Source organism: Bubalus bubalis, chromosome 3 (genome assembly GCF_019923935.1).
Source record: "Bubalus bubalis isolate 160015118507 breed Murrah chromosome 3, NDDB_SH_1, whole genome shotgun sequence".
In the NCBI taxonomy this organism is placed as follows: Eukaryota; Metazoa; Chordata; class Mammalia; order Artiodactyla; family Bovidae; genus Bubalus; species Bubalus bubalis.
The window spans coordinates 97,394,943-97,971,658 of record NC_059159.1 but is presented as its reverse complement, the minus strand read 5'-3'; the positions used below and the strand labels follow the sequence as shown (position 1 = coordinate 97,971,658).

Genomic DNA, 576,716 nt, shown 5'->3' with positions numbered 1-576,716 from the left:
TGGAGTAGGTAGCCATTCCCTTCTCCATAAGATACATTCAACATAGGGATCAAACCCAGGTCACCGTCACTGCAGGTGGATTTTTTGCCAGCTGAGCCACCAGGGAAGCCCATTTCTCGGTAAAGTACTAGTCAAATGTCTAAAGTCATCACCACCACTTTGGGTTCTGATATACTCTTCCCTTTAACCATCAAGACAAGTGTTTGCCTATGTGGATATACCCGGGCTGAAATTAGTGGAAATTGTCTGGGGATGCTCATGACTCTCATTGGTAGGATCACTGTAGTATATATCTCACAAACTGGGATGGGTAATTATGTTGTGACAGTAAATTAAGAGTCGTGCAAAAGAGGAGGTATAGTCATGTCCTTCTGAGGAAAAGCAATAGAAGTTATGCCTTTTAAAAGTCCAAATATTCATTTTAACATACTTATTTTCTTTACTATTCATTTCAGTGATATGAGGCAGCTATTTTTAACCTTCATATTGAAGCTGAGGATAGTGAGGCCCAAAGCACTTAGGTAACAGTAAGTGAAAGAACCGACATTTTTGCAATAATCTATTGGACTCTGCACCACATATTCATCTCAATATCAAAAAAGTAATGATAAAATTAATTTGGTTACTTACTATATGACACAAAGAATATGAAAAGTTAATGAAGACTATGGAAAGAATATTACTTAAAGCACATATTTTCATTATTAATGTTTCAAAATACAACACAACAAATGTTAGAGGCAGTGGAATGACATTCCTCAATCTTTGGTCATTCCCAAGTTGGATTTTACAACCTCCTTTATAATAATAGTTTTCACACATTTAAGGTAGGATTGATCTGTGTCTCTTCTAAAAGATTCCCCAGAATTGATAACCATTGGCCTAAAAACATGTAGTAACACAGTCATAGAAATACAGCATTTACATTTATACCATGTATGTACCATCCTGAAAAATATACCATCCTAAAAAAAAAAATTAGGTTTGTGTTTGCTTCTTTCAATTGTCTCAAAGAATTTGGATTTCATTCTTCAATAAAAACATTCTCAACAAGTAAACGGTTTTGATAATCTGAATAGTCAAGACATTTGCATGAGGGCTGTCTATATGAATTTACTCTAGATTAACTGCATGGGTATCAAAGAAGGCTGTGATGATTAATCAAGGACTAAATGGCTTTAGACTATAAAAGAGGAAGTGAAAGGAAAGCATCTTCTTAGTTGTCAAAAAGTCTTTAAGGTCTTGGATTCTGATATTCTGAAAGGCTAATAGCTTGATAACAATAATCAGTTCAGTTCAGTTGCTCAGTCATGCCCAACTCTTTGCGACCCCATGGACTGCAGGACACCAGGCCTCCCTGTCCATCACAAACTCCTGGAGTTTACTCAAACTCATGTCCATTGAGTAGGTGATGCCATCCAACATAATAATAATAGTGAAAACTAAAACAATGTTATTCATCATTTATGGAGTTCATGCTGGAATAGCACTAAGTACTTTGCATATATTATCTCTCATTCTTACAAAAAACTTCCATTCTGCAAATGAGAAAAGTGAGACTGAGAGCAGTTACATAAATTGTTCAAGGTCACATACACAATAGATCTTGCCTTAAATTCAAGTCTGAGTTAATTCCTAACTCATCCCATTCTCCCCATCCCAGATAGTTCCCATTTCTTATGTGTTAAAGATGACACTTGACACTTGTTGTTTGTAGACACTGAATAGCACATTAAAAAAAATGCTATGCTCTGAAACATTGAAAGAAGATTAAAAAATCTCAGAATATTCACATCTCTCTTTTTTGTTGTTGTTAAATAAAGATGATGCTTGAGTGTAATCCTCAGTATGTTACCTATGCTGGAAATAAACCCAAAGTACAAGTATGTTTTCTCCAGCATTTGTTTCTGTAGTTCATTTTTGAGCCACGTTTACATACTGTGAGAATGATTACTTTCCAACTCCTTGTTTGTCATAGTGAATATGACCTAAAAATCTGAAGCATAATTACATCATAAATCATGAAGACACAGTCTAGTTGTGGATTTTTTTTTTAATTTACCTTTTAATTGAAGAAAAATTGCTTTACAATGCTGGTGTGGCTTTTTGGAGTATGGGAAAATACATAATAGTTTCAGAGGTCTGCCTTTTTCTCCATGTTTCTTTCTGCTGGGAAGTGTACTGTCCTCAATGCCTTTAGATCATCTTCCTCTAGGGAGTACTATTCATTTTCTATCATCTTAAAACAGTCCTTATGTAAGAGTGAAAACAAATAAGTTTGACATATACACATGTCCCTCTCCTATTTAGTAGCATGAAATATTTCTAGCATATTTCATCTCCATTTTAACGAAAGTAAATCAAAACTTTCTAATCCCTTGAGGAAATACAGTAAGTAATAAAAATACTAATTTTTAGTGGACTTTATTAAAACTAACTCAGAATTATTTCCAAATAATAATAGTTTCCAGTTATTGAGGACTTGACTCTCCACAAACACATTTTTTAATTATCTGACACTGTCAGGAAGTAGGTAACATTGTTCTGCCAATTTTATAAGCGGTAAAAATAAGCCAGTGAATTTAATTAACTTGCTGTGTCTATACAGAATTCAAATTTGAACCAACACTATTAAATACTTTTACATATAGGTCTTTCAAAGAACAGAAAGTATTTACCTGATGACAATCACTCTTGTTTCATAGATTGAAAGCCTTAAGTAATTAAGTCAGTGAAAATAAAATTCCTGAATTCCTCCATTGTCCTTTTCAGAAACGTTCAAATTATATGGAAAGGACTGAGTTTTAAACACCGAGTAAGTATAGTGCAAGTTTTCTTACAAAACTACTGCAGGATTAGACAAATTGAATATATATTATGTTTATAAATTATACGATGAAAGTAAAACTGAGAGGCTACTTAAAGATTGTCATATCACAGACAGATAAAGATATAGTTATTTTTCTTTTTATGAGCAAAGAAAAAAAATTGATAAAGTTTGATGGTAAGAGAATCTTGGATCAATTGTCCTGCCATACAATTTTACTATTAAAAGTACTATGAAGATATTGCCCACAAAATTTATTCCTGAGCACATTGAGAGAGTAAGGACATTCATATACTTCGGGGATTAAATGCATCAGTCCAAGGATGCATGAATAATATGTGAATAATTCTGTTGATGGTGAAGGAGATGGTAATTGGTGGTATTCACAACTTTCTTAAATCATGTGCTGACATTAAAAAAGTATATTTTCACTTTTAAGTTTTTCTGCTTGAGACATTGCTTATGAGGGGAAAAAGCTGGACTGATCTTAAAAGAAAACATACACTCAGTTAAAATTGAAAGTATATTCAAAATATAAGCTCCTTTTCAAATTTAAAATCATTTTCTTTCGGATCTCAGAACACAAGACAATGGATTCACTGCAGACTGAATATGCAAGGCCATGAAACTGGGCTGAAACTCCAATAAAATGGTCAAACATGTTAAAAGGTGAAAATAAAACATTATTATTCATTTTGTAGTACTTTCTTGCAATTTTCATAAATTTTTTCTATTGTTCCAGCTATAGTGACATATTTTCTTGAACAAAATTATTTTATATAATACATGGAGATACACACCATGTATTTTTTACTGGTACATAGTGCTTTGGCCATGGAAGATCAATCTGTCTTCAGGATGTTGATATTCTTATTGAGGAGACAAGAATAGCTTCCATCAATAGAGAAAAAAAAAAAGTATATGACAAAATGCTAAAACAAAGTGGTACACAGACTGTATTGAACCTAGTACTGAGACAGTCAATTCCCAGGCAGGGTGATAAGAAGTCTGGAGTCCCCAAGGAGGAGAAAGGGGTCTGGGCCTCTCAAAGTGGAGATAGGGGTCTGGGATTCTCAAGGAGGACGAAAGGACAAACTTTTTTTTTTTCCCCTCTACATTCCTTAGTCTTAGTCACATAAAGCGTTTTTTTCTTTAAGCCTGGAACTGATGATTACACAACAAACAACTCAGTTTAAACTCTGTACTAAGGATTATATAACAACAGTGTATCCTGCTTGAGGACAGTTTCTCCTTTCTGAAAACCTTTTGACTAATCCTGATATTTTAGAATGCATATTATGGGACTGGGTCTGGTAGGATCTTTCTATTGTTAAATTCTAATCCTGTTATCCTAAAATGTAAATTGTGGGAGTGGGTCTGATAAAATTTTCACAAACTTAAGACATTCCTTTGATTTATTGTAATAACTAATTAAAAAGTATATAACTCTCTTGCTAACACTAGCGAGGGGGGCATTCTCCATCCCCCTTCTGATGTCTATGTCAGAAGCTTTCTCTGTACCTTTTTATATTTTAATAAAACTTTGCTACACAAAAGCTCTTCAGTGATCAAGCCTGGCCCCTGGTCCCAAAGCTAAATCTTCTTCAGAGATCACAAATCTGACATCGTTCACTGTAAGTTATCAACACTTGAGAGAAGACTTGTTAAGACTAATCAGAGGGTTAGTCAAGCCTGGAGAGGCTTTCTTCATATATCACGAAGAGTCTACTGCTTGCTACCTTAGCCAAGTGGGCCAAGTTATTCTGCATCTCTGGGTGTTAGTTGCTTATTCTCTTGAAGATATAAAAATAATGCTGATACAATAGATTTTATTTTAAGGAGTAAATGAATTGGTATAAATTGAAGTGTGTATTTGCATGCCTTCATGATGAAGATGATGATAGCAGAGATGACTTAAGTAGTGTGTGATGGAGAGTAGAAAGAATAGGTGAAGAATGGGCAGGGGAGTGCTAAGATGATGAAGAAATATTTTAAATATTTATTACCAGGAAAGAGAACTGGACTTGGTAAAGTGGAAACCAGAGGGTAACAAAGTCCAACACAGGTGGGTTTAACTTGACTCTCACAATTAATAATCAGTGTGTTTTCAAGCCTAGATGATCCTCTATTTTTTAATCATGGAATTCAGGGATAGGAACACAAAAATATGAAAAGAAATATGTTGAAAATCATATGAAAAAACATCAAAAATATCTGTTGTGTTTAGCAAGGTTGATTTATATCCATTAGGCACAAGACCTACAAGTATTTAATGTCTCCAAAAATGTTTTAATTTTATTTCTTCTAAAATCAGCAGAAAAAATGAACATAATAAACATCACTATATGATAATAAACCAACCCTGATTATAATTTTTTAAATACCATTACAATCATAAATGTAACTTTCAGTATTTTTTAATGGAGAATGTGATCCATGAAGGCTAAATGCCTAGGGTCTGCAAAAGTCACAATGTGTTCTGTTGTTCAGTTCTGTTCATCACACATTATACCTTGTATAATACCTTGTAACCTCATGAGAGACATGGCTTAGTTAATATTTTCATGCAATTAAATATTTAAAGAATAAAAACCAGTAAACACAAATAACTGTATACAATCAATATAAAGCTTAGAAAACCATGATCCAAGGAGCCCAGGTTCAGAGAGGATCTGCATTAAAATTACTCAGCTTAAAGCTGTTTCAAACTTTACTCACTTTTCCCTCAAATATATGTGTGTCCACATATATAACAAACACAGAATCTTATGAAATTCTATATGCAGCATTATCTGGTAGCACCTCAAATCTCTCAAAAGGATTTCACTTTTGCTAACCTGTCTACACCATCTTGGTCTCCTCCTCACCTCTGTTCTCAGTCCCAGTCAGCATGCACATGTCACTCTAGCATCTCTCCACAGATAGTTCTCTGGAGAATTTGTAGCATTTTTCGCCTTCATTTTTCAAATGATTAAGTAAAGGGAAGGTTGCTATATGGAAGAAAAAAGCCTGAGAAGCACTGCAAATAAATGTACAGTAGCCAGTTAAAAGTACAGGATCAGAATTCAAGTATTTACTGCCCAATCTCTTCTTTTGAGGACATTGGCTACAATTATTATATGACAATAGTTGCAGTCAGGATTTAAATAGTTCTTCTATAATTCTTAACATATACTTCTTTCTAAATAGAAATTATAAATATTTATGTAAAATAATTAAGACTAAAAAGAAAGAAATAAGGGCTTTTTTTTTTAGGATAACATTTTGCTTTGTTATATGTTTTACTGGAATAATTTAACTACAATACTACAATTATGCATAAGAAATTGCTAAACTACTTTGCAAGGAAGTTTAACTGGCAAATGCCTCTGAAATTAGGATCCTACTTTATTAAATGGTTTCTTAAGTCAGTAAAATACTTGGCAAGTTGCATATTTACACGTTGATTTTTCTTCTTTATTTAAAAGATGGTTTTAAAGTCTGCAATTCTCTGATAAGGAAAGAAAAATCTGCATTCACTCAGTATAACTAAATGCTTTCTAATATATCGATATCTAAGACTAAGATCTGTCCTCTAAGAGCACTGTAGCATAATCAATGCCTCTTTGTCTTAGAATCCATGGATAGAATATGACAGCAGAGAGAGTCAGCCAAGACAGACCACTTTAATTTTTATTGATAATATGATCACAGGTGTGTTTTTAATTATCTTGCCACGTTGCTTTCCCCACCAACTGTCACTAATAATTTCATACAGCAAGCATGTTGCCCCTTTTGACCTTACAGAATACAATTTAGAGTCATTTAGGATGCTTGTAGATTGACAAGTGGCCTCACCTTTTGTGAGAATACAACTAAGACAGTCAATGGACTTAGAAAATTAGATGCCAATCATCTTTGTAACATAAACGTGAGGATAGCATGAGCAAGGTAATCAAGAACATGGAAATTTTTAGCATTAGTCTAATGGCTTTGGCTAAAATCGCTGTAACCTGAGACAATTTAGGCAAAGGAACTAACTTGTTGGTATCAAGTGGGAGATAGGGAGAAAAACATGACATTTTGGTCTTTTTCTGCTTTAGAGTACTTAGAGAATCCTCCTCAAAAACTGGTACTTTCAACAATAATACCCCAAAATAGAGAAGATCCTGGATACTTTTTACTCAAGAAATTAATTATTCATTACCCAAGTTTAAGGTTTTATGGCAAAAGAAGAGTGTATATTTTTTAATCAGGTTACAACCCTATCTATAAAGATTTGTTGTGTATAGAAACTACCCACTTTCTCTGAAGTTAAAAAAAAAAACAACAAAAATAAAACCCTGTTTCATTTTACTATATTTATATTGTATTATAAAAACAAAATATTTTAAAATGTTATATTTTGTAAAAGCCCTAGATCTAGGTCTTCTGTGTTAAACAAATAAATTATGGTCTATATCTTCTATGACTGACTAATATTTTTACTCTTTTTTAAAACTAATGAAAAGCTACACTTTTAGATTAGAATGAAGAAGAGTACATCATGTGGAATGCCAGGGTGGATGAAGCACAAGCTGGAATCAAGATTGACAGGAGAAACATCAATAACCTCAGATATGCAGATAACACCACTCTTATGGCAGAAAGCAAAGAGGAACTGAAGAGTCTCTTGATGGAAGTGAAAGAGGAAAATGAAAAACCTGGTTTAAAACTCACCATTCAAAAAACAAAGATAATGGCCTCTGGTCCCATCACTTTATGGCAAATAGATGGGGAAACAATGGAAACAGCGACAGACTTTATTTACTTGGGTTCCAAAATCACTGCAGATGATGATTGCAGCCACGAAATTAAAAGATGCATGCTCCTTGGAAGAAAAGTTATGACCAACCTAGACAGCATATTAAAAAGCAGAGACATTATTTTGCCAACAAAGGTCCATCTAGTCAAAGCTATGGTTTTTCCAGTATCACGTATGGATGTGCAAGTTAGACCATAAAGAAAGCTGAGTACCAAAGAATGATGCTTTTGAACTGCGGTGTTAGAGAAGACTCTTGAGAGTTCCTTGGACTGCAGGGAGATCCAACCAGTCCATCCTAAAGGAAATCAGTCCTGAATATTCATTGGAAATTGGATGCTGAAGCTGAAATTCCAATACTTTGGCCACTTGATGCAAAAAACTGACTCATTTGAAAAGACCCTGATACTGGGAAAGATTGAAGGCAGAAGGAGAAGGGGATGACAGAAGATGAGATGGCTGGATGGCATCACTGACTCGATGGACATGAGCTTGAGCAAGTTCTGGGAAGTGGTGATGGACACGGAGGCCTGGAGTGTGGCAGTCCATGGGGTCTCAAAGAGTCAGACCTGACTCAGTGGCTGAACTGAACTGAAGAAGAATATTTAATCATTAGAAATAATGGATTAAGAAAAGTCTAACTTAAACAGTCAGAACATCAATTACTAAGAAAACAAAAATTTCAGATGTGGCATACTCATAATAGAAGGGAAAACAGCCGACTTAGTAGTACATATATATTAACCTGATGAATCTCAAAAACTTCATGTTGAATGAAAGAAGCCAGTCACAAAAGTGTATACACTGTATGCACATCCTGTATGTATGTAAACACAATTATATGAAGTTTAAGAACAGATGAAATCAAATCATGGTGATATGATCAACATAGAAGATATCTCAGGAGAGGGGTGGGACATTTTAGGGAAGGAAAACTAAAGAACTCTCTTGACATATGGAATATATATTAATCTGGGTAGTAATTACATGGATGTATACATACGTAAAAACGTTTCAAGATGTACACTTTAGATTCATGCATTTTGCTGGATGTGGCTTATATTAATACTTCAATTACTAAAAAGCAGAATAATTAACTTTCTGCTGTGGTTAACATTGACTAACATTCATTCAGCACTTGTAGGCATTATTTTCTTTAATCCTCACAACCACCTTATGATAGAGACATGGTATTAGTCCCATTTTTTAAAACGTTTATTTGGGCTTTCTCAGTGGCTCAGTGGTAAAGAATTTGCCTGGCAATTCAGGAGATGTGGGTTCAACTTCTGCGTCAGGAAGACTGCCTAAGGAAGGAGATGGCAACACATTCAAGTACTCTTGCTTGGGACATCACATGGACACAGGAGTTTGGTGGACTACAGTCCACAGGGCTGCAAAAGAGTTGGATGTAACTTAGTGACTAAACAATATTTATTTATTTATTTTAGCTGCTTCAGGTCTTAGTTGTGGCACATGGGATCTTCCTTGAGTCTCAGGCTTAGCTGCCTCGTGGCATGTAGGATCTTAGTTCCCAGACCAGGGATCAAACCTGTGAACCCTGCATTGGGAGGCAGATTCTCAACAACTGGACCACCAGGAAGTCTCATTAGTTCCATTTTTAAGTACAAAAAGAGGCACAAGAAGATATGAAGTTTCTCAAGTTTACTTAGCTAGTACATCACAGAACTAAGATCAGAACTCACTCTAGTACCAGAGCCTACAGTCTCAAAGTACACAGTTTTCCCTATCAAAAAACCTGATTTTAATTTGCTAAGGAGTTCATGTAAGAAGACAACAGGGTTGTAAAAAGAAAGAAAGCCATTAGAAGCATCAAAGCAATGGAAATGGAAAGCAAAACCCATTAGTCAGTTTTGGGGCTTTAACTAATTTTCAGTTTATGAATTATACATATGGATGTATAATGCTTTTAACTGTAAATACCACATTGTTCCCCAAAGTGCATACAAGATAAGCTTGTTTGCCTACTACAGGTTTTCTAAGATCAATGGATGTTAAAATGTGTCAAACAGCTGTTGTTTCAGGACTCCTCTCTCCACATTAAAAATAATCTGCACTACATTATCAGAACACTTCTACATGCCCTAAAAACAAATATGATGGGTGTAAAAAATGAACTGCAATCCATTATCATAGACATTCTCTCAGCATGATTTACAAAGTAGTAGAATAAATGTTTGGAGAAGGAAACGGCAACCCACTCCAGTGTTCTTGCCTGGAGAATCCCATGGACGGAGAAGCCTGGTAGGCTGCAGTCCATGGGGTCGCACAGTCAGACACAACTGAAGCGACTTAGCAGCAGCAGCAGTATAAATGTTAGAGTCCTAAAAATAGATTTTATCTTTCAGGGTACAAAATTTAGTAAAATTCAAAGGAAATAATTTTTGAATAAAAAATAATATACACAAGTGCAATGAGTTAAATAATTATGAATAAATTACCACCAGATTTATTTTTACCATTCTTAAATGTTCGACCTTTAGGTTAAATTCATGACAAATCTTGCTTCAGTAAGCACTCCCTGGGATTCATGTACCCAAATTAGCTGAAACTGGCTCTTTCAGTTCATCTTCTTCCTAATTTTGAGCACATAGATTGGAGATGGCTTATTCTCTATCTCACTCTGAAGTCTCATTTTTTTTTTTTTTTTTAGTCTATACCCTGTTTATTTAACTTATATGCAGAGTACATCATGAGAAACGCTGGACTGGAAGAAACACAAGCTGGAATCAAGATTGCCGGGAGAAACATCAATAACCTCAGATATACAGATGACACCACCCTTATGGCAGAAAGTGAAGAGGAACTCAAAAGCCTCTTGATGAAAGTGAAAGTGGAGAGTGAAAAAGTTGGCTTAAAGCTCAACATTCAGAAAACGAAGATCATGGCATCCGGTCCCATCACTTAATGGGAAATAGATAGGGAAACAGTGGAAACAGTGTCAGACTTTATTTTTCAGGGCTCAAAAATCACGCAGATGGTGACTGCAGCCATGAAATTAAAAGATGCTTACTCCTTGGAAGGAAAGTTATGACCAACCTAGACAGCATATTCAAAAGCAAAGACATTACTTTGCCAACAAAGTTTCATCTAGTCAAGGCTATGGTTTTTCCTGTGGTCATGTATGGATGTGAAAGTTGGACTGTGAAGAAGGCTGAGTGCCGAAGAATTGATGCTTTTGGACTGTGGTGTTGGAGAAGACTCTTGAGAGTCCCTTGGACTGCAAGGAGATCCAACTAGGCCATTCTGAAGGAGATCAGCCCTGGGATTTCTTTGGAAGGAATGATGCTAAAGCTGAAACTCCAGTACTTTGGCCACCTCATGCGAAGAGTTGACTCATTGGAAAAGACTCTGATGCTGGGAGGGATTGGGGGCAGGAGGAGAAGGAGACGACAGAGGATGAGATGGCTGGATGGCATCACTGACTCGATGGACGTGAGTCTGGGTGAACTCTGGGAGTTGGTGATGGACAGGGAGGCCTGGCGTGCTGTGATTCATGGGGTCGCAAAGAGTTGGACATGACTGAGTGACTGATCTGATCTGATCTGATCTGATATAGGGTTCACTCCCATTTTTCTCCACCCTCCAACTGCTTTGGCCACTAGGCAGATTACCTAGTTTATTATTTATTATCAATAAAATTGATAAAGAATTTGCTCAATTTTATGCTATAACTCCACAAAATTCCATGACTTCTCTTCTATCATTTTCCTCTTTCTTCCTCTAAAGTGATGTCATCCTGGTACAAGATTTAGTCCCTCAAGTTTACTCTGGACCTATCTGATCTGTGCCCAACAGGTTCTTCTCCAGCAGCAACTAAACCTGTCCAAACCCCTCCTATGTCACACACCTTTCTTGTATTAAACTTGCTGTGTGACCTCTGCCCTGTCATTTTGCTTCCCTTTTACAGAAAATCTTGAATATGTTGTGAACATTTTCTATCTTCACAGCCTCAAATAAAAATCTATTCTGTCTCCTACAATCTCTTCTTCAACTCTATGATGTCACTGGAAATAGTATTCTCAGGCACTGGTGTTCTCCTTACTGCTCCTTATGGACATTTTTTATTTCTTGACTTTCTGATTTCCAGTGTAATTTGGTGCTTGTATACAACTTACACCTAGATAATTTCCCTCAGATTTTAGATATAATATACTTTCCTGGATTTTCTCCAGCATTTCCAGAGGGGTGACTTCTTAAATTGTTTTTTCTTTTTTCTCTGCCTTCTTCTCAAATATTCATTTTTAAATTACTTGCATCACTCTTGTAAGCTTCAGAATCATATACCCTTCTCCCAACAGGCTATTTCAGAATGGAATTCCAGCTTCATCTGGATAACTTCCACTTATCTTCAGACCTCAGATTAAATTTGACTTCTTCTAAAAGGCATATAAGCTCTCTTAAAATGTACTATTTTCCTTATTATAACTTTAATATATTGTATTGTAATTGTATGTTATTTTGTATTTGCATCTTACTCTCCAGCTCAAAAAAGGTATGAACAATGCCTACTTTTGTTTCCAGCTGTATCTCCCTTACTGACCACTGCTGCTGCTGCTAAGTTGCTTCAGTCGTGTCCGACTCTGTGCGACCCCATGGACTGCAGCCCACCAGGTTCCTCCATCCACACTGACCACAGTGCCTTGCAAATGGCAGGTACTCAAAATGCCAAAGGGAATTTGTCTTTTCTAGTACCAGTACAATATCATTTTCAGTGTTATAGTTGATAAATAAAATAGGAGGCTAAATAAGGGCTTAATTGCCCTAATCAAAATATATTTTTGTTTTTCATTAATGTTCCCAAATTTGCTTTCAGATAATCTATTGAGATTTTGACAGAAGTTCACTGTATTTATAATCCAACTTAGAGCAATTAAAATCTTCAAGATATAGTATCTAGCTTTCCATTTCAAGATTGTGTCTTTATATTAATCTATGACTTTTATGTCAGAGTAAGTATAATGTGATTTTCTTTAAATATGTCCCACTTGTTTCTTAATATTCTTAAGCATTTTATGGGCTTTTTCACTTATTATAAAAAGGGTTTTCATTACATTTACCAGTGAGACACTGATGGTATAGATGTGATATGGCTTAGTGTTTAAGAACACAGGCTTAGAGCTAAACTTCCTAGACTTAAACATAAGCTCCTCTACTTACAAACTTTAAGACTTTAAGCAAACTACTTGCCTTTTCTTTGTGTTAGGCTTTTTCTTTTTGCTCTGTTTATTCTGATTTGTTTGTTCTTTTTGAACTGTGGTATTGAAGAAGACTCTTGAGAATCCCTTGGACTGAAACGAGATCCAACCAGTCCATCCTAAAGGAAATCAGTCCTGGGTGTTCATTGGAAGGACTGATGCTGAAGCTGAAACTCCAATACTTTGGCCACCTGATGCAAAAAACTGACTCATTTGAAAAGACCCTGATACTGGGAAAGATTAAAGGCAGAAGGAGAAGGGGATGACAGAGGATGAGATGGTTGGATGGCATCACCGAGTTGATGGACATAAGTTTGAGTAAACTCCAGGAGTTGGTGATGGATAGGGAGGCCTGGCGTGCTGCAGTCCATGGGGTTACAAAGAGTCGGACATTACTGAGTGACTGAACTGAAAATAATATCTAATATAGAAATTCAGAAAACCTTCTTGAATAAAGAAGGTTCTTGAATAATTAATCAATGCATGGAAAGAGCTTAGAATACTGACAGATATAAAGAGAAGTGTTCAATAATGTTGAGGATTATGAGCCAGCAACTTTGCTCAATACTTACTGATATACATTCACCCAAACAACTGAATTGAATTCATAATCTTAATTATTTTATTATTAAAATAAGAGTACTCCCAAATAAATAATACTATTTTCACTGATAGGAGGGAACATTTTCCATGTGTCAACTCAACAGACAAATGATAGAAGACATCTTCAAAGAAAGGTAGAAATATTATCTAATTTATTAACATGTAATCACCATTTTATGCTTCATTACCCTGATCCTAAAACATGTACATGCACACACACATACTCTAATTTACTCATACTGCAATGATCATTATGTGGAATAATGGAAGCTTAAGGGGTCTGATTGCTTGAGTTTCATATCCTTTTCATTATGGCACAGAATTTGTCTGGGATCCAGTTTTATTATCTACCAACTGGATATAACAATCTCTCCTTGTTTTAGTGTGTTTAAAAAAAGACAAAGTATGAACAACTTAGCATAGGACAGAGTACACAGCCATCTCCCAATAAAAGTTGCTTTTATATTGTGGTAGCAATAAACTTCATTCAAAGAGTGGCAGCATGATGGAGTGAGAACAATTAAACAGGCACCACCTTGGCTCTGTCAGATATTAACCTGGTCTCTCATTCAGCACCTCCACATATCTGGGTCTCAGTTTTCTCATGTAAAAACTGAGCAGGTTAATTTAGATGATTTCACAAGTCTTTTCAGTACCATTTTGGATTTCCACAGAATAAAGAACATCTCCTATTAACCTGAGATAATAGTTTGCTTTGCACATTGGAAGGTATCCCTGTTTTTACTGGAGTCCATGAAAAAGCCAAGAAAAAGTTAAATTACTAATTAGTCTTCTAGCTCCTTCCTTAAAGCAGTGGTTACCTTTGTTCAGTTTTTGCAGTGGCACAGTTCTAGGATATCAAATTAAAAATAAAAGTAGGCTATTGCGGTAGTGTTCCACAGGAAGAGAAGTGATTTTATTGCTTAAGAGTCCTCCTATATTATGCAATCTTGTAAGTCAAGTATGAATTTTGGCAGAAATGATGTATTACACAAATACAAATTTCATGGATAGAGATGTGACTTCCAAAGATCCAGAAAGATAAAAAGTAAATCCGTGCTGTAATTTAAATCCAGGTTATAAACTTGGACTCCACCTGGGATTCTGTGTAGATTTGTTAAATTATCATATCTCAGCTCAGGGAACTTTTTCCAGAGCTTTTCATTCTCACTTTATTGACATTTCAGTAAACAATATTTAAGAAGTGGGTATGAAATTCTCCTCATTTGGCCTTTAGTGGCAGGCAGATTTACCAGGAGAAAAAAAGAATTTTAAATAACAAATACATTATAAGGGGAAATTATTTTGAGGTTGCAGAATTGCATATAAATATTTATTTGCACACATTTACCCTGTTAGAATTGCCATTCAGGAACATTATACCACTGATTCGAAAAATAAAATGCTACATAAATAGAATAATGAATATTGACACACTAAAATGTAGTGAGTAATTATAAGATAGGAAATTGCCTTTGTGGTAATTAGGGAATGATAAGACACTCACACATATCTGTTTCATTTCAAAGTGTCCTTTAAAAAATTAAAATAATACTTTCAGGTATTTCATAAATACCTTTTAAATAAAACAGCTTATGCTTATATTCTGTATGTCTCTTTCTCTATCAATTGTTTTCCTATGAGCTCAAAAGAGTAGGTATTTCAGTTATTATTTAAGATTTGAGAAACAGAGCTAAATTCTTTCTCAAGGCAACTTAGTAAATCAATAATAGGTACACACTAGAAGAAAAATCCTATTGTTTCTATTCTATGATAACCATGGCATTCAGCTATTACAGTACTTCACATATTTCTCATCATGCTGACAAAACCACTGCGATATAATCAAGACATATGATAGTATTCCCTTCTTAGTGGATGAAGAAACACTCCTAAGAATTGAAGAATCTGCTCAAAATTTGTGTACCTTGTAAGCAGCAATGGGAGAGCATGAATTCTGACTTCTGGTTCTATATACTTTTTATTACATCACTCTATATTTTCTGCTATTAGACAAAAACTTTAAAAATGCATCAGTTAAATCATATTTCATTTAATGGAAATCTATTGTTGTTACTCAAATTTTGACATAACAATATCACACAGTTTTGAGTTGTATTGGTATATATTTAAAAAGCCATTCATTGTCAAACATCTAAAATTAAGACATGATTTTTGGAGTGACATTGGCTTGTTTTAAATGCTACTCTTAAATATTGCTTTAAGTATCAATAAATCAGACTGGAGTGTGGGGAAACAATGCATATAGCAGGCACTCAGAAAAATAGCATTGTGTTTTTCAGAATATAGGACCTTCTTCTTTCTAAAGTCCTGAAAAAATACATTTAAACAAAAACAGTAACACTGACACTGTTAATACACTCTAGTGTACAGAACTCTCCAACCAAAAAAATACACAATTTACTTCCTTCATTTGACACTGTGTCATAAATAAAAAATAAGAGGGTAATGAATTATAGTTTGCAAACACTAGAGCCAAATAATAACTGCTGATTGCTAATAAACTGCAATGAAATGTGATCCATATCAAACAGAAGTGATACTGTAGCAATAAACATTTAGGAAAGAACTGTACATTAATAACAATTATTGTCCTGTCACTTGAATATTAATTCTTCTGTGTGCAGCTTTAAAAAAAAAAAAAAGTTTACAAAGTTATTCTTTGAGTTGGCCTTTAACAAATCAGTCAAAAACTCAGTTTTTCTCCTTTTTTCAATTGTTTCCTATTACCGATATTTTTCAAACAGCTACTAAAAGGAGCTATTTTATGAAAAGAAATAAAAGATTAAATACAACCATCTAAAATTAAAGTGTAACCTCCTCTTCCAGCCTTAATAGAGAAAGTGATACTAGGCTTGCCCTGCTGCTGTAAACAACAATAAAAGTGCTCAACTCATATGAAGGAAATATTTCAGGCACTGGATAATACACAGTTCAGGACCATGATTTTTGAGGAAGAACAAAAGAGGTATTTTACATGTCCTCAAATTTCTTCCAGGGAATGTTTTCCTGGCAGTGGTGGAGAGATGTAGAGCCCCAGAACACAGCAATGCCACCAAGTGGAGAAGACAGATACTGGAGTCTGTTGCTGCTAACATGACAGGCTTTGGTCAGCCAGGGTACTGAATCAGAGAGGGCACTGCAGATGGCCTCACTGGAGTTTGTGGAAGGGTTCATTATGGGTCCTTGGGCTGTAGGGAAATTAATAAACTTTTGCTACAGGATACACTAAAGGAAGTTCAGGCAATATTCCAGACAGAGGCAAGGGTCTCTAATATCTATATTTATGTGAGTATATAAAGATTATTTTTCCTCCTTAAATGACAAATGATTATTTGAGGTGAAAATAATGAAGTTACTTTTTTGAGGGTTATAATACTTGTAGAATTAAAACATTTGACCACAGAATAAGGGGTGATGGTAAATGGATTGTTCCTATTTCATAGTACTTATGTTTTATGTAAGGTTTCTCAGTATTAATTCCTATTATGCATTAATAAAATAGGATATATATCATATTCTCTAGAGCAGCCATTTGCAAAGAACTAAAAGACTGACTCAAAAACTAGTTTAAAAAATGCATTACTAAAAGATATTCAATTGATGCTTCTGAACTGTGGTGTTGGAGAAGACTCTTGAGAGTCGCTTGGACTGCAAGGAGATCCAACCAGTCCATCCTAAAGGAGACGAGTCCTGGGTGCTCATTGATAGGACTGATGTTGAAGCTGAAACTCCAATACTTTGGCCACCTGATGGGAAGAACTGACTCATTTGAAAAGACCCTGATGCTGGGAAAGATAGAAGGCTGGAGGAGAAGGGAACGACAGAGGATGAGATGGCTGGGTGGCATCACCGGACTCAATGGACTTGAGTTTGAGTAAACTGGGAGTTGGTGATGGACAAGGAGGCCTGGTATGCTGCAGTCCATGGGGTCACAAAGAGTTGGACATGACTGAGCAACTGAACTGAACTGAACCCAATATAGGAGAGGAAAAAAGGGTAACAAATAATTGAACAAATAGTAAGGTGAAAAGTTTCAGCTTAGTTCAGTCACCATCTGCAGCAATTTTGGAGCCCCAAAAGATAAAGTCTGTCATTGTTTCCCCATATATTTGGCATGAAGTGATGGGACCAGATGCCATGATCTTAGTTTTCTGAATGTTGAGTTTTAAGCCAACTTTTTCACTCTCCTCTTCACTTTCATCAAGAGGCTCTTTAGTTCTTCTTCACTTTCTGCCATAAGGGTGGTGTCATCTGCATATCTGAGGATATTGATATTTCTCCCAGCAATATTGATTCCAGCTTGTGCTTCATCCAGCCCAGCATTTTCTCATGATGTACTTGGCATATAAGTTAAATAAGCAGGGTGACAAAAAGTTTAAATCCAACCATATGAGTAATGACATAAATGTGAATGAATTAAGCATTTCCTATAAAAGTCAAAGATTGACAAAGTGGATAAACAAGTATTACTCAATTTTGTCTTAAGAGTAACATCTTAATTTTAAAAATCACAGATAGATTGAGAGTAAAAAAAAAAAAAACTGCACAAAGATATTCCCTGAAAACATTAAGGAGAATCAGAAAAAGTAGCCTTCAAAACAAAAATCATTACCAAAGACAAAAGGGAAAAATTTACTAATGATAAGCAGTCCAATTCATCAGGAAGATATAACCATCACAGATGTATATGCACCTAATAACTGAGTTTCAATATGTATAATAAGAAAAAAAATGGCCAGATTAAAATAAGAAATAGATAATATCTCATAGGAGATCACTTTTTCTAAGCATTTGTAAAACAACTAGCCCCTCAAAAATCAATAAGTATATAAATGATTTTAATAAAGAATATTATGCTCAATAGTTTAAGATGAAATATTCATAAAAATAGACTACACATCTTCAGTAATAAAGCAAAACTCAATACTTTACAAAAGATTAAATCTTACAGGGTATATTTTCTGACCACATAAATAAAAGGAAAAGAAGATATCAGACAAGACTCAAATGTTTGAAAAGAAACAACATAACTCTAAATAACCTCTGACTTAAAGAAGAATTCTCAAAGAAAATTAGAAATAATAAACAGTAGGGGAAAAACACATAAAAGTTGGTAGCATGCCTCTGAAGCAGTGAGCTAGAGGAAGCAACAGGAAATCTTATGTTACTGTTGTAAGTATGAAGTGATCCAACTCCTTTGAGTAATTATTTGGCACTTTCTTATGCAGCTAGACATTCACTGAGTATATGACTCAGTAATTCCACAAACAGATCTTTAACCATGAGAAATAAAAACATATGTTCACTGAAAGAATTACATAAGAATGTTTATAACAGCTTTATTCATATTAACCCAAACTGCAAACAACCCAAATGTCCATCTGCCAGGAGGATGGATAAACAACTTGTGGAATATTCATGTAATGTTTACTAAGAAAGCGGCCAGTTGATGATATAACAACATCCATGCATTGTCAAACCATGTTGAAGGAAAGACTCTACACAGAAAAGAATACACAATATATGATTCCATTTATTCAGTCCTCTGGAGACTAGAAGAGAGTTGCCTGTGAGGATGAGGGGCTGACTGGGAAGGGGCTCATGGGAACTTTCTGGATGGTGGAAATATCCTATGTATTGACTGGGGATTTGGGTATGCAGGTGTATGTATTTATTTCATTTAACTAAATTATGTCCTAAGACCTTCGTATTTTATTAACTATAACTTTTTGCCTTTAAATAAACAAATACACAAATGACTGAAGCCAAAGGAGGGACTTGGGTGGTATGTATTTTAAAAATATCTTGCCAAACTTATCATTATCCCAAAGTTCTTTTTCTTCTGACATTAAGTTATATCTCTCAGTATTCTTAGCCCTTGATTTTGTATAGACTGGTTTCACTTCCAGTACCTATAAAAAGATCCTTGGTCCTCTTTTCTTCTTATTATTAGAGATGTTAAGGCACACCATCCATTTTAGACAAGATGTGTAGGTTGTGTGTACTAAGTCATTTTGGTTGAGTCTAACACTTTGGGACCCCAACGACTGTAGCCCGCCAGTCTATAGGATTCTCCAGGCAAGAATACTAGACTGGGTTGCCATGCTCTCCTTCCAGATGTACAGATTACTCTAAAGTAAAAAGCTAACTCAAAATTTTCAGTGGTGTAAGGCAACAAAATTTGTTTTCTACATGACACATCCCATACATGTCAACTAGGAGAGTGAGTGGTAGACTGCGCTCACATAGACATTCAAGAGCCTTGGCTCTGAACAACTGCACCAGCTTGTGAGGCTGTCTTATCAGCTTCTAGCTTCCAGGGTCACAGGAGGGAAGAAGAGAGTGTGAAGAGCTCATAACTTGGTCTAGAAATAACATGTGCCATTTATACATACAGCTCATGCATTATAACTAGCTACATAATTGTAACATGACCACAAAGGAAACTGAAAAATGTAGAGGGGGAAGTGGACATTTTGAATGCTACCATCTTGCCACAACTTCCATGGCTAATTACACTTCTATGATAATTATCAGATGAGAAATCAATGAGACTATAATAGCATCAAACCCAGGAATCCTGTGCAGGACTGTGGTAGAGCTGCAATCCAAGGTAGACTATAGTCAAAAAGTTTTTCTAAAATCTGCTAAGACACTCCTAAACCAATGAGCTTTTACTGTTTTTCCAAGTTACTTTAAATTTTACGATCTATATTTATTTAATAAACTATGTGTTAAAACGGAGAAGGCAATGGCAAGCCACTCCAGTACTCTTGCCTAGAAAATTCAATGGATGGAGGAAACTGGTGGGCTGCAGTCCATGGGGTCATTACGAGTCAGACACAACTGATCGACTTCATTTTCACGTTTCACTTTCACGCATTGGAGAAGGAAATGGCAACCCACTCCAGTGTTCTTGCCTGGAGAATCCCAGGGATCCCAGGGATGGGTCACACAGAGTCGGACACAACTGAAGCGACTTAGCAGCAGCAGCAGCATGTGTTAAAATATCTTTACCTAAGATAATGTTCCTCAAATCTGAACATAAGAAATTAGGATGTAAAAATTTAGTAAGTCTTCTTCTTGCACTTCATAGATAATCTGTATACCTTATGATGGCCAACAAGGCCATAGTTTCCTCTATTCCAAATCTTCTGAAAGTCCTCTCCCAACACCCACTGATTGTGCTTCAGCAGTACTTTTTCATATAATGGAATATTCCTCTCAGGATCCAAAGTATCTTTCTCTCTCAGGCTGAAAGATTCTCCTCCAATGCCTAGTTTACATTTTCACACTTGTCTTCTCACCTTTCACCTGCTGATATAAAGAACAATATTGTTCCTCTATCCCTTGACTCACACGCTCCCTTAAAAGCACCACCCACGATCATGAGGACAGGAACCAGGTTGGATTTGCTCTTAAGCACTGGCACATAGAGGACATATGTAGGCTCTTGAATGAATAGATCTAGCACACAAAACACGTCTATGAAGTAATGAGGCACAATCAAATAGTCAACTTAATAATTTGTCTCAATAACAGTATCACTCTGCAATTGCATAAAATAATTTATAAAATTTAAATAATCTCACTGTATCCCTTATTACAACTGATTTTTTACACAGTATGTTTTTGAAGTAAGTAGATTGGTATAATTTTCTCCACTTTACAGGTCAATAAACTAAAGCCTTTGGAATGTCTGTGAGTTAACTGGAGCCTATTATACAGACAGAAGTAAGTCAGAAAGAAAAAGGCCAATACAGTATACTGCTGCGGCTGCTGTTATGTCGCTTCAGTCATGTCCGACTCTGTGCGACCCCATAGACGGCAGCCCACCAGGCCCCGCAGTCCCTGGGATTCTCTAGGCAAGAACACTGGAGTGGGTTGTGATTTCCTTCTCCAATGCATGAAAGTGAAAAGTGAAAGTGAAGTCGCTCAGTCGTGTCCGACTCTTAGCGACCCCATGGACTGCAGCCTACCAGGCTCCTCCGTCCATGGGATTTTCCAGGCAAGAGTACTGGAGTAGGGTGCTATTATTTAGAAAGATGGTAACGATGACCCTATATGTGAGACATCAAAAGAAACGTAGATGTAAAGAACAGTCTTTTGGACTCTGTGGGAAAAGGTGAGGGTGGGATGATTTGACATAACAGCATTGAAACATGTATATTATCATATGTGAAATAGATTGCAAGTCCAGGTTTGATGCATGAGACAGGGTGATCAGGGCTGGTGCACTGGAATGACCCTGAGGGATGGGATAGGGGGAGGAGGTGGAAGGGGGTTTCAGGATGGGGAACACATGTACACAAAAAATTAAAAAAAAAAAAGAAAAAGAAAGAATGTCTGTGAATCTAGATTACAAAACCAGACATTTATAAAGTGTGACAACGACTGTTAGCTGCAAACCAAATATGTTTCTCTTTTCTTCTGGGCCTGTACTTGACTTCATTCCCCAACTTATGCATTGAGTGCAGTTCTGTTTCAGATTTCTAGAAAATGGAACATGTGAGGAGGTACAGTGTTTCACTTTCAGGCATAGCCCACTATATTCTCTTATGTGCTATCTTCCGTATTTTTTTTTTTTTCTTCAGCAAACTTGGCACAGACAAGTGCAAAATCGTTGAAAAACAGGGGGTAAACTATAGAAGAAGGTTAAATCTCTATGAAGCCACTTGATGGACAGGTCTCCATTAATTAAGAGCATACATTTCATCCTTTATTGACAAAGAATACATTTATAATATGTTTCCTGTCCTGAAGTCGCTCAGTCATGTCTGACTCTTTGCGACCCCATGGATTGTAGCCTAACCAGGCTCCTCCCTCCATGGGATTCTCCAGGCAGGAGTACTGGAGTGGGTTGCCATTTCCTTCTCCAGGGGATCTTACCAACCCAGGGATCGAACCCGGGTCTCCTGCATTCCAGGCAGATGCTTTAACCTCTGAGCCACCAGGGAAGCCCATAATATTTTAGAGTTCAGAAGGAAATGGCACCCCACTCCAGTACTCTTGCCTGGAGAATCCCATGGACGGAGGAGCCTGGTGGGTTACAGTCCATGGGGTCGCAAAGAATCGGACATGACTGAGCGACTTCACTTTCACTGTTTAGAGTAGGTAGTCCCGCCTATTTTTTGAAGTTTCTTTTGATAGCTGTTGTTGTCTTACTCTGGTATTCTATTTTTTTTATTTTTTTATTTTATTTTATTTTTAAACTTTACATAATTGTATTAGTTTTGCCAGCTCTGGTATTCTAATACATACTCTCACAGGCAAAGGCACATACACCCTATACACGTACTACAACTATGGAAGACAAAGACTGTACCTTGCAGATTCCTAGTTCAGCCATCACACTTGACCAAGAGCACCAGCTTGCGCTGTGAACATTGTTCGATTTGCTATGAGAACAAACCACTCATAGGGTGCTCCTGGTCAATGACTGAGTGTAACAAAGACTCTAGAAATGAAACACTCCTAGAAGATTCAGGACTCCTTTATTGACAGACTGAAGTTCAATGACTACTTAGATTAGATGGCAGTCCAATATATTTCTAAAGCCCTTCTTCTTCACCAGAGGTCAGACTTGTGCCACAATCTGATAACTTTTCTTAGCTTTTCTGACTTCCTCCCTATTTTCTTTCACATAGGAAATTCCTCTAATTAAATCTTTGCATGTTTAATTCTGTCTTGGCTGCTTCTCAGAAGACCTGGACCAGGAAAGTGGCTTCATTCAAGGCTAGAAGTGCTGAGCCTCATAGATTATACAGTTGGTTTTTAGTAAATGTATTCCCTAGCCCCATTCTTTCTCAGCTCATTTTATATCATCACAGGATTTTTCAGTTGTCTTAGTGTACCTTGGCATCATAATACATTTTTTTCTCTTGCAAAAGTGACTATGATTTATTACTTAAGATATAGTCTGAGCAATTAGAATCCAGTGCTCAGAAGATACTCAGCCTCACTTCAAAATATCTGGAATTTCTGAAATTAATTTGATATCAGTCACAGTATCAAGAGAAATTTGTAGCTTTTCTTATTATTTGAAATGTCCAAATATTTCAAAATGTTTATAGATATGGTACAAGAAATAAGAGATATATCCCTTGTTAAGTCAAGGGTCACATTCTGAATTCTATGATGAGTGGCAAGGTTTTATTCAGACTTTCCCCCATAAGAAATCATAACAAAAATAGGAATATTATCCCAGAGGAATTTTTTTTTTCCTTTTGGTGCTCATCAAGTTAAAAATATTTCTGAAAATTTGGTTTTTAACTGTGATTGTCCTTCTAAACTTCCTTAAGTGAAGTCGCTCAGTTGTGTCTGACTCTTTGGGACCCCATGAACTGTAACCTATCAGGCTCTTCCGTCCATGGGATTTTTCAGGCAAGAGTGCTGGAGTGGATTGTCATTTCCTTCTCCAGGGGATCTTCCCAACTCAGGAATCGAACCCAGGTCTCCCGCATTGCAGGCAGACTCTTTACCATCTGAGCCACCAGGGTCCCCAAAAAAACTCAGTTTTAGAAGAGACCAAACTACTTTTTCTTTCTAATACAGAGTTGTAGAACACAATCGACAACACTAAAGAGATAGCTACTAACAAATATCATACTCTTAAATTTGCAATATTTTCCTCATTTCTAAGTAAGCAGGTAGGGAAAAAATGTGAGAAAGGATAATCTTATAATTTAGGTCCAAATTTCTAGATTTAAGACATAAGAACTTAAAAGGTAAAAAATTGAGAGCTTAAATTCATGTGGAAAAATATTTCCATATGTCTCTAAAAGCAAACTGGGCTAAAATTAACATAGTCTTGCTGCTGCTAAGTCATTTCAGTTGTGTCTGCCTCTGCGCGACCCCATAGATGGCAGCGCACCAGGCTCTTCTGTCCTTGGGATTCTCCAGGCAAGAATACTGGAATGGGTTGCCATTTCCTTCTTGAATAGTCTTGCTACACTTTTAAAATTAGCTTGAACAGATTTCAGATATTCTATAGTATTTAACCTACATAGATTTTTAAAAAATCACATAACAACCTACAAAAACAAAAAAAAAAAAATTTGTTTTTATGAAACATGTTCCTAAATTTTCTCATTAATACTGAAGGTGAAAAGAGAAGACTGTGCACTTAATTTGAAAAATATTCAAGCTCTTGTCTTAAAGGGCAAACTTCAGGGAAGAAGAGTTTGTTGTATAGTTAAAAGAGACTTTCTTAAGATCAGGATATCTTATTTCTTGGAGATTAGTTCCAGTAAGATGGGTCCCCTCAATCTTTAGAGTCCTACCTTTATGTGCTTCCAACTATATGTTTCTAAGATTATGCCTTTTATATGGTCTCTTGTTATGGAGGAAATGGGAAGTTGTTTTTTTTCCCCCCATTTGTATAATGTTTAGAAGATAATATAAATGACCTGAAGATGAATATATAAGATTGTCTTTAGACATCCTTTCTCATCATATTCTCTTTTTTATATTGCTCTTAGAAATGCACAATTAGAGATGGCTTAGACTAACTTGAAAAGAATTTGAGGAAATCCATATATATTGTAACAGAAAGATACATTAAGAAGTTATAGGGAACAATAAAAGTTACATGGCTCTGGCTGTGACCTGAACCAATTGTTTGGAAGTGTTTCTCAGTTATATCCTGAGAATCAATATGAAAAACCATAGGACCTAGGTGAGTTGAACCAAGAGTTATTATTAAGCATGACAGCTGGAAAATAATGATTGTGTCTTAACACAATGGTAAACTGAGTAACCCTGTAATTCTGCTTAAATGAGTTAAAATATGTACTCAAAAATTATGCTGAAATGTGTTGGTGCTATATATCATGGTCCTAGAATATTTAAATAATATGTGTGACCAATGACAGAGACATAGCTGAACAAGTTATCATCCATACAGATGATTGAATCCTTAGGAAACCATTAAGAATAAAATTTTTAAAGAATTAGAGTAACATTAAGGGAATTATTGTATATGTTGTGACAAAAAAAGTAGACTAATAGACATTATAACATAAATTTTATAAAAGAGAAAAGCAAGATGCACATGTTTATTCATCTTTTTCTATATATGCACACAACACACACTCATACAAATGAAAAAATCACCATTAAATTTGCTATGTATTTGACAGTGCTTCATAGATGATAGAGCTTCCCCTGTAGCTCAGTTGGTAAAGACTCTGCCTGCAATGCAGGAGACCCAGGTTCCAATTCCTGGGTTGGGAAGATCCCCTGGAGAAGGAAATGGCAACCCACTCCAGTATTCTTGTATGTAGAATCCCATGGACAAAGGAGCCTGGCAGGATACAGTCCATGGGGTTGCAAGAGTCGGACACAACTTAGTGACTAAACCATCACATGGATGATAAGATAAAAAGAATTTTATTACTTCCTTATCTATAATTTCTTGCATTTTATTTTTAGTGTATATTTAGTATAAAATAAAACTGTAAAGCTCTATAATAAGAACAAACATATTGGTGTTTTAAAAGAAAAAATACTCAGCTAAAAACGTTTGGGAAAAGAAATCAATACAAAACAAACTGTCAAAGTACTAGATTCCAGGCCATCCCCTGCCCCACATCTTATCCATAAAATGGCAGATAGAGAAAGTACTAAGATAATGATTAAGAAAGAAAAATAATGAATCCTTTATGTTTCACAGAAATGCATTACATCCAGTTTTGAAATTTACCGAGTTGTGAATTTAATTTAAAATAGTGTCTTTCCATCATTAGTAAAGACAATTGGGTCATTTCTCTTGTAATTGTGACTGATATAATTCTGCAAAGCAAATTTCTATAATCTTGGTGAATAGCCGTCCTGAATGATCTGTATATGGATCAAAAACTGTTTATAAAAATGTATTTTAGACATATACACATTGTTCAGGTTGCTATGGTAACTATAATCCCAATTGTGCCTCCCTAAACCAAAGTCTATTTGATTTTTGTCATTCTTGTCTAGGAGTGCTCCTACTCTGAGAAAATTTAAAACTTGTTTGGAGAAGGGGAAATAAGCTATTAAAATCTAGATCTTTTGTTATATCTATAGCCTAATATGCTACATTATTGCATATGAAAAGCATTTACTTGATTAAAGACTAATGCATTTTAATTTATGTGATGTTTTAATAATGCATAAGGATGCCCAGAAAGCTCACACTTCGGAATTTGTACTGGTACGTGTAAGTGGTCTCCAGCTCTTGTCTTCTCTCTCTCACACACACACATATACCATACATGCAAACATATTCTCAGACTTACAAACAGTTTTGTTTATGAAGACAATTTCTAAGTTTCTGGTTCGGAGCTCCATATATAAGCAGTTTGGAACTTTCTAAAATAAGCAGGGGCCCAGTGGCTTCTAGTATTTATGACCAATAGGTAGGCAAGGAAGAAAACTAGGCATTAACATGGTTCTTCCCCATGTATTGTTTCTTCTACTTTCCAGTCCCATCAAATAGTCTCTAATTAATAGAAATTATTTATTTTGCATAATAAAAATGAATGAAATATAATTCATGTATATTTCATAAAAAGCAATAAATCAGAATGAATTTTCCTCCATATCCATCCCTCACATTCTAATTGGCAAATGTGCCAATATTTAAATTTCATCACCTTATATAAACTCTCTCTTGATTCTTCTTCTCCCAACACATTTTAAATCTCTTCTGACCTCCAAAAATATTGTTACATATTTTTCCAAGTCATCTTACTTGTAAATCCTTCTATCTGGAAAAACTTGCATCCATCATTAGATTATCCTGCTCTTACCACTCTCCATTGGTCTTCTTTTGTCTCCTATTTTTCAGGACTCAACAAGTTGTATCCACTTCTGTGAAACCTACCATCATTGACAAAGCATCATTTGGTGGCCCCCTTATGTACTCTCAGAGTGTAAGCATCGTCCTCCTTTGCATTTACCAGTTTACTGAAATTGCCTCTTTTACATATTGTCTTGCTCTACTCAACTATTTCCCAGATTTTCCTGTTCAGTCTTAGATCTATTCTGTACTTACTCTCTCTGCTCTGTGTGGATATCCATTTCCTAGATTTCCTTACTAGCTGCCTTCCTCAGAGGCACTGATAAAAAATTAGAAAGAAGGAATAGACTGAACCCCCCAAATTTCTGTATTTCTGCAGTGACAGGTGTCTCTAGTAATTTCTGCATCTCCCCTGTAGACCATCCCTCATGAAATCACTGCTGCCTCCATGGTCCCACCTCTTGCTAGAAACATCTTCACCTTGGTCCCCTAGAGATAGAGTTTCCTGTTTTCACTAACCCAGGTTGCCTCATTAACCCCTGCTTGGCTTCTTCAGTTCTTTCATTTTATGCCACATTCTTATATTAAAAGTCTTTCTGTTGGTAATTCCTAGAATAATACCTCTTTTCCAGATTAGATCTTGAAAGACAAAACTATAAACTTTTTAAAAGCATAAGATGCCTTATTCTTTTAGTTCTCTCAGCAAGAAGCACAATTATTAGGTGCCACTAAATGTATTTTAAGTTAAACTGTGCTTAAATTCCTGTATAGGGATATAAGTATTTAAATTAAGAAGGTTGCTTTGGTTGCTTTGATATTTGAAATGATAATAGTATCTGTCAAAGTACTTCATTTCCATTTAAAAATATCCAGTCTCAAAAAAATGCCCTTCTTAAATAAGGAATTGTTTCTTTACTTTTTAATGTTTTACTACCATTAATTATGAAAATACAAAATTACTTCTTTTTTCTAGGGAAAATAAAAACAACTGCCATCCATTCTTCTCCATTGTCTTGCCCACATATTTGAGCTGCCTCATCTGTGGCACTGTCTCTTCAGACACAGCTAAGTATCCTTAAATGACCACTTCATTACGCAATAAAATTAAATAGTGGCAAACAAGTATTTTTTTCAATCTGAACAAATTAAATGTTCTATTTTTTTAACTTATTTTACTTAATTGGCAAAAATGCCCCAGAGCTAAAAAATAAAGTTTAATCACTGCTTGGTTTTAATTTTTTCCATTTTAATTTTCTAATGAAAGATGGAGGATGAAAGCAGCAGGACCTCTGGGAGACACTACAGATAGCAACATTTCTGCCAAAATTAATAAAGTGGAGCAAAATACCGAAACCAAACAAGGCTCTTGGATAATAAAATCTATGAACATAGGCGATGGCATATGCTGTTCAAAAGAAATGTGTGTGCTTTGGAGATAACTTTTTCCTTGGCTTTTTCTAAGGTTGGACTTGGCCTCATTTAGTTAATAAAAAATCACATTGTTCATCCTGAAAAATATTTATGACTGTGATAGATGTGGACATTTTCCAAATGCCCTCATCATAGAGTAGATATGATGGTCACTCCACAGGCCTTGACAAATTGGTAGCATGCATTGCAAAGCTTTTAGTATAGAAAAGAATCTGGTCAAAGAGCTCCAATACAGCTGTTGCCTGGAAGCACATAGCTGATGTACCTAGGCCAAATATCCAGCTGCCAAAAGGCAAGATCATTTGTTACTCATATAATGAATAATTAAGATGATGGAAATTTTTAATACATATTGTTTGCCTAACGAAAACAAAAGAAAAATTTGGTATAAAGCTTTGATATTTAAGTGAAAGGAAAGCTATTTCTGAAAATGTATGTGTCAAATTTAGAAAACTGTATAAAATACAGCAACAGTAACAAAAAATCTCTTGCTTTGCTTTTTTAAAAAAAATCCATGAGCTGAATTCTCATAAGAAAAAAAATAAGGAATTATATGTATTCTCATATATTAAAAATGTTCCTAAATATTTATCAACCCTTGAAGAATATATTAATACTTTTAAATTTGCTGTACTCTATAACTTAGGTAATTATATTCAACACAAGATCCATTTCATTATTTCAAATGTCCAAAGACATTTGACATAAAGCTAGAATTAGACCATTCTAAACAACTTAAAGAGTTTTCCTAATAGCAATCAAATTTGATTTGAAGGGCATACATGAAATTGCCACTCTGATTCTTCTCATTCCTCCTTCTCTACCAGACATATGGTATATAATCAAGAATGCAGATCATAAATGTGACCTCTTTGAAACTCCTGTCCAGGAGAACAGATAGTGATAAATTCTGGAAACTCTTAGTCTAGTTCTATAGTAATGTGTGTTTTCTCGCAGGCACCTCACTAGAACTTTAATAAGAAAAACTGATAAGGACTTATTGAACTCATGATCTCTTTTATTCAAATAGACCCAACAGTGTGTAGGAAAGGCATAATTACATGATTAGCTATTGAAAATACAAAACTCATCACTTCAATTAGTATGCAAGTTTCTTCCTGACAGAATAAATGTAGAAATTAAATATGATTGGGCAAGGTGATTATTGCTATTTTCCTGGGTATGTGGATGAAGGAGTAAAAGGTTATTTTTAAAAGACTTCTTAGCAAAAAAAAAAAAAAAAAATATATATATATATATATATATATATATATATTTTTTAAGAGATAAACTATTCCTCTGTAAAAATATAAGGGTCATCCTCTCATAAAATGACCAAGACAGTCACTTTTTAGTCAATGCCACTCTTTTAGCTTTTGGAGAGCACTTGAGGCTTTTCAGTGATAAACATGCGATTTAACTTTCTAATCGAAAACAGTTAATATTTATCATATCTAAATCTCTTTTTGGCAAATATTTACAATGACAGTAAAAATTGCTGTATCTTGTATTCATAAGGGATTCTTTCTTAAATTTTTAAGTATTAGGTGATGGGTTGGCTTCCATTGTTCTTCCACCCCTGGAGATTACACGGGACTGTATTTGAAGTCACAGAGACAATTTAATTGTATTGTTCAAGAGACCCTAAATGTCTATTTTAAGCCTAAAGCTTGGGTTTCTGTGCTGTTCTTTATATACTACAAGGCAGACTGCTTGCTTTCTATGTTGAAGAAGTAAAACTCAGTAATAATCACTAGTGATCATTATTTTAATGAGAAATATGAAAAATTTTTACACATTCCTTTAGTGATAATAATTCAGGAAATGATTTTTTTTTGTTTTGCAAATAAAATTTTCCTTTTGGAACATAAATGTGTTACTGGCCAAGACATCCACTGCTGTCCTTTAATTAGTGATCTCATAAATCCTAGCAGATAGACTGACCTTCTAACCCACTAAAATAACAAGATGGTATATGTCTGATTTATTTCCTATTAAACAGTATCAGTAAAGGGCCAAGATATACAACTCTACATAAAATCCAACCAGGATGTCAAACAACCATAAAACACAGTGACGACATTTACAGATAAAAATATGTAAGTGCTCAAGTATCTTACACAGTATGATAAATTAAATGTTCAGAGTTCATATTGTTATCTTAATCTTTCTTTTTCTTCCATTGATCACTCCTATATATATCATGATTTACCTGGCAATATTAAAACTAATTGAAAGGAAAAAAAGATATTATTAATCAAAGTGTTTATATGTACCACAGCTTTCTTATCCATTCAACTGCTGATGGACATCTAGGTTGCTTCCATGTCCTGGCTATTATAAACAGTGCTGCAATGAACATTGGGGTACACGTGTCTCTTTCCTTTCTGGTTTCCTCAGTGTGTATGCCCAGCAGTGGGATTGCTGGATCATAAGGCAGTTCTATTTCCAGTTTTTTAAGGAATCTCCACACTGTTCTCCATAGTGGCTGTACTAGTTTGCATTCCCACCAACAGTGTAAGAGGGTTCCTTTTTCTCCACACCCTCTCCAGCATTTATTGCTTGTAGACTTTTGGATCGCAGCCGTTCTGACTGGTGTGAAATGGTACCTCATAGTGGTTTTGATTTGCATTTCTCTGATAATGAGTGATGGTGAGCATCTTTTCATGTGTTTGTTAGCCATCTGTATGTCATATACACAATGGAGTACTACTCAGCCATTAAAAAGAACACATTTGAATCAGTTCTAATGAGGTGGATGAAACTGGAGCCTATTACACAGAGTGAAGTAAGCCAGAAAGAAAAACACCAATACAGTATACTAACGCATATATATGGAATTTAGAAAGATGGTAACAACAACCCTGTGTATGAGACAGCAAAAGAGACACTGATGTATAGAACAGTCTTATGGACTCTGTTGGAGAGGGAGAGGGTGGGAAGATTTGGGAGAATGGGATTGAAACATGTGTAATATCATGTATGAAACGAGTTGCCAGTCCAGGTTCGATGCACGATACTGGATGCTTGGGGCTGGTGCACTGGGACGACCCAGAGGGATGGTGTGGGGAGAGAGGAGGGAGGAGGGTTCAGGGTGGGGAGCACATGTATACCTGTGGCGGATTCGTTTTGATGTTTGGCAAAACTAATACAGTGTTTGAGGTTTAAAAATAAAATAAAATTAAAAAAAAATAAAAAGAGAAAGAAACTGGAAAAAAACAAAAACAAAAACAAAGTGTTTCTTGTGAAGCATAAAATTGTACCATAAAACATGTTTCTTATATGTAATCTAGTCTCATGTATTAACATCTTGCTTTTTCTTAAAAATATAAAAATTATTCACATATATTACATTTAATCTCTAAGCCTGTAGTAATAAACAGTTAAAAATATATACAAAAAGCAAACAAAATAAAACCAAAGATCTTGGCCTTATTTCTGGCAGATTAGGGTTTTTCCTGAAAAACGTTACTAGCGTTCATCCTCCAATCTTTCCTGAAACACACTGAGAGATGTGGGTCAGAATGGAAGTAAACAAACACGTTTATTGAAAAGATAATACTAAAAGTCCAAGAGAGAGTATTATCTATATGCGCATGTGTGTGTTAAGTTGCTTCAGTTGTGTCCGACTCTCTGCGACCCTATGGACTGTAGCCTGCCAAGCCACCTGTGTCCATGGGATTCTCCAGGCAAGAATACAGGAGTAGATTGCCATGCCCCACTCTTGGGGATCTTCCTGACCCAGGGATGGAACCCACATCTCTTACGTTTCCTGCATCAGCAGGCAGGTTCTCTACCACTAGCACCACCTGGGAAGCCAATACAAATAAGTTAAAGAATGTTGTTCAGTCACTCAGTCATGTCTGCTTCCTTTGTGACCCCCCATGAGCTGCAGCACACCACGCTTCCTTGTCCTTCACTATATCCCGGAGCTTGTTCAAACACATGTCCACTTAGTTGATGACGCCATCCAAACATATCATCCTGTTGTCACCTTCTCCTCCTGCCCTCAATCTTTCCAAGCATCAGGGGCTTTTCCAGTGAGCTTGCTCTTCGCATCAGGTGACCAAAGTATTGGAGCTTCAGCATCAGTCCTTCCAGTGAATATTCAGAAATGACTGATTTGATCTCCTTGCAGTCCAAGGGACTCTCAAGAGTCTTCTCCAGCACCACAGTTCAAAAGCATCGATTCTTCAGTGCTTATCCTTCTTTATGGTTCTACTCTCTCATCCGTTCATGACTACTGGAAAAACCAAAGTTTTGACTATACAGACCTTTGTCGGCAAAGTGATATCTCTGATTTTTAACTTTCTGTCCAGATTTATCATAGCTTTTCTTCCAAGGAGCAAGCGTCTTTCAATTTATGGCTGCAGTCACCATCTGCAGTGATTTTGGAGCCCAGGAAAATAAAATCTCTCACTGTTTCCATTTTTTTCCCCATCTATTTGCCATGAAGTGATGGGATTGGATACCATGATCTTAAATTTATGAATCTTGAGTTTTAAGCCAGTTTCTTCACTCCTCTCTTTCACCTCCATCAAAAGGTCCTTTAGTTCTTCTTCACTTTCTGCCATTAGGGTGGTGCCATCTGCATATAGGAGGTTATTGATATTTCCCCTGGCAATCGTATTCCTGCTTGTGCTTCATCCAGCCTGGCATTTCGCATTCTGCATAGCAGTTAAATAAGCCTGGTGACAATATACAGCCTTGACTTACTCCTTTCCTAATTTTGAACCAGTCTATGTTCCATGTCTGGTTCTAACTCTTGCTTCTTGACCGGCATACAGGTTTCTCAGGAAGCAGGAAAGGTGGTCTGGTATTCCCACATCCTTAAGAATTTTCCACAGTTTGATGTGATCCATACAGTCAAAGGCTTTAGCATAGTCAATAAAGCAGAAATAGATGCTTTTCTGGAATTCTCTTGTTTTTTCTATGATCCAAAAGATGTACTTACAGTCAAAGGGCAAAATATATTCACTCTTGCTCTTTTTAGGAGTTAATCTTCTCATGCTGCTGCTGCTAAGTCACTTCAGTCGTGTCCGACTCTGTGTGACCCCATAGACGGCAGCCCACCAGGCTCTCCTGCCCCTGGGATTCTCCAGGCAAGAACACTGGAGTGGGTTGCCATTTCCTTCTCCAATGCAGGAAAGTGAAAAAGTGAAAGTGAAGTCGCTCAGTCGTGTCCGACTCTTAGCGACCCCATGGACTGCAGCCCACCAGGCTCCTCCATCCATGGGATTTTCCAGGCAAGAGTACTGGAGTGGGGTGCCATTGCCTTCTCCGTCTTCTCATGCTAGTTTCCATTAAAAATGTAAATGAAAAGAGAGTGTAGATCCATATTGAAGGCAAAAGACAGCAGGAACAAAGCCTTGTAGATAAAGGCTCATGTGATAGGGGTCAGGCTTTTACCAATTTCAGGCCACAAAGGAAGCTATGGCCATCCACACTGCGTAAACCAACTTCCATAATTGAGAGCTCTGTTTCTCTCTGCCAAGTTCATGTCTGGAACAAGCAACCCAAAGCAAGAAGTTCCTTGTGTGTTGTGCTCTGAAAATAATGAAAAGGCTTCTCCCCTCCACATTCCTCTTGGCCTGCTTTGGTAGATAATAGAAATTAGGACTCCAGGTTTATATTAGGAAGGGACTGTTCTTTCTGGAATAAAATTTACCTCCAGGTAAGGGTGCTACACAATCCATATTAACACTTCAGTGTGACTGAATTTAACAGACTTGATTAGACTGAAGACTATTGAGACCCATAACTGAAAGCTTTTGATAGAATGCAAGGAATCTTAATGCACAGAACTCTGAATAGTTAGAATGACCTGGAAAGCTATCTGTTTGGAGCAAGTGTCTAAAACACTAAATAGCAAGATGGATGTAAAGAACAAAACACAAGTACTTGTAATCACATACACTGTGATTAAACTGTTCTTCAAGCTTACAAAGAGGATCAAAATTTAACACAGGGGAAACTTGATCTGCCATCTGAGGAGCTCTCAAGTGATAAATGTCCAGGTCAAAATTTCTAAGTCCCATTAACTTCTGTATGTTCTATTTTTAGAAGATACTGCTCCATTATATTCTTAAGGAGAAATGAGATATAATAAGCTACTTCAATTTTCATTTTTCAACTGACACACAAAGTTTAAAAATTAAGGCCCTTTTCAGTCCCTCACTGGTAAATTTCTCCCAGGACTAATCTGGTTCTGCTCTTCAGGATCCATGAAATTCCTACACTCTGAGGTTCTCGTGGCCTTTGTGTCATCATAAGAAATGGGCCCACCATGCCCAGTTCCCTCCCATTAGTGACATCCAGTGAATTGCTTTGTCTCATACCTAATCAAACACTTATTTATAAATTGTCTAATCAAGGTCTGGTTTGAGGACATCTTTATTCACCTAAATTTTAATCAGTAAAAGAGGTCAGAATTGTTTTATCATTGGTCCTGCTGCTTCAATACTGCACACATGAATTGGATGCATGTATGTGTGCATGCTCGGAGAAGGCAATGGCACCCCACTCCAGTACTCTTGCCTGGAAAATCCCATGGGTGGAGGAGCCTGGTAGACCGAAGTCCATGGGGTCGCTAAGAATCGGACATGACTGAGCGACTTCACTTTCACTTTTCACTTTCATGCATTGGAGAAGAAAATGGCAACCCACTCCAGTGTTCTTCCCTGGAGAATCCCAGGGACAGGGGAGCCTGGTGAGCTGCTGTCTACGGGGTCGCACAGAGTTGGACATGACTGAAGCGACTTAGCAGCAGCAGCAGCAGCAGCAGCACGTGTGCTTGCTAAGTCACTTTCAATTCAGTTCAGTTCAGTCACTCAGTCATGTCCGACTCTTTGAAACCCCATGAATCGCAGCACGCCAGGCCTCCCTGTCCATCACCAACTCCTGGAGTTCACTCAAACTCATGTCCATCGAGTCAGTGATGCCATTCAGCAATCTCATCCTATGTTGTCCCCTTCTCCTCCTGCCCCCAATCCCTCCCAGCATCAGGGTCTTTTCCAGCGAGTCAACTCTTCACGTGAGGTTGCCAAAGTATTGGAGTTTCAGCTTCAGCATCAGTCCTTCCAACGAACACCCAGGACTGATCTCCTTTAGGACGGACTGGTTGGATCTCCTAGCAGTCCAAGGGACTCTCAAGAGTCTTCTCCAAACCTACAGTTCAAAAGCATCAATTCTTCGGTGCTCAGCTTTCTTCACAGTCCAACTCTCACATCCATACATGACCACTGGAAAAACCATAGCGTTGACTAGACAGATCTTTGCTGGCAAAGTAATATCTCTGCTTTTGAATATGCTATCTAGGTTGGTCATAACTTCCCTTCCAAGGAGTAAGCGTCTTTTAATTTCATGGCTGCAGTCAACATCTGCAATGATTTTGGAGCCCCCAAAAAATAAAGTCTGACACTGTTTCCACTGTTTCCCCATCTATTTCCCGTGAAGTGATGGGACCAGATGCCATGATCTTAGTTTTCTGAATGTTGAGCTTTAGTCATGTTCAATTCTTTCCAACCCTGTGGACTGTAGCCCTCGAGGCTCCTCTGTCCATGAGATTCTCCAGGCAAGAATACTGGAGTGGGTTGCCATGCCCTTCTCCAGGTGATCTCCCCCACCCAGGAACTGAACCCGAATCTGCTGCATCTCCTGCACTGGCAGGTGAGCACTTTACCACTACCTGGAAAGCCCTTGAATAAGGTAATTCTTACCAAAGCCAGAGTCTAATCTGTTTTCTCTTTCTGTCATGCAGAAAGCTACTAAAATCCTCCTATTTCCACAATCTCATTTAACTAGCTTGGTGGATTGTTTATATTGCTTGTGGTGGGGCTGGTGTAAAGGCCTTTTCTAAACATTTCAATCTTAACTGTACCTGCAGCTCTTGTGAGTGGGTATGTCTTCACTTTGCACCATATTAACATTGGTTGCCTCCTCTGTTTATATAGAATATCATGTCTAACTTTCATTTGTTTAGAGTCTATACCCTTGAATGTGTATGGGATTTTAAAAATGTGTGGCTAATAAAACTGATAAAATCCTAAAATTTTGATCAAAGAAGAGAAAAAAAATCTATACATCAATTCAATTCAGTTTTAATCAGAAGAGTGTACAGTGCCCCAGGCAGAGAATGAGGATAACTAATTTCTAGTTTCCAGTCTGTCTTTTCTCACAGACAGGTCTTTAAAATGCATTATGAGGGTGAAAAAAAAAATCTATATGTATAAACTAGTTCTATGTACCACCATATATAAGAGAATGGTGGAGACAGAAAAGTGTCCTTCTCTTGGGAAGGCTGCCAAATGAATTAAATTTTATATAGTCTACAGTTATAATTAGAAAATAAAGAAAAACATGAAGAACTTCATGCTGCTGCTGCTAAGCGCTTCAGTCATGTCCGACTCTGTGCAACCCCATAGATGGAAATCATAAAAACCATAATGTAAAGTAAATTTATATATATACTGGGTAATAGTTATACATACAGTCATACATATTTATCAAGAACTGATAGAAAAAATGAAAAAGTCAGAAGTTCTAGAATAGCCTGGTGAGAATTATTTTGCTCCCTTTTGTAAGCCTATAGTTTAGCTATAATTTTATTTGTAAAGTAATCAAGAATTGAATAAAAATTAGTAAAAACAAAATTATATTATAAGGAAGTCAAATATTGCCCCCAGCTAATTGTCATAAGGATATTGACTATATTAGACTTTTGGAAAACCAAATTTCAAATAATTAGTTGAAAAATGAAAATGAGGAGTTAACTGATTTGTACCCAAATTCGAACACCAAGAGTCTCACAACATTTACGCTTTGTGCTTGGCCTTCAAGCTTCCTAGGATAATTTGATGATACTCCACCTTTCATCTTTTAAAATTAAAACTGATTTTTCCTCTCAGTCTCTGTTTCACTATATCTTACCATTTAGTTTATTCCCAAGGGAAAAAAAAAAAAAAAAACAGTACCCATACAAACAGAGGAAAGGTTAATTCTACAGTTCATCTAAGTATATTCATACTGCATCTATTTTAAGTTCTCACATAAATTTACTTTAGCAAAATAGCATATAGTGATTTGAACTGTAATACTGTACACCTTTCGTTCTCATGTGAAAAAATGATCCATAACTCAAGACAGATGGACTGACAGTTATGAAGGTCAGTCCCTTGTATAAACTTGATTAAGAAGAGATGGAGTAAAACAGTATATGAGAATGATAATATCTTACGTAAAAGATTTTAAAATTCTCTAGTGGAATTTGACCACGTTGGACAGGTCATTTTTAAGATTATAAACTTGATACAAGAAATATATTCTTTTAGCCCCTATAAATTAAATTACTTCAGTCCATTTAATCTTTACTAACAAATAAGAATAATTATGAAATCCAAAAAGTCAAAGAGCAATAAGCTATCCAACCACCCCGTCAAACATCAACAGAGACAATAAAATATGATTAGTACAAAATTCTGTTTGTATGGGGTAGGAAAGATCTCTAAAATGAGTGGTGACTTATTTTAAAATTTAGTAAAGGAGTAAACTTTATGTGCAGACAGGTGGGGAATTGTAAGACAGACATTTTAAGGGTGAGCAAACGGCCTATGAAAAACCACCTAGACAAGTAATGAACTTATTAAAATTTCTTCCTATACCCACAGTAACACTGAAAACACCTCGAGTAGTAGAAAGAGACTTGTGGCTTGAGATTTCCAATGAGATATTAGACTGCCACTTACAAAGCATAGCAAGATATCACTGAAATTAAGGAGAAAAGGAACACTTGCTAACATCATCACATAATTTTTTCCTTGGGATTTAGAATGCAAAGTTTTTCAAAAGTGTTGTGTGTGTACATGTGCTCAGTCATGTTCAACTCCCTGCGACCCCGTGGACTGTAGCCCACCAGGCTTCCTCTGTCCATGGGATTCTCCAGGCAAGAATACTAGAGTGGGTTGCCATTTCCTTCACTATTCAGAAGCATTGGTGCACATTAATTTATAATGACAAATATCAAGACCTGTGGTCCTATTTCTAAAAGAATTCAAAGTATCTGGGGTCAAAAGATAATGTTTATGCACATTATAGGAAGATTTACTGAGAAAAATGACTTCAATTCAAAATTAGGGTGAATAGTTGTTAAAGAATTTGATCTGGGTTGTGTTTGCAAAAAAAAAAAAATCTTTCATAAAATAATTGCATTGAATTTTAATATTCTATAAAGTATTCCTTTTATACTTAATATATTAATGATTATCTCTCTCTTTTATATATAATTATACATATTTCAATTTTTAGTAAAAGTTGATACTACTATGGTCATGCTAAGTTGTTTCAGTCTTGTCTGATTCTTTGTGACCCCATGGACTGTAGCCCTCCAGGCTCCTCTGCCATGGGATTCTCCAGGCAAGAATACTGTAGTGGGTTGCCATGCCCTCCCTCAGGGGACCTTCCCAACACAGGAATTTAACCCCTGTCTCTCACGTCTCCTGCATTGGCAGGTGGGTTTTTACCACTAGCGCCACCTGGGAAGCCCACCACTATCGTCATTAATAAGTTATTTTGGAATTAATGACTGTTCACAGAACATAAATTTTTCCCTGTAAGGATTTGACTTGAGATTTTTACCTTACTGCAACAAATTCAGTGGTAAGTTGGCACCGACTGTCTTTAATGCTAAATCATAAATATAATTTAGGAAAAAAGCAGAATATGAAAATCTTTTTATGTTCTGTTAAGAAGTTTAACTTTATCCTTAAAATTAGTAAGAAAGTTTTTCTTAATACTATTTCAGAATGAGGGAAGAATTTATTCATACCAATGAAATTATAGCAGCATTGTCAAAAATATTTAGGTGGATATCATTTATGGATTTACATGGATAAAGATAAATGCTTTGCTATTTTAGTTATATAATAAAATGTATACTACATTCAAAAAGCAACTTTATAACATGGCATCGTAGGATTGGTTAATTCAGAAATTTATATTCTGGAAATTTAATTAAGAATCAAAAATATTGTATCTTTGGTTTTTCTGACTCTAACATAGGGTAACAGTAAAATCTGGGGAACTCAAAAAAGGGCATAAAATATTTTCTTTGGGAAAGACGAAGCTTTATAACAGAAGATCATTAAATACAGTTGATTTGTATGAGAACACTTTACCATAATATGTGTCACTTTAATAGCATTTATACAACAAAGTAAGAGTTCTAAAAAAGAAGAAAAATGTAAGAAAACTACTAATCATTTGAGTATAGTCAGGAAAATGAGGCCTGTGAGAGTCAGGTAGCATCTCCCTGCTTAGTGTTATGTCTTTTCTCTATTTAAAATAAATATTTATTCTATCATGAATGGTGTACTACTCTTTCTATATGGACCATTAGCTATTTTTCAACAAATTTCAAAAATTGAAATCATATAAACTCTAATTATACTTCAGTTAATCTAGACAAAAGCAGCACAGAAAACAATTATTTTCCATGCAGGAAGATTAAAATATCTTTTAAACCCATAAATTTAAAAGGAACTAAAATGAAAATTTTAAAATATTTAAAGCTGAATAATAATGAAATATTGCCAATCTAAATATGTGAAATGTAATTAAATTATGCATACTGGGTATTTTTAACCTCAAGTACATAAGAAAATCTCAAAATAAATTGTCATATCATTCATTTCTAGAAAACAGGAAAAACCCACTCAAACAAAAAAAAAAAAAAGGAGAAAAAAATAAAGAGATAAATAAAATAGAAAACCAGTGATAGAAAGAACTGACAAAGCTACAGGCTGATTCATTTAAAAGAGTAACCAAATTGATAAAACCTTTAAAAGCTGATCTAAGAAATGGAAAAAAAGAAGGAAAAGAGACATGATATCCAGGATAAAAAGGAGACATAGCTATAGAGACTACAGACATTAAAAGCATGAACATACATAATAAACAAGACTATTCAAGGAAATTTGAAAACACTGGTGAAATAAATAAATTTTTAGAAAAATTACAACATGCTCAACTGAATGCAGAGATCCAGATAATAGCAAGGAGAGATAAGAAAGGCTTCTTAAGTGAACAATGCAAAGAAATAGAGGAAAACAAGAGAATGGGAAAGATTAGAAATCTCTTCAAGAAAATTGGAGATATCAAGGGAACATTTCATGCAAATATGGGCACAATAAATTAGGATAGAAACAGTAAGGACCTAACAGAAGCAGAAGAGACTTAGAAGAGGTGGCACAAATACACAGAAGAACTATACAAAAATATTCTTAATGACCTGGATAACTATGATGATACGATCACTCACCTAGAGCCAGACATCCTGGAGTGTGAAGTCAAGTGAGCCTTAGGAAGTATTACTACGAATAAAGTTAGAGGAGGTGATGGAATTCTAACTGAGCTATTTCAAACCCTAAAAGATGATGCTGTGAAAGTGCTGCACTCAATATGCCAGCAAATTTGGATAACTCAGCAGTGGCCACAGGACTAGAAAAGGTCAGTTTCCTTCCAGTCCCAGTGAAAGGCAATGCCAAAGAATGTTCACACTATTGTACAGTTGTGCTCATTTTACACACTAGTAAGGTTATGCTCAAAATCCTTCAAGCTAGGCTTCAGCAGTATGTGAACTGAGAACTTCCAGATGTACAAGCTGTGTTTAGAAAAGACAGAGAAACAAGTGATCAAATGCCAACATTCGTTGGACCTTAGAAAAAGCAAGGGAATTCCAGAAAAGCATCTACTTCTACTTCATTGACTACACTAAAGCCTTTGACTGTGTGGGTCACTACAAACTATGGAAAACTCCTAAAGCAATGGGCATACCAGACCACCCTACCTGCCTCCTGAGAAACCTGTATGCAGGTCAAGAAGCAACAGTTAGAACCAGACATGGAACAACGAACCGGTCAAAATTGGGAAAGGAGTATGTCAAGGCTGTATATTGTCAGCCTGTTGATTTAAATTCTATGCAGGGTGCATCATGTGAAATGCCAAGCTGGATGAAACACAAACTGGATCAAGACTGCTTAGAGAAATATCCAAAACCTCAAATATGCAGATGTTTCTACCCTTATGGCATAAGGCAAAGAGGAACTAAATAGCTTCTTGATGAAGGTGAAAGAGGAAAATGAAAAAGCTGGCTTAAAACTTAACATTCAAAAAGTTAAGACCATGTCATCTGGTCCCATCATTTTATGGCAAATAGATGGGAAAAAAAAATTAAAACAGTCACAGATTTTATTTTCCTGGGCTCCAAAATAATTGTGGATGGTGGCTGCAGCCATGAAATTAAAAGACACTTACTCCTAGAAAGAAAATCTTTGACAAACCTAGACAGCATATTAAAAAGCAGAGACATGAATTTGAGCAAACTCCAGGAGACGGTGAGGGACAGGGAAGCCTGGTGTGTTGCAGTCCACAGAGTCATAAAGAGCTAGGCATGATATCTAGGAATGCATATAATATGTGCTGATTCTAGTGCTCATTTGCTCAGGTATTTCCAACTCTTTGCAACCGCATGGACTGTAAAGCCTGCCAGGCTCCTCTGTCCATTGGATTTTCCAGGTAAGACTATTGAAGGAGGTTGCTATTTCCCTCTCAGGGAGTCTTCCCAACTCATTCATAGAACCCAGGTCTCTTGCAATGCTGGAAGATTCTTTACTACTGAGCCACCAGGGAAGCCCCATAAAGTATATAATATGTAAACAAGTTCTCAAATACATCAGGTACTTTTATTATCTGCAAAAGCTATGATTTTGCATTCTTTTACTTTCTTACATGCAATTAATTTCTCTTTATTTAATATATGAGTCATTTGAAAAATTTTTTTGAGTATGTATCTTTTGTACTTAGCCCTTCAAGAGGAAAAAAACTGAAGTAAAGTGTTTGTTTTTACCACAATATACTTTATGACACAGTTATAGTGTCTGCTGAAATTTGATGCTTTAAATTCATATTTAATATAATGTTCTCTGCTTCAGAGCACAGAACTTTCTTAAATGTAAAATAAATTGATAGGAGTGATACACATTATAACTAAATTTATCATAACCCGAGAATGAATTTTGGACATATACAAATACTACTACAGAATTCTATATACATTGAAATCTGTTGAGCACAGTACATGAACAGTTTGCATATGGAAAATACACTTCCATTAAGCTGAGGAAGATATATTTAAGGTTAATTTACATATTCCCATGCATCATACATCTTTTGTATTTTCCTGACTTGAAGAAATGGAGTTCTTTTTTCCACTTAGCTGTTGAACATTTCAGGCTTTTTTGCTTGCTCCACAATAACTTTCAAAGGCACAGACTAATTTTAAAGAAATCTGGTCAAGAAACAATTATCAAGATATAAATTATTTTCCACTTTTGGTATAGTCTACTATTCTGTGTAATTGGCAGGTGGAAAATCCTCTTAAAAGCAAACACTTTCCCTTATTTTAATTGAATATCAGTAAAATGTTCAATGTCAGCATGGATTATAGAAACATGGATTTTCATGAAAGTGGTTGACAAATCATGAAATCAGTGGTTTAGTGCTATTTAAACAAATAAATCTTAGCAGGCAGCAAGTAGTGTTTCTGACCTGAAGAAGGAATCTCTAAATCTTTCCAGCAATATTTTGCAAAATGTAGTCCAAAACCAACTGCATCAGATTCATCTAGGCAGCTTGTAAATTTGACAAATCCTAGCTCACATCTGAATTAGGTGGTGAACTAGAACCTACACTTAAACAAGCTTCCGGCTGATTTTTATGCACACTAAATTTCAATAATCCAATCCATAACCTTTATTTTTCAGACTATTAAACAAATTAATGGTAGGCCATTAAACTGAGGTGGTGCTAATGCCATGGTCTGAGTAAGCAAACTCAAATTTAAAAGTGTAAATGCCTCAAAGTTAGAAAATCAAATGCTAAGGACAACCAATCTCGGACATCCAACTAAGATTTACGATATAACCAATCAGTCATTTCCTTTCTTTACTTCTGCACTGTCTCTATGTCCTTCCCCCAGTTCCTATCTGTTGAAGCTGCTTAAGTCTTCTTGTTTAATGTTGTCTTCAATAGAATCAACTTTTAGTCAAATAAACTTAGACACTTTTAGTGACTCAGTTTATCTTTTAAGAGGAAATTTAAAACTTCTTCATAACTACTCAAGAATTCAGGACTCAAAATCTATAGTGTGGTTGCTGAGACAGATGTTCCTTATTAAGGTGGCTGCTGATCAAGGAAGCCTGTTACTGCGGGTCTGAATGGTATTTTCCTCTTAACATAAGATTCATAGTCTTCATCCCAGCACATTTCTGTCCCTTCTTCTTACCTAATATTCCAACTCTGCTTTTGAGTGTTACCTACTAAATGTTTATAGTATATTCATCATCCACTTAGCTACTTGCTTGTCAACCTGAATGATAAGAACTCTAAGAAGGCAAGGAAAACAGAATCTGTCACCTTGTTGCTTCAGATTTCCCAGTTATGCCATCTGTATGTTAAAACTGGGAGAAACCTTGCTGTTCTTCCCAAGAATGCATTTTTTTTCCCTGAAATCAAGGGATTGCACATGATATCACAGTTTACATGAAAAGGACAGGTACTGTAAGTGGCCAAGGAAAAGAATATTTTTTTAAAAAACATGAGGGAACTATTTCTGACAAATGACATAAAAGCTTATGGTCACAGCAATAAACAGTTCTACTCAAATAGGAAATTAAGCAAAGTTAATAGTATAATCATTTCTATGGGTACAGGGACATTGCTATTCTATGGTAGTAACTGCATTTCAACTATAACCAACTTGTTTCATGCTTTTTTCAGGTTTATAATCACTACAAGTAAGATTCCAAATAAAATTGCATACTAAGAAAAAAAAAATAAACCTCTGAGTTAGATTCTTGTTACATCATTTTAAATATCAGTTAGTTTGCTATTTAACTAGTCTACAAATTAGCTAAAAATAAAGCTCAATCTTCAGCCAAAACACATAAGTGGGAGAATGTGTGTCTTGGAGAGGAACTCTTCAGGAACATTTCTAATGGGAAGTATCTGGGCATGATAAAAACATAACCCATTTAACCAGATCGAAGGAAAGCAGGTAAATGGAACTACAGTAAGTGCTTGAGAGAATACTGTTGATTGTGTTGCCAGGCAACCCCAGAAAAGCTTCAAATTTCATTATTAAATAATAATAAAATCTTTAGTATAAGTACTTTAGATAACAAAAGAATTTGAATTCTGTATACTAGTGCCTGAGCAAGAATAAAGAAAAAGGCCAAGGGAAACCTATTTTGCCTGCTGGTGAAATTTCCTGTCCTTCTTTTTCTAAAAAAAAAAAAAAAAGAAGAAGAAAACAGGTTTTCACTGGATATTAAGTGCCTCAAAACAAAGAGAAAATCAGTTACGAGCTTTAAATTGTGAAACTTGAGCTTCTTCAAACTTTTGAAACAACTAGGGTGAGCAGCAGAAAAGATAGTTGTGAAACAGCAAATCCCACAAATGTAGCACCTACACTTGGCTTATAAGCAAGTTTCATGACACCTATAACCTGAATATTTACCAACCTCATGACAGAAGTTTAGACAGGAAAGAGGGAGGAACGTAAGCACACAATTTTATCTACAGAGGAATAGGTGTATGTGGCAAAGAGTGGCACTACTACTATTTTTAAAGTTACCTACAATAATAACAATTTCTTCATGTTGTTAAAAGCATGTCTCTCTTTCCACAAGGAAAAAATAGGCTAAAACTCCAAAAACCAATCAACTTTGGGGCTTAAGTTTAATATTTTAGAGAAACAGTTCCTTTTTTGAGATTACAATAAAATAACACAGATGTAGCTAATTACTACTTCAGGCAAGGATTATATTTAATTACTGACAACTTTTCTTTGAATATTCAGGGTTGATTTCCTTTAGAACTGACTGGTTGGATCTCCTTGCAGTTCAAGGGACTCTCAAGAGTCTTCTCAAACATCACAGTTCATAAGCATCAATTCTTCGTCACCCAGCCTTCTTTATGGTCCAATTCTCACATCCGTTCATGACCACTGAAAAGAGCCAGAGCTTTTACTAGACAGACCTTTGTCACTAAAGTATGTCTCTGCATTTTTAACTGTTTTTCTTCCAAGAAGCAAGTTATCTTTTAATTTCATGGCTGCAGTCACCATCTGCAGTGATTTTGGAGCCCAAGAAAATAATCTCTCTCACCGTTTCCATTGTTTCCCCATCTATTTGCCATGAAGTGATGAGATCGGATGCCATGATCTTAGTTTTCTGAATGTTGAGCATTAAGCCAACTTTTTCTCTCTCCTTTCTCACTTTCATCAACAGGCTCTTTAGTTCCTTATTGCTTTCTGTCATAAGGGTGGTGCCATCTCCATATTTGAGGTTATTGATATTTCTCCTGGCAATTCTGATTCCAGCTTTTGCTTAATGCAGCCTGGAATTTTGCATGATGTACTCTGCATATAAGTTGAATAAGCAGGGTGACAATATACAGCCTTGATTTACTCCTTTCCCAATTTTGAACCAGTCAATTGTTCAATGTCTGTTTCTAACTGTTGCTCCTACTGCATACAGGGTTCTCAGAAGGCAGGTAAGGTGGTCTGGTATTCCTATTGCGTTAACAATTTTCCACAGTCTGTTTTGATCCACACAACCAAAGGCTTTAGCATACTCAATGAAGCAGAAGTAGATGCTTTAATGGAATTCTCTTGCTTTTTCTCTGATCCAATGGATCCTGGCAATTTGATCACTGGTTCCTCCGCCTTTTCTAAATCCAGATTGAACATCTGGGAGTTCTAGGTTCATGTACTATTGAAGCCTAACTTGGAGAATTTTGAGCATTACTTTGCTAGCATGTGAGATGAGTGCAATTGTGTGGTAGTTTGAACATTCTTTGGTATTGCCCTTCTTTGGGATAGGAATGAAAACTGACCTTTTCCAGTCCTGTGGCCACTGCTGAGTTTTCCAAATTTGCTGGCATATTGAGTGCAGCACTTTCACAGCATCATCTTTCAGGATTTGAAATAGCTCAGCTACGATTCCATCATCTCCACTAGCTTGTTTGTAGCGATGCTTTCTAAGGTCCACTTGACTTTGCTTTCCAATATGTCTAACTCTAGGTGAGTAATCACACCATTGTGGTTATCTGGGTCATTAAGATCTTTTTCGTGTAGTTCTTCTGTGTATTCTTGCCACCTCTTTTTAATCTATCCTCTTCTGTTAGGTCCATACCATTTCTGTCCTCTATTGTGCCCATCTTTGCATGAAATGTTCCCTAGTATCTCTGATTTTCTTGAAGAGATCTCTAGTCTTTCTCATTCTATTGTTTTCTTCTATTTCTTTGTATGATTCACTTAGGACTGATGCTGAAGCTGAAGTTACAATACTTTGGCCACCTGACATGAAGAGTTGACTCAATAGAAAACACCCTGATGCCAGGAAAGATTGAAGTCAGAAGAAGAGAACAACAGAGGACAAGAGGTTGGATGGTGTCTCTGACTCAATGGACATGAGTTTCAGCAAGCTCCGGGAGATGGTGAAGGACAGGGAAGCCTGACATGCTGCAATCATGGAGTACAAAGAGTAGGACACGACCGAATGACTAAACAACAACAACTTTTCTTAACTATCTTCTAGCTGATATTCTTCTGTATATAATGGAACAAGCAGTTACCACATGCATTTGATGAATCACAATTGCTAAATATTTATGTCTCTTGTGAATTGGAGGGGACATATTTGATTTAACTCAGTAACAAACATTAGTTTCATGAAAGAAAGTGATGTCGCTCAGTCATGTCCAACTCTTTGAGACCCCATGGACTACAGTCTACCACACTCCTCCACCCATGAGATTTTCCAGGCAAGTGTACTGGAGTGGGGTGCCATTTCCTTCTCCAGAGGATCTTCCCAACCCAGGGATCGAACCCAGGTCTCCCGCATTGTAGGCAGACACTTTACCATCTGAGCCACCAGGGAAGTTCACAACTGAATACAATTCGCTAAGGGCATATTAGTAGCAAATAAATATATTACTATATTGTAATGTGTTTAATCTTTCTGTGACACAACATAATTATTTAACTAGTATTCTATCTATTTTGCATATCTACAATTCTGGAAATATTTTCCTGTCACAGCACTCTGACTTCTGTGTTCAGTGCAACTGCAATTGCTAAAGGATTTGAATTTCCAAAGCACATTCTGAAGGACTGTTTATAGTTAAACTCACTTACTTGAGGCACTTGATACTTAATGACTATCTCTTTAAATTTTACTTCTTCAACTTGTGAGATAATACTTCTCAGCTTTCCTCACATCCACTCTCTGGTCTCTGTATTTTCTCTACTCATCCCTGCAATCTTGTTATTTCTCACAAGGGATCAGCATTTGTCCCTTTCTTTTCCAACCACCTCATCTTTACTCTTCGGAGAAGGCAATGGCACCCCACTCCAGTACTCTTGCCTGGAAAATCCCATGGATGGAGGAGCCTGGTAGGTTGCAGTCCATAGGGTCATGAAGAGTCGGACACAACTGAGTGACTTCACTTTCACTTTTCACTTTCATGCATTGGAGAAGGAAATGGCAACCCACTCCAGTGTTCTTGCCTGGAGAATCCCAGGGATGGGGGAGGCTGGTGGCTGCCGTCTATGGGGTCACACAGAGTCGGACACGAATGAAGTGACTTAGCAGCAGCAGCAGCATCTTTACTCTCAGTCCATATGCCTTAAATGGGCTGACTTGAGAAGTAAGCAGGTAACCCAAGACTGGCCAGCAAGAACATTGAATCTCCTTAGCCATAGCTATCAGTCATTCATTGGTGGATAAATGACCCAGGGTACTTGATGTGAAACAGGAGCAGCATATTTGTCTGAACTGTGATAATTGGTGGATAGGAATTCTTACCAATACTAATTATCATGTATAGACTTTATATTATTCATAGTTCTTTGAAAGACCTGAGTTCCTGGTCTTCTTTCAGATATTTATGATCAATTTTCTTGTATACCTGGATTTTCTGTCATTTCCCTCTCTGCTGCCTATACTCCTGCCATTACCCACAAAGCACATAAGTATCTCATTTCTGATTCTTATATTTTAATCAAAGGATGATCAGAGATTCTAATACATAATCAGCAACAATATAATGTGGTCTCCTTGCTCTTTTCAAAGGTAAAGCTTAATAAATTGCAAATAAAATACCAAAAAAAAAAAAAAAAAAAAAACCACACTGCCATAAGTTAGAGTGATGTTCTACAAGTGAAACGGGAGGTATAGTAGTAATGAAATCTATGTTTTTTCCTATCAATTTGAAAGGAAAAAAATTACTCATGGTCGATTGAAAGCAACATATGGGGGAATTGACAGAGCTGCATTTGTTAAATTTTGTTCAAATGAATAAAATTAAATCATAGGTTAATCTGCTTAGAAATATAGACATGCTTAATATGAGCATAACAAACTATAAAAAATGAGGTGAAAAAATCAATAATATTGCAATTTAAAAAATATTTTAAAATACATACTATGGTTTCTCTGCATATATGTTTTATAAGTTAATATAACCTTGAGGAATAAGTTGATAGTTCTCAGGGAGGTATAATCAACATTGACCTACAATAGGGTGTGACTTTTTATGCCACAGTAAATTACTAAATATCTGACAGATCCCTTAGGAAGCATCACTACAAACAAAGCTAGTGGAGGTGATGGAAAGCAGTTGAACTATTTTAAATCCTAAAAGATGATGTTGTGAAAGTGCTGCACTCAATATGCTGGCAAATTCGGAAAACACATCAGTGGCCCCAGGACTGGAAAAGGTCAGTTTTCATTTCAATCCCAAAGAAGGGCAATGCCAAAGAATGTCAAACTGCCACACAATTGCACTCATCTCTCATGCTAGCAAAGTAGTGCTCAAAATTCTCCAGGCAAGGCTTCAACAGTACATGAACTGTGACTTCCAGATGTTCAAGCTGGATTTAGAAAAGGAAGAGGAATGAGAGATCAAAATGCCAACATCTGCTGGATCATAGAAAAAGCAAAAGGATTCCAGAAAATACATCTTATTCTGCTTCATTGATTACGCCAAAGCCTTTGATTGTGTAGATCACAAAAAACTATGGAAAATTCTTCAAGAGATGGGACTACCAGATAACCTTACCTGCCTCTTGAGAAATATGTATGCAGGTCAAGAAGCAACAGTTAGAACAGGACATAGAACAACGGTTTGGTTCAAAATTGGGAAAGGGGTATATCAAGGCTGTATATTGTCACCCTGCTTATTTAACTTATATGCAGAGTAAATCATGCAAAATGCTGGGCTGGATGAAGCACAAGTTGGAATCAAGATTGCCAGGATAAATATCAACAACCTCAGATACGCAGATGATACCACCCTTATGGAAGAAAATGATGAGGAACTAAAGAGCCTCTTGATCAAAGTGAAAGAGGAGAGTGAAAAAGCTGGCTTAAAACTCAACATTCAAAAAACAAAGATCATGGTATCCAGTCCCATCACTTCATGGCAAATAGATGGGGAAACAATGGAAACAGTGAGACATTATCTTCTTGGGCTCCAAAATCACTGCAAATGGTGACTGCAACCATGAAATTAAAAGATGCTTGCTCCCTGGAAGAAAAGCTATGACACACTTAGACAGCATATTAAAAAGCAGAGACATTACTTTGCTGACAAAGGTCCATCTAGTTAAAGCTATGGTTTTTCCAGTAGTCATGTATGGATGTGAGATTTGGACAATAAATAAAGCTGAGAGCTGAAGAACTGATGCTTTTGTACTGTGGTGTTGGAGAAGACTCTTGAGAGTCCCTTGGACTGCAAGGAGATCAAACCAGTCAATCCTAAAGGAAATCAGTCCTGATTCTTCATTGGAAGGACTGATGCTGAAGTTGAAACTCCAATATTTTGGCCACCTGATTTGAAGAACTGACTCACTGGAAAAGACCCTGATTTGGGGAAAGATTGAAGGCAGGAGGAGAAGGGGAAGACAGAGGATGAGATGGTTTGGTAGTGTCACTAACTCGATGGTCCTCACTTTGAGCAAGCTCTGGGAGTTGGTGATGATCAGGAAAGCCTGGTGTGCTGCAGTCCATGGGGTTGCAAAGAGTCGGACATGACTGAGCAACTGAACTGAACTGAAATGACAGTGTCATTCTTATATCTTTGAGACATACTATTTCCTGAAATATCCCTCTAAAAACAGTAATTAGTTTTTAACAGCATTATTTTTTTTTCTCTGTGGTATTTCCATACAGATCCAAATGGATAATTACTAAAATTTCTCAGGATAATTATTGTAATCATTCTATATATTTCCCAATTACCTGAAGTTTGGCAATTTAAGCATCATTTATAATGTTCCATGTATCTGTAGTTTTATTTTAATTCAGATATTCACCTATTGTTTTAATCATCAACTTCATCTTCCAGTGAATCATCAAAGTTGGAATCAAGGACATATTTTAAAATATATATATATATATATATATATATGAATAAGACTAAAGGTGCACAGTTTTACATGTGTTTAACAATATTTTTGTCTAGCCAAGTAAACAGAATATTCAATAATCTATATAAATTATTTTGAGTTTAACAGCTGATTTAATTTAGTATTATTTCAATAATACTATAAAAGTGTGTATATATTAATATTATTGTGTTGAGAACCCCATGAACAGTAAGAAAAGGCAAAAAGCTATGACACTGAAAGATGAACAGCCCAGGTTGGTAGGTGTCCAGTATGTTACTGGAGAAGAGTGGAGAAATAACTCCAGAAAGAATGAGAGTTGGAACTAAAGTGAAAACAATGCCCAGTTGTGGATGTGGCTTGTGATGGAAGTAAATCCAATACTGTAAAGAACATTATTGCATAAGAACCTGGAATGTTAGGTTCAAGAATCAAGATGAATTGGAAATGGTCAAACAAGAGATGGCAAGAGTGAACATTGACATTTTAGGAATCAGTCAATTAAAATAGACCCGAATGGGCAAATAATTTAGATAACCACTATATCTACTACTGTGGGCAAGAATCCCTTAGAAGAAATGGCATAACCTTCATAGTCAACAAAAGATTCTGAAATGCAGTACTTGGGTACAATCTCAAAAAAACAAAAACAAAAACAGAATGATCTTGGTTCATTTCCAAGGCAAACCATTCAACATCACAGTAATTCAAGTCTATGTCCTAACCACTAATGCTGAAGAAGCTGAGGTTGAATGGTTCTATAAAGACCTACAAGGCATTCTAGAGCTAACACCCAAAAAAGGATATCCTTTTCATCATAGGGGACTGGAAGGCAAAGGAAGGAAGTCAAGACATACATGGAATAACAGGCAAGTTTGGCTTTGGAGTACAAAATAACGCAGGGAAAATGCTAACAGATTTTTGCCAAGAAAACACACTGGTAATAGCAAACACCCTCTTCCAACAACACAACAGATGACTCTACCCAGTATTGAAATCAGACTGATTATATTCTTTGCAGCCGAAGATGGAGAGGCTCTATACTGTCAGCAAAAACAAGACCGGGAGCTGATTGTGGCTCAGATCACGAACTCCTTATTGCAAAATTCAGATTTAAATTGAAGAAATTAGGGAAAACCTCTAGACCATTCAGGTATGACCTAAATCAAATCCCATATGGTTATACAGTGGAAGTGACAAATAGATTCAAAGGGTTAGATCTGAGAGACAGAGTGCCTAAAGAACTATGGGCAGAGGTTCATGACATTGTACAGGTGGTGGTGACTAAAACCATCCCAAAAGAAGAAATGCAAAAAGGCAAAATGGTTGTCTGAGCAGGCTGAGGAAAGAAGAGGAGTTAAACGCAAAGGAGAAAAGGAAAGATATACTGATCTGAATGCAGAGTTTCAAAGAAAAGCAAGTTGAGATAAGAAAGCCTTCCTCAGTGATCAACACAAAGAAACAGAGGAAAACAATAGAATGGGAAAGACTAGAGATCTCGTCAGGAAAATTAGAGATACCGAGGGAACATTTCCTGCAAAGATGGGCACAATTAAGGACAGATACAGTATGGACTTAACAGAAGCAGAATATATAAAAAGAGGTGGCAAGAATATACAGAAATGTACAAAAAAGATCTTAATGACTCAGATAACCATGATGGTATGATCACTCACCTAGAGCCAGACATCCTGGAATGCAAAGTCATGGGCCTTAGGAACCATCAATATGAACAAAGCTAGTGGAGGTGATAGAATTGTAGCTGAGCTATTTCAAATACTAAAAGACAATACTGTTAAAGTGCTACACTCAATATGCCAAAAATTTGGAAATCTTAGCAGTGGGCACAGGACTGGCGAAGGTCAGTTTTCATTCCAATCCCAAAGAAAGGTAATGTCAAAGAATGTTCACACTACTGCACAGTTGCACTCATCTCATGCTAGCAAAGTAATGCTCAGATTCATTTTGACATTTGGCAAAACTAATACAATTATGTAAAGTTTAAAAATAAAATTAAATTAAAAAAAAATTCTCCAAGCTAGGCTTCAATAATATGTGAATGGAGAACTTCCAGACGTTCAATGGATTTAGAAAAGGAAGAGGAACCAGGGATCAAATTGCCAACATCCATTGGATCATAGAAAAAGAAAAAGAATTCCAGAAAAATATCTACCTCTGCTTTATTGACTATGCTAAAGCCTTTGACTGTGTGGATAAAAACAAAAACTGCAGAAAATTCCAAAAGAGATGGGAATACCAGACCACCTCACCTGCCTTCTGTGAAACCAATAGGCAAGTCAAGAAGCAACAGTAGAACCAGTTAGGACATAGAACAACAGACTGGTTCCAGATTGGGAAAGGAGTACATCAAGGCTGTATATTGTCACCCTGTTTATTTAACTTATATGCAGAGTACATCATGCAAACTGCCAGGCTGGATGAAGCACAAGCTGGAATCAAGATTGCCAGGGAAAAAAGTCAATAACCTCAGTTATGCAGATAACACCACCCTTATGACAGAGAGCAAAGAGGACCTAAAGAGCCTGTTGATGAAAGTGAAAGAGGAGCATGAAAAATCTGGCTTAAAACTCAATAAATAATAAACAAAGATCAAGGTATCCAGTCCCATCACTTCATTGCAAATATATAAGGAATCAATGGAAACAGTGACAGATTTTATTTTCCTGGGCTCCAAAATCACTTCAGATGGTGACTGAAGCCATGAAATTAAAAGACACCTGCTCCTTGGAAGAAAAGCTACAACACACCTAGACAGCATATTAAAAAGCAGATATGTTAGTTTGCTGACAAATGTCCATCTAGTCAAAGCTATGGTTTTCCAGTAATCATCTATGGATGTGAGATACCATAAAGAAAGTTGTGTGCCAAAGAATTGATGGTTTTGAACTATAGTGTTGGAGAAGACTCTTGAGAATCCTTTGGACTGCAAGGAGATCAAATAAATCAATCCTAAATGAAATCAGTCCTGAATAGTCATTGGAAGGACTGATGCTGTAGCTGTAATACTTTGGTCACCTGATGTGAAGACCTGACTCATTAGAAAAGACCCTGATGCGGGGAAAGTTGAAGGCAGGAATTGAAAGGGATGACAGAGATAAGATGGTTGGATGGCACCACCAACCCAATGGACATGAGTTTAATCAAGCTTCTGGTGTTGGTGATGGACAGGGGAGCCTGGTGTGCTGCAGTCCATGGGGTCAAAGAGACACAACTAAGTGACTGAAATGAACTAATACACACACACATACACACACACATATATATGTGTGTGTGTGTGTGTGTGTGTGTATGTGTGTATGTATGCATTGAATGAATTAAATTGCAGTTCAAAGTTTTGATATTACTTTTACAAAAGATCTGTGGATAATTCTCTTGAACAACATCTAATCCACTTAAATGAACTGATTCCTCTGTTTACAGTATGCTACATTATTATGCCCTATATATCCCTTTTGTGTGAAACCTATGTCTAATCAGTGTTCATATATCAAGGTGTCATTCCTGATACAAACTTAATGACAGTAAAAAAAAATAATAAGTTTAAGATGTTCCTTCCTGTCTAGACAGCATTTGCAATGTGGGGACTTTTTGTGGCACCATGTCACTGTCTTGTCAGCAGGCACAAATGTTTGGTACCAACTGTTTCTTCATTGGAAAAATAATATCCCTTTCAAAAATTTTAAATCAAGAACTGGTGGAATTTTTAGAAAAAAATGAGGACAAACTTCTTCCTTCACCCGCCAATTATTGGAATGACTTAAAAAATTCCATAAAGTTGTTTCTGCTTTTGTCTACATATGATACTCTGTCTTTTATAAATCTTTCTTCTCTTATGTATAACTCCCCCAAAACACATCTTTAGCCTTTTTCTTATTTATTTTCAATTATTTAATTTTATAAATATTTAGAAAATTTCGTATTAAAAATAAGCTCCTCTCCAAGCATGTTTGTCTTTGACTTCTTGCTATATGTTCCACCACTTTAAACTCAGTACATTACATTTGACTAAAGCTTCACCCTCTGATTAGGACAAAATATCAAAGAAGTTTCTGCCCTAAACAACTAGACATTAGATAAAACATATGCCATAGTATTTTCAAACACTGGACAATAGGCAGTATGGTACCAGGACTCCCAAAATAAGTGAAACAAAAATGATAAGCCCTTAAATTGTACCAACTAATTACCTAAAATCAGTTTCTAGGCCACTAAAGAGGGTCATCTACAACAAAATTTAGTTATCTTGTTTAGTTGCAGAGATAGGAATCAAATTTTGTTAAAGTCAAGGAAACTAGATTTTGAAGAAATCAATAAGGGAGAGGAGTAAACAATAGAGAAAGACAACTCTGTAGAACTTTAAGAGAACCCTCCAAGTCATTCACTGAGTATTGCTCTGGACATTCATGAGCAGAAACCACCAGAGCTATGAAAGAACCAAAAGAAGGGAGTGAATAGAAAAACTCCTGGAACACTCACAGGGCTAGGAGTAATTCATGTTTCTACACAACACAGTGGAAAGATCTCATAATACATAAGACATTGGGTAGATTCCTAAGAATATTGCCTTAGTTTTGAAGCTTTATTAGTCTTATTCTAGAGATTTCTCAGAACTTTCCTTACAAAAGCTTAAAAAGCAAGACTTAAAAATACAGAGCATAAATTTATATAATTTGATTCCCAGAAAAAGAGGACTCAGAGAACAATATATTTGAATAAACAATAACCACAAATTTTCTAAGTAGCTGAAATGTATAGACACATAGATTCAATAAAAGTGAAAGAACCCCAAACAGTATTAAAAACATTCCAAGAAATGTTATAATGATGCTACTGAAGTCAGTAATGAAGACAAAATATTAAAGTAGAATGAGAAAAAAGAAATATTGGATATAGGCAAAAAGAAAAAAAGAAAAAGACAGAAAGGAAGGGAAGGGAAGGAAGGAAGAAATCTCATCAGAAACCATTCAAACCAGAAGACAATGGAAAGGTATCTTTACATTTGTAGAAACTAAAAAAAAAAAAAAAAAAAAAAAACAAAAAACTGTCACCCTAGAAATTTTGACTATCTCTGTGACCTGACATTAGGAAACTTCTTAGATTGGACATAAAACGCTCAAAAAAAAAAAAAAAAAAAAGATAAATTGAACTCATCAAGATTGAAAATGTTTAATCTTCAAAAGACATTGATGACAAAAGTCAAGCCAAAGACTGAGTGAAAATACTGGTAATACATATATGGGATAAAAAACATGTAATTTGAATATCTAAAGTACTTTTACAGCTCAGTAAGGGCTTTCTCTATGGTTCAGTGGGTAAAAGGATCTGCCTGAAATGCAGGAGACATAGGAGATGCAGGTTTGATGCCTGGTTTGGGCAGATCCCCTGGAGGAAGCAATGGCAACCCACTCCAGCATTCTTGCCTGGAAATCCCATGGACAGAGGAGCTTGGCGGGCTACATACAGTCCATGCGGTCTCAAAGAGTTGACAGGACCGACAGACTAAGCATGCACAGCTCAGTAGTATGAAGCCAACTCAGTCAAATGGGGTTTTAATTTTATTAAAACCTCAAAGAAAATATGCAAATGAAGAATAAACATATTAAAAAGATGGTCAACATTACTCGGCATCAGAGAAATACAAAGTAAAAACACAATAAAATAGCACTACATATGCAGAATGGTTAAAATTAATTAAAATAATAATTTCAAGTTTGTTGAAGATGGGAAGCAACTGGAATTCAATGACAGTGAAAATTAAAAATGCCATTGTACTTCAGAAAATGGTTTGGTAATTTCTCATAAGGATAAACAGTGTCCTAATAAACCAGCAATTCCTCTCATAGGTGTTCACCCAACCAAAATGAAAACAAGTTGACCCACACAAAAAATTTAATCTGAATATTTAAAGCAGCTTTATAAACGATACCCAAAATCTAGACATAAAAGTAACATGTTAACTAAACAAGAAATTGTGTAATTTCCACACAATAGAACACTCAGTCAGTTCAGTCGCTCAGTCGTGTCCGACTCTTTGCGACCCCATGAATCGCAGCACGCCAGGCCTCCCTGTCCATCATCAACTCCCAGAGTTCACTCAGACTCACGTCCATCGAGTCAGTGATGCCATCCAGCCATCTCATCCTCTGTCGTCCCCTTCTCCTCCTGCCCCCAATCTCTTCCAGCATCAGAGTCTTTTCCAATGAGTCTTCGCATGAGGTGGCCAAAGTACTGGAGTTTCAGCTTCAGCATCATTCCTTCCAAAGAATACCCAGGGCTGATCTCCTTCAGAATGGACTGGTTGGATCTCTTTGCAGTCCAAGGGACTCTCAAGAGTCTTCTCCAACACCACAGTTCAAAAGCATCAATTCTTCGGCGCTCAGCTTTCTTCACAGTCCAACTCTCACATCCATATATGACCACTGGAAAAACCATAGGCTTGACTAGACGAACCTTTGTTGCCAAAGTAATGTCTCTGCTTTTGAATATGCTATCTAGGTTGGTCATAACTTTCCTTCCAAGGAGTAAGCGTCTTTTAATTTCATGGCTGCAGTCACCATCTGCAGTGATTTTGGAGCCCAAAAAAATAAAGTCTGACACTGTTTCCACTGTTTCCCCATCTATTTCCCATGAAGTGATGGGACCAGATGCCATGATCTTCGTTTTCTGAATGTTGAGCTTTAAGCCAACTTTTTCACTCTCTTCTTTCACTTTCATCAAGAGGCTTTTTAGTTCCTCTTCACTTTCTTCCATAAGGGTGGTGTCATCTGCATATCTGAGGTTATTGATATTTCTCCCGGCAATCTTGATTCCAGCTTGTGCTTCTTCCAGCCCAGCGTTTCTCATGATGTACTCTGCATATAAGTTAAATAAGCAGGGTGACAATATACAACCTTGACGTACTCCTTTTCCTATTTGGAACCAGTCTGTTGTTCCATGTCTAGTTCTAACTGTTGCTTCCTGACCTGCATATAGGTTTCTCAAGAGGCAGGTCAGGTGGTCTGGTATTCCCATCTCTTTCAGAATTGTCCACAGTTTATTGTGATCCACACAGTCAAAGGCTTTGGCATAGTCAATAAAGCAGAAATCAATGTTTTTCTGGAACTCTCTTGCTTTTTTGATGATCCAGCAATGTTGGTAGTTTGATTTCTGGTTCCTCTGCCTTTTCTAAAACCAGCTTGAACATCTGGAAGTTCATTGTTCACGTATTGCTGAAGCCTGGCTTGGAGAATTTTTAGCATTACTTTACTAGTGTGTGAGATGAGTGCAATTGTGCGGTAGTTTGAGCATTCTTTGTCATTGCCTTTCTTTGGGATTGGAATGAAAACTGACCTTTTCCAGTCCTGTGGCCACTGCTGAGCTACTCAGCAGTAAAAGAGAATGTACTGCTGACGTGCACAACAACACAGATGAGATATGGAGTTGACAGAAATGACAGTGATGAGGAAGTACAGGGGGGACAGAGTGTGTGGCATATAGTAAGGACCTGTAGATAACTGGATACATTGTTCTTCCTATATGTAAGTGATTTGGGTTGAATGTGAATCAAATGATATAGGCAGCTCATGATACAATTCAGAGTTTGATTTTCTAACGTTTGGAAGGATTTTACCAGGGAAGGCAAAAATCTTAGAGAATTATTGTGATGATTATGTGAGTCCTTAAATGCAAAGTTCTTAGAACACTGTCTGGAACAGAGTAACCACTATATAAATGTGTGTTAGCATCCTTATTGAAAGTGAAAGTGAAGTCGCTCAGTCTGCTCAGTCATGCCCGACTCTTTGCAACTCCATGGCCTGTAGCCTACCAGGCTCCTCTGTCCATGGGATTTTCCAGGCAATCGTACTTGAGTGGATTGCTATTTCCCTCTCCAGGGGATCTTCCCGACCCAGGGATCGAACCCAGGTCTCCTGCATTGTAGACAGACACTTTACCGTCTAAGGCACCAGGAAAGTCGTCATCCTTATTAGGACAAATTAAAAAACATGCACTTTAACATGCGTCTTGAATAATTGATAATATTCTGATAGTTTACTAAAGTGAGATGGGAGGGTGAGCATTCCAAGCACCTAAAAAGACAAATTTTTTTTTTTAATTTAAGACAAATTTTTTTTTAATTTGTCCATTGACAAATTTAAAAAATTTGTCTTTTTAAAAGATCTACCTTCTCAGAGTATCAGAGTGGGTGCAATTACACACTGAAAAACATTTAGCAAGATATTTTCAATCATCTGCAAAGGAAATATTGAAATCCTGAACTATTTTCTAGCTGTCTAGGTGCTTGGAATGCTCACCCTCCCATCTCACTTTAGTAAACTATCAGAATATTATCAATTCTTCTAGATGCATGTTAAAAATGCATGTTTCTCAACGAAGCTCATCTCGATTCATCATGATCTCAACATAGTGTCTCCTTTTATGATACTCACTCAATACCTTTCCTTTCATGTTTATGACTCCATTTTTGTAATATTAATTTACATATTGATTTTCTTTCTCTGGTTGCATGAGACTGTTAATGACAAAGAATGTTAATGATAAATAATATTTATGTTAATACATGAACTGTAATGCAAAGGTAAATATGTTTTAATTTTTTTGAAAAATTTTCAGAAAAAGTTTTAGATTTTCAAACAGGAAGCACCCATGAGATCAGATATTAGATTAAAAAAAGAAATAGATGAGCTATGAAAGATAATGAGTGATTTTTGACAAGCAGAATTAGTAATTGTTATATATATTTTCATACATACAGAACAGTGGTTTCAACAGGCCAAATTTTTATAAAGTTCATCTTAGTTAAGTAAGTCATCTAAGCCATAACTGGCAGGTTACACTAGAGAAAGTGACATGAGTTCAATACTGAGAGTATTTCAAAATCTATTTTTATTAAAAAGCAATTTGGGCAGAAATACTTTTATTGCAGTAAAAAAATAAACATAATATAAAATTTACTATTTTAACCATTTTAAAATATAAAATACAGTTGTATTTACATTTAGTATATGCACAGTGTTATAAAAGCATTACCTCTGCCTAACTCCAAACTATCTTCATCACCCCAAAAAGAAACCACCTATTAATTCTGCTTTCACTGCTCAGTGCAGTCTCCAGTAGCCACTCATCTACTTTCTGTCTTTATGTGTTGGGCTATGCTGGATATTTCATATAAATGGTATCATATAGAATGTAACTTCTATATCTTACTACTTTGACTTACTAAGAAGTTTTGAAGGTTCATCCATGTTGTATCATGTGTCAATACTTTATAGCTGAATAATATTACTTGTACAGGAATGTATGTGCGTTGCAGAGTGTTTATCTGTTCATTAGTTGGTAGATATTTAGATTGTTTCAACCCTCTGGCTATTGCAAATCTTGCTGCTATCAAGGTACAAGTTTTTGTTTGGATATTTGTTTTCAATTCTTTTGATTAGATATCTAGGGTGAATTGCTGGGTCACATGTTAATTCTATGTTTAATGTACTGAGCACAAATCTTTTTTTAAGGATGCATGCTTGTTGTGTAGATATGGTTAGTGAAGTTGAGAAAGAGTGTATGTATACATATATATATATATAGGTAATACTTCACGTACAAATATATATTGATATATATATATATAGACATACACATGTATGTATCTATACAAATTTATGTTGAATAGTATATACCCAGAAATATCTATGTTAATAATAAAACATTTTCCTAATAATATGTATTAACATTAGTATTAATGATCAATCACTAATTTTCCCATTCTATGCTAAGCAATTAGTATATCAATATAAATAAGGAAAATTCTTATATGGGATTCTTCCTTTAAATAATTTTAAATCTAAATAAATATAGAAAAAACCCACAGAAACACTAGGGAGAAACATAAGGTGATGGTGATTTATAATGGAAAGGGGTGAAGAATTCTTGTTTTTGGATTTAAAAGTCAAAGTCTGTGTGGCATATCAAGTCTGAAGAGACTTTTTTGAGGGGAGGATTTATATACTTCATTCATTCAATTTCCATGTTTCCAAAACATTCAAAACCTGGGGCAAGGGACAGGTGGAATGCTTCAGAGTCTAGAAGTAAACTATTGCAACTTGTCCTTACTGAGCCTGGATCCAAACAGGCTTCCTGCCCAATCCCCTCTGAAACTGGGAACTGGCCTTTCTACATGCTGGTTTTTAACACCCAGTCACACTTTGGGTAGGTCCCCACCCAGATGGAAGCACAGATGCAGCAGTAGCTGAAAGATTATTCTGAGACTGACAAGCCAGATTTCCTTGAGATTCAGGAAAGCTCATTGAATGCTTTTCCAACTCACTGCAACTTTGGGTCTGTACTGCTGTTCCCTATGAATTTGGGAGAGAATGTTAGAACAGATTATGTGGTTCAGATCATTTTACAGGCTGGTGGAGTTGAAACCCATAGCAGATGGATTTCAAATAAGCCTTCCATTTCAAACTTGTTTCCATGTCTTCCATCCAGAGAGTACATATTAGCGCTTTTGGTGCAATCACTGAAAAAGGTACTTACAAGGGTATAATCAGCTGCAAAATATCTTGGTAGAGTTTACATGACTGGATGCTTAGGAACTAGCAAAAATCTCTATTGAAAGAGCCATTGTGTGACTACTTAAACATTTTGGTTTTACTGTCTTCTTCCCTTCAGTTGTTTTATAACTATCCAGTAACAATGAAGAGCTAGGTAAAAGTGGTGGCAAAGAACTTTGAAGAGGTAGTCAGCATCCAAAGCTTGATTTAGGAGTACAACCTCTGACATGAGTATATAATAAATAGGCAGTATCTATAAGCATTTTATGTATAGATAATCATCATTGCTATTATTTATCCATATTTTTCTTTTGTTTGGTAGGATGAAGTCTCCTTAAGGAAGACCTGTGTTGTATTCACTTTTTTTAAATCCCAAGCACTAACAGAAGTCCAACCTACTAGTGACGGAAAAATGATTAATTGAAAATGAATAAATTATGATACAATTTCTAAGTTTCTTAATGGTTCCCAGTGATGACTTTCAGTCCATCTATCTAGATTCATCTTTTCATTTTCAGACAACACATTGTTTATAATGGGTTCATTCATACATCAAAGGAATGGTCTGATTACCTTTTATTGTATCATGGTTTTTCCTGTTTTGATTTTGAGGCTCTGGGTGTTGAGGAGTTTTTTGTCTGTTTTTTTTTCCTAATAAATGTTGCCTAATTTAAAAATGCATTATTCAGGGTTGCTTTTCCTTTGAACAAAATGAATAACACATGGAATGACCTTCAAATTTTACAAATAAGGCATGCTTCAAATGATACTTAATTCTTTACAATTTGCCATATCTAATTCAATGTTCTTTTTTCTTTGCCCTTATGAAACCACCTTAACATTAATGATGATGTTTTCTTTCAACCACTAACCATATAAATTCATAAATACCATACCTGAACTCTGAGCAAATATTTGTCTAAATAATTATGTACATGTGTACCATTTTTTGCAAGAGGATAAAATGGAAGAATAAAAGCAGATTCATAATTTTTCTTAATTAATATCTTGGAAAAATTAATGTGTACTTGTACACTCTTAGTTTTTTCTTTTGATATCTTTTAGATGAAGCTTGACTCAAAATAGCTAATTCTGCTATAAAATGTCTCAAACTCAAAAACTTTCATCAAAACAGTGATAAAATTGCTGAATAAACTCAGTGTAACCAGGAAGAAAACACAGACACATGAGCACAAACACAAATTAAATAGTTATATAAACCATAGTTTAAGCCAGCAGAGAATTTAAAAATAGAAGCAAAAAGCAGTTCTCTTTAAATTGCTGATCTCTTCATACGTCTAGTTGCTGTTTAGTTGTTTTGCTCAGTAAGGAGGATCATTCTGACAGCTACAACTTGTTAGTGTTTCTTTATAAGATATGAGTAGAAATATTATAAGACATTCTTAAGATCTGTTTGATGTTTTTAGGCTATTATTTATACAATACTGAAAGAATGGGGACACAGTAAAATAGTCACATGTTCTTTACCAAAATTGGGCATCCTCAATTACCTCCACAGTAGCATCAAAACTATTTCTTATTTGGCTTTGTTTAGACAGGCAAAATCAATTCATTCACTTCCCAAGAAGTACCTAAAAATAGGACTGGGAAATAGAGGGCAAGAGAGATCAAGTGGTAATATTTATTGAGCAAAGGGATTATAGTTTAATAAGATGGTTATGAATTACATAATAAATAAGTTGGTGCTATAGCTGTATTATATGATATGTAAATATTATAAACATGTATAACATTTGTGTTAGTTCCATAATATATAAATGTATCCTAACTGACATTGTGTGTGTACCTGTATGTATGGTTAGGAACAGGTGTTCTATTAAATGCAGGTCCTAAATAACATTCTGAGACAAACATTCTACTTACTATCTGAGTTTTGTCCTAGAGCTATAGTTTTCAAAGCTTTCTGCTTAAAGGAAAAACTGTGATATACATCTCCAACTAATGCCAGTTAATCAGTAAGGTAGAGGACAGGGTTTATAAAGCTCCCTGTTCTCATCTAGGACAATTTTCAATTATCTATGCCCTCTTTATCATTTTTAGTTTTGCCATTAGAGCTATGAATCAGTATAAACGAAGTTGTCTTTAAAATCTGGCTACAATTCTGATCCCCTTCTTTATTCACAGCCCCTAAAGATATTTATCCAGTCAATATTTGTTGAGTGCTTACTGTTTGGTCCAGGTACTGAGGTGTAACTGTAAATGTGACGAACACAGTCCTGCCCTCATGGACTTAATAAACTAAAGGCAGACTAGGAAATAGCTAAATAAAATGCAAAATATAAATGGCAGCATTTATAAATGTGGAAAAATAGGTATTTGTTTTACTTTGGCCGGTTTGCATACATGCAGCCTTCTGGATTGAAGATACGCAGTATGTGGTGGAATTCATACCAATCCAGGCACAATTTTTTCTGGGAATCTGCTCACAGATAGCAAATAAATATGTGGCTAAGATTTTCTAGTCTTATTTACTTTTCAGGTAGAGGCGAAATATTGCAAAAGCTGTGTATTATGGAAACCAAGTTTTAAACTATCCCAAAGTGTTAAACTTGATCAGATGCTCTGAAAACAAAGTATGACACTTGAAAGTCAATTGAAAAGCTGTGAACCTATTGCCATTTTCAATTTGAATGCTAGTTTGTGGATTGAAATTAGTGTGAAAAAAAAAAAATACCCAGTGATTAAAGCTCAGAGCAGTAATGCTGTTGCTAAAACACTACTCCAGAGGGGAGGGCTCTGAAAATCTTATACAAATGCATGCAAAAATAGATGTATTTTCGAAAAGCAGAAAATGTGGTGAAACATGTATTTTTCTTTTCACAATGTATGCTCTCTTAAACGCTCTTTAGCTGTATGATTATTGTATCAGAACTCAAAGTGGAAAAACACACTGAGTAGAAAAGGGAACCTGCATTAAAGAGCTTGAAAGGCTAGAGGATAGTAGTTTCCTTCCAGTGCAGTCAATCACAGAAAGACACGGGTTGTTTCAGTGTATAAAAAATTAAATTGTGTGTGTTTGGGGCTGGGGTCATAGAAGCGAGGAAGGATAGTGATTCTAAGCCCTTAAAAACTTTCCCCCTTTTCCTGTAAGATTCTCAATTTGAATGTGTCTGTTTAACTATTTCTAAAAGGGAAATTGTGTTGCTCCTAGTCAGGGAAGGTAATGTCAGGATTTGCTGATCTGGTAATAAGGAACAAGAATACTGGTTAGACATGCACTATTTCTGTTACTGGCTTCTAAGACATATCATGATAATTGCTTTTTGTGTTTCAGTAATAGTCTAAGTATACCATTTCACTTGCTGCATCATTTTATAATTACCTATTTCTGTCTCCCTGCTTGAGGACAGGGACTCCTATTTGTCTCCAAATTCCCAGCACCTTCTCAGTGCTGGGCAGAAGGCTGACAAAAAAAAACAGTGTTTAATTTAACAAATGACTATGCTAACTGGCAGTTCAGCTTCTCTAATAAGTCATCAGTTACAGCATTTTTTTCTCTAAACACATCCTAAAGTATTCTATACTAAATAGAATTTACAAGTTAAAGGACAAAAAATTAATCTTAATAATTTGCCTAACAAGTCTTTGGATGGTATGCACTTAGTGGAATCAGAAATCTTCATACTTCTTTTGCAAATCTATAAACACTTTAAAATTTTCAAATTATAATATAAAATATGAAAATGATCTGTTGGAGATTATCAAATCCACTGAGCTGGACAGAGTAATATGTCAGCACCTTTGCTCACATCTACAGCCTGGAGCTTTGTGAAGGTAAGCAGCACCTTCATCATTCTGGCATTCTATTTTAGTCTAAGTCTACATCAGAAGCCTGCCAGGGCTCAGTGCTGATAACAAAGCACTATCGCTTTTCAAAGTAACAGAGCACAGTGACATATCAACACTAGGACTTAAATGAAAAGCCCCTTCTAATTTAACTGGGGATCTGCTGAAGCTGTATTCAGCCCAGTACTCTTGTTTTCAATTAAAACTTTCTTGTAACAAGAGAAAAGTTTGGCGTTTCCTTTCCTTTTTTTGAAGCAGTTATGGAATTAAGTAGAAAGGACAGTATAGAACAGAGATGACCCAGTAACTGCTAAGTACCTATCAGCCTTTTTTTATCTACTAATTGCAGTTCCTATGGTTCAAGGAAAGTTTTGAACTTTCACACTGCTGAAAGGATCCTTTCTTTCAATATCCTGTTCTTCGAGGATTTTTTGTTGTTGTTGTTACAATGCATAAAGCAGAAAGGGTATACATACACACACACACACACACACACAGAAGTCGCTCAGTCGTGTCTGACTCTTTGTGACCCCATGGATTGCAGCCCACCAGGCTCCTCGGTCCATGGGATTTTCCAGGCATGAATACTGGAGTGGGTTGCCGTTTCCTTCTCCAAGAAAGGGTACATCAGGTATCAATTACTGAGCGCCTGCTGCATGCCAGGCAGTCTCATTATGGGGATGGGGGGCTCTTACCTGTGCTAGTTCATGAAATTTCTACTGAGGTATATGATGTTTCATTATTTGTTAATACCGAAAAAGGAACACATGAGTAAAGAAACTAACATCTCCGTGGTCACACGGTAGTAAACAGTAGAGGTGGAATTTGAGCATATATCCCTGTCCTGCAAGTCTTGCATATTAGTTACAACATTGCTAAGGTATAAAAGTGAAGAATTATGGGTAATATCAACACTGTCTTGATTAGTTTTTATTTAATATTACTTCCAGTTTGCACTTTTCTTAGATGAAGTTTCTTAGAACATATTTAGCCAATAGTTTTTTATCCTTAAACTGATTCAGAGTACCTCAACAAACTGTAAATTTCTAACATGAATTCATACCACATCTTAAAATCTGTTTCTGAAAACTGCATTGGTGTCTGTTCTTACTTTATTTATTTTTTTGAAATATAATGTGGAAATTTATTATAAAATGAACTAAAGTTATACAAGTTGTTTTAGAGGGATTTGTTCTTACTTTAAAGGCATAGTCTGACAGAATTGCCACTACTTACTGTAAAAATGTAGTTAAGGGTATGTGGTAAAGACACAGGTAAGACCTATATCCTCTTTATAAAGCCCTATAACATATCTCTCAAGCCTCGGTGCTAAAATAAATAAATAAATAAAAGCTTTGCTTTTCAAAAATAGCTGATATTTTAAAACTATATATCTCATGGACACTGTAAAACCTTTTTACTATTTCTGCTTCATCTAGTAATAATCCCAAGGCCAAGTTCATTAACCATGTTTACAATATTTTAGGTTAACATATACATTATATATGCACACATTATACATATATTACATGTGTGTGTATATATATATGTATGATTTTATTTCTCTATGCCTTCACATTTACTCTATGCTCTTATATATATCATGTATATTTTTATAATTGCCTCTACTACTTTTGAGAATGAGATGAGTTCGCAATAAATAACTAAACAGAAGTTGGACTAGAGTCAGAGGGAGGGTGTAGATCAGGCTTCTTGATGCATTTTTTAATACCATTAGATCATAACCAGAGCATCCTTCAGAGCATTTCCTCACATTTGTTTGTTGCGTTTCAAATCACTAAACCACAACACTGGGTTTTCAGAATGCTATCAGTGAAAGAATAGACTACCCTACTTCACAGTATAAAACCCCTTACTGCTGCTGATAAAGAATAATTTTAGTCACACACATGGGTACAGCACCAGTTAGGATTTTGGAAGGAACATTCCCCTTTAGGGATAAAACAAGTTTCTGGCAATTTGTCTCTGAGACAACCATTAGGTACAAAGTGTATTTTTGTATATATATTTATTTAGTATAGTTTATGCTCCCCTATTGATGCTTAGAACATTTTCCTGCAAAAAAATGTTCTAGTGAATTGGCTCCACATCAAATCTCTATCTTCTCTAAAATGGCATGAGTCAGTCTGCCATCACTTGATTGATCAAAGCTTGGACCAAAGGGCAGCCATATGGCATGAAACTCAATGATGCTATGCTGCAAACTAGAAAATCTGGAATCAGCAGATGCCAAGAAGTGGAATGCATAGTGATGTATGAATTAATGCAGGCAGACAGGAATAAAAATATTGATGCACTTCTAAATTGATATTGATTCATGTGTATCGATGAGTAGTTACAGAATCATTTTCATTTCCCAACCAATGCTCTAAAGAAAGATTTTAAAAGATTTTGTTTTTAAAAGTCAACTTCAATTGAATATATATGTAAATGCATAATCTTGAGGGTTTTTTTCCTCCTTAGAAACATTGTAACCAGACTGGCATCACAGATGCCATAAGAGTAAGTCATTCAATCACTCAGCAAATATTTACTGAGTGCTTTCTTGTGACAAGTGATGTTCTAGATTCAGATAATATTGAATCAAGGAAGACAATTACTTTCATGGAGGTTAGGTTCAAGAGTGAGGAGAAAGAATGCGAAACAAATTAATGTGCAAGATAATTTTAAGTACTCTCAATAAAAGAAAATAGGGTGATGTGATAAAATAATAGGGAGGAGAGACGATGAGTTTACTTGAGCCAGAGTGCTTACAGTTGAGACCTGAATGGAAAAGAGTCTGTTATGAAAAGATATGGGAATTAAATGCCCCCTGCATAATCAGGGGTTGCACTTGAAACCAGCTAGTGCAAAAAAGTTCTTACAGAAAAATAAGCTTAGACTATCTGAAGACAGAAATAAAGCTTCTGTGGCTTGAACAGAGTGAGTGCAAAGTGGGAGGTGGTAGCAGGAGAGAAGAAAGTCATCTTGACAAGATGGAAGGCTTCTGTTGCATATTACTTTTGTCTCTTTTACAGACAAAACTTATGAGGGCCATCTGTTTCTAATAAGTCATGAGCTGATCTTTGGAATCCCTCCAGATCTAAAATATTATGTTGAAGTATTTCTAGTTAGAGTTCTAGCTATTCTTTGGTAATTCATTCACATAACCATCTCTGGCATTTAGAAATGGTTAGAAACACATGGAAACACTGTTCATAACTAAAAGGGTTAAGCATCCATCTGTGTCAGTAATGCACTGAAATTTTAAAGCACTAGATAAAAATGTATTTGTAAAATCAGTTGTCCCAAAGTGCTCATTCCATTTACTGGGAGTGTTGTCCATTTTTGGAAACTGTATTAAACTATTTTAGGGTGTTAGGATGCTACTTAGTAAATTGCTGCTTTGCTTCAGTGAGCTAAACTTTAAGCATATATAGACTATATAAAACCAATCCACATTTAACAATTTACTTTTAAAAATCAATGATTTTCAGCCTTTTCCCAATGTCATGCCATTGTCATATACATCCCCTCTAGTAATATTCCTTAGGGTGGAATGGGAATTACTCCCATGATGACATTTGGGTAATTTTCTCTCCTTTTTTTGGGATGAGATTCCTCTCAAAGGAATGGGTTACCTTTCATTTACCTTCCCCAAGATCATGACTTTAAGCTATTAATTAAAATAAATAAAATTCGATCAGTTTAAAAAGCATCTTTTGTTTTTCTATCACTGAACATATAACTTTGTTTTTATACCATTTTCACTGAAAATTCTTGAAGAAAGGGGAATATCAGACCACCTTACCTGCCTCCTGAGAAATCTGTATGCAGGTCAAGAAGCAACAGTTAGAACTGGATATGGAACAACAGACTGGTTCCTAATTGGGAAAGGCTGTATATTGTCACCCTGTTTATTTAACTTATATGAAGAGTATATCATGCAAAATGCCAGGTTGGATGAAGCACAAGCTGGAATAAAGATTGCCAGGAGAAATATCAATAGCCTCAGATACTAGGACGACATCACCCTTATGGCAGAAACTGATGAGGAACTAAAGAGCCTCTTGATGAAAGTGAAAGAGGAGACTGAAAAATCTGACTTAAAACTCAACATTCAAAAACGAAGATCATGGCATCCAGTCCCATCACTTCATAGCAAATAGATGGGGAAACAATGGAAACAGTGAGAGACTTTATTTTCTTGGGCTCCAAAATCACTGCGGATGGTAACTGCAGCCATGGAATTAAAAGACGGTTACTCCTTGGAAGGAAAGTTATGACCAACTTAGATAGCATATTGAAAAGCAGAGACATTACTTTGCCAACAAAGGTCCATCTAGTCAAAGCTATGGTTTTTCCAGTAGTCATGTATGGATGTGAGAGTTGGACTATAAAGAAAGCTGACTGCCGAAGAATTGATGTTTTTGAAATGTGGTGCTGGAGAAGATTCTTGAGAGTCCCTTGGACTGCAAGGAGATCAAAGAGTCAATCCTAAAGGAAATTAGTCTTGAATATTCATTGGAAGGACTGATGCTGAAGCTGAAACTCCAAAACTTCAGCCACCTGATGTGAAGAACTGACTCATTGGAAAAGACCCTGATTCTGGGAAAGATGGAAGGCAGGAGGAGAAGGGGATGACAAAGGATAAGATGGTTGGATGGTATCACTGACTTGATGGATATGAGTTTGAGCAAGCTCCGGGAATTGGTGATAGACAGGGAAGTGTGCTGCAGTCCATGGGTTGCAAAGAGTCAGACATGACTGAGCAACTGAACTGAACTGGAGTGAGTATCTCCCAGGGTTTTGCAACATGCAGGTGTAACATGATCACATGAGAAATGTGTTATTTATACACACATTTATTGAATATATGTTTGACATGTACATGAGTGTCAGGCACATTCCTTAGTGCTGGGGATACAACTGCAAGGTAAAGATATATATAATTTCTACTTTGTGAAGCTCATGGCCTAGGATGTATATGTATGTGGAGCTATGGGGGATGGGTTACAGACAGGTTAATAGTCAAGTGCAATATGCAGTGATAATGTCTATGGTGGGAAAAGGACTAAGTAAAGTACAAGCACCAAGGAAGGGTACCTAAACACATGTTTAAACAACAAGAGGACATTTAGAACGAGGGACAGCCAGATAGATCTAAGGAAAAAGTAGCAATAAGGCAGACAAAGTGGTAATTGCAAGATTTCCAGGTAGAGTATTAAAAAAAAATAAAAATAAAAAGCTTGGTGGTAAGAAAATAAGTTCTATTAGCTTATTTATATATACTAGGTTATATTACCGGAGAAGGCAATGGCACCCCACTCCAGTACTCTTGCCTGGAAAATCCCATGGGCAGAGGAGCCTGGAAGGCTGCAGTCCATGGGGTCGCGAAGAGTCGGACACAACTGAGCGACTTCACTTTCACTTTTCACTTTCATGCATTGGAGAAGGAAATGGCAATCCACTCCAGTGTTCTTGCCTGGAGAATCCCAGGGACGGGGGAGCCTGGTGGGCTGCTGTCTATGGGGCCGCACAGAGTTGGACAAGACTGAAGCGACTTAGCAGCAGCAGCAGCAGGTTATATTACCTGAATTTACGCGTCTGGTGAAAGGAAGTTGAGATAAAACATCCTCTACTGACTTGTTTTTTCTGTGACATCAGAAGATAAGATTATTCACTTAGCTTAAGGGAGAAAGTTATGGGGTCCTAAAATATTGAAGATAGGGAGAAAGTGTGAAATGCAAGTAGTGGGCAATGGTTCCACTTAGAGTTTGGATGTAAAACATTGCAGAAAATTTCACTTCCATCTTAGTCACAAAAACAAACAGATAATCTACAAAATCATAACTAGCTTTCACTTTGTTTTCTAACTCCTCAGACAGTTGAGGTATGGGGAAAAAAAAACTAAATAGATTAAATAATAAAATAAACATATCTTTCTAGGAGAGAAAAAGTCTACAGTTCCTTTCATTTCTTGCTGAGTGGCAGGGGGATCTACTTGTCATAGATCTTCAGAAATAAAGTAAATATTGCTTTATAAATCCATGGGATGGGGGAGGTGGGAAGGAGGTTTAAGAGGGAGGGGATTTGTGTATACTTATAGGCTATTCACTCTCTTGTACAGCAGAAACTAAAACAACATTGTAAAGCACTTATATTCCAGTAATAAAAAAAAATAAACCCTGCTTGGCTATCCAATATGACTTGCTTTGGTCAAAGCAAAGTTGTAAGTGTTATCCATGCAGCCTTGAAAAGTGCCTGCATATCAGGGTTTATCCTTTTGGAACACTCCCTCTTGAAGCCTAGCTGCTGTGATATAAAAAAGTTCAGTTTTAATGCAAAAAAAGAGGTCACACAGAGCAGGCCAGTAAGATCTAACACCTTGTGAATAAGGAGGCTGTGTGGAAAAAAACTGAGGCACCATCTGATAGTTTGTATCAGGGTGCCAGAAATAAGAGAGAGATCATCTCAGAATTTTCATTCTGCCCAACTACCAGCTGAATTCAGTGACATAAACCATCATATGGAGGAAAACTGCCTCATCAACCGGAATCATAATGAATACTAATGTTGAAGCCATCATTTTGAGATTGTTACACAGCAATAGATAACTGGTAACACTTGTTACACTGTTAACAAACTTAATTCCCACATGTGGCAGGCATGATGAATGAGAATGACAGGGAGATGTTGTTACAGAACAAGTCTGAATCCAGCCAGTACTTTTCCCCAGTTGCAGAGAAGTGGGGGGCTGATTAGGATAGAAGAGAGGAGGGAGCTTCCTCTAGGCATGTGGCATATTTCCCAATGTCAGTGTCTGCTGAGGAATGACAGCAGGACAGGGATGCTGAAATAACAGCTATGATGTTTTTTTTTTTTTGTATTTTGAATTTGAACTGACTGGCTAGCTAAGGTTGGGTGAGGCAGAAAATGAACCCTTGAAAGAAGAAACATTTAAAATCAAGGCTTAAGTTTCTATTGAAAACAAAACAAAACAGAGTAATAGAGCAAAGTATGGCAAAAAAAGAGATGATAGCAGAGGTCAACAAAATTGAAAAAGAACAAAAGTAGATAAAATTGACAAATGCATAAGTTGTTTCTTTTAAAAGAGCAATAAATTTGACAAAGTCTGAGTTATTATAATCAAGAAAAAGCAGATATTGAAACAGCACAAATGAGAAAGAAACAAATACAATTTGATAGTATTGGAAATGAGAAAGCAGAGATCACAACAAATCTTTCAGTTCATTTCAGTCACTCAGTCATGTCCAACTCTTTGTGACCCCATGGACTGCAGCACAATAGGCTTCCCTGTCCATCACTAATGCCCAAAGTTTGCCCAAACTGATGTCCATTGAGTTAGTGATGCCAACCAACCATCTCATCCTCTGTCATCCCCTCTCTTCCTGCCTTCAATCTTTCCCAGCATCAGATCTTATCCAATGAGTCAGTTCTTCAGATCAGGTGGCCAAAGTATTGGAGTTTCAGCTTCAGCATCAGTCCTTCCAATGAAGAATCAGGACTGATTTCCTTTAGGACTGACTCTTTGATCTCCTTGCAGTCCAAGGGACTCTCAAGAGTCTTCTCCAATACCACATTTCAAAAGAATCAATTATTTGGCACTCAGCTTTCTTTATAGTCCCAACTCTCAAATCCATACATGACTACTGGAAAAACCAAGCTTTGACTAGATGGACCTTTGTCAGCAAAGTAATGTCTCTGCTTTTTAATATGCTGTCTTGGTTGGTCATACCCTTTCTTCCAAGGAGCAAGCATCTTTTAATTTCATGGTTGAAGTTACCATCTGCAGTGATTTTGGAGGCAGCAAAAATAGTCTCTCACTGTTTCCATTGTTTCCCCAGCTATTTGCCATGAAGTGATAGGACCAGATACCATGATCTGAGTTTTCTGAATGTTGAGTTTTAAGCCAACTTTTTCACTCTCCTCTTTCACTTTCATCAAGAGGCTCTTTAGTTCTTCCTCACTTTCTGCCATAACGGTGGTGTCATCTGCATATGTGAGGTTATTGATATTTCTTCCGGCAATCTTGATTTTAGCTTGTGCTTCGTCCAGCCCAGCATTTCACATGACATACACTGCATATAAGTTAAATAAGCAGGATGACAATATTCAACCTTGATGTACTAATTTCCCTATTTGGAACCAGTCTGTTCCATGTCCAGTTCTAACTTTGCTTCTTGACCTGCATACAGATTTCTCAGGAGACAGGTCAGGTAGTCTTGTATATCCATCTCTAGAAGAATTTTACAGTTTGTTGTGATCCACACAGTCAAAGGCTTTGGCATTGTCAATAAAGCAGAAGTAGATGTTTTTCTGGAACTCTCTTGCTTTTTCGATGATCCAATGGATGTTGGCAATTTGATCTCTGGTTCTTCTGCCTTTTCTAAATCCAGCTTGAACATATGGAAGTTCACGTACAGTTGAAGCCTGGCCTGGAGAATTTTGAGCATTGCTTTGCTACCATATGAAATGAATGCAATTGTGTGGTCGTTTGAACATTCTTTGGCATTGCCTTTCTTTGAGATTGGAATGAAAACTGACCTTTTCAAGTCCTGTGGCCCCTGCTGAGTTTTCCAAATTTGTTGACATATTCAGTGCAGCACTTTTACAACATCATCTTTTAGGATTTGAAATAGCTTAACAAATTTTACACACATTAAAAGAATGAGAGAATATCATGAACAACTTTATATCAAAATCCAGGATAACTCAGATAAAATGAATAGATTCATTTGAAAACATAATAGACTCCTATTCATTTCAAGTCAAAAATTAATTGAAGGTAGATCACAAACCTAAATATAATGTTAGAACTATGGGAGAATATCTTCAAAGCTTGGATTAGTCAAATATCTCTCATGAATGACAAAAATATTTTTACCATGAACATAAAAGCACTAACCATAAAAGAAACTATTATATGGAAATTAATAAACATTAAAAATGACTACTCATTGAAAATACCAAGAAAGTGAATAAACCAGTCAAGCTACAGAATAGGAAGAAATACTATCAGTACTTATATCTGAAAAAGAGCATATATACAGAACATATAAATATCAGATCAACAATACAAAAATAAATAAGCAATTAAATGTGGGCAAAAACTTGAATAGAAACTTCACAGAAGATACTTGAATGCTCATCAGTCATATAAGAAGGAAGTCAACATTATCAGACATTAGAAAGATAACAGTTAAGCCATAATAAGATATTTCAATTTATTAGAAAGCCCCAAATCAACAATGCCAACAATTCCAAATGTTAGCAAGAATGTAGAACAGCTGGAAAGTTTATAAAATGCTGAGAGTTACACTGCTGCTACTGCTAAGTCGCTTCAGTCATGTCCGACTCCATGTGACCCCATAGACAGCAGCCCACCAGGCTCCACCATCCCCGGGGTTCTCCAGGCAAGAACACTGGAGTGGGTTGCCATTTCCTTCTCCAAGAGTTACACTGGTAGACATATAAAATTATGCTATTTTGGAGAACTGCTAGGTACTTTGCTACAAAGAAATAGAAATTTACACTAAAATCCAACTACACTAATAGGTATTTATCCCAAATGTGTGAAAACGTACATCTGCAAGAAACTTCTATCAAAGTTCTCACAGCAACTGAAAACAATTCAATTATCTATCTACAGGAAAGTGAATACATAAATAGTGATGTATTCAAAGAGTGAATTACTACCCAGCAATTCAAACTCCAGTACTTTAGCCACCTCATGCAAAGAGTTAACTCATTGGAAAAGACCTTGATGCTGGGAGGGGTTGGGGGCAGGAGGAGAAGGGGACGACAGAGGATGAGATGGCTGGATGGCATCACTGACTCGATGGACGTGAGTCTGAGTGAACTCTGGGAGTTGATGATGGACAGGGAGGCCTGGCCTGCTGTGATTAATGGGGTCGCAAAGAGTCGGACACGACTGAGCAACTGAACTGAACTTAACTGAATTAAAAATATAGAACTACTGATAGAAAACAACAAAACAAAGAATTATCAAAAACATTCATTTGAGCAAAAGAGACCATATACAAAATAACGCACATTTTGAGATTCTATTTACAGAAATTTCTGGACTAGGCAAAAGTAATTATGGAAATAGAAATTAGAAAAATTGCCAATGGTAGATAACTGGAATTGTGCAGGCAGTTTTCTAGAGGGATGCAGATATTTAATATCTTGCCTCAGGTGGTAATACCAAGGTAGATATAATTATCAAATTCATTGGACTTCGTATCATAATGTCATGCCATAATGTCAAATCAATAAAATAACTCTATATATGACTTATTTTAATTAAGAAACAAACAAAAAAAGAATGAGCCAGAGAAGGAATTAAATTTGATTTTGGCTTTCTTTATAATCCAGTCCCTGCTCTAGTGTTGTATAGTTGTTTTTTCTAAAGGGTTTATTATGTTAAAACTTAAAACTAGTTGCTATAGTGGAATCAGAAGAATATATGCTTTTACTATTAAAAAATATGTGTTTCTTAAATGCATATTGTTAGAGGCAGCCATTTTTCAGAGCTCTTAACAAAATTTACTCTGAGTCCACATTTTATCAGGCAACTGTCAGATTAGAACTTCTACCTTCAATTTTGTAAGCTATTCCAAATTTCAAAAAACCCTGGATTTAATCTGTTCTCTTGTAGGAAATGCATCTAAGCTACTGCCCATATCTCTGTGATATACTTCAAAATAACCTTGGTTTGAATTAAGCTTCGGAAAAATGGTGAGCATTTAGAAAGCCTATTTAATACCAAAGTAACACAAAACTGTTTCTTTTAAGACATTACTTCATTTTATTCAGTTAAATCTTTAGCTTTTACCTTTAATATTTTTATCATAAGGATCAAATATAAAAGAAGCAAGTATTATTTACAATACTAATTTTAATTGATTATATTAAATTTTTATTTTTATGCTCTCTTCTCTGAAAATATTGTTAATAGATGTTGTCAAATGATTATACGGCTTAAATATTTTAAATTAGATCATTTCAATTGGCTACCTACATATGACACACATGCATTTTTAAATTTTATTTAGGCTTGCAAATTCAGTTAAGAACTAGCTCTTTCAAAATACTTTCTCATTATGGGCTATATACTTAATCCAATGATGCTTAAACTGTTTTGAACACTTACATTGAAATTGCCTTAAGACCAATTTTTAAGCAAAGATAACATCAGTCATCTAACTTTATAATAATTTAATTTAATCAAGACTATTATTTTAATATCTAAAGGCACTCTTTGCATTCACACAAATTAGATTCATATGGGTTTTTTCTTTGCATACAAATAAAATTTACCTTGGATTGTACACTTAAAAAAATTACTTTTTTAGAGGCAAGATGACTAGGACAAAATTTTATTAATAATTTTACTTCATATATTTTTATTTATCACTTGCCTTATAGTTTAATTACAATAGTAAGTTAGAAAGTAGGAATTCAGAAGTTACCTCACCATTCACATTTCTAGTTAGGGTAGGTTTTTTACTAACTCCAAATAAGTTTCAGCTAACCCAAATCCCATGTTATTTAAGTAAAAACTAAATCTCAGCTCTCTCATTTGTTGCAGATTCTCATGTATTTCTGTTTTAGTTTTCTATCTTCATTCAGGTTTTACATTTTTCTATTTAATGTCCTTTTATAATTTTTACCTTAGATGATTTTTTTCTTTTCTTCATTTAATTTCAATTTTGTTCCTCTTTTTTAATGTATCCAATATTAACTTTTAGTATTATCTATTTAGCACTTTGGTATTCCCCATTACTGATTATTTTATATACATAATTGCCTCCTTTATATGTAAAATGCTAGCAGGACCATCCTTATTTGAAAGTGCTCCTCTTTATCCTACTGTACCCTGCATTTACAACAATAATAATTGCTGCTACTTCTGCTTATTGACTACACTAAAGCCTTTTATTCTGTAGATCACAACAAACTGTGGAAAATTCTTAAAAGAGATGGGAGTACCAGACCACCTAAACTGTCTCTTGAGAAACTTGTATGCAGTCAATAATTAGACCCGGACATGGAACAATGGACTGGGTCAAAATTGAGGAAGGAGTACAAGGCTCTATATTGTTACCCTGCTTATTTAACTTATATGCAGAATACATCATGTGAAATGCCAGGCTAGATGAATCACAAGCTGGAATCAATGTTTCCTGGAATTGCCAGGACAAATATCAACAATCTCAGATATGTAGATGATGCCACTCTAATTGGGCAGAAAGTGAAGAGGAATGAAAGAGTCTCCTTATGAGGGTGACAAGGAGAATGAAAAAGCTGGCTTAAAACTCAACATTCAGAAAAAAAGAAAATCATGACAACTGGTACCATTACTTCATGGCAAACAGAAAGGGGAAAAGTGGAAGCAGTGATAGATTTTATTTTCTTGGGCTCCAAAATCACTGTGGATGGTGACTGCAGCCATGAAATTAAAGATGTTTGCTCCTTGGAAGGAAAGCTATGACCAACCTAGACAGCTTAAAAATCAGAGACATCACTTTGCTGAAAAAGGTCTGTATAGTCAAAGCTATGGTTTTTCCAGTAGTCATGCATGGATGTGAGAGTTGAACCATAAAGAAGGCTGAGAACTAAATAATTGATCCTTTTGAATTATGGTGCTGGAGAAGACTCCTGAGTGTCCCTTGGACTGCAAGGAGATCAAACCAGTTAGTACTAAAGAAGATCAGTCCTGAATATTCATTGGAAGGATTAGTGCTGAAGCCAAAGGTCCAAACTTTGGCAACCTGATGTGAAGAGTTGACTCATTGGAAAAGACCTTGAGGCTAGAAAAGATCAACAGCAAAAGGAGAAGAGGGCAACAGAGGATGGCATGATTAGATAGCATTACTGACTCAGTGGGAATGAATATGAGCAAACTCCAGAAAATACTGGAAGATAGAGAGCCTGGGAAACTGCAGTCCACAGGGCCGCAAAAAGTTGGGCATGATTTAGTGATTAAACAAAGACAACCAAGTTTTAATTGGCCTTGAGACTTAATGAACTTGAAATCTCAGAAAACTCATCTTTAAAATGTGAATATAATAGAGCCTACTTTAGACTGTTTTGATAATTAAATATGTAAAATGATTGGTTCAGTAACTGTCACTTACCTAGCAAGGGCTCCAAAATAATTGTCTTTACAACCTCAGAATGGCATGCCTTGGGGTGTTCAAGAGACAAAGATATTTATCTGTGTTTTAGTATATTTAATGTTAGTCCAAAAAACTCATACTGAGTTTTCTATTTTGTTTAATGAGTGGTATTAAATATCTACATTACTTTTCATTTCCAATGAGGATTCCCAGAACAATTCAAAGAAAACACCCACCTTTATTCTCCTAATCGTCTGCATTTTATCTTTGTGTGTGTGTGTTTCTGTGTGTTTGAACATTTCTTTAAACATGACATCAAGAGCTAAGCCTGGTAAAGCTATCTTCCAGCTCAGATAAAGTATTTAAACATTCATGGGCCAGTTAAAATTTCCAATTTGATGTTTTAAAAACACTACAGTTGATAAATATGTCTTATTTCCAGTAAACTCACAAAGAATTCCATTTATTTATCTTGCTTATTTGAAAAATGAGTAATCCTTGAAGTGAAAGAAAAATGGCTATGGAAATGAATTATGCACAGAGCTTGAGAACAGAAAGCAGAGAGTAATTATGAAGGAGTTATAAGCAGAATGGACATCTTTTTAGATCACACAATGCTGAGAAAGTGGAATTCTAATCATCCAGAATGCAGGCCCCTTTGTGAACATTATAGCATTTTCCAGAGATTTCACAAAGGGTAGAACCTCAATGCTCTAGAGTAAGGCTACTCTAAACACACTCTAATAAATTCTAAACTCCATGCTCACATAATCATGCTGAACAATCAAAAAATTAACTGACAGAATTAAAGTCTTTAAAAGAAGGTAACATAATCCATTTTCCTCTAAATTTTATCATTGTTCTGCAATAGCAAACACATAAGCAAAAACTGTTAGACATATGAAGAAACAGAAAAATACATCCTGTATCCAGAAGGAAAAACAAACAAAAAAACACAGTCAATAGAAATACACATGATGCTTTTATTTCCAATATTCTGGGAGGTGGGTCATAGAGGATCCTGCTGTGATGTATGTCAGAGAGTGTTTTGACTATGTTCTCCTCTAGGAGTTTTATAGTTTCTGGTCTTACATTTATATCTTTAATCCATTTTGAGTTTATTTTGATGTATGGTGTTAGAAAGAGTTCTAGTTTCATTCTTTTACAAGTGGTTGACCAGTTTTCCCAGCACCACTTGTTAAAGAGATTGTCTTTAATCCATTGTACATTCTTGCCTCCTTTGTCAAAGATAAGGTGTCCATATGTGCATGGATTTATCTCTGGGCTTTCTATTTTGTTCCATTGATCAATATTTCTGTCTTTGTGCCAGTACCATACTGTCTTGATAACTGTGGCTTTGTAATAGAGCCTGAAGTCAGGTAGGTTGGTTCCTTCAGTTCCATTCTTCTTTCTCAAGATAGCTTTGGCTATTCGAGGTTTTTTGTATTTCCATACAAATTGTGAAATTATTTGTTCTAGCTCTGTGAAGAATACCGTTGGTAGCTTGATAGGGATTGCATTGAATCTATAAATTGCTTTGGGTAGTATACTCATTTTCACTATATTGATTCTTCCAATCCATGAACATGGTATATTTCTCCATCTATTAGTGTCCTCTTTGATTTCTTTCACCAGTGTTTTATAGTTTCCTATATATAGGTCTTTAGTTTCTTTAGGTAGATATATTCCTAAGTATTTTATTCTTTCCGTTGCAATGGTGAATGGAATTGTTTCCTTAATTTCTCTTTCTGTTTTCTCATTATTAGTGTATAGGAATGCAAGGGATTTCTGTGTGTTGATTTTATATCCTGCAACTTTACTATAATCATTGATTAGTTCTAGTAATTTTCTGGTGGAGTTTTTAGGGTAAACAAATGGGACCTGATTAAACTTAAAAGCTTCTGCACAACAAAGGAAACTATTAGCAAGGTGAAAAGGCAGCCTTCAGAATGGGAGAAAATAATAGCAAATGAAGCAACTGACAAACAACTACTCTCAAAAATATACAAGCAACTCCTACAGCTCAAATCCAGAAAAATAAATGACCCAATCAAAAAATGGGCCAAAGAACTAAATAGACATTTCTCCAAAGAGGACATACAGATGGCTAACAAACACATGAAAAGATGCTCAACATCACTCATTATCAGAGAAATGCAAATCAAAACCACTGTGAGGTTCCAATTCACTACAGTCAGAATGGCTGCGATCCAAAAGTCTACAAGCAATAAATGCTGGAGAGGGTGTGGAGAAAAGGGAACCCTCTTACACTGTTGGTGGGAATGCAAACTAGTACAGCCACTATGGAGAACAGTGTGGAGATTCCTTAAAAAACTGGAAATAGAACTGCCTTATGACCCAGCAATCCCACTGCTGGGCATACACACTGAGGAAACCAGAAGGGAAAGAGACACGTGTACCCCAATGTTCATCACAGCATTGTTTATAATAGCCAGGACATGGAAGCAACCTAGATGTCCATCAGCAGATGAATGGATAAGAAAGCAGTGGTACATATACACAATGGAGTATTACTCAGCCATTAAAAAGAATACATTTGAATCAGTTCTAATGAGGTGGATGAAACTGGAGCCTATTATACAGAGTGAAGTAAGCCAGAAAGAAAAACACCAATACAGTATACGAACGCATATATATGGAATTTAGAAAGATGGTAACAATAACCCTGTGTACGAGACAGCAAAAGAGACATTGATATATAGATCAGTCTTATGGACTCTGTGGGAGAGGGAGAGGGTGGGGAGAATTGGGAGAATGGCATTGAAACATGTAGAATATCATGTATGAAACGAGTTGCCAGTCCAGGTTCGATGCATGATACTGGATGCTTGGGGCTGGTGCACTGGGACGACCCAGAGGGAGGGTATGGGGAGGGAGGAGGGAGGAGGGTTCAGGATGGGGAACAGATGTATACCTGTGGCGGATTCATTTCGATATTTGGCAAAACTAATACAATATTGTAAAGTTTAAAAATAAAATAAAATAAAAAAAAAAGAAATACACATGATGGAATTATCAGACAAGGACTTTAAAACAGACACTGTAAATGGGATGAATAGTTCAAAAGAAATATAAATTTAACAAATGAATAGATAGGAATTCCAAGCAAAGAAATAGCTGTATAAAAATGAACCAAATGAAAGTTGAGAATAATGACAAAAATAACCTAATATAAAAAGCTAACTGGATATGCTTAATATCAGACTATACAGTATAGAAAAAAACAATCAGTACTCATGTAAGCAAAATAGTAGAAAATGCCCAAACTAAAGGACACAGAGAAACAATGGTTGATATCTATCTCTGATAAATGTAGGAGAATATGTCAATAATATAGTTTAACATACATTTGGCTGAAGTGTGAGAAAAAAGGAATGAAAAAGTTTGGGGCAAAAAAAAAATTGAAGAATATTTTTCAAAATTTTCCATAAGTTCTCCCAATTTGATGAAAACTATAAAGCCACTAATCTAATAAAACTCAGTGAACCTGAAGCATGATGAGCATAAACACAATCACACACACACCCACACATACACAGACACAAACACATCTGGAAAATGCCTAAGACATATCAGGCAAATTGCTAAAAGTGAAAGAAAATGAGAAAAATTCCCAAGCCCTCCCAAGAAAAAGGATTATTACAGTTAAAAGAACAAAGATTATTTTTTCTGACTTTTTTCTTAAAAACAATGAAAGACAGAAGACTAAGATACAATATTTTTAAAATGCCAAAAGAGTAAGGAAAAACAGTCATCCAAGATTTCTTTAGCCAAAAATGAAGGTGAAATAAAGACATTTTCTGAGCAATATGACAAAATTGTCATCAGCAGATACATACTTCAAGAAATGATACAATTAGTTTTTCATACTAAATAGAACTGATAATAGATAGAAATTAGAATCAACTTGAAAGAAGATGAGGATTGCAAATAACATCTAGGACAAACAGAAAATAAAAGCTAGAACATAAGCATAAAGCCAGATTTGTCAATAATTATATTGAATGAAGATAGACTAATATTTAGGGTAAGTAATCAAAAGGCAAGGGTTTTCAAAGTGTGTCATAGAGCAAAATGGAACTATTTGTTGTTTATGTAAGTGCACTTTTATATGAAGGCTCAACTAGGTTAAAAGCAAAATGATGGCAAAATTATACCTTAAAAGCACTACTTATGAGAAATTTGGGGTGCTGTATAAGATGAAGTTGACTTCAATAAAAGGAACATAACCAAAGGTAAAGAAGACTATTTTATAATAATAAAATGGTCAATTCATCAAGTAGATATAAACAGTCCTAAATGTATCTGCACTTAACAGAAAGCTTCAAAATAAATGAAGTGAAAATTGTCAACAGTAAAGGGAAAAATTAAAAATTACAGAATTTTTTATGCTTATGCTCATTTCCAGCAACTAATAGAAAAAAATAGTATAATTAGCATATAGAGAATTTGCTTAACACTATCAAACAATTTGACATCATTGGTATTTTTAGAACATTATACCAACTTCAGAATATGTATGTATTTACTTGAAGAAAAGCTTAGGCAGGTATCTTTGCAATCTTACAGTTGGTAAAAATTCTTACCTGAGATACAGAAAGCTCAAACTTATAACTAAAAGAAAAATAACTGAAAAGTTGGATTTCATCAACTTTGTAAAATTCTGTTTACTAAGAAGACACTGATAAAACTGAGTAGAGAAATCACAAATTGAGAGAAAATTAGGTATAATTTTGTAAGAGCACACATGACAAAAGACTTAAATCAGAATGTATAAACAACTACAACCCAATCAAAAGACAAACAGAATAAATTTTTGAGTAAAAAAGGTCAATGCTACTGCTAAGTCACTTCAGTCGTGTCCAACTCTGTGCGACCCCATAGATGGCAGCCCACCAGGCTCCCCTGTCCCTGGGATTCTCCAGGCAAGAACACTGGAGTGGGTTGCCATTTCCTTCTCCAATGCATGAAAGTGAAAAGTGAAACTGAAGTCGCTCAGTCGTGTCCGACTCTTAGGGACTCCATGGACTGCAGCCCACCAGGCTTTTCTGCCCATGGGGTTTTCCAGGCAAGAGTACTGGAGTGGGGTGCCATTGTCTTCTCCAAAAAAGGTCAATAGATAGTTCTAAATGGAAACTATCAGAATAGCGAATTAACACATAAAAAAGTGTTTAACACTATTGGTCATCAGGAAAGTACAAATTGAAATCATGATCAGATGCTACTTAATATCCAATGTGAAAGAATAAAATCAACAAGACTTATCATCAACTGCTGGTAGGAGCGTATCAAACACCAATATGCTCTGCTGCTGCTGCTGCTGCTGCTGCTGCTAAGTCGCTTCAGTCGTGTCCGACTCTGTGCGACCCCATAGACGGCAGCCCATCAGGCTCCCCCGTCTCTGGGATTCTCCAGGCAAGAACACTGGAGTGGGTTGCCATTTCCTTCTCCAATGTGTGAAAGTGAAAAGCTCTATGATCCAGCAATTCCATGATGTGGTATTTATCTTGCCTAAATGAAAACATGTCACAAAAAATGGTTTTATAAATCATATTCAACCAAATGTACTCCACTGATTTTTGACAAAGGTACAAAACTAATTCAATGGAGGAATGATTCAATAAATATATTGAGGCAATTAGACATCTATATGCAAAAAAAAAAAAAAAAAAAAAACCCGAATCTTAAGCTTCACATGTTATACAAACAACAAACATTATCTCAAAGTTCAGCATAGACTTAACTATAAAATAATGATACTTTAAGGAAGAAAATCACAGAATGTCTTGGAGGAGAAGGGCTAGGCAAAATGTCTTTAGAAATGACACTAAAAACACGATTGATAAAATGAAAAACTGATAAATCGAACTTGTGATGGTTACCTTTTCGTGTCACCTTAGCTAGACTGTGGTGATCAATTGTTTGGTCAAATACCAATCTATAAGTGTTGTAAGGTATTTTTAAGGACATGATTAACATTTAAACTGGCAGACTTTAAATAAAGAAGATTATTCGACACAATCTCATCCATCAGTTAGTAACTTTGTAGAGAATTAAAAACAATAATAAATCAGACTAAATGTTGGTTTGCTTTTTATTAAATAAAAAAAAAAGATTTCAGTTTCCCAAAGGAGAAGGAATTCTGCCCCAGACTGCAACAGTAAAATTCTGCCTGCATTTCCAGTTTTCACAGCATTCAAGACTATAACATCAATACTTATATGAAACTTTACTATACTATCTTGCCCTGTGAATTTCAGTCTTGCCATCTCTTGAAACCATATAAACCAATTAAAAACAATCTTTCCCACTCCTGCTCTCCCTGTCATATATAGGTATATATATGATGGAATTATGAATTATATTTGTATATATTACAAATAACAATATATTATACAAAATATATGTCTCCTATTGGGTTTTATTTCTCTGCACAGTCTTGACTAACAGGGCACTATGAATATTAGAAGTGTTTGCTCTACAGATGCTCATGAAGAGAATGTAAAGGTAAGACATATCCTGGAAGAAACTCCTAATCACATATCAGGCAAACGGCTAATGTCTGGTATAAACAAAGAACTCTCAACACTCATCAGCTGAAAAAAAACTCAAATAGGAAACCGAGCAAAATACATGAGCAAATATTTCAACAAAGAGAATATAGAGATGATAAATAAATATACTGAAATATGTTCAAAAGCATTAGCTATCAGGGAAATGTAAACTATAATCACAATGAACTATCACTACACGCTGATCAAAATGGATAAGGAAAGAAAAAAAATAGTGACAACACCAAACACTGGCAAGAAAATAGAGAAATGAAACCACTCATATATTTGCAGGTATGTATGCAAAATGGTATAGTCATGTGGAAAATAGTTTGGTGGTTTCTTATAAAACTAATTGTGCAAATACCATATGACCCAGTAACTGTACTAAATATGCAAATTTTTGTATAATCCACATGAAAATGTATGTTCACACAAAAACCTATATACAAATTTTCATAGCAGCTTTATCAAGAATAGCTCCAAACTGGAATCTGCTTAAATATCCTTCAACAGGTTAAGAAAATTTGGGGATATCCATACCACTATTCAGCAATAAGAAGGAATGAATTCTTGATAGCACAACTACTTGGATGAATCCCTAGAGAATGAAGCTGAATAAAAAATCCAATTCTAAAATGTTATGTATTACTTGATTCAATTTATGTATCATTTGAAATGACAAAATTTTAGAAATGGAGGAGTGATTGGTGGTTGGCAGTAGTCCGTAATGAAGTGTGGATGAGAGAAATGATAGAGAATGGATTGAGGAAGGGAACATAGGTGTGCGTATATAAGAGCAACATGATGCTTACTTGTTGGAACTGTTGAGTCTCTTGATGATATTCAGTCCACTCAGTTAGTGTGGTGGATACTCTACATGTGATAAAATTGCATCTATATAAACACATAAGGGCTTCCCAATAGTGCTAGTGGTAAAGAACCCCCCTGCCAACGCAGAAGATATAAGAGACAAGGGGTCCATTCCTGGGTGAGGAAGATGCCCTGGAGGATATGGCAACACAGTCCAGTATCCTTGCATGGGAAATCCCATGAACAGAAGAGCCTGGCGGGATTTTGTCTATAGGGTCACAAAGAGTCAGACACGACTGAAGTGACTTAGCACAAATACATACCTGAATACCAGTAAAACTGCAGCAATTTGAATATGGTAGGAAGATTGTATCAATGTCAATATCCTGGTTGACATTATCATATAGTTTTGCAAAATGTTACATTGGGAGAAACTTGGCAAAATGTGTAAGAGATCTCTGTATTATTTCTTATACTGTATGTGAAATCTACAATTATCTCAAAAAAAGTTTCAATAAAAAAGAGATACAAGATTGATACATAGATTGTTAAATTTTCATATAAGAAATATTACTTAGAAATAAAAATAATAAGTAATATAAAATATGTTTAAATCACAAAACCATAGTATGATGAGCAACTAAACTCACAGGAGTACCTATTGCATGATTCCACTGATATGAAGTTCTTTCACAGTCAAAATTAACCTACAGTAACAGAAGCATAACTGGTTGCTTTTTAGTGGAAAAGAGACTGTATAGAAAGGTTGTTGGTAATAACCTACAATTTGATGGAAATGTGGAATATGCAGGTATACACACTTTACAAAACATCAAACTGTGTACTTAAGGTATGAAAATTTTATTCTATACTTCATTCCTAAATTTAAAAAATTTAATATTTATATAAAAGATATATAAAAATCAAAGATGTGTTCTGCAGGAAGATAATATCCTGAATCATAGATTTTTCCTTGCATCTTTAACTCTCATCTTTTCAGTTCACCTGCAATTTTTTTAAAGGTACCCTTGTCTTTCTCTTTAAAAGGTGGTACAGCTTTAGAAAAAAAAAATGATATGGGTTTTAATAGAATATCTACTTCCATTTTGTGATAGGTCAGGGATTCCAAATTTAGTGAACTTCTAGACTTCCTTTAAAATGGTTCATTTTAGGATTTCAAATAGCATAATGGACTTCATACTTTTGAGTGTAACTCCTTTTTATCTAGCCCACACTCGATAGCCCCATTTCCCTTCCCCAACCCAGAAAGTACTACAGAACAAAAATGGGCAATAGAAGGAGTAAATTTTAATGCCCCAGAGAGTATCTGTTTTGGTGAAATACATATAGTTTTTGCCCCTGAAAAGCTATAGTTCCATACTGAGACCTGTATCCTTTGTATATCTAATGTGATGGCATTTCAGGTAGCCTGGGCAAAGTGAATGGGATTATTTCTGATGATAAATAACCAGACTTTTAATAAACTTTATAAAAATTACAATGGTAGAAGCACTAAATCCTTAATTGCAAAATTTTGTAAAGCTGACAAAATGAGATCAAAATGCTACAACATTTAGAAATATAAATATTTAAAATAAAGGTCTCTAATTATTCAGGAAAGCTAGCATAGTTCCAGTTTCCCAATGATGGTATTAAAGACTTTGTTTATATTTAATCTTACATCAATACATGTACTTTGCTTTTTATGTGATAACAAAGAGCGCACTGGTACTGGAATAGATATAGTATTTATGTAGGATTTTAGAATAAATATATCTAAAATTTCTCTTGAATGTTGATGTATTCAGAATTTTTACAAATACATATAATGTCAGCCAATTCATTCTTTAACCACCAGTTAGAGTCCTGAGACAGGTTTCCGTGAAACTCAGTACAAATTCAGGAAACAGGCTGAAGATATTTATATTCATGCATTCATTCCTATGCAGTTCCAGCTACATCTTCTGTCCTCCTTTCATTAGCCCTCTTTACTTCAGTTGGAGAGCTCATTTCAGTGGTGAATGTGTAGTACCAATTAGTCTTACTGCATAAATCTGGTGATAAAAAGCTGATCATCTGAGTCCACCAATAAAGGCTCACCAGCCTTCACTGCCAGAGTTAGGCACAATGCTCCAAGTCAATGTACAGATCCCGCCAGTGGTCTATAAGTTGGAATGTTGCACCTGATGATCTAATGGGAAAGACTGACTCAGCAGAACAACAAGATCACCTCCTTGAAATGAGGCAGACAAAGAAGCAAATATCCAGAACACATAAAGATGCATAGAAGCCTGATTGCTCATCACCATCACTTTGAAGGCTTTCTAGTGTATGGATCTGTATGCCTGTTTCAGAATCTACTCTAAGTCTGAGAACCATCAATATTCAGAATATCATTTACTCCATGTAAAACAAGTATCTCACTTTTACAAATATAGAAACTGAGGCTAAGAGATTTAATTAATTTGCCCATTTTAACTCCAAAGCCCACGCCATTTTGTTGTCCCATGAAATCTCTAAAACAAAACAAAATTGAAGGGAAACAATAGGCAGAGGATATGGAAAAAGAGGGAAATTAGCTTGAGGTCATAAAGTCATGCTTTATGCATTGGTGAAATAATTTCACTGTCAGCTGCTATATTCCAAATTTAGTTTTATCTCAAAACATAAGTAAAACATCCAAGTCTCTAAAATTGTTGTACTCCAAACAATGTGTTTTTCAATCAAATTCTCAGAAATCAAGTAAGTTTACTTAGTTCTCCTTATAATTTAGTTCTACTTATGAAGAGAAATGTGCCAATTTGCAGTATAGCTCCCTCAGTTCATGTGCCAATATTGTATACTTCCTTCTCTGTAGTGAATATACCACAAGCCTGTTCTAACTAAAGACCTAAGCACAGTCTGAGATTTAGCTACTAATTTTCAGATGTTGCTCCCAGAGCTCAAGGTTAGTGCTTGAGAAGGCTCCCGAGATTCCTGCGTTTTAATGGAGCCACATGGAGGCATGGATTCCATTCAAAGGCAAATACTTGATGGCAGTTTGCTTCGCTTCCTAACACAGCTGAAGGCCTTTGCCGACCGTGAACCGGTGGCAGGTGCGCTTTCACGTTGACAGCCGCAGCGCTGACATGGATCACAGGCAGGCTCTGCGGGCAGCGCTGGAACATCTGGAACAGTTGGTCCAGTTTCAAAAGCCAATTTGAGGGAACTGTCTTCTTCCATTTCAGAACACAAAAGTTCTGAATGCTGGGGCCAAATTTGCACTGAGGTAGCACAACAACTCACTCTATTTCTTATTTATTAAATATGGAGGCAAAGGCCACAAAGCACGCCAACCCTTTTAAAGTCTGGGAAGAGGGTTTGTAACACAGATTATGGGGGCCCTGTCCTTAGGATTGCCGTTGATAATGTGAAAGCACTTGACACAAAGCAAAAAGAACTAACACTTATCCCCCAGAAATTAGTGAGAAGTTGTTACACTGATTTGTAATAGAAAATATTTCATACTTATTGAATGGTGAATGAAGTATTTTTCTAATCATTAAGAATACTATTCAATGCTAACACATTAAACACCATTCTGCTAAGATTACACAAAACAATCAATGTCACTTAATTTCTCAAACCTACTGCTGTGTAGTAGCAAATGACATCATTTCCATTTAACAGATGAGGTTACTCAGACTCAAAGAATTAGACAATTGCCCAAAACCTGTAAGTAGGAAGCAGGAAATTGAGATTCTTTCCCAGATTGGGATTGCAAATATCACACTTCTAATGTGTTTTAATCTTTTGAGTACAGTATGGATACTCTTAGCTTGCAGAGCTTATGAGGTTAGTGAGGAAAGCATATAATTTTTCTTGACTATCAAGTAATTGCAAATATGCCAGGCCATATTGTGGGCACTAAGGAAATCCCTATCAAAATATTCATTGTATGAGAACTTAGGACATAGAAAATTTTAGAAGAATCAGGCTAACAAAGTAGCTTCATTTGTTTCAAAATTCAATAATTACATCTAGACTAAACAAACATTGCCCACAATTTCTGAACTTAATTGATGATTATTGAGCCCTTGGGGAGTGAGGAAGAAAAGTTGACAGCTACAGACACACACCCTCCAACAAGAGAGTTCACATATGAGAACTTTGCCTGTTCCTGATTTGGTGGCTTTTTAAGTAAATGAAATAGACACTGATGGGAACATGGCATCTAAGGATATAATTTTTGAATATTTTATTATGGACTGGGTACAAAAGTTAAATTCAAACTTTACCTTCCCCTTTTTCATATGACAGTATTTCAAGGGACAAGTGGGAAAGGATCCAAAAATATTAATTGCAAACTCCATCACTGTGCTCATGTGGGTGTATGAAATACGGGAAATGCTACCAAGTAATTTATCTTCAATGTTGTGCCAAGAAGGACATGACTTCTTATAGTCCACATGCCAAAGAATGTCCTTTCAAATGATATTTGAGTATTTTATGGATGAGTGTGTGACTAATGGATAGAGACTGATACATTTTCCTGCCACAATATTATTGAGACCAGAGTAGTTACTTCTAGTACACACTGACAAATGTTTTTGTTTTAGGTTTGTTTGTTTGTTTTTTTCTTTGATTTGAATCATTCATTTCTTCCATTATATTGGTAGCTTTCAGGGAAAAAAAATCTTGATGTGATTTTTAAGGGGGAGGCATGTCAAGCAAAGAGTGTAGAGCTAAATATCTTTAAAGAAATGTGTTTTGGCACCAACCAAGAGAAAATGAACAATCATACCCTCTCTGGCACCTGAAAATGTTGGTCGATGTTTGGCACCTGAAGAAATTACCCATGAAATGAACACTTGGGGCTTGACTCATTAGAATTCAGTGCCTGTGTCTTCAAATGAATAAGAATCTCTCACAGATACTGAGAAATAGAGATAAAAAGGAATGCAGAGAAAATGACAACACTTCCTAACTATCCAGGAAACTTAGATTTAATGGAATTTGCTTCCTAACACACTGTATGAAGGCATGATTATAGGTTCACAAGGTCATAAATTTCAACCCAAAGAAAACTATGTATATTTAATTATTCAAAGAAACAGAGCCAGTCAGAAAAATATAAATTTTAACTGCCTTGCTTCTAGCTCTATATTTTATGTATTATACAAGTTTTATTTTATATCTATAACCTAGTCAAATGTAGGTTAGAATTTTTAGTATTTACATAAAGAGAAACATAACTTCATATATTCAAAATTCAGATGCAATTTTTAATTTTTTAATTAATTTATTTTTCCTGCTTCTGGCAGATTCAACTTTTAAATTAAAGATAAATGTGTCATAGTGACATATTTCACAGTTTCAAGTGTATTTTAGGAGAAGTATATGTTACACTACTACCAACATATGTTTCATAAATATGTGTTTTTTTCTGTAGATTATTTAATATGTGTCATTGATGCTCATATTCTCTGCATCATTTAATTATGTAAACCTGTATTTTCCCCATACTTATTGACCCTTTTCACCATCTGTAAAATGTCACATACTATCGATGCGATTCCCTAGAATGAGGGAGAAAATTGCTTATAAAGTTGGACAGAACTAAAATCCTCATATTTTTGAGTTTGACTTCACTGGAATATAGTCTTACCAACTCTTCTAATATACAAATAAATATACACAATTACATGATATCTCATATTTTATCTGCAACTATATATCAGCAACACTGCATAATGAAAAGCATCTTTTACCAAATGATTTCTTCCTGTTTGCTTTCTATTTTAAAAATAGGTTAAATTCAACATCTTGTGGACATAATATATATAACTTCAGAATTGTGTTTTGCATTCAAGTAGTTATAAAATACATTTCAAATTCATGTGTTCTCATGTATACAGATGAAAGTAGCTGAAATATAAGCTACTAACTGACATTTTTCATTACAATGCATACAAAGAGAATAAACCTGAATCTAATTTTCTTACAATATGTAACATAAATTTAATAAAAATTTTAACATTAAAAATAAATGCAAAAACTAACAAATGCCTACAAAAGTTTAAAAGATTGTCCTCCTCTGAAAGTTTACATATAGAATAACAAATGAATAGGAATTCTGCTATTACATTTATTCTTTTCATCTTAAATTATTCTTTATATAGCCTTCAGATCAGATCAGTCACTCAGTCGTGTCCGACTCTTTGCGACCCCATGAATTGCAGCACGCCAGGCCTCCCTGTCCATCACGAATTCCCGGAGTTCACTCAGACTCACGTCCATCGAGTCAGTGATGCCATTCCGCCACCTCATCCTCTGTCGTCCCCTTCTCCTCCTGCCCCCAATCCCTCCCAGCATCAGAGTCGTTTCCAATGAGTCAACTCTTCGCATGAGGTGGCCAAAGTACTGGAGTTTCAGCTTTAGCATCATTCCTTCCAAAGAAATCCCAGGGCTGATCTCCTTCAAAATGGCCTGGTTGGATCTCCTTGCAGTCCAAGGGACTCTCAAGAGTCTTCTCCAACACCACAGTTCAAAAGCATCAATTCTTCAGCGCTCAGCCTTCTTCATAGTCCAACTCTCACATCCATACATGACCACAGGAAAAACCATAGCCTTGACTAGATGGACCTTTGTTGGCAAAGTAATGTCTCTGCTTTTTAATATGCTGTCTAGGTTGGTCATAACTTTCCTTCCAAGGAGTAAGCGTCTTTTAATTTCATGGCTGCAGTCACCATCTGCAGTGATTTTGGAGCCCAGAAAAATAAAGTCTGATACTGTTTCCACTGTTTCCCATCTATTTCCCATGAAGTGATGGGACCAGATGCCATGATCTTCGTTTTCTGAATGTTGAGCTTTAAGCCAACTTTTTCACTCTCCACTTTCACTTTCATCAAGAGGCTTTTGAGTTCCTCTTCACTTTCTGCCATAAGGGTGGTGTCATCTGCATATCTGAGGTTATTGATATTTCTCCCGGCAATCTTGATTCCAGCTTGTGTTTCTTCCAGTCCAGCGTTTCTCATGATGTACTCTGCCTATAAGTTAAATAAACAGGGTGACAATATACAGCCTTGATGTACTCCTTTTCCTATTTGGAACCAGTTTGTTGTTTCATGTCCAGTTCTAACTGTTGCTTCCTGACCTGCATAACAAATTTCTCAAGAGGCAGATCAGGTTGTCTGGTATTCCCATCTCTTAAAGAATTTCCCACAGTTTATTGTGATCCACACAGTCAAAGGCTTTGGCATAGTCAATAAAGCAGAAATAGATTTTTTTTTCTGGAACTCTCCTGCTTTTTCCATGATCCAGCGGATGTTGGCAATTTGATCTCTGGTTCCTCTGCCTTTTCTAAAACCAGCTTGAACATCAGGAAGTTCACGGTTCACATATTGCTGAAGCCTGGCTTGGAGAATTTGGAGCATTACTTTACTAGCTGTGAGATGAGTGCAATTGTGCGGTAGTTTGAGCATTCTTTGGCATTGCCTTTCTTTGGGATTGGAATGAAAGCTGACCTTTTCCGGTCCTGTGGCCACTGCTGAGTTTTCCAAATTTGCTGGCATACTGAGTGCAGCACTTTCACAGCATCATCTTTCAGGATTTGGAATAGCTCAACTGGAATTTTATCACCTCCACTAGCTTTGTTCATAGTGATGCTTTCTAAGGCCCACTTGACTTCACATTCTGGGATGTCTGGCTCTAGGTCAGTGATCACACCATCGTGATTATCTGGGTCATTAAGATCTTTTTTGTACAGTTCTTCTGTGTATTCTTGCCATCTCTTCTTAATATCTTCTGCTTCTGTTAGGTCCATACCATTTCTGTCCTTTATCGAGCCCATCTTTGCATGAAATGTTCCTTTGTATCTCTGATTTTCTTGAAGAGATCCCTAGTCTTTCCCATTCTGTTGTTTTCCTCTATTTCTTTGCATTGATAGCTGAAGAAGGCTTTCTTATCTCTCCTTGCTATTCTTTGGAACTCTGCATTCAGATGTTTATATCTTTCCTTTTCTCCTTTGCTTTTCGCTTCTCTTCTTTTCACAGCTATTTGTAAGGCCTCCCCAGACAGCCATTTTGCTTTTTTGCATTTCTTTTCCATGGGGATGGTCTTGATCCCTGTCTCCTGTACAATGTCATGAACCTCATTCCATAGTTCATCAGGCACTCTATCTATCAGATCTAGGCCCTTAAAACTATTTCTAGCACATACTTATTACTGTTCATAATTATTGTGAATAGACTATAAGTTCCTGGAGGGCTGACAATTATGTTTAGCTCATTGACTCTAACTTGCCCCCAGTTTTTTTGCCCAGTGCCTTGTTGTTGTGCAGTTGCTCAGTCATGTCTGACTCTTTGTGACTCCCATGGTCTGCAGCATGCCAGGCTTCCCTATCCATCACCATCTCCCGGAACTTGTACAAATGCAAGTCCATTGAGTTGGTGATGCCATCCAACCATCTCAACCTCTGTCATATCCTTCTCCTCCTGCCTTCAATCTTTCCCAGCATCAGGATCTTTTCTAATGAGTTTACGCTTAGCATCAGGTTCCAAAGTATTGGAGCTTAAGCATCAGTCTTTCTAATGAATATTCAGGATTGATTTCCTTTGGGATTGACTGGTTTGATCTCCTGCTGTCAAAGGGATTCTAAAGAGTCTTCCCCAACAGCACATTTCAAAAATATCAGTTATTCGGTGCTCAGCCTTCCTTATGGTCTGACTCTGACATCCATACATGACTACTGGAAAAACCATAACTTTGACTATATGGATTTTTGTCAGGAAAGGCCCCATGCCTTGCCACAATGTAAATACTAAATATTTTGAAATTAGGTGTTGATGGTAGGGTCCTTAATCAGGTGAAAGAAATGTTTAAAGATTATAGCTCTCTTTTAATTTATCAGAACAGAATCTGAAACCCTTGTTTCTTACATGGTCAGGCTATCAGAATAGGTAATTTACCTAAATTCTTTGGGATTCAGCACCTCATTCACAAATTCTGATTGATTGGCTGAGATGAGCATAAGACATAATGTCCACAAATAAAAGAAAGAATATTCTTCCAGCACACTGGCCCTCAGTGCCATTCAATAAATAGTCACTAATTTTTCCATACTACTTGAAAGATAGTGACATTTTCACAAATAACAAGCATATGACATGATGTGTGTGAAATGCTACGTTGCTTCAATTATGTCCAATTCTGTGTGACCCTATGGACTGTAGCCCACCAGGCTCCTCTGTTCATGGGATTCTCCAGGAAAGAATACTGGAATGGGTCACCATGCCCTCCTCCAGGGGATCTTCCCTACTCAGGGATCGCACCCACATCTCTAATGTCTCCTGCATTGGCTGGCAGTTGAGTTATTTACCACTAGCACTACATGGGAAAGCTGTAGTAGGTACTACTCAAGTAGTAAAAGACATTCAGTTCAGTTCAGTTCAGTCGCTCAGTCGTGTCTGACTCTGCAACGCTATGAATCACAGCATGCCAGGCCTCCCTGTCCATCACCAACTCCCAGAGTATACTCAGACTCATGTCCATCAAGTCAGTAATGCCATCCCGCCATCTCATCCTCTGTCGTCCCCTTCTCCTCTTGCCCCCAATCCCTCCCAACATCAGAGTCTTTTCCAATGAGTCAACTCTTCGCATGAGGTGGCCAAAGTACTGGAGTTTCAGCTTTAGCATCATTCCTTCCAAAGAAATCCCAGGGCTGATCTCCTTCAGAATGGCCTGGTTGGATGTCCTTGCAGTCCAAGGGACTCTCAAGAGTCTTCTCCAACACCACAGTTCAAAAGCATCAATTCTTCAGCACTCAGCCTTCTTCACAGTCCAACTCTCACATCCATACATGACCACAGGAAAAACCATCGCCTTGACTAGACAAACCTTTGTTGCCAAAGTAATGTCTCTGTTTTTCAATATGCTTTCTAGGTTGGTCATAACTTTCCTTCCAAGGAGTAAGCGTCTTTTAATTTCATGGCTGCAGTCACCATCTGCAGTGATTTTGGAGCCCAGAAAAATAAAGTCTGACACTGTTTCCACTGTTTCCCCATCTATTTCTCACGAAGTGATGGGACCGGATGCCATGATCTTCGTTTTCTGAATGTTGAGCCTTAAGCCAACTTTTTCACTCTCCACTTTCACTTTCATCAAGAGGCTTTTGAGTTCCTCTTCACTTTCTGCCATCAGGGTGGTGTCATCTGCATATCTGAGGTTATTGATATTTCTCCCAGCAATCTTGATTCCAGCTTGTGTTTCTTCCAGTCCAGCGTTTCTCATGATGTACTCTGCCTATAATTTAAATAAGCAGGGTGACAATACACAGTCTTGATGTACTCCTTTTCCTATTTGGAACCAGTCTGTTGTTCCATGTCCAGTTCTTTTTTTTTTTAATTTTATTTTATTTTTAAACTTTACAAAATTGTATTAGTTTTGCCAAATATCAAAATGAATCCGCCACAGGTATACATGTGTTCCCAATGTCCAGTTCTAACTGTTGCTTTCTGACCTGCATATAGGTTTCTCAAGAGGCAGATCAGGTTGTCTGGTATTCCCATCTCTTGAAGAATTTTCCACAGTTTATTGTGATCCACACAGTCAAAGGCTTTGGCATAGTCAATAAAGCAGAAATAGATATTTTTCTGGAACTCTCTTGCTTTTTCCATGATCCAGCAGATGTTGGCAATTTGATCTCTGGTTCCTCTGACTTTTGTAAAACCAGCTTGAATATCTAGAAGTTCACGGTTCACGTATTGCTGAAGCCTGGCTTGGAGAATTTTGAGATTACCCTCCCTCTATTTTCAGAACAAAAATTAGACATGTGGATGAGAAAGTGTACTCAGTTTAAACCTTAGGTAAAATAGAGTCTTCTGTTACTTTTAAAAAAGCTGGTGTCTATTAATTTATACAATATACATGTTGATAAGAACTCTTTATCTTCAGAAACACTGGGATGTTCTCATTACTTCACACATATCACCCACTTTAGATTCTCTTCCTTGTCAGACTCATTTTGTTCCTGTTGTTGTTCCCTCTCTTCTCTGCAAACTTTTAATGTTAGAATGCTCCAAGGCTCAGTCTTAGATATGTTACTTTAGGCACACACAGTACAGATTTCATTTCATCTTATGGATTGAAATATCATCTTTATGCCAGCAACACCCATATTTTTTATCTTCTACACTGACATAACTTTCAAATCAGAACCTCATATACTCAAAGGCTTGATATTACAATTTAAACAAAGGCTGGAAGGGTTCATCACTACCAGACCTTTGTTGCAAGCTAAAATCAAAGGGTGACAATACACAGCCTTGATGTACTCCTTTTCCTATTTTAACATTATAAAATATATGAATCTGGAAAAGTCCCTGGTAAAGTCAAATACACAGTAAAATCAGATTGTCTATTACTGTATTGGTAGTACATAAGTCATTTGCAATTCTATTAAGACAGGTAGAAAAAACTGTATTAAAAACAACTATAACTATAATAATGTTATTTGATACACACTACAAAAGGATGTAAACAGTAACATTAAAAACCTAAAAGGTGAGAGAGTGAGAAGTAAATGAATAAATTATCTTTGTGCTTTCAAAGTTAAGTCTAATCAGCTTAAAATAGAATGTTATAATTATAAGATACCTTATGTAAGCCTCACATTAACTACAAAAGAGACAAACAAACAAAATAACTATGGTAGATACACAAAAGATTATGTGTAAAGGAGTCATAAAAACGATGATGAAGGAGTCAAAGCATACCACCACATGAAATATGCAAATCACAAAGGAAAATAGGAAGAGAAAAATTAAGGCACAAGGAAGGGATCTACAAAAAAATTCAGAAAACAATTGACTCAATGCCTATAGTATATCTTGTTTAATTGCTAAGTCATGGCCGACTCTTTTGTGACTCCATGGATTGTAGCCTGCCAGGCCCCTTTGACCATGGGATTTCCCAGACATGAATACTAGTGGGTTTCCATGTCCTTCTCCAGGAAATTTTCCCAACCCAGGGATTGAATCTGCATCTCTTGCACCAGCAGGAGGATTCTTTACCACTGAGCCACCTAGGAAGCCCATTGTAAATACTTACTGATCAATAATATTTTAAATAATAGATTAGATTCTATAATCAAAACATACAGAATGACCACAAGAATTAAAAAAAAAAATAGCAATTAAAAATATCCAATAAGATGCCGCATGTAAGAGACTCAAGTTAGCACTAAGGTTAAGAACACACATAGGGTGAGACGGAAAAGATTGCAAAATATATCTCAATGAAAAAAATTTTTTAAGCAGTTGTACCTATTTATATCAGGAAAAATAGACTTTAAGTGAAGAAATGTCACATGCCACACAAGATTGCTACTGTATAATGAAAAAAGGGTCAATTCATCAAGAAGAAATAACAAATATAAATGTTAGTGCACCCAACATAGAAACACCTAATTATTAATAGCAAATAACAATAGAACTAAAATGAGAAATACATAGCAATAGAAAAGTTGGGTACTTTAATACTTTACATTCAGTAATGGACAGACCATCCAGAGAATCAAAATTAAACAGCAAATTTGAACAACACTAGAATATAGAGACCTAATAGATAAATATACAATATTCCACCACCAGCACAAGAATACACTTTTCAAGCACACATGAAAAAGCATAGATCATATGTTAGGCTCATAAAACAAATCTAAGACACTTCAAAAAGACAAAAAATTATATCAAGTATCTTTTCTGACCACATAAAATGAAGTTGGAAATGAATAATAGGAGGAAAGCTGCAATATTCACAAACATGTGGAGATTAAACAACACATTTCTGAACAACCAACCAATGCACCAGAAAGAATTCCAAAGAGAAATTTTAAAATATCTTGAGACTAAAAAAAAAAAGAAGAAGAAAGGAAAACATAATACACTAACACTTATGGAATGCTGCAAAAGAATAAATATACACATCAAGGAAAATAAAAAAGATCTGAAATTTAAATCTAACTTTATGCCTCTAGGATTGAGGAGAAAACAATAAACTAATCCCTAAGTCAGTGGAAGGAAGGAAATAATAGAGATTAGAGAAGAAATGAATGAAATAGAAATAGGAAAACAATAGAAAAGATTAATAAAGTTAATACTCGGTTCCTTGAAAAGATAAAGAAAATGAACAAATCTTTAGCTAGACAAGAAAAAGGGAGAGATGATTCAAATAAATAAAATTGTAAATGAAAAGAAACAGTACAATTTATATCATGGAAACATAAAGAATCATAAGAGACAGTTATAAACAACACCAAGAAATAGAATCATCTAGAAATTAATAAATTCCTAGAAACATGCAACTACTAATACCAATACTGAATCATAAGTTTTTACAGTGGTCATGTATGGATGTGAGAGTTGGACTGTGAAGAAAGCTGAGCACCGAAGAATTGATGTTTTTGAACTGTGGTGTTGGAGAAGACTCTTGAGAGTCCCTTGGACTGCAAGGAGATCCAACCAGTCCATCCTAAAGGAGATCAGTTCTGGGTGTTCATTGGAGGGACTGATGTTGAAGCTGAAACTCCAAACTTTGGCCACCTGATGCGGAGAACTGACTCATGTGAAAAGACCCTGATGCTGGGAAAGATTGAGGGCAGGAAGAGAAGGGGATGACAGAGGATGAGATGGTTGGATGACATCACCGACTCAATGGACATGAGTTTGGGTGGACTCCGGGAGTTGGTGATGGACAGGGAGGTCTGGCGTGCTGCAGTTCATGGGGTCACAAAGAGTCGGACATGACTGAGTGACTGAACTGAACTGAATCAAAAATAAAACGTCTGAACAGATGAATAATGACTAAGGAGATAAAAGCAATAATTAAAACCTCCCCCAAATAATCATTTTTCAGTGTCATATCTTTTTGCCTGTTCATACTGGTCATGGGGTTCTCAAGGCAAGAATGCTGAAATAGTTTGCCAATCCCTTTTCCAGGGGACCAAATTGTCAGAAATCTCTACCATGGTCTGTCCATCTTGCATGGCCCTACATGGCATGGTTCATAGTTTCATTGAGTTACACAAGGCTGTAATCCATGTGATCATTTTGGCCAGTTTTCAATAATTCTGTCTGCCCTCTGATGTATGAGGATAAGAGGCATGGGCAAATTTCCTGATGGGAGGGACTGGCTGTGGGGAAAACTGGGTCTTGCTCTGATGGGCAGGGCCATGCTCAGTAAATCTTTAATCCAATTTTCTGCTAAGAGGTGGGGCTGTGCTCCCTCCCTATAGTTTGGCCTGAGACAGCCCAGTCCTGGAGTCTTGTTCTAAGATGGCAGTTAGAAGGATATGCACTCATCTTCTCCTGTGAGTGTTTGAGGCTGTCTTGCAGGGGCATGGGTCAGCAGTGAGCTGCTGCAGGAACAGGGGCACTGGCAGCAGCAGTCCTGGGAGGTGCAGCATGTGGCATAAATCCTCTTGGAGGAGGTCGCCAATAGTCAAAAAGATATGACACTGAAAGATGAACATCCCAGGTCTATAGGTGCCCAATATGCTACTGGAGAAGAGTGGAGAAACAGCTCAGAAACAAAGAAGAGGCTGAACCAAAAAGGAAACTATGCCCAACTGTGGATATGTTTGGTGGTGAAAGTAAATTGTGATGCTGTAAAGAACAATATTGCATAGGAATCTGGAATCTTAGGTCCATGAATCAAACATTAAACTATTAATTAAGGTAAATTGGAAGTCATCAAACAGGAGATGGCAAGAATGAACATTGACATTTTAGAAATCAGAAAACTAAATTGGACAGAAATGGGCAGATTTAATTCAGATGACCATTATATCTATGGTCAGGAATCCCTATAGTCATAGGCCTAGACTATGAGGCCTAGAAGTAGGCCTCATAGCCAACAAGTCCAAAATGCAGTACTTGGGTGCAGTCTCAAAAACAATGGAATGATCTCAGTTTGTTCCCAAGGCAAATGATTCAGCATCATAGTAATCCAAGTCTATGCCCCCAAGCACTAATGCTGGAGAAACTGAAGCTGACTGGTAGCATGAGGACCAAAAAGACCTTCTAGAGCTAACACCAAAAAAGATGTCCTTTTCATCATAGGGTGCTGGGAGCCACCACCGGAGATCCCACCCATGACAAGGTCTTGTGGAAGAGCCATGACAAGCAAGGCGGATCATGGCTCAAGAGATTCCCTCGATCTGCTCGAGCATCTACCCCAAAACCAGAATCTGTCTGTCTTACTATTTTGTGCCTTTCACCAACTCTTCTGACATTAACAGGGGGCTATCCCCGACCACCTTTCTCTGGAAAAAGTCAACTTAGGGCTTTAATTAATAAGTCTCCTGGGCATGAAAGGAATATTTCTATTTTAACCCCTCTGTTGGCATTCTAGCTTGCCTGACAGGTTTATCCATACTCTTGCAATTAACACACATGATTGTTCGCAACTCCCCAACCTTGAAAGGCACAGGAAGCCAAAACATTCTTAAAGTCCTAATGAGCATAGAGCCCTTTAAGAGATGAAAACTTATTAGAATAGATAGTACTGGTAAAGGGCTTCATTATTGGGCCAATGCTTGCTGTCAAGTTCCCATATCCCTTATCCATTGTGCACCTGGGAGTGCATTGGTTAACATAGTTGGAATGTAAGAAAAACAAGTAGTAGCCTTGGAATTAACCACATCAGACCTTTGAGCTAATTGGTTCGTTCTTTGTTGTGACCCACTGCACCTTTGCTTCCTGAGAATGTAACTTTATTTAGTACTTTCTGAGGCTGGGAGAAACAAAGAAGAAACACTTTAAGGGAAAATAAATTTTCTGGTTGAGCAGCCTTTATCAAAAAAGGGTCATAAAATGTCCTCAGGCCTCCAAGGCCAGAAGACAATGTACACAACATTGTTTATGGGAAAGGTATGCAGAAAAAATCATGGTCTTGATAAAGATAAAACAGATGTAATGTTTGGGCTGACTCTGTAGGACTTTGCATCTTTCATTTCCCTCTATGTACAAGTCAAGGTATAAAAGTTCCTTTTGAAAATAAAGTTATGGGCCTCGCTCACTGAAGCTTGGTCTCCCCGTGTTGTTCTTTTTTTCCTTTTCCCTTCTTTTCTCTCTCTGTTCTTCTTTCAGGATAACTCCTTGGAACACAGGAGTTTTATTGACTTTCTGTGTAAACCAAGGAAGATCAAGCCTCTTTCTCTTCCCTTTTTACTTTCCTTATTGCCTATGCCGTCATCCTGAGGGTACCCCTGGATCCTCTGGGGCTGGACCCCGGCAATAGGGGATGGGAATTCAAAAGTAGGAAGTCAAGAGAGACCTGGAGTAACAGGAAAATTTGGCCTTAGAGGACAAAATGAATCAGTGCAAAGGCTAACAGAGTTTTGCCAAGAGAACACACTGGTCATAGGAAACACCCTCCTCCAACAACACGAGGTGACTCTACACATGGACATCACCAGATGGTCAATACTGAAATCAAATTGATTATATTCTTTGCAGCCAAAGATGGAGAAGCTCATAGAGTCAGTGAAAACAAGACCTGGAGCTGACTGTGACTCTGGTCAAGAATTCCTTATACCAAAATTCAACCCTAAAAGAAGAAAGTACAGAAAATCACTGGTCTGCTCAGGTATAACCTAAATTAAGTTGCTTATACAGTGGAAGTGACAAATTGATTCAAGGGATTAGATCTGATAGAGTACCTGAAGAACAATGGATGGGATTTATAATATTGAACAGGAGGTGGTTACCAAAATAATCCCCAAGAAAAAGAAATGCAACAAGATAAAATGGTTGTCTGAGAAGGCCTTACAAATAACTGAGAAAAGAAGAGAAGAAAAGGCAAAGGACAAAAGGAAAGAAATACTCAGCTGAATGCAGAGTTCTAAAGAAGAGCAAGGAAAGATAAGAAAGTCTTCTTAAGTTAAACAATCCAAAGATATAGAGGAAAACAACAGAATGGGAAAGACTAGAGATCTCTTCAAGAAACCTAGAGATACCAAGGAAACATTTAATGCAAAAATGGGCACAATAAAGGACAGAAACAGTACAGACTTAACAGAAGCAGAAGATATTAAGAATATGGCAAGAATACACAGAACTATACAAAAAAGATCTAAATGACCTGGATAACCATGATGGTATGCTCACTAACCTAGAGCCAGACATCCTGGAGTGTGAAGTTAAGTGGACCTTAGGAAACATGACTATGAACAAAAGCTAGTGGCAGTGATGGGCTTCCAGCTGAGGTATTTTACATCCTAAAAGATGATGCTGTTAAAGTGCTGCACTCAATATGCCAGCAAATTTGGAAACTCAGCAGTGGCCACAGGACTGGAAAAGGTCAGTTTTCATTCTAATGTCAAAGAAGGGCAATGCCAAAGAATGTTCAAACCACTGCACAATTGTGCTCATTTCATATGCTAGCAAGGTAATGCTCAAAATCCCTCAAGCTAGGTTTCAACAATATGTGAATTGAGGATTTCTAGATGCAAGAGCTGGATTTAGAAAAGGCAGAGGAACTAGATGTCAAACTGCCAACATCCACTGGATCATTAAAAAGCAAGAGCATTCCAGAAAAAAAAAATCCATTTCATTGACCACACTAAAGCCTTTGACTATGTGGATCACAAAATACTATGGAAAATTCTTACAGAGATGGGAATATCAATGCAGCTTACCTGCCTCCTGAGAAACCTACTGTATACAGGACAAGAAGCAACAGTTAGAACCAGACATGAAACAACAGACTGGTTCAAAATTGGGAAAGAAGTATGTCAAGAAGGTGTACTGACACCTTGCTTATTTAATTTATAAGCAAAGTACATAGTGCAAAATGCAGGACTGGATGAAGCACAAGCTAGCTTCAAGATTGCCACGAAAAGCATCAATAACCTCAGATATGCAGATGATGTCATCTTAATGGCACAAAGCGAAGAGGAAGTAAAGATCCTCTTGATGAAGGTTAAAGAGGAGAGTGACAAAGCTGGCTCAAAACTCAGTATCCAAAAAATGAAGATCATGGCATCCATTCCCTTCACTTCCTGGCAAATAGACAAGGAAAAAATGGAAACAGTGGCAGATTTTATTTTCCTGGGTTCCAGAATCACTGTGGACGATGACTGTAGGTAGCCATAAAATTAAAAGATGCTTGCTCCTTGGAAAGAAAGCTATGACAAACCTAGACAGTGCATTAAAAGGCAGAGACATTACTTAAATGTCCATCTAGTCAAAGCTATGGTTTTTCCAGTAATTATACACAGATGTGAGAGTTGGATCATAAAGAAGGCTGAGCACTGAAAAATTGATCCTTTTGAACTGTGGTGTTGGAGAAGACTCTTGAGAATCCCTTGGACAGCAAGGCAATCAATCCTGTCAATCCTAAAGGAAATCAACCCAGAATATTCATTGGAAGGACTGATGCTGAAGCTGAAGCTCCAATACTTTGGCCACTGGATGCAAAAAGCCAGCTCACTGGAAAAGACCCTGATTCGGTGAAAGATTAAGAGGAGGAGGATAAACCAGCGACAGAGGATGAGACGGTTGAATGACATCACCGACTCAATGGACATGAGTTTATGCAAACTCCAGGAGAGAGTGAAGCACAGGGAAGCCTGGTGTGCTGCACTCCTTGTGTTTTCAAAGACTCCAACATGATTGAGTGACTGAACAGCAACAAATAATGAAGGCTCAGAATCAGATGTTTTGCTAGCAAATTCTACTAGATACTGGTTTGGCCAGAAAGTTCACCTGGTGGCTTTTTCTGTAAGATGGCACTAAGAAACGAACAAACTTTCTGGCCAACCTAATATATAAAGTAGAATTCACGCTAACGCTTTTCAATGTCTTTCAATAAATTTAAATGGTGGCAACACTCCCAGATTCATTTAAGAAGCCAATATTACCCTGACACCACAACCAGATAAGAACACTTTAAGAAAAGAAAACTACAGGCCAATATCCCTGATGAATTTAAATGCAAAAACTCTCAACAAAATTCTTGCAAATCAAATTCAACAGCACTAGTAGATTATACACCATGATCAAGTGGGATTCACCCCTATGTATCATGGATATTTTCACATATACAAATTAATGTAAGAAGACATACACACAGAATAGAAAGACATCCTATTTTTATGGATCATAAGTTGAATGGATTAGCCAAATCAATTACAAGAAAGAACAACAAAAGTAGAGGCATTGCATTGCCTGATTTTTATCTATAAATACAAAGCTTTAGTAATTAAAACATGGTACTGGCATAAAAACAGACACATATTTCAACGTAACAGAGGCAAGAGTCCAGAAATAAATCCATATACATATGGTCAACTAATATTTGACAAGGGAGCCGAGAATACTCAATGGAGAAAATAGTCTTTTAAATAAATGGTGTTTGAAAAATTGGATTTTCACACACAAAAGTCTGACAGTGATTGCCTATTTTTCAGCATTCACAAAATTAACTTGAAATGAATTAAAAACTTAAATGTAAATCCTAAAACCATAAAACCCTTAGAAGAAAACTGAGGGAAAGAAGATTCTTGATGCTGGTCTCGGTTATGCTGGACAACAAAAGCACATGCGAAAAAAAAGCAAAAATAATCAACTGGGATTACTTTTTTTTTTTTTTTTAATAAAAGCAAAGCGAAGTAAACCATTAACAAAAGAAAGTCAGTTTGCAGAATGGGAGAAAATACTTGTAAGCAACATATTTGTTAAAGTGTTAAAATCCAAACTATATAAGAAACTCTAAACTATATATTAAATAAAACAAATACTCTGATTTTAAATTGTATTAGTAATATTAGTAAATGAATTACTAAACTGGAAATATTTATCTAAATTGATCACTGTAAAATAAGGTATTTGGTTAATTTCCCTCATTCTTTGCTACTCGAAAGACTTTTTAAACCCAAATCAACTCTGAATATTCATTGGAAGGACTGATGCTGCAGGTGAAGCTCCAATAATTGGCTACCTGATGCGAACAGCCCACTCACTGGAAAAGACCTTGATGCTGGGAAAGATTGAGAGCAAGAGGAGAAGGGCAACAGAGGATGAGATGGTTGGATGGGATCACTGACTCAATGGACATGAGTCTGAGGAAACTCAGGGAGATAGTGAAGACAGGGAAGCCTTGTGTGCTGTAGTCTATGGGGTCGCAAAGAGTTGAACATGATTTGGTGACTGAACAACAAACTGCCTTGATCTGTTCTGATAGCAATCATGAACTGAAGTAATATGCAGTCTTTTAAGTTTACAATTTGAAGGATATATAGAAAATGGATAACATTTCTTAAGGGTAAAAGTATTTATTACATTTAAATTGGGAAAAAATGCATGTCTTAAATGATGGTTTCTACATATGAATCAGTACAAGGATGAGAAAGAAAAGCATGAAATCTATTTAAACCTTGATATTTCTGAATCTGTACCCTAGGATGACTAATGAGGATACTTTTCTTTCATAGTTTCCTTTTTTCTTGTATTTTTAAACCTAGTTCTTGATATTGCCAAACTGTCTTTTGAAGGATATGCAAATACTTTTGGATACAAGAAATAAAGTGAAAATGCTGCAAATGTCCACATATGTCAAGAGCAAACTGTAGGTCTCCTTATTTTTCAAAATTGCATTTTATACTTTCCCATAACATATTTCCAGAACTGTACACATTATTCATTTTTTGTGCAATTATGAAAACAATCAAATGTCCTTGCTGGAAACAAAACAAGAGATTAAACTTTGGCCCTGCTTCCTGGGATTTTGAAGACATGTGTGAGAAAAGTCCAGAACAGAATGAAGAGAAGTGAGATAAATGGATATGGCCAAATAGCACTCTCAAACCCTCTCTGTTGATGTTGTCATCTTTAGTAAGAAGTCTGTAACTTCATTTTTCAGTCTTCTCATAGGCCAGAGATGTCAGATGGATTTATAAGTACACTCTGATAGGCAGAGTGCCTTATTGGCTGTTTCCTCATTTGTGACAACTCAAACACTATACTACTAGGTTTTTTCCCTAAATATTTTTTTCTTCCCCAGCGCTTTCATTTTGAAATATTATTTTTCTTGTCTGATACTTATCTAAAACAATCATAATCTACTAATTGTTACAATTTATAAATGGATAACACAAACTATTCTTGTACTTAAAAATTGTTACATATCTATATGAATCTTTGAATTCAAAGTGGTGAAACTGATTTGTACATGTTACCTTTTCAAACACAGTGATACATATGAAGGTAAATTATAATAACACAACCATAGGATTTATTTGTTTTTTAATGTGCAGTGAGGTTAGTCACTCAAACAATACAGCAATTAACAGTGATGTCATTGATAAAATGTTTCATCTCATGATTTTTTCCCCATTTTATTAAATCTATGATTCTTCATTACAAAATTCAACACTTCATGGGTATATACTGGTTTTGGGTAGGAAATCAGAATAAACAGGGTGATTCTGGAAATTGATCTTACATAATGACACATAAACATTATTTTATTTGAAACAAAATCTGAGTATTTTATGGCAAAGAATACACATTTATCAGGAGTTTAACAACTGAACATGAGAGAATATAAAGTTAGCAAAATTTTAGAAGATTAAAAACCATATATAAAGAAAGTCTGCATGTGCATTAGGTCATTAATAGTGAGATTCTGTAGATTGTCTCTTGCAGGTTAAGTTTTTGGTTAGTACAATATTTTGCCATTTGAGGAAAATGTTGTGAACCACTTCTCTAGGGTATCTTATTTCCTTATCATGGGAAAAAAGAGATGTCCAACTACTTGTTTGGCTTATGTACACTGACTCCTACACCATCTGTTTCCCAGGCATACAGTCGAGTACACAGATAATAAACCTATGTTCATTATTTGAGAGTCAAATACAAGAACAGCGAGAACACCAGCCTCTCAGAAGGTAAAGTCCAGTAAAGAGACCACCAAGTAAATGTAAAACCATAAAATAATCAATCTAATAGAAATAGAGCCATAGTTCAATGGGAAAATGATGGAACAATGGGTTATCTGGGGACTCATAAACAACTTTACAAAGAAGGCTGTGAAACTTGAAAGAATGAAGCAAGAGTAGCTCCTTTAGATAAATATGCATAAGCTGGTCAGGTATAATGGAGGTTATAAGGAGGATAGATGGGGTGAGGGTTGCTTCTTGGCGTGTAATTGTCACGTTTTTGAGAGACTAGCATGGGCGAAGGCAAAAGCTTGAAAACAAAAGGCCTGTGTATGCATTGTGGATGGGAACAGGGCTGTGCGGTTTTGTAAGAGATCAAATTTTTATCCTGTATACTTTAAAATTATTCTATTGCAAATGAGGAGTTACTAAAGAATTTTGAGAAAGGATGTACACATAAATACTAAGAACTGCTTATTTACTAGGCAATTACCAACTTAATTTGATTTTTGCATCTCTGGAAACTTTTCACTCTGAAGTAGAACCATAGTTTATCTATTTTGTCCTCAGGGACAATAAAAATATGCATTCTGGAAGAATGTAGTATACCAACAAAGTATAATAAGTATAACAGTTCCCACTGGATACCTGAACAAGAACCATCTCTCCTTTCCATCTTCTTAAGGGAACTTGAATATTTTAAAGTTCTTTCTTTCTCTGCACAGACATGAGATTCTGGGGAAGCATGACACATTTTCAGATACATAGCATAAACATAATCTGTTTAAGCCAACAGGAATTGTTTCTTTTAGACTGGGGCATGTGACATGTCTGTTCAATGAAATGTGAAGGAATATTTGTGGGCAGTAGGCAGTCAGGTGGAACTTATTAAATAACCTCAAAAGACAAATAAAGTGAAGTCTCTTTTCTTCTATTGGGTATCTTGTATCTGGGTGGGAAACCTGAGATTATGGTAAGCATCTTTCAATACTGAGGGAAGCTTGGCAAGGACAAAGCTATGAAAAGGGACAGAGTACAAAGATGGAAAAAAAATAGGCCCTTGATGATGCCAGTGAGTCATTAAATTAATCATTCATGGAACTATACAACTGCTCAACTTCTTGTAAAGTGTAATGATAAAGCTTTTTTAGAGTTTAAGCAAGTTAGTTTCCTATTACTTGTGACCCAAAGTATACCAACTAATACAGAAAGAATAATAAAATGTAAAGGGATTCAAAATTCATAGTGTAATCTTCCTTGTTTTGTATTTGAACAAAAGGAAGATCTGAGAAAATAAATGACTTGGTAAGGTCACACATAATTATAGGTAAAGTCAGGATTCTTAAGTGTCACAAATACTTTGCTAACTCACCTTTGGCATATTTTAATTTTATCTTAAAAATAACTCTCTCATACTCTTGTATAAAGTCATCTAGCAGTGTATAGTGTATGATTAAGTGCTTAGGAAATGCTGATAAATACCTGACTGAGAGTATGGATTCTTGGTTTTAGTTTTGCCTGATAGTTTTTACATTAGTCATCCAATTATGACAATGAAAATAATATATGTTACTTACATACAACCAATTCAGTCATACCTCTATTGATCTATAGCTGTTTCTACTTGCTTTGGCCTCTCTATAACATTATATACACTTTCTTTACCATCATCAGATTCTGTGTTCCTTATGCACTAATTATAACTCACAGTGAAGCAGTTCTTAACTTTCCTCTGACAGTAGCTAAAGTTTTGATGGAGTAACAAGGAGATATACAGCATAGAGAACTTCATAGGTGATGACCCTTTATATCTGGAGGATAACCTTAGACCCTTCTATAAACTCTCAGGAACTGTACATTTCCTGCAGGCTCTGTTCATTGTCTATCAGTTTTCCTAGCACAATGCCTATTTCATAGAGATGCTCAATGTGTTTCCTTGGATTAATGAAGGTATGGGTAGTAGAAAATGGCTATCTACTACAGAGATAAGCAAATGAGAGAAAACCCATAAACACTGGGGAAAGCTACTTGAAGAAATGAATAAATCCTCTTTCTTAATTTTTCCTCTGCCTTGCCTTCATCAAAACAAACAAAACTTTATCTTATCTAAAGTCACATAATTCCCTAGTAATTTTTGTAAAATGCCAGTATAATGAAATTGAAACCATTTATGACACAATAATTGCTATAGAGAACAAAGAAAAAATGTATTTAAAGGAAGAAAATGGCTCACAAGGTATAGATTGCTTTTAAAATCACATTTGAGTTTCAAGTTCAAAAAAAGGCAGTCACCAAAGACTGGTATAAAGAGATAACAGTGGCAGTTTATTAATAATCTGTCATGTAAAGCTGACATATTAGAAGCTGAGTTCTGCTCAGCTTTACAATGAAATCCCATCTATTTTATTACTGCCAGAATTAAATATGTTCTGTTGAAAGTCTTATCTTTTAAAGTTCTTTTTCTCAATGCATTTAACTGCTTTTGCTACCACCTCCTTATCAACAAATCAACAAAAGTCTAATCTTGATTCCCATGATATATCACACAGGGTGCAAGATAGCATACACTTTCTTCATAGAGGTTGATAAACTTGCCTTTAGACAAATGAAAAAAATCTTAGCAACTAAATTACTTGTTCCTAACATGCTGGGAACATAAAGAAGGCTAGATGCAGTGTGGAAAATATACAGAGTAAGTATTAAAAAATAATACAGAGTAAGTAATCCCATTGGATTCAGGTATGGAAATTTATTTAATCAGAATTATGTGTGAGCTAGCCAGGTAGGAACAATCTACTCAAAGGTGTAAACAGCTGATAGTCCATACATATTCAAACCAAAATATTTCAGTTCAGTTCAGTTGCTCAGTTGTGTCCGACTCTTTGTGACCTCATAAATCGCAGCACGCCAGGCCTCCCTGTCCATCACCAACTCCTGGAGTTCACCCAAACTCATGTGTATCGAGTTGGTGATGCCATCCAGCCATCTCATCCTCTGTCGTCCCCCTTCTCCTGCCCCCAATCCCTCCCAGCATCCGGGTCTTTTCCAATGAGTCAATTCTTTGCATGAGGTGGCCAAAGTATTGAAGTTTCAGCCTCAGCATCAGTCCTTCCAATGAACACCCAGAACTGGCCTCCTTTAGGATGGACTGGTTGGATCTCCTTGCAGTCCAAGGGACTTTCAAGAGTCTTCTCCAATACCACAGTTCTAAAGCATCAATTGTTCAGCTCTCAACCTTCTTCACAGTCCAACTCTCACATCCATATATGACCACTGGAAAAACCATAGCCTTGACTAGATGGACCTTTGTTGGCAAAGTAATATCTCTGCTTTTTAATATGCTATCTAGGTTGGTCATAACTTTCCTTCCAAGAAGTAAAATATTTAGGTGAGGCATTTTATAAGTAAATGTCATTGAATGAGTTTTTCATAAATATTAATTGAAAATACCTATTGAAGTTGAACTCTATTTTCTCTATGTATTGTCCACCTTGGTAATGCAGGATTATGTCATCACCAGTTATTGAACATATTCTTACATGGCCTATGTTAGCCTTAGACTTCCAAAATGCTATGTTGACTAGCAGTATTTGGAGGAAAATGGGCTAAAAAAAATATGAGCTATTCAAACCATTTGGAAAAATATTAAGGTTGGGTATAGAATTAAATCGGAGAAGGCAATGGCACCCCACTCCAGTACTCTTGCTTGGAAAATCCAACGGACAGGGGAGCCTGGAAGGCTGCAGTCCATGGGGTCGCTAGGAGTCCGACACCACTGAGCGACTTCACTTTCACTTTTCACTGTCATGCATTGGAGAAGGAAATGGCAACCCACTCGAGTGTTCTTGCCTGGAGAATCCCAGGGACGGGGGAGCCTGGTGGGCTGCCGTCTATGGGGTCGCACAGAGTCGGACATGACTGAAGCGACTTAGCAGCAGTAGCAGCATAGAATTAAATAATAAGCAGAGTTCAGAGAGTTCCATTAAGGATTTGGCATGGCAATTGTATTTTGTGCTGAGTTAGACTGATAGTTTTCATCCATCAGATAGTTAAAAGTATGTACTGTTATTAATTAATCCTAGGGTCATAAATGGTTTCCCTGGTGGCTCAGCAGTAAAGAATCATATAATGCAGGAGACATGGGTTAGATCTGTCTACAAATTTGCACTTACCAATTGCATTGCCAATGACTGAACAACAAGGGAATTTGCCATCTGCCTCTATGGAGATCAACCCAGTGCTGCTACAGCTATTGACTTTCAACATCCCCTGAGGGAGTTCAGGGTGGAGTGAGACACTGTGCTCCAGGGAGTCTGGTAGAAGAGGTCTTTAGACAGTTGGATGCTTTTAGGAACTGATTTCATGATCCCAATCCTGGCATCTCCTCATATCTATAAAAGCACTACATCCCTTCAAGATGACATCAGATCCTCATAACTAGCAGAAACCTTTCAAAAATGAGTGCTTAATGGAATTGAACTCCACCTTCACCAAAACCTTATATATTGACCCCTCTCTTTGGAGCAGTTTCTCAGAGCTATATGCGGTGCTGCCTCCCAGGCTGCAGTCCTTATTTTGCCCCAAATAAAACTTAAACTCACAACTATCAAGTTGTACATCTTTCTTTTTTTTTTTCCCCCGTTAGCATTTTTATTTTATTTATTTTTTTAAATTTTATTTTATTTTTAAACTTTACAAAATTGTATTAGTTTTGCCAAATATCAAAATGAATCCGCCACAGGTATACATGTGTTCCCCATCCTGAACCCTCCTCCCTCCTCCCTCCCCATTCCATCCCTCTGGGTCGTCCCAGTGCACCAGCCCCAAGCATCCAGTATCGTGCATCGAACCTGGACTGGCAACTCATTTCATACATGATATTTTACATGTTTCAATGCCATTCTTCCAAATCTTCCCACCCGCTCCCTCTCCCACAGAGCCATAAGACTGTTCTATACATCAGTGTCTCTTTTGCTGTCTCGTACACAGGGTTATTGTTACCATCTTTCTAAATTCCATATATATGCGTTAGTATACTGTATTGGTGTTTTTCTTTCTGGCTTACTTCACTCTGTATAATAGGCTCCAGTTTCATCCACCTCATTAGAACTGATTCAAATGTATTCTTTTTAATGGCTGAGTAATACTCCATTGTGTATATGTACCACCGCTTTCTTATCCATTCATCTGCTGATGGACATTTAGGTTGCTTCCACATCCTGGCTATTATAAACAGTGCTGCGATGAACATTGAGGCACACGTGTCTCTTTCCCTTCTGGTTTCCTCAGTGTGTATGCCCAGCAGTGGGATTGCTGGATCATAAGGCAGGTCTATTTCCAGTTTTTTAAAGAATCTCCACACTGTTCTCCATAGTGGCTGTACTAGTTTGCATTCCCACCAACAGTGTAAGAGGGTTCCCTTTTCTCCACACCCTCTCCATCATTTATTGCTTGTAGACTTTTGGATCGCAGCCATTCTGACTGGTGTGAAATGGTACCTCATAGTGGTTTTGATTTGCATTTCTCTGATAATGAGTGATGGTGAGCATCTTTTCATGTGTTTGTTAGCCATCTGTATGTCTTCTTTGGAGAAATGTCTATTTAGTTCTTTTGCCCATTTTTTGATTGGGTCATTTATTTTTCTGGAGTTGAGCTGTAGGAGTTGCTTGTATAGTCTCGAGATTAGTTGTTTGTCAGTTGCTTCATTTGCTATTATCTTCTCCCATTCTGAAGGCTGTCTTTTCACCTTGCTAATAGTTTCCTTTGATGTGCAGAAGCTTTTAAGGTTAATTAGGTCCCATTTGTTTATTTTTGCTTTTATTTCCAATATTCTGGGAGGTGGGTCATAGAGGATCCTGCTGTGATGTATGTCAGAGAGTGTTTTGCCTATGTTCTCCTCTAGGAGTTTTATAGTTTCTGGTCTTACGTTTAGATCTTTAATCCATTTTGAGTTTATTTTTGTGTATGGTGTTAGAAAGTGTTCTAGTTGCATTCTTTTACAAGTGGTTGACCAGAGTTCCCAGCACCACTTGTTAAAGAGATAGTCTTTAATCCATTGTATATTCTTGCCTCCTTTGTCAAAGATAAGGTGTCCATATGTGCATGGATTTATCTCTGGGCTTTCTATTTTGTTCCATTGATCTATATTTCTGTCTTTGTGCCAGTACCATACTGTCTTGATAACTGTGGCTTTGTAGTAGAGCCTGAAGTCAGGTAGGTTGATTCCTCCAGTTCCATTCTTCTTTCTCAAGATCGCTTTGGCTATTTGAGGTTTTTTGTATTTCCATACAAATTGTGAAATTATTTGTTCGAGCTCTGTGAAGAATGCTGTTGGTAGCTTGATAGGGATTGCATTGAATCTATAGATTGCTTTGGGTAGTATACTCATTTTCACTATATTGATTCTTCCAATTCATGAACACGGTATATTTCTCCATCTGTTAGTTTCCTCTTTGATTTCTTTCACCAGTGTTTTATAGTTTTCTATATATAGGTCTTTAGTTTCTTTAGGTAGATATATTCCTAAGTATTTTATTCTTTCCGTTGCAATGGTGAATGGAATTGTTTCCTTAATTTCTCTTTCTGTTTTCTCATTATTAGTGTATAGGAATGCAAGTGATTTCTGTGTGTTGATTTTATATCCTGCAACTTTACTATAGTCATTGATTAGTTCTAGTAATTTTCTGGTGGAGTCTTTAGTGTTTTCTATGTAGAGGATCATGTCATCTGCAAACAGTGAGAGCTTTACTTCTTCTTTTCCAATTTGGATTCCTTTTATTTCTTTTTCTGCTCTGATTGCTGTGGCCAAAACTTCCAAAACTATGTTGAATAGTAATGGTGAAAGTGGGCACCCTTGTCTTGTTCCTGACTTTAGAGGAAATGCTTTCAATTTTTTACCATTGAGGATAATGTTTGCTGTGGGTTTGTCATATATAGCTTTTATTATGTTGAGGTATGTTCCTTCTATTCCTGCTTTCTGGAGAGTTTTGATCATAAATGGATGTTGAATTTTGTCAAAGGCTTTCTCTGCATCTATTGAGATGATCATATGGCTTTTATTTTTCAATTTGTTAATGTGGTGTATTACATTGATTGATTTGCGGATATTGAAGAATCCTTGCATCCCTGGGATAAAGCCCACTTGGTCATGGTGTATGATCTTTTTAATGTGTTGTTGGATTCTGATTGCTAGAATTTTGTTAAGGATTTTTGCATCTATGTTCATCAGTGATATTGGCCTGTAGTTTTCTTTTTTTGTGGCATCTTTGTCAGGTTTTGGTATTAGGGTGATGGTGGCCTCATAGAATGAGTTTGGACGTTTACCATCCTCTGCAAATTTCTGGAAGAGTTTGAGCAGGATAGGTGTTAGCTCTTCTCTAAATTTTTGGTAGAATTCAGCTGTGAAGCCGTCTGGACCTGGGCTTTTGTTTGCTGGAAGATTTTTGATTACAGTTTCAATTTCCGTGCTTGTGATGGGTCTGTTAAGATTTTCTATTTCTTCCTGATCGAGTTTTGGAAAGTTGTACTTTTCTAAGAATTTGTCCATTTCTTCCACGTTGTCCATTTTATTGGCATATAATTGTTGATAGTACTCTCTTATGATCCTTTGTATTTCTGTGTTGTCTGTTGTGATCTCTCCATTTTCTTTTCTAATTTTATTGATTTGATTTTTCTCCCTTTGTTTCTTGATGAGTCTGGCTAATGGTTTGTCAATTTTATTTATCCTTTCAAAAAACCAGCTTTTGGTTTTGTTGATTTTTGCTATGATCTCTTTTGTTTCTTTTGCATTTATTTCTGCTCTAATTTTTAAGATTTCTTTCCTTCTACTAACCCTGGGGTTCTTCATTTCTTCCTTTTCTAGTTGCTTTAGGTGTAGAGTTAGGTTATTTATTTGACTTTTTTCTTGTTTCTTGAGGTGTGCCTGTATTGCTATGAACTTTCCCCTTAGGACTGCTTTTACCGTGTCCCACAGGTTTTGGGTTGTTGTGTTTTCATTTTCATTCGTTTCTATGCAAATTTTGATTTCTTTTTTGATTTCTTCTGTGATTTGTTGGTTATTCAGCAGCGTGTTGTTCAGCCTCCATATGTTGGAATTTTTAATAGTTTTTCTCCTGTAATTGAGATCTAACCTTACTGCATTGTGGTCAGAAAAGATGCTTGGAATGATTTCTATTTTTTTGAATTTACCAAGGCTAGCTTTATGGCCCAGGATGTGATCTATCCTGGAGAAGGTTCCATGTGCGCTTGAGAAAAAGGTGAAATTCATTGTTTTGGGATGAAATGTCCTATAGATATCAATTAGGTCTAACTGGTCTATTGTATTGTTTAAAGTTTGTGTTTCCTTGTTAATTTTCTGTTTAGTTGATCTATCCATAGGTGTGAGTGGGGTATTAAAGTCTCCCACTATTATTGTGTTATTGTTAATTTCTCCTTTCATACTTGTTAGCGTTTGTCTTACGTACTGCGGTTCTCCCGTGTTAGGTGCATATATATTTATAATTGTTATATCTTCTTCTTGGATTGATCCTTTGATCATTATGTAGTGACCATCTTTGTCTCTTTTCACAGTCTTTGTTTTCAAGTCTATTTTATCTGATATGAGTATTGCTACTCCTGCTTTCTTTTGGTCCCTTTTTGCATGGAAAATCTTTTTCCAGCCCTTCACTTTCAGTCTGTATGTGTCCCCTATTTTGAGGTGGGTCTCTTGTAGACAACATATGTGGGGGTCTTGTTTTTGTATCCATACAGCCAGTCTTTGCCTTTTGGTTGGGGCATTCAACCCATTTACGTTTAAGGTAATTACTGATAAGTATGATCCCGTTGCCATTTACTTTATTGTTTTGGGTTCGAATGTATACACCATTTTTGTGTTACCTTTCTAGAGAATATCCTTTAGTATTTGTTGGAGAGCTGGTTTGGTGGTGCAGAATTCTCTCAGCTTTTGCTTGCCTGAAAAGCTTTTGATTTCTCCTTCATACTTGAATGAGATCCTTGCTGGGTACAACAATCTGGGCTGTAGGTTATTTTCTTTCATCATTTTAAGTATGTCTTGCCATTCCCTCCTGGATTGAAGAGTTTCTATTGAAAGATCAGCTGTTATCCTTATGGGTATTCCCTTGTGTGTTATTTGTTGTTTTTCCCTTGCTGCTTTTAATATTTGTTCTTTGTGTTTGATCTTTGTTAATTTGATTAATATGTGTCTTGGGGTGTTTCGCCTTGGGTTTATCCTGTTTGGGACTCTCTGGGTTTCTTGGACTTGGGTGATTATTTCCTTCCCCATTTTAGGGAAGTTTTCAACTATTATCTCCTCAAGTATTTTCTCATGGTCTTTCTTTTTTCTTCTTCTTCTGGGACCCCTATGATTCGAATGTTGTACTGTTTAATATTGTCCTGGAGGTCTCTGAGATTGTCCTCATTTCTTTTAATTCGTTTTTCTTTTGTCCTCTCTGATTCATTTATTTCTATCATTCTATCTTCTAATTCACTAATCCTATCTTCTGCCTCTGTTATTCTACTATTTGTTGCCTCCAGAGTGTTTTTAATTTCACTTATTGTATTATTCATTATATATTGACCCTTTTTTATTTCTTCTAGGTCCTTGTTAAACCTTTCTTGCATCTTCTCAATCCTTGCCTCCAGGCTATTTATCTGTGATTCCATTTTGATTTCAAGATTTTGGATCAATTTCACTATCATTATTCGGAATTCTTTATCAGGTAGATTCCCTATCTCTTCCTCTTTTGTTTGGTTTGGTGGGCATTTATTCTGTTTCTTTATCTGCTAGGTATTCCTCTGTCTCTTCATCTTGTTTAAATTGCTGAGTTTGGGGTGTCCTTTCTGTATTCTGGCAGTTTGTGGAGTTCTCTTTATTGTGGCGTTTCCTCACTGTGTGTGGGTTTGTACAGGTGGCTTGTCAAGGTTTCCTGGTTAGGGAAGCTTGGGTCGATGTTCTGGTGGATGGAGCTGTATTTCTTCTCTCTGGAGTGTAATGAAATGTCCAGTAATGAGTTATGAGATGTCTATGGTTTTGGGGTGACTTTGGGCAGCCTGTATCTTGAAGCTCAGGGCTGTGTTCCTTTGTTGCTGGAGAATTTGCTTGGTATGTCTTGCCCTGGAACTTGTTGGCCCTTGTGCGGTGCTTGGTTTCAGTGTCGGTATGGAGGCGTTTGATGAGCTCCTGTCAATTAATGTTCCTTGGAGTCAGGAGTTCCCTGGAGTCAGGGTTTGGACTTAAGCCTCCTACTTCCAGTTATCGGTCTTATTTTTACAGTAGTTTCAAAACTTCTCCTTCTATACAGCACCATTGATAAAACATCTACGTTAAAGATGAAAAGTTTCTCTACTGTGAGGGTCACTCAGAGAGGTTCACAGCGTTACATGGAGAAGAGAAGAGGGAGGAGGGAGTTAGAGGTGACCCAAATGAGATGAGGTGGAATCAATAGTGGAGAGAGTGGGCTAGCCAGTAGTCACTTCCTTATGTGCACTCCACAACTGGACCGCTCAGAGATGTTCACGGAGTTATACAGAGAAGAGAAGAAGGAGGAAGGAGACAGAGGTGGCCAGAAGGATAAAAGGGGGAAATGAAAAGGAGGGAGACAGATCCAGCCAGTAATCAGTTCCCTAAGTGTTCTCCACCGTCTGGAACACACAGAAATTCACAGAGTTGGGTAGAGTAGAGAGGGGTTAGGGAGGAGATACAGGCGACCTGGTGGAGAAAACGGAGAGTCCAAAGGGAGAGAGAGCAGTCAAGCCAGTAATCTTGTACCCTAGTGAAAAATGGGTCCTGAAGATTGGGTTCTTAAAGGTACAAAATTGGCAACAAATACATAAAAGCAAAAATTAAAAATCTAGAGTAGAGTTTGGAATTTCAAAAATGCGATGTTAATGAAAAGAAGAAGGAAAAGAAAGAGACAAAAAACGAACAAAGAAAAACAAACAAGGTCACGAAAATTATAAAGAAACTACAGGTACAAAATTGATAACTAATACCAAAAAGCAAAAATTAAAAATCTAGAGTAGAGTTTGGAATTTCAAAAATACAATGTTAAAAAAAAGAAGAAGAAGAACAATAAAGAGAGAAAACAAACAAACCAACAAAAACAATGTCGCAAAAATTATAAAGAAAATACAGGTACAAAATTGATATCAAATACCAAAAAGCATAAATTAAAAATCTTGAGTAGAGGTTGGAATTGCAGATATACGATGTTATATAAAAGAAGAAGAGAAAGAAACAGAGGAAAAAAAAAGGAAAAAAAAGTCACAGAAATTATAAAAAAAAAAAAACTATAGGTACAAAATTGATAACATATACCAAAAGGCTAAAATTAAAAATCTAGAGTAGAGTTTGGAATTTCAAAAATACGATGTTAAAGAAAAGAAGAAGGAAAAGAAAGAGACAAAAAATGAACAAAGAAAAACAAACAAGGTCGCAAAAATTATAAAGAAACTACAGGTACAAAATTGATAACTAATACCAAAAAGCAAAAATTAAAAATCTAGAGTAGAGTTTGGAATTTCAAAAATACAATGTTAAAAAAAGAAGAAGAAGAACAATAAAGAGAGAAAACAAACAAACCAACAAAAACAATGTCGCAAAAATTATAAAGAAAATACAGGTACAAAATTGATATCAAATACCAAAAAGCATAAATTAAAAATCTTGAGTAGAGTTTGGAATTGCAGATATATGATGTTATATAAAAGAAGAAGAGAAAGAAACAGAGGAAAAAAAAAGTCACAGAAATTATGAAAAAAACTATAGGTACAAAATTGATAACATATACCAAAAGGCTAAAATTAAAAATCTAGAGTAGAGTTTGGAATTTCAAAAATACAATGTTAAAGAAAAGAAGAAAAAGGAAAAAAAAAAAAAAACACGGTCAAAAAATTATAAAATATATATATGAAGTTTGCTGAAGAAGAAAAAAAAATAGGGTCTTTTTTTTTTTTTTGCAAAGTAATAGTTATAAAAGTGAAAATTAAAGGACAATAGAGGACTTAAAATTTTTTTAAAAAAAAATAAAGAAAGAAAAAAAAAGAAAGAAAGATGGATCATAAAAATAGTAAAAATATATCTAGGTCTTTCTCTGGTTTTGTTGTGAGTAATGTGGGTTTAGTTCATTTTTGGCTAGTTCCTTGGTCCGACTTATATTTCTCAAGATCTATAGGCCCCTTCCTATGTAGTCCGTAGTAACCACAGGGTTTTAATCTATGGCCTGTAGCTTCCAAGGCGTTTCCCTCTGTTATAGCTTCTTCTGTTTGCTGGTCTCTTCAGTGTCTGGTTTCTATCCTGACACAAAGGGGACGGTGGAGGACACTTTTTTTTTTTTTTTTTTTTTAGGCTCACTTGTTCAGTTGCACTGTGGGGAGGGAGGGAGGGATGCTGCAAACAAATAACAGTGGCGTGCGGTCACAGTGCCTCAGCCACACTGGGTCTGTCCCCGCTCACGGCGCGTGTAGCCTCCCTGCCCACACTGCTCTGGCTCTAGGTTGTTCCACCGGGAACAATCAGAGGCCGGCCCTGGGCTGAGCTCCCAGGTCCAAGCCGCTCAGGTTCAGGCACTCGGGTAGTCCTCAGAGGTGCAGACTCGGTTGGGCCTGCATTTTGTGTTCTTCCCAGGTCCGAGCAGCTCAGGTGATGAGGTGTTTGGCGAGCGTCAATGCTGCGACTTATTGCCTCCCCGCCACTCGGTTATCTGGGTGTAAAACCAGCGCACCTTCTCAGGCAGATGTTGACCGTCCAGACCCCCAAGAAGTTTTAGTTAGCAAAGAAGCCTGCTTACAGTTTTATAGATAGTGTCTCTCTGGGGCTGCGATTGCCCCCCTTCCGACTCTGGCTGCCTGTCACCGGAGGGGGAACGTCTGCAGCCAGCTATCTCTGTTCAGTCCTTTGTTCTGTGCGCGGGCCTGGTGGTGTCTTAGGTTAGGGCTGGCTTTTCGCGTGGTAGATATCCCACAGTCTGTTTTGCTAGCCCAAATTATTTTGCTCAGATAGCACTCAGGACATTCGGGCCCTATTCTTACTCTAAGGGACACAGCCTGTGCCGCGCTTCCCTGCCCAGCCCCCGCTTGCTAATGCCGTGTGCAGGTGTCTGCGCTGCTTCTCCGCTGGGGGAGTTACCGTAGGGCTCACAATCTGCGATTTTTAATTGTTTATTTATTTTTTTTCTCCCTTTATGTTGCCCTCTGTGCTTCCAAAGCTCGGCACAGATTCAGCAGTGAGAAGGTTTCCTGGTGTTTGGAAACTTCTCTCTTTTTAAGACTCCCTTCCCGGGACAGAACTCCATCCCTCCCTCTTTTGTCTCTTTTTTTGTCTTTTATATTTTTTCCTACCTCCTTTCGAAGACTTGGGTTGCTTTTCTGGGTGCCTGATGTCCTCTGCTGGCATTCAGAAGTTGTTTTGTGGAATGTACTCGACGTTTAAATGCTCTTTTGATGAATTTGTGGGGGAGAAAGTGTTCTCCCCGTCCTACTCCTCCGCCATCTTGGCTCCTCCCCCGAGTTGTACATCTTTCTTAGCCAAAAGATCCCTGGGTAGTAATATGCCAGCAAATTTGGAAAACTCAGCAGTAGCTACAGGACTGGAAAAGGTCATTTTTCATTCCAATCCCAAAGAAAGGCAATGCCAAAGAATGCTCAAACTACCACACAATTGCACTCATCTCATATGCTAGCAAAGTACTGCTAGCTTAAAATGCTAACTTAGGCTCAAAATTCTCCAAACCAGGCTTCAACAGTATATGAACCATGAACTTCCAGATGTTCAAGTTGGGTTTAGAAAAGACAGAGGAACTGGAGATCAAATTGCCAACATCTGTTGGATCATTGAAAAAATAAGAGAGTTCCAGAAAAACATCTACTTCTGCTTTATTGACTATGCCAAAGCCTTTGATTGTGTGGATCACAATAAACTGTGGAAAATTCTGAAAGAGATGGGAATACCAGACCACCTGACCTGCCTCTTGAGATATCTGTATGCAGGTCAGGAAGCAACAGTTAGAACTGGACATGGAACAACAGACGGGATCCAAATCAGGAAAGGAGTATGTCAAGGCTGTATATTGTCACCCTGCTCATTTAATTTATATGCAGAGTATATTATGAGGAATGCGGGGCTGGAAGAAGCACAAGCAGCAATCAAGATTGCCAGGAAAAATGTCAATAACCTCAGATATGCAGATGACACCACCCTTCTAGCAGAAAGTGAAGAAGTAAAGAGCCTCTTAATGAAAGTGAAAGAGGAGAGTGAAAAAGTCTGCTTAAAATTCAACATTTGTAAAACCAGGATCATGGCATCTGGTCCCATCACTTCATGGCAAATAGATGGGGAAACAGTGGAAACAGTGACAGACTTGTTTCTATTGGGCTCAAAAATCACTGCAGATGGTGACTGCAGCCATGGAATTAAAAGATGCTTACTCCTTGGAAGAAAAGTTATGACCAACCTAGACAGCATATTAAAAAGCAGAGACAGTTTGCCAACAATGTTCTGTCTAGTCAAAGCTATGGATTTCTAGTCATGTATGGATGTGAGAGTTGGATTATAAAGAAAGCTGAGCACCGAAGAATTGATGATTTTGAACTGTGGTGTTGGAGAAGACTCTTGAGAGCCCCTTGGACTGCAAGAAGTTCAAATCAATCCATCCTAAAGGAAATCAGTCCTGAATACTCATTGGAAGGACTGATATTGAAGCTGAAACTCCAATATTTTGGCCACCTGATATGAAGAACTGACTCATTGGAAAAGACCCTGATCCTGGGAAAGAGAATGAAATGGTTGGATGGCATCACTGACTCAATGGACTTGAGTCTGAGTGAACTCCGTGAGTTAGTGATGGACAGGAAGGCCTGGCATGCTGCAGTCCACAGGGTCGCAAAGAGTCTGCTGTCACAACTGAGTGACTGAACTGACTGACTCACCCTGGGTAGAGAGGATCCCCTGGAGAAGGAAATGGCAACCCACTCCAGTATTCTTGCCTGGGAAATCCTATGAGAATCAGACATGACTTAGTGACTAAACAACAACAAAAAGGGCCATGAATATCAATTCACTTTTCTTTGTTTTGTGATTAAAATTTGTTTTAAATAAGATCTGAAGGGTTTTTTCTTGTTTTGTTTTTAATTTCACAATTAAAACATAAATCCTCTTTAGAGAGCTCACACTTGAATTCCTCTCATCAAATGGCAACACTTAAGTACCTACTAGCATACCAGAGTCTAGGAGGAGAGGAAAGGAGAAAAGGGATTCCAGGATGTAAGTACACTACCCAAGACAAAATTTTACCACAGATACCAAAAATAAAAGCCTGTGTATGTGTGCATGTATTTTTCTCATTCCTTGGAGAAAGCATTATGTAATAGTGTTCATAAATGACTTTGTAAGGAGAAGAGTTTTAGAAGTTCAAAAAAGCAGAAATAGAAGTTAGTCCCTTTAAGCCTCAGTTCATCCACTTCCAAATTAAGGCAATGGGAAAAAATTTTTGAAGTTTAAGGACAGATGATTTTGAATTTCCATGAACCAAAATTAACTTACAATAGCAGCTAAGTGGTTTAATGTTTACTCTCAATGTAAATAAAAATTTCAGCCAAAAGAGAAGTGCATTTTCTATCAGATGTTCTGAAGATCAAGGTGAGCACAAATCTAAGAAGTTGGGTTTATTGGCATTATGTGTCCACAAAAGTGTTAAAGGGAAAGTATATAACATTAGATTAAGGAGAATGTGCGTGCATCAATAATATAATGATGATTGTAAATGACACAACATTATATGTGTTTGCATTCACACACTAGGTTACTAGGATAGTTGCTTGCATTCACGCTTAGTCCCTCAGGAGTGTCTGATTATTTGGGGACCCCATGAACTGTAGCCCTTGAGGCTCCACTGTCCATGGCATTTCCCAGGCAAGAATACTGGAGTGGGTTCCCATTTCCTTCTCCAGGGGATCTTCTTGACTTAGGTATCAAACATGTCTCCTGAATCTCCTACACTGGCAGACGGATTCTTTACTACTGTGCCACCTGGGAAGCCCAGGGTAGGTGGGTAGGCACTTTTTTTTCCCTTTCTTTCTTAGTCCTTAACAAATAACCATTACTTGGCTTTTATGGAAGTAATTAACACACACACACACAACCTATTTGCCTCTCATTGAATTGCTACTTAAATGATTTCTTTCTTCCCTGTGACTTATTCCCTCAACTTTTTTTAGCAAAGTGGAAACAGCATGAACTCTGGTAATATATCATGTTGGTAATATATGTAAAAAATCCTTACTATCTTGGAATTTCAGATTTTTATCCTATGATAATACCTCTCTCAGAGATTTTGTGAAGACTAAACAAAATAGCAAGAGATTTATTTTAACTAACTACTACCAGAGTCCAATTTTTCCTCTTAGTAATGCCCCTTCTCCAATTGTTTTTAATGTTCTGTGTTATCTACCTACTTTGCTTTTCATATAAAAACATATCATTCATTTCTCTCAAAAACAGCTTTCCCAAAAGTGATCTAAAAACAACCTGTTTAGAATCACCCTTGCAATGCTTGATTAAAACATCACTCCCAGATGTTACTCCAGATCTACTGAATCAAACACCCTGGATGGCAGGAATACCTGAAAATAAATGTGATGTTTTAACAAGCTTGCTCTGGGAAATGCTGTGCATGTTAAATTTGCATACAACTGATTCAAATCATTATGCTTACACAATGGGTTTAATAATCCTGTATTATGTTCTATCACTTCTTTTTAAAGAAAATTTTAGTCAAAGATGTCAGGTTACCTACTACATTTGCCATAAGAAAAGCTAAAGGTGGGAAATGGAATTAATTTCACTTAATAACCCAGCTTGAACAGAGCGAATGATGGGAGGAGTTATCCGCTAAAGCACTTATCAAAAACCTACGGCTGACTCTACTTTTGGTGACTTCTGCTCTCTTTTCTGAATTCTTTGTATTCTTTGTCACTAAATACTAATCAATGTATTGCTTTTTCATCTTTTTGTTTTCAATCTTAATTTTGAGAGAAAAAAGTATCTTACTATGGTACAGAAATAATAAAGGAAGGAATCAGTAGTTTAAAAGCCAATTTTGTTATTGTTTTCTGAAAATTTGAGCATATAAATGACAAAGCAATAATATGGTGAAATAAATATTTTTATATTTGCATTTATAAAAGGTCTTCCTGAATATTTCTCACTATTTATGTTTTTATAGATGAAAGGTAGAATTGCTTATTATAGTAAGATTAATATAACATATTTGATGCAAAAGAAATTCATTTCAAACCACAAGTTCAATCAAGTGGATGAAAATACATACAAACATTGATTTCAGGCCCATAAAGATGACTTTCAAAAATTACATGATAAGATTGCCTGAGTATTTAGTTATATACTTATTTTTTCCTAGGAAATTCACACAATTTTTAATGAATGAGCCAAAAGCATTTTGCTCATATATTATAGCAGTATATTAGACGATTTTTATTTCAGATTAAATTCAGTGAAGCTGGTTGGAAGAAAAATAATTAGCTTTAATTTTCCAGTTTCCCATTCTAAGTAAATATAAGTTAATCTTGACTTTCTTTTGATAAACAGAGAATAACACAGGATTTAGAATTATTTTATTTTATTTTATTTTTACATATAGGTCTTTTTCTGTTTCCTTTGCTATTTTCCCAACCTCATTGGCTTTTTCTGGGAGACTAGTGGTTATCTCTATCCAGCACGTGATACATCCCTCTGAGGGCTATAAATACCTTCACTTTTAAAACATGGCAATGGGAAATCTTTCAAGGTATAAAACATGAAATTTTCCCACAGCAACTAGAAAACATTTGGGGATAAAAAGCAAAGAGAATCCTAACTTGGATAGAATAGAATCCTGAGTTATCAACTACCATAGATTTGTCAGTCCCCTCATTTATGACTTTCAATCTCTTTAAAGGGGGAAAAAATCTACTCATAGCTGGTTATTGTTGGAGAAAACAGATAAGGTTTAATCCAGGCACAGGATAACAGAATCAGTGATATAGCCTCAAAAGTCTCAGATGTTTCAGCATTAACTCAGAAGCCATTTCTTTTATTTTTATGTAAATAGATATAGCGTCAGAAAATTCTAGAACTCAAAAAAATCTTATAAATCATGTTGCCCCACTATCACATATTATACATGATAAAATGAAGGCCAGAAAGCAATACTCCAAGAAAATCTTATTAAATGGAAATATTCCCAAGGGGGATCTGCCTTCACTTCCTTGCAAAGCTCATAATCTTTCTATAATTTTACAACCTGCTCAAATTTTACACCCATAAGAGAAAATGCCTTCATAGACTCCAGTAGGCATCTATTATTATATTATCCTCTTCTATAAAACTTTCTCTATGTTCTTTTAATAGGATGTATCATCTCTAGTCTACTTCTCTCTGGTTGTCCAGCCTTGAGCAAGCTTTATACTTTCTCTTAATCTCAATTTTACTGGAAGCAAAAGTCCTCTCTCACAGAGGTATTATGAGGATTAAAAGAGATAATCACTATAAGGAATTTAGCACATTGCCTGGCACATTTTGCATCCTCAATATATCTTACTATTGTTGTTGGACTGACTTATGATATACACACATATTTGTCCCTTTCACCCCTCAGGGTGTTGCAAAATGAGCTCTTATTCAGTTTGCAGGCTAGTGATCGGCACTGTGTTATGCATATATTTACTTTCAGTAAGTCTGTGTGGAACACATGAAGGAATGAACACTCTCACATGCTTGATCCCTGGTGAAATTCTTTTTCCATATGTCCTCTAGAATAGGTATGGTGTCTTTTAATCCTTTATATATATATATATATATATATATATATATATATATATATTCTTAACTGAAATCACTCCCAAAAGTTTAAAATGAAACACTGAACAAGCCAGTGCTTTTGTTATATGTGTCCTTAATAAGGTTAGGTTTTTTAAGTTTTACTTGAGAAATTTCATACCAAGTTTAATAAGTGTCCTTCTTTGATTTCTCAAGAAGAAAATGAAGCCCCTCCCAAATATATTGGATTCATGCTTAATTTATGTTCAACCTTTTCCTGATACTATGGTTTGACCTGAAAATTTTGTAGTTATGTTTCTATTTCACGCGTGGGCAAATGTTCTAGTAATAGTATTCAAAATAATTTTGCATGGTAAGCCTTTTATAGAACATTTTACCTGTCATGCTTGAAATTTACATTATAAGAACAATTGACTTACTAATGATACTTTTAGGAAACTGTGAAAGTTCATGAATAAAATTAAATTTTATGAGTAATTTGAAGTAAAATAGTTCTACTTTAAATAATTGGATTAATAGGTGAAAGATATTTAAATACAATAAATACATGTATCAATGTGTTATAATTATCTCCGATTTTTAAAAGCACATCTTTGCAGTGACAAAATAATCAATGATCATAGTGATAAGCATGTTTATTCTGCTATTATTAACAGACTCATTGTACAATAATGATGTCATGGCAATTCCATCTCTATAATAGATTTATATGCTAGTTGATGGACAGATACTATGAACATGGGAAACCAATTTTACTAAGAGATCTGTTAGAACCTCTTGAGGTTAGAGACAAACCTCACAAATTTTTTGTTTGAATTTAGATAGAGGGTTGATTATAAACATTATCACTTGTAAGAAAAAAGTACACTTTAATTTTTTAAATAGTGGTTTCAGAGATTTATTAAAACAACAAGATCCTCTTACCTAGTATTTTTCATACAATACTTTCCAGGAGTAAGTCTACCTTAAGTACGTTCACTTTATAGATTTTATAGCTGGGGGGAAAGCTTAATTTAAAAATCCATACTTGGAAAATAAACTTACCCTTGCTCCTAAATTGTAGATGTTCAGAGCTTATGATTTTTCCGTTGATTCACAGATATTAAATGGTGTTGTTTTTAAGATAGTGGGAAGGTGGATCCCAATTACGCTGCTTCAAAATACTGTATCTGTAATCTCTGTTTCCTCAGTCTATCTCTCTCTCTTCCCATTACCTCCTATAAATGTCCAATACAATGGAAGTATCATCAGAATAATAACTATTGAATCATTAAAAGTTGCTACGTAAGTATTTTGGAATAACAAAACTTCCTCAACTCCCTCAGCTTTTTCCATACTCCGCATTGTTTAATCTCCTTTTACAACAATATAGGTCATTGTCTATCCCAGAGCATGTGGCAAGAGTGCGAGGAATCAGCAGAATGTCTGTGCCAAGTTTTTAGTGATACAATTATAATTTTTGATGGTGATTTACTTATGTGCTAAAATAATAATGATTTAACTTAAGCATATAATAGAGACATCAAATTAGTCTAAAAAACATTCTACTTTTCAATTTATTTCAAAATAATAAGGTATTCATAATGACAGTATTATAACTCCTTGTCATCCACCAGATTGGAATGACATGCATCAGTTGAAATAAATTCATGTTCTGGTATGTTTATAGAAAATATATTTGCATTTTTGCAATAACTATATATCAAAATAAACTCATTGAATATGTAACTATCACAAATAACAATAGAAATCAAATAACCATACTTAGCCCATTTATTAGAATCTGAGATTGAAAATTCAATATATGTAACTGTTAGATTTAAATATTTGAGATCCTTAAAGTATTAATGTTCTTACTTTTACCATATCATAATTCTTCAGTTGCTGACATAAAGTATGGTTATCATGGGTAAAGAGAAACTCTTTGAGAAGCCAACTGATTAAATACCAAGATTTTCTGTATTTGTTAATCAAGGCTAAATATCATATGGTCATCTCAAGATTATAGGTAGGGATATGCTGGACTAAAATACAAAACTGCCAGAGGTGATAGTCCATGAGTGCTTCTTCCCTTAAATGGTAACATTCAGATCTCTCTATTGTATAATCAGATAATATCTATTTTCCTTAGCAGTGGAATGGTTTGAACTAAGTGCAAAAAATCCCCAAGGTCAAATTTTCAGGGAAAGTGGATCAGAATGCAGGTCAGACTGTGGTCTTGTGAATGGATATCCACTATGATACATTTAGCTAGTAAATATGTGAAATAAGGGATTTCATGATGCAAACAAAGCAAGGCAATCAGTTGTCCCACCTCCAGAGACAGAGAAAAAGAATGACAGGGAAGCTTCCTATGTTTTCACCCCTGTTAAAGAAGGCAGATATGGATGTATAGGAACTTCTTTGCAGGTTAACAAAATGAAAGAAAACACTATTTTCTTTTCCCTTGGATTCCTTCAAGTTGAGAGATACAGTTTTCTAGAGAAGATAATAGTAAAGATAGAAGTTTATAGAGATCTTTCACTTCTTTTTATTTTAGTAAATTTATCGTGTTTAATTTTAATGTTTGCTTATGTTTTCCTGTGAGAGTTCACATTAAAGTTAGAAATTCTTTGCTCCTTGGACTAAACTCTTCCTATTTTTTCCCAATAATTTCTTTAAAGAATAATCATGGAATTTAGAAAGATGGTAACAATAACCCTGTATATGAGACAGCAAAAGAGGCACTGATGTATAGAACAGTCTTTTGGACTCTGTGGGAGAGGGAGAGGGTGGGATGATTTGGGAGAATGGCATTGAAATATGTATAATATCATATATGAAACGAGTTGCCAGTCCAGGTTCAATGCATGATACTGGATGCTTGGGGCTGGTGCACTGGGACGACCCAGAGGGATGGTATGGGCAGGGAGGAGGAAGGAGGGTTCAGGATGGGGAACACATGTATACCTGTGGCAGATTCATTTTGATATATGGCAAAACCAATACAATATTGTAAAGTTAAATAAAATAAAATTAAAAAAAAATAAAGAATAATCAGCCATTGCTACTCTTTTCATTGCATATACTATCCAGATCTCACTATAAACTCACATTATAACCCCAGAGCTTATTGAAGTTTGTTGCACTACATGTACATTTAATGTCAGCCTCATTCCACAGAATGCCTGGGTCCCAACAGTTGCCATATGCCTTTTCAGCGTCAATTCATACATACTTCTATAACCATCAACCCAGGACAGTTAGCTATGAGAAGCTGGTTTGCCAAATCATTGCCTTTCATGAATACTTAGAATGCACAGCGTTGAATCCTCATTCCCTACTTGCCTTCAAATGGTTTTTGTTTGAAGTAACAAGTGCAAAAGAGAGGTAAGACAAGATATTCTTGATTCCAAATGGAGTTATTGGTTCTATTACTAGAACCTGCCTCCCAAATCCATCTTAACCAACTTAGTTGTGAATGGTTTTGCTACACAATCAATTGTTCAAATGTAGGATTCATGCTTGTCATTTTTTCTCTCACCATCTACTTCAAATCAAATAAGTCCTTTTGGTTCTGCATCCAAAATACATTGTAAATTCATTACAGAGATCCTGTCCTAGATCAAATTATCACATCTATCTCTGCTGCTGCTGCTGCTAAGTCGCTTCAGTCGTGTTCAACTCTGTGTGACCCCATAGACGGTAGCTCACCAGGCTCCCCCGTCCCTAGAACTCTGCAAATGTCTCCTCCTAAATGACCTTTCCACTTGTAGAAATATTTCCCACTAATTCATTCCCCACAAAGAACTTATCTTAAACACTTAGGAAAAATGATCAACAACTTCCAATGGCATTTACAACAAAATCCAGTACACTTATCATGACCTACAAGACCTAACCTTTGTCATGCCTCCTTCCTTTTTACTTACTGTGATCCGTGCACACTAACATTATTTACCCTCTTTGAACATTCCAAGCTGCCCTTTTCCTCCAAGGCTAGAAATCTCTTTATACTCCTTTCTCTCTTCATTCCCTCATATGGGGAACTCTATTTTTCCTTTGAAGCAGTAAATAGCAACTTCTGTACCAGTTATTTTATATTTGAGAATGTATTTCTTCATAATATTTATCAAAATTGAGACTTACTTTAACAATAATCTTTTTTTTCTTAGACTGTAAAATTAATAAATATGTATGTCTTGTCTGTTCTACCATTGTAACATTAGTTAGCCATCTTCATAGTGCATGGTAAATCCTTCACAAATGTTGGAATTTGCGGAATGAAGAAAGGAAAGGAGGGAAGGCGGAGGAAAGGAAAGTTTGGAAAGAGGATGTATTTCAGAAAAAAATGGTTTATTTAGCAAAAGAAACAAAAAACTTCTACTTAGTTTATATAAACTTGATATTCTAGATAGCAAAGGTTCAGAGACCATCTGCTGTTGCCAGATATTGGGCCAGGAACTAAAAATATGACTTTTCAGGGAGAGAAAACACAATATTGTACTTTAACAGTTAAATCAATATATCATTAAATATGAACTAAAAATATACAGATGATATTTTGTGTGTCCAATAATTTTACTCTAAGGTTAGTATATTTAATCTTATGTGCATTTTGCTACAATAAAATGTTAAAAATAAAAATTAAAATAGCATTTAACTACAAAAAAGAAAAAAACTCAGTCTTCATTTATAGTACCAAAACATCTTAGTTATTTGGAATTTTTTTTCTGAATATATTTCACCATTTATTTTTTTCTTTTTAAAGGGTGTTTGTACTCTCAGATTATAATTTTATTGCATATTTCATTTTAGTTTGGGGCTCAAATTATATATAATAAAATATTCTACATGTTGACATCTCTTCAGTTTCTACTGGTTTTCTTCCTCCAATAAGTCAGCTGTGTATCTTTGAACTTTATTTGCCCTTAAACTCTGTAATCTCTGTTTAAATAAAGTATATTTAACTGTTATCAGTTACTTCTATTCAGTGTCTATCTTCACTGGATTTTTTTTTTCCCTTTAACTATCATTTATCTTCAGGGACAGACACATTCATGAATTAAGGTTTGTGTAAGCTGTGCTGTATTTTACAGATAAACTCATTATTTAGCTATTTAAGAAGACTAGTACAGGATTAGACTTATTATTGCCATGTAAAGTCTTTGAACCAATCTTCAAGACACCTTTCAGTTTTTCATTCACCTTTGTCCTTCCTGCTTTAATTATCCCACAGTGGTTAGTAATGCTGTAACAGTGAAAATCAGCTAATTAGCTTATAATTAGCACACACTCCTTATTTTTTCATCTTTGGCTATCTAAAGCAGGCAAGAATATTCAAAAGAATAATAACTCTGGGGTACTAATCCTAGGCTCTATCCAAATATATGAAAATAAATCAATGTCATTTTTCTTTAATTTCAAGGATTAATCTATAAATCCTCAATTTTTCTCAGCAGACTTCTCACTATTATATAGATTTGAAAATTGGTAATTAATTGTTAAAACACAATTTTATATCATTTACTTTTGCATGTCTATTTTTTGAGTTATGAGTTACTCTGAAGTCAATAAAGTGGCCTGCAATAAAAACCCAGATATTAAAAAAGAAACAGTCTATTAGATATGTGTGTATTGAAACTATTGAAATTTCCATTTAAAAAAAATATTAAATTCCATTATGTTTCATTAAATCACAAATATTTTGACTACTATAGAGAAAATTGAATGCATTTAAATAAAAAACATTACTTGAAGAGGAAAAAACACATTCAATTCACAGAATTGCATAAAAAGACAATACAATCTGTGGCAAACATATAGACATTTATATAATTTACTCAGAGTTTTAAGAAAAAAATAATACTGTTTTTAATATTATAATTCCTGTTGGGCAAAAAACAGGTATGTGGTTCACTACTGTATTCCATCAAAAATTTAAGTCACATGTCTATATCGATATCTATCTATTTATGCATGTGTACTCAGTCATGTCCTATTCTTTGCAGCCTGTGGACTGTAGCTGGCCAGGCTCCTCTGTCCATGGGATTTTCCAGAAATGAATACTGGGTGGAATCTAATTTCCTCCTTCAGGGAATATTTCTGACCCAGGGATCGAACCTGCATCTCCTGTGCCTTGTGCACTGACAGGCAGATTCTCTACCACGGAGCCACCTGGGAAAACTTATCTATCTATACCATCTATATCTTTGACTATCTTAATGAGGTTCACACAGCCATACTCTGTAATTATTCCTTCACGATATATTTATCTTGATGGTTGCTGTTCAGTGTTCCTCAACTGCTGTCCGACTCTTTGCAACCCCATGGACTGCAGCAAGCTAGGCTTCTCTGTCCATCACCATCTCCTGGAGCTTGGTGATGCCATCCAACCATCTGATCCTCTGTCATCCCCTTCTCCTCCTGTCTTCAATCTTTACCAGCATCAGGGTCTTTTCCAGTGAGTTGGCACTTTGCATCAGGTGGCCAATGTACTGGAGCTTCAGCATCAGTCCTCCCAGTGAATATTCAGGATTGATGTCCTTTGGGATTGACTGGGTTGATCTCCAGCTGCCCAAGGGACTCTCAAGAGTCTTCTCCAACACCACAGTTCAAAAGCATCAATTCTCTGGCACTCAGCCTTCTTTATGGTCCAACTCTCACATCCATACATGATTACTGCAAAAACCATAGCTTTGACCTGAGGGACTTGTTGGCAAAATAATGCCTCTGCTTTTTAATATGCTATCTAGGTTGGTCATAACTTTTCTTCCAAGGAGTAAGCATCTTTTAATTTCATGGCTGCAGTTATCAACCGCAGTGATTTTGAAGCCCAGGAAAATAAAGTCTGTCACTGTTTCCATTGTTTCCCCATCTACTTACCATGAAAAGATGGGACCAGATGCCATGATCTTTGATTTTTGAATGTTGAGCTTTAAGTCAGCTTTTTTACTGTCCTCTTTCAATTTCCTCAAGAAGTTCTTTAGGTCATCTTCACTATCTGTCATAAGGGTGGTGTCATCTGCATATCTGAGGTTATTGATATTTCTCCTGGCAATCCTGATTTCAGCTTGTGCTTCATGCAGCCTGGCATTTGTATGATGTATGCTAAATGTAAGTTAAATAAGCTGGGTGACAATATACAGCTTTAATGTACTCCTTTCCCAGTTTGGAACCAGTATATTGTTCCATGTCTGGTTCTAACTTTTGCTTCTTGACCTGTATACAGGTTTCTCAGGAGGCAGGTAAGGTGGTCTGGTGTTGCCATCTCTTGAATAATTATCCACAATTTGTTGTGATCCACAAAGTCAAAGGCTTTGGAGTAGTCAATAAAGCAGATGTTTTTCTGGAATTCTCTTGCTGTTTCCATGATCCAGTGAATGGTGGCAATTTGACCTCTGGTTCCTCTGCCTTTTCTAAATCCAGCTTGTACATCTGAAAGTTCTCAGTTCATGTACTGTTGAAGCCTGGCTTGGAGAATTCTGAGCATTACTTTGCTAGCATGTGAGATGACTGCAATTATGTGGTAGTTTGAATATTCTTTGGCATTGCAATACTTTGGAATTGGAATATAAACTGACCTTTTCTAGTCCTTTGGCTACTGAAGTTTTCCAAATTTGCTGGCATACTGAGTGCAACACTTTAACAGCATCATATTTTAGGATTTGAAATAGCTTAGCCAGAATTCCATCACCTCCACTAGCTTTGTTTGTGTGATGGTTCCTAAGGCCCACTTGATTTCCCAGTCTAAGGTGTCTAGCTCTAGATGAGTGATCACACCATTGTGGTTATCTGGGTCATTAAGATATTTTTTTTTTATAGTTCTGTGTATTCTTGCCACCTCTTCTTCATATCTTATGCTTCTGTTAAGTCCATACCGTTTCTTTTCTTTACTCTGCATATATTTGCATGAAATGTTCCTTTGGAACATTTTTCTTGATTTTCTTGAAGAGCGTCTAGTCTTCCCCATTCTACTGTTTTCCTCTATTTCTTCACATTAGTTACTTAGGAAGGCTTTCTTATCTCTCCTTGTTATTCTTTGGAACTCTGCATTCAGATTGGGTATATCTTTCCTTTCCTACAGTTATATGTTTATTCAATTTATATAATATAATGTTTTAGATACAAGAAAATATATTTTGACAATAATTTTATTTGAATGCAAAAAGATTAGTCTAATATTCTGAGGGTTATTTTTTTTTTCATTGATTCTGTTTAATATTTTTCAGACTTGGTTCATTCAGTAATATATGATAGAAATAAATTGTCTACAGTTAAGGTTAAAGTTACATAATAAGTTTGCTATGCTGCTAGATACTTGGGGGCTTCCCAAGTGGTGTAGTGGTAAAGAATCTACCTGAAAATGCAGGAGATGCAAGAGAAGCACATTCCATACCTGGACTGGAAAGATTCTCTGGAGGAGGAAATGACAACCTACTCCAATATTCTTGTATGGAAAATTTCATAGGCAGAGGAGCCTGGCTGGCATACTACATGGGGCCACAGAGACTCAGATGTAACTGAGCACCAGATACTTACTTTCAAAATAATAGCCATCTGATTATGTTATTTGAAACTTATAGGGGACAATGCACAAATACATATACTAACTTTGTAAAATATGACAAATTACCTATAAATAGCTACATCAAATGATTAAACACAAATATCAGTGTTGTCATGTTTATATATGATTTTACATTAAAAAGGTAACCATATACACAGAGCATTTACTATCCTAAGGAAAAGCTATCCAGCTAACTATCTTAAGTATACAAATTAATACCACAGAAGAATTATCCTTAATATCTTGAGATCATTAAATGTGAAATTCAAATGGTAATTTTAAACTATAGAAAAATATCTTAATAATCACTGCTAAGGTAAATATTTCTTAAATAGCACATAAAAATCCTAATCACATAAGAAATAAACTTAATAAACTAGAATAAATTAAAATGAAGAATTCTATCCATCAAAAGATACTATCACGAGATAAGAAATTCCATCAAATGGTTTCATATACAGTGTACATATCCAGTGTCATGCTGGGTAAATGTTTAAAAACTAGCTTTCCAAGAAAAAAGTTAAAGTCCGGTTTTCAAATGTTTGCCAATATATGTGATGTAAATGTTTCTACCATGGCACATTTTCAAACTAATAAGCAGCCTTCAAAATTCTTCACACAACGGTTGGCTCTTATGAATCAAGTTGATCCACTCCAGTATATTAGTGAATGTATCCAGCTTAGGATTCAATTTTCATATGTATATAATAAAAAAGGATAGATACTATAATTATATAAGGATATATAATATGACAAATAATTATAAAGTTTTTAATACCTTTAAGATATTCAAATTAAAAAATTCCCTCTATACACATCAAATGAACTGAAATAGAAGAATGAAAAGTCTCAAATATTACTGAGATACTATATATTCAAATATACAGAGCAACTGAACTGATATCCTGCTGTTGAAACATGATATAACCAGTTTGATAAAATGTCAGTATCTACTAAAGCAGAACATATACATATCCTATATATCCAATAAAATATATACACAGATTCCCTAAAATACATGTTCCAAATGGCCATATAATCATTATTTATAAGAGCTGAAGTCTACTCAAATGCTTACAAATGGGGGAAGGACCATAATCTGGATACAGTTTAATATTACACAGCAATGAGAATGAGTGATTCACCAATGCATACAATCTTACAAATGTAATTTAGAGAATAAGAACCAAAGCAGTACATACCATATGTTTACATTTATAAAATGTGATTAAGTAAGCAAGGTAATCTATCCTTCTAGAATTCAAGATAGTGCATATGCTCTGTGGGTATAGTTACTAGAAAAGTAACTATATGAGGTGGGGTTTCATATACTCTTTTTATCCTTTTGTTTTTTAATTTCTATGAGTGCTTGTTAAATGGGTATGTTCATTTTATGGCAATTCACAGAGACTGTGCCCTGAGATGTGAGCAATTCTTTCTATGTATGATATGCTTATATAAGAATATTAAAGAGACTAGAGATTCAAATAGATCTTACAAATACTTTGTACCATTTTTAAGTTAAAATAATTTATCATTTCATTTAGTTATATTTGTAAACTACAAGCTACAAATTAAAGAACAAATTCTCAAGGATGAAATTATTGCTCTATTCATATCCAAATGAAATTTTATAAAAACTTCCATTATTAGCAGAGTCCTTGTGGTAGAGCAGACAATTCTAGGTGGTATTTTTTTTCTTTTTTAAAAATCATACCTGGAATATTTCTAAGTACCCTACCAAAGAGAATACCTTTGAATGCCCAGAGGTGGTCGTTGCCTATAGTCACTTAAAACAACTTCTTTAATATACATTTCAGTAATCCTGTTTTATCATATGAAACAATAATGCTGTTTTATCACATCAATAAGAGATTTAGTTCATTGTCTCTGCGTTTCCAAAGATGTCATTTTTGCCCAAATATGAAATGTATGATACAAATGCCCATGCTATCTGCAATTTATATCTCAATTACAAGCTAAATCTTTATCAAGTTTACTATTAAGGAACAGATAGGTCCTGAAAATTCTCTTACTAAAATAACCCAATTAGTTTTACAACATAAACATAGTTTAGTTATATTCTGTAGTAATCAATTATAAATGCAAGCCATCTTCACACTTTTAACACGTTATTGAATGTATCAACCACATAAGTTAACAAATAAATAACATCCCCCAAATCACCTTAGAAGTTACTGGTCATTTTTTATCATTTCTATTTCTATAGCTATATGGTTTGCTTTCAACTCTCTAAAGCTCCAACATCAAACTTTCATAGAAGAACCCAATTTTAATAAATCCTGACAGGTGTTATAGTTAACTTTCAATAACTCATTGCCCTAGTCATTGGCATCAAATAAACCTATATAAAAATTTTAATATATAATACTGTCATTTAGAGTCAAATAATTTTTCTCCATGGTATAAATCTTTACCTTTCTGAGCAAAGCTACAAATTCACTTAGGAATCTATCAAAGACTGCATCAAATGACTATCAGTTGACTATATTACCATAATCTACTCAAGAATATAAACATTTGATAGAAAATATTGCATAGCTTCTTCAACATTTATGTAAAACTAAGGTAAAGTATCAAATTACCTAAGCAAATTCCCTTTACTGTTATTAATCAAGCAGAGGTAACAGGTAAATAAATCATACAATTTAGTATATTAATCATAATCTTACCACAGGCTCACAGGTTAGGAATTCAAAGAAAAAGTTCACCACCCTGAGACCTAAATAAAGTACAAGCAGAAATATTTTGTATTAGTAAAGATATTGCATTTTAATTTAAGATCATAAAATGTTAAATAGTGATTCAATATCATGAAAAATTTATTTTATGTGTAATTAGTGCACATATTTTGACTACAATATTTGTCTAAAATAGCATTGCTATTACTCAATTCACATCAAATTATTGTGATTTGAAATTAATTACTCTAATTTCAGCTCTTTAATGAAGGGATGACAAACAAGCAGAGAATTTTTATTGTCTCTTGCTTCTTGTGGGACTATGGGTGAGGGATATATTTGCAAACAAAATATATTTGCATATATTATTTTAGAAAGTCTTCTCAGTTACACTCAGTTAACAGTGTCAAATACACACACACATATGCTATCATACACATGCATGCACACACATGTACAAATATGGTTATTACACCACTGTTCAGTTGATGTGTTTTAATCAGTGGGTAATATATAGTTATTCATGAATATAAATATTTTATGTTATCATTTTAAAGGTCATGTAGTATTCCATAGTTTGTTATACATCTTAAATTGTTTAAGATATTTAACAACAGCTCTTTATGAAACTGGTTATCGTTATTTTCACTGAATCAAGACATTTGATTACTATCACATGTGATCATATTTAGTAGTTAACATGCTTTGCAACAGTTTTATCATTTTGATGGAGTGGTAACTTACTAATCAACACACATTTACTAAGCCCTTAAATTTGCTTCCTGATAGGTAGATACTGTTTTCTATCAACAAAATAAGGAAACTGAAGATTTAATTTCTACCCTCAGTGAAGAAATTAGTAGCATTTATGAACCTTTTAGAAAACTCATGAATGACATATATAGGCAGGTACACTATTGTGTAATGTATTATCATGTTGGCTAAAAAGTTTGCTTGCATTTTTCTGTACTGTGTACTCTGGAAAAACCTAAATGAACTTTTTGGTCAACCCAATAAAAATTCATAAAACATACAAATTGTAATAGATTGAATCTCTATATTGTGCCAGTTCCTTATGAGTGGTGGTGGTTTGGAGGATATGTTTCTCTCAGGTTTCTAACCATTAAATCTTTTTTTATTGCTAATGAAGGAAACATTATGTAACATAGTTTATCTGATAAAAATATTATTTAATTCTTAGTAGAAATCATGTGTGGAAATGATCTTGACAGTACTATGAACCACTTGAAGAATGAAATAAAATATTTCTAACATTCTTTTTATCCAATATTAGTGGAAAATAAACTAGTACTATTAAGCGTAAATATTTACATTATTTTTTATGCAAATTGAAATGCACATGTGGAGCTAAATCTTCAATAATGCATGCTCAGAATTTCTTGGTCCAAGTCATTGAACCAACTGGTGGCAGAGACTTGACTGTACTCTGAGTCTCTGATTCTCTCAGTCCATTGTGTTTTCCTCCAGTTACTGGCCATGCCTTCAGGTCGTCTTGCTCCAAGTAATTATTCTGTTTAATAGCCCTCTATAGTTTCCTGTGGTCATGTATGGATGTGAGAGTTGGACTATGAAGAAGGCTGAGCGCCGAAGAATTGATGCTTTTGAACTGTGGTGTTGGAGAAGACTCTTGAGAGTCCCTTGGACTGCAAGGAGATCCAACCAGTCCATTCTGAAGGAGATCAGCCCTGGGATTTCTTTGGAAGGAATGATGCTAAAGCTGAAACTCCAGTACTTTGGCCACCTCATGCAAAGAGTTGACTCATTGGAAAAGACTCTGATGCTGCGAGGGATTGGGGGCAGGAGGAGAAGGGGATGACAGAGGATGAGATGGCTGGATGGCATCACTGACTCGATGGACGTGAGTCTGGGTGTGCGGGGAGCTGCCCGTGAGAACGGGGTCCTTTATCCGAAGGACACAGCTCTGGGAGCTGCCTCAGTCCTTGAGGGTTTGCTTGCAAACATAGTTCTCTGTCCCGCCACCCCAGAGATTAGGCGCTTATTTACTGCAAACACCTGGAGTTCTATGCAAACTTCTCATGCACAGAGAAATGTTATCTGGTGTAAGAAATAATAACAGGGTGCCATTCCCATGCTCTCAAGATTTCTTGTGACTGTTTGTAAGATGTGTAGGTCAAACAAAAAAAATGTTAACTGTCTTGTCTTCTCACGCTCTTCTGTATAAATATGAGATGCTGAATAAAGTTGGTGTCAGACTGCGTCCCTTCGTGGAGACGTGTCTGAATCTCTCGACCCCATCTTTGTTGTAGATTTCTCTTGCTTTAGTTTCTTTTCTCAGCCCCGCTGTGCACGTTCTCGGGACCTGATGGACTTGGCCGGCTGGCACCGGCATGGGTGAACTCCGGGAGTTGGTGATGGACAGGGAGGCCTGGCGTGCTGCGATTCATGGGGTCGCAGAGTCGGACACGACTGAGCGACTGAACTGAACTGATAGATGTCTCTGCTGCCTATCCTTTTTGCTAATTCCAGTGCACATGGACTAACTTTGCAGATGTCCTAAACTCACTATTCAACTACTTTCTGCTTGCATTTTCCCTATAGGAGCAAGGAAGGAGATGACGACTTGAAAAAGTCTACTTTCTGCTGATGTTGATTAAAAGGGAAACCTTTCCTAGTTGATCTGAATGCTATTTGATCTGAATGCTTATAACCTAGTTGATCTGAATGCTTATACATCTTAAAGTCATTCAAAGAATTATAGTGACTTTTCCCCATCCTTACCTCTTTAATCAAGAGGTGCATCCAGTTAAATTTGAGGCACATGTTAAAAAGTTAAGTATTAGAAACAATATTTGGTTGAAGCTAAGTATTGCCATTGGGGAATGAACTCCTTGGATACACCAATTGAAATTTTTAATTGTTATTATTATTTCATTATTAAAATTTAAATTCAAGCTTTAAGATTTGACATTATACTATAGAAACAATAATTTCTTTTAGCACTATCTGATCAGATGTGAACTCCGGGAGTTGGTGATGGACAGGGAGGCCTGGCGTGCTGCGATTCATGGGGTCGCAAAGAGTCGGACACGATCTGATCTGATCTGATCTGATCAGATGTGTTGGATACTCAGACTCAAAGTCACTGTTCATGCTTAAATTCAGGGATTCTAGAAATGACATTAAATATATTTGCTTTTTGTTTTTCAAAGACAAGGTCAAGCCAGGGAGGTGATTTTAGGCCTACAAGAAAGCCAAAGCAGAAATATAGCCTACCCCAACATTAATCTGGGGCTTCCCTGTTGGCTCAGAGGTTAAAGAGTCTGCCTGGAATGCCAGAGACTGGGGTTCGATCCCTAGGTTGGGAAGATCCCCTGGAGAAGGAAATGGCAACCCACTCCAGTACTCTTGTCTGAAGAATTCTATGGAGGGAGGAGCCTGGTAGGCTACAAACCATAGGGTCTCAAAGAGTTGGACATGACTGAGTGACCTCACTTCACTTCACTTAAAATTAATCTATCCTTTTCAGTTGATACTGAGTACTGAGTTACACTCAAAGAGGAGAGTCCATTTTAACAAGATGTGAGTGACATAAATATTTGGCAGGGGTGGGGGGCAATTTGTGGTGAAGAATGAGTTATTAAACTGTCAGTGACATTGGCACTAGGCTAGTGTTGTCCTTGATGCATTTCTAGAAATTTTATTTCATATAACAAGATTCAGCTAAATGAATTTGATAAGATAAACCTCTTCCATTTGAACTATTTGTATTTGGAGGAATAACAATTCAGAAAGAATGTATGCTGAAGCAAGTAAGCAAATTTCAGCAAAACAAAACAAAACATTATTGGTAATTCTGAAAGTCTAATATCCTAGACCTACAATAGTCAAGGAGGAATGTTTCATAGTAATCCCAATATAACTGTCAAATTACTGCAGAAATCCTGAAAAGTTGTACTTGAATTAGTATTTCTATAGATTATAGCTATTAACTAATGGATTTATTGGATATGTGCTTGAAAAATTCATGGAATTGGCATTTCAGAAGGTGATTTCTCTGATGTTAAGATGGTTTAAAGCACTTTATTTCTTCTTGGCTCAATTTTGCTGAAAGTTCAATTTTTAGAGAGAGTGACAGAAGGTTGAATTTTTAGATGATTTGGAAACCTAAACATTGGGGAGCTATTTTAAATAATTTAAAATATAATTACAAATTATTTTAAAGGCAGTCTGGCAGGTCTCATTAAAATGATATTTAGTTAGCAATGGATAAGTAACAATGCTAGGATCTCTACACTTTATTTCATATATCTTCAATTGACATTCACTAAAATTTCTTCTGAGTATTTCTATTAATACAAAAATGACACTATTTTCCACATTTTCAGATAAAAAATGGAAGCTAACAGTTGCCTGTATATACTCTAAAATATCTTATCACTAATACATTGTGAAGTCAAAATTCAACTCAAGCTTAATTAAGTTCAGAATCTCAATTAAGTCATATGCCATAAATAATATTTACTAAAAATAAGAGATATATGGATCACAGGTTTAAATATTTTGAATGGGTCAACTAATTTAATTCTCAGCTGTGAGGAAGTTATTATGTAAATATACTTATTACAGGAGTTGTTTTGTTGTTTTGGTTTTAATCCAGAGATGCTGGCATCAAATTCTGTGATATACAACACAGTTTCCACGTGATATTTTACTACTATGCATATATGTATGCATATATATATATATATATATATGCTATGCTAAATCACTTCAGTCATTTCCGACTCTGTGCGACCCCATAGACGGCAGCCCACCAGGCTCCCCCGTCCCTGGGATTCTCCAGGCAAGAACACTGGAGTGGGTTGCCATTTCCTTCTCCAATGCATGAAAGTGAAAAGTGAAAGTGAAGTCGCTCAGTCGTGTCCTACTCTTAGCGACCCCATGGACTGCAGCCTAACAGGCTCCTCCGTCCATGGGATTTTCCAGGCAAGAGTACTGGAGTGGGGTGCCATTGCCTTCTCTGATATATATAAACATATATATTAGATTCAGAGGTCAGGTAATTAACACATTTATTATATGTCTACAATCACCTTTGTGTGCTAAGTCGCTTTAGTCGTGTCCAACTCTCTGTGACCCTGACCCTACGGTCTGAGTCCGCCAGGTTCCTCTGTCGATGGGATTCTTCAGGCAAGAATACTGCCATTAGTTGCCATCCCCTCCTTCAGGGGACCTTCCCAACACAGGGATCAAACCCACATCTCTTATGTTTCCTGGATTGGCAAGCAGGTTCCTACCACTAACGCCAACCTGGGAAGCTCCTACTATCACCACTTGGGAAGCCCCTACTAACAGCTTAGTGGATCCTAATATTAATAGTAATATTAATAGTTGTTAACATTGGTTGAATATCTACTATATGACAGGAAGTAGGTTAAGTACTTTAGGTTCAACTCATTTAATCGCTAGAACAATCCTATCAAATATGACTACCATTATTGTATAGATAAGACAATAGAGGGCTTCCAATGTGGCTCAGATGGTAAAGAATCTGCCTGCAATTCAGGAGATACAGGTTTGATCCCTGGGTCAGGAAGATCCCCTGGAGAAGGGCATGACAACCCACTCCAGTATTCTTGCCTGGAGAACTGCATGGACCAACGAGTCTGGTGGGCTACAGCCCATGGAGTTGCAAAGAGTTGGACAGGACTGGTCAACTAACTTACACACACACACACACACACACACACACACAAGACAATAGAGAAATTTAAAAATGTACCCAAGAGCATAGAGGTAGAAATGGTACAGCTGAATTTCAAATACAAACTCTCTTACTCTATTAGTTACATGCAGCATAGAAATTCTGATTCTTTTAATGAGGAGGAAATGTGAAAGAAATTGAGTTTTCATTCTATTCTATTTAGAATGAAACTTAAAACTTCAACTCCATAAAGCAGAGATACAACTATACTCTCAAATTTTTAAAATAAATCTACCATAATAGTAAATAAATTCTTCCAGTCTTACAGCTCCAACGTATTATGATTAATTTTAGATAGATAGCTCCATAGTGCCTAGTTTATTAAATGATAAATTGAAACTATACATGAACAGATATGCCAATTTCTAAAATTTTCTGCCAATGAATTTTAAAATACATTAGATTTTATAAAATATGTACATTTTGTGCAATATATATGCAGTTTTTGTATAAGTTATGAGAAACGCTTTCCTGGGAAACCAGATAGCCGTCTATCTACTTAGAAAATTGCAAAGAATGTATTTTTTAAAAAAAACAAAACAAAGTTTGAACTCTTAATTCTTTGAAGAGTGTCAAGCTTATCTACTCAGAAATACAATTCCCATTATAATTGCAGATTACATAGATGAGAGAAAAAAAGTAGTTTCAATGAAGTTTGGCATATTGTAAAATCTCAGTAAATAACTAATAAACACCTACATAATTAATGCAATGTTTCAATAAAGAAATAATTGCTAGACAGTTCCCTAGGAAGAAAACAACCATTTAGGTGTTAGATTTTTACCTTAGCTCAGTAACACCCAAACTTTTTCAATGTCTTTTCAATGCCTAAATCATTTCTTTCAAAACAGATCTTAAATCCTGGGAAAGTTAGAGTGATAGCAATAAGTTTTGGAATTATCAACTCATCCCAAGATTAGATAATTTGTAAATATGTTACTTAACTCTAACTGTAAACAACAGATACAGCTACATGAAGTCAACTCAATAATCCACTTACCTATTCAATATTTACTGAGCAACTATGTGTCAGTCACTATTATTCCAGAATATGAGGTTAAGTGATGAACAAGACAAATATGGTCTTATCTCATATTTTTTATATCCTGGTTACAAATATGGCACTTAATGGTTTTATATTTTATTGCCACCATCAAAAGCCACTACATATGCTGCCCTAAGAGTCTAAAATCTTTCTTAAGGATTGTTCTTCAGGTATTCCAAATCTTAGCTTAATACATTTTAATAAGTTCAAGTGGGTTTAACATTATGACAGAGAGTTCCAGTTATCCTCCAATATTTATCTTTCTCTATTTTTTAGTAAAGGGCTGCTGACTTTTAAGTAGGTTCATGGCTACTTGGAAAAAGATTCTTAGTCTTGGTGTTATGAGACTAAACTCTGGAAAATGCATGTGTGTGGAAGTAGAGTGAGTGACTTCTAGGAAGTGGCCCTGAATATAGACAACAGACCCATCTTTTCCCCCTATTCTCATTAATTCTCTAGCTGCTGCTGCTGCTGCTAAGTCGCTTCAGTTGTGTCCGACTCTGTGCGACCCCATGGACTGCAGCCTACCAGGCTCCTCCATCCATGGGATTTTCCAGGCAAGAGTACTGGAGTGGGGTGCCATTGCCTTCTCCCAATTCTCTAGCTAGAATGCAGCATTAATGCCTGAAACTCTAGCTCCAGTGACCTTTTTTTTCTTTTTAAATCATGAGAGGCTACCTACGGCCCCCCACTCCTGCTCCCTTAAACTCTACTCTGTAACAGTACAGTAATAAGATATGGACTGAATCCTGGACAGGGTGTGTCATCTCAGCCTTGGATGGAAAACCATTTGAATATCTGAGAAATTCTATAGACACAGAAAGCAGATTAGTGGTTTTCAGGGACTGAAGGGTGAGCAGAAGGTGAATGACTGCCAATAGGTACAGGATTTCTTTTCAGATCATGAAAACATTATAAAATTAGATAGTGGTGCTGGCTGTGCAATGCTGTCTACCTGTACACTAAAGCCACTGGATCGCACACTTTAAAAAGTTCCATGAAAAAATAATCTTACGGTATGAGAATTATATCTTAATAAAGCTATTATAAAATTACTTGTATCTTGCATCACCTTATTAGTTTAATATGATCTCAAAGAATTTGGATACATTTTACTGTGACAGAAAACTAATTGTACAGCATATTCTTTGGGGACTCAAATTTGTCTGAACCTTTTAGTTTCCAACTATGCATTAACATGTTTGTATGCATTAGAGAAAATTAAAATGACAAAAGATGACAATATTTCTTCCATGGTTTAAACTCTACTGAGGAAAGATGTTATTTGTGAATTAACTCCACAAATCATAATATCCCAGGGCTTCTGCAAAGATTTCATTATATAATTGGAAGATATTTGAAAACTCAAATGCATGACTAGGAAAAAAAAAAAAAGTTGCCAAAAACATTATAGACTGGAATTTGTGTTTTAGGCTGTTGGTAGAGGAGCCTGGTAGGCTGCAGTCAATGGGGTCACTAAGAGTCAGACACGACTGAGCGACTTCACTTTCACTTTTCACTTTCATGCATTGGAGAAGGAAATGGCAACCCACTCCAGTGTTCTTGCCTGGAGAATCCCAGGGACCGGGGCGCCTGGTGGGCTGCCATCTATGGGGTCGCACAGAGTCGGACATGACTGAAGCAACTTAGCAGCAGCAGCAGCAGCAGCAGAGGTGCCTTTGATATTTTTGTAACTGAACAACTATCTGCTTTGAAACTGTGCTTACAAAAATACAAAATGTTAAAACCTCTAACTAAAGTTTTATCCTCATTAAAAAAAGTATCAAATTAAAGTAATTATTATAAATATTTCTGGTGTCAGGGAGATATAGAAATAACATCAAGCAATCCAAATTGAAAGTAGCTATTTACATGTTTTAAACTAAAATGTATAGATCCTCACATTAAGTATTTTGACTCTTAAATATCACTATCAACATGTCACTCCAAATTATTCAAAATATTAAAATTTTATAAAAATTTTGTTGTGTTCATATGATCGGCAACAATAACTTCCAACTACAAATGGGGGCATTATAAAGAGATTATCCAAATTCTTTTTCAAGAGTGACAATGTCACACCGTAATTTTCCTAAGTTGACATTCAGCTGTATTAATTAATAGAGTTTCAGAAATAATAATGTTCATCATAAAAGTCATTGTGTTATAGATATCTATACATTTGGAAGAAATTAAAATTGTAAACTGTAACTTCCAGCATAATATCACAATCTTTTCATTACTGGAGTTGGTTATATTGAGAAATCTGTAAGAACCTATGAAAGTTCATAGAACTGGTTTAACTTTATATAAATTATTTGGTAACTATAGAAACATTAATTTTCATCTCACATCAACTGTTGCCAAAGCTCTGATAAACTCTGGAGCTTCAGTTCTGCAGCTGCCATCATTACTCTTAGATCCTTCTCTCTCCCTGTTCTCAAAACAGAGCTGTATTGGGGCCTCACAGTCCCTTTCTAGCTATTTCTGCATAATTGGATACTTGAATCAGATCAGATCAGATCAGTCGCTCAGTCGTGTCTGACTCTTACCCCCTGGAAATACCCAGTATTCCTCCTGCTTTTCCTTTTACCATTTTCATGGCAATTACCAACACAGAAGTAGAAGTAAAGTGTATGTCAGTGCCTCTCAAACTTAAAAGTACATACTTCTGAAATATACATGAAAATCACTTGTGATTCTTAATAAACTGTAGATTCTCACGGAAGTTCTGGACTTGTTAGAACCAGACTCTCATGGCCTGTTCCAGAATTAAGGACCAGAACCTTCATTTTAACCATATGGGCAAGGTTTTTAAGCCACAGGTCCTTTATCTCTTAAAATGAGGTAGTTTTAGATCATGTACTTTGAAACCTCTCTGTCTCCATTTAATTTCCCTTTCACTCTAATCCTCCCCAGCTCAGTGAAATGATGTTCAATAAAATTGTCTTCTCTAATCCTTGGAAAAGAAAGTTGCTATACCAAAATGTTTGCTTCCTGCTTTGCTATTCTACCACACAACTAGCCATATGTGTTGCTCCTGTTTCATCATCATTATTATTTCCTAACAATTACCTACCCATTACATTCCTAATAGCCACTAAAGTGAACTATTTCCAATCTCTTCTCTTTTTCTGTCCTTTTTCTATATTTCATTCTCTCTCCTGCTATGACATAATTTGCTCATACATTTTAAGTGGATTAAAGTTATTCATGTTAACAACTTCAATTTTTCTATCTCCAATTGAATAATGCACCTATATATTCATCCGTTCCTCATGTATGACTTTATATTCAAGAAAACAAAGGTCCGTCTAGTCAAAGCAATGATTTTCCCAGTAGTCATGTATGGATATGAGAGTTGGACCATAAAGAAAGCTGAGTGCTGAAGAGTTGATACTTTTGAACTGTGGTGTTGGAGAAGACTCTTGAAAGTCCCTTGGACTTCAAGGAGATCCAACCAGTCCATCCTAAAGGAAATGAGTCCTGAATATTCATTGGAAGGACTGATGTTAAAACTGAAACTCCAATACTGTGGCCACCTGATGCAAAGAACTGACTCACTTGAAAAGACCCTGATGCTGGGAACGATTGAGGGTAAGAAGAGAAGAGGACAACAGAGGATGAGATGGTTAGATGGCGTCACCGACTCAATGGATTTGAGTTTGAGTAAGCTCCGGGAGTTGGTGTTGGACAGGGAGGCCTGGAGTGCTGCAGACCATGGGGTTGCAAAGAGTCAGACACGACTGAGGGACTGAAATGATTCAAGAAAAAAGACTTTCTCTCCTTGTATTTTTATTTTCATCTTCTTTTGCCTATCCTAACTTCACCTTTTATGCTTTTTCTAATGACAATTTCTCATTCTCCGTTTAATTGTTCCTTTCAACCTGTAATTTCAAGCCTTTCTTTTCCTGGAGAACTTTGCCTTTGACCCACTTACTTCTCCAAGCTTCCATCTTTTACTTTCCTTTTGGGTGGGCAGTCTATACTTACTTGCTATACATAACAATATGTTGTTTACCCTAATAATGATAATGACATTCTCCATCAATTATCTCCAATAGTGCCAAAACACCAGATCATGTTCTTTATTTTAAAGTCATCATCACCCTCAAATAACTAACAGCAGGTGTACTTGTCGACTATTCTTCCTTCCTTCAAGTCTCTTATTCCAGTGATTCCATCAGTGCCTTACTTTTTATTTTTAGGTTTTATTTTTGTATTTAATATTCTGATGAATACAACTTAAGAATTTTGCTGTGCTTTTTTTTCTCCTTCCTAAGGGTCTTTAAATGTAGGCAGTCTTGCAGCATGTTTATGTTCAGCACCAAGCACAAGGCCCAGGGATGTAGCTATGCTTGGGGATTTTCAAATGAATTATGTGAATCAGTGTACTGGTGTATTTTATGACTCTCGTGTTTCTATGTCTTCCATATCTGAAATTACCCTCATACTCATGACTTCAGGTACCAGCTCTAAGGGTAGTATTTCCAAACCAGTTTTTACAGATCTGCCTGTAGTCCCCAGTTCAAGTTCTATTTTCCAACTTTGTGGTAGACATTTCAACATACCTATGGCACAGTTAACTTGAAGTCAAAATGTCCAAAACAAAATCCATTCCTGTCTTGCCAAAACCCACTCAACTCTCTGGATTCTACTGATACATCTAATGTCATTTTTTCAACTTATTTGGCATATAACATTACAGAATATAACACTAAAATATATATAACATTTATTATATATGACATTATATAACACTTTAAGGTATACAATGTGTTGAATCAAAACATTTTTGTATCCTGGTAAGATTATAACTAAAACCTCAGCTAACATCTCCATCATACAAAAAGATTATTATTCTTTTTGTGGTGAGATCACTTAAAATCTACTCTCTTAGCAATTTTTTTATGTATAATATGGTATTGTTGACTATAATTACAATGCTGTGATTAGATTCCTGCAACTTATTCACTTACTAGGAAATCTGTATTATTTGACATGTCACTATTCTCCCTACCTCCTAAACCATGTATGCTCTGATTGGAGGTTGTGAGTAAGGGAAAGCTGGAGGTAGGTTAACTAGAGCAGGGCACTCAATGTGATTGACTGGGGAGCATTTTTGGCTTTCTCTAGTTGGTTTTGAGGAGAAGGCAATGGCACCCCACTCCAGTACTCTTGCCTGGAAAATCCCATGGATGGAGGAGCCTGGTAGGCTGCAGTCCATGGGGTCGCTAAGAGTCGGACACGACTGAACAACTTCACTTTCACTTTTCACTTTCATGCATTGGAAAAGGAAATGGCAACCCACTCCAGTGCTCTTGCCTGGAGAATCCCAGAGACAGGGGAGCCTGGTGGGCTGCCATCTATGGGGTTGCACAGAGTCGGACACGACTGAAGCGACTTAGCAGCAGCAGCAGCAGCAGCGGTTGGTTTTGAGTTGGAAGCAGGAGACAAACATTAACAAAGTTGGTAATCACTCACTTGAAAATATCCTGAAAGTACTGGACTTTCCTAACCACACTGAGCCAACTGATGCAAAAGTTGTGGCTTGGATTCCTCGGCTTATTGATCAGAGCTTTAGTGTCATATATGGTCTTATTGTTGTCCACTTATGACTCCACTTATGTCTCTCATGACTATTTTTCTCTTCCAATCATAGGAAAATTGTTCAACTTATTATTAAGTGAGCCATTTATAATACATTGATGAATATTTGTTAATACAACAAAAATCTAATACAATTGGCATCATGAGAATTATTATGTGGCTACAAATGCATAATAAAGTTGTAATTTCTGCAGCACGTGGGCTCAGTCATGGTTCATTGGCGCTACAGCATGGGCTCAGTAGTTGTGGCACATGGGCTTAGTTGCTCCATGGCATGTGGAATCTTCCAGGACCGGGAATCGAACTCATGTCCCTTGCATTGGCAGTGCTGAAGTTACTGAAGCCCACCTGCCTAGAGCCTGTGGTCCACAACAAGAGAAGCCAGCACAATGAGAAGCCCACATATCACAAGGAAGAGTAGCCTCCTCTAGCCACAACCAGAGAAAGACTGCACAAAGCAACAAAGACCTAATGTAGCCAAAAATAAAGTAAATAAATATTAAATAAAAAAGAAAACCAACAAGAACCTAGTGTATAGCAATGGAACTCTGCTTAATGTTATGTGGCATCCTGGATGGGAGGGGAGTTTGGGGGAGAATGGACACATGTATATGTAAGTCTGAATCCCTTGCTGTTCATATGATACTATCACAACATGGTTAATCAGCTATATCTCAATAAAAAGCTAAAAAAAATAAAGATGGGGTAATTTGAGTACCAACAAAATAATAAAGATGAAATTTTTATGAATTGAGTTGTATGTACCAAAGTATGTTTTTTATATCAAAAATGTTTTTATTGAACATTCTTATGTCTCCTAGTTATCAGCTATTCAATATGAAACATATTCAAACTGCATTAAAGATAATTTAATTTGTCTCAATACTTAAGATATTTTCCCTATGATTCTATGAGGGAAAATATCTTTCTTTCAACAACTTAAATACTAGGTTTCTTTATTTCTTAACTAGAAGAACCCATGAATATTTTCATACTTATCCACCTTTTCTATTACGTAGGCTAGATGTTGTTAAGTAAAAGAGATCTACCCAGATCTAATGCACTTAGATCTAATCTACTTAGCCCTGAATCCATTTGTAGGCTATCTTGACAACTATTAAAAATAGAGAAAGAAATTTTTTTTCTTTAATATGATTTCTATAATCTTTTATTCAATAGCATAGGAGATATACTTTACCAGTGTTTGAAGAAATTTTTAGCCATGCCCTTGTTCTCACATTAGCAAGTATTTATTGAACATCTATCATGTATCTAAATATAATACCAGATAATGGGAAACACAAAGCATTACCCCCTTTTTTATGATGTTTAGTTAGAGAAGACATTTAGTTTAGAGAAGCCAGTCTATCAGATCAATGTTAAACAATAAAGGAGGAGAAAATGTGTATAAAGAGACAAAATATATGATACAAATACAACTTTTGTACATAGAGAGACAGGGGAGGAAAAAGCAGAACTTTATTTAGAGGAAAACAAACTTGGGATCAAATCCTAGCTGTATCGTGTCTGGCAAGTCATTTAACTTACTGAGGCATCATTAATAATTATAATTGACAATAATAATGATGATAGCAAACACATGTGAGGATTACATGTGTTACAGGATTTTTCATACACTAGTCAATTTAATCAGTCTTCCAAACAACTCTAAGTGGCAGATACTTATATCTATTTTATAAGTAAGTTAACTGAGGAACACAGAAATAAGGATCTCAAGGACATAGATCTAGTCAGGAGAGGAGTCTGCTAATGATATAGTCTCATTGGTCACCATAATTTATTTGAAATAATTTAAAGGACCTCTATGGTAACTGACTCTTGGTACCTGTCCCCATAAATATCCATTTGTTTCCTTCCAACTGAGTACAAGTTACCATGCCTGCTTCTCAAACTTCAGAGTGTATCAGAATGGCTGAAGGGGTTGATTGTACCCAGATATTTGGGCCCTGCCCCCATAGTTTCTGATTCTGTAGTGGGGATTACAGTCCCAAATTTTGAATTTCTAACAAGATCCTAGGGCATGCTGCTGCTGCAGCACCCTACTTTGAGAACCCCTGAGTCAGTACTTACTAACAGAATCACACTTATCTGGTCTTGGCCTCTTACATTCTAAATCTAATAAAATTCTGTTTTGAGAACAAAATAAATACAACAGATTAGTTAGCAAATAGAAAAATGCCCATGTAAGTTATTTACATTTGTAATAATCAAATCTGGTTAAAACTTATAAAATAAAACCCAAATGGAAACAAAATCCAGTTGGCTAAATATACCATACCAATCACCTACTGTGGGATAATTTATAATGTTTCCACTTTTTGAAGTACATTTACAAATTAGAATCATGGAGCAAATATTGTTCTATAATCTTTTTTTTCCCATAGTGCAATCTATCAAAATCATTTTCTATTCTGCTACAATATGAGTTCCATAAGAGCAGAGGGTTTGTTTCCTTTGTGGATACATCCCAAGTATTTAGGACAGCATCTAACATGTGCCTGGAGAATCCCAGGGACGGGGGAGCCTGGTGGGCTGCTGTCTCTGGGGTCGCACAGAGTCGGACACAACTGAAGCAACTTAGCAGCAGCAGCAGCAGCAACATGTAGAAGTTGTTCCTAAATGTTTGCATGTCTCATTATTTCTTTTGGTTTACAGGAATTACTGAGTTTAAAAATATAAATGGTTTTACAACTTTGGATTGGTATTACCAAATGACCTCCAGGAAGACTAAACTAGTCTCCACTCTCACCAGCCTGGAGGACTTGTGCATATGTCCCTTCCTCCTAAATACTCCTGCATCAGCCAATAGTAACATTTATTGCTACGTGTTTACCATATGTTGTTTTTCAAATTTTAGCATCTCTAAAATCAGGATGTGTACAAGATGGCATATTTTAGTTTTGTTTTTTTTTTGTTTTTTTTCCTTTTGTACAACTCTATAAAATAATGATTTGTCTTTATAATTCTGTCACATTTTAGGAAAAACAAAATCCAGTGACACATAAATCTTAGTGCTGCATTTGTAAACACTAGTCATAATTACTTCAAAAGCTATCTAATACTGTTAAAATTTTGAAAGATCACTGGAACACTAGGTGATGAATGTTGTCATAGGCTGCTGATTAACTTCCTGAGAAGTATCTTACTTTCCGTGTGCTTACTGAGGAATCAGAAACAAGAGGACCTGTCTTAATGACTACAAATCAATATTATGTGTATTGTGCTTTAAAAAGATAGAAGATAAAGAGAACATGTCACAAGATTTAAATTAAAAAAAACAACTTAAACAAAAGAACATGTTAAGAAATAAATGAAAGTATGTTAATACAGATGCAATCAAATCCCTGTAATATTTCCATGGGAAAAAAATGTATAAAGTCTTTAAGAGTAGATAGCTCAGTTGGTAAAGAGCTCTCCTGAAATGCAGAAGACCCCAGTTTGATTCCTGGGTCAGGAAGATCCCCTGGAGAAGGGATAATTTACCCATTCCAGTATTCTTGGCTTCCCTTGTGGCTCAGCTGGTAAAGAATCTGCCTGCAATGAGGGAGACCTAGGTTCAGTCTCTGGGTTGGGAAGATCCCCTGGAGAAGGGAAAGGCTACCCACTCCAGTATTCTGGCCTGGACAATTCCATGGACTGTCTAGCCCATGGGGTCGCAAAGAGTTGGACATGACTGAGTGACTTTCACTGAGTGACTTTACTGAATTTATCTGACATATGCTATAATGGCAGTGTTGATTTTACTCTCAAATATTAAAATTAATAGCATACCTTGTGGGCTACAGTCCATCGGGTCACAAAGAGTCAGACACAACTGACCAACTAAGCACAGCACAATAACATACCAGATAAAACTACTGCATGTTTTTTCACCATTATATAATTTTCAATGTTTTAAATCTCTAAAAGTAAATATTTCTTTGGTCAGTTACTTAGAAATAAGAAAGATGAAATGGTGTGGATTGCTGCATAAAGAATAAGCATAAGAATGGTCAAGTTCATTAGTGATACATACAAAAATTTTTTAATCTGATATTTTTTGCCACAAAACTGAAAATATCTTATTGGAATGAAATATTAATTTTTTTCCTAAGACTCAGTTTCTCCAAATGGGGATACAAAGAGTTCATACCTCATTACTAGAACTAATGGATACAATGCATGTAAAGTGTGTAGAAAAGTTAGGGCGTATAACAAGTATTCAACAAATAGCAACTATCTCACAATGACATTGATGATTAAAATATTTAGAAAACCAATCTATGCACCTGCTCTAAGCTTTAATTTCTCTTTTCATGTTTACTTCTGTAATTAACAGAGGATTCATAGCAGTAGTGGTATAATTGCCCACCTTCATAAACATGGACATAGAAAAGAAAAAAAAATTATCTTCCTTTCCATTGCTGTGAAAGGGGGAAGGAATGCAAATATGTATAGGTATACCAAAGATTATATCTATATTCACCTCTGCAAAGGTTTACCTACTCAGCAATTTTTCTCACTGAGGAAAGGGAAATGTGTTTTGTTGTTTCTGTTGTTATTTTTCCTTGGATTTTGATAGTCAATTAAGGACTCCTTATAAGAGAATATGATGAGAATGGGGTTTGAAGCAAGATGGAATGCCTCCAAAGGAGATATTGAGAATATGGGAGGGAATTATTGCAGATTACAAGAAGGTTGGAAGACAAATGTCAAGTGATTGAGCATGAGGGCATTCCCAGGGAATGTTGTTCCCTCAAGAATTCTTGTTCCCTCAAGAACAAAGGGAGTTCTCCTAAGAAAGGAGAGAATTCTCTGTCCTAAAAGTCAGACCTAAGGGAGAACCAAAGTGAAGGTAGTGGAGGAAGGTCAGCCATTTTCCACCTGATCATCAGTCTTTGTTGGATTGAAATTCTCCAGTAATCTAGTTGCCACTTGGAGAAACTGTTCTTTAACACTGCATGCCACCAACTGACTGTGCAGGAAGAGTGACACCCTTTATGAATTAGTTCAGTATCCTTTTCATTACTTTCCAAAAGCATCTACTTCCCAAAAACCTGCAACCAGAGTAAAGGTGGTTGGAGTGCTGTCCATCTACTGAAGTAGTAGTAGAGGATAACATCTATACATGGACAATGGATGGCAGGAAATAACATAGTAATTACAATTCTATAGCATTTCTGTGCATTAAAGATGTCAGTTCAGTATGAACCAATTTAGAATCAAAGAAGGAACACTTGATAGTCGAGTCAAAAATAAAAATAAACATTCAAAGATAAATATATTAGAGATATTTCCTTAGACACAAATGTTAGTGTCTTGTCAATTCTCAAGATGAGCGATGTAATAGAAGTAATGAAAAACACCACTCCTATTAGCTCCATTGCCAAATATTTTGTCCTTTGGAGTTTGTGTGTAATCCCATGAACATACAGGAGTTCATATTTAACTAGGAAAAAAAATTGTATTTGTACTTTAGAACACATATATTTATGTATGTGCAAAGGAATACATGTGTACATTATCACTATGCTTAAGTTAAATAGGTATTAATTTATATAGATTGTATTTATTCTAAGCCTTGGTCAAATGCCAAACTTAAAATATACGTAATATTAAAAGTATCTTTAGTGAATACTTTCTGAGCAGAGAGGCCAGATAAAATAAACAGCATGATAACCGAATAATTCCTGAATAATTCTTATTTGAGTGTTCTACATGTTACACATGTATTATACATAAACACATTTATATAGTCAATAAAATATTCAGAGATGCACTTTCCATTTCCTTAATGTTTCTTGAAGAGATGATGTCACATTGTATCATCTCTATATTTTCCATTGTACACTTTATAGAAAACCATATTTTCTCTTCTATTTAGAGAGGTTGATGGTTACTGTTAATACACAAAAATATATTTTAAAATGCCACTAGACCTTCATATATAATTTGTAATGTTAGCATGACTAGCGTGACTTTCCTGAGACTAGCAAAATGTACAAAAAATGATTGATTGCTAATATTCTTTCATCATTCAGTGACAAATCAAAAGCTGAAATAATACAGTCTAGGATATGGTTAAATATTAAGACTTCATTGTGTGCACTAGTCCATATTCTTCAAACCAAGATCTAAATTGCCTAAGAGGACTATGTGTATGAACTGGACGGTGAATTGAACTATTATTAGCTTAAAATCATTTTAAATATTTGGAGATATATATATATATATATATATATATATATATATATATATATATATATAAAACACATTCTGCCCTCAATTTAAAAAAAAAGTCATTCAGATTATAAATTAGTATATATGATATTATTCACAATCACAGAAGTCAGTATACAAAATTAATCATGAAATTTGTATCCATTATTTTGGTAAGATTATTCTGCTCTGAAGGAACTGGATGGGTCAGAGAAAGAAAATACCTCAGACTGGGAAAGCAAGTATTTAGCTGGAATGGAGACGCAATGACTTCTGTCAAAGTAGCTGTAGGTGAGAAGCTCTCAGTGGTCTCTCAAAAACTAACAGAATTGAGAAGAGAGAAAACAGCCCTTAAACACATGCCCAGTCTCTAACATTGAAGTGAGGGCGAAGGCAAGGAGAAAGATCAAAATCATACTTAAGAGCAAAAAGTGGGAAAAGAGAAAACATATAACCACCTCCATTGCTGAGTATCAGCCCATCCAAGTGAGAAAGGAGAAAAGCCCTTAACTCTGAACAAAGTTAAAAATGTTTATTACTATAGTATAATAACAGCATGTTAATTATACTGAATGAAGAATATTTTCTATGTAAAAGTGACAGAAAATTTATGGGCCGTGGTTTAAATTTCATTTAGGAATAAAGAACTAGTCCCATACATTAACCATAAAAAAAAGGAAGCAAAAATACTAAAGTTGCTTCAGGATGACATTCTTTGAGTATGGACTATTTATGATGATTATAGAAATAATTCATACTTAGAGAACTACTTATGAGCAAACGTATCATACAATTGCAAAAACTAAAGTAGGGGAGAATTTTATAAAGCTAGGGAAAGTCAACAGAGTGAAGTATGGCAGAAAAGTCAAGACATAAAACAGTAAGAAAAACAAAAAACAAACAAACAAAAAAAAACAGTGGTTTGTGGGGGGAAAAATGTCATTGATAATGATGGAGAAAGCAATTTGGTCAAGAGTGCAAGTGGGGAAATAAAACAGGTGGACAAGAAAGAGAGGCAACAGAAATACACATATTTGTAAAGTTGGCGGTAAATAGAGAAGTAATAATATATATAATAGAATGGACAATGACAAATACTAAATCAGTAGTTTTGGTAAAAGAATGCACGCTGCTGCTAAGTCGCTTCAGTTGTGTCCGACTCTGTGCGACCCTAGAGACGGCAGTCCACCAGGCTTCCCTGTCCCTGGGATTCTCCAGGCAAGAACACTGGAGTGGGTTGCCATTTCCTTCTCCAATGCAGGAAAGTAAAAAGTGAAAGTGAAGTCGCTCAGCTGTGTCCAACTCTTAGCGACCCCATGGACTGCAGCCTACCAGACTCCTCCGTCCATGGGATTTTCCAGGCAAGAGTACTGTAGTGGGTTGCCATTGCTTTCTCTGAAAGAATGCACATCTTTCCCTAAATTTCCTTACTATTCAAACTAAATTTTTTTGTCGTGTCATAGTTTTCATTATTCCTGTTACTCATATAAAGGTTAAATGCCAAAAAACTTATGTGTCTAGATTAAAAACTTTTTTCCTACAAACTATTATATAGTCAGGATTTCAAGATTTCAGCAACTCTAAAGAAATTCCAAAAGGCTTTCTTAGAAATCAGATTTCATGGTAGCCTATTCTGTTCACCTATGATATAATTCATTTTTGCTGTCTTAAGTTATATTCACCAGAAAATGTGTGAGATGATAAAAGCCTACAGTTTTATGCCAATAAGTTTGGGTGATTTATTCCACAGAAACAAAAGAACTAATATAAAGCAAATAAAGGAATAAGCAGTCAAAAAATACAGCAGTGTAAAAAGTACCATAAAGGAACAATGGGGAAAAAGACATAGGAACTCAACTCTGTTAACAAGAATCTTGGATAGGGATTAAAAAAAAAAAAAAAATAGGAACTATTCCAAGTGTGGAAATTGGAAAAGGCTTTCTAGGTAGAAAAATCACATGAAAAAAGGTATGGAAATCTGAGGAAGTAGCATGATTCAAAAAGTGACAAGAAGTTTTGTGTACTGGTTGCTTAAATGCAGGTGGAGTCTATTAAGAAGGTTTGGAAAAGCATCCCACATTTCATGCATCTTTGTAAATGACTAACATGTGCAAGATGTGAAATTCTCAAATTGATTACTCGGTTATAGGAAGTATTATCTCTCAACCATATACACTTGACATATGGCTAAATTAATTTATTTTGCCAAGATTATCTAATTAATGAATACTGGAACTTAGATTCCTACCTAGGCACTGGTCACTGTATTATACTGCCTCTCCGTTACACTGAGATTTCAGTAGAGAACACCTGTTCTATGTCTCCATGAGAAATCAAATTTTCCATGTTGAAATAACACATTTTATACTATTTCCCAAATATGTTTTATGAAATACTAATCCTAGAGATATCTGGTTGTGAAATGGTCAAATAAGTCTAGAAACTCAGGTCACCAAAATATTTTCTTGGAGATGCACAATTGATGCTCATTTCTTTAAAGTTCTCAAAACTCCAATAAAAATGAAGCCTGTTTAATTATTTTAAAAGAGTATTATGACACATTTCATTCTCTTGAGTTATTTTCAACTGGTTTCAACTTTATTTGGGGTAATTATGTTTCTAATTGCTCTTAACATCTCACTGAATGACTCATTGAGAAGTGTTAATCAAGGATGAAATAACTGAATCTTTTTCTCATTAAAAATTGGCTTAACCATTACAGACATTATTCTACAAACAAAAGCATCCACACTAAGGATGCACTCTAGCTCTGAAAAAATCTCATATTTATCATGCAGGTGAATAGAAATGATAGAACTCTTTCACCAGCAGATAGAATTTTCTTATTCTTTTTGCTAATGGAGATTCTCTTTCTTTCTTCACTTTCTTCTTATTCCTAGGTCCTGTGACAAACCTTATCCTGTAATTATTCCTTAACCTCCTCTCTACTTTTGGCCCTTCCCAAATATTGTTCCTGACTTAATCACCACATCTCAATTTCCTGCTGATAGTCAGAGGATTGAACACGAAGGTAGAAAGTTCAATCCTTGAGATGAAATAAAAATCAAAATGAACCTAGGCATATTTTAGTTTGTTACTCAATTGGTCACTGTCAACTTCTGATGACCAGCCCCTGCATTCTTCATCTTCAAGACTCTTATCTCTTTTGCAAAACTTCTTAAACCATCACTGCACTGTAAGTTTGTCAGACTTCCTGGGCCAAATGGGTTTTTGATGTTGTGTGTTGTCTCTGCTACTTTATGACCAATTTTGAACTCAAATAAAAAAGCTGCTCGAGTTTGCTTTTAAGAAGTGTTGCTTTCAATATGCCAGCCAATTTGGAAAATTCAGCAGTGGCCACAGGACCGGAAAAGGTCAGTTTTCATTTCAATACAGAAGAAGGGCAATGCCAAAGAATGTTCAAACTACCAGACAATTATACTCATTTTGCATGCTAGTAAGGTTATGCTCAAAATCCTTCAAACTAGGTTCAGCAGTACATGAATCAAAAACTTCCATATGTACTAGCTGGGTTTAGAAAAGGCAGAGGAACCAGAGATTAAATTGCCAACATTTGTTGGATCATAGAAAAGGAAAGGGGATTCCATAAAGACATCTACTTCTGCTTTATTGATTATGCTAAAGCATTTTACTGTGTCAATTTCAAAAAACTGTGGAAAATTCTTAAAGATACGAAAATACCAGACCACCATACCTGTCTCCTGAGAAACATGTATGTGGGTCAAGAAGCAACAAAATAGAAACTTACATGGAACAATTGACTGGTCAAAATTGTGAAAGGAGTACAACAAGGCTCTATATTTTCACCTTGTTTATGGCAGAAAGTGAAGAGGAACTAAAAAGCCTCTTGATGAAAGTGAAAGTGGAGAGTGAAAAAGTTGGCTTAAAGCTCAACATTCAGAAAACGAAGATCATAGCATCCGGTCCCATCACTTCATGGGAAATAGATAGGGAAACAGTGGCTGACTTTATTTTTGGGGGCTCCAAAATCACTGCAGATGCTGACTGCAGCCATGAAATTAAAAGACGCTTACTTCTTGGAAGGAAAGTTATGACCAACCTAGATAGCATATTCAAAAGCAGAGACATTACTTTGCCAACAAAGGTCAGTCTAGTCAAGGCTATGGTTTTTCCAGTGGTCATGTATGGATGTGAGAATTGGACTGTGAAGAAGGCTGAGCACCGAAGAATTGATGCTTTTGAACTGTGGTGTTGGAGAAGACTCTTGAGAGTCCCTTGGACTGCAAGGAGATCTAACCAGTCCATTCTGAAGGAGATCAGCCCTGGGATTTCTTTGGAAGGAATGATGCTGAAGCTGAAACTCCAGTACTTTGGCCACCTCATGCAAAGAGTTGACTCATTGGAAAAGCCTCTGATGCTGGGAGGGATTGGAGGCAGGAGGAGAAGGGGACGACAGAGGATGAGATGGCTGGATGGCATCACTGACTCGATGGATGTGAGTCTGAGTGAACTCCGGGAGTTGGTGATGGACAGGGAGGCCTGGCGTGCTGCAATTCATGGGGTCACAAAGAGTCAGACATGACTGAGTGACTGAACTGAACTGAGCTGATTTAACTTATGTGCAGAGTACATCATGCAAAATGCTAGGCTGGATGAATCACAAGCCGGAATCAAAATTGCAGTGAAAATTATCAACAACCTCAGATACACAGATGATAGCACTCTAATGTCAGAAAGTGAAGAGGAACTAAAGAGTCCCTTGATGAGGGTGAAAGAGGAGCATGAAAAAGCTGGCTTAAAACACAACATTCATAAAACTAAGAATATGGCATCTGTTCCCATCACTTCATGACAAATAGAAAAAGCAGAAACACTGACAGATTTTATTTTATTGGTCTCCGAAATCACTGCAGACCGTGACTCGAGCCATTAAAAGATGCTTGCTCCTTGGAAGAAAAGCTATGACAAACCTAGACAGTGCATTAAAAAGCAGTAACATCATTTTACTGACAAAGGCCCATATAATCAAAAGTATGGTTTTTCCAGTAGTCATGCCACGAATGTGAGAACTGGATCATAATGAATGCTGAGCATTGAAGAACTGATGCTTTAAAATTGTGGTGCAGAAAAAAAAATAAAATAAAATTGTGGTGCTGGAGAAGACTCTTGAGAGTCTCTTGGACAGTGAGAAGATCAAACCAGTCGAACCTAAAGGAGACCAACCTGAATATTCATTGGAAGGACTGATGCTAAGCTGAATCTCCAATACTTTGGCCGCCTGATCGGAAGAGCCAGCTTATTTGAAAAGACCCTTATGCTGGGAAGATTGAGGGCAAGTGGAGAAGAGTGTGGCAGAGGATGAGATGTTTAAACAGCATCATCAACTCGATGGAGATGAGTCTGAGCAAACTCCAGGAAATAGTGAAGGACAGAGGAGCCTGGGATACTGCTGTCCAGGGGTTGCAAAGAGGTGGACACGACTTAGCAACTGAACAACAGCAAACCAACCTTCTCTGACTAAATGTCTCACAAACTGCATACCCTCCAAGCTTCACCTAGCTTCGACAAAATATCGCAAGACTCTTTTAGATCTCCTCTATAGATGACACTTTTGACAAATGGATCACTATAGTAATGGCTGCTTAAGATATTTTTTAGAAATAGAGAGCTAGAGTTGCATAGTTTAAACCAGTCAGTACCACGGACCACCCAACTAGGCCTGTGTGAATTTTTAATGGATGACATTTTGTCTTCAGAGGACCAAAAGCTCCACCCTCAGATCATGTCAATCATTTTCCAAACATGTCCCATGAATAAGCATATATCCAATAAGCCTAGACAGAATATAGATTACTCTACCATTTCCTTGTCTCCAATCATCTTTCCCCACACTTCAGACCATCCTGTTTCTTTACTCCACAGATGTCCCAAGTCCCTCACCTTTGGGGAGACAAATTTGAAACTTATTCCTCCATCTCCTCATTGGCTACCTAATGAATAAACCCTTTCTCTGCTGCACACCTTGACATCTCAACATTCGGCTTGCTGTGCATCAAACGAGCAGATACAGTTCAGTAACAACGTGCCTAGGGTCAAGCATATAATACAAATTTGAGCTTATTTTGAAATAGTCATTTTCTGACTCCTAATTCAGTACCCGAGTGGTCTATACTATGATAAGCAACAGAGACAAGGAAGGGGGATAAAATGGCATTTTGCCTCCTGAGCAGGACGGTGCAGTTCACCTAAGCCAATGGCAACTCCATTGTTAGGACTCGTACTGCCAACATTCTCACCATTCTCACAACATCAAGAGTCTCACAACTAAAGCCCCTGCTTCTACCATGACACAGGCATGCAAGAATAAGAGTGCAGGGTCATCGATTCATAAATGGCTTTCTTTACCCCACTGTGGAGCTAAATTAAAGCCCTTCTATATCCTCTTGGTTAAAATTCCTTGTATAGTTACATAACCTGCACTACTGTATATATTAGGAGGGAAAAATGGAAAATGAGAAAGAGGGGTATGAGAGCCGAATACAGAAAGGAGGGGAAAGCCTGGTCTTTTATATTTTCTCTAGCCTGAATTCATTATAATTAGCAATCACAAAATCTCTCTTAACGCCTCCATTTTTCTCTGAGCTTGGTGAGCATCTATATGAGTGTTACTTTGAGTTTTTGATCTGGTAAATTGCTTACCTCTGTTACATTTATTTATTTTTTATTTTTTTTAAATTTTATTTTATTTTTAAACTTTACAAAATTGTATTAGTTTTGCCAAATACCAAAATGAATCTGCCACAGGTATACATGTGTTCCCCATCCTGAACCCTCCCCCCTCCTCCCTCCCCATACCATCCTTCTGGGTCGTCCCAGTACACTAGCCCCAAGCATCCAGTATCGTGCATAGAACCTGGATAATATCATACATGATATTTTACATGCTTCAATGCCATTCTCCCAAATCTTCCCACCCTCTCCCTCTCCCACAGAGTCCATAAGACTGGTCTATACATCAGTGTCTCTTTTGCTGTCTCGTACACAGGGTTATTGTTACCATCTTTCTAAATTCCATATATATGCGTTAGTATACTGTATTGGTGTTTTTCTTTCTGGCTTACTTCACTCTGTATAATAGGCTCCAGTTTCATCCACCTCATTAGAACTGATTCAAATGTATTCTTTTTAATGGCTGAGTAATACTCCATTGTGTATATGTACCAAAGCTTTCTTTTCCATTCATCTGCTGATGGACATCTAGGTTGCTTCCATGTCCTGGCTATTATAAACAGTGCTGCGATGAACATTGGGGTACACGTGTCTCTTTCCCGTCTGGTTTCCTCAGTGTGTATGCCCAGCAGTGGGATTGCTGGATCATAAGGCAGTTCTATTTCCAGTTTTTTAAGGAATCTCCACACTGTTCTCCATAGTGGATGTACTAGTTTGCATTCCCACCAACAGTGTAAGAGGGTTCCTTTTTCTCCACACCCTCTCCATCATTTATTGCTTGTAGACTTTTGGATTGCAGCCATTCTGACTGGTGTGAAATGGTACCTCATAGTGGTTTTGATTTGCATTTCTCTGATAATGAGTAATGTTGAGCATCTTTTCATGTGTTTGTTAGCCATCTGTATGTCTTCTTTGGAGAAATGTCTATTTAGTTCTTTGGCCCATTTTTTGATTGGGTCATTTATTTTTCTGGAGTTGAGCTGTAGGAGTTGCTTGTATATTTTTGAGATTAGTTGTTCGTCAGTTATTTTTTAAAGGTTTTATCTTTTTTTTGTCTTTGTCTTTTTAATATTTTGTCATGATTGCTGCAGGTTCATTGAAAGACAAGGTTGGGCCCTCAGACTGCTGGCTCTGAGGTCCATCATGACCACTGTGGGCACACTGGTGTTCAGGGTTACCTCCTGGCCTTCCTATGGCTTGATCACAAATACTGCAGTGTGCTGGTAGACAGTCTGGCCCCCATCCTGCCTATCTGTAAGGCCTGGCAGCAGCTTTTGGGAGCACTCTAGTGGGTGGTTCTTTTCCCCAGAGACAGAGCTACTTTAGAGAGGCATCCACACAAGCTAGGGCTCCTGCTAGGTGGGCTCTGCAGGGGTCTGCTTTGGAGATTGCACAGTGCTAGCTAAGGTGAAGAGTGAAAGAAATGTCACCTGCCAGCACTCACCCAGGTAGGTTTAAAGAGAGTAAAAAAAGGGCTGGCCTCCAGTGCTTCTGCCCCCAGAGCAAGTTCTCCCAGATCACTGCCCCTCTGGCGTATACCCTGAAGTTAATGAATCTCCTTCTTGCATAACCCAGTGGCTTTCTAATCTGTAACCTTGCATTGAGACTTGGAGGGAGGGAGGGAGTTTGTGTGTGAGCCCTTCAAGAGCAGAGTCTTAAGATGGCATTGAAACATGTATAATATCATATATGAAATGAATCGCCAGTCCAGATTCGATGCATGATACAGGATGCTTGGGGCTGGGGCACTGGGATGACCCAGAGGGATGGTATGGGGAGGGAGGAGGGAGGGGGATTCGGGATGGGGAATGTGTGTATACCCGTGGCGGATTCATGTTGATGTATGGCAAAACCAATACAATATTGTAAAGTAATTAGCCTCCAATTAAAATAAATAAATTTATATTAAAAAAAAAGAAGCTTCCCCCAGTAGCCCTCCAGATTCCCCAAACATTAGTCTCACTGGTTTTCAAAGACAGGTGGTCTGGTTGCTTATTTTCCCAATGCATATACCCTGGGCTGGAGAGCCCAGTGTAGGGCTTGGCTGCCTTGCTTCTCAACAGGGCTTTTGTGATTTTAGAAGCCTCCCAGAAGATGATTTTGACATCTTCAACAATTCCGACTTTCCTGTGTCTCTGCCCTTTTTACCTGTCTGGACATGTGTTTTTCTTTATATTTGTAAAAGATCTGTTTCGTGAGTCTTCAGGTAATTCTTAGAGACAGTTGTTCTATATGGAGCTTCAATTTGGGTGTGTCTGTCGAGGCAAGGTCAGTATCTTCCTACTTTGCCATCTTAATACAAAACCTGAGTGTATTTTTTCTGATTCAAAGTGCCCCCTGACCTGAAATTTAGCTCCTCAAATTTCTTGGGCCTTAACACCACCCCTCAAACTGAATACTTCTGAATTGATAAATGAAAATAATACCGTTCTAGTATCAGGATTAGAGCAGTGTGGATATGCAGGATAAATGCCTACCCTGAGAGTACTGTTATCTGACAATGCTGTGGTCGGGTTTTAGAGTATTATTTAGTGCCTACATCTCTACATATTAAGTAATAGTATGATTATTACCACACTTCTAGAATCCTATAACAGGTGGCATTCCCTAAGTGCTCACATTCCAGGCACAAGGGTGAGCAGCACACTTATTATCTATGAGACCCCTGACAATGCCATACATTAGGGACCACCACATGAAGCCCTTTTAAAGCAAAGGGAGACTAAGCCCCCAAAAAGACACATACTGTATATAAGGCCACTCACCCCCCTTGAATAAATATCTACATTTGGACTTGGGCTGAAGTCCATGCACTCATGTCTTCTTGGACCTTCTCGAGAAGCATTAAGATAGTCCAAGCTTTCTTGAGCCAGATTTGGACCCTGATAATTCTTCAGTATCTATAGTGTCCCCTTTATGAGCTTTTGACCATAGGCTAATTCTCCCATTCTAACCTCCATGTCTCTCAGTTTCTTTTTCTCATATTCTTATCTTTAACCACATGTGTTTCATTCTGAGTAATTTTCTAAAATTTATCTTCTAATTTATTGATTTTATATTTAATTTTCTTCATCTATAATTTAACCCTCATTTCTAAAATTCAAACTGTTATGAATCAGCATTTTGACAATTTCTGTAAACTTAGAAACTCATTTCTCTATACTTCCATTAATATTGGAAAATACAAAATATGTGCTACCATTCATAATAGAAAAAATAGTTATAAAATATCAGGTCATTAATTGAATACAGAATGGTTACAGACTTTATGAAACAAATTATAAACTATTGAATGATATTAAAGAAAACCTGAATAGAGAAATATATGATATTAATTAACCAAATTAACATTGTTAATATCTCCTAAATTGCCCCTAAATTATTTATTTTAATCTTTCCACTTATTTCTTTGATAATATTTAAAACACACTCTGAGTTCAAGCACATGAGTTACAGATGAATTTTTAAAACCCTGAAACTTGTTAACTGAGGACTGCTTTTATTTTGTGTCATATGCATGTGGGATATACAAATTGATAACTGAAAGAAAACTCACAGAGGTACAAGAGAGCACAAGTACAAGGGGCCTTTCTAGCTAAGTCTTTGTAACACAGTAATTTGAGAAGGTAACAATGAACTTTTAAGTTGAGACTGAATAATGGCAGGGGAGAGTATAGTTGACACATTTAGTAAGTCATCAAGTTTTGGTGGAAAACTTACACTCCAGCATGTTACTTTCTTTACAATGAAAATATGCAAAACTAATAAACTCTTCCTCTGTAGATACTACTCACCAATCACCACTCATCCACTCACTCCTGTCTGCTGCTCAGGCCAGTTTTAATGATTAGGCACATCACGGAGAATAAATGTTCTAGCCAGGCACACTGACAGTGTGAAGGGAGTCATTTTGTGCTGTGTGAGAAATATCTAGCAGCGTCTGTGGTATTGTTGAGGAAAGAGTGATGAACAGAGGAGGAAGCAGGCAGATGTCAAAACAATCAAATAACCAAAAGGCTCTCGCCTACAGAGAACATCGACTGTTCCTTTTAAATGTTCTTTCTTCCCTTATCCTCAGGTTGAATCTCACCAGACATGCCTAGTATTCTATAACTACAGCAGAACTGTTCATCCTTCTGTTTTCATTTGCTGACTGATAAGTTAGCAATATACAAAAATTCCCTTTGTACTAAAATTTAATGAATAGTTCCCAAGTGGAAAAGTGTTTTTCCCTTCCTCACAAAATGTGAACTAGCTTGCCACATTTTATCAGCCTGTCTTCTAAATAGGTGCTGTGATAAAGATACATTTGCTAGTGAGGTTACAGATTTTGTGTGTGTGTGTTTCATAATATATTTGGTTGTTAGGGTCACTTTTTTTCTTAGTTCATGGTATAGCTAAAGCTATCTAACAATTAATTTTAAAAATCTAAATATTTTAATTGACTAATAGCCCAAAATTATGATAGAAAAAATACAATGCTGGAAAATAAAACAATGAAAACCAATCCAGAAAACAAGCAAAGAAAAATCAAGAGTCAACTGACCCAGGGTCAACACACTAAAGAATAAAAGATTCAATTTTGTATATATATATGATGCAGAATTTAATAATTTACAACCCACTCCAGTATTCTTGCCTGGAAAATCCCATGGACGGAGGAGCCTGGTGGGCTGCAGTCCATGGGGTCGCTAAGAGTAGGACACGACTGAGTGACTTCATTTTCACTTTTCACTTTCATGCATTGGAGAAGGAAATGGCAACCCACTCCAGTATTCTTGCCTGGAGAATCTCAGGGACAGGGGAGCCTGGTGGGCTGCCATCCATGGGGTCGCACAGAGTCAGACATGACTGAAGTGACTTAGCAGTAGCAGCAGCTATAATAATGTTTGACTTACAATTACTTATGTTAAACATTTTCTTTTCCTTATGAAGCTGTAAAAAATCAATTCACCCTTTAAAGAAAATTTCTGTCCAAATTAACACCTAACATTGTTGGTTGATAATCCTCTGGGGAATGGTGCCCTTGTTGAGGTTGAAATAACAGCGGTAGAGAAATTCAGATCAAAAATTCAATGCCAGGCTCTTAGCTCAAAATCCAGACCCTTATTCTAAATATAAGGTATCTAGTCATCATAAATCTATTCATTTGTTCTGGAAATAAGGAGGGACCACTTTGTGTCAGGAACAGTTCTAGATGCACTGTGAATTAAATAGACAAAGATCACTGTCCTGGTGGAAGATACAGGATAGCATGTAGAACAGACAGTAAACAATAATTGTAAGGCATGAGTAAAGTATACAGTATGGTGATAAGTGCTAAGAAAAACAAACAGTGGAGGGTATAAGAGATTAGGGATCTTTGGTTTGAGAATGAAGGTTGCAGGGAATAAATAATTAGAGGATCGCTAGTCATCATAAGTCTGTGTATTCTGTATTTCATACAATTATATACGTTAAAGTGGCCTTAACTGAATGAAGATTAGATGATTACCGTGCATGCACATGTGAATCTCCTCTGGGGAGATGATCTACTGTTTTCATCAGACTCTAGAAGGGATCATGTTCCAAAATCATGTTAACTACTATCCTTTCATGTAAATTACAACTGATACAAATCAGGAAATACAAGTGATTAGAAAGTTATTTGATTCTGGCTATATATTGTATTTTTAAACTGAAAATTGTATAGCTATTATTAGTTTGATTAACAGCATTTTGTTTTAATATCTAAAGGTTCATTTTTTTTACTCGGAGACATGTGTGTGCTTGGGTGCTAAGTCGATTCAGTCACGTCCGACTCCTCACAACCCTGTGGATTGCAGCCCGTTGGGGTCCTCTGTCCGTGGGATTCTTCAGGCAAGAATACTGGGGTGGCTTGCCATGCCCTTCTCCAGGGGCTCTTCCTGACCCAGGGATGGAACCCACGTCTCTTTATGTTTCCTGCATTGGCAGGTGGGTTCTTTACCACTAGTGCCAACTAGGAAGCCCATAAAAGTGTGTTATTTGAGAGTTGGTCCCCAGTTTTTCAGTCATTATCACTAACAGCAAAAACTATACTACTTAATGAATGCATTTATCAGCATCTCAATGAAAAATCCTCAATTATAGGTAGAAGGTATTGATCAAACAACAGAAATGCATCTAGTCAGTTCAATACTATTTCAGTGACAACACACAAAAATATAAAATCCATTTAACAAATTTAAATGCACTTCCTTTAGTTTACTATATATGATAGAAACAACTTTGAAAATCAAATTCCATTTGTCAATGTCAATTATGATATAGTTTAAGTAAAAGCATATATCAGATTTTATGAAAGGGATGCTGGTCCTTTGTAATCTAAATGATTTATGTATAAAAATAGATTAATAGAATTTTAGTATTCACTGTAATAATGTAATGTATTTCTTTTGGAATGAATGCTTTTGTTATAGAAAGATATTCTAAAAGTCAGTATAAAAATCATTTTAACTCTATAAAACTATGATGATTTATTATGTTCCATGAAGCGTTCTTTGAACTGGAAATTCTTCACTGATTCTGTCATAAGCACCAGTATTGTTACTCTTTACACCGTTATTGTTACTCTTTGATCGTTCATCAAAACATATCTTCTTTTAATAGTTTGTGTAGACATTTAAATCACATATGTATGACTGGCAAATTTTCAAGAGGATATATTAGACAAGATCAAAAAAGAGCCATTTCCATGGCAAATACATTTACATTTCTAGTCTTTAATCAGATGTTCTGTTCTTTAGCTTACTAAAATGAACATACCCCAAACATTTGATGGCCAGGAAATAGATATAATTCACAGAATAATATATATTACAAAAGAAACTAAAAGAACAAAAATAAACCTATGAGGTGAGGTATATTATAATTACTTTCCTATAAACTTAACTACCTTGCTTAAACAAGAAACTAACCATGCTATTATTTAGGTAAAATCTAATATGCCAGAGCCTTTTTTTCAACTGTGAAATATACACTCAAAAATTCAGATTTTTTTTTTCTTTTAAATCTGTTTGAATGGAACTTGCATAGCATTCTATTTTTATCTAGCAAAAACATTTCCTTCCCATTTGCCCATTATTTTCACATAATTTATACACTGGAACTATACCATAACATCATTCCAAGCCTTTATGGCAATTCCACATTAGACAATTTGTTACAATGCTTCTCACATTGAAATAAAGTAAAATTTAGAAAATGATTGTTAAGGGCCTATTATATCCAAAGCACTGTGCTACAAGTGAAAAAAAATTAAAACTTATGTGATTACATTTAAAACATTTTTTGTACATCTGTTCAATCCCTGACCTATATTTTCTATGCCATTGGCAGCTATGAACTCTCCATGTTACAAAACAACGAGCTAGGAAAAAAGCCTTGCAAAGATTTACAGCATCTCCTCCTCCTTATATTACCAATACATTTTTAATACATTCTTTTTTCATTTGTATGTGCGTGTGTGTGTGTGTGTGTGTGTGTGTATGTGAATGCATTATGAAAAACCTAATTCTCTATAACAAATATTCTCTATCCTATATAGTTTACTAATGATTTAGATTGTATCATATGCAGGCAATAAGGAACCACTGCAGATGTATAATCATGTACCTTATATGATTAAATTTGTATTTCTGACCATCAATATAGACAACAGAAAGTAAGGAGTTCAAACTAGAGTCAGGGAGAACAATTAGGAAGTTAGGGCAAAACTACAAGGGCAGGAATTATATGTAAAGATCATTTCTAAATTTCAAAAAGTCTTTACAAGTGTTAGTTATTATTGTTAGTTGGATTAATGCTTCTGGTAATTAAAGATCCTTGGATTAGGTACAAAGATGAGCTGCATTAGCCAGATTTCTCATCATAACAGGCTTGTCATAATGAGACTCCTTTATGTTATAAGTAAAGGCCAGAGTGCAAAACTAAGCTGCTGGCTGACTGTTTTGCACTACAATGGCTCAGCTGTCTATTTAAATAACTCTTACGATAAAATGAAATCTGTTATTATGTTAACGTCCCTTGGTGCTGCAGAAAACTATCTAAAACTGTTCCACAAGGAGTCACTTTTAAGAGCAGGCTTTCCAGGTCAACCAGAATGAATTTTTCTAGATGTAACATAATTTAAATGGCATATAAATCTCCAATTTACCATTTGCTACATAGATAATCATAAGCATTCTAATAAGAAAATGTAGGTGTCATTACACTCAGTCAAATTTACTATTAAGTGACTAGCTAATAGACTTGGAAAATTTTACATCCTTTATCAATGGAGATGTCATTAAAAACAGACCCTGGAGCTATTTTCTGATTTTCATTCTAAAATCAAAGTACATTATCAATTTCTGGTTCTGTCTTATTATAACTAGTTTGGTTTTCAGTATAAGAGTAATGTCTTTAAAGCTTATTGTATGTTAGAATTTAAATCTGATTTTTTAAACGACACACAGCTTTCAGGTATTTCCTCCCCCCATCTCTGCCCATCCATTACTGCATTGGCTATTATGGAAATCTCTCACCATTTTGGGAAGTTATGTCTGGGAAATCTTAGAAAAACAGCTATGAATCAAGATGTTAAGCAAAAAAGTTGCTGATCATAAAAGTTTCAGGAAAAAAGCCCTAATGCCCCTGAATTTTAGTGTGCAAAAAGTAGCCTCTATTACACACTTATAATATCTACCATCTGGGGATAACACAAGCCACAAAAAAGGTTGTCTGACATCAGAAATACAACTGAAGTTCCTACTAAAACACTAGAGTGATACAGACAAAGAAATTTCTTAAGGCCCAAAACAATAACTGATCATGAAGCACACATAGATTCTGTCTGAGTACACACCACACACAAGCCTGCCGGCTGTACTTTAGAAAAGAGTGTTCCTCGTCAATGATTAAGGTAGGCAGAGTTATGTGGAAAGATCATTTTGGTGGGAAAATCTGACTCCTCAGCACTGCTAAAAACGATGTGCTTCTGCCACACCAGAGAGCAGCATTGGATTCAGAGGAATTTATCCTCAGATGAAAACTTCCCAAAGCAGGGCACATGACTGATAACACCATACAGACTGCATGTAATGAGTTATTTAATTATGTACATTAAAGCCTTTTGAAGGTGAAGATTAAAAGGGCAACAATATACTTGTCATGATATAGAGCATAAGTTGAAAAAAAATCAAAAGTAATTCTATCACACTGAAATCTATGGGGAATGCTGGGCATTTCTGTTTTTACTGATAGGTCTTTAACCTGATAATAAGCTCTTTGTAGAGAAAATCCTACACATACACACACACACATATTTAAGCCACTTGATACACTAGACACCGTTGTTCCCATGCTCCGTTGCATTCGACTCTTTGTGGCCCTATGGACTGTAACATGCCAGGCTCCTATGTCCATGGATTTTCCCAGATAAGAATACTGGAGTAGGCTGCCATTTCCTTCTCCAAGAGATCTTCCTGACCCAGGGATTGAACCCAAGTTTCCTGAGCCTCCTGCATTGGCAAGCAGATTCTTTTATGACTGAGTCACCTAGGCACTATGCTACATGAATTTAGCTAAGTTTATCCTTAAAACAAGCTTAAGAAACAGAAATCATTAGTACCTTTATTATATAAATGAGAAAACTAGCTCAAGGTCACACAGCTCTGGTGAACGGAGATTTAATTGCCTAAAGTCTGATAACACTGTCAGGCTTCCTTAAGAAACCTGTTAAAGAGGAAAGTACAGTCTCAATATGGTGTTGAGCTAAAGCCCATGACATTAAACCTAGATTTCATACCTGACTTAACTGTAGTTTTGACCTTCCCTAGGAATGTAATCTCAATTGACCATTCTTAAATTTCTGGTCAGGAACAATGAAGTAATCTCCCTGTGGGTCCTCTCCAACCCTCAAAGGAAAAATAGACAAGCTTCATGATAGACCCTCATCCTTCCCCCAAAAGAACATGACCTGGTCTAAAACAAATTTTCTTTGTCTTTTCCTAATAACTTCTTTGCTCCACCCTCCTCCTATAAAAACTCTCCATTTTATACAATTCTTCTATTTATTAGATGTGATGTTCCCTATTCATGAACTGTTGAATAAAGCCTATTAGATTTTCAGATTTACTTGGATGAATTTTGTCTTTTAAACATAGGGCCATAAGTGGGTATGTCATTTTGTTGTTGTTAGTTTCAATCTGTTATGTAGTTAGAATAGGAAAAAGGAGTCCAAAATAGAGGTGGCTAAAAGACAAAGAAGGGAGAAGCCTGCAAAAATGGAACAAAGAAAGGTCTGAGGACTGGAGTGAGAACCTCAGGTGACACAAACACCCTTCTGGCTAGCCCAATTTACATAGGGCAGGCTCAGGGGAAAGAGAAAAATCATATAATAAAAGGGGCCAAGATTGAGCCCCTCTCTTCTTTTGGGTCAGCTCACCTTCATGTCTTGAGGATGTATTTTCTTTGCTTGCCAAATAAAACTGAGCTGTAACAATGCTATAACACTGGTTCTCCATTTCAAATTTTTGCTGTAGAGAGACAGAACCATAGAGATTACACACTCACTTGACCTATCAGGTGCTATTTCTCGGAGGCAGGAGGAGAAGGGGACAACAGAGGATGAGATGGCTGGATGGCATCACTGACTCAATGGACGTGAGTCTGACTGAACTCCAGGAGTTGGTGATGGACAGGGAGGCCTGGCGTGCTGCGATTCATGGGGTCGCGAAGAGTGGGACACGACTGAGCAACTGAATTGAACTGAACTGAACTGAAACAACCTTAGACCGGCCCCCGTGAGGCAGAGGCCAAGCACAGCAGAAGCCCAGCTCGGTGAAAGCTCACACCGTGGAAGCTGAACGAGAAGAAAACCCAGCACAAGGGATGTGACAAGAAGCCCAGTGTTCTGGAAACTGGGACAGCAAAAACAAATTTGGCAGAAAGTTCATGTGGCTCAGTCTCAGATTCCAGAAAACCTCCAGTTAAGGTAGGAGGTCCTCATCCCAGTGGCTGGAAGGACACATGCTAACAAAATCCTAACTCCTTTACAATCTCTCATTTCTTGTTTCCTGCAACCCTGTGCAAACAGGCAAGTGGCAGTAGGTGCAACTGAGGGACTCTGGCAGGGGCTACTCCCCAGTGTGTCTCGAAGGCTCTACTATCCGCTGTGCCTTAGTAGCTGTTGCCCAAGTGGGTGAGGGTTCTTCTGTCCTTAATCTTCTTTGTGCCAAGGATCAGGCCAATGAAAACTGTGAGCACAGGTCAGGTATTCAGCAGATTTTCTGCCAGGTTATAAAGGGGATTCCTTGGCACATTTTTCCCACTGCTTTCTCCTCCTGTCCTTCAGCTCCTCTCTCTATCTATGCCACTGCTTACAAAGTATTGGGCAGGGCATTATCTTTCCATTTCTGAAAGCTGTATTTGAAACTGTTTACCTAAGATTGGGACTCAAACCCATGTGGCAGGGACACTGTGCTTTGTTTAGTCACTCAGTTGTGTCTGATTGGGACTTGAGTCCAGCCAAAACCCATGGTGCCTGGTTTCAGGACCTAATGAAGCTCAGGTTCTTGATGTTTCATTGCAAAAAATTCAGTGAGAGACACAGTGAAAGGTAAGAGGTAGATCTGTTCAGATTCAGAGAGAAGCACACTCCAAGAGTGGGGGCCATCACAGAGAATGAGTGTGGTGACCATGGAATATGGTTGGTTAGTTTATGGACTGGGTGATTTCACATGCTATTGAGCAGGAGGATCATTCCAACAATTGGGGAACCACCCACTCCTTGGTCTTTTGATAGTGCCTTGGAACTGTCCTGGTGCCTCTGGGTGTATCATTTAGATTGCAGATTTAGAATCAAGATTTAGTTGAAATTGACTTGTCTCTCATCTTGGACCCATTTGATTTTAATTGGTTTATATTATGCCCTTGGGCTGTGTCATTTTTTCAAAAGTTGTGCCCTACCCCTTTTGCTTCTGTTTCATGTTCTTTTCCTGAGCCCTGTCCAGGACCACAATGTTGCCTCTACACTATTCTGGAGGGACAACCAGAAAATAGCTGGCCCTTGGGAGGGAAATACTGTATAATATTAGCCCTGCAGGCTGTTTGGGCCCAAACCCTTACCACCCTTCTCCTAAAGTTACAAGCATATTCCCAGATCAAATCTCCACTCCACTTTTTTGAGCATCTGGTCTGTTGCCTCTTACCAATTTGTTCTTAGGCCACTTACTACAACCAGGTCCTACAACCAAGACCCTGCCCCCTTATAGGCAACTGTTGTTCCACCCCATTTAAAATAAAATAATTAATGCCACTTACAGGACCAGATAACCCACTCCTTTGTCATTACTTCTGTTATTACCTAAAGTGGGTCTATGACAATGAAATGTTTCCCTTTGGAAACACCCTAAGCTGCTCTTATGGAAGACTAGGGGAGGAAATCAATGACTTACATTCCCTCAGAGCAATAAGAAGATAAGGCTTATGGTTGTTTCACGAGGTTCCCAGTCTCAGGGCACAGGATTGGATTTCTTTACATAATGCGATCTATTCCCATCTGAGGTGGACAAACCGGCAAGGAGGTAAGATTACAACCCCTTAATCCTACCCAGCAATAATCATGCTAGAGACCTTGAGGATGCCCACCTCCAGTCTGGGGGTCACAGGAGGTCGACCTGCCTTGATCTGCCTAAGGATCTGGTTCTCGGAGGTTGTCACGCCTCAATCTGCCCAGGGATCTTGCCAGTCCAGGGATCCCAGGAGGTCGACATGCTTCACCTGCCCAGGGACCCAATTCTTGCATACCTCGACCTGCCCAGGGATTCAATCTCCAGGAGGTTGTCATGCCTCAATCTTCCTGGGGATCTGCACCCTGACCCAGGGACACCTGGTTCTCAGGTTGCAACAGTACTGGGTAGGATAAGCTTCAGAAAGACACACCCCTAAGGAAGTCTACCCATGGAAATAATAGGAGGCCTATTAGTTGTGGGATTGTGCCTGGTCTCAGCAGTAACTCAGGAGACCAGTGAGAACCCCACTGCCTTTCTGGAAAGTCTAAAAGAGGCCCTCCAAAAGTTTACCAATCTGGACTTAGACTCTTACAAGGGACAGATGATTTTAAAGGAAAAATTCCTGTCCCAATGGGCATCAGACATCCGAATAAAGTTACAACAGCTAGAGCAGCAGGACCCTTCTGCCTCTTTAGATGAGATGGTCCCAAAAGCCACCAATGCCTTTTATAACAGAGAACAGGAGAGGAAGGCTAAGGCCCAGGAAAGGGAGAAAAGAAAAGAGACAAGGCATGCCCAGATGCTTCCCTCCAGGGAAGCCCTATGGCAAACCCTGAGTCCTTAAAAGACAAGGCACGAGGCAAATGCCTAATCTATAGACGGGCAGGACATTGGGCCAAAGAGTGTCCAAACCATGACAAATTTCCTAGAAACGGCTTGCTACAAATGCCATCAGTTGGGAAATTGAGTGGCACGCTGTCCCTGGCACCCAAGAGCCTCAAGGTCAAGCACCACGATGGTTCAACAGGACTGAAGCAGCCCGCTCCAGCCAGCCCGCCTGCCACAGCAGCCATCACGGGCTCGAGCCACAGGTGCAACGGGATGTGGCAGGTGGGTCCAAGAATTTCTTGGTTGACACAGGGGTTACCTACTCTATCCTGACCTCCTATTCCAGAGCCTTCTCCTCCCAAACCTGTACCATTTGGGGTGCTACAGGAAAAGCAATTATAAAAAGATTCACCCAAGCAATTCTTTGTTGCTGGAACAGACAAATATTTTCCCACCAGTTTCTGGTGGTCCCTGAGTGCCCTACTCCCTTATTGGGAAGAGATATACCCTCATAGTTCAGTTGATAAAGGATCTGCCTACAGTGCAGGAGACCTGGGCTCGATCCATGGGTCAGGAAGATCTCCTGGAGAAGGAAATGGCAACCCACTCCAGTATCCTTGCCTGGAAAATCCCATAGACAGAGGAGCCTGGTGGGCAGCAGTCCGTGTAGTTGCGAAGAGCTGGGCACAACTGAGCAACTAACACAATGCATTTTCACTAAACGAGACCACCTTTGTGATGGGAAGCTTTTCAGCCCCTAGAGCTCTACAGCTTCCGGTTACTACTGAGGAACCCATTACACTGTCTCCAATAGGGAGGGACCAAAAACTATAGGAGGAAAAAATTAACACCCAGGTACGGGACCAGGGAACTCCTGGTCGAGCCCACCAAGCTGAACCGGTCATCATTGTCCTCCGAGATCCCACTCAATTTCCAAACCAGAAACAATACCGCTTCAGAAGAGAAGCTCAGGAAGGACTACAGCCTCTAATGAATAAATTCCTTGCCTGTGGGCTATTGGACCCCACCAATTTGACCAATTCCACAGTGTAATACCCCGATCCTCCCTGTAAAGAAAAAGGATGGGACCTGGTGAATGGTTCAAGATATCTGGATCATAAATGAAGCTGTACTCCCCCTCCATCCCACAGTACCCAATCCCTATGTAATCTTGGGAGAAATCTGCCCAGTGCCAAGTGGTTTACAGTCCTGGATCTCAAGGATTCATTCTTTTGCATACGACTGGCTAAAGAATCCCAATAACTTTTTGCCTTCAAGTGGGAAACTCCAGAAGAAAAACACTAACAGATGACTTGGACAGTATTACTCAGGGGTTCAGAGATAGCCCCCACCTGTTTGGACAGGCTCTTAGCCAGGATCTCCTAGATCTGGACCTGGGACCTAATGGGAAAATATTACAATATGTAGATGACCTACTAATCTGCTCTCCAGATGAGAAAAATGCTCAACAATATGCAATTCAGGTTCTAAACTTTTTGGCAGAGAGAGAATATAAAGTCTCCCATGCTAAGGCACAGATGGTCGAGACAAAGGTCACTCACTGGGAGTTCAGATTACACATGGGTCCAGGAGGCTGTGCTCTGATGGAGTACAAGGAATCCCCCAGTTGCCCTCCCCCACGACTTGAAAACAATTGTGAGCTTTCCTGGGACTAACTGGGTATTTTAGAATCTGCATACCCAAATATGGTCTAATTGCCCAGCCCTTATATGAAAGCTTGAAGGGATGGGATGATTCAATCCCACAAATATGGGGAAATCCTCAAAAGAAGGCAGAGGCTACACTAAAAGAAGCCTTAACTCAAGCACCTAACTTGAGGTGGCCAGACCCATAAAAAGCACTCCAACTTTATGTCCATGAAAAAGAAGGAATAGCCTTGGGCGTATTAACTCAAAGGTTGGGACCTGAGCCCCAGTCTGTAGCTTACTTACCCAAGAGGATCGACCCAACTATCTGAGGCTGGCCTCCCTGCCTTCAAAATCTTGCAGCTATTTCAGTCCTCATACAAGATGCTTTAAATTCTCTTTTGTGGACGAACTATTTTTATCAGCAACCAAGTGAAACAACTCCCGAATGGGAGAGGCCATTTATGGATGTTTGATCAAAGGATCCTCAGATATCAAGTAGTGCTGATGGAAAATCCAGGCCTGACCATATCACATTTTGAGGTTCTTAACCCAGCTAACCACCTGCCTACCCCCAAGGGCTCTCCCCCCTTTCATTCTTGCCTAGAAACTTCGAACCATTGCACAGAATCCCAAGAGGGTTTGTCAGAAGATCCTCTGACCAATCCTGAGGAAAGCTAGTACACTGATGGGAGCAGCTGTGTCCTGGATGGAAAAAGTAGAGCTGGATATGCAGTAGTCTCCAATTTTGAGATCAATAGAAGCTAAACCTTTGCCACCAGGTACTCTAGCCCCATTAGCTGAACTCATAGCCCTATTCAAGCTTTAGAGCTGGGAAAAGGAAAAAGAGTAGCCATTTTCATTGACTCCAAGTATGCCTTTCTGGTGCTACATGTGCATGCTGCTATTTGGAAAGAAACAGGCCACTTGACCACCTGAGGGCCCCCAGTCAAATATGGTGACCAAATCCTTAGGCTCCTGGAGGCAGTCCATTAGCCCACTGAAGTTTCAGTCTTCCATTGTAAAGGATACCAAAAAGCGAGAACAGAAGGGGCATGAGGGAACCAAGCAGCTGAACAGGCAGCTAAGAGAGCAGCATTACAGAACAATGACCGAATAGGGGTTACCACCTTAGTTCCACAGACTAATTTGCTAGAAACTCCTTCATATACTGAAGGTGAGACTCTTAATTCTAAGAGTGAGGGCTTTCAAGAAGATCATATGGGATGGTTCCAAAATGAGGGACTCCTTTTCTTCCCAGGAACCTCCAATGGAAGTTGGTTAACTCCTTATATGCCACCACTCATTTAGGGGAGTAGGCCTTCCAAAGATTACTAGAAAGGTCCTTCAGAGGAACAGGCCTCCACATGACTATATGACAAGTGGTCTCCCTTGTCCCTCTTGCCAATTAAACAACCCCCAAGGAGCTCAAATACCCCAGCTGCCCCAGCCCATCCAATGGCATGGGATCTATCTAGGAGAGGACTGGCAGATGGACTTCACCCAGATGCCAGTTTCTCAAAAGTATAAATACCTACTAGTCATGATAGGTGCATTCACAGGATGGATTAAAGGTTTTCCCACCTGGACTGAGAAGGCTGAGGAGGTGGTAAAAAAAACTGCTTCATGAAATCATTCTGAGATTTGGCCTTTCCAGGTCACTACAAAGTGACAATGGGACATCATTTACTTCTGAGGTCACTCAAGGGCATTACTTGAGTATCACTAAAGCACTGGGCATTACTTATTATCTCCATAGTGCCTGGAGGCCTCGGTCTTCAGGAAAAGTAGAAAGAGCCAACCAATTCTTAAAATCAGCAATAAAACAGATAATCCAGGACACCTCCCTGGGATGGAAGGAGGCTTTACCAATAGCTCTCCTCCGCACCCGCATTGCCTCTAAGGAACAGGTTGGTCTCAGTCCTTATGAGATGCTATATGGAAGACCTTTTGTTTATGTCAATGACCTCTTCTTAGATGCAGAGGCTCAGACCCTCCACTCTTATACCATGGTCACTGGGCAATTCCAGCAAGATATACTCTTGTGGGGTGTCAACCAGGACACAAAAAATTCTAAAGAGCCACCACTATATGCTCCAGGGACACAAGTCCTAATTAAAGTCTGGGAAGATGGACCCCCAAAGGCTCAACTCCAGCCCACATGAAAGGGCCCCTAGCCTGTAGTACTTTCTATCCTCATAGCAGTCAAGATACCAGGACATGACTCCTGGATTCACTACTCATGAGTCAAGTCATGGAAGAAAAGAGAAGAGGACATTCAATATACCTGTGAGCCCCTAGGAGATCCAGATACCTATTTAGGACTAGAAATGAGTGCCATTCTAATGAATACCCCAAAAATTAAGTTTCTGGGGATAAGACTTCTGAGGGTAGCTCTAAAGAGCCAACAGAACACAGCTTGGCAGGGGTTGTATTCCAAAACAGACAGGAGATAGATCTCCTGATCTTTGAACAAGGAGGGACTTGAGCCATTTTGAACGAGTCATATTGTTTCTGGGAAAATGCCTCCAGCTAAGTTGAAAAAGTCTCACAGTCCTCAAGAAAAACATTTGGGTCCTATGGGCACTCAAAAAATCAGCTGGAGAGTCCTCAGGAGGGCTACAATCTCTCTTTAGGGGATCCTTCTCCTGGCAAGGGGAAATTTGGAGTTGGCTAATGCCCCTACTAACCCTGTTATCACCAAATTGATGCTGTTTATGATTGCTGTATGTAGTATCAATTGTCTAACCTGTTTTGTCTCTGCCCAGGTCAACAAGCTACAACATGCAGTGCCAGGTCAATAAGGATATATAAAACTACACCCAACCATGGAAAATATCACTCACCCTTAGATGCGCACTGATGCCTGAGACTAGCAAGAGCGGGAGGCCCAATGCCCCTTGCCATCCCAGCACAGCAGGAAGCAGTCAGAGAGACCTTGATGCCCCTACTCCCAAAGAACTGGGCCGTCCATCTCTTGAGGGGGGAATATTAGGTAGTTAGAATAGGAAAAAGGACTCCAAATTAGCTGTGGCTGAAAGAAAAAGAAGGGAGAAGCCCACAAAAATGGAACAAAGAAAGGTCTGAGGACCTGAGTGAGAACATCAGGTGAAACAAACAACCCTCCTGGCTAGCCCAATTTACATAGGGCAGGCACAGGGGGAGGAGAAAAACCATATAAAAAGAGGAGCCAAGATTGAGCCCCTCTCTTCTTTTGGGTCAGCCTGCCCTCATGTCTCCTTTCCTTGCCAAATAAAACTGAGCTGTAACCAAGTTGTAAAACTGATTTGCTGATTTAAATTTTTGCTGTAGTGAGACAGAACTGTGAAATTACACACTCTCCTGACAAATCTATCTAAGGAGACTGGAAAAGATATATACTTAAAACACTTGGGAAGAGAATGTATAATCCTGGAAGTTGTGTCAAACTCCTGTACCTAAATACATAGATTGCTAATTAGAGAAATTTCACTGGTGAGTGTTCTGAGGAATTTTTCCTGGTAGATTCCAAAGGTTTGCCTCATAAGTGATGCAAGGGTGACCAAGAAAAGTGGAACTGAATTTGCACCCCAGAATATACACCTTTGACTTAAGCATTATTTTAGGCTTATATTTTTAAGAACCAGTGTACGTAGGAGAAACTGATAACCAAGTAGAATTACCCTTTTGTAAGAGACATTTACGTTTATAAGGGAAATCTCCATCTTTAAGGGTATCTCCCTCTCTGTACCAGGGAGAGGAAGATAGCTCTTTATCTCCAGAAACTGTCATCAAAGGAGAAGGCAAAGACTTAAATCCGCATAACAAACATACCCTACTTTACTGTATCATGCCTGATAGCATCACATAAGATAACCCCATATGTTTTCTTTCGTCTTTAGCTGGAGATGGTTTTTAAGGTGGTGGCTTGGGCACTTATGGGGAGTTGTTCAGTTTTCATGGCTATTTCCCAAGAATACAGTATATTATTAAACTTGTTTTTCTTCTATTAATTATTATTATTTTTATTTATTACAGCAGTTTCTCAGTCAAGAACATGGAAAGGTAGAGGGAAAATTGTTTTCTCCCCAGACAGTGGCAGAGGAGCAGCCACTGACAAACAAAGATGACAAAAAACACCCAGTCAGTGTTGCTCCCTGAAATGTAAGTCAAAAACAGGGTCAAACACCCTTTGCTGCAGCGGAAATATTCCCTGCACTATGCTCTGTAGACTGTGATTGAAACAGGGTTAATGTATACTCTCAGCACACATATACACTCCCACTCTTGAAGACAGAGAGGGAGATTTCAGGGTTTTAAGTCACCAGTTACATCCTACAGATTCCTTATTTGTAGAGAAGGTAGTCTGGCAGAGTGGAAAGAGCTTGTATTTTGAAGAGCAATAGACTTAGATTAAATATGGGTTAAAATCAGAATCCATTGTCTACCAGGTAAAACATTCAACTATCAGATCAGATCAGATACTCAGTCATGTCTGACTCCTTGCGACCCCATGAATCGCAGCACGCCAGGCCTCCCTGTCCATCACCAACTCCTGGAGTTCACTCAGACTCACATCCATCGAGTCAGTGATGCCATCCAGCCATCTCATCCTCTGTCATCCCCTTCTCCTCCTGCCCCCAATCCCTCCCAGCATCAGAGGCTTTTCCAATGAATCAACTCTTCTCATGAGGTGGCCAAAGTATTGGAGTTTCAGCCTCAGCATCATTCCTTCCAAAGAACACCCAGGACTGATCTCCTTCAGAATGGACTGGTTGGATCTCCTTGCAGTCCAAGGGACTCTCAAGAGTCTTCTCCAACACCACAGTTCAAAAGCATCAATTCTTCGGTGCTCAGCCTTCTTCACAGTCCAACTATCACATCCATACATGACCACAGGAAAAACCATAGCCTTGACTAGACGGACCTTTGTTGGCAAAGTAATGTCTCTGCTTTTGAATATGCTATCTAGGTTAGTCATAACATTCCTTCCAAGGAGTAAGCGTCTTTTAATTTCATGGCTGCAGTCACCATCTGTAGTGATTTTGGAGCCCAGAAAAATAAAGTCTGACACTGTTTCCCCATCTATTTCCCATGAAGTGGTGGGACCAGATGCCATAATCTTCGTTTTCTGAATGTTGAGCTTTAAGCCAACTTTTTCACTCTCCACTTTCACTTTCATCAAGAGGCTTTTGAGTTCCCCTTCACTTTCTGCCATAAGGGTGGTGTCATCTGCATATCTGAGGTTATTGATATTTCTCCCAGCAATCTTGATTCCAGCTTGTGTTTCTTCTAGTCCAGCGTTTCTCATGATGTACTTTGCATATAAGTTAAATAAACAGGGTGACAATATACAGCCTTTGAACTCCTTTTCCTATTTGGAACCAGTCTGTTGTTCCATGCCCAGTTCTAACTGTTGCTTCCTGACCTGCATACAAATTTTCAAGAGGCAGATCAGGCAGTCTGGTATTCCCATCTCTTGAAGAATTTCCCACAGTTTATTGTGATCCACACAGTCAAAGGCTTTGGCATAGTCAATAAAGCAGAAATAGATGTTTTTCTGGAACTCTCTTGCTTTTTCTATGATCCAGCGGATGTTGGCAATTTGATCTCTGGTTCCTCTGCCTTTTCTAAAACCAGCTTGAACATCAGGAAGTTCACGGTTCACATATTCCTAAAGCCTGGCTTGGAGAATTTTGAGCATTACTTTACCAGTGTGTGAGATGAGTGCAATTGTGAGGTAGTTTGAGCATTCTTTGGCATTGCCTTTCTTTGGGATTGGAATGAAAACTGACCTTTTCCAGTCCTGTGGCCACTGCTGAGTTTTCCAAATTTGCTGGCATATTGAGTGCAGCACTTTCACAGCATCATCTTTCAGGATTTGGAATAGCTCAACTGGAATTCCATCACCTCCACTAGCTATATAGCTCCATCTAACTATAATGAGACTCAAAGAAGTTAAGATCACTGCCTTCAGGATCAGACTGATCAGGTTCATAATCCAGCTCTGTCCCTTACTTCTGTATTTTCATGTCTGAAAAAGAGATGCAGTGATCGTAGCTGCCCCATAGATTGCTATAAAGATTAGTCAAATTTTGAGATACAGAACATATTTCCCTACGTGACTTACCAAGCATTAGCTACTATTGTTGTCATTACTGGTATTATTACATAAAACCAAACAATTACTTTTAACATATTTTATTAAATAAATTAAGTCATGAAAGCAATTTTAAAGCACCTAGAGCATAGTATTTAATCTTTGCAACATGTCCTCTTCATTAAACAATCATCTAAAATATAGTACTAAGGTTTTTGAATCAAAGCTTTCCAGTTGGGAAAAGCCTTTCTTTTCTTAAAGAAAAGCCTTTTCCTTTCTTAAAGCAAGATGGATCCTCAAGTATAGCATTCTCCGTCTAAATACCTCCTTCCCGCATAATGTGATCAGTGGCCCTTTGCCAAGGGCATCCCTGCTTGATGGCTAATACTGATGCACGTTAACCTACAAGAGTGTTCCATGAATAGAATCTAGAGATGTAGAAAAACAAAACTTCATCTCCGAGACTTGAGAGTCTGAGATGAGCAAAAAATGCTTCAAACTGTTAATAACATGGAATTCTTCCAGCTTCTGTGTTACGCTTTGCATCTGCTCAGAATTTCACCCCTGTCCTCTGGTGGCAGTTGCGGCACTCAAGTTGACCCTACTTAACTTGCTGTGTGATTCCTTGTTCAGTGCTTTGTTAACAATTTTAAATTTATTCGAGTCAACAGTTTGCCTAGATATATGATTCTATACCTTATTTTCTACGAATTGTCCTCTTCTGTGGCTTGCCACCTTGCATTTACAGTCTCTAGGACTTGGTTTATTCTTGGTTTGGAATAAAATAGCTTCCCTTTGTTCTGGTTCTTTATTTCCCCTGTGCTATCAGAGATGCTATGACATTGTAATTACACCTAGCATTTCAAATTTAAAATAATGTCTTTAATTTTTGTGAAAGGTCAGAGCATAGACCCAAGAGTATATACTGTGTAAGAAGCAAGGAAAGTGGATGTGAGTTTTGTGCACATATACTCGATTTCCCGATATTCTCATAATGTTTATCCATGGCATTTATAAACTTACACTGATTTATTATCAAATGAAAGACTCAAACACCCAGTAATTTTAAAAGCATGTATACCTGTGGCAGATTCATTTTGATGTTTGGCAAAACTAATACAGTGTTTCAGGTTTAAAAATAAAATAAAATAAAATAAAGAAAACCATTAAGTGGATAGTTCACAATTTCTTTTCACATTAAAAAAATTATAATAAAAGCAAACATATATTAGAAATAATAAACTTAGAATTGCCTAATTGAACATCAATAAATCAGACAACAGTGTTTCTACACACATATGCATGGAAATTAAGAATCTTCCTTTAAAATTTTTGTCTGCATGACCTTAAAATACAAAAACAGATCAGAAGAAAATAGCTTGGTCAAGAACATCATAACAAGCAACAGCGTGTAAGTTCATAAGCTTGAATTCTTCCTACTGGAAACCAAATCTAGTTCACTGGCATGCTGTGTTAGGTCAACTCAGCAATTTTTTTTTATTGGAAATTTTACATTTAATAACTAGATTTTTAATTTATTAAAAGTCAGAAGATTTAGGCTACTATTCCTGATTGGCAAAGAAGGCTGAAGGTGAATACTGCTGTCCCTTTATGACATTTAATTTGCAAATGTCTCTTGGCCCCCTTCTTTCCCAGCTTTCTCTCATTTATGTCAGTCATCATTTAGTATCTGTCTGTATTTATGCTTGAGACCACAGACAGAGAGATGCCAAGAGAAGATGCCAAAACCTGACAATCCACAGTGTATAAACCTAGTAGACAGAGGTTAGGAATCCTTCAAGAGGTTTTATAATACAGGTTATTTCAATATAATAATAGCCACAATGCAAATGAGAATAATTACGCACTTAGCACTTGAACAACTATGACATTATGCAGCCATTAAACATGATGTTTTGAAAAAATGTCATATGCAAATATAAAAATGATTTGGTTAAGCGACAAAATTACAGATAGATCACACAGTTGCAGGCAAATGAGTACTAAGTTATATTACAGAGATCATTGAAACTAGATGTGCACTATCAAGGCACCACTCTCATCAGTGAATGGATAATCACTTGGAATTGTACTGCTAAACTGGGCCAGGGAAACCAAGTCTATGACCAAAACTTATATCTACATACTAATTTCAACTAATTATATTTTCATTGAGATTTTTAAGGAATAAATTAGTGAGACTACTATGCTCCTTTGAATAGAGAGAAGTAAAAAAAAAATTATTGTGTAAATATTAGCTGAAGTTTAAGGTCTAGAGGGACTAAAGATCATGCTTATCTTTGAGATTAATGAGTCTAGCACTAGTTGGAGATGGGAATGGCAACCTACTCCAGTACTCTTGCTTGGAAAATCCCATGGACGGAGGAGCCTGGTGGGCTGCAGTCCATGGGGTCACTAAGAGTCGGACACAACTGAGTGGCTTCACTTTCACTTTTTACTTTCATCCATTGGAGAAGTAAATGGCAACCCACTCCAGTGTTCTTGCCTGGAGAATCCCAGGGATGGGGGAGCCTGGTGGGCTGCCGTCTCTGGGAGCACACAGAGTCAGACACGACTGAAGCAACTTAGCAGCAGCAGCAGCAGCAGCACTAGTTAAGCAATGGTTTTACTAGCATGGTTATTTTTCTGATTTTTTTTTTTTGCATTTTTAAGTAATTGCATTTTTGTTACCATAAAAGTAATTCATTATTAATATAGATGACTAGAGGGCTTCCCAGGTGGCTCAGTGGGTAAAGAATCCACCTGCAATGCAGGAGATATAGCATATGAGGGTTTGATTCCTGGGTCAGGAAGATCCCCTGGAGGAGGGCATGGTAACCCACTCCAATATTTTTGCCTGGAGAATCCCATGAACAGAGGAGCCTTGGTGACTACAGATCACAGGGTTGCAAAGAGTTGGACACAACTGAAGTGACCGAGCACACACACAAAGATGATTAGAAGATAAAGGTACAAACAAGAAAATACAAATCATTTATAATGTTATTATGAAAATTTTGCTAGTAAAAGCTTTGAATCTTTAGTTTCTAGTCCTATTCCTGCTAAAACATATGCTATATGAGGATCAGGGGCCTATGTTTTACTCACTAATATTCAAATACCTAGACAGTACTTGCAAAAACAAGCAAAACGGAGGCATTCAATAGTTACTGAGTGAACATATGATTTCACAATTAAGTTTCACCGTACTTTAAATTTGGGGTCTGTTAATTCATTTAATATCATATTGGGATCAAGCTGGAATCAAGATTGCTGGGGAGAAATATCAATAATCTGCAAATATTTATCAGTATGTAGTAATTCAGATACCTATTTATTTAAGGTTCCTTTTTCCTTTTTTTCATTTGGAGAAAAATTTTAAATTATACCTAAATGCAGGTAGGAAAAATCAGTATTAAAGCTCCTGAAATGAAGTTGGAAAGGTGGCCTTGACTGAGTGCTCAGATGGAAATAGCATAGTCTGTAAGTACCCTCACTGTTCATAGAAGCCCTCTGCTCTTGCACCCCAGGACACAGATCTTGCTGCTGCTGGTCATCTTTGAAAATGAGACTCATGTAACCAGAGGCAGATGTGTCTGTTTGTGACTGCAGTAGGATCCATCTGCAGTTTGCACCTGTTGTTTTGCTGAAACCAGAATGAAGGTGTGAATATAAAAACTCAAAGAGCAATTCAACAGCAAAATTAACAAAGTGGTTTTTCTTCTCAGGATCTTTTTTTTCCCCTTTTTCTCCATCAGGTCAAGATGCTGACGGAATAATAACCCACAGTCAGCTTCAGCCAATTATTCTAAGTCAGTAATTATCATAATTTTCCACTACAATACAAAAATAAGTTGATAAGATAAAAACAAATCTGAAAGCCAAAAAACAAAAAACAAAAAAAAAAAACACCCACAGAGAGATAAATTATTATTTAAGGATAGACTCTGCTTGGAGTAGTTTGATTCTTGTTGAAATAAGAAATATTTTGCTCTTAACAGAAACACTGCTGTGTGATTACATATTTAGTGTTTCATTTTTTCACAAAACATATTTGGTTTAAATATACTTCTAAAAATAATATTGAGGTATTTTGGGGAGTCTTTCAATAGCTGATTATAACTTAAAAATCAAATCTGCAGAAGAGTAATTCTCAAACTTTTCTGTGTATATTAACAAGTGTTTGTATTGTGGACATGCACATTCAGATAAAATAGGTTTGGGCTAGGGATTGAGATCAGACTTTCTAACAGACTCTCAAATGGTACTGCTGTTGCTGGTTCAAGCAGTCTACTTTGACCAGCCAAACTGCAGATTATAGGTATGAGATTTCATAACATATGTGGAATAATTCTGAAAAATGTAAACAGGAACGATACAACAAATATAAACAATTTAAGTATTAAACTATTATAGGTTTCTTGTAGGCTATAGTTTTTTTGTAGTCTTTATCAATTTAAAAAACATTCCCCTCTACTCCTCCTTTATTGAGTTTTTATCACACAGGGGTATTAGATTTGTTAAGTTTTTGCTGCATCTCCTGGTATCATGTATTTTCCTTGTGGCTCAGCTGGTCAAGAATCTACCTGCAATGCGGGAGACCTGGGTTTGATCCCTGGGTTGGGAAGATCCCATGGAGAAGGGAAAGGCTACCCACTCCAGTATTCTGGCCTGGACAATTCCAGGGACTATGCAGTCCATGGGGTCTCAAAGAGTTGGACACGACTGAGCGACTTTCACTTTCACTTTCTCTTTTACTCCATTGATGTGTTGGATTATATTTATTGATTTTCAAATGTAGGACAAGACTTGAATACTTGGGATAAATCCCACTCGGCTGTAGTGGTTGTTGTTCAGTCACACAGTTGTATCCAGCTCTATGTGATCCAATGGACTGCAGCTTGCCAGTATTACTTGTCCTTCACCATCTCCTGGAGCTTGCTCAAACTCATGTCCATTGAATAGGTGATGCCATTCAACCATGTTGTCCTCTATCATCCCCTTCTCTTTCTGCTTTTAATCTTTCCAAGCATCAGGGTCTTTTCCAATGAGTTAGCTCTTTACATCAGTGGCCAAAGTATTGGAGCTTCAGCTTCAGCATCAGTTCCTCCAATGAATATTCAGGATTGATTTCCTTTAGGACTAACTGGTATGATCTCCTTGCTGTCCAAGGGACTCTAAGAGTCTTCTCCAACAACACAGGTTAAGCATCAATACTTTAGTGCTCAGCCTTCTTTATGGTCAAACTCTCACATCCATACATGACTGGAAAAATCATAGCTTTAACTATACAGACGTTTGTCAGCAAAATAATAGGAATGTCTCTGCTTTTTAATAATCTGTCTATGTTTGTCATAGCCTTTCTTCTAAGGAACAAGGGGCTTTTAATTTCATGGCTGCAGTCACCATCTGCAGTGATTTTGGAGCCTCCCCAAAATAAAATCTTACACTGTTTTCATTGTTTCCCCATCTATTTGCCATGAAGTGATGAGACTGGATTTCATGATCTTCAATTTTTGATTGTTGAGTTTTAAGCCAGATTTTTACTCTTCTCTTTCACCATCATCAAGAGGCTCTTTAGTTCCTCTTCACTTTCTGCCATAAGGATGGTGTCATCTGCATACCTGAGGTTATTGATGCCTCTCCTGGCAATCTTGATACCCACTGTGCTTCATCCAGCCCACCTGTTAGCATGATGTACTCTGCATAGAAGTTAAACAAGCAGGGTTACAATATACAGCCTTGACGTACTCCTTTCCCAATTTGGAACCACTACATTGTTCCATGTCTGGTTCTAACTGTTGCTTCTTGACCTGCATATAGTTTTCACAGGAGGCAGGCATTGTGGTCTGGTATTCCCATCTCTAAGAATTTTCCAGTTTGTTGTGATCAACACAGTCAAAGGCTTTAGCATAGTCAGTGAAGCAGTAGATTTTTGAGGTTGTGGTACATAATTCTTTTCATATCTTTTTTGGATTCAATATGCTAATATTTTGTTGAGAATATTTGCTTCTATGTTCATAGAGATACTATTCTGTGTGTGTTTTCTTGCATTTTATTTGTCTTGCTTTGGTGTTAGGTGTACTGTATTGATAGAAAAAATTAGGAATGCTATTTATTTCTGATGCATCCTTGCCCTTACTGTGAGGTACTTTATATTGATAGCAGGAACTTCCAAATTTTTCTCTCGCTTTTTTTAAGCTCAGGAACTACAAATCATCTCTTTCACCTATCTCTATTTTTTCCAATTAATTTAGCAACAATACTCAAATTTGGAAAACTCAGTATTGGCCAACAGGACTGGAAAAGATCAGTTTTCATTCCAATCCCAAAGAAAGGCAATGACAAAGAATGCTCAAACTACCGCACAACTGCACTCATCTCACATGCTAGTAAAGTAATGCTCAAAATTCTCCAAGCCAGGCTTCAGCAATATATGAACAGTGAACTTCCAGATGTTCAAGCTGCTTTTAGAAAAGGCAGAGGAACCAGAGATCAAATTGCCAAAATATGCTGGATCATCGAAAAAGCAAGAGAGTTCCAGAAAAACATCAATTTTTGACTGCTCAATTGACTATGCCAAAGCCTTTGACTGTGTGGATCACAATAAACTGTGGAAAATTCTTCAAGAGATGGGAATACCAGACCACCTGACCTGCCTCTTGAGAAACCTGTATGCAGGTCAGGAAGCAACAGTTAGAACTGGACATGGAACAACAGACTGATTCCAAATAGGAAAAGGAGTATGTCAAGGCTGTATATTGTCACCCTGCTTATTTAACTTATATGCAGAGTACATCATGAGAAATGCTGGGCTGGAGGAAGCACAAGCTGGAATCAAGACTACTGGGAAAAATATCAATAACCTCAGATACGCAGATGACACCACCCTTATGGCAGAAAGTGAAGAAGAACTAAAGAGCCTCTTGATGAAGGTGAAAGTGGAGAGTGAAAAAGTTGGCTTAAATCTCAACATTCAGAAAACTAAGATCATGGCATCCGGTCCCATCACTTCATGGGAAATAGATGGGGAAACAGTGGCTGACTTTATTTTTCTGGGCTCCAAAATCACTGCAGATGGTGGTTGCAGCCATGAAATTAAAAGACGCTTTCTCCTTGGAAGGAAAGTTATGACCAACCTAGACAGCATATTAAAAAGCAGAGACATTACTTTACCAACAAAGGTCCGTCTAATCAAGGCTATGGTTTTTCTTGTGGTCATGTATGGATGTGAGAGTTGGACTATAAAGAAAGCTGAACGCTGAAGAGTTGATGTTTTTGAATTGTGGTGTTGGAGAACACTCTTGAGAGTCCCTTGGTCTGCAAGGAGATCCAACCAGTCCATCCTAATGGAGAACACCTAATGGTGTTCATTGGAAGGACTGATGTTGAAGCTGAAACTCCAAAACTTTTGCCACCTGATTCAAAGAGCTGACTCATTTGAAAAGACTCTGATGCTGGGAAAGATTGAGGGCAGGAGGAGAAGGGGACAACAGAGGATGAGATGGTTTGGATGGCATCACTGACTTGATGGACATGAGTCTGGGTGGACTCCGGGTGTTGGTGATGGACAGGGAGGCCTGGCATGCTGCAATTCATGGGGTCGCAAAGAGTCGGACACGACTGAGCAACTGAACTGAACTGGACTGAACTGAACTGGACTGAACTCAAATCTTAAAACTATTAGAATCCCACTATTATCTTTTTCTGTCCAACCACTTTGTTCTTTTAAAATTTTCTATGCTAAGTGTCGTTCACTGACTGGTAAATAGGTACCAAATGAGAGCTTGTTAGAATCTCAAGTCTCACTCCAGACCAAGGAAACTACATCTTGTATTTTAGGAAAATCGTCAGGTGTTTATGAAAGTTGAGAAGCAGTGCTGTCAACTCCAACACTGATTATTATGAAATATACACCTCTGCTTGACCTAGAGTTAGAAATATGGCTATAACCAATAGGAGGTTTGGAGAAGGGTGACTATCCAAATCCTAGCCCTCTGTTTCTGAGATGGCTCTCTTGTATGGGTAACAACGATTCTCACTTTCCTCATCTGTGAAATTGCAATAATAATAATACCATGTTGTTGTAATAAAAAATTGTGATGAAAATATATAGTACTCAGCACAGTATGGCACGTTATAATCAGTTGTTGATAAAACATTGCTATTATTTTCAGAGAAAAAGAAATTAGAGGAATGATAGGTTGTATTGCCTGAGATTCAAAGTGGTTAGACATAGACCTTTGTGAATCAAAGCTGACCTGATAACCATTTTGATTTATTCTAATACCACATACCTGTGCCATGATATAGTAATTTTTAGCAGTTCAATTAATTTTATACTTTCAAGGATTCTTAGTTTTCCCCTGGCATCATGCTCAGCATAGTAATTTTTCTTTTATTATTTTCTCTGAGAAACATTTTTAGGTAATGGAGAAAGAAAAAATGAGCCTTCTTTTACAATATGTCAAAGCAATATAAAAGACTGTTTAAAATACATTTCTTTGCAAAACATATTAAATGGGTCAGTATTTACATAATATTTTAAAAAGTCATTACAGCCTATTGTGCAAATTTTAAACTGACATTGGATAGGTAAATTATGTTAGGGCAGTTTTCAAAAACTGGATTTTTTATTCAATAGACCATAGCATCTCTTTGATGTGCTATTCTGTAATTCATTAAATTATTTTCCAGCATATGCAGAGCTATCATGATGCTAATGGATATTCATATTTAAATTATGAACTAAAGCTCTCTTACACCTATAAAAGTCAATTTTTCATATAAAAACTTGGAACTGAAAGAGCTATAGAGCAGAACACAGTATTTGAACACATTTTTACAGTGTTGTGATTTCTAGATCATCTCTGTATTTGTTAAGCATATCTGCCATGCCAGTTATTAATTTATTGCCTCTCAGTTCTAAATGTACTCTTCAAAGTGATAAACAACAGAATTTGTTTAAGCATTTCTCCTTTAAAGTGAATACAATGTTAAACTTTCTCAGTAGAGGGCAATGAGGGGATATTGCAGGAGGTAGAGGCTTTCTGCGGTTTGCAGCACAAGCAAGGAGGGTCAGCAGTGTGGGAATGAGGACATCTGGTTAGGAACTACCCAGCAGCGATGAGCCCAGGATATGGTATTTTGACCTTGTAGCCTGGCCTATCAATTTCTGCAGACAGCTTGGACCCTTCTGACAAGCCCTGAGTAGCCTGCATGTTACCATCTGTGTCCCAAAGGGTCACACACCAAGTAGTCAATCCTTCAAAGAAGCTCTTAGAACCTTTTGTTCATATTGGCATCTGGGCTCCCACTGTATGCCTAACCATCAGCTACCAATCACCTGCTCCTTCCATGCATTGTGGAAGGTAGCCTGTAATTTTCACAGCAGCTCCAGACCAGTTTCAGAATGGCCAAACCAGCAATCATCTCTGTCATCCAGAGTCCAAACTACATCTTCTCCCAGAAGGACTTGGAAGTCTTATCCTTCCTGAGGTACTCTCTCTCCACCTTAGTGTACAATAGAAAATTTCTTTATATCTTATAGCTACTTTCATCAATAACTCTTTGTATTAAATTAGCCCTCTTTAACCTACTGTATGGTTGCTGTTTCTTGACTGGACCTAGACCACTACCATGGCTTTCTCTAATTAGAAGTAAAAATTGTTCTAGAGCTCATTTTGTTACAATAAGGGCTACCACTTAATGTGAACTATCTATGGGCCAGGCTTTTAACAACACTGTCTCAGTTAATCCTTCTCTCTCTCTCTCTCTCTCTCTCTCTCTCACACACACACACACACACACACACACACACACACACAAAACATACGGAGTGGGTACTTGTTGTATAAATGAAGGAACTAAGGTTTACACTTAAAGTAGCTTATTCAGGATCAAGACTGACTAGAACTTTAAAACCAGTCTTCTCTTAGTACTATGACTGTGTCTACAATACCAACACTATAACTAACAATCTTTCCTTATAAACATCCCAAATATAGCTTCAATGTCCAAGAGTACTTCACCTTTCTTTGGGAAATGGCCAATAAACATATTTTATATAGCTTTGTTACCCAGATAGAAATAATCAGAATGGATAAATTGCTCAGAATGGATAAATGGAAAAGAGAGACTTCTTATAACTTGTTTGTCTAAAAATTAATTCAGATCCCTTGCATTAATTACAAACATACTACTGGAGATATAGCTATGGGAAGACAGTGAACTTCCAGAAGAGGTTTAGTCAGAAAGGCATATTGGAATGTAGGTAATTAGAATAAAGTGAGTAAAAGTATCACAAGTAACATATACACAGGATGCTTTGAAAATAAATAGGAGAGTCTTGGGCATGGACTGAAAACACACGGGTAGGGAAAGGTCAGTAAAGGTCAAATCCTAAAGACTAAGTAGATACTTAGTTTAATGGAGGAATCTAAGAATCTAAGAGGCCTGTGAAAATGTAAATAGACACAAGAAAAACATGACATCTTGGAGACAAGATAAGTATTTCTGAAAAACCAGAACACAACTTGTGAGGGGCAGGGTAGGGTAGAACTAGTGGTAAGATATTTTCGTGTAGAGAGCACCTCCTAAGACTTGTTAGAATGCTTAGTTTTTGTTTTGTTTAACTTTGAAAGGAGTCTCACCACTTAGACTATCTTAGAAGTAAGATTCTCTCTTCAGGTTGGCGATTAGGTTGGAAAAAGGCAAGATTGGAAGCAGAACAAAAAATTCTTACTAAAAAAAAAAAAGCCATTATCCTTTCTCCTTTGTGAGGGGCACTGCCCTATGCCTTTAATATGTATCCTTTTATCATTACACCAAACTCGAGTTGAAATTTAGCAAAATTAGGGAATTACCAAAATAGAGATGTTTTGGACTCCATATCTATAGAGTCAGAAAACTCAAGCAATGTCAGTGTTTTATTATGAGCTGCATTAAAAATTAACTTTGCCAAGTAACTTAGATAAGAACATGAGTAAGGCAGTAGTAGCAACTTCAGAAGACGCAACAGATAGAAGATATATTAAGAAAGGGAAAACAACTAAACTTGATGTGCAGGGGGTAGGATAAAAAAGAAAAACATCTCAATATTTGGTAACTGCACTGCCAAAGAGGAAATAAATGGGAAGAAGAAGCAAAAGGAGGTGAGATCATTTCTCTTTTGAATATGTTTCATGTGGGATGAACACTGGATATTCAAATGTTAACATCAAGTAGGTATTGACTATATACTTCTGAAACTTGGGAGAGTAGTTTAGGTGGGAAATAGATTTTGTAGTCATAATTTCCTACATTGTACTAAAAGGCATAGCTATAAATGGAACCACTTAAGGATAACATAGAAAAAGATAAGTCAAGAAAGTTGGGAAAACCCTGGGAAACACTGCCTTTACAGGCACAAACAGAGGAAAGGAAATCTCTAAAAGGAACTGAGAATATAACTTTTTTCAAAGGATAGAAAAAAGTAAGAGAAATACTATCCTAAAGGAAATACTATCCTACAGGAAAAAAGAAAAGACTGTGAGAAGTGAAATCCTACTAGAAAGATGATGGAAAATGTGTGTTCAACTTCAGCAACACAAAGGTCACTGGGGAAAGATGGGAGTAAATTTCCCTTTATAGCAAGGTGAATGAACAAGTCATGAGAAGGTTTACACTTTAAGCAAAGCAACACTTGCAAAATTCTTGCCTATGAAAAGAAAGGTGACAGCTGTAAAGATATGTAGGACCAAGAAAGTAGTTTGGGTTGTTTGCTATAAGATGAAAAAGGCTTCAAAATGTTGAAATTGAGACATTTTGAGAACTGCATGTAAAGATATAGGAGTAAAGAAACATGATAAAGCAAAATCTTCAAGACAAAAGGTACAGGCAGGTTTAAATAGCACTGCTGCTGAGTCGCTTCAGTCGTGTCCGACTCTGTGCGACCCCATAGACGGCGGCCCACCAGACTCCCCGTCCCTGGGATTCTCCAGGCAAGAACACTGGAGTGGGTTGCCATTTCCTTCTCCAATGCATGAAAGTGAAAAGTGAAAGTGAAGTTGCTCAGTCGTGTCCGACCCTCAGCGATCCCATGGACTGCAGCCCTCCAGGCTCCTCCATCCATGGGATTTTCCAGGCAAGAGCACTGGAGTGGGGTGCCATTGCCTTCTCCGTCAAATAGCACTAGTTGAAGTCAAAGAATTCTTAGTCTTGAGGATTATTCATATCAACTTTGACATTTACTGATTTTGATACTGATCAAACTCAACATAGTTGAGTTTCATGCTTCAAGAATGATCAGTATACTGTCTACTGAGCATACTGTCTATGGAGGTAGACAATATTTGTTTTCAATATGTAGGGTTAGTTTCATTAACTATATATGGTTTTCCTTGGCTTTAAAGTCCTTCAAGTAGAATATTCCAGTTGTTTGTGAGCCATAAATAAACTCAACTTTTGAAATTTCTGATTTCCTACTCATTGTGGTGTTCTCTAGTTATTCTAGGTAGCAGAAGTGCTGAATATACAAAGTTTATACTATCACAGTAAAAATATCAAACTTGCAGAGAAAGGATATACATATTTCAGAACATAAATGATGTGGATAACTATGCTCAATTACACATTTGAAAGAAAGACCTATGTCAAATCACTATTAACGAACCTATTCTTTCACAATGGATGTATAGTTAATTAAGATAGTTTGATAACCAAATTCATCCTTAGCTAGTGTGTGGAGAGGTTTGGCTTCTATAACATCCTTTATGTAAGAGCTGTATCTATCATAACTAATTTCTTCCAATTTTAAACTAAACAAAATATAAAGCCCTCTCCCATGGCAGAGTGCTCCAACTATCACAATACTTCTCTATCTTTGTATAGTCCTTATTCTCATTCAGCCAATTCCTTCCCATTCCCAGTTTTCAAATTTGACCTTTCAACATAAATCTGCATGCTCTGACCTAACTTACACTGGGATAACTCTTTTTCACAATTTTGACAAAATTAAAGTGGGTTCCTGGCTTTAGGAAAAAAATATATATATTAGCTCTTCATTTTCTTGTAATTTTTGAGATCCAAGTGGTGACATAGTGCTTTATTGTTAGCTACATCAGCAGCTAGCTTTGCCAAGTAAGGTTGCTAGCTCTTCTAAATGCAAATTAAAATAGAAAAAAAAAAAGAGCAAAGCATTAGCAGGCAGCAAAAGGATATGGTACCCAGCCAACAAGGTAATAGCCTTTATTGCAATCCGGTGGCCCAGAGATGGAGACTTATCATGACAACATTGTTAAACTTAAGACCCAGTTCCCCTTGTGCTGGTGTCACTGGAGGGCAGGGGTTGAGATGGAGGGGGAGATAAAGAACCTCTCACTAAACTGGTTATCAACATCCGTCCTTCATTAACAATAACAGAGGGGCTCTTAAAACCCATGAGGGTAGTTGCTGCCCAGACTGTAAGAATAGGCAGGAGAAGGTATGTAATGCTCATTTCTTCTAACCATGAACACATTTGGCAACAGGAAGGAATCTGCAGTGCCCTTCTCATTCCCAAAGAACAATATGCCTATATATTATTGAACAGTGGAGATTAGCAGAACATCTCATCTATTTTTAGAGTTTTACTTCATGTTCATAAAAACATTCCCATTTTTCTCTCCCTGAAGAGTGCCTCTTGAACTGAAACTGCCAGTGACTTCCCACATCCCTCATCCTATTTCATTACAGAAACACTCATAAAGACACAATTTTCTCCTATTAATAAATATGTTTGATGTTACACAGAAGTTCTGTGTAATACAGGCAGAACAATGGAGTCAGACTCTGGGATAAATTATTATGAAAACTTGAAGCAGTGAGCCTGCCTCCGGATGCTTTCTTGTGGATGTAATGTGGACGCGCAGTGTGAAAGCAGGCTGAGCAATAAAGACTGTGAGTAATAATCATAAATCCCAAAGAGGCATCACCCTCTCTTAAGACATTTTTTAACTCCTTCACAAAGATGACTATAAGGTACAATCTGTTTTTAGAAGCATTAAATATGTTTAAAGTACATTTAAAGTTTGAAGTTGAGCATGACGGGACTGGAGTGACCCATTGATGCAGAAGACTCTGTTGGCGGTCCCATGGATTGTGATGGTGCTATGAAAACACTGCTCATGTTGCTGCTGGTGTTTCCGATGGGCCCTAATCATTTCCTTTATTTGTTTTTTTTTAAATTTTTATAATATATTCCTAGTAAAAGTTTCTAAAATCTTCTAGCCATAAAATGTCTCAAAACATGGAATCTGTATGGAAAGTATTCAAAGACAAAGAATGATTTAATGCAACTTATTTATAGGATAGGGAACAAACAAAAAGAACTACTTTTTTATTTTTTTTCTTTTTTCCAGAATAGATCCTTGGGTCTGCTCTATTCAACTCTTTTTATCTGCTTAGCACTCATTGAAAACAAAATTCAGAGTACTGACTGCCAAGATAAACAGCTTTATTGCATGTTTCATATTTTTTTTCACACAAAGATACATATAAATCAAGTAGAAATTTCAGAACTAGACACATTGTGTGGAAAATGTCAAGCTGGATATGTCTCCACTAGTACTGTCTACATGAGCTCTTAGGTTAACATACACAAGATTAACATTTCTTCCTTTTGCTTCTTATCAATCTGTGTCATTTACATACTGCACAAATAAAACACTAGTATATCTCAAAGGAAAAAAAGAAGTACTAACATATTTGTCAACAAAAACTCCTAGCAATTTATCACTGAAATTTCCAACAATGTTGTTCTTTCCATGAATCTTATGCAAGTTCAATGAGTATTTCCAAATCCACTGTCAGGTAAAGTTTGGATGTTACTGGGATCCCAGAAAATAAAAGTTCATGCTGCCCATTCTAAGTATTAGTAAAATATATTTATAGTGTTCAAATAACAAGGATAGAGTGAGGCAATTTTTAAGACTCGACAACAGTATACATTTGACAAGCTTGTTAAGGGATACATTCTCCCTAGGCATCTAAGAACACGGGTCTTTATTACTTCCAGCAGCTCCACCAATTATGGAATTGCTATGATACCCCAAAGGAAAAGATTCTAAAAGCCCAGGTAGAAAGTCACTGGCATATAGTCCCAAGTCTTGCAGATTTCATGCCACAGAGGTAAGTGACATATGCCTTCTTTTACAGAAAATCAGGCATAGAGATCCAGTCAATACAGTGAATAGGACTCGGAGACCTAAATATCTCTACAAAGGGGAAAAGACTTATAAATACTATCACTTGCATAAATGTTTCCTTTCGCAATTTACTAACTTACTTTCATATAACACATCTAATATAAAATTATGCAATGGGCAAAACATTATTTTTCTATTCTTTAATTGTTGTGACTTCTCTGTGCATTTACTGCTCTAACAAGACCTGAATATTATTATGAAAAAATTTTTTCCCAATGTACTGAGCAGATGTCATGCTCTTTGGAGGCACGGAGTATATACCAAGTTTCTTTTCATAACTGTAACACACACACACACACACACACACACACTGCTATAATACCTAGTACATGACAGCTACAAATTGAACACTGAAACAGTGAATCCCCGGGTGAATGAATAGGTACCTCATGTTGCCGTGTTTCTATTAGCACTCTTGGTGATCCATTCAATTCATTTCTTACTAAATACCTAATACTGTGCTACACTACAGGGTATAAATGATACAGCTATCTATTAAAGACTTACTCCAGTGTGGTCCAATGACCCACCTGCTGCCATCTGGATGCTTGTTAAAACTTCAAATTGCTGGGCCCCATCCCAGATTTCCCAAATTAGAATCTCATGCATACTGAAGTCTGAAAAGCACTGCATACTAAGTTAACAATCTTTTTGTGAAAATAAGTTAAAGGATTAAAAAAAAATAATATTCAAGGAGCAGTGTTTCTTACATGAGTATTTTCTCTGTGCAATTTCTCTTAGGTATAGATTGGGTAAGATTAAAATTGAGGGGAATAGGGGAAATAACAGACTAAGAACAATATTTAAGTGAAAGTTCAAAGTCAAGGTGAAGGGTGAACTAGTTTAGTTGGTATGGAACTTTTTAACAAACATCACCTCAAGGAAACTATCCTCATGAAAAACATTGATATTACAGCAAATCAGATGGGGATCAACCAAGGATACAGGGTAATAGGCCAAATGGCAATTTATGTCTTTAATCATGGCAATGTAGAAAATGAAAATATTCATCCCCAGTAGTGGGAAAAACAAGTCTTAGTTAATTAAATTATATTTTATCATTGGCTTACAAGATGTTTTATTTTTTTTAAGTTGTATTATCTACCAATCTCTTCCTTTCTGCCAATTGACCATTTATATTACTCTATGCACACATGCTAAGTCACTTCAGTCATGTCCAACTCTTTAAGACCCTATGGATTGTAGCCCTCCAGGCTCCTCTGCCCATGGATTCTCCAGGCAAGAATACTGGAGGGTCATTGCCATGCCCTCCTCCAGGGGATATTCCTGACCCAGGGATTGAACTGTGTTTCTTACATCTCCTGCACTAGCAAGCGGGTTCTTTTACCACTAGCACCACTGGGAAGCCTACAACTCCATATCCCTAAATAACCAACACGTGTCATTACTGTGATTGTTTTATAACTGTTAGAGTTCAGATTCCTGAGACCTAACACAGAGTTTAAAAGCCCAGTTTATTTACTATGTCCAACATGTTTCAGTAGGATTGAGTTAGTACTAGCGAATACAATCAGACATGGGATCTTCTAGCTGTTTCAGAACTCTGATGGTGCTGTTGAAGGACCAGTTGCTACATATAAACTGGATAAACTAGTGGGGAAAAAAGGGATTTTAGAGCTGGAATTTTTTATAGCTCTTTAGGTAACTAACAATTTAGCCTAAGGATACTTATGAAGTTTCCTCTCTTCTAAAATTTGGTATCAAAATGTAAAACGATTATTTCAAGGAGAAAAGATAGCTATTTGTCTATTGTCTACTGAACAGTAGGGTCAAAAATAATCACTACTGTTAAACAACTCTTAAATCCATAATAATGACTTGGAGGTCCAGAAAGGCAAATCAAATTTGTTTTAAGTCACATAACTGATAAAGTGAAGTGTGTTTGGACTTGTCTTTACTTAATCTCTGCTCAGTGTTCTTTCCACTCTAAAACCTCTCCACCTAAATTCACAGATGGGTTGCGGTGGGGTTACAGACAGGACAGACAGGCTGGAGGCCATGAAAGTGGACACGAAAGTTGCTTCACCTGTAGATTCTATTTGAAGAACAGTAGAATAAAAAGCGGAGAAGTACTGGAGAACCCACTCCAGTGTTCTTGCCTGGAGAATCCCAGGGATGGGGGAGCCTGGTGGGCTACCATCTATGGGGTCACACAGAGTCGGACACGACTGAAGCAACTTAGCAGCAGCAGCTGCAGCAAAATAAAAAGCAGTTAATCGTAGAGAGGACAGAACCAATTATAATGCTGCACTGCTGACTTGTTTGGAAAGACAGGAGTATGACGGGAATTGATGGAAAGAAGACCTTTTTTTTTTTTTTTTTTTTGCACTTCTGCAAATTACCCGATTTTGTCTTTGTAACTCAATAGCAGCTGTAGACGATAGGTAAATGAAGGCACATATCCATGTTCCAAAAGGACTATTTTCCAAACAAGCAGCAGCCCTGATAAGGCTGACCAGTTCATAACCCAACCATTTTTGCTTTACACTAGAAAATTCAAAATGAGAAAACATTCACGATGATTCTAGTGTCCCTCTCCCAAGTGTGTGAGACACCTGAATTTTTCATGAAGCAAAACCCCTTCCATGTAACTCAAAAACCTGCATGTGTTAGTGCAGTGCTTCAGTGTGGGTAGTGTGCTGACAGCGATGACTACTTTTATAATGAAGCTTGCAAAGCAGACTAAAAGGTAAAGCTCTGCCTGATTTTATATCCTGCTGTTTCTCAGCACCCAGCATAGTGCCTAACAAGTCATACGGTTTTACAAATTTCTAATAGAGGAAGCCATTCACATGCATGCAAATTCAGACTTGAGAATTATGAGGAAGAGCTCACTTCAAATGACTTCAAATATGAAGTCTGTATTTGCACTTTAAGCTGAACTATTTGATTAAAAGTTAAAAAACCAAAATGGAAAAAAAAAAGAGAAACAGAGAGGATGAAGAGAGAGAGAGGGAAAAGGAGCAGGGGGAGAAAGGAAGGAAAGAAGGGGGAAAAAGGTAAATTTTCTTTAAAAATTCATATGTGTGTTTGAGACTCACTGCTGAAAACCACATTTTTATGATTCTTAAGTATTTTGTATATGATATTTAATTGTACTAATTCAGCTCTGTAAGGTAGGGACCATAATTTCTATTGTAGAGAAAAGATTTTCAGAGGTAAAATAAAATGTCTTGATAAAGATTAATTATCTAGCAAGTGCACATAAAGATACAAGTTCAAACATTCTTACTACAAATCCATTTGACTGTCCATGAAATTGATGTTGTGGAAGAAGATAGAGGAATCAATGGGAGAAATGACTTGAAGGATATAAACTTGTCAACATTAAGTATTTATTAATTTAATATAAATTTTAGGATAATTTGGGAACACTGTTAGATAGACTTAGAGCTTTCCATGATTCAAGAAATATTAAATTCTCTTTTATAGAAGCCATGCCAAAGCTTGTTATACACTTTTAGTCAATTCCTCTGCCTGATTTGTTTGTATTCAATTTATTGGATATGTTACTAACATTATTGGTTGCTATGATGAGAGAGCTAGAGATAAATCAAATCAGTTTCAATCAGTTTGATAGGTCTTTTCTGCTAAAAACTAAGCACTGTTTTGCAATGGAAGAATTTCACAGCTTACAGAACTCTTCTCAGTAGGATGGGTTTGGAGGGCAAGGTCTCTGTTAATGAAGTGAGAAACAAAATCCATTTAACCAAATAACACATAAACTGCTCTGCATAGTTGTTAAATAACTGAACCTCTCCTATTTCTTTCAATTCAGACTATAGGGAACAGAGGGAGAGGGAGAGGTTTCTAAGAGAGATTACAAGGGAAAGGACATGTTGGAGAAGAGAGACACTGCAAAGTCTATTTTAAAACATGATAAAAAAGAGTTCATTAATTCATTCTAAAAAGTCAGAAAACAGACTTATTATGATATTATAAAGTAGGAATAGTAACAGAAGACTACATTACCCTAACAGATGACAGCACAGACTGCCACACAGCCTCTAACAGTGATTTCCCCAGCTAATTTCACCAGCTACCTTGTTTCTCAATAGTTTGCCTAGTACTTAATCGCTAGTAAGTCCCCATAACGTCATGTGAAAAAGGACATTCACCGACTTTATTTCTTTATTTTTCATCTTTATGGAGCTTCTCCTTGATTTCTTCAATAACCTCAAAGTCTTTACCTGGCATGTGTGATAACTTCTAAGTCTGTGGCCAAGCCTGACCAGTCACATCCTAGCTTTACTCTTGCAATATCTTACTTCATATTCAACAGGCAGCCCAAAGTCAGCATTCCCAATACTATCATCATCTCTCAGCTTTCACTTTTCAATTCCTCACTTCTGTTGACTATTCCTGATTTCTCCTCGCATATCCTCAGATGAATTCTGATCATCTATCTCTCAAGATCTACATGTCTTTGACTCTTCTGCATGCCATTCTCTGGTCTTCAGGGTCTGAACACAGCTACCACAGGAAGTTCCTAAAACATAGTCTGAATCTTACTTCCCTTGGCAAAAAATGTTATTACTTCAAAGATATTTTAGTTTAAAAGTTTTAAAAGCATAAAGTAAAAATTACTGTCTTCATTAAAAGATACTGAATGAAACAAAAGTCCCCAATTCTAACTACTTCTTTAGCAATCTTCACTAGAGGTAAGTTCTACTAATAATTTGGTTTCCAGATTTTCCTGGAATTATATAAGAGCTTTATGAGCTCTAAGAAATTTATATATACTTTAAATATTAAAACAGTTGCATATTTATAAAATATAATTGATTAAAATCATGTATACTTATATTTCTATGGATATATTTAGAGATATATTTTACTATTAACATATCTGTATGTGCACGTATATTTATTTAACTATATTTGTTTATTTAACTCTTTTCAATTATATATCAGTAATTATAAATCTAGATAGCATATTAAAAAGCAGAGACATTATTTTGCAAACAAAGGTCTATATAGTCAAAGCTATGGTTTTTCCATTAGTCATGTATGGATGTGAGAGTTTGACCACAAAGAAGGCTGTGAATGCAAAAGAATTGATGCTTTTGAACTGTGGTGTTGGAGAAGACTCTTGAGAGTCCTTTGGACTGCAAGGATATCAAACCAGTCAATCCTAAAGGAAGTCAGCCCTAAATATTCATTGGAAGGACTGATGCTGATACTGAAGCTCCAATGCTTTGGCCCCCTGATGCAAGGAGCTGACTCACTGGAAAAGACCATGATGCTGGGAAAGATTGAAGGCAGGAAGAGAAGGGGATGGCAGAGGATGAGATGGTTGGATGGCATCACCAACTCAATGGACATGAATTTGAGTAAACTCCGGGAGTTGGTGATAGACAGGGAGGCCTGTTGTGCTGCGGTCCATGGGGTCGCAGAGTCGGACATGACTGAGCGAATGAACTGAACTGAATGTCTATAGCTGGGTGATTAAAAGTACAAAATGCTTTACCTTTTTAAGTTTCAAGACCTACTAATCCTGAGGGATGGACAACTCCACTGATGTCTTGCATGAGGTGACAGATGGGAGAACTGACTCCAGTGAGGTACCACCACTCATGCCCTATGTCTGTCCCCTTCCCTATGTCAGCTGACAGTGCAAAGGAGAGAGGAAATGCTTTGAGGGGAAAGGAATGGGATGATTCTCATCCTAAATAGAAAGTGTTGGATGGATGATGCTTTGAGAGAATGATTCAAATCAATTTGGAGGGTACACAGGGAGAAGATAGCATTCCAGTTCTCAGTGGATGTCTTAGTAGGCAGTGTTCTTGCCTTGTCATGTAGTAAAAGAGCAGGGAATGTGAGAAAGAGTGAGACTTGACAAAGTGAGGGATACTCAAGAAGGTGGCAGTGAAGGCTGCTGCCTGATTTTGGTTTCTACTTTCTGGGGAGCAAGAAAGATTACTTTTATGTGTGCCCTGGAGCTGAGAGTTACTCCAAGAGGAGTCTGGGACTGGGATTGGAGACTGTGGTCCTTCTGGGAGACCCAAGCATCAGGAGTGATGCACCAGCAGGTCAGCCAGAAGCTGCACTTACTCTTGCAGACCTATTGTTACAGGTTACAAATTCTGAAGAGACTTGAATAGAGGTGAGCTCCTCTATATGGACTGGTTTGAGGTTTCCACTCATTGACATTTAGGTCATAGACAATTTGCTGGGCATTCATTTTGGATAGCAAAAGACAAGAATTCATCCTTAACACAGTCACCTAAAAAGATGTTTGCTCTTTTCCTGATTTTATTCGCTTAACAGAGGAGAAGGCAGGGAAAACATGATTTCTCAGATGAGCCTAAGTTCCACTTCTCCCAAACCTTCCACTTTAAATCACTGAAACTATAGTATTAGGCTGCAGAAAGGAAAGGAGAGGAGAACAAACAAGAAATAACCTGGAAATTTTAAAATGCACTGAGATTAGTCTCAAACACTCAAATAATAAACTTATATTAACCCAAAGCAGCTAGCAATGTATAAAATCAGAGCAAAATGCTTCCAAAAGCAAACAAGGAAATCAGTACAGAAAACCTGGGAGGAAGATAGTGACTGAAAAATCAAGCTACTTCCCTGTCATATTCCAAATAGTAGAGATTTTTCACTAAAGTGATTTCACAATATTCACAGGTTCATTTTATTATACTTATTTGCATATATGTCTACTGTTTCCAATCAGACTGTAGACATTTTAAAGTTAGGAATTAAACTTTATACAACTTTTTCTCCTTAGAAACTAAAATATATAAAAAGTGCTCAATATGTATTTGTTGATTTAAAATAAAGAACTAAATGTGAATAATTAGAAAATAAGTCATTAAAGAGAGTGAAATACAATAGTAGAAATAGATGTAATGTATATAGATTAATTTTGTTTTATATGTGTTGAGTGAAGGGGCAGCTGACTATAAAGAAGCATATTAGACTCTGTCATGATTTTGAAGCAACTAAAGATTAAGATTGTAATTACAGGAGCAGGAGGTTAATTCCTTGTCCTCTTACTGTGTGGTTTTTGAGAAGTTGCCTCATTCATTAAAAAAATAAAAAGAGTAAGGTCTAGGCTATAATCCTTTATTATCCTTCAAGTAATAAAATTCTACAAATCCATGAAAATTAAAGGAGTGACCACACTCATAAGCTGTAAAAACTATATCAAGGGTTCCATTTGGAATGCACTGACTGTATATTAACAAATGGCAAAATTTAATCTTTCAAATGTTATGTTTAACTCATATGGGATATTATAAGTAAGACGCAAATGTTTTTCTTGGCTCATTGGATTATTTGTGCAGTATTGCTTTTTTTCAAATAATTGTTTGTTTTCTAATTTTTAAAAAACATAGTCTGCATGATTCAGCAGGTTTCAGGCTTATGTTAGGGAATAACGTCCAAATCAAGGAGATAAGACTCATCCTGATCCCAGCACAGTTGTCAACAAGCCAGGTAACTTAAGCAAAGGAGTGAGTTTTCATCTGTGTGTTTGAAGTGCTTTTTTGTCTTTTGTTGATGACACTAGACACAGCAAAGCATAAAAACAATCATCCAAAATTAGCAGGGAGCATCATCTTACAATAGAAAAATAATCAGAGACTCATTTACACCACAAAAACAAACAGCCAGATTCAACCATCTGCTGGGGCAGATAAGCAAACTTTTAATTATTGGACGATGTAAATAATTGGGAAAGATAAATCATTACACCTCAATAACAGTACAATGATGACATATTAATCCTCTGCAAGAAGTTCATCAAAATGATATAACAACTAAAGTTTATAATGGAAATATAGTTTGTTTTAATAGTGAATTGAATTCCTTTCAACATGCCAAATCAATCATTTCAATACAAAAGATACTACTACTACTACTACTAAGTCACTTCAGTCGTGTCCGACTCAATGCAACCCCATAGACAGCAGCCCACCAGGCTCCCCCGTCCCTGGGATTCTCCAGGCAACAACACTGGAGTGGGTTGCCATTTCCTTCGCCAATGCATGAAAGTGAAAAGTGAAAGTGAAGTCGCTCAGTCATGTCCAACCCTCAGCGACCCCATGGACTGCAGCCTTCCAGGCTCCTCCGTCCATGGGATTTGCCAGGCAAGAGTACTGGAGTGGGGTGCCACTGCCTTCTCTGACAAAAGATACTAGGAAGAAAATAATGTTATGATACTGAGTTAATGCTTTCCTCATTTTTTGTTTCAACCTCTTATTATTAGAACTCTCCAATCATTATGTGGGTTGTAAACCCCCACCTCAGACATTTCACCAGGAGGCTATAAAGGATATCTAATAAACTACACCAACAATGAGACATTTATATGGATAGAGATATAGATAAAGACATACATGTGGCACTATGAGAGACTGGAAGGTTGTGAAAGAATTCCCAGGATATGTGATTTTGTGCAAGACATTGATGGATGAGAAGGAATTGTTAGGTTTAACGGAAAGAAAACATTCTGTAGAGGGAATGTCAGAGCCAAGGAACAGAAGGAGTCCTTGGGAAACATGGCCAGCTGGGAAGGCATGGGAGAAAAGATGAAATCAGAGGGAAAGGTTATCGTCAGTGGATGAGGAAATTCAATATAACATTTACTGAGGCATTTTAACTTTATTCTAAAGATAGCAGTTGTGTGTGTATGCTCAGTTATGTCTGACTATTTGAGACCCCCATGGACTGTTGCCAACCAGGCTCCCCTGTCCAAGGGATTTTCCAGGCAAGAAACTGGAGTGGGTTACCATTTCCTTCTCCAGGGGATCTTCCTGACCTGGGAATCAAAACCATGCTCCCTGTGTCTCCTACTAAGTGGATTCTTTAACACTGAGCCACCTGGGAAATCCCTAAAGATAGTAAGAAGTTACCAAAGATCACATGAAAATGTAGTTGTAAGGGAGAAAAATGTCTTTCTACCTTCTGAGGTGGTGTGGGTGAATCTAAGAGTTAAAATGACATAAAACATATTAACAGGGATAAAAATTGCCCAAATTTTATCTAATATTTGTGTGTCCATGTGGAGTCTTCAAAAGGAATGTGAAGACTCCAAAAAGTTGTTAGGCCCAAACAACTTTCTAAATATAGCAGGATAAATTATGGGACTGTGATAAGACAGAACAGCTTGGTTAGGGGGGCAGTAAATTATGGGATGGTGACTAGAAAATATATGGGGGAAATAATACAAATGAGGATTATTTTAAGGGGTTGTCTGTTCATGTTTTGACTCCTAGTCTTAGTGATAAGAATGCCCTTTTCTTCCTGGTAGAAGAAATGCAACTTTTCATGGAAAGTTTTATGACCAGCCTTTAATTAGAAAGGGAGAGGTCACAGAGCCCTTCCTGAGTCTGTAATTTCTTAGGTACCTTCAGCTCAAAATATTCAGTATGCCAAAACAGTGTATTTTGGTATAGCATGCTCTGAATTCCTTTAGAGTTCAAACTACTCCCAAGCATTATTTCAAAACAACACCTATATTAATTCTTTTCATTGCCTTTGCATATAGAATAAAGAAATAAGGTTCAAAGAGATTAAGTTCTTTATTACTTATTTACAGCTATTGAAAATGAGGAGTATCTGCCCCATTCCCTGAACCCAGTCAGTTCATATGATCTCATCATCCATATTCTTAGAAGAAAGCAAATAAATAAAAATGTTTCCTGAAGGTTGTAGGTAGTCTTATGATAGTTATAGGATAAGGCTCAATGAACTTAGAATAGGAAGAAATCTCTTACACCAATCACAGAGATATTTTTAGCTAAGACAATCTAAAATTGCAATTTAGAAAATTTATTTTATCTAAGAATATTCTCAGAATTTGTGTTGTTTTTCCAGGGCAAATCATTACCATAAATAGACTATATGTACACACAACACTCCACATCCAAACAACCATGTACAAACACATACTAAGCCAGAATTAGAAGTTTACAAGGTTAAGTTTTCCCCTTTATCTAACTATCACTGAGGAATAAAATATATTATCTGAATATGATACCTTATGAAATAGAGTATAATCAGATCTTAATATTTTTATGTAACTTTTAATTATTTAAAGAATGCTCAATATTAACAGTCAGCAATATGTTCATCTTAACAAAAGCATCTTAAATTATATAGGAAAAATGTAGATCACAAAAGATGATAGTCCCTATCAAATTTATATGTATCAAAACTCAGTTCACATACAGATGTATCAGAAACCCAGGCTGGTTCTACTGAAAATTTTGTGACTATTTAAAATACTTGAAAACACCTATTATGATATCTGATAAATAATAGCTAATCAATAAAAGTATCTTTCCTTCATTTGTTGATATAACCCATTATCAAATTAAAATGAATTTTCTCTACTTTTGCATAATGGTGGTCCATATGCTGGACATTGCCCCCATCTTTTCTTTCTTTTTTTTTTCTTTTGCTATAATATGAAACTAATTTCCTATAATCTCCACTAGTTCAAAGATTACCTTCATCTGTTCAATGTGGTATTATCAGAACCTAGACCCATGCTTGGTATGTAATTGCTCAATAAATAATTGTTGAGCAAGTGATTAAACAGCCCCAGATACGAAAGTTAAAATTGCTTCCAAATGGAATCTCCTAGAGACATAAATGTAAGAGTTTGAAGGATTTAAAAAAAGAAAGGGGGAAACAAATGACCAGAACGTAATATGGCTCTAGCATACAGGAAAGAGCGCTTCCCTGGTGGCTCAGACAGTGAAGGATCTGCCTACAATGCAGGAGACCTGGGTTCAACCCCTGGGTCAGGAAGATCCCCTGGAGAAGGGAATGGTTACAATCCATGGAGTCACAAAGAATCAGACATGACTGAGCAAGTAACACACACACAGAGAAGGCAAAACTACTTGATTTTTGAAATATTCCCAAATTATCGGGAATTATTAAGCTTGTTTTGATACCTTAATATACCTTTTGTCTTCTCATAAAAAATTAGCTAAGGAGGAGGGGGTTATAAATTTCATTTCTAGAAATATCTGAGCAACTCAGGGATTAAGCAATAGATAAGAACAACAGTAATAAAAAAAAAACCCACTAATTGTGATCATTTATTATAGATGAGTCTCTATGTATTTGTTATGACTATAAGAACAATCAACTTGAAAATTATTTAAATTCACACAATTACCTGTATCATAAAAGGAAGGAAATAAATGTTTGGTTATATCCTTTTCAGGTAAAATTTATGTTTTATAATGCAATCACCACAAATATAAACATAATAAACTGACATATTTCACAGCAGTAGTTTCTTTCCAGTCAAAAGATATAATCTAAAAAGCAGTCAATTCTAAAGGCTCAAAAATCATGGTATCTGATTTAAGAGTGGATTACTGGCATAGTGCATATATACCCTCATTTGAATGAATGTGGAGTTACATGTTAACTTCCAACTGTGTTAATGGGAAACTAAGTACCTGTTTCCACAGAGTGGGGATTACAGTTTACTTTCATGTTGAGTACTTGTGCTACTTTGAATGTTAGCTACATTGTGGGATAACCAGTAAGAGAGGTAAGATTGTGCAAAGCTGTAGGATGAAAGAGATTTAAAATATAATAAGGAAATACAACTCACAAATAAATAGATGGATTAAATAGCATTTGATGTTTAACAATATATTGAGCAAATGATATTTAATGTCTGAACAATAGAACACATTCTTACTAGATTTTTAAAGGATGGATTAAACAGACTTGTTTATCTCTCTTCAGCTAAGGATGATATCTATAGCATTCAAATTAGAATAAAGATGTATGTTTTTCCTTCAACACATGAGATTATCCATAGAAATGATAGTGAGGGTCTGCTGTATGTTAGTTATATTTTTTTTCAGCCATTTGCCAGTAAATTTTTGCCCAAATCTCAGCTTAGGGTGTCTCAGGATAGACCATTCTTCCTCCACTGAGTGCTCCCCAAATGTCCTATGCTTTGCATGGAAAGAGCTCCTGTTTGGGCACTTACATATTTCATTTGGGCCAAGACTGATTACTGACTCAAATTCTTTGGATGAGGAACTGATTGGTTATATTTTTATAGTGAACAGAAGACATTCTCATCTTTGGAGCCATTGTTAATTTTTTTACAGAGCACTAATGCAGGGTATCTCTAAGGTCTTAGCCTTGTTGCCACTCCTTCTTCTCGTCCTCTGTTATTTCCATCTGCACCCTAACATGGACCACTTCCTCTGGCCGTCAGTTACTTCAGCAATCATGAAACTCAGAAATCACTGTAAATAGCAAACATTTCCTTGTTCCTTGAAGTACTACTCCCAAGCCATATCAAATCTACCTCAAGTCTTATCAAGTTTTTCTTCTAAATATATACCAGGCACTTCTCTAAATCTGTATCACAATACTCAAGTCAAAGTATCATCATCTTTCACCATAAAAAATTCTCATTTTATCCCCTTATTCATTTTGGGTTCTCCACCTCATGTGAAGAGTTGACTCATTGGAAAAGACCCTGATGCTGGGAGGGGTTGGGGGCAGGAGGAGAAGGGGACGACAGAGGATGAGATGGCTGGATGGCATCACTGACTCGATGGACGTGAATCTGAGTGAACTCCGGGAGTTGGTGAGGGACAGGGAGGCCTGGCGTGCTGCGATTCATGGGGTCGCAAAGAGTCGGACACGACTGAGCGACTGATCTGATCTGATCTTACAGAAGGAGGAGTGATGTCTCTATGATTTCACTATTCCCTGATTCTTCACTGTCCAGCCACAGGGCATTTTTCAAATGTTCTTCCCAGCAGAAACTCTTCTGTCTGCTCCTTATTCATTCATATGCTATTCATTTTCTTATTCTCTGCTTCAGCCTCCCATGCAAAAATTTTTTATATATCATGTTTATTTAGCAGAAGCTTTCAAGCATATTATAGGATTCTTACATTTTGTAACCTTTAATTTATTGATTAAAGTTTGTAGGAGACATTCTGGTTCATTTTCACTATCTCTGTAATCTATGTATATAGTTTAGGTCAATCATCATAATTCCTTCCCTCTATCCCAATGACAGATATAAATATGAATGTATGAGCATGTGTTTGTGTGTATATGTGTGTGCGTGTGTATATATGTATACACATATACCTACACACACACACATATAAACCTGGTCTTCCCTGGTGGCTTCAGTGGTAAACAACCCACCTGCCAATGCAGGAATATAAGTTCAATTCCTGGGTTGAGCAGATCCCCTGCAGAAGGAAATGGCAACCCACTCCAGTATTCTTGCCTGGGAAATACCATGGACAGAGGAGACTGGGGGAGGCTGCAGTCCAGGGCATTTCAAGAGAGTTGCATATAACTTAGCAACTAAAGAACAACGACATCTGGTCCATGAAATGTAAGATAAAAACTAAACTGACAGGGGACTTCTGAGTCTTATCCTCACTGTCTGTAGACAAAATTAGAGACGGTCTTTTCCTCTAGACCCTTTGGGTTTATGTGTAGTCTCTGAAAGTGCATTAGCTTGTATCCAGTTTGAAGATGAAGCCAACACCAAAGGTGGCAGAGTAACATCACTGAGACATTTTATCATTTAACCTCAAACCCTTTCCTACATCTATATTAACAATTTTATGAGCTAATACTTTTCTAATTATTAAACCACTTTGGGATATACAGGTAAAAGCACCTAGCTAGTAATATCTGCCTCCGTCTTATACTGTAAGGTTCATAACAGCAGACCTCACAACTGCTTTTATTCACCACTTTAATACTAGTATCTAGCTTAGTGCCTGGAATATTTGCACTCATTGAATTTTAATGGGTAAATGAATACCAACATTTTTTTTTGGAAACAATTCACTGAAATACTGACTTTTTTCCTTCTAGCTGCCTATTTTTATTATTTATGTAGACAGTTCCTTCTGTTTCTCAAAAGGCATAGTTTTACCGTGGTCATTTCCCTATGAGTAGGCTATATTTATCTCTGCCCCTCTGAAGTATCATACTTTATATTAGGTAAAATTATTTTGCCATTATCTGGACAGACAGAGAAAATAGATATATCATGTCTCTCATTCAACAAAGATCAGTATTTTATAAATGAAATTATGGATGAGAATTACTGTGAAGCCTTTGAAAATATATATATACCTCTGCAGCATCCCTCTAAATTCTGGGTTGGGAGAGCTGTTGTGATTTATACACAGGCATGCTTACTTTTTCAGTGCTCTTCCAAGTAATTCTGATATGATGTTAGATCCATTGTTCTATATACTAAACTTTGGTAAACTGAACTTAAATTGCATTAAAACTTAAATGAAACTATTGCATTAACTACTCATTCTAAACATTACGGCTTGAAGAAAGGACACCATTGTTTCTTCAAGAATCAAAAGGTTGCAGAGAAAACATAAACAGGCTTTGTTCTGTAGAGTATGAGGAAGCAATTATGGATTAATGAGAGGAGTTTCCAATAAGTTAAATTTTGTTCCACTATACAGAAAAAAGACATTCCCCTCATTTTCTTCCTCTTTTCTTGATAACTCAACCTTGATATCTTCTTAGAGATCTGTCCCAGAACTCTCAGCCCATAAGGCATGAGGAGTGAAAATCAAACATGCACCAAAGGCAGATAGATGTGTGCTTGTTGAAATAAACCAGAGCAGTCCATTTCTTTCTCCAGAATGATGGGCTTAGTGACATTCATATGATCTGAATATAGTCAATGATGTTTGAGACAAATCTTGCTAGGAATGCTCAAACAGTGGTTGGCACTCTTTCCTGCAGTTTTTGAAGTGAAGAAAATGTGAGATCCTAAGGCAAGAGCAACTATTTTATGAATTTAAAGAAGAAAGCCTCTCTGTAAGCAATGAAGCAGAACTGGGAGACCATGAGAGAGGAACAAGGGCCCAATGACATTGTTTTTGGTCTCTATATTCTGCCATGCCTGAAGCCTTTGCACTTTTCATTTAGTTGGGGCAATAAATCACCATTTTATTTAAGACAGTTTAGATCAGATTTTCTGTTACTTGGAGCAGAGTTATAACTTTCCATAACTGTTACAATAAGGAAGAACATTTTAAATTATTAAGCATATTCATAAAGAAGGTGGATCCTTAGTAGGTATCAAGTTTCTAAACCATTAAAAAATTCATATTCTAACATTAGGTAATTACATTAAAGGGATGATTTTAAATGGACCATGCATCAGAATGGGGATTGGTCTTGATGACATTTATAATGCTCGGAAGCCAAGGGGTGATGCCAGGCAGCAGAAAGTCAAAAACAAGGAAGAAAAGAATCTTAAGGGGGTGTCCTTTGGCCCTGGGTCACTTGTCTGATTCTGCTGTTGCTAAGAGGCTGCTGTAAATAACAAATACTTAGGCAAGCACATTATATACCAGCCAATGCTGGCACTAAGTGATCTGAATTGACTGATCTGGTCTGAGTCAACTTTAGACCAAATCCAACTGGCTTACTATCAAGATTGTTCTACAGGCCTGCAGGGTGTGATGCTTCACACGGACAATGCTGGATCAGCAGAAATTACTAATGATTTTGGAAGCTAACAAGTTCTATGAGGTAATAATGAAAACTATAGCTTTAAATAGCCTGGTGGATAAATGCAACGGGGCAGAAGGGAATTGCAATGGGCTCCCTAAACTGTTCTGTTGATGTTACTGAGCAAATATAGCTCCTTGAGTTGTTCTTGTTTCATCAAAATCACGATACTCTTGAGTGTTGGCAAGGAAATATCAGGTAATGAGAATTCAGTGAACATGCCTTTCATCAGCTGAAAATCTTTAATTGTAATTGCAGCATGTAATGGTGTAATTAGTTGTCTACGTGACAGGATAGGCTCAAATCTTTCCTAGTGTTTTGCAAAAAAAGACCATTATGTTTCCATAAAACCTCTCTTCAAATGAAATGAAGGGCAGGTAAAAAAGGGAAGGCTTTGATTTTTAACCCCATGAACTGAGCAACCTCACAAATAGAAAAGGTAAGGGGTTATATGAAAGTAAACAAAATAGACTGCTACTAGATAAATGTGGGTTTTAAAGGAGCAGTGGCTGTGCAGCGCAGATGTGGCTGAGAGGAGATACCCCACGTCCAAGGTCAGGAGTGGTGGCTGAGAGGAGATACCTGACATTGAAGGTAAGAGAAACCCAAGTAAGACGGTAGGCACTAAGAGAAGGCATCAGAGGGCAGACAGACTGAAACCATGATCATAGAAAACTAGCCAATCTGATCACATGGACCACAGCTTGTCCAACTCAATGAAACTAAGCCATGCCATGTGGGGCCACCCAAGATGGACGGGTCAAGGTGGAGAGGTCTGACAGAATGTGGTCCACTGGAGAAGCGAATGGCAAAACACTTCAGTACTCTTGCCTTGAGAACCCCATGAACAGTATGAAAAGGCAAAAAGGACACTGAAAGAGGAACTCCCCAAGTCAGCAGGTGCCCAATATGCTACTGGAGATCAGTGGAGAAATAACTCCAGAAAGAATGAAGGGATGGAGCCAAAAGAAAAACAACACCCAGTTGTGGATGGGACTGGTGATAGAAGCAAGGTCTGATGCTGTAAAGAGCAATATTGCATAGGAACCTGGAATGTCAGGTCCATGAATCAAGGCAAATTGGAAGTAGTCAAACAGGAGATGCCAAGAGTGAATGTTGACATTCTAGGAATCAGTGAACTTAAATGGACTAGAATGAGTGAATTTAACTCAGATGACCATTATATATACTACTGTGGTCAGGAATCCCTTAGAAGAAATGGAGTAGCCATCATAGTCAACAAAGAGTCCAAAATGCAATACGTGGATGCAATCTCAGAATCGACAGAATGATCTTGTCCATTTCCAAGGCAAACCATTCAATATCACAGTAATCCAAATCTATGCCCCAACCAGTAACACTGAAGAAGCTGAAGTTTATTGGCTCTATGAAAACCTACAAGACCTTTTAGAACTAACACCCAAAAAAGATGTCCTTTTAGGGAATTGGAATGCAAAAGTAGAAAGTCAAGAAACACCTGGAGTAACAGGCAAATTTGGCTTTGTAGTACAGAATGAAGCAGGGCAAAGGCTAATAGAGATTTGCCAAGAGAATGCACTGGTCATAGGAAACACCCTCTTCCAACAACACAAGAGAAGACTCTACACATGGACATCACCAGATGGTCAACACCGAAATCAGATTGATTATATTCTTTGCAGCCAAAGATGGAGAAGCTCTATACAGTCAGCAAAAACAAGACCAGGAGCTGATTATGGCTCAGATCATAAACTCCTTATTGCCAAATACAGACTTAAATTGAAGAAAGTGGGGAAAACCACTAGACCATTCAGGTATGACATAAATCCAATCCCTTATGATTTTACAGTGGAAGTGAGAAATAGATTTAAGGGACCAGATCTGATAGATAGAGTGCCTGATGAACTATGGACAGAGGTTCGTGACGTACAGGAGACAGGGATCAAGACCATCCCCAAGAAAAAGAAATGCAAAAACCAAAACGGCTGTGTGAGGAGGCCTTACAAATAGTGTGAAAAGAAGAGAAGTGAAAAGCAAAGAAGTAAAGGAAAGATATAAGCATCTGAATGCAGAGTTCCAAAGAATAGCAAGGAGAGATAAGAAAGCCATCCTCAGTGATCAATGCAAAGAAATAGAGGAAAACAATAGAATGGGAAAGACTAGAGATCTCTTCAAGAAAATTAGAGATACCAAGGGAACATTTCATGCAAAGATTGGCTCAATAAAGGACAGAAATGGTATGGACCTAACAGAAGCAAAAGATACTAAGAAGAGGTGGCAAGAATACACAGAAGAACTGTACAAAAAAGATCTTCATGACCCAGATAATTATGATGGTGTGATCACTGACCTAGAGCCAGACATCCCAGAATGTGAAGTCAAGTTGGCCTTAGAATGCATTACTATGAACAAAGCTAGTGGGGGTGATGGAATTCCAGTTGAGCTATTTCAAATCTTGAAAGATGATGCTGTGAAAGTGTTGCAATCAATATGTCAGCAATTTGGAAAACTCAGCAGTGGCCACAGGACTGGAAAAGGTCAGTTTTCATTCCAATCCCAAAGAAAGGCAATGCCAAAGAATGCTCAAACTACTGCACAATTGCACTCATCTCACACGCTAGTAAAGTAATGCTCAAAATTCTCCAAGCCAGGCTTCAGCAATAAGTGAACTGCGAACTTTCAGATGTTCAAGCTGGATTTAGAAAAGGCAGAGGAACCCGAGATCAAATTGCCAACATTTGCTGGATCATCAAAAAAACAAGAGAGTTCCAGAAACACATCTGCTTTATTCACCATGCCAAAGGCTTTGACTGTGTGGATCACAATAAACTGTGGAAAATTCTGAAAGAGATGGGAATACCAGACCACCTGACCTGCCTCTTGAGAAACCTGTGTGCAGGTCAAGAAACAACAGTTAGAACTGGACATGGAACAACAGATTGGCTCCAAATAGGAAAAGGAGTATGTCAAGGCTGTATATTGTCACCCTGCTATTTAACTTATATGCAGAGTACATCATGAGAAACACTGGGCTGGATGATGCACATGCTGGAATCGAGATTGCCGGAAAAATATCAGTAACCTCAGATATGCAGATGACCACCCTTATGGCAGAAAAGAAGAACTAAAGAGCCTCTTGATGAAAGTGCAAGAGGAGATTGAAAAAGTTGGCTTAAAGCTCAACACTCAGAAAACTAAGATCATGGCATCTGGTCCCATCACTTCATGGCAAATAGATGGGGAAACAATGGAAACAGTGACAGACTTTATTTTGGGGGGCTCTAAAATCACTGCAAATGGTGATTGCAGCCATGAAATTAAAAGATGCTTGTTTCTTGGAAAGAAATTTATGACCAACCTAGACAGCATATTAAAAATCAGAGACATTACTTTATCAACAGAAGTCTGTCTAGTCAAGGCTATGGTTTTTCCAGTAGTCATTTATGGATATGAGAGTTGGGCTATAAAGAAAGCTGAGTGCCGAAGAATTGATGCTTTTGAACTGTGGTGTTGGAAAAGACTCTTGAGAGTCCCTTGGACTGCAAGGATATCCAACCAGTCCATCCTAAAGGAGATATATCAGTCTTGGGTATTCATTGGAAGGACTGATGTTGAAGCTGAAACTCCAATACTTCGGCCACCTGATGTGAAGTGCTGACTTATCTGAAAAGACCCTGATATTAAGAAAGATTGAGGGCAGGAAGAGAAGGGGATGACAGAGGATGAGATGGTTGGACGGCATCACCGAATCAATGGACATGAGTTAGAGTAAACTCCAGGAGTTGGTGATGGACAGGGAGGCCTGGCCTGCTATGGTTCATTGGGTCACAAAGAATCGGACAAGACAGAGCAACTGAACTGAACTGAGCAGTAAATAAAAGTGGCATGCTTTAGAGACACTGAAATATGTTTACATACATAAACACATATACATATACACATATATTATTTACTTTCTGTATCTTAGACACAACTTTGCAAGAAAGGTCTTACCCCCATTTTACATATGAGGTAAAGGGCTCACAGAGGTGGACCAATGTACTTAGGGTTACACAGCTAGTGTGCTGCACAAGCATGCTGTATTGCTATAGGACAAAATCTGGGTCTTTGAGACTTCAAAGTCCATTATCTTGTCCCTAGAATGAGCTACCTTTGACTCTTCAAACTCTTAGAATACAAGTTTTCATATTTCTGTATATATAAGAATTATAGTAAAGTTTATTAAAATGTGAGTTTCCATACAAGAGAGACTTGAGTTGGAAGGTTATGGAGGAAGCCGAGAAACTTGGATTTTTAAAATAATTCCTCAGGGAATTTTGAGGTAGGCATTCCTCAGAGCACATGGTCTGGAATGTCTTTTGCAGAATTCTGTGTGACAGAGGCCTGGAGACTCTTATACAGGGAAATCCTATTCTGAGGATTATAAGAGTATCTTGATGACAAAGAGCAACATGTAAAAATCACAGACTTATATTTAATCAGAACTAGCAACTTCAAAGTCTCTAGACTTTGCAGAGTAAAACTAAAAAAAAAAAAAAAAAAAAAAAAAAAGACATGGGGTCTCAGTCACTAAAATCAAATTGGACTTGTAACACCAGGACTGTTTGGAAAACAGCTTTTTCCTCTGTATCTATTACGGTGGAGATGATTCTTGAATGAGCAGGCTGAATACTAGAAAATGTTTTTCTTCATAAAGCAACCAGTGCTCTAGCAACTGTAATTGGTGGTTGGGATAGTGGATCTTCCCTTTGTGTTCTCTCCTTACAAAATTAATCCTATCCTCTCTTTTAGACATATGAGCAAAAATAGAAAGGAGAATAAAACTAACAAATTATATTTTTCTAAACTGAAAGACTTGAAAAGCTCTACTTGCTTTGTCTATCAAAATGGTATCATTGGAGCACAGCCAAATCCAAATCAGAAGCTATATGAATGATTGTTCTCAGATAATAGTTTCCTTTAGTAAAATATAAAGCTGCTTTTCCCAAAACTCTTATCATGAGTTTCCAAACACAATAAATCCTAGTTTTCTAAAATAGATGTTTCATTTTGGAATCAATTTTGCCTTAATTTTACCACTGTCTGCTCAAGAATTATATCAGAGAAACTTATATGCCTTTCAATAGGATTGTGTAAATTCTACTGTCTACTTAGTAATTCTGCCAAAGTCATTCATTTTAACAGGAGGATGTATATATCACAAAGGTTTGGTTTTCAAACTGCTTGTCCTTCAAAGTTTTTTTCTCTTTTTTTTCCTAAATACATGTAAGCATTCTGTTTTGTTCAAGAATAACAAATGAGTTATTGGAAATTTTACTCATAAAATATTTACATAGAACTATTTGGTATGGCAGAAAGTATGTATTGTTTTAGCCATACTTAACTCTCCTGACATTTTGGATTTACCTTGTGTAGGAAAGGGGAATGTTTGAAGCAGTGAAGAATGGATAAAACTGGGAAGGAAAAAGAAGGAGGTTAGGGAACAGCAAAGCTTTTTTTGCTTTGTCTGGGCTTTTCTGTTACTTGATTTAATACAGCAGAAATCAAATATCCAGGACGCTCATTCATGATACTAGTGCAATATCTGCTTCTATGCTTCAGTTGTTCTACTCAGAGAATTATAATTTCAAATTATTTGGTCTGAATAAAAACTTAAAAGCAAGTTAAAACAATTTCTCTATCTTGCATTTCAGCTGTGGCGTAATGAAAATAATAAATATAGCTTTCTGTAAAGTTTGCTTTGAATCTTGACTCTTTCACTGTGAAAGTTTGGGTGAGTTACTTAATGTCACTGAAATCTTAGCCTTTCTCTTCTCCAGGGGATCTTCCCAAACCAGGCATTGAACCCAGGCCTCCCACATTGCAGACAGATTCTTTACCAACTAAGTCACAAGGGAAGCCCAAGAATACTAGAGTGGGTAGCCTATCCCTTCTGCAGCAGATCTTCCTGACCCAGAAATCAAACTGGGGTCTCCTGCATTGCAGGTGGCTTCTTTACCAACTGAGCTATATGGGAAGCCCCAACCTAGAAGAAATAGACAAATTTTTAGAAAGGTGCAATCTCGCAAGACTGAACCAGGAAAAATAGAAAATATGAACAGATCAATTACCAGTAATGAAATGGAATCAGTAATTTAAAAACTTACAACAAACAAAAGTCTAGGACCAGATGGTTTCACAGATGAATTCTACCAAACATTTAGAGCACAGTTATTAATAACACCTATCCTTTTGAAACTGTTCCAAAAAGTTGCAGAGAAAACTACACTTCTAAACTCATTCTATGATACTAGCTTCACCCTGATACCAAAATCAGACAAAGATACCACAAAAAAGAAAACTACAGGCCAATATTACTGATTAGCAATCAATGAGGATGCAAAATCCTCAACAAAATACCAGCAAACTGAATCCAATGAAAGTTAAGAGAATAAAACACCATAAGCAAATGTAATTTATCCCAGGGGTGCAAGGATTTTTCAATATCCAAAAGCGAATTAATGTGATATACCACATGAACAAATTGAAATAGGAAAACCATATGATTATCTCAGTAGATGCCGACAAAGTTCTTTTAATAAAATTCAACACCCATTTATACAAATTTCTCCAGAAAGTTGTCCTAGATCTAACATATCTCAACATAATAAAGGTCATTTAAGACAAACTCGGGCTTCCCAGGTGGCACTAGTGGTAAAGAACCCATCTGCCAATGCAGGAGACATAAGAGACTCAGGTTAAATCCTTGAGTCAGGAAGATCCCTTGGAGGAGGACCTGGCAACCCACTCCAGGATTCTTGTCTGGAAAATCCTACAGAGGAGATTGGTGGCTATGGTTCGTAAAGTCACAAAGAGTCACACACAACTGAAGCAACTCAGCACAGCACAGTACAAGGCAAACTCACAGCTAACATCATACTTGAAGGTGAAAAGTTGAAAACATTTCCTCTAAGAGCAGGAATAAGACAAGGATACCCACACTTGCCTCTTCATTCAACATAGTTTTGAAAAACCTAGCCATAGCAATCAGAGAAAATAAGGAGTATAACGAAACTAAATTGGAAAGGAAAGAATAAAACTGTCATTGTTTACATATGACATGATACTAGACACAGAAAATTCTAAATGTGTCACCAGAAGACTATTGGAGCTCATCAATGAATTTGGTACAGTTCCAGGATACAAAGCTGATATACAGAGATCACTTACACTTCTATACACTAGCAAGAGAAATTAAGGAAATATTCCCATTTATTATCTAGTCATAAAATATAAAATATATAGAAGTAAACCAACCTAAGGAGGCAAAAAGATCTGTACTCCAAAAACTTTAAGACATCAATGAAAGAAATGGAAGGCAACACAAACAGATGGAAAGATATACAGTATTCTTGGATTGGAAGAATCAACATTATTAAAATGATCATACCACACAAGGTGATCTACAAATTAAATTCAGTCTCTATCAAAATACATTGTTCACAGAGATAGAAAAATAAATTTAAAATTTGCATTGAAACACACAATTTGCATTGAAACAATAGCCAAAACAATTTGCATTGAATGCAAAGCGAATTTGCATTGAAACAATAGCCAAAACAACTTGATCAAGAAGAATGGAGCTGAAGGCATCATTCACCTTGACTTCAGACTAAACTACCAAGCTATAGCGATCAAAACACTATGGTTCTGGCACAAAACCAAACACATAGATGAATGGAGTAAGATAGAAAACCCAGATGTAAACCTCTGCACTTACAGTTAACCTACAACACAGGAGACAAATATAGTTAGTGGAGAAAAGAAAGTCTTTTCAATCAGTGGTGCTAGGAAAACTGAACAGCTACATGTAAGAGAATGAAATTAGAACATTCCCTAATAACATATAAAAAAAAAATCTCAAAATGAATTAAAGACCTAAATGGAAAACCAGATACTGTAAAACTCCTAGACAATAAACATAGGCAGAATGCTCTTTGTCATAAATCACAGTAACATGTTTTTGGATGTTTCCTAATGCAAAATAAAAGCAAACATTTTAACAAATGAGACCTAATTAAACTTAAAAGCTTTTGGACAGCAAAGGAAAACATCAACAAAATGAAGCGACAATCTATTGAATGGGAGAAAATGTTTGCAAATGATATGACAGATAAAGGATTAATATTTAACATATATAAATAGCTTATACAAATCAATATTACATTTAAAATGGGCAGAAGAAATGAATAGACATTTTTCCAACGAGGATACACAAATAGCCAACAGGCACATGAAGAAAATGATCAACATTGCTAATCATTAGGTAAATGAAAATCCAAATCACCTCATACCCATCAGAATGGCTCTCTTTACAAAGAAAATGAATTAAAAATCTTGGGAAGGATGTGGAGAAAAAGAAAACAAATAGATTATTAGTGGGAATATAAACCGATGCAGTCATTGTGGAAGACAGTATGAAGGTTTCTCAAAGAAACTAAAAATGGAACTATCATATAACCCAGCAATGCCACTCCTGGGTATATATCTGAAAATAACTAATTTGAAAAGATGCTTCCACCTCAGTATTCATAGCAGAATTATTATAATTGTAAAGATATAGAGATATTATTTATTTGCTTGAAAAAAATCAAATAGTTAAAATGTTTCTTATTTAACTTTTCAGTACTTTATCTTTAGAATCTAAGCTATATTATATTCTAGGGTTTTGGGTGTCTTCAAAAGGTGCTACAATAAGGATAAATTCTAGAATCAGACTCAGCTGGATTTCCCCCATCTCTTGTTTTTTGTTTTTTGAATGATATGTTCCTTCCTTTTTATTATTTCATTTTCCCCTCTATTTTTTTGGAAGTTATAGCCTTATGTCTAATCTTTTAATGTTATTCCTTGCTATTTTATCATTGATGTTTACATTTCTCTTTAACAGTACAAATAAAATAAAGTATTTTAATGCCAACAAATTCCGTCAAATTTACATGCAAGTTTTGTGCAGCATTTTCATCAATACTGTTTCCCTCTCCATAGATGAGACGTTATTGCTGCTGGTAGAAGTAGTGTTTTGTGTTAGTTTAGAATACACTTCATGTTTATTTATACTTAGAGACATATTCACAATTATATTTATTTACCAACAGCTTTCCATTTTACATCTTCCATCTAGGATAACATTTATTCTGCCAAAATTACTTATTTAGAATTTCATTTACCAAGGGTCTATTGGTGGTAAGCTTAATATTTATCTTATTTTTTATCTTTTAATATCTTTATTGTGCCTCTGGCTAGTGGGTATAATTTTATTGATAATTATCATAATTTTACATAATTTTACTGGGTATTATTAGGGCCTAGAATTCTTAGATTTTGGTTCACGTACATGTGTGTGACTGTGTGTGTGTGTGTTTATGTTGCTCAGTAAATTTAAGACACAATTATACTGTCTTCCAATTTCCATTGTTGGAAAATTTTGAATAATCATTGAATAAAATAGCCATCAGTCATTTGAAGGAAATCTGCCTGTTTGTTCTGCCAATAATGAAGATCTCTTTTTATTTTTCTGCTGATTTACATGCATGTCTGGATGCAACTGCTATTTATATGATTCTGCTTTGTTATTTTTAAGCCTGGGTTAAATATGCAGATTTCCAAAGAATATTTATGCTTATTTGTCCCAGTTTCATATGTATATGCCCTATACAAGACCACTTTAAATTATTTTTCCATAGTGATGGCAGCCATGAAATTAAAAGACGCTTACTCTTTGGAAGGAAAGTTATGACCAACCTAGATAGCATATTAAAAAGCAGAGATATTACTTTGCCAGCAAAGGTCTGTCTAGTCAAGGCTATGGTTTTCCAGTGGTCATGTATGGATGTGAGAGCTGGACTGTGAAGAAAGCTGAGTGCCGAAGAATTGATGCTTTTGAACTGTGGTGTTGGAGAAGACTCTTGAGAGTCCCTTGGACTGCAAGGAGATCCAACCAGTGCATCCTAAAGGAGATCAGTCCTGGGTGTTCATTGGAAGGACTGATGCTAAAGCTGAAACTCCAGTACTTTGGCCACCTCATGCAAAGAGTTGACTCATTGGAAAAGACTCTGATGCTGGGAGGGATTGGGGGCAGGAGGAGAAGGGGACGATGGAGGATGAGATGGCTGGATGGCATCACTAACTCAATGGACGTGAGTCTGGGTGAACTCCGGGAGTTGGTGATGGATAGGGAGGCCTGGCGTGCTGCGATTCATGGGGTCGCAAAGAGTCAGACACATGACTGAGCGACTAAACTGAACTGAATATGAAAATGGGCCAAAAATCAAATTTAGCTTGTGATCATAAATTCTCATTGGAGACCTGTCTTTCCCTTTATCTGATGCCAAGATCAGGATATGTTAAGCTTTCTCCCTGGAACTCTGTGAGCAATAGGTTTACTTCTTATTCACAATCATTGTGCGAGAGTCTTGGCTGAGTTTACACGTTTCCTGTTAACCTCCATATCATGGGCATGCCCTAGACTTTAAATCTTTTCCACCATCCCCCAAGAAATCAAAACTGGAAGCTCAGAATATGGGATCCTGAAACTCTCTGACAACCACTTCAGTTCTCAAGGGCACTTACAGCCATGATGTGTCCTTGCATATTCCTTCATTTCAGAACAAAATTTACTTTGCAATGAAATTGTAATGTATATACTCAAGCAGTTATTTTCCCCTGACTCCCTCACCCTCTTGTGAGATTTGGATTTTTGTTTTTCTGACAGTTATTATGTTGATTCTGAAAGAATTGTTATATATATAGTTAATGAATGTATGTGTATATATATTTAATAATATAGTAGTTTGGGTAAGTCACTGAGGTGTAGATATTTAGAGGCAGAAAATATTTTAGTGATTACCCAGATCTAACAACATCTGGGCGATGCAGAGACTTGCCTAGTTATGCGTGGTGACAGTTGGGACTTGAATTCAATATCGCTTGAATTTATTAATGAGGTCAATTTTATGTTCTGTATAAAGCAAACCCAAAATATAAAGATATATCTGCTATATTTTCTTTTTCACATTTCTAAACCTTTTTGAAACAAAAATTCAAACTAAACAAATAGTCCAAACCCTCAAATGAGCTGTTGGTAGGAAATAGAAAAATGAAATCCATCAGAGAGGTGTTAGCTAAAATAGCTACCAAAGAAGCAAAGTTCAGGTAACAGTGAAGACTAGCAGCAGCAAGCAGGTTCACAAAGGAAGCAAACATCACAGGGAGTGTCTGCATTTCTGACCAGCCAAATGATGGGGCCGAGGTGATAAGGTCTGAATTTTCCAAGTCCAATGAATGAGCCAGGGGAATTGGGCAAGAGTTTAAAAGGCAGTAAACAAGCCAAGACTGAAATGTTATTCAGGGACTAAAAATAAGTAAATTGAAACTATATACCCTACAGTAATGTATCAAGAATTGTCAAGAAGACTCATTTCATATGTTTTGATCCATTTTATATATTAATAGAATACACCGGAATCCCAAATTTGCTTATTTCCATTATATAAGCAAAATTTCTTCTAGAGCACAGCAATTCATTCTCACACTACATATTCACTGTGAGGCAAACAAAAAAGAATATGCAATATATCTCAAAATTAGCAAAGTCTGGAGAAGAATGTTAATGGCAGCAATGATAATAAACTGCTTAAATTCAACAGCACTCATTTACCCATAAATATATGGAAAAGAAACTGAGTGAACTGATTGCATGATCTTAATGTGGGCAAGAGTTGTATAAGCAAAAATCATAAAAAAATTGATAGATCAGTGTACATTCAAAATAAGCAAAGGGAAAAATCAAGATGTATTAACATATTCATTCTAGTTTTAGTGAGACTAAATCATGTTACAACCATAGATAACTAAAATATTGCTCATATTAACTGTCATTGTATATGAAATTCTTAAAAGCAGAGGTACTATTATATATTACTTACATAAAATTGCAACATATTTACCTGATTTTTCTATCAGTATTATTGTCAAAGTATAACATTCCAGATTTAAGATTGGCTTGAAAACCTAATAAATGATTTTGCATTTTATTCTGTAACTTATGTGTCTTTATTTTTTTCTATCTTTTAAAGTAAAACTGATAAGTTTGGAGTATATGTATTAGAGTTTAAATATGTGGTAGCATATTGTGTTTCCTTTAGGAAAAGACAACATGAAATAGGGAGGATTGAAAAAGCATGCCTATTTTACATTTCTGATTAGCACTGTGAGATTTATTATATTCACAAAGTTCTAAAGAACAATCTCCTACACCTAGTAGTTGATTAGCTGAACCGTCCATATATCACCACATTGCTCTGAATAAGTTCTGGAAGTTAAGTGTTAAAATGCTTGTTAGTTTGACCCTACTCCATTCAGGATAACATAATATTATTTTTCTTTTTTAATCAAAAATATTAACTGTGCATGAGTGTTAGGTCGCTTCAGTCATGTCCGACTCTTTGCAGCACTATGGACTGAAGCCCACCAGGCTCCTCTGTCTATGGGATTCTCCAGAAAAGAATACTGGAGTGGGTTGCCATGCTTCTCTCCAGGGGATCTTCCTGACCCAGGGATTGAATCCACATCTCCTGTGGCTCCTGCATTGCAGGCAGATTCTTTACCACTGGCTGCGGAAGCCCAAATATTCACTACTTTCATCAAAACATTTTGTAGTTTTGATGTAACATTCAGTGAATGCAGTACATTCAACTAAGAAAATCAAAGAAATGCAAATCAAAATAAGATGCAACTTTTCAGCCATAATATTAGCAAAATAGCAGCAGAGTTGCTCATAAATAATCTTCTAAGTGTTAATCTTCCTGATGAGTATGTTCTGGGGTACCTCCTCTTCATAAACTTTCTATAGAAACCTGACCTCATACATGCATATGAAATTTATTTATCCGTTCTATATCTCTGAATGAGAATCTGCTTCTAAAATTTAAACTCACAGTCCCAGATGAAAGATAACTGGTAGGTCTCAGATATACCTCAACATTCAACTTGCTCCACAAGAAACTTCCTCTTTATTCACAAATTTTTGATTTCTCCCTTTCCATAAATATCCATAGAAAATTTAGTTCTATCATTTGTATTTTCTTTACCTACCATCTTTGTTGTTGCCAACAGTTTTTTTTTTTACTTTTTATTTTTATTTGTGCATAGCCAGTTCACAATGTTGTGGTAGTTTCTGGAGAACAGCAAGGGACTCAACCATACATATACATGTATCCATTCTCCCCCAAACTCCCCTCCCATCCAGGCTGCCATATAACATTGAAGTTTCCTGTGCTATACCGTGGCATCTTGTTGGTTATCCAGTTTAAATATACAGCAGTATGTATGTGTCCCAAGCTTTTCTGTCACTTCGCCCTTTTTCTCCCCGCTCCTTCTGCCAACCTGATTTGTTGCTCCAGTTCTTTCACTTCCTCATCTATTTTCACATAACAATAAGCATGAGATACCTAAAATATGGTATTTGTCATGCTGATTTTGATATTTAATCATCTTGTTTTTTTTCTTTTGGATGAAGAGAATTCTTTTTTTAATCTAACAAGCTGGGTCTTGAATGGTAAATACTAATTTTCCAAGCAGAGAATGAGGAACAACTTTTCCAAAATATAGTATTTTACCCTGGAGAAGCGCTTTATACTTAAATACTGAAGATACATTTCATGTATCATTAGAAGACACAAAACATGTTTGAATCAGTGATTTCTTAGTAAGCAGGTATTATGTACAGATTGTTGACTCTACCTGGAATTAGAATTAGAAGGACTAGCAGGAGTCCTTGTTGTGCTATATGTCAACTGAATGAGTATTTCAATGCTGTTTAACAACCCTAAAACATGTGCAGCCTCATTTGTAAATTGTAAATGATAATGCGTAATCTGTGAAATAAGAATCTAATATATAGTAATATAATAAAAAAACTGTCAAAATAAAGAGAATGTAAGAAAAAATATAATTTCATTTAAGACAGCATCAAAAATAATAAATTACCTAGGAAAAACAGTTAACCATGGAGGTGAAAGACTTGTATGTTGAAAACTATAAAAATAGTGATGTTGAAAACTATAAAAATAGTGATGAAGGAAACTGAAAATAATATTAAAAAAATGGAAAGCTATCCCAAGCTCTTGGACTGGAAGAATTAATTTTGTTAAAATTTCCATACTACTCAAAGCACCCTGCAGACTTGATATAATCCCTGTCAAAATACTCCTGACCTTTCTCATAGAACTAGAGCAAACAACCTTAAAATTTTGCTGGAATGACAGTGGCACTAGTGGTAAAGAAACCACCTGCCAATGCAGGAGACATGAGAACTGGGTTCGATCCCTGCATGGGGAAGATCCTTTGGAGACCGGTATGGCAACCCACTCCAATATTCTTGACTGGGGAATCCTTTGGCAGAGGAGCCTGATAGGCTACAGTACATAGGGTCACAAAGATTCAGACATGACTGAAGCAACTTAGCGTGCACAAAAGACCCAAATTTGTCAAAGTGATCTTGAGAAAAAAAGAACAAAGTAGAAGAATCACACCAGACTTCACACTATTCTACAAAGCTATAGCAATCAAAACTAGATGGTACTGGCTCAAAAACAGACACATAGATCAGGGAAACAGCACAAAGGTTCAGAAACAAATGTATGCTTATATGCTCAATTCATCTCAAAAAACAAAGGAAGGTAGGAGAAAAGATATAATTGGTACTGGGAAAACTTGGTGGTGACTACATGCAGAATAACGAAATCAGAACATTTCCTCATACCACATAAAAAAATAACATGGATTAAAAACCTAAATGTAAGTCCTGAAATTGTAAAACTCCTAGGAGAGAACATAGGAAGAACAAGAACAGTCTTTGACATAAATCATAGCAGTATGCTTTTGGATCTGTCTACTCTGTGGGAGAGGGAGAGGGTGGGATGATTTGGGAGAATGGCATTGAAACATGTATAATATCATATATGAAGCTAGTCGCCAGTCCAGGTTCGATGCACGATACTGGATGCTTGGGGCTGGTGCACTGGGACGACCCAGAGGGATGGTATGGGGAGGGAGGAGGGAGGAGGGTTCAGGATGGGGAACACGTGTATGCCTGTGGTGGATTCATGTTGATATATGGCAAAACCAATACAATATTTAAAGTTAAAAAATAAAATAAAATTTAAATAAATAAATAAAAGTTCTGTGAGAATCAAAAAAAATAAATAAAGGCAAAAATAAACAAGTAAGACATAATTAAATCCACAAGAAATGGAAACCAATAATGGAACAAAAATAAAACCTACTGAATGGAAGAAAATGCATGTATGATATGATCAAATAAGGGTTAATACTCAAAATATTAACCTGGCTTCCCTGGTGACTCAGTGGTAAAGAATCTGCCTGCCAATGCAGGAGAGGCAAGTTCAATCCCTGGGTCCAGAAGACTCACTGGAGAAGGAAATAGCAACCCACTCCAGTATTCTTGCCTGGGAAATTCCAAGGACAGAGGAATTGAAGGGCTACAGTCCATGGGGTCACAAAACAGTCAGACACAACTTTAATGACTAAACACAACAAACATCCAAAATGTATAAATAGTTCATACCACTCAATATTTTTTTTAAAGCCTGATTAAAATTGGGCAGAATGTCCCAATAGACACTTTTCTAAAGATGAAACAAAGATGACTGACACATGAAAAGATGTTCAACATCACTAATCATCAGGGAAATGCAAATCAAAACCACAGTGAGATATCACCTTATACATGTCAAATGGCTATCATCAAAAATAGCACAAATACGAAATGTTGGCAAGGATATGGAGAAAAGGGAATACTCATACACTGTTGGTTGGAATGTAAATTTGTGTACTTAGTATGGAAAACAGTATGGAGGTTCCCAAAATACAAAAAATAGAACTAGCATATGATCCAGCAGCTCCACTCTTAGGTATATATTTGGAAAAAGATGAACCTACTAATTTGAAAAGATACATGTACCACAATGTTCACAGCAGTATTATTTACAATAGCCAAGATACAGGAGGAAACCAAATACTCATTAACATATGAATGGATAGGATAGATATGGCTATTTATACAATGAAATATTATTTATCTACAAAAATGAATTTCTGCCATCTACAACAACATGGATGGACCTAGAGATCATTATGCTTAGTGAAAACAGTCAGACACAGAAAGATAAATGCAGTTATGTTATCACTAATGTAAGGAATCTAATAAGTAAAACAGATCAATATATTGATATATAACAAGACAGAACAGATTCACAGATAAAGAAAAGAAGAAACACGATATCAGTGGGGAGAAGAAAGGCAGAGGAACAATAAAGCAGGATGGGATAAACAGTTAAAACCCACTATGCACAAAATAGATAACCAACAGAAACCTTGTACAGCACAGGGAGATACAACCATTATTTTGTAATACATCTAAATGAAGTATACTCTTTAAATATATTGAATATTATGTTATACTGCTGAAACTAATTTTGTAAATCTACTGCAATACAAATTTTTTTAAAAAATCATACCTTTATTTATACATATACATAGACAAAACCAGCCTCAAGTTTCTACCGTAACTGGGCATTCCAGTAGGCTGCTTATCTGTTTTCATATTTAGAAACTATACCCAACATCATGAGAAAATTATTACTCAAATACCATGTTATAAATCCGTGGCAGGAAGAAGCAATCCAAATAAAAGCCTTGAAATGGTTTGCTTATAGACACCAAGACCAGCGCTGAAAATTAGTGTTTCAGACGTTGACAGTATTTTATTCTTTGATACACTGCAGGGTCTCCTTCCCCTAAAGGTATTCGGTTTTGATAGATGATTAACAAAGGACACATGGTATCTGAAGTAATAAAGCCAAATTAGACTCTTCTTGCTCCTTTATAAAAGTCTTGAAATCTCTTACTATATTCAATAGAAGACTTTATTAAATGGTGCTTTTGGCAATTTTCACCACATATGCACTTTTTTTCTTTTGCTTTGATGTAGTGAAGATATTACAGTCCTCACTTAGAACATGATGAAAGGAGGGTTAAGGTTACAAAATTGAAATCTTACAAGGCCACTTTCTTAGATCAAAGACTTCAGCTGAAAATAATGGACTGGGTTCTGATAATCCACTCTTACAAAGTATACTCTTTTTATTCAACCCTAGGCTACATTATAATGCTTCTTCAATATCATGTAATGGGCAGGTGATCATACTGAAAGATTTAAATAAACCTATTGTCTCTTAATATTTTTAGTAAGAATTTATAGAAATACTGAAGTATGGCATGCATAATTTCATGAGCAGTAATAAGTTTTATACTCTTGTGTAATCCTTGAATAAGTAATGACTTCAGTATGAGAAATATGTAAATTATATTTATACCCATGTCTAAGTATATACTTGCAAATATCAATAAATTATACACACATACATTAAGCATAAGCAGCTCATGACAACACTACATTTAACTGGTAATTACTTATCTATTATAAACACTTTTAAGAACACATAAAAATGGCACCTGAGCATTCCAAATAAATTGTGCAAAATCATTTCAATAAAGAAAATAAATATTATTCATAGAAAGTTCTTCATCTTCAAGTTTGGAGATCTACTTCTTGTCTTCTGCTACTGCTGCTGCTGCTGCTGCTAAGTCGCTTCAGTCATGTCCGATTCTGTGTGACCCCATAGACAGCAGCCCACCAGGATCCCCCATCCCTGGGATTCTCCAGGCAACAACACTGGAGTGGGTTGCCATTTCCTTCTCCAATGCATGAAAGTGAAAATTGAAAGTCTACAGTAGGTTAAAATACTATGATTATGAGATTGGTTAGAAGCAGCTACCAATTCAAAAGCAATACAATGTCAACTGAGATCTACACATGCATGTAGCATGCACATATACACCTCAGACTTGCTTGACAAGTTTATGTGCTATGCTGTGCTTAGGTGTTCATTCGTGTCTGACTCCTTGCAACCCTGTGTACTGTAGCCCCCCAGGCTACTCTGTCCATGGGATTCTCCAGGCAAGAATACTGGAGTGCGTTACTATGCCCTCCCCCAGGGGATCTTCCCAACCCAGGGATCGAACCCATGTATCCCGCATTGCAGGCAGATTCTTTACCATCTGAGCCACCAGGGAAGCCCTGACAAGTTATGAGTGACTTACCCTCTTTAAGAAATACTGAAAGCATCCCTATAATGGAGCCTAATATAAAAGTTGGTCGTAGCAATGACTTTAAGAAACTTTTAAATGATTTCATCCAGTTGGCATTACTACAAGGGTATGTGCAAGTTATATTTAAGAATAACACTTTTCCACAAAGTGAACTATTTTTTGAACTGAAGATTGCATGTAAATTATAGTTATCTGAAAAGGCTGTATAGGCCCCTTTGAGATAGGGATGATATTTATTCTAAACCTAATTGTCTTTAAGTGGGGATCATAAAAATCATTGTATAATATTAGCATAAAATTTTATGATCAAAAGAATCAGAAGACAAGTCATAGACTGGGAGAAATTATTTGCAAAAGACACATTTCATAAAAGATTGTTATCCAAAACATAAAAAAATACTCTTTAAAATCAATATAAAATACACAACCCAATTAAAAAATAACCAATACATCTGAATCAATGCCTCATGAAAACAGACATACAGATTGAAAACAGGCATGTGAAAAGATGTCCAACATATGTTGTTAGGAAATTCAAATTAAAACAATGAAATGCCACTACAAACACAGTAGAATGGTAAAAATGCAAAATGTTAAAAACACCAAATGTTGGCTAGAGTATAGAGCAACAGGAATTCTCATTCATTGTTGATGAAAATGCAAAATGGTATAGCCACTTTGGAAGACAATTTCTTACAGCTTCTCACAAAGCTAAATTCAGTCTTATTGTAAGATTCAACAACCAAACACCTTGATATTTACTTAGTTCAGTTCAGTTGCTTAGTAGTGTCCAACTCTTTGCAACCCCATGGACTGCAGCATGCCAGGCTTCCCTGTCCATCATCAACTCTCAGAGCTTGCTCAAACTCATGTCCATCGAGAAAGTGATGCCATCCAACCATCTCATCCTCTGTCATCCCCTTCTCCTTCTGCCATCAATCTTTCCCAGCAATTTTCCCCCCATATATTTACCTAAATTACATGAAAAACTATGTTCATATAAAAACCTGGGCACAGCAATTTAAAGCAACTTCACTTACAATTACCAAAACTAAGAAGCAACCAAGACCTTCTTCAGTAAGTGAATAGGTAAAATAACTGTGGTATATTCACAGAATAGAATATTTTTCAACACTAAAAATAAATAGCTATCAAGCCATGAAATGACTGGCAGGAATCTTAAAAACAAATCATTAAATGAAGGAAGACAAATTGACAAGGCTACCTAATATATTATTCCAACTACATAACACTCTGGAAAAGCCCGAACTTTAGAGATAGTTAAAATATCAGTAAGGAATAAGCAGGTAGAACACAGAAAAAAATTTACAGAAGTGAAACTATTCTTTATACATTAATGGTGGATATATGTCATTAGACATTTGTCAAATTGTACATGGAATGTACAATTCATTTGTACATGGAATGTACAATTCATTTGTACATGGAATGTACAATTCATTTGTACATGGAATGTACATTAATGTACATTAATGGTGGATATATGTCAATAGACATTTGTCAAATTGTACATGGAATGTACAATTCATTTGTACATTCATTTGTACATGGAATGTACATTAATGTACATTAATGGTGGATATATGTCATTAAACATTTGTCAAATTGTACATGGAATGTACAATTCATTTGTACATTCATTTTGTACATGGAATGTACAAAACATTTGTCAATTGTACATGGAATGTACAATTTATGGTAAACTATTGAGTTAGGATGGTAATGGTCTGTCAATGTAGGTTTATCACTTGTAACAAATGCAGCACTCTTGTGAAAGAGATGTACTACTTTGGCATTTAAGCTTTTCCATAACATCTTAGGGAAAAACCTGAATGACCTTTTTGGCCAATCCAATAGATAGTAGGAGACCTTGTAGGTTTAGAGAGGCAGAGCACATGCAGAAACCATCTGTACTGTCCTCTCATTTTGCAGTGAATTTAAATATTCTTTTAAAAAATACAATCTATCATATTAAAAAAACTTAAATGAGAAAATTATATCAAGAATTCAGCACCATGTCTGGTGCCTAGTGTTTACCCAATAGCAATTGCTTTGACTCATCAATAATGTTGAATCCCAAATACTTAGAAGAAAGTCTGACATATAATAAATAGGTGCTTGGAAAATAATTCGGCTAAATGAATGAATAAAACATCTGTTCTTCCACCTATGTAATGTAAAAAGAAAGAAAATGAAATAAAGTCTATTACCATTATAATCAGTTCAGTTCAGTTCAGTCACTCAGTCGTGTTCGACACTTTAAGACCCCATGAATCGCAGCATGCCAGGCCTCCCTGTACATCACCATCTCCTGGAGTTCACTCAAAATTCACATCCATCGACTCGGTGATGCCATCCAGCCATCTCATCCTCTGTTGTCCCCTTCTCCTCCTGCCCCCAATCCCCCCCAGCATCAGAGTCTTTTCCAATGAGTCAACTCTTCTCATGAGGTGGCCAAAGTACTGGAGTTTCAGCTTTAGCATCATTCCTTCCAAAGAAATCCCAGGGCTGACCTCTTTCAGAATGGACTGGTTGGATCTCCTTGCAGTTGAAGGGACTCTCAAGAGTCTTCTCCAACACCACAGCTCAAAAGCATCAATTCTTTGGTGCTCAGCTTTCTTCACAGTCCAACTCTCACACCAATACATGACCACTGGAAACACCATAGCCTTGACTAGACAGACCTTTGTTGGCAAAGTAATGTCTCTGCTTTCTAATATGCTATCTAGGTTGGTCATAACTTTTCTTTCAAGGAGTAAGCGTCTTTTAATTTCATGGCTGCAGTCACCATCTACAGTGATTTTGGAGCCCAGAAAAATAAAGTCTGACACCGTTTCCACTGTTTCCCCATCCATTTCCCATGAAGTGATGGGACCAGATGCCATGATCTTCATTTTCTGAATGTTGAGCTTTAAGCCAACATTTTCACTCTCCACTTTCACTTTCATCAAGAGGCTTTTTAATTCTTCTTCACTTTCTGCCATAAGGGTGGTGTCATCTGCATACCTGAGGTTACTGATATTTCTCCTGGCAATCTTGATTCCAGCTTGTGCTTCTTCTAGCCCAGCATTTCTCATGATGTACCCTGCATATAAGTTAGATAAGCAGGGTGACAATATACAGCCTTGACGTACTCCTTTTCCTGTTTGGAACCAGTCTGTTGTTCCATGTCCGGTTCTAACTGTTGCTTCCTGACCTGCATATAGGTTTCTCAAGAGGCAGGTCAGGTGGTCTGGTATTCCCATCTCTTGAAGAATTATCCACAGTTTATTGTGATCCACACAGTCAAAGGCTTTGGCATGGCCAATAAAGCAGAAATAGATGTTTTTCCGGGACTCTCTTGCTTTTTCTATGATCCAGCGGATGTTGGCAATTTGATCTCTGGTTCCTCTGCCTTTTCTAAAACCAGCTTGAGCATCTGGAATTTCATGGTTCACGTATTGCTGAAGCCTGGCTTGGAGAATTTTGAGCATTACTTTACTAGCGTGTGAGATGAGTGCAATTGTGCAGTAGTTTGAGCGTTCTTTGGCATTGCCTTTCTTTGGGATTAGAATGAAAACTGACCTTTTCCAGTCCTGTGGCCACTGCTGAGTTTTCCAAATTTGCTGGCATATTGAGTGCAGCACTTTCACAGCATCATCTTTCAGGATTTGAAGTAGCTCCACTGGAATTCCATCACCTCCACTAGCTTTGTTCGTAGTGACGCTTTCTAAGGCCCACTTGACTTCACATTCCAGGATGTCTGGCTCTAGGTGAGTGATCACACCATCGTGATTATAATACAAACTGGTATATTATCTATGATTTCAAATGTGTGCTGCCCAAAAATAATCAACCAAAGTTAGATGTTGCTGATAACTGCATTCTTTTCTTTTTCAGCAGATATTTTTTCCCCCTAACAATACAAGGTGAAAGAGATAGAAAGCATACATCACTTGTGACCACAGGCTTGCACCACTGCAACAAACCAATGAAAGGGAATCTTCCCTGTGGCAGTGGTTGCTGCAGTATGCTTTAAAGTAAAGCAAACTACAAACTGTCACAAAGCCCTTAATTAGGCAGTGCAGCATGATATGGTAGGACACTTATCCTTGACCTAAAGAGAAGATGGGACCCGAAAGCCCTACATATTTAATCCAGGCAAGAATTCATTTTTACTTTTATGCTTAATTACATTTGGAACCTTGCCAAATTATTTGCTTCCAGAATACTTCCAGCCAGCAATGTGGTGTGTGTGTGTGTGTGTGTGTGTGTGTGTGTGTGTGTGAGATCACATTAAATTCTCTACATGTTACAGGTGCTATGTTTTTATTGATATTTAATGACCATAATGGGCTTCCCTGGTGGTTCAGTAGTAAAGAACCCATCTGACAATGCTGGGTTTGATCCCTGGGTTAGAAAGAGTCACAGAGAAAGAAATGGCAACCCACTCCAGTGCTGTTGCCTGGGAAATCCCATGGACAGATGAGTCTGAAGAGCCACAGTCCGTGGGGTTGCAAAAGAGATATGACTTGGCAATTAAACAACAACGACTGTAATATCCACATTATTTAAAGGAAACATTTAATTATCAAATGAGAATATCCAAGGCAATGAATGAATCTGGTCCCAAGTGTTTTAAATAGTTCAATTAAATTAAAACTATGGATATTTGTCTTTCATTTGTTTAGCCTGTTAGGTGCTAACAATATATGCACACTTCAAAAAAATTCACCGAATTAATAACCAGTGAGAGGAGAATGATAACAGACAGTTTACAGAAGTACCTGGGTACAAGAACCTAAATATTTTGGAGTTTATCAAGTCAAACTGGAAGACACTGGAGGGTTTAGAGTGAAGGAGTGACATGGTTTGATTCATATATTAATAGCATCATTTTGTCTCTGAAGAGCAGTCAATAGGAGGCAAGGATAGAATCAAATTTTCTAGCAATGAGACAAGTTAAAATTTTCTTTCAGTACCCAACCATGAGGTTATGGTGTCCTGAATGGCTGGACAATTGAGATGGTGAGGATGGTGGAGCCTTAAATATAGTTTATTTTGCAGTGCCTTTCAAATTCTTGATTTGGGTTGTGCTTGGGATGTGGGATGTAGAAAAGAGAGGCCAACATGACTATGTAACTCTTGACATGTTCTGTGTTTTCTGAAACTGGTAGTTGTTCTAATATGATCATTTATGTGACCATTCTAAGAAGCTGAAATTTCTCATTTTACCTAAGAAATGAAAAAGAACATTTTATTGGGATCTTGAAAGTTTACAAGTTTTGGGCTTCTTCACACATTCAGGCATGTAATAAAGCAATTTCCACTGCCTTACCAACTTCTATTCCAACATATACATAGATTATGTGTAGAAAATTAAGTATTTTAGAAAAAAATCAAACAATGTCATAGACTTTACCATCTTTTCCATTATAATAAATTTGGAAACAGAATTGGAAAGTTCTATTTTTCCAATTCCGGGATTCAGTACCTTGTCATCATTATGTGTCATATTTAAATAGTGACTTTCTTTTTTTTTTAATTTTATTTTTAAACTTTACATAATTGTATTAGTTTTGCCAAATATCAAAATGCATCCGCCACAGGTATGCATGTGTTCTCCACCCTGAACCCTCCTCCCTCCTCCCTCCCCATACCATCCCTCTGGGTCGTCCCAGTGCACTAGCCCCAAGCATCCAGTATCGTGCATCGAACCTGGTCTGAATTTTAAAGACTTCATGGGCAGCTTCATAGGAACATGAATTTTATTCAGCTAATTATCTAGCAATCCTGTTGCTGAAGAATCACCACATAAATTTCCCCAAAGACATATAGCTCTCTACATTAAAAGGAAAAAGCAAACACTAACATATTAAAGGTTCCCTCTATGTGGGAGCCTTAAGCATAAAATGTATGCTATATACTTTCAAAGGGAGAATATTTAGATGATTAATAAATAATCCAGAGGGACCTGTGCCTTTCTCACTTCTACACACATCATTTTCTAATTAAGGCTATTTTCACATAAATAAATGAATCGCCAGTCTAGGTTCTAGAGGAGCCTGGTGGGCTACAGTCCATGGGGTCGCAAAGAGTCGGACATGACTGAGCGACTTCACTTTCACTTTTCACTTTCATGCATTAGAGAAAGAAATGGCAACCCACTCCAGTGTTCTTGCCTGAAGTATCCCAGAGATGGGGGAGCCTGGTGGCCTGCTGTCTATGGGGTCGCACAGAGTCGGACACGACTGAAGTGACTTAGCAGCAGTATTTTTAAAACTTTTACTTCAAATGAATTAAACTGTTTACTTTAAAAACTGATACACTGTATTGTCTCCTCTCATTCTTTTTCAAATGTTTTTCAAATAATTTTTTAATGCTTCAGTCTCAAAGCAATTTTATTTTCTATGGACAAATAATGGCTACCATTTAACAAATGATATTAAGCTTTGCTATCATTGGCAATACAGAATACTTATTCTACCTCTACAGAATACTTACATATGCTTTATTTGTTCACATTGTCTTTCCAGAACCTCAAATTCCATGAAAACATGGAAAATATAACTAAGTTTGTCACTATTCATCTAAGATATTGCACATAACACAAGGCACAAAACAGGATTTCAAGAGGAGGAGTGATATATGGTTACATTTTAATCATCTAAAGAAAAAAGCAGGGGGAGAAAGAAGGGAGGGAAAGAAAGAAAGAGAGAGGGAAGGAGGAAGTGAAGAAGACAAGAAGTTAAGGAGAAGCAGAAGATCCTGTGGGAATTGGGAGATTTGAAGGTTTTGGTTCAGCTTGGTTTTAGAAAAATATGTATGTGCATATGTGTGTGAATGTACATACTATACAATATTATTAAGCATTATATGTACACACACATGTAACACAACTATGAAATATAATACCTATGATTATTGATCTAATTTAAAGACTACCAATGTCTGATTTTACAAAAGTAGTCAAATGTTGCCATTCTACATAAGAAATTACATTAACAGCATTCTTCTATTTAATAATAAAGAAATGGAATATCCTGAATATTTCATATAGTTATAAAATTTCTTGAGAGTCTGGGAAGACAAGGTCTGTTTCAGTATTTACATATATCACTGAACTTCAGATGTAGAGGATCATAACAAACCTATTATCTAATTATTATGAAAACTCTATGTGTAGTAGAAAAAGAAAATTGTTCAAATATACACTTTAGGTAGTTAAATTGGAAACTGCAGTTGCATTTCTTAAAGGAATGCAATCATCATCATTTTATTGGTACCACATTACTGCTACAATAGCAATAGGCTTCTTTTTTAGAGAAAACATTCTGTGCTATAAACAAGCAATAAAGTATAAGAAAGCCATCAACAAATATATAAAAGCCAACTTTTGTTACGGTATTTCTTATTATTTTACACCACATGAAGTAATAATATTTCTACTTCTAATAAAATATCTGAGTAGTATCAGAATGAAAAGGCTAGGAAAACACTTTCAATCACCACTTCAAGAGATTCTATAGTCCATACAAAGTAAGATTCCTAATAAAAGAAAATAAAATTTCTAAAATGACTAGATATTTTCCTGTTTTAGAATTACATGAATTAATCCACAGATGGGATTGGATCAAGACATCAAAGCCACTTGGATCTTGGTGTCTTGCATATGATGCTTATCTAAGACTAACTTGGCTCATGATTTATTGTATACATGTTTTATCCCTCTCTAGACTTTAGAGTGTTAAGATCAGACTTTTAGTTGTGTTTCTTTTCTTTCTCAGGGATGTGGTTATTATAAGGATCAATAAATGTCATCACTTTAATTGAGGAAACAGCCAGATTTATTTTCCCTTTATTTATGAGCTTATTTAAACATATTTTGTATATATGCAATTCCTGTAATTCCCATCTAATTTGGCAATATAGAAATAGCAAAACTTGATTTGACATTAAACAGAAGCTAGCATATGTGTTTATATGCATGTGGATGTTATAACTAGCAATTTTATGATAATTAAAAGCTCAAAATTGAAATGAAATATTGGCATGGGTTGATATCATTAGACTACTTCACCCTTACCATCTCTTCAGTACTCAACAATGTCATGGAAAAGAAATATGATTTTTAAATAAGATTAACTAATTATGCTGAATAACATATAAAAATAAAATACAACAAATAAAGAAATATCTATATATGAAGTTGTTAGGTATATTAATAAACATAATTTACAATAATACTTAGTAAAGACATATATAATTCAATGTAAACCAAAAAAGTGACATCACTCCAATTACATAACTTTAAGATATAAAATCCACCCAGACTGATAGTGACAATTATCCACTTAACTTATTCAGTGGTCTTCTCAAAGGCAGTTCAAACATAAGCCAAACCTAATTATACTTCCAAACCTAAAAAATTTCTACTCCAGCCTCATCTATTAATAAGAAATATCATCCAATCAGTTTGCTTACATAAAAAAAAATTATGGGCATTATAAATGATCTCTCTCTTCTTCCTTTTTCATATTCAAATGATCACTAAGACAAAAAATTTATTTTTTGTATATCCATTGGTAAAAGTGACATAATAATGAGAGTTTCACAGCACTGTAAATATTAAGCAAGAATATTTGATACCTAGCATTGTTTTCTAATAGTTTTGATTAACAGTGTAACATCTGATTGAATTCATACTTTAAATGTCAAAAGCAAAGTTCAAAGTCATTTTTTTTTAAACTAGTGTGGTAACTGAATTTGGGTCATTTTAAAGGTAAAGCTTTAGAAATTCAGAAAATTCAGTTTTTTAAACAGATACTATGTCACACATTTCAGTTCAAAAGAGCTTTTATCTGCATGAGATTACATTAAGTACAATTATTTTTAGTAGAATCATTATATGGATACAAACATTTAGACATATGTAAGAAAAGGCACAATACGCATTTAAGAAGAAAATCTATAAATTATACAGTCTCCTAAGTTTTAAAGATGTAAGTCTTAACCATTAGTATATTTAGTAATTATTATTGATAGTAATAGCCATCAATGAGCTTAATAATTGCTACTGAGGTATAATTATTGATGCAAAAATACTAGAATCTTCTTCTAAATGATGCTGCTGCTGCTGCTGCTGCTAAGTCGCTGTAGTCGTGTCCGACTCTGTGCGACCCCATAGACGGCAGCCCACCAGGCTCCCCTGTCCCTGGGATTCTCCAGGCAAGAACACTGGAGTGGGTTGCCATTTCCTTCTCCAATGCATGAAAGTAAAAAGTGAAAGTGAAGTTGCTCAGTCGTGTCTGACTCCTAGTGACCCCATGGACTGCAGCCTACCAGGCCCCTCTGTCCATGGGATTTTCCAGGCAAGAGTACTGGAGTGGGGTGCCATTGCCTTCTCCATTCTAAATGATGAAGGATAATTTACTTCTAATATTTCTTCTGCCTTTAAGCATTGCCTCTCTTCTCATATATTAGCTATATTTATGAACTAAGCTAGAATTCAGTGCTCATAATAAACAAGATTTGACATATCTGCAATTGGATAAGCTCTTTTTTCCATTTTAATCTTAATACAAGGGTTTCTAATTTAAGCATTGGAAACTAAAGGTAACCCTATAAGGTCTGTCAATTTCATCCACAAAGCTCTTTTGTTAGATAGTTCTATCAAAAGTTAGACAATTCATTTAACTAGGAAAAGAACTGATCAGTAGAAAAATAAATTGTATCCTTAATGCATGGACAGATCATTGGATTACTGCTAATGTATTATTAGTCAAGCAGAATCTCCTTTTGAAGGAGCCTTGCAGTCCATGTCATAAACTGATTAAAAATCAGTGAACAAGTACCTTCTACCTTTGTTGTATATTAATGAGAAATATTTTATCCCAAAAAGCTTTCTGAACTAGTAATTTTTAGCTTCCTGAAACTAGAGCATATTGGAGCTGTGTAAGCACAAAATAAGTTTTCCCAGTAGTTAATATAAAAAAAAATACACTTTAAAATTGATTTAAATTAGAATTTTCTTTTTATGTTGTATTGTCAGACTTTCTACTCAAATTCTTAAACCTGAGCATGCAATGAAATAGTATCACTCATCTCTTCATGTGTGAATATTTGTTTGTACTAAGCCAAACTAGACAAAGAAAAGGGCATTGTCTATGTGTTTGTGGAGGGTGGGGGGTAGTGGGGCACAAAAGAAAATAATTATGCAAAAACTGACAACAATGGAGAATAGTGTTCTTACTCAAAAAGATGAATAGCCAACTTTCTGTTATGGATAAAAGCCTTAGGATGGGTTATTTAAAAACTGCAAATAATCGATAGCCTGAGAAGCAAGACAGATATATTTAGTACTACTGTTTCTACTCAATTTGCTTGAGCTATATACATTTACAAAACAGTTGCTAAATAAGATCATATTAGAGTAGAACATTTTTAGAGGCGATAAAAGATTATTTTCATTCAGTATTAAAAATATATAAAATGTTTATTGTGTTAGAACACAAAAGAAGTGAAACTAACATTGATTTCTTACTATGTCCGTATTTTCTGACATATATGAGATCCTAAATATTCAGCAGAAGACACTGAGATTACATGAAATAAAATATCTCACGCAGAATTTCCTCCGATACTGGATGGGCAAGAGTTCAAACCGGTTACTCAAGATCCATGAGTAAGCTCCGAGAGTTGGTGATGGACAGGGAAGCCTGGAGTGCTGCGGTCTATGGAGTCACAAAGAGTCAGACACGACTGAGCGACTGAACTAAACTGAACTGAAGACCCATTCTCTTTCAGCAACAAACCCATATCTCACATATGAAACACCCCACAATGTCTGATATTTTCCAGACATTAAAGATACTGGTACAAAAGTAAATTCTTCAAATGACTGATCTTTCAATGAAGTATTTCTTTCACAGTACTGAAGTAAATTAGGAACTTTGCCTGCCAAAATTCCAGGCAGCATACTCTGAACATTGGGTTAGTAATTTCATTGAAAGGATAAAGCATATTTCAATTGTTTATTTTTTAAATTGTTTTAATAACCAAAGAATGGATATAAACTCCAAGAAGAGGAAGAGGAAAAATGAGAAAGAACCCAGTCATTCAACTTCTCATCTTGTAAAGAGGCAGATGCTGTCATATACAAAAATAGATAAATAAATAAAATGTCAGTGAGTTTGTATAACTTGTTTGGAATTGACTTTTTCAACAGCTATTTACATGTCAAATATGTTTATTCCTTGACACAAAAATTCTTCATCTAGGCATTTATACCTATGAAATAAATATGTATGGGGCTGAAGTTCTATTCATAGCATCAAACAAAGAGAAGCAATCAAGTCTCGTTGGTAATGGATTAGCTAATTAAAATATTGATCCTTTATAAGATGGTATATTGGTCAGCCATTAAAAAGGATATTTATTGATATATGAACACATCTATGGCCCACTGTAAAATTATAAAAGCTGTTTCCAAAACAGTTCATAAATTATGGCCCCACTTGTATAATCTATCTTTCATTGAGAGAATGTTCACCTTCTAGAATATTTCTTCTCTCTGGTGGATGTTTGTGTGATTTCTACTTTCTTCTTTTAAAAGTTAAAATTTTAAAGTTGCACACAGTTCAATTTTATAAAAAAAAAATGACAGCAATTAAAAACAATAACCAAATGTTACTACTGTTTCTCCTTCTACTGATACTAGTAATAATGGAATGTGGATTTTAAATCATTGATCTTGTATTTAATCAGTTGGCAACTTTTGTTAATCATTCTTCTTAAATCTTATTTTTTGGCTTATCATATTCTAGCTAAGGTCTTTATTTTATTTCAGCTACACAGTAGCAGTAGTCCTTCAATTCCATATCTAGTTTCTTTCATCTTCAATGAATTCAACACATAGCCATTCTAAAAGCAAAAAATGGTTGAGAAAATACCATAAGAATTTCAGAATGATCTAACTAGAATGTTAAAACCAATATCAGATTCCTCTCTCATCTCCTTTTACCTTGTTTTTCTCCCTTTCCATGGATACACTGTTGGATATGAATCATAAGCAAAGGCCTGGTTATAGGTTGTTTGAACTACTGATAAACACTGTTATTAATATTCTTTAAAAATAAACAAAACCCATAATTTCTTTAAACACATTTCATATTTTACTCATAAAGTACAAACACACTGGAATACAAATACTGGAATAGCCTGGCCTCTAAGATTATGATCTGATTCATTATAACTTTATTTTCTCTTCACTCCCTTTTCTCCATGTGCTTCATTAGTAACTGATGAATCACAATGGCAAACGCCAACTCTACTTCTCTAACTTCTGAATTTTCTTCTTACGTTGATTCTTCGTGCAGCAGAATCTGCTTCAAAAATTTCCACCTCTGTCAAAGCTCCAAATATTTCTACCCTCTATCCAAATTCTATTATCTTCCTAAACCTTCTGAGAGTCTTATATACATAATTAGCATCTCTCAGCCTCACTTTCCAGTCAGATATTTTATTTTTCTTAAAGAACTTAACAGTCTTAATAAAGTATCAAATATGAATACTCCGACCAGAGCCAGAAATATCTGCTCTCCTTCACTCACTGGTTTTCATAAATGTCACAGGACAATGTATATTCACACATTTCATAGACTAGACACAGGTACTAAATGTAAGAGATTATTATTTTAATTATATGTATCAATATTACTTTCTACTTACAAAGTGGTTCTATCCTTAAATGTGAATTCATTAAATAGCCCAAGGATTTTAAGAAATGATCAACTGCTAACAGCGAAGGCCAAATGACCTAAGCAAAAGGTGGACAATGTTTGTTGCAGTTCAGTTTGTTGTATCTGGTAAATCCTGGCAATGCTTAGAGAGCTGGTTACCAAATATGAGCATGCTTCTGAACCCTTTGTGATGCTTACCAAAATGTGCATTTCCAGCATATCAGTCAGAATCATTTATTCAGATGTCTGTGGGGTGGGAAAGGGAAGTGATAATCTGCATTTGGTTAAGTATTCTCACCTGATTTTGCTTTGAGTAGTCTGGGGGTGGTCCCACTTTGTAAAGCATTCTCTGAGCAATGGAACACTCATAAGTATTTCTAAATAAAGATTTATAGCCTGCAGAGATTACTAGAATAACTTGCAGTTAAATAACATTCTTATGAAAATGGGACAACTATGTTCACTTTCCAGTTCAAAATCAGAGCTAGAATTTTAGGTTCTCAAACTCAAATAATCGTTTGCTTTGTCAAAGTTAAAACAAAATAACTTCCATATATCTTTTGAATAAGCCCTCAGGTCTCATGCATGGAAAGCAGAAGAAGCTCTTAAGAACTGTTTATAAGCACAACTGATAAAAGGAAATGAATTCTAGTGTCACTTTTTTTCTTATGCAACACTATTGAATAACCATCTGGACCCGACAATTTATTTCTTGAATGGTCTTCAGTAAGACTTCACATTTCCTCTCCAGAAATAAAAAAACAGTTTGAAAGGATTTTGCTTATTAGTGGAATTTTTTGCTAATTGCAGTCTTCAAAGTCTAAATTAAGTCTGATTTGGTTACCCTGGGACACACAATATCAGAGTATATTGTATTAATCCTTAAATGCCTTCTTAATTACTACTGCCTTTTTAGTACATAGTTTATCTCTTTTTTCCCCTAAATGGATCCAATTAAGTTTTGATTGGCCTTTATTTCCCCCATCCTCTGAAATTATAAACTAAATCTTATCTTCTTTTCACTTAATAGATTTGTTCATTCAGCATAAAGAGAAATTCAGTTGTACTAATCATTTAAACCATAAACTTGCCCCTGGAAATTGTTAACACTCTAAAGGTATTTGCACCTATTTGCTTTTACTATTATTATTTTTAAGTTATTAATCAGTTCATCTGATTCTTCTTCTGAGATCTCTATTGTTTTATAGATTCATGACACCAATGTCAATAATGGTTCTTTCAAATTGCCTTCACTTTCTCTTGCACTCCCAGCTCAATATGTTTTAACAAGAGCCTTCTTTGGGAGGTAGTATCTCTTTGGGGACTAACTCTAAGTATTAAATGACATTTTGATTCACATATTTCTTTTAAATTAACTCTTGATTAGCTGTTGTAATGAAAAATAATAGTGAAACAGCAAATTAATAGCCATTTTGTTTTCCCTGTTTGCTCCAATGACAACAAAGAATAATTCTAACTTCCCATCACTGAAATGGACAAGAAACACAGCCAAGAGAGATTCTACTAGTACAACACAAACACCCCCTGCTCCTGATTATGGATTATGTAGTTGCTTCTGGACTACATAAGGAAATCTGTTTTCTATTCCTAATGAGTTGATGTTATAACCAGAAGACCCAAAAGATCAAAGTGGGCATCTAATAGAGTTCTTAAAATCATAAGTGAGTGCTTTAAAATAACAGATGATTAGCTAGCATTTTTACAACACCATTTTCAACAAACTTTGAAAATTGATGTAAATCTAATGTGTTTGGAGTAATAAAAAATTGAGTTTTATTCTAAAAAATGAGTATTTTAAACTTATAAAAATATGATCTTTATCAAATTGTCTGAAAATAAACTGTTTTAACATTTCAAATATATAAACTAATGTATTTATTGCATGCTTTTGAGAATTAAAACCCTAAAATTTCATAGGAATTTGGTCAATTTCAATATTACAATATTCTCCTTTATATACTTATAAGTCAGAATTGTCCATCGAAAATATTGAACCAGAAAATAGCTTGATGATAAGACACTATAAAACCAGAGGAGCTGAAGGCAAAGAGACCACTGTTGCCACAAATACACTCACATGAAACATCCAAACCAAAGGAGACTATGATTAGGGAGTTTTTATGAAATTTGATGGAAAGAATAAAAATTGCCACAGCACATTAAACCATCAAGACTTGTCAGGGATACATTTGTGAAGATGAGCGAATCTTTCCTGTAACTGCTATAAAAACTGATCACTGTAGGAGAAAGAAGAAGATACTGATATTAAGAAGGGTAGAGAATAAAGCAAGAAGAATATTACTTATTTCAATATATGTAAATGAAAGAAAGCAGATATAATTTTACATGTTTCCATAATATAACCGCAATATAATTTCTTGAGAATAGTTGTAACAAATACAAAAAGATATGATCATTAGTAAGTTTACCATCTGCAAAAAGACTATTTTTCAGTAAAGTGAAAAGAATTGGTGGATTATTTACAAAGAACAAAAAATAAAATATAATATAGGTGAACTGTTAAAATGAAAGTATTAGCTACATTTAGGTATTGGTTATTTGTGCCTACTGGTATTTTAAGAACTTTATGAAATATTAACTAATTTAATATTCCAAAGTATCTTATAAAGAATACACTATTATTATTTTACATATGGTTACTAGAAACAGAGAAGTTAAGTAACTTGTCTGATATCACATAAATAATAAATGGCAGAGATAAAATTCCTTAACCCATTTATTGCTAGAGCTCATGGATCTGAATCATTATAATTAGCTAAACAAAATGAGGCCTCACAAAATGAGGCCAAAAACATATTTTAAAAAATTAAAAAAATATTTAAACCCATTTACTCCTGGAGCTCAAGGATCTGAATCATTATACTTAGCTAAAAAAAAATGAGGCCTCACAAAATGAAGCCAAAAATATATTTTAAACCTTTGCCTATCAGTCTCCCTCTCAGACTTCAGTTTAGTCTCTATAGAGATCCTGAGAGAAAAAAGATTTTAGTCATTAAGTTTCACTAATGACAAAACAGGTTTCAAAAGATTTAGCAATTGCTAAAGCTGAAACTCCAGTACTTTGGCCACCTCATGCGAAGAGTTGACTCATTGGAAAAGACTCTGTTGCTGGGAGGGATTGGGGGCAGGAGGAGAAGAGGATGACAGAGGATGAGATGGTTGGATGGCATCACTGACTCGATGGACGTGAGTCTGAGTGAACTCCAGGAGTTGGTGATGGACAGGGAGGCCTGGCATGCTGCAATTCAGTAGTCGCAAAGAGTTGGAGAAGACTGAGTGATTGAGCTGAACTGAAAGAGCTAGTAAATGTAGTTTATAGGCTTGCCTGGTGGCTCAGCAGTAAAGAATTCAGCGCCAAAGCAGGAGACCTGGGTTCAGTCCTTGGGGGTGGGGGGGATGGGGCAGATTCTCTAGAGAATGAAATGATAAACTACTCCAGTATTCTTGCTTGCGAAATCTCATGGACAGAGGAGCCTGGTGGGTTACAGTTGACGGGGTTGCAAACAGTTGGACACGACTGAGCAAACACACACACACCTCTGGAGTAAACAGGTTTACAAAATACAGATTTGGAAACATACAAGCAACAACAAATGCCTCAAACTATTGCCAGTTAGCAGCAGGTACAGCACCCACACACACAAAAAAAACCAATCCATTGAGTGGATGAGGCCATCTTCTGCCATTCCCTTCTCTGTCTGCCCTCAATCTTTCCCAGCATCAGAGTCTTTTCCAGTGAGTCAGCTCTTTGCATCAGGTGACCAGAGTATTGGAGCTTCAGTTTCAGCATCAGTCCTTCCAATGAATATTCAGGGTTGATTTCCTTTAGGATTGACTGGTTTGATCTCCTTGCAGTCCAAGCGGCTCTCAAAAGTCTTCTCCAACACCACATTTCAAAATCATCAATACTTTGGTGCTCAGCCTTCTTTATGATCCAACTCTCACATCCATACATGACTGTGGAAAATCCATAGCTTTGACTAGACAGACCTTTGCTGGCAAAGTAATGTCTCTGTTTTTTCATATGCTGTCTAGGTTGGTCATAGCTTTTCTTTCAAGGAGCAAGCGTCTTTTAATTTCATGGCTGCAGTCACCATCTGCAGTGATTTTGGAACCCAAGAAAATAGTCTGTCACTGTGTCTGTTGTTTCCCCATCTATTTGCCATGAAGTGATGGGACCAGATGTTATGAGCTTCGCTTTTTATTTTTTAATGTTGAGCTTTAAGCCAGCTTTTTCATTCTCCTTTTTCACTTTCATCAAGAGGCTCTTCAGTTGTTCTTCACTTTTGGCCATAAGGGTGGTATCATCTGCACATCTTAGGTTACTGATATTTCTCCCTGAAATCTTGATTTCAGCTTGTGCTTCATCCAGCCCGGCATTTTGCATGTTGTACTCTGCATGTAAGTTAAATAAGCAGGGTGACAGTATACAGCCTTAACGAACTCCTTTCCCAATCTGGAACCAGTCTGTTGTTCTATGTATGGTTCTAACTGCTGCTTCTTGACCAGCATACAGATTTCTCAGGAGGCAGGTCAGGTTGTCTGGTATTCCCATCTCTTGAAGAATTTTCCACAGCTTGTTGTGATCCACACAGTTAAAGGCTTTAGCATAGTCAATAAAGCAGAAATAGATGTTTTTCTGGAATTCTTTTGGTTTTTCAATGATCTATTAGATGTTGGCAACTTGATCTCTGGTTCCTCTGCCTTTTCTAAATCCAGCTTGAACATCGGGAATTTCTCTGTTTATATATTATTGAAGCCTCACTTAGAGAATTTTGAGCATTACTCTGCAAGTGTGTGAGATTGAGTGCAATTGTGTGGTAGTTTGAACGGTCTTTGGTATTGCCCTTCTTTGGGATTGAGAAAAAAATGACCTTTTCCAGTCTTGTGGCCAGTGTTGAGTTTTCCAAATTTACTGAGTGCAGTATTGAGTGCAGCACGTCAACAGCATCATCTTCTAGGACTTGAAATAACTCACCTGGAATTTCATCACCTCCACTAGTTTTGTGCATAGTGATGTTTCCTAAGGCCCATTTGACTTCAGACTCAAGGTTGTCTGGCTCTGATGCTTGATCACACCATCATAGTTTCTGGGTCATTAAGATTAAGGTATCTAATAAAAATCATGGCAAACATCATAGTTAATGAGAAAATGCTAGAGGCATGATTTGACAACCATGGTGGTTATTCAGGTTCACATCACTCCATATGTCTTCTAAAAAAACTTACAGAACAATAAGTAGGAAAATAACACCCAAACTCCCACAACATAAGTGCTCTCAGGATAACAATACAGTCTCCAATTTTAAAACAAATATACTGATCTGCCTCTTGAGAAATTTGCATGCAAGACAGGAAGCAACAGTTAGAACTGGACATGGAACAACAGATTGGTTCCATATAGGAAAAGGAGTACGTCAAGGCTGTATATTGTCACCCTGTTTATTTAACTTATATGCAGAGTACATCATGGGAAACGCCTGACTGGAAGAAACACAAGCTGGAATCAAGATTGCTGGGAGAAATATCAATAACCTCAGATATGCAGATGACACCACCCTTATGGCAGAAAGTGAAGGGGAACTCAAAAGCCTCTTGATGAAAGTGAAAGAGGAGAGTGACAAAGTTGGCTTAAAGCTCGACATTCAGAAAGGGAAGATCATGGCATCCCGTCCCATCACTTCATGGGAAATAGATGGGGAAACAGTGGAAACAGTGTCAGACTTTATTTTTCTGGGCTCCAAAATCACTGCAGATGGTGACTGCAGCCATGAAATTAAAAGACATTTACTCCTTGGAAGGAAAGTTATGACCAACCTAGATAGCATATTCAAAAGCAGAGACATTACTTTGCCAACAAAGGTTCATCTAGTCAAGGCTATGGTTTTTCCAGTGGTCATGTATGGATGTGAGAGTTGGACTGTGAAGAAGGCTGAGCACCGAAGAATTGTTGCTTTTGAACTGTAGTGTTGGAGAAGACTCTTGAGAGTCCCTTGGACTGCAAGGAGCTCCAACCAGTCCATTCTAAAGGAGATCAGCCCTGGGATTTCTTTGGAAAGAATGATGCTAAAGCTGAAACTCCAGTACTTTGGCCACCTTATGCGAAGAGTTGACTCATTGGAAAAGACTCTGATGCTGGGAGGGATTGGGGGCAGGAGGAGAAGGGGATGACAGAGGATGAGATGGCTGGATGGCATCACTGACTTGATGGATGTGAGTCTGGATGAACTCCAGGAGTTGGTGATGGACAGGGAGGCCTGGTGTACTGCAATTCATGGGGTCGCAAAGAGTCGGACACGACTGAGCGACTGATCCGATCTGATATATATATATAAAGAAAAAACATTTTTAGACAGAAAGAGAATGTTACCCTATGTGAAAATACTACACATACACACACACACACACACACACACACACACACACTTACACACACAGAGTTCCTGATAGAGGAGTACTGATACTAGCAAACAAAATTATTATTCATTTGCTCAGTCATGTCTGACTCTTTGCAACCCCATGAATTGCAGCACTCCAGGCTTCCCTGTCCTTCATTATCTCCAGGAGGTTGTTCAAACTCATGTCCACTGAATCGGTGATGATATCCAATTATCTTATTCTCTGTTATCTCCTTGTCCTCCTGCCTTCAGTCTTTCCCAGCATCAGGGTCTTTTCCAATGGGTTGTCTTCAGATCAGGTGGCCAAAGTATTGGATCTTCAGCTTCAGCATCAGTCCTTCCAATGAATATTCAGTATTGATTTCTTGTAGGATTGACTGATTTTATCTTGCAGTCGAAGGGACTCTCAAGAGTCTTCTCCAATCTCACAGTTTGAAAGCATCAATTCTTGTGTGCTCAGCCTTCTTTATGGTACAACTCTCACATCTAAACATAACTACTGGAAAAACCATAGCTTTGATTATACATACCTTTGTCAGCAAATTAATGTCTCTGCTTTTTAACATGCTGTCTAGGTTTTTCATAGCTTTTCTTCCAAGGAGTGCCTGGACCCCTGCAGTGAAAGCACAGAGTCCTAACCACTGGACCACCAGGAAATTTCCAGCAAGCGAATTAAAGAATACATAATATTGGTAGAGAAACTTCAATGCTTACATTGAGACATACAGGCAAAAGGAAGAGATATCTTAATTCAGTGGTGAAGAGGAGAAATAAATAAAGGGGAAAACTGATTCCTTAATGAAAAAATGAATTAAAACAAAAATCAAAATGCAAGCATGCCTCATTGTCTCTTTCTCTCCCATCCCTCCTTTCCCTCTGTCCTCTTTACTCTGCCACTACACACACATTTATAAGCATAAGCATTTTGCTATACACAAAGGGGGACCCTTGATTTGGGAATCTTGTAATGTGCAGATACATTAATACTATAAAAGACAAAGAGTGTGTGTGTGTGTGTGTATAAACTTCTGAATATATATATATATACACACACTACCCAAAGAAGAAACAAACTTTAAAAGGCATAAAAATAGAGACCATGTGCAACCTGATGGAAGTATATACCACTTAGGAATTAATCTTACTGAAAAATAATAATTACATCAATCAGTCCTCTATATTTTAATAATTTTCAGAGGAATGCAATAGACAACATCACAGTATGACATCAGCAAATTTCAAATCTGGAATTTTATGTAGTACACACTCAGTGTAGGCCAGTGCAAACCAGATGAATGTCCTGGAATCTCCATTCTTATAATGAACAGAATACAGGCAAAAAAAGTGAGGAAAGGAAGTATCATAATTGTGAGGACTTGATCTGCCAATTCAATTGAATTTCAGTACAAACTTAAAGACATTTTGATTAAAAACAAAATGAATATGTGAAAAACACTTATTTCTGCCGATCTTTCTAGAAATCCAGAGAGTCTGTCAATAACTTTCGGAATAAATAACAGCACACAGAAGCAAAAGTGTGTTTACTCAAGTAGAAAAATTGATTAAAGATATGCAAAATCTGTCACAAGAACATCTAAATACATCTCTTGCTTTTGAATAAAAAATAACCTGTTTATTCCTGTTGACAACAATATTTTTAAAATAATACTTCCCTTTCAAATTTTTCAAGATAAATATGGTATCAGGGAAACAACGAATACTGCTAAGACTTGCTTGCATTTGACAGTTATATGTCTCATAATAGCTTCTCAATCTTACAAATGTATTTTATTTCAATCAATCCTGTCAAGGTAATTTTTCATCTCAACTATTTTTCCACTTAAAATGATAAAAAGCCTTTATCTTCTGTAATCTATGAAAGGATAAATAAATTTTCTTATTTGAAAGATTGGAATGTTTCAAAGCTGAGACTGCAAAGTATCTAATTCACATTTAAATATAGTGTTTTGGAAATTCGAATATGAACATAAAAGCTCATTTCTGTATCATTCATACATCAATTCCAAGATTATACAGTTCCAGTTTTCAGAAACTGCTAGAATTGCTAGTACTTAAAAAAATTATATGTATATGTTATTTTTAAATAATATGTAATTGAATCACTTTGCTGTACACCTGAAATTAAACACTGTAAATCAGTCATTCTTCAATTAAAAAAAATCACAACACAAATTGTTTTATTCCAATCATGTGAACCTCAGTGAGAAATAATTTTATATTTAGTGCCCAAAGCAGTAAATTCAATAATAATGATAATAACATTTTAGCATGTATTTCTATAAGTGATATGAAGAGGTAGTTCTTTTTCCTCCAGTTTTATTGATACAAAATTGACATACAGCACTGTGTTAGTTCAAGGTGTACAGCAAAAATGATTTGACTTACCTATGTCATGAAATGATCAAAGTTTAGTGAACATCTATTATCTCCTATAGATATAAAGCAATAAATTTTGCTGTGATGAGAACTTTTAAGATCTACTCTTAGCAACTTTCACATGTAACATACAGTAGTGTTGATTATATCTATCATGTTGTACACTACATCCCTACTACTTTATAACCGATGTTTGCACCTTCTGACTACATTCATAGAATTCCTCCTTCCCCCACAGCCCACCAGTTAATCACAAATCTAATTTCTATGAAGTTAAGTAAAACTGACCTATAATATTCTACTGTTATACAATACAGTAATTTGATATTTCTATATATTTCAAAATGATCACAATAAGTCTAGATACCATCTGTCACCATACAAAATGTTACATACTTATTGATTATATTCACTATACTGTATATTTAAAACCCATGACATTTATTTTGCAACTGGAATTTTGACCTTTTAATCTCCCTCACCTGTTACTCTTCTTTTATCCTGTCTCTCTATGGATATATGCTCTCTCTATTAATAACTAATAAAAAGTTTCTGTTTTGCTGTGTTCATTCCTTTGTTTTTTTTTCATATTCCACATATAAGTGAAATAATTCTTAAAATTTATCATTTCCTGTCTCATTTTACTTAGCATAATACCCTCTATATCCATCCATGCTGCATGCTAACAGCAGGGTTTCCTTTTATGAATGATTAATATTCCATTGCATATATATATATATATATATACTATACCTTCTTTATCTATTAATTTATTATTAGTTGCTTCCATAACTTGGCTACTGTAAATAACACTGCAATGAACAAGTCTTTTCAAATTAGCCTTTTTTTTTCTTTTTTTTTTTCTTACTACTTTTACTTTATATTTTACTTTAACAATGAAACTTTTCATTTCATACTTTTCACATTTCTAGTTGTAAACTCTTCTACTTTGAGAATTCCCTTTAACAATTGTTGTAAAGCTGATTTCATGGTTTTGAACTCTTAACCTTTGTTTGCCTGTGAAACTTTTGATTTTTCCTTCAAATCTGAATGATTGCCATGCTATTAAAGCCTAACATTCTGGGGCCCATTTTCCCAAGGAAGGACTCTTGGGATAGGACTAGGAAAATTTGCCCAACAACAACTTTTGGGAACCACTATTTGATTGAATTAGAATAGATATTTCAAAATAAATATATGTTACAGAGCCAAACATATAGTCTAATAATAGAAAGAATGATCAAAGCTGATTTTTCCACTTAATTGAATCTGGAATATATTTAATTAATGTAATAAAAACACTTACATTTTCAGTGCCTTACAGTGAAGCACAATGTTCTTTCTAGTGTGATTCTAGGATGTGGAGTCCTATTTCCTTGGTTAACAGATTGTTTGCTTCAACAGCTCTATGTTCTTATATAGAACTGAACCACCATCTCAGCTGAAGATATTAAAATATCTGAACAGGTACATGCACTTTAGTTTTTCCCCTGGCATTATTGATGTTCTAGTCTTTAACAGCCTGGGTAAATACTGTTACCCAGTATTTACTGGATAAATCTGAATTTATAAATCTGAATAGTATCAAAACAGATGGTACATAAAGATAGGATCTCAACACATAACCTTACTGGAAGCAATATTATCTAAACCCAGCATGCCCACCACATGTTGACCCTCTTGCCTCCCTGTGTGACCTTTTTTTCCACTTTGATATCTCTTTTAATCAGAACACCTGAAAAGAAGCAAACACCATATGAGGTTGGGAAAGATTACTTTCCCTCTCCTTGCATTTTTTATCTCCTCGTGGAAAATTAATCTATTTCATGTTATCCCTGTACAACAAGCAAGTCATTTTAATAATAGAAAAGTGAATGTTGAGTTTAGCAATTGCTTTAATTAAAAGGTGATCACCAGAGGGTTGATTTCCTACCTGGCTGTTGACTTACAAACAGAAAATAATTGGCACATAAAAACCAGCATGAGGGACGCCACTCGGGACACAGAAGCTATTGACAATTAGAAAGTAAAATAGAGTAAAACAGGGTAAAATAATTTACATTTATATAGGGCACTCTCTATTTATGTCTATTTCTAGCTATTAGAATTCTATAGCTTAGAAAAGACATCACCTTGAACTTTCTTTCTTGTCATTATCCATTCTCTTTCTCTGACAATTGATGAGCTTGACAATCTTGTTAAACTGCCAAATACATAATTTGCAGAGGCTCTAACTTGCAAGCCCCTGAATAAGAGCAAAGAAGTGGTTTAACGCAAACCTGGCACAGAGCTTAATGAAAAACTTGTTTTATAAGCCAGGTTACTGGCCTGTCACCCTCTTTGAAGTTTGCACTGGCTTGAGGTAAAACTGTGAAATTAAAAGATGGAGACAGGATTAGGTGATCTTTCAAGGCTCCTCTAAACTGTTTCTCTAGTCTTATTGTTGTATTGGCTCCTCTTCCCCCTACTCCTAATGATACATATTGTTTTCCTAATGACTTTCCCTGGTGTCTCTCTATGTATTGAGAATGGTCACATTTTCTAATGGTCACAGTAAACTAATGATTTAGGATCTGTATTTAGGAGATTTTCAAGGTTTATTTCTATAGAACAAGAATAAAATATGTGTTTTTAAAGTTTCTGTTGTTTCTTTATTTCTGGTGGGGGAAATTGATCAATACAAGTAGATGTGAGAAGGTGAAAGTAAACTTTAAAGAGGATTCGGGCAAAAACAAACAAAAGATGGGGAAGAAGTTTACTGCCTTCGGAGTTGACCCTTGGAAATGCTTGGGGAGAGAAAATCCCACTGCCCAGGCACTGTTGCAGAACCCTGGAATATGCTTAGGAGCTAGGACATTGTCTGGAAGCCATTTAGCCTTCCTTTCAACAAGAACTTTCCTCTCTGGCACTCAAAATCTTCTTAGTAAACTACTAAAACTACATAACTTAGGAGATTGTTCAGCATGAATACTGCTGATCAGTTCCACAACTTTTTACCTAGTCCCACAGAAGCTCCAGACCTCCTAATTTTGGAAAGAGACTGATCTTCATCTCTAGTTAGGTGGTGGTGGGGAAGGTCCCTGGAAGTAACTTTGACAAACAAGATATGGACACCCATTATTGACAATCTCATTCCTCTGTATAGACAGATCAACAAAGATTTATTGATAGAGTGTAAAGTTGCAACATTTCTTAAGACAAGGGACTTCAAAGAAATATAATTATCTGAATGGCAATATCTTCCAAGCTAAAGTCTTGAACCCCATTTTGAGAGTAGTTACTCATTTCTGCCATTTGGAGGAAAGCTTTTAAGTGCTAAATTAGGCAATCACTAAAAGTATAAAAGGTTTATATTCAACAAGTTAAATGAGCTGTTGTTAATTAAGAGTTTTAACATGAAGTATTAATGAGTCTTAGTTGAAAGGGGGACAGGGAAAATTTTCTAGATATGCAAGAAAAGACTGATTTTCTTGAAAGCCTACATTATAGGCTATTGGTAACACACAACATGGAGAAGGTGATGGCACCCCACTCCAGTACTCTTGCCTGGAAAATCCCATGGACGGAGGAGCCTGGTAGGCTGCAGTCCATGGGGTCACTAAGAGTCGGACACAACTGAGCGACTTCACTTTCACTTTTCACTTTCCTGCACTGGAGAAGGAAATGGCAACCCACTCCAGTGTTCTTGCCTGGAGAATCCCAGGGACGGGGGAGCCTGGTGGGCTGCCGTCTATGGGGTCGCACAGAGTTGGACATGACTGAAGTGACTTAGCAGTAGCAGCAGCAACACACAACACCATCAAGTAAACAGCACAGTTTCTGGCATATGTCTGCGATCTGGGGGCAGATACTAGTCCCTGGAGAAACAGACTAGCGAGAACAGATGACAGTCCAAGAAAATCTAAGTACAAATACCAACAAAATATATGTTATATTCCATCTTATCAGAGCAATTGAAGAAGTAATGATGCATGTAAAAGACAATATCCCTATTTTACTTTCAGAAAGAATGAAGAGGGCTAATAAGAGCTCCAATGAAAACATTTCAATGATATGCAAATCTTTAATATATAGATAAAAACTGATTATTCTTTTGTATGTTTTCCTCCTCTAAATATAAAAGCACTCAGAAAAATAAAATAAAAATGCAGAATATGAACTTCAAGGTAATAAGTTTATTTCTGTGATGCACTTTAGCATTAGATTGTTAATAATCACAGGAACTTACAATAAAAAATGAAAAAGTACATAAAACATAAGATAAGCATGTACTTAATTTTTTAGGATAGTAGTATGAGATAATTATGTAATATATCATCTCATATGCATAAAAATCACAAAACAGATATTATATAAAATTCAAAGGTGATTATTCATTTTAATACATTAATATTTATAATTTCAAAAGCAACTTTCTGAAGATTCTAGATTAACTTGGGTTCTAAGGTACAGACTATTTGAATTCTAAAAGCAATTGTATGACCCCAGCAATCTATGCTGGCAGAAACAAGCATAATCAACATTCATGTTTTTAAAGACAAGAACATGCTCTGAAAATGACAGTAAGAGCTTCTTATTTGTAGCTTAAAGGAGATTCTATAGACTTCTAGCAATCTGTTTTCACAGTCCTACCAGGAATAAGGTCAGATACTCCAATCATAATTGAAGAGACCACTTATTCCACATTCAACAAGGCAGTATGAACTTACAACATTTGACATGCAGGGTTAACAATAAAAGTCCACGTGACATTCTATATTATTCAAGGAATCAAATATTCTTTTAAATACCAAGAATAATTCAAAATTAAGCCACTACATAATCTAACATTACTTGGCTAATTACTGCACACTATAATATATGACATTTTATCACTTCCCAGCACTCAGATTCTGTGTGTTGGGCAGATTTTCATTTGTAAGATACTTGAAGGCACTTTGAACATCAGATGTTAACTTTCTAGATCAGTCCAGTCCTAAATATATCGAATGCCTTATTCTCAGTGCCACTAACCAGATTTCCCTTTGCCATTCAATGCAACTTCCACAGTGGACTAGTTGCTTACTTTTTAGCCAGCAACTAAGTAAAAATGCATGTGCCCGACTCTTTGCGACCCCATGGACAGTAGCCTGCACCAAGTTCCTCCATCCATGGGATTTTCAAGGCAAGAGTACTGGAGGGGGTTGCCATTTCCTTCTCCAGGGAATCTTCCTAACCCAGGGGTCAAACCCAGGTCTCTTGCATTGTAGACAGACAATTTACTGTCTGAGTTACCAGGGAAGTCCCTAAGTAAAAATGCATAGGATCAGGTAGAGGAAGTCAGTAAGAATTTACTCTTTATTCAGTAAATACATATATATATATATATATATATATATATATATATATATAATTCTTTAACAATAGATAAATCTCCTAGAAATTGTTTTTGTGAATTAATGTATTAGATCAATATGGAAGATTTTGCAATATTTTTCAAATTTTGCAAATGGATTATTATTTGGATGGATTATTTATTCTACTTTAAGCATTTCAGAAATGTTGTAGTCTTTAGACGAGTACAAAATGAGTGATTATAATTATAGAACTAAAAGTCACACTACTTAGATTCTAATATTTTCTCCATCATTTATTAAGTATTGATCCTGGGCATATTATTTAAGCTCCTCTCTGGGTATCAGTTTTTTCCTCTCTAAAATAAAAATAGGCTATACCTCATAGTGTTAAGAATTTTATTTGAGTTGATAACTTGAAATGCATTTTCTTGAAACATAATAAACACTTTAAGTATTGTCACTTATTGTTGATAAAAAATCTTTCACCATTTTACAAATTGAAAAAATTAAAGCATAGCTTTAGATATATAATCCATTTGTATTTTAATTATTCAAGCATTTTTATTATAGCTTTTTATCAACTTACAAGAAAAAATATGAAAATATAACCAGTGTGTGGCTAATAAACACACAAGATCCTTAAATTTGTGGTTATATTTATATGGTTTGTGTATGTGTGTGTGTGTGTGTGTGTGTATACAGCATGTGTGTATGTACATATCTCCTATGTGTATACATATATATGTATATGTGTGTATATATATACATATATACATGTATATGAACCTATATATGTATATGTGAAAGTGAAATTCACTCAATTGTGTCCATTTCTTTGCAACCCCATGGACTAGCCTGCCAGGCTCCTGTCCATGGAATTCTTCAGGCTACAATACTGGAGTGGGTAGCCATTCCCTTCTCCAGGGTATCTTCCCAACCCAGGGCTTCAAACCCAGGTCTTCCACATTGCTGGCAAATTCTTTACTGTCTGAGCCACCAGGGAAGCCCGTGTGTATACATATATATGTATATGTATCAATATATGGAGAGACAGTTTATGGTATATTTGCTTTATAGACTTCACTATTTTAGAAGAATACTAAAGTAATCCACATGGACATACATACATATAAACACAAACTTAAAACAAGAAGAGGCTCCCTGAGTTCAAATTTAAGTTCAGGAAAATTTTATTGGATTTATAATTGAAAATAAAATTATTTTACTTTAGGGAAAACTATTAGTTTCACATTTTTTGATTTGGATGATTTTAAGTGTGTGACACTTCTATCACTTTAAACATATATTTTGAACTTAATTTTTTTCTTGTAATGCTTTGAAATAATGGAAATCACCCAATCACTAGAGCAGACAGAAAGAAAAATTTAAAAAAGAAAAATATGTAAGATTATAAAGCCACAGTAATCAGGTGAGAAAAAGAAGAAAAATGTATTCAAATTGTGTGGGAAGAGGTTAAACTGTCACTATGTGTAGATGACATGATACTCTATATAGAAAACCCAGAAGACTCCACACAAAAACATCAGAAATAATAAAGGAACTCAGCAAGGCAGCAGAATACCCGATTAATATACAGAAATCTGTTGAATTTCTGTATACTAATAATGAGAGATCATAAAATGTAAGCAAAAAATAAAAAACTTGTTTAAAATTGCAACAAAAATATCAAGGAATAAACTTAACCAAGGTGATAAGAGATCTGTATGCTGATAGCCATAAAACATTGAAAAAGAAAACAAGATGATTCCAAGTCATGGAAAGGTATCCCATGCTCTTGGAATGGAAAAATTAATACTGTCAAAATGACCACACTACTCAAAGCAATCGAGAGATTAAATGCTTTTCCTATCCAAATTTCCTATGCCATTTTTCACTCAACTGCAACACATTCATATGCCACAAAAGACCCAAAATTGCCAAAGCAATCCTGAGAGAAAAGAACAAAGCTGAAGGCATGACACTTCCAAACTTCAGACAATATTATCAAGCTACTATAATTAAAACATCACATTGGCACAAAACCAGACATAAAGATGAATGAAACAATAGAGATCCCGGAACTAAAAACTCATCCAGCAATGGTCAGTTAAGTTATGATAAAAGAGACAAGAATATACAAGGGAGAAAATGCAATCTCTTCAACAAATGTTGGAAAAGCTGGAAAGCTACATGAAAATCAATGAAATTAGTCCATTCCTTCATACCATATACAAAAATAAACTGGCTTAAAGATCTAATTATAAGACACGATACCATAAAACTCCTAGAAGAAAGCATGAGAAAAACATACACTAACATAAATCATAGCAATATTTTCTTAGACCAGTCTTCTCAAGGCAAAAGAACTAAAAGCAAAAATAAACAAATGAGCCCTAATCAAACTTAAAATCTTTTGCAAAGGAAAGAAAATCATCAACAAAATGAAAAAGCAACCTTTGGAATCAGAAAACATATTTATAAATGATGCAACTGACAAGAGATTAATATTCAAAATATATAACTCAATATTAAAACAAACAAAAAATAGCTAAATCAAAATATGGGCAAAAGACCTAAATAAAAGATGACATGCAGATCACCAACAAGTATAAGAAAAGTTGCTCAACATTGTTAATTATTAGGGAAATGCAAATCAAAACCAGAATAGGGTGTCACCTCACACATGGCAAAAATGGCCATTGTCAAATTTCCACAAACAATAAATGCTGGAGAGAGTATGGAGATAAGAGAACCCTCCTACACTGCTGGTGAGAATGTAAATTGGTGCAACCATTATGAAAAACAGTATGGAAATTTCTTTAAAAAATCTAAAAAAGAGATACCATATGATCCACCAACACCACTCTTGGACTCATACCCAGAAAAATGATAATTCTAATTTGAAAAGATACATGTGCCTCAGCGTTCATAGCAGTGCTATTTATAATAGCCAAGACATGGAAACAACCCAGTTGGCCATCAATAAATGATGATTAAGAAGTATATACACACACACACACACACACACACATATATATAAGATGTGTGTGTGTATATATATATATATGTATACACATACACACACACACACAAACACATAGATATAGACACATATGTACACACAAATACACACACATATATATACACACACATGCACATACAATCAACATTGCCATTTGCAGTAACATAGACTGACCTAGAAAATATCATACTAAGTGAATTAAGTCAGACAGAGAAAGAAAAATATCATATGATATCACTCATATGTGGTATTTAAAAAATAATACAAATGAAGAACTCATTTATAAAACACAGACTCACAGACATAGAAAATAAATACATAATTACTATAGGAGAAAGAGGGGAAAGGACAAATAAGAGTATAAGATTAATGGACACAAACTACTATACATAAAATAGATAAGCAAAGGGAACTATATTCAGTAAACAACAATAACCTATAATTTAAAAATATAAATATATATATATATATATAACTGAATCACTTTGCTGTATACCTGAAACTAACATAATATTATAAGTCAATTGTAAAAAGAAATGTGTGTACACAGGAAAACTATCTGCATGTAGCATGTATTTATAAGGGTTAAATGATTAGGCATATATACAACTATAAAGAAAGACATTCTTAGAAGTCAAACTTAACTACTATGAGAACACAAATGCAACTTTCAGAAAAATGCTTCTTAACTACATGCTGACTTCTACTATGCCTGTCCTTTTGTTTTGGTAGTACAGGAAAGAGAAAGATGAGTAAGACAAGATTCCTGTCTTCCAAGAATTCCTACTTTGACATTAGGTCATGAACTCATTGAGTACAGAATATTATTAACCTCTGAATGCAGTGTTCAAAACAAGTATTAAATATGTTTATAGAAAATGAGCTTAGTAGAGGGAAAGGGAAGGTGAGCCAAATACATAAACACACAGATCTTCACACCATGTCATTAACAATCCAGTTCAGCCCATGAGTTCCCAAGAAATAGAGAAAAATTGTGTTAAAAAAATACTCAAGACACTTGTCTACAAAAATGACACAAAAATACAGACTTTGCTAAAATAAAGAAATGTGGACTACCTTCACACAGGTGTAAGAATAGCATGCTTAGATGACAGAATAAGTAGAACCCCTCTGTGTAAGCTTGAATAAGAGAGCGACTTGATGGACATGAGTTTGGGTGAATTCCGGGAGTTGGTGATAGACAGGGAGGCCTGGCGTGCTGCAATTCATGGGGTCACAAAGAGTCAGATACTACTAAGCAACTGAACTGAACTGAACTGATGCTCTAAAGGTATGTTTCACAAGGCTTCCAAATGGGAAGCCTTAGACCTCCCATTAGTAAACAGCCTTAGACTGTCTATAAGAAATGGTCCCAAATGCCAGATGCTGGCTGTGTTCTCTGGTCTTCAGTGAAATTAAAAAAAAAAAAAGGGATGACCCAGAGGGATGGTATGGGGAGGGAGGAGGGAGGAGGGTTCAGTGTGGGGAACACATGTATACCTGTGGCGGATTCATTTTGATATTTGGCAAAACTAATACAATTATGTAAAGTTTAAAAATAAAATAAAATTTTAAAAAAAAGAAAGAAAGAAAGAGAAAAAGAAAAAAACAAAACAAAAAGTGTAATATGCAGAAAAAATTCATAAAGTTAAATGTATGTAGCCCAGAAAACAATTACTTTCCTTTAATAAATAAGCAAACTATAAGGTGCCATTAAAATAAAAACAAACGGGCTTTACAGGTTTTGCACACATCTTAAACTTCTCAAGTTCCAGAGATATCTTATAGAACAAGTATTTTAAAAATATGGATAGGAGAGATACATTTTTTTAAAGTGCCTGATGTTATATCTTGGTTATTGAAACATGAATAGATGCTTCAGTTCAGTTCAATTCAGCCGCTCAGTCGTGTCTGACTCTTTGCGACCCCATGGACTGCAGCACACCAGGCCTCCATGTTCATCACCATCTCCTGGAGTTTACTCAAACTCATGTCCCTTGAGTTGGTGATGCCACTCAATCATCTCATTCTCTGTCATCCCCTTCTCCTCCTGCCTTCAATCTTTCCCAGCATAGGGTCTTTTCAAATGAGTCAGTTCTTTGCATCAGGTGGCCAAAATATTGGAGTTTCAGCTTCAGTATCAGTCCTTCCAATGAATATTCAGGACTGATCTCCTTTAGGATGGACTGGTTGGATCTTCTTGCAGTCCAAGGGACTCTCAAGAATCTTCTCCAACACCACAGTTCAAAAGCATCAATTTTTCAGTGCTCAGCTTGCTTTATAGTCCAACTCTCACATCCATACATGACTACTGGAAAAACCGTAGCTTTGACTAGATGGACCTTTGTTGGCAAAGTCAAGTCTCTGCTTAGCTAGGTAAATAGTTGATATGCAAATAGATATATAGACACACACACACATATATTCAACATCAGCAGAGAAAAAAACTGCAAAGTTGAAAATAATAAATACATGAATATGAATATATAAACAAATTATGCAACTTATTTCTTATATAGTTAAATAAATGTTACATTTAATGTGTACCCTTATCTGTTTGACTCTCTTCAGTGTCAGCTCTATGGTGATAGATAGCACATTTTGGGATCTTACTTTTACTACCATCCATATTTTTTTTAATTTAAATTTATTTATTTTAATCAGAGGCTAATTACTTTATAATATTGTATTGGTTTTGCCATACATCAACATGAATCCACCACGGGTGTACACATGTTCCCAATCCTGAACCCCCCTTCCACCTCCCTCCCCATACCATCCCTCTGGGTCATCCCAGTGCACCAGCCCCAAGCTTCCTGTATCCTGCATTGAACCTGGACTGGCGATTCGTTTCTTATATGATATTATACATGTTTCAATGCCATTCTCCCAAATCATCCCCCCCTCCCTCTCCCATAGAGTCCAAAAGACTGTTCTATACATCTGTGTCTCTTTTGCTGTCTCGCATACAGGGTTATTATTACCATCTTTCTAAATTCCATATATATGCATTTGTATACTGTATTGGTGTTTTCTTTCTGGCTTACTTCACTCTGTATAATCGGCTCCAGTTTCATCCACCTCATTAGAACTGATACTAATGTATTCTTTTTAGTGGCTGAGTAATACTCCATTGTGTATATGTACCACAGCTTTCTTATCCATTCATCTGCTGATGAACATCTAGGTTGCTTCCATGTCCTGGCTATTATAAACAGTGCTGCGATTCACACCAGTCAGAATGGCTGTGATCCAAAAGTCTACAAGCAATATATGCTGAGAGGATGTGGAGAAAAGGGAACCCTCTTACACTGTTGGTGGGAATGCAAACTAGTTCAGCCACTATGGAGAACAGTGTGGAGATTCCTTAAAAAACTGGAAATAGAACTGCCATACGACCCAGAAATCCCACTGCTGGGCATACACATGGAGGAAACCATAATTGAAAGAGACACATGTACCCCAATATACCATCCATATTTTATTTAACTTTCTCTTGGGCTTTCTTTCCTCATTTGCAAAAACAGTATATTATATTAAATCCTGGGATAATAATGATTTTGATAATAAATATATGGGATAGTTATATGTAATTCAGTTCAGTTCAGTCACTCAGTAGTGTCCGATACTTTGCAACCCCATGAATCACAGCACACCAGGCCTCCCTGTCCATCACCAACTCCCATAGTTTACCCAAACTCATGTCCATCAAGTTGGTGACACCATCCAGCCATCTCATCCTCTGTCATCCCCTTCTCCTCCTGCCCCCAATCCCTCCCAGCATCAGGGTCTTTTGCAATGAGTCAGCTCTGCATGAGGTAGCCAAAGAATTGGAGCTTCAGCTTCAACATCAGTCCTTCCAATGAACACCCAGGACAGATCTCCTTTAGTATGGACTGGTCGGATCTCCTTGCAGTCCAAGGGACTCTCAAGAGTCTTCTCCAACACCACAGCTCAAAAGCATCAATTCTTCAGGACTCAGCTTTCTTCACAGTTCAACTCTCACATCCATACATGACCACTGGAAAAACCATAGTCTTGACTAGATGGACCTTTGTTGGCAAAGTAATATCTCTGCTTTTTAATATGCTGTCTAGGCTGGTCATAACTTTCCTTCCAAGGAGTAAGTGTCTTTTAATTTCATGGCTGCAATCACCATCTACAGTGATTTTGGAGCCCCCAAAAATAAAGTCTGACACTGTTTCCACTGTTTCCCCATCTATTTCCCATTAAGTGATGGGACCAGATGCCATGATCTTAGTTTTCTGAATGTTGAGCTTTAAGCCAACTTTTTCACTCTCCTCTTTCACTTTCATCAAGAGGCTTTTGAGTTCCTCTTCACTTTCTGCCATAAGGGTAACTAACATCAATTAAATATTTATTTTCACTTAGGAACACTAAAGAGTTACGAATTAAAAAAATAAATTTTATAAACCCTGAGGTGAACAGAGAAGGAAAAGCCACTTGTGGGAAAGCTTCACATTGTGAATTATTTATCAGATAAATTTATTATTTTTATTATCATTTATGTTACAGATTTATCAAAAAGTACAAATTAAACAAGTTATAAAAATGTCATACATCACTGTTATTTCTGCCCACCTTTAAGTCATAAAGTCATTTGTAACATAATATCTCTTTGCTGCTATAAAATTTTCTAATATCTCTTCCTTCTGCTTGTGCTACCTGTGAAAAGGGCTCTTCAGTTTAAAAAATTCAAATGATAAATCAAAAAAGAATCTATAATTGGATATTTTGGGTGTGGTAACGCTAGAAGTAATCTTTAGTCTAGTACTTGCATTTTAGTCAACCAGATTCTATGGAATGTAAGCAGTCACAGCATTTGTGTTCTACATGTATGACTTCTACTGAGTTCAATATTTTCAAGCACAATGGTATATTGTTAAAATTTGGTAATAATCAATATCTAGTTACTTTCATTTCATTTCTGAGTTACTAATCACAATTTTTTTTCAAAAAACATTTTAAAATCTTGTTGATTTCTGCTTAACTGATGGTTGTTTTCTATTATATTTCCTTATTACAAAGGAGATGACTAAATTATGTAATTGAGGTCACTATGTCCATATCCTGCCAACATAAGGGAAATAAGTGCCTGTGATGCTTTAACAAATAGGTAAATTAATTTAGAACTCTAAAAGGAATTATCTCTGTTAGAGCTTTTTACAAGTATCAGCAAGTTAAAATATCCCATTTTTAAAAATTCTCACTTGGAAGAATCTGAGTTTTGTTTTTACCAACCAAGTGTCATGAAAAGGTCACAACAGTGGGGCTTCTATTTGCTAAGAGTCCTGTTTCTTGCCCTCACTGAAATCAGAGGGACAATTAAAGTTTCAGCAGTTGAAAATTATCCATTAATTAGAATTAGAAGCAAGAAGCCATGAAGTATAAGTGACAACCATAAATCAGAACAATTAGTCTGTCTAGAAGAGCAACATGATCTAATCAGAATCAGCATACCAGCTGCTCATTTAATCTGGGGTTGTATTTTATTTTTTTACTCCTTGTGAGATAACCCTGCAGAAGTAGCTTAGATCTGACAAATATACATTCTTCAGAATTATTCTTTACTTCCAGGTATTAGTACAATGATATTATTTTTACAAAAGCTTTTGAATTTGAAGAGAAATATATGACATTCAAAATGTGAAATTCCCTAACTATAATTACACATTTTAACCTAGGACCAATATAGCACTTAAATTGGAAAAGATATTGAGCCATATATTTTTCCTGTTTTTGATATTGATTAAAACTAATATATTACATAATTTATTATGTTGTCATTTTAATACTGGCTTTGGGCTATATGTTAAGCTCTTATAAGGAAAATTATTTCATAATTAAAAAAATGGATGTTTCTTAAATCATTTTTAAATTCCTTATTTTCTCAGAGATTCCTGTGAACTTTAAGTAGAAAAATAACTGTGTTAAATGTGTACACATTGAGGACATTAAGAAATACAATAAGAACAGCTCCTAAACAAATACTGAATGATGTGTATTATTCATTCTGAGAAGAGCTAAGAAGTTTGATATAGGAAGATTCAGTTCAGTTCAGTCGCTCAGCCATGTCCAACTCATGGCCACCCCATGAATCACAGCACGCCAGGCCTCCCTGTCTATTACCAACTCCCGGAGTTCACACAAACACATGTGTGTTGAGTCCGTGATGCCATACAGGCATCTCATCCTCTGTCGTCCCCTTCTCCTCCTGCTCCCAATCCCTCCCAGTATCAGTCTTTTCCAATGAGTCAACTCTTCGCATGAGGTGGCCAAAGTACTGGAGTTTCAGCTTTAGCATCATTCTTTCCAAAGAAATCCCAGGGCTGATCTCCTTCAGAATGGACTGGTTGGATCTCCTTGCAGTCCAAGGGACTCTCAAGAGTCTTCTCTAACAGCACAGTTCAAAAGCATCAATTCTTCAGCACTCAGCTTTCCTCACAGTCCAACTCCCACATCCATAAATGACCACAGGAAAAACCATAGCCTTGACTAGATGGACCTTTGTTGACAAAGTAATGTTTCTGCTTTTTAATATGCTGTCTAGGTTGGTCATACCTTTCCTTCCAAGGAGTAAGTGTCTTTTAGTTTCATGGCTGCAATCACCATCTGTAGTGATTTTAGAGACCTCCAAAAATAAAGTCAGGCACTGTTTCCACTGTTTCCCCATCTATTCCCCATGAAGTGATGGGACCAGATGCCATGATCTTAGTTTTCTGAATGTTGAGCTTTAAGCCAACTTTGTCACTCTCCACTTTCACTTTCATCAAGAGGCATTTTAGTTCCTCTTCACTTTCTGCCATAAGGGTGGTGTCATCTGCATATCTGAGGTTATTGATCTTTCTCCCGGCAATCTTGATTCCAGCTTGTGTTTCTTCCAGTCCAGAGTTTCTCATGATGTACCCTACATATAAGTTAAATAAACAGGGTGACATATACAGCCTTGACATACTCCTTTTCCTATTTGGAACCAGTCAGTTGTTCCACGTCCAGTTCTAACTGTTGCTTCCTGACCTGCATGCAAATTTCTCAAGAGGCAGATCAGGTGGTCTGGTATTCCCATCTCTTTCAGAATTTTCCACAGTTTATTGTGATCCACACAGTCAAAGGCTTTGGCATAGTCAATAAAGCAGAAATAGATGCTTTTCTGGAACTCTCTTGCTTTTTCCATGATCCAGCGGATGTTGGCAATTTGATCTCTGGATCCTCTGCCTTTTGTAAAACCAGCTTGAACATCAGGAAGTTCACTGTTCACATATTGCTGAAGCCTGGTTTGGATAATTTTGAGCATTACTTTACTAGTGTGTGAGATGAGTGCAATTGTGCGGTAGTTTGAGCATTCTTTGGCATTGCCTTTCTTTGGGATTGGAATGAAAACTGACCTTTTCCAGTCCTGTGGCCACTGCTGAGCTTTCCACTTTTGCTGGCATATTGAGTGCAGCACTTTCACAGCATCATCTTTCAGGAAATGGAATAGCTCAACTGGAATTCTATCACCTAAATTAGCTTTGTTCGTAGTGATGCTTTCTAAGGCCCACTTGACTTCATATTCCAGGATGTCTGGCTCTAGGTCAGTGATCACACCATCGTGATTATCTGAGTCATGAAGATCTTTTTTGTACAGTTCTTCTGTGTATTCTTGCCATCTCTTCTTAGTATTTTCTGCTTCTGTTGGGTCCATACCATTTCTGTCCTTTATCGAGCCCATCTTTGCATGAAGTATTCCTTTGGTCTCTCTGATTTTCTTGAAGAGATCCCTAGTCTTTCCCATTCTGTTGTTTTCCTCTATTTCTTTGCATTGATCTCTGAAGAAGGCTTTCTTATCTCCTCTTGATATTCTTTGGAACTCTGCATTCAGATGTTTATATTTTTCCTTTTCTCCTTTGCTTTTTGCTTCTCTTCTTATCACAGCTATTTGTAAGGCCTCCCCAGACAGCCATTTTGCTTTTTTGCATTTCTTTTCCATGGGTTGGTCTTGATCCCTGTCTCCTGTACAATGTCATGAACCTCATTCTAGAACTCTGAATGTTGTGTCCGTGAATCAAGGTAAATTGGACGTGGTCAAGTAGGAGATAGCAGGATTGAACATCAACTTCTTAGGAATCAGTGAAATAAAATGGATAGGAATGGAAGACTTTAATTTAGATGCCCATTAAATCTAGTACTTGGAGAAGGAAATGGCAACCCACTCCAGTACTCTTGCCTGGAAAATTTCATGGACTGAGGAGCCTGGTAGGCTACAGTCCATGGGGTCACAAAGAGTTGGACATGACTGAGTGACTTCACTTCACTTCAAATCTTGTACTATGGGCAAGAATCCCATAGAAGAAATGAAGTATCCCTCATAGTCAACAAAAGAGACTTAAATGCATCTCCTGAGTGCAATCTCAAAAAATATGAAAAGATCTCAATCCGTTTCCAAGGCATTCCAAAGCATTCAACACCACAGTAATCCAAGTCAATGCCTCAACCACTGATGCCAAAGAAGTTGAAGGTGAGCAATCATGTGAAGACCTCCAATACCTTCTAGACCTAATCCTCCCAAAAGATGACCTTTTCATCTTAGGGGATTGGAATTCAAAAAGAGTAAGTCAAGGGACACTTGGAATAACAGGCAAGTTTTCCCTTGGAGTATAAAATGAAGCAGGGCAAAAGCTAACAGCGTCTTTTCAAGAAAACATATTGGTCACAGAAAACACCCTTTTCCAACAAGCCAAGAGCCTACTGTACACATGGACATCACCAGATAGTCAATTTCTACATCAGATTGATTGTGTTCTTTACAGCCAGAGATGAAGAAGCACTATACAGTCAGCAAAAACAAGACCTAGAGCTGACTGTGGCTCAGATCATCAGCTCCTTATTTCAAAATTCAGGCTTAAATTGAAGAAAGTAGGGAAAAACACTAGACCATTCAGGTATGACCTAAATCAAATCTTTTATATATATATATATATATATATATATATATATATATATATATATATATAGTAGAGGTGAAGAATAGATTCAAAGGATTAGATCTTTTGGAGTGCCTGAAGAATTGTGAAAGAAGTTCATAACATTGTACAGGAGGCAGTGACCAAAGTCATCTCAAAGAAAAATAAATGAAAAAAGGCAAAGTAGTTATCTGAGGAAGTTTACAAACAGCTAAGGAAAGAAGAGAAGTGAAAAGCAAGGGAGAAAGGAAAGGATATCTCAACTAAATGCAGAGTTCCAGAGAATAGCAAGGAGATATAAGAAGGCCTTCTTAAATGAAAAATGCAAAAGGAAAATAATAGAGTGGGAAAGACTAGAGATCTGTTGGAAATATCAAGGAAACATTTCATTCAAGGATGAGCACAATAATGGGAAGAAATGGTAAGGACCTAATAGAAGCAGAAGAGATTAATAAGAGGTGGCAAGATACATAGAACTATTAAAAAAAAAAGTCTTAATGACCCAAATAACCACAATGGTATGGTCACCACAATGGTATGCCAGGCTGGATGAAGCACAAGCTGGAATCAAGACTGCCAGGAGAAATATTAACAACCTTAAATATGCAGATGATACCACTCTAATGGCAGAAAGCAAAGAATAACTAAAGAGCCTCTTGATGAGGCTGAAAGAGAAAAGTGAAAAGGCTTGCTGGAAACTCAACTCTAAAAAACTAAGATCATCACATCCAGTTCCATCACTTCATGGCAAATAGAAGGAGAACAAGTAGAAGCAGGGACAGATTTTATTTTCTTGGGCTGCAAAATCACTGTGGATGTTGGCCACATCCATGAAATTAAAAGACATTTGCTCTTTGGAAGAAAAGCTATGATAAAATTAGTGTATTAAAAAGCAGTGACATCACTTTTCTGACAAAGGTCTGTATATTCAAAGCAATGGCTTTTCCAGCAGTCATGTACAGATGTGAGAGTTGGATCATAAAGAAAGCTAAGTGCAGAAGAATTGATGCTTTCAAATTTTGGTACTGGAGAAGACTCCTGAGAGCCCCTTGGACTGCAAGGAGATCAAACCAGTCAATCTTACAGGAAATCAACCCTGAATATTTGTTGGAAGGACTGATGCTGATAGTGCAATAATTTGGCCACCTGATGCAAAGTGCTGACTCACCAGAAAAGACTGTGATACTGGAAAAGATTGAAGGCAAAAGGAGAAGGGGGTGGCAGAGGATGAGATGATTAGATAGCATCGCCAACTCAATGGACCTGAATTTGAGCAAACAGAGAGACAGTAGGGGACTAAGGAGCTTGGGGTGCTGCAGTTCATTGAGTTACAAAAAGTTGGACAATGACCTAGTAACTGAACGACAACAAAAGAGGAGTATGGAAAGAGGATCATCAATCAGAGCTGACCAAAATTATGGTACCCAAGGAGGCAGAGAGTTTCTTAGTGGGCTCTTTCTGCTTCAGATGTTCCAAAGATACCAATAAGACCAAGAAAATTTTTACATTTAATGACTAGAGGTTTCTAGTGATTTTCCAAGGAAGTAATATAATTTCATCTGCTGGAGCGGGACTTGGAGAGGAATAGATTCTAGGTGAATAATTAATGGAGATAAGAGAAATAATGGAGTTAGTAAATCCAAACCATTTTTTAAAGAAAATGAGTAACGAAAAAATGGAAGAGAATGAGACATTTCAGAGGGATGTGCTTTTTGAAATAGAAATTCACTTCAAATGTGTCTCTCATAGATCAAGGAATTGGAAAAGGCAGTGTAGTCAAAAATAGTGGCAACTCATTGTTTATTGGAGTGATTGCAAAAGAAGGGAAGCATCAAGGCATTATTAATTAGTGTAGTTAGTGGCTAGTTTGTTATATGATTTACAAGAAGAAAGTGAGATGGAGGAACAAATAAAAAAAATAAAGATTCAGAGTCTCTGACTCCATTTTGGTGCACACCATGAAGGCCATCTAGTACTATTTCCTTTGTAAACAGAATGCATTTTATCATCCAAACTCAAACTTTCATGATACCCTAAATCCTTTTGTTGATTTAATACATAAAACATTGGTAACCAATGTGTGATTCATATACCAGAACATTAGTATCATCTGACAGTTTATTAGAAATTCAGAAACTTAGGTTCCACCCCGGATGTACTGAATTATCAGCTGAACTTTTATGAAGTATACAGGCAGTTAATATGTACATTAAAATCATGAGAAACAGATTTATAACATAATAAGGTAAATAATATATTACCATTTGCATATGTATAGCTGATGATTTGGCTATCTGTTAATTTATTACATACAGTCAGTCCACTTTTTTGGAAGAACATTTGTTGATAAACAAGTCTTTTTTTTTTGGTGAAGAACCAACACAAATTTAATTTGTTCTTAGAAACTGGGGAGATGAAAAACATAATAATATAACCATAAAGAGCTAAAGTTTGAGCAAAAATAAATGCTATATCATAAAGTAGAATTACAAATATATACAGTGAGCACTTTTCTCTTTTTGAAAAATAAATCCTTGATTAATTTTAGTTTTTTATTAAATAGTTCTCCAAGATGACTGAAATCAGACCAACTTTGAAAATGAGGGTGTCAATTACTTGCACATTATATTAGCATTTATCAAACTCAAGTATGGAACATCCACAAACAGCAGATTAGTAGTTACGGTTTAGGCCAACAAAAGGATTGTGGTTTACTGTAGCTTACTAAAAAAAGTTGAAAAATCTTATTCCTTTACCTGGGTTTATTCATAGATTAAAAAACATTTAAATCCACTAGACATATTATTTCAAATTATTATTCACTACATCTGTGGCTAAGGCAAATCAAAAGAAAATGTTGAAAGAGCATCTCATTTGTGATGCCCCATGGGCTTCCCTGATAGCTCAGTTGGTAAAGAATCCACTTGCAATGCAGAAGACCCTGGTTTGATTTTGGGGTTGGGAAGATCCCCTGGAGAAGGAAAGGCTACCCATTCCAGTATTCTGGCCTGGAGAATTCCATGGACTGTATAGTCCATGGGGTCCCAAAGAGTCGGACACAACTGAGTCACTTGGATGGTGACTTTCACTTCACTTCACTATGGATGGTGAAAGAAAGACAGCCACAAATTATTTGATGATTCTCCAATTAAAGGGTTCAGTGTAATTCCTCTCACTCTGAATGTAGACTAGAATCTGTGACTAACTTGAACAAAACAATGAAGTCAAAGTTATATAATGGGATTTTCAAAGCTATCTCAGAACTACTCCTGCAACTTCTGCCTGAGTTTTTTGGGAGCCTGGATTCATTTGTTTGTCTACCTGAGACCACCATGATGGAAAGTTCACAGGCACGTGCTTTTGTTGACAGTCTCTGCAAAGTCCAGCCTATTGATCATATCCATCAAAGCGCTAGACAAAAATGAAACCATCTTACATACTCCAGATCAATCATCTTCCAGGTAAATACCATTGTGCAATATCTGTTGATGCCTCACAGAACAGAAGAATATCCAACCAAGCCCTGTCCAAATTCTTGACCTCAAAACTCAAGGGAGAAAGTAATATGGAAGTTGTTTTAAGCCACCGAGTGTTTGGGTAGTGTATTAAATAGTGATAGATAAATTAACTCTGGTTCCTCAAGTTACATCTTTTTTGTATGCCATCCTTTCACTCTCCTTTTTAATGGGATAAATGTGAGCAATTGTTAATGCTACACAGAGCACTTCATATAGAGCTAGAAATTAATCTTACATACTTGGTTGCATCTTAGGTCAAGTACTATTCAGTAAACATTCACCAAATTGCATATGACAGGTAATATTTCAGAATAGTTTCTGCATTTTTATGCTGGTGAATTCATGCTAGTGAATTACTATAAATGAATTAGGATTTGAGAATAATTTTGAAATGTAGAATTAGACATTTTCCATTATGATTAGCTTAATTAGATACAGAACTGAGCCAAGGAAGTATGAAGAGGCTGAAATCCAATATTTTGAAATATAATTATATTGAAATAAAAAGTATATTTTTCCACATTAAATAGTCTCAAATAGCATTAACATAACATACAAAGTATTTTTATATTTTAATCTATAATTGCCAAGAATGAGATAAATGCTACTATCTGAAATGGACATTTGAGGCCTATTCAAGCACTTGAGGTCTTTGTTCTCTATGGTCTTAATAGCACATAATAAAATATTAATGATAGAATATTATTATTAAATTATCAATTTTCCCTATTAAAATATTTTACATTAAAAATATAAGAAACATAGTAACGTATAATATTAAAAGTTAATTCAACTATGTTAGCTAGTTTTGTAGGACATACTAATATATAAAATGGTCAAAGGAGTTTTATCTCATATTTTTTGTTATCTGTGCAGAATGACTTTTCAATTCAGTATTTTTATCATCTTGCCACATTCCTGAGAAAGTCTGACTGTAAGATACATAGTTAATATTTACTCAATCATTTTAAAATTTATTCTAATTTTCTGCCAGTGATGTCAGATAAGAAAAAGAGAAAGGCAGCCTTGCTTAGTGGAAAGAGTATCCTAGGCTTCAAAGTTCAAGAAGCCATGATTTGCACAGCTCCTGGCCAAACCACTGCATCTCTTTGAGTACCAGTTTTCTATCTATAAAATGAGAATATCATCTCCTTGCAAAGTCCTTGTATTAAGCTAAATAATCTAAACAGGTGCTTTCCTGGTGGTCCAATGGTTAAGACTCCACCTTGCAATGCAGAGGACACTGGTTCGATCCCTAGTCCAGGAAGATCCCATATGTCATGAAGCAATTAAGCCCCCGTGCCACAACTACTGAACTTATGCTCTAGAGCCTTCACACCACAGCTACTGAAGCCCAAGCACCTAGAGCCTATGCTCCACAACAGGAGAAGCCACTCCCAACAAGAAGCCTGCAAAGTGCAACTAGAGAGTAGCCCCGTCACCATAACTAGAGAAAAGCCTGTACACAGCAATGAAGACCCAGCACAGACAAAAATAAAATAAATAAAAATAAACAAACTAAGCAAAACTATCACAGTTAGTAGCACATGAATAATCAATTTTGTTGTTCTTTAGTTGCTAAGTTGTGTCCAATTCTTTTGTGACCCCATGGACCTTAGCCCTACAGGTTCCTCTGTCCCTGGGCTTTCCAGTTAAGAATACTGAAGTAGATCATAGGATAGTTTTATTCCTAGTTTTTTTTAGAGAATCTTCATACTGTTATTCATAGTGGCTGTATCAATTTGCATTCCCACCAACAGTGCAAGAGGGTTCCCTTTTCTCCACAACCTCTCCAGCACTTGTTTGTAGACTTCTGGTGATGACCATTCTGACCAGTGTGAGATAATACCTCACTGTAGTTTTGATTTGCATTTCTCTAATAATGAGAGCTGTTGAGCATCATTTTATGAGTTTATTAGCCATATTTATTATGTCTTTTTTGGAGAAATGTCTGTTTACTTCTTCTGCCCATTTTTTCATTGGGTTAAACAACCCAATTTATACTCAGGAAACCATAACTTAAAAGACACATGTACCCCATTGTTCACTGAAGCACTATTTAGAGTTGCTAGGGCTTGGAAGCAACCTTGATATCCATCGACAGATGAATGGCTAAAGAAGTTGTGGTACATGTACACAATGAAATATTACTCAACTATAAAAAGGAACATTTTGAATCAGTTCTAAAGAGGCAGATGAATCTACAGCCTATTATATAGAGTGAAGCAAGTCAGAAAGAGAAAGACAAATATCATATATTAATGCATATATATGGAATCTAGGAAGATGGTACTGATGATCCTATTTGCAGGGCGGCAAAGGAGACACAGATATAAAGAAGAGACTTATGATCATGATAGGGGAGAGGGAGGGTGGGATTGAAAGAGTAGTACTGAAATATATACATTACCATAAGTAAAATGGATAGCTGCTGGGAATTTGTTGTATGATGCAGAACCCAAAGCTGGCTCTCTGTGATAACTTAGAGGGGTGGGATGAGGAGGGAGGTGGGAGGGCAGTTTAGGAGGAGGGGGATATTTGTATACCTATGGCTGATCCATGCGGATGTTGGGAACCATCACAATATTGTATTTATCCTTCAATCAAAAATAAAAATAAAAAGTAAATGGATAGAACACAGCACAGTATATAGCAAGTGCTCAATAAAGTCTTACTGTGTTGAAGAATTTCTCTTCGATCATATAATTGCATTTTTTAATCTATTTTTTTTGCCATTTTCTTTTTCAGGAGCACTAATTGTATGCACTGTTTTAATTAATGTAGCTTTTTAGATGTTTAGAGACTGGGAAGTGTGAGTCCCTCAACTTTGTTCTTTATCAAGATTGCTTTGACTCTTCTGGCCCTTTCATTTCCATATTAATTTTTGAATCAGCTTATCAATTCTGGCAAAAAAAGACAACCAAGATTTTGATGGGGATTCAGTTAAATTTGTAGATAAATTGGGAGAGTATTGTCATTGTAACAAATTAAGTCTTGTTCCATAGACATAGGATGCCCATCCATTTATTTATTTTCTTTCATTTATTTCAACAGTAATTTGGAGTTTTCAGAGCATAATGTTTGAACTTATTTTTATTATTTTAAACTCTTTGATACTATTATAAGTGGAACTGTAGTTTTCATTTAATTTTCAGATTATTCATTGCTAGTGTATACAAATAAAAGTGATCTTTGTGTACTGACTTTGTATCCTGTAACCTTGTTGAAATCATATTTTATAGCTTTCTGTGTGTAAATTCCTTAAAATTTTCTATATTCAAGATCATGTCATCTACAAATAAAGATAGTTTTACTTCTCCTTTTTTGAAAAAAGAATACTGGAGTGGGTTGCCATTTCCTTTGCCAGGGGATCTTCCTGACCCAGGGATAAAACTCACATCTACATTAGCAGGTAGATTCTTTACTACTGAGCCACCAGGGAAGCCCTGAATAACCAATAGCTATTTGTTATTATGAATACTACCACCTCTCTCAGAACTAATGTGATTACCACACAATTCGTTTTGTAATAGTCACTAATCTGGGGAAAAACACAGTTGCAACATAAAGAAACAACAATATTCTCTGTCTATAAATCTCTTAATGATGACTATGTATGAAATGTTTTGGATACAAAGTCTTTAATAAACAATCAACCTTGATTATTCTGTAATATTTCACTGAAGTGATCAAACCCAGTGCACATCCTAATTTCTCATTAAGTTTTTCTTCCAAAGCATTAACAGACACAAAAACAGGTAAAGGTTATATTCAACTATTTTACAGTATATCATCACACATCAACATATGTTTGCCAATTCTTAAAGACTAAAGCGTGTATCTAAATATTTCAAAAGAAATGTAAACAAAAGATGAAGAACAAGAGAGTGTGAAGGGATACTAGAATTCATGTATTATATAGAACCATGGTGGTTTATTTCCTAAGTTATGTCTGACTCTTGCAACCCCATGGACTGTAGCCTGCCAGGCTCCTCTGTCCATGGGATTCTCCAGGCAAGAATACTGGAGTGGGTTGCCATTTCCTTTTCCATTTCTCTATTCCTGACCCAGGAATCGAATTTGGGTCTCCTGCAATTCAGGCAGATTCTTTGCTAACTGAGCTATAGGAGAAGTCCATACAGGGGAAAAACCATATAGAAGCCCTATATAGAACCATATATTTATAGAACCTATATAGAAGTCCTATATAGAACCATAGAAAGAGACAAATTAAAAAATCTGAAAACTCTTATATTCAAAAGACTTTCTGGCCATAACCACTGAAATAATTAGATACTAGCAAAAATAAAACAAAGAGCTATTTAAAAGAACTAAAAAGGGAAATGTTGCTCAACACTGATAATCTGTGATCACAGATAAATTAATATTTAATATTTAATTAAAATCAGCTGTCAAAGCAACAATGACACTGTACATCTAAATGTTTTTGAAATATCATAAAGAATTGTGTAAACAGTATTTTCCCATTTTTAAAAATATATATTAGTGTTTTGGAGGCAATATTAAATGTCATGTATATATACACAAAGTATATTCCAAAAGCTAGGGATATGGTTATCAAACTAAAATACTTTATTGAATGGAATATTTTAGTGGCAGCCCTCATGCAAGCTAGAGTCTTTAGGGACCACATACTTATGAAAAATTCTTGTTATTCACTATCCAGCTTATACAAGATACCAATCATCATGTCATGAACAGGACATACTCTATTTTATTTTTAACCTATTTCTAATAGAACCTAATATAGAAGAATAGTTGAGGCTACTTGTTTTGATAGAAAAATAGCCTCTGATGTGCAAAATAATGGGTATAAATAAGTCATTTCTAAATAATGCTGCCATACTCATTTTAATAACACTGGGATTATTGTTTCTATTATCCAGGATGTGATCTGTAAAATAATTTAAAAAATCCACATTTTTTTAACTCAAGTGGAAAAAGTGTCACATGTGAATAATCCAAAAGAAAATTAAACTTTTCCTTTAACATATGCATTTTCCCTAAAATATGTTAAGTGCTTAGCTTCTTTCACCTCCATGTTGTAAAAGTTCATATTATTTTTGGTGACATATTTACAGCACCCCTACTCCACTGGGCTTCATTCTGCTAAATAAAGGACTATTGAGAACTAGAGTTATTTGTCCACATAGTCAAGGGTTCCACATGCTATGCTTTTAAATTGTTGTTTCTGCTTAGTCACTAAGTCATGTCTGACTCTTTCAAAGCCCCATGGACTATAGCCTGCCAGGCTCCTCTGCCCATGGGATTTCCCAGGCAAGAATACTGGAGTGGGTTACCATTTCCTTCTCCAGGGGATCATCTTGACCCAGGGATTAAACCCACATCTCCTGAATTGGAAGGCAATTCTTTATCACTGAGCCAAAAGGGAAACATGCTTTTCTATGTTTTATGCCTATTACAGTTCTTTCTGATTTTCTCTTTCAATGTCAGTTTTTATTTCTCAAGGACACACACCTACCTCTAAGAATTCTCTCACTTACCTCCTATGCTCCCCTTTTAAATCAGTAATATGAGATAAAAATATGACTAACCTTGGAAGGGTTTGCTCAGAACTAAGAATGGGAGACTAAATGGCACTCAGAGAAGTTCCTCTGTAAGAACAGTATCATTAGTGGCTGGCATATATAGTGTATGTTTTGGATACAGAGTTCTACCTATTAATACTTTGGGGTTCTTCACTGGGTTTGTCATAGTCAAAGAGGTATAATGGATTTGTTGAAAATTATGCTTGCAGAAAGTTCTACAATTATTAAGCTCAATTTTACTAATTTTAGGGCATATGCCACTGATAAAAAAATAAGTATTTACTCTTTCTTTTCACCTGGAGGTTTTCTTCCTAGTTTCAATTCCCTTCTTACCTATTTTTTTTCTAGTAAAGTTTATTCAGACTGAAAAGTAGGGAAAGAAGACACTTTCACTTGTCAGATAACTACTGATTGATGCAAATTCAATTTTCCATCAATAAAAGTTTGATGGAAACTTGCGTAGTACCTGGCTTCCCAGACATATAATTCAAGATGCCTCTGAAAAGACAACATGACATATTTTCTACATTCCTATTTAGGTGAAATCTCATGGCAAATTAAACAAAATACAATTTCTTAAAGCTATAATTTTATTAAAGTGAATTTTCCCTCTATTTTGTCAATCCCAGATCTTTATGGGAACTCTTTGGGTTATATTATATAGCATCAACTGTACCATGGACTTCTTGAAAACAGTAATCATATCTTTTCATATCCATAGTCTCAATTTCATTAGTAAATGAATATCAAGAGTATAAGACCATATAATATGTTTCCTTATTCTGAATAAACTAACATATAAATTTTAAGGTAAGAGTATATGGTTTTGCAAGGATTCAAATACCAAAACAGAGCAATATCAAGAAAAAATGATTAGTCATGAATGTCTTATTTGTTTGATATTTAATTTTTTTCTTCCAGTTTTACTGAGAAATTGACATATAACACTATCTAAGGTATACAACATATTGATCTGATTTACATACATCATGAAATGATTACCACAGTAAGCTTAGTGAAGACCCATCAATTCATAGAGATTTAAAATTAAAGAAACAGAAAAATGTATTTCTTTCCCTATGATGAGAACTCTTTGGATTTATTATCTTAAAGGAACTTTAAATTCTCTTATAACTTTCTGGATCCCTATTGTATTTCTATTTATCTTACAGGTTGTATCACTTATTTTGAAGCATTTTCCTCATTATTTATAAAATGTGTGTTATAGTTTTTTTTATAAATTTTATTAAAATATTTATAAAATGTAATCAACGTTTACTAAATATTATTGAAACATAATCAACTGCTATAACTAACTCAATAATCTCTATCTCATATTTGCAATTGCGGGATAATATATGTGCACTGTTTCATTGTGGCAAGGGCACATATAACAAGAAGGCCTGCATTCAGGTAGTAAACACAGACCTGAGCAAAGAAAAAAAAAAAGAACTGATAAATTACTATAAAATAAGAAATGTATAATGAGCTATTGATTTATAGTATTCATTTCCATTTCATATAAGTACTCTATCTTAATATATGCTACAAAACCTTGCATCTGTTTTAGTAAGTAGTAATTTCATTTCGGCTCTTCTAAAGGGGACAGACAGTATTCCAGTAATGTAGCAGATCGTTTCTATTTAGCAGAGGCAAGATTTAAATGAACTTTAAAGGGTCAAAAATAATAGTATGGTTTGTTCTATGTTATTGTCTCCAGTATGCTTATCACAATTTATATAGCAGCAGCCATTTTACCGCATTTTGGAGATTTAGAAACACTTTGTCTACATAGGTTGATTTGTCTGGGTTTATATACGTATAGACAGAGAAGCCTGGCATGCTGCAGTCCAAGGGGTTGCAGGAGTTGGACACAACTGAGTGACTGAACTTATATATGCATGGATATGCTTACCCTGGAAACTTAATAACTAAGTCCAACTAATAATAATAGAGTATTTTTCTGCTTCCTAAATGGACTTGTATATTTATGAAACTATCTTCTATTCTAAGTACATTGTAATTCAGTAGAAAGCAATTGTTTTGATCACATTCAGCAAACATAAGCTTTTTGCAAGTAGAAATTTTTTTTTAACCTCTTGTGTAAAATAGTATAGCTCTCTAGTGTCACTACGATGAATGCCATTTTACTAAGTGTAAAATATCAGAATGAGCTCAATCTGTGTAGCAAATACACTTTAGTGAGTATAGTTTAATGTTTCATTTGATCTTTGTTACAAAGTTGGGCTTCCCTTGTAGCTTAGCTGGTAAAGAATCTGCCTGAAATGCAGGAGACCTGGGTTTGATCCCTTGGTTGGAAAGATTCCCTGGAGAAGGGAGAGGCTACCTACTCCAGTATTCTGGCCTGGAGAATTCCATTGACTGTATAGTCCATGGGGTTGCAAAGAGTCAGACATGACTGAGCGACTTTCACAAAAGTATGAAGTATTAATAGAAGGGCATATCACTCCATTTTGTTTTCCTTAAGGAGAGTAAAACTCAAATAAGGTTAAGTAGTTTGGCTTTTTTAAATAGTTGATCAGTAGCAGAAGGAGGGCAAAACCCCAAAACTCTAAAATTTAAGTCTTTTGCTCCTTCACATACCAAGAGGTAATTAGAGTTAACCCTTGAATAACAAGGGTTTGAATTGTGCTGGTTCACTTATACATGGATTTTTTTTTTCAATAGTAAATACTACATGACCCAGGGTTGGTTGAATCCAAGGAAAAGGAACCCCAACAGAGAAACTGCACATATGGAGGGCCCACAATAAATTATATGCAATTTTCAATAGCACTGAAAAAGGGTCCACATTCCTAACCTCCATTTGTTCAAGGGTCAAACTGTGTAATGGAAAGGGTGATTAAGAAATCTATTAAAGATTTAGACCTATGATAATGTGATTTAATTCTTAGTAAAGAAAGAAATTTGACAGATTTTATCCCAGGTTCTTAATTCCTGATTGTGAATTGTGAAAAAATTCAGTGAATTTAAAGGATTGCTTCTTTATTCCAGATCATTCTAGCATCATTTAAAATATTTTTGTACTGTCAATTATAATAAGATTTTTTTTGTATAGTTTTGATTGCTAATTAAAAAGACACACAAAGAGAACTAGAAAAATGTATTTACCAAAAGGAAATTTTGACTGAATCTATTTTATTTTGAAATCCTTCTTTTAAGTTAAACAAGACTATACTAGTTTAATTTGAAAGCATGGAGGGAGTTACCTAAGTCACTATAATGTGTGTGTGTTAGTCACTCAGTCATGTCTCACTCTTCGTGAACCCGTGGACTGTAGCCCACCAGGCTCCTCTGTCCATGGCATTTGCCAGGCAAGAATACTGGAGTGGGTTGCCATTTCCTTCTCTGGGGGATCTTCCTGACCCAGGGATCGAACGTGGGTCTCCTGAATTACAGGCAGATTCTTTACCATCTGAGCCACCAAGTTAGATATCAATATAGATATGTCAGTTGGTATATATATATATATATATATATATATATATATATATATACACACACACACACACACACACATATATGTGTGTATATATATATATAGATCATATATTCACATATACCATATATACCAATATGTTGAAACCACATGCTTTGTTGCTGTCTACATTTTAGCTTTCAATAAATAAACATATAACTCTAGCAACCACCAAAATAAAAAAGGTAAGTCAAACAATGATCTAGATTACTTATCATCTTACTTTAAGGGTTGATTGTCAGAGATAAAATATACACTGAGAATAAATGATTTCCATTAGTTACACCCATTTTATTCTAGTAGTTCTCACAAAGGGTAATGTGCCCAGTGGCAATGTCTAGAGACACTTTTGATTGTTATAACTGGTAGGTTGCTCCTGCATATGGTATGTAGAAGCCATGGATGTTGCAACACTTTCTACAATACACAGAAAGGTCTTAAGCATAAACAGTGTGAAGGTTGAGAAACACCAATCCATTCAAATAGCTTTTATTGTGAGTTACAAATGAGATGAATTTACACAGCCTAAATTAGACGGGTTTGCTTCAGAGTTGTGGCATGACTTCTAAGCTAAACAAATATGTCCAACTATATGAAGAGCTGTTCACTGGGAAAATAAACCAGTAATAGTTCCCTCAACACTAATAGTGCCATTTCAATGCATGAACATACATGATTTCTCCTTTAGGATTCATTCCAGCATTATTGTTTTGTGATCTTGCACCAGGCTTAGTAATACACAAAACTCAAAAATAGCTTTTCACTTAATTTAATCTGCAGAAGTTTATTCTGAATTTATACAATATGAAACCAAATATAAAATAGCTATAATAAAAGAATAATACCCATTGAATATTTTCTCTCATTTACTTCTGATTTCTTTTATTAGTGAACATGAAAATAGTAACCATCTGGACTGAAAAGGAAACAATAACATTTCCCTTTGCTAAAAGAAAACAGCAATAACCATAAGCCTGAAGAAATAAAATTCATCACATTTTCTCCCCGATTGCTTGAGCCTAAAGACACACAGACAGGCTGACAAGTTTGAGATATGAACATAAACCTTGATTGTGACTTTTAAAATAAAGTTTATTTTAGTTTTTACCTCAGTTCATTAATATTTTTAATTTCCACAATGCCAAAAGCTGATTTTCTCTATCAAAAACAAATTAAACCCTCAAGGAAGGAGAAACCCTAACCTATGAGAAAAGGTTCCTTTTCAGCTTGTCAGGACAGGCATACCTAACTACTGGAATGGCTGACAGCAGCTCTCTGCTAGGTAACATAATTATTGCAACACATTACCAGTTTTGAACATGCATGTATCCTTCAGATACTATAATAAATTATTAAACCAATTATTCTGACAAAAGCTTTTATCCAGTTGGTCCCAGAATAATGCAAATTTATTTGCTCCATTTGAGCACTTGAGACCCAGTAATATACCAGGATGACCTAAAAAACACATTAAAAGTAATCTATTACCTTATCTAGCTTTTTAAAAACTTACATAAAACATTCTCTTACGGTGCTTATTAACCATTTTCAGTAGAAGGTTATGTGATTGCTTTAGTGACAGAACTGAAAAGATAAAGCCTGTGATGGATGAGAAATATATAATTAACTAATAAACAACTCGTTTGCTAAATGAGCCACTAATCTTGTCCAATGTGACTTGTTCGTATCCTTGAAAAACAATCCTAATGTTCAGCATCTCTTAATCCATACACAAACTTCTAAATAAATTAGCTACACATGGGGAAGACTATTTCATTTGATAAATGACCCACTGCATTGATGTCCACACTTGCTACTTTAAAAATAAAATGCTCATAGTGTTGCACCTTATTTCTGTCAGATATGCTCAGACTTTTGAATACTTTCTTGTTTAAGAACAAAGTTTAAAGGCGTAAGTTTTTCTTGTATGTTGTTGAAACAAGGCAGAATCAGAGACTGAGGGAGGACATTTGAGATGAGAAAAGGAGATTATTATTTTAACCACTGAAGAATGATAAAAAGCATCAGAAATATCACTAGTCCTCCTAGATCTCTAGCGCTTATACTATACACTATGAAGAATGGCAAAAACATGTGTGCCACACTTTAGTCCTTGTTTGCTTACAGTGAATGAGATGGAAAGTTATCACAAACAATAAAGAAAATATAGATTATGCCAAGTGCAAGATACAGGGTCCAAGCCATAAAATAATGATAATTTAAGGCAAGATAGATTATTTGTGACATTTTCAAGCATTATAGAGAACTCAAATAGGTCTGGCCCTGAAAACATGGTTCATTAAAAAAAGTAAATAAAGAAAGAAATAACAAAGCATTCCAAATCACTCTCTTGTCTAGATCAGGGAAGATATTAAACTATTTTATTCATACGTTTTTCTTTTAATGATTTCTTTTTAGTGGTAAGCTTCTGAGAAATATGTGAGAAATTGGCCCTATATCTACACACTCCACCGGAATTCTGCTACACACACTATTGCTTGGAAACTTCATCATGTAAGGAGGAAATTCAGTGCTTCCTGAGGCCCTGGGAACTACTGGGAATGTTTATTCTTGTCTTAGATCCTTTATTGATAGACCAAGAGGCTTCAAATGCTCTACATTTAAGGATCCACTGTAGGACAAGAAGTAGACCTGTGGCAGCAACAGCAGAGGCCAGCAGAAGCAGGAGAGGCCCCACAGTGGGCCCGCCAGACTCTCACATGCCAGCACCCATCCACATTCTTTTTAACCACAGGGACAGTACAGAACATAAGAACAAAATAGCGGTACAATAAATCTTCAATATAATGCTGGGAGGTTGCATTCAAATTATAGCAATTTGTTTCAACTTTATAGTTTGGGCCTTTGGTGAGGCTTAATTTCCTGCCCTTCCTTATTAGTCACAGTTTTCTTCTCCAAAGTTGTGTCTCAACAATGTAAGTGCAGGGAAACTCTCAAGAAACTTCTAAGAAGCTAAATAATCCTCCTAGCCACCCACAAGCTAAACATTTACTTACATAAATTGCATATTCAAAACAGAGTGCCTGTGATGTAGCTTATTCAGATACATAACAGTACAATGAGACAAATGTATCTTTAAAAACAAGTGGTCCATTTGAGCAAAAATTTATTATATACATATTAGTATACTAAAATAATCTGTGGGAGAGGGAGAGGGTGGGAAGATTTGGGAGAATGGCATTGAAACATGTAAAATATCATGTATGAAACGAGTTGCCAGTCCAGGTTTGATGCACGATACTGGATGCTTGGGGCTGGTGCACTGGGACGACCCAGAGGGATGGTATGGGGAGGGAGGAGGGAGGAGGGTTCAGGATGGTGAACACATGTATACCTGTGGTGGATTCATTTTGATATTTGGCAAAACTAATACAATTTTGTAAAGTTTAAAAATAAAATAAAATTTAAAAAAAATAAATAAAATAATGAACAGTGATTTGCCTCACCAGAGCTTCTTATATTTACAGCTAAGATTAAGTTGTATTTCTTTTTTTTTAACTCCTAATTGATATAAATGCTACTCTTACCAAAGGATTACAGTATATTTTGTCTTATAAGTATTTTTCAGTGGAGAACCACTGAATTAATACATTTTTACATACCAACTATATAAACTACTTTGATAAATCATTGCAACACTAACTACTAATCTAAAATAAAACTGAAAGTTTCAAGGACTGACTTGGTTTCTGTCCATAATCAAACAATTCTGGGCAAGCATGAGACAATTTTGAGAGCTCTTACAATTGGCATGAAACATATTTTGGCATATAAATATAAAAATTGAAAATTATAATGATAATAAGGACACCACTTCACTAGTTTAAATCACTGAGTGAAGTGTCAATTGCTCAGTAATGTAGCTGAGGTAATTAGCTAGTTCTTGGCCAAAGAAATGAAGCTATTTCTTTCTGCAGCAAAGTTAAGATTAATACAAAGTAAAAATGAATTAAACACTTAAAAAAGCAAAAGAAAAGAAGTGGGTTAGTATAGAATCTTGAAATGGGGAAATTCTTTCTAAATGTGACATGAAAACCAGAAACAATAGAGGAAAATATTAGAAAATTTAACACATAAAAAAATTCTGAGTAGCAAAATACAAAATTCCCACTTGTTTGACATACTATGAACAGGATGCTAGATTTCTATTTATATTCACTCAAAACATTGATATAGTTCCATGTAATTTGGCATCTAATATTACTGCTAAAAGATTAGAATTTTAATTATTTTAGTGACTTTAAAAATAATTGACTGAGGTTTGAAACTTCTAATCCAATTCTGAGAATAGTCTATGGGAACTTGAATAAAATGTGTATCCTTCCATTGTGTGAAGTTTGTATAAATCTTAATAATGTTGAGTTGATTCATGGTGCTTTTCAGGTCTACTACATCCCTCTACTTTTCTGTATATTCATTTTATTAATTTTTGAGAGCTTGATATAGAAATTCCAACTTAAAATCTTAATTTATCTAATTAAAAAAATAAATGTAATATATAGTAAGTAAGTGTTAGTCACTCAGTCGTGTCCGACTCTTTGTGACCCCATAGATTATAGCCTGCCAAACTCCTCTGTCCATGGAATTTTTCAGGCAAGAATACTGGAGTGGGTTGCCATTCCTTTCTCTGGGGAGGGCATCTTCCTGACCCAGATATCAAACCCAGGTCTCCTGTATTACAGATTCTTTACCGTCTGAGCCACCAGGGAAGCCCATGGTAATCACTTTAGGTAGTCTAAATTATTAATACTGAAGGTCAAAACAAAAACCTAATGTACTATGAGATACAAAATAAATGATAACTGAGATTTCACACAGATTTTTAGGTATCTCCCAAGCTCCATTTTGCAATTTTGGAATTTAAAGGCAAACACATTGGTTACTGAATGGGAAATATGAATATGTCTCCTTGCAGAGTCTGTCATCGTACCAGGTCTTTTCTTCCCAGTGTCTTTTGACTCAGGAAATTTTTGTATCAAGCTTCCAACTGTAGTACTGGCCAAGTTATTTATAAACCCTTCCTGGACCTGGCCTATTTGAAAATATATAGTGGAACTATATGTAACTTTTTTCTGTATTTTTCAAGTCTCTGTAAATGTGCTATCATTCTTTCATAATTTAAAAAATAAAAAAGAGAAAAAATTATTTGTGACATATGAAAATGGAAATATGATATAATAAGATTTATGGAATGCACCAAAAGCAGTTTCCAGAGTGGTTTTGTAGCAATAAATGCCTACATTAAGATGCAACAAAAAGCTCAAATAAACAACCTAACTTCATATCTCAATGAACTAGATAAAAAACAAATGAAGACCAAAATTAGTAGTAAGAAGTACAAACTAAGAAATTGGACAACAATATATCTATAAAGAGATATATTTTTAGAAACATACAACCTACAAAGATTAAGTTGTAAAGAAATAGAAAATCTGAACAGACTAATTATTAGCAAGAAGATTGAATGAAAACTTGCCAACAAACAAAAGCCCAGAATTAGATGGCTTCCTTAGCAACCTCTGCCAAATATTTAAAGAAAAGTTAGTATCCATACTTATGAAACACTTCCAAAATATTGAAGAGGAGGAAATTTTCCAAATCCATTACATGAGAATAGCATTACCCTTATATAAAAAATAGACAAGGATACCACAGGAAAATAAAAATATAAGCCAACATGCCTGATGAACATAAATACAAGAATCCTCAAAATATTGTCAAACCAATGTCAACAAAATATTTAAAAGATCATATGATCATGTGATATTTATTTCAGGGATTCAGGGATGATTCAGCATATACAAATCATTCATTGTGATATATCACATTAACAAAATGAAGGCTAAAAACCATATGATCACTTCAATTGCTGCAGGAAAAAGAACAGTATTCAACATCCATTCATGATAAAAATCTCAACAAAGTGGACACGTTCAGTGTTATAAAGGCCAAGTATAAAAAGAAGACCAGGGTTTGGTAGGAGCAAGCATCAAATAAAGTATAATAATAATAAAGACCATATATGATAAGTCCATAGATAAGATGATACTCAGTGATAAAAAGCACAAAGCTTTTCCTCTAAGATCATAACAAGATAATGATGCCTCCTCTCACCACCTTTATTCATCATAGCACTGAACGTACTAGCCAGATCTATTTGGTAAGAAAAAGTTAAAATAAAATTTCAATTTAGGAAGCAAGAGGTAAAACTCACTATTTACAGATGACATGAAATTATATAGAGAAATACCTAACGACTCCACACAAACACATCTGATAGAATTTAGTAAATTCAACAAAGTAGCAAGATACAAAGTCAATATACAAACATCTTATTTCAATATACTAATAATGAACTACCAGAAAGAAATAAATAAAATAATTCCATTTGTTCAATTCAGTTCAGTCATTCAGTCATGTCTGACTCTTTGCAACCCCATTAACTGCAGCACACCAGGCCTCCCTGTCCAATACCAACTCCTGAAGTTCACAGAAATTCATGTCCATTGAGTTGGTGATGCCATCCAACAATCTCATCCTCTATTGTCCCCTTCTCATCCTACCCTCAATCTTTCCCAGTATAAGGGTCTTTGCAAATGAATCAGCTCTTTGCATCAGGTGGCCAAAGTATTGGAGTATCAGCTTCAACATCAGTCCTTCCTATGAACACCCAGGACTGATCTTCTTTAGGATGGACTGGTTGGATCTCCTTGCAGTCCAAGGGACTCTCAAGAGTCTTCTCCAACACCACAGTTCAGAAGCATCAATTCTTCAGCACTCACCTTTCTTTATAGTCCAACTCTCACATCCATACATGGCTACTGGAAAAACCATAGCCTTGACTAGACGGATCTTTGTTGACAAAATAATGTCTCTGCTTTTTAATATGTTGTCTAGGTTGGTCACAACGTTCCTTCCAAAGAGTAAGCGTCTTTTAATTTCATGGCTGCAGTCACCATCTGCAGTAATTTTGGAGTCCCCAAAAATAATATCAGCCACTGTTTCCAATGTTTCCCCATCTATTTGCCATGAAGTGATGGGACCACATGCCATGATCTTCGTTTTCTGAATGTTGAGCTTTAAGCCAACTTTTTCACTCTCCTCTTTCACTTTCATCAAGAGGCTCTTTAGTTCCTCACTTTCTGCCATAAGTCTGGTGTCACCTGCATATCTGAGGTTATTGAGATTTCTCCCAGAAATCTTGATTCCAGCTTGTGCTTCATCCAGCCCAGCATTTCTCATGATGTACTCTATATAGAAGTTAAATAAGCAGGGTGACAATATACAGCCTTGATGTACTCCTTTTCCTATTTGGAACCAGTCTGTTGTCCCATGTCCTGTTCTAACTGTTGCTTCCTGACCTGCATACAGGTTTCTCAAGAGGCAGGTCAGGTGGTCTGGTATTCCCATCTCTTTCAGAATTTTCCACAGTTTGTTGTGATCCATACCATCAAAGGCTTTGGCATAGTCAATAAAGCAGAAATAGATGTTTTTCTGGAACTCTCTTGCTTTTTCGATGATCCAGTGGATGCTGGCAATTTGATCTCTATTTCCTCTGCCTTTTCTAAAATCACCTTGAACATCTGGAAGTTCACAGTTCATGTATTTTTGAAGCCTGGCTTGGAGAATTTTGAGCATTACTTTACTGGCATGTGAAATGACTGGAATTGTGTGGTAGTTTGAGCATTTTTGGCATTGCCTTTCTTTGGGATTGGAATGAAAACTGACCTTTTCCAGTCCTGTGGCCACTGCTGAGTTTTCCAAATTTGCTGGCATATTGAGTGCAGCACTTTCACAGCATCATCTTTCAGGATTTGAAATAGCTCAACTGGAATTCCATCACCCCCACTAGCTTTGTTCGTAGTGATGCTTCCTAAGGCCCACTTGACTTCACATTCCAGAATGTCTGGCTCTAGGTGAGTGATCACACCATCATGATTATCTGGGTCATGAAGATCTTTTTCATAGAGTCCTTCTGTGTATTCTTGCCACCTCTTCTTAATATTTTCTGCTTCTGTTAAGTCCCTACCATTTCTGTCCTTTATTGAGCCCATCTTTGCATGAAATGTTCCCTTGGTATCTCTAATTTTCTTGAAGAGATCTCTAGTTTTTTCCATTCTATTGTTTCCCCCTATTTCTTTGCATTCATCACTGAGGAAGGCTTTCTTATCTCTCCTTATTATTCTTTGGAAATCTGCATTCAGATGCTTATATCTTTCCTTTTTTTCCTTTGCTTTTTGCTTCTCTTCTTTTCTCAGCTATTTGTAAGCCTTCCTCAGACAGTCATTTTGCCTTTTTGCATTTCTTTTTCTTGGGGATGGTCTTGATCCCTGTCTTCTGTACAATGTCATGAGCCTCCATCCATAGTTCATCAGGCACTCTGTCTATCAGATCTAGTCCCTTAAATCTATTTGTCATTTCCACTGTATAATCATAGGGGATTTGATTTAGGTCATACCTGAATGGTCTAGTGGTTTCCCCACTTTATTCAATTTAAGTCTGAATTTGGCAATAAGGAGTTCATGATCTAAGCCACAGTCAGCTCCCAGTCTTGTTTTTGCTGACTATATAGAGCTTATCCAACTTTGGATACAAAGCATATAATCAATCTGATTTTGGTGTTGACCATCTGGTGATGTCCATGTGTAGTCTTCTCTTGTGTTGTTGGAAGAGGGTGTTTTCTATGACCAGTGTGTTCTCTTGGCAAAACTCTATTAGCCTTTGGCCTGCTTCATTCTGTACTCCAAGGCCAAATTTGCCTGTTCCTCCAGGTGTTTCTTGACTTTCTACTTTTGCATTCCAGTCCCCTATAATGAAAAGGACATCTTTTTTGGGTGTTAGTTCTAAAAGGTCTTGTAGGTCTTCATAGAATCATTCAACTTCAGCTTATTCAGCATTGCTGTTCGGGGCATAGTCTTGGATTACTGTGATATTGAATGGTTTGTCTTAGAAACAAGCAGAGATCGTTTGTCATTTTTGAGATTGCATCCAAGTACTGCATTTTGGACTCTTTTGTTGACCATCATGGCTACTCCATTTCTTCTAAGGGATTCTTGTCCACAGTAGTAGATATAATGGTTATCTGAGTTAAATTCACCCATTCTAGTCCATTTGAATTCAGTGAATCCTAGAATGTCAATGTTCACTCTTGTCATCTCCTGTTTGACCACTTCCAATTTGCTTTGATTGTAGTTTTATTTAAAAGAGCATGCAATGCAAAAAATGCTCAAACTACCACACAATTCCAATTTTAAGGAAAATAAAGACAATACAAATACACAGAAAATTATTTTGTGCTCATGAAGGAGGAATTAACATTGTTAAAATATATGTACTATCCAGAACAATATACAAATTCAATGCAATCCCTATTAACACATGTCATTTTTCATAGAAATAGAATAAATAACCTAACCACTAAAAACACTGGATAGCCAAAGCAATCTTTAAAAGGACAAGCAAGCTGGAAACAATATGCTCACTGATTTCAAGCTATATTACAAAAGTATAGTAATCAGAACACTATGTTCATTGGCAGAAAACACACAGAGATCAATGGTACAGAATAAAGAGCCCAGAATAAACCCATGTGTGATCAATTAATTTATGACAAAGGAGCCAACAATATACAATGAAGAAAGGACAGTATTTCAATAAATGATGTTGGGAAAACTGGATAGCAACACACAAACAAATACAACAATCATTTTCTTACACCATACACAAAAATTAACATAGAATAGATTGGAGACAACTATATATCCTGAAAACATAAAGTTCTAAAGAAAAACAAGCAAGTAGCTTCATGACATCAGTCTTTCTAATGGTGTTTTGAATTGGACCCCAAAAGCCAAGGTAATAAACATGTAGGATTATATCTACTGATTAGAAAAACTACAGCAGAGGAATAGAAAGCATCAGTAAAATGAAAAGGCAACCTATGGAATGGGAGAAACTCTTTGCAAATCATATATCTGATAAGGGGTTAACATCAAAAATATATAAAGAACTTTTACAACTCAACAGCAAAAACATTCTGATTAAAAAAAATGGGCAGAGGATCTGAAGAGAAAGTTTTTCAAAGAAAATATACAGTTGGCCAACAGGCACTTGAAAAAGAACTCAACATCACTAATCATTAGGAAAATGCAACTCAAAACCAATACTATCAGAATGACTATTAGAAAAAGGGTAAGAACTAAGTGTTGATAAGGACGTGGTAAAAAGGGAACCTTGGTTCACTGTTGGTGGAAATGTAAGCTGGTATGCCACTATGGAAGACAGTATGGAAACTGCAAAAAAAATAAAGTTAAAAATAGAACTACACTATGATCCAGAATTAATTACGATTAGATACATGCATCTGGGTATGTATCTACAGAAAATAAAACACTAATCCCCAAAAACATCAGCATCCCCGTGCTCACTGCAGCATTATTTACAATAGCCAAGATACGGAAACAACCTAGGAGTCCATCAAATGGATGAACAGATAAAGAACATATGGTGTACACGTGTTTCGAACCTGGACTGGCGACTCGTTTCATTTATATTATACATGTTTCAATGCCATTCTCCCAAATCATCCCACCGTCTCCCTCTCCCACAGAGTCCAAAAGACTGTTCTATACATCAGTGTCTCTTTTGCTGTCTCGTATACAGGGTTATTGTTACCATCTTTCTAAATTCCATATATATGTGTTAGTATACTGTATTGGTGTTTTTCTTTCTGGCTTACTTCACTCTGTATAATAGGCTCCAGTTTCATCCATGTGTAAACTTGTGGTGGATTCATGTTGATATATGGTAAAACCAATACAATATTGTAAAGTTAAAAAATAAAATAAAATTTAAAAAAAGGAAGATATGCTGCATGTGCATGCATACTTAAAAATAAATGTACAGTGGAATATTAAGCCATAAATAAATAATGAAATCTTGCCATTTGCACCAACATGGATGGATCTTGAAGGCATTATTTTAACTGAAATAAGATAAACTGTTTTGGTTCATTCCTAGAATCAAAGAGCAAACATCTGTTTCAGATAAGACTAAAAAAGATAGAATATACATTAAATTCATGAATCATCTCAACATCAAAAAGAATACAGACAGTTGATATGCTGATGAAGAACTTAATGCATCACAATAAGAATGCATTCATTGTAACAATGAGCACTTTCACCTCAGTATGAAAAACTTTTAAAATCCTCTTCCAGGCAGATGTTAAGTGAAGTGAATAATATCAAACACTTATCAAACAAGTGGTAATAAATTTTAAATGAGCTTACCTTTCAAAGAAAGAATATATTAAGCTCACTCATCTTGTTGACATTATTTTGGTGGCCAATTTCAAAACCACAGTTTCACAGCTTCAGTTTTATAACAGAAATGGAAGGAAAGATTTTAAGCAAAAGTGCTTTGTGATCCCAAAGGAAAGTTTACCACAGATGTGAGCAACAGCACTTATTCCATAATTCAACCCTGCAAGCCTTGGACAATTTAGGGAATGATGAAAGAATGAGACAATTTTCTGTGCAGTTGACAGAAACAATTGTATTTGGTGTGGTAAACTCCTCCCTTTGAATTATCAGACACTCCATTTACAAAAAGAATATTGGAACATGAACTATTTGATACTTCTGGGTGTAATACCCTTGTGGTAGAGAGTACATCAGAGAAGGCGATGGCAACCCACTCAAGTACTCTTGCCTGGAAAACCCCATGGACGGAGGAGCCTGGTGGGCTGCAGTCCATGGGGTCGCTGAGGGTCGGACACGACTGAGCAACTTCGCTTTCACTTTTCAGTTTCATGCATTGAAGAAGGAAATGGCAACCCACTCCAGTGATCTTGCCTGGAGAATCCCAGGGACGGCGGAGCCTGTTGGGCTGCCGTCTATGGGGTCACACAGAGTCGGACACAACTGAAGCGACTTAGCAGCAGCAGCAGAGAGTACATATTTGTAAGTCTTAAAAAATAATTTAAAATAACTTTAGTGAAAGACTTAAAATTAAAAGTCCAACTTTTCTCTAAGTCAATTTTGAGTGAAAATTCTAATCATTCTTAACCTCTCAGAAAATACCCTCCTTAAAATTTCCTTACATATCTGTGGTGAATTGAGCACTGGTGTTAAATTATGAGCAGTTCAAGGAATTCTGCTCATTTCTATTATGGAAGCTTGAGAGAAAATAGCGTATGTCTTATAAACATGAAATTTGTCTTACAAACATGAAATATGTCAAGGAATAGATATAAGTATAAAGTAAATATTTTATCTATCCACTGACATTCTGTAAAGGAAGTGCACAAAAATATTTTCTTTTATAAAAGAAAATGACATTGCAAGCATGAGAATGAAACAAAAAGATCTACAGTAAAGATAAAACACCATTATGCTGTCAGGATGTTCACACTCAACTCTGCATGAGCTTTGGTGAGAATTTAAGATGGCATCCTGTAACTATTTACCAAAGACAGAGACTTCTATTCAAAATAGATCATCAGATTTGAAAATAATTTTGGTAATAATTACATGTAGACTCTTTTATCTTATTTTTTTAATTTAAATTTATTTTAATTGGAGGCTAATTACTTTACAATATTGTATTGGTTTTGCCATACATCAACATGAATCCGCCACGGGTGTACACGTGTTCCCCAACCTGCACCCTCTTCCACCTCCCTCCCTGTACCATCCCTCTGGGTCATCCCAGTGCACCAGCCCTGAGCATCCTGTATCCTGCATCAAACCTGGACTGGCGATTCGTTTCTTATATGATACTATACATGTTTCAATGCCATTCTCCCAAATCATCCCATGCTCGCCCTCTCCCACAGAGTCCAAAAGACTGTTCTATACATCTGTGTCTCTTTTGCTGTCTCGCATACAGGGTTATCGTTACCATCTTTCTAAATTCCATATATATGCATTAGTATAATGTATTGGTGTTTTTCTTTCTGGCTTACTTCACTCTGTATAATAGGCTCCAGTTTCATCCACCTCATTAGAACTGATTCAAATGTATTCTCATTTTATAGAGGAGAAAACTGAGACCTAGAGATTGTAATTTGTTTGTCAAAAGTCACAGGAAAGTCAATAGTAGAGCTGGCCTACAATTCATGCTCAAGGAAAATGAAGGTACTCCTGAAGCACAATATCATTTTGATACCTATATTTTTTCAAGCCAAGAATAAGTCACCTGGTGTTTTAAGTTCTTATTTACTTAAGGATATGAGGGCAAAAGGAGAAAGCAATGGCACCCCACTCCAGTACTCTCGCCTGGAAAATCCCATGGATGGAGGAGCCTGGTAGGCTGCAGTCCATGGGGTTGCTTAGAGTCGGACACAACTGAGCGATTTCACTTTCACTTTTCACTTTCATGCATTGGAGAAGGAAATGGCAACCCACTCCAGTGTTCTTGGCTGGAGAATCCCAGGGACGGGGGAGCCTAGTGGGCGGCACAGGCACACGTCTGTGGGTCACACAGAGTTGGACACGACTGAAGTGACTTAGCATAGCATAGCATGAGGGCAAAAATCTTAAATCAAGACAAACAGAAAATCTAGGCAGTATACTAAGCATAGAGAATGACTATGCATTGTTTCAAACTAGGTAATTGGAGAAACTTCAAAAAATTAGTGTTGTCTCCATATGACTTTTATTCCCATACAAATGACTCCCTATTGGGAAATCTGGCTTCAATTGCTACATTAAAACAGTGGGGAGAAGTTGCAACAAATGATTATAAAATACTATCCAATAATTTATTTAAGATTTTCCTTACTAAATTTTAAAGTCATAAAGTATATGCTAAAGCACTGCTACATGGTCAGAATAAACACTGTAAAATAATAATAGCATAAAATAAATCCTCTAAAATAATGCTCATAATGTGACAAATGGAGAAGAGAGAATTAAGGTCTACCTTATTTTTAATCAAGAAAAAACAGTCTTATTTTTTAATAGGAATTAATCAGAACAGATTTTAACCTTGATATTCTAGACTTGACAAGCACAAAGGAAAATGCTGTGGTTTGATAAAAGGCAATGATGCTACTAAGAAAAATGTAAAAGTACAACTTTCCTAATGTATTTTTTAGTCTGACTTAGGATTCTAGAATGATGATCTCATGTGTTTCCATTCAACACAACAGAGTTTTTTAAAGAGATGGACATGAGTGTGTCCATGTGTTCTTGGACAGTGTCATGAGTGTCATGAGTTCTTATGGAACCCTCAGTTATCTGCTGCTCAGATCATTTCTGTGTTGATTTGAAGGGTGCAACAATCAAATTATTATTAAGAATTATGGTAGAAACTATTTTAGTGCACTGGAATGTAGAATGAAAAGTCGTTTTAAAAAACACAGAAAACAAAATAAAATTTTAAGTTGTGAATACTAAATAAAACTTATGGATGTATAATTTTTAAAGTATTTTGCTTATTTCTGAAGTAAGGTGTACATGAGTGTTAATGAGGGATGCTTGCCACTATAATCACCCCCTTATGTTTTAATGTAGTTCTTTTACCCAGGTTTCTTGCCTTTACAGGATAGAAAGTATTTGCAAATATTCAGATACAGATAGGTAGAAGAAAATGTCCACATCTTCTTTTTCTTTTTTTCAAAAAAGAAGAAATATTTGAGAAGTTTTTCTGTGACAAATACTTTTGTGAATATTAATGACAAATTGCAGAACTTCTGGAAATTGAACTGAATGTTTTAATATAAAATAATTATTATTTAAAAATAGCAATAAAAAAACAAAATTATTTATATATGGATACATATATAAAAATAACTGGAAGTTTTTTTCAAAGTCTTTTCTAGCAAGAGACAATTTTAGAGAAGCAGGGATCCCTATGGTAACAGTGCAATTACTGTGGACATGAACCAAGCCTTCATGTGTCTTCAATTTTTAGGAACCAGCACAAACTCTGGTTAAAAAGGGAATCTCAAAAACTAAAATAGAGGCCGTGGTGGGTAGCCATCAGCAGAATAGTATAAAATCCTCTGTATTTAATCCTATTAGCATAGCCCCTGTCCGTTAAAGCCCACCTTGCCACTTACCATTTCTCAGTACCTACAACAAGATGCTCTGATTCTCTTTAAGCATGTGTTTTTTTACCTAAAACTTAACAAGTCAAGTAAGTTGTATTTCATCCTCAGCTAACTCTATAGTTGCTACAGGACTCAACACTAGATTGGTTGGTTTCTGTCTCTGCTCTTGCCCGATTGTCCACATATTGTGGAGAACTGTCTTTCTTCAACCTCATCATATTACTTTTCCATGTTTTTTGTTCATGGGCAACATTTTAAGGCCTTTATTTTTTTTCTGATACTATAGTTTGTATTATAGGAGTGGTTTTCAGACTGGGTCAAAGTAGAAATGATTGTTCAAGTGTCTCTTTCAGAAACAAAAGGAGAGGGATGAGTAGGGGAGGATATAAGCTCCCATTTGTAGAGTCTCCCTGATATCACTTGATATTTGTTGGAGAACCTCAGACAGAGGAAGAAACATACAACAAACAGAACAATAAACAGGCAATTTTAAAAATTAATAAGAAAAACAATCAGGATAGTGTTCCTATTTTTTAATGAGCACCTGGAGAAGTACTGCTTGACTTAGGACAGCAGGCAAGAAATCAAACAAGGAATGCCATGCTTAATAAATTACAAAACATTCTTACTATATGTTAGTACTAAGAGAATGTCAGTAGATTTACCAGAATCCATATTTAAATAATTTTCATAAAAGCATTTATTAATATATGTCAGATGAGAGTGGCTTAAATAAAAATATAGATAATACACTTTTCCACTAAACGGACACTTCACCATGTAGTCCAGTTACTGAAAATTGTAGAACCGAATTCAGTGTTGTTATTAGCAAATATGCAAGTCTTATGCCATGCTGGGAAGCAAATTACTAATATGACAATTTTTGTTCAATTCTAAGGATGTATGTTTAACAACTGTAACCAAGAAATTAAAAGACGCTTGCTCCTTGGAAGAAAAGCTATGACCAACCTAGATGGCATATTAAAAATCAGAGACATTACTTTGCCAAAAAAGGTCTGCCTAGTTAAAGCTATGTTTTTACCTGTAGTCGTGTATGGATGTGAGAGTTGGACTATAAAGAAAGCTGAGTGCTGAAGAATTGATGCTTTTGAACTGTGGTGTTGGAGAAGACTCTTGAGAGTCCCTCAAACTGCAGGGAGATCCATCTAGTCCATCCTAAAGGAAATGAGTCCTGGATATTCATTGGAAGGACTGATGTTGAAGCTGAAACTCCAGGATTTTGGCCACCTGATGCGAAGAACTGACTCATTGGAAAAGCCCCTGATGCTGGGAAAGGTCGAAGGTGGGAGGAGGAGGGGACGACAGAAGATGAGATGGTTGGATGGCATCACTGATTTAATGGACATAAGTTTGAGCAAACTCTGGGAGTTGGTGATGGACAGGGAAGCCTGGTGTACTGCAGTCCATGGGGTCACATAGAGTCGTACACGACTGAGCAAGTGAACTGAACTGAACTGAACTGATGTTTAATAACTAGCCATCTTCCCAAAATGGAATGTACTGCCTTGAAAAGCTTTTCTGAACTCTGATCCTGAAGGTGAAATTAGGTGAGAGGAATAAGCAGATACAAAAATTAATGGAAGTTGAAATTATGTACCACTCAAGTCAGCCTGAATTCCAGATGTGATAACTCTGATTCTTAAAAGTTGAATCAACATTGTACTGGTAGATTTTACCCTCCCATGACCATTTTAGAGGCTTTTAATGACTGCCATAATGTTGATTCAACTTTTAAGAATCAGAGTTATCACATCTGGAATTCAGGCTGACTTGAGTGGTACATAATTTCAACTTCCATTGATTTTTTTTTTAATTTTATTTTATTTTTAAACTTTACATAATTGTATTAGTTTTGCCAAATATCAAAATGATGTATCTGCTTATTCCTCTCACCTAATTTCACCTTCAGGATCAGAGTTCAGAAAAGCTAGAAGAGTTGACTCATTAGAAAAGACTCTGATGCTGGGAGGGATTGGGGGGAGGAGGAGAAGGGGACAGCAGAGGATGAGATGGCTGGATGGCATCACTGATTCGATGGACGTGAGTCTGAATGAACTCCCGGAGTTGGTGATGGATAGGGAGGCCTGGTATGCTGCGATTCATGAGGTCGCAAAGAGTTGGACATGACTGAGCGACTGAATTGAACTGAACTGAATGACTGCCATGAAATAAAATTAGGCACAATTTGTTGCCTAATTTACCCTTCCATGGTAGTGGAATTAAATCATTTCACTTCCAGGTAATTGTATACAACTGTTTTTCATCTCCATTCCTGTTTTTTGGGGCTTTCCCTGGTGGCTCAGACAGTAAAGCGTCTGCCTGCAATGCGGGAGACCGGGGTTTGATTCCTGGGTCAGGTAGATCCCCTGGAGAAGGAAATGGCAATCCACTCCAGCACTCTTGCCTGGAACATCCCATGGATGGAGGAGCCTGATAGGCTATAGTCCATGGGGTCCCAAAGAGTCGGACACGACTGAGCGAATTCACTTCACTTCACTTTCTGTTTGTTAAGAAAAGAGGCTATGTTTAATTAATTACTGTATAAATGATACTAGTTGGCATGGTTGTGGCACTTAAAGTATTACATCTCTTAAAAAGTAAAACCGAGTGAACACATGGAAGCTTCCACCACATAAGGAAGAAAAAACAACACCAACAGACTGACATAGGAGAGGGTGTTGTTTTATATCAATTCAAAGAGTAAAAAGTTGAACAAAGATGATGCTGAAAACCCTAACAAAAGAAACTCATCTAAGACAAGGAGACTCTTAAGAAAAATGAAATGATTATTTTTATGGTCCTTAATATGAATCTTATTCTGTATCAGGTAAGATTGAAGAACTAAAAGGATTATTACAAGAATGTTATTCATTTTCAATTGGAAAGTGTACTATTTTAAATTTAGATACTTGTCTTGTATCTTTTCCCTTCTTAATATTGTTTGGATCTAAAGATACTTGGGAAATGAATAATAGTTGATGTGTAGCTTTCCCAAGGCTTTTGTTTTGGGGGCCTATGTTACTACTATGCCAAGCAAATAAGTCGCACCTCAGATTAGCTGGTGACAGAAGAAAACTATTTTTAAATAAAAAATAATATTGCCAAAATATGCCTTTGGTAATGAGACTCCAGATTTTGAATTACATAAATACTATGATGCTCATTTTCACAATAACCATTTGATTGATTTTGAGCAGACTTTAGGCTGCTGTAACAAACCAAGAACATAAAAACAAATAAAACACAGCAACTCAGTGGCTTAAGACAAATAATTTGCTTCTTGATCTTTAAACTGGCTCTGGACCTTGCCATAGCAGCTCCCTTCCATGAGGTGACTCAGGGATCCAGGATTATATACTACTGTGGCTCTGTTATTTCAAACTGATGCCACTTCTGTAGAGGCAGAGAGAGACTGGAAAGTTTATAGTGTTTTCACCCCATCTGCCCCAAAGTGGTACATTTTTTTAGCTTTCCTTGGCTTAGAAATAATCACATAGCCACATTTAACTGTAATGTAAAGTAGAGGAAAAACAGCATCTCTCTATTACTCAAGAATGAAAGGAAACCCTAATATCAATGGATACTAACAAAGTCTCTCACACTGTCCAACAATCTGCTATCTCAGCAAGGTAAACAGAAACAATGAAAAGCCTAAAACAAATGTTGAGAAATTTAGTCAATACCAATTTTAAATACAAAGAAATTAAAGCACCAGAATTACACAGAACACACAAAAAGACAGTATGTGAATTCAGTCACAACATTTTTAAATTACCTCAACTCTATTAGATTGTTTACACAAATAAGTTACTCAATAAGATATGAGAGAATAAGTAAATGAATTGATGATAGTATGATTCCTCTCTTTGGTCTCTAAACATGTATTTTACATTCACATTATAGAAAACTAACATTGAAAATAATTTTAATAAACTGTATATGGCTTTAAAATTTACAAAATATTTCTTTAAAATTTTTCATTGAAGTATAGTTGATATACAAAAGCATTCTGATTAAAAAATGGATAAAAGGGATTTCCCTAGTGGTCCAGTGGTTAAGAATATGCCTAAAAATGCAGCAGACACTGATTCGATCCCTGGCCCAAGAGCTAAAATCCCATATGCCGTGGGGCAACTAAATCCACATGCCACACTACTGAGCCTATACACTGTAGAGCCTGTGAGTCACAACTACTGAAACTTGCATGGTCTAGAGCCCATTCTTTGCAACTAGAGAAGCCACTCCAAGTAAAGAGGAGCCTCCACTTGCCACAGCAAGTGACTGTAGCCATGAAATTAAAAGATGCTTGCTCCTTGGAAGAAAAGCCAGCACAGTGTCCATCAACAGGTGAATGATAGAGAATCTTAAGTATATACTGACAATTAAATATTACTCAGCCATAAAAGGAATGAACTTTTGTCATCTGAAGCAATGTTGATGGACTTGAAGGTATTGTGCTGAGTGAAATAAATCAGAGAAAGACAAATATTATATGATACCAATTATATCATATTTTTTGACTCTCAAAATCCATATTTGGACTCTCAAAATACATAGTGAACTAATGAATATAACAAGGAAAGAAGCAGATTTATGGAAACAGTCACCACTAGAGAAGGGGGAGAGGCAGATAGGGGTAGGAGACTAAGAGGTACAAACTCTTAAATATAAAATAAGCTACAAGGATATGTTGTACAATATAGGGGATATAGCCAATGTTTTATGATAACTACAAGTGGAGTAAAACAAGATATTTATATATGTATATGTGTTTCCTAACGCAAAACTGTGAGGTAGGTGTATGTGTATGTCTTGTTTCTTTCAGTTTTTATACACAACATAAGACCTTTAGAAAACACATAATATTTTAACACCAAATGTATAATTCTTGACGAGAGAATACTGTACAACGTATAGGTATTTTGGTATATGTCCAAGAAATATTTTTAATCCCTCTATATCAGAGACAGTACTCAATTCTTAGAAAACACAATACTCAGTTGAACATTTTATATTATTATTATAAAGAAAGTCCATGACTAATACTAAGCACATGAATGTAATCTGCAGGTTTTCAATAATACTATTTTAAAAAATCAGGATGGCCAAACTAAAAAATTGCAGTAGTAAACTGAGAACACAAATGAGAGAATGAAACACGCATTAATCACCATAGTCTAACTAAAGGGCTATGTGGGCTTCCAGTATGTAAATTATGTTTTGGTTAATAATGACCTGAATATGAATATTTATATATATATTAGGTAGATATGATATACAAGATAGATATATGTGATATAAAATGTATATGAAACACACAATTTGGGTGTAGACTATGACAAGCCACCCACCTTGGATTTAAAGCAAGTAGGCTTTTCATCCTCCTAAGACATCACCAACTCAATGGACCTGAGTATAAGCAAGCTCCAGGAGTTGGTGATGGACAGGGAGGCCAGGCAAACTGTAGTCCATGGGGTCGCCAAGAGTCAAACATGACTGAGCAACTGAACTGAACTGAAATAACTATATAGTACAAAAGGCTAAATCTCATTTTAACTACTTTGGTATCACTTTCCTTAAATGCTGCAACCAGAGTTGTTATTAAACATGTAGAAATGGATATTACCGAGAGCATACTGGGGTAAATCTTTTTTGAGAATACATCTCAGTGAAGTCTTTGGAATCCTAGAAATAGACTGAAATCTCAGCATCATAGTTAAGTGATTGTAGATGAACTAACCAAGCTCTCTGACCCTTTGTCTTCTCAGCTATAAAATGGAGATCAAAATGCATGCCTCAGAGTATGATCGGAAGGTAGAAGTGAGGGTACATACATTAAAAAAGAGCACCTGACAAAGCACCTGATACACAATGAATCCTTACATAATTATGAATGTGTTATTATTTTGACCTCTTAAAAGGTCCAAACTCCAGGTGCAGAAACTAAAATTTATGAATTGGAACAGATTGCTGCAATTGCACACACAGATACAAAATTCAGTGAATCATAAACCTTAAACACATTATTTTATGTAAGTGAAAAAATGCTGCAATAAGGCTTTCTGTAAATATTTTCAACTACAATGTGGGCAATGTTAGCTCTTCATATGGAAGAAAACTTTTATTACTGGCATTTAGTTCCAGAGCAAATATTATTTTTTTAGCTTGAGAGTTATACAATCATTGAATAGAATACATTTTGATCTATTTAATTTGTAACAGTTTGCATGTTATAATTTACATTTCAATACTATTCCAGTTTGAATTTTGATTTTACTTTCTTTTCTCTGAATTACACTCCAAAAACAATTTTGTAGACTATATCAGTATTAGCTGAAACAAATTATGAATTATATCTTAAACATCCTCCATGTTCAGGTCATTTTTTTCTATTAAAACTCATAGAAGCAAACAATATAGAAATTAAATATTAGGTTTGAGCTTTTAGTAGAGTGAGTACAGGTGAGATCCTAAATAAGTTAATTAAAAATATTTCTTGGTGAACTGCTAAAAACAGAGCAATATTTAAAGGAGGCTGTGGTAAATAGCCTAAGAGGCTATTGCTACCTAATTTAACAAGCCTGCAAAAATGCTAAGTAGGAAATATACACACAGTAGAGCACATAATAGCAAAAGTTAAAGTGCTAACCTTTGTGATCCTGAAAATAAAGAGTTCAGAGAGGGCACAATCAAACCACAATATTTAAAGCAATGAAGAATTCCAGGAGAAAATGGGAGTTGGAGTTGAACTTGGAATTGAGGGATGAATAGAATATGGGTGTACAGGCAGTTTGTTCACAGAAGCTGAAATAGTGATAATGAGGGCTGTGCAAGGAAACAATATAGCTTTGAGTTTTCTTGGTAGGTTTTCAAGGAAGACTGCTTTTGAGTTAGTGTGGCTGAACTCAATTACTACATACATAACTGTTTAGGGGTAAATATCCTTATAGGTGATATGGCAGGATATAGGAGTATGAAGATAAGTGCTGATTTGATGAACCATCTGTTTATGAGATGGATTAGAAATGAGATAAATTAGAAGACAGACCCAAAAGATAAGTGTGATGATGAAAACCGCAAGAGCATACTGTCAACTTAAATGAAGAAAGGCTGGTAGAATTCAGAGAAGGATAACGTCCAGATCCCACAAATACAACCAAGAGAAGGTTTAGGATAGAGAAAATATCCAGGAACCATTGGTGTTATGATTCTGTATCCCAGTTTTCATCACAATAAATCAAATACTTAAGCAAAGTTTTCTACAGTATTTGTAGAAAGTGCTGAAGGAATTGAATGTTAACCCTAATCCTCATCCTGCTGCCAAGTCGCTTCAGTCATGTCCAACTCTGTGTAACCCCATAGACGGCAGCCCACCAGGCTCCCCTGTCCCTGGGATTCTCCAGGCAAGAACACTGGAGTGGGTTGCCATTTCCTTCTCCAATGCAGGACAGTGAAAAGTGAAAGTGAAGTCGCTCAGTGGTGTCGGACTCCTAGCGACCCCATGGACTGCAGCCTACCAGGCTCCTCTGTCCATGGGATTTTCCAGGCAAGAGTACTGGAGTGGGGTGCCATTGCCTTCTCCGAATCCTCATCCTAGGATAGATAAATAGTGTCAGCTTTGTTATCATTTGAAAGATGGTATAGACTGGATACAGCCTGAAGTTGCACAGAATAGTCATGCTAGAATGACCAGAATACCACAGGTTTGGAAATCCTTGGAAGTGTTTGTGAGCAACAGGTAATGAACAATAACAAAGACACGTGGAACTCTCACCACCCTCCCATGTATCCCAGCAATATCTGCTGCTGCTAAGTCGCTTCAGTTGTGTCCGACTCTGTGCGACCCCATAGACGGCAGCCCACCAGTCTCCCCCGTCCCTGGGATTCTCCAGGCAAGAACACTGGAGTGGGTTGCCATTTCCTTCTCCAGTGCATGAAAGTGAAAGGTGAAAGTGAAGTCGCTCAGTCGTGTCCGACTCTTCGTGACACCATGGACTGCAGCCTACCAGGCTCCTCCATCCATGGGATTTTCCAGGCAAGAGTACTGGAGTGGGGTGCCATTGCCTTCTCCATAGCAATATCTAGTTAATAGTAAAGAGTGATATTTAAGACTGTACTCCTGCAAGGTATCTAGTTAGAATTTTATATTACTGTTGGCTGAGTATTATAGAAAGGGTGACTCTAGTAATCAGGAAAAGTTGTAGACTCTCAGACCACAAAAATAAAAATCCAAGCCAGAGTATTATTGAGAAAAAAATAAATAAGATTTAAAAAATGAGATTAACTATGTTTTACAGTCTTGCAAAGATTCAGAACATTGTAGGATCCCAATAGATGAATTTGAATGTGAGGAATGTTTCTATAGTATACAGAGGGGAAAAGGAGACTGGATGGGGTGTAAGATGAATATAAACCTGAAGTTTGGAAAAATATAACTTATAGAAAAACTTCTACCTCAACTAATCTTCTTTTTAATTAAACAATCTATCTCTCCATGTATGTACCAGGCAGATACTATAGAAATTTCAAAAGTTTTAATGTTGAAAAGTGCAGTACTTTCAGTGTATTTCTAGTTCTATATTACATAAAGTATAATATCAACACTGTAGCAATAAAAACCTTTTTAAAAATTCAGCTATCATACTCAGGTTTCTGTGGTTTTTATTTTGTTGTTGATCTCTTTTAAAAGAAAAACATTTCTAGTTGATACTCTCTGCATTTTAACTGAACAACCTTTTATCCTATCTGAGACTCTTCCAGTGGTGATTTTTGTTTCCTTGAGAAACAAATGCTACCTCTCCTTGGAATATTCTCCTAACCCATAAAATTGAATTTTCAAGAAGTATCTGGACTTAACAGATGATCCCATATGAGTTAAGATGGAAATGACCTTCTCCTAACAGCCCTAAGGAGATTCAATCTTAGGTGATGGAAATGAGGAGAGAAGTAAGAAAGATGATTAAGCTTGAGAAATAAAGATAACCTCCAAAAATTTGTGGCTAAAGAAATGAAAATATTGACAGTACTATTAAAAAAAAAAAAGTGTCTTACCAGAATTCTGAAGTCACCAGATGATCCAAGAGTCCAAGCCTAATTAGAAAAAAAAGAGAAAAAAAGTTACTTTTCTGTTTTTAAAATAGATACACAATATTTTTTATAATTCTATAATGTTATTGCATTTATAAAGTTGTAAATTAATGAAAATAGATTAGGAAACCATTTTTTCTAGGCTTTCACTTAAATTGAAGTATTTACTTAATCTCATATTGTGCCATACAAAGACAAAATACATAGTCTAGATCTTGAAAATACATTTCCAACTATTCAGGTGACCATAATTATTCAGCATAATTCTTTAAAATCTCAAAAAGGTAGACACTTACTAAATAAACTTGAAATCTCATGATATTTATTACATGCATTTATTTTTCTTATGGGAGAGGTGATCTAAAGCTTCATTTTAAAAAGTATTTTCTCATTTTTCTGCCTTTGTTGATTATCAGACAGTAATTAGTTTTGACTTTGATTCATCTTTGAAAATTAAATCCATGGGATATTATAATGACAAAAATAAAAAAGGTTTTAATTTCACATTATATCAAAATGCAGCCTCTATGTTTTTAAGGTATTTGAAGTTCAAATGAAAGGCAGTATCTGAACAGCGCAAATCCCTGAGAAGACCTAGCACCTGCTGTGGGATGCAAAGGTTTTAAAAATGTTGTCTTGTGTAAAGGCAACGGCAAACACTTTGAAGCCTTTGGTAAATATGACTGCCCGCCTCTTTGTTTGAGCAGAAATATTGAACTTCTAACCACTATTACTGTAAAATAAAGGAGATTATTTTTTAAACATATGATCATCTTTTCCTTTTGTCTTAGGAATTAAGTTGGAAATTATATATCATACAAGTATTGAAAAAAGACTATCTTTATGTAAAAGAGAATGAAAAATAACAATAAACATGACAATTTAACACTGTGTATACAGTTTTCTGTGTCAATAAATATGTGTTCGCATCTTCTGTCATAACATTTAAATTAGGTTATCTGGTCAGAATTAAGTACATAATGCTGGACCACTAATTGGTAACAAACTGGCCAGAATGAATCTATTAAAATTCCTTCTCTAGGGCTTAGACTCATTTGAGACCAGTGGTTCACTTGAGAGGAGCAAGCAGTGGATTTTGTTGAACTATGATAAAGCTTTTTGGAATCTCTAGCGTGGCTACAGAGATGTCCTTGGATTTTAGTTCTTCTCATGAGAGGCATAGAAAATACTTGGTATATTTTCTTTTCTTTTCACAAATATAAGTTACTGATTTATAGCTTCAGTTCAGTTGAGTTGCTCAGTCATGTCCAACTCTTTGCAACTCCATAGACTGCAGAACACCAGGCTTCCCTGTCCATCAGCAACTTACAGAGCTTGCTCAAACTCACATCAATTGAATTGGTGATGCTATCCAACCATCTCACCCTCTGTTGCCCTCTTCTCCTGCCTTCAATCTCTTCCAGCATCAGGGTCTTATTTTCTAATGAATCAGTTCTTCGCATCAGGTGCCAATGTACTGGAGCTTCAGCTTCAGCATCAGTCCTTCTGATGAATATTCAGGACTGAGTTCCTTTAGGATTGACTGGTTTGATTTCCTTGCAGTCCAAGGGACTCTGAAGAGTCTTCTCCAATACCACAGTTCAAAAGCATCAGTTCTTTGGTGCCTAGATTACTTTTTTTTTTTTTTAATTTTATTTTATTTTTAAACTTTACATAACTGTATTAGTTTTGCCAAATATCAAAATGAATCCGCCACAGGTATACATGTGTTCCCCATCCTGAACCCTCCTCCCTCCTCCCTCCCCATTCCATCCCTCTGGGTCGTCCCAGTGCACCAGCCCCAAGCATCCAGTATCGTGCATCGAACCTGGACTGGCAACTCATTTCATACATGATATTTTACATGTTTCAATGCCATTCTCCCAAATCTTCCCACCCTCTCCCTCTCCCACAGAGTCCATAAGACTGTTCTATACATCAGTGTCTCTTTTGCTGTCTCGTACACAGGGTTATTGTTACCATCTTTCTAAAGTCCATATATATGCGTTAGTATACTGTATTGGTGTTTTTCTTTCTGGCTTACTTCACTCTGTATAATAGGCTCCAGTTTCATCCACCTCATTAGAACTGATTCAAATGTATTCCTTTTAATGGCTGAATAATACTCCATTGTGTATATGTACCACAGCTTTCTTATCCATTCATCTGCTGATGGACATCTAGGTTGCTTCCATGTCCTGGCTATTATAAACAGTGCTGTGATGAACATTGGGGTACTCGTGTCTCTTTCCCTTCTGGTTTCCTCAGTGTGTATGCCCAGCAGTGGGATTGCTGGATCATAAGGCATGTCTATTTCCAGTTTTTTAAGGAATCTCCACACTGTTCTCCATAGTGGCTGTACTAGTTTGCATTCCCACCAACAGTGTAAGAGGGTTCCCTTTTCTCCACACCCTCTCCAGCATTTATTACTTGTAGACTTTTGGATCACAGCCATTCTGACTGGTGTGAAATGGTACCTCATAGTGGTTTTGATTTGCATTTCTCTGATAATGAGTGATGTTGAGCATCTTTTCATGTGTTTGTTAGCCATCTGTATGTCTTCTTTGGAGAAATGTCTATTTAGTTCTTTGGCCCATTTTTTGATTGGGTCATTTATTTTTCTGGAGTTGAGCCGTAGGAGTTGCTTGTATATTCTCGAGATTAGTTGTTTGTCAGTTGCTTCATTTGCTATTATCTTCTCCCATTCTGAAGGCTGTCTTTTCACCTTGCTAATAGTTTCCTTTGATGTGCAGAAGCTTTTAAGGTTAATTAGGTCCCATTTGTTTATTTTTGCTTTTATTTCCAATATTCTGGGAGGTGGGTCATAGAGGATCCTGCTGTGATGTATGTCAGAGAGTGTTTTGCCTATGTTCTCCTCTAGGAGTTTTATAGTTTCTGGTCTTACGTTGAGATCTTTAATCCATTTTGAGTTTATTTTTGTGTATGGTGTTAGAAAGTGTTCTAGTTTCATTCTTTTACAAGTGGTTGTCCAGATTTCCCAGCACCACTTGTTGAAGAGATTGTCTTTAATCCATTGTATATTCTTGCCTCCTTTGTCAAAGATAAGGTGTCCATATGTGTGTGGATTTATCTCTGGGCTTTCTATTTTGTTCCATTGATCTATATTTCTGTCTTTGTGCCAGTACCATACTGTCTTGATAACTGTGGCTTTGTAGTAGAGCCTGAAGTCAGGTAGGTTGATTCCTCCAGTTCCATTCTTCTTTCTCAAGATCGCTTTGGCTATTCGAGGTTTTTTGTTTTTCCATACAAATTGTGAAATTATTTGTTCTAGCTCTGTGAAGAATGCTGTTGGTAGCTTGATAGAGATTGCATTGAACCTATAGATTGCTTTGGGTAGTATACTCATTTTCACTATATTGATTCTTCCAATCCATGAACATGGTATATTTCTCCATCTGTTAGCGTCCTCTTTGATTTCTTTCACCAGTGTTTTATAGTTTTCTATATATAGGTCTTTAGATTCTTTAGGTAGATATATTCCTAAGTATTTTATTCTTTCCGTTGCAATGGTGAATGGAATTGTTTCCTTAATTTCTCTTTCTGTTTTCTCATTATTAGTGTATAGGAATGCAAGTGATTTCTGTGTGTTGATTTTATATCCTGCAACTTTCCTATAGTTATTGATTAGTTCTAGTAATTTTCTGGTGGAGTCTTTAGGGTTTTCTATGTAGAGGATCATGTCATCTGCAAACAGTGAGAGCTTTACTTCTTCTTTTCCAATTTGGATTCCTTTTATTTCTTTTTCTGTTCTGATTGCTGTGGCCAAAACTTCCAAAACTATGTTGAATAGTAATGGTGAAAGTGGGCACCCTTGTCTTGTTCCTGACTTTAGAGGAAATGCTTTCAATTTTTCACCATTGAGGATAATGTTTGCTGTGGGTTTGTCATATATAGCTTTGATTATGTTGAGGTATGTTCCTTCTATTCCTGCTTTCTGGAGAATTTTTATCATAAATGGATGTTGAATTTTGTCAAAGGCTTTCTCTGCATCTATTGAGATAATCATATGGTTTTTCTTTTTCAATTTGTTAATGTGGTGTATTACATTGATTGATTTGTGGATATTGAAGAATCCTTGCATCCCTGGGATAAAGCCCACTTGGTCATGGTGTATGATCTTTTTAATGTGTTGTTGGATTCTGATTGCTAGAATTTTGTTAAGGATTTTTGCATCTATGTTCATCAGTGATATTGGCCTGTAGTTTTCTTTTTTTGTGGCATCTTTGTCAGGTTTTGGTATTAGGGTGATGGTGGCCTCATAGAATGAGTTTGGAAGTTTACCATCCTCTGCAATTTTCTGGAAGAGTTTGAGCAGGATAGGTGTTAGCTCTTCTCTAAATTTTTGGTAGAATTCAGCTGTGAAGCCGTCTGGACCTGGGCTTTTGTTTGCCGGAAGATTTTTTATTACAGTTTCAATTTCAGTGCTTGTGATGGGTCTGTTAAGATTTTCTATTTCTTCCTGGTCGAGTTTTGGAAAGTTGTACTTTTCTAAGAATTTGTCCATTTCTTCCACGTTGTCCATTTTATTGGCATATAATTGTTGATAGTAGTCTCTTATGATCCTTGTATTTCTGTGTTGTCTGTTGTGATCTCTCCATTTTCATTTCTAATTTTATTGATTTGATTTTTCTCCCTTTGTTTCTTGATGAGTCTGGCTAATGGCTTGTCAATTTTATTTATCCTTTCAAAGAACCAGCTTTTGGTTTTGTTGATTTTTGCTATGGTCTCTTTGTTTCTTTTGCATTTATTTCTGCTCTAATTTTTAAGATTTCTTTCCTTCTACTAACCCTGGGGTTCTTCATTTCTTCCTTTTCTAGTTGCTTTAGGTGTAGAGTTAGGTTATTTATTTGACTTTTTTCTTGTTTCTTGAGGTGTGCCTGTATTGCTATGAACTTTCCCCTTAGGACTGCTTTTACCGTGTCCCACAGGTTTTGGGTTGTTGTGTTTTCATTTTCATTCGTTTCTATGCAAATTTTGATTTCTTTTTTGATTTCTTTTGTGATTTGTTGGTTATTCAGCAGCGTGTTGTTCAGCCTCCATATGTTAAGGAAATGGCAACCCACTCCAGTATTCTTGCCTGGAGAATTCCATGGGCAATGGAGCCTGGCTAGCTACAGTTCATGGAGTCATAAAGACTCAGATACAACTGAGTGACTATCACTCACTCAGCTTTCTTTATGGTCCAACTCTCATATCCATACACGACTACTGGAAAAACCATAGCTTTGACTATATGGACCTTTGATGGCAAAATAATGTCTCTACTTTTTAATATGTTGTTCTAGTTTGTCATAGCTTATAAATCATGCAAGAAACTTGCAGAAGTGCAAATGTATATAGCTCAATAAATTATCACAAAATGAATGCTCATGTAATCAACAATCAGATCAAGAACTAGAATGCAACTAACACATAGAGGCCCACAACATGGTCTGTCACTGTATGTGTATGTATACAAACATGTATATATACAGCATGCATACAAGCACTATATATATATATATATATGTGTGTGTGTGTGTGTATATATATATATGACATATACAAAAACAGTATACATACATATGTGAAAGTGTTAGCTGCTAATCATGTCTGACTCTCTGTGACCTCATGGGCTGGAGCCTGCCAGGCTCTTCTGTCAGTGGAATTCTATGCAAGAACACTAGACAGGGTAGCCATTCCCTTCTCCAGGGGATCTTCCCGACTCAGAAAATGAAACTTGGTCTCCCGCATTGCTGGAAGATTCTTTCCTGTCTGAGTCATCATGCTGCTGCTGCTGCTGCTAAGTCGTTTTAGTCGTGTCGTACTCTGTGTGACCCCATAGATGGTAGCCTTGTGGGTTATGCTAAAGCACAGATTCAAATAAAATGCAAACCATTTGAGGCAATACAGAGGCATATGATGTGATTGTGGAAATGCAGCACTAATGTCACAAATTCATCATAATTTTGCATGGCATATTGACAAAGTGTTGTCAGAGAGGGGAAACATTTTGGGCATGTCATTGAACGTATTGTATATTGTAATCACTATATATCTATATCTATATATGTCTGTTTTGTTTTTTGTTCATCCTATAGTTTTGCCTTAGTTTTGAACTTCATAAAATTGAAATACCACACTGTATTTTTGTCTATATTTAGTTTCCTTTCCTTAACATGTCTGTGATTCATTCATCTTGTTTGTAACTATAATTATTTTTGTTACTCTATAGAATTTCATTGGATAAACACTACATCATTTACATTTTCAATCCTCTATTGACAGTATGGATTGTTTCTTCTTTCTAGTTATCATGAATAATTCTATTAGAGGCATCCTTTTATACATGTACTCATATTTTTTCTTGGATATTTCCTAGAAATAATTTACTAAAGTAAAAAAAAAAAATACATATGTTCTTCTTTAGCAGACATTGCCAAATAGTGTATCAAAGTTGCCATTGTTGTACAGATTCACCAGAATATACTTTTATTTTGCTTAACTTGAGTCATTACTTTAGTTTACTGTGTAGTATAATTATAATTTTGATTTACATTTCTGTATTAATGTGTTTTAGTGCATTTTCATATATTTGCCATATATTTATACATAATTCATACAAATACAGTTTTTCATTTAAGGAGACACTTTTCAATTTGCATGTCCACCTAGTGTGGGTTGTCTTCTCCTTATTAATTTGAAGTGTTTTATGTAGTCTAGATATGATCTTTTGTTGATTATATTTGGTGAAATATGTTTCCCCCTCCACATCTCACCCTTTTATTCACGTTTTGTGCCTCTTGTTGCAAATTAATTCTAAGTTTTACAGCAAATTTAACCATCTCTGTCTTTTTGTGGCACATGCATTGCACAGAATGATCATATATAATATAATCTTTTCTATCTTCTTCTGAAACTAAAGTTTGTTATCACATTCTTCTGCCTCTCACATCTAATCCAAAACCTACCTGAAATTAATGTTTTGCTCTGTGTGATTTGTTATAAAATGTTACTATTTTCCAGATTGATGCAATAAAATTTACTGAAAATATCTTACTTCTGTCACTGTTATGTAAAGATAATTTTTCCATAAATTAATTGTCCACAGATACTTGGGTGTTTCTATTAATAGATATCAACATATTCCTTTTAACTATTTGTCTGTATTACATGTATCTATATCATGTTTTATCTCAACATGATGTAGGTAGAACAGTGGGATCCTCAACCTTTTTCTTAACAGTTTATTGACTATTTAAAAATATAATCCACATAACATAATATTCACTGTTCTTAACTGGACAATTTAATGGCTCATATTATGTTTACAATGTTTCATAAACATTATCATGAGCTCCAGAACATTTCCAAACTCTGAAAAGGAAACCCTATACCTATGAGCAGTCAATCTCATTTCTCTCTTATCCACTTCCCCTGGCAACCTCTAATCTGCCTCTCTGGATTTGCCTATTCTCGACTTTCATACAACTGGAATCACACAATTTGAAGACATTTCTGTCTATCTTATTTCACTTAGCATAATGTGTTCAAGGTTCATCTATTTGTAGCATATAGCAATATTTATTTCACTTTTATGGTTAAATAATATTCCATTGAATGTATATAGTATTTCTATTTTCTATAACACTTGTCTGTAAGAATAAAATTGACTTTCTATTGACCTTATACTGAGCAAACTTAATTCACCTATGTATTCTTTTCAATTTATTATCTGCACTCTCACATTACACATAATAATGGTTTCATATATTTCACTTAAATCTCTGAGCTTTAAAAACATGCCTATATACATGTATTTATGCATTCATGTATGTATGCACATGGACATGAATGTGTGTATGCATTTTGAATCACTGCACCCACTAGGAACACCAGAACAATGAACAGAAGTGGTGTTCCTAGACACCCTTCTTTTGATCTCAAAAGCAAACCTACCATTAGGTCCACTGTTTGTTGTAGGTGTTTGGTAGATTTTTTTTTTAATCATAATGAGAAAGATTCCCTCTATTTCCTTTACTATGAGCTTCAGCTATACAGGACTTTTTATTATTCATTGCAATAACAGAATGCAACTACTTAGATCATCTTATTCTTTCATCACATTTTGGTTAAATTTTAACTATAAGTTTACTTTAAGCAACATTTTATTTTTTTAAAAGCTATTTCCAACATCTTTTAGCATTTTCAGGATTTATAGAGACTTAACTTCTATTCCTGATCTGAGTTATTCTTGATGGTTCTTTTTTTTTTTTAACTTGGTCAGTAACATTGATATCTATGACTTTTATCAGTTTATTCGAACAGCAACTTTTAGTTTTGCTGATCATCTCTACTGTATATTTGGTACATTGTACAATATTTTTCATTATATCACCTCCTCATTTTTATTATTTCTCCCTTCTACATTTGAGTTAAATGCACTGTTTTCCCTCAACTTGAGGTGGATGTTAATAACCAATTTTCTGCCTTATTTTTTTCTTATATGTGTTTTGAAGTATGTTTCACTCTAACATTTGTTTTACTTTTTTAATATAGTAGTTTAATTTTTATTCATTTCTAAGCATTTTAAAGTTGAAATTTTACTCAAAAAGCGTTCCAAAATAATATTTTAATTACTTAATAGCTGGAGATTTTCTGATTCAAATAACTTGTACACAAAGCACTTACTCAACATGATGTCAACCCTCTACAGTATATTGAAACTTGTTATATGATTCAGCATCTGATCAATTTTCATAAACAGTCTGTGTGTCCTTTATAATGATATATATTCTGCAATTATATGCATTGACCTCTACATATAAATTAAGCATGTTAATAATGTTGCTCATTCAGATACTGGAAGATACATATTGTATACTCCCACTGTGATTTTAAGTTTGTCTTTTTTTTTTCTTTTAGTTTCACCTCTTACAGAGAAGTTAATGGCACCCCACTCTAGTACTCTTGCCTGGAAAATCCCATGGATGGAGGAGCCTGGTGGGCTGCAGTCCATGGGGTCACGAAGAGTTGGACACGATTGAGCAACTTCACTTTTACTTTTCACTTTCATGCATTGGAGAAGGAAATGGCAACCCACTCCAGTGTTCTTGCCTGGAGAATCCCAGGGATGGGGGAGCCTGGTGGGCTGCCATCTATGGGGTTGCACAGAGTCAGACACGACTGAAGCGACTTAGCAGCAGCAGTCAGAGTTGCCATCTCATCCAGGGATAGTCAAAGGAGGATTTAACTGAGGTGCATACATATACCAAACATGAAAAAAAAAAATCCTGTGCAATAGCACAAAAGGCAATGTATTCTGTGTAGCTAGGGCCTGAGCAGGTGGTGGAAAGAGGTATGACTGATATTTGAAGACACAACTTAAAACCGGATATGAAGAGCTTGATAATATAAGACTTTAATAGTTAGCTAGCAATTTCAAGATAAGGCAGAGAAGATTTTGGAGTAGGGTTCTGATGAACTAAACTAACATGAAGCAACCTGGAGCAGATGGTAAAGAAATATGAAAAGTAAAATTTTAAATGAGTTTTAGAATCCAATAGTGTCTCTTTGCAGGTTGCTCTAGTAAACTACTGGACGTGTAGGTCTGGAGTGTAGGAGAAAGTTATAACTTTATAATCTGACCTAGATTTGGGATTTATCAGTGTTTTAGTGGTAAATGAGGCATGGGAGAAAAGGAGGACACAAAAGTGATAATCAGTAATGGATACTTAAGGGAACCTCAACAATTACTGGCATAGGCAGCAAAAATGTAATAAGCAAAATTGGTTGAGAAACTTAATAGATGTAGAAGGAGCAATGAGCCAAGAACAAGTGACGTTAGCAATTCGAAATGTTTTTCAGAGTGTTCCAAGATGATGACAACAAAATTTGGCCTTCAGTATTGCCTACAGTCAGAGACATTTAAGCAGAATGTTGAGATTAAAAGTTTAACACTTTGAGTGATGAATGGTGAAATAGTTCACCAAATGTATGATTTCTTTTTTGAATTTCGCTGAAAAAAGGAAGGGACAGAATCAGGGTTGGAGTGTGGTGATAGAGTCAAGGAAAGGTGCCTCTTGTTTATGCACAAGTTATGTTCAGAATTTTAGGTCATCAGAGAGCCTCATTCATATTCTTAGTCTGCTTTAAAAATATCTGGCAGACTTCTAAGAATACTGATTGTACTTGTTTCTCCTTTTCTTTTCAGATAAGTGTATAACACAGAGCTTTCATATTTAAACCAGTGGCTTCCACCATGTGGATATGTCCCTTAAAAACATCATCTACTTTCACCTCTTTTATTAGCTGCTGTTGATCAAGGATATATGTCAAGTAGCTTTCTCTGGTACTTGAGGGATTATATTAACTACACTTGCTAAAATTTCAAGTATCTTTTTTATGTTATACATACTCATTATACAGCTATACAGAGACATAAAATAGAGTCTATTGTCACTGTTTTTCTTTAGTTTCTGATAATTACTGAGCATAATTGTACTTTTGTCTAAGTCACTCCAATTATTCCAAATAGTGTCCATTTTGTATTTGTTTGTTTTTAGTTGCTCAGTTGCATCTGACTCTCTTGCGAACCCATAGACTGAAGTCCCAGGCTCCTCTATCCATGGGATTTCCCAGGCAATAATACTGGAATGGGTTGTCAATTTCCTTCTCCAGGGGATCTTCCCAACCCAGGGAACAAACCTGCATCTCCTGCATTAGCAGGTAGATTCTTTACCACTACCAGTGAGCTACCAGAAAAGCCCATCCATTTTGCATACTCTTATTGTAAATATATATATTTTCCATTCAGTTAACCCTTAGAATACTCTATTCATCCTTTGATTTAACCTTCCATCCTTTCTGCACTCACAGGCTCACAGATATTCAGAAGGCAATTATTAAATAAATCAGTAAGTTTGAGTGAAAAAAGTAAATGCACAAAAGAATAAAATTGTTTTATGTAAATGGAAAGTCACCTGCCAAATGCATATTTCAGTTCCTTCAGAGGAAAGTGGTCATATTATAAGGCTAAGGACACTGATATCAAAAAGAATCTGTGTTTTGACTTTATTGTTTTTGAATTTTATTAATTTAGATCACTTTTCTAACCTTCTGTTTATTTACCTATAAATGGATTTTCATTTGCAATTGTTACAGGATCATTTAATAATTAAGCTATTTCTATGAAGATGCCTAAGATAGTTCTTGCGCTTTAGTAGGGATTCATAAGTTGAGATAAACCTGGATCTGAGATACAGTCTGACCTTCCTAAGAGCCCATTTTTTAGGTATCGTAAACAATGATCTGTTCTTCAATACCATCTGTGTAGTCAGCTGCTTACGGTACATATCACCTTCTCTATCCAAAGCCATGACCTTTAACTGGAAAAGCAGATTAAAACAACACATGAAGTGAAGTGAAAGTCGCTCAGTCATGTCTGACTCTGCGACCCCATGGACTCTGCAGTCTATGGAATTTTCTAGGCCAGAATACTGGAGTGGTTAGCCCTTCCCTTCTCCAGGGGATCTTCCCAACCCAGGGATTGAACCCACGTGTCCCACATTGCAGGCAGATTCTTTATAAGCTGAGCCACAAGGCTATCCCAAAGCCCAAGTCTTGGTACTTTTTCCTCAAAACTTCATTTATATAAAATAAGTGTATATTTAAAATTCTTCTGACTCACTAAATTGCCCTGGATAAAATTAAGAGTGGATTTGATGAGCATCTCTTTAGTTCTCAGTTTTGTCTTAAATTTTTATTCAAGAAGAAAAAAACACAGGCTAATGTATGAATCGTCAAATTAATAACCAATTTACTCCTACTTTTAACATTTATATGTCCTTCATAATTTATCTAATTAGGCAGTATTTTGATGAGCATATGCTATTGAAATTTCTAAATACATTTCTTTGACTGGATAACAGAAAAACTTTGAAACTTTAAGAATTCTCTTGCATATACAGTTCTGATTTCTATCATTCTGAAGTTAAATTTAACTCAGTTGGGTAACTTAATTCAATCTTCCAAATTATTGCACTCCTCAAATAACTAATAATTTATGATGGAGATTCAGGCAATTATTTACATTGTCTGATGAAATAATTTTTTAAAACTTTTTTTAAAGGGGAACTATAGTTGTTTTTAGAAGTAGAAAGTGGAACAGATGGATTAGAGGCAAAATTTCTACTAAACACCAGTATGTTCTACAGATCTTCTATGTAGATGTTAAAGGCTAAATATACTTTTATCATGGAGAATGAAATGGCAACCCACTCCAGGATTCTTGCCTGGAGAATACCGTGGACACAGGAGCCTGGTGGGCTGCAGTCCATGGGGTCACAAAGACTTGGACACAACTTAGTGACAGATCACATACACATATGTTCTTATCAACTTTATTATTTACAACTATACAAGACTGAATTCAAATAACTGATGATGAGTTGACATATTTGCCATAGCATTACCTTGGTTTAGTTTAAATGGCTCTAACTGATCACCTATTTCAATACACAAAACCTTTTCTATTACAGCAATGATTTCACTAGTGATATACCTTGATACTTTCTCAATTTTGCTTTAAAGAAAGATATACTTATTACTGTATCCCTCTTCTTAGTATCCACAATGCACATTTGCAAACAAAGAACTATTAGATGACTCCAAGAGGAAGAGATTTAATTTGGCCTAATTTGCCTTAAATTAAATTTCATCAAACTATGGAAATGGTTTTTTGTTTGGATTTTTTCATGTAAATCAAAGTTCCTTCTACCAAATGTGAATATGACTAGATAATAATATTAAATGTAGTTTGATGTGGAAGTAACTGAGTTCATCATATTCTAAAAATCCTCACTTTTCCTTCCTTTTATCTTATGTTATAGTAGTATCTATATGTTTACTCATCTATTCAAAAAATATGAATCAGAAAAAAACATGACTGAGACTCAATTTCTGCTTTTAAAAGGACATCTCAGTAAAAGCTGTAGTAAATAATTATCAGGTATGGTATACATTGCAAGTGTTTGTATGCAGAAACACAAACTACACAAATATGCTTTGTGATTCTGGTGCTATAGATACCAATTCTCCAAATTTTCAAAATCAATACCTTTTTCAGGGCTCCTATGGCTCCTGTTTGCCTAACGCTTTTGCTCAGAGGGATCAATTGCAGCAATACTTTAATTTCTCTCCCAATCTTGATAATCCTAAAGACTAAGCAACTGAGAGGAAGAAGTAGAGGAGTTTTTATCATGGATGAATTTCACTTGGGTCCTGTGTAATTTTTATAAAAATCTGTTTCAGTCTCCCACTAGAAGGCCAACTGCATTCATTTTGTCTGTCCTATTTACTACTGCATACCTGCGCCTAGAATGCAGAATCTAACACTTGGAAGGAACTACATAAATGTTTGTTGAATCAACTGCTTTTTTCAGGCTGAGTTTTTGGTGCTAGTGATGTCTACTCATGAACTCATCTCCTTTATACTTCAGAAACTTCAGTTCTCAATATTCCAACTTCAATCACAGCACCGTTGGAGAGAGGTAACAATGGTAACAACTATGGAAACCCTATCACACATTCTAACTCAGTAAAATGGGAAGAGCCAATTAGAAGTGTCTCGTAACAAGATCCTTCATTGCCATTATACTCAGAAAAATGTTCCCAAGTTTAATAATGTGACAAATAAACTAATTCTTAGTTATTTAAGCTCTGCTGAAGTACTAAGAGAGAAATATCATTTTCTAGGACCTAAATCTCTGATTCTGATACCTCGAGTGCCCCATTATTCCCAGTCTGTGTCCTCATTTCCAAATATGCTAGTGATCAACTCCACTTGCCAGCCCCTTACACTGTTTAGTTCTACTCAGTGAAGATGCCATAATAAATCCCTTAAATTTTTATTTGGATGGCCAGTTCCACTAAGAGAATCCATCTTCTGTGAATTTTTCATCTTTCCTCTGGTTAGCTGATCTGTTTCTGCATGTCTTTATATCACAGTGAGACCTGTTAGAGCCTCATATTTGGATTTCCAGAGTTTGAATTTCCACCTGCTTGAAAATATGCTTTTACAAAAGAATAATATAGAAAACCCTATTTGTGTGTTTGTTTTTCATGTTTAATTGAGAATACATTTTGAAGAAAAAAATTCCTTTTTAATCCTTCTGTGGAGCAGTTTCTTGGAAACTGAACACTTTTTATTTCTACAGAATAAAGTATAAAGGCAGGTGTTTGGAGTAACTAAATGCATGGAGAAAAATCACTGAAGTTCTTGGTGTTCACAGCTAGCCCTGTAGACAGTGTTATACAAAGTGATTCATAAATACCTAAATGAGCTACAAACAATTTTCAGTTAGTTAGTGTTCATGGTGACTCAGATGGCAGGTGATAAAGGATGGAAATTGTTTCAAAGAATACATTTCCAACAGTAATCTACTATTTCCCTGAGTGATTCCTGGCGAGATAATTTTTTTAGTTCCTGTTTTCAACAAGGGGATAGAATGATAAACAGAACCAATCATTTTATCACTATATAAGTTTAAGGTGCACAGCATTATAGTTTAAGATCTATATATGCCACAGAACCATCACCACTGCGAGCCTAAGATATGCCCCCGTCACATACACCTGACTCCCTTCACCTATTTCACTCATCACCCATTTCATCCCCAACCCAAATTTCTTCCCCTCCTGTAACTACTCTTCTATTCTCTGTATCTATGAATTCGTTTTTGTGTTGCTTTTTATAGATTCCGCATATGAGTAAAATTATGACACTAGTCTTGAGACAGAAAAAACAAGAACAACAACTACATTTCGCTTTCTTAATGTCCTTTATTTTGCAATACCTAAATCTGGGGATTAGGTTGCTTTAAGAAGAGTTTTTTAAGAAGGAAATGTGATGCTGTTTCCCAGGTTTCAAATAGCTATCACTACTCTGAAGAGTGGCTTCAGGAGCTAGATTTTATGATAATATCAACCAAACAATGGAACTTTCATCAAAGAATGGGGTACATGTTTATTGGTTATTTGACACATATGTAAAGCTCTTTATGGACCAGGCCCTGCCCTGTTATACATATTAATTTATTTTGTACTTAAGACAGCTTTAGCAGGTACCTATCATCACCATCTCCATTTCAGAGAAAGAATGCTGAAGCACAGAGATTAGTAGTCTAGTCCTGGTCACACAGCTAGTAAGTAGCAAAGCCAGAATTTGAAACCCAACAGTCTAGCACCACAGTCTGTGTCTTTAACCATTTTATTATACCATTCCTCAAGTGGCCTAGTGAAAAGTAAGAAATGAAATATTGTACCATTTCCCAGATTTGGGAATAAGTCACAAAGAAATCAAGCCTCAGCAACATCACCGCAATGAAGCCTGAACAGGCATTTCCTTGTGAGACGACCAGGGCCACTCCGCCTTATCAAAGATCAATACACTGAAGTGCCTTATGACTTACAACTGGATACCCAAACAAAAAACAGTTTCCTTTCAATAGTCCCTCTCTCTCAACTGCCTGGCAAAAATCACACTGTAACTAAAACTTGCATTCTGCTGTTAGCAGACTGGGTTTTGGATTTTAACTCTTAATCTTACTGTCGCTGAGAAACTTATTTATTTCTTTAAACATTTACACTCACTACAATTTAATTAAGCAAGTACTATCTTTATACCCATTTATACATGACAAAACTGAGCCACAGAAAGTTTTAGTAACTTGCCCAAGGTCATACAGCAATGGAGGCAGAAAAATGTTTCCTATCCAGAAAATTTGGCACCCAAGAGCAATCTCATCAAGTCAAATTGAAAACTAAATGAGCAACGCCTTCTCTGACATCCCTCAATTTTTTCTTTTAAGCAGCTGTATCTCTCCTTGTGAGAACTTGCAATACCTTTTTAATGTTTTATTTGGTTAGAAAGAGATTTTTAAAAAATCTGTCCTACTGTGATCTAACATGTTGAAAACAGAGATATTATTGATTTGACTCAATGAGCAAATAGAGATAATGCCTGACATGCAATAGTTAAGGATTAAAGAGTAAATTAGTCAATAAACGATAACCTGAAATGCGTGACAGTTAGTAAGTGCTCAATCAGTAACAATTATTAAGACTATAAACTAGAGCATAATATAATTCATTATGTAGTTTTTATGTGAGTTCTCCAGCAACTTTAATGATATCAAAATTTGGAAACCATAAATATACCCTTGAAAGTAACATTCACATGCAGTTCCACTGCAGCACTGGAACACTATCAATATATCAGAAATAAATTAAAGAAACTCCTTTGAAGCTGACTTCCGTGATAACAAGCTAACTAAAATCTATGTAGAATAAAGAAATAGTTTTGATTAAAATATTTTTTAATGTCCAAAGACAAGTAGATTGGTAAAACATAGTTAACATGAAAAATACATAAGTCTTATAAATTAAAATATGAAAATAGTTAACCAAAAAAAGTATTCAATACAATTGATCCTAGAACAACATGGCTTTGAATGGCAGGGCTCCATTTATAAGTACCTTTTTCACTAAATACTTATTAAACAATCCACATGGTTGGCTGAATTTGTGGATGCAGAGCCATGTATGGAAAGGACCTAATGCAAAGTTATTGCAGCTTTTTGTCTGGGGTTTGGTGCCCCATGGCCCACATTGTTCAAGGGTCAACTGTAGACTCAAACTAAGATGCAGACATTTGGAAGGAACCAAAAAGTTCATCATGCTTGTACATATTCTTTAATAATTATTTTAACTAGATATGTATTGAATGGCTATGTCTTAGATGCTACATGGGAATAAAACAACTTGATGTCTTATGCTATGCTAAACATAAACTTTTTTGAGGATTAATTCAATAATTCTATTACATTGGTTGAAAAGCTGTTTCCTGGAACTAAAACCACCTGGAGAGATAAGTAGAGCAAAAAAAGAAGAAAAAAAAAAGACCCTTTCTTCTACAATATGACTCATAAAATGAGATCAGAATTTGGAAAACATTACTCCATTCCATTTCCCTTTCTTCAGTCACCATCACTACCCAAATAATTTTGGCTGAATCCAGCTTCCTGGACAATCTCTAGATAAAAGGTTATATGGTTATGGAAAATGCACACAGACAGCAAGATGATTTAATTTAGTCCAGTGGAAATGGATATCCTTTAGCTAGAGGTCATTCTTATAATTTCCCCAACATACCAGAACAAATTACTATTTTATTCAACAGTATTGCCAGGATTTTTGCTCCATTACATATCAAAACAGCTCAGAAAAATTTACCTGCCTCATTCTCCTGTGCGAACTTTCTGAAGATTCTAAATTAAATTGCAGAGTATCCCTTATTGCTCATAATCCTTACTACAGTCTATATGATTTTTGCAGTCTGGCCTTTTGCCTATGTTTATAACCTCAATTTCTTTTCCACATTTGTACTCTAGCCATATGGCCTTTTTTCCATTTCTAAAAGTCACTGTGTTCCATAACCTTTGCATATGGCATGGGGAGGCAACAGTACCATATAGAGGCCAGGTCTGAGTTATACAGTCTTCAGGAGTTTATATCCTGGGCAAGATTATTCAATGTTAGGGGGTGACATTAAACAAGATGTGTTCAAAAAGAACTTCCTTTGTTACAGAGGTAGTGCTGATTTATTTTTTTAACTTTTGTAAGACTATCTAGAGAAGTATACTGCCAAAACAAATGCCTGGACCACAGAGCAAAAAAAGAATGTTCTGAACCTGCAAACAGAACCAGTTCTACATGTGTTTGAAACGGTTTAAGTTGAACATGAAAAACTCAGCTGAGCCTCCTAGAAACCCGTAAAAGAGCAGCAGCAGGAAAACGAACATTATTGACATCTCCATTGCTCCAGAGAAAATTACTACAGAAATAAAGACGTTTCTGATGTCTCTAAATGTATAGATTTTTTCCAAAGCTTGGGAAAAAGGGAGGGGTCGTTTTTTCAGGATTATCAGTAGTTTCAGATCAAGCTGGTTTTCCAGATGAAACACATGTGAGGTTAAACAATGAACCTTCCCAAGAAAATATGTTTCATAGGCTTAAGTATCTCCTTAACTGAATCGAGTTAGTGGTAGCAGTTGGCACAGCACAAAACAATATTCCTGCTCACAAGAGAGTGTGTCAACTATGTCATAAAGCAGAAGCCAGATTCATTAGAACATTGGGGTTCTAGAGATCTCGAGCTCAGAAAAGAAACAGAAATTAAAAGGTTTTGAACTGAAAAGGTTTGGGAATAGAAAGTCACCTCAGTTTGCACTTAATGACTGAGTCTGCCATCTTTACAAGATTCTAAACTTAGCAAGATGACCAGAACATTTCAAATTGCACTTTGAGAAAGGATTGCATGTATAGGCAGATATTCTCCAAGGCCAATGCCGTGCAATGATTAAGTTAATGACAGAAGAGATCTTGTAGGAGTTCAGAGGTTTTGGAAATCACAGAGCTGACTGGCATCTTAACAAGGCTGATTAAAGTAAGATCTCCATGTAATACCTTCTTTCCACAAGTTAACACTAAATATCTGATTCACTGCTATAGGGTATGTGTTTCATGTTTTCTAAATTCAGTAAATATAAAGGCTGTGCTGTAATAATCTATTGATTCAATGTAGTTTTTAAAAACTGAGACCTCACACTAAAGGAATTCTTGCTTACTTCTATGAGTGTTCACATTAGCACTGTTCTTAATATCAGGAATAATAAAAAAGGAACAAAGATCCATTGGAGGTGACAATTTGTGGCATACACTACCAATAAACTGCATCTACTGCTTTAACATAGATGATTCAGAATCAAGAGAAACAAAAGAAAAAGGACAAAATATCAGGTCCAGCATGATTTGATGAATTTAAAGTTCAAAAATATCCTAAACCAATTGAAATATACTTAATGAAAACTATGGAGATCAAAATTGTGGTTACCTGATCATGGAGGAGAATTTACAAAGTGCTAAAGGAACTAGAAGCAGTTTCATTAAGTGACAGCTGGTGAGGTTACCTGCACTATTCATGCATCACAGGAGTTACCACTGACTAGCTGGCTGAGCAAAAACTCATTTTGGATTTTAATTTCTTCAGACTTAAAGAATTTTGGCTTTCGATTTGCTTGCAGTTCCACACTGCAAGGTGATGCAATTAGGGAATTTCAGTCAACCTCTGGGAATTTGATAATGGAAGAATTATACGTCTCTATTTGAGGCTTTCTATAACAGAGACTTCTACCTCTGCTTCAATGACTAGGCTAAAGCCTTTGTGTGGATCACAAGAAACTGTGGAAAATTCTGTCCCCTGAGAAACCTGTATGCAGGACAAGAAGCAATAGTTAGAATAGGACATGGACTGGTTCAAAATTGGGAAAGGAGTACATCAAGGCTGTATACTGTCACCCTGCTTACTTAACTTATATGCAGACTACATCATGCAAAATACCAGGATGGATGAATCATAGGCTGGAATCAAGACTGCTGGGAGAAATATCAACAACCTCAGATATGCAGATGATACTATGATAATGGCAAAAAGTGAAGAGGAACTAAAGAGCCTCTTGATGAAAATGAAAGAGGAAAGTGAAAAAGTTGGCATAAAATTCAACATTTAAAAAAAACAAAGATCATGGCATCTGGTCTCATCACTTCATGGCAAATAGATGGGGAAAATGTGGAAACAGTTACAGATTCATTTTCTTGAGTTTCAAACTTACTGCAGATGGTGACTGCAGCCACAAAATTAAAAGATGTTTACTCCTTGGGAGAAAGACTATGACAAACCTACACAGCATATTAAAAAGCAAAACATCACTTTGTCAACAAAGGTCCATCTAGTCAAAGCTGTGGTTTTTCCACTGGTCATGTATGGATGTGACAGCTGGACCATAAAAAGCTGAATACTGAATAATCGATGTCTTTGAATTGTGGTTCTGGAGAAGACTCTTGAGAGTCTCTTGGACAGCAAGGAGATAAAACCAGTCAATCCTAAGGGAAATCAACTCTGAATACTCATTGGAAGGACTGGTGTTGAAGCTCTAAAACTTTGACCACCTGATGCAAAGGGCCAACTTAATAGAAAAGACCCAGATGCTAGGAAAGATTAAGGGTAAGTGAAGAAGGGGATGACAGAGGATGAGATGGTTGGATGGCACCACTGACTCAATGGACATGAGTTTGAGCAAATGCAGGGAGATTGTGAAGGACAGGGAATACTGGTTTGCTGCAGTTCATGGGGTCATAGAGTCAGACACAACTTAGCAAATGAACAGCAATAACAGAGACATTATATGCTTGCATACTGATATATTCATCATATATTATTTTAATCTATAATTTAAAACATGAGTGGCAATAATTTGAAATGGGGGGACTTAGTAGTGTGAGAAAGCCCAAGTTGAGAGAACCCTAGATGGACGATGTTGGGTAAAAATCTTCCTTCTTCCTCTCGCTTGTTTTCATGAGGGTATCCATTAGAGCAACCCATCTGACCTTCTCCCAAACCTCTGATCCCAAAGGTTGTCAGAAAATACTGAGCATATGGAGCTTAGCCTGCTGTGGGCTTTAGCATTTCTCAATGCCTCTTGAGGTCCTCACAGCTCAGTCAATTTCATTGATTACATCTGAAAAGCTTAGAGGCCATCTTGTTCCTGTAAGGAATTTGTTTACCTTGTTCAACTGTATAGATGTCCATGGTGGAAACTCTGCTTAAATCAGTGATGGGGTATTGAGTCCATTTGTATACACTTTTAAAACTATCATCATCTTTATAATAAAACAAGCTGTTTGACCTCTATTTCTCTGTCTCCTAGGTCTTAATTCTGAATTGATTCTAAGCTCAGGAGGGGAAGAACAAGGCATTTATTCTTGATCTTGATCCCCTAAACCCCAACAGCAGTGAATTAAAAAAAAAACTGGTTGGCATTATAATATATGTATTATTATCAGATCAATCATTGTTTAACAATCTTAATTCAAGACTCCATAACAAGACAATTTTCTATACATTTAATAGAATCCACAGACTATTCACACTCCAGGGTCAGTGGAATAAGTGTGGCTTTTTAATAATAAATCATTTTTGTGTGTGTGTGTGTGTGTGTGTATTTTTTTTTTTTTTTTGAGGAAGGAAGGCCTCAGGGATGGATTTATATTAAATGTCAGGCAGATCATTTGGAAACATCAGAGCCAGAAGGTAGGAGTATAGTATTGGTATTAGGATAGCTCTCACTTAGGAACAAGCCCTGCCTCTATTCTCCTTTATCCATTAAAAAGTTTTAAAAAAGACGCTTGAAAAAAAAAAGAAAAAGGAAAAAAAGAAGAAAAAAAAGAAAAAAAAAGTTTTAAAAAAGAAAAAATAGGAAAAGAAGTTGGATTTAGTTAAAGTTGGATTCAGCTAAACTCACTTCAAATAAAAAGCGATCTTTCCTTAGTATCCAAATAAAATAAAGGATACTTGCACATTGATTGGTGTTTATGAAACTCCTTATTCAGCAGTTCATAAGAAATAACTATGTGATTTTGGAAATGAGTATTTTAACTGGTAACAATGCAAAACATTAACTGTTGTATGATTAATGTAAATTTAATTTACATAATACTACCACTAGTACACCAATCATTACTAATACAAATTGCAAAGGTTTTACCTTTCTATCAGCTCCTTTATTCATGTCCTCAATGCATATCCTAGTGTGATTAAAGATGATACTTATTTAGATGCTTAAATTTATTCAACCAATTGTATATTCCAAGTATCTGTTATGGAAATCCTCATAAACAAAATAATGTTAACAGCACTCAGAAAAAAACTCTTTTTTGCTTTTCTTCAATTTTAAAGCAGACCAAAATATGGCTAAAACGAACAGATTAAATTTCTAGTCTATATCACCAATATAAAAGAAAATAGCCTCCATGGCTTACAAATCCACAAACCAAGATGACTCTACCATAAATTCTCTTTGCTGAGAACCACTTATTCCTTTTTTTTTGACCCAGACCTACATTAAGATTTCCACTGTTTCACTGTAACCAATTGGAGTGTTCTTTAAAGCAGAGTGAACATAATAGAGTCCATAAAACTGTAAATGGATAACTGTAAATGTCCCTTAAATTTCCACAGATAATTGTATTTTTTAAAAATATGTTTATTAATGTAATTCCCCATTTAGCATAATATCAGGCATCTAGAAAAAGGGACGTTTCTAACCACTGCCAGGATATCTTGTGAAATGTCTTTTTATGAAACCATTGGGATAATAGGGGTAATTCATTGGAGGAACTTAAGTATTCCAGGGACTCAAGGGCCTAATGGAAACTTTCCTATTTATTCCAGTTTCTAAATTTAGGTGCTCCCTCCCTTCTTGAAGCCCATCTGCTTCCTCCAAAGGCCTAAGACTCTGCCTTATTCACTGCTGTATGGGATACTAAAGAGAGGTGCTCAGGGCAGAACCAGATTAATAGGTAGCCAGGCAGTTTCACAAACATCAGTCATTTAAAAACAGTAAAGTACAACTGAGGAAAAGAATAAGAAATGCTATGCTGGTTAATTTTGATATTCTAAGGTGGGTTTGATCTCTGGGTTAGAAATATCCTTCAGAAGGGGGCACAGCCATCCACTCCATTATTCTTGCCTGGAGAATCCCATGCACAGAGGAGCCTGGCAGGCTACAGTCCCTAATCTCAAAGAGTTGGACACCACTGAAGCAACGTAGCACATGCATGTGCAAGGCAACGCCTTACACAGTTGTGGAATATTCACTATCCCTCTCTGCAGCCATACTTCAATACAAAATTCTCAGAGTTATGAATATAGATCTTCTTCAAGATGACTTGGGGTTCAGGCTTATTTTTAAATCTCTGCTCAGACTTGGAGAACTGAAGGGTCAGTTCTGACAAATGCATCTCTGAACCCTTGATGTTGGCTAGTGTTACTGAATCTCTATATCACTAAAGGTACCAGAAAGTTTATGCTCAGTATTCTTAGTCCTAGGACATTGATACAGCCTGTTTTCTTTGTAAGTTCTACGATTACTAGCTAAATAATGAATAATATCATCAAATGTTGATGTGAATCCCAGATCTACCATTGACTAGCTTTATGACCTTAGGAAAATCAATTCAACATTGTAACCTTAGCTAATCCATCTATTAAATGGGAATACCATCTACCTCTAATGAACTGAATTAAATTGAAGCATTAACTGCCAGCACCGCAGATTGTAACTATTTAGAAATAGGGTCTTTCATAGAAATAATCAAGGCAAAATGAAATCATACTGAATTAGGGCTCTAATCCCACTTGACTCATTTCCCTATAGAAAGAATGCCATAACAGACATGACATGACAAAAGAATAAAAAGATAGACATCCAGAAAGAAAGCCCTGTCAGGATGAAGGCAGAGATTGGAATAACACATCTACAAGTCAAGGAGTGTCAAAATTGCCAAACAAATAAATTATAAAATAACAAATAAACAAAAAAAACTTAAGCTAAGAAAAAAGTATGAAATTAATTCTCTACCACAGCTCTTAGAAGGAACTATTCCTGTTGATATCTTGATTTCAGATTTCTAGCCTCCAGAGCTATAAGACAATAAATTTCTACTGTTTAAACCACTCAGTTTGTGCTACTTGGTTATGGCAACCCTAGGAAACCAATACACTAGCCAACAAAGGGATCATGAGATTTAAATGATTTGTAAAGCAACTGACATAAGATAAACTATTAATAAATTATTATGAGTAACAACAGTGTTGGAGTAGTTTTGCAACACAACCCACTGGAAGACTACGCAACAGCTATTCTTGATTTATTCATTTCTATTTTTGGAAATCATGATATTAAAATATTCTGGTAGGAAGGCTGTGAGGAAGGCAGGAATTATAAAGAAGATAAATCTCATGCCAGTGTGTGCTAATTGTTTGAATCCCCTGTAAATGGTCTGGCAGAAGAGGAGGTTGGAACACTTAGCTAAATTGAAGTTTGGGGATTATCTGTGAATTTAAAGTATCCATGCCATTTTGGCCCCTATTAGTACAAGTAATTGAGAGGAAAATCTTGCCAGTTATGCTTTTCCATAATGCTTAACGTGGACTTCAATATTTAAGTAATTCATTAGCAGGCTTAAATGGTGCCATGGAACAACATTAAAGGACACAGAGACAGTCTGTGACCTTCATTTTAGAGATGAGCAGAGCCCATAGAGGTTATAATGAACTCAAGATTATAGAGTTTACATTGGAAAAGCTGACACAACAACCTTTGTTTCCTAATTTTCTGTTGAAAATTGTGCCTTTCAGAATTCTTTTCCAAATTTTATGGAGCTTTTCTAATTGTCAAAACTCCAGCTCTGCACATGGAAACTTAAAATCACAATTGGGAAGATTCAGATTCAGAGAGAAGAAATTGACACTGTAACATGTTCAGTAAAGAAGCCTCAAAAATTGTATCTGGTGAAGTGCAAAGTAGTAGGGATAGAGGACAATGATTTTTACAATAAAATTACAAACTGTAGAACACATTTACAGAAATCTGTTTTATCTTGTTTGGAATACCCATTAAATATGGCTTGACAGGACCTTTCTAGGACACGTCATTAAAGCTCTAAATGGTATTTGGAAATGTGGCTACCTATGATTGAAGTCATTTGCATTTCATTAGAAAACACACAGGACGCCTGGTCATCAAGATCACTGGGGTGGTTGAACTTTGCCCCACCACATGATTTTGAAAATACAGAGTGTCCTTGTAACCTGCTTAACAATTAACCCCACTTAAATGCAAGTAGCTGCCCTCATTCACCTCTGGTGTACTCAGCTTTTAAGTAGACCTTGTCTGAAGAAATATCAGACCTTTAATAATAAACTTTGTTTCATTGTTTGCTGTTTTCACTTTGTATTATTATTTTATATTTCTCCATCTTTAGAGGACATTTCCATTTTGCCTGCCCTAAGGATACCTGTACTGTAATTGAGGGGCCCAGTTCAGAATCTATTCCAGAGAGAAACATCCAGTTTTATTTTGTAGCTTCATAGCCCAGAACCAGAGCTTTTCAAAAGACACTCAATAACACCAAGGCAGGGACCCCTCAAGACAACATATCAATTTGTATTATGAAGTGAATTATGGTTTGTACCCACCAGAGCTGATATAGTTAAGTATCTGTCAGTGTTTCTATTATGTTTTGTGGGCTTCTTGCTTGGCTGGAAAAATGCCCTTCAGGCTAAAGCATACAAGGCCAGCCTAGCAAGTGAGTGCTCCTTTTGTTTAGTATGATTTTTTAAAAACACTACCTCTCTTTTGTGCTTGCTTGCATACATCTTATAATGAGAAGAGGTTTGATTTTCTAATCAAAAAAGATGCCAGAATAGTGATTTTTTTATGAGGGTTTTAATGGGATGAGATCACTAAAGGTCTCATTTCTGGGTATGATCCAGCTCTCCATGAAGGATGCCAAGGCTCCAAATCTGAGGATTCCAATGTGGTGAAAATGCCCTCCACAAAGTACACTTATTAGGCCTCTAAATTTTAAATCCAGATATCACTGTTGATATATTGGACGGGATAGGACTACATTATGCTTAGGGTTTTCCTCTATCCTCCCCTTTCAATGTTCTTGTCCTTACCTCAAATCCTTGAGAATTCTTAGCATTCCTTTAAAATCTAGCTCACATTTTCTAACTTCTGAGAAGTCTCCCCCAACTCTCTCAAACAGACTCAGAGATTCTTCCTACAAGTTACTTTGTACAGAACATAACTCTAAAATAGCTATTATCATAACATATCATTTCTGTTTTCTTATCAGACTGTACAAACTGAGAACAAAGTTTATGCCCTATTTATTTGCAGAGTACTAGACATATTACACAAGCTCAGTAAATATTGATTACATACTGAATGAAGGAAAGAATGGAGTAAATTTTCTATGAAATACAGACAGTGACAGGAAATTTGAATGATAAAGCCATTTTTGAAAAGAATTGCCCTTAATATGGTTTCTCATGCTGGGAGAAATATCAATGACCTTAGATATGCAGATGATACCACTATTATGGCAGATAGCGAAGAACTAAAGAGCCTTATGATGAAAGTGAAAGAGAGTGAAAAAGTTGGCTTAAAAGTCAACATTCAGAAAACTAAGATCATGGCCTCTGATCCCATCACCTCATAGCAAATAGATGGGGAAACAATAGTAACAGTGAAAGACTTTATTTTGGGGGGGGCTCCAAAACCACTGCAGATGGTGACTGCAGCCATGAAATTAAAAGACGCTTGCTCCTTGGAAGAAAAGTTATGACCAACCTAGACAGTATATTATAAAAGCAGAGACATTACTTTGCCAATAAAGGTCCATTTAGTCAAAGCTATGGTTTTTCCAGTAGTCATGTGTGGATGTGAGAGTTGAACTATAAAGAAAGCTGAGCACCGAAGAATTGATGCTTTTGAATTGTGGTGTTGGAGAAGACTCTTGAGAGTCCCTTGGACTGCAAGGCATTCCAACCAGTCCATTCTAAAGGAAATCAGTCCTGAATATTCACTGGAAGGACTGATGCTGAAGCTGAAATTCCATTATTTGGCCACCTGATGAAAAGAACTGACTCATTGGAAAAGATCCTGGTGCTGGGAAAGATTGAAGGCGGGAGGAGAAGGGAATGACAGAGGATGAGATGGTTGGATGGCACCAACGACTCAATGGACATGAGTTTGAGTAGGCTCTGGGAGTTGGTGATGGACAGGGAAGCCTGGTGGGCTGCAGTCCATGGGGTCGCAAAGAGTCACACATGACTGAGCAACTGAACTAAACTGAACTGAACTGATGATTTCTCACTTCCAGTTTTCAGCATTCCAAATGGTACAAGTTCTCACATTCCCCATAATGAAGAATCCCCTAGAAAGCTGAATGTTTTGTAAATTCTTACAGGAAGAATTATATGAAATGGAATTTGTTCAGAAAATTACTGATCAAGGAATTAGGAGATGATGTGTTTGTTCTGATAGTCACTGACTCTGTGACCCTGTTCAAGTTAATAGCTCAGTGAAATCCATCTGCAAATGGTGATAAATAGCAGTTCTTGTCTGCTCCTCAGGTATGTTTGGGGACAAATATGTTAGCACATATGAGATACTTTAAAGAAAATACTTCAACTATATATATATTATATAAATTAAGTTTTAATATTGTTGCAGTGCTATTACAGCTATTTACTAAATAATAATTTATTTCAAACAAGACTCTGGTGAATTCACATTAACAAATTCACAAAATCTATCTGGAGATTTTATTCCCCCACATGTCATGAATGATCGGATTGCATCCATTCTATAAAGAAGTAGAATGTAAAGTATATTGTTCAATTGTTTCTGCAGTTGACATTTGGGAATGGCCCATGTATGTGATCAATGATGCCTAAATTGTCATGCTCTACCTGAATTACTAGACATATTTTCAATGAGAAGAGCTTAATAGAATAACAGATAATTTTATAAGTAAAATGACTGTAAGAAATTATTGCTTTTTAAATCACAGATTTGCAAACAGATTAAACATTGAGGGCTATAAACCGTCCAGTGTTTCTCAATGAATTATATGCCTCAGTATAATCTGGAAATGCCCAAACCTCATTATATATGGAAAGAATAATAAACTTTGGGGTGGAATCAAAGAACCCAGATTTTAAACAAGGTCACTAGATGGTTTCTACAAAGATACTCAGGTTTGAGAATTACTGTAAGAGCTTGCAGTAGTAGACTAGAGCTTCCTCTGGTCCATGAAGCAAATGAAGAAAGCACAGACTGCCAAAGATCAGAAGCCAGATACTGAACTTTCCTGTGTAACAAAAAGGGATAAACTCTTCCCCTTTAAAAATCACTGAGTATGCTATCTTTTGTGTAAACTGTAGACAAATTAGAAATTAATCATATAATCCTATTTTGGGGGGTGGGGGATGTTTTGGGAAAACATGGGTAGACTGAACTAAAAAAAGGGAAAGAAAGAATTGAAACTCCAGTGTACTATATTTTATCAGGATCCACAGGTATTTGATTTATGGAGAAAAGGAGGGCTCCAAAATTTTTTTCATTCTCTTTCTTCTTTCAGGTCCTGAAAGCAAGCCAAACTGCTTTAAGTTCTCAAACATTTTGATACATTTATTAAGGGTTTGCTATTCCAGCAACTATCAAGACAAACTGGGTAAAAATATCAAAAGAAGTATGGTTTTAATGTGACTTATTAAGTGGATATAGCTTTATTATTTTGCTTCCATTTATAAGGTCATGCCACGTGGAAAATTTCAATAATTAGAGAAAAGAATACAGAGGCAAATGAAAAACACTTTAAGATGTGATACCCAGTGGCAACTACTGCTCTCATGTTGGTGAAAATTTTTCTACAGCTTTAAATCAGTTCAGTTCAGTTCAGTCGCTCAGGTCATGTCTGACTCTTTGAGACCCCATGAACCACAGCACACCAGGCCTCCCTGTCCATCACCAACTCCCGGAGTCCACCCAAACCCATGTCCATTGAGTCAGTATGTCATCCAACCATACCATCTTCTGTCGTCCCCTTCTCATCCTGCCCTCAATCTTTCCCAGCATCAGGGTCTTTTCAAATGAGTCCGATCTTCTTCGCATCAGGTGGCCAAAGTTGCCCGGAGCCAGCGTGAGGAACTCCACCCATGGCAAAGGTCATGAGGAAGGAGGCTCGGCATACGCAAAGGTGGGATCGAGCCTCAGGAGTCCCCCTGGAAATTCTCGAGCATCTACCCCCAAAACCAGAGTCTGCCTACTTTACTGCTTTGTGCTCTCACCTACACCTCTGACTTTACGGGGGGCTGTCCCCCACCACCTCTCTCTGAAAAAGAGTTAACTTACAGATCCAGTTACTAAAGTTCCTGGGCGTGACAAGAGTGTTTAAACTGTCTAAATACAGATTCCTTTGAGCAGTTAAAAGATTGATTAGAAATTGTATTGGTGAAGGGTTTTTCACTTGTTGGGCCAATATTTGCTGCTAAGTTTCCATATCCCTTACCTACTGTGTCCCTGGCAGTGTATTGATTGATATAATTGGTGTATAGGAATGTAAGTAGTAGCTTTAATGTTTGTAACCTTGGACCCTTAAGTTAATTCTTTTTCTTGTTATAGCCCACCACACCTTTGCCCTATAGGAATGCAACTTTATCTAATGCTTTTGGAGGGTGGCGCCTGACTAATCACCTTTAGAGAAAAATAAGTTTTCTGAAGAAAGGGTCTTAAAATGTTAACAGGCCTCTGGGCCAGAAGATGATGCAAATAACCTAAACTTCTACATATGATAAGTTTGCAGGAAGAAAGCCTGGCTTACTGCATGACTCTACCCCTTCCCCCATTATCCTCTATGCATAACTTAAGGTATAAAAACTACTTTGGAAAATAAAGTGCGGGTCTTGTTCACCGAAACTTGGTCTCTCCATGTCATTCTTTCTCTCACCTTCTGGCTGAATTGGAGCGTAGAGGCTCATCAAGCCTACTAACTATGCCTGGGCTTCTAAGATCTGACTGGGGAGGCCTTAGTGTCTCCTCTCCTTCGGGAGAACGGGAGGACGCCTGCGGCCTACGTAGGTGACATAAATTCCTTATTTTGGAATTTTATTAGCTTTCCACGTAAACCAGGTTATTCAGCCTCTTTTCTCCACTGAATTTTCTCATTGAGCTATCCTTATTTAACCACTCTTTATGTCTTTAATTCTATTGTATCCTGATCACCGAAGCCATCTCCCTTCGAATTCCCTGGATCCACTGGGGCTGGACCTCGGCACAAAGTATTGGAGTTTCAGCTTCAACATCAGTCCTTCCAGTGAACACCCAGGTCTGATCTCCTTTAGGATGGACTGGTTGGATCTACTTGCAGTCCAAGGGACTGTCAAAGAGTCTTCTCCAACACCACAATTCATAGTCCAACTCTCACATCCATATATGACCACTGGAAAATCGATAGCCTTGAATAGATGGACCTTTGCTGACAAAGTAATGTCTCTCCTTTTTAATATGATGTCTAGGTTGGTCATAACTTTCCTTCCAAGGAGTAAGCGTCTTTTAATTTCATGACTGCAATCACCATCTGCAGTGATTTTGGAGCCAAAATAAATAAGTAAATAAATAAATAAATAAAGTCAGCCACTGTTTCCACTGTTTCCCCATCTATTTGCCATGAAGTGATAGGACCAGATGCCATTATCTTAGTTTTCTGAGTTTTGAGCTTTAAGCCAACTTTTTCACTCTCCTCTTTCATTTTCATCAAGAGGCTCTTTAGTTCTTCACTTTCTGCCATAAGGGTGGTGTCATCTGCATATCTGAGGTTAATAATAATTCTCCTGGAAATCTTGATTCCAGAGTGTGCTTTGTCCAGCCCAGCATTACTCATGATGTACACTGCATATAAGTTAAATAAACAGAGTGACAATATACAGCCTTGACGTACTCCTTTTCCTCTTTGGAACCAGCCTGTTGTTCCATGTCCAACTGTTGGACATGTTGCATGTCTAACTGTTGCTTCCTGACCTGCATACAGGTTTCTCAAGAGGCAGATTAGGTGGTCTGGTATTCCCATCTCTTGAAGAATTGTCCACACTTTACTGTGATCCACACAGTCAAAGGCTTTGGCATAGTCAATAAGGCAGAAATAGATGTTTTTCTGGAACTCTCTTGCTTTTTTGATGATCCAACAGATGTTAGCAATTTGATCTCTGGTTCCTCTGCCTTTGCTACACCAACTATACATCAAATCCAGGCCTGGTGCATGGATTTTAAAGTTTTTTCTTACAACTGTGGAGATTTCAGGGCATGTGTGCTGAATGTAAAATATCTAGTTTACTTGGCAGTCTCTTGTGTAAATTACAGTAAAACAAGCAAATGAAATTTAAAGAAAAAAATAAGTTTGATCACAAAATGCCAAAAAAACCCTCTACCAACTGTAGAATATGATTACATTATAATACAATTTTAACTATAGTTAAATTTACATATATTTACATATATAAATAAACATAGGCATATATATACTTTTATATTATATATTTTATTATGAATTTATTTATTTTAATTGGAGGCTAATTACTTTACAATATTGTATCGGTTTTGCCATACATCAACATGAATCTGCCACGGGTGTACACATGTTCCCCATCCTGAACCCCCCTCCCACCTCCCTCCCCATCCCATCCCTCTGGGTCATCCCAGTGCACCAGACCCTAGCATACTGTATAATGCATCAAACCTGAACTGGAAATTCATTTCACATATGATATTATACATGTTTTAATGCCATTCTCCAAAATCATCCCACCCTCACCTTCTCCCACAGAGTCCAAAAGACTGTTCTATACATCTGTGTCTCTTTTGCTGTCTCGTATACAAGGTTATCGTTACCATCTTTCTAAATTCCATATATATGCATTAGTATACTGTATTGGTGTTTTTCTTTCTGGCTTACTTCACTCTGTATAATAGACTCCAGTTTCATCCACCTCATTAGAACTGATTCAAATGTATTCTTTTTAATCACTGAGTAATACTCCATTGTGTATATGTACCACAGCTTTCTTATCCATTCATCTGCTGATGGACATCTAGGTTGCTTCCATGTCCTGGCTATTATAAACAGTGCTGCGATGAACATTGGGGTACACGTGTCTCTTTCAATTCTGGTTTCCTCAGTGTGTATGCCCAGCAGTGGCATTGCTGGGTCATAAGGCAGTTCTATTTCCAGTTTTTTAAGGAATCTCCACACTGTTCTCCATAGTGGCTTGTACTAGTTTGCATTCCCATCAACAGTGTAAGCGGCTTCCCTTTTCTCCACACCCTCTCCAGCATTTAATGCTTGTAGACTTTTGGATCGCAGCCATTCTGACTGGAGTGAAATGGTACCTCATTGTGGTTTTGATTTGCATGTCTCTGATAATGAGTGATGTTGAGCATCTTTTCATGTGTTTGTTAGCCATCTGTATGTCTTCTTTGGAGAAATGTCTGTTTAGTTCTTTGGCCCATTTTTTGATTGAGTCATTTATTTTTGTGGAATTGAGCTGCAGGAGTTGCTTGTATATTTTTGAGATTAATTCTTTGTTAGTTGCTTCATTTGCTATTATTTTCTCCCATTCTGAAGGCTGTCTTTTCACCTTGCTTATAGTTTCCTTTGTTGTGCAGAAGCTTTTAATTTTAATTAGGTCCCATTTGTTTATTTTTGTTTTTATTTCCAATATTCTGGGAGGTGGGTCATAGATGATCCTGCTGTGATTTATGTCAAAGAGTGTTTTGCCTATGTTCTCCTCTAGGAGTTTTATAGTTTCTGGTCTTACATTTAGATCTTTAATCCATTTTGAGTTTATTTTTGTGTATGGTGTTAGACGGAGAAGGCAATGGCACCCCACTCCAGTACTCTTGCCTGGAAAATCCCATGGATGGAGGAGCCTGGTGGGCTGCAAGTCCTTGGGGTCGCTACAAGTCTGACACGACCGAGCGACTTTCACTTTTCACTTTCATGCACTGGAGAAGGAAATGGCAACCCACTCCAGTGTTCTTGCCTGGAGAATCCCAGGGATGGCGGAGCCTCATGGGCTGCCGTCTATGGGGTCGCACAGAGTCGGACACGACTGAAGCGACTTAGCAGCAGCAGTAGCAGTAGCAGTAGCATGGTGTTAGAAAGTGTTCTAGTTTCATTCTTTTACAAGTGGTTGACCAGTTTTCCCAGCACTACTTGTTAATATGATTACATTATATGTTAATATGAATACATTATAATACAATTTTAACTATAGTTAACTTTATATATTTACATATATAAAGATAAACATAGGCATTTATGTACTTTTATATTATATTATTATATGTTACTTTTTCATGCCATTTACTTTTTAAAAACATCTCATCATCATGAGTACTAATATTAACTGGAAAATAATTAGACCTTTAAAGGTGCTGCTTGCTGTTTCATCTCCTTTATTTATTTCTAAGAAAAGGATTCCCTCAAAAAAACTCCTCTATAGTCCTCTTATTTTCAGATTGATATTTCCTGGGAAATTCCTTCTTGCCCTCAACATCTCTTAGCCCTAAATTCTACCTCTAAACCATTAAATGTAAAGAGAGAGAACATGGGTGTAATTATCAATTTTCTAGAGCAAGAGGGTATCAGTGATTCATTAGCCTCTAAGTAAACCAAGGTGCACAGCTTCTTTCAGTGTTTCCCTGTTCTGATGACTTATAGGAACACTTAGTGCTATTTACTATGTTTTTCCTTGGATGCTGAACAGGACCAGATACGCTTAACATTTCATTTGATAGGTATTTAAGACACACAATGTTCTAAGTGCACTGTATGGATTATTCTACTAACTTCTTAGAACCATCATATAAGGTAAAATCATTCCTGTCTTTATAGGAATAGAGGATTACTGATTCTCAAGGAGAGTAAGTTGAATGTCTATATAATTTGTCATTGTGGAACAGGTGGGTGAAACAGGAATGGGGAACAACTACCCAATGGGTAATGAGTTTTATTTGGGGTGATAGAATATTCTGGAACTATACTGACATTGTGAATGTATCACTAATGTACTACATGTCACTTTATTGCTTATGATAATGGTTAAAGAAGGTTGAGCATTGCATAATCGAGGCTTTTGAACTGTGGTGCTAAAGAAGACTCTTGAGAGTCCCTTGGACAGCAAGGAGATCAAACCAGTCAACTCTAAAGGAAATCAGTCCTGAATATTCATTGGAAGGACTGAGGTTGAAGCTGAAGCTCCAATACTTTGGCCACCTGATGATGCAAGGAGCTGTCTAATTGGAAAAGAACTTGATGCTGGGAAAGATTGAGGGCAGGAGAAAAATGGGGCAACAGAGGATGAGATGGTTGGATGGCATCACTGACTCAATGGACATGAATTTGAGCAAACTCTGGGAGAGTTCCCTGAAGGACTGGGAAGCCAGGTGTGCTGCAGCCCATGGGGTCACAAAGAGTCAGACTCAACTTAGTGACTGAACAACAACAAAAAATTTATATTTTGTGAATTTTCACTCAATTAAAGATAATATAGCAGAGATCAAACCCAGTCTGACTCCAGAGACCACATTCTTTAGCATTATATAATACTGCCTCTTACATGGCTATATTAGTCTTCCCTGGTAGCTCAGCAGTAAAGAATCTGCCTGCCAATGCAGGAAACACGAGTTCAGTTCCTGAGTTAGGAAGATCCCCTGGAGAAGGAAATGGCAACCCACTCCAGTATTCTTGCCTGGCAATTCCATGGACAGAGGCATCTGGTGGGCCACAGTTCACAGGTTCACAAAAGAGTCAGACACAGTGTTTAGCAACTAAACAACAACAATTTAAAAGCATAGCAATGTGAAGTCTTGATTGTGTGGGAAAATAACTATGACAGCATATATATGTTTCCCTGTTTCTCTTAATAATACAAGAACTGCCTTAACCATTAATAAAAATACACAGAAGCTAATTCTGTGGGAGTAAAAGGCCTCACATTGAATAATGTCTGTTTTCTTATAATAAAATAAACGGTGCTATTTTCTTTTAATAGGAAAAAGTAAGTCTGGTATAGGAGAGTGTTATATGTTTGGGAAACCCAAAAGTTTGAAAGGGTCATCCTGCAAGATTTGCTCCAATAGCTTTGACTATCTCATCCTTATGAAAATGAAAGAGAAAGTTTTTCAGTTGTGTCCAACTCTCTGCGACCCCATGGACTATACAGTCCATTGAATTCTCCAGGCTAGAATATTGGAGTGGGTAGTGGTTCCCTTCCCCAGGGGATCTTCCCAACCCAGGGATCAAACCCAGGTTTCCTGCATTGCAGGTGAATTCTTCACCAGCTGAACCACCAGGGAAACCCAAGAATACTGGAGTGGGTAGCCTATGCCTTCTCCAGAGGATCTTCCCAACCCAGGAATGGAACCAGGGTCACCTGCATTGCACGAAGATTCTTTACCAGCTGAGCTATCAGGGAAGCCCTGGTATCTCTGGTATAAGGAAGGTATCTTATCCTTATAATAGACTTCTATTCTTGATATTTCCTCAAGGCTTCAAAATTATATGTAAAACTACCTTCTTACTGTTTCCTTATCTGGACTTCTAGATAATACATTTTCATTGTCTCCACCATCTCCAATATATATGGAGATGGCTGATATATCAGCCATCATATATATATTACTCAACATACTAACCATAAGAACTCTTAAATCTTAGCAGTTAAACAGTAGCACTCCTTGCTTGAAAAAATACATAAAGAGGTATTTCATTGAAAGGATACAAAGATGCCATGTAAGCACATAAAAAGATGTTCAAACTCACTAGCCATTAGATAAATGAAAATTAATACTACAGTGAGATATCACTGTGCATCTATCAGAATGGCTAAAATACAAAGATTGATGACACCATATGTTGCCAGGGATGCAAAGAAGAAAGGTAGGTGTCACTCTGAGTTTTCTTCTGTTGGCTTGTAGGCAGCTACCATCTTACTTTGTGCTCACATGACTCCTTTTTGTGCATACAAAGGATGGTGGAATAGTGGGATAGATTCTTGTAAAACCATGAATACTATCAGGTCATGAACCTACCTGTAGGCCATGTACTTTAATTACCTCCTAAAAGCCCAACCTCTAAATACAGTCACATTGGGGTGAGATCTTCAATATATGAATTTGAGGAGGACACAATTTAGTCTGCAGCAATTACTTTCCTCTGCTGTATAACAAATTACCACAAATTTAGCAGCTCAAAACACACATTTATTATCTTGAAATTTATGGGCATAGGCCCAAGCATGACTTGGGTTAGTCCTTTGCTTGGCTGCAACTAAAATATCAGGTTCTTATCTGAAAAATCCACTATCAATATATCCACTTTCAACTGGTATGGGAAAAGCAAAGTGTTCTCCTTTACTCTCACTCACAATGCTTCTGACACCAGATATATGGAATTTTACCACATCATGCATTTCTCAGATACCAAGTGGGGATCCTGAATAAAATCCACTTCTGACACCAGCCAGAGTCACCATAGCAAAGATCTTACAGGTTAAGGGCTCAGTCTCGTGAGACTTCCCCACAAACACTGAGATGCCAATCTCTGGCCCAAGTTGTTACCTGTGCTTCTAACCAACTAGCTATAAATCAGAAGTTCCCATGACCCTTGTCCTTGGATTTGATTAATTTGCTAGAGTGACGCACAGAACTCAGGAAAGCAGTTTACTCACTAGATTCCAGGAGATCTTCCCAACCCAGGGATTGAACTCAGGTCTCCCGCATTGCAGGCAGATTCTTTACCAGCTGAGCCATAAGTTGAGCCCCTATTACAAATATCAATCTATTAAAGTGTATGAATGAACAACAAGATGAAGAGACATAGAATGAGATCTAGATGAGCCCTGAGGGCAGGAGCTTCTGTCCCAATGGAGTTTGGGTGTGTCACCTTTCTAGCATGTGGATTTATTCACATGCCATTTATAAACCCCCAAGCCATTTATTTGAGTGATTTTTTTTAAAGTTTTCATCACGGAGATATGATCAATCATAACTCAATCTCTAGCCTTTCTCCCCTTTCTTGAAAAAAACAGGAAGGGAGACTGAAAGTTCTAATCTTCTAATCATGTATTGGTTTTATTTATTTATTTTTTTAGTGACTAGCCCCATCATGGAGCTATCTAGGAGTCACATCACTAGAATGAAAAGACTCCTGTCTCCCAGAAAATTCCAAACGGTTTTAAGAATTCTGCATTAGGAACAAGGGTCAAAGAAAAAATATTACAACAAAAGATACTCCTAGTACTCTTAGGAAATTACAGTGGTTTTAAGGTTCTGTGCCAGGAACTGGGGGCAGATATATGTGTGTGTGTGTGTGTGTGTGTGTGTGTATACATACACACATACATATGTGTATAAATATTTATTATTTCACACAAGTTTACTCAGGGTGCGTGCACAATATATCTTATGACTATAGGAATTGCATCCTTGACTTCTTGCTGGCTGTCATCCAGAAGCCATTGTCAGCTATAGAGGCTTTCAGTTTCTTGCCATGTTGCCCTCTCTATAGATCCTCTCCCACCATGGCAGCTTACTTCAAGGCCAGCGGGAGAGCAGGAACCAATCTTCTAAAAAGAAAGCATAGCCTTATATAATGCAGTGCACACGTGGGACTGTAAACTCATCAGTGCTGTCACGTAACAATCACAGGAGTGGTTTCCTGTCCCCTTCTCCATACTCCATAGGCTAGAAGAAAGGCAGAGGTTCTGCCCACATCTATGGGAAGGGATTACAAAAAGGTATGAACACCAGCAGTTAGGACTCAGGAGTGTCACACAGAATGTGTTCAGTACAATTATATAAAATATAAAAGACATCAAAATATCAAAAAAGTCACATATATATATGCCACATAAACATAATCACCATTAATGACGCTGAATGCATTTCTTTCCAGTCTTTTTCTGTGTGCTGTTCTTGATCCCTGTCCCCTAACAAAAACACATCATATGTATAATTGTTTCAGTCCTGATTTTTAAGAACACAGCCTCCTTAAATGATCTTCAAAATAATGAATTTTACTATTAAGTAGTAGTAAAATTTTTACAATTATGCAGTTGTTTATTTATAACACATTTATTAAATGTCTTAAATATAATTTATTTGACAGTTTCCTTATAATTCGACAGCTAATTTTGTTCCTATTATCATGTTATAAGTAACCCTATGATAAACATCTTCAGTTCAGTTCAGTTCAGTCACTTAGTCATGTCTGACTCTTTGCAACCCCATGAATCGCAGCACACCAGGCCTCCCTAACCATCACCAACTCCCGGAGTTTACCCAAACTCATGTCCATCGAGTCGGGATGCCATCCAGCCACCTCATCCTCTGTCGTCCCCTTCTCCTCTTGCCCCCAATCCTTCCCAGCATCAGAGTCTTTTCCAATGAGTCAACTCTTTGCATGAGGTGGCCAAAGTACTGGAGTTTCAGCTTTAGCATCATTCCTTCCAAAGAACATCCAGGGCTGATCTCCTTTAGAATAGACTGGTTGGATCTCCTTGCAGTCCAAGGGAATCTCAAGAGTCTTCTCCAACACCACATTTCAAAAGCATCAATTCTTAGGCACTCAGCTTTCTTCACAGTCCAACTCTCTCATCCATGCATGACCACTGGAAAAACCATAGCCTTGACTAGATGGACCTTTGTTGGCAAAGTAATGTCTCTGCTTTTCAATATGCTATCTAGGTTGGTCATAATTTTCCTTCCAAGAAGTAAGCATCTTTTAATTTCATGGCTGAAATCACCATCTGCAGTGATTTTGGAGCCCCAAAAATAAAGTCTGACACTGTTTCCACTATTTCCCCATCTATTTCCCATGAAGTGATGGGACCAGATGCCATGATCTTCGTTTTCTGAATGTTGAGCTTTAAGCCAACTTTTTCACTCTCCTCTTTCACTTTCATCAAGAGGCTTTTTAGTTCACCTTCACTTTCTGCCATAAGGGTGGTGTTATCTGCATATCTGAGGTTATTGATAAACATCTTACTCCTACAAAAATAACCTTCAAATATAACTTAAATTTTACCTTCAAGAACACGTGGGAGGATTTCACTTTCCAATTCCAAATCCATACCACCATCTCTCTTTTAGTTCAGACAACAGATTCCTAACTGATTTTCCTGCCTTTTTTTGACACCTTCCCACCATTCTGCTTCCACATTTGACTGGTAATCAACCAATTGATCATCACCTTTTAAGACACCTGAGTGTCAAGCCCTCCAGGGAGCCAGACTGATTAGAATGACTTTTTCATAAGGCCCTCTCATTGGCGCCTCACCCCTGTATTATGTTACCACATCATTTTAAAATCACATGTTTCCTAGTCTCCTGATGTTCATTTCCCTGAAGGCAGAGAACCTCTATTTAGTTTCTTTTCTGCACTCTTAGCACCTAACACTCTATATGAGATACAGTAGTTTCTCAGTAAGTGAGCTGAAGTAAACTATTAAAACTAAGATAATTTGGGTGTGTAGGAGAGATGTATAATTTTTCTAAGCCATCTACATTTTACAATATAGTTTTTCATCCTTGAGCACACTAACAAGGGCTAAAATTAAATCAAAGATATGCGGTACACTCTTTTACAACATAAAGACCCTTTGTATCAAGGGCAATTTTTTTGGCCATTCCACACAACTTGTGGGATCTTAGTTCCCTGACCAGTGATTTCACCCAGGCCCCGGCAATGAAAGATGGTCCTAACTACTAGACTGCCAGGGAGCTCCCTCAAATGTAATATTTTAAAAAAGGAACCGATATAAAAATGGTTAAGAAGTTCACAACACTTCTTTTATCAAAAAGATTGTACAAAGATAAAGACATATTATACAGGCTTATATAACCTCAAATTTACAAATGCAGAGTCATTTCTCTACTATTCACAGAATGATAGAGGTAATTATTTACAAGTTTAACACAAAACTGAACTCATTACAGAAATGGGAAGTGGTAAAAGAACATTTATTAAATGTCTATTATGTAGCATGTATAAATATGTGCTTTATGACAAATTTATCATTTTAATAGTCACAAAACCTCTGTGAAAATTATTGCTAAATCCATTTTATATCTGAAATAACCTGGCCAGGACAGCTAGTGAGTGACAGAGTGGCTCTTAAAACTCAGGAAGGTCCAGTTTCAAAGCCACAATCCTCCCACTTCCTCACACTGTGAGAACACCTAGGAAATGCCCTAGTTTTCAGTTCATTATCAGAAATACTGCTCTGCAGAATACCAGGGGAAAAAGTAGTAATGACTAGCAGCAGGCTTGAGGTTGAGGCTGCACATCTATTGGAAACTGAGATTATTTGCATTGTGCTATTTGATTTAGTTCCCTGCCAAGTGTCATGCCAGAGCCCTGACACAACAGAGGTTTGTGCCTGGAGCCATTCATTCCCTGTCTGGCAGAACACATTGGCTGGCATGCTTTCCTTGGATATTCTAAAGTCACACTAGTCTCTGAATAGAGGCTGAAAAATGACTAAGAGGAAAAGCTTATGAAAAGAGGAAAAAAAAAAACTTAGTGTATTTCAATTTTAAAATCTCAGAAAATTATCCAGATATGCAGATGAGTAGTTTATTGTTTCCTGGAAGGGTAACATGTGGAACACATAACATAATTTAGATCCAAATTTAAAATATAAATGTGTATATAAGCGTATTTTCAAAAAAGAGCTATGCATAAAATAGAACAGACATCAATTATTATTCATGATGGCATATATAGCCACAATTTTTCTTATAACCACAAAACAACTTCCAAGTTTTCTTTCAATATAAAGTTACTTTATCATGCAGAAAAATAAAAAGAACTGCCTTGCCAAATTCTGTGTGGGGTTTGGAAGGACCCCAAATAGAATAAATGATCTAGAGAAGATTTAGAGAAATTATAACAGACATTTGTGAATCCATTTGATATTTAAATATCTCTAAATGAACAACATCAAAGCTTGTATCAATACTTTATCACTTAAGTTCCTCATGTGTTAGTTCATCTTTTCATCTACTTTCTCCATAGCAAAGAACTGGGTTTAATTGCTCCTATCTGTGAGTTTCAGTTTTACTTTAAATAGCCTTCATCCTGTCCACTACAGTCCCTGAGGATCTCAGTCTCCACAGTCCTAACTCAGATTTCCCACCAAGTACTTTTTATTCACGGTATACATTTTCTTTTCAGCTATGTTATAGGATTCAAGGTTACTACAATTCTTGATCTTTGTAAAGTTCTTTGTTCCATTTTTTTTAATAACAGAATTCAATTTTGAAATCATAGGCATCCTTTACCAGCCTTGTACTGACCCCCTTATCTTTCGGGTACCACATTAACATCTTATTTAGCTATATGTGTACTTATTTTCCTGCTTGCTTCCTATTTTCATGCTGATTTGTAATTTTTAAATGATTTCCACACTTGATTTGCCAAAACTAGACATGTAGTTTTTGACAGGCAATTTAACTAACCTATATCCTATTTCAATAATTTACTCATCAGCATCATTAATGACTATGTTAAATACCTTCCATCAGCCTTAGAATAGTTCCACCGCTTTGTTAGCAGGCACATTAGCAACAATAGTTCTTTGAATACAGGTTGTGTGGATTAAGACATCCTGTGGCAAGGCAATACTATGCATTTAACAATTAGACTTTAATTCTGTTACTTTATCACTAGAGTCATATTTTGCCAGATCAAAGAGTATATATCATATACATAAATATGTATTACAATTCCATACAGCTAAGCCTGAGACAATAATGCAATTGTTATAACATTCGTATACGTTACTCATGAAGAAAGTTGGAAATATATTTTAAATAGGCATACCTTTGACCAAGGCACATCCTGCTGTGGTCTCAGGACAGGAACCTATTGTGAAAAATATATATGATACTTATTAATACACTTAGTATTAAGAACAGATTGAGAAATACCAACACATAACATGCTTTAAACTCAAACATTGCTCAAAATGGGAATCTGCCCATTAACTTCAAAGAGATGGTCTTTTTGTCTTTTATAGATGAAGTTCATTAAGAAAAATTAGAGATAAATACTCTGATATAACACTCAATCTTAATCTCCAAATGAACTCTATTCTTTTATATCCTAAAATAAATGTTTTTCTCAGAAAGAAGTAAACCCTGATACATAAATTTAGGCAAAAATTGAGACATTACTTTTCAAAAATGCTAACTGAATTATTATATTCAAAACAGGAAAATTAAGAGACAAGTTTCACATGTTTTATAATAACAAAAGCATTAGAATATTTGTTGATCAAAAATGGCATCAGAGCCTCAATTAGAGTTAACAGAGAATCATTTTCACAGGATTAATGTTTCAAACTTTCATGCAGTGAAACTAAAATATGTGCAGATAATAGATTTAAATACATTAAAATCAACTTGAGTACTTTAGAAATCAAAAGAGGAAACAGAATCACATATTGCTACACTAGAGTCCCATATTTTCATCACTTCTATTTCATTATTCAATTAGATGCAGTCACACACTTCCAAATATGTTCAAAGACCCATCCACTCACATAAATGTACAGATGTAAGTGCAAGAACTCTTTTTTTTTTTTTTTTGCAGGGAATGAGGCACTTAAAGTGGTATCTAATAGCTATAATTCTAGGTTCTGTGTTTTGCTTATGCTCTGGCATGACTAGAGGAACGGAAAATCTCAGTAAATGACAGGGAGGCACTTAAAGTTTTCCACCAGTCAAGCAAGACTCCAACTGCATAACATTCATGGGAGCAGAATTATAGGGTGAAGAGAAAGTACAAAACTCTAGATAGTCAGCATTACAGCCAGGATAATGAATTTATCACAGAAAAGCATAGTGTCAACAAAGTCAGGGCTGAATTCACAAAACACACAATCTCCATATCTTAAAATATCCACTTCTCTGGCCTGATAGGAATAATTGGGGTTTTAAAGATAGGATTAAGGGTACTTGTTTTGATTTTTCTGAAAGGAACATATACTCCTTTAAGTGGAAATAAGTTGCAAGAGGAAAGGAAGGAGACATTTCAAAATAGTGGTTTAATTGAACTTAGCATAGGTTAGAATTAAGAGGGGAAAAAAAGACTTCAGATGAGAAAATGGGGGAAAAGGGAAGAATAAAATGACAAGAATAAAACACCTATAGACTCAATAAGGAAAAATTTAAATATCAAACCTGATAGGCAATATATTTGGAAAGCTATGTTTTGATTGGTTGTTATTTTTTATATATCGTGATGGTAATGAAGTGTTTTCCCTCATAGCTCAGTTGATAAAGAATCTACCTGCAATGCAGGAGACCTGGGTTTGATTCCAGGGTCGGGAAGATCCCCTGGAGGAGGGCATGGCAACCCATTCCAGTATTCTTGCCTGGAGAATCCCATGGACAGAGGAACCTGGCGGGCTACAGTCCATGGGGTCACAAGAGTCGGACACAACTTAGCAACTAAACCACTACCACAGTAGTGAAGGGGAGGTAGTGATCTATCATCATTTCATTGACATTGTTTAATTGTATTTTTGTGTGAATTTTTTTTTTTTGTATTTTTACAATGTTGTATTGGTTTCTGTGGTACAACATGAATCAGTCATAACTATATATATATCCTATCCCTCCTGAGATGCAGATGAAGGGAACAGACTTGTAGACACAGTGCGGGAGGGAGTGAATGGGAAAAAGGGAGAAGGTAGCATCAACACACACACTACTGTGTGTAAGTGGATATGGTGAGAAGTTGCTGTATAACACAGGGAGCCCAATCTGGTGTTCTGTGATGACCTAGAGAGGTGAGATCGGAAGTGGGGGTGGGGAAGGCTCAAGAGGAAGGGGACATATGCACATTTAATTGTTTTAACACAGGCATTTTCTACCAAGTGTAATTTCCTCCTTCCACTCTCTTGGCCAGAGACATTTACCAAACCCTGGAGACATTTTTGGTGTCCTAACTGGGGGCATGGGGTGGGGAGGGGGGCTATAGGCATAACTAGCGGGTAGAGGCCAGGGATGCTGCAAAACATCCTACAATTCACATGACAAGCTTCCACAATAAAAAGTTTTTTCAGCTTAAAATATCAATCATGTTTTTAGGTTGAGAAACCCTGTTTGAATTAGCAGGGGATATGGGAGCCTCCTGTTACATAAGCTCTTCAAAAAACCTTCCAAATGATGAGATTATATCATTTATGTACAGTGAGTCTTCAGCAAAAAGAATACTAACCCTAGTCAACAGTCCTACTTAAATACAGCACACTGAGTACTTAATGAAGCCATGCACTGAATTCAGGTTGATCAGATAATAGCCACAAAGTTTTGTGTCAATCTGAACCCTATAGGGAACTACATCCTCATTCCTTTTCTCAAATGTTATTTAAGGTCAGAAAATATTTTAGTGGATTATCATTTTTATTAGTCTTACCCTCAAAGAACACTAAATTCAAGGTCATATATCATGATGCTTGAAATAATTCAGTTTAAGAGATAGGATATTTGTATAATTTTACAAATCTAATAATATATCAAATATTAATTCAATAGTTAACAATCAAAATAAAAGGTTTTTGAATATTACTGTTCTATTTTTTAATTTACATAAAATAATTGAATTTCATTAAGCAAATCTAAGATATATGGCTATTGAATACTTTCATAAAAAACAATATGTGTATGTAGTGACCTTGACTAACCTAAACTTTGAAAACAGTTGTTACTATTTAAGATAAACTAAAGTATAATTCTGCACCATTCTCATTTTGTTCATTTGAGAGTTCATCCCATTGCTAAAGGTATTTAACCTGTAAACTACAATGTTTCCTTGATATTGATTTAGTGATATTTACAAACTATAAAACATACCATGTTTTAATTTGTTGGCTGCCTTCAAGGAACTTCTCTGCAAAAGCCAAAAATCTCAGGAGGAAATTCCCTAAAACCATTCATTAATTACAGATGAATTTGTACAGCTAAAAGTGATACACTAGGGAAAGAAAGAGGAATGCTTTTATTTTTGTAATTCAGAATAGAAGTCTTAATTTAGAGAAAGCTTAGAAATGGTCAAATATGCATATGTCTTTACTATGTTTTAAGCACAAGAAGTGTTCTTATCAAAGTATATCTAAGCCAACAGTTACTTCACCAGAGCAGAAACACTGTTTTACTCCAAAATAAATAAACAACACAGTGATTTATGCCCCTTATATGAAATATGAGTGCTTTAGAAACTTTGTTCTTACTCCTACCTTTACTAATGATTAGTATCCAATAAATTTGACTATACAATTATATTTCAGTAATTTTCAGATACAAAGTCCTTTAAACTATTTCTTATTCCTGTCTTTTTCTTTAGTCATATCAAGTAAATAGTTGTTAATGTACGCATGAGTCAGTGCATGTATTTAAAAGCTACATTTATACAGAGTGAAGTAAGCCAGAAAGAAAAACACCAATACAGTATACTAATGCATATATATGGAATTTAGAAAGATGGTAACCATAACCCTGTGTACGAGACAGCAAAAGAGACACTGATGTATAGAACAGTCTTATGGACTCTGTGAGAGAGGGAGAGGGTGGGAAGATTTGGGAGAAGGGCATTGAAACATGTAAAATATCATGTATGAAACGAGTTGCCAGTCCAGGTTCGATGCACGATACTGGATGCTTGGGGCTGGTGCACTGGGACGACCCAGAGGGATGGAATGGGGAGGGAGGAGGGTGGAGGGTTCAGGATGGGGAACACATGTATACCTGTGGCGGATTCATTTTGATATTTGGCAAAACTAATACAATTATGTAAAGTTTAAAAATAAAATAAAATTTAAAAAAAATCAGCCAGGAGGACTGAAAGAAATGAAAAAAAAAAAAAAGCTACATTTAATTTTTCCATGCCTTATTCATACTGTGATGTATGGAATAACATTATGTCATTTATGGTTACAACTGGATATATTCATTTCCATGTTACATACAATGGGTTTGTAAGCATAAGCCATAGAGCTTAACATGGAAGACTTTCTCCAGACTGTATCATTTTTCCCTGTCAAATCTGTCAGAATATCATAAGGATAGGGGCAGAGTTATTCCACACTACTTTATTTAAATGTTAGGTCCTTAAAACTGACAATGTTTCAACCTATCGCAGAGAAAATTTTCACTCCATTTTCATTTCCCTACTGATGAATGACCAATTTCAGGAGCAGGTTCAATAGATATGCTCCTTTATGCCAGACCTAGAAAACTAACACAATTTGTAATTTCTAAATTATATTGCTGCTGCTGCTGCTAAGTCGCTTCAATCGTGTCCGACTCTGTGTGACCCCATAGATGGCAGCCCACCAGGCTCCCCCGTCCCTGGGAGTCTCCAGGCAAGAACACTGGAGTGGGTTGCCATTTCCTTCTCCAATGCATGAAAGTGAAAAGTGAAAGTGAAGTCGCTCAGTCGTGTCTGACTCTTAGTGACCCCATGGACTGCAGCCTACCAGGTTCCTCCGTCCATGGGATTTTCCAGGCAAGAGTACTGGAGTGGGGTGCCATCACCTTGCGGCTCTACACAAATGTGTAACAGAGGTAAGTGTTATCTTAGACAGTCTTCTTTTTTTCCTATTAATACTTATCTTTCTCTGTAATGGGCTTATTGCATAATCAGTGTTCTCCTAATGTTACCAGGTTTCAAAGGCTTGTCTATCAGTGGACACAGCTTCTCTTTCTTGCCTCCCCAAATGTACTCTTAAAGTGATTCTCTCTCGACTTAAAGAATCTAACACAAAGATTCTAATTACTGAAAATAGTTTGGCCTGTATCTATCTTCGAGGGTATTTGTTTGCAAAAAGTAAATAATACCGTTTTTATAGAGCAGCTTTGTGTGGTATTTCATTTTGTGTTGATAGTAATGAACAAGTGTGGTACAATTGCCGTCTTCTCTCATTGACAGCGGTAGTATAAACTGGAAAGCAATTTTCCAGCATGCATCAAAGACTACAAAATATGTGCCCCTTTCACCCACTTATTCACTTCTGGGACTCTCTGAAAAGGACATATCAACAGATGCTGACAAGCATTTATGTATTCTGATAATCCACTTCACTACTACTTATACTAGCTCCTCTCCCTGCAAAATGGTAATACTTTAAATATCTCCTAATAGAGAAGCTGAATTACTCTCATGGTGAGGAAATATTGTACTTTAATTTGCAACCATACTCTCAAAAAATTTTAACAGCATGGGAATATAAAGTGAGCTTCAGAATTTTAGGTGAATATCACGATACAATAGGGTTCAGTTATGTAAAACTAAATCCACAATTTCAGGAATTCCCTTTAGTCTTGCTCCCCTTAAAACAAAGAGCTTCCTTTTATAAATTAATGAAAAACTCAATTCCAACAAGCAGACATAAGTTTTTCAGCAGACTCCTTCACTACCTTGGAAGGAATAGGGAGAAAGAGATTTTGCACAGTTACGATCTGTGACTACAAACTGGCAGCTGCTTCACTCTTGAAATGACCTGTCTCTCTCTCATTATACCCAAAATAATTGGCAAAGATGACATCCAATTGCAACTTTCCTTTCTCATTTGGAGGATCAAGATGAAGTATTTTTTTCTTCCCTAACAGAGGTATCACAAAGCATCCCATGGCATAAGCCATAAAAACTAAATAATATTCCATACTTTGACCTATCCTCTTTGTCACGAGGTACATACATTGTTTTATTGGAATGCAACAGGCTAAACCTTGCTGTACCATGATCATCAAATGAAAGTTTAGCAAATTTATATTTTCAGAAATAAAACATTGTTTTATTATTTTGTAACCTATGCTCTTGGGCAAATCATTGATCCTCACTAGGGATGATGGTAGTCTGAATAATCTCATAGTGAACATTATCAAGTACAACAGCCCACTAAAATCATCCACCTGAATAAATATATGTACCTGTAAAGTGATCTCTATATGAACAACTAATTCTATTTATCAGACACTGAAATTTTTAGTCTGAGAGAGCCAGTAGCAATGTGGTTACCAAATTATACATATCAATGTGATTTAGGCACCAACAGAAGCCTCAAGCTGGTTATTAAAAAAAAAAATGATTCTATGTAAATGCTAAGCACTATAGTAGGTTACACTCCATATATATTTTTTGTTTGAATTTTGTGAACATACTGCAAATCTGATAATTCTTAAGAAGGGTTGCTTATAATGTTCTCTCCCCATCATATTCATGATTGCACTTCATAAATGTCCAAATTTCAAAAAAATCAGAACCTACAGCAGAAAACAAAAGCAATGGATTTAATGTGGAGCAACAGCAGCACTGCCCTTATGCTGGGTTTGCACATCATTATTCAGAATGTAGTAGTAGCACCTTGCAAGGAAGCAGGACGGAGGGAGCAGGTCCCTCATTATTTCCAAGAGCAGGACTTGAGCACAAGTTTCAAGATTTGAATGTTCCATTATCATCAGTCAATAACTGGCATTTATAGATCTGACACTGCACTGGATCATCAACTAATTACATTAATAATCAGATCTCATTTTCCTTTGTCTTTTTAATTTTAACCACAGAGAGTTTTGTCCATGAAGGTCACTTGTTTTATGGTACTGCTAACACAGACATATCATCATTAATACTTTAGTTAAAATACTTCTATGAAACTGAAGGGCCGGCTCCTTGTGCATTTTAATCTGTGTTTTTTGAGAAAGAGGAGATCAAGTTACTAAGTTATAGCTTTGTCAGAAATTCTGTGTCTTTGGGCAAGTCATTTAAACTGTCTGACCTCATTTTCTGCATTGTAGAATGAAATAATTAGAATTTCAATCTTAGGATTCACTCAGTCTTGAGTAGTTGTAGTTATACCCCTAAACTTTCTTTGGGGAAGAAGAGTGGAGTTTCATACAACACCCAGAAGCTAGAATCTTCTAATTACTCTGTCTTTGATTCTTTACTTATGCAGTCTTTTGTTTTGTAATAGTCATATTATCCCAAGAATGAATTCAGTTTGTGTCCTTCTTCCACTAATGTCCTAAAAGAGCTTTTCATCACTTAAGACAATATATAAACTCAGTTTTGGCATTTTATGAAAATATAGTTCCTTTTTTGCTTATCTCCCACGATTCACTTATGTCACCCTTCTGCTCCTGAAAAAAAAAATAAATAAATAAAAACACTTGCTGTTCCTGAATATGCTATTTTCTTTCACTTCTGTGTCTTTCATATTTGTTTCTTGTTTTCTGAATAATATTTTCCTGTTTTCTCTTATAGCTAAGTTCCTACTCATGCTGAGTCCTTCATAGCTCATCTCATACCATGCCACTTTCCATCCTTTCCTTGAGTTTGTTTATATGACCCTAAAATGTGTATTTCTGATATGCCTTGCATTTCTGTATTATAACCCTGTGCTCCAATTTTTGCTTTAAAGGTGAGTCTCTTCCAAATACTTCTCAGTTTCTAAACAGGAGGGACTTTGCTGTTTGAATTCTCTTATTTAGCACCTAGCACAATGTCTGGCACATAATAGACACTAAGAAAACATTTACTGAATAAATGGATTAAAAATTAACCATGTTTCATAGAATAATTTATTATCACTTGCTCTTTTTTATATATGAAAAAGATACCCCAAACAGTCTGCTGCTGCTGCTGCAGCTGCTAAGTCCCTTCCGTCATGTCCAACTCCGTGCGACCCCAGAGACGGCAGCCCACCAGGCTCCCCCGTCCCCAGGATTCTCCAGGCAAGAACACTGGAGTGGGTTGCCATTTCCTTCTCCAATGCATGAAAGTGAAAAGTGAAAGTGAAGTCGCTCAGTCGTGTCTCCTTTTATTTTATAATAATGAACATGCTAGTTTAATAACTAATCAGCCATTATATGTTAAAATAGAGATGGTGACTTTCACTGGACTTTCCCTTATATTTAATTTCTTTTTCCAAAAAATTAAGTTGAAAACAAAAAATACCGATATAGTTTGGTAAAGCACCATTATCCTCTTTCCAACAGCTGTTTACTTCCACTTCATAGCACATCAGACAGCAGACCTTACCTGTTAACTAGATAATAGCCAGCTAATTTTACTCACATGTTTTCCAAACAGTCAGTATATACTTCCTCACATCTTCTTGGTTGAAAGGCATAAATTCAGAGAATCAATTGCCTAGTCATCCTATAAAAATACTTTTTAATTTAAGCATCCACATGAGGATATTCTGGGCAACACTGAAAAGTAGTTTTATAAATGTGTACCTTGTCATATATAAATTCACATCTTAAAACAGATAGGATATCATGTCTAACCTGTATTATGTATATTAAGAGTACTGGAACTTATAGTAAGAAAACTAGATACAGCCTTATCTCTGGGTTTTAGATTTTAACTATAAAATGAGATGACAAAGTTGTTTTTTTTTTTAATGAAGTTTAGAATTCTTATTTGAGGAAAGAAAAAAAGCCATGAGTATCTGTTTCCAATTTCACCTAACATATTTCCAAAACACATATAAATAAACATGTATGTGTCAAATCACACAGATAAAGGAATAGTTGTCAAAAATTAAATATACCTCTTAAATATGTAATAATATTCTACACTGATTTTAAAGAAAGATCTTACTGTTCTTTATAAAGTATATTATAATAAGTGAAAAGCAAAAATTGTAAGTGTCTACAAAGAGAATTAGAGTACCATTCAGTTCCGTTCAATGCTGTGTCGTGTCCAACTCTTTGAAACCCCATGGATTGCAGCACACCAGGCCTCCCTGTCCATCACCAACTCCCAGAGTTTATCCAAGCTCATGTCCGTTGAGTTGGTGATGCCATCCAACCATCTCATTCTCTGGCATCCCTTCTTCTCCCACCTTCAATCCTTCACAGCATCAGGGTATTTGCAAATGAGTGAGCTCTTAGCATCAGGTGGCCAAAGTATTGGAGTTTCAGCTTCAACATCAGTCCTTCCAATGAACACCCAGGATTGATCTCTTTTAGGATGGACTGGTTGGATCACCTTGCAGTCCAAGGGACTCTCAAGAGTCTTCAACACCACAGTTAAAAAGAAACAATTCTTCGGCACTCAGCTTTATTTATAGTCCCACTCTCACATCCATACATGACCACTAGAAAAACCATAGCTTTGACTAGACGGACATTTGTCAGCAATGTAATGTCTCTGCTTTTTAATATGCTGTCTAAGCTGGTCATAACTTTTCTTCCAAGAAGCAAGTGTCTTTTAATTTCATGCCTGCAATCACCATCTGCAGTGATTTTAGAGCCCAAAAAAATAAAGTCTGTCACAGTTTCCATTGTTTCCCCCTCTATTTGCCATGAAGTGATGGGACCGGATGCCCTGATCTTAGGTTTCTAAATGTTGAGCTTTAAGCCAACATTTTCACTCTCCTCTTTCACTTTCATCATGAGGCTCTTTAGCTTTTCTTCACTTTCTGCCATAAGGGTGGTATCATCTGCATATCTGAGGTTATTGATATTTCTCCTGGCAATCTTGATTCCAGCTTGTGCTTCTTCCAGCCCAGCATTTCTCATGATGTACTCTGCATATAAGTTAAATAAGCAGGGTGACAATATACAGCCTTGACGTACTCCTTTTCCTATTTGGAACCGGTCTGTTGTTCCATGTCCAGTTCTAACTGTTGCTTCCTGACCTGCATACAGGTTTCTCAGGAGGCAGGTCAGGTGGTCTGGGATTCCCATCTCTTTCAGAATTTTCCACAGTTTATTTTGATCCACATAGTCAAAGGCTTTGGCATAGTCAATAAAGCAGAAATAGATGTTTTTCTGGAACTCTCTTGCTTTTTCCATGACCCAGCAGATGTTGGCAATTTGATCTCTGGTTCCTCTGCCTTTTCTAAGACCAGCTTGAACATCTGGAAGTTCATGGTTCATGTATTGTGGAAGCCTGGCTTGGAGAATTTTGAGCATTACTTTACTAGTGTGTGAGATGAGTGCAATTGTGTAGTAGTTTGAGCATTCTTTGGCATTGTCTTTCTTAGGGATAACACACTTTTCAACAGAATCAGCCCAAAATGGTTTGTCTGTGAACCATTGTATAAAATTCTTGCTGAATATAAGAAGTGATAAAGCCTGGATACAGGGGATACTCCAACGGCAGGGATAAGGTCTAACTGTGATTCTCTAATTAATACCAATGGTGAGACCAGAGAAAGAAATCTAAATGGGATCACTCTAAACAATGATACATAGTTGCCTAATTGAAATATTACCTGTGAGATCTTTTGAACAGCTACATGGAAATATGTAACATGTCAAGTAACAGAACAAGTGTAACCTACAAAATACTGCTTAAAATCAAGTAGATTCTCAACAAATATTAGTTTCCTTTCCCCAAACTAGGCTAAAAATTTTGATATTGAAGTTTATCCTTAATGAGCTTTCAGAATTTCTCAAAAGGGTCTTTCTCTCTGTCCAGGAGGTTTTTACATCCTTCCTTTTCCTAAAAATAGTACTTCTGCTCTCTATTATCTATTTGCTATTTTTTATTTTTTAAAAAATCTCAATTTAGTTAATCTTTCTTCAGAAATAAACATTGGGTTGTGAGTGTATATATACATATATATGTGTATGAATGTGTGCAGATGAACATGGTGTTTTCTCAGTAAACACATGCTAAACATCATAAGATATATTCCCTATTGCCATATGAATAGATATAGATAAACCATTACAATGTATTTTTACACTATTTTATTAAGGTTATAATTGAAAAGCATATAAAATTAAGATTTTTCTGAAAATCCCTAACTCCTTCAGACCCATTGAATTAAGGAACACATTTGCCTTACTGAAAACAAAGGCCTTTAAAAATTGAAGTAAGTTACTAATTTATTAATTGAGGGAAATTCAAAGTATCTTTTCAAAAACTCATTTGACAGAACATGATACCTAGGCTGAGAAGTTATGAAATTTATCTAGCCTTACACAGGTAATTTAGGCAGACCTAAAATTGGACCCATAAACACTGACCTTTCTGTGCAGCACATGCTGTTTTGTTGGAAGAACTTATACAATAAGTAGCTGTGAGTTATTCTCATGGAAAAAAAAATGAGGACAGTCAATAAAGGTTGACTCAGTCATTTTACCTGCTTAACTGTACTAGTCTAGCAATCCCTCAAACCTGTTATAAAACTCCATTGGTTAACAGTTAATTCTCAATTTGAGGTCCAAATACTATATTTGAATACTCAGGAAATCTTCAAAATGAAAGGAAATTTTATTATTTTGTGGTTGTTATGCCTTTTCATAGAATTTGTCTAGTTTAATGCTATTCTTCAGTAATACAAGTACCTGTTAACTGATTTATTTTGTTTAAGGTATAAGTAGACAAGCCACAAATATAAACTAATGTAATTTAAATACATGAAGGTAAATAACCAAATTACTATGGAATTTGCTATTCTCTCTTTATATTTAATCATTTTATCTAAATGCTTCCCAGATTACCAGGGATGGTTTCTATTTTTTAAAATTTAAAAAAAAAATGTATATCAAAAGCTTTCTCCCATGCAATCTTAAGTATTAGTTATTTTAAAAGTACAGATGTTTTAGATCCTGTGTATTATATTCTGAAATGATATTTTCTTGCTCATTATTGGAGATAGGCATTTCATATATCTTTAGTAAGTGAACTGTACAGTACAATGAGAAAAATTAATTTTCAATTTCTCTCTTGCATGAAATATCTGAGCTAATAATTTGACCCAGAAGTAGAATCTTTTTTTCTTTTCATTAGACTTCCCCTTCAAGAAAAGCTTTGTTAGCCTACTGAGTCATGACAAGTAATCCCTTACATGCTAGAGTACACTGTTCTTCCTGATGAACTAACAAATTAAAATGTACTGTGAAATGATGACACTGGGAATACTGAGAAACAGCCATTGATATTGGAAGGAATCCATGATTAAACCAAGATAAATATTTCAATTATAATTGTATCAAACTGATAACAGAATAAAATACAATTTGAAAGAAGCCAAAGACACCATAATGAGCATAAGAAAAATATCTCATAGCTTTTGCTGATTCCCATCCCTTCTGCTGTGGGGGCCTCCTGTTACCCTCCACCTCTCTAAAGTCTTATTTCATTATATCTTGTCAAGAATTATGAAGAAATAAAATGGTTTTCATCACCTCATTTCAAGTTAAGGTAATTTGTTGGAGACCAAAAAATTGGTCTGGAGTTTTGATTTTTTTTCCTATCCCCCCCCCACCCCCCGCCTTAAACTTGGTTCGCTTAAGAATAAAACGAAACACAGCACTTATCAGCTCAGCGTACACAAGGGATACTGAAGGCAACTGACTGAGAGTGAAGTCAGAAGTTAGCTGCAGATCCATTAGAGAATTTAAATACTGTGTATGTTGTAGGCGGGGGAGTGCAGGTGGTGGAGTGCCTGAGTTTTTTGGTGAGTCTGTGATAAAGCTGAATAATTGCAGAAGTCACAAAATAAGGCAATATAATTTGCATTAATATGTCATCAGATTGATTCACAGAAAGCTTAAAAGAGTACAAAGCCATATTTGTTGTCCATGTATCTAAAAGTAAAATTTCTTATGTTTTGACACAGGTTACCTGTACAGAGCAAGAAGCTAAGATATCTGGAAAAAAATTTTACCATCTCTGAAGCCCTTACATATCATATAAATATCTAGAATGTGTAGAATATACTGAAGAAAATTATGAAGTATATACTGGGGAATATTTAGTGACATAATATTCAATTAAATTTGCATGCTTTTTATGATGTATTTGATGCTAATAAACTTCCAACCATGGTATCTACATATATTTAAGGAAAAATGTATCTTTGTGACCTAACCTTACCTTCTAGAATTACAAATCACTGTACTGCTTGCTTTGTTCCTGTTTATTTCTTTATTTATTTTTTTCACAGCTATGGTAAACTTCAATAAGGGAACTCTCAGGTCAGATATTTTATCATCATTAAATCATCACAGCACTTATTTGAAGAATTTTTAATTAGCAGATTAATGACATAATAAAGACCGTATTGACTCATTCAAAGCAATTACAAAGCATTGGTTCTTTAACTGGTGCTGTGCTAGCTTAAAACTTGAAGAAAATTGCAATGTCAATGCATATTTGCTGATATATAGTACTAGTGTAATTATGTTGTTGTTCAGTCACTAAGTCATGTCCAGCTCTGCGACCCTATGAACTGCAGCGTATCAGGCTTCATGAGCTTGAGCAAACTCAGGGAGATAGTGAAGGATTATATCCTGACTTTGCTCAAACTCATGTCCATTGAGTCAGTGATGCCATCCAACCATCTCATTATCTGGCATCCCCTTCTCCTCTTGCCCTCAATCTTCACAGCATAAGAGTCTTATTAAATGAGCTAGCTCTTTCCATCAGCTGGCCAAAGTATCAGAGCTTCAGCTTTAGCGTCAGTCCTTTCAATGAGTATTCAGGGTTGATTTCCTTTAGGATTGACTGGTTTGATCTCCTTGCTGTCCAAGGGATTCTCAAGAGTCTTCTCCACCACCACACTTCGAATGCATCAGTTCTTCAGTGCTCAGCCTTCTTTATGGTCCAACTCTCATGACTACTGGAAAAACCATAGCTTTGACTAGATGGACCTTTGTCAGCAAAGTGAGGACTTTGCTTTTTAATATACTGTCTAGATGTGTCAGAGCTTTTTCACCATCCACAGTGATTTTGGAGCCCAAGGAAATGAAATCCACCACTGTTTCCAATTTTTCCCCATCTATTTGCCATAAAGTGATGGGGCATGATATCATGATCTTCGTTTTTTTTTAATGTTGAGCTTTAGGCTAGCTTTTCATGCTCCACTTTCACCCTTATCAAGAGGTTCTTTAGTTCCTCTTTCTTTCCTGCCATTAAAGTGGTATCATCTGCATATCTGAGATTATTGATATTTCTCCCATCAATCTTGATTCCAAGTTGTGAGTCATACAGTCCAACATTTTGTATGAGTACTCTGCATATAAGTTAAAAATAAGCAGGGTGACAATATACAGCCCTGACATACTCCTTTCCCAATTTTGAACCAGTCCATTTTTCCATATCCAGTTCCAACTGTTGCTTCTTGTCCTGCATACAGGTTTCTCGGGAAGCAGTTAAGATGGTCTGGTATTCCCATCTCTTTAAGAATATTCCACAGTTTTTTGTGATCCACACAGTCAAAGGCTTTAGTGTGTGTGTGTGTGTATACACACATGCCCATGATATTATGGACAGAGTTTGGTGTGCAGAGGGTTTGAGTGAATGCAATGCACTGTAACAGCAAAATTTAGTTAAAAACATATGCTGAAAAAGAGCTTAGCTAAAGTCTTTGGAAGGGAAGCTAGTCCAAATAATTAATAGGAACAAAAATAAAAACAATATATTTTTGTCATTTCTTAATATTAATAGCAATCAATAAGGGACATAAGGCCTACTATATAATAATAAATAGGGAAAATAATTGAAAAACAAAATTACCATCATGTAAACATCACAATAACACTTGCTGCTGCTACTGCTGCTGCTAAGTTGCTTCAGTCGTGTCCGACTCTGTGCAACCCCATAGACAGCAGCCCGGTAGGCTCCTCTGTCCCTGGGATTCTCCAGGCAAGAATACTGGAGTGGGTTGCCATTTCCCTCTCCAGTGCATGAAAGTGAAAAGTGAAAGTGAAGTCGAAATTTACCAATGAATGCTAAAATAATTGTATGAAGCAGGATATTTTCATAGCCTTGAAGCATCTCTCTCAGCATATATTTTAGTTTAAAGGGAAGAATAGTAAATATAAAGTAGAAAGGCCTGGCACATGTTACCTTAATTGAGAACATCCTAAGAGAGATTAAATATACCATATACCTCCTTATATGATGCACTGAGAAGGATACAGTATATTCCTCTGGCATTGCCAAAAGTACTTCTCCTTGATCTAATCATGAAAAGTATCACACAAACTCAAAGCAAAAGATGTTCTAATACAAAGAAATCGACCAGTGTTCAAGAGCTGCAAGGTCATGAGAGTCAAAGGAAAATTTAGCAACTCTCATAGATTAGCAGAAACTAAGAAAACAACAACTAAATATTTATAATCTGGATCTTGTTTTGGATTCTAAAACAGAAAGGAATGCTACTTGTGGGAAAAACTGATGAAATTCTAATAAGATCTTTAGATAAATTAATACTGCCATTCCAATGTTAACTGTACAATTATACAAAGAAATTATTATGATATATCAAGTATTAACATTATGGGAATCTGCATAATGGATATATGTATAACTATTTTTGGAACTTTTTTGTTGATCTAAAATGTTTTCAAAAACTTGTGTAGCTATTATAACAGAGATTCAGGCAGATAATTACATAAATCAAGCCAACACATATCAACATTTTCTTTGTAGCTACCAAATTATTCCAATGTCACCATTTCACTGAATTTTATAATTATTCACTTTTCTAGTTCATTTTTCCTCCAAAGAAATGGATGAGAATATATGACATAATCATATCTCATAATCAATGACATGAACCAAACCAATTGCTTATGCCTATGCTTTTTATTTTCATAACTACATTTGCCTATTTCAAAATATTACCTTATTTATATTATTTCTACAAACAAGACAAGTATTTACCAACTGCCATATACTGAAGATGTGTGATGATTACACTATATCTATCTATCTAGATTAATAAGATCTAAAAAAACAGTTAATGTAATTTGCATCTTATATGTCTACTCTAAACCCTTATGATATAACTGAAAATTATTTGGGAGATCATTGATAAACATTTGCATTTATTTAATGGTTATACTCCTGGTAGAAAAATACATTGTATCATTGAGGAAAGATTGAGAACCTAGAGTTTTGTCATCATTATTTGGGAAAATAATGGTATAAAATCATATGGACAGAAAGGAGGAAATAAATAACAAAGTAATGAAAATTTTGTAATGTGATCTTTACACTTCTGAAAGAAAATGTGAAAATGAGGATAGAATGTCAGAAGCACAGTGGAAAATCCCCAGCTGGGATTAGCAATAAGAAGTGTATTTAAAATCTCTTCTAGGTGAGCAGTTCTAGATTCCCACTTTAATACTGATTGCATTATCTCTGTGTTTTTAATCAAAATGCTACATTTCCCCCCATAGTTTACTGAAAAAACTTATACAATCTATTATTTCCTAAAAGCACAAACAGTACAGTACAATGTAAACACTGTCAGTAGAAAATGAGTCGGTGGTAAAGAGTACCACACTTCACCAAACATAAATGTTTGTTAGCTGCCAGTTGAAAGTTCGTATTTGTTTATGAGATTTGGAATTGTAACACTGATAAAAAAAAAATAGAATACTTTATGCAGCACACAAATTGAAAGTGGTATGTTGTGACTTTCCCATGTTGTGGGTAAGTAACTGAAGATGATGACAAATAAGCACTTACAAGTAAATGTAAACATATGCAAATCATTTCAATAACATTCAAATCTCTCATTGTCCAAAGTTAATTTGTTAAATTTAATTTTCTCTGGTTTTTTTTTGCCTATTTTCTTTACAGTCTATGCCCTAAATACATAAATTTGTGAAAGAGAGAGCTAAATCAGATTCCAGGAAAAAAAAGTAAGGGAAAAATAACAGGTATAAGGGATTTGAGACACCTAATATAATAGATAAAGAAAAAAGGATAGAAGAATTGCATCACTAAAGGCCAAGGACTTGGGAAAGATCAAAGCTCCAAAAATTAAGAGTAGGAAGACTCAAATCTGTCCAACATATGTAACCTGTAGGTTATAATTATCACAAAACCTTAACATCAAGTACAAATAAATTGTGACAGTGTAATTTTTCTAAAGCTGTTTCCCCTTTTTTCTTGTTATGTATATCTTGATATGTGGAAGAAGAGTACCTGGAAACAGTCTACTCTAAAAAGTGATGTCATAAAAAATAAGACTCCAAAACAGCTCTTTCTTTAAAGGGCAGTAACATTTTATTCTAACACCACAGATCAAAATAACATATTAGTCTGATACAAGAACAAAAACATTTAGCTAAAGGAAGAAAAATAATAAGCAAAGACAAACCAGCTACCAGATAGGGTCCATGCTTGCAACATTTTAATATTTGGTCACATTTGATCAAATTTTAAAGATGTATTATTCTGTCCACCTAAGGTTGATATATAAGGAGTAAACTGCGGGGGGAAAAAACACTTAAATCTTTCATATTCTTCATCTGGAGTGAAAATTATATCTCAGATGGGAACAACTAGAAGCAACCGACACTTAAGTCATGGATTTACTCAAAAGTCTTTGATGTTTTTCTAATGCTTTCAGAAATTGATTTGAATTCCCTTACTGAATTTGCTATACTCCATTACCTAGGACAACACCTAGTGCATTGCTGTTGCTGTTGGTGTGTTTTTCAGTTGCTCAGTTGTGTCTGACTTTTTGCAACCCCGTGGCCTGCAGCACGCCAGTCTTCCCTGTCCTTCACTATTTCCTAGAGTTTGCTCAGACTCCTGTCCATTGAGTCAGGGATGCCATTCAAACATCTCATCCTCTGCCATCCCCTTTTGCCTCTGTCTTCAATCTGCCCCAGCATCAGGGTCTTTTCCAATGAGTTGGCTCTTTGCATCAGGTGGCCGAAGTATTGGAGCTTCATCTTAGCATCAGTACTCCCAGGACTGATTTCCTTTAGGACTGAATGGAGGAGAAGGCAATGGCAACCCACTCCAGTACTCTTGCCTGGAAAATCCCATGGATGGAGGAGCCTGGTAGGCTGCAGTCCATGGGGTCACTAAGAGTCAGGCACGACTGAGAGACTTCACTTTCACTTTTCACTTTTCACTTTCATGCATTGGAGAAGGAAATGGCAACCCACTCCAGTGTTCTTGCCTGGAGAATCCCAGGGACAGAGGAGCCTAGTGGGTTGCCGTCTATGGGGTCGCACAAAGTCAGACATGCCTGAAGCGAATTAGTAGCAGCAGCAGCAACAGAATTGAATGGTTTGATCTCCTTGCTGCCCAAGGAACTCTCAAGAGTTTTCTCCAGCACCACACTTCGAAGGCATCAGTTCTTTGGCACTTAGTCTTCTGTATGGTCCAATTTTCACATGTATACATGAGTACTAGAAAAACCATAGCTTTGACTAGATGGAATTTTGTCAGCAAAGTGATGTCTCTGCTTTTTAATATCCAGTCTAGGTTTGTCACTGAGCACATAATAGGTGTTTGATAAATATTTGAGGGGGTTGGGGGAGTGTGCTGGCTGGCTGTTTTCTATAACATCCTTTATAAATATTTAGAATTTAATGTAGGCTACTTTGTATCATTAATTATTTTTATGGTTCTGTATAGTTCTTTGTTATAGACTTCCCTGGTGGCTCAGATGGCAAAACATCTGCCTACAATGCGGGAGACCCGGGTTCAATCCTTGGGTCGGGAAGATCTCCTGGAGAAGGAAATGGCAACCCACTTCAGTATTCTTGCCTGGAGAATCCCATGGACGGAAAAGCCTGGTGGGCTACAGTCCATGGGGTCGCAAAGAGTCGGACACGACTGAGTTGACTTCACTCACTATAGTTCTTTGTTAAAAGAATTGCTAATTAGAACATGTCAGGAAACAAGCCTCTATCCTTGATGGAAAAAAACTAGGTAAGACTCAAACTAGAATGACTAGCCTGTATTTAAGACTTTTTTTTTCTTATAGCCACTCAGTGAGTTTCTCTGTACAAAAGTATCTAAGCATGGAGGTTGCACTGGATGTCATTCAAGGTGTAGTTCATAGGGTGTAAAAAGATCCAAACAATTCTTTGCTTCAAAATATTTCATCCTGAATTGTTATCTTTGCCCACAAGGCCATGATCTCTACTGAGGGGGAAAAAATCAGCATCTTACCTTGGAGTTTTTTCCCAAGAGAAATGTGAATCAAAGTTAATGTGTACTAATCATCCTGACTACTGAAATCACTTTTTTAGTATAAATAGCCTGGAAAAGCTTTGATTCTATTTTTGTCTTCAAACACAGAGCCTAAGCACTTAAGTAAATATTTTGTTTATATTTCTAGGATAACTAAAAGAATCCAAATAATTTCTCAACTTCAAAGGATCAAAGATTGTTTTTGCAGTGTGGCACTTCTTTCTGATTCTTTCCCAAATTTTCTCTATTCGTAATGCAGAGGCAGGGACATCTGGCTCAGCATCCTGACTGCTTTTCATTAGCTCTTCATCCTGAGGTTTACCTTAACTGGATCTCAAGTCACTCAACTGTAAAAAGTGACCATTTTTATAGATACTTTTTTAATGCAGAGGAAAAAGGTAAAATACTTCATAAAATATAATAAAATTATCATCACCATCATCATTTAATTTTTAGTTTGTTTTCCTTTCCCTAAGACCTACAGCCCTGACAACAACACCTGTATACTGATTGAGCAGTTGTTTTGCTCTGTTGTTCATGTTTTCCTTTTCTCTCAGAAATCTAAAAACCTGAGACTCTGCTGCCCACTGCAGGATGAATAAGAAGAAATCATCCCCCTTCTACCTGCATTCTCAGGTGGCTTTATTGTTAAGTGCTTTGTTTTTTATTCTGCAATTCATTACTTGAAGAGTCTAGCTTATTATTTTCATACTATGAACTCAATACTAATTTACTATGTATAAGGATAAGTTTGATTAACTATTGTTCTCATTATACAAAACTAAGAAAAATAACAGGAATTCAAACAGCACATCGTAACAAACATTTTTTGTTGTTAGTTTTAATGACTATATAGACATTTCTACAAAATGTTGGGCATTCTGATTCAGTTCCTGTGTCTTCTATTTTCCTGATATAATTAGTTGATGGAGCTATTCAAAACTTGCAATGCATTTCAGTGATTGCTTAGAAATGAGCCAACTATTATAGTAGGCAATAAATCAACTTCGGAAAAATAAACTGATCTACAAAAATATATTAATATGTGTGAAAAACCCAATCTAGTCTCATAATATACGTAATAACCAGTTCATTTTGAACAGGCTCTAGTGTGTTTTGGAAAAAGAGTGAGGATTCAGTACATATCACAAATTCATAAAATGAACAGGAAAAAATAATAGGTAATATTTTGAGTTTTATTTTTAATAGCTCATAATGGAATATATCACAGAAATTTCCTCAAAATTTCTAGTATAGTAAAATCTTATTACATATTTTTCAGGGACTATAGAAAATATGTTTTCTTATTATGCTGAATATTTCTATAAATATGTGAACTTTTACCTGATGTTAAAAGACATTTTTTTTCATAGCTAAACAAAAGTTCTCAGTTAATTTTGTTAGTTATAACGGGATTATACCTTTTAAAATAAAAAAGAGTGTATTGGAGTTCTTTGCAAACTGTTTACATATTTGGTCTATAAAAGATCTGTAAGATCATAAAATCACAGGTGTATTTTTAAAAGCTGAAATGGACTTTAAAGATGGTAAATTTAAGGAGTTTGGTTTGAACCTGTTCAATTATGATAATGACCTTTAATTCGTCCCTAATGGCCTAGATGGAATTAATTGGTTATTTCAATACCAGGGGCTCATCTTGTTTGGAATTTTAGAGAGTATCTTCTTTCCCATAATGGGTTCTATCAAGCTTATTTAAAATGTTCTGAAAGTGTATTTTTAAGAGCTGTGACATTCTCCTTTTACTATCTCTCTTTCATCTTTCTTCATTATTTGCAGTAAGAAGAACCCATTTTTGTTCCTTTGTAATTCTGCTTTGGTCAAGCTATCATTTAGATCTTACTAACAGTCTTTTCTTAATTATGTTTCCTATGCAGAGAAAATTTTGTGACTGGAAAGTGGATACTATTTACAAAAATCTTGAAACTGTTTCTGCTTAATGGATGGAACAAAGTACCAAATTTCTAAACAGCTGCCATGCTGCCATCTTCTGGTTATTCTGTAACAATTTTTTAAAACTTATAAATTTTATTTTAAAAACACCTTGATGTAGTTTGAAATATTAGAAAAATAAATTTATATTAAACACAAAAATTTGAAAGATTAGAGTCACTATATCTAGAGTTCAATTGCCCTGAAATCCCAAAGGTAATGCATTATATGTTTAAGTGTGCTTCCCAGGTGGCAAAGGGGTAAAGAATCCACCTGCCAATGCAGGAGTTGCACGAGATGTGGGTTTAACCCCTGGGTTGGGAAGATGCCCTGGAATAGGAAATGGCAACCCACTCCAGTATTCTTGCCTGGAAAATCCTATAGACAGAGGAGGCTACTGCTGCTACTGCTAAGTCACTTCAGTTGTGTCTGACTCTGTGCGACCCCATAGATGGCAGCCCCCCATGCTCCCCCGTCCCTTGGATTCTCCAGGCAAGAACACTGGAGTGGGTTGCCATTTCCTTCTCCAATGCATGAAAGTGAAAAGTCAAAGTGAAGTTGCTCAGTCGTGCCCGACCCTCAGCAATCCCATGGACTGCAGCCTACCAGGCTCCTCCATCCATGGGGTTTTCCAGGCAAGAGTACTGGAGTGGGGTGCCATTGCCTTCTCCAACAGAGGAGGCTGGTGGGTCGCAGAGAGTCAAACATGACTGAGCACACAACACATATTTAAGTATAATAACTAAATGGATCCAAGATAGGAAAGTGTTTTATACTATGATTATTTACCTTGGACATTAATGAGAAGGTTTCATGACATTTTTTTTTTTTCTAATCAGACTGCTTTTTATATAATTTCACTCACACTTTTTCGATGTGGTTTCACTGAGTATGAAACTTTCCAAAATCTACAGTTCCTGTTATTATTAATAAGTGAGGCTATTTAATGGCATTGTGGGTAGCACTGAACATTTTTTCCAATTTAATTGCCTTGTTTTTGCTTGCAGACTTTTCTAGTATCTCTAGTAGTACAGGCCAAAAGCCCAGAAGATGGCTAGAGAAACCAGGGTTTCACATCTTTAAGAGGTTTTGTGTTTTAAGGGACCATTAAAACCTGCAGAACTTTCTTTTTGTGTATGTTTATTCTAATGATTTTTCCATTTTTGTGTGTGTGTGAAAATACCTATTTACTAGTATTATCATTTTAGTAGTTTTTAAAACAATGATTTTATATAAGATAAATTGATGGCTCAAACATAAAAATTATTTCAGAATGTGAAGTATTACAAACATGATTTTATTTTTTTTATTTTTTAAATTCATTTATTTTAATTGGAGGCTAATTACTTTACAATATTGTATGCCAAAACATGATTTTAAATTCAAATAAGAAACAATGTCTTTAGGTCCTATGCCTTTTCAGATGACTATAAGTCATAATAGCACACTGAAAATCAGAATGCAAATAGCCCCAGTGAATGTTTAGCAACAGAGGATTCTCTCAGTTGTTTATTGAGTGCAATCCAAAATCTAAAGCAGCTGAGACAGGTGCTAATTTCATTCCTGTTATTAGTAATTAGTGATGAAATTTAATGGTGTTTGTAAGTAGCTCTCAAGCATTTGCCATATTAAATAGGGTTTAAATATAAGGGGACATTAAAATGTAGTTTTTAAGCTTAATAGACTTGGGCAAACAGGTATTTTGAATAATCAACACCTCTGGAGCATATGCCAAGTCTAAATGGCAAAATTGGTCCATTTATTGTGGGCACAGAGGTGACCTTGTAACTACTGAACACACTGCATTTATGGAAATTGAATGGTATCCAGATGGTAGATAACTATTCTGTTTACTAAACTGTAGATACCCGATACTCCTGTCATTGTTTTGCCATGACAGAACTATGCTTTTAGTCTCCTACATTCACAAAAACTGCCATTATCATTGCAATTGTCTGTTGACAGACAGCTAACAATCCCACACCTTTCCTATGAATTAACAGACATTTATAAAATATGGTATTTGATTCGAGTTTTCTGTTTGTTTTCACTGTTGAGAGGGGAAAGAGTCTTAACATCCACAAATAAAAAGAAACACTCCTACCTGGGTCAAACCCATGCCTTTGTATTCATTAGCAGCACAATAGCTGAATTAAGTGTATTAAAACACCCATAAGTCTGTATACATTAACACTATATGATTGGAAGTTTGGGATTATTTAGAATAACCAACAAATGCTTCCTGTAAAAAACTGCTCGATATATAGACAGATGTAACTGTCAATATGCTGTACTACACTTCTTTTATATTGTTAAGACAGATTATCTCAGGTTGGGAATCAACATGACAAAGTCATAGGAAGTGCAGCTCACCTCAACTCACAAACACAGCTAAAATACATCTACATGCAAAATAATTCTCAAGGAAAACTAACTGAAAACTGGCAGAAGAATGCCTAAACAACCAAGGCTATAAGAAAGATTCCCACAAATCAGGGAGGATTGGGGGGGAAAATGCACTGGGGTAAGGAGTTGTGTCCCTCAGAGGACTCTAAGAGTCTAGAAAAAGAAAGACTACACTGAAGAACACTCACCTTAAAGAGAGATCAGGTCAAGCCACAGACAAGTGTATATACAAAATAAAAACAGATTAATAGACATAGAAAAATTTGTGGTTTACAAAGGGAAAAAGGAAAGGAGAAGGGACAAATTAGGAGTATTGACAGATACAAACTACTATATATAAAATACATAAGGGCTTACTGTATAGCACAAGAAATTATACCCATTATTTTGAATAACGTAAGTGGAACATAATCTGGAAAAACTCTGAATCACTATGTTGAATACTTGAAACTAACACAATATTAGTAAATCAACTACACATCATTTAAAAAGAAAGATTATCCTTATCAATAAAAACATGACAAGTTATTATACTCAAAATTCATTCCTCTTGAACATAAAACCAGAGGGGGATATAAGAATTTTATTCAAAATATGAAAAATAATTTCAAATTCAACTCAGGTTTATTCTAAAGTGATATATCCTATATAACAGCCAATGAATCTCATCTGTTCTTTCTCTATATTATTAGTCCCTATTGGATTTCCATGAGATTAAATCCAAAACTCCAGTTAATTTTAAGAAAATATAAAGGAATCAATATTAAGATCAGGCTTCCCCTATGGCTCAGCTAGTAAAGAATCTGTCTACAATGAGGGAGACTTGGGTTCAATCCCTGGGGTTGAGAAGATCCCCTGAAGAAGGGAAAGGCTACCCACTCCAGTATTCTGGCTTGGAGAATTCCATGGACTGTGTAGTCTGTGGGGTCACAAAGAGTCAGACACAACTGAGTGACCTTCATTAATATTAAGATCAATATTAAGAAGCAATAATATTAAGATAAAACTTCCATCACTACAAAGTTTGAGGAAGAAACTAGCTTTTAGTTATGTGATATTGAAAATATTTTATGAAATACATCCCACCATTTCTTAAGATGAATAATCAAGAGAGCTATAATCAAAAAGGAGTAAGAAATACTGGGGCTGAATGTAATTGCACCAATGTGTATTTATCACCTATTCTATGCCAAACCCTATCCTAGGTTAGAAATATAACTGTGCCTGGCATATTTCTTGCCTTTAAGGTGTTCAGAGTTCATCAAGAGAGTTAAGGGAACATCTAACTACCAAACAAGTGTATGAATATAGTCTTTCAAAAGTATAGATGAGAGGCTTGTTAATTATGCCTGTAATGATAAATACGATATATAGTCTAGGCCGTAAAGGATGATTGCACTTTTACAAGATAAAGGGATATACCTCTGAAGAAATAAGAGGGTCATATTTAAGGGTTTGGAGTCCTAAAAGTTGATGTATTTGTTGGGTAGGTAATAAGGACAGTGAACTTGTCCATGTGGTTGTTGCAGAGAAGTCATATGGGTTAAGGGACAAGAATAAAGGTAAGAGAAGGACCTTAAAGGCTAAGCTAATCTGAAAACAAGGAGAGTTACAATTCTCTAAGGAGGAGATGTGTCTTGATAACAATTAATAAATGCCATTTGTTGTCCATTTTACATGTGAGATCAAATCTGACCTTCATAGTAGTCAAAGACAAAAAAAGTACTCTGTTCTTCATTTCACAGAAAATAAAATCAAGGCATACAGATATGCCTTGATTTTATTTTGTCCAAAACAGGTAGTAAGTGATTCAACACTGATTTATCTCTAGAGGTCACATTCATCTACTCTGCACAATTGCCAATTGGTCCAGACTGGTGTTTTTAAAAATATCTTTACTGGTAGAGCTGAGTGAGAATAACTTAGAGAGAAGAGATACTAAAAAGCAAAGAGAACAGTGAAAATGATGCTGCTATAACTAACCAAAAGCAGACATATCACAGGTCTAAATGAGTGCAAGTAGTTATGGGGGAGGTAGCCTTGCCTTGAAGCCAAGAAGCTCGAACTTCAAGGTCTTCGGTGGCACCGGCCATGGCCAAGCCCATGGAGGAGCCCCAGCAAGGAATCACTTAAGGTTATACATTGGTAATATTTAAAAATGCATTTATCACAAATGGTTAAGGTCTTTCTTCTGTGCCATCTAATCTTTCACATTTTTTTGCTCCTATCCTATGGCATTGAAGAGGGAACTTGTATTTGACAATCCAGCCAAAGAAATATTTGTGGCATATATTTATCTTGGCAATAGTGGAGTCTATGCAGTTTGTAACAATGCCTTTACCCAAGTTAGTTATAAAAAACAACTCCATTGTAAAGAAAGTTAGAAGGAATACTCCTGTGCTAGATCATCCAACTTTTTGATATGAAGTTATAAGGCCAGAGGTCTGATCATAATGTGGAGGTCTACTGTCAGTCCACACAGGAAGTATGTGAATAGTGGAGGAGGAACAAATGGAGCCAAAAACAAGTCTGAGGAAAATTCTCTATCATCATTCAAGTAAATTGTAAACAGAGTATTGTGTTCTTACTGATATTTAGTTGAAAAGGTTGCCAAAAAAGTAATATACTTTGCAAGGTAATAGACTATATGCAATTACAATGTAAACAGACCATCATGACTTTTTCTTGCTTTTTGGTGGGAATCAAATAAAATAGTTTCCCTCAATATTTCTGTGTTGTAGGACATAAACCTACAGTAGTACTTCAAACAGCAAATCTGCCTTGTGTGAAATAGCATTTTTTTTCCTTTTTATCAGATGCGTTAGTACATCGGACATATCTCTTGACAATACATGGTGCTTCTAGACTAAACAGCAAGTAAAACAGTCACTGACAGAGCAAGATGATTGTATCATACCGCCGCTGCTTCTGCTAAGTCGCTTCAGTCGTGGCCGACTCTGTGTGGCCCCATGGACTACAGCCTACCAGGCTCCTCCGTCCAGGGGATTTTCCGGGCAAGAGTACTGGAGTGGGTTGCCATTGCCTTCTCTGGTATCATACTAGAGGAAATTAATTATGTCATTTTCTCAAAAATATTAATATAGGACTATTGTCACATGAAGAGGTGATTTATGAGTATGCAACCAAAATGTTATAGATATAAATATTGTCATTTGTTGAGCAGTCATACAAATTTGAGAAAAATAAGCATTTGAAAATAGCTCAAGCTAAAGAGGGCTTCCCTGGTATCTCATCTGGTAAAGAATCTGCCTGCAATGCGGGAGAGACCTGGATTTGATTCCTGACTTGGGAAGATCCCCTGGAGAAGGGAAAGGCTAACCTACTCCAGTATCACAAGCTAAAGAAGTAGATGAGAATGCCTAGAGAAGAAATGTACAGTTAGAAGAGGTGAATAGAAGGTACCAAAACTGAAGACTAGATTGAGAATATAAAGGATGTCGAAAATAGGGAAAAATAAACAAAATACAGGTAGGTAATACTGTAAAGTCCTTTCTGACTGTGGAGTGTCAAATTTGGAAACTAAAGTCAGAAAAGGACTTTAAGACAAATCTTTAAGGTCTTCAGAGATGCAAAGACAACTAGGGCTCAGAAAAAGACATTGATGTTAATATACAAGACCCTACTGGTAAAGTCACTATAACCAGCTTTTGTCAAGTAATTGAAATTAAAGTCTGAAAATAGTTAGTTGATATGAGATATGAGAGATATGAGAACAAATGCAATGGCACACTCTTTACTTTCAAAAAATATGTAGGGAAAGAATAAAAAATATTCTAGAAGAGAATGTTACAAACTATTAGGTATAGTATGAGCTCAATTTTGTAATTAAATATATATAACACTCATATCTATAAGTGATCATTTATATTATATGTAATCATAATGAATGACTTTAAGCTGAAATGCTAACACTTTTGCTTCCAGGTAAAGAACTTTCAGAAAATTTTGTCACTTTTAATTTTGTGTGTGTGCATGTTTTTCAAATTTCCTGCCATATATGGTTGTAATTTTACAATAATAAATACTAAAAGTAACATTCATAAAATATGTATTAAACATTTATAAAATATAAAAATGTATAAAGCAACTAGTAGCTGCTTAAGAGTCAAGAAATAGGGAAGAAGGTAGACTAAATAATGCAAAAGTTAAGGTGCTAGCCTCAATAAAAGGTACTAGATCAATAAAAAATAATATTTTCCTCTCACAAAGTGAGGAAGGAAGGAATAATGTAGTTAGAAAACAGCGGATTTAGGGTAAAGTGGAAAACAGTGGATTTAAGGTAAAATGGAAATTAAATGGTTAAAGTCTGAATGTACTAATTTTCCTAATAGGACATTCAGATGTTAACAAAATTTGAGGTCAAAATAGTATTGAAGTTGCATAGAATAGCCACTAGAGAGACTAGACAAGAGAAGAAAACACAACAAAGAAAACCTTTTCCAAGTATTATTGACAGCCCAAGATGAGTCTGGAGCACATTAATGTCATTAGACCATTTTCTCCAATAGTATGTAGCAGCCTAGAAGCAGAGAAAGTGGATGTTTGGAATATGCCATACATAGAGAAGAGTCAACAACAAGTAAGGTATTTTTTGAGAGGGCAGATGAAATGACTGATTTCTGAGCCAGACCCAGCAAAGATGGAAGTAAAACCAGTAAGAGCCTTTGGAAATAAAGAGGGAACCAGAGAGTAGAAAAATATCATCCAAATAACCAAAATGTGATGGGTGGCAAATAGATCTCAAGAGAAAATGGAGGAAAAAATGCTTCATAATCAAATAAAGTTGGAAGTTTATATATTAGAACCACAATATAGGAATTCACACAGCATAAGTGTATTATAAACTATGAATTACTACAGAATTGAAACTTAGTATCTCACCTACAGTTTTTCAGAGGCCATCAAGTTCCTTCCACCAAATTCATTTTTTAAGTAAAAATAATAACTTTCATTTGGGAAATAAATAAAGGCTTACAATCAGGTTGAAGTGTCTGTTAAATGCAAGTTTTGGAAAGAGTCAAATTTCAAAACTAAAGATTTTAAGCAGAAAGCCATTATAGACTATAGATCTATAATATGCTAACCAATAAACTGCAAATGACCACTGGAATTTGAAACTCTTAAGTATGGAATATCATTCAGAGGAACTGAAATTGCCCATAGTCTTCTGAATACATAAGATTAGAAACGAACACTGAAAAGCCATCCAATAACCACTAAGAATAAAGACAACCATCTATAAATTGGTAAGTATAAATTCTGAAAGAATGATACACTGTGTTCTATAGGCTACAAATGAGGAAGAATCATATGATGTCAGTTCAATATTTCATAAACTCAATGAGAACTAAGCAAAAGCCAACTGTTACTGAGGTTGAATTCATAGAAAAATAAACAGTTCTATTTGCCATTAAAAAAAGGGGGGGAGGGTGGGGATGGGGGGGGGCATAGAAGAAGACAAAGTTTAGATACGATAATGTTTTAGTGTATGTAGAAAGTATCTGGGGAGAGAATAATGTCCCAAAAAGCATCAACAAAGAGTTAAAAATACAAAGAGAGTTTAGGGCCTTAATTGAAGGACAAAGCAAGGAAAACAAAACAAAACAAAAATTAAAAAAAAAAAAAAAAGGCATTGAGTCTACTAGAGAGATTGATTGAATCAAGGGCTTTCAATAAATTCTGACATTAATGAAGACAAAATAAAAAAACAAACAAAAAATCTTAGAAACACAGAGAAAAAAGAAATTGATTAAACCTGCTTTGGAGTACAAATAGAAACCTCTTCTAGTCTGCAAATGTCCTTGCTCAACTATTCCAAAGTGAGACCACCCACTTGAAATTTCTAAATCATTTGTCAAGAAAAATCATGTAAATATTATATATATATATATATAATAATTGCAAAAAAAAAAAACTTCATCAAAAGAAACAAAGTAAAATTTCCAGAGTACAATGTATTGGAAATCCTGCATTCTACATCCCTTTTGGACTACCTTAAAGTCCATATGTGTTATAAAATGTCTGAGACATATTAAAGTTAGAAAAAAAATGCACTTCAATTTAACATTCTTCAAATTTATATGAACTTGGAGCCATTTGGAAAAAGAAAGGAATTAGAATGGGAATCACAGATTCCTGGGAGGGAAATGGTTTAACAAGAACAGATCACTTCATTATTTTCAAAGTACCTTGAAATGATTTATAACTATAAGATATGGACCTGTAAAGTAAGAATACATGAGCTGAACACAGATGGATGAAATCATCACTGTCTACTGATCATGAGTTTCTGGAATAAAGAAACCACTTATGATTTTTGTAGCTCAGTCTAACACATATTAAATGGCCAATAAATGAACTGAGTGGTACCTCAATTATAATGGGTGTTTAATTATACTTTCTCTAGTTTATGTACTGTTGAAAGGACCATGAATAAACTTTAAAGATCATGCTTACTGTTTGTGTCAGTAAATGTGGTCATCCACATTTCCAGCTGAAGAAATATTTATCAATCAATTAAAAGCTTGTAAAGCAATAGTCACTCAAAAATTTAATGAAAATTTCTTAAGAGATGCAGCAGAAGCATTTATATCTCTAACATATGGAGATAAATGATTAGTGAAGCTTTCTGACAACTGCTGAGGCATAATCACTTGGTTGTATATAAGAGTTTAGATTTCATTTAAATAAGAAATACTTATAAATGAAAGAGCCACTTGACTGATTTTTTTTCATTTAAGAAGAAATAAAGAATTGAACATATTTCAAAGTCATCTTCTATTAATATTAAATATTAGCACTTCAATCATCTAACACGCTTGAATTTTAAAGGTCTTTTTAGTAACAAATATAAATGAGAAGTTTTTTTTTTTTTTTTTTTTAATGGTGAGTTCCCAGAACACATTCATAGTAAGGAAGATGCTTTCATACACATAAGTCTTTTCTGATGAATTAAAGCACCAGCATAAAGCTTTTCTCTATGTTTCATCAAGTCTAAGCAAGCTAAAGAGGATAAAAAGAGTCTCTTCAAATACCAAAGAGAAACAAAAATGCATGCACTTAAATTTCAAAGGGATTTTTCTTTTGGCAAAGGCTGTCCTTCCATAATCTAACCTGAGTTTAAAAATCGTGCTAATCTCACTGTGGCTGTTATTAACTGCCTTCGGTTGTTAATTTTAAATAATCTGTAGAAAGGTAAATTTCTCAAAGCAAATGAAGGAGACATCCTTAGCCATTGGAGAGTAAGGTAATAAAACCTTTGTTGGATTAGGAAAATTAGTTTCATTTGTGATTGTGAGGCATCTAGTCCCATCACTTAATGGCAAATAAAAAGGGCAAAAAATGGAAACAGTGACAGACTTAATTTTCTTGGGCTACAAAATCACTGCTGACAGTGACTGAAGCCATGAAATTAAAAGACTTGCTCCTTGGAAGGAAAGCTATGACAAACGCTGACAGAGAATTAAAAAGCGAAGATATCACTTAGCCGACAAAGGTCCATCTAGTCAAAGCTATGGTTTTTCCGGTAGTCATGTAGAGAGATAAGAGTTGGACCATAAAAAAGACTGAGTTGCAAAGAATTGATGCTTTCAGACTGTGGTGCTGGAGAAGACTGTTGAGAGTCCCTTGGACAGCAATGATACCAAACCAGTCAATCCTAAAGGGAAACAACCCGAAGATTCATTGGAAGGACTGATACTGAAACTCCAATACTTTGTCCACCTGATGTGAAGTGCTTGCTCAGTAGAAAAGACCCTGATTCTGGGAAGGATTGATGGCAAAAGAAAGGGGTGACTGAAGATGAAATGGTTCGATAGCATCACTGATTCCATGGACATGAGTTTGTGTAAACTCCAGGAGATAGTGAAGGACAGAGAAGCCCGCATGCTGCAGTCCATGGGGTTGCAAAGAGTCAGAAACAACAGCAATTGAACAGCAAATCACAAATCATTTTAAGTTTACAAGGTTTAACAAGTCCATTTGTTAGAGAAGACAATTTAACTTTCTGGTTTTTTAACAGAAAGAAATCAAGTAACTACCTCTCAAGAAATTGGTTGGCCATAGCCTGACTAGAGAGTTCCCTGTAAATAAGAGAGATGCTTTCCATGGCATTTCCATTAGATTGTATCTTGATACAAAACTCAAGTACCTGGTACTCACTGTCAGAAGATCATAATCATTCGAGTTAGTGGCTATGGTTCAGCTTACATGCAGAGAATAGCGTCAGCCTGGCTAATTTTCAAAATTTAAGGACACAGAACAACAAGTTGATGGTTGTTGAGAAAAATAGTATTTCTCTCAGAATCTGAAGTCAGCTCACTCCATCACATAAAGCAGTAATGTGTTCCTCAGATAATTGCATAATCCAAACTTAATATCTGTCTTCCAGCTGTGAAAAGTTTGATGTTCTAATACTTGGACAACCTCTGCTTCATTATATCTCTTCTCTACATCCCAGAGATCTCTTACATACATCTGTTCAGAGACTTTTTGTGAGTAAGCCTAACCATATATTAACTCACCTCACTAAACTATAAAGCCCAAGAGTTCAAGAATTAGTTCTTCTATTCAACTCTGCATCTCCAAAATCTAGAAGAGAGTATGGTTATAGTGTGTTTGTAATAAATATTTTTGAGTGGCAACGCCTGCTATTCTTTTATATTTTCTCAGAACTTCATGTCATATATATGAATGACATGAGGTGCTATATAAACACATATACATATAAGCCTATATTTATAAAAGCATACATATATATATATACATATCACATATATATATATACACATATATATACACACATATATATACATATCATGAGGAAGACATAGATACATAGATATATACAATTTGGGCTACCAGACATATGCTGATAATAATTATAAACATGGTCAGGTAATCAAATTTATTGTTTTTAAACCACACAGAATTTACTTGGAAAGCACAACTTCATATAGTTTAATATGATCAAGCAAAATCTTTCTAAAACATACTTTGCTGCATATCCACTTCTGTTTAATTATTATAAATTTCAGAATCTATCATGAAGAAAATGTGCTGCCAAACATGTAAAGATTATACAAGTAGAAAAGATATGTCATATCACTCATAATATCTGGTGAATATTAGGCAAATGATTTGGGAAAAATACTCAATACTTCCTCAATTAACTGATCTCTCTGATAAACAAGTTAAGTCTAAAATGTTAAGTGGTAATCCTCAATAGTAGTAAAAAAGGTCAAACTCCTGTAAAAAACAAAATATTTACCATTTTCGATTTTCTTGCAAAATTCCAGAAACTATTTTTTTCATTAGATCACTTCTAATATCTGCAATTCAGAAATACTTATCTATTGTCTCATATGTCAATGGGACATTATCTCTAACAATAGTTAGCAACAGTTTTTCCATTTCAGACACAGCAGCAAAACTTTCACTCCCCATGACAAATCTTCCAGCCATCAAGGTAAGCACTATTTTAATTAAGAAGCTTACAATTAAACATAGTTGGTGCCTTCTTAATTTCTAGGATCTCTGCTCAGTATATCAATAGTAACTTTAGTTGGAAAATATAATTTTTTAACTTACAAATGCAATTTGTACCATGGGCTCTCTGGTAAGGGACTAGTTCTCCCTCTTACTATAGGAGAAAACATATAGCAAATTAGAAAAAGCGAAACTCATTATTTAAAGGGAGCTCATGAGTTTTCTGATAGTAGACTTGAAGTCTTTTAAAGGGACATAGGAGAGTGATATAGTAGTCTTACAATAAATAAGAGAAGGCAGAAGATATGCTTTATTTACTGTTACACCAGCTTAGAAGAGGTGTTTAGGCACCTATCTGAACTGAGTTCTTTTATTTGAACAGTAGAAATAGGACTAGGACATATACAGATGCCTGGTACAGTCCAGTAGTAAAATTTACATAATCAGAAATACAGAGTGTTTTTTAATATACAAAGGTTATCATATCTGATAGCTGTTTTCAATCAGCTTCTAAGTTTAGAAATAACTATTTTTCACTTGAAATAAGTACCATAATTTACATTCAGTCCCACTCCTCTACATTCAAATAACATTCTCCCTCTTCCACTCTCAGATATTTTAGCCAAAAGAAGCTCCATTTCTGGAACAGGATAAAATAATTATGTAATTGTGTGATATTTTATGATTTGATAGTACAATGTACTTTATTCCCCATCTCTGAAGCCCACCTGTGAGTCAGCTTTCCAAACCTGTTAAACCATACATTAATGCATCTGCAACACAAGTAATTGATCTCTAAAAATATTTAAAAGAGTAAATTTGATGTCTACTGATGTTATGATTTCATGTAAGCATTTTAAAATTCCTATGGTGTAGAAAATTTGATATGGCTTTTAAATAACACTATAAAATTCAATTAGAAAGGTACAATCACTTTCTCTTGACTATTTTAAGGTAAAACTTCTCAATTTTTACTCCTCTTGATGCTTAGCACATTCAGGTGGCTCAATATTTAATGAATATATAAACAAAATGATTTGGTGATAGAACTTACATTAAAAAACTCATGATTAAAAAGGCATATAATCTAAACAAGATGTAGTTTTAACACATGCTTCCTTCTTTAGCACACTCTATACATGGAAGAGACAGGCAGAGTGAAATTTTTATAAGTAAATTATTTGAATATAACTCAGTGACAAAATAAAAGTTTTAATCTTGCTCATTTTACATATGCATTTGAAATACTACATAGAAAATTATTTGATGATTATCATGATATCCCTAACAGTTAAATGATGATTGTATATAAATTATGTCTTAAATTTAGTAATGGTAATACTGTACATTCATAAAATACTGTATAGGTTATATAGTGCCATTATGTAATATCTAGGAAATGGCAACCCACTCCAGTAGTCTTGCCTGGAAAATTCTATGGACAGAGGAACCTGGTGGGCTCCAGTCTATGGAGTAACAAAGAGTCGGACACAACTGAGCAACTGAGCATACACATAACGTGATATCTAAATTGATTATAAACACTTTGCAGTTAAGTATGTACACCCCCATTTTAATGAGGAACAAAATGACAATAGATAGGAGCACGGCCACGTTTACCTAGGTCTAAACCTTGATTCTGCCATTTTCTCTGTGACCTTGAGCAAATGTCTCAACATCTCCAAACCAAGTGAATGATAGGAATGTTCATTTAGGATCGGGAGAGTAAAGGCATGCAGTGCTTAGTCCAGCGTTCTTTACTGAGCAACTCTACAGTGATGACTTCACTAGTTATTGTTAGTAAAGGATTACACTGTTGGTTAACCAACTTGCCAGGCAACAACAGTGGTAGAACACAGGCAGCAGACGTAGAATAGTCATGAACAAACTAAATTTAAGGCAGTCTGGCTTGACAGCTTTTTCTCTCAGACTAATGCTCTATCAGCTCATTTAAGTGGAAATCAAGTCAATTATAAAAATGCTATCTGCAGAAACACTTTCAGATTTTCGCAAAATAAAAGTGTAATTTGAATATTTAAAATCTTTTTCATCTCTTATAACTCACGGTTTATATATGTTGAGATTTCTCACTTTTACGCATTCATTATTTGTGCTAGGAAAGCTATTTGTCAGCGAAAACAAGATACTAACTCTTTCAGCTTAAAAAGCATTTTGGTTAAAATGGTACCTAATTGCTTTATTCAAAAAGGAAGAATGACCTTTCTAACATGTGTATCAGCCTCTTGCTTATGAATGTTAATGCTTCTCTTAAACAACAACAAAAAAACTACTCTTGTATTAAAGGAAAAATAGAGCTGAAGAGCACCATCATCAACGGACTTCTGTAAGAGAACATAGGAAGCTGGAAAAGAAAATGACAAACTATTGATAGGAAAGAAATACACAACATAATGAAATTTAAAGTGAGCCAAATTAATATATCAACTCAACACACAGTGGAATAACTTGTATAGAAGTGGCTCTTAGATAGAACTGTGATCCTTACTATAAAAAGGTTCACAATGCAGAGGCCATTAGATAAAAATTGTGGATCAGATTCAAATTAGATGAAGATAAATTTACAGAAGCAAAGAGTGATTTATAGACCTTATCTGAAAGGTTATTGGCATTACTAATGTTCTGGCAAGTAGGTAACAATCTTTTGATGATATTGTGACAGATACCCTGTATACATGCTTATATATACAACATGTGTTTCCTATTCTCTATCCTCTTATTAAGATGCCCTGACTTTTGTTCAGATAAGGAGTAAAAATCCACTGATTTCAAAGAACTGGTGGGTAGGAGATTCAGGAAAAAAATGAACATGAAAAGGCTGCTGGGAAGCTTGTGGGAAGACCTCAAAGAAAAGGCAAGAGCAGTGTGGAGAGATAAGTTATCTGCTCTGACTTCCCCTGTGGCTGAACTGACATTAGCAATCCCTAACTTTATTTTTCATGAGAATATATAAACTCCAGTCTGTTTAAGCCTCTCTTAATCAGATCGTTTATGTTTAAAATTGTTCACAACTTTTCAGGTCAGCCGCTCAGTCGTGTCCGACTCTGCAACCCCATGGACTGCAACACGCCAGGTTTCCCTGTCCTTCACCAACTCCCGGAGCTTGCACAAGCTCATGTTCATTGAGTCTGTGATGCCATTCAATCATCTTATCCTCTGTTGTCCCTTCTCCTGCCTTCAATCTTTCCTAGCATCAGGATTTTTTCCAATGAGTCAGTTCTTCGCATCAGGTGGCCAATGTATTGGAGCTTCAGTATCAGTCTTTCCAGTGAATATTCAGGATTGATTTCCTTTAGGATAGACTGGTTGAATCTCCTTGCAGCCCAAGGGACTCTCTCAAGAGACTTCTCCAGCACCACAGTTCAAAAGCATCAATTCTTTGGCACTCAGCTTTCTTTACAGTCCAACTCACATCTATACATGACTACTGGAAAAATCACAGCTTCGACTAGATGGACCTTTGTCGGCAAAGTAATGTCTTGGCTTTTTAATATGCTGTCTAGGTTGGTCATAGATTTTCTTCCAAGGAGCAAGTGTCCTAATTTCATGGATATTTAATTTCACAACTATTTATTTCACAACTATTGCATACTCCATAGTCATTATAGATTAGAGGTAACAATGATTAAAGATTGATTGAAGAAATGCATATGAAACGAATATGGTGACTCTCATGTTGGATATGTATTTGCATTTTGAATGAAATATTCATATAATTGGAAATTATAAAATATATCAAGAGACATATAAGCAATGGGGGTATCAATGTAAAATTCATCAGCAATTTGAAATACAAGGTAAAACTATACAAGTAAATAGACTATAGAGTCAAAAAAGAGTCAAGAGCCAAGACAGTGTTCACCCTAGGAGGCTGAATGGAGAAGTCAGCTAAAGAACTAGAAAAATGTATCTGACAATGGAATTAACTGTGTAATGAACTGTAGTTATATTTGTAGAGACCAAATCATCAGTAGTCATTTGCAATTGATGCATAATTTGATCTTTAAGAAATCAATGGGAACAAACAGCAGTGTTAATTATTGCTGCCAAAAGGATTTCTAGAATATTGGGAAGGTGATGCTGTCCCTTTTGTGCATAACATTATGCACTGTCCATGGTCTTCCATTTCTACCTACTACCTCAGCTATAATGGTTTAGCTTGTTCTTCAGATATTAAATATAGAAAGCTTATCCTTAATCAAACCTCTACATTACATAATTATGCTTACTAGTATTTAGTGTACATGAGTCTGAGTGAACTCCGGGAGTTGGTGATGGACAGGGAGGCCTGGTGTGCTGCGATTCATGGGGTCGCAAAGAGTCGGACACGACTGTGCGACTGAACCGAACTGAACTGAATATATGTCAATTTTTCTGTATTTCCTGTGGATATATAGGTGGCCATATCTACTTGGTGGCTCAGTTGGTAAAGAATCTACCTGCAGTGCAGACCTGGGTTCAATCCTTGGTTTGGAAAGATCCCTTGGATAAGGAAATGGGAACTCACTCCAGTATTCTTGCCTAGAAAAATCCCATGGTCAGAGGAGTCGGGCTGGCTACAGTGCATAGGGTCACCAGAGTCAGGTACAACTTGGCAACTAAACCACCATCACATACATATATCTATTCCTATATGAAATATACTAGTCTTGTTCATAGTTGTATTTCTGAAAAGAATGATTTGAGTGAAACAATTCTGATTAAAGGATTTCAACTTGTTAATTACCACCACCACCCTCCTCAACTTGTCTGTCCTCTTAGGCTTGGAGTAGTTCATGACATTGACATAGGAGGGAGCATGGGATTGTGTAAAAAGATATGATTTTGATAAAAAAAAAAAAAAAAGATCTGTTTATAGTCCTGGATATCTCACTTATTAGATTTTGGCCTCAGGCACAATACACAATTATTTTAATTCCTTGAATACCCTTCTATTAAAATAGAGATGATACTAGCTTCTATCCTCTATTCTTCAGGATTATAATAGTTTTAGAGAAAATATGTATATAAGAGCTGGTCTATTTTTGAAACACAAACTATGGGTAAAACTGGGGTCAAAACAGGTAAGTAGAAGCTGTGGTGGTAGACAATGATACTGATCTTAACTCACAAATCTTATGTTGCTTATGTGATTTCTACCACTTGAGAACATTTCTTATACCAGGGAAAATTATTTCAAAGAACAGTCTTTGTTGCAGAGTCATCATGCAAACTCAGCTGCTCAGTCATGTCGGACTCTTTGCGACCCCACAGACTCTAGTCCACCAGGCTCCTCTGTCCATAGGATTTTCCCAACTAGAATATTGGAGTGGGTTGCCATTTCCTTCTCAAGAAATCTTCCTGACCCAGGGAGCAAACCCATGTCTCTTGCACTAGCAGGCTGATTCTTTATCACTGAGTCACCTGGGAATCCCTAGAGGCATCATTATAGCCTATAAAAATAATTGAAATATTAGTTTCTTCAACCAGTCTGAGAGAAGTTGACAAATTTCATGTCTAACATCATGTTTTATGCTAAACAAATTTTCTGTTAAAAAGTCTAAATCAATACACTTAAATTTAGGAAATTGTTTTTCATAAAGACTTGTTAATGGATATTGCCACATTAAAACAAACAAAATCCATCTTTTGCTGGAAACATCTTCAGTCAAATCAACCACTTTACATATTTTATAAATAGCCTTATGTTTTACCACAAATGAAGTGCCAAGTGCATCATAATTGCTAAAGTGCTTTGTTACATTTATATATATCTCACCATTTGGATATAATATATTCCTATGAACATATTTAAAGGAACTTTTTCCCTCAAAATGCCCTATTCACTGAAAAAAAGGAAAGATCTTTCGCATAATATGAAGAAGCTAAACAAGTTACGTAAACTTTTCTAGGTTATCTTATCCCAACGAAACAACAGTAGCTAAAGCACCATCTCTACTGAAATTGTTTATAAAGTGCAAATCTATAGTAATAGCTGGTGAACTGGAAAAGAATCTTGCAATGTTCAAGGTAGATATCTATTATCCTATGCATGAAATAATAATCACTATTACATTGAGATGAGAAATATCTCATGATGTTAATGATAATACTGAAGAAAAAACTAATCTGTTTTCTCTTAGTGGGGTAATTAATAGGAAATAAGGATTCTTTAACTGCAGGTTGTTAGTTTATATAACTAACTGTTGCACTAGAAGATCTATTAATAATCAGTAAGATGTAAATAAGCAAATTACCAGCTGTCAAAACATTACCACTATCAAATTAAAGGAGTTTCCCCCAAGCAAGCTAACATTGCTTTTGCCTGAAGACAAGCCCAAATATGAATCATGAAGGAGATAAGTCACATAAATAAAATATATTTTAAAGTAATTTCTTCTGTAAGGCAAAACTAATACAGTTATGTAAAGTTTAAAAATAAAATAAAATTAAAAAAAAAAAAACAAAAAAAAAACAAGCACATTTTAAAACTCATTTCTAAATTGATAACAACAAAGTAACTGTGATGATGGCTGACTACTGTAGGCCAAGTTAAGCATTCCTCAATGACCCTCTGGCTTTTAAATTACCAGAAATATGATTATATAACAGCAAATCCACTAGAACACATAGCTATCCCATAGGGCAGACTAAAAAGTGATTTTCAACATGAAAAGCTGTAGATAGGATGGAATGGGGAGGGAGGAGGGAGGGGGGTTCAGGATGGGGAACACATGTATACCTGTGGCGGATTCATTTTGATATTTGGCAAATCTAATACAGTTATGTAAAGTTTAAAAAGAAAATAAAATTAAAAAAAAAAAAAAAAAAAAAAAAGCAACATTGAGATTTGTATGTATTTGCTGACCCGGAATTCAATTGTTTAATATTACCCTGGTTAACTAGTCAAAAAAAAAAAATTGATTCAATAATATCTGTAGAAGTAAAATATATAAGGGATATATATCTTTTTCTCATTCTACCAACTTTATTTCATCCACAAATTACACAGATATATCTCTAACAAAATTGAAAGAATTTAAAGTATTCAATTATTTATAATATTTTAGTATACCCATTAGTTATAAAAAGTAAAATGAATGGTTGAGGAGTGAGGGGAACTTTTGTAAAGGTTTTGGAAAAAAAGAAAAAAACAAGTGTCCATATACAAGGGTATCTTAAAATCACATTGGTTTCTTTATCAGTGTCAAAAAGTCAAGGGTTCCACCTAAAGGTTAAACAGAATTAACATTAGCCATCTGTGTCTCAGGGAAAACAGGGAAATTGTGTCTGAACTGTGGGGCTAGTTGACAAGATCAATGTGAAGGACAAACTATTGTTTCTGGGTATGCTATGAGGATTTTGGAAATGGGGTCTAAATCTGATCTTCTAAGGGACTTCCTTCAATGTGGTTACAAGAGATGATGTTGGGGAAAAGAGTTTAATGTGCTACTTTTAACTTTATCTTTCCCCCACAATATCCTATCAGCTTGTTTTGGGACTCTACTCAACTAACCTCTCATCCTCAGGTTGTCAACCTCATCCAGCTGTCCTCTAAGTCTCACTCAAGTAGTGAATGACAAAGGTTTTTAAACAGTGCAGTTTTTTAATGGAGACCACACCAAAATGCCATTTAGATGTAAATAAATGGATCTTTAAATGGTGGGATGTGTGGTATTGTGGTAGATTTTGCACACTGCTAATGAGGGAAGAAAGAAGAGAAAGCAGGAGAAAGATCATTTTAGAAGACAACACTGTAATTGAGATTGCCTTTAGAACAGTAACTACAAACATTATTATTCCAGAAATGAGAACACAAATAGCTGGTTGCTGTGTCTTTTGGTTGTTTGTAATAACAGACAGAGATTGATCATCATATATTCACTTAAATACAAAGAGCTTCACCATCATTTATTACCTAACTTTCCCATCATAGGCCTGAGAGTTTCAGAATGTGCCCTTACAGGTAACATTGGATTGAATTACAAAGTTACACATAGTGATCAAATGAGCTTTCTGGGGTTTTGGGAGGCTGGAGGAAAAGATGTTAGTAACTCTGCCTCCTTCCACCCCTCACATCTTTTCCCCAATTTAAGAAGTCTCTTTACTGATACTAATTTTGACTGGAGAATAAGCTTGAATCAAATCTCTATAACTATTTCTTTTTAAAGGTTTACATAGTGTAAATTCCCCAGAATTTGGAAGAAGCCCCAAGTGAATTTACTTGCAAATTAACAACTGCACTAATTTATATGATTCGACCCCAGAGTTAAGGATTTAGGCAAAATGATTACCAATTTCTGCCGCATGTATATAGGCCGTGCTGTTATATCTGTTGTGTGATTGAATGGCCCTAAAAAAGAGTTCTTTTAATTCTCCAACTTTACCTCTAAATAAAGAAGCTGGGACTGGGAAATAGTAATTTATTAAGGTCACATAGAATTTTAGTGGGAAAAACTAAGAATAGAATGTATTGAGTTGGTTTAAACTTTGTTCAGGTTTTTCTGTAATGAACTTTTTGTCCAACTCAATAATTTTCATTACTTTGCCAATAAAGGTCCATGTAGTCAAAGCTATGGTTTTTCCAGTAGTCAGGTATGGATGTGAGAGCTGGACTATAAAGAAAGCTGAATGTTGAAGAATTGATGCTTTTGAACTGTGGTGCTGGAGAAGACTCTTGAGAGTCGCTTGGACTGCAAGGAGATCCAACCAGTCAATCCTAAAGGAAATCAGTTCTGAATATTCGTTGGAAGGACTGAAGCTGAAGCTCCAATACACTGGCCACCTGATGCGAAGAACTGACCCAGTGGAAAAGACTCTGATGCTGGAAAAGATTGAAGGCAGGAGGAGAAGGGGATGACAGAAGATGAGATGATTGGATGGCATCACTGACTCGACGGACATGAGTTTGAGCAAGCTTTGGGAGTTTTGGTGATGGACAGGGAAGCCTGGCATGCTCTAGTCCATGGGGTTGTAAAGAGTTGGACAAGACTGAGTGGCTTAACTGAACTGAAAAATTTTCATGAGACATCTCTTTTCTCTATCTGATATATCTCACAACTTCTCAGATCTATATATAAATACATATTCAACACACATTGACCAAAAGGATGTAAATATACCTTAGCTTACCTACTAACATAAATATTTAGAATATACTTGTGAAATCTGAAGAAAGACATATTGCATTTTTATTTTAATACTTGTCATGACTTAAATACATTGGGAAATACATGTAAGTACTCATGTTAAAAGCTATGCATTTTTATGTTTGCTTGGACAAAGAATAGAGATGAATATTTGATATGTTTATGAAAAACTATAAATGTTTAATAATAGAAAACTTTGTATTTTTCCCTTAAAATAGCTAAGGGTGAATATTTTAGATGAATATATACATATTTATATACTCATGTATATTTTAAACCACAAGTGAAAATAGAGCAAAATATTGAGAGAAGTAATGCTTAAAAGAATTTTGATTTAGAAGACTTTTTACATAATCTGTATTTCTTTTAAACCAACACACCTATGGCACTCTGCTTGTAGTAATTTTAAGCAGCAATAGCTCAAAACATAAAAATTCAAAGTCTAAAATCAACAAAAACAAAGCACTTTTTCTTTGTATAGAAACAAAGAAGCAAAAATAGAATAGAGCACTCTATAGAAACACCAAAGGCTTATCCACTTCATTTCAGCTTTCATAAGTGAAAAGAGAAATTAAATCCATCTTAGGACTGATAGCAATTAGTCAAAACTGTTAACTCAAGAAAGTTTGAAGGGAGGAAAGTAGGGAGGAAGAGAGGAAGCAGGGAGGGAGGAAGCACAAGGCAAGAAGGAGGAGGGAGAAAGGCAGGAAGGAAGGCAAAAAGACAGGAGGAAGAAAGAAACCAGACATCAGTATTAATGCTAAAAGCCGTGTGGCTGTTATTATCTCTTACTCCACCATAAAGGAAACTGTCATTTTAAGTAACATACCGAGTAAAAGCTAACCAAATATTTCAAAAGAAAATTTTTTTCAGGTTATTGCCTTATCAACTGTATCTAGGTAAGAGTTCACTGGAGTTCTTCACACACCAGAAGGTGGGTAGGACAATCTTTATGATGTCAAGTAAAACTGACTTGGCAGAAAGTGAAGAGGAACTAAAAAGTCTCTTGATGAAAGTGAAAGAGGAGAGTGAAAAAGTTGGCTTAAAGCTCAACATTCAGAAAACGAAGATCATGGCATCTGGTCCCATCACTTTATGGCAAATAGATGGGGAAACAGTGGAAATAGTGTCAGACTTTATTTTTTTGGGCTCCAAAATCACTGCAGATGGTGACCGCAGGCATAAAATTAAAAGACACTTACTCCTTGGAAGGAAAGTTATGACCAACCTAGATAGCATATTCAAAAGCAGAGACATTACTTTGCCAACAAAAGTCTGTCCAGTCAAGGCTATGGTTTTTCCAGTGGTCATGTATGGATGCGAGAGTTGGACTGTGAAGAAAGCTGAGCACCGAAGAATTGATGCTTTTGAACTGTGGTGTTGGATAAGACTCCTGAGAGTCCCTTGGGCTGCAAGGAGATACAACCAGCCCATTCTAAAGGAGATCAGTCCTGGGTGTTCTTTGGAAGGAATGATGCTAAAGCTGAAACTCCAGTACTTTGGTCACCTCATGAGAAGAAGAGTTGATTCATTGGAAAAGACTCTGATGCTGGGAGGGATTGGGGGCAGGAGGAGAAGGGGACGACAGAGGATGAGATGGCTGGATGGCATCACTGATTCGATGGACGTGAGTCTGGGTGAACTCTGGGAGTTGGTGATGGACAGGGAGGCCTGGCGTGCTGTGATTCATGGGGTGGCAAAGAGTCAGACACAACTGAGCGACTGAACTGAACTGAAAACTGACTTTCTACCTGGGTATTTTATTTGTTCCTTATACTATTTTGTGCATGTTTCATACTGAAGAAAACGACAGTGGTATTTGTAAAGTCCTATAAATAAGGAAAATCACCTATCAGGGATATGCTCATGAAACCATTTAAATGACATTGTATGTGATCAGTTCAGGGATCCCTGGTCTAAAATGTAAAGCAGGAGTTGGCAAACTTCAGCCAGCAGGCCAAATTTTGTCTAGCACATTTTTTGGTGTGTAATAAAGCTTTATTGGAACATAGCTATACTTGAACATTGTCTACAAATGCTTTTGCACTATAACAAAAAAAGTTAAGCACTTTCAACAGAAATCTTAAGGCTTTCAAATCCTACATTTAGTTATTCCTCTGGCGATTTACAGAGAGCTTTTATCATTCCCTTGAGAAAATTACAATGCAAAAATTCAGGTCAAAGATGCTTGTGGGCAAGAAAGGAATCTTAGTATCTCTTAGGGACATGGTTTCCAGAGTTTATAAATAGTTGTTACACCTTGGAATTTTCTCAGCTAACAGAAAAAGGTGTCAGTGTATCACCTTTTTAAAAAAAAAAAAAAAACATAAATGCAAAGTATACTTGATATCTTTAAATATCAAATAGCTGTGAATAGAAGAGAAGCAAAAAGCGAAGGAGAAAAGGAAAGATATATAAACATCTGAATGCAGAGTTCCAAAGAATAGCAAGAAGAGATAAGAAAGCCTTCTTCAGCGATCAATGCAAAGAAATAGAGGGAAACAACAGAATGGGAAAGACTAGAGATTTCTTCAAGAAAATCAGAGATACCAAAGGAATATCTCATGCAAAGATGGGCTTGATAAAGGACAGAAATGTTAGGGACCTAACAGAAGCTGAAGATATTAATAAGAGATGGCAAGAATACACAGAACTGTACAAAAAAGATCTTCATGACCCAGATAATCACGATGGTGTGATCACTGACCTAGAGCCAGACATCCTGGAATGTGAAGTCAAGGGCCTTAGAAAGCATCACTACGAACAAAACTAGTGGAGGTGATAGAATTCCAGTTGAGCTATTCCAAACCCTGAAAGATGATGCTGTGAAAGTGCTGCACTCAATATGCCAGGAAATTTGGAAATCTCAGCAGTGGCCACAGGACTGGAAAAGGTCCGTTTTCATTCCAATCCCAAAGAAAGGCAATGCCAAAGAATGCTCAAACTACCGCACAATTGCACTCATCTCACACGCTAGTAAAGTAATACTTAAAATTCTCCAAGCCAGGCTTCAGCAATATGTGAACCGTGAACTTCCTGATGTTCAAGCTGGTTTTAGGAAAGGCAGAGGAACCAGAGAGCAAATTGCCAACATCCACTGGATCATGGAGAAAGCAAGAGAGTTCCAGAAAAACATCTATTTCTGTTTTATTGACTATGCCAAAGCCTTTGACTGTGTGGATCACAATAAACTGTGGAAAATTCTTCAAGAGATGGGAATACCAGACCACCTGATCTACCTCTTGAGAAATTTGTATGCAGGTCAGGAAGCAACAGTTAGAACTGGACATGGAACAAAAGACTGGTTCCAAATAGGAAAAGGAGTATGTCGAGGCTGTTTTTTGTCACCCTGTTTATTTAACTTATATGCAGCATATATCATTAGAAATGCTGGACTGGAAGAAACACAAGCTGGAATCAAGATTGCCGGCAGAAATATCAATAACCTCAGGTATGCAGATGACACCACCCTTATGGCAGAAAGTGAAGAGGAACTAAAAAGCCTCTTGATGAAGGTGAAAGTGGAGACTGAAAAAGTTGGCTTAAAGTTCAACATTCATAAAACGAAGATCATACCATCACTTCATGGGAAATAGATGGGGAAACAGTGGAAACAGTGTCAGACTTTATTTTTCTGGGCTCCAAAATCACTGCAGATGGTGACTGCAGCCATGAAATTAAAAACTCTTACTCCTTGGAAGGAAAGTTATGACCAACCTAGATAGCATATTCAAAAGCAGAGACATTACTTTGCCAACAAAAGGTCCATCTAGTCAAGGCTATGGTTTTTCTTGTGGTCATGTATAGATGTGAGAGTTGGACTGTGAAGAAGGCTGAGCGCCGAAGAATTGATGCTTTTGAACTGTGGTGTTGGAGAAGACTCTTGAGAGTCCCTTGGACTGCAAGGAGATCCAACCAGTCCATTCTGAAGGAGATCAGCCCTGGGATTTCTTTGGAAGGAATGATGCTAAAGCTGAAACTCCAGAACTTTGGCCACCTCAGTTGGTGATGGACATTGAGGCCTGGCGTGCTGCGATTAATGGGGTCGCAAAGAGTCGGACATGACTGAGCGACTGATCTGATCTGATCTGATACTTGATATCTCTTTCCCCAAATTATGCATTTCTTTCTGTTGCCAAAGAAGACTGATGACTTTGGCAAAGTTACTTATACTAAGCCTTGGTTTACTTATTTTTAAAAAGATAAGAACTACAATATCTTATAGAATCTTGTGTCATGTCTGCATGTGCTTCATGTTTGGCAAATGAATCCTCCTCAGTAAAATAATAATTGCTGCCCTTCCCACATACTTTGTCAAAAAATTTCTCAAATAGGTTGATTCTATAAAGCAGTACACGGAGAAGGCAATGGCACCCCACTCCAGTACTCTTGCTTGGAAAATCCCATGGATGGAGGAGCCTGGTTGGCTGCAGTCCATGGGGTTGCTAATAGTCGGACACGACTGAGCGACTTCACTTTGACTTTTCACTTTCATGAATTGGAGAAGGAAATGGCAACCCACTCCAGTGTTCTTGCCTGGAGAATCCCAGGGACGGGGGAGCCTGGTGGGCTGCCGTCTATGGGGTCTCACAGAGTCGGACACGACTGAAGTGACTTAGCATAGCATAGCATAAAGCAGTACTAACACATGCATATTTATTGATCTTTGACTACACATATATAGTTACACACACACACATATATATATGTGTGTCCTTTATATGGCTAAAAATCAACAAAATAACAAAAGGATATCTATTACTAATTCAATAACATTAAAATGAAAGGAGAAATATACAGAAAAATATAGACAAACTGGCTGATATTTCATTAGTGCTAGCCTATTGATGAGATTTAGCCAGGATTTTGGCCAGTGGTCTCAGTATTATTAGACCATAACAACTAGATTCAGATTGCAGGCTTAAGATCCAAATGGGAAAGAGCTTTTCTGTATTTCATTGTTTTAATTTGGTTATCTTTAAATTTGAGTGTTTTTGTGCCAAAAACTTCATTTAAAGCATGTTCCTTTGATCCTTTGAAGACTTTGAATTTTATTCATCAGAATATATGTTCTTAAATGGGAAGATTATTGAATTTCTCTTCATAGTTCTAATATTTAGCTGAGTGCCTAGAAAATGAAAGGTTCTTAATATTTATAGGATAGATAAAAGATAAAAGGGATTTATATTTGTGGTAATTTGAAGGAAGTGGTGAGAATGAACAAAGAATTACCTCTCATAACTATAAAAAATTACTAGAGCTAAGTTGTATTACATTAATTTCTTTATAATATTTACCTTTTAATGTTAAATATCACACACACATAAATACATCTAAAATTTACTTAAAATACAAGTTCCTGGTAGAAAGCCCAGTACTTTTATGGCAATTGAGACCTATCCTTCAGTTGAGCATCTGCCATGGTCAAGGCTAAAAAGGTAAAGTTTCAGAAGTTAAAGCATTTTATTTTATAAATTTTAAAATATATATGTAAAACATGTGAACGAGGCTTAATAGCATAGAAAATCTCTAATGCAGGTATTATGCTACAGCTGGGATATAGCTACTTATTGACTTTAAGTATTATTTTTAATAAATTATTAAAATATTATCTTTGCCATCTATAGGTATAAACAGTGATTGTGACTATTCTATTTATCACATTCCAACATCTTCAAAGAGAAAAGAAAGGTGTATTACCAAGTCAAAAACTCTTATCTGCCATTTCAACCATTCTATTTATAAGAAAATTCAGTGGTAGATCCATGTTCAAGATGTAGAGACAATGACCAGTGAGGGTGAGACAGACTTTCTGTCCTACAGAGTGTGTCCTTCAGTGCAAATTACAGAATCTCATGAGTGTGTGTAAAGGAAAGAGAGTAAATTCAAGCGAAATCTGAACTCTTTTCAATACCAAAGACTTCTAATATGGTTTGAGTTTTCAAATAATACGGTCTTTCAGTCAGCAGTAATATTCAAAGTCATGTCCTATTTTGTATGACATGTTGGACTGATTCAGTCCTAAGTAATGAACTTGAGGTAAAAAGACAGAATCTATGAATGTTTAGTAGAGAGTCCTGGGTAACAGGACATGAATTATTAAAAAAAAAAAAAAAAATCTAGAATCCCAAGCAAAGAAAAGGCAAGTCACAAAGCCAGTTTTATGAACTGGGTTGGCTGTGCAAACCTGGCAATGTTTAGCAGAAGGCTGCAGTTAAATACGTGAGAAGGCTGACAATTACAGAAATACTTTGGGCTCCACTTCTGCCGGGGTAGAGTGTCTCATATGTTTAGGTCAGAGCAGGGGAGAGTGAGGCAGAAGACACAGTTTGATGAACTTTAGGAACAGAAAGTGGGAGAAACAAGTTACCAAGAAATTAATCTACTTGTGTCTTGAGGAAGACTAATTTTGAGCCTATATAGCTCAAATTATATATAATAAATAAATAAATATATATATTAAAAATATATAAAATAAATTATATAGCTAGGCACAGAAATTAACTTTCTATTGCTAATATTTGCTATTTGGAAATTATCTTAGTGTTAAAAAGATGATAACACCTCCCCACCAGACAAGATATTTAATTTATCAATTTAACTCTGTTATCACCCAAATGATTCCCAGATCGCCAACTTTTACACCTGTGCATAAAGCAGTGCAGAGAGGGATATATTACAGCCTGTATATCCAGAAGCATTCAAAATAAAAATTGTTCAATATCCTCTCCAATGTTTTACATTTTTGCAAAGTTGATCCAAATGTTAAGGTAAAAAGTTAGACTCTAGATATGTGTTTGAAAAACTTAAGCAAGACGATGTTATAGAAAATACACAGCTACTCTCTCTTGAAATTTCATATTTATAACAATTCTGCCCTAAAACTATACTAAGTAATCTTTGCTACCATTTCAAAGGAGCTTTTATAAAATAAATGTGTTTCAGGTAATCTGACTCATGAGAGCAAAATTATTTGCACTTTCAAGCTATCTGGGTCTCAAAAAATGGTGTACAGAAGAAGTACCAAGGAAGTTCATTGATTTCTAGACTCCATGTAAGGGGATCTGATTTTGCAGTTTAAAAGATAAAGCTTGGAACCTATTTTTAAACAAGTTACCTATATCATTACTCTGCCAAACACCAAATAAACCAGAGATGAAAGAAAAATGAAACTGAAAGGTCTTAGTGCTGACACTGTTTGGACAGTAGAAATGGAATATTAAGGATTGGAGGGAAAAGGATTTCCTTTTGATTGACTAAAACCTGCCAAAATCATCTCTGAAGGAAGCCATGTTTTGTACCCACAGGAGATTTAAAGAGAGTGAGAGGTTATGATAAAGCTTTTATCTTGGGCAAAACTGATGTAGTGACAGCGCTGTGATGTGTGAAGCTAGCAAAGAAAATAGCGTGCTCTAAAATATAAAATTGCCCAAGTAAGCCAGGAAAAAGAGGTAACATATAAGTAATCAGTTTCATTTTCTAAAGAGTTTTGGTTTTAAAATATTATTAAATAGTCCCTTCAAGAAATCATCTTTAGCTTAGTTCTTGAATACAAAGAATAAAAATTAAATGTAATACTAAATGTTCTTTCAGAAGAGTTAAAATTAAGCCACACTTTTCTCTGTCCCCAAGCATCATTAAAAATGAATAACTGTAACAACCAAACCACATTTGACTCTTTACCCCAAAAGTGATTAGTCATTTTCACTGTAATGAGACACATATGCCAACCACAACAAATTACTAATGCATCTATGATATTCTGCAAATAAATACAATGTATTTTTACTTGTGAGTACCATCTGCAGGATTTCAAGCATGCAGAATATTTTGATGCTTCAGGGAATTTTATATAATTGATGCTATATTTTTCTGAGAATGCTTCAAATGACTGATTATGAAAGATTTGCCCAGTTTTGCTTACATTAACTCTTGAAAATAATATCCCCATTCTCTGACTTGAATTTGGACAGTTAAGCCACTTCTTCACCAGTATCCCCTTTGACCTCCTCCAAATCCCTGCTATTTTATAGGAAAATAGAGCAAATCCCACAGTTGATCTAGGTAATGAAATAGGATTATCTCCACAAATATTTGGTTATTTTCCAGTAACCATTAAAACAAAGATAGATAAGAGGCTTCCTAACACATAGTAGCCAGATACTGTGTCATCGCCACTCTTCCCTGCTTTCTGTTATCATGAGCATTCTCCAGGCAATGCCAAATCCCCTTGCCAGGTAGCTGCTCTGGAACAGGAGGCCTGCTAATCATCCCAGACTTACCAGAACCATCTGGTCCTTGGGAAGTTATCTTGGAGCATTTTAAAGGGGAACTTGTCGGGCTGTCTGTGGAGCTGAGACCTCAGGCTGGGAAATGAAATGGCTCGCCTTTTCACTGAACCAACTGAGGTACCTGCCTGTAGGTGATGTACATCACACTTTTTCAAAAAGGCAGCTCCACGTGATGAAGCTACATCCTGCTAGAGCAGCCCCCAGCAAGAAGTGGCAGAAAACAAAAATCACACAAGGATAGCAGCAGCCCACGTGATTCACAATCAGCATTGAGGTTTTTTCTCATATGGAAGGACTTGTGAACAAGTCAGATGAGCTGGGATCCAAATTGAGAGCAGTGGAAGTGGGGGAAAAAATTCTTTAAAAGGGCCTCTGAGAAGTTACACCCCTTGTAAGAGACTTCTATTTTTAGTCTGATCTTATGAGTTAACCCATGCATTTTACATTGCAATTTTCAGAAGCAATACCTGCAGAGCCAAAGATTCTTCAGTGTTTGTTGTTGTTGTTATGATCATTTATACCATTATATTAAATACCCAAATCCCATTAATTCCATATCCTGACTTGGACTGTAAATGACTACAGAGATACATAACCAATAGACTACATGCTCCCTGAGGGCCAGCAGAGTATTGCAGCAGTAGAATCCAAATTATATAAGATTTGATGGCAAATATTCAGATGTATATAAAAGAGATGACATTTGTCTCATTAATAAGCATTTATATAGGTAATTGGAGAAGGTAATGGCACCCCACTCCAGTACTCTTGCCTGGAAAATCCCATGGGTAGAGGAGCCTGGTAGGCTGCAGTCCATGGGGTCGCTAAGAGTCGGACACAACTGAGCAACTCCACTTTCACTTTTCACTTTCATGCATTGGAGAAAGAAATGGCAATCCACTCCAGTGTTCTTGCCTGGAGAATCCCAGGGATGGGGGAGCCTGGCGGGCAGCCGTCTATGGGGTCGCACAGAGTCGGACACGACTGAAGTGACTTAGCAGCATATAGGTAATCACTGGGCTTCTCAGGTGGCACAGTGGTAGAATCCACCTGCTGATGCAAGAGATGTAGCTTCAATCTCTGGATTGAGAAGATCCCCTGAAGGAGCAAATGGCATCCCAATTCAATATTCTTGCCTGAAAAATCCCATGGACAGAGGAACTTGGTGGGCTGCAGTCCATGGGGTAGGAAAGAATCAGGCACAACTGAGCACACACACATGCATGCACATATAGTTAATCTCATTTCATCATCACAACTACCCAAAAGGCAGGTGATGAGAAGAATAGAAGGCTTAGAAAAGTAAGTATCCTGTTAAGTATGACACAGCCTCTCATAGTGGGTAGATTCAAGCTTTGATACTTGGCAATTTGACTGCAGTGGCTATTGCCTTAACCAGTATTTCTGTGTATTCAGTAATACATGTTGAAGAAGAAACTATCACACAAGCAGGTAATGTATCAAATAACTATACCTTTATATCTTCATTTATTTCAATAAAAGTGTTTTGTGAAAAGGTCTCATGTAGACAGATGTATATTTTCATTTCCCTTGTAAGAAAAAAAGGTATGTCTCTTTTATCTTCAAGGTTCCCAATCACTGAAAATAAATCAATCGCCTTGTTAATGTCTCTGAAAATCAGTTGATCAAATGTGGTCATTTTATTAATTTCTACTCAATAACCAATTTATCAGGAATTCCAAGTATCTTCTAAGTTGAGACAAAGAAATGTCTGAGCATGTCCAAATATATGAAAACCAGGATATGTGTGTGTATTAAATATTTGGAAGGTGGTCACATGAAGAGGGAAGTTATTAATAAACTGTCTAGAAAAATTTGTAGTGGAGGAAAAAGCTGTGTTTATTGGGGAAATTTTCCCCTGGACTACTCAATGACTTTTATCTGATCCCCCAAGATCAGCCTCTACACGTACAATCTATACAAACTATTTTCGTAAGGAGGGATTCTGAGGAAAAACACATACCCACATTAAAATAAAAAGCAGGTAATGAGAAATAGATGAAACAATGAACACCGGCACCAAATAAATCAAATTGAAGGGAATTATGATTAGTAATGCTCAAAGGTTTTACACCAAAATAGTCGATTGACTTTACATGCACAGATTTGTGTGAAATTAAAACAAAAAGTCAAGCTATCAGCATCTTCTTAAATTTACATATGAGATTCTGGCTGTGATGCTATTGTCTATTCTGACTTTTTACAAGAATGATGATGAGGCAAGAAGGGCAAAGAATCTCCATGTATAACACAGTGAACTGTTGTAAATCATCCTAGATATCAAGGAGAAGCACATTTGTCTCAGATGTGATTGCTAAACTCTTGACTGACACTTTGATATCTTAGTTCATGATATTCAGATGTCAGTATCCCAGTGAAAGCAACACTAGCTGTGTGTGAATTTAATAGCTGAATCTTATATCCAGTTGATGCTCCAACCCAAATCAGCAAACTTTTAACAACCAAATTAAAATCTTCCAAAACTTTTTCTGAACACAGCAGTACATTCAAACTGTGGTTAGCCAGTTGCCTTTTAGAGCTTAATGAAAAATTCAGAGAAGAGTCCACCAAAAAATATCTGTTCACCACCCAACTCACTGGAGAAGGAAATGACAACCCACTCCAGTATTTTTGCCTGGAGAATCCCATGGACAGAGGAGCCTGGTGGGCTACAGTCCATGGGGTTGCAAGAGTTGGACATGACTTAGTGACTAAACCACCACCACCACCACCCAACTAAACTCTTCATCAATATAATTTTTTACAAAATAAATGCACGAATAGATGGCATTCATAAAGATTCAGATCCAGAGCAGGATATGTTGTCAATACTTACTAGTAGGCAAGATAATGCAGATCAACAAACAGAAGCCTTTCACAATCCAACTACATCCTCCAGATGACTCAAATTTAACTCTGGAACATTAAGTTTCCATTTAGTTATATTGCATTTTTCAAGAATATTATAAGCTGGTTCTTTTCTTCTTCATTTTAGACACTCAAACTTTAATGTTTCCAATGATGTGTGTGTGTGTGTGTGTATGAATAAGATGCAATATAAGTCTTGTGACTTTAAAGATCAAGAATATGCTGAAGACAGGAAAGAATCCTGGCTTAAATTTTAGTACAGATGAGGAGCTGACATACAACTATAAGTTATTATTGCTGTTGTTATTGTTAATATTATTATTGACACTATTATTATCTGGATTTGCTACTCAATTCACTGACTGAATAAACATACAAGGGCTTATGCAATGTTTTCTAGGACCATATGATGAATTTCAGACAATCCACAACTAAAATAAGAAATGAAAAGGGGAAGGAGAGATTCAATCTTAAGGAAAACCTTTTGGCCAAGTTATACAAACCCAAAGGCACAATGTTTAAAAATTTGTCTTTGGAATCAAAGAGACCATAGATTCAATCCACTACCCACGTGGTTGTTAACCTAACTTCAGGAACTTCATTGTAAATTGATAATCACAATAGCTACATCATAAACTTATCTGGAAAATCCCATGGACGGAGGAGCCTGGAAGGCTGCAGTCCATGGGGTCGCTGAGGGTCGGACACGACTGAGCGACTTCACTTTCACTTTTCACTTTCATGCATTGGAGAAGGAAATGGCAACCCACTCCAGTGTTCTTGCCTGGAGAATCCCAGGGACAGGGGAGCTTGGTGGGCTGCCATCTATGGGGTCGCACAGAGTCAGACATGACTGAAGTGACTTAGCAGCAGCAAACTTATCTTAGAATAAAATGAATTGTGGTAGTTAGATTTCAGAACTTAGCATGTAATAAGCGCTGCTATATTGGTCTCTATTATTTTACTAGAGATAATATGAGCAAAAGTAGGATCAGCATAATATCAATAGATCTCTGTTAGATATTTTGAGCAAAACTTATCCTGGCTAGATTATTCCAGTACTATATGGCTGATGATGACATAAAAATGGTTAAGGAGAGATGCTCTCACCAGGCAAGCCTTAGCATGGCTTCTTCTACTTATACTCTTTTGGCTGTTTCATAGAGGACTGATCATATTTGAGAATACACTCAACACTGTCCCTTTTTTTGGTTCGACTAAGGTTACACACATGGGACTTCCCTGGTAGAGCGTCTGCCTGCAATGTGTGAGACCCGTGTTTGATCCTTAGGTCAGGAAGATCCCCTGGAGAAGGAAATGGCAACCCACTCCAGTATCCTTGCCTGGAGAATCCCATGGACAGAGGAGCCTGGTAGATTACAGTCCACCAGGTTGCAAAGAGTTGGACTTGACTGAGCGACTTCACTTCACTTCAAGGTTACACACACAGGACTGGAAAAGGTCAGTTTTCATTCCAATCCCAAAGAAGGCCAATGCCATAGAATGTTCAAACTACCGCACAATGTGCCCATTTCACATGATAGCAAGGTAATGTTCAAAATCCTTCAAGCTAGGCTTCAACAGTACAGGAACTGAGGATTTCCAGAGGTACAGGCTGGATTTAGAAAAGGCAGAGGAACCAGAGATCAAATCGCCAACATCTGTTGGATCATAGAAAAAGCAAGGGAATTCCAGAAAAACATCTACTTCTGCTTCATGGACTATGCTAAAGCTTTTGACTGTGTGGATCACAGCTGTGGAAAAGTCTTCAAGAGATGCGAATACCAGTCCATCTTACCTGCCTCCTGAGAAATCTTTATGCAAGTCAGCAAGCAACAGTTAGAATGGACTGGTTCAAAATTGGGAATGAATTATGTTAAGGCTGTATATCGTCACCATGTTTACTTAACTTAACTTTTATGTAGAGTACATCATGAGAAATGTCAGGCTTGATGAAGCACAAGCTGGAATCAACATTGCCAGGAGAAATATAGATTACCCGAGATATGCAGAGGACACCACCCTACTGGCAGAAAGGGAAGAGGAACTAAAGAGCCTATTGATGAAGATGAAAGAGGAGAGTGAAAAAGCTGGCTTAAAATTCAACACTCAAAATATTAAGATCATGCCATCTGGTCCCTTCACTTCATGTCAAATTGGGGGAAAAAATGGGAACAGTGACAGACTTTATTTTCTCGGGCTCTAAAATCATTGCAAAGTGACTGCAGCCATGAAATTAAAATACACTTGCTCCTAGGCAGAAAAGCTATGACAAACCTAGAATGCATATTAAAAAGCAGAGACTTTATTTTACCAACAAAGATCCATATAGTCTAACCTATGTTTTTTCCAGTAGTCATGTATGGATGTGAGAGATGGACCATAAAGAAGGCTGAGTGCTTCAGCACTGACACTTGAACTGAGAGGTACTGGAGAAGACTCTTGAGAGTCCCTTGGACTGCAAGGAGATCAAATAGTAAATCCTAAAGAAATCAATGTTGAATATTCATTGGAAAGACTGATGCTAAAGCTCCAATACTTTGGCCACCTGATATGAAGAGCTGACTCATTGGAAAAGACCCTGATACTGCAAAAGATTGAGTGTGGGAGGAGAAGGGGGTGACAGAGGATGAGATAGTTGAATAACATCATTGGCTCAATGGGCATTAGTTTGAGCAAACTCTCAGAGATAGTGAAGGACATGGAAGCCTGGCATGCTGCAATCCATGGGATTGTAAAGATTCTGACACAACTGAGTGAATGAACAACATGTTATACCAGATATGCAGAATCTGAAGATCCATATCCTTCAAGCTATTATCTTTGTGACATTATTTTATTAGATTTAGATTCTTTACAAAAGATCTAAAGATAAAGGTAATATAGACACTTTCAGAGAATATATAAATAATATATATTATAATTTTATTGGAGATCTAAATCTGTCTTGCTTATTGAAAATTGTCTTAACACAAGCAATGGTTCCTCATTGTCAATGATGGCTACATCAGTGTCATAAAATAATTAAATCACAAAGTTTATTGAGCTACTTATATCCAGTTAAATGTTATTAAATTAGCAAATTAAGTTTCATAGCATTTTAAAACTTCAGATTCAATCTGGAAATTTCCAGTACTGTTCATTGAAATAGACTCTATAATAACTCTTTCCATCCACATGGCACTGGACAGAAACCACAGAAACACACTGATGGAAGATGGATGCATCTTGAAATTCTCAGACACAGAAAACTCTTAGGCCAATGTATCTGAATGAAGGAAAAAACAAAATTCCAAGAAACTCCTGCCTTTGTAAGTTAAATTCACAGATAAAAAGTAAGATAATCTTCCTTAGAAAGAGTTCATGAGGACAATACATTTAAAATTAGAATTTTGAATCACTGGATGCCAAAACACTGAAAGAGAATTTTTGGTTGCTATCATTCTCCTCAATGAGGAAGCTGCACAAGCATCCAAAAAAGTGTAAAAGTAGGACAAATGGCAGTTAACAAAGACTTACTCAAAACTAAGAAAAGAAAAAGCGGAAAATTGAGACCAAATAGAGATTTTCTTCCTTCCTAAAACAGATTATTAGTGAAAAGAAATTAAAAGTCAAAAATCAGAAATCTGCTATAGTATATAGGATCATATACAAATAACATTTAATTGTATAAGAACTAAAGTTTTCAATTTTCATACTTTCATATAAATGTGGCAATTTTTATGTAAATCTTTTTTGCATTGTCTTCATAAATTTACAGGTTAAAATCATTTTATGTGCTTATATTTATCTATAATTTTAAAAATAGCAATTACTAAATTTCTGATCATTTACAATTTACTAGACATAATACAAAACAGAGGTAAGATTTCATTTATTCTTTTTTTTTAAGAGGGTATTAAATCTTTTATTGATTACGCATGATAATGGATGATACACAAGCTTCATTCCCATCTATAACTTTATCTGGTACCATAATTCAATTTAGATATATTGCATAGGATGTGCCAACAATCATTAATAACCAAAAAAAAAATAAAAAACTCCATGACTTTGCATGGGTGAGCCTTCTAATGGTGAACTCCAGGTCACAACACAGTAACTGTCAGTTCAACTACACCAAGGTTCTGAAGACAACAGCTTCTCCACCAAGCAGGTTGTAAATAAATTTCAAATGGAACCTGGCATCACCCTGAAGGAATTCTAACTTCACACTGTTGGGGTAGTTTACCAAAATGGCTTCAGAGTAGACTAACTTTACACAGCACATTAAAAAAAAAAAAAAAGACATTTATTCAGCGTCATGATCAGACTATTACATTTAGCAATCAACAGCATGGGTGCAAAAAAAAAATCTACATTAAAACCCTTTGTTGGAATGCTTTACACTTTCCACAGAACAGAAACTAAAGTAACCTGTTACACAATTAGTCATAAGTACAGTCCTCGAGTTTTTTGCCCATACACATGAGTATTGTCTAAAACATGTCTTCTTTGTAGCAGCTAGGCCCTGCCACCACTGTGCTTGGTTGAGTTCACAAATCTGATCCTATGAAGTAAATACTATTATCTTCTTGTTCTTCAGATGATGTGACAAAAGCTTTGGAGAAATTTAGTGATTTTCCCGATTATACAAGTAACGTAAGAATCCTACCCTAGGTAGGTAGATATCTAATGGAACTATAGACAAGCATTTAGTGCCTTGAGGAACCAAAAATGCATCACCCTTATCTCATTAAGTATGTCACCACATGGGCTCATTATTTATAATGCCTGAGTGTATTACAAATTACTCAAGTCACAATTTCAACATAGACTTTAATGTAGAAGACCTCTTGTCTCTATGGTAAAGATAGGCAAATCTTTCTGTGAAGGGCCAGATGGTAAGTATCTTGAACTTTGCAGGCCAGCATGCTCTGGTGTAACCCCTCAACTGTTGTTTTGTTATAGTACAAAAGAAAAACAAATTTTAGACAACACAGAATTAAATGAACATGGCTATGTTCCAGTAACATTTTATTTACAAACATTGAAATTTGAATTTCATATAATAGTCAGGTTACAAAATAATCTTATTTCTCTTAACCATTTAAAAATGTAAATAAAACAAAAAAACTTCTAAGTCCTGAGAAGATTAAAAAACAGATGTTGGACTCAATTTGGCGCACAGGCTATAGTTGATTGACCCTCTGCTCTACAGTGTCTAAAGTTCTTGCTAGCAGTGACTTAGGCACTTGAATATTCATAAAATATGGTATAATTCTATGTTACTATTTATATCCAAGATAAGTGTTAATTTAACAATGGCCCATTTTTTAATACACTATTCAGATTTGAAGTGATACAATTAATTAAGCCCATAAAACACAAGTAATTCCTGGTTATAGAATAAGAAACAAAATATAAATCTTGCCTGTTTATTGACAGTAAGTAGTATTTTCTACATTAGCATTTAAACAAAGAACCTGGGATCAAAAGATGACCTTGGGACATTCTTGTACATTTAATAGAATAAGTTTGGAAAATTTCATTCTAGCAAACCTTGAAAAGTTTATCAAAGATATAAATGTCAAGATTTCTAAGAAATAAAATATAAAATATCTGATCATTTCTCTGGATCATTCTACTGATACAAATTTAGCTATCTATAATAATAATTTTATTTGTGTATTATTTATGCTTACCCCATTAGTCTTTTAAGAAATTTTCACCATATTTTATTTGTTTATTTAAAATTTAAATGTTATCTGAATCATAATCTAGTTTCAAAAATCCCTTTCAACTTCATAACTTCTGCTAAGTCAATACCCCAGAGAAGCCATTAAAATGACAGCAGATTAGCTGATCCGTTGCTCATTTTGACAGATCAGACCAAATAGTAAGTGTTCTTGCATGTAATTGCACCTTTTGGCATATCTATGGATGATATTCAAAAAGTTCCAGAAGCTATCATTGCTATCTATCATTTTCTTGTAACAGTTGCATTACCAAATAGAGGATTTTAGGGCACTTTTGCAATAATCTTTAAAATTACTGGAAGAAACACAAACATATTTCTTCTTTTTTGCTTGTCAAATAGCTACAAATCAAGCAAAATGAAAACAAATTTAATAAAAACAAGGCATTTACCAGATTTTCCCATTGCTAATGACTTCTTCACAGGCATGTAATTGATTCAAGATTTGAGTGGTCCTGATCTTTTCTGTTTTGTTTTGTTTTCATTTGAGTGGTCCTGATTTTAATGCTGTGCCCATTCATGCCATGATGCTTTGAGGTCAAGTCAAGGCAGCCCCGCCCCTCTTTTCTTTTACAGAAGCAAAGGCTGTACAGCATTTAATTATTAATATTAAAGCAGCTACAAGCTATAATGAAGAAATACAGAAAGGCCATCAAAAAATAAACAAAAGCAAAACCAAGCCAGAGATAGCATGACTTTCACTGTTACAAAGCTTTATAGTGGTCAACACATTTTCACATTTTCCTTTCTTGATTCTCACAGCAATGCCCAGTAAAATAACGGGGAGGCAATCTTTCCAAAATAGCAAGATTTTCTCTGCTTTGCCACATAATGACTGACCTAATTAGAAACAAAAAGAAGCTAGAACTGTACATAAGAGATGCTATTTGAAGTACTAAGAGACAAAACCTACTTAAGAAGTACAGTAACAGAAATATTTCAAGTGTATAAGGCTAAGGAAAGAAATCTTAATTCACCAAGATTAGCAGGATGCCAAGAGGAGTGATGTTGTATAACAGGATTCCCAAGAGATGAAATGAGATTGGCAACAATTGCCAGCAATCGTAGAAGAAATGAATTCTAAGAACAGGGGAATTTAAAGGAAGAGAAATTTACTTTCAGAACCTTGGGTAGAATCTGTTAGGCTGTTCTAGTTTTCCGACGGTCCCTGTCTCTGTAGGAATACCTTTCTCTGCAGAGCTTCACCCTCTTCTTTATTTAATTTGCTCTGTATTCCCCATTCCTTCTTGAACAGATACCCCTATGGAAAATGACATTGCTCAATAGAACTGTAATAGCTCTATTGATCAGTGAGCTATTGCCGGGAGCCGGCATATTGCATATTGAGTGAGGATCTGTAATAGCTCAACTGGAATTCTATCACTGCCTGGAGCCAGCGTGAGGAACTCCGCCCATGACAAAAGTCATGAGGAAGGAGGCTCGGCATACGCAAAGGCGGGATCGAGCCTCAGGAGTCCCCCTGGAAATTCTCGAGCATCTACCCCCAAAACCAGAGTCTGCCTACTTTCTGCTTTGTGCTTTCACCTACACCTCTGACTTTACAGGGGGCTGTCCCCCACTACCTCTCTCTGAAAAAAAGAGTTAGCTTACAGCTCCAGTTAATAATTCCTGGGTGTGACAGTGTTTCAACCTACAAACTCCTTTGGAAATCCTCTAGCCTGCCTGAATGGGTTTTTCCGGCCACATGTGATTGTTCAGAGCCTCCCAACTGTGAGAGGCAGGAGATGTTCTAAACTGCCTAAACACAGATTCCTTTGAGTAGTTAAAAGATTAATTAGAAATTGTATTGGTGAAGGGTTTTTTCACTTGTTGAGCCAGTTTGCTGCTAAGTCTCCATACTCCTTACCTACTGTGTCCTTGGCAGTGTATTGATTGATATAATGGGTGTATAGAAATGTAAAATGCAGCTTTGTCCAATGCTTTTTTGGAGGCTGGTGCCTGACTTTGGAATAATCACCTTTAGAGAAAAATAAGTTTCTTAAAATGTTAACAGGCCTCCGGGCCAGAAGATGATGTCAATCACCTGAACTTTTGCATATGATAAGTTTGCAGGAAGAAAGCCTGGCTTGCTGCATGACTCTACCCCTTCCCCCATTATCCTCTATGCATAACTTAAGGTATAAAAACTACTTTGGAAAATAAAGTGCGGGCCTTGCTCACCAACGCTTGGTCTCCCCATGTCATTCTTCCCTTTAACTTCCAGCTGAGTGTCCATCTGGAGCGCGGATGTCCTCTGCGACCATTTATTTGCCTGGGCTTCTAAGACCCACTCGAAAAGGTGTCTAAGGTGGGGCACCTTCCGCTATTCGAGAGGGCGCCTGCGGCCTCCGTGGTCAGAGCTAACCTGGTGTCACGGGTTATATTGATTTTCCGCGTAAACCAAGCCACTCAGCTTCTTTTCTCCACTGAATTTTCCTACTGAGCTATCCTTATTTCAGCCGCTTTTCTCCACTGAATTTCCTCACTGAGCTATCCTTATTCTATTACTCTTTGTATCCTTAATTAAAGTGTAATTAAGCAGTTGTTCCCTGACCCTCGCCTATGCCGTCTCTCCTTCGAATACCCTGGATCAGCTGGGGCTGGACCCCGGCAAGCTATGGAGGAGAAAGGAGTGATTCAGGGATAAAATGTATAAGAAAAGAAATTCAGGGAAATAAGCTAAAATAAAATGTGAAATTAATCACAGAAGAATGGGAAACAGAAGAAACAGTGATCGTTAAAAGACCTATATATTCTTCTTTCTTCTCCCTCAACCTTGATTATAAATAAGTCTTGATTATAGGAACTTTGGTAGCAGCCTTTAAATCAATAAGCATGCTACTCATCAGCTTTGCAGAAACTGTGCCTGGCTTTAGTCCATCTACCCAGTAGCTATTACAGTTGATTATGCCACAATTTCAAATGCTTTGCCCTCAATGTCCAACTCTAGAAATGGAATGAGGGACATCATGGTTTTGTCTTTTCACTAATGACAGCTTTCTAAAATCCACAGATTTCTGCCTCATTGCTGGGGTGTGAAACATTGTCCTATTTCTTCCCATTTGGCTTGGCATATATTAGGGAGGTAGAAAAAGGAATAACTGTTCATTGGAATGGAGTCCTGAGTAAGTTAAATGCCTCCTGAATAAATGTGCGGTATCTCTTTCCCAGGCCTAGGTAATTGCTTTTTTATTTATCTCAAACTGTTTTCATCCTCTCCAATAGCCTAATAGAGTTACTCTGTGCACACAGTGGATTTCCATCACAGACACTCACAGAATACAGCCTTTGCTGATAATAAATAAATAAAATCATGGAGTCCATATTACAGCAAGTGGAAGCTGAAGTTTTACATTTATATATTAAATTAAAATTGCCTTCTGTCCATTTTATACAAAATGTAAATTATAGTTCAGTCAGGCAGTAGACAGAAGTTGACTGCTTTTTGAGCAAGATGTCTGAGTTTTATTTCAGGGCAAGCATCCCTCATGGGTCATACAGACATTTATTAATAAGTTAATATGTCAGTATTCATTCTGATCACATTTAGAATCTGCCTTGTACACAAGTAAAAGTCTGGGTGAAGGAAGAGGACATTAATATATTTTAAATGAGCATGGTTGATGAATACTCTCCTTGAAGTAAATGGAAAAAAAAATCAAATGGAAAGGAATACTTTTAAAGGAACAAAAAATCAAAAAATTGAAGATATGAAGAATGCTTTATCACTGTACATGGAACCATTATCTTTGTCCAAAGATTCACTGCTTAACACCAATCAGAACTTCATATTTTTCCCCTTAACCAGAGCACTCAGGCAACTGTGACCTGCAGTCTGAGCAATCATTTTAGTGAATAGACAACCACAGTCCTTGAATAATAAAAACACATTTCAGTTATGAGAGATCTTTTTCATCATTAAAATATGGACTATTTCATGGTGCTCTGGAGGCTCTATGACTAGAAAACGTTTGCTACTACTAGACCTATATGGACAATAAATATGAATACACAAAACAGTTATGTTTTGTCTACAGTTAGCCAACATAATGGAAATATGACTGATTTTACAAACACTTTTGCAGAAATTGGACTTCCCTGGTGGCTCAGATGGTAAAGCGTCTGCCTACAATGCAGGAGACCTGGGTTCAATCCCTGGGTCGGGAAGATCTCTTGGAGAAGGAAATGGAAATCCACTCCAGTATTCTTGCTTGGAAAATCCCATGGACGTCCATGGGGTTGCAAAGAGTTGGACACGACTGAGCAACTTTACTTTGCAGAAATTAGTACATGTGACTTCAAACTTGCTTCAGTTTTTTCTGCTCTCAGACTTGACAGCTGACAAGTGTGAAGCAAATACCTGGGATAGTAATCCATCTACAGATCCAACATGGCAAACACCTGGCGAATGTATCAACATTCTTGCTTTCTGTTCTCTGAACAGACATTATAATTCATATGGCACTCTCGCACCAACCCAATATTTGGACATAGATGATAATTCATGTGCACACAAGATGGTGACTGGCGATTGATCTGTGTCTCCATTTCTTTATGGTTGACATAGACAGCTACAAGCTCTGACTTACAATTTCAGATAAGAGTTATAACTTTTAGTCTATATTTTTAAAAGATTCCGTATAACCTTCTCACTTTTAAGGTAAAGAAATTAAGACCATAGTCATTTGCTTAAACAAGCAGAGTTATTTGTAAAGAAGAACAGGATTTGGGAGGGGAAAAAAAAAAAAAAAACAGTCAAATTCATTAATTTCACAGAAAAGAAAACAGGCATAGAGCAAAAAGATTTACCCATGAACAAGTGTCAAATCCTGTGCCAATCCCAATCAACTGAGCTGGCTTCTGGACCGTAGTGTTGAGGATTCTTAAGCTAAATCTTAGCCTAGTAGATCAGTTGATTAATTAGCAATAATCAATTAGCCATGTCTCTGAGGTTTCAGAGAAGGGCAAAATAAAGCATGTTACATGGTATCTTTCTGTAACCTCCTTAGTCTGAGCCTAATCACACCAAAATAACTTCAAAATAACCATTTAGATTCCCAATAGTCCACCAGATTCCCCAATAGTCCACCTTCAAGGAGAGAAAGTTTTTGTTCTGTTTACATAACTATTCAAGTTCATATAAAAACAATGTGTTTTTAATAGCTAAAATTAAGTTGGTATTCTGATTTAATACAACAGTTCCAATAACTTATAATGCTCCTGAGATTTAGTCTTCTAGTGCTGACAAATTCAAATTGCTGAGCCTGCAAGTTTCAAGGTCAGACCCTGGAATACAGCAGCATCGCAAGGGTAATGTAAGGCCATTTGGGGAGAGGCCAGCTGGCTCTCGTGTGCCACACCATCATTTTCTTTAAACTTTCATCCAGTTTATTTGCACCTCATTTTAGATAACAGTATAGAAAATCACAGCTTACAAAATAATTTAGAATATTTCACTTTGAAGAAGTGTTTATCACAAGGTCCCTAATAATAACAAACTCCTCTGGTACATTTAAAATAAGATTTGATTCTCCCAAATTATTTAAAAATAACTTCCAGTAACAAATCTACTGCATAATGCAAAATTCACATGTTCATAAACAGTATCTACTGGGGAAAAGGGCCAAATAATTGATAATGTAAAACTATTTTTCACCCTAAGAATCATATAGCATATGGAGATTCACAAGATCTGCTTTAGAAAAGTATCATGATTATTACTCCACAGTCAAGTCACTAAAGGCAAAACAGATGCAGAAAATGGATTACAAAGTCAGTTAGGGAAGACATCACTGTTAACAAAGTTTTTTTGACGCTTCAACTAAAGAACAGCTTCAGCCAAGTTTGAAGACATTTCATTTCTTTCCTGAACAGTATTTGATTTTATGTAAGTGGACATATTTGCCTTTTTTGGGTTGTGGACAGAGGCAATGCAGTTTTTCATGATTTCTTATTTACTGTTCATATGTTTACAGGATGCAGGTATCTTCTGCTTTTCAAAAGTTTGCTTTATGTCCCTTCACTTTTTAGAAAGCCCTACATTAGTATCTGTTTTGGTAACCAAGATAAATCCAAAGAGAATTTTCACTTTTGTGAGGAAAGGCAAAAAGCAAAAACGGCAGTTAGCATTTGCTTTGCAGCCAGCCCTATAAAGGCAGCCTGAGCCCTGAGCTGTGCTCCACCAAGCGATGCACCACCAAGGGAGCTGCGCGAGTGGCACCTCCAAGCTCCTTCCCCAGGAACTACGCTTGCGTCTCAGCACCAAGCCTCTGCAGCTGTAAACTGCATGTGAGCAACTGCCTTTGTCTCCATTTGTAGCAAGATGTACCCTAAGGTAACTGCTTTTTTGCTTTACACCATTTCAGTTGATGAAAAGTTTCATAGAAATGGGCTATTTTGATATAGCAAGGAAAATCTGTATAGGTATATTAAGCGAATCTTACCAGTCTTTCTAAACACTTGCTATTTCCCATCAGCACCCTGATGTCACTGTGTTGTATTGCCTTCCTTATGTCTAAGTTGCAAGAATTCCAGCCTAAGGCTATGACAAATACATTTCACACCCTGAAGGAAACCAGACAAAAGCAAAGATTATGATATGAAGCAGAATATATCTAAGTCACTTAGACTATCCTATTTGGGAAATATATTTGTGAGGTTTCCCTACTACCATTAGTATTTCTGGTAAATTATTTATTCATACTACAACGGCCCTGTATCCAGTATATTCCCTAGTCAAGCCTTCATTTGTAGCTTTTATAACCGTAACAGGAGATAAAGTGATCTGTTTAGTTACAATTTTCTTCAACATTACAAAATTGCTACTACACTTGTAGTATGACTCTGAAAATTGGCATCTCCCCAAGAAAACGCAGTGTTGGAAAAATAAAACTAAAATTATGTATTGCATTAGCAAGAAATACCAGAACTGTTGGCAAAATAGACACTACAGTTGAAAGTTGTTATTTGTATAATTAGACAATTTTAAAAATATTTATCGTATTTCTTCCAACAATAAGAGGTATTTCAGCTGGCATTTTTCAATCCTATGCTTACGTAATGAACTGATGTTACATTATGACCATTTTTAAACTATGTAATTGGAAATGTACGCAATTGGGGGAAGGAGAGAAGGAGGAGTGGGAGAGAAAGATGGAAAGAGATGGAAAAAGAGAGGGAAAAGAGGGGAGGGAGAAAGGGAAGGAAGGAATTTTTTAACTTAGTATTTTTATTTATTTTTCTTTACATTCTTATTAATTACCTAGAATGAATTTTTGCTAGGGAATTCTACCTACTATTCCAATCACATGAACATACTGGGAGAAATAAATTTTATATTACCCAGGTAAGACTCACTCACACCATCAGACTTTATGGTATGAGAGGAACTAAAGTTGACATAGACATTTCTTATTCTCAAAACTGATGAAAAGAATATTTAGATGGTTTTTCAATTAGTCATATAAAATATTTTGTTCACAGTAATGGCATTATTCACACAGTTAGATAAAAGTTAAGACAGATACTGAAGTTACAGAGAGAAACCCTGATTAAAATAAATTCATAAATTAATTTTGGGCTTCCCTGGTAGCTCAGCTGGTAAAGAATTGACCTGCAATGCAGGAGACCCTGATTTGATTCCTGGGTCAGGAAGATCAGCTGGAAAAGGGATAGGCTAGCCACTCCAGTATTCTTGGGCTTCCCTGGTGGCTTAGCTGGTAGAGAATCGCCTGCAGTGTGAGAGACCTGGGTTCGATCCCTGGATTGGGAAGGTCCCCTGGAGAAGGGAAAGGCTACCCATTCCAGTATTCTGGCCTGGAGAATTCCATGAACTCTATAGTCCATGGGATTACAGAGTTGGACGTGACTGAGCAACTATCACTTTTATAAATTACTTTAAAAAACTTGGAAGATAATGACAATCTGAAAGAACCAACAGTTGGAGTCTTCATAAGTTAAGTATATGTGCATCTATGCATTTGGGTATACGTATATTCCCACACATTATTTACATGACTCTTATTGATTGCAATAGTAAGATATACTCATATACTTTGGTTAAAGAATTTGCCACACAAGATTTGAGAACTTTTGGTTGTTTCCAACTTTTTCCAGATTATCAGTAATAATACTCTGGCCATCTCTTAGGCTTCCCTGGTAGCTCAGATGTTAAAAGAATCTGCCTGCAGTGCAGGAGACCCGAGTTTGATCTCCGGATCAGGAAGATTCCCTGAAGAAAGGAGTGGCTATCCATTCCAGTATTCTTGCCTGGAGAATTCCATGGACCAAAGAGCCTGGCAGTCTACAATCCACGGAATTGCAGAGTTGGACATGACTCTTAGGTGTTCTGAGACCCAAATTCAGTGTGAGGACAAGGGGTTTCCCCTCACACCACCAAGCAATTCTTGGACATCAACTGGGTATCCTATGATTCAACTTAATTCTAACACTAAATACCTGCAGATAGCATCATATCTCACAGATTAAAGGCTCAGTCTTACAAAACTGTTCTTCCCACAATTTCAGATGTCACTCACATGCCCAGGCTGTCACTTGAGCATCTGATAGACCAGCAATTGGGGGAAGATTGGAGGTTTCATAACACTAACCTTGGGAATCAGACACCAGTCACCAGTCCAGGTTATTACCTATACTTTTGACCGACTAGTTGTAAACCAGAGATTCCCAGGACCTCCTCCTCCAGTGTAATTAATTTGCTGGAGCAGCTATTAGAACTCTCAAGAAATCTGTTTACTTACTAGATTATAAGTTTATTATAAAAGGATATATTTCAGGAACAGGCAGATGGAAGGGTCTCACAGGGCAAGATATGGGGAAAGAACATGAAGCGTTCATGCCCTCTCCAGGCACACTACTCTCCAAGATTATTCACTGATCCAGAAGTTCTCAGAACTCAGTCCTTTTGAGCTTTTATGGGAGCTTCATTACATAGACATGGTTGATTAAATCTCTGGCAATTGATTCACCTTCCAGCCCTTCTCCCCTTCCAAAAGTTGAGGGTAGGAATACCAAAAATTCCAACCCTTTCATAAGGTGATTGAATTCCCTGGTAACTAAACCTCATCCTTAGCTGCCATCCAAGTCATTTTATTAAAATAACAAAGGACCCTGTTCTTACCTTTTTAGCTATCATCACTTAGGAAATCCCAAGAATTTTGGGAGCTTCAGGATGAAGACCAAATACATATTTTTGTAAATCACAATATTACTCCATCCTTGTCCATATTTTTTAAACAAATTCACAAATTCTTGCTTAAGGAAATATTCATAAAGACACAACTATAACTCAAATGCTACATGTGTTTGTAAACTCTATCTATACAGTAACAACACTGCTTTCCTCAACAGTATTTTCCAGTTTAACCCCACTAGCAGTATACAAAGGAATCCCTTGACAAACCTGTTCTTACTGAGTACCATTAATTGAAAAAACAGTTAGCTCTTTGCCATTTCAATAAACAAAGACATATCTCAATAAAATAAATTGTTAATCAGCCTATTTAAATAAATTTTATTTCATTTTTTAAAAGGAGGGCAAAGTCAACTGTGCTAGTGCAAAATCAGTTCATGTCTATGAAAACATGGGGATTTCCCCTAACTGCCTCATAGTGCCTTATATCCAAAACTGCCTTGTTGGTGTAGCTAGATGTTTTTAAGATATTAAGTGTGTGAAGTGTAAAAAGCATCTCCCTGGGCTCAGTAAAAAGTTTCTCAAAAGGCTTCAATCCTCATGCAAATTTTAATTCTTTGACATTGAAAGGATTGCAGGAACCATAAATCAACACCTTCTTGTGACTGAAAATCAAAGAAATCCCCACTTAGAAGTATAAGAGTTTGTATATGGAAATATTTGTCTTTGTTATACTGAACTTAGTTTCCCAAGTTCTCAAAAGGCATTTGCAACACATGCTGTCTTCACAGCATGGTACAAAGCAGCTCCCACTAAAATTAGGGAGGAGAAGTTTTCAGCTCCGACTGAAACTAACCTGGTTAATCACTGCAGATGGTGACTGCAAACATGAAATTAAAAGATGCTTGTTCCTTGGAGGAAAAGCTATGACCAACCTAGACAGCATATTAAAAAACAGAGACATTACTTTACTGACAAAAGTCTGTCTAGTTAAAGCTGCGGTTTTTCCAGTAATAATGTATAGATGTGAGAGTTGGACCATAAAGAAAGCAGAGTGCCGAAGAATTGATGCTTTTGAACTGTGGTGTTGGAGAAGACTCTTGAGAGTCCCGAGGACTGCAAGGAGATCATACCAGTCAATCCTAAAGGAAATCAGTCCTGCATATGTTGGAAGGACTAATGTTGAAGCTCCGATACTTTGGCTACCTGATGCAAAGAACTGACTCATTGGAAAAGACCCTGATGCTAGGAAAGATTGAAGACAGGAGGAGAAGGGGACACAGAGGATGAGATGGTTGGATGACATCACTGACTCAATGGAGTTGAGCAAGCTCCAGGAGTTGGTGATGGACAGGAAAGCCTGGCATGCTGCAGTCTATGGGGTCACAAAGAGTCAGACATGACCGAGCAACTGAACTGAACTAAATCTCCTCCTAGCTGTGTTATATTGCAGGTGTGCTGGTGCCTTTTCAGTAATTCAGTGGGAAACAAAATATTTCAGACATGAAATTTTACCTGATTTTATTATAATGTTACTCTGTAAAATATTTTTAAACTTTTCAATAGCAATTGTTTGTTCACTGAAATGGGTGGGAGACTTTGTATTGAATAATTGCTACTGAGACCATCAGCTGTTTTTCTCATCAATATTTGCTAACTTTTTGCTCAAAGGATATTTTCTTTACTTAAAAAAAAAACCTACACCATTTATTTATTATAAATATGTGACAACAAAAGTGACATTTTACTATCATATTTAAGATAACTTAATATAGTGAGTTTTTTCTTTATTGTTTTATTTGAATAGCAGGCCTTCTCCTATTGATTCCATTATGTTATTTTCCTGTGTAAGAACCCATACTGAGTTCCAACTGCCCAGAGAATGAAGATATTTCTCAGTATGTTCTTCACATTTCAACAATATGGCTAACCATCCTAATAGTCTTCTCTTCTGGCATTTTCAGGGTTCTCTTCACACACACACACCATCCTTTGGACATGTGTGTGTATATACCTAGGCTTCACCAATGGCCCAGCAGGTAAAGAAACTGACTGCAATGCAGGAGACTTGGTTTTGCTCCCTAGGTTGGGAAGATCCCCTGGAGTAGGAAATGGCAACCCACCCCAAATATTCTTGCCTGAAAAATCCAGTGGACAGAGGAGGTGGGTGGGCTACAGTTCAAACGGTCACAAAGATGGACATGACTGAGCGACTAAGCACAAGTGTTTATACCTATGAATCTGTGCCCCTGAAACCCCCTCTCTCATTTAAGATTTGTCCAACACTTAACATTTCATTCATGTTTTACCCATTTTCTAGAATGGTCTAAGCTTATGTTACTTTTATTAACAATTTATATCATACATTTTAGAATCTGCATCTATATTCTAGTGCTAATTGGTTCTGGTTTTGTTCATGTTATTTTCATGAAAGTCTATCATATATGCAGGACAAATAATGTTTCATAGCACTTTTATACTGCTGTCTTTTGTAGGAATAGTTTAATTAAATTTAAAAAATAACTAAGTAGAGAGATACTCAAGACTTAACTTGGTACTATAGACATGAAGAGACATTTTGGCCTTCCAAGCAAAGGAAGTAAGTAAAGCTCTTTTGGGCTATTTTGTGGCTTTTGACACACAAGGACAAAGAATAGAGAAATAGGTATGAGAAGTGTTGGTATGAATAATTATACTCTCAAAAGTTTACAGAGGAGAATAATATGGTGAAAAAGAAAAAAAATGTTAAAGGTGAGAAGAGGTTATATTTTAGAGGATTCTTAGCTCTCAGGAAATTTTCTTTGTAAATTTAAATGCTTCTTTGTGATTTTGGGGTTGACTTTTACGGTTTTTAGATGGTTATGACTATGACTCCTCGGAAAACATCTTTTACATATCATCAAAAGCATCGAACATTATGATAAAAACAGTATAACTTTAAGTATTTTCTAAGTTTAATGCCTAAATAGAACTTTAGCAAAGGTGGTAGATACAACTGGAAAATGTTTCATATTTACATAGAACAATACAGTTTTTATTCAGTAGCCGAGGATTCTGTTTTTCTGATTTTTGTTCCTGAGGTGGGGGCCAGGTAGCATTTATATCATTATTTTATATTCTATTTGGATGTAGTTAATTCTTTTGTCTTCATAGGTCTCAACCTTACTGCTCATATTCAAAGTTATGTTCAAAGCAGGTTCATAAATTTAGAAACAAAAAGGGTTTACGTTTTCACCTATATTGTTATTACATTTAGCAGATGAGAAACAATATTAACATGATTTTTTCCCCCAAGATCATAAAGTTAACTGGTAACATCATCAAGATTAGAATCCAGGTATCCTTACAAGTTGAGTTACTTATTTTCCTGATCACATTTTTGGCTTAGTGAAAACATTTTATGTTCTACTCTTCTCAAAATGGAAATGTTTTAAGATATGAATGATCAAATCATTTTATATAATTTTAAATTACCTTCCTATTCAATTGGGAGGGATTAAAATTTCCTTTACTTATTTAGAACCCATACTTCCAAAAGGATTCAAGACAGTCTGCAAATTAAATATGACACAAAATAAGCATATTTTCCTCAATATATTGCCTTTACAAGTAAGGTGATATGAATAAAGAGGATATCTCAGTGATTTGAGTTCCAAATCAACTTTTCTCCTAAATTTGATTCAGTTCTATGTCATAGGCAAATAATAAATAAGTTCTTAGCTTTTGTGACAAAGAAAAAAAAAATTGATACTCCAAGAACCAATCTTCCAAAGACTGCTGCTGCTAAGTCACTTCCATCGTGTCGGACTCTGTGCGACCCCATAGACAGAAGCCCACCAGGCTCCGCCGTCCCCGGGGTTTCTCCAGGCAAGAACATTGGAGTGGGTTGCCATTTCCTTCTCCAATGCATGAAAGTGAAAAGTGAAAGTGAAGTTGCTCAGTCCTGTCCGACTTTGAGTGACCCCATGGACTGCAGCCTACCAGGCTCCTCCGTCCATGGGATTTTCCAGGCAGAAGTACTGGAGTAGGGTGCCAGTGCCTTCCCCAAAGACTAGGTGTAGTAAAAAATACATATGCCCTTCAATTCTCAACTTAAAGTCATTCTATTTTCTTAGGCCAAAAACTTACTGGACCTGACACATAAATGGGTTTAAGTTCAAGAGTAAATAAGTATCTTCCTCCCCTCTGGCCCATATGAAAGCATGGGAACCAGTGACAGAGACTGAGAATGTGACAGAATCTAAGTGATCCTAGCCCCTTTCCATCCTAGGATCTTCCCCAAAGCAATCTGGAATCAATTTGAGTAGGATTGGTTTTCTTGCTCTATGAAAAGCTAACAAGAAGCTGAACAGGTGAACTAATTCTGCACCCCTTATTGAAGGAAAGTACAGAGAGATTCAGTAGCTAAATGGTTTCTTTTTTTTTTTTTGCTTTTTTATGTTTTTTATTTTTTTTTTTTTTTTTGTATTTTAAATTTTATTTTATTTTTAAACTTTACATAACTGTATTAGATTTGCCAAATATCAAAATGAATCCGCCACAGGTATACATGTGTTCCCCATCCTGAACCCTCTTCCCTCCTCCCTCCCCATTCCATCCCTCTGGGTTGTCCCAGTGCACCAGCCCCAAGCATCCAGTATCGTGCATCGAAGCTGGACTGGCAACTCATTTCATACATGATATTTTACATGTTTCAATGCCATTCTCCCAAATCTTCCCACCCTCTCCCTCTCCCACAGAGTCCATAAGACTGCCTTCTTGGATAACCTGATTTATGATGTATCTCCAGCCTGCAGGTGCTGATAGACCGCTGGTCTTTTGGCACTCTATATCACTGTCCTCAATTCCAAGCTACCAAACCTTGGCAACTAGAAAGAAGAGTGTTTCAACACTTTTGAAAACCTCATATCCAGAGAGGGAGAGCAATCAAACAAAATATCAGAATGGACCTCTAATGAAACAAAGATATAAAGGAAGACAGAAAATATTGAAAGAAAACATTCTAATTATAAAATAATAAAAATAACATCAACTGTAGACTAACATACTTTATTGGAACAAACTTTAAAAACTTAACATATACACTGAAGAAGAGAATCATCTCTTATATGACTAAAATTACAGGTCTGGAAGATCAAGTCAATCATAAAGCAAAATTAAAAGAGATTGTAGTCTGGAGAGAAATATAATATTTGGAGGATAGATACAGTAATTGTAATTTGAGAATAGGCTTTCCAGAAGAAAAAGTAGATATAGATGAAAATAAAATCAATCATAATTTTAAAAATTTCATCAGGCTGAAGAATATTCCAGCCTATACTTTATAAGTTTTGGCTAGTTCCCAGTGGGATTAATGAAGTTACATGCATAGGGATATATTGGTTAGATACTTGAATTCCTTGAACAACAAACTTTAGAACTTTCCAGTAGAAAGATAAAAGGATAAAGAAGTTTTGTTCAATTGCTCATCTACAATGTTGTATTTAAAAGTTGATAAAGAAATTTCTAAAACAACTAACAGAGAAGCTTGAAATCAGACTCCCCCTACCTGGGAAAACTATTCTTCACTCATTGGGGAGAAAAGAAAAATATTTGCAGATAGGCAAGGATGCACCCACCTACAGAAACACATCTAATTGAGAGAAATACTTTGAAAATATGGTGTAATAGTTAAAAACCTGCATGTAGCATCCACTATATCAACTAAACATAAAATACAACTATTTAAAATGTGAGAAATTCACAATTGGAGGTAACATGATAAACTGATTAATGAGAATGAGTCAAGCATTTATCCTGCTTTTTCTGAATAAAACAAACTTCAAATATTCATATAATCAAATGGATGAGGGAAAGGTCTTCATGGAGTGAATCATGCTAACAAATGCATATGTGCTTAGTCACTCAGTGGTGTCCAACTCTTTGCAACCCTCTGGACTGTAGCCCTTCAGGCCCCTCTGTCCACGGGATTGATTCTCCAGGCAAGAATACTGGAGTGGGCTGGCATTTTCTCCTCCAGGGGATCTTTCTGACCCAAGGATCAAAGTCACATCTGTGTCTTCTGCATTGCAGGCAGATTCTTCACCCGCTGAGCCATCGAGGAAGCCCAAACATAGCAAAAGAGATAATAAATATAGAAGAATCACCATTTTGCAAACTCTAATGGCAATGGCACCCCACTCCAGTACTCTTGCTTGGAAAATCCCATGGACGGAGGAGCCCGTTAGGCTGCAATCCATGGGGTCGCTAAGAGTCGGACACAACTGAGCAACTTCAGTTTCACTTTTCACTTTCATGCATTGGAGAAGGAAATGGCAGCCCACTCCAGTGTTCTTGCCTGGAGAATCCCAGGGACGGAGGAGCCTGGTGGGCTGCCATCTACGGGGTCGCACAGAGTCGGACACGACTGAAGTGACTTAGCATAGCATAGCAATGAAATAAAGGAGGTAGGCCATGACAATTAATGAATTCTAAAACCATTAGATGAAAAGTTGATGGAAAACTTCATAAAGAATGGTTCAGATTGATACCATCTAAATATACAGATCAATCATAGCTTTTCTTATAGTAGAACCAATGGATACAGTATGCCTCTTTGTGTGATGCAAACAGCAAGTACATAGTCCCACCAATGAAATATTCTTGAAAAAATAAAGGTGAGGGCTTAAATCTAACCAAACCTCTAGATATCATAATCAGTGAATAGAAAATCTGGGTGAATGAGGGATGTTTAAAATCACCAAAAGAAAGTCTGCAGCAAATATATTGACTAGACTATGGGACACACTAAAGATAAGTGACAAAACTATTTTCTAGAAGTAAATGGCATGAAAAAAGGTAAATGAAAAGAGACACATACATATATCCTGTTAGACATTTGTATTGAAATATCTACAGATAAAATGATGTGATGTCACAGATTTGCTTTAAAATACTATTCACACAAAAAAATAATTGGGAGAGATGTGTAAGACTGATAAAATGTTGATTATCATCAAATAGGGATGAATGGGTACATGGAGACATTGTACTATTGTTCTCTATCTGGGGATATGTTTGAAAATCTCCTCCAAACAAAATGATTTTAAAAATTCAGGGAAGCTTTATATGAAAATACAATGGTTAACAATATATCATCCTTCTTTAAAATCTAGATAGATTTAGTAGACAAAGAAGGAAGAACTGTGAAACCAAAGAAGGCAATCTACAATCTGCATTTACAGTAAATTATAGAAAACCTTGTTATTTGAATATAGGTTATTTTCATACATTTGAGAAAGTTTACAGTAAACAATGAAATTTCCCATAACCTCTCACATCTTCAGAAAATTGAGATTTTACAGCAACAGCCTTTGATCATAATGTATTTCATCCAAAATAAAAATTGTAGGGATGATTATGGACACTCGAATAGAAACCTCATGTTAAATAACATTATGTCCTTTTCTCTGATATTAAATTTCTTGGATGTTATAATACTATAATGATTATGTGCAAAAATGTCTTTATTGTTATTAAAGATTTGGGGATGAAATGTACTTCTCATTGCAATTTAATTTCAAACAATTCAGCCAAAATATTTCATACACACACATATATGGTGTTAGAAAGAAAAAAGTGAAGAGAAACTCAAATTTTGAAAAAAATAGCAATAATTGGTGAGTCTGGAATAAGTGTATACATATGAGAAACTCAAATTTTGATAAAATACCAATAATTGGTGAGTCTGGAATAAGAGTTACATGTGTTATTATACTATTCTTTCAATTTTTCTATAGATATGAAGTTTATTGTGGTAGAAGGTTAGAAAAAGAAATATAGGAACAAAAAGTTAAATAATTTTTACAGTTAAAAAGTTAAATACATTCATTTGATTGCTTGAATCAAAGATAAAAGTAAAACTAGAAAACTTCATTCTCTAGCCTAGAGAACATTTCATATGAATATCTTCCTCTCTAAAAGGTCAAGAGGGCAAGATATAAGTAAGGTACTTTTAACAACAGGAATGAATTAATTTAAATACCCCAAAACAATCACAATGAGAGTAAAGGCAAATGTTTACTGGTAATTTACAATTACCAGGCAACAAACTACATATTCTATATGTATTACCTCATTTAATCCTCACAACAGACTCATGAGTAAGAGCAATTAGCTTTTGACTTAGCAGTGGTCTCATGGGATAGTCAGTAGTGGAGTCAAGATCACTGCCCTTTATATTATGAAAAGCATGATTACTCATCAGTTTCATATTGCCCTTACACATCAGAGCTGGCAGTTATCATGTTCCCCTAAATGAAATACTTATCTTAGAATAATGATTAAGAGGGTAGCAAATTAAGCTCATGTTTTAACACATTAGCAGTATGACCTTGGCCAAGTGATTTTTCCTCACTGTTCTTCATTTTTCTCAGCAGTAAAATGGAAGGGTTAACCTGTGAAGCTGTACTAAGATTATTTGTGATAGATGCACTGAAAGAACAAAGCAGAGTGTCTAGTACATAGAAAGTATCCAGTAGATATTAGATCTCAGTATAACGATGGGGACATTCTTCAGTGCTGCAGCTGTATGTGATTAAAAAAAAAAAAAACAAAAAAACAGCTGACTATGAAAACAATAGAAAGAGAAAGACTTGAGATCTCTTCAAGAAAATCAAAGATACTAAGGGATCATTTCATGCAAAGATGGGCACAATAAGCACAGAAATGGTAAGGACTTAACCGAAGCAGAAGAGATTAAGAAGAGGTGGCAAGGATACATAGAAGAACTGTACAAGAAAGGTCTTAATGACCCAGATAACCATGATGACCCAGATAACCATTAGTCACTCATCTAAGCCAGACATTCTGGAGTGTGAAGTCAAGTGAGCCTTAGGAAGCATTACTACAAACAAAATTAGTGGAAATGACAGAATTCCAGCTGAGTTATTTCAAATCCTAAAAGATGATGCTGTGAAAGTGCTACACTCAATATGCCAGCAAATTTGGAAAACTCTGCAATGGCTACAGGAATGGAAAAGGTCAGTTTCATTCCAATCCCAAAGGAGGGCAATGCCAAAGAATGTTCAAATTACCATATGATTGCACTCATTTCACATGCTAGGAAGGTAATGTGCAAATTCTTTAAAGCTAGGCTTCAACAGTACATAATCCAAGAACTTCCGGATGGACAAGATGGATTTAGAAAAGGCAGAGGAACCAGAGATCAAATTGCCAACATCCATAGAAAAAACAAAGGATCTCCAGAAAAGCATCTACTTCTGCTCCATTGACTATGCTAAAGCCTTTGTGTGGATCACAATAAACTGTGGAAAATTCTTAAAGCGATGGGGATACCAGACCACCTTATTTGCCTTCTGAGAAACTTGTATACAGGTCAAGAAGCACAACTAAAACCAAACATGAAACAACTGACTGGTTCAAAATTGGGAAAGGAGTACATCAAGGCTGTATATCGCCACCCTTATTATTTAACTTATATGCAGGGTACATCATGTGACATGCTGGTCTATATGAATCACAACCTGCAATCAAGATTGCCAGGAGAAATATAACAACCTCAGATATGCAGATGATACCACTCTAATGGCAGAAAGTGAAAAGGAACTAAAGAGCCTCTTGATGAAGGTGAAAGAGGAGTGTGGAAAAGCTGGCTTAAAATTCAACATTCAAAAAATGAAGATTATGGCAATCAGTTCCATCACTTTGTGGCAAATGGATGGGGAAAAACTGGAAACAATGACAGACTTTATTTTCTTGGGCCCCAAAATCACTGCAGACAGTGACTGCAGCCATAAAATTAAAAGGCATTTGGCTCCTTGGAAGAAAAGCTATGACAAACCTAGACAGTGTATTAGAAAGCAGAGACATCACTTTAACAACAAAGGTCTGTCAAACGCATGGTTTTTCCAGCAGTCATGTACAGATGTGAGAGTTGGACAGTAATAAAGAAGGCTGAGCATTGAAGAATTGATGTTTTTGAACTGTGGAGCTAGAAAAGACTCTTGAGAGTCCCTTGGACAGCAAGGAGATCAAACCAATCAATCCTAAGGGAAATCAACCCTAAATATTCACTGGAAGGACTAATGCTGAAGCTGAAGCTCCAATACTTTGGCCAACTAATGCCAAGAGTTGATTTATTAGAAAGACCCTGATGCTGGGAAAGATTGAAGGCAGGAGGAAAAGGGGACGACAGAGGATGAGATAGTTGGATGGCATCACTGACTCAATGGACATGAGTTTGAGCAAAGTTAGGGGGATGGTTAAGGACAGGGAAGCCTGGCATGCTACATTCTATGAGGTCACAAAGAGTCAGACACGACTTAGCAACTGAACAACAACAACATTTCAAAATAAAAAGCATCAGGCAGTAATAGGGGACAGGGAGTTAGTAAAACTAACAATATTTACTGATTTGGTAGAGGATAATGTAAATTGAATTATATCTCCAAGCACAGTGCCTGCTTAAGATTAAGCATAAGCTTAGTAAACATTTGTCAAATAACAGAATTTAACAATTTCTAAGCTATAACTGAATGAACTGAATGAATTTAATTATAATAGGTTTTGATTTATGAATTGAGTCATAATAGATATTCAGAAGATCAATATTATTTTACTTATTTAAAAAGTAGTGGTAAAATAGCAAATGTTAAGTGTTTAAATTTCAAATCAGAAATTTTAAAAAAAATGCAAGATCATTCCATGTAGTAAATGCATCTCACCAAATCTCCTATCAGAGCATAGAAAGATCAGACAGAAGAAATATTATCAAGGAACTGTTTATCATCGATGTTTTGGGAATATTCACCACTGTCTACTCAACATGGAAAGATAACCTTTTCCAACCTGTCCTGTAAAGAAAAGCCCATTTTCTTTCTAGCTTTCTCCCTTCCACAATGGAAACATTAGACATAGGTAGCTTTTGTATACCAATCCTATTTTTTTTTTTCAAAAGTATAACTAAGAAATGAAACAATCCTTAGAGCACAAAGCATGGTCAATATATTTCCCATCCACTTACAGAAAAATCTATTATGTAGAAAGTCAAATTCTTACTAAAACCTGGGTGCTATCTCTTTTTTTCTATAGGCAAACTTAAGAAGTAAAGATTCTCTGGGTAATTTACCACAGATTCTGAGGAGGAGGGCACAAAATTGAATAGGAATTCTGCTCCCAGCCTGCATTCTACATTTTCATTAATGTCATGCCCTAGGTTATATAAGAACCTAAAAATAACAAATTTGAACACAGTTTTGCTGTTTCAAAAAACAGATTGTGTAAATACCAAAATGTGGATAAACAGTCATTCTTGATTATTTTTAACTACAATATTCTCTCTTCAACCTGACACTCATTTTTTTTTTAGTATCCCAATGATAAAAATAATTTTTAGAAGGAAAACTTATGAGCCTATAGGGAAATAGAGTTATGAGAATAAAACTTTGCTTGAACATAATATATTGGGAATTCTCTGGCAGTCTAATGGTTAGGACTCCTACTTTTACTGTCAAGGGCATGGGTTTAAACTCTAGTAGGGGAACTAAGATCCTGAAAACCACATGACATGGCCAAAAATAAAAATAAATAAAACAAGCATAGTATATTATTTTAATAGGTTTAATATTCACTGAAACAAAAAAATAGCTAACATATTGAAGAATTAATGGCATTATTATATATAAAATGGGGGAAAACATCATGAGCAAGATATAGATTTTGGGGGGAAGAGGATTTTTTTCCTAAACGGAAGTCTCTTCAAAGAATCTTGCCCTAAAAGAAAAGTTAGGGAGTGGTCTGAATAAGCAAGTGCAGGAAAAAAAAAAAAAGAGGGAGCTCTCACTGTGCATAATAAACAAATAGGAATCTACCAATGGGGGCTGCCAGTGGTCTGTGAGAGTGAGAAAGGAAGTTAGAATGGGGAGCGGGCTGGAGACATTGGAAAAGATTGACTGAGCATTTTACCCTGGAAGGGGGATGATTCAAACTATATAAAAGGGTGTTTATTATTCTTTTTAAAATGATTACTCTTTGATTTTTTTCTAATCTGTAGCCACAGCTGTGAAATCTTCACAGAAATTCTCCTGAAAACAATCAACCCCCTTACACGAGTGGTTTTTATGAAGTATCAATACTGTACGAATTTGGGTCAGGAAAGAGATAATAACTGCAAGAGATGAAATGTGAAATCAGTAAAAATAGGGATCACTTTCATGAGTGATTGTAAGTATCTCCTTCTCCAAATCCACAGAGATATTGAAAGGAATGCTGGACTTATGCCAACTTTATCTGAGCACCCAAGAAAGGTTGAAGAGTCCAACTGACATTACCTCATCTCCTCAAATCCCCTTTCCCTGCAGTTTAAAGAAAAAATGTCAGAATGTTTTGCTTTCTGTCAGGTACTATTCCAATCATCTTACACTACTCACAAAAATCAACTCAAGATGGATTAAAAATGCAAACATAAGACCTGAAACCATACAAATTCTTGAAGAAACATGAGAAAAGCTCATTGACAATAGTCTTGGCAGTGTTTGGTGCTGTATTTTTTTTTTTTTTTTTTTTTTTTGTCTGACATCAAAAGCAATGGCAACCAAAGCAAAATAAGCAAATGGAATTACATCCATCTAAAAAGCTTCTGCACAGAAAAGGGAAAAAAAATCAACAAAATGAAAAAGCAATCTATGGAATGGGAGAATATATTTGCCAATCATATATTGCAATAAGGTAACAATATTTTACACACACACACAGAGACACAAACATAGATTATTCAACCATTAGAAGGAAATCTTGACATGTAGGGGAAAAAATGGATGGACCTTGAAGAATTATGGTAAGTAAAATAAGCCAAAGAAAAACAAATAATGCATAGTATCATTGAGATGTGGACTCTAAGGAAAAAAAAAAAATTTTTTTTTACACTTAAGTTCCTTGAAACAGAAAGTAGAAAAGCAGTTGCCAGTGGTTGGGGTGTAGGGAGACAGGGAGAGTTTGGTGAGAAAATACAAACTTTTACCTATAAGGTGAATATAATCTGAGAATGTAATGTAAAATATGGTGATTATAGTTTGTAACACAGTGTTGTATAACTGAAATCTTGGAAGAGAGTAGTACTTTATTATTCTCACCAAAAAAAAGCAAACAAAGAGAAGATAAATATATGAAGGGATAGATGTGTTAATTAACCAGATAGGGGAATTCATTCACAATATGCATACATCAATTCTCCATGATATACATTTTCTCTTACAATTTTATTTGTCAATGATACCTCAAAACTGGAAAAAATAATAGTTAAGCAAACAATGGAATACTACTCAGTGATAAAAAATAATGAAATCTTGCCATTTATGACATGGATAGACCTGAATGGTATTATGCTAGGTGAAATAAGCCAGAGAGAAGCAAATACCATATGATTTCATTTCTATGTAGACTCTAAAAAGCAAGTGAATTAATATAACAAAATAGAAACAGATTCAGATACACAGAACAAATTGGTTGCTATAGGTGAGAGGGTTGGTGGGGGAAATGAATGAGATAGATAGATGAAGGGTATTAAGAAGCATCAACTTCCATTTATACAATAAATAAGTCATGGGAATGGAATATATAGTATATGGAATATAATGAATAATATTTTAATCACTTTGCATGGTGACAGATGATCATTTTGTAATGTACAAAAAAAATCACATAACTATGTTGTAGACTTGAAACATAAGTCAATTATACTTCAATTATAAAAAGAAAAAATACAATAATCAAGGTATATCAAAAAGTAAGCAGTATGTCTACAGTCCTCCAACCAAACATAAGTGATTTTTTAAGTTACTCAGAAGAACATATAGAGAGTCTCTGTGAGTTACAGAATACTTTACTTTTACCTATGAAAATATTGGAAACTTGGAAAATTATGCAAGATAAATCTGAACTTCATGTTCACAGAATTTATGATTAGTGACAAATCATTCTATGGTGTATTTTGTTGCCTAAGTATCTAAAAAAAAAAAAAAACCCAAAAACTCAGATGTAAATTTTTACAACTCTGAGTTTTATAATAGGTAATTTCCTTAAACTGAGTTTTGTGAAATCTTTATAGAACATGATGACTTATTTTATGCTACAAAGAGTTCTGAGAATTCTAAAGTAGTTTAAGCGAACAAAATTGGTAAAATATCAACTTATACACCATTAAAGTTTTTTTTTATTGTTTTGACTCAAGCATTTTAAATTTTTTATTGTGGTAAAAGCTACATAATATAAAACATTATTTTAACCATATTTAACTGTACAATTCAGTGGCACCAAATACGTTCACATTGTTATGCAACTATCATCATCATCCTTCTCCTGAAGTTTTCACTTTCTTAAACTGAAACTGTGTTCCCATAACACTAAATCCCTAGTTAGTAGAGTTAGGTTGGGGACCTCCCCAAACCCCTCAACCCTGGCATCTACTGATGTACTTTCTGACTCTATGCATTTGTCTGCTCTAGGTATCTTTTATAAGTGGAATTAAATAGTATTTGTTTGCACCTAATGTATATCGGGATAAATTTTTAAGGTTAATATATGTCCTACAAACAGACTGTACCTTTTGTTGCCCTATGCCACACAGTAGGTTCTCACTGGTTATCTATTTTATGCATAGTCAGTGTATATATGGCAATCCCAATCTCCCAATAAATGTTGATAGTTTAAATTGCTGAGGAAAAAGTTGTAAAATGGCTAGATAATTTCACCAAGACTGAATATCTGTTAATAACCTAAATATTAATAAGGTAACTAATCAATGATTATCTCGCTAACATTTATTGTCTTTTGATTGTACTTTGTACATGCTCTACACTCAGGACACTGAAGTCAGGCAGCTATCATTAGTATTAGTAAAGGTTAACAATGTCTCCTAAATTTGGGAAAACACTTTGAAATCTAGTGATTAGCAATAACATAGATTCTATGGATTCATGCTCTTAGAGAGCTGACTTAGAGGTAGAATTCTGAAATTATTTATAAATTGAAAATTTTCAGGTTTAAGAGGGAATAACAGTTCACAGTAACAACTAACCTTAAATCTTTTAGCCAATGGCATTGAAACATGTAAAATATCATGTATGAAATGAGTTGCCAGTCCAGGTTCAATGCACGATACTGGATGCTTGGGGCTAGTGCACTGGGATGACCCAGAGGGATGGTATGGGGAGGGAGGTGGGAGGAGGGTTCAGGATGGGGAACACATGTATACCTGTGGCGGATTCATTTTGATATTTGGCAAAACTAATACAATTTTGTAAAGTTTAAAAATAAAATTAAATTAAAAAAAAACTTTTAGCCAACTGAGATAAATATGAATTAATTGATAAAAAGGTAGAATATGAATAAAAACAAACAAAAAATAAAGAATGGTCCAGAAATAATCCAAGATAATGGTATACTCCAGTGGATGGAGGCAGGGAAAAGGATAAGGAGGAGGGATGATTATCCCTGAAGACAGCAGTTTTGTTTTGCATGGTGTCATCTCATTACTATGAGAGAAGGAAGGAAGGAATGAAGGGGGAAGCAAGGAAGGGAGACTGCCCATTCACAGACCAACAATGATTATGTTTTAACCAAGGATCATGACTAATACAATTCTGGGCATTTAAGTCTAAAGGTGGGTGAAGCAGATTTTAGAATTCATCTTTGCTGTAAAATTATAGGAAACAGTCTTATACAGACTGTTTTTGTTTTATTAACATGAATGAATGTTTTTCTGTGTAATGAAGAAATCTAATAAATGAAACAGCATCACTGAAGGGTCTTAGGAAAATACTTTTAAAATTGCTTTGTCAAGTAGGACTTGAGAGGCAAGTATACATGTAGAAATTTTGGCTAACATCTGTGAGATTTCACTTATATTTAAACAGAGCTGTGAATATCTCCTCAGGACACCTACCATTCTATTTTAATTATGCTGATAAAAAAAATTAACATCTAACGAAGCACACATGATGTGAAAATACTTGTTAAACCACCTACACAGTTTTAACAATAAGACAAATATGAGATCATTGCATTTCTTAAGGCTCATTATATTAGAATTAGTTCAGTGGCAATATTTTGGGGAAATATTTGCACTTGATATTTTTTAATATACATTTGCCATTTGCTGGGCTCTTTTTTCAAATTCACTTTGCACAAATTCTACATTAGAATTATGAGATACAATAATGTGTTATGCTATATTGGTGACAAATACCTTCTTAGGAAAATTAAGAAAAAAATGGCCTGACATTCATTGAGGATGGCTTTAGGTTATGTTTTTGTGTCACACTATCAGCCTAATAAACAGTTTTTTGCTCATGTGTATCATATCAAAGACATCTTTAAAATATGCCATTTTTAAGATTAGTTTCCATGTGGCTCAGTTGTAAAGAATCCACCTGCCAATGCAGAAGATGCAAGTTTGATCCCTAGGTCAAGAAGATCCTCTGGAGAAGGAAATGGCAACCCTATCTAGTATTCTTGCCTAGGAAATCCCATGGACAGAGGAACCTGGCAGGCTACAACCCATGGGGTGTAAAAGAATTGGATATGACTTAGCAACTAAACTAAAATAAACTTATATATTAAACTAGTTTTAAGATATTCAAAAACAGATTTTATGTATGAGTAAGTTGAATTACTAACCCTTGGGAGAAGTTTAAAGTTATACTCAAGTCATTTGTTAAGAAATATTCTACTCTAATACAGAGAATTCAACAAAATTCAAGGGAAATTTGAGGCAAAGAATTAAATGCCTTCTCTATTCACTCTTGAGTATAGGGGAGAAACTTTGAGAAATGGATTAATGATGAAATCAGGAACTTTTAGGTAATACGTTGGGACCACTGAACAAGGGTAAAGATTCTTTTCTTCTTTACAACTTACTCACATGGTCAAAGTGAGAGAAAAACCCAAGAAAGGAAGAATAAGACTGTCTTCTGCTCTAAGTTTTACAGTAGAAGACGAGTTATTGTATGTTCTATTTAGTACATTCTAGATCACCAAGATTGGAAAACAGATCTGAGTTAAGAGCTTTTGAAGAAATGCACTTTTGTCTTTCCTACCATTTCCATCTGATACTTTCCAGTTTAAGCATAATGACATGGGTGGTTAAACGAGACAAAGGACTCTATCATTTAGAGATCCAAGACCCCGATCCCTTCATAGGACAACCAGCTAGAGAAAATGAAGGGCTTTATGAGACTTTGTCCCCTTTGTGTATATTTTTCTAAAATATATACATATACATGTGCATGCAAGCTAAGCAGCTTCAGTCGTGTCCAACTCTTTGTGACCCCATGGACTATATAGCTTGCAGGCTCCTCTAACCATGGGATTCTCCAGGCAAGGATACTGAAGTAGGATGCCATGTCCTCCAGGAGATCATCCTGATGCATGGATTTAACTCATGTCTCTCATGTCTCCTGCACTGGCAGCTAGGTTCTTTACCACTAGTGCCACATTAGAAAATAGTTAAGAATATTTCAGACACAGAGTCATAAATTTAGTCATTTAGGGACATACATGCCAATTACTAAGCTGATTACTGAGAGTTTGAGTAAATGAGAAAGCCAAGGAAATTATATTCTAGAAATACGAGTGGATGCAGGTTATTGCAGTACACTGAGATACGGACTGTGGTTGTAGAAGTATAGGAAACATGCTGAAGAGGTGATTTATTCAGACTTGCAGAGAAGGCTTATAGGAAAGAGTCATCTACTAAGACCTCAAGTATGAACAGGCATTATCCAGGTAAAGGAGTATGAGGTGAGAGCCAAATAATCTGAATAGGAGAGACTTGGCAACTTTGAGACTAGAGAAAACCCTGGACCTTTGAGACCAAGGTTTGTCAAGCTAAATCGTGGCTGAGTTACAGTTTCTCTTGGGTTCTTTCCTAATCTTCAAATAACATTTTAGGAGAATAAAATAATGTCACAAGTAACCCGCCAAATACAACACATTAAGTTTCTCATAATTATCAGATTCTTCCTGCCTTTACATTTTTACATCTGTATTTCCATCTATATTCCTCCGTTTTCGTGGTCTTTGTATTATTAGCACTTCCATAACTAGGAAAACAAAGGCAGGAAGAGGCATTTTATTTTCTCTCTTCTCTTTAGCCCTTGCTTCCACAATCAATGTTAAGTATTGTGCCTGATTCACTGTGTCCACTCCACCCCATCCCAGCACTTTGGACTGTATTATGTGCTCCAGGTTTATAGTAGGTTTGAAATGAAAAAGTGAATAAGTGAATAGGAAATTTGTTACTCTATTTTCCCTCAAAATGGATAATTTTACATACCACCAACTTTTTCCATTTAACGCTCACTATATTTTTTGACAGTCCCACAATGACTGTGAAATCCTTTTTCTAAAAGTAAATGCATGGTTGAGCCTTAGGCTCAATTCTCATCTAGGGATAAAGGGTAAAGAATCGGAGAAGTAGAGGTCAGTGGTATTTGCCTTTTTTCTTTTGTTTATAGGATAGTTTCTAAACCTGAGCATTATTAACAATTAGAGCAGATATTTTCGTGTCATGACAGGCTGTCTTATGCATTATAGGTTGTTCAGCAGCATCCCTGGCCTCTATCCACAACATTCCTAGTTTAATTTCATTCGTAGATGTGGCAGGGAAAAATGTCTACAGATATAGACAAGAGTACAACATCCTTCCCCTTTTGAGAAACAAATCTGTAGTCTAAACATTTTATGTTTAGATAAAAGTCAAAAGAAATTTTATCACAGAGGAAACTAGCAGTTTTTTTTTTTTTAATTAATGAAAACTGGTGGGCTGCAGTCCATGGGTCGCAAAGAGTTGGACACGACTGAGCGACTTCACTTTCACTTTTCACTTTCACGCATTGGAGAAGGAAATGGCAACCCACTCCAGTGTTCTTGCCTGGAGAATCCCAGGGACGGGGGAGCCTGGTGGGCTGCCATCTATGGGGTCGCACAGAGTCGGACACGACTGATGTGACTTAGCAGCAGGAGCAGCAGGCTCAATTAAGGTTTGAGAACAGGAAAAAAAATAAGTTCAAGTATTTGATACTGCAACAATTACATCTTGAAAATGTGGGCAATTCTCTACTCTCGCCTGTCAAACTGAGAACACGGTGGGTCACCTAAGTGAAAATGTTAGGTTTGCTGATTTAGAGGACAGAAATCTCAAGATCAAGAGGTAATAGATGTCTGAATTAAGGTAATCTCAGGAGATAAGAAGCTTGAAGGGATACAAAACCCTTTACCTCCTGGTTTGCCCTGATCAAGTTAATACCTAAGAACAGCTTGAGTTTCCAGTTCTTGCTTCAGACAGCCTGAAGATCAAGAATAATCACTGACAGTTGGGTCAATATTGACAATAAAATATATTCAAAGCTTGAAGTAAGAAAACACCTGAATTTCTCCCCTACAGTTTCTAAAAGATAACTATAGGGCTAATTGCTAGCATTTAAATGAAAATGTTATATACTCCTCAGATGTTAATTGGTTTACTTTTCAGAATTGTGATAATCAGATCTCACCATCTCCACTGAGTATAATTATAAACAGTATTAGAATGTATATTCAAATTCAAATTAACATATATATGATCTCTAGTTTTTATCTGTTTCTTCTGTCAGGTGTGAGCACCAAATACACTTTAGTTTCAATGCCCTAGAGAAGGATTTAATTCATCTCTTTGAAATGTTATATATACATATGTGAGTTTGTGTGTGCATGCTTATATATGATACCCAGTGTTTTATGTGCAGTGGTACAGTGATTGTTACTATGATTTTTTTTTTTTGTAAATATGGTAGACATTTTTAGACAGATGCTTTTTAGTACTGATCAAAGTCAGCCGAGCATGTATTTCTGTTGATTTAGTAACTATGCAGAACTCCAATGATATTGCTTTGACCTTAGCAGCAAAAGTCAGAAGCCCTAAATGTATCTTCTGGTAGTTTTATTTTAGAAAATAATCAAATTTGTATGTACTCTAAACAGTTTAAGTGAACAACAAACCTTCCTTTACACTTGTATCTTTGTGCAACCCAAAACTATTTTCTATACTAACATTTGGAGACCCTGCATTGACAGATATTTCAGGTATGAGACTGCTCAGCAAAATTCTCATTAGCCATTTTGGAAAAGTGTATGGAAATCCTTGAGCAGTGAAGTGAAACTTCATTCAACAAAATTTTCTTTTTAAATTCATTCTCTACTGGAAAAAGTAAGCATTAGGTATTTCAAAATTGGCTAATACTGCAGAATTTAGACATGTAAAGAAAAATCAAACAAAAGGGGCACTCGATCATCCTTTGGATTCACCATCACAACTAGAACTTAATAATGGGCAGCTGTTTTCACACAGGGGTCTCTACTATCAACTTGTCTCACTAACTTTTGCGTTTTTTATTATCACTATCTTGCCCATCTCCAACTAGGAGTAATTTTCACCTTTAGTACTGTGCTTTTCTAACAAGATTAAGAACTTTGTTTGATTTGGGTTTGAGTCCAAGCTCACTGAAGCCAGAGCATCTCTCGGCTTCAGCATCTACATCATGTTTTTAACAGAAAATACCTAAATAACTGTTGTGACATAAAATAAAATAATTATATACCTTGAACTTCTTGACCCATCAGTAAGTTTTAGGGCCACAAACAGTGGTTGGAAGAATTTATACAGTCATGTGTGGTAGATGGATTATATTGAAGGTCCCACTTCCTTTATCCCCTCCTGTATGTATCCCTCTGTGATAAAAGCCCTGCAACTGGACTCTCAGAGGAGCTGTGTAAATCAGGTTAGCCACAATGTTAGCAAAGCTAAAAAATAGAAACTTGAAATATGTGTGAATGTTTGAGTTTGCATGCTTGCACACCTCCTGCATTCACCATGGGAACAGGTCTAAGCTAGCTTGCCAAAGAAATGTGAAAAATCACTGCAGGAGAGTCAGTCACCCAGGCAATCCCTGGACTTGTGAGCAACAACCAGCAACCATTGCCCCACCACCAACTCCACCATGGACTGCATATCCTTTCAGATCCTCTGAAAGCTCTAATATGTCTGGAATTGAAAGAAAAATATGACAAACTAATATAAAGAATGTCTAGCACCTTTACACTTGATATTACATGCACATCAATTTAATATCTACTCATAATACATGTAGGGATTCCCTGGTAGCTCAGCTGGTAAAGAATTCACCTGCAATGCAGGAGACCCCCTTTCAATTCCTGGGTTGGGAAGATTCACCTGAGAATACCTGTTCCAGTATTCTTGGGCTTCCCTGGTGGCTCAGCTGGTAAAGAATCTGCCTGCAATGTGGGAGACCTGGGTTTGATCCCTGGGTTAGGAAGATCCCCTGGAGGAGGAAATGGCTACCCACTCCAGTGTTCTGGCCTGGAGAACAGTCCATGGGGTTGCAAAGAGTTGGACAGGACTGAGCAACTTTCACTTTAAATACATGTATATTAAAAACTTAGATCCCATTCTTCCAGTCTGCTCTTCCCACCACCTGCATTTCTCCCCACCTTTCTTCCCATTTTAATCCAGCCTCTCATTTTTCTCAACATAATAGTCAGCAAAAAGGCCTAAATTGGGACATTTCTCAGAAGCTTCATAAGCACTGACTGAGCTGACCATGAAAGAATTGATTAAGAGCCATTTCCTCTTCAGTTTTGCTACTATCTATTCACTTTATTCACCATTTATGTCTAGCCAATAACTGACCAAAGCAGTGCTCCAAAGAATAAAGTTGGTTTCTTCTGTTAAGAAGTGAATATACCCTCCTTTCCAGGGTTGAGGGAGGAAGGATCCAGCATGTAATTTTCCCTTCCACAGAGGGCTTTAATTCAGAAATTTAGGGGATAGAGAATTGAGATTTTACCTAAACTACCTCCTTTTATGAGGAAGAGAATTAGGTTTTTGTTGGAGGCATTTCAGATCCTGAGTATCATCTTTGAGCCTGCTATTGTGTTTGGACTGTCCCATAAATGCCTTTATTTTTCTATCGTTAAGCAGGGAGCCTTGTGCACAGATATGCATGCACACATGTACACATGTACACTACACTAAGACTAAGTTCTGCCCTTCAAGGTGCTTGTGCTTATACTTTAACAGAAAGGGTAGGCCCATGCTAAGTTTTCTTTTCATATTCCCTTTGTTGCTGTAAAAAGCCTAAACACAAATTCAATTATTTCCTATTCTTTGAGAGACCCTGGCATTTCTTTATTCTAAAAGAAAAGTTAGAGAATAGAGATATTTTTATAAGCAGAACAGGTTTTTGAAAAAAAAAAAAAAAATCCCTAGTAACTAACACACAATAAATAGAGAAAAAGCTTACAAGGGGAACAGGAATGTTCAGCTGATGTCTGGCAATCACAGGATATTAAATGTGCAGAGATGGTTCAGGTACTTTCTGGTTTTCACTCTCAAAACTACCTAATCTCTCTATCAATTATGAATTTTAAGAAAATATCAGCTTATACCAAAATGAAAATCATACATCTGCTTTCTTTAAATGAGGCAATCGCCAAGAACTCTAAAAATATGTGACACACAACCACTGCCTCATGCGTACTCTACCTGACCTCTCAGGCAGCCTTTATTCCCAGCGATAAAATAAATGTATTCACCATACAGCCATATACTGTGAAATTTTCCCATCACTTGGTTTTCTTATTTTCCAGGGCAAACTTTTCAAAACCCAAGGGAAAGTAATTGAAGTAGAGCTACACCAAAGTACATTTCCAATGTGATGCAGCAGAAATAACACTCAACGAAAATACTGTTAGTAGTGCCTGGGAAGTCAAGCTGAATATTCTATGCTTTCAATGAGGATGTGACATTTGTTCTTTTTTTTGTTTTCAATTCCAGCACTTTCATCCTTTGTTTTATTCCTTAACACATATTTATTTGGAAAACATGTATCATATAGAATGATGTCTAAATATTAACTTAGATATAAGAAGCTAAAGGATACTCAGTACTCAAAGATAAGAATATGATTGCTCCTATGCCAAACTCTGGGGTAGATGAAGTTTATTGGGGCCCTCTCAGCCTCCCTACCTGGAAAAGGAAATGGCAACCCATTCCAGTATTCTTGCCTAGAGAATCCTGTGGACAGAGGAGCCTGGTGGGCTGCTGTTTATGGGGTCGCACAGAGTCGGACATGACTGAAGCGAGTTAGCATGCATGCATGCCTTGGAGAAGGAAATGGCAACCCACTCCAGTATTCTTGCCTGGAGAATCCCAGGGACAGAGGAGCCTGCTGGGCTGCTGTCTATGGGGTCACACAGAATCAGACACGACTGAAGCGACTTAGCAGCAGCAGCAGCCTCCCTACCAACCAGCAAACATTAACTATGGTCTCTGTTCAGGACAGCACATCTGACATTGGGGATAATGGAATTAGAGATGAAACACAGAGTTCAGGCCTTCTACCTCCATATTTTGCATTCTTCTACAATTCTGGTCTTTTTGTAATTCAACAGAAAAGGTAGGTCCTTGCTACATCCAACAACCATTGCCCATTACCAACTCCACCATGGACCCCATAGGATATTACATCCTTTAAGAAACTCCAAAGGATAGTATATCCTTTAAAAAAAGATCCTCTGCAAGTCCTTTAATATATCTGGAGTTGGAAGAAGAATATAGACAAAATAATTTAAAAATATATAGCAGCTTTATATTTGATATTACATGCATATCAATATCTACTCATAATACATTTATGCTAAAAACTTAGATCCCAACTCTTCCAATCACCAGCATGCTCTTCCCACCACCTGCATTTCACCCCTCAAAACAGGAAAATAATAACTTCAATTCTTTTAACTTCATTGTGTATTTCAGGTGAGAAATTGCTTCTTCTCATTTTAATTTTAAAAGGAAGCATTTCTTGAATACTATAGTAGAGCTCATTGCTTGCTTCCATTGCTTACAAACACAACTACCAAACCATGTAACACTCCCTTGTCTCCTGAAACATATAACATAATCCTTGGAGCTATATGGCAGGTGGAAGCTAGTGGGCTTTAGAGAGACTGGAGTCTGGTGGGACTCTAAGAGGCTGTCCAGAATGCAAAGAAAACATTGTTGGTACCTGGAGTAATGGAGACCTTTATAATACAGTGGCAGGAAGTTTAGCAAAACCGTTATTTAAAAATAGCAAAATGTGCCTAAAAACCCAACATATAGCTAAGTGTATTTCTAGGCAGAGTGTTGAAGGCAATGTCTGACTTCTACCTACCTACCTATAATAGATCAACTAAAGAACTAAGTATCCATTTATTGAATGGAAATTAGAAATTACTGAACTGAAAAGCAAGGACCCAGACCAATCATTTCAGGCAATAAACTGTCATGTAAGTAAGAATGGGACAAGATGAGATTATAAATTTATATGTGAAACCTAGCAAAGATCTAAGGTGTGCTTCATAGATGCTTTGCATGAACAACTCAGGATTTTCTTCCTGAATTTTTATGTTTATAGAAATGGTTGCTGTGCAATTTTTTCTGAAGATTTTACATTTTTAGAGAAGTTTCAGGTTTACAGCAAAATTGAAGGAAAGGTACAGAGATTTCCTATATATCCACTGACTCTGCGAAGGCATTGCCTCCCTCATTATCAATCTCACTCATTAGAATGGAGCCCTTATTGGAACTGATGAACCTATGCTAACACATAACCACCGTAAGTGCAGCCTGAAAATTTTAAGGACACATCTCACAGAAAACCTCAATACATGTAGGGCTTCAAAGGAGAGTATTCCTTTAGTAGCCTCAAAGGGGAAGAGGGGTGCTCTGGATATGTTACTTGGATGATAGAACGGACTTTGTAGCTTTAATGATTTTGAGATGCGGAGCTTATCCTATATTATCTGGATGAAGTTAATGTAATCAAGAGTCCTTAGAAGAGGAGTCCGAATTAGAGATAAAATGATGAAAGCAGAGTTGTCACTGACCTAAAGCTACAGGCAAAAGAGTATGGGCAGCCCCTAGAAAAGAAAAGGAAATGGAAACAGATTTGTGGATATGAATTTTGTCTAATGAAGTGGATTATAATTGATACATTATAAAAACACATTTTTCAAAATGATTTCAAAATAAAAAGAATATATTGCAAAATGAAAGCAGGATTTTGGACTTTTGAACTACTATGGGCAAGAAATAAGCTGAGTTGCTTATTTATATGTATCAGTCACTCCTAATGGAAAAATAATAAAGTCCAAGGGATATATAGCCAAAGGATGCCAAAGGACAACCCCAGAGAGCAAGACTGAGCTCTAAGAAACTGACAACACTGTCCAGCAGTGTGTCAGAAGTGCCTCTTACAGCAAGTGCTGTGGTTCTACAGTTTTCTCCATTTGAAAATTATTGCCTTTACTGGGTATCTTAGTCTTTTTGATTCACAAGTGTTCTGACCAACGAGAATGATACTCAAAGAGCCGTATATTAGGAATTGCATAAAATAGCTTTACTGACACAGAGCTATCAATTCTTCAGCGCTCAGCTTTCTTCACAGTCCAACTCTCACATCCATACATGACCACTGGAAAAACCATAGCCTTGACTAGACGGACCTTTGTTGGCAAAGTAATGGCTCTGCTTTTGAATATGCTATCTAGGTCAGTCATAACTTTTCTTCCAAGGAGTAAGCGTCTTTTAATTTCATGGCTGCAGTCACCATCTGCAGTGATTTTGGAACACCAAAAAATAAAGTCTGACACTGTTTCCCCATCTATTTCCCATGAAGTGATGGGACCAGATGCCATGATCTTCGTTTTCTGAATGTTGAGCTTTAAGCCAACTTGTTCACTCTCCATTTTCACTTGCATCAAGAGGCTTTTTAGTTCCTCTTCACTTTCTGCCATAAGAGTGGTGTCATCTGCATATCTGAGGTTATTGATATTTCTCCCAGCAATCTTGATTCCAATTTGTGCTTCTTCCAGTCCAGCGTTTCTCATGATGTACTCTGCATATAATTTAAATAAGCAGGGTGACAATATACAGCCTTGGTGTACTCCTTTTCCTATTTGGAACCAGTCTGTTGTTCCATGTCCAGATCTAACTGTTGCTTCCTGACCTGCATACAGGTTTCTCAAGAGGCAGGTCAGGTGGTCTGGTATTCCCATCTCTTGCAGAATTTCCCACAGTTTCTTGTGATCCACACAGTCAAAGGCTTTGGCATAGTCAATAAAGCAGGAATAGATGTTTTTCTGGAACTCTCTTGCTTTTTTGATGATCCAGCAGATGTTGGCAATTTGATCTGTAGTTCCTCTGCCTTTTCTAAAACCAGTTTGAACATCTGGAAGTTCACGGTTCACATATTGCTGAAGCCTGGCTTGGAGAATTTTGAGCATTACTTTACTAGTGTGTGAGAAGAATACAATTGTGCAGTAGTTTGAGCATTCTTTGGCATTGCCTTTCTTTGGGATTGGAATGAAAACTGACCTTTTCCAGTCCTGTGGCCACTGCTGAGTTTTCCAAATTTGTTGGCATATTGAGTGCAGCACTTTCACAGCATCATCTTTCAGGATTTGAAATAGCTCAACTGGAATTCCATCACCTCCACTAGCTTTGTTTGTAGTGATACTTTCTAAGGCCCACTTGACTTCACATTCCATGATGTGAAGACCTGAGTTGGACTGTGAAGAAAGCTGAGCACCAAAGAATTGATGCTTTTGAACTGTGGTGTTGGAGAAGACTCTTGAGAGTCCCTTGGACTGCAAGGAGATCCAACCAGTCCATTGTGAAGGAAATCAGCCCTGGGATTTCCTTGGAAGGAATGATGCTAAAGCTGAAACTCCAGTACTTTGGCCACCTCATGCGAAGAGTTGACTCATTGGAAAAGACTCTGATGCTGGGAGGGGTTGGGGGCAGGAGGAGAAAGGTACGGCAGAGGATGAGATGGCTGGATGGCATCACTGACTTGATGGACGTGAGTCTGAGTGAACTCCGGGAGTTGGTGATGGACAGGGAGGCCTGGTGTGCTGTGATTCATGGGGTGGCAAAGAGTCGGACACAACTGAGTGACTGAACTGAACACAGAGTTATAGTTTAAATAAAAGATCTGTAATTGCCGCTGTAAAAACACAGGGGGGGAGAGAGGAGTCTTGGAGAAGGAAGTGCCAATGTGAGGGATATAAATTGTGGCCAGAGAACTGAGTGGCATGATGTAACAACATTGCGTGTTGTAGAGACAATTCTCCAAGGTGACCCTGACAGTTCTCCCATTGAAAACAGGGGTGTATATTCCTTGCCCTTTGAATCTAGGCAAACTTGTCACATTCATGTACCAATCCAGTGAGGGAGTGACACTGATTGACTTTTGTGGCTAGGTGAGAAAAGGCACACAGCCTCTACTTTGTTTGTTGGAATATAAGCTGGAATCTAAGTCACCATGTAAGGTGACCAGCAGCCCTGAGCTACCAGGCTTCAAGGAAGCCCAAATGAGCCCATATGGAGACGCCACACTGGCAAACCTGTAGACCACCTGCCCAGAGGGAGGCCTGCCCAGCACTCAGTTGCTCTAGCTCCTCTAACTTGAATCCACACACTGTATTCAAGCACATCCCAAATATCTGATCCACAAAACCAGTGAGATAACCAAGAGATGACCAAACAAGTCCCTTCTCTTAAACCCTGAAAACAAAAAAAAACACTGGATTCAGTTATTTACATATTGGTGGTAACTTAGTTCTTAGACTTTTACCTCTCTCTAGTAAGTCTTCCCTGAATATTATAGCTGACCTGGGTGTTCACTCCACCTCATCTACCAACATCAAACAAGTTTTTCCTCAAGATTACTGTACTAAGTATTATTTACACACCTTTCAGTTTTTCCTACTGAGACAGGAAATCCTCAAGGGAAAAAAACCTGAGGAACTCATGTCTCCTGCAATGAAAAGCACAAAGGACACATAATTGGTGATGAGTGTAAGCCATCACTGTTATGTGAATGAAAGATATTTATTTGAAAAATCTTAATTTTGTACAACAAAAAGAGGGTCTTGTTCCCTTTAAGTGATATGCACCCTTACAACACAAGCAGAAGAGCAGTTTGTTTGTTTAACGCTATTAGACCTTTACTATAATTCTTAGTTCCACAGAACAGTGACCTGAGAGGTTAAATTCATATGAGAAAGTGTAATATGTGATACATAATATCATATATTGTGATGACTAGACATTTGGAAGGAACAAGAAGTTGACCTAATGGTAAACCCTGTGGTAGAGGGGCAGAACAAGGTTAGCTGTTCAGCTTCCTGCAGGAGAGCAGGAGGGTAGGACAACAAGGTGACCGCATCTGAGTACTGACCTTACAAGTATACTGAGTCAAACCCAAAGACTCAGCTGGTGGTACACGTGGTGGTACTAAAATGGTTTCTTAAGAGATGTAGCTTCTACCACCTCAAAAACATTTCTTGGAAAATAGAAAAATAAGGAAAATGTAAGTGCTCCCTACAGGACTAGAAAGTTTTACTAGTAGAGGAAGGTAAAGGAGACGATACTTTTGAAATGTTCCTAAGTACCATCACTCAATTGACAATATTTTATGGAACATCTACTCTGTTGTCTGAGGGAGTATGGCTATAGAGGCAAATGAGACATATATGCCCCATAGTTCATGGAGGTTTAATTCTAATAGAACAAGACAAACTTACAAGAAACTAATAAAATAGGATAAATTCAGATGACATAAGTGCTATAAATGAAAATGACAACTGGCAAAGGGAAAGACAATGGTTGGGGGAAACGTATACCCTAGCTGGGAAGGCTAGGGGTGAAGGAGTAAACAGGTTGCTTACCCGCCCCATCCACTCCCTGTACTCTCAGGTTCTAATGGAAGATCCCATATCTTGCCACGTACTTACATTCCCATACCCCCACAGGAGAAGGGGAGGGCATGAACACTGCTCAGAGGCACTATGGAGACATCCGTTGGGTGACAAATCACTCACAATTGAAACATGGATGCTTCCAAGAAAGATTCTCCTGTTTGATGAAGAGAGTCTCATGAAGAAAGTCCTTGATCATTGTTCTGTGAGCACAAGATGCACAGAGCTACTGTGGTCATTTTGTCATGTGATGGGGAAAGCAATGAATATTGCAAAACAGCCACCCCCAGGTCTTGATTTCATTGTGCCAAAACTGAATCTTGGATCACTGACATCAGTACATCTCTTGTAGGAGAGAGATACTCATTGTTTAAACCACATTTAAAATGCTTGTAACCTGAAATATGCTAATGTATTAGTTTGTTAGGACTGCCATAAAAAAGCACCACGAAGCTTCAACAACATAAAATTGTCTCAGTGTTCTGGAAACTCTAAGTGTGAAATCAAGGTGTCTTAAAGATTGGTTCTTTCTGAGGGCTGTGAGGGGAAAAATCTGTTTCAGGTCTTTGATTTAAGATACCCATTTGTCCTCTCTGTCTTCCATCTTCTTTCTTTTATGGGTAATTCTATGTTTAAATCTTCTCTTTTTATAAAAACACCAGTTACATTGAATTCGGGTCTGCTTCTAGTGACTTCATTTTAACTTCATTATCTCTGCAAAGACACTCTCTTTAAAAGTCACATTTCTAGGTACAGAGAATAAGGACTTCAGCATATGAATTTTGAAGAGACATAATTTAACTCATAAACCTAATACATACATAAGTTTTCACTGAGGCAGAAAGAAGAGGAATGCAGAAGCAGCAGATTTGCATCACACATTTGGGTGAGGACTATCATGAACCCAGAGAAGTACAAATGCCAAGGCTCTGCATTGGTGATTGAGTAAAAGTTCAGTTGCATATGTGTACTAGTGATTGACCTATTGCTTCCCAGACCCAAATGTATATTCCATTGCCTATTCTGATAACTGAACTGAACTCTGAATACTTCTCCTTTGCCAGTTGGTACACTGCTGATTTTGCTTTGTCAGTAGAGGGTACTGGAAGCACCTGGCAGGATGCAGAGCTTCTCTTTTTACATCCAGTGTTCTCTTCTCATCAAGTTGCTACATGGTATAGGGTCTCTGCAGGGTCAGGTTCCTGAAGTGGGTTAAGTCTCTGCCCTACTGTCGACAGTCTCCTAAGGACCCCCAAAGTGTGAATTAACTGCAATTCTGGACTTGGTAACATGAATATATTCTCTCAATGAGGCCTGGATCTCAATCCTAGGGGTTGAGTTATTTTAGACTGGATTCTTTCTTGGATGTTCTATGTCATCCCTAAAGGCAGTGACTACTCTATATACGCTATTCCTGAATTCTTTAGAGTTATATGTTCCCACTAGGTAATCACCATTACTATTATCTTGTTATGATCAATCATTTTTATATTAAATTTGTCCTGCTGAAATTCTGTGTGATTACTGCCTCCTGATGGGGCCCTGACTCACCCAGTATGACAGAAATTATCCACAACATCATCACAAGAAGTAGAAAGGATCACACTCTAGGATAGGGCTCAAAGAATGACTCCCAGAATAATGCTGTGGACTATCCCACAGAGAAGCAACTATCATTGCCTAGCGAAGAGTAATTAGGAAGCTGATAATGCATTTTCCAGGAACATTTCTGCTTAGCTTCATCCCAAGGGATAGGAAGCAGATCATGTCTCTAAAAAAAAAATACTGTGTTTTTTTAGGTGGCCATACAAAGTAATACATTTCCTTGGTGGCCCAGACAGTAAAGAATCTGCCTGCAATGCCAGAGACCTTGGTTTGATCCCTGGGTCAGGGAGATTCCCTGGAGAAGGGAATGGCTACACACAGCAGTATTCTTGCCTGGAGAATTCCATGAACAGCGGAGCCTGGTGGGCTCCATGGGGGCTCCATGGGGTTGCAAAGAGTTGGACACAAATGAGTGACTCTTTCACTTTTCACAAAAGTAACACACGCCTTGAACACTGTTGATACTCCTTCCCCTTGTGTCACCTAACTCCAAATGTGAGTGTTACATGAAAACATCTGAGCAGTTGAATCTAAAAACAGTGAGCTTTTGGACATCACATCTGTATTACCAGGCAGTAAGTAGTAGAAAGGAAAAAGATTAATTGGAAATGCCAGCTGATCGTGTTCCTGCCCAGAAACTTCCAGGGCAGTCAGTGTCTTTGATTACATCTCACTGACTGGGCCACATGGCCATGACTTGTCCAGCTGCTGGAAAAAGAAAGTGTGGAGGGAGTACAGTCACCAACCAATGGTATATGCCCTCCTGTATGTGTCCTGCTGTCTTCTCCAAAGCAACCCTAACTAAGCTTTCGCAGTAGTGTGGGGACTGGGATGAGGTAAATTTTGCATGAAAAAGGTCATACATTCTCCATTATGTTAGACGTTTGGGTCTTAAAAAATAAAGTGAAATTGTTAATCACTCAGTCATGTCCAACTCTTTGGGACCCCATGGACTGTATCTCATCAGGCTTCTCTGTCCAATGGGATTCTCCAGGCAAGAATACTGGATTGGGTAGCCATTCCCTTCTCCAGTGGATCTTCCCGATCTAGGGATTGAACCCACGTCTCCTGCTTCCCTGGTGGCTCAGAGGATAAAGCATCTGCCTGCAATGCAGGAGACCCAGGTTCGATCCCTGGGTTGGGAAGATCCCCTGGAGAAGGAAATGGCAATCCACTCCAGTATTCTTGCCTGGAGAATCCCATGGACAGAGGAGCCTGGCGGGCTACAGTCCACGGGGTCGCAAAGAGCCGGACATTTCACTCCTGCACTACAGGCATATTCTTTATCATCTGAGCCACCAGGGAAGCCCCCTCCAGACCAAAACAAACAAACAAATAACAAAGAGATAATGCTTAGATTTAAAGTACTGCTTAGATTTAAAGTAATAAATGGCATCAGGAAAACATTTAACTTTTTAAGCAGAGACACAGTTTCCTGTGAGGATTGTGAGCTATTTGTCACTTAGCACATAGAGGAAGCAATTACTAATACATAGGCTTTTATTTCTTCTTTTATATAAATGCTATTGTACCTGGTTCTTCAGTTTTTCAGCTTAATAATATATACAACCTTACTTTCTTGACAACACAGTCACACTTACATAATTATCTTAGAAGACTGATACAGACCTACTTATCAATTAGATTTTGATGGTCATTTATAAAGAAACTTTTCTATTGAGACTTCTTAACACAGGTCACTGGTCAAATATACAGTAATACATATCTTAAGGAAAGAAAAAATCAGATGTTTCAATAACTGTGTGTTTGGCTTTGTGTCACAGGCACATGAAACCTACATGAAAGGCTAAATACTAAGTACATATGACTGGAAAAGTTAATAGCTTTTGAGTCACACATTTAAATTTTCATTAATGTATAATATACATAACTCCAGTTCTTTTTCACTAGGCAAGAGTTAAAAGGTCTGTAAATTTAGTTAAAAATTAAAAGATTTACCACATAATTTTATAATTTATTACCAACTTCTAAAGCTAGATGGAAAATAAAAATGACCTTTTTATCTCTATCTTATCAGATATAATAGATTGAGAGGAGACTAAACTGAAATTTACTTTTAAGCACCTTTATTTATATATTGATTCATATAATAAGCATTTATGGAGTGACTACCATGTACCAGATGCTGTACATAAACAAGTAAATAAATAAAATGTATTTTAGGTGACATGGTTAAATTCAATGGAAAAAAGAAATGAATTAGTAAAAGAGGCATGGAGCAAATGAGAGAGGGATGAATAACTAAATAGTCTTGAAAGGCCTCACTGAGATGACCTTTGAGCTAAAGATGGGGAAGGAGCACATTAAGTTGGCATTTTGGAAGAGGAACAATCATGCATGGGGGTCATAGGGGCAATTTGTGCACAGCAAATGCAAAACCCTGAAATATATGTGCACTTGCTCTGCACCAAGAAGAACAAGAGGTCTCTAGCACAGTGAGCCAGAGGGAAGTAGAAGTAAAGGAAGTAGAGGAAGTCAATATATCCAATATAGAAGTGAAATAATGCAGAACACTGTGAGCACTTGTAATGACACTGGTCATTACTCTAAGTGAGATGGGAAGGGACTGAAGTAGTTTGAGCAGAGTTATGACATGATTCCACTGTCTGCTGATCAAAGATAGGCTTTGATAGGGAGTGGGGATGGACAGAGAGACAGAGGAAGTACATTAGGAGGAGACTGTTATAATAATGAAGTGGCTACCATAACCAGGCTAAAGAAAATAGTGGCTTGCCTATGGAAATATCAACAGAGGGGTTGAGAAGGGACACCATATTGGACAAAATTTAACCATAATACTAAGATATAAATATTAGTTTTGAGATATGAGAGGAAAGGAGTCAAGTCTGCTTTAGTCAGAACAAATAGAAGGATTGCTTACATTTGGAAAAACCGGACAAGGGTATTAGATCAGAAATTCAGTATGGGTCTTGATAAACTTGAAGTACTCATTCAACATCCAAGTAGACATGCTGAGCAGGCAGTTGAAGGTAAGAATATGAAGTTCAGGATTGAGTTTCTAGTTAAAGACATACATTTGGGGAATACCAGCATACATACTATATTTAAAGTTAGGAGACTAAATAAGTCACAGCAGATAAGTTTTGAGATTAGATAAGTCACTGCAGGTAGTGTTGGTAATGCCTATTATGTGTCAGTCATTCTGTTAATCCTCACACCAATTTTGCAATGAAACTGAGACTGAGAGATTAAATAAATTTCCACAGTCACATAGCTAATAAGCAGAAGATGTAGTAGTCAGTTCAAGGTGTGCCTGAAATTAACACCTACTCTTTCCTGCAGCATAGACACACTGTATTTCTTGCTCTGAATGTACCACATGTTATCTCCTACCTGGCTGCGGAAAAGTCACTAGTATTTAGGTCTATAAACCACCAACCAGTGATGGTTGACTGAACTGGCTTTTGCTATCCCAACTCACTGAACTCTTGTTCCATTTTTGGAAATGTTAGCATCCTGTCTCTCCAATTCCCTCCAAACATTATCACCCTTGCTTAGAGATAACTTGAAATAATTACCTACTCCTTCACTAAGGGAAACTATCATAATCTAGATATAGATCTTAATACATGGGCAGTATTATTGGAAATTTATAGTGAATAGCAATTTAAAACAGAATTCATCTGACTAAATTGTACAATATCAGTTCTTCCCCAGAGTTTCTACATAATAAGGGTTGAGTAGCAAAGGTATTTGTTTCTATTCATGTATTACTTGTGTTTCTTGCATATATAAAAGAATGTAGATGTATCTGTCTTAATAAATGCACTTATGGAAACATTGCTACTTTGAAATTTTTATCACCACTATTTGAGTTTATAAAAATTTAAGACATAATTATTAGTTTATGCAAAAAAAATATCTTGGTAATATAAAGTAATATAGGAAGTTCATCAAAAGCTTCAGTTCAGTTCACTCACTTAGTCATGTCCGACTCTTTGTGACCCCATGAATCACAGCACGCCAGGCCTCCCTGTCCATCATCAATTCCCGGACTTTACCTGAACTCATGTCCATCGAGTCGGTGATGCCATCCAGTCATCTCATCCTCTGTCCTCCCCTTCTCTTGCCCCCAAGCCGTCCCAGCATCAGGGTCTTTCCAATGAGTCAACTCTTCACAGGACGTGGCCAAAGTATTGGAGTTTCAGCTTTAGCATCAGTCCTTCCAATGAACACCCAGGACTGATCTCCTTTAGAATGTACTGGTTGGATCTCCTTACAGTCCAAGGGACTCTCAAGAGTCTTCTCCAACACCACAGTTCAAAAGCATCGATTTTCTGGGGCTCAGCTTTCTTCACAGTCCAACTCTCACACCCATACATGACCACAGGAAAAACCATAGCCTTGACTAGACAGACCTTTGTTGGCAAAGTAATGTGTCTGCCTTTTATACTATCTAGGTTGGTCATAACTTTTCTTCCAAGGAGTAAGCGTCTTTTAATTTCATGGCTGCAGTCACCATCTACAGTGATTTTGGAGCCCAGAAAAATAAAGTCTGACACTGTTTCCACTGTTTTTCCATATATTTCCCATGAAATGATGGGACCAGATGCCATGATCTTCGTTTTCTGAATGTTGAGCTTTAAGCCAACTTGTTCACTCTCCATTTTCACTTGCATCGAGAGGCTTTTTAGTTCCTCTTCACTTTCTGCCATAAGGGTGGTATCATCTGCGTATCTGAGGTTATGGGTATTTCTACCGGCAATCTTGATTCCAGCTTGTGCTTCTTCCAGTCCAGCATTTCTCATGATGTACTCTGCGTATAAGTTAAATAAGCAGGGTGACAATATACAGCCTTGATGTACTCCTTTTCCTACGTGGAACCAGTCTGTTGTTCCATGTCCAGTTCTAACTGTTGCTTCCTGACCTGCATAAAGGTTTCTCAAGAGGCAGGTCAGGTGGTCTGGTATTCCCATCTCTTTCAGAATTTTCCACCGTTTACTGTGATCCACACAGTCAAAGGCTTTGGCATAGTCAACAAAGCAGAAATAGATGTTTTTCTGGAACTCTCTTGCTTTTTTGATGATCCAGCGGATGTTGGTAATTTGATCTCTGGTTCCTCTGCCTTCTCTAAAACCAGCTTGAACATTTCAAGTTCATGGTTCACGTATTACTGAGGCCTGGCTTGGAGAATTTTGAGCATTACTTTACTAGCGTGTGAGATGACTGCATTATGTGGTAGTTTGAGCATTCTTTGGCATTGCCTTTCTTCATAAGCTTATAGATATTTAATTATATAGGCATAAATGAAAACATTATGAAAAGATGGGTGATAAATCATGCTTATAAATGTTATTTAAAATGTAAACTTGCATAGAAAGAGTATAATTCTGTATTTCAATTAAAAAAAAAAGAAAATTATATACCATTGTCGGTAGCTGCTAAACTGGAATAGATTAGTGCATCTTAATATGAGCCATGACATGCAGGGCAACCCAAGACAGACAGGTCATGGTGGAGAGTTCTGACAAAAATGGTCCACTGGAGAAGGGAATGGAAAACCACTTCAGTATTCTTCCCTTGAGAATCCCATGAAGAATATGAAAAGGCAAAAAGAATGGACACTGAATGATGATCTCACCGACTTGGTATGTGCCCAATATGCTACTGGAGATCAGTGGAGAAATAACTTCAGAAAGAATGAAGAGATGGAGCCAAAGCAAAAACAACACCCAGTTGTGGATGTGATGGAAGAAAGTCTGATGCTATAAAAAGCAAGACTGCATAGGGACCTGGAATGTTAGGTCCATGAATCAAGGCAAATTGGAAGTGGTCAAACAGGAGACAGCAAGAGTGAACATTGACATTTTATGAATCAGTGAAATAAAATGGGATGGAATGGGTGAATTTAATTCAGATGACCATTATATCTACTACTGTGGGGAAGAATCCCTTAGAAGAAATGGAGTAGCCATCTTGGTCAAGAAAAGAGTCCATAATGCAGTTCTTGGGTACAATCTCAAAAATGACAGAATGATCTCTGTTCATTTCAAAGGCAAATCATTCAATATCACAGTAATTCAAGTCTATGCCCTGACCAGTAATACTGAAGAAGCTGAAGGTGAACGGTTCTATGAAGACCTACAAGACCTTCTAGAACTAACACCCAAGAAAGATGTCCTTTTCATTACAGGGGACTGGAATGCAAAAGTAGGAAGTCAAGAGATACCTGGAGTAACAGGCAAATCTGGCCTTGGAGTACAAAATGAAGCAGGTCAAAGGCAAATAGAGTTTTGCCAAGAGAACACACTGGTCATACCAAACACCCTCTTACAACAACACAAGAAAGGACTACAGATGGACATCACCAGAGGGTCAATACTGAAATTAGACTGATTATATTCTTTGCAACCAAAAATGGAGAAGCTCTATACAGTCAGCAAAAACAAGACAAGGAGCTGACTGTGGCTCAGATCATGAACTCCTTATTGCCAAATTCAGACTTAAATTGAAGAAAGTAGGGAAAACCACTAGACCATTCAGGTATGACCTAAACGAAATCCCTTATGATTATACAGTGGAAGTGAGAAATAGATTTAAGGGACTAGATTTGATAGACAGAGTGCCTGATGAACCATGGATGGAGGTGCATGACATTGAACAGGAGGCAAGGATCAAGACCATCCCCAAGAAAAAGAAATGCAAAAAAGGAAAACTGTTGTCTGAGAAGGCCTAACAAATAGCTGAGAAAAGAAGAGAAGTTAAAGACAAAGGAGAAAAGGAAAAATATACCCATTTGAATGCAGAGTTCCAAAGAATAGCAAGGCGAGATAAAAAAGCCTTCCTCAGTGATCAATGCAAAGAAATAGAGGAAAACAACAGAATGGGAAGGACTAGAGATCACTTCAATGAAATTAGAGATACCAAGGGAATATTTCATGCAAAGATGGGCACAATAAAAAAACAGAAATGGTATGGACCTAACAGAAGCAGAAGATATTAAGAAGAGGTGGCAAGAATGCACAGAAGAGCTATACAAAAAAAAAAAAAAAAAAAATCTTCATGACCCAGATAACCACAAATGTGTGATCATACCTAGAGCCAGACATTTTGGAATATGAAGTAAAGTGGGCCTTAGGAAACATCACTGTGAATAAAGCTAGTGGAGGTGATGGAATTCCAGTTGAGCTATTTCAAATCCTACAAGATGGTGTTGTGAAAGGGCTGCACTCAATATGCCAGCAAATTTGGAAAACTCAGCAGTGGCCACAGGACTGGAAAAGGTCAGCATCATTCCAATTCCAAAGAAAGGCAATGCCAAAGAATGCTCAAACCACTGAACAAGTGCACTCATTTCACATACTAGCAAAGTAATGCTCAAAATTCTCCATGCCAGGCTACAACAGTACATGAACTGTGAACTTCCAGAAGTTCAAGCTGGATTTTAAAAAGGCAGAAGAACCAGAGATCAATTCCAAACATCTGCTGGATCATTGAAAAAGCAAGAGAGTTCCAGACAAACATCTACTTTTGCTTCATTTACACTGCCAAAGCTTTTGACTGTGCAGATTACCACAAGCTGTGGAAAATTCTTCAAGAGATGGGAATATCACCTGACCTGCCTCCTGAGAAATCTGTATGCAGGTCAAGAAGTAACTGTTAGAATCAGACATGGAACCGACTGGTTCAAAATTGGGAAAGGAGTAAGACAATCCTGCTAGTATACTGCTTGTATATTGTTACCCTGCTTATTTAACTTATATGCAGAGTACATCATGAGAAATGCTGGGCCAGAGGAAGCACAAGCTGGAATCATGATGGCCGGAAGAAATATCAATAACCTCTAATATACAGTTCATATCACCCTTATGGCAGAAAGTGAAGAAGAACTAAAAAGCCTCTTGATGAAAGTGAAAGAGGAGAGTGAAAAAGTTGGCTTAAAGCTCAACATTCAGAAAACGAAGATCATGGCATCCAGTCCCATCATTTCATGGCAAAGAGATGGGGGAACAGTGGAAACAGTGGCTGACTTTATATTGGGGGGGCTCCAAAATCCCTGTAGATGGTGACTGCAGCCATGAAATTAAAAGATGCTTACTCCTTGGAAGGAAAGTTATGATCAACCTAGACAGCATATTTAAAAGCAGAGACATTACTTTGTCGACAAAGGTCCATCTAGTCAAGGCTATGGTTTTACCAGTGGTCATGTATGGATGTGAGAATTGGACTATAAAGAAACCTGAGTGGTGATAAATTGATGCTTTTGAACTGTGGTGTTGGATAAGACTCTTGAGAGTCCCTTGGACTGCAAGGAGATCCAACCAGTCCATTCTAAAGGATATCTATCAGTCCTGGGTGTTCATTGGAAGGACTGATGCTAAAGCTGAAACTCCAATACTTCGGCCACCTGATGCGAAGAGCTGACTCATTTGAAAAGACCCTGATGTTGGGAAAGATTGAAGGCAGGTGGAGAAGGGGACAACAGAGTATGAGACAGTTTGACGGCATCACCCACTCAATGGACATGAGTTTGAGTATATTCTGGGATTGGGATGGACAGGGAGGCCTGGTGTGCTGCAGTCCATGGGGTTGCAAAGAGACATGACTGAGCGACTGAACTGAACTGAACATTACTGCTAAAAGACTAGAAAGTTTATTATCTTAGTCATTTAAAAGAAATTTTAATGAGGCTTGAAACTTCTAATACAATTCTGAGAATATAAAGAAATCCTATGTTGTTTAGAGAACAAACAAACAAACAAGGAATTAACATTGATACAGTGTTACTAAAGCACAGATTTTGTAAAAATACACCCAGAATATTCTTGAAGTGTAATAGCATACCATAAGCACAATTCACTATACAAAATATTATTTTCCATAGAAAAAATGTATTTATGCCATTTTCCCAAAAATAATACAGAGCCTCAGTTCTAAGCCTAAAGCCCCTTCTATCTGGCAACCACATCTACTCTTTCAATAATTTCTTCCATCTCTGAGGCATTTGTTGTGGCTCCTGAACCCTCCATGCTTTCTTAAGAACTTTATTTCTGTTTTCTGTTGTATTTTTTCTGTTCAGTTTTTCAATATTTTACTTTTTTATGTTTAATTGGAGGATAATTATTTTGCATCACTGTGTTGGTTTCTGCCAGTGACAACTAAAGGGATGGGATGGGGTAGGAGGTGGCAGGGAGGTTCAAAGGGGAGAGGACATTGTATATCCATGACTGATTCATGCTGCTTCTAGCTATTTCAAGCGTCCTTTTCCCTCTTAACTGGATCCTTCTCAATGATTTTAAGCATATTCAATGTTCTTACATTAAAACAACACAAGAAGTTCTGTGATTCAATAGCTCCTTCATCCTGCCCTCTTTTAGCCTGTTTCTTTTTCTTGTCAAATATTTAACATAACTTTCCTCTTCTCTCTACCTCCAAGCTACTAACAATCATCTCTCTGTCGAGCTTCTCCAGTAGCCACCTGGTCGGTTTCTCTCTGTCTCAGTTTTGTTCCCCTCACATCTGTTCTCCATTCTGCCCCAAACAGACCTTTTGAGATGGTGATTCACAGCACATTAACTTCTCACACTGAAATCGTTTCCAGGATTCCTATCAACATACACATTTAGACCAACATTTTTTAAAGTCTCATCAAGACCCTGTGTGATCTCTCTGCTCTCTGTCTTTAATCTTATTCCCACTGATTGCCCTTACCTCTTTTAATGTTCATTTTATTTATACTCAGTGTTACCTCCTGCTATGGTTTTTCCCTTTTTCCATATTAGTTTAGCAGGCTTTCACTCATTCTTCAAACTGCAGCTCAGCACCATTTTCTTTTCTATGAGATTTTTCACTGAATTCAGTCAGTTAAAACCCCTCTGTATTCCCAGCCTCCCTGTCCATTGCCAACTCCCAGAGTTTACTGAAATTCATGTCCATTGAGTTGGTGATGCCATCCAACCATCTCATCCTCTGTCAACCCTTCTCTTCCTGCCTTCAATCTTTCCCAGCATCAGGGTCTTTTCAACTGAGTCAGTTCTTCACATCAGGTGGCTAAAGTATCGGAGTTTCAGCTTCAGCATCAGTCCTTTCAATGAATATTCAGGACTGATTTCCTTTAGGATGGACTGGTTGGACTTCCTTGCAGTCCAAGGGACTCTCAGGAGTCTTATCCAACACCACAGTTCAAAAGCATCAATTCTTTCAGTGCTTAGCTTTCTTTATAGTTCAACTCTCCCATCTATACATGACTACTGGAAAAATCATTGCTTTGACTAGACAGACCTTTGTTGGCAATGTCTCTGCTTTTTAATATGCTGTCTAGGTTGATCATAACTTTTTTTTCCAAGAAGCATCTTTTAATTTCATGACTGCCACCACCATCTTCAGTGATTTTTTAGCCCCCAAAATAAAATCTGTCACTGTTTCCACTGTTTCCCCATCTATTTGCCATGAAGTGATGAGACCAGATGACATGGTCTTAGTTTTCTGAATGTTGAGTTTTAAGCCAAATTTTTCAGTCTTAAATTGAATAGGGAAAACCACTAGATCATTCAGGTCTGGGCTATACAACAGTACGAAATATTTGTTGAATATAGTCATCTATGCTATCCTACTGACTCTTCTATTTCTTTTGTACTTTTTGAGATGTTGCTGTGCTTTTAAGCTTGAAGGGAAAAAAAATGAAGTGCCAAAATTCAATTCTTCCCTTGATCTCTAATCCCTTTAATTTATTTTTTTTCCCTTTAGAATTCTTCTAAGAAAAAGTAAAGCTGAGTTTCCAGATGCACAGAGCATGTGTGTACTTATTTCTCCATTTCATCAAGATGAATACATTGGACTAGGGAACAATTTGGGGTGTTGTCTGGGTATCAGGGGATACAGTGTTAAGAATGAACTTTGTTCTTTTTTCTCTTGAGTACTTGTTACTATCCAAAAGACACAATTAGCCCAAAAATCAAGAAGAGAAGTGGATAGCAATGAACACATGGTATTCTGGATATTACTAGGAAGAGGAAAAAGAAATAGGAAAAAAGAAAACCTTAAATATCAGCCAGTGAAAAGAGGGAAGAATTCCACTAGTATTCCTAAAATGACAAAAATGAGATGGACGCAAAGCAGTAAACTCCAGACTAAAACTTTATATCTAGTTGAATATTTCAATTGAATATTTTTCATTTTTGCAAACTGTTAAGTGAAGGACCTGTAGCAGTGCTAATTTCAATTTAGGACTCATGACATGTAGGTACTTAAAATCTCAGTGATTTATATACTTGCTATTCTTTTTTATAGTTATGATAAATAACTTAAAAATTGAGTCTATCACAATGGTGTTGAATAAGGTCATTTTTCATCTTTAATGGAAAGCTTGTCTTTCTTGAGGTTATGTGGCACATAGGTAGAACCTGAAACTTAAAACATGAATGATGGGTAGCTAAAGGTTCTGTTTGTCACAGTTCGTCTGCTGCAAATGAGATGGCTACACAGCTTAGGGCCCATCCATTTATTTACACAGACAGATTAATTTTTTCCATCTTCTATTTTCTCTTTGGAACCTTAATTTACAAGGAAGGGGACTGAAGTCTTCCCTAAAACACACACATTAAAACACACACACACACACACACACACACAGAATATGTAAGTGTAAAAGTATTTCTTAATTTTTTTTCTTTTCAGAAAAGGGAATATCTACAATGATTGGCAACAGAAGAGGTTAAAAATCATCAGAACATTTATAGTTCTTTAATAAAGAAACTAAAGAATTAGATCAAAGGAATTTATTTTGAAGAGGGTCAGCCTAAGGAGTTGACTTATAGATTATAAAAGAATATTTTAAATGACACATCAGAAAATATAGCCTTTGGGGCATCAACTGAAAAATTAGCAATTTTCATAATTAACAACATTTTCAAATATAATGCAAATCTGACATCAGTTGCCATTTATTTGGATTACAATGAGAAACAATTTTAATAACACATTAGAAAAAATAATTAAGTGAAGATCCATTAACTAAGTGACAATAATAAAATTGATGTGTGAATGTGAACATATTAGTATTTGCAATCTTAAAGCTTTCTGTAATTTCTCATAAATAACCTCTGAATTTATAGTATTTCTCTATGGAGGCTTTAATGATATCCCATCTTCTTTGAAACTGGCTATAATACAAAACTTTTGACTTTTTTCCTTCAAAAACCTTTCTTATACACAAATACCTTTTCAAAGGTGCCTGAGAATTGGAGATAATAATGCCCACTTCTTCAGAATTGTTGCTAAACCTTACAGGTAGAGGAATGAGCTTCTATGCAAACAGTCCACAATTATCTCAGAATTACTGATATGCTATATCAAATTTAAACTAAAGAAAATACATAAAAAGACTCAGTATTTTGAACCTACATATTTCCTACAAGAATTTTAGAAAGGAAATAAGACAAACAGTAGCATATTTTAAAGTAAAAAAGGCATATTTGAAGGAAAGTTAAATTCTATGGTGAATATTTAAGAAAATGAAAAAATCTATTTGCAAAGTATAATTATTTTATATTTTTCCTCAATAGGAATATATCCATACCTTATTTTAAAATATGAAGATGATACTTTCTAATCTTGTTGAAATATATATAGTATTCCCAATACAGTGGAAGTGAGAAATAGATTTAAGGGACTAGATCTGATAGAGTGCCTGATGAACTATGGACTGAGGTTCATAACATTGTACAGGAGACAGGGATCAAGACCATCCCCATGGAAAAGAAATGCAAAAAAGCAAAATGGCTGTCTGGGGAGGCCTTACAAATAGTTGTGAGAAGACGAGAAGCAAAAAGCAAAGGAGAAAAGGAAAGATATAAGCACCTGAATGCAGATTTCCAAAGAATAGCAAGAAGAGATAAGAGCCTTTGTCAGAGATCAATGTAAAGAAATAGAGGAAAACAACAGAATGGGAAAGACTAGAGATCTCTTCAAGAAAATTAGAGATACCAAGGGAACATTTCATGCAAAGATGGGCTCGATAAAGGACAGAAATGGTAGGGACCTACAGAAGCAGAAGATATTAAGAAAGAGGTGGCAAGAATACACAGAAGAACGGTACAAAAAAGATCTTCAGGATCGAGATAATCATGATGGTGTGATCACTGACCTAGAGCCAGAAATCCTGGAATGTGAAGTCAAGTGGGCCTTAGAAAGTATCACTACAAACAAAGCTGTGGAGGTGATGGAATTCCAGTTGAGCTATTTCAAATCCTGAAAGGTGATGCTGTGAAAGTGCTGCACTCAGTATGTCAGTAAATTTGGAAAACTCAGCAGTGGCCACAGGACTGGAAAAGGTCTGTTTTCATTCCAATCCCAAAGAAAGGCAATGCCAAAGAATGCTCAAAGTACTGCACAATTGCACTCATCTCACACACTAGTAAAGTAATGCTCAAAATTCTCCAAGTCAGGCTTCAGCAATATGTGAACTGTGAACTTCCTGATGTTCAAGCTGGTTTTAGAAAAGGCAGAGGAACTAGAGATCAAATTGCCAACATCCACTGGATCATCGAAAAAGCAAGAGAGTTCCAGAAAAACATCTATTTCTGCTTTATTGACTATGCCAAAGCCTTTGACTGTGTGGATCACAATAAACTGGAAAATTCTGAAAGAGATGGGAATACCAGACCACCTGACCTGCCTCTTGAGGAACCTATATGCTGGTCAGGAAGCAACAGTTAGAACTGGACATGGAACAACAGACTGGTTCTAAATACGAAAAGGCTGTATATTGTCACCCTGCTTATTCAACTTATATGTAGAGTACATCATGAGAAACTCTGGGCCTTAAGAAGCACAAGCTGGAATCAAATTTTCCTGGAGAAATATCAATAACCTCAGATATGCAGATGACACCACCCTTATGGCAGAAAGTGAAGAGGAACTAAAAAGCCTCTTGATGAAAGTGAAACAGGAGAGTGAAAACGTTGGCTTAAGGCTCAACATTCAGAAAACGAAGATCATGGCATCTGGTCCCATCACTTCATGGGAAATAGATGGGGAAACAGTGGAAACAGCGCCAGATTTTATCTTTTTGGGATCCAAAATCACTGCTGATGGTGACTGCAGCCATGAAATTAAAAGATGCTTAGTCCTTGGAAGAAAAGTTATGACCAACCTAGATAGCATATTGAAAAACCAGAGACATTACTTTGCCAACAAAGGTCCATTTAGTCAAGGCTATGGTTTTTCCAGTGGTCATGTATGGATGTGAGAGTTGGACTGTGAAGAAAGCTGAGCGCTGAAGAATTGATGCTTTTAAAATGTGGTGTTGGAGAAGACTCTTGAGAGTCCCTTGGACTGCAAGGAGATCCAACCAGTCTATTCTAAAGGAGATCAGCCCTGGATGTTCTTTTGAAGGAATGATGCTAAAGCTGAACCTCCAGTACTTTGGCCACCTCATGCGACGAGTTGACACATTGGAAAAGACTCTGATGCTGGGAGGGATTGGGAGCAAGAGGAAAAGGGGATGACAGAGGATGGGATGGCTCACCGACTCGATGGACGTGAGTTTGAGTGAATTCCAGGAGATGGTGATGACAGGGAGGCCTGGCGTGCTGCGATTCATGGGGTCGCAAAGAGTCGGGTACGACTGAGCTAATGAACTGAACTGAACAATAGAAAACAAGCAGAATTTAAATTGAAGATGTTGGTTTTCCTGTTTATGAAGAGTTTAAATACCCTGAAAAATAGATTATTACAATGTTATACAAAATGCGTGCTCTGTTATAAATCAGCATACTAAAGCAATCAAATATTTAACATTTTATTTTTAAATCTGGTGATTTCTAAGGTAGACAATATATACTTAACTATTGCTTTCTCAGGTATCTGAATTAACCATCAATTACTTTTTCTCTAAAGAGCCTGTAGTATATAGTCTATGCTTTTCGGGTCCTATGCTATCCATTGCAAGTATTCATCTCTGCCTTGGTCATGTAAAGCAGTTATAGAAAACTGATCAACAAGTGAATACAGCCATTTCAATAAAATTGTATTTACAACAGATGCCTTTGGTACCTAGTCATGCTTTGCCAAATCCTGTTATAAATGATGAGATAAGAATGTCTTCAATAACACAGATTAGCTACATGAAGAATTCTACTGCTTTGCATTTTTTCATGAAAATACATAAAACTTATACAGTCTGAAATGTATTTCAAAGATAAATAACCTACTCATACTAATAGTAAATGCCCCACAGATACAAAAGTATGTCCATATGACATTTAAAAATATTAATGAATTAAAATAAATAACCATTTCATTTTGGGGCCAAAGGTAGTGAAATATTATTTGATGGTTCAGTTCAGTTCAATCAATTAGTCGTGTCCAGCTCTTTGTGACCACATGAACTGCAACACAGCAAGCCTCCCTGTCCATCACTAACTCCTAGAGTTTACCCAAACTCATGTCCATTGAGTAGGTGATGCCATCTAACCATCTCATACTCTGTCGTCCCCTTCTACTCCTGCCTTCAATCCCTCCCAGCAATCAGAGTCTTTTCCAATGAGTCAATTCTTCACATGAGGTGGCCAAAATAATGGAGTTTCAGCTTCAACATCAGTCCTTCCAATGAACACTCATGACTGATTTCCTTTAGGATGGACTGGTTGGATCTCTTTGCAGTCCAAGGGACTCTCGAGAGTCTTCTCCAACACCACAGTTCAAAGGCATCAATTTTTCTGCACTCAGCTTTCTTTATAGTCCAACTCTCACATCCATACATGACCACTGGAAAAACCATTGCCTTGACTAGACGGATCTTTGTTGGCAAAGTAATGTCTCTGCTTTTGAATATGCTGTTTAGGTTGGTCATAACTTTCCTTCCAAGGAGTGTCTTTTAATTTCATGGCTGCAATCACCATCTGCAGTTATTTTGATGGTATTTGATAGTATTATAGCTTAATTAATGAAGGTGATGCATTTTAATTGTTTATATAATGATGCCTTAATAATAGTATTTGAGTATCAATAAAAGTAGAACTCACAATCCCCTATTCTCACATACAAAAAATTGATTTTGCAGACATTTGAAGGTATTGCATTGCTTTTTTCCTTAACAGGGAAAGATACCACGCCAAGGACTACTTCGTGAGACTTCATATGGATCTCTGGATGATCCTCTATAATGGAATTCAAGTTGAGAAATTCCAAGGTCTTGGGGAAGGAAAATCACATCAAGGTTCTTGGGGGTGGTTACTGCACTCAAATTATGGTGGTTTCATGGTGTCATATACTCTATGAACTGCAAGAGTAGACTGAGACATCTGACATGCGTATATCTTTAAGCCTCTCTTTCTTGACCTTGAATTCTTATACTTTGATTAGGAAACCATGTAAAGTTTTCGTAAAGTGTGGTCCTTAGATCTATTGCAGTGGATTGAAATTCCTATAATAATGATTATGATTTCATATATATATACATATATAGAGATACATACATTCAGTATTTTTTTGATATAATCATCCCAACTGCATTTCTCAGATGAGGCTCTTGAGGTCTTTATTTTAGAAAGGTTTATTATATTCTTCAAATGTGAATATATTGCTATTATAAAATGATTGTAAGAATCCTTCATTAACATTTCCTATAAAGGTTTTGAACTTTCAGTGTTCAATCTCCTGGAATGCTGCTTGAAGTCTAGAGGCTAATTCACACAACTATCATAATTGTTGATGAAATTAAAATAAGACCAAATCTTAAGAAATATATTCCAAAGATGATTCTTCCATTATAGCTTTATAAAATATGATGCTATATTGAGTAGGATAATAATTTATGATAAATGAAACATATTAAATCATTGAGAATTAACCATTATGGATTTTAGCTTTGATAACCATGGGTCCAAATGCCTGAGAATACTCAAATTGATTCATAGTAAAAAAAAAACAAGGGAAATCTGATTTTTTACCTTTTCTCAGAATCTAAAATAGTAAGTTCATGAAAGATTTATATGTGGAATTCTCTAAGTATTCCAGGTTAAAAACTATTTTAAACAGATTTAGACTTCCTGAGACTAGAGTATTTTCTTGCACAGAGTTGTTAACCAATTCAGGATGGCTGAGCTGAAAATAAGATATGAGAACTCAGTTTAAAAAATAAAAGGTAACAATGGCTTGATTTTGTAAAATATTAATTGGACTTAATAATTACATTTTTTTACTATTTTCAAGCATCGCTGATTACAAGTCAGCTTTATACCAGGTTGGGACAATTTTAAGCCCTTCAGAATATAGCACTAACAGTGTTTACTAAACAAGTATGTCATTTTTGTCAGAGTGGTAATGTCTTACCTTGAGATCTGAAGAAATAATTTTAAATGGAAGTTGATCATCACATAAAATATTAGTAGAATTCCTAGGAGATGAATGCTTATGGATTCAGGGATGAAGTATCAATGGTCATAGCTTAATTTCAAATGATTTAGCAAAGCAGATAAAATACTTGTGGTAAAATTTAGAAGTTGGTGGGCCAATTTTTTGCATATTTAAAATTTTTCAAAGTAAAAATATTTTTTAAAATTCTTGAAATTCATCGACTATTAGCATAAATTCAACTCCTTTATGACCATGACTTATGAAAATACAAAGTTGTAACCAATGATTCAATTAATAAATATTTATTGTGCTCCTACTCATATACCAGCAACAACCATACTAGACTGTGGGAACTATTGTGGTAAAAACTAAACATGCTTTCTGCTTTCATGGGGAAAAAAAAAATTATTAGGAAAAATATTAAAAACATGAAGATTTAAGTTGCAAGAGAACATAAAGTAAATCACATGCATTCATTCATATGCATTCAATCTTTGTGCTCCGGAGAAAGCAATGGCACCCCACTTCAGTACTCTTGCCTGGAAAATCCCATGGTCGGAGCAGCCTGGTAGGCTGCAGTCCATGGGGTTGCGAAGAGTCGGACACGACTGAGCGACTTCACTTTCACTTTTCACTTTCATGCATTGGAGAAGGAAATGGCAACCCACTCCAGTGTTCTTGCCTGGAGAATCCCAGGGACAAAGGAGCCTGGTGGGCTGCTGTCTATAGGATTGCACGGAGTCGGATACTACTGAAGTGACTTAGCAGCAGCAGCAGTAGATATATAATCATTAGAAGAAAGTGATTTGATTCAACAAAATTAGTTGTTTCTTCCATTTGATGTCTTCTTTTATGGCACAAAAGGTTAAATAAGTATATATGTTTAAGCACAAATATATATGTACATATGTAAAACCTTTGATTTTTGCTGGAAACACACAATCTCCTTACTCAGGCAAAACTCCTTTTAAACCATATGGAGTAAGTAGGAAATTCGAGATCCTAAGTTTTCTTTAAAGAAAACAGATTGAGACAATATTCTACTTTGGTGGTGTGAAGTGGGGGAGTGCATTTTGACAGAATTAGAGTGAGCTATGCCCTCTCACCCTACCCTAATGGCAGCTAAAATTACACTACTGTGAATTTCTACACTTGGATTTTTATTGCTGGAGGATTTACAAAATAGAGCCCTGTGAACTGGAATTGCCTATCACCTAATCTGCATGTCCCAAAGTGTTGCAATGTACTTGGGGAAAAAGTATTAGAAAGAAAATAACTAGAATTCATTGCTGCATTCCCAAGTACCCCAAGTTCTCTATTTTTGTACCTACTTACATCTGAGTTCATCAGGTGACCTCACTCTTTTGAATGTATTATCAAGCACAACATTCACAAACCAGTATGCAAGAAAAAAAAAAAAAAAGACACACTAGTCATATAACCAAAACTGATAATTATCTCTCCAAATATAAAAATTTACATTTATCTAAATACAAAATGAAGTTACACAGCACTGGGGAAACAGACTCTTGGAGGGCACAAACAGAACCTTGTACACACCAGGACCCAGGAGAAAGGAGCAGCGACCCTACAAGAGACTGACCCAGACTTGACTCTGAGCGTCCAGGAGTCTCTGGCAGAGGTGTGGGTGGGCAGTGGCCTGCTTCAGGGTTAGGGGCAATGAGTGTAGCAGTGTGTGCATGGGACTTTATGAAGGAGGACACCATTGTCTTCATAACCTGCACCACAGTTTGGCCTCAGGTCAAATAACAGGGAGGGAACACAGCTCCCCCCACCAACAGAAAATTGGATTACAGATTTACTGAGCATGGCCCAACCCATCAGAACAAGACTCAGTTTCCCCCTCACTCAGTCTCTCCCATCAGGAAGCTTCCTCAGTCTCTTATCCTCCTGCATCAGAGCACAGAGAGACTGAAAACCACAATCACAGAAACTAACCAATCTGATCACATTGACCACAGCCTTGTCTAACTGAATGAAACTATGAGCCATGCCATGTAGGACCACCCAACACGGACAGGTTCTGGTGGAGAGTTCAGACAAAACATGGTCCACTGGAGAAGGGAATGGAAAACCACTTCAGTATTCTTCCCTTGAGAATCCCATAAAGAGTATGAAAAGGCAAAAAGATAGGACACTGAAAGATGAACTCAGCAGGTTGGTAGGAGCCCAATATGCTACTGGAGATCAGTGGAGAAATAACTTCAGAAAGAATGAAGAGATGGAGCCAAAGCAAAAACAACACCCAGTTGTGGGTGTGACTGGTGATGGAAGAAAGTCTGATGTTGTAAAAAGCAAGACTGCATAGGGACCTGGAATGTTAGGTCCATGAATCAAGGCAAATTGGAAGTGGTCAAACAGGAGATGGCAAGTGAATGTCGACCTTTTAGGAATCAGTGAAATAAAATGGGATGGAATGGGTGAATTTAATTCAGATGACCATTATATCTACTACTGTGGGGAAGAATCCCTTAGAAGAAATGGAGTAGCCATCTTGGTCAAGAAAAGAGTCCATAATGCAGTCCTTGGATGCAATCTCAAAAACGACAGAATGATCTCTGTTTGTTTCCAAGGCAAACCATTCAATATCACAGTAATTCAAGTCTATGCCCTGATCAGTAATACTGAAGAAGCTGAAGCTGAATGGTTCTATGAAGACCTACAAGACCTTCTAGAACTAACACCCAAGAAAGATGTCCTTTTCATTACAGGGGACTGGAATGCAAAAGTAGGAAGTCAAGAGATACCTGGAGTAACAGGCAAATCTGGCCTTGGAGTACAAAATGAAGCAGGTCAAAGGCAAATAGAGTTTTGCCAAGAGAACACACTGGTCATACCAAACACCCTCTTACAACAACACAAGAAAGGACTTTACACATGGACATCACCAGAGGGTCAGTACTGAAATTAGACTGATTATATTCTTTGTAACCAAAAATGGAGAAGCTCTATACAGTCAGCAAAAACAAGACAAGGAGCTGACTGTGGCTCAGATCATGAACTCCTTACTGCCAAATTCAGACTTAAATTGAAGAAAGTAGGGAAAACCACTAGACCATTCAGGTATGACCTAAATGAAATCCCTTATGATTATACAGTGGAAGTGAGAAATAGATTTAAGGGACTAGATTTGATAGACAGAGTGCCTAATGAACTATGGATGGAGGTTCATGACATCGTACAGGAGACAGGGATCAAGACCATCCCCAAGAAAAAGCATGCAAAAAAGCAAAATGGTTGTCTGAGAAGGGCTTACAAATAGCTGAGAAAAGAAGAGAAGTGAAAGGCAAAGGAGAAAAGGATAGATATACCCATTTGAATGCAGAGTTCCAAAGAATAGCAAGGAGAGATAAGAAAGCCTTCCTCAGTGATCAATGCAAACAAATAGAGGAAAACAACAGAATGGGAAAGACTAGCGAAATCTTCAAGGAAATTAGAGATACCAAGGGAATATTTCAGGTAAAGATGTGCTCAATAAAGGACAGAAATGGTATGGACTTAACAGAAGCAGAAGATATTAAGAAGAGGTGGCAAGAATACACAGAAGAACTGTACAAAAAAAGATCTTCATGACCCAGATAATCATGATGGTGTGATCACTCACCTAGAGCCAGACATCCTGGAATGTGAAGTCAAGTGGGCCTTAAGAAGTATTAGTATGAACAAAGCTAGTGGAGGTGATGGAATTCCAGTTGAGCTCTTTAAAATCCTAAAAGATGATGCTGTGAAAGTACTGCACTCAATATGTCAGCAAATTTGGAAAACTCAGCAGTGGCCACAGGACTGGAAAAGGTCAGTTTAAATTCCAATTCCAAAGAAAGGCAAGGCCTAAGAATGCTCAAACTACTGAAGAAGTGCACTCATTTCACACGCTAGCATAGTTATGCTCAAAATTCTCCAAGCCAGCCTTCAAAACTACATGAACCATGAACTTCCAGATGCTCAAGCTGAATTTAGAAAAGGAAGAGATCAAATTGTCAACCTCCACTGGATCATGGAAAAAGCAAAAGAGTTCCCGAAAAACATCTATTTCTGCTTTATTGACTACGCCAAAGCCTTTGACTGTGTGGGTCACCACAAACTGTGGAAAATTCTTCAAGAGATGGGAATACCAAACCGTGTGACCTGCCTCCAGAGAAATCTGTATGCAGGTCCAGAAACAACAGTTAGAAGCGGATATGGAACAATAAACCTGTTCCAAACAGAAAATGAGTACATCAAGGCTGTATACTGTCACCCTGCTTATTCAACTTATATGCAGAGTACATCATGCGAAATGCCAGGCTGGATGAAGCACAAGCTAGCATCAAGATTTCCAGGAAAAATATCACTAACCTCAGATATGCAGATGACACCACCCTTATGGCAGAAAGAAAAGAACTAAAGAGCCTCTTGATGAAAGTGAAAGAAGAGAGTGAAAAATTTGGCTTAAAGCTCAACATTCAGAAAAGTAAAATCATGGCATCTGGTCCCATCACTTCATGGCAAATAGATGGAGAAACACTGAGAGACCTTATTTTTTTGGGGGGGGTGGGCTCCAAAATCACTGCAGATTGTGACTGCAGCCATGAAATTAAAAGATGCTTGCTCCTTGGAAAAAAGCTATGACCAACCTTGACATCATATTAAAAAGCAGAGACATTACTTTGTCAACACAGGTCCGTCTAGTCAAGGCTATGGTTTTTCCAGTAGTTATGTATGGATGTGAGAGTTGGACTATAAAGCTGAGTGCTGAAGAATTGATTCTTTTGAATGTGGTGTTAGAGAAAACTCTTGAGAGTCCCAAGGACTACAAGGAGATTCAACCAGTCCATCCTAAAGGAGATCAGTCCTGAATATTCATTGGAAGGACTGAAGCTGAAACTCCAGTACTTTGGCCACCTGATGCGAAGAACTGACTCATTTGAAAAGACCCTGATGTGGGAAAGATTGAAGGAAGGAGGAGAAGGGGATGACAGAGTATGAGATGGTTGGATGGCATTACCAACTCAATGGACATGAGTTTGTGTAAACTCCAGGAGTTGGCGATGGACAGGGAGGCTTGGCGTGCTGTAGTCCATGGGGTCGCAAAGAGTCAGACACAACTGAGCGACTGAACTGAATATAATCAAAATAATAATCCATCAATCATTGAAAATCTAGTCTGTATCTATATTAACAACACTGTTCATATCATCTTATTTCAGTCCTCACACAACACTGCATGTCACATATTACAACTTCATTATTAACATAAGAAAAGAGTTTGGGTGAGTTTTTCTAACTTGTTCAAGTCATTTACCCTTAAGTGGAATCAAGACAGTGACTCCAATATGTACTATTCATGTTTTCTGCCAGTAGGAACTTCAGAAACACAAGCCCTGCAACTAACACTTTAATTTATGAAATGAAACATTTTAAATTAAGCATTATTTTGTTATCTATTTAATACCAATCCTGTGACAGGCAGTTTGCTAAAAAGTTCTACCACAAACATTTAATGAATCCCACTCCAAATCTCTGTCTGTTGCCACATCATTAAGATTGAAATAATCATAGAAACAGCTTTATGCATTTGTGAGAAAATAGTCATGATGCATTCAGATCTCCACTGGGCACAGATCAAGCACCCAATCAATTCAATTCAGTTCAGTCACTCAGTCGTGTCCGACTCTGCACCCCCATGGAGAGCAGCATGCCAGGCCTTCCTGTCCATCACCAACTCCTGGAACTTGCTCAAACTCATGTCCATCAAGTCAGTGATGCCATCCAACCATCTCATCATCTGTCATCCCCTTCTCCTGCCTTCAATCTTTCCCAGCATCAGGGTCTTTTCCAATGAGTCAGTTCTTCACATCAGGTGGCCAAAGTATTGGAGTTTCAGCTACAGCATGAGTCCTTTAAATAATAACTATTTCTCTCATGACTCATAAAGTTTATCTCATTTATATGTGTAGCATAGACACAATGGTTGAGATAGGAAAGCTCAATAAGTAGTTTTGAGATAATAGATTAAAATTAATACAATTAAATAGAATACAAGAAATATAACATCATTAAAGAAATCAATGTGTTTGATTTCTGGAAATTCAGATTTTATAACATATTCTTTCCTGTTCATCTCCATCTCATCTGTCTTGAGGATGACAGAAAATTCAAAAGTACCTGAAGCTTTTTATTGGATCTCCCCAAGTCTCTTTCCATCTAATTACCAGGCAGCACAATCATGACTGTGCATCTCATTAAGTGTGTCAGAACAATTGTGTTCTAAGTTTTATTTGATCATAACAGTAAACTCAGTTTTCAAATCTCATTGATCAACTAATAGGGTCATTGACTCACAACCTGTAGACAGAGGGAACATTAGCCTTTATCTTAAGTCAATGCCTCTGTTTTCACTTCTGGCATCATCAGCAAACCATGGGTCATTCCTGGCAAAGTTCAGCCCTCCAGGATTACTAATTATAGTGAAAGACAGTTCCTGAAGCAAAGCCTGTTCTTTTCATCATCTCACTTCTTCTCTGCTCACTAAGAAATGCTGTGTGTCAGACAACGACAGGGTGATACAGTGTGTCTGGGTCTACAGTTTGAAATGTGTTTCTTTTCTAAATCTTGAATATGTTTTAGGCATAAACCTTTGATGAGCTTCAGGAGATAAGATCACCTCCTGGAAGTCAGATGCTCACTGAGATGAGACAGGTCACTTCTCTAAGGTTATCATTCACTGGCTACTTATATGTGACAGAGATTATTTTGAGAGGGAAGGAGAAAAACTTTAAGAGTTTCAAGATGGGACAAAACATTACCTTTCTATCCTTGTTCTGGAATTGAAATATCTGCAGTATTATTTTAGTAAATTAATTTAGTTCACTTTTTATTCTGAATCCTTAATTAGAATGAAATAACCTCAAAGGCAAAAATTATAACTTAAAAGTTTTGCTTTCATTTGCACCATTATATATGGCTACAAATAAGTAATTTTTCTGAGTCTCAGGTTCCACATCTAAAAAATTAATATTTTCTTAATTACCTCAAAGCAATTAAATGCACATTTGGTTTGCCATAACGCACATACAAAATACTCTGAAAAAGGCAAGCCATGAGATAAATGCAAGGTATGATACAAGTACCAAAAGACAAATGATAAAGCTTGACCTTTTTTTTTTTCCTTAACCATGAAAATTTAATCATACACTCAAACTTTTTTGGGAAATAGATGAGGTAAAAGAAGTTCATTTAAGTTTGGTTTGCTGAAGATCAAACTCAGAGGGATCATAAGTGGGGAATGATATATGTTGTTGAAATAAAAGTAGGGCTTATGTTCTCATGCTGGAAGTGCCTGTAATTTGTCATAGTTTTATTCAGTTCATTACAGAACATGCATAAACATGGATTTTTAGTGTGTTTAAATCACCATCCTAAAGATTCAAATCAGTGAGGCATACATTATCGATGTTCTCTTTAATATTCATTGTGATCTACTCTGTGGTTTTCTCTCTAATGAGAGCTTATCATCTGAATAACTCACCTTCTCATACCTGAATTTAGCAAATTTAGTCCATATTTGAACAGCACCTATTTTTTAAAGTTCCTGTTCAACTATTCTGTGTGTTCATAACTATCTTCAGTATCTTCTCATCTACTTTGTATATACATTGCACACATTTAGTCACACTAAATTTGCTTTTTTTTTTTTGCTATTGAAATCATGTCTATATTTTTGTAACCAGAATTGCATTTCTGGTAGCCTTAAATAATCAGCTCAATTTTTATTAATGACTAGCAGATAAACACTGCATTCTATTCGTTCAAGAATGAATATATTCCTTTTCGATCTTCTATTTTTTAATTGGACAATAATTGCTTTACAATATTGCATTGGCTTCTGCCACAGAGTGAATCAGCCATATGTACACATATGGCCCCTTCCCCTTCATCTCCCCCGACCTTCCACCCCATCCCACCACTCGAGGTTCCCACAGAGCACAGGGTTAAACTCCCTGTGCCTGTACAGCAGCTTCCCACTGGCTCTCTATTTTACATATGGTAGTGTATACATGTCAGTGCTACTCTCCCTATTTGTCCCACCTCTCTTTCCCCTGCTGTGTCCAAAGTCTGTTTTCTATGTCTGTATCTCTATTCCTGCCTTTGTAAATAGGTTCATCAGTACAGTTTGTCTAGATTCCATACATATGTGCTAACTCAAAATGGGTTAAAAACCTAAATGTAAGGCCAGAAACTATAAAACTCTTAGAGGAAAACATAGGCAAAACACTCTGACATAAATCACAGCAATATCCTCTTTGACCCACCTCCTAGAGTATTGGAAATAAAAAACAAGTGAGACCTGATAAACTTAAAAGATGTTGCACAGCAAGGAAAATTATAAATGAGATAAAAGACAACTCTCGGAATGGGAGAAAATAATTGTAAATAAAACAAATGCATTCTTAATGTTTTCAAATAAGTCTGTTCTCATGTTATTATATAAAGGGAACATTTCATACAAAGATGGGCTCAATAAAGGACAGAAATGGTATGGACCTAACAGAAGCAGAATATATTAAGAAGAAATGGCAGAATACAAAGAAGAGCTATATAAAAAAGATCTTCAGGACCCAGATAACCATGATGGTGTGCTCACTCACTTAGAACCAGACATCCTGGAATGTGAAGTCAAGTGGGCCTTAGAAAGCATCATTACGAACATAGTGGAGGTGATGGAAATCCAGTTGAGCTACTTCAAATCCTGAAAGATGATGCTGCGAAAGTGCTGTACTCAATATGCCAGCAAATTTGAAAAACTCAGCAGTGGCCACAAGACTGGAAAAGGTCAGTTTTCATTTCAGTCCCTAAGAAAGGCATTGCCAAAGAACGCTCAAACCACCGCACAATTGAACTCATCTCACATGCTGGCAAAGTAGTGCTCAAAATTCTCCATGCCAGGCTTCAGCAATACATGAACAGTGAACTTCCAGATGTTCAAACTGGTTTTAGAAAAGGCAATGGAACCAGAGATCAAATTGCCAACATCCGCTGGATCATTGAAAAAGCAACAGAGTTCCAGAAAAATATCTACTTTTGCTTTATTGACTATGCCAAAGCCTTTTATTGTGTGGACCACCACAAACTGTGGAAAATTCTGACAGAGATGGGACTACCAGACCACCTGACCTGCCTCCTGAGAAATCTGTATGCAGGTCAAGAAGCAACAGTTAGAAGCGGACATGGAACAACAGACTGGTTCCAAATAGGAAAAGGAGTACGTCAAGGCTGTATATTGTCACCCTGTTTATTTAACATCATGATGCAGAGTACATCATGAGAAACACTAGGCTGGATTAAACACAAGCTGGAATCAATATTCCCTGGAGAAATATCAATAACCTCAGATATGCAGATGATACCACCCTTATGGCAGAAAGCGAAGAACTAAAGAGCCTCTTGATGAAAGTGAAAGAGGAGAGTTGAAAAAGTTGACTTAAAGCTCAACATTCAGAAAACTACAATCATGGGATCTGGTCCCATCACGTCATGCCAAATAGACAGGGAAACAATGGCAACAGTAGCAGACTTTATTTTGGGGGGCTCCAAAATCACTGCAGATGGTGACTGCAGCCATGAAATTAAAAGACCTTTACTCCTTGGAAGAAAAGTTATGACCAACCTAGTTAGCATAATACAAAGCAGAGATGTTACTTTGTCTACAAAGGTCGGTCTATTCAAGGCTACGGTTTTTCCAGTTGTCATGTATGGATGTGAGAGTTGGACTATAAAGAAAGCTGAGTGCCAAAGAATTGATGCTTTTGAACTGTGGTGTTGCAGAAGACTCTTCAGAGTCCTTTGGACTTTAGGAGATGCAACCAGTCCATCCTAAAGGAGATCAGTCCTGGGTGTTCATTGGGAAGACTGATGTTAAAGCTGAAACTGTGATACTTTGGCCACCTAATGTGAAGAACTGAATCATTTGAAAAAACCCTGATGCTGGGGAATGTTGAGGGCATGAGGAGAAGGGGACAACAGAGGATGAGATGGTTGGATGGCATCACCGACATGATGTACATGAGTTTGAGTAAACTCCGGGAGTTGGTGATGGACAGGGAGGCCTGGCATGCTGCAGCCCATGGGGTCACAAACAGTTGGACACGACTGAGTGACTCAATTGAACTGAACTGAAAGATAAGGTAAAACTTTAGGATTAGGATAAATTTGATTGTCAGAGAATAAATTTAAAACCTGATGCTGTAGGCAATAAAAGTTTTTGTAATTTTAACACAGGTGAGAAATATGATGTAAGGCTTCAGAAAAATGCAGGATTGGTATGAGGCAAATTCCTAGAATTTAGTGGAGACAAAGCAATTATTAAAATAATCCAGTCTTGGCAAAGGAAGAAATTGTTGTAGTCCAGCAGAAAGGGAAAGGAAAAGATAGATGTGAGGATCTTTTCAAAGCATAACTAATCTCATGATATATTTATAAAACGTTTCTAAAATACAAAGGCAGAAGAAGAAATAAAGATTCATTCAAGGTTTTCAGCCACAAGATGAGAAGGGTGATTTTATGTGATTCTGAAACATAGCTCTAGATTCCTCCAAAATGATTCCTTGTGTATCATTTTTAACTGTTTTATATAGATTATGCTAAATAACCATTGCTTTTATTTTTCACAGATTATCTGAATGTTTTCCCCATGTAACTAATATGCTAATGGCTTTAAGCTTTCAATTCCTCTTATTTTCTGTTATATAATAATGGTGGTTACATTGTCTATGTTCAGTAAATTTAATAAATTAATTAAGTGATAGACCTTTCTCTGACAGATATAGGTGAAGTCTTTAAAAATAATTTCACAGAGAATTTTCTTATGATGTTTCAATTGTCATATCTTATAGTCAGCACTTCTCAACCCAGGGTGTATTCTATCTAGACAATTCCTAGGCAGGGGAAAAAACAAAACACATTGCTTTTAATTAAACTGGAATCCATTTTTTAAGAGAATATGTAGATAGTTTCCTTGTTATATACCACTACCAATTTCTTATTTCTTTCAAATATCCAGAAGGAAATCTCATATTGTATAGGATAAATTATTTCTGAATTGAAATTTTGCTTAATACCTTAATGTGAGATCTGGTTCATGAAACTTACTGAGTTCATGGAACTCACCCTGCATTTGTGCCCCTCTAAGATTTCAGCAGTGCTGATTCAGGTAAAAAAGCATCATTGTCAGGAGTAAGATGAACCAAAAAACATTTAGGTAAAATTATCTAAATTTAAATGAAGTATAGTATATTATTGAATGACAATATCTTATTTCCTTCCCCTAGCCTCCAAAAACCTGGCCCCCACTACTTCCAAACACACACACCAAGTCCTTATGTGACCAGTACACAGGGCAGGGAGGTATTTAGGTAGCACTAGCCAGGGAAGAGTTCTGTGTTCTACCTTGTCTGTTTCCCAAGCTTCAGGGTTGTCTCTCTTGCTGTGGCAAGTGAAGTCGAATTAGGTCATGTGCCATCATCCCATAGATGATAGTGACCAGGAGGTTTTTGAGCCTGGTATTTCTCTCTATGGGTTCTATGAGCATTATTGTGTTAAGATTTAATAATAGTCATATTAGTCTTCTAGGACTGCCAGAAAAAAAAGTTTCATGGACTACATGACAAAAAAAGAAAAGAAATATCTGTTTATCTTCTCTCAGTTCTGGAGGCTGGTACCTTTTCCTGTTCTATAACATAAGTCATTGAATTAGGGCCCCACCCTTATGACATCATTATCCTTAACAACCTCCTTAAAGGTCTTACCTTCAAATGTAATCATATGGGACTTACAGACTTGGGATATAAATTTTAGGGGGATATAATTCAGAGCATGATAATACCAATTTCAGAAAGTATTGCCATCTCTGCTAATACTATTTGTAAAAATATCCACAAAATCCTATTAGCCATAAATATTCTTTGCAATCAAAACCTTTCTGATTCTGTAATGAACACAAGGAATCATCTAATAGTTATCACTCATTTTCTTCATTCTTGGCAGTAACAAGTAACATTATCTCAGAATTGTAAACTATCATCATAATGTTTGGTGGAAAACAGGCATAATGACCCCTGGCAGCTTTCAAATTGCCATTAGTCGGATTCTTAATGTATCATGAATATAACCTATTATATCTTATACTTAAAAAAAGTTAACACCTGTTCATTATGAAAACATCAAGAAAATAAGGAATTAAAGGGAAATTCATCCACTTGATAAAGGCATCTGTGAAAAACTTGTAACTAACATTTTGGACTTCCCAGGTAGTGTTGCTGCTGCTGCTAAGTCGCTTCAGTCGTGTCCAACTCTGTGCAACCCCATAGATGGCAGCCCCCTAGGCTCCTCTGTCCCTGGGATTCTCCAGGCAAGAATACTGGAGTGGGTGTTAGTGGTAAAGAATCCACCTGCCAATGCAGGAGAGTAACAGATGTGAGTTTGATTCCTGGGTGAGGAAGATCCCCTGGAGAAGGACATGGCAATCCATTCCAGTATTCTTGGTTAGAGAATCCCATGGACAGAAGGGCCTGGCAAGCTATGGACCATGGGGTTGTAAAGAGACAGATACAACTGAAGCAACTAGCACACAAGTAGCAGGCAATGTAATTTTTTTTTAATTTAAATTTATTTTTTTTAATTTAATTTTTTAAATTTTATTTTATTTTTAAACTTTACAATATTGTATTAGTTTTGCCAATTATCGAAATGAATCCGCCACAGGTATACATGTGTTCCCCATCCTGAATCCTCCTCCCTCCCCATACCATCCCTCTGGGTCGTCCCAGTGCACCAGCCCCAAGCATCCAGTATCGTGCATCGAACCTGGATTGGCAACTCGTTTCATACATGATATTATACATGTTTCAATTAATTTTATTTTTTATTGAAGTATGGTTTATTTACAATATATTAGTCTTTTTTTTTCTTTTTTAATTGAAATACAGTTAATTTATGTTACATTAGTTTCAGGTGTAAACAATCATTTAGGGTGTATATATACATATATTTGTGTGTGTGTGTGTATATATATAATTTTTGAGGACCATACATAATGTAAAAGATTATATAATAAGCATATACACAGAGAAGAGTAAAAAGAACAGTGTGGTATGGGGGAGAATCTCAGAACTGACTGCTTAGACATGAAAAATGGTGTCCAGTTGGGCAAAGGAAATTCAACTGAGGATGAGAAAAACAAGATGGACAATGAGCCAGGAGAAGGTGTTGAATTTTCACTTCTTTGGTATCTAGCACATAGACCCTTTCTGCTGTAATAAGAGCTTTACAGCTCCTGGACAGGCCAGCCCGGCAGAGATTACAACAAGACCTGAGAACCTTTAGTTCTCCTAAAGTGAGGACAACAAGTCAATACCTGGCATGAAGAGGATGTACCATGCAAGGGAACAGAGGCTGTTTCAACTGGCAGAGACTGGAGAACTTTCTCTAGGTCTAACGACTAGTCCTGGCAAAGTAGTGGACTGTCCTTGCCTACAATTCCATTGTGGGCCTAAAAAAGAGCAGAAGTATAGATGCTGGGAGTTGCTGCCATCCACTGGGGTGTTGGTCTATATTATTGTTCAGATGGCAGTCCAGGTAGGAAATAAAGTGTCAAAGGTGTGGGTGACAGATACGGGCCTTAAAGATTTAATTTCCCAGGCAGTTTCCAAAACTGTAATTGTTACCTCCATTTGCTATTTAATATGTGTTTTCTGTTAACATACTGCTTACATTTCTCCACACTGGGTTGTTAACTAGTAAATAAGTTACATCAGGCAATGGCACCCCACTCCAGTACTCTTGCCTAGAAAATCCCACGGGCAGAGGAGCCTGGAAGGCTGCAGTCCATGGGGTTGTGAAGAGTCAGACACGACTGAGCGACTTCACTTTTATTTTTCACTTTCATGGCTTTGAGAAGGAAATGGCAACCCACTCCAGTGTTCTTGCCTGGAGAATCCCAGGGAGGGGGGAGCCTGGTGGGCTGCCGTCTATAGGGTCACACAGAGTCGGACATGACTGAAGTGACTTAGCAGCAGCAGGAGTGATGGACAAAGAAAATATGCCAATTTACTATAGTCTATGAAGTATCTTTGGAAACTGTACACAAATATGCATGATACAAATGCTAAAACTATAAGTAAAACTCTTGATAGTCATCAATTTCAAGGTAAAAATAATTCAAATCAATATATTATCATATGGAAAGAAGATATGATGAATCTATTGATTTAACCAAAACTATGGTATTAGAATTTATTTTAAAATTTGGCATATGACATTATATTTTATCAATATCACTAAGGTAAATAAAGCATTTTTCCCATATTTCCTAGGAATAAAGAGCAAATAAACTATAGAGCACAAGTTTTCCTTTTTATTCTGAAGGAGGGAATGGATGTAATATTATTTTTTGACTGCATATTTTTTGTTTATCAAAAAATAAATGAAGCAACACTTTTCTACCTGAAGTGGCATATTTGGCAATTGCGTGCTTAGTGCATATTTTCCCTCCTCTCACATAATGCTGGTATGGATGAAAAACATGCTGATGAGTAGGATTTTAGGCTGAGGTTTTAATCTGAAATATTTTCAATGTTTCTCTTACCAATTTACTACCAATAATGCTGGGGGCTGAAAAGTAGTGTTGGGAGAGTTTAAATGCTTACATTATCTGTATAAATGCCAATTTACCAAAAAATTGACAACTGGAAAAAACACAGTGCAATACTGAATTAAATAAATGTCATAATCTCTCAACTTCAAATGCATTATTGTTTAATATACTAAGCATATGGATCTAACATTAGGTACTACTTTAGACATTATTGTAAAAAGTTGTATAAATTTCAAAGCAGTTTCACTGGTATAAACACCTCCAAATGTAAAATCACTTTAATTTTTCATTTTGATATTGGAAGTCTCCTTGTCTTTTTAGGCTATTTATATATTGATGAACTAATTAAGACATTGACTAAGTTGGTTAGAACATGTGGAAATGTAAGCCTTTGGGACATCATTAGTTAATTCTATATTTTATAGGTCATTCACTACTTACTAGCTCTGACTCAACATCTGTCTTTGCCTATATGTATAATTATTTTTCCCCTAACATGCAGTTAACTTTGTAATGTTTCTTAATAGAAAATACATACATATAATATGTTCAAAAAATACAGAAGGTATACATAAAATGACAAAATAGAGAAATGTTTTAATACCTTTGTGTGTCTATTTTAAAGTAAATATTATGATCCCAGGAGTTATAGTGCATGGGTTCAGATTTTGGCTTTGCTGCTTACTGCTATCTCAGCAATTGATTTAGTTTGTCTCTACCGCAGCTTGCACATCTGTAAATACAGATAATGACAATGTCTTTCCCACAGAGTGATCAGGATTAAGTGAGCTATCATAAATAAGAGTTTCTGGTATACAATAAGCATAAAAATTGATCAGAAGTATATTACTCTAAGGTTATGTATGAACCCACACATTTTTATAAAAATTGACATACCATATGAACTTTTTTCACTTAATATAATGTGTTGGCATTTTAAAATTTTTCCTCTCCTTATGGAGACAGTTGTTTGTGTAATCTTTCAAAAATCTGCACAGCAATTTGCAATGAACATTGGTCTACATATATGTTTGTGCATCTGTTCCAATGATTCCTTCAGAATAAATTCCTAGATGCAAATATATTAAGTTGAAAGTATTTGTGAAGACTATTTTGAAACAGGTGTCATGTCTTCAATAGTACAAGTATATGACCATTTCTCTTCACTTTTACTAGCACAAAACATTGCACTCTTCTATTTTATCAAATTTAAAATCTATTGCTTCATTTTACATTCAATTATCTGTACAATTAGGCAATATTTACTATTTATCATTTAATTTTTTCTTTTATCCTTTTTATATATATTTGTCTTTTTCTTACTGATTTCTAAGAGATCATTCTATAATGAAATATTTTCTGAAAATATTGGTTAAAATGATCAAATAAATAACTATTTTCAAAGTTCCAGTGTACAGTAATGAGGCTCTTAACTGTCTAGATAAAATCTGGAAAGCTGGGAAGATCTAATAAATTTGTTAGCTCCAGTAATAACTTTTTCTTGATACATTATATATACACACACACACACACACACACACACACACACACATATATATATTCAAACAATGTTGTATTAGTTCCAGGTATTATTTGGTTATACATTATTTGGTTATACATATACATGTTTCTATTTTTTTTCAAATTATTTTCCCATTTAAGGTTATTACAGACTATTGAGCAGAGTTCCCAAATGCAGGCCTTCAGTGCTACCTTAGACAAGATAGACTTAATTGATATTTATAAAGCATTTGATCCAAAAGCAGCAGAATATACATTCTTCTCAAGTGCATAAGAAACACTTTCCAGGATTGACCACATAATGGGCCACAAAGCAAGTCTCAGTAAATTAAAAAAAAAAAATCATATAAAGTATGTTTTCTGACAACAATACTATGAAATGAGAAATCAACTACAAGACAAACTGTATACACACACACACACTAAACAATATGATGCTAAATAACCAATAGATCACTGAAGAAATCAAAGAGGAAATAAAAAAAACACCTAGAGAAAGTGAAAATAAAAGCCAACAATTCAAAACCTATGGGATACAGCAAAAGCAGTTCTAAGAAGGAAGCTTATAGCAATAAAATCTTACCACAGGAAACAAGAAAAATCCCAACCTTACCCCAAAAGCAACTAATGAAAGAAGATAAAAGCTAGCTCTTTGAAAAGATAAACAAAATTGATAAACCTTTATCTAGTAGAGATTTCAATGCATGTAATTTTGAGCAGTCTCATTCTTATAGCAGTCATTTCCTTTAGAAGCTACTTGCTTTGGGTTTGTTTTTTCATTGTTGGTTTCCACTTCATTGCTTCATACCTCCTCTCTGTTGATATTTTATCCATCCATGTCCTGTCTTTGCTCCTGAGTATTATTTGCTTCACACACATCAACCGTATTCTCTTCTCGTACAAGTCATCCACATTCTCAGATATATTTGGGAAGGTGTTAAGATAGCTACAATAACTACTATTACCCTGATTAGAGAAAAAATTTCCGAGGCTGGTAAAACCACTTGTCAGATCCAACACCACACTGAGATAATTGTTACAGTTGAATGTGAGATCTTTATTTATTCTTTTAATCAAAACATAGCCTCTATATTTGAGCCTACCTAACTAAAAAGAGAGTTTCCCTGGTGACTTAGTGGTAAAGAATCTGCCTGCCAATGCAGGAGATGTGGGTTTGATCCCTGGGTGGGTAAGATCCCCTGGAGAAGGAAATGGTAATGCACTCCAGGATTCTTGCCCGAGAAAACCCATAGATAGAGAAGCCTGGTGGGCTATAGCCCATGGGGTTGCAAAAGAATCAGACACTACTTAGAAATTAAGCAACAACAACAAACTAAAAACATAATTTCCAAACTTGCTTGGATGAAAATGTATATGAAAATGAACATTAGCCACATGCTTAAAAAAATAAAAACAACAACAACAACAAAAACAGAAAAAAAACAGTCAAAACTTATCAGAGTTAACTTCCAGCAAATCCCAAGTAAATCAGTATACAAGTTACCCTACTAAAATAAGATGCACTATAAAATTTTACAATAATTTCAAAGAAATTAACACTCTGGAACCCTACATTTTTTTTCATTTTCATAATAATTTGCATTTTACCAACAGACTCCAAAAGTATTGCTTTCATACTTCTATTTAGTTACAAACTTTCATATTATTCTAAATGCCAAGAAATTGGGCTAAATAACAGGGGGGTATAAGGAAAAAATATTTTAACTGTTATTTTGGTTTTAAGTAAAATCTCTAGGATAATAAAATACAATAGTGTTAATAAACTGACATATTTTTAAACTTCTCCTATGACATTATTGTTTAATCAAAGTACGTTTGAAAAGTAATATTCTTGAAAATGACTAAGGCATTTTACTTGACATAAAACAGATCATCTGTTTCTTCTTGTCCATTTTTTGGAGCCAGTATATACCACCACAATTTACTATACTTAGGAAAAGATCGTCATGTTCTTTATTTAAGAATATTAGTCAAGAGAAGCAAGAAAAGTGATATTAACAATCTATAGCCTTGCTGATATATCTGTAATATATACAGAAGGTGAGGAAAAGCAAATAAAAAGTAACACCCACAAATTCAGTAAATTTTCATCAAGTAAATCTGTAAGTAAGAATGAAGGCTGATAAATACCAATGATATTTTGTCTTCTAATTTATATTTGAGCAGGTGAGCCCCTCTGGAAAACCTGCCACTTAAACTGAAAAGGCAAGGCACTTGTGGTTGTTAGCCAAGTTAAAATATGCAAACTACAGTGTTTGAGTAAGACATTTGTCCAAAATTGAAAGAGTCAATTCATTTATTGTGAGGTAAAGATCATCTTTGTCAAACATCAGCTTTGATTATGATATAAATTTTACTATTTCTCTGGGGTTATTATATACCAAATTGCATAAAATAATGTTCTTTCTTGTCACATAAATTTAAACTCAAAATCACAGTAACACTTCCCAATGGCAACGTGTTTTGCCTTATCAATGTCTAGAAGTAATTTGATAATGAAGCTTCCTGAGAGAGACAGTTAAATATTACTAAACATTTACACTGACAGTCAGTGCTGGGCCCTGCATGTGACTTTTCATCTCCCTCTGGTGGGAAAAAGAAATAGTGAAATGATAGAAATGATAATTTAGATGACTGAGACAAGAAGCTAGTAACACCAGGCTGATAATAAAATCATGTTCCCATAGACTTTCCTGACTTAAATATTTTCTTTTTGTAAAATATTGTGATTCAATACAACTTGGAATACAGCAAGAATTTTTAAACATTGGTAATATTCCAACTTCCTTATAGCAAAGAGTATAAAATTGGTACAACACATGCTGTAATCAAAATGCCAGGAGAGATATCAACAACCTCAGACATGCAGATAATACAACTCTAATGGCAGAAAGTGAAGAACTAAAAAGCCTCTTGATGAAGGTGAAAGAGAAGAATGAAAAAGCTGGCTTAAAACTCAATATTCAAAAAATGAAGATCATGACATCTGGTCCCATCACCTCAGATTTTCTTTTCTTGGGCTCCAAATTAACTGTGGATGGTGACTGCAGCCACAAAATTAAAAGACACTTGCTCCTTGGAAGGAAAGCTATGGCAAAACTAAATAGTGCATTAAAAAGCAGAATCATCACGTTGGTGATAAAAGTTCATATAGTCACAGTTATGGTTTTTCCAGTAGTCATGTATGGATGTGAGAGTTGGACCATGAAGAATGCTGAGTACCAAAGAATTGATGCTTTTAGATCATGGTTCTAGAGAAGACTTTTAAGAGTCCCTTGGATAGCAAGGAGATCAAACCAGTCAATCCTAAAGGAATACAACCCTGAATATTCATTGAAAGGACTGATGCTGAAGTTGGAAGCTCCAATATGGGCCACCTGATGTGAAGAGACGACTCATTGGAAAAGACCCTGATGCTGGGAAAGATTGAAGGCAGGAGGAAAAGGGGGTGAGAGAGGATGAGATAGTTAGATGGCATCACCAACTCAATGGACATGAGTTTGAGCAATCTTTGGGAGATACTGAAGGACAGGGAAGCCTGGCACGCTTTAGTCCATGGGGTTAACAAAGAATCAGACACGATTTAGCAACTGGACAACAACAACATGTACTATAATTTTTTAAATATTTACAATTTATTTTCATCTTCTTTCCTCTCTCCTTTTATAAATGTAAATCAAGACAAGCACATTGGATAACATTCAGACTTGCTATGAAAATTTAATGTTGTTCACAGTTGATTTTCTGTGTTCTAGGTTGAGAAATACTGTAACAATTTCTATCTCACAGAATGAGGTTTTTTTGTTTGTTTGTTTTTTGTTTTTTGAAGTTTAGAATACCAGAAGATCTCATTTGTCTTATTATATCATAGACCATCACATATTGAAGGGCAAGTTATATTTTTTTAAAAAAGCAACAGTTATAGTCCTGAATGCAGGGGGTATTTTCAAATACTGCTTAAGGTGTTCACTTCATATTTTCTCATTTTGAATGTCAACCTGCCCCTTTAAGTTAAAAGCAGTTATATGTGTCTACTTTAACATGCCTCCTTAAATATGCATTGTGCATCTAAGATATCCTAGTATTTCTCAGATCCTTGAACATTTATTATACTTTACCATCCATCCTGAGAACCTTCCTAAACTCTAGTTTCATGATGAAATGTGGAAAAAATAAGAGTGACTTTGCAATAGTGTTCTTTCACTTACCACACATAACCTTATGCATTTGTCTACTTCTCTGAGCCAAAGCGTTTTAATCTATTATAAAATAGGGCTATCACTACACAGAGGATTTCTATGAAGATTAAGTGAGATAAGGTACATCAAAGTGTACAGAACAATGCTAGCAAATAAATGCATTTTTTTTTCTTTTATTCTCTCATGAATGTCTCAAAACTTGGCCATGTCTTGGACCATACTGCTAAGATGTTTTTCTCTAAAATGCCTAATCTCTCAAACACTCCTTCCAAGGATCACTTAACCCTGCTGCCTCTCCATGCCTGTGAGTGCTCACCTTCTGCGTTATAGCACTCTCCCATGTTTAAGTCCATCAGACCATTCTGGTTTCACTTCCTCCTCAGCCCTGTCTGAACTCCACATTCAGTGCTGCCAGAGATGTATTTTCCAGCATCCTGGATTCCTTCACTCCATTATCTGCCTGTCTTATTTCAGAACATCCCAAACCTGAGTTAAATACTTCTTCACCTTTAGCCAGTTCTCCTGTTTATAAGATACAAAGCAGAGTCCAGGTATTTCTACATAAAACTTCCTAGATATTTCCAGTACATTTATCACACTCAAATGTGTGTTATGTGGAAATCAAAAATTAAACCAGAGACATCATGCATGACCCCAGGGCATTGGCAATATATAATACAACCTGGTTTTCCTAAAACTGACTGGTTTTGCCCTATATTCTTTAGGCTTATAGAAATATTTTTGTCTTTTTAAAGAGAAATATTTGCAGCAATTTAGTCCTCTCAAAAGCTAGAATTCAAATAGATCAGTTATCATCATTCACAACTGGAATGCTGGCAGAGTCAGCCATTGCTGATACCTGCCACTGCTGAACCCATTCCATTTTTTTCCTCTCTTCAATTTTTCATTCTGTAGGTGTGGTTTGAAACTCATTCCTTTTACAAAGACTATTTTTTAAGGCCCTACATCTGGAATTACAGTATGCCACAAGATGGCACCATAGAACTGGCTACGTACATCAAAATGTTAAAATACTCCAGTTGTGGCTGTGCAGAGGACATATGTAAGTCTACTTTGGGTTCATCCTATAAAACAGTCATTTTAAAGTAGCATAGATTTTTAAAAAATAACTCATTCAGCTTAGTTTAGTCACTCAGTTATGTCCAACTCTTTGCGACTCCATGGACTGCAGCACGCCAGGCTTCCCTGTACATCACAAACTCCTGCAGCTTACTCAAACTCATGACCGTTGTATCGGTGATGCCATCCAACCATCTCATCCTCTGTCATCCCCTGCTCCTCCCTCTTTCAATCATTCCCAGCATCAGGGTCTTTTCAAGTGAGTCAGTTCTTCGTATTAGGTGGCCAAAGTATTGGAGTTTCAGCTTCAGCATCAGTCCTTCCAATGAATATTCAGGACTTATTTCCTTTATGATGGACTAGGTGGATGTCCTTGCTATCCAAGGGACTCTAAAGAATCTTTTCCAATGCCACAGTTCAAAAGCATCAATGTTTCAGCACTCAGCTTTCTTTATGGTGCAACTCTCACATCTATACATGAGTACTGGAAAAACCATAGCTTTGACTAGACAAACACTTGTTGGTCAAGTAACGTATGTGCTTTTTAATATGCTGTCTAGGTTGGTCATAGCTTTTCTTTCAAGGAGCAAGCGTCTTTTAATTTCATGGCTGCAGTCACCATCTGCATGATTTTGGAGACCCCCAAAAAAAGTCTGCTACTCTTTCCACATCTATTTGGCATGAAGTGATGGGACCAGATGCCATGATCTTCGTTTTTTGAATGTTGAGTTTTAAGCCAACTTTTTCACTCTCCTCTTTCATCAAGAGGCTCTTTAGTTCTTCTTCACTTTCCGCCTTAAGAGTGATGTCATCTGCACATCTGAGGTTATTGATATTTCTCCCAGCAATTTTGATTCCAGCTTATGCTCCATCCAGTCTAGCGTTTCTCATGATGTTCTCTGCATATAGGTTAAATAAGCAGGGTGACAATATACAGCCTTGATGTACTCCATTCCCTATTTGGAACCAGTCTTTTGTTCCATTTCCAGTTCTAATTGTTGTTTCTTGACCTGCATACAGATATCTCACTAGGCAGGTCAGGTGGTCTGGTATTTCCATCTCTTGAAGAATTTTACACAGTTTGTTGTAATTCACACAAAGGCTTTGGCGTAGTCAATAAAGCAGAAGTAGATGTTTTTCTGGACCTATCTAGTTTTTTTGATAATCCAGTGGATGTTGGCAGTTTGATCTCTGGTTCCTCTGCCTTTTCTAAATCTAGCTTTAACATCTGGAAGTTCACGCTCACGTACTGTTGAAGCCAGGCATGGAGAATTTTGAGCATTACTTTGCTAGTGTGTGAGATTAGTGGATTGTGTGGTAGTTTGAACGTTCATTGGTATTGCCTTTCTTAGAGACTGGAATGAAAACTGACCTTTCCCTGGATTGTGGCCACTTCTGAGTTTTCTAAATTTGCTGGCATATTGAGTGCAGCCCTTTCACAGCATCATCTTTTAGGATTTTAAAGAGCTCAACTGAAATTCTATCACCTCCAGTAGCTTTTTCATAGTAATGCTTCCTAAGGCCCACTTGACCTTGCTTCCAGGATGTTTGGTTCTGGGTGAGTGATCACACCATCATGATTATCTGGGTCATGAAGATCTTTTTTATACACAGCTCTTCTGTGTATCCTTGCCATCTCTTAATATCTTCTGTTTCTGTTACATCCATACCATTTCTGTCCTTCATTGAGCCCATCTTTGCATGAAATGTTCCCTTGGTATCTCTGATTTTCTTGAAGAGATCTCTAGTCTTGCCCATTCTATTGTTTTCCTGTATTTCTTTGCATTGACCACTGAGGAAGGCTTTCTTATCTCTCCTTGCTATTCTTTGGAACTCTGCATTCAAATGGGTATATCTTTCCTTTTCTCTTTTACCTTTCACTTCTCTTCTTTTCTCAGCTATTTGTAAGGCCTCCTCTGACAACTATTTTGCCTTTTTGCATTTATTTTTCTTGGGGATGGTCTTGATCCCTGCCTCCTGTTCATAGTTCTTCAGGCACTCTGTCTATCAGATCTAATCCCTTGAATCTATTTGTCACTTCTACTGTATAATCATTTGGGATTTGATGTAGGGCATACCTCAATGGTAGTGGTTTCCCCTACTTTCTTCAATTTAAGTCTGAATTTTGTAACAAAGAGTTCATGATCTGAGCCACAGTCAGCTCCTGGTTTGCTGACTGTGTATAGCTTCTCCATCTGACTGCAAAGAACATAATCAATTTGATTTTGGTATTGACCATCTGGTGATGTCCATGTGTAGAGTCTTCTCTTGTATTGTTGGTAGAGGGTGTTTGCTATGACCAGTGCACTCACAATAGTTTTAATAAAAATTTTTAAATTTTAAAGCTAATACTTTAAACATTACTTTGATAATTGACAGTTACTAGCTAAACTTAGGGGCTTCCCAAGTGGCGCTAGTGGTAAAGGACCCATATGTCAATGCAGGAGATAAAAGAAATGTGGGTTCAATCCCTGGGTGGGGAAGATCCCCTGGAGATGAACATGACAACCCACTCCAGTATTCTTGCCTGGAGAATCCCATGGAGAGGAGCCTGGTGGATTACAGTCCATAGTGTCTCAAAGAGTCTGACAGGACATAGGTGACTTAGCAGCTGCAGCAGCTAACCTTAGTCCCTTCTGCCCTGCTCCCTTTTCTTTTCCCTATATTGATTTGCTCTTTTGCAAAACTCAGAGCACTGCAAGTGAATGTCACAGGGCCCTCCTCCCTCCATAGATGCCCACTCTACAAAAGCTCATCACCATTAGGACCAAGCTGATTAGCTTCCTCAGAACTCCTAATTAACTTGCTAGTCTCTTTTATATCTTTCCACTCCACACCCAACCTATTTCGTAAGTGCAAATGTGTTGGCTCATGTGTCACTGTCTTAGCTTCCTGCTCTTCAAGCTTATTTCGGTTATGATTATCAAGATCAAAAAAGCTAAAATATAAAAATTTTAAATGAAAGAATACTCTAGGTTCTGCAAAGTCCCTAATGCCTTTTCTTTCAGTCAAAAAAAAATATATATTTATATATATTCCCTTCTTTTAAAGTTCCCCATTTGTTGTAAAATCAACTTACACAGTTATTTCTAAAGAGTACACTCAGCTAACTCAACAACCCTCCACTTACTAGTCCTGCAAAGTTCAGGAATGATGGACATGACAGTGGACTCTAGAATCCAAAGGCCTGGGTTTAACCCTGGCTTTGCTGTCACTAGTTAGGAGAGCTTCAACAGCTTGCTGAATTTCTTCAGGCATCTGCCTCATTTATAGAAGGAGGTCATAGTATTTTAGGAGAGTTATGAGAATTATGTAAGGGGCTTTGCTGGTGGCTTAGATGGTCTACAATGCAGGAGACCCAGGTTCCATCCTTGGGTCGGGAAGATCCCTGGAGAAGAGAATGGCTATCAACTCCAGTATTCTTGCCTGGAGAATTCCATGGACAGAGGAGCTTGGTGGGCTACAGTCAATGGGTTGCAGAGTCAGACGTGACTGAGCAACTAACACTTTCACACATGTAAGTGTGTGGCACAAAGTCACTAGTAATTATCAAATTTTACCTGTGAGCATTCTATTACGTTTAATCACATGAAGGGCCAACCTCCACTTTTTCTTGAGAGATGCAAAATACAGATACAGAATAGTGAGCACAGAATGCAACTATTAAAACATTTTTAAAACTACACCTTTGTACACATATGCTTTTTGTACATGCTGCTAAGTCGCTTCAGTGGTGTCCAACTCTGTGCGACCCCATAGATGGCAGCCCACCAGGCTCCCCCGTCCCTGGGATTCTCCAGGCAAGAACACTGGAGTGGGTTGCCATTTCCTTCTCCAATGCATGAAACTGAAAAGTGAAAGTGAAGTCACTCAGTCCTGTCCGACTCTTAGCGACCCCATGGACTGCAGCCTACCAGGCTCCTCCATCCATGGGATTTTCCAGGCAAGAGTACTGGAGTGGGGTGCCATTGCCTTCTCCGCTTTTTGTACATAGATTCTCTTTAAAAGAATGTGCTTACCTAGAAAACATGTTTATCTCAAAACAGAATTGAGGGAGTGAAGGGGAGGAAATAGGGGAGGAAATGTTACTTTTCCTTCTTCCCCTTTGAGATTTTTTTAAAACTATGCAGTTACTTTCAAAATTTCAAGAAAAAGTGAAGAAGATAGTATTTTAAAATAAACATTGTTACAAAATGATTTTAAAATTTCAAGTATTGTCAGTCTATTTCCCATCTCTCTGCCTGAATAGAATGGAGATAAAGATCATCGTGACTTGTGCATGACCAGCATACCAATCCAGTTCCAGTAATCAAAACACCATTGGACTCATGCTACAAATTAGATGGAGGGAACAGAGCAGCAACATTAAGACAGCCAGGACTAGGCATATAAGAGAAGCAATTCATTTAGGAGTCCCTCTCCTGAAGGTACATGTTCATTGCAGCCAAAGTTGATATAGCCCTATTTGATTCAATAATCCCAATAAGTTCATTCTCTTTTCTTTCCATCATCTTCCAGATTCAGAATATTACTTGAGTAACTCAATTTACTTTAGAATCTAAGTCAATTCTAAATGATTTTAATATTTCCTTCTTTAGCATTGAAAGACATGGCTTAAGAAAACCCTGTTTAGTTATATCAGTCACTCTAACTTTGATAATTTTAAATTAAGAGATTGGACATTTAAAAAGCCAAAGGAGGATACAATTTTGTTAGTGTAAATGGCTAACTGGTGAAATGAAATTTATTTTAAAATACTTTGGTTTATTGCAGTGCCAATAAAAAAAATCACTCTAAAAAATGGCAAGCCTCATTCTAAAATGCTATTTCCAGAAATTCTCCCCTCAGCTATTTAATTACCTCTTAAAGCTCTTGAAGTTTTAGAGCAAACTCAGATTTATTCATTCATTTCTTTTAACTAGAACTATGTGTAACTGATACTGACTGAAAAGAAACTTTTATCCAGAATTGCAAAAGGTGTGGGGAGAGGGACTTATATGGAGTTTAGAGGGAATGTAAACCAGTATAGTTGCCTGGAGGGCAATTTGACAGGGTAAGACATACATAGACTTGTATCTAGCAGTTCCACTTCTACTTTCTGCAATATATCCTGAGTAAATAACAGAACATGTTAACAAAAGTGTTTGTGCAAGTATCCTTATTAGAATACTGTTTCTAATGAAGAAAAGTTAGAAACAACACAGACTTAAATAAGGGAAACAAGTAAAAAAACAATTCCAATGAATCCATGCAATGAATTTTCATAAGACCATTAAGAATTTTATACTTTAAGACACATAGAAATATGTTTATAGTATGCTTTTACTGAAAAGAATGGTGTACAAGACAGTATGGCAGTTTAAAAATACCATATTAAATATATATCATTTATTCACTAACATTAAATATACAGCCAAACAAAATTATAACTCATGCCTGGATGAAATTTGTCTAACACATATTTTCTCCACAAAGCAAATCTGTTATCTTGCACCTAGGAATACTGACAACACTACAACTGGGGGCCATTTAAATAGTAAGAATACCATAATATCCCACAAAAAATGGAGAAATTTCTAAAAACAGTCACTTAGTAGACCATGAAAAGGACACTTGTTTATCAATGTGAATGTCAAATGAGAAGGGAAGGTACCACCTCATTCCACCTTAGCTGGGAGTTGTAAGGGGAGGGGGACTCACTTTTACTGTTCTGTGCATGTCTGGGAATGACAACATTCTATAAGCATTGATTTAGGGTTAACAAAAAGTTTAGGCAGTAGGAAAATTCAGAAAGATGAAATAAAGATCAACAGTATACATCTGAACACACTCAGATACACAGAGTTGATCTACATGAATTTCAGTAATGCAATAGTTTATAACATTCAGTTATGCTAAAAACCATGTTTTAAGTAAATGGTTTTAACTCAAGTTCATGTTTAAAGATAGTGTGACAGTAACTATTATTGTGCATCTCCATGCATCATGGCAACAATTTTTAGAGAAAGTCATATAGTGCTATTAGCCATTGCACTTCATAAGGAATTATGATCACTGTTAAAAATGCAAATTTTTTTTCTTGCCATAATCTTAAGGCAAAGTGGACTTTGTCCCAACCCAAAATATTCTAGAAATATTCAAGCAATATCAGTGTAGTTTAAGTATCACATAAATTTTGGGGTTTACCAAAATGTTATTTTTCAAAAGCAAATAGCAATGTTGTTCTAATGAGCAAGCAGATTATTATTTTAGGGAATGGGTGAAGGCTGTAGAATTAAACTTCCTAACTTTGCCACTGAGCTTTGTAGTTTTCATGGGCAAGCAAGCTCCTTAAATTTGAAACACAGTATTATCTTGATATTTAAAATAGGATTAATAGCTTATATGTTAATACATTTGGTGTTCTAGAAAAGTGTCTGATACATAGTCACAATACAGTGAATACCATTATTTTTTGTTAGTACAAAAATATTAATACTGATGTTGAAATATTAGAGGTAGAAAGTTATTAGCAGCCTTTCACTGGTTTATGTAAAAGAATGGAAAATAGCTTTAGAAAAAGCTGAGAATATATAAATAAAACACTATCACTCATTTGAATGAGTATGAATAAGCTTATCATTTGTATTTCTACTATTTTTTACCTCTAATTTCTCAGTACTTTTGCTCCTCACACTGATCTCCTACCATATTTTTTAAAAATTCTTTCATTCTCCCGAATTTCACCTATACCATTTTCTTGTGATCCTCATTTTGAAAGTCCATTTCTCTTCCTCCTAAGTAGTTTCAGGACTCTATCATGTTGACCCTCAGCAGGCTCTTTAAGTCAATCTCATTGACCAGGATGAAGGATGGTGTTGCAGCCAGAGTTCCACCCCAATCTCCTGTCAGGTGGGAAAGTCCCTGCCCAGCAAAGAATGAAGCATTCAATGTGTGCCCTTTTCTGAAGAAGGGTCTCAGACAGCCCCCTTCCCTGCTGTCTCAGTTTCCTACGTCTTACAGTGCTGCGTAGTCCTGCATGTGCCGCAGGACAATCATTTAAATAAAGCATTTCATTCTCTAAAGGCCCATTGATCCGTGTGACTTCACTATCAGCACAAACGGGAAGCTCCTGCTTGAATGTGGCAGATGAAAATGGAAATTATATACTCTGATAACACTGACTTGATTATAGCAAAATGATTTGCATTTTGAAAGTTCGGTGTTCTTGCAAAACCTAGAGGGAAAGACAGAATCCTGAGCTACTATGTAGGTCCAGGTGCCGGCAGCAAGGTAGTCGCATGACCTAGTGCTCTTCATGTAACCTGTCTGGGCCTCAGCCTGCCTTGCTGTTGTGGCTGTAAAGCTGTCAGAGCACTGTTTGAGCTCATGTCTTTTTAGGATTGCTGCCAGGATTGAGTGACATAATGGAAACAAATTAGAGTATTTCATAAATGCAGTAATAATCTGTTACATTCATAACATCTAGACTCATCTGTCTCCATTCTCATCAGGACCTTTAAGCTCCCATCTTAATCAAAGATCCTTCTTCAGGTTAAAATGAGTAAAATGAAAATCATAAGCAGTGGTATCAAGTAATTTTCAGGAGGACTGTTAAATATATTTAAATTTTTTTACATTTAAATTGGGGATAAAACTTTAAGTTTTTGTTTGCTTCTACTACAACAGAGTCTTTAGCATGTGCTTTTCAAAGGGACTAATAATCATAAGATATTAGAAAACAAAACAGTTTATCTCAGCTTTTTCTGATAAATTTAATTTGTATACAGCTTTTCAATATGCTGCTCTGTCTTGTCTATATAGGCTGTGCTATAGCCATTTCAAGTTCAGCATTACTGCAAAAGAAGTAATTGATCTTCTATTTCAATATGCCTGCTGTTTCATGAGCTCTCTTACAATTCAGAAGAATCTATTTCTCATTGATGTTGAAAAACATAATAAGGTCACAGCAGGGAGGCTTTAGCTTCATTAAAGAACATTATTATAAAAATAAAATGATCAAGGGCAAATTTTTTCTGTCCTTGTGGTACAGTTTCTGCAGATTCACATTAATCTGAGCATTTAGAGCCACAATAAATTTGTTATCTTCTCTTTATCATTCACTTCACTATTCACTTTCACACTTCACTATGGTAGCCCCTAGTGGTAGAAATATGTCAACTGCTCATGTTCCAGGGCAATTCTTCCTTTGTTGAATACAGAGGAATTAACCCTCCCCGAAAATGAGGACTAAAATATGTCAATAACTGAATTTACTTTTTAAAACATCATAGAGAATGCTGGTGTCCAGCAAATGTAGATGCCAGCATTACTTAAAAAGCAGCTGAGCAGAAAAATGAATTGAAATTTTAACCCAGTCAGGCTTTCATCTATCATGGGAGCCTATAATTGGGGAACAACAGAGAAGAATTTAAGATAGAGAATCAGTGATTGCTCTATTAATCTACTTTAACTGATACTAAAATCTGACAGAGCACATTACAAGCTGTAGGCAGTAAGGCTTATCAATTCATTACTACTTTCAAGGTTCTTCCTGGCTTTCTTTTTGCCTTAAGCTCCTAGCAAAGGACAGCCTTTTACAGTTCAATTTCTGTTTATTTTTGACCGCTTTTAATTATATTTGATGGCCTATTTCTGTACCACTGAAGTTACTGGAGTTGCAAAGCACTTTGTTGTTATAATGATAGCTCCCTTGAAGTCTGTTCATTATTAATTGCTTTTTGAAAGTGCTGCTTGCTCTCAACTCACTTTTTATAAATATTTAAATAACTGAATTTCTATAACATAAATATCTATGCACATAAGATAGGGATTCTATTGCCTGTTTAATAGGTTACAGATAGCAGTAGAATAAATTTTTTAATAAATTTCTGTAGTTTAATATTAATTTGAAATGTTTCATTAAATCATCTTGTAGTAAGTTCTCATGAATAGCTATGTCTCAAAACAATCAATGATGTAAGAGTTTGATATTTTGAACCTAAAATTCTAAAAAAAAGTTTATAAAATAGAATGAGTACTTTTCATAAAGATGAATAAAATCCTATAATTAATCTAGGTGTATTAGACATTACAATTCTTAGTTTTTTAAGATGAAATGAAGGAGTTTACTAAAAGGGATCTTATCACACAAATATATTATTGCTCAGGAAAAAAATGGCAGGAGAATGAGGATAATAAAATTAAAAAGCCGTAATATTGTTTAAAAAAAACACATGTATACCTGTGGCGGATTCATTTTGATATTTGGCAAAACTAATACAATTATGTAAAGTTTAAAAATAAAATTTAAAAAAAAAAAAAAAAAGACTGATGGTTTGACCACAGGCATTAACTTCTTTTTCTCAAATATCAGGCAAATGACCGCAAAATACTTGTTTTAAAAAATCAACTTAGCGAGGCGATACTACTAGAAGCGAGATGATGACAGCAGAAGGTTAAGGGCAGGTGACAGTGCCGGGCACTGTTCTAACTCAGTATCAGTAACAGCCCTATCATTACCTCCACTTCATAAATGTGAAAATAAAGGCACAGAAACATCAAGCAACTTGCTAATCAATATTCATTAAGTGATAAAGCTAGGAGTCAAATCCAGGCAGTCTGGTTTCAGAATCATACCCTTAATCATTGTGTTATATTCAAATTGTGGAGGACAAGAAACAGAGAAATGATGATTGATGTAGTGGAGCTGACAAGGTACTGCCTTATGTGCCCAGAGTGTGGAGTAATACAAGTCAGCTTATCAGCCCATGAAGCCACCCATTCACTGGAAGGAGTGGATGTTTAGAACAAAGGGGTGGGATGCAGTTTGAGGGGGGAAAAAAAATCGTAATACTGTAAAGTGGTTGCTCTCTCATCCCCCACAGCTGGCAATTGTTCCCCATTCCTCAGCACCTCCCATCCAGAAACCCTGAATTCTAAGTATTTGCTTTGGAGACAATAAGCCTGGTACACTTTAAAGAGAACCCTTATTTCAAGCTGCATTCTTAACCAAAGAAACTGGAATCCCCTTCTCCTTGGTTTCTAGAACAACAGCAATCAAATTGTACAACCACAGATCCTACTCTAAAACCCTTCTCTAATATGTAAGCCAGAAAGAAAAGGTCATCTGAGCAAAACTGCAACATGACTGTGACCTTTAGCTAAATCCTACAGTAACAACCAAAAACACTGAAACAAAAGACAGACAATACAGAAGTTTAAGAACACACACCAAAAACATCACTGGCATCAGTGCTGAACATGAATAGATTATGATATTATGATAAGATATCCTATGACAATAAAAGCAGAATGCTATAGTAAGTAGAGCACAAAATTGGAAATTAGAAGAACTTTTATGGATGAACCAAAATGTTCTCATTTTTAAAAGGGAGACTATTCTTTAAAAAGACATTGTCATAAAAGATAAAGAAGGCTGAGGCAATGTTTTAGATTGAAGGAGTCTGCAGAATAAGACACCTGTTATTTTTACAATGAGGCTGTTAGTCTGAGGTGGCCTAATGCCATGAAGGTATTTGTAAGCAAAGCAGAATCCAAGGCAATAAATGCCTCAGAGATTACAAAATCAAAATCTAAGTCAACCAAATAGTAAACTATGTTTTAAGCTATAGCCAATCAATAACCTCCTTGCTTTGCTTCTGCATTTTCTCTATCAAGTCTCTCCCCAACTCCTCTCCATGGAGCACAGCTAACCACTTCTGGTTTGGTGCTGACCAATTCATACTGATTTTTCCTCACTCTTGAAATTTAACATGTCTCAGTTTACCTTTTAACACAAGTAAATACAATATATGATTCTAGGCTGGATCCCATACTTGAAGGAAAAAAGTACCATGAAGAATTGGCTGATAACAGTTGATAACACTGATATAATCTACTTGCTGGTGTTCCAAATGTTTTATTGATTACACATTTACTGAAGCTGATTGTCTCCAGTTTTGTTTCTTCTGCATGCGTGCATGCACACTCAATCATTTCCAACTCTTTGCAACCCCATGGACTGCAGCCTGCCAGGCTGCTCTGTCTACGGAATTTTCCAGGCAAGAATACTGGAGTGGGTTGCCAATTCCTTCTCCAGAGGATCTTCCTGACCCTGGGATGGAACCTGTATCTCTTGTGTCTCCTGCACTGGTAGGCAGGTTCTTACCAGTTGAGCTACTGGGGAAGCCTGAAACTTATTACCCTACTGTAAATATGTTAGAAATTATTTTTGTTCCTCAGGAAAAAAAAATTTGAGGTAGTTAGAGGTGAAGGAAAGTCATATATGCAATCTACTCTCAAAGGAAAGGAAAGAAGGAAAGCATAGAGATAGTGTATTTGGGTTACTGAGTGTACTTTAAGAAGAAAGCAGATGAGGCAAATGTTAACTACAGGTAAGAGGTACTGAAGTGTTTCTTGTATTTTTCCCACAACTTCCTAGATGTTTTTATTTTCTAAAAATCAATAGAAAGGTAAAAGATAAAGCCAAGGAAATTTAAAATAGAGAACCCCCCCCAAAAAAAAGAGAGAGAGAAAGGGAGTAAGAGTTGAAAAACTTTAAGACCTGAATCTAGAAGTTTCAATAAATGAGTAATGATATAAAAGACAGTTGATAAGATAAAGTTATCAAAGAAATTACATATTATTTTTCAACATCAAAGAAAAATCACTCTTAAGTGGAATTAGTCCCATATCAAGGCACACCATCATGAACCTTAAAAATCATGAGGTTCTACAAAGAGAAAAGTAAAACAAAAGTCACCTACAAATGAAAAGAGATCAGACTGGCATTAGAATGATCTTATCATAGTCATGAAGGAGAATCCTTTTCATCCCAGATACTAAAGCATATACTCAAATATCAATCACATGGAAGGGTGGAAGTAAGCCCTCTGAAGACAAGCATGGGTCCAATATATGTACTTTTCACACTATTTTTTAAGAAGCTACTAGAAACTTGTTTTGTTTCTGCAAAAAGAGGGAGAGGTCCAATCAAGAAGGAGTGGTAAATACAATTCAGGAACACATGTATACCTGTGGCAGATTCATTTTGATATTTGGCAAAACTAATACAATTTTGTAAAGTTTAAAAATAAAAAAAATAAAAAAAGAAAAAAAGAAATTCAGAGCCAAACAGACAGGGTGCATAAGAGAACAGCCAGATAGATGGGAACAAAATGATGGAAGGCTGGAGGAATAGAATTTCAAAATAAGGAATTTGACACATATTTTAATAATTTTGTACATTTGAAATCTGAAGACATTATAATCTGTTAAGCTTCAGGAAAACAAAGATCTTAGCCCCAAACAATGCTAACCTGAACACAGTATCTACAAAGTCATTAAGTAAACACTGAGTACTAAGTTCAATACAACAGTTTTTTTTCAACATATTGACAGAGTGGAAAAAAAAAGTTCTGTGATCAGTGGCTGGCTTACATCCTCTAAAGTATCATAGTAGGAAATTAGTAGATTATGTTTAGAACTGATAAGTCAAGATAAAAATAGAAACATAAATTAAAAATAGGCAAAGTTATTACCAAGATAAACAGGTAGAAGTTGGACCTTTTTCTATTGAATGTGGCTACAGGACAGACAATGTGGAGCAAGACGCTATGATTCTGTTGGTAGTATAAGCCTCTAAATACTATCCAATTACTAGATGATCAGTTTCTTTCCTATTTAGAAAAAAGTAAGGAGAATAATTCTTAGGGCTCTACAACTGCTTCAACCATTTCAACAACAGTGCACACTGAAGATTGCAGAGAGATGTCCATCCCCTGCTGGAATTGTGTAGAATCTTTTAAAAAGAAACACCATCTAGTGTTATGACATACTTCTGAAAGGAAAACCACCTCCTACCAAAAGAAATTTCCAAGAAACCAGCAGATATTCTTGTTGCCTTCCCATTTCTAAACACAGTTGCTTTAAAAATTAACATTCATTCTCTGAAATTTGAAAGTTAAAATTTTGTGGGTTTAATACAGGGTAAGAATATCCCATATCCCTCTAGATTTTATAAAATAGTTTGTTTCCACTGTTAAAAATACTTGAAAATAAAACACATTCTGCCCCTGCTTTCAAGGCCTACCCTGAGTAGGTGCTATTTATCTCTGTTAGCAACAGAATTCGGAGAAGGCAATGGCACCCCACTCCAGACTCTTGCCTGGAAAATCCCATGGATGGAGGAGCCTGGAAGGCTGTGGTCCATGGGGTTGCTGAGGGTCGGACATGACTGAGCAACTTCACTTTCATGCATTGGAGAAGGAAATGGCAACCCACTTAAGTGTTCTTGCCTGGAGAATCCCAGGGACAGGGGAGACTGGTGGGCTGCCATCTATGCAGTCGCACAGAATCAGACACAACTGAAGCGACTTAGCAGCAACAGCAACAGAATTTTAGAATTTCCAATGTCCAATGTTCCAGTATTGAGCTGCCAATACTGACTACCAGTACCTCTGACTGTAGCCAATGGTATGTATTAATCTAAATTCAGATGTTTTTAACTGTTTCAGCATATTGCAACAAAAAGTATTTGATAATCACATGTGTAAGACATGATTTTAGTGTTGAAGTTCGCTTATTTATTACACAAACGCAACAATTGCTTAAGTGATACCTAAAAATGAGAGAAAATTCCTCTAATTTATTAAGATAAAAGAACATTGCCATATCAAACAGGAATTTGTATCTTCCCCTCTACAAGAAATAAATTACATTTAATATCTACTACCACCAAGTTCTTCTATACAGTTCATGAGGTTCTCATGGCAAGTATACAGGGGTAGTTTGCCATTTCCTCCTCCTGTGGGGTCTCAAAGTGTCATACACAACTGCGCAAATGAACAACATTGTCAAGTTCTGAGTTTTCACCGTAATCATGTCATCTCCAGCATCTGACATTAATCTAAGCGGAAAGAAGGGCAACTTCTGACATTTTTGTATTTGAGGTCTCATGTATAGTAGATCTTTGAAGGAGACTGATTTATGTTTCTATATAACCAGAAAATTATGCTTTATCTCACATATTAAAAAAATAAAACACCACTTCATTTTAATAAACTATTTTTTTTGCCATCCAGTAGATGACACAATTTTTTTTTTAACATTTTCCTAAACTTTCCTACATCTCTTTAATCATCTGGGATAATTCCTTCTCACTCATCTTTATCCTTTTGTATTCCAATGTCCATGTCTCCAAACAAATTTATATTAGCACCTGTTTTCCCGCTTTTTCCTTCATCTGTTTCATCCTAATGTTAAATCACTTGTGGGGATTTCTCAAATACCAAGCTCCAACTTCTAAGTTTTTCAGTTTCATGCTTCTAACTCTTGTCTCAGACTTTTACATACTGCAGTATTCTGCCACCATGTCAAACTCTCAAAAGTTCAGTATAAATACAATGCCATAACGGGGCAGGGAATAGTAACTGTGAAATACTGCTGTATCTTAGAAGATTTCTATGGCAACAATATGATAAAAAGGAGAAATAGTGATTTTTAAAAAATTGGTCAAGGGGGAAAAATGAGCTTAAAACATTGATTAGACAGGAAAATATATCTATATATAAAAAATATAAAGGATGTAAAAGAAGACTTTCAGGATTCAGAAAAATGCTTTACTTTAACAAACATGTTCTGAATGAGTAGAATGGAAATGAGGAGGAAAAGGAAAGAATTATCTAAATATTTTAGTAAACATGAAGGCAATTTTATGATTAACAGAATTAAGAAAAATAGAAATAAAAATTTTAAGCCTCAAATGCATTTGACTCATTCTTTACTGAAGTTGTAATTGAAACTGGAGGCCAAAATTTCTAACTAGTGTTAACAGGAAAGTTACAGGTTTAAGAATGTGACAAAAATGCTTTGAGAAGACAAAACCATGGTTTAACCTACCAGTCTTTGTTTAGAAAGATAAAGATTATTATCTACTTGTTATCATAACATTTTTATTTTAATCTATTCATTTAGTTCAGTCACACAAATGTGTCTGACTCTTTGCAACCCCATGGACTGCAGCATTCCAGGCTTCCTGTCCATCACCAACTCCCAGAGCTTGCTCAAATTCATGTCCATCGAGTTGGTGATGCCATCCAACCATCTCATCCTCTGTCATCCCCTTCTCCTCCTGCCTTCAATCTTTCCCAGCATCAGGGTCTTTTCAAATGAACCAGTTCTTCACATCAGGTGGCCAAAGTACTGGAGTTTCAACTTCAGTATCAGTCCTTCCAATGAATATTCAGGACTGATTTCCTTTAGGATAGACTGGTTTGATCCCCTTGCCGTCTAAGAGACTCTCAAGAGTCTTCTCCAATGCCACAGTTCAAAAGCATCAGTTCTTTGGCGCTCAGCTTTTAAGCTATACATTTTGAACATTTATCACAAACTTGAATTTATATGTGTTTAGTATAAATGGTATATTACAGGAAACATTTTTTCTAATATTAGTTTTAAAATTGCAAGTACTCTTGCTTTTTGACCTTGACACAAACGTCTACTGTAGAAAATCATATGTAACTGAGTGTGGTAGAAAAATGTTATGGCATATAAAATATAAAACTTTGGAGGTTGATGTTGTTTATAACTGATATTTAAGTACTACTATAAGCATCAGATTAGTAAACTATGATATGCTTCATGGGTATAAAAGATATAGTATTTCCCAATTAAGTCAGAAAAAAATGTATTTGTGATGTTATGGGGATTTAACACAATAGGAAAATCCACAGATCACTGGAGGAGGATCATAAAAATAAAGACACTTCTTGATAATATTCAAGTCCACGAAAATTAATCACCATCCTTTTTAGTACTACTGAAGAAGTGAAAGTCACTCAGTCGTGTCAGACTTTTTGCAACCCCATGAACTATACAGCCTATGGAGTTCTCCAGGCCAGAATACTGGAGTGGGTAGCTGTTCCCTTCTCCAGGGGATCTTCCCAACTCAGGGATCAAGCCCAGGTCTCCCACACTGCAGGTAGATTCTTTACCAGCTGGGCCATCATGTAAGCCCAGTATTCCTACCCTTTATGAAAAGGAGAAAACAAAGGGATTGCTAACTCTCCTTTACTATTTGTCCTCTACCTTTGAGGTCATTGTAAATGTATTGTTCCCTCCATCCACAATGCCATTCCCAGCCTATATATAATCCGTTATTTATATCAGATTCAGTTTCAAGAAGCCTTCATAATTGCTGTAATACAAATCAAAATGTATCTGTCTTCCAGCAAACAAGACTCTATCATGCATTATCTTTAGCATCTAACACTAAGAGTTGCCTAACATATTAAAAATATGTTTACCTGCATTATAATATAACATTGAATACTATCTGCGTATACAGCATATCTTCTTTCCCGGAAGAAAGTCACTTGAATGTAGAAATGCTTTATTGATATCTATATCCTCCACAGGTCTAGAGAAATACAGTGTTGATAGTAGATGCTTAAAGTTTTGTGAATGATTTCAAGTTTTAGTTATTGATAATCATCACTAACAGTCACTGTCTTTTTTTTATAACCATCCCCCAGCTCTGGTCTATTCTCATGTAACTCACATTTTCTTGAGAAATGTGAATAAAAGACAGAGTAAGCCTGGTTGCAACTTTTGGTTTGAAGTAATCTAATTCTCCCAAATTTTGCTACACATTATTTGACACTAAAAGTGGTTTCAGTGTGATCAATATACATTATATTTTGATTTATCTTAGGCATATATTCATGAATGACTAATGAACACTGATTGATGTAAACAAGTTCTCATCTTGTGATAATTTCCAGTATTTTATTATAGTTTGCAAAATATCCTCATCATAGTACTTCAGCAAATGTAATTTCAGCTGCTAAAAAATTCAACATGACTTCAGTTGTTGGCAATATTAAATAATTCCTGTTGCCATGTGATGTTAGCTGCAGCTTACATTTCAAGTCACGAAGGGTTATTAATATTATATGGTCAGAAATAATTTCCAGATCAATGAATCAATGCTATCTTAATATTCTGTCTTTAATTTTCATACCACATTTATTTTGTGAGTGGTTTTCATAAAAGGAAGTTGCTTAGTGTTGCCAAACTCATTATCATAGGATTTTCTCCAGAGCTGAAATTCCTTTGTGATCAAAGGACAACACGAACACCTTCTAAACTATTGAACCATAATGATATCATGGGCAGGCCACAGAGAATAGAGTGAGGAGGAGGGAACTTTCTCTGCAAATACTTAAGGATACTTTACCGGAAAGCAAAGACATTTTACACAGGAAGAAGTAGAAGTAGTACAGGAACAAGTAGAATAAGTGGCTCCATATGCATCCACTTATATACACATGTACACGTGTGTGTGTGTTTTGTTAAGTAAAATAAATACTATTTTTTTTAGAGTTGGTAGGAATCTGCAACATGCTTAAACATTTATAAAAGGCTTACGCAAACATTCTATTAGTTGACTTACAGAATGGGGATGATTTATAACAACAAGTAATTTCAGTCTCAGAGGCTTAAAGAGAAAATTATGCTATGGGTTGCATAACTCATTCACAGCAGGGTAAATATTTGAGCCCAATTAATACCATATCTGTCCTCCCACACACATGTTGATATGTTGATAACTTTCAACTACCATTATGTACGTTTTTTCTGCCACTCTTCTAGTTTCCACCTAACGATAGCTCATACATTTATAATATACATATTGGAGGAGAGCATAGAAGATCAATTATGAAGAGTAAATTCATTGATGGTAACATTTTTCTCCCTTTTTCTATGTTGATACAAAAAAATTTGCCCCTTCTCCTGTCTACTAAAGATGATTCAAGCCTACTCAGTCAATCTGGGCAGCCCCTCACATACACTCTTGCCTATAAAGCAAGGTTTTCCTTTTTCACATTTAATATTGGGAAGAGTGAAAAGAGGAGATCCAATTAGAGAGGCATCTGAAGGAAAGAGCGAAGAAATATAGGTGAAAAGATACCTGTGGTTCATTTCGTATCTTGACCTAGCGGCCAAGTAGAGTATGGTTTCATGCAGTTATAAATTTGGGTATATTGAAGACTTGGGTGTCATCATCCAAACAGAATATTCAGTAGGAATTAGAGGGCAAAGCATGGACTTAGGGACAGTCAAAGAAAAGTTTGAAAGAATACTACCAGTATTCTTTATAAAGTTTCTCTTTAAAAGATGTTCACATAAGAAATTACAAAATTATCTCAATTTTTAGATAACAGTACAACTTATTCATGCATCATTGAAGTAAAAAAATTAATAATTAAAGAATATGGTAATGAAAATAAGTAACCGAGAGATTTGACAAATATTTTATCACTGTGATTACTTATACAATGATGCCGTTTTTTTAAAGGGCATTGATGTTTGCAAAGTGTATGATAAGAGACAGAATAATCAATTTGATATACTAAAAATGAACTTTAAACAAAAATGTTAATATCTAAACGTATTCAATGTGCAGCCTTTATGGTATAATCGTCTACAAAATGAAAGTTAGAATGAGGTAAGTGAGCATATGTGCATTTATCCATTTCAAGTAGTCAAATTTAGTAATTATCAATACTAATGAAAGCACATTTCTATATATTTAACCTTCAAGGTCCTACTCAAATTTTATTCCATCTTTGGTGTCTTTACATGTTTAACTAAATAGGAATCAATTGGCTTCACTATCTGAAATTCTCATTTACTTAAATGAAAAAGTTAATTTTTTTCTTATTATGAAATCATGCATCTAATAATATATGTACACATGCCATTATGTTTAAACACACAGTTTTACTTTGATTTATCTTTTAACCTCATTTCTCATTTTTTTAATCTCTGAAAAACTACAGTGATTTTATTTTCATGACCATCTGTAACATTTTCTTATGAAAAAACCTAATGATTATATATTTTGTTTTGTTTCTAATCATCAAAATATACATTGTGAAGACATTAGAAGTGTTAAAAATTAAAAAAAAAGTCTCCTTTCTATATAATTTTTTCTATAAATTTATAACTGTTATCCTATGAAGAATTTTTAATCTCCTGTTTTAGTTTTAAAAATATGCCTGCTCCTTCTTCTATGTCTTGAGTATTCTTCTAAACCATTAATACCTATTTTAATAAATCTATAGAATGCTACTCTCTGGAACAAAATCTATTTGATAAATATGATTCAATTAAGTATTTGGGCTATTCATTATTTTCTCTGATATAACAACAGACTGAGAAGTATCCTCTAAATCTTTTCAGATACCCATAAATATTTTCTTACATTAAGTCACTAGATATAGAATTGCTATTTATTAATACATTTGATAAATAGATTAAATATTCATTGCATGTTTCTTATATATTTTATAGTACTTGCTCTACTAGTCTGGATTGGCTTATCTTCTTTACTAATCTTTAGTTTCTGAAAAGCAGGTATTCTATAAACTTAAAGTAAGACACATATTGGTTCTAGTTTGCAGACCTTATGAAGTATAAAATGTTTTTGAATGAAATATATTCCGTCTCCTAAATCTATAGTGTATTACTCTTTTCAAGCCACAAAATCTTTATATTCATGACTAGATTATACAATATTTTAGCTTATGGGTTCATGAAGGTACAGACTCAGGGACGATCATAAATATAATCTGTGCAACAGTGTTCAATTCAGTTCAGTTGCTCAGTTGTGTTCGACTATTTGCAACCCCATGAACCACAGCACACCAGGCCTCCCTATCCATCACCAACTCCCAGAGTTTATCCAACTCATGTCTATTGAGTTGGTGATGCCATCCAACCATCTCATCCTCTGTCGTCCCCTTCTCCTCCTGCCTTCAATCTTTTCCAGCATCACAGTCTTTTCCAATGAGTCAGCTCTTCGCATCAGGTGGCCAAAATATTGGAGTTTCAGCTTCAAAATCAGTCCTTCCAATGAACACCAGGACTGGTCTGATTGGAACTTCTTGCAGTCCAAGGGATTCTCAAGAGTCTTCTCTAACATTACAGTTCAAAAGCATCAATTCTTCTGCGTTCAGCTTTCTTTATATTCCAACTCTCATATCCATACGTGACTATTGGAAAAACCATAGCCTTGACTAGACAGACCTTTGTTGACAAAGTAATGTCTCTGCTTTTTAATATTCTGTCTAGGTTTGTCATAACAGTGTATTTGACCCTTATTTATGATCTCTTGAAAACCAGACATCAGAAATTCTTTTCAATTACTGGATTATCTGTCTGCTCCACTGTGCCATGACTCTGCAATTGACAAAATCTGGGGTCCTGAAGGGTAACTCAGCCATTAGGTACTTGATACTAAGGAGGATCTGGAGGAATGTATCCATCTGAAATGATTCATGGTAACTCTGGGTTTCCACTGAGGTCTCTTAGAGAAATCACCTTCCCTCCTTACTCCCAAATACTATATGAAGTTTTATCTTTCATTCTACTTTTAGTTCAGGCATTTTAACACTTGGTTCAGAAGGAAACCTATCTTTAATTACCTGTTCTACTAGTGAAAGTTAAAAGAAGAATAACCAATGACTTTTAAAGCACTATAGAAGTTCACAACTCTAGTCTTTAAAGAAATGCTAAAGCCCGATATTTTTTAAATGGTAAAAGGCTCAGTGGAGTTATTTTAGGAACTCTGTGTGCAGAAGCAGGAAAGATGCACAAACTGTGTCTTGGTGCACCGAACTCACCTGGAGCTGAAGCTCATCACTTCCTCCAAGGCTGGTGCCAGCATGCCATCAGTCAGACATCCTAAACTGGAGTATTATGGGCCAGGAACTGCTTGCTTTTTACTCCCACCTAGAACAAAATACAGTGTCAGTCACTTTTTTTTTTTCCATGTTCCTTCAAGCATAATAAAATATTCATTATGTTATCTTTTCTTGTCACATTAGACTCTCATTTATCAGAATGCTCAACACAAAGGAAAGAAGCATAAACTCTTCACCTCTATAATTCACACCTCAGTGATTAATACAGCACCTGTGTAAGTCACAGGGTGCATCTGTATTTTATTTCCTATAATGTTCTTTATAAAAGATTTATTATTTTCACACAATTATTACCATCCATTTGGTTTAATTGATGTGTTAATTTTGGAAACTATTTTCTATATATTTTCCTCAGAGATCGTAAATCAAAATTCATTTTTAAACCCCAGAAAGAAGCTAGTGTTAAAAATATTACATTTCAGAATTCCTTTGTTCCTATCACAAAAAGGAATCCCAGTAGGAAATGGAATTTAATAATGCAATTCCATTTAGTTTTATGCCTGCCTTATTTAAAATTCTTCAACTTGAGGGACATTGATGAAGAACATGCCTGTTTCCCCAAATGCACAATGTTGCTGCTTTGGAACATAAGATGAAAACAGACCTTTCAACTACTTGATAAAATTACAGCCTTCAAAAAAATCTCAGAGCTGAGTTGCCTTTGTGAATGGGGTGTTAGGGCCTCTCAGTTATCATCTACCTGACCTCCAGAGCTCTCAGCCTTGCTCTGGTCCAGTATACAATTGGGAGGTTTACGGAAATATCCAAGAGATACAGACTCCAAGTGTAAGTGTTAGTCACTCAGTTGTGCCCAACTCTTTGCAGCCCCATGGACTATAGCCCGCCTGGCTCCTCTGCCCATGGTCTTCTCCAGGCAATACTGAAGTGAGTTGCCATTCCCTTCTCAAGGGGATCTTCCCAACCCAAGGATCAATCCCGGGTCTCCTGCATTTCAGGCAAAGTCTTAATGTCTGGACCACCAGGGAAGCCCTAGCAATATGCCCGTCATGCTGCAGTTTTTCCAGCTAGCACTTGCTTCACCTTCATCCCCTTCTCCAGGATCGGGAGTTTTGTTTGCTGACCTTCCTCCTTATGCTCACTGTATCCTGAACTCTCAGAACCAGGGCTGAGCAGGTTGACACACTTTCTTGCTTGATCCACCTGCCTGGGCTCCCTCTTCTTGCTATACCTTTTCAGCACTAGTTGCTTATTTGACTCACCACTTATTACCTGGTGCCACCCTCTGTGAATGAATAATGTGGCTCCATGTACTTCAACACACACAAACCCTAAATGTCTTCAGGTGTCAAGTTAGCAACCACCTGTTTTGTTCTATCTTGCTATTTACTTAGGTGAAGAATTTGTCTATGTAATGAAATGGGAAACTTGCAAAGAAAGGTCTATTTGGATTCCTTTATAGAACTCAAACCTTAAGAATGATTGTTCTTTCTTTAAAGTCCTCTTAAAATCCAGATTTCTCTCTTTTTGCAATCTAGCCTATCCCTTTCACCTTAAACTTCAGTTCAGTTGCTCAGTCATGTCCGACTCTTCATCTTAAACTACTGCCCCAATAGACTTTCATCAACTCTCGCTTAGATAAAAAAAAAAAAAAACACAACTTCCTAAATGTTGATACAGTGCCAACTGAAAACAGATGGTACTTTAAAATTAGGACAATCTGAAAAGGGTTTAATAAAAATACTATTTAAAAAACAGTGGGTGGCATGTAAAGCAACCACAAGGGAAGGTGTAGAAGAGTCTCTCTCACCCCAGGCCTGCAGGGACAAGAACCGGGAAGAGTTACTGTCGCCTGGGAGTCAGGTAGGCTTCCCTGGTGGTTCAGACGGTAAAGAGTCTGCCTGCAGTGTGGGAGATTCAGGTTTGATTCCTGATTTGGGAAGACTCCCTGGAGAAGGGAATGGTTACCCACTCTAGTATTCTTGCCTGGAGAATTCATGGACAGAGGAGACTGGAGGGCTACAGTCCACAGGGTCACAAAATATCGGACATGACAGGACGACTAACGCTTTTTTCACTTCAGGAGTCAGGCATGCACAGAAGGCCTCCTGCACATCAGCAGTGATCTCTGCTAAGGATACCAGGTAGTATAAGCAGGCAGAACAGAAGGGAGCCCTGGGATAAAATACTCCTCTTCCCTTCTCTCTGGTTTCCTGTCTATGTTACCTATGGGGCTGACCACACAGGAATTCTAAGAGCATAAAAGCCTGTTGATAGACTTCATCCAGGCTAGTTTCCAGTTTTACAGACTAGGATGAAGAATGGTAGACAGGGCATCTGAAAGGCAAACAGAAGAGATCTAGCAAATACTCTTATTCATACTTTGGAGCATCAAATTTGGAATCAGATGGAAATCTGAGTCCTAGCTCTACCTACATGCGTAACTCTAGACAAATTACTTTATTTCTCAGTATTGTTATCTGTACAATGGGGATAATATATACTTCAGAGTGTTTTTTTTTAAGACAGCATAATGTACCTAGAGCACATACTAAGTACTCAACATTAGCAGTAATTCTCTCAAAATGTAAACACACACCACACACACACACACACAGTCATGCTAAACTCTTCAGCTCTTGTTCCAATAGACCATGTGTTTAAGTCTGACTTTCCTAAGTGTTCTTCCTTCTACTTAAGGGCTTTTTTCTTCCCCTATGTCAACCATGTTACCTAGAAAATTCACTCAGATTTTGAAGTTTGTAATATGATATGAGGGGCTTCCCAGGTGGCACTAGTGGTAAAGAACATGCCTGCCAGTGCAGGAGACTTAAGAGACATGGGTTCTATCCCCAGGTCAGGAAGATTCCTTGGCAGAGGGCATGGCAACCTACTCCAGTATTCTTGCCTGGAAGAACCAACAGACAGAAGAGCCTGGTAGGTTACAGTCCACAGGGTCGCAAAGAGTTGGACATGAATGAAGTGACTTATCACTCACTCATAATAAGATGTGAAGGCTCTCTCCAGTCTCTCTCAAGAAAGGGAAACCATTCTTTGTTTCTCTATGGCACACACATCACTCTGCAAAGCAATTAGACCATGCTTGTCCTCTTAGCTGACTGTGAGCTCTCTGAGGGAAAGATAAGCTTCTGGCTGACAGATTTGTATCCTCAGAAGGAGGTTCACTGCCAGGTTCTTAGTACTCAATAAATATTAAGTGAATAAATGAATATGTATTACTAGATTAAGTCTGTTAAAAATGTAAGGAAAAGGCTCAGTAATTTCTTCATTCTTTGCCCAAAGGGAATATCAATCTGTAATCAATCATTCATATTGGGGACTAAAGACAGTTGGAAAGAGGTCCCAAAGGAAAATCCAAGCAACTCTGCCTTTTTTTTTCCTTGGACAACCTTGCTGGAAAATTCACCTCATGCAAGCATGCTAGAAGCACTAGTCCTAATAGAATTCATTAACTCACAGAATTAGCTAACTCCAACTAACACTTCTATGTATCTGATGCATTTGAGTGATGAAACAACCAGTTGAATCACCAACATTTTCTCAATGAGTAACCTAAAGTTTTTCCCCATCAATTAAATATAGTCTGCTTTGTGAGTAAGTAATTAATTTGCATGAGTCTAAGTCTCAGAAAAAAATGGTATAAAATGGTTTTACTCCCATTTGATTCCAAATCTTTCCATTTGTCATCCTCTATAAGACATTTCCTAGCATCTGTGTGCCCTTGCTAAACTTCTTTCTGCAAATACAGTAGTGTATGTGTATTTTCACTCCTCATTCCCTTATTTAAAAACTGCATACTTTATCCACTATTATGAGCCTTTTTTTCCACCTAAAGTAACTTTGAGATCATTTATCAAGTAAACAGTATCTTAATCATATTCAGTTTCATGTATTTCTATTGTTCTGATATATGGTAATTCTGATAAATTCTTTCACTGAACTTCCTTAAAGTTTGTTTTTCAAAAATTTCACTGTTATTAAGAGGCTATGATAAATGACTTAGTAAAAAAGTAAGTTAGTATCTCATAGGTTCATCTGCAGGAAATATTCCTACAAGCATGTAGAGCGAGTTCAAAGATGAATGCATTTGTAACTTTCAGATATATTGACCAATGATCCTCCTTGAAAATCAAGCAAATTTATGCTCTCATCAGCAGTCTTAAAAATTGTAAGTGGGTTTGGTATCTTGAGATAACAAGGGATGTTGCATATATCTTCATGTGAAATTTCTATTATCAGCCTTCATCATTTTTATTACTATAGCCACAGTTCAACACAGTATTTCTTATTGTTTTCAAAATGAAACAAAGTCATTAACGGCATGAGCAAAATATTCCTCTCTGTTTATGGATTTTTAAAAAGCTTCCCAAGCTTCCGCAATCTTATACATCCTGGAAAACTAAACCTTGCAAAGAGGTACGACAGTGCCCTCTGGTGGCAATCTGCTTCATTGCATCTTCCCTGAATTGGGGCAGAAACTTGAGGTCAGACTTTGCAAGCCTCTAGGGGAAATTCTGAAAGAGATGGGAATACCAGCCTACCTGACGTGCCCCTTGAGAAATCTATATGCAGGTCAGGAAGCAACAGTTAGAACTGGACATGGAACAGACTGGTTCCAAATAGGAAAAGGAGTACGTCAAAGCTGTATACTGTCACCCTGTTTATTTAACTTATATGCAGAGTACATCATGAGAAACACCGGGCTGGAAGAAGCACAAGCTGGAATCAAGATTGCCGGGAGAAATATCAATAACCTCAGATATGCAGATGACACCACCCTTATGGCAGAAAGTGAAGAGGAACTAAAAAGCCTCTTGATGAAAGTGAAAGTGGAGAGTGAAAAAGTTGGCTTAAAGCTCAACATTCAGAAAACAAAGATCATGGCATCTGGTCCCATCACTTCATGGGAAATAGATGGGGAAACAGTGGAAACAGTGTCAGACTTTATTTTTCTGGGCTCCAAAATCACTGCAGATGGTGACTGCAACCATGAAATTAAAAGATGCTTACTCCTTGGAAGGAAAGTTATGACCAACCTAGATAACATATTCAAAAGCTGAGACATTACTTTGCCAACAAAGGTCCGTCTAGTCAAGGCTATGTTTTTTCCAGTGGTCATGTATGGATGTGAGAGTTGGGCTGTAAAGAAAGCTGAGCACTGAAGAATTGATGCTTTTGAACTGTGGTGTTGTAGAAGACTCTTGAGTCTCTTGGACTGCAAGGAGATCCAACCAGTCCATTCTAAAGGAGATCAGCCCTGGGATTACTTTGGGAGGACTGATGCTAAAGCTGAAACTCCAATACTTTGGCCACCTCATGCGAAGAGTTGACTCATTGGAAAAGTCTCTGATGCTGGGAGGGATTAGGGGCAGGAGGAGAGGGGACGACAGAGGATGAGATAGCTGGATGGCATCACCAACTCGATAGACATGAGTTTGAGTGAACTCCAGGAGTTGGTGATGGACAGGGAGGCCTGGTGTGCTGCAATTCATGGGGTTGCAGAGTCGGACGTGACTGAGTGACTGAACTGAACTGAAGGCAACTTTGTCTTCCCTGGTCGCTCAGATGGTAAAGAACCCACCTGCCAATGCAGGAGACATTAGAGACGTGGGTTCAATCCCTGGGTTGGGAAGATCACCTGGAGAAGGAAATACACTCCAGTATTCTTGCCTGAAGAATCTCATGGACAGAGAAGCAATCCCACAGACAGAGAAGTCTGGCAGGGTAAAGTCCATAGGAGTCTCAAAGAGTCAGACACGACTGGAGTAACTTAGCATGCACACAAGCCTGGTTCAAATCTCCTCACTTGGTATACAATACAAAACTACATCCATAACTTTACAGCAAAGTCAGGTTTTAAGGAACTAGAACTAGGCTAGCAACAAATTGGTAGGTGTCCTAACAGGCAGAGTTCATTTCTTTTGGGTTTTATTCTTTGTTTTCCTCCTAGTTGCTTTTTTTATTATTATTTTTTAATTTAAGGATAATTGCTTAAAAATTTTTATGGTTTTCTGTCGTACATCAACAAGAATCAGCCATAGGTACACCCATGTCCCCTTCTTCCCGGACCTCCCTCCCATCCCACTCCCACCCCACCCTTCAGCCTGTCACAGAGCCCCTGTTTGAGTTCTCTGATTCATACAACAAATTCCCATTGGCTATTTATTTTACATATGGTAATGCAAATTTCTATTTTCCTCTCTCCATACATCTGCCCTTCTCCCTCCTCCCCTCGTCGCATGTCCATAGGTCTGGACTTCTCTATGTCTGGTTCTCCACTGCTGCCCTGAAAATAAATTCATCAGTGCCTTCTTTTAGATTCCACATATATGTGACACTAGCTGCTTTTAAAATATGTAGCGGAGTATATTTTCAGTGAGCTGCAGTGTAGACTTGTACGGGCAGTCAGGCTCTGCTTCAGCCTTCCCTCTATCAGTGGAATCCAAAGGACAATCACCACTCCATAGGAATCCATGTACTAAAAAATAGCAATGTCAATCAGAAACCTGAGACTGATTTCATTCATTCATTCTACAGGTATTTGGAATACCATGTGCAACGTCCCAAGTGCTTATGAATTTTTCAGTAAAGAAAGCAGACAAAAAAATCCTTCCTCTTGAAGCATATCTTCTACTTGGAGGAAACAGAAAATACATAATTAAGCAAATACACTATATTGACAGACTTGAATCTGAGAGTATGAGGAGGTGGAGGTCCTTTTCAACTTGAACTAGAAAGAGAAAGGGTAGGCCTCTTTGAGACTGTGGAAATGCACCCAGAAATGTAAATTTCCAAGCCTTTAGAACATTGTGGTTGTTCAGTCACTGCGTCTTGTCTGACTCTTTGCGACCCCATGGACTGTAGCCCACCATAAATGGCATTAAAAAGTCCTGAGATAAGCAGTGAGTGTGGTTTGGGAAGAAAGATGTCCAAAGGCTGAAGTCTTGAACACTTCAGCTTTCAGAGACTGAAACAGTGAAAAGAAACTAGAAAAGAAGAATGAAGGGACTAGTGAGGTGTGCAGGTAAGTTACAAAGTGGTGTTTCGGAAGCCAAGCAAAAACTGGTTCAAAAAGCAGAGCATGTTCAACTGTGTCAACTATAGCTGATAAGTCACACAAGATGAAGACTGGGTATTGTCCATCCTACTCACAATGTAGAAATCATGGGGGACTGTGATAAAATGGGTTTTAGTGACATGAGGAGGAGGACGTTAGAATGGAGGAATAATGACAAGTCCAGAGGGTACATACTGAAGAGCACATATACTATGTTCATGTACAAGTTAACGTAGACCAGATTTACTTCAGAAAGCAAGCCTTAGTAAGTTAAGATGTTGAGATGCTATGAATAACGTTCCCTCAATACAGTGGGAGTAAGTTGAAAGTCAGTAACGAAAGGATACACATAAACAAACAACCTGTATGTTTGCAAAATTTTTAATGTGAATAACCAGGCAAGAAATTAATTTAAAGCAACATACACTGAATGGCAATAGAGCTATTACATATTAAAATCTGAGAAACCTTTTAGATTCTTATGCCCTCTCCCATGTTTCCCTTCCACAGGCAGAATGCTGCTTCTAGAAAAGTACTTAGATTTGCCACACAAACAAAAATAACAGGTTTTTTGCACCATTTCTAAAATAATTTGACTATGTGCTCATCTTCCTTACTAGGCTATAGGCAATTTCAAAGCAAGTATTTTAAAAATATTTAGCATTTGACAAAATAGCTAGTAAGTGGGTAGTGCATGCCTATTTAATGAGTGAGTGAGATGAATTTGTGGACAACTACCTGTATTACAACTTGGTAAGTAGAAGTGAGGGATGTACAAAGCCAATGTATATCTGAAAAGACCTATGTTATTGACTGGCATCAGATAAATTGAATGGAATTAACTTTAAAAAAGATCCATTCTTCAAATTTCGTACAAAAATGAAAAGTACTTTCACAGAAAAAGCACTGGTTTAATAGCTGCTTATGAGCTCCCAAAGAGATCTACTCCTGAGGCCTGCTTTGACTTTTGCCTGCTCTTAACTGAGGTGTATTCATACTGTAGAAGGAAAACACACATGTTTTTAAATCACAGGTCTCCTAATTATGGCACCCCCAAACCTCCTCCACCATAGACTTTAGTTTCTTGAAGTACAATTTGGTCAGTGCAAAGGTTGGGAAGATTCTCATGTAAATATCTCAATACCTACACACGCATCAAGTATTTAAGCTCTGGAGCTACCAGTGTTTCCCCCCTCCCCCCAATTCGTGCCTACAAACAAAGAGATCCTCACAATAAAATTAGAAGTAAAAACCTATTCATGTCACCTGTAACATAAAATGCTTTAACTGAAGCAAAATGTTCTGTGAAGAAAAACTATGAATATGTGCTGACTCATTAACATTTTATAATATAAATAACAAAATGAGTAATGATTATATACATTACAATTCTGATTTTGGCAGCCATGCAGAGTTCTATTTGCTCATGAAAACCAGAAAATATTTAAAAATATAAAATGAGATTAGACCAAAAATAGAAATCAACTTTTTTTTTTAATTTAATTTTATTTTTTAACTTTACAATATTGTATTGGTTTTGCCATATATCAAAATGAATCCACCACAGGTATACATGTGTTCCCCATCCTGAACCCTCCTCCCTGCCCATACCATCCCTCTGGGTCGTCCCGGTGCACCAGCCCCAAGCATCCAATATCGTGCATCGAACCTGGACTGGCGACTCGTTTCATATATGATATTATACATATTTCAATGCCATTCTCCCAAATCATCCCACCCTCTCCCTCTCCCACAGAGTCCAAAAGATTGTTCTATACATCAGTGTCTCTTTTGCTGTCTCGTATACAGGGTTATTGTTACCATCTTTCTAAATTCCATATATATGCATTAGTACACTGTATTGGTGTTTTTCTTTCTGGCTTACTTCACTCTGTATAATAGGCTCAAGTTTCATCCATCTCATTAGAACTGATTCAAATGTATTCTTTTTAATGGCTGAGTAATACTCCATTGTGTATATGTACCACAGCTTTCTTATCCATTGGAGAAGGCAATGGCACCCCACTCCAGTACTCTTGCCTGGAAAATCCCATGGACGGAGGAGCCTGGTAGGCTACAGTCCATGGGGTCGCTAAGAGTCGGACACGCCTGAGCGACTTCACTTACACTTTTCACTTTCATGCATTGGAGAAGGAAATGGCAACCCACTCCAGTGTTCTTGCCTGGAGAATCCCAGGGACGGGGGAGCCTGGTAGGCTGCCATCTATGGGGTCACACAGAGTCAGACACGACTGAAATCACTTAGCATAGCATAGCGTTTCTTATCCATTCATCTGCTGATGGACATCTAGGTTGCTTCCATGTCCTGGCTATTATAAACAGTGCTGCAATGAACATTGGGGTACATGTTGTATCTTTCAATGCTGGTTTCCTCAGTGTGTAAGCTATCTTGAGAAAGAAGAATGGAACTGGAGGAATCAACCTGCCTGACTTCAGGGTCTACTACAAAGCCAGAGTCATCAAGACAGTATGGTACTGGCACAAAGACAGAAATATAGATCAATGGAACAAAATAGAAAGCCCAGAGATAAATCCACGCACATAAGGACACCTTATCTTTGACAAAGGAGGCAAGAATATACAATGGATTAAAGACAATCTCTTTAACAAGCGGTGCTGGGAAAACTGGTCAACCACTTGTAAAAGAATGAAACTAGACCACTTTCTAACACCATACACAAAAATAAACTCAAAATGGATTAAAGATCTAAACGTAAGACCAGAAACTATAAAACTCCTACAGGAGAACATAGGCAAAACACTCTCCGACATATTCACTGCATGATCCTCTATGACCTACCTTCCAGAATACTGGAAAGAAAAGCAAAAATAAACAAATGGGACCTAATTAAACTTAAAAGCTTCTGCACAACAAAGGAAATTATAAGCAAGGTGAAAAGACAGGCTTCAGAATGGGAGAAAATAATAGCAAATGAAGCAACTGACAAACAACTAATCTCAAAAATATACAAGCAACTCCTACAGCTCAATTCCAGAAAAATAAATGACCCAATCAAAAAATGGGCCAAAGAACTAAATAGATATTTCTCCAAAGAAGACATACAGATGGCTAACAAACACATGAAAAGATGCTCAACATCACTCATTATCAGAGAAATGCAAATCAAAACCACTACGAGGTACCATTTCACTCCAGTCAGAATGGCTGTGATCCAAAAGTCTACAAGCAATAAATGCTGGAGAGGGTGTGGAGAAAAGGGAACCCTCTTACACTGTTGGTGGGAATGCAAACTAGTACAGCCACTATGGAGAACAGTGTGGAGATTCCTTAAAAAACTGGAACTAGAAATCAACTTCTATAAAAAAAAAATTATCAATATTTTAATGAGCTAAAGTGTTGACACTTCCCTTTATCATGCATTTCTACATTTAGAAGTTTATTCAACATGGTGAGCATTTTATTATACTAGTTCTTCACTTAGTTTCCAACAAGGAAGCTTGATATGTTATGTTAAAGTTTAGTTGTCTAATTCCCTTGTTTATTATATTTAACATGTGCTCTCAAGATGAGTGTAAAATTCAAAATGACATGTGGGTATAGTGAGAATCCAATTTAGAATCATCCTGATTCTTAGTTCCAAAGACTAAAATCATTATCCAAAAAGAGACCTTTTCTTGTGAAACTAGATAAACTTTTTTTTTTACACATAAAAATGCCTACCAAGGTTATTTTATTAAGTTGGACATCCCTGAGAGTAAATAAATCTATCTCTAGAGAGAAAAAATCAAGAAAGGTAGCAATAGAGGAAGACAAGTGCTCAGGAAATTCATTAATCTGGAAGGAAGCTATCGTTTCCTTGTTGGAAGAATATCGTTTGCAAAGTACCATTTTTTCCCCATGACTTCACTAAGAGAACAGAGAGAAAGCAAAAATTGAAATTCAGAGTATGACGAATTGCCAAGATGTTTATCGATGATCCTCAAATGTATTAACTGCTTGCCCTCTGTGATCCTCATGACTCAAAACTATTCAAAAGCCATCTTTACGAAGATGAAGCTACTCCCCTCACAGTAAAGGTGGTTGTTCCCTTGACTGTGCTTACGAACTGCACTGTCGTTTTTTCCATCAGCACAATTGTCACTGTAGTTTTTTTTTTTTTCAACAGGATTGTCTTCCCTTTCAGATTAGGACATTTCAAGAAGAGGCATGCATCCCTTATGGCTGCCATTCTTTTCTCCTGCTATCTGCACTCAACCCACTCCATCTCCAGTGCCTAATATCATGACTGCAAAGTGTTTAAGCTCTTTTGAGTGTTTAGTGATAAAAATGACTGAATAAAACATGACAAACATCAAAGTTTAGGGCAAATAAAAGCAAAAATTAAAGATAAGTTAGAAGTCATTAAATAGCTATGCACTTCTAGCTCCTCTTTGGTCATGCACTTGTTTACCTGATGATCCAGTACTCTGCTACATCTGTGTCTTACAAAGGTATAATTTTAAGGATAAAGGTGCAGTACTTAGCCAAATGTTTTAAGAAGTGTGCACAAGAAATTTCCATGATCCAATGGCAGTGACTTCAGAACCATTCTTGCAAGAGAAAAAGGAGAATATTATCAGCCTAACAGACACTCCCCCAAAGTAACAGTACTGTGTAAGACATGAACTTAGTAGGAGCAAAGGAAAGGAGAATTGAGATTTTATGACAATGAAAGGGTAATTGCAAGAACAAGACTGACAGTCAAATTATAAAAGCTATTTTAATGAAAACAAATCATCTTTTTTTTTTCTTTTTTAATTTTATTTTATTTTTAAACTTTACATAACTGTATTAGTTTTGCCAAATATCAAAATGAATCCGCCACAGGTATACATGTGTTCCCCATCCTGAACCCTCCTCCTTCCTCCCTCCCCATTCCATCCCTCTGGGTCGTCCCAGTGCACCAGCCCCAAGCATCCAGTATCGTGCGTCGAACCTGGACTGGCAACTCATTTCATCTAGTAGAGGTGGGCTGCCGTCTATGGGGTCGTGCAGAGTCAGACACGACTGAAGTGACTTAGCAGTAGCAGCAGCAGTAGACTTATATTGTGTAAATAAAAGAATATTAAAATGCAGTAAGCACCACTGTAACCGAAGCAACAACAAGATGGTGAGTGAAAGATTTCTGCAGTAGGGCGACGGGTATCCGATAAAATAAAATAACATGTTTAGCTAGAAAAATCACAAGTCAGATAAAGTTCAAACATAAGAGCAAAAGGACAGAATCAATGATTTTCTGATATATAATTTTACCCTCTAGTTCAGTTGCTCAGTCGTGTCCAACTCTTTGCAACCCCATGAATCACAGCACGCCAGGCCTCCCTGTCCAGCACCAACTCCCAGAGTTTACTGAGACTCACGTCCATCAAGTCAGTGATGCCATCCAGCCATCTCATCCTCTGTCGTCCCCTTCTCCTCCTGCCCCCAATCCCTCCCAGCATCAGGGTCTTATCCAATGAGTCAACTCTTCACATGAGGTGGCCAAAGTACTGGAGTTTGAGCTTTACCATCATTCCTTTCAAAGGAATCCCAGGGCTGATCTCCTTCAGAATGGACTGGTTGCATCTCCTCGAAGTCCAAGGGACTCTCAAGAGTCTTCTCCAACACCATAGTTCAAAAGCATCAATTCTTTGGCGCTCAGCTTTCTTCACAGTCCAACTCTCACATCCATACATGACCACTGGAAAAACCATAGCCTTGCCTAGACGGACATTTGTTGGCAAAGTAATGTCTCTGCTTTTGAATATGCTGTCTGGGTTGGTCATAACTTTCTTTCCAAGGAGTAAGCATCTTTTAATTTCATGGTTGCAGTCACCATCTGCAGTGATTTTGGAGCCCAGAAAAATAAAGTCTGACACTGTTTCCACTGTTTCCCCATCTATTTCCCATGAAGTGATAGGACCAGATGCCATGATCTTCATTTTCTGAATGTTGAGCTTTAAGCCAACTTTTTCACTCTCCTCTTTCACTTTCATCAAGAGGCTTTTTAGTTCCTCTTCACTTTCTGCCATAAGGGTGGTGTCATCTGCATATCTGAGGTTATTGATATTTCTCCCGGCAATCTTGATTCCAGCTTGTGCTTCTTCCAGCCCAGCCTTTCTCATGATGTACTCTGCATGTAAGTTAAATAAGCAGGGTGACAATATATAGCCTTAACGTACTCCTTTTCCTATTCGGAACCAGTCTGTTGGTCCATGTCCAGTTCTAACTGTTGCTTCCTGACCTGCATATAGGTTTCTCAAGAGGCAGGTCAGGTGGTCTGGTATTCCCATCTCTTTCAGAATTTCCCACAGTTTCTTGTGATCCACACAGTCAAAGGCTTTGGCATAGTCAATAAAGCAGAAATAGATGTTTTTCTGGAACTCTCTTGCTTTATTGATGATCCAGCAGATGTCCGCAATTTGATCTCTGGTTCCTCTGCCTTTTCTAAAACCAGCTTGAACATCTGGAAGTTCATGGTTCATTTATTACTGAAGCCTGGCTTTGAGAATTTTGAGCATTAGTTTACTAGCATGTGAGATGAGTGCAATTGTGAGGTAGTTTGAGCATTCTTTGGCATTGCCTTTCTTTGGGAATGGGATGAAAACTGACCTCTAGGTTCTTTGCAAAATCTTCAATTTAAAATGGTCTATTAATCCATGCTTGACTTTCCCATTCTTTATACTTTAGGCAAGTAGTAGGTATTTTTAAAGATTTTTAAGATTGAAACTAAAGCTCAGCATTCTCCATACTAGGACTTCCCGCCTGTTAAAGTATATTTATTTTTTAAAATTCTCTACTCCTATGTCCTTTCCTCATTTCACTTGTCCTTTATTCCTCTTAGCAAGGAGTGTTCCTCATAATACTAGTAGGACAATTTTTTGTTCTGACTTCTTGATAAACTGGGTTAAAGACAGTGGAAAACATATAGGAAACTAGAAAGACTCTGAGAAAAAGATCTAGGGGCTGTATTACTCTTGGTATGAAAGTAAGAGATTCCACCTTTGGTTGTGTTTAGAGTGGTAAGAATGCATGACATGCAAACACAAATACTAAAGCTTTTTACCTATGGTTAATTAGGATCAAATGTAGGATGAAGGTGAAACATTAGCTATTCGTAGCCCTCTAATAGTAGTCATGTATGGATGCGAGAGTTGGACCATAAAGAAAGCTGAGTGCCGAAGAATCGATGCTTTTGAACTGTGGTGTTGGGGAAGACTCTTGAGAGTCCCTAGGACTGCAAGAAGATCAAACCAGTCAGTCCTAAAGGAAATCAGTCCTGAATATTCATTGGAAGGACTGATGTTGAAGCTGAAGCTCCAATACTTAGGCCACCTGATGCAAAGAACTGACATTGGAAAAGACCCTGATGCTGGAAAAGATTGAAGGTGGGAGGAGAAGGGGACAATAGAGGATGAGATGGTTGGATGGCATCACCAACTTGATGGACGTGAGCTTGAGCAAGCTCTGGGGAGTTGATGATGGACATGGAACCCTGGCATGCTGTAGTCATTGGGGTTGCAAAGAGTCAGACACGACTGAGCCATTGAACTGAACTGAGCCCTCTGATAGCATGTGGACAATGATAATTGTAGAGAGATATGGCTTCTGTTAAATAAATTAGAAGCCTTAAGATGAAAGAAATAGGCTCAACAGGCACATGAAAGCATGTTCAACATTGCTAATTATTAGAGAAATGCATATCAAAGGTACAATGAGATATCACCTCACACCAGCCAGAATGGCTATCATTGATATTTGGCAAAACTAATACAGTTATGTAAAGTTTAAAAATAAAATAAAATTAAAAAAAAATAAAAAAATAAAAAGTCTACAGACAATAAATGCTGGAGAGGGTATGGAGAAAAGGGAACCATCCTATACTACTGATGGGAATGTAAACTGGTATAGCTACTCTGGAGAACAGTATGGAAGTTCCTTAAAAAACTGAAAATAGAGCTACCATATGACCCTACAATCCCACTCCTGGGCATATATCCAGAGAAAAGCATGGTCTGAAGAGATATGTGCACCCCAGTGTTCATTGCAGCACACTTACAATAGCCAAGACATGGAAGCAACCTGAATGTCCACTGACAGAAAAACGGATAAAGAAGATCTGGTACATATATGCAATGGAATGTTACTCAGCCATTAAAAATAATGAAATAATGCCATTTGCAGCAACATGGATGGGCCTAAAGAATATCATATTGAGTGAAGTCAAACAGTAAAGGATAAATACCATATGATATACAGTATATGTGGACTCTACAAAGAAATGATGCAAATGAACTTACTTACAAAACAGAATGAGACTGACAGACTGGTTTCCAGGGGAAAGTTATAGAGTTTGGGATGGTCATGAGCACACTGCTATATTTAAAACAGATAACCAATGTGGACCTATCATATAGCACATGGAACTCTGCTCAATGTTATTTTCAGCCTGAATGGGAGGGGGCTTGGGGGGAGGATTGATACATGTATATGTATGGCTGAATCCCTTCATTGTTCATCTGAAACTATCATAACATTGTTAATTGGCTATACCCCAATAAAAAATAAAAAGTTTAAAAAATAAATAAAAGGTATAGGCTCAAGGCATCCAACTCTAGCCAAGAGAAAGCCACAAAAGCCTAGAGCCTCTACTGAAGATTTAGAAGTTATCCTCATCCCCCTGAATTGAAAGGCAGACTGGTCAGAAAAATCAGAGCTAGGATTTAATCGCAAAGGCAGAAGAATTGCAGAGGAAATTAAATATAGAGAGACCTGTAACAAAGTCATGGCCCTTCAATGGTATAGGAAAGGAACTCTTATGAGGGGTTTTGAGTGGATGAGCCTGTGAAACTTGATCTTCTGAATTTCTCTGAATCCTGTGGGTCAGGAAAATTAATGCTCTGAAACTTTGAAGAAAGTCACAACTCCCCTTGCCTAAGCAATGTATAAGGATATTACTTAAAATAGATTTTTCAAAAGATAATGTTATTCTCCTCAAGATCCCTGGCTATAATCTCACCTTGCCTTCCAATAACTAGGGTGAGGTCTCAGCACAATCTGAATGGAGAAGCATGATCTCTGCTTTGGGATGAAATAGCTTATCTACCCAAGGACTACAGTACCTAGTTAATAAACTATAGCTAGGGCCAAAATTAAACCTATGGGAGTCTAATCAGTTCATTAGTCCAAAGTCAAGGAGGAGGCAACATACAGCTGGATAAGCGGAGAATTTGATTCACAGAACCTACTCATGATGTGAATCCAATGTTCAGGCAGAAACACATGGCCCAAATGCATGTATTGGGACAACTCCTTGAGGCTTGCCTTATGGCCCACAGCAAGTGAAGTAGAGGTGTTAGGACTGTTTTTGGTAAGGCACTCATGAAGTCCAAAGGTCTGGGCTGATATGAAAGCTTTATAAGATATGATATGAATATATTTATAAGATTAGAGAACTTACCACCTCATTTGTGTCCATAGGGCAGCCCAGAAGATCCAAAGCTATTCAAGCAGGTAATACATTAGTGACAAGGCAAAGAGTAACAAGGAAAAGCTTAAAAGTTGGCTACATTCTGAAAGATGGGAGATCATTGGACTGTGTAGTATTGAGAAGGATAATGTAGAACAGAAGTCAGGTAAACATTAGAAGCAAAGATGACCTAAAAGTTGTAAATACTATAATGCTTAGCAACACTACATTGGCTGTCATGGTACCTTGTTCCACGGGCATTTTTGGCAAGGACTAGCACACCATGGTTCTCCTTGTGACAAGATTTATATATAACTTACTAGGGTATTGTTCAATTATATAATTGGAAAAAAAACGTGAGTGGAAACTTGACGTAAGTCACTGCAATGGAAAACTACTGTCCCTCCCCCATTTTCTACAACCGAGTTGGTTCACTGACTTGTGAGTCCATAGACTGAACGGGAGGCTGGCACCTATGGAGGAAGCGCTGTGCAGTACCACTGTACATGTATATACTCGTATTCCCCAGAGAGTTCCAGGGCCATTTGCCAGACTGTTTACTGGGAAAAGGATAATATACCGAATTCTAACTGTTTGAAGTTAGATCTGACACTGAAAATAAAGTACCTGAAGTATTATCATGTTAGAGTGAGGGCTTATGGAGACCAGGGGATAAATTAAGTTTATTCCAAGTCCATTATACAGTTTTCCTGACAGGTCTACAGATCCATCTAACAATTATTTCTCTGAGAACTAAACATTAGAATTTCATAAGTTCATTCATAGGAGTTATATACTTAACTAGAACTCCCATATTGGTTCCCAAAGCTGTGGAATAGGGGATATTATGGTGAGGAACAGAACGTGGAAGTCCCAGAGAATGCCCCTTACCATTTTAGCCAAGAGAGTAAAATTACATGCACTAATGAATCTTAGTATTATAGGAATTAGTGGTACCAATAAAGACCCAAAGAATGAGAAGGTGATGCTTTATCTGTTTTGTTCATGTACTTTTTTTTAAAGTCATAACTGAGATGGTTAATTTTGTATGTCAACTTTGCTGAGCCATGCTGCCCAGGTATGTGGTCAAACATTTTGTATATTTCTGCAAGGGTGTTTTTGGATGAGAGGAAATGGCAACCCATTCCAGTATTCCTGCCTGCAAAATTCCATAGACAGAGGCCTGGTGAACTACAGTCCATGGGGTTGCAAAAAGTCAGGCATGGCTGAGCAACTGAGAATGCATTATTTATATTAGGAGATTTTGAGTAAAGAAGATAGTTCTCCATAATGTAGGCAGGCCTCATCTAATCCACTGAAGACCTGAATATGACAAAGGACTGCCATCCCACTAGCAAGAAGGAATTCTGGCAGCAAGATGGCCTTTGGAGCCACAAACTGCAACATCAATTCTCTATTGGGTCTCTTCCTGATGGCCTTCACATTGGAACTGCAGCTTTTAGACTTAATAATTATATAAGCGAATTCTGCAAAGTAAATTTCTGTATATAAACACACCCCTCCATGCACACAAACACTATGGGCTCTTTCTCTGGAGAACCCTGATATTCGGTTGGTTAACAAGTTTGTTTGGGTTTTCCATGAGATGTTATGGAACTAATAACATTGGTCAACCCAATACAATGACGAACTGCTGTGCAGAATGTAGTACAGAATATGGTATTTTAACGCCCTCTGATATTAGTGGATCTGACTTACACACAGTGACTTACATCTCATTCCTGCCACACTGCAATCATTGCTGAAGTAACCAGTTTTGTGTGTTGGAATCAGTCTTTTGTAGATACCACTTGAAATGCTTTATTTTATGCCCATTCCATGTACTTCACACTTCCTGTCATAGTTTTATTGACATGTGTGTGCCTGTAGACATAGAATGCCATTAAGAAATAGGTGTACACACACTCAGTGAAAGTGAGGTCTCTCAGTCGTGTCTGACTCTTTGAGACCCCATGGACTGTAGCCTACCAGGCTCCTCCCTCCATGGGATTCTCCAGGCAAGAATACTGGAGTGGGTTGCCATTTCCTTCTCCAGGGGATCTTCCCGACCCAGGGATCGAACCCAGGTGTCCTGAATTCCAGGCAGACGCTTTAACATCTGAGCCACACACACTCAACATTACAATAAACCTTCAAGTTGCTATGTGTATAAGTGCATGATTTCTTAGTTATGTGTTACAGTAATATATTTCTTTTCATCCAAATATTACCTTGAAGGACTCTAAGTATCTAAGGCCCTAGAGTGAAGGTCATTATTCTATGAATAGTCCCAACTAACTCTTCTATTTAGAAGAAGTTAATTTTTTTCAATTTTTCCCTGCTAAATTGATAATTTTTGAATACAAGCTTTAAAAATTTTATTCTAACACTTTGAACTTGTCACTATTGCTCATAGGAACACAATTTCTAAAATATCTAAGACAGCAGGAAACAATTTTCTTACTAGTTTAAAACAATATCAAATAATATGCAGAAATAGAAAGTCTATTATTTATGAGGCTATGAATTAATAACTAGTTCACATTCATGGATTCCTTTTCTTTCCAGTAGAATACTACAACATGCACTTTAAAAATTCATATCATGTATAATAATAGTTATCTCTCCTCCAGCCTCAAAGAGTTCACTTTTACCAACAGTAATTTCTATGTGTTTTCAGAAATATTTGTGTACATCAACATTAATAGAGTAAGCAGTACAAGTAACTATGATGTATACATAATGATAAAAATTCTCATAATAAGGGCTATATTGACTAGCTGGGAAGCATTACAAATGCATGAGATTGAATTATATCTTATTTAGAATGAAATTCTACAGGAGGATAAGATAAAACTCAGTTTTAATATTAAGCCTTTTGTAAAACTAAGCCACTTTTCAATTAATTTTATAATTAATCATAGAAGGAAATATTACAGGATTCACATTTAAAAAAAGATAACCAAATATAAGATTAGATAACCAAATAACAGATTATAATCAAATTATCAGAGAAAAGGAAAGATATACCCATTTGAATGCAGAGTTCCAAAGAATGGCTGGAAAGATAAAGCCTTCCTCAGTGATAATACAAAGAAATAGAGGAAAACAATAGAATGGGAAACCTAGAGCTCTTTTCAAGAAAATTAGAGATGCCAAGAGAACGCTGAAGAAAATGAAGTTGAATGGTTGTATGAAGACCTACAAGACCTTTTAGAACTAACACCCAAAAAAGATGTCCTTTTCATTATAGGGGACTGGAATGCAAAAGTAGGAAGTCAAGAAACACCTGTAGTAACAGGCAAATTTGGCCTTGGAGTACAGAATGAAGCAAGGCAAAGACTAATAGAGTTTTGCTAAGAGAACACACTGGTCATGACAAACACCCTCTTCCAACAACACAAGAGAAGACTCTACACATGGACATCACCAGATGGTCAACACTGAAATCAGACTGATTATATTCTTTGCAGCCAAAGATGGAGAAGCTCTTTATAGTCAGCAAAAACAAGACTGGGAGCTGACTGAAGTTCAGATCATGAACTCCTTATTGACAAATTCAGACTTAAATTAAAGAATGTGCAGAAAACCACTAGACCATTCAGGTATGACCTAAGTCAAATCCCTTATGATTATACAGTGGAAGTGAGAAATAGATTTAAGGGACTAGATCTGATAAACAGAGTGCCTGATGAACTATGGAATGAGGTTCATGACATTGTACAGGAGACAGGGATCAAGACCATCCCCATGGAAAAGAAATGCAAAAAAGCAAAATGGCTGTCTGCGGAGGCCTTACAAGTAGCTGTGAAAAGAAGAGAAGCAAAAAGCAAAGGAAAAAAGGAAAGATATAAGCATCTGAATACAGAGTTCCAAAGAATAGCAAGGAGAGACAGGAAAGCCTTCCTCAGTGATCAATGCAAAGAAATAGAGGAAAACAACAGAATGGGAAAGACTAGAGATCTCTTCAAGAAAATTAGGGATATCAAGGGAACATTTCATGCAAAGATGGGCTCGATAAAGGGCAGAAATGGTATGGACCTAACAGAAGCAGAAGATATTAAGAAGAGGTGGCAAGAATACACAGAAGAACTGTACAAAAAAAAAATCTTCATGAACCAGATAATCATGATGGTGTGATCACTGACCTAGAGCCAGACATCCTGGAATGTGATGTCAAGTGAGCCTTAGAAAGCATCACTATGAACAAAGCTAGTGGAGGTGATGGAATTCCACTAGAGCTATTCCAAATCCTGAAAGATGATGCTGTGAAAGTGCTGCACTCAATATTCCAGCAAATTTGGAAAACTCAGCAGTGGCCACAGGACTGGAAAAGGTCAGTTTGCATTCCAATCCCAAAGAAATGCAATGCCAAAGAATGCTCAAACTACCGCACAACTGCACTCATCTCACATGCTAGTAAATAATGCTCAAAATTCTCCAAGCCAGGCTTCAGCAACACGTGAACCGTGAACTTCCAGATGTTCAATCTGGTTTTAGAAAAGGCAGAGGAACCAGACATCAAATTTGCAACATCCACTGGATCATGGAAAAAGGTAGAGAATTCCAAAAAAAACCATCTATTTCTGCTTTATTGACTATGCCAAAGCCTTTGACTGTGTAGATCACAATAAACTGTGGAAAATTCTGAAAGAGATGGGAATACCAGACCACCTGACCAGCCTGTTGAGAAACCTGTATGCAGGTCAGGAAGCAACAGTTAGAACTGGACATGGAACAACAGACTGGTTCCAAATAGGAAAAGGAGTACGTCAAGGCTGTATATTGTCACCTTGCTTATTTAACTTATATTCAGAGTACATCATGAGAAAGGCTGGGCTGGAAGAAGCACAAGCGGGAATCAAGATTGCTGGAAGAAATACCAATAACCTCAGATATGCAGATGACACCATTCTTATGGCAAAAAGTGAAGAGGAACTAAACAGCCTCTTGATGAAAGGGAAAGAGGAGAGTGAAAAGTTGGCTTAAAGCTCAACATTAAGAAAACTAAGATCATGGCATCTGGTCCCATCACTTCATGGGAAATAGATGGGGAAACAGTGGAAACAGTGGCAGACTTTATTTTTTGCACTCCAAAATCACTGCAGATGGTGATTGCAGCCATGAAATTAAAAGACGCTTACTCCTTGGGAGGAAAGTTATGACCAACCTAGATAGTATATTGAAAAGTAGTGATATTACTTTGCCAACAAAGGTCTGTCTAGTCAAGGCTATATTTTTTCCAGTGGTCATGTATGGATGTGAGAATTGGACTGTGAAGAAAGCTAAGCACCAAAGAATTGATGGTTTTCAACTGTGGTGTCAGAGAAGACTCTTGAGAGTCCCTTAGACTGCAAGGAGATCCAACCAGTCCATCCTAAAAGAGATCAGTCCTGGGTGTTCACTGCAAGGACTGATGCTGAAGCTGAAACTCCAGTACTTTGGCCACCGCATGCGAAGAGTTGAGTCATTGGAAAAGACCCTTGTGCTGGGAGGGATTAGGGGCAGGAGGAGAAGGGGACGGCAGAGGTTGAGATGGCTAGATGGCATCACCGACTCGATGGACATGAGTCTGAGTGAACTCTGGGAGTTGGTGATGGACAGGGAGGCCTGTCGTGCTGTGATTCATGGGTTCGCAAAGAGTTGGACACGACTGAGCAACTGAACTGAAGGGAACATTTCATGCATATATGGGCTCAATAAAGGACAGAAACATTATGGACCTAACAGAAGCAGAAGATATTAAGAAGAGGTGGGAAGAATACACAGAAGAGCTATACAAAAATCAAATTAATCATGATGGTGTGATGACTCACCTAGAGCCAGACATCCTGGAATGTGAAGTCAAGTGGGCTTTAGGAAGCTTCACTATGAACAAAGCTAGTGGAGGTGATGGAATTCCAGTTGAGCTATTTCAGATCCTAAAAGATGATGCTGTGAAAGGACTACACTCAATATGCCAGCAAATATGGAAAGCCCATCAGTGGCCACAGGACCAGAAAAGGTCAGCTTTCATTTAATCCCAAAAAAGGGCAATGCCAAAGAATGCTCAAACTACTGCACAATTGCACTCATCTCGCACGCTAGCAAATGCTCAAAATTCTCCAAGTCAGACTTCAACAGTACATGAAACATGAAGTTCCAGGTGTTCGACCTGGATTTAGAAAGGGCAGAGGAACCAGAGATCAAATTGCCAACATCCACCGGATCACTGGAAAAGCAAGAGAATTCCAGAAAAACATCTACTTCTGCCTTATTGATTATGTCAAAGTCTTTGACTGTGTAGATCACAACAAACTGTGGAAAATTCTTCAAGAGATGGGAATACCAGACTACCTGACTTACCTCTTGATAAATCTGTATGCAGATCAAGAAGAAAGTTAGAAGCAGACAGGGAACAACAGACTGGTTCCAAATTGGGAAGGAGTACATCAAGGCTGTATATTGTCACCCTGATTATTTAATTTATATGCAGGGTACATCATGCCAAATGTCAAACTGGATATAGCACTAGCTGGAATCAAGATTGCCAGGAAAAATATCAATAACTTCAGATATGCAGATGACACCATCATTATGGCAGAAAGTGAAGAGGAACTAAAGAGCCTCTTGATGAAAGTGAAAGAGGAGAGTGAAAAAGCTGGCTTAAAACTCAACATTCAAAAAACTAAAATCATGGCAATTGATCCCACCACCTCATGGCCATAAGATGAGGAAACAATGAAAACAGTGACATACTTTATTTTATTGGGTTCCAAAATCACTGCAGTAGGTGACTGCAGCCATGAAATTAAAAGACACTTGCTCCTTGGAAGAAAGCCATGATTAACCTAGACGGCATAATTAATAGCAGAGACATTACTTGCTGACGAAGGTCCATCTAGTGAAAGCTACGGTTTTTCCAGTAGTCATTATGGATGTAAGAGTTGGACTATAAAGAAAGCTGAGCACAAAAAATTGATGCTTTTGAATTGTGGTGCTAGAGAAGACTCTTGAGAGTCCCTTGGACTGCAAGGAGATCAAACCAGCTTATCCTAAAGAAATAAGTCTTGACTACTCATTTGAAGGACTGATGCTGAAGTTGAAGCTTCAATATTTTGGCCACCTGATGTGAATAACTGACTCATTGGAAAGGACGCCGATCCTGGGAAAGCTTGAAGGCAGGAGGAGAAGGGGGTGACAGAGGATAAGATGGTTGGATGGCATCACCGACTCTATGGACATGAGTTTGAGCAAGCTCTGGGAGTTAGTGATGGACAGGGAGGCCTGGCCTGCTGCAGTGCATGGGGTCACAAAGAGTAGGATATGACTGAGTGATTGAACTGAACTGAACCAAATTAAATGCTGAAAAATCTTACATTTTATCAAAGCAATGGAATAGAGGACAGAGAACTAACCTCCTTTCATCATAAACTAGGCATTGAAAACCTAAGTAGTCAGATCTTCTTTACCTCTCAGCCAAGGGGTCAAAATATCTACATTATAGCACTAAATGGGAAACATCTAACTGAAAAACAATGAATGAATGAGTGAATAAATGAGTATTAAGTAGCAGAATTTGGAGTGGACTATCATCCTAGAATTACTCAAGAGATTATAAAGCAATAAAGAATATGTATTCATTTAAGGCAGATTCTCTAAATATTAAAATTCTAATTTATGTGATGTTTTAAATTTTATGAATCACAAAATAATTTTATCCTTCTTCTTTGTTACCTACCAATTGGTACTCAAATTTTGTTTCTCTGTCACCAACCTTACCCACAACACATAACTCTGAATATATTCTGTATCATTAAGAAAATAATGTTCCTCTCAAAGGACAAAGATTTTTCAGGACTGAGTGTAACTACATGTTCCTGAAACAGCATCAGAAGTACTATTCAACAGACAGCCAAGATATTTTGAATAGTAACATTATAATTAGAATAAAACCTTTTAACCACCAAGCTACTTGTTTTGTTTGCTTTTAATCTTTTATAGTATATTAAATGCAATTATTTCTAGTCTTCGTTTATTTTTCAAAATTTTTCAGTATCATGAATGATGTTCTGTTCTTTAAAAATAACTCATTTTGAAGAAATACTTTACTTTTCAACTTAGTATTTGTAATATTACTCTTTGTCCTTTCTGGGGAAAAGAGAAAATGTAAATTTCACTGAGGGAAAATTATCTCAACCTTGACTTGAACAAAAAACAGACAAAAGGTCTGAAAATTCTCAAGGCAGAAGTATTATAGAGATTGAGTATTGAGATTATGGATCAGATGATCAGAATTTCTATATGAACACAAAAGCTTAAAACACTCAAGCAATACTTGGATTCAGAGTGTGATTGCTTTTAATATGTGCATATGATTTTTCAAAGCTGACTGACTATATTTCATATAGGAAGAAGCCAATACTACTACAAGAATTGGACCTAAAACAAAAAGTTGTATGGCATGATTTAGAAGGTTGTGATTTATTTAGTGTTGTGTTCCTGAAGTATCCATTTTCCACAATTAATCATTTCAGATCAGTAGTGTGGGAAATCGTGAGGTGAATGAGACAAGGGAAATATCTTTAAGGAGGTAAACTTACATAGTGACAGACATATCCATGTTTCAGTAAAAGAAACGTCAAAGCAACGAAAGATCTCACTTCCTAGCAATGAAGAAATTAAACAAAATTTCTTCCACACAACCACAAGAGAAAACACAAGTTTATGAATGAGTTATAGTAATCATTAAGTTTCAATATATGTTCAGTGAAAATTTAAAGAAAAGTAGGTATGTAATAACCTAACACCAATGCTGAAAAGTTAAATTGCCAGTTACTTGAACCAGCTAAGAGTAAAAATAGAATGAGATAAAGGCTTAGGATCAGGTTACTTTGAAAGTCTGAGAACTTTGTAGTAAGCTAAAGCCCATAAAAAGCTGTACATTTTGTTGAAAATGAATTTTGATTAAAAAAGATTCTTATTGACAAGGAGGAGGTAAATAGAAAACTTGTTTGTATTAGCCTTCTATGAAGGACCTCACCAATTAAAAACAAAGTGATACAGAACTGTTAATGTCCATGGTAATCTCAGCATAAGGTGATAAATCCAGTCATAAAAACAAAAATCCCACAATAAAATTCTGTCAAACAATGCACAATCCAAAATTACAAAATACCAATTGATACAAGGGATAGTCCACATAGATACAGACTGTAAAGTGTATTATTAAAGTTTTACACAAAGCAAATGAGAAAAAAAGCAATCACCAGGCAAATTTATAAACATATTCAAATTGGACATCTGAAAATAAAGTATGATCATTGAAATTACAAACCAGAAACAAACAGAATACTCACTACCTCTTTCCAGGAGACCATAAAATACCACAACCAGATAAAGAAATTTCAAGGGAAAACTACTGGCCAATCTCTCTCATCAACAACATGCAAAAATTATCAAAATATTATCAAATAAAATTCAACAAGGTATACAAATAACTATATACCATGACCAAGTAGAATTTACTCCAGGTATACATGTTAACCTAACGTAAGAAAATCTAATATAATCCATCATATCAATAGGCAAAAGGAAACTGCCATCAACTGATACAGAAAGATCACACAATAAAACTCAGCACCCTTCATGATAAAAGCTTACAGCAAATTAGGAACAGAGGAAAACTTCCTTAACTTGATAAAGGATATCTACCCAAAAAATGCTACAGGTAATGTACTTACCAGTGAACAAACTCTTCCCCTAAGATAGGGAACAAGTCATGGATTCCCCCTCACTATCACTCTCAATATCTTAATGGAAGTACTCCCAAATGAAATAAAGGAAATAAAGGTACATAGATCTAGAAAGAAAAACAACTTTTGTTGACAGAGGACATGAGTATCTCTATATGAAATCCCAAATAATTTAAACAAAAACTCTGGACTAAGCAGTCATACTAAGGTTATAGAATATAAGGATATAAGATTAACATACAAAATGTAATTGTTTTTCTATAAAGCACTGCTGCTGCTGCTGCTAAGTCACTTCAGTCGTGTCCAACTCTGTGAGACCCCAAAGACGGCAGCCCACCAGGCTCCCCCGTCCCTGGGATTCTCCAGGCAAGAACACTGGAGTGGGTTGCCATTTCCTTCTCCAATGCATGAAAGTGAAAAATGAAAGTGAAGTCGCTCAGTCGTGTCCAACTCTTAGCGACCCCATGGATTGCAGCCTAACAGGCTCCTCCATCCATGGGATTTTCCAGGCAAGAGTACTGGAGTGGGGTGCCATCACCTTAGGGACTAGGAATTTGAAATGAAAAACCAAGTACCACTTATAGACCAAAAATTGAAGCATTTATAAATTTAATAGAAGATTTAAAATTCTATTGGAAAAATCAATGAAGATTTAAATAAATGAAGAGATATTCCATGTTCATGGATGAGAAGATTCACTTGTTAATATGTCAGTTCTTCCCAACTTGAAATATAGATGTAATGAACTCAATCAATATTCCAGCAAGCTATTTTGTAGATATTAACAAATTCTAAAATTCATATATAAAGATGAAAAGATCCAGACTAGAAAACACGATAATAAGAACAAAGCATGAACACTCAAATAACCCAACTTCAAGACTTACTAAAAAGCTACAAAAATCAAGATAACATGGTAGTGATGAAATAACACATATAGATTAAAAGAACAGAATAGAGAGATCAGAAACAGATTCAGATGAATCTAATTGATACCTGATGGATGCAGTGACAACTGAATCAAAAAAGGATAACTTTTAAATAAGTTATACTGGAACAATTGGACACTCATGTTAAAAACACATATTTAAAATCTAGACATAGCTCTTCTTTCAAAATATCTGATTAAAATTGGATTATAGATCTAAATAGTAAACAAGTATGTAAAACTTCTAGAACACAGAAAATTTATGTAACCTTGAATTCAGCAGTGATTATTTAGTTACAACACCAAAAGCCTGATATGCCAATGAGGGACAAAAATGATAAATTGTACTTTAACATAACTAAAAGAATTCTATTCTTTAAAAGGACCAATGAGAGAATCGAAGAAGCTGCAGTTTGGGAATATTAACAAAGCACTTATCTGACAAATAACTTTTATCAAATATACAAAGAAGTCTTAAAACTCAATGGTAAGTAAACCAGCCTAGTGAAAAACAGGTATCTGAGCACTTCAGAGAAAATAAGTAGATGCCAAACAAAAGACTAGCAATATCATTTGCATTAAATAAAGAAAAAAATTAAGACAATATACCTATTAGACACAATACATCTTCCTTCTAGAATGGCTAAAACTAAAAAACAACAACAACAAAAAAGTGTTGAAAATGCAGAGCAATAGCTAGGAATGTAAACTGATACAGTCACTACAGATGATTTGTGTGACTAGAAATTGGTGATATTATCAGGGAATCTCAAAGGTAGGAAAAGCAGACTTGGAAGTGAGTTTAATTGGGGTTTTATAATTAGACATCAAAATTATCCAGGCAAAAATGGTCCTTAGGTAGGTGGATGAAAGGACCTGAATTAAGCACATGGGCTAAAACCAAAGGAAAAGTGAAAGCAGACAAAAGTACATTTTGGGTATATCTCCAAAAAGGGGAAATAGATTACATTGAATGCACTTTGGAGTGAGTTTTTTCTGCCGACAGTGTTATTTCAATCCGGCATGTTCTCTGCCCAACAGTAGGATAGGTACACAGGGTAAGCATACATAGCAGACATAGAGCTGAAGTAGTGAGCTGTAGAAACCCTAAAGTGTTAACACAGTGTGTTTCTGTATTCGATTCTACAGTATTTGTGGCCCATAAGGGGTAATAGAATCCCTTCTTTATAAAAAGATTTTCTTCCTGAATCTAAAGCCAAATTGCTCGATGGTTTGAATATTAGAGGAAGAGTATTGCCAGTTTTGTTTTGTCTCCATAATTCATTTAGAGAACTACAAAAAAAAAAAAAAAGGCAAGTTGTTCACACAAATAGAATTTTAGAAAAAAATACTGAAAGTAAAATACAAAATCAAAAAGCTTTGCAGCTTAAAATGTCCATCAAAAGTCCCATGTGTACTTGGATCAATGTTTTAAGATGAAAATAATCACAGTGGGAAGTACTTAAGGAAGAGGCATTTCTATAATGTGTCAGTAATTTAGGTGGGTTCTTTATTAACATTTTAAACTATAATTCACATGTAATTACATGGAGAAACAAGGATCTTATAGTGACAAAGATAATTCAGGATTATCTGCTTTAAACTAATTTCCTGAGTTCACCCTATAATTGTCATGCAATTTCTACGTGGAAAGGACATGTTTCATTGATTAACAGAATCTCTAATTTAGGGTAATGGAAATACAACTCATCTTTCCCCTTACAAAATATCATTGTTTTTACACTTTAATCTGTGTTAAAATTATTACTTTATCTTTGCCCATTCCTTTGAAACCTAAAGTATGAACTATATTAAAAAAGTTTTTTTATAAATAACTGAGAGGGCAACAGGCAGGAAGGCCAGAGGTCTCCATACGGAGGAAATAGGCTGCAAATGTCAGACATTTTTCAGCTCTCTCTTAAGTGGCTGCTGCTGCTAAGTCGCTTTAGTCGTGTCAGACGCTGTGCGACCCCATAGACAGCACCCACCAGGCTCCCCCGTCCCTGGGATTCTCCAGGCAAGAACACTGGAGTAGGTTGCCATTTCCTTCTCCAATGCATGAAAGTGAAAAGTGAAAAGTGAAAATGAAGTCGCTCAGTCGTGTCCGACTCTTCGTGACGCCATGGACTGCAGCCCACCAGGCTCCTCTGTCCATGGGATTTTCCAGGCAAGAGTACTGGAGTAGGGTGCCATTGCCTTCTCCGCTCTTAAGTGGCAGGAGGACACAAACCAGTGATATATTTTTTTCCTTTCTCTATACAAATTTAAAAAGGAGGTTTCTCTTAAAATACTGTGTTGCTATAATGACACCTGGTTCCACCTGAAGTTAACTATTCTCAAATCTTGAGTTAACCAATGCATTTTTCTTATGGAAATGTTTGTATTAAGCTATGTTAATATACTGTGCATATAATCCAGACTCTAATGGCTCAGAACTGACAAACCATTATGTTATACTCAGACATTGTTCCCCTAATCTATGTAAACGAAACTATTTGTACGGTAATTTAACTTTCTACAAGATTCAAGTGAATCATTTTGTGGCCCAGGATGACTCATCTAGTGCCAAGATTATCCCAGAATACATCTTATGGATGAGGGACCTGGTGCCATTCTCTGAGTTTTCAGATATTCCTTTCTTTCATTAACAGACTGCTAGTGACTATATAATCTCCAGCTAAAAACTAGCAGGGGGGTATTTTTTCTGCCCTGTTCTGATGCCTATGTCAGAAGCTTTCTCTATCTCCTTTATATTTTAATAAAACTTTATTACACAAAAGCTCTGAGCAGTCAAGCCTCATCTCTGGCCCCGGATTGAATTCATCTCCTCCGGAGGTTAAGAATCCTGGCGTCTTTTCATGGTTCAGCAACAACTTTTCACAACAAGGTCCTAATGTATAGCAAAGGCTATATCAACAGTGATAAACCATAATGGAAAATATAATAAAGAATACACACACACATACACACACATACATATATATATATATATGGTTTTCCTACTTTGGCCACCTGATGCAAAGAACTGACTCATTTGAAAGGACCCTGATGCTGGGAAAGATTGAAGGCAAGAAGAGAAGGGGACGACAGAGGATGAGATGGTTGGATGGCATCACCAACTCGATGTACATGGGTTTGAGCAAGCTCAGGGAGATGGTGAAGGATAGGGAAGTCCGGCGTGCTGCAGTCCATGGGGTCACAAAGAGTCGGACACGACTGAGCAACTGAACTGAACTACTGACTTAGATAGAAAAGAATTTGCCTGCAAAGTGGGAGACTTGAGTTCGATCCCTGGATCAGGAAGATCCCCTGGAGAAGGAAATGGCTACTCACTCCAGTATCCTTGCCTGGAGAATTCCATGGACAGAGGAACCTGACCAGCTATAGTTCATGGAGTCACAAAGAATCAGACACAACTGAGCAATGATACTTTCACACTGAGTCACTTTGTTGTGCAGCAGAAATTAAAACACTGTAAATCAAGTATACTTCAATAACATTTTTTAAATAAGTAAATTAAATAGCAATTTTGGGGGGGAACAAAAGCAGTTTGTCTTCTGCAGAATTTATTTGAGGGGTGGGGGTGGCACATAGAAAAGGAAATAGAACATCAGTCCTGGCCATGATGTTTTTCTCAGTTATATTAACATTATTCTTTCCCCCATGCTTAGATGAGAGCTTAGCCCTCTTCATAGTGCGTCTAAAATTCTGGAAACATAAAATAAAACCTAACAAAATGCTGAATACAAGTCAAGAGGTGATTTTGAAAATCTCTTTGGATACAGATCTGTATCTAAGGGCAAATTATTTCTGATATATATATATATATATAAATTTTTGCAAACAAGGTAAAATAGGAAAATGTAAGATGATTTAGATTGTCTACAATTCACTCCTTCAGCTGTATGTCTGATATGTACCCACTGTGGTACTGTAGGTAGTCATATTACATTAAAATTCCAGAATGGATTATTTAAAATAAGGCTCTTGATATATTCTTGGATCCATCACTGAGTCTCAGTTGTATCACATGCATAATCACGATAAAAGTCCCAGTATTGCCCCTACAGTGAGAATTCCATTAATATAAAAGGATGGAGATGTTTCAAAACCCTTTTACTTATCTTTTATCTTTTCATTTAACATTTATTGAAGCATATATGGGTATAGAACATATCAAGACATAATCATTTCCTTTAAAACACATGAAACTGTGTGAGTATAATAGAGTATAATATTGAACAAGAGCAATGTAGGATGTATGGAGATGTATAATATGATAAAAATAATGTAAAGATGCAATCGAAACACATATACACCAAGTAATATGCATGAGGCATCTGTTCCTGGGAGCTTTTAGCATACTAAGTGATGAATGCATACTATGGTGAATTCAAACAAGAGGTTATTCCCAGTAGAAAAGACAGCATCACTAATGGTAGTGGATTAGAAGCATCAAAGTGTGTTCTGAAACATAAGCACTTTGATGCTCATAGAGCATATATCTTAAGGCAGAGAAGAGATAGGGAAAAGATGGAAACATATGAAGTGTCATGTTCATTTGACATTGTCATAATTATGACTGCAAGGAGATCCAACCAGTCTATCCTAAAGGAAATCAGTCCTGAATATTCATTGGAAGGACTGATGCTGAAGCTGAAATGCCAATACTTAGCCACCTGATGCAAAGAGCTGACTCATTGTAAAAGATCCTATGCTGGGAAAGACTGAAGGTGGGAGGAGAAGGGGATGACAGAGAATGAGATGGTTGGATGGCATCATCAACTCAATAGACATGAGTTTGAGTAAACTCTGGGAGTTGGTGATGGACAGGGAGGCCTGGCATGCTGAGGTCCATGGGGTTGCAAAGAGTCGCACATGACTGAGTGACTGAACTGAACTGAAAATGGATATATATTTACATGTTATTGGCTAATACTATTATTGTTGAAGGCTTAGCATGAATTTTCTCAAAATCCTCAAAAAATCTATTAGTAGTTTAATATCAATATTCCCTTTCACCAGTGAATTAAAGCTTAGGTTAAGTGAGCATCCAATATCACTTAAACATATGCATATATTTACAATTTGTATTTTTAAGTGTCTCACAAGGAGACATTATTTTCTCAACTATACCAGCGTATGTATCTTCCAACTCTAGAATTACAAATTAAAAAACCAAGAAATTTGAGATACAGCAAACATGCCTTCCTCATTCATTCCTTGTTTGAGAAATGGTGGACAATGTATTTGGTGAAATGATGGTTTTGACTGAATCTTGGAATAAATCAGAAAGACTTTCTGGTGTCTTTTTTTCTTTCTATTTTTAGTCACTCAGGAAAGGTATGATAAAGTTAGCCTATTTCCACAAAAGGTTTAAACTTCCCAACAGATTAGTAAAGATCCAGTCAGACATTAAGTGAAGCCCACAAGATAACAGGCACTGTGCTCCAAGTTGTGAACTAAAGCCTGGACCAAGTATTGCTTTTGCCCTGATGATGATTACTTAATTGACTGGTAATACAGTGTGATAAATGTTATGACACTGGGAAGTAGGAGGCAGGCAAACCTGAGTATAAATGCATATTATGCTAATATAAAAATCAAGTGAAATAACAAATAAGCCATGCAATATAGTGTTAGGTAAATCTGATGACCATTTATACAAAGTTATGATAAAATTTTTGTTATTTGAGGTAGAACTGGGGACTGCATATACCTATGTTATCATCATATGATATTTGCAGGGAATGTATATCATCACTGATTTTAATAGCTTTGAGTTGTTGACCTTGTAGATAAGAAGCCATCTATGCCAACAATTCTTCTTGTATACCTAGAGAAGAAAGTGGGACCTAAGACTATTATTTTAGCGTGACAGGAAAGTTTCTTCTCAATTCCTGAATTATATGTAACATATTCTAGACTAACTTATATAGGCAGCCATGTATGTGTGTCCCTTGCTATTCAAGGGGGATTGGTTTCAAGACTCTCATGAATACCAAAATCTATGGATGCCTACGTTCCTTTTATACAATGTGGAATCTGCATATAATCTATATACATGATTTATTCTTTAAATTAGATTTAAGAATTTAAGTAATTCTCTACATTACTTATAATATCTAAAATACAATGTAGATGCTATGTAAATAGTTATCAGAATGGCAGACTCATATTATGCTTTTGTGAAATTCCCTGGGATGTTTGAAAATCTTTGATCCATAGTTGCAGATGTGGAACCTGCAGATACAAAGGGTCAACTGTACTTGCCAAATTCAATTATTCTTCAGACAGTTTCATCTATAGATCTAGTGATTTTCTCCTTTTCAGTCAGTTCAGTCACTCAGTCATGTCTGACTCTTTGTGACCCCATGGACTGAAGCACGCCAGGCCTCCCTGTCTGTCACCAACTCCTGGAGTTTACTCAAACTTATGTCCATTGAGTCGGTGATGCCATCCAACCATCTCATCCTCTGTTGACCCTTCTCCTCCTGCCTTCAATCTTTCCCAGCATCAAGGTCTTTTCAAATGAGTCAGCTCTTTGCATCAGGTGGCCAAAGTATTGGAGTTTCAGCTTCAACATCAGTCCTTCCAATGAACACTCAGGATTGAGCTTCTTTAGGATTGACTGGCTGGACCTCCTTGCAGTCCAGGGGACTCTCAAGAGTCTTCTCCAACACCACAGTTCAAAAGCATCAATTCTTTAGCACTCAGCTTTCTTTATAGTCCAACTTTCACATGCATACATGAATACTGGAAAAAACCATAGTCTTGACTAGACGGACCTTTGATGGCAAAGTAATGTCTCTGCTTTTTAACTTGCTGTCTAGGTTAGTCATAACTTTCTTTCCAAGGAGTAAGCGTCTTTTAATTTCATGGCTGCAGTCACCATCTGCAGTGATTTTGGAGCCCAGAAAAATAAAAAGCCAGCCTGTTTCCACTGTTTCCCCATCTATTTGCCATGAAGTAATGGGACTGGATGCCATGATCTTAGTTTTCTGAATGTTGAGCTTTAAGCCAACTTCTTCACTCTCCTCTTTCACTTTATCAAGAGGCTCTTTTGTTCTTCTTTACTTTTTGCCATATCCTCTGAGGTTATTGATATTTCTCCCAGCAATTTTGATTCCAGCTTGTGCTGCCTCCAGCCCAGTGTTTCTCATGATGTACTCTGCATATAAGTTAAATAAGCAGGGTGACATTATACAGCCTCGACGTACTCCTTTTCCTATTTGTAACAAGTCTGTTGTTCCATGTCCAGTTCTAACTGTTGCTTCCTAACCTGCATACAGATTTCTCAAGAGGCAGGTCAGGTGGTCTGGTATTCCCATCTTTTTCAGAATTTTCCACAGTTTATTCTCTTTTTGGCATATCCAAAATATCAGGAAATATTCTAATCAACTTTTGCTAGATGTTTTGTTAAGTCATTCCATTCTTTCAAACATAATTTTTATTAGAATCGTTTCTAGGGCAGGCCTTTGTTATGTCAGTGAGGAAAGGCCTTAGGAGGAAAAAGATCTAGCTTCCATTTTAGAGCTTTAAAAGGGCTAAATAAATTCTTCTCCATAAAAGCTAGAGCCATTAAAACAGTGTCCTCTAAAAAAAAAAAAAAGTCCTGTTCGTTATCTGAATTCACTTTAATATAGTGTAGTCAGGCTGGGCGTTACATACTTTTAGGTAAGTCATGAATGGGACCAAGGGAGTTTAAGAGGAAGTCCTGTATTATGGTCATCTTGGGTTGCAGACTCCTACTGGTTAGTGGTAACTAACTGCTTCTAAGGATCACGGAAGGAAAAAAAAGTCTTACTTCGAAAAAAAAAAAAGAAAGAAAATTTACATGAATGCTTTCAAGAGAGCCTCAAAGCAGAGAAGAAAAGACAATGGGTGTTTCTAACCATTGGCAGAAATAGCTAACTTATTCATCATTTTTCTTGTGCCAACCATTGACAAAGCACTTAAATATACTTCTTCAGTAAGGTCTTATAAATGCTACTCATTTTACAGATCATAAATTGAGTCACAGAAAAGTTTAGAGTCTCAAGCTCACACACTGGAGACCACCACCAGGATTTAACCCCAGACAGCAGGCCTCCAAAGACAAGCTCTTCCCTATGCTATGCTGCGGAGAGAAAATACGAGGGACAGGGAGAGGTAACCTTTCAGTGTCACATTCATAGTCAGACCACCTGGGAGCTTATTTGGACACTTTGGGCAACTCTCAGCATCCTGGAGAAGGCAATGGCACCCGACTCCAGTACTCTTGCCTGGAAAATCCCATGGACGGAGGAGCCTGGTAGGCTGCAGTCCATGGGGTCGCTAAGAGTGGGACACGACTAAGCGGCTTCACTTTCACTTTTCACTTTCATGCATTGGAGAAGGAAATGGCAACCCACTCCAGTGTTCTTGCCTGGAGAATCCCAGGGACGGGGGAACCCGGTGGGCTGCCGTCCATGGGGTCGCACAGAGTCGGACACGACTGAAGCGACTTAGCAGCAGCAGCAGCAGCAGCATCCTTTCCCTTGGTTTTACCATATGTACATTGTAGATATAAATATTGACTCTCAGCTTGTAAGGATTACATGCACTGCAGTGAGTGTTAACAGTGATCATTATCATTAGTAGTAGTATAGCAGTAACATGATATAAATAAGAGTCCTTACCAATTAGAAGGTAAGCCAAGTTGAACCCAGGCGCAGAAGATAAAGGAGTGTCTAGATCTGTAAGTTTCTTCCCACCCTGTTTTAAAATAACCTGTTCACTAAACTGTAACAATCCTTTTTCTTAAGATGCTGAAGATCATACAGGGCAGAGGTTAAGAGAGGGAAGGAATAGCATGAGACAATTATGTCTAAGAATGTAAGCCCCATAATTCTACATGCTGCATCATGTAACCCATAGTGATCCTAAAAGATGATTATTTAGATGAGGAACCTGAAATTCATGGACTTTGCTAAAGTCACACATAACTCAAAGTTTAACAGGATTGGAAAAGATTTTAGAAGTGTTAACTCTTTTAATGCCATTAGGTAGCTTTGATTGCCCATGTGATCTCACTTTTGTTATTTAAAAATTAAAAATGATCAATATCCACAGCTTGAAGGAATGCAAGAAGTTGAAAGGTAACTCAGCATTGTTAACTAATATTGTTTTATGCACACCATGCCTGAAAAATGGCAAGAGATGGAAACTATGCTTGAAATAAACTGATACTTTTTTTAATCTTGCACAGAATTTTAGAATTTTATATCATATTAGAGAATCTTCTGTGCAAAAATCCCAATTAGAATAGTGAGAAAAGTTTTCTCTAATGCTTATGAGAATAGTTATACACATAAAGAGTTAAGGATTTTACACTAAGTAGAAGCACAATTTTAAATCTTAAAGATTTTATGAGGCAACCTGCTATCCTTCAATAAAATGATGAATGCATGATTGTGAGGACTGACTGCATGAACAAGTGCCAAGTCAGGACATTTAAAGGCCACTCATCAACTTTCTGTAGAAGGCAATGGCACCCCACTCCAGTACTCTTGGCTGGAAAATCCCATAGACGGAGGAGCCTGGTGGGCTACAGTTCATGGGGTTGCAAAGAACCGGACACGACTGAGCGACTTCACTTTCACTTTTCACTTTCATGCACTGGAGAAGGAAATGGCAACCCACTCCAGTGTTCTTGCCTGGAGAATCCCAGGGACGGGGGAGCCTGATGGGCTGCCGTCTATGGGGTCGCACAGAGTCGGACACGATTGAGGCGACTTAGCAGCAGCAGCATCAACTTTCAGTGAAATTAGATATATGATTAAAGGTGATGGTGATTTCCAGTAGCCTCATTCAAGAGGGCAATTACTACAACTTCATTTTGCAGTAAGATTAGAAAATCTCTAATATTATTAGAAATAATAGAAATTTTTTTATTATTAGAAAATTATATATTCTATGGCCAACAAGTAAGAAAACATGATACGTGAGGACAAACTATTTGAACTGACAGCAAATAGTTAAATGTCAAAACGCAGAACAGCTAGTCAAAGGTCCTAAAATGATGGTCTGGAGAACGGAGTTCAGAAGCCAGAAAGCACAGAAGAGATGAAGATGACTTTATTTTGTTTTTTGTTTTTAGAATGGAAAGAGGGGCAAATACCTCACCACATTATAAGACTTATTTCCAAAAGAAAATTAGGATTCCCAAGGAGACAAAAGCAGGGGACAGTTTCTATCCAACAAAAAAGTCACATAACAAGTAACAAAACATATAATCACAGGGCCCATTATCTCAGCCTTTTCTCACAGTTTGGCATGACAGTGAGAGAAAGGAGAAAAGAAACAGCAAAATCGAGCTGAGGTGGGGGTTAACAGAAAGCTGTAGCAGGAAGGAGGAACACATACACATTTATCCTCAGCCTCTGTCAAGCATTTCAACTCCTTCCTCCAGCTTGCTAAGTGTGTTTTCTCATTGCCCACTCCTTTATGATTCAAAACGCATCAGGACTATCATATCTTGGATGACAGAAAAAAAAGGGCCACATGGGGACAATAAGACATAAGAGGTTTAAGGAGGAGAAAAGACCATTTGTATTTCAGAGGCAGGAAGCAGTCCGGTTGGGTAGTACCTAAATATTCAAGGGAGGTTAAGAGAAGTACACCCTGGTTATACAGGATTTATAAAGCTGATTTAAAAATATTAGGTTTTATTTTCATGGTAATTAAAAGCCATCAAATCATTTTAGGCAGAAAGTCTCCAAAGATAAGAGGATTACTCTGGTAGTTGAATTACCTCATGTGGAGAAGGCTACATACTTCAGACACAACTTTAAGAGCAGCAGGCTTGTACCTAGTAGGGGAAAAAAAAAAATCTGTTCCTTTCCCTCTACACATGACAGACAGCCCAGAAGTCTGTACTACAGGATTTGTCTGGGTTTCTGTTTGGGTAGTTACTGAGAACTTAAGGGAAGAACATTTCCAGACTTGTCTGAGTCCTTCTGTTAGTCCTCTATAGAGCTCCCTACCAGATCTAACACCTAGGTTTAGACAAACTGGATTAGAGCTTCTGAATTATCAAGATCACAGTCTTTACATTGCCTTGGACCACAGGAACTCCTGAATTGAGCAGTTGCCCTGGAATGTCACAGTGGACATGGTTCTGATTTAGATAATCTACTACTTTAAGAAACTGGAAATTAATACACTGTTCTAAATTTAAATTTTAAATCCAACCTTGTTGCTCTTAAGTTATTCTTAAGTGTTTAAAAATAGATGTCCATTTTATTTATTTATTTTTTTGATTTCTAAATTTTATTTTATTTTTAAACTTTACATAATTGTATTAGTTTTGCCAAATATCAAAATGAATCCGCCACAGATATACATGTGTTCGCCATCCTGAACCCTCCTCCCTCCTCCCTCCCCATTCCATCCCTCTGGGTTGTCCCAGTGCACTAGCCCCAAGCATCCAGTATCGTGCATCGAACCTGGACTGGCGACTCGTTTCATACATGATAGTATACATGTTTCAATGCCATTCTCCCAAATCTTCTCACCCTCTCCCTGAGTCCATAAGACTGTTCTATACATCAGTGTCTCTTTTGCTGTCTCGTATACAGGGTTATTGTTACCATCTTTCTAAATTCCATATATATGCGTTAGTACACTGTATTGGTGTTTTTCTTTCTGGCTTACTTCACTCTGTATAATAGGCTCCAGTTTCATCCACCTCATTAGAACTGAAAAATCGCAACAGTTTAGTAGAAAAGATGACTCTCTCAAGAGCTATCAACCTATGCAGATAGAAAATCTATTGTAGGTTCTCTCTAAAGGATTTTTGTTTTACATATTCAGTATTAAAAAAGAGAAATCAAACAATAATATGGAAAACAATTATGTGGTTAACAAAATAACTGAAAAAAAGCTAAGAAAAAGAGCAGACTAAAGTTTCTTTAAGAAGGTAATTTTTAAAAGCTAATTATCAGAATCAGCTGAAGAGCTCTGAAGCTATTACGATGATAAAAGCTGGAGTATAAACCAGCAAACTAGCAGGTTGAGAGTAGTTGGAAAGAAGGGGATAATAGATGACATGACACAAAATAGGCCATAAGTAGATGGCCATTGATGATGGAACACTGGAATATTATCTGTTTCTGTATATATTTTGAATTTTCCACTAATTTTTGAAGCAACTGTCCAAAACTTCTGATAAACTCACCTTTAGAAACTGACAAAGTATGTTGCCGGGGTCCAGCCCCGGCTGATCCAGGGTATTCGAAGCGGGGACGGCGTCGGCGACCTATTTATATTTATTTATTCATCAAAGATTCAAAGAGTAATAGAATGAGGATAGCTCAGTGAGGAAATTCAGTGGAGAAAAGCGGCTGAAATAAGGATAGCTCAGTAGGAAAATTCAGTGGAGAAAAGAAGCTGAGTGGCTTGGTTTACGCGGAAAATCAATATAACCCGTGACACCAGGTTAGCTCTGACCACGGAGGCCACAGGCGCCCTCTCGAATAGCGGAAGGTGCCCCACCTTAGACACCTTCTCGAGTGGGTCTTAGAAGCCCAGGCAAATAAATGGTCGCAGAGGACATCCGCGCTCCAGATGGACACTCAGCTGGAATTTGGGAGAGAGAGTGACGTGGGGAGACCAAGTTTCAGTGAACAAGGCCCGCACTTTATTTTCCAAAGTAGTTTTTATACCTTAAGGTATGCATAGAGGATAATGGGGGAAGGGGTGGAGTCATGCAAGGACAGCAGTTCTTGGTCCTAATCGAAGCCAGGCTTTCAAACTTATCATATGCAAAAGTTCAGGTGATTGACATCATCTTCTTGCCCGGAGGCCTGTTAACATTTTAAGAAACTTATTTTTCTCTAAAGGTGATTATTCCAAAGTCAGGCGCCAGCCTTCCGAAAAGCATTGGACAAAGCGGCATTTTACATTTCTATACACCCATTATATCAATCAATACACTGCCAAGGACACAGTAGGTAAGGAGTATGGAGACTTAGCAGCAAACATTGGCCCAACAAGTGAAAAACCCTTCACCAATACAATTTCTAATCAATCTTTTAACTACTCAAAGGAATCTGTGTTTAGGCAGTTTAGAACATCTCCTGCCTCTCACAGTTGGGAGGCTCTGAACAATCACATGTGGCCGGAAAAACCCACTCAGGCAGGCTAGAGGATTTCCAAAGGAGTTTGTAGGTTGAAACACTGTCACATCCAGGAATTATTAACTGGAGCTGTAAGCTAACTCTCTTTTCAGAGAGAGGTAGTGGGGGACAGCCCCCCGTAAAGTCAGAGGTGTAGGTGAAAGCACAAAGCAGAAAGTAGGCAGACTCTGGTTTCGGGGGTAGATGCTCGAGAATTTCCAGGGGGACTCCTGAGGCTCGATCCCACCTTTGCGTATGCCGAGCCTCCTTCCTCATGACCTTTGTCATGGGCGGAGTGCCTCACGCTGGCTCCCAGCAGTGATAGAATTCCAGTTGAGCTATTCCAGATCCTGAAAGATGATGCTTTGGAAAGTGCTGCACTCAATATGCAATATGCACTCAATATGCAATATGCCGGCTCCCGGCAGTATGTTATGGCATAGCATTTAATTATTTTGCGTTGGATCCTGTATAAAGTCAAGAGAAACTGATTTCTAGCATGTTTAAAAGGAAGAGCATTTCACATGCTTAGATAAGAACCCGTGCACTGGTACAAACAGCACCACCCAGCTGCCATCATGATTCACAGAGAATCCGCTTCATTTGCATGTAGTTTCTATCCTATATCACACTCTTTACTTGAATTGTAGACACGATTAAAACTTAAGTGTTTTTAGAGCAAATTGGGGATGGATCACACATTCACAGATGATAATTCATATTAACCAAAAACAGTGCTTCGTAAGTCACACCACCTTTACAAGTGTTTTTAGTAACTTATATAAGAACTTCCCTTTAGTAACAAAACTAGCACCATAATGAAAATTTTAAGAAGTCTAGTGAACTTCTCAAACTAGAAGTCTGTTACATCTGAATTAACTCTATTTCTTCCAGGAGTTCAAGTCACAATGATAACACTTGCCAATAGGCAGAAGCACATCCTATGCTACGCGATTATGTGGACTTGATCAGTCAAAAATGCCCAAATCATGACCGGCTCCACAGAGAAAATAATCATGTGTTTAAATTATCAGGAGGTTCCCCAATTTATTTGTACCATGCTAACCAGCAGACATTCAGTGTTGAATGTGCACATTTTTTCCTCACATTTCTTGAAAAAAGTGAAAACTTGCCCCCTCAACTTTAAAGTTAACAAGAGGTTGGACGTTTCTGTATCTGGTTTGAGTAACCATTAGTATAGTTACCGGAGAAAGCAGTGGCACCCCACTCCAGTACTCTTGCCTGGAAAATCCCATGGACGGAGGAGCCTGGTAGGCTGCAGTCCATGGGGTGTCGAAGAGTTGGACATGACTGAGCGACTTCACTTTCACTTTTCACTTTCATGCATTGGAGAAGGAAATGGCAACCCACTCCAGTGTTCTTGCCTGGAGAATCTCAGGGACGGAGGAGCCTGTGGTCACACAGAGTTGGACACGACTGAAGCGACTTAGCAGCAGCAGCAGGATAGTTAGAGTTGGGCTAGGGTGAAAACTCCTACTTTTCCCATGCTACATTTTTAGGTTAGCATTTGAAATTAAATACATTCTTTTACTTCATTTAATCTCCATTATTTGAGTAACTAATTATGCTACAACTAGATTATTACTTTTTTATTACTGCTGTAACAAACTACCATAGACTTTGTGACTTGCAAGGAAGCAGTTTTACTACCTGACAGTTGGAGGTTAGAAATCCAAAGTCAGTCACGGTGTGTCGAAGCCACGGTGTCAGCAGAGCTGATACCTCTTGGAGACTCTGAAGAAACAGCCACTTCTTTGCCTTTTTCAGCATCTAGAGTCAGAAGGCACCCTTTGACCCATGGCCTGGTCCTTGCTTCACCTCCCTCCTGCTTCTTTCCTCCCATCTCCTACTACTAACTTTGCCCCTTCTGGCTCCTTCCTACAAGGTTCCTGGTAATTACATGAGCCCACCTGTATGATTCAGGGTAACTGCCCCATCATTAGAGCCTCAATTAATCACAGCTGCAAGATTTCTTTTTTGCTTTAAGATTATATCCATAAGTTCTAGAATTAAGGCTTAGGCATCTTTGGGAAGTGGTGGAGAGCATAATGCAACCTAGCCCAAAAAGAAACTCAAAACTAATGCTGCAGGGTAACTTAGAAAAGTCCAGTAAGCCTAGTAAACAGTTACACTTACCAGAAAAAAGAATACACACACTAACATGGTTTATTTTTTTAAACAATATTTATTACAAATTGGTAGATATTTTGATGGCAACTGGAAAGAGACTGACCTTGTCTGAATTACTTATAAAATGGCTTTAGCTTCCTATTCGCCTTTCTCATTCTAAACCTAACTTTCCAGACACAGAAAGAAAGAATCTGTATTCTTTATCTATGGAGAGTACATGCCTGGGACATGGGAATATGAGCCACAGGTTAGGTAGTCTGTGGGGGTTTGCAGCTCAGCTGTAATCTTTTCACCTTGAATTAAGAAAAGATATACTGATGTGAAAATATGTCCCTTGGAAAAAGGATCTCTTATTTTTTATTTTTATGATCTTGGACAATTTTCTAGTTATCTAGCTATGGCAAATACATTCATCTAAAGGGGCCAACCAAAAATTGAGAGGTGATCACAAACTTTCCATATACCTCCAAAATTGCTTTGATGTTTGTAAAGAGGAACAGCACACGTTGTTTGCTCTATAAATAGATTTGTCCATATCATAGGACGTTAGAAATAATGACCCCTGGGATAATATGCTTTCGATTATGTTATAAAGCAGCTTTCACTACAGGCAGCTAAAAAACAGGCTTTCCAAATGTTTTTAATTTGAAGAACAAATGGAGATGGCATCCTCATTATCTCTGTTCTATATATTAGGGCGTATTTTTCTCTTGTTTTATTTCATACAATCTGTAATACAACAGCTCTGTATTGACTACATAACCTCAATGTATTATTTTTAAACAGTTTAGGCCTCCAGAGGTATTTAAACATAAAACCACCAATTAAAAGCATTTTATTTTCTCACAGAAGTATGCACAGGTGGCCTACATTGAATGATGCCAAAATGTTTACAAAAAAATATTTCTCCTTTGCTATTAAAGAAGTTGCCTACAGACTCACACAAATAGTGAATAAAATTTACTTAGCAAATATAATCTAGATAGACACCATTCTCCCCACCCCCATGTCCTCCATCTGCCTCTCTTTTGTGGAAAAAAACTGTGGCCTCTCCTAGTTCAAAAGAATAAACTTAATCAGAGAAGTGAGAATACACAGAAACAACGAAAATAGTCATGCAAGACAAAATAACAGTTTAGCCATTAAACAAAGTCAAGGAATTTTAATTTTATCTCAAGAGATACAAATAATATTCTGAGACATGATCTTTCAACTATTTAGCAGATACTGAAATCCCATCCAGGTGGATGAAATTAATTATATTCTGAGTACAAGCATGTAGACCCCAGAAGGTTGATCATAACTCTCAATTACCTTACCATCAACCAACTAGAAGAATGACCACACGCTAATCATACACTCCACAACCCTCTCCCGCATCCTGTTTTTAAAAACCTTTCACTTAAGTCTATTAGGGTGTTAAGATCTTTTGAGCATCAGGTGCCAGGACTCTTTGTTTGGTACCTTACAATTAATGTTGCATTTTCCTTTATCATAAGCCAGTGTCGGTAGATTAGCTATACTACACGCCTACAAGTAGAACCAAGTTTGATTTAGTAACACAAGTAGTGTTTAATTTTGTATCCCTTTCACTAATTGGTATTTTGACTCTATAGCCAAGAAGGTCACTAGGCTTAGGAAAAAAAAAAAAAAAAAGCCATTTCGATATCTATTTCAAAGTGACCCATTTTAATAAACCTATACTTGGTCTCTGAACCTAGATCTACTTCAGTTCAGTTCAGTTCAGTTCTGTCGCTCAGTCGTGTCTGACACTTTGCAACCCCATGAAACGCAGCACGCCAGGCCTCCCTGTGAATCACCAACTCCAGGAGTTTACTCAAACCCATGTCCATCGAGTCAGTGATGCCATCCAGCCATCTCATCCTCTGTCGTTCTCTTCTCCTCCTGCCCCCAATCCTTCCCAACATCAGAGTCTTTTCCAATGAGTCAACTCTTTGCATCAGGTGGCCAAAGTATTGAGGTTCAGCTTTAGCATCATTCCTTCCAATGAACACCCAGGACTGATCTTTAGAATGGACTGGCTGGATCTCCTTGCAGTCCAATGGCCTATCAAGAGTCTTCTACCCATAGTTCAAGAGCATCAATTCTTCGGCACTCAGCTTTCTTCACAGTCCAACTCTTACATCCATACATGACCACTGGAAAAACCATAGCCTTGACTAGATGGACTTTGTTGGCAAAGTAATGTCTCTGCTTTTGAATATGCTATCTAGGTTGGCCATAACTTTCCTTCCAAGGAGTAAGCGTCTTTTAATTTCATGGCTGCAGTCACCATCTGCAGTGATTTTTGGAGCCCCCAAAAAATAAAGTCTGCCACTGTTTCCCCATCAATTTCCCATGAAGTGATGGGACCAGATGCCATGATCTTCGTTTTCTGAATGTTGAGTTTAAGCCAACTGTTTTACTCTCTTTCACTTTCATCAAGAGGCTTTTTAGTTCCTCTTCACTTTCTGCCATAAGGGTGGTGTCATTTGCATATCTGAGGTTATCGCTATTTCTCCTGGCAATCTTGATTCCAGATTGTGCTTCTTCCAGCCTAGTGTTTCTCTTTTTACTCTGTTAATTACAGAATAAACTTCCTAGGCTGGGTTCTTCTCCATGGAGACTCTGATATCTATTCAAAATCTCTTGAGGAAACTTCCCTGGTGGTCCAGCAGTTAAGAATCTGCCTTCCAAGGCAAGATTTGATCCCTGGTCAGGGGTTGCTTCCCTGGTGGCTCAGAGGTTAAAGCGTCTGCCCGCAATGCGGGAGACTCGGGTTTGATCCCTGGGTTGAGAAGATTCTCTGTCGAAGGAAATGGCAACCCAGTCCAGTACTCTTGCCTGGAGAATCCCATGGAAAGAGGAGCCTGGTAGGCTACAGGCCAAGGGGTTGCGAAGAGTTGGACACAACTGAGTGACTTCATTTTCACTTCACAGGGAACTAAGATATCACATGCCTCTGAACAACTAAGCCCCTGGGGGGCAACTACTGAGCCTGCACACTCTGCACCACAATTTGAAAGAAGCCTGTGCACTGGCAAAGAATAATCCTGCGTGCCAGGACCAAGATCCTACGTGCTGCAACTAAGACCTGACACAACCAAATAGATAAATATATTTTTAAAACATTTAAAGTAAAATAAAAACAAAATTTCCTCAGAACACTTCAATACATACTTAGGGCAAGCATATTTTTACTTCCCTCTCTACCCTTATTGGGCTTCCCTGGTAGCTCAGAGGTAAAGAATTCACCTGCCAAGTCAGGAGCCGTAAGTTCGATCTTTGGGTCCGGAAGAACCCCTGGAGAAGAAAATGGCAACCCACGCCAGTGTTCTTACCTGGGAATTCCCATGGACAGAGCTGCCTGGTGGGCTACGGTCCATGTGGGCTACGGTCCATCATAAAGCATAGGACACGACTTAGCGACTAAACAACTAGGGCATTCCTGATAGCTCAGTTGGTAAAGAATCCGCCTGCAATGCAGGAGACACCCCCATTTGATTCCTGGGTTGGGAAGATCCGCTAGAGAAGGGAAAAAGCTACCCACTCCAGCGATCTGGCCTCAAGAACTAGTCCATGGGGTTGCAAAAAGTCAGACAAGACTGAGCGACTTTCACTTTCATTTGGCTTCCCTGGTGGCTCAGATAGTAAAAAATCTGCCCTCAATGAGGTAAATCTGGGCTCAATCCTTGGGTTGGGAAGACCCTGGAGAAGGAAATGGCAACCCAATCCGTATTCTTGCCTGGAGAATCCCATGGGCAGAGGAGCCTGGCAGGCTACAGTCCATGGGGTTGCAAAGAGTTGGACACGTGACTACCACTTCAACAACGATTATTCTTATTAGACTGAGCTCTTTGAGGAAAAGGGCTGTGTTGTATAACTTTATTTTTCTATACAGTGTTTGCCATTAAGAACATGTTGGCACAGTAAGTATTCATTGAATAGATAAATTAATAAACACAGCACACAATGAGTTCTTTCATTTAGCAGAAAAACTTAAGAGGACTCTGTAAGTCTTTTCTCTCTTTTTTGAGGTGTTTATAGTTTATTTTGGGGTAAGAAGACATAAAACTGGAGACAAATCTCAAAAACTACATACAATTGAAAAGCAATCATATTTGCTCTAAATCTATGATTTTCCAGATATAAAGAAGTCTATATCACTCTGGATACTATTCAGAATAACCTGTGAGAGATTTAAAAAATTCATCTGTGCTCCATTCTGAAATTTCAGAAGTAGAAAAAATCAGATGTTTGCTGTGTATTTAGGATTGAAAACTACTGAGTCACTCAGAGTAGAGAACTAGGACAAGCAGAACTGCATCACCTGAAATTTCTCAGACTCTGCAAGAGCATACATTCCTGAAATAGAATATGCATTAAAAAATCATTATGTGATCTACACATGCATTAAAATTTGATATACCCTACTCAGAGGTTAAGGCATCTGCCTGCAATGCAGGAGACCTGGGTTTGATCCCTGGTTCAGGAAGATCCCCTGGAGAAGGCAATGGCAACCCACTCCAGTATTCTTGCCTGGAGAATCCCATGGACAGAGGAGCCTGGTGGGCTACAGTCCATGGGATCGCAAAGAGTCGGACATGACTGAGTGACTTCATTTTCACTTTCACTTTCACTCTACATCCTATCAACCTAAGAAGCAAAGGGAAAGAAAGAAAAAGAAAAAAAAAAAAACAAAAAACCCTCTGTTGATATAATTAAGAAATGCTTTTGAAGGAAACATTATAGCCTGTGGGTACCTAGGTTCTGGGGTCAAACTACCTGGATCCTAATACTTAGTAGGTCTTTTAACTTAATCAGGTTACTTATAAATATGTCTAAGCCTTGGTGAGCATTGGACCATAAAAAAGGCTGAGCGTCAAAGAATTTCTGCTTTTGAGTTGTGATGCTGGAGAGTTGTGATGTTGAAAGTACCTTGGATAGCAAAGAGATCAAACCAGTCAATCCTAAAGGAAGTCAATCCTGAATATTCACTAGAAGGACTGATGCTGAAGCTGAAGTGCCAATACTTTGGCCACCTGATGGGAAGAGGCAAATCATTGGAAAATACCCTGATGCTTGGAAAGATTGAGTGTAGAAGAAAAAGGGGGTAACAGAGGATGAGATGGTTGGATGGTATCATTGACTTAATGGACATGTTTGAGCTGGGAGATAGTGATGGACAGGGAAGGCTGGCATGTGGCAGTTTATGGAGTTGCAGAGCTGGGCACAACTTAGTGGCTGAACAACAACAACAAGCCTCAGTTTACTACAGTACAAGGGAGATAATAATAATAAATCCATACAGTTACTTTGTATCATATAGTATTGTTTGGTACAGAGTAAGCTCTCAGTAAATTTAATTAGTGGGGTCGCACAGAGTCGGACACGACTGAAGTGACTTGGCAGCAGCAGCAGCAGCAGCAGGATTGAGTGAACTTGGGTCTGCAAACAGATAAAAGGTATTTTCTTCAGGTCATTCTACCTGGAGGTAAACTAAACATTCTAAACCAAATAAACTAAGTAAACTAAACATTCTACCTGGAAGTAAACTAAAGTAGCAGTTTTCAGCTAGAGTACACAAACTCCTAAATGTAATAAATACATCCAGATGAAACAGAGGAACCACCAGTTTTAAGTGGAACATGTTTTCAGATTCTCAATATCAATACACATTCATTTATAATTTATCTAATATTAAAACTCATCAGTATCTGAGCTTTGCCTTTCTTTCCCTTTCCCCCCTTGTCTTTCACAAAAGTGTTCTTCCCTAATTTACAAAATCAAAACCTAACATTGTCCTGGATGAAAACAAAATGAAACAAACCATTTGTGGCACCAATGGCACTTTTCATTTTCATGCATCATCTAAGTGAGAAACTAGTCATAGCAAGACTTGGGACCCTCTTCTCCAGCTAGCCATCTAGCTAGCTATTTTACGAAAATTCAGATTTGAACACAGCCTTTCTGACTGTATATTTGATTTCCTGATTGGTTTGGCAATGAAGATTAACTTCACCATATAATGGGAACTTGTTTTTCCATAAATTGAATGAGCACTAGCTAACGGTAAAATAAAATTTTAATAACAAATATATTTTAAGCACAAAAACATGCTGTACTCTTAAAATGGAATATTTTATGATTATTTGAAAATAGCTACTAAAATACAGTTATCAACTTAAAAATGTATGGGCATGACACAGTTTGTCAAAGTTTCTGAAGTTTTCAGATTACTCTTTGAAGTGATGTTACCTCAAAGCCTTGATAGATGGATTTATTTCCTAGGTCTTTACTATTTTAAATGTTCCATAAGGCACTGGAATCTCCAAAGAAGAAAACACCATCTAGAAGCCCTAAAAGTTTATCTGGGCTTGGTAAAAGAATAAAGTAAAACAGAATGTGGCACATGCTTTTACCTCAAGGCTCTTACTGGTGGATTTATAACATCAGATTCCAATATAAAATCACATAATAAGGAAAAGATATTAGAAGCACACAGAAAGTACAGAGTTCTATACTCACAGATCTATGCTTTTTAGTGGTGAAAAAATTTAAATCCATAAATATGATGATATTATAAATAGCACAGAATCACAGACCAGGACCCTATAAAATGGAGGGACTAGTGGGAATTTTCTTTTGGTTTTTGGAGGATTTTTTTTGGTATTTTACAGTCTTTGGTACAGAAATCTAGGGTATAAACAGCATGTTTCAAAATGACACAAAAGAGAGTGAAGACAGTGGAAACTGAAAATGAATACAACTGAAGAAAAAATATCACTTAGCTTTTGATTATTCTCATTGATAATAATTCTGCCAGAAAATGTCATTCATTATCATTTTACTCTACATTATTTAAAGACAGAAGTGACAAGGGAATTTAGATTTATTTGATTGTGGTTATGATTCAACAAAAGCTCATTAAAGAGGTAGTGGGAAAATAAGACATTTGAAGGCCCATTGAAAAGTGGAAGTGATTATTATTTCTTTTTAAACAATGAAGTATTTTAAAATTGTGTTTGTAAAATATATTTCCAGAAGAAAATAATTATGAGCTTTCTGCTTTCATCCAGGATATAGAAAGTGGGAGATAGTACTGCTTCTAAGTAAACAATAGAAAACCAATAGGCAGATTTCCAAAAAGAACAAACATACACGGAAGGAATTGCTGCATGTGCTGTTCTTAGTCACTCAGTCATGTCTAACTTTTTGTGACCCCATGGACTGTAGCCCACCAAGCTCTTATGACCTTGGGGATACTCTAGGCAGGAATACCAGAGTGGGTTGCCATGCCCTCCTCCAGGGAATATTCCCAACGCAGGGATGGAACCCGGGTCTTCCACATTTCAGGTAGATGCTTTACCATCTAAACCACCAGGGAAGCCCAATGCTGTCATGTATGAGAATCAAACAAAATAATTTAAAATAATCATTGAATATCAAGTATAACATGGCATGTTGGCTCACTCCCGATTGGATTCTTTCAATCCTTGATAATAACAACCTGTCACAAAAATCAGTTCAGTTCAGTCGCTCAATCATGTCTGACTCTGCACAACCCCGTGGACGTCAGCATGCCAGGCTTCCCTCTCCATCACCAAAGCTCGGAGCTTGCTCAAACTCACATCCATTGAGTGGGTGATGCCATCCAAAAATCTCATCCTGTCATCCCCTTCTGCTCCTGCCTTCAAACTTTCCCAGCATCAGAGTCTTTTCCAATGAGTCAGTTCTTCGCATAAGGTGGCCAAAATATTGCAGCTTCAGCATCAGACCTAATGAATATTCGGGAATGTTTTCCTTTAGGATTCACTGGTTTTATCTCCTTACAGTCCAAGAGACTCTTCAAGAGTCCTCTCCAACACCACAGTTCAAAAGCATCAATTCTTCGGCACCCAGCTTTTTTTATGGTCCAACTCTCACATCCATAATCAATACAGGAAAAACCAAACCTTTGACTAGATGGACCTTTGTCAGCAAAGTAATGCCTCTGCTTTTTAATATGCTATCTAGGTTGGTCATAGCTTTTCTTCCAAGGAGCAAACGTCTTTTAATTTCATGGCTGCAGTCACCATCTGCAGTGATTTTGGAGCCCGCAAAGATAAAGTCTCTCAATGTTTCCACTGATCCGCAGCTATTTGCCATGAAGTGATGGGACCTAGTGTGATGATCTTCGTTTTTTGAATGTTGAGTTTGAAGCCAGGTTTTTCACTCTTCTCTTTCACTTTCATCAAGAGGCTCATTTGTTCCTCTCTACTTTCTGCCATAAGGGTGGTGTCATCTGCATATCAGAGGTTATTGTTATTTCTCCCAGCAATCTTGATTCCAGCTTGTGCTTCATCCAGCTCAGCATTTCACATGATGTGCTCTGCATATAAGTTAAATGAGCAGGGTGACAATATACAGCCTTGATGTACTTCTTTCCCATTTTGGAACCAGCCTGCTATTTCATGTTCAGTTCTAACTGTTGCTTCTTGACCTGCATACAGATTTCTGAGGAGGCAAGTCAGGTGGTCTGGTATTCCCACCTCTTGAAGAATTTTCCACAGTTTGTTGTGATCTACACAGTCAAAGACTTTGGCATAATCAATAAGGCTGAAGTAGATATTTTTTTTTCTGAAATTCTCTTGCTTTTTCAAAGATCCAGTGGCAATTTGATCTCTGGGTCCTCTGCCTTTTCTAACATCCAGCTTGAATATCTGGAACTTCATGTTTCACATACTGTTGAATCCTGGCTTGGAGAATTTTGCACATTACTTTGCTAGCATACAAGATGAGTGCAATTGTGTGGTAGTTTGAACATTCTTTGGCATTGTCCGTCTTTGGGATTGGAATGAAAACTGACCTCTTCCAGTCCTGTGGCCTCTGCTGAGTTTTCCAAATTTGCTGGTATATTGAGTGCAGCCCTTTCACAGCATCATCTTTTAGGATTTGAAATAGCTGAACTGGAATTCCATCATCTCTACTAGCTTTGTTTGTAGCGATGCTTCCTAAGACCCACTTGACTTCACATTCCACGATGTCTGGCTCTAGGTGAGTGATCACACCATCATGGTTATCTGGGTCATGAAGATCTTTTTTGTATAGCTCTTCTGTGTATTCTTGCCACCTCTTCTTAATATCTTCTGCTTCTGTTAGGTCCACACCATTTCTGTCCTTTATTTTGCCCATCTTTGGATGAAATGTTCCCTTGGTATCTCTAATTTTCTTGAAGAAATCTCTAGTCTTTCCCATTCTATCGTTTTCCTCTATTTCTTTGCACTGATCACCGAGAAAGGCTTTCTTATCTCTCCTTGCTATTCTTTGGAACTCTGCAATCAAATGGGTGTATATTTTCTTTTCTCCTTTGCCTTTTGCTTCTCTTCTTTTTTCATCTATTTGTAAGGTCTCCTCAGACAACTGTTTTGCCTTTTTGCATTTATTTTTCTTGAGGATGGTTTTGATCACAACCTCTTGTACAATGTCACAAACCTCCATCCATAGTTCTTCAGGCACTCTGTCAGATCAATCCCTTGAATCTATTTGTCGCTTCCACTGTATAATCATAAGGGATTTGATTTAGGTCATACCTGAATGGTATAGTGGTTTTCCTACTTTCTTCAATTTAAGTTTGACTTTTGTAAAAAGGAGTTTCATGATCTGAGCCATAATCAGCTCCAGTCTTGTTTTTGCTGACTGTATAGAACTTCTCCATCTTAACATCTTACAGTCTGGCTGCAAAAAATATAATCAATCTGATTTTGGTATTGACCACCTGGTGATCTCCATGTGTAGTATTCTCTTGTGTTGTTGGAAGATGGTGTTTAATATGACAGGTGCATTTTCTTAGCAAAACTCTGTTAGCCTTTGCCCTGCTTCATTTTGTACTCCAAGGCCAAATTTGCCTGTTATTCCAGGTATCTCTTGACTTCCTACTTTTGCATTCCAGTCCCTTATGATGAAAAAGACATCTTTTGGGGGCATTAGTTCTAGAAGGTCTTATAGGTCTTCCTGCTGCTGCTGCTGCTAAGTCGCATCAGTTGTGTCCGACTCTGTGTGACCCCATAGACAGCAGCCCACAAGGCTCCGCCATCCCTGGGATTCTCCAGGCAAGAACACTGGAGTGGGTTGCCATTTCCTTCTCCAATGAATGAAAGTGAAAAGTGAAAGTGAAGTCGCTGTCATGTCTGACTCAGTGACCCTAGAGCCATTCAATTTCAGCTTCTTCAGCATTACTGGTTGGGGCATAGACCTGGATTACTATGATATTGAATGCGTTGCCTTGGAAATGAACAGAGATCATTCTGTCTTTTTGAGATCACAACAAAGTGCTGCATTTGGACTCTTTTGTTGACTATGAGGGCTACTACATTTCTTCTAAGGGATTCTTGACCACAGTAGTAGATATAATAGTCATCTGAATTAAATTTCCCATTTTAGTCCATTTTAGTTCACTGATTCCTAAAATGTTGATGTTCATTCTTGCCATCTCCTGTTTGACCACTTCTAATTTACCTTAATTCATGGACCTAATATTCCAGATTTGTATGCAATATTGCTCTTTACAGCATCAGACTTTACTTCCATCACCAGTCACAGCCACAACTGCACATTGTTTTTGCTTTGACTCCATCCCTCATTCTTTCTGGAGTTATTTGTCCACTCTTATCCAGTAGCATATTGGGCATCTGTTGACCTGGGGAGTTCATCTTTCAGTGTCATATCTTTTTTGCCTTTTCATAGAGAGAGAAAAAGTTGGCTTAAAGCTCAACATGCAGAAAACTACGATCATGGCATCCGGTCCCTTCACTTCATGGCAAATAGATGGGAAAACAATGGCAATAGTGGCTGACTTTATTTTCTTGGGCTCCAAAATCACTACAGATGGTGACTACAGCCATGAAATTAAAAGATGCTTACTCCTTGGGAGGAAAGTTATGACCAACCTAGACAGCATATTAAAAAGCAGAGACATTACTTTGCCAACTAGGTCCATCTAGTCAGGGCTATAGTTTTTCCAGTAGTCATGTATGGATGTGAGAGTTGGACTATAAAGAAAGCTGAGCACCAAAGAATTGATGCTATGAACTGTGGTGTTGGAGAAGACTCTTGAGTGTCCCTTGGACTGCAAGGAGATTAAACCAGTCCATCCTAAAGGAGATCAGTCCTGGGTGTTCATTGGAAGGACTGATGTTGAAGCTGAAACTCCAATACTTTGGCCACCTGATATGAAGAGCTAACTCATTTGAAAAGACCCTGATCCTGGGAAAGATTGAAGGCAGGAGGAGAAGGGGACGACAGAGGATGAGATGGTTGGATGGCATCACCAATCAATGGACTTGAGTCTGGTTAAACTCTGAGAGGTGGTGATGGACAGGGACGCCTGGTGTGCCATGGTCCATGGGGTCGCAAAGAATCCGATATGACTGAGCAACTGAACTGAACTGACTGATAGACAGTTCATGGGGTTCTCAAGGCAAATATTCCCTTGGTATCTCTAATTTTTTTGAAGAGATCTCTAGTCTTTCCTGTTCTATTGTTTTCCTCTATTTCTTTGCATTGACCACTTAGGAAGGCTTTCTTATCTCTTTATCTTTGTAACTCTGCATTCAGGTGGATACATCTTTTCTTTTCTCCTTTGCTTTTTGCTCCTCTTCTTTTCTCATCTATTTGTAAGGCCTCTTCAGACAACTATTTTGCCTTTTTGCATTTCTTCCTCTTGGAGATGGTTTTGATCACCATCTCCTGCACAAAGTTATGAACTTCCATCCATTGTCCTTCAGGCACTCTATCAGATCTAATCCCTTCAGTCTATTTTTCACTTCCACTGCATACTTATAAGGGATTTGATTTAGGTCATACCTGAATGGTCTAGTAGTTTTCCCTACTTTCTTCACTTTAAATTTGAATTTGGTAATAAGAAGTTCATGATCTGAGCCACAGTCAGCTTCTGGTCTTGTCTCATTATTTCTATAATTATTATCCCCTTCTAATATAATATTATTTTGTTACTTAATATGTCTATTTCCTGCTATAATATAAAGTACATAAATAACTCTTTGGTCTAAGGTCTCAAATACCAATATATTTTAAAATAGAATGTTGATACATATTAGAATCTAAAAATTATTTGTTGAATTATTAATAAATTAATGATGATGATTTACCCATAATTTGCTTTATCAAAACACTTCTGAGCATCTCTCAATTGAAACAGCACGTCTCCTCTCGGTAGACAGCTTCCTAAGATGAGCATATGGCAAGCATGGTTTCTCTGTTTCCTGTAATCCAGAAAGTGTCGCCACAGTGCACAGCTGCCAAGAAACCTCTGGCTTCCTAAGCCTGACAAGGCTCTTTGAGGCACCCAGCCAGAAGCCTTTGTATTTATTTTTGGCCATAACGGCTAAGTAGAATGTCACGGTCCAAACAAACTCCAAATTATCACCTTGCAACACATTGTTCTTAAATAAAATAGCATTACTGTGATATGCTCTCCATGGTGCTAGGGATGGATCCTCTACATACCACTAGTCAGTAAATGAGCAAAATTCATCTTCATATCCACATATAAGTGTAAATAAAAACATGAACTAATTGTAATTTCCATCATTATAAACATAGAAAATTGACTTTTTAGGTAAGTTTCTCTCCTAAGACAAAAGTGAGGACTCTCATTTGTCTCCCATTTGTATTATATATTTTGGGGGTATACAAGAATCTAGAAGCCAAATTTTTCAGGCTTTTCTACAGTAAGTTGTTGTTGTTCCTGTTTTGTAACTGAGGCTACCTGTGAGGATCTCAAAGGACGGATTTGAAAAATGAAAAATATCTCTTCCTGTATCAAAAAGGATGTATTTTCCCTTCTTGATTGTAGCTTTCTCTTTACAATGCTTTTCTGTCTTAGGTTTAGCTTTTTCACCATTCAAACTTGATGATTCATGTGCTAAATAAACAGTGTTATGACAAAGATAGGATCTGTGTGATTGTTGGTGATAAGTAAACTTCTATAGGTGGAAAAGCAAGATTATACAATGGACATTAGTCATTCACAGCTGTCTGAAATCTGCTGAATGTTCCACATTTTGATAGGTCTGTGTAAATCAAATCCTCTTGTCATACAAAAAAACTGTATTTCTGAATCTCATTTGTTGATAAGATACAGGTAATTAATTTCAATACGAGTCAAAGGAACCCATGCTAGACTTTGATACAGAATGGGTTACAGGGGCAGAGGGTTCTCATCTTGAGCATGCTGATAGAAGCAGAAGTGGCCTGGTTCTGAGTTAAGCAGTAGTGGCAGCAGCAGTGCCTTTGCTAGGTGGCCCTGGCATGCTTCCACAGCATTTCTGCCAGAGTTCTTGGAATTTCATTTAACAGTCAATTTGGTTGCCCTTCCAAAAATCTCTAAGCTATACAGTAAATACTCTATAATAAAAGTGTCTGCAGAAAGAAGGGAAAATAGAACAAAATCATTGAATAGGAAAGCTCTACAAAATTAAACTCCAAAAAAACGACAATTGCTTTTTAAACTTTTTATTGCCACCAATATTAATATAAAAGTAAAGCACACAGTACCTGCTACATAGTAAGCCCTGTATTAGTGGTGGCTATTTATATATATTTCACCCTAAGATTCAAAGTATAGAAATCCATATATATTCAAATTGATAACAAAAATATCAGGGAGTAACAGTCATCTTTACTATATTTCCATTTGCTTCTGTTTAAGTAAAGAGAAAAAAGTAGCACTACTGAAAACTAGGATATTTGACAGACTAATCTTTAGAGGCTAATGGCACAGTAGTAGTTAACTCGTGCATTCATGGATGTGTGCATGCATTCTTCTCCCATCAATTATTCTCTAGTGTCCTCTCAGACATAACTGAGGCTTGTTTTAATAAGACTATTGCTTTGTTTATATGGAGTCAACCTCTAACAGAAGGATAGCTATCCAACCAAAACAAAGAATTGGAAAGCACGGAGCTGTCATCAAAAGAGGGATATTTTTGTTGCTTTATTCATATTATTTTTCTTATTACAAAAAATAATTTATGACTATAACAGCAAGTTTTCAAAGTAGAGATTAAAAAAAAAAGAAGATACTAGGAATCACTCACTAAACCACAAACTAGAGATAATTACATGTAGCAGTCTGTGTCCAATCAAGAGAAAGAGAGCAGAGAGTGATTTAATCAGGGAAATTTAATATAAAACCTATTAAATTCTGATTAATGAGCAATTGTAGAATATAATAATACTGCAATATTTCAGATATCCTTTGCAGTACAATGAAATTTCCCAAGGAAGGACAAACTTGGAAGGGGATTTCCTTTCCAAATCCTGGAACTCAGACCTTGTTGGAGATGTAGCTGCAACCCACTGGTGAGAGAGTTTGATTTTGTGCCCTGGTCAGGGATTGACAGTGTTCACAGGACAAGTGTAAAGTAATCCTCCAAAGTTCAAGTGATCCACAGCTGGTATCTAGGTGTGTGAGTGTGCACAGGAACTAGGGACAACAGGGTAGCTGTCACAGGCGCAGGTGGGGTCAGACAAGCTGGAGCTTGTGGGTGGGAACATGGGCATTCAAAGGGAATGGGAGAACAGATGTAACACGAGGACTAGAGCTTGTTGGGAGGGCCACAGTGTTCAGAAGACCTTGGAGATGAAACTGGGCTAGGTATGCACACTCATAAAAATGAGTGAGCAGAGAGAATCAGGGCCCTGGTGAGGGAGGAGACCTGCAGTGTTTGGTGTCCCTGTCAAGAGGGACGGTTCTGCATGCATGGCCTTCAGAGCATCACTGAATGTCCTTACACCCACACTGGTGACCCACTGTGCAGTGGCCAGAAACCACAGGAGATTCTCTTTCTTCTCTAATATCCCACAGAGCCCTCTACTGAGATTGTGATCACTGTGAAGAAGGGATAATTACAGAAATTTCATTATTGCAGAACTGAATATTAACTCCATATTAACTGAAGGGTTAATATGGAGCTGAAAGGCAATATTTAATAAGTAGCAATATACACTAGAGTTAGGATTTTTGCATATAATTTTTCATTCTTTGATCACTAGCTATCTGTACTCTACTATATAGGGCTTTCCCAGTGACTCAGTGGTAAAATGAGTTTGCCTGCTAATGCAGGAGATGGAGGTTTGATCCTTGGGTTGGGAAGATCCCCTGGAGAAGGAAGTGGCAACCCACTCCAGTATTCTTGCCTGGGAAATCTCATGGACAGAGGAGCCTGGCGGGCATGGGGTTGCAAAAGAGTCAGACATGATTTAGTGACTAAACAACAAATGTACTGTATATGCTATTTGAAACTCTCTATTAACAGCATACTCTGGTCATTTCCCATAGGAAATGACTTAGGGAAAGCTACTGTAACAAAAAGTATCCAAATATCTAAATAAACTGTGCCACTGATAGAGATACTAGTGGAAATTATAAGTAGGCATTTAAAAGTTTATTCATAATCCAAATAACTAATTTATAATAAGGGGGGCTTTAAATATTTATTGTAAGTAATTTGGGGAGGAATAGGAAATTCTACAGATACATCATATTCAATTATTTTACTGAAAAAATTTTAAAATTTTGATGCTTGAGAATGCTCATCAAACAAGTCTTCTGCATTAATGATAAATGAATAAACCATGTTCAAAGCCCCTCCTAAAAAAGAGAAATTTATAAAATCTAATTCAGAGACATTTATAAATATAGCAATATACCATGTTTACATATTAATAATAAATATATCTAATATTATAAAAATACCAATGTTCCCCATATTATTTAATGGATTCAGTGCCCTCTAAGAAAAACTTGTTTTTTGGTCAAACTTGGTCACACTCGACAAACAATTTTTAACATTTAAAGTGGTGAAAAGAGTCAACAAATTTATAAAATCCACATAGAAAGAGCTGAATAGATTAGTTACAAAGACAAGTGAGGAAAATCCTCATAAGTTTTTGAAAACGTAACCCAAAGTAAAATGTACCTAGGCATTCCTGCAGATTTTAAAAATTTGTCTTGAAGACAGACTTATTGAGCTTATGCTCATTTTCTTTCTATAACATATTTCTTATAGATTTACTATGTAAATTGGCAAGAACTGACAAACAGCATTTGTAGTCACAAGGTAAATTTCAACTAATAAGGAGTGATTTCAAATCTGATCAGAAAACCAAAAGATTCCTAAAAGAATCCATTCCTGGGATGCAAAATAAACAACACTTAAAACTCACAGAAAATAAATCTGCTGAGATCCAAAGACTAATCCCACTAGCTTGTTTGGAAAGACCCCTGCATAAGGGGCTCAAATCTCTGTAAAGCACATTATTTCTGAATCAAGTCTTTCAAACTATGGCTGTGAGGAAGTCTTGAATGGATCTCAGTGGAACTGTCCAGTAGTTCTCTAACCTTTTCAGCTGCCCAAAGTATCACTGGACAGCCTGCTAATAAATAAATGCTAAGTTCACTAGTGGTCACTGTAGTAAGGGAAAACCCCATCTTTAGCAAGATCTTAGCAGTGATGAAGAAAGTGAATGTCAGATGTGGGATGTTTATATTATCTCAGGGTCTTTGCACAAGTAGTTCAAGGTAGAGCTTTCAGGGGACTGATTGGAGTTCTTCAAAATCTATGTCATAATACTTTCAGATTGGTACCTGGAACAAAGTGAAGATCTTGAATTAAATCTTGAACAGCTATCTCATAATATTGTTTAGTGTAAGTTTTCTGAAGCAAGCATACTGTTATTTATTGTTTTATAGTTTTATCTTCCCTGAGCAAATATTTCTTGGGAACAAACTAAGTCATGAGAATATATAGTCTCAACAATTTGTTCTGATAGCTATGTTTGATGCGGTTAATTGGAGTTCTCATTCCAAAATACTGAAAAGAGTTGAACTATTATTGTTTCTAAAAAATATTTCCACATGGTATAAATATAAGAATAATTGGATAAACTTTGCAGCATATTAATTGTAATAATTATAATTATGACAAATACATTTATAAACAATATTTTATTTGTTAGCTAATGATATATCATGTTTAGAAAAATATTATACAACTTATATTTTTTATTTTTCTTTCATAAGTCCTAGATGGAGGCAGAGCAAGCCTTTCTCATGTGAAAAATAATATACAGAGCTTAAGAGAAAACACTACAAACACTCACAATAACTATAGAAATTTTATTTTAATCTTTGAAAAACTAGTTAATTTGCTTTGGGGGGTGAGTCTTAGAAACCTGGGAATTTGGTAGTTTAAAATTACCCCTTTCAAACTTTTTACTACTTAAAAATGTATTCATTAGGCAGAAATTACAAAGAATAAGTTATATCAGTGTTAGCCAGGTTTGAGGAAAACAGCCTTTCTCTCCAAGGTTGAGAAATACAAATCAGTACCAATTTTGTACACTTGAAGAAGTGAAGTGTTAGTTGGTCAGTCATGTCCAACTCTTTGCAATCCCATGGACTATAGCCCTTCAGGCTCTTCTGTCCATGGAATTCAATAGGCAAAAATACTGGAGTGGGTAGCCATTCCGTTCTCCAGGGGATCTTTCTGACCAGGGATCAAACTTGGGTCTCCTGCATTGTAGGCTGATTCTTTACCATCAGGGCCACCAGGGACTCTTAAAGAACATCAAATACTTTAAAATTCAACATATTTTATGAACTAGAAATTCCACATTCAGAAAAATAACTGGGCAAGTAAAAAGATATAAATATTAGCTTTGGCTTTATAATATTAGTCCAACAGTGATAAGTGGATGTAGAATAAATGTCTATAATAGGAATTTGAATACACTATAGTCTGTTGATATAATGACATACTGTATGTTCATTAAACTGATATTGTAAAACAGTAATTTTGTTGTGAACAATTGCCCATAATATGGTATGAGAATAAAAACCAGTATTATTGTGTAATCTTATTGCTATGATCAAACTTTATGCATGTATTAAACACAAAGACTCAAAGTATAATCTCTAAATGATTAACAATAGCTTTTTCCTACTGGTGGAGCCTTTTGTTTTCTTCCTAATATGTATTTATATTATCTAAATTTTTGGATTGAGCAAGTATTAGTTTTATAATAAAAAAGACAAATTTTACATTAAGGTAGGAAACATTCATATGAGTTAACATTTAAAATGTACCACTTAGAAAAGCTCCATTTATGTTTCATGATTAAAATACTCTCTAGACTTACTGTGCAGCAGGTATAGACTTTTAGTCATGAAAGATGAAAATGTTCTAGAGATCCGCTGTGCAACAATGTGCATGTGGTGAACAATACTGTATTATACACTTAAAAATTTGTAAATAAGGTTGTTTTCATGTTATATGTTTTTTAAAAATCATAATAAAAATATCTCCTGGAATTTTGGAATAATTAAGCTTTCACCTATTATTTGATCAGGAATGATATCTAGCTGAAATCAGTTTTGGGGAGGGGAATTTTAATCCGGGATAGTAGCTGGGAAAGAAGAGGGAATAAAAATTAGAAAAAATATATAGGCTATAATATGGTGTGATTGGGACAGAAGTTACTTAGCAATAATCAAATGCAGACAGACTGTAACCCAAGACAGTTGTGTACTCTTAACTGCAACTAGCAAACTTCTCTCTGGGTAGGCTAAATATTAAAATAAATCATAAGTGTGGGGAGTTAACATGCAATCCACGTTTTAAATATACGACTAGCATTGGGATATTAAAGTCAAATTAATAATTTTATAGAATATATAATGTTAAACCAACTATACTTACCATTTTTTGATGAAGATTCATTTCTAAAAGTAATATCCACAGTTTCTTTAAGGTTTGGTATTCCATAAATTTCATGAAATATTAAATTTTTCATATTCAGCTTGACTAACAGTAGAATATTTTAATGAATAAACTTTACCTCTGACACAGTTTTTTTTTTGTTTTTTTCAGTACACTGACTTCACACTAGAAAAAGATAACTGGTCCACTGAAACTCATTTTTCACATTTTCACAAGAGAAGTGTTATTTACCATAATTGGTAATAAAATCCTACAAGGCAGCTCTAGAGTAACATTAAACTGACAGATTTGTAGTAATAGCAGTTTCGTTATAATCATCTCAACACATTTCTTCTAAAAGATGCCAATAATAAGGTATCTAGACAATCATCTGCTTTTACAACAGGTGTCAGAATATAGACGAATATTTATTGGGGGATATTTTAGAGCTAAATATATCACTAACCTAATTTCAAAAGTAAATTGCCTTTATTGATTACACATTCATGATGATTAAATTCTCCTAGCAAATATACAATCATCTACTGAACACCAATGTGACAAAACAAAAGTGCTTTAGAATACACCGTACCTATTGATTATTTCTGAAAAAAATGTATTTTATGAAATTATGTTAATTTTGTCTTTCAATTTCTCCTAGTGTATTATTTAATCTTTCATTTCCTCTTTCAGAAACAAGACCTGGCAACTGTGTGTATTATGAAACAACTTGCCAGTTTTTACTAAATAGATTAGAGTTTCCTGACCTCAAACATGCAAATAAAACTTATTTCATTATGGCAACTGATGACAATTTTGTTCAATTATATTATGAAAGTATCTGTATTTTTTAGGATTAGATTTTAAGAACACTCAGAATATAAGTCTTAAAGTGCCTGATCTGAATCTATCACAAATACCACATTATTTTTGTGCCTGTTCTTAAAATACATTTGTTTTTCCTCTTTCTAGTAATGTAATATGCTGAGGTCAATTTTCCTTCTTATTAACAAACACAAGGGTGATTTTTAATAACAAGAACTGTTAGTTTACATATGCAGAAGTATTAGAGTTCAGCTTATAAAAACTCTAAAAAGCATTTTTAATATGCTTTAAGATACAAAGATTTATTTTTCAAATATAAGAAGAAAGCTTGTTTTTGGCCAGAAGTTATATAAGGGGTGTCTTTTATTTTTATTTTATTTTATTTTTTAACTTTAAAATATTGTATTGGTTTTGCCACATATCAACATGAATAAGGAAAGAAAATTTTGCCATATTTCACTAAGGAAAAAAGGGAAAAAATTGCACTTGACATTTAGTGAAATAAAGAGAAAACCAAAATAAGAGCAACGACTTTCTGCACTAATACTTGTACCATAAATGCACTGTGTCCCTCCTCTCACACATCAGGACACTCCCCTTTCAGTAAACATCACCCTAAATACCATACAGAGTTGTTGCCTTTTTGGTTTCACTGGGAATAAATGACTCCACACAGTTACAACCAAAGAGCTCTTCTAGCTGGCAGCAATGTCCTCTGACAAAATTAGAAAGTTCAATTTGCAGATCCTACATTTTTACTCATATTTCTTTCATATTTCTGCATATGGAAAATGTAACTAATGTAGAGAAAATTAAAGAGCACTCTGAATGGAATTATAGCAGAGGTCTTATTTTATATAACTGAAGCAATTATGCCTCAGTGCCAGGCAATATTATTTGAAATTTTATTATTGAGATAGATGTGACATATATAAAAAACACAGCAGAGTACAACCTCTGGGATTACTGGAAAGAGCATGACCTCTGGAGTCAGATCAGAGTTTGAATCAAGCCCTACAAAATGGGTGACTTTGGATTAGTTACTTAACCTCAGAGAGTTTCAGTTCCTATACCTATTAAAATGGGTAAATAGTTGGTAACATAGCAATATGTGGGATAGGTTGTAGCAATATGTGGTACCATGAGTATTAAGTGAGATAACATGAAAAGTGGTCCAAAACTTAGTGTGAGTGAGTGCTCAGACTGACTCTTTGCAATCCAAGGGACTGTAACCCACCGGGCTCCTCTGTCCATGGGATTTCCCAGGAAAGAATACTGGAGTGCGTTGCCATTTCCTACTCCAAAATCTTAAATCTCTTTTACACAGACACACATCTTCTTTAATGGACTGTAAAAATTAACGAGAATTAGATTTATAGCTGAAATTTTTCTTGGGACATTTATTTTCCATTTTCTGCAACAGATAAACTCAGCACAACAAATTAATCTGAATTAGTAATTAAGATTACTAGATAGTAATCACAGACTCATAATTGAGTCCATGTCTATTCAGGGCTTCCCTGATAGCTCAGCTGGTAAAGAACCTGCCTGCAATGCAGGAGACCCCAGTTCAATTCCTGGATGTGGAAGATCATCTAGAAAAGGGATAGGCTATCCACTCCAGTATGCTTGGGCTTTCCTGGTGGTTCAGACAGTAAAGAATCCACCTGCAATGTGGGAGACCTGGATTTTATACCTGGGTTGGGAAGATTCCCTGGAGGAGGGCATGGCAACCCACTCCAGTATTCTTGCCTGGAGAATCCCCATGGACAGAGGAGCCTAGTGGGCTATTGTCATGGGGTCATAAAGAGTCAGACATAACTAAGTGACTAAGCACAGAACACCTATATCTATTCAGGTCATTGTTTTGATTTTTTTTTAAAGATCATTTAACTAAATGGTTTCATATCATTAAATATCATAGGATTTCTTTTATAACAGAAGCTGAGCTAGCCAAGCTACTTGTATCATTTATTAGCTTTCAAAAATTACTTAAAAAACCTTGGAAGATAATGACAATCTGAAAGAACTGACAGTTGGAGTCTTCCTAAGTAAGAATTTATTTAAGGTCAGCAATGGAGAAACAGATATAGAAAATAGACTTATGGACATGGAGAGAGGGGAGGAGAGGGTGAAATATATGGAAAGAGTAACATGGAAACTTACATTGACATATGCAAAATAGATAGCCAATGGGAATTTGCTGTATGGCTTAGGAAACTCAACAGGGGCTCTGTATCAATCTAGAGGGATGGGATTGGGAGGAAGATGGTAGGGAGGTTCAAAAGGGAGGGGATATATGTATACATATGGCTGATTTATGTAGAAGTTTGACAGAAAACAACAAAATTCTGTAAAGCAATTATCCTTCAATAAAAAGAAAAAAGTCAACAATTAAAAACCTAAGATCATGGCATTCAGTTCCATCACTTCATTGCAAACAGAAGGTGAAAAGGTGGAAACAGTGACAGATTTTATTATCTTGGACTCCAAAATCACTGTGAACAGTGACTGCAATCATTAAATTAAAAGACTACTGCTTCTTAGGAGGAAAGTTTTGACAAATCTAGACAATGTATTAAAAAGCAGAGGCATCACTTTGCTGACAAAGGTCCATGTAGTCAAAGCTATGGTTTTTTCAGCAATCACGTATAGATGTGGGAGTTGGAAAACAAAGAAGGTTGAGTGCCAAAGAATTGATGCTTTTGAATCATGGTATTGGAGAAGACTGCTGAGAGTCCCTTGGACTATAAGGAGATCAAGCCAGTTAATTCTAAAGGAAATAAACCCTGAATATTCACTGGAAGGACTGATGCTGAAGCTAAAGTTCCAGTACTTTGGCCACCTGATGCTAAGAGCCAACTCCTTAGAAAAGAACCTGATGCTGGGAAAGATTGAAGGCAGGAGAAGGGGGTGACAGAGGATGAGATGTTTGGATGGCATCATCAACTCAGTGGATATGCTGCTGCTGCTGCTAAGTCACTTCAGTAGTATCCGACTCTGTACGACCCCATAGACAGCAGCCCACCAGGCTCCTTTGTCCCTGGGATTCTCCAGGCAAGAACACTGGAATGGGTTGCCATTTCTTTCTCCAATGCATGAAAGAGAAAAGTGAAAGTGAAGTCGCTCAGTCGTGTCCGACTCTTGGCGACCCCATGGACTGTAGCCTACCATAAGGCTCCTCCGTCCATGGGATTTTTCAGGCAAGAGTACTGAAGTGGGGTGCCATCGCCTTCTCTGCAATGGATATGAGTCGGAGTAAACTCTTGGAGATGGTGAAGGACAGAGGAGACTTGTGTGCTGCAATTCATGAGGTCACAAAGAGTTGGACACAACTTAGTAACTGAACATTAACAACAAATGCTTAGAGTATTGTTCAGTTCAGGGCTTGGATGAGTGTCTTGTGTAAAGTGCCCACCAATGTATCCCTTTAGAATTGCTTTTCTTAAACTTGCCCTTAGCAAGAGAGCATCTGTTTACATTAAGTATCATTAAAAATATTGCCATTAAACTTACTAAAATATTATTCTAGATACCATGCTCCACACTAGATGTCATCCTCTTGAGGAGGACCCTCAGGAGAAATACATTATCTCTGCATCAAAACAGCTTTACAAATACAAATGGTAAAATCTTCTAGGTAAGATGAATAATCAAATATCTTCATGAACTTGGACTTGAGAAATATTTATTAAACAGAATACAAAAAGCACTAACCAAAACAGAAAAGATTGATAAACCAAACATTAAAATTAAGAAATCATCTTCATCAAATTACAAGTTTAAAAACCCTGAAAGGGCAAGCCATAGAGACATAAAAGATATATACAAGGTATACAACAAACAAGTGTCACACACTCAGAATATATGAGTATATAAGAAACTTGCTGCTGCTGCTGCTAAGTCACTTCAGTCGTGTCTGACTCTGTGCAACCCCATAGACGGCAGCCCACCAGGCTCCCCCATCCCTGGGATTCTCCAGGCAAGAACACTGGAGTGGGTTGCCATTTCCTTCTCCAACGCATGAAACTGAAAAGTGAAAGGGAAGTTGCTCAGTTGTGTCCAACTCTTAGCAACCCCATGGACTGCAGCCTACCAGGCTCCTCCATCCATGGGATTTTCCAGGCAAAGTACTGAAGTGGGGTGCCATTGCCTTCTCCGAAGAAACTTGCTAATCATTACCAAAAGTCAGACGAACCAAAAGACAAATGTGAAAGGGAATTCAACAGCACTTTACAATAAAAGGAATTCCAGATGGCCACTGAGAAACAAAATATAATATAACCATACAATGAAATAATAATCGGTGATAAAAACAAATGAAGTACCAATACATGCTAAAATATGATGGACCTCAGAAACATCATGCTAAATGGAAGATTTGATCACAAAAGACAATTGGTATGATCGCATTAATATGAAAAGTCCAGTATAGGCAAATCCATAGAGTCAGAAAAATAGAATGAAGATTTTCTAGGGGTGGAACTATGGGGAAAAGGGTAGGTATACTGCTGATTTTATTTCAAGGGTAATGAAATGTTTGAAATCAAATAATGATAATGCTTGCATGACTTGTAAATATATTATGATGTGAATATATGGTTATATGACTTGTGAATATATTGACAACTGTTGACTTGTATGTTTTAAATGGGTGAAGTTTTATTTAAATTATATCTCAACAAAATTATTAAAACATAGATGGAATAAATTTTTTAAAGTTATAATAAAATCAAATAAAACAGAAAAATAATGTGGTCCAGCAACATCAGTCATCATAAACTAAAATCATAATTATAAGGCAGAAATTGTTAGGTAGTCAGTGTAGGGTTAGAGCCTAGGTTCCTTTTCTAATTTCAATTTTAATTCTCTCACAAAAACATTTTACTCCATTAGCCCAAAGCTATATTTGTTGCCCCAGTTTCTAGGCATTCAGAGGAATGCCTCCCTGGTCTGGACGGTCATAAAACATCCAAACCCAGGACAAGACAATCATTAACTGCTGTCCAGTCTAAAAAGGAGAAGAACTCCAGGAGGACCATTAGCTCTTAAACATACAGTTGGCCCCTATATAATGGTCTGGGGTCTTGAGAAAGGGTTGAGGGATGGTTCACAATGTCTGGAGAAACTGAGAAACTAAGGGATCCAAAAAAGCCATAACAATGGTAAACTGGACATTGCAATATGCAAATTTATTGGTCAAAAATGACATATATTAAAGTCATAAGCTAACCAAAATTGTACAGATCAATAATAGTAAAGATATACAACTGATATAATCCCTGCCTTTTGGGGGCTCTTCACCCTATCTCAGTGTCCATGCTGAGAACTTTGAATTTCTATCCTTAAAATAAACTTTACTTGTGTGAATGTTTATTTTGCAAGTTTGTGGAATTTGTTCTTTGGCTCCATGAACAGAATTTGGTTTTCCTATTTCAATTACATACAATTACCAGTGTGAACTTTTATACACAGAGAGCGACTAACAAACTCTGGCAGTATCTACTAAAGTTGAACAGACGTATATTTTCTGACCAAACATTTCAACTCCTGGTATACAATCACTAGTAAGAGCTGACAATGGTAGAAAGTAACTAGAATTTAAAAGTAGGCCAGTACTTGTTTGTTAGTTTGCTTGCTTTTATGAGAAATGAATTATTCACAAACTCAAAATGTAGGTCAACTGTGATGCTAGGTTGCCGCACTTCATACCGGAGGAAAAATATTGCAGCATGATGATATTCTCTTGCAAAAAAAAAAAATATATATATATATATATATATGTAAATGTAAAATATGGAAAATATTTCTCACAGAATTTAGATTTCCTTTTATACCTAGCCTATACAAAATTCATAGTACAACCCTCATATTATTGTGCCTTCTATGTCCTAGGGCAGCAGCTGAAGCATATGACTAACAATGGTATTTCAA

At 36.5% G+C, this 576,716-nt stretch overlaps 2 long non-coding RNA genes and 1 other non-coding gene across 3 annotated transcripts; 1 reads left to right on the top strand and 2 right to left on the bottom strand.

Annotated features, from left to right (window-relative positions):
• Positions 1 to 131,168: 131,168 nt before the first annotated feature.
• Positions 131,169 to 550,939, bottom strand: LOC123332814. Its single transcript, XR_006549871.2, has 6 exons — positions 550,714 to 550,939; positions 508,655 to 508,763; positions 350,538 to 350,579; positions 309,087 to 309,125; positions 138,060 to 138,109; positions 131,169 to 132,048 (listed from the first exon to the last, which is right to left on the bottom strand). It is a non-coding gene; the product is annotated as an uncharacterized LOC123332814 (long non-coding RNA).
• Positions 450,248 to 450,319, top strand: TRNAC-GCA. Its single transcript has one exon. It is a non-coding gene; the product is annotated as a tRNA-Cys (tRNA).
• Positions 545,984 to 548,227, bottom strand: LOC123465593. Its single transcript, XR_006640862.1, has 2 exons — positions 548,103 to 548,227; positions 545,984 to 546,734 (listed from the first exon to the last, which is right to left on the bottom strand). It is a non-coding gene; the product is annotated as an uncharacterized LOC123465593 (long non-coding RNA).
• Positions 550,940 to 576,716: the final 25,777 nt, after the last annotated feature.